At 42.7% G+C, this 576,716-nt stretch overlaps 1 protein-coding gene across 3 annotated transcripts; it reads right to left on the reverse strand.

Annotated features, from left to right (window-relative positions):
• Positions 1 to 30,299: 30,299 nt before the first annotated feature.
• Positions 30,300 to 452,980, reverse strand: CNKSR2 (connector enhancer of kinase suppressor of Ras 2). 3 transcript variants are annotated; one of them, XM_040423662.1, is made up of 24 exons: positions 452,760 to 452,980; positions 377,351 to 377,514; positions 376,680 to 376,882; positions 371,980 to 372,048; positions 367,087 to 367,174; positions 333,237 to 333,278; positions 332,756 to 332,875; positions 322,270 to 322,329; positions 321,202 to 321,270; positions 276,549 to 276,695; positions 274,920 to 274,964; positions 248,334 to 248,467; positions 235,785 to 235,996; positions 223,771 to 223,860; positions 220,115 to 220,329; positions 135,559 to 135,607; positions 120,964 to 121,136; positions 108,573 to 108,646; positions 104,412 to 104,483; positions 89,426 to 89,493; positions 88,812 to 88,912; positions 85,953 to 86,481; positions 43,022 to 43,218; positions 30,300 to 31,909 (listed from the first exon to the last, which is right to left on the reverse strand). In XM_040423662.1, exons 1-24 carry the CDS (start codon positions 452,821 to 452,823, stop codon positions 31,694 to 31,696), a joined length of 3,201 nt encoding a protein of 1,066 aa, XP_040279596.1. In that variant the 5' UTR covers positions 452,824 to 452,980; the 3' UTR covers positions 30,300 to 31,693. The 3 variants fall into 3 exon arrangements, with proteins under 3 accessions (XP_040279596.1, XP_040279597.1, XP_040279598.1); XM_040423663.1 differs by lacking the exon at positions 276,549 to 276,695; XM_040423664.1 differs by lacking the exons at positions 274,920 to 274,964; positions 276,549 to 276,695.
• Positions 452,981 to 576,716: the final 123,736 nt, after the last annotated feature.

Genomic DNA, 576,716 nt, shown 5'->3' on the forward strand with positions numbered 1-576,716 from the left:
CCTGCAGCTCCAAGCACAGGAAGTTGTCAGAAGCTGTGGGTCTGGTCAGGAGGAGGTCAGGGGCCAGTGGCCGATGCTGAACTGGTCAGCACCGGTCACATCCGAGGTGAGGCAGGGGACACCAGTGTTTTGGGTCCCCTGCCAGCGCTGCTCCAGCCAATGGCAGTGCTATAGCTGCACAGGAAGAGGCTGAACTTCCCTGCATGCAGCCATTCTAGCTTGTGACTGCATGCAGAGAGGTTCTGTGCCTTTCTGTGCTGCTGCGGCTTGCTAGGACTTGTGGTGTACCACTACTGCGAATTTAACCCTTTTGCTGCCGAAAAGAAGAAAGAAGAAGGACATCTGGAATAGCTGCACAGATTTTTTTTTTCATTTGCAGCTGTTCCAGATCTCTCTGTCCCTGTCCCTTGGGCAACTCAGGAATTCTGATAGATTGTGTGGGCTTCACTGAGCTAGATTTTTTCTAAATCTTCTTCTCTGAAGATTTTGTAAATTTTATGGTGGCCCAAACCAATTTGTATGCCCAACAACTCATTGCTCAGAACCCTAGTTCGCCATACGCTAGACCCCTAGGTTAGACCCCAGTAGATGCAGCAGAGATTATGAAGTTTTGGGGACTCGTGCTGCAAATGGGCGTAATAAAAAAATAAAAAAACGTTAGGCAATATTGGAGTTCTGACATTTTCTACCAGACTTCAATTTACAGTCAGACCATGACCTGGAAGCGATTTGAATCAATCCGAAAATTCCTACACTACAATGACAATTCACAGTGCCCACCCCAAAACGACCCAACATTTGACCGACTATTTAAGGTTAGACCTGTCATTGACCACTTTAGCAACAAGTTTGCTGAGGTGTACAACCCAGAGAAAAATGTCAGTGTAGATCAGTCCCTATTATTGTTCAAAGGGAGGATTAGATTACACCAATACCTGCCTAACAAACGGGCAAGGTATGGCATAAAAATATACAAACTCTGTGAGAGTAGATCCGGGTACACCCACAAATTCTGCGTTTATGAAGGGAAAGATTCTAGGATAGAACCCCCAGAATGCCCCCTGTCCTAGGAGTTAGTGGAAAGATTGTGTGAGAATTACTGCACCCACTGCTGGATAAGGGTTACAACCTCTATGTGGATAACTATTATACCAGCATACTCCTATTCAGGTCCCTAACTGCCAGGGGTACTGTGGCTTGTGTGCACAGTATGCAAAAATCAGAGAGGCCTCCGTAGATCCCTGGTAGTGCAACCACTGAGAATGGGCGAAAGTAGGGCTCTCCGCAATGAGAATATGCTGGTGGTTAAGTACAAGGACAAGAGGGACGTCCTTGTACTGACCGCCATTCACACTAGCGCCAGCTCCCCTGCCGCTGTACGAGGTACCACTACCACTGTCAACAAGCCAGACTGCATACTTGGTTACAACAGGCAAATGGGAAGAGTGGATCTTGCAGATCAACTTTTGAAGCCCTACAGTGCCACACGAAAAACTAAAGTGTGGTACAAAAAGCTGGCCGTACACATTGTACAGATGGCACTGTGCAATGCGTACATCCTATTTCAATCTTCAGGCCACAGAGGAACTTTCCTTCAGTTCCAAGGGGTGGTTATCAAGGCCCTAATTTATCAAACCTGGGCAGGGGAGGGTCCGAGTACTTCTGGAAGTCATGGTGCCCGTGTTGTACCAGGGCAACATTTTCCAGGTCAAGTCCCCCAGACAGCAAGGAAGGGAAGGACCCAAAAAAGATGCAGGGTGTGTTACAAAAGAGGGATAAGGAAAGACACCATTTACCAATGCGAAAACTGCCCTGAAAAACATGGCCTGTGCATGCAAGACTGCTTCAGAATCTACCATTCTGCAAAGGAATATTAATTTAATTTCACCCTTTATGCTCCCTGTAATATTTCCACTTTATATCTGATTTAGTCTACCTCGCTTGCATATCCATTTTCCAACAACCACTACATATTCTTTTCTGTGAGACACCTGTTTGCTAAAAAATACCCTTCCCACCACTTAAAATGTTTGTACGGTGTTCTTTCCCAAATGGGGTCACTTCTTGGGGTTTTTAATTTCTAGGGACCTCAGGAGATTTTTTAAATGCAACATGGCAGCTAAAATCCATGTCAGCCAATTCAGGCCTGCAAAAAACATATTTTGCACTTTGCCTCTAGAGGCCTGCTGTGCGCCAATACAGCAGGCTACAAACACATATGGGGTGTTCGCAAAATTGGGAGAAAATGGGGAACATATATTGTGGTGCATTTTCTCCTTCAACCCCTTGTGAAAGTGAAAAATTGGGGTCTGCTAGTAATTTTTCAATTTTACAAATGTGTGCTTTGAAATGCTTCTCTCAAGTAATTCTGCCTTCTGTGAGACACTTGTTTGCTAAAAAGTACCCTTTCTACCACTTAAAATGTTCGTACGGGGGTTCTCTTTCCAAAATGGGATGACTTCTTGGGGTTTTTTATTTCTGGGGACCTCAGGAAATTTTTTAAATGTGACATGGCAGCTAAAATCCATGTCTGCCAATTCAGGCCTGCAAAAAACATATTTTGCACTTTGCCTCTAGAGGCCTGCTGTGTGCCAATACAGCAGGCTACGAGCACATATGGGGGCTCGCAAAATGGAACACAATAAAAGACAATGGGAGAACCCGAACATTAAACCAGGCACCCCCTGCTCTGAAGAGGGAAGGATGCCTGGTTTATAGGAAAAAGGTCAGAAATGTATGGAAACACCGAAATGGTTCGGGAACAGCATGGGGAGGATGTCTCGATGCATCTTGGACTCCCAGGTCGCGGCTGGGAACCATGTTGTCCGAGTAGTACACCACTTTTACAGACTGACAATAATATGCACAAAACCGAAAAAAAAATCTATTTTAGAGGAAAAATTGTTAAGACACATTCTTTCCTGTATATTTACTTGTATATAAAGTGCAAGTGCTGCCAAAATTTACATGGAAGAGGTTCTTATTCAGATTGTGGTACAATAGTTCAGGTAGTGGGACTCCTACACTCATAAAGCCTATGCACTAAGTGAAAGGGCTGCCAAAAATTACAAGGAACCGGAACTCCAAAACACACTTTGTTACATATAAAGGAGGGCATCATACACACCCTTGAAAAATTATGATTGATGGCCTGCTGGTGACCCTTAAAAACATTCGGAGCAAGGGCCTGCTGATCTGACCATCTAAAACATTAGGGGCATGCTGACACATTAGTGACTCTAGATAACCTCTGGGCGATTGCACGTCCCCGTGACGGCGACGATCCATTCGGATGTCTGCCTTATCAACTTTCGATGTTCTTTTCTGCGCCTACCATGGTGATCACGGGTAACGGGCATCCAAGGGAGGTCAATGGCTGAAATCTGATTGGCTGTTGCTGCCTTGCCCCTTTTTTTTCCTAATTGTGAACCACCCAGAGAGGGTTGGTCAAGTTATTAAAGCACAAGCATCCAAGGAATGCAGCAGGGACGTGGCAATTACCCACTTCCGACTTGGGGAGGTAGTGACGGTAAATAACAATTCAGCACTCCTAAGCGGCCCTGTTATTGGAATGATTACACTTTCCGTTAATTAGGATCTATTGGAGGGCAAGTCTGGTGCCAGCAGCCAACTTGCTCCCGGCCTCCACAACGTTCACCCAGTGTGCCATCATGGTGAGGATTGTGTTGACCAGACTCTTGGCTACTGAGACTGGACTTGTAGGTGAGGGCCTGCTGCCGCTTTGTTGACTCTAGCTAACTTCTAGGCGATCGCATGTCCCCGTGACGGCGACGATCCATTCGGATGTCTGCCCTATCAACTTTGGAGCAATTTTTCAACAAGGACCTTCTGGTATAACACAGTTTTGCTTGTCCTTTCCACCAGAGGAATGAGAGATGAGAAGTTCTCTTTGTAGCGGGGGTCAAGAAGGGTGAACAACCAGTAATCTGTGTTGTCTAAAATGCGTATAACGTACGGGTTGTGGGAAAGGCAACCTAACATGAAGTCAGTCATGTGCGCCAGAGTACCAACAGGCAAGACTTTGCTGTTGTCGTCAGAAGGTGAGCTGACCCTGTAAAACATTATATGCGAGGGCCTGCAGTTGAGCTGACCCTGTAAAAGATTGTAGGTGAGGGCCTGCAGTTGAGCTCAACCTGTAAAACATTATATGTGAGGGCCTGCAGGTGAGCTGACCCTGTAAAACATTATATGTGAGGGCCTGCAGGTGAGCTGATCCTGTAAAATATTATATGCAAGGGCCTGCAGTTGAGCTGACCCTGTAAAACATTGTATGCAAGGGTCTGCAGTTGAGCTGACCCTGTAAAAGATTTTAGGTGAGGGCCTGCAGGTGATCTGACCCTGTAAAACATTGTATGCGAGGGCCTGCAGTTGAGCTGACCCTGTAAAACATTATATGCGAGGGCCTGCAGGTGAGTTGACCCTGTAAAACATAATATGCGAGGGCCTGCAGGTGAGATGACCCTGTAAAACATTATATGCGAGGGCCTGCAGTTGATCTGACCCGGTAAAACATTATATGTGAGGGCCTGCAGTTATGCTGACCCTGTAAAACATTATATGCGAGGGCATATATGCGAGGGCATTATATGCGTCGAATAAGCATGTTGATATGATGGAAGAGGAGAAGAATGAGAAAAGGAAGATTTAACCATATACCCTTTTTTGTGGTGGAAGGGGTGCATGGGAAAACAGTGTATTCAGTACATTAAGCAACACATTTAAAGTGCCTTTGTTCATCCGCTTTCCTCTGGTGGAGTCGAGAAGTCTGGGGCAATCCAGGCCTTGTTCATTTTTATAAGAGTCAACCTGTCAGCATTTTCAGTTGACAGGCGGATACACATATCTGTTATAATGCCACCATCAGCACTAAATACCTGCTCAGACAAAACGCTGGTCGGCCTGGCAGGCCAGCACCTCCAAGGCGTAGAGCGCCAGTTCATGCCACGTGTCCAGCTTAGACACCCAGTAGTTGTATAATTCGAAGGTGGAAGTGGAGGAGGGGGAGAAGTGAGGGTTGGAGCCACTAATGTAGATGCTGGCAGAAACCCTGATGGTATTAGGGCCCGCAATCCTCGGCGTCAGTAGTACCTGTGCCATCACAGGGTACGACTCACTCCCGGCCTCCACAATGTTCACCCAGTGTGCCATCAAGGAAATGTAGCGTCCCTGGCCAAATGCACTTGTCCATGTGTCCGTGGTTAAGTGGACCTTCCCAGTAACTGCGTTTGTCAGGGCACGTGTGACGTTTCGGGACACATGTTGGTGTAAGGCGGACACGGCACACCTTGAAAAATAGTGGTGGCTGGGGGATGGCCGCTGACATCAGGCTGCGGAAGGCCTCAGTGTCCACAAGCCTAAATGGCAACATTTCAAGGGCCAGTAATTTTGAAAGTTGGCAGTTTAGTGCTATGGCCTGTGAATGGGTGGGTATTTGCGCTTGCATTCAAATGACTGTGTTATGGACATTTGGACGCTGCGCTGGGACAGGGAAGTGGATGTGGTCGCTGATGGTGCTTGCGAAGATCCAGGTGCAGGGCAGGAGGCATCCTCCCCTGCGCCTTCGAAATGCGATTGGACATCACGTAGCATAGGGGAAGAGGAGGCAGTGGTGTGACTCGCAGACACAGATTGTGGACCCAGGCATTCATCCTACTTATTATGGTGCTTGGATGCCATGTGGCGGATCATGTTGGTGGTGGTGAGGTTGCTAGCAGTGGCGTAACTACCAGGGAAGCAGGGGAAGCAGCTGCTTCGGGGCCCGGGCTGCCAAGGGGGCCCGGCGTCGGCAGCGTGTGTGACAGTTTATTTTCAAGTTCTATCGATGTCTTAACTGTTCAGGGCCCCTTCACAGCAGCTGACCAGGCCCCCTCGCTAATATGATCTAATCTTTCTTGTCTCCTAAAGTCTTCTGATGTGTCTGGGAGTCGAACCCACAACCTCCAAAGTCTGAGTGTATCAGAGGCAAAGCATTAACCCTCACAACCATAAAGGCTGCATTACAACTGACTGAAAAAAAATGAGACTTCTACTGTTATAGCTGGCTAAGTGTACAGCTATACACATGACAGCTGCCCCAACACACCCAGCACTGCTATATCTCTATATGACAGCTATCCCAGCACACTCAGCTCTGCTATATCTCTATATATGAGCAGTGTATAGATGTACACTTAGCCAGCTATAACAGTAGAAGTCTCAAATTTTTTCAGTCAGCAGCAAGGTGTCTCCTATGGTCTAGTGGTTAGATGCTTTGCCTCTGATACAGAAGGCCGTGGGTTCGAATCCCAGCAGAAACCTTTTCTGAAATATAAGCACTGACTCCATATATGGACATACAGGGCGGGACACAGGAAGAGGCTGCATCGCATCGCTGACATGGAGGTAAGTAGAAGTGTTTATATATTTTTTTTTAATACCCGACTGTTACTGCCATGGGGGGAGCGGGGGGCACTTGATACTGGCACATTGGGGGGGGGGGGAGAGGCACCTGATACTGGCACCTGGGGGGGGAGAGGGGTTGGCACCTGATACTGGCACCTGGGGGGGAGAGAGGCACCTGATACTGGCACATTGGGGGGGGGAGGGGGGTTGGCACCTGATACTGGCACATGGGGGGGAGAGAGGCACCTGATACTGGCACCTGGGGGGGGGAGAGGGGTTGGCACCTGATACTGGCACCTGGGGGGGGGGTTGGCATCTGATACTGGCACATGGGGGGGGGAAGAGAGGCACCTGATACTGACACATGGGGGGGGAGAGGGGTTGGCACCTGATACTGGCACCTGGGGGGGAGGGGGGGTTGGCACCTGATACTGGCACATGGGGGGGGGGGAGAGAGGCACCTGATACTGGCACCTGGGGGGGGGGGGGAGAGGCACCTGATACTGGCACATGGGGGGGGAAGAGGGGTTGGCACCTGATACTGGCACCTGGTGGGGGAAGGGGGGGTTGGCACCTGATATTGGCACCTGGGGGGGGGTTGGCACCTGATACTGGCACCTGGGGGGGGGTTGGCACCTGATACTGGCACATGGGGGGGGGGAGAGAGGCACCTGATATTGGCACATGGGGGGAGGCACCTGATACTGGCACCTGGTGGGGAGAGAGGCACCGGATACTGGCACATGGGGGGGAGAGGGGTTGGCACCTGATACTGGCACCTGGGGGGGGAGGGGGGGTTGGCACCTGATACTGGCACATGGGGGGGATGCACCTGATGCTGGCACATGGGGGGAGGCACCTGATGCTGGCACATGGGGGGAGGCACCTAATACTGGCACCTGGGGGGTCAGGGGGGGTTGGCACCTGATACTGGCACAATTGGGCGGGGGGGAGAGGCATCTGATACTGGCACATGGGGGGGGAGAGGGGTTGGCACCTGATACTGGCACCTGGGGGGGAAGGGGGGGTTGGCACCTGATACTGGCACATGGGGGGGGGAGAGGCACTTGATACTGGCACATGGGGGGAGAGGGGTTGGCACCTGATACTGGCACCTGGGGGGGGGGGGAGAGGGGTTGACACCTGATACTGGCACCGGGGGGGGGGGGTTGGCATCTGATACTGGCACATGGGGGGGGGAAGAGGGGCACCTGATACTGGCACATGGGGGGGAGAGGGGTTGGCACCTGATACTGGCACCTGGGGGGGAGGGGGGGGGGTTGGCACCTGATACTGGCACATGGGGGGGGGAGAGAGGCACCTGATACTGGCACATGGGGGGGGGGGAAAGAGAGGCACCTGATACTGGCACATGGGGGGGGAGAGGGGTTGGCACCTGATACTGGCACATGGGGGGGGGAAAGAGAGGCATCTGATACTGGCACATGGGGGGGGGGGGAAGAGAGGCACCTGATACTGGCACATGGGGGGGAGAGGGGTTGGCACCTGATACTGGCACCTGGGGGGGAGGGGGGGGGTTGGCACCTGATACTGGCACATGGGGGGGGGAGAGAGGCACCTGATACTGGCACCTGGGGGGGGGGGAAAGAGAGGCACCTGATACTGGCACATGGGGGGGGGGAGAGGGGTTGGCACCTGATACTGGCACCTGGTGGGGGAAGGGGGGGTTGGCACCTGATACTGGCACCTGGGGGGGGGGTTGGCACCTGATACTGGCACATGGGGGGGGGAGAGAGGCACCTGATACTGGCACATGGGGGGAGGCACCTGATACTGGCACCTGGTGGAGAGAGAGGCACCGGATACTGGCACATGGGGGGGAGAGGGGTTGGCACCTGATACTGGCACCTGGGGGGGGAGGGGGGGTTGGCACCTGATACTGGCACATGGGGGGGATGCACCTGATGCTGGCACATGGGGGGAGGCACCTGATACTGGCACCTGGGGGGTCAGGGGGGATTGGCACCTGATACTGGCACATGGGGGGGGGGGAAGAGGCATCTGATACTGGCACATGGGGGGGGAGAGGCATCTGATACTGGCACATGGGGGGGGGGGTTGGCACCTGATACTGGCACCTGGTGGGGGAAGGGGGGGTTGGCACCTGATACTGGCACATGGGGGGGGGAGAGGCACCTGATACTGGCACATGGGGGGAGGCACCTGATACTGGCACCTGGGGGGTCAGGGGGGGTTGGCACCTGATACTGGCACATGGGGGGGGGGAAGAGGCATCTGATACTGGCACATGGGGGGGGAGAGGCATCTGATACTGGCACATGGGGGGGGGTTGGCACCTGATACTGGCACCTGGTGGGGGAAGGGGGGGTTGGCACCTGATACTGGCACATGGGGGGGGGAGAGAGGCACCTGATACTGGCACATGGGGGGAGGCACCTGATACTGGCACCTGATACTGGCACCTGGTGGGGAGAGAGGCACTGGATACTGGCACATGGGGGGGGAGAGGGGTTGGCACCTGATACTGGCACCTGGGGGGGAGGGGGGGTTGGCACCTGATACTGGCACATGGGGGGATGCACCTGATGCTGGCACATGGGGGGAGGCACCTGATACTGGCACCTGGGGGGTCAGGGGGGATTGGCACCTGATACTGGCACATGGGGGGGGGGTTGGCACCTGATACTGGCACCTGGGGGGTCAGGGGGGGTTGGCACCTGATACTGGCACATGGGGGGGGGGAAGAGGCATCTGATACTGGCACATGGGGGGGGAGAGGCATCTGATACTGGCACATGGGGGGGAGAGGGGTTGGCACCTGATACTGGCACCTGGGGGGGAGGGGGGGTTGGCACCTGATACTGGCACATGGGGGGGGGAGAGGCACTTGATACTGGCACTTTTTTTGTGGGGGGGGGAGGTAGCACTATGATACTGGGACATGTGGGGGGGGGAGGAGAGAGGCACTTGATACTGGCACATGATGGGGGGGGGGGCATTATGGGGGACACTAGGCCGGCAGCCTATCAGAGGCCGGACACTGAGGGGCATCTACTGGGGCACTATATATGGGGCATTTTATACTGGTACATTATGGGGGGCACTAGCAGGAAGGGGGGAGAGGAGCACTATGGAGGCATTTACTGGGGGCACTATATAGGGGTATTTTATACTGGGTCATTATGGGGGCACTATGGGGACATTAGCTCAACTGGGGGCATTACAAGGGGGTATTTTTGCACTGTCACATTATAAGGAGAATTATTACTACTGGGGGGGGGGGGGGCATTATGGTGGGCTTTATTACTCCCCCATGGTATGACCCCCTAGTAGCAGCACCAGCCTCTCCCTGCTCTGCGACCCCACTGCCCCTTCTCCAAATCCTTATTATAAAATCTTTCTCATTAGGATAAAGCACAACATCAGCTCCGCCGAGCCCCCGGCCAAAGTGTTGAAGTGGTGTCCGAGATCCCCAAGGGTCAAGTAACTGTAAGTTTTCATGTGAAATATGTTTGTTATACACATATAGCATCCACTGTGCCCCACAATATACAGTATACCGCTACACTGTGCCAAAGGAGTGGGGTTTACACAGGAGGAGGAAGGTGCGAAGCGCGCTGGGGGGGGGGGGGCCTTACAAATATTTGCTGTGGGGCCCAGTCACTTCTAGTTACGCCCCTGGTTGCTAGTGTTCACGCCCCGGCTCATATTGGTGTGGCACAGGTTGCAAACTACTACTACTTCTTTTGTCATCCGCACTTTCCTAGAAAAATCTCCATACTGTGGAACACCTACCCCTTGGCAAGGGAGATTTACACAAGGGGGTGCTCCATGGTACAGTTGCCGGCCTGTTTCGTGTGCTGCAGATCCCTCCCCCTCTGGACTGCTGTCCTCGCTCGGCTTTCCACCTTTTCAGGTTGGGTCAGTGACCTCATCGTCCACCACCTCCTCTTCCACTTCCTCACTCTGATCATCCTCTTTATTTGTTGACCAAACCACAACCTCAGTGATTGACAACTGTGTCTCATCCCCTTCATCAACCTCTTGAGACAGTAATTGCGGTTGACTCATTGGCAACTGTGTCTTATCATCATCCACCTCATTAAACACTAATTGACGTTCCCCACCGTCATGTTCTTGTGACTGTGGGTGCTCAAGAGGTTGGGAATCAGGGCACAAGATCTCATGTCCCTCTTCAAGCGTGCGTAGCAAGAGGGCCAAATCAAGTAATGGCGATGAAAAGAGCTCCTCGGAATTTCTGAGTGTGGGATCACTTGTTTGGCCAGACTCTCCATGGTGGGAAGGAGGAGGATCAGGGAGAGGATTCGGTTGACAAGACTCTTGACTACCGAGACTGGACTTGGTGGAAGACAGGGTGGTGCTTAACCGACTGGAAGCATTATCTGCTGCAGTCCAACTGACCACCTGGTCGCACTAGTCTGACTTCAAAAGTTTTGTCCTGCGACGCCCTGCAAACTGAGACATAAAGCTAGGTATCATGGATGATTGTTTTTCTTGTGCTCTGGCAGCAGGCACAGTTTCAACGTGCCCAGGGCCACGGCCTCTGCGTGAACCATCAGCATCACGGCCACTTCCCTGTCCCTTACTGCTCGCCTAGCGCATATTAAATGTTATATGCATGTTTGACACACAAGATGTGGCACGGATGTCACAGTTCACAGCAAGAACAGTATATGGAAAAAGTATGGAAAAAGGAAAATAGATTTCAGTTATATTTCTCCAATCTCTGGCCCTGACACACAGAAGGTATTTGACAGATGTCATTTGTCACTGCAGACACCCTCTTTATGAAAATTATTGAAATTGATGGAAAAAATATAGTATTTTTCAGTTATATTTCTCCAATCTCTGGCCCTGACACACAGAAGGTATTGGACAGATGTCACTAGTCACTGCAGACACCCTCTATATGAAAATTACTGAAAATGATGGAAAAAAATGAGTTTTTGGTCTTTGAAATATTTTTCTACTGAATTGATTGCGATCAGACTCCCTACACTCTCTGTCCCTTCCGAAGCGCAGCTCTCCCTGACTACAAATGAGCCGAACATGCCTCATTGTGACGTGTTCCAGCCAGCCAATCACTGTAATGCCAGTAGCCCACATGGGCGGGGGGGGGAAATAGGAAACAAAATGTGGGGTACATTTTGTCCTGTTACCCCTTGCGAAAGTGAAAAATGTGGGTGTAAATCAACTTTTTCTGTAAAAAAAATTTCATTATTTTTTTTTCATAGCCAAGCATTTCCTAATTCTGTGAAACGCCTGATGGGTCAAAATGCTCACTACACACCTTGAAATATTCCTTGAGTGGTGTAGTTTCCAGGATGGCTGACTTTTTGGGTGTTTCCACTCTAGGGCCATCTCAGGGTGTGTTCAATTGCATGATGGCACCTGTCAATTATTCCGGAGAAATCTGCCTTCCAGAAGCCAATTGGTGCTCCTTTCCTTCTGACCCCTGTGGTACACCCATATAGCAGTCTACAAGCACATATGGAGTATTGCTGTAATCAGGAGAAAATTGGTAATAAATTATGGGGTGCATTTTCTCCAGTTCCCCTTGTGAAAGTGAAAAATTTGGGCCTAAATCCATTCTTCTGGAAAAAAAAGGAATTTTTCATTTTCACAGCCAATTCCATGAATCACATTTGTTGACACAGTTCTCACTACACATCTTGAAATGTTCCTTGAGGGGTGTACTTTCCATAATGGGGTCACTTTTGAGGGGTTTCCACTCTAGGGGTTATTCAGGGTGTCTTCAAATGCGACATAGCTCCCAAAAGCCAATCCTGCAAAATCTGTCCTCCAAAAGCCCTATGGCGCTACTTCCGTTTTGAACCCTGCCATGCGCCCATACATCATTTTTTAACACATATGGGTGTTGGCATATTCGGGGGGGGGGGGGGAATGGGGAACAAAATGTGGTGTGCATTGTATCCTGTTTTCCCTTGTGAAAGTGTAAAATGTGGGTGTAAAGCAACTTTTTCTGTAAAAAATTAGCATTTTTCATTTTCACAGCCAAGCGTTTCCTAATTCTGTGAAACGCCTGATGGGTCAAAATGCTCACTACAAACCTTGAAATATTCCTTGATGGGTTTAGTTTCTGGAATGGGATGACTTTTTGGGGGCTTCCACTCTAGGGCCACCTCACGGTGTGTTCAATTGCAAGATGGCGCCTGTCAATTATTCCAGAGAAATCTGCCTTCCAGAAGCCATTTGGTGCTCCTTTCCTTCTGACCCCTGTGGCTTGCCCATATAGCAGTCTACAAGCACATATGGGGTATTTATGTAATCAGGAGAAAATGGCTAATAAATTAGGGGGTGCATTTTCTCCAGTTCCCTCTTGTGAAAGTGAAAAATTTGGGCCAAAATCCATTCTTCTGGAAAAAATTGAAATTTTTTATTTTCACAGCCAATTCCATGAATCACCTTTGAAGACAAAGTTATCACTTCACATCTTGAAATGTTCCTCGAGGGGTGTAGTTTCCAGAATGGGGTCACTTTTGCAGGATTTCCACTCTAGGGGTACCTTTAGGGTGTCTTCATATGCGACATAGCTCCCAAAAGCCAATCCTGCAAAATCTGTCCTCCTAAAGCCCTATGGCCCTACTTCCCTTTTGAACCCTGCCATGCTCCCATACATCATTTTTTGAGCACATATGGGGTGTTGCCGTATTCGGGTGAAAGTGTGAAATGTGGGTGCAAAACAACCTTTTCTGCAAAGAAATTGTAATTTTTCATTTTCACAGCCAAGCGTTTCCTAATTCTGTGAAACGCCTGATGGGTCAAAATGCTCACTACACACCTTAAAATATTCCTTGAGTGGTGTAGTTTCCAGGATGGCTGACTTTTTGGGTGTTTCCACTCTAGGGCCATCTCAGGGTGTGTTCAATTGCATGATGGCACCTGTCAATTATTCCGGAGAAATCTGCCTTCCAGAATCCAATTGGTGCTCCTTTCCTTCTGACTCCTGTGGTACACCCATATAGCAGTCTACAAGCACATATGGAGTATTGCTGTAATCAGGAGAAAATTGGTAATAAATTATGGGGTGCATTTTCTCCAGTTCCCCTTGTGAAAGTGAAAAATTTGGGCCTTAATCCATTCTTCTGGAAAAAAAAGGAATTTTTCATTTTCACAGCCAATTCCATGAATTACCTTTGTTGACACAGTTCTCACTACACATCTTGAAATGTTCCTTGAGGGGTGTACTTTCCATAATGGGGTCACTTTTGAGGGGTTTTCACTCTAGGGGTTATTCAGGGTGTCTTCAAATGCGACATAGCTCCCAAAAGCCAATCCTGCAAAATCTGTCCTCCAAAAGCCCTATGGCCCTACTTCCGTTTTGAACCCTGCCATGCGCCCATACATCATTTTTTAACACATATGGGGTGTTGCCGTATTCGGGTGAAAGTGTAAAATGTGGGTGCAAAACAACCTTTTCTGCAAAGAAATTGTAATTTTCACAGCCAAGCGTTTCCTAATTCTGTGAAACGCCTGATGGGTCAAAATGCTCACTACACACCTTGAAATATTCCTTGAGTGGTGTAGTTTCTGGAATGGGATGACTTTTTGGGGGCTTCCACTCTAGGGCCACCCCTGGGTGTCTTCATATGCAACATAGCTCCCAATTACCATTCCAGCTAAATCTGCTCTCCAAAAGCCATATGGTGGTCCTTCCACTCTGAAGCCTGCTGTGCGGCCATACATCAGTTTTTGAGCACACATGGGGTGTTTCTGTAAACTCCAGATTCAGGGTAATAGATTTTGAGTTTTGTTTGGCTGTTAACCCTTTATGTGTTGCAGAAAAAATAGATTCAAAATTCAAAAAAAATTCAAAAAAACAATATAATCCCCCCTCATAGTGCTTCTAATATTTATTAATGCATCCATAGTGCCCTCAGTACTTATATCATATTCTCTATAGTGGCCAGGTACTTATAATCAGTGATGGCCAGTTCGCCCGCGAACACATGGGAGCTGCCATCTTAACTCAGAAATCCAGCGAAGCACAGGTAAGCCCTTACCTGTGCCTGTGCGCAAGCCGGTCTGAAATGAAATGCGGTCACCGGGAGCAGGCAGTTCCGAGAACAGCCTCTGGGGGCCTTCATCGGGCTGTTCTCAGAACTGCCTGCACCCGGAGACTGCATTTCATTTCAGACCGGCTCGCGCACAGGCACAGGTAAGGACTTACCTGTGCTTCGCCGGACTTCTGAGTTAAGATGGCAGCTCGCATGTGTTCGCGGGTGAACACGGCGAACTGGCCATCACTGCTTATAATCCCCCATCTCATAGTGCTCCTAATAGTTATTAATGCTAACATAGTGACTCCAGTACCTATAATATGTCCCCTATAGTCGCCAAGCACCTATGATCCACCACCTCATAGTTCTCCAATGACCCCCGCGACAAATGCAGTAAAAAAAAAAAAAATATTCACCTGACTCCTGCCACAAGCCTCTTCTAGCCTCCACCTGTGAATACATACCAACGTTTTATTGCTGCCTTCGATCCAAATTTCAGGAAAAATTTGATTCACCGCAAAGTCAAAGAATAAAAGAAAACAAATACATACTCACCTAATCCATTTTTTGCGCAGAGAGGCCGTTGTGGTCATCTGGATTGAAAATACCATGCAAAATCTTGCCCGGGGTGACGTCTCTACGCCAGCACACTGGGCAGGCACTGGATCTTACCATGCCCGGCCAACGTGATGACATCATCATGTCACCGCACAAGATTTTGAGCGGTGTCTTCAATTAAGATGGCTGCAACGGCAAATGGATAAGGTGAATACTGTATGTATTTTTTTTAACCTGATTAACTCATGAAAGGCCTCAATTGCAGCATTAGATACCGCGATCAGCAATGAACACAGCATCTGAAGGGTTCAATTATGGGGTCGACGCGATCACCGCTCCCAGTCATTGCGCTCGCTCCATATAAAGGAATGCACTTTGTAATAAAGTAATTAGTCACATATTAAATTTCTTTGTGAAATTCGGCGAAGCGGCCGAATAGAATTTTTCATAACTTCGCTCATCATACAGGTAGTATTTAAATCTAGCTGTATAGTGAGCCCCCCAGAATTAATTTTATTGGTGGGCCCTAGGCCCCCCTATCCAACAATTGATTCTGCGATCAGGCTGAAATGTTAACAATCGGATTAGGAGAACCGGATAGAACTGGCTGAATCCCATGCCTGCAATTGAGTATTGATTAGGAACAAATGGTATGTTCCCAATCATTGCGCTGTGCATCAGCCAGTGTAAAATGGATCTAAATCCTCTTGTGATTATTAGTTGTCATTCTACACTACCGGGATAAAATTAGTGAGCAGTAGAGATGTCGCGAACATAAAATTTCCGTTCGCGAACGGCGAACGCGAATTTCCGCAAATGTTCTTGAACGGGCGAACCGCCATAGACTTCAATAGGCAGGCGAATTTTAAAACCCACAGGGACTCTTTCTTGCCACAATAGTGATGGAAAAGTTGTTTCAAGGGGACTAACACCTGGACTGTGGCATGCCGGAGGGGGATCCATGGCAAGACTGCCATGGAAAATTACGTAGTTGACGCAGAGTCGCGTTTTAATCCATAAAGGGCATAAATCACCTAACATTCCTAAATTGTTTGGAATAACGTGCTTTAAAACATCAGGTATGATGTTGTATCGATCAGGTAGTGTGAGGGTTACGCCCGCTTTACAGTGACAGACCAAACTCCCCGTTTAACACACCGCAAACAGTCCATTTGCACAACTGCAAACTCCCCATTTGCACAAGGTTGGATACCAAGCTTCCTTGTCCTCACTGACGTCATTGAAGGTCTCTTCCTCTACCCAGCCACGTGCAACACCAAGGGTCCCCGAAAGGTGACAAGCCCCCTGGGACGCCTGCTGTGGTTGGCCTTCACCTCCTCAAAGCCACCTTCCTCCTCTGACTCCTCTTCTTCAGACTCCTCTCTCTGCATTGCCGCAGGTCCAGCAATCGACAACGACAAGGCTGCTTCTGGTGGCGATGATGGTGACCACAACTCTTCCTCTTCATGCTCATCTACGGCCTGATCCAGCACTCGTCGCAGGGCACGCTCCAGAAAAAACGCATATGGGATGAGGTCGATGATGTTGCCTTGGGTTTGACTGACCAGGTTTGTCACCTCCGCAAAAGGACGCATGAGCCTACAGCCATTGTGCATGAGCGTTCAGTAACGCGGCCAAAAAAGACCCAGCTCCGCAGAGGCTGTCCTCTTTTTTTTTTTTTTAATCTGTTCTCACCAGTTTAATCTCTGTTTTGTCCCCTATCAGGGGCCGGTGTATGGAATAGATTTTAGGAACCGGGAGATGGAAAAAGATGCTTGGTCGGTCCTTTTACTTCCAATTTGGGGCACTGCGCGTGCGCCGCGCAATGTACTGTGCTACCCTATATGAGTGGTATGTTAAGTAGTACTATTCCTATCAGTTTAATCCCTGTTACGTCCCCTATCAGGGGTCGGTGTGGTGTATGGAATAGATTTTAGGAACCGGGAGATGGAAAAAGATGCTTGGTCGGTCCTCTTACTTCCAATTTCGGGCACTGCGTGTGCGCCGTGCAATGTACTGTGCTACCCTATATGAGTGGTATGTTAAGTAGTACTATTCCTATCAGTTTAATCCCTGTTACGTCCCCTATCAGGGGCCGGTGTGGTGTATGGAATAGATTTTAGGAACCGGGAGATGGAAAAAGATGCTTGGTCAGTCCTCTTACTTCCAATTTGGGGCACTGCGCGTGCGCCGTGCAATGTACTGTGCTACCCTATATGAGTGGTATGTTAAGTAGTACTATTCCTATCAGTTTAATCCCTGTTATGTCCCCTATCAGGGGACGTGTATCGAATAGATTTTAGACAACCGCAAAGAGTTGTCAATAGTTGACACACTCATGACATAAATTGTATTCCTCCATGCGTCAATCTTGGTGTAGTGATGACTGTGCTCGTGCGCACGTTTGGGAGATTGCAGGCGATGGCGGTTTTTCAAAGCCTATGATCGTGCTGAGGTAGTTCAGTGACAGTTACGTGACCCAGAAAACAACGATTCTGCAGTGTGGGCCCATTGTTGGCCTAGTAGGCTTTAATGATCACCTTAGATGATCACAAAGAAAATTTATGTTTTTTTCTATGCAAAATTATCCAGCCGATCGCTTTTGGTCTGTTCACAATGAAGCAACGACCTTATTAGCTGGGGTGTGCCAACATTGTCATTGCCAACACACTCATAGAGGTGATCGCTTCATTGTTATACGCAAGCCCTTTCACCACAACAAGGTAACGATCACGAAGGGGAATTGACACATGTATGTGCCTTTTCTTTTTGTTTTGTTTTTGCAGCCACAGTGCAGCACCAGAGGCCAGAAAAATTAGGCATGTACACATGTCCGAAAAATCAGGTGCTGTAGCAGCGGCCGGAAAAATTTATGTTTTCCAGGCAGAAAGTGCACTAAAACATTGCGGCTTAAACCCTAGTTGGTGGCGGAGAAGTCACGCAAGTCATCCAGCATGCAGAGATTAAATACAGCAGCGTGCGGACCATTTTTAGCCAAAGGCATCTCATCAGGCCTTTTTTAGTCAAATGCATCCCCCACTGTCAGTCCCTTCGGGATCCATGCCTCATTCATCTTAATAAAGGTGAGGTAATCTAGACTTTTTTGAGCTTGGCGACTTCTCTTCTCAGTGACAATACCTCCTGCTGTGCTGAAGGTCCTTTCTGACAGGTCACTTGAAGCGGGGCAGGCCAGAAGTTCTATTGCAAATTGGGATAGTTCAGGCCACAGTAGTCAAGGGGTTCATCGCTCCTCAGAATGTCGATATCTGCAGTTAAGGCAAAGTAGTCTGCTACCTGTCGGTCGAGTCGTTCTCTGAGGGTGGACCCCGAAGGGCTGTGGCGATGCGTAGGACTTAAAAAGCTCTGCATGTCCTCCATCAACAACACGTCTGTAAAGCGTCCTGTCCTTGCCGGCGTGGTCATGGTAGGAGGAGGATTACTTTCACCTCTTCCCCAGTAAGATTCCCGTTGTGCTATGACATCACCCTTATACGCTGTCTAAAGCATACTTTTTAACTTGTTTTGGAACTGCTGCATCCTTTCCGACTTCCGGTAATTCGGTAACATTTCAGCCACTTTCTGCTTATACCGGGGGTCTAGTAGCGTGGCCACCCAGTACAGGTCGTTCTCCTTCAGCATTTTTATACGAGGGTCCCTCAACAGGCATGACAGCATGGAAGACCCCATTTGCACAAGGTTGGATGCCGAGCTACTCCCGTTCCTCGTCCTCACTGATCTCATTGAAGGTCTGTTCTTTCCCCCAGCCACGTACAACACCACGGGTACCAGATAGGTGACAACGAGCACCCTGGGATGCCTGCTGTGGTTGGTCTTCCTCCTCCTCAAAGCCACATTCCTCCTCTGACTCCTCTTCCTCAGACTCCTCTTCCAGTGTTGCCGCAGGTCCAGCAAGCGATGCTGATAAGGCTGTTTCTGGTGGTGATGGTGACCACAACTCTTCCTCTTCCTCTTCACGCTCATCTACGGCCAGATCCAGCTCTCTTCGCAGGGCACGCTCCAGGAAGAAAACAAATGGGATGATGTCGCTAATGGTGCCTTCGATGCGACTGACTAGGTTTGTCACCTCCTCAAAAGGACGCATGAGCCTACAGGCATTGCGCATGAGCGTCCAGTAACATGGCAAAAAAATACCCAGCTCCACAGAGGCTGTCCTAGCACCCCAGTCATACAAATACTCGTTGACGGCTTTTTCTTGTTGGAGCAGGCGGTCGAACATTAGGAGTGTTGAATTCCAACGTGTCGGGCTGTCGCAAATCAAGCGCCTCACTGGCATGTTGTTTCGCCGCTGAATATCGGAAAAGTGCGCCATGGCTGTGTAGGAACGCCTGAAATGGCCACACACCTTCCTGGCCTGCTTGAGGACGTCCTGTAAGCCTGGGTACTTATGCACAAAGCATTGTACGATCAGATTCAACACATGTGCCATGCACGGCACATGTGTCAACTTGCCCAAATTCAATGCCGCCAACAAATTGCTTCCGTTGTCACACACCACTTTGCTGATCTCCAGTTGGTGCGGGGTCAGCCACTGCTCCACCTGTGCGTTCAGGGCGGACAGGAGTGCTGGTCTGGTATGACACTCTGCTTTTTAGGCAATTCAACCCCAAGACGGCGTGACACTGTCGTATCCAGGATGTGGAATAGCCCCTGGGGAGCTGGGGGGTGCAGTTGATGTGGAGCAAGATGCAGCAGCAGAAGAGGACTCAGCCGAGGAGGTTAGCGAAGAGGATGGAGTAGGAGGAGTAGAGGAGGTGGCAGCAGGCCTGCCTGCAAGTCGTGGCGGTGTCACCAACTCCTCTACAGAGCCACGCATTCCATGCTTGGCAGCCGTCAGCAGGTTTACCCAATGCGCAGTGTACGTGATATACCTGCCCTGACCGTGCTTTGCAGACCAGGTATCAGTGGTCAGATGGACCCTTGCCCCAACACTGTGTGCCAGACATGCCATGACTTCCTTTTCCACAATAGAGTACAGGTTGGGGATTGCCTTTTGTGAAAAAACATTTCGGCCGGGTACCTTCCACTGCGGTGTCCCAATAGCTTTTTTGAAGGCCTCAGACTCCACCAGCTTGTATTGGAAAAGCTGGCGGGCTAAGAGTTCCGACACGCCGGGCAAGGGGGTGACTCTGTGACATTGGCTTCTTACGCTCAAACATTTCCTTGACAGACACCTGACTGTGGGCAGCTGAGCAGGAACTGCTGAAGGTGAGAGGCGGAGTGGCAGGTGGTTGAGAGGGGGCAAGGAGGACAGCAGTGGTTGACGTGGCTGAAGATGCTGGACCAGGAGGAGGATGGTGGCTTTGAGTTTATGTGCTGCTTGTACTCATCATGTGTTGATCCCATAGGCGTTTGTGATGTGAGATCATGTGCCTTCGCAAAGCAGTTGTACCTAGGTGGGTGTTGGACTTCCCATGACTCAGTTTCTTTTGGCACAGGTTGCAAATTGCATCGCTGTTTTCAGAGGCAGACACACACAAAAAATGCCACACTGCTGAGCTTTGCAATGACGGCATTCTGGTGGTGGCAACAGCATGCGTTGATTGGCGTGCTGTCTGGCTGACCCCGGGTGCCGATACATGCTGTCTGACTGTGCCACTAGCTCCTTGCGACGACCTCCCCCTGCTTCCAACTCGCCTCCTCCTCCTCTCTGTCTCCCCATCTGAACTTTCCCCCTGTTCTTCTTCTCTTCGAGCGGGCACCCACGTGACATCCACGGACACATCGTCATCATCAACCGCTTCACTTGTATCTGACAACTCAGCAAAGGAAGCAGCAGCGGGTACAACATCATCATCATCATCACACCGTACGTCCATGTGTGTAATGCTGCCCGACTGAGACATATCCCTGTTATCTACATCCTCTGGCAATAATGGTTGCGCATCACTCATTTCTTCCAACTGATGTGTAAATAACTCCTATGACAGATCAAGTGAAGTGGCTGTGGTGCTAGTGTTGGTGGTGGCGGCAGGCGGGCGAGTGGTAACTTGAGAGGTGCCCGAAGCTGAGCTGGAGGAGGATGGTGCGTCAAGGTTCCGAGCAGAAGCTGTAGAAGATTGGGTGTCCTGTGTTAGCCAGTCAACTATGTCCTCAGAACTTTTCGAGTTCAGGGTACTTGGCCTCTGAACACTGGCCATTATTCTAGGGCGAAAGGAAATCACAGCACCACGACCACGACGGCCCCTGCGGGGTGGCCTGCCTCTGCCAGTCATTTTTTTTAGATTAGTGGTACTATGCGTGCAAGGTACTGTGCCACCCGATATGAGTGGTGGGCAGTGGGCACAGTACACTCTGTGGGCCTGACACACGCTGGCAGGCAACTGCAATTATATTACAGAGATTTTTTTTTTTACTGTTTTAAATGCAAGCTACTGTGACACCAGACATGAGTGGTGGGCACTGTCAGTGGTTACAGTACACTCTGTGGGCCTGACATACGCTGGCAGGCAACTGCAATTATATTACAGAGGAAAAAAATAAAAATAAAAGCAGACTGATGTACCAGCCCTAAAAAGGGCTTTCTGGGGTGCTGTCAGATGAGTCTTTGAGGACTGGAGTGGACACAGAACACTGGCCTAGCTAACGATTTCCCTATTAAATCATCAGCAGCAGCACTGTCCCTGCTCTCACTAACACTGCAGCTTCAGAATGAATCTAAGATGGATGCTGTCATTGCTTTTTGATAGGAGGTGGGAGGGTCTGGGAGGGAGGGTATGCTGCTGATTGGCTGGAATGTGTCTGCTGACTGTGAGGTACAGGGTCAAAGTTTGCTCAATGATGACGTATAGGGGGCGGACCGAACATCGCAAATGTTCGCCCGCCACGGCGAACGCGAACAAGCAGTGTTCGCCGGCGAATAGTTCGGGACATCTCTAGTGAGCAGCACCTTGATTCTAAAATTCTCCCATATTTCTACCTTATTCATCTAAAATTTCTTTACAGTGCAAAGATTTCTATTTCAATTTGAAGAAAGCAATCTACTAAAGATATACAGTACCATATTTTTCACAATATAAAACAAGGACCATAAGATGCAAGTAGGTTTTAGATGAGGAAAATAAGAAAACCATATTTTGAGAGATCTGTGGACGATGCACAGTTATGGGGTTCTGTGGATGACACTTATGGAGGATCTGTGGATAATCATGACACTATTATGGGGGATCTCTGGATGTCTTAATGTGATGGGGGATATGGGATAAATGTGGAAGACACACTATTGTGGTACTGTTATGGCGGATCTGTGGATGATGCACTGCTATGGGTTCAATCCATTTTTAGAGGGAACCCCTATGATCAGTTACCACAGGCATTGAAACACACAGATGTATATAGCAGGTACCTGAGCATTAGTGTTCTATGCAGCCGCTCATAGGCAGGTTCAGGCGGGGCACCAAAGAAAGCCTGCAAGTCTTTGACGCACAGACACGGGTGGGCACGCTGAACAGCTGCCCATAAAGGGACACTGGCTCAGGCATGCAGAACTTCACAAGATGAAGCGTGAGGTATCTGCGTGCCGATGGCCTACGAAGGGTGCATATCTAGGTCATAGAGTATTGCGTTAACCTGTATCATGGTGTTGCCTTTAGTGCACCCCCTGTACCTACTGCCATTATCATGACCGTTATGCATCAGAGCACAGCCTGCAATGTGTATTGATGCCTTTTACAGCTCATTGCCAAGCCAGCTTCACACTATAAGATGCACAAAAGGTTTTGCTCCATTTTTTCCTGCAGGACATTTGCCCACAGATGTTGCAGCTGGGCCTGTAAATCTCGCACATTTGTAGGTTGCTGAAGCTGGTGTCCCAGCTGGTCTCATAAATGCTCAATTAGTATTTAAGCTACTTTGAGCATTTTGAGTAATTAAAAAGTGTCATTTTGCACCCCTTACCTTGGAATCTCTCAAAACAGTAATTTATACTATATCTCTGACTACCAAACTTTGCAGGTTAAAGGCCTAATGGAGTCAGCAAACATGTACAGCACATAACTAATAATGAATAAGCGCAATATCATGTATTTTATGTTTGGCATTTCTTCAGTATATCACACAGAACCAGGCCCAGCCTAGAAGTTGCCACACTACACAAACAAACCCATAGCTTGCCCCTTCCTTTGCCATGCTGAAGATGGCCATATCTTTCTTTGTCCTCAGCATGGCATCTCTCTAAGTCTTACTTGACAGCTTGGCTCCCCTCTAATTCTTATGTATGGCACCCCTCTAATTCTTGGCTCCCATCACGGAATATCTCCAAATCTCGGTTCCTAGTTTGGTTCCCCACATTCCCCAGCATGGTTTTCCTCTTATTCTAGTGACTCCCCTGTCATTCTTGGTTCCCAGAATGCCTTCCCCTCTCATTCCTTGTCCCCAGCATTGCCTATCTCTTATTCCCTGTGCTCAACATGTGCCCATCTCAATTTTGCCTCATCCCTACTAACCTTGACACCTCAGTGGTAGACTGCAGGTTTTCTTGTTCAGCAATTGCCAGGCTGTTCAGTGCAGCATAATACGAGCCGCACCTTTCCCTTTTCTGAGAGCCTCTCTCCTCCCCTTCTGGTGACAGACAGTGGTGCTCAAAGTACTCCTCCTCTTCTCTCTGCTCCGAGTCAGCTTCTCCCTCCTAATGTGCCTTGCAAGTCTCCTGCTCACTCCAGTCCAGTGATGCAGTGTAGCATCCAATATATGACCCTTTAAAAGGAATCCCACTGAAACATTTGGTAAAAAAAAGAGGTCTTTGTGTAATAGGGAGGAAAATCAGTCACACAAAAAAATTGGTCTGGAGGGAGGGTTCTTCTCAAAAGGTTGATCCTCTGGGGAGGTTTCACGCTATATATCTATACATTGCTCTGTTAGGGGCATTTTTCACTTTTTGATATTAATGGCTGTGTGTTGAGTTATTTTAAGGGAACACCAAATGTTATACAAGCTGTACACTGACTACTTAACATTGTATTTTGATACAATGTTAAGTAGTCAGTGTCATATCTTCAGTGTTCTCACATGAAAAGATATAAAAAAATATTTACAAAAATGTAAAAAAAAAATGTCTGAGATACTGTAATAGGTCCCCTTACAGTGAGACATGTGATGATGGGTTAGGCCTGATCTAATAACAGCAGGAACATTCTACTCCCCAAAAGGACTGGAAGATCTGAGGCATCACTAGTGATAAACTATACTGATGAAATGTTTGCAGTTGGACCACCAATGTGTTAAAATGACATACCCATTCCCAGTACTAACCATCACATTCCTACCACGTTGTACTGTTGATAGGTGCTCCATTTCGAATGCAGATTACACCTATCAGTTGTTACAATAGGAATCATAAGGCATTCATGGTAGAATTGTGAGATAATAAATATGCACATAATGAGTATTTTCTTATCAGTTTCCTTTTATATTGGTTCTTCTCGGTCCAATAAAACAGCAGATCGTAATGCATATTACATGAACACAAACGTTTCAAGAAACATTTTTTCTGGGTAAATACAAAACCAGATGCTATCATAATCTTCAAGTCCATATTCATGCAGAAAAGAAAGGAGTCCTATTATAGAAGATCATTTTTTTTTAGCTTATACAAAACAGTACCCTGGAGCAGGTTTCCAATAAAATCACATATGTGAAGGGTTAATTCCATTTAAACTCTCATGAAAGGCCACGTGTTTCCTGTGCAAGTAGAATGTCTACAAAACATTAACATTAGTCATGTAAAAAAGAAAAAAATAACAAAAAAAAAATCACTGTATTCTCAATTTTTCTGATTTCTGGACAATGTTAGAACTCTTAGAAGAAAAATACATTCAGTCAGCTGCACGGGCAAGTGTAAAAAGATAAGACATCTTTATTTAAAAAATATATATATTATTTACACATGTACTCCATGTGTACATCTAAATCACTGTGCCTGTGATTACGTTATATTAAAACTACTTGTCTCCTTTTATGGCTTTATGTCAAAATTGAATACCAGTAGAGATACTCTAGTTTAGAAATCTTTCATATAGTCTATTAGAAACTTTTGAATTAACAGTGGGGCTACCTTGTTCAGGATCCCCATTTCTTGGGCAGAGTGGAGAGCCACTACAAAGAGGGTGTCTTTCTGAAGGTCCTATCATGTATTACGAAGACAACCCACTGATCTAAATGACCACTGTGTAATGCCTAATTTCTCCTGTGGAGGCACTGTGGGGCCTGATTTATCAGGATCTGCATGTACTACACTAGTATTGATGGGCCCTGCAGGCCTTGCCATAAAATAAATGCCTCCTCAAGCAGTCCATGCTCCAGACTGAAATTGATGGCAACTCCGAGCTGCCATAGATTTCAGTCTTAATTTACACCAGTTTCTGGCTTTAATAATAATAAATGTACCAAGGCTGGCCTCTGTCCATACCACTCCCCCTTTTCAGCAAATTTGTGGTGACCCAAAAACAGACTCCCTATTATGTTAGCTTCTCTGTCTCTTTCCAGAAATTGGTGAGGGCAGCATAAAAATGCCAATTGAGACTCAAAACTGGATTTTGAAACTTTTTAATCCCATAAAACTGATGGTTTGCAACAAATGACAGCTGATGGACACTTTATGATCATCTTATGGTTAACAATTAGTGGACAATCATTTTAGGGAGCAAAGTTATCCAGCACAAATATGAAAAAATAACAGCCCCGGTAGTTAGGTCCTATTCACACCACATTTTGGGTATACACTTTCGGCAGATGAACATATTATGGTTTCATGTTGAACAAACCCATAATATGCCACCAATAAAAATATATGGTCCATACTATAATTTGGGCCCCATTTTTTCTTTAGGTGTAATCAGCCAGGAAAACCCCTGCATGCCTCCATATGAAATAGGAGATATACAAAGGCACAACAGAGGTCTTCTGCACCACTAAGGAAGTCCTATTACAAAACAGAATGCTAATACAGCTGTGTGCATTAGACTTAAGACTATCTGGTTTTCTCTCTATATGACAAAGAAAAACACTAGTATGTCATTAGATTACACAGCGATCGAGTGGCTAAATTCTATTTATTAGATTTACTAGATTTTAGTGTAAATTCAGGAAGCGTTTGTGTCTAGTTTGAAAGGGGGAAAGGTTTAATGGAAAAGAGGCATAGTTTCGCTGAAAATGGGCAAGGCCAAGAGACTAAATTATTTGCCAAAATTGCACCACAATTCTGGCATCAAATTCAGTCTCAATGTAAGCCAGTCATTAGTTGATATACTGTAAAAGTGTATTTATCATCCATCCTGAGCCACTGTGATAAACCTGGTGCATGTCTAGATAGGCTAAGTTTACAACATCTCTAGGATGAGCAAATCTGCCCCATTTATCTATGCTAATTTCTAGCGTACATTATGGTAACTTTGACTTAAAATTTCCTTCAATCCTGTGTCGTCGTCCCCCCCCCCCCCCCCCACTAAGCCATAAAACTAAGGGAGAAGAGGATTAAAAACTGTAGAAATTTGCAGAACCTTTAATGAATTTCCTTTAATTTGTCTCCATTAAAAAAAATATATAATATTTTTTTATCTTCTTAGAGTTACTAAATTCAGTTACTAGAGTTACTAAAGTCAGGTCAAAATAAGGGCAATTACTTTTTATATGGGTATTATGGCTTTCTAACTTGGCATTCAAAACTAAAAAATATTTCCAAAAATATTTACCTATGTATCTCTTTCTAAAATTTTGTTTAGTCCTCAGATACCCTTTAGTGTAAAAGTCTGCAAATACTTTTAATAACTAAGAAAATAGAGGATGTAGTTCAATATTATATATTACAAAAAACATCAAATGAAAAAATATAGTAAAATAAAATTCCTATTATATTGTGCATTTACTTGAATGGGAGCTCAGCTGCAGTAATCCAGAATGACCACTATACAGTGGACAGAGCTGTCTGCTTCCGGTTCCTTCCATTGTGTTATTTGCGGTGCTGGCGGCTGGTCAGAACAGCTGATCCCCCACTGATGTGATATTCATAACCTATCCTAAACATAAGTCATCAATATCTAGAGCCTGAACAACCCCTTTAAAGGATTAGAGATATCAATGTGTGATCAATTGAGTCTTTCTCTTATGGGTTGACATCAGCAGATCAAAATAACTAAATCTTAGAGATGGGACTCTCTGGGCTTTGGACACCCACCAATCACACATTGTATTCTTAGGATAGACCATCAGCATATACAGTACAGACCAAAAGTTTGGACACACCTTCTCATTCAAAGAGTTTTCTTTATTTTCATGACTATGAAAATGGTAGATTCACACTAAAGGCATCAAAACTATGAATTAACACATGTGGAATTATATACATAACAAACAAGTGTGAAACAACTGAAAATATGTCATATTCTAGGTTCTTCAAAGTAGCCACCTTTTGCTTTGATTACTGCTTTTCACACTCTTGGCATTTTCTTGATGAGCTTCAAGAGGTAGTCCCCTGAAATGGTTTTCACTTCACAGGTGTGCCCTCTCAGGTTTAATAAGTGGGATTTCTTGCCTTATAAATGGGGTTGGGACCATCAGTGGCGTTGAGGAGAAGTCAGGTGGATACACAGCTGATAGTCCTACTGAATAGACTGTTAGAATTTGTATTATGGCAAGAAAAAAGCAGCTAAGTAAAGAAAAACGAGTGGCCATCATTACTTTAAGAAATGAAGGTCAGTCAGCCGAAAAATTGGGAAAACTTTGAAAGTAAGGGCTATTTGACCATGAAGGAGAGTGATGGGGTGCTGCGCCAGATGACCTGGCCTCCACAGTCACCGGACCTGAACCCAATCGAGATGGTTTGGGGTGAGCTGGACCACAGAGTGAAGGCAAAAGGGCCAACAAGTGCTAAGCATCTCTGGGAACTCCTTCAAGACTGTTGGAAGACCATTTCAGGGGACTACCTCTTGAAGCTCATCAAGAGAACGCCACGAGTGTGCAAAGCAGTAATCAAAGCAAAAGATGGCTACTTTGAAGAACCTAGAATATTACATATTTTCTGTTGTTTCACACTTGTTTATTATGTATATAATTCCACATGTGTTAATTCATAGTTTTGATGCCTTCATAGTCATGAAAATAAAGAAAACTCTTTGAATGAGAAGGTGTGTCCAAACTTTTGGTCTGTACTGTATGTAATTTTTATCTACAGTAATAATGCTCTTGCTTGAGTCCCCCCCCTTCCCGTACATACACACAACCATGATCTAATATCTAGACATGAATCTGTAACATGTAAGAAGGTAGAAAAAGTGTATAAACACCAAATTTGACCCTAAAACATGCTCCCTATTAGGTTAGCTTCTCTGTCTCATTTCATTGGAAGGAGGAGGAGTAGGAGAGATGGGGATAAAAGATGAGTGGAGATCTGACTGCTAAAACAAAGTTGCTGAAGCAATCTAACTGTATAATGAACAGACCAGTGGTCTCTCATCAGATAGGAGCTACAAGCACTTTTTTTAAGCAGTTGGGGGTCCCTGTGTCAATAGGGTGTGTTCCTACACAGTTTGACACTATCACCACTGATCGTGTCATACCCCATGGACAATGGGAATTATAATGGGCAGTTGTCAATGTATTTCTACATTCCAGAAGGAATAGCAGAAGACCACAAAAAGATCAATGAAAAGATGCTCCAGACCAGAATTATTCTTTTATAAGGAAAATTAATATTTACTATAACCAATATGTCAGGGGAGCTGAAAGGTCTTCTTTAAAGGGGTTGAACAGGGTACAGACATTGATGACCTATCTTTAGGATAGTTCATCAATATCCGATCAATGGGGGTTCAACACCTGCCATCCCCACCAATCAGCTGTTTCAAGCAACCGCTGGCCCCATAAACTATATAATGTGTGGAGCTGGAAGCAGACAACTTCGTAGACTGTGTAGTGGCCACACTGGGGTACTGCAGCTCATCTCCCATTTAAGTTAATGGGAGGTAAGGTGAGCTAAATACGTTGGCCCTGGAAAAAATAGATTGTTCATAGGCTTCTGCTTCTGCTCCACCGCGGCTGCCTGACACAGCTGATTGGTCAATGTGAGATCACATAGTACTATATATCAAATGAGATCATTGTAGCAATTTATCATGGTTTTAGAAACTCCAGAAAGATAATCCTCTGACCAGTCTCAACCAGTAAGATACCATATTGGTTATGGATTTATAATATTTATATATATTTAATTTAGGTGGTCATATTTTATGTAGTTCTTATTGACATACACTGTTCAACATTTCTGTGTGACTTCAACCATGTACGAGAATAGTTTAAGGTATTGCAGTTGAATCCCAAGCCACCCACAGGGAACATGCATGATTATATATTTGAAAGAAAATTCTGTGGTCACAGTAAGAGCTCAATATTAAATAAATGGATTTGTATCAAACCCACATACCGAATGCCTATTGTATTAAAGGGGTTATCCCATGGTTAATATAAAAACACAAACAGACTTCCTATAGTGTATGACAATCTCTTTCTAGCAAGGCTAGATCCAGCCCTGTACATGGAGTTCTCCCCATTCATTACTCCAATTGCTCTGCTAAATGTATATCAAGTTGGCATCTCAGGGGGTGTCCTTTCTCAGGGGGCACTTCCTTTCTGCTGCAGCTTGCACCTGGTAACTGTCACAGCCTCAAACAGAAGACAGTGCTGGTGACAGTTGAAGAATGGAACTGAGCATGTGTGACCACCTTAACCAGATGGACAGAGATATTAGAAAAACAGCAAACAGGTGGCACTATACAAATACATTTTATTGAATAACTCAGCGGCTATACTAAATGTTTAAATATGTATACAGATCCAGGTGATGCTTTAAAAAATGTTGAATATTTTTCATGGGACAACCCTTTTAATGGAAATTCCGCTCGCTGGCTGATAACACATATAGTATATAGGTAATTAACTTGTTTGCCAGTTTAGTTATTTAATTATTTACTTAACAGATATTTTTTTTTTAGAGCTCTACCTTAATAATCATAGGTTACATCCTTCAATTTCTTGCAAACCAAGACCTAAAGCAAATACCTCTTTAATACGGCTTTTATTTTTTTTTGTTTGAGTCCTATGCAACTTAATGGGCTTGTCCGGGTTCAGATCTGAACCCGGACATAACCATATTTTCACCCAGGTAGCCCCACTGATGTTAGCATTTCATGCTCCGATGCTCTCCCTTCCCCTGCGCTAGATAGCGCAGGGCAAGGGCTTTTTTATTTACAATAATACATTGCTGGGCGGAAGCTTCCGCCCAGCAGTATGTTTGGTGACGTCACCGGCTCTGATGAGCCAGCTTTAGCGCTGCCCTAGCGGTTTTACAGGCAAGGGCAGTGCTAAAACCCGCCTATAAGTGCCAGTGACGTCACCGGGCTCACTGCTGGTCGGAAGCCTCCGCCTGGCAGCCCTAAGGAGAGACCGGTAAAGGAGAGCATTGGAGCTCTGAACCCGAACAACCCCTTTAACAGAAAAAAAAAAAAAGCCATGGGCCCCCATATGAAATAAAAAGCACATAGAAGTATAGTACAGCGCCATAAAGTCCAAAAGGTGCCATACTCTGGCTCTGCACAAAGAATGTATGGAGCTTGTGTACTTAGCTTACACTTCAAAATGGCATTTGCTTGTGGTGTTATTTGTGGAAAAGGCTACATGCAACAAACATTTTATTTTTTTATATTTATGCGGCCAGTTATCTGCCGTCTGATTCTAATGAAGCCAATAACATTGTGCAGATAAACAATTTGTTAGGTAATGTTTCATAGAAACAGTTTCTCATAGGAATTATTTCTAATAAATAATTTTGAAACTATCTCACTATGGACAACACTTTAAAAAGATGGGACAAACTGTATTTCAGGAGGTAGTCATCCAGCAATACAAAATATCTAGCACTATTTTCTATGTGCATTATGGCTAAGATTGTAGCAACAAATATATTTCCCAGAGTATCTTCACATTAAGGATCCATTCACATTTGTGGGTTATGCCACTTCCATCAAAGGTTCCAGTATTTTTACAAAGGGATAAGGAATGTGCTTTAAAATACTGGACACTGACAGAAACCTAAGAGACCCCATTATAAGTCAGTGGGATCTATTATATGCCGAGAAAGGATCCATAATAGATGTCATGGCCGTCATGAATGGAAGCCATGCAGCTACTGTGTGAACAGAGCCTATAAGAATATTACATGTAACACACTAACAAACTTGTACTATAAATTTAATCGAACGCCATTATACAATTTACTCTTATACTCGGAAAAATAAATACAACTGCAGCATTTCATATTTTCTATCTGAGGCATTATTACAATTACGATATATATTTCTCTAAATGTTTATTAAAAAAATTATTTTTGTCTTTTGCCAAATAATTTTTACCCAGAAATAATCTGTGTCATAGAAAAGTTAGTTTGCTTCAAATATAAAGCCCTAAGCTTGACCAACATATTGAATACATATTATTTATTCATTTTGTACCACAAAAATAACACAAAGCATAGCACTGATAGCAATAAAAAATTACAAATGCCAAAATAAGACAATGGCATCTTGGCAATATAATGCTTACGCCACATAAGTCAGCAAACATTAAAATATATATATTACCAGACTTCGCATATATTCATTTCAGATAGAAAAATTTCCATGGAGCAGATTCAGAGAATACAACAATTATACATGCGTTTCAATATAAGAATGCGTGAGAGACAGAGACTGAATAAGAGCATCCACTTCAGAAGAAACGCTTTCACAGTTCTTTACGTCACTTTTTTGACAGATGTCCAAAAAAAGGTCAAGATATAGTTGCTTCCATTCTTGAAAGTCTTTAGATGTCAAGTCTGGATTTTCCAGAATCTTATCAATAATAGCTACTTCTCCTTCTTTGGCCTGAAAAAATAATCAAAGAACAGAATATTGTTATTCTTAAAGTTAAACCAGCCCATATAAAACACAACTTCAAGGATCATGTTAACTTAGAGGATTTCCAGGATTTGATACTGATAGCGTATCTTCAGGATAGGTCACAGTATCTGACCAGTGGGGGTCTGATGACTCCTAAAACCCCCTATGATCAGCTGTTTTTTTTAGAGATTTGACAACCCAGACCTGGAGAATACCTTTTAAAGGGGTTTCCCACCTTTTCTAAGTGATGGCCGGTCCAACATCCCACACTCCTGACGATCAGCTACTCTATGTAGCTCTGTCACCGGAATTACACTACTGTAGAGCCAATAGAGCTACACAGAACAGCTGGTCAGTGGGGGTGCAGAGTGCCATACTCCTGCCGACCAGCTAGTAATGGCCTTTCCGGAGGATAGGCCATCAATTAGAAAATGCTGGACAACCCCTTCACTTATTTGGCTCCCCATGGTTTTCAGAGGCTGCCCTCTATGCACACAGCTTCAGAATAAATCCTTGGATAAAGAAACCATCTCCAGAAATCTAGTAACCATAATCTGTAATACTGTTAAAATCAAGAAATGTATCCAGACTGTTCTGGCATAAAGTTCCCTACTCTCACTGCTTTCAGACTAAGGAATCCTTGCCTATGTCGGTGTAGAAACCACCTTTACTCTAGATGTAGAGGATGCCCCATTGTTATAGCTACAACCCTGTGTACAAATAGACATTTAAACTAAATAACCCTGAGCAGGGGCGGACACAGACAGCAGAGGGTCCCTGTGCAAAGAATGTGCCTGGGCCCCCTCCCCTCCAAGCCAAGTTCTCAACATAACCAATTCTGTCCTAACATTACTTATAGCAATACAAAACATACAGGTTAAGGCTACTTTCACACCTGCAGCACTAGGCTCCGGCCGCCTGATCCGGCAAAGAATGCAAGGAATTGGCCGGACAGAAACTCAGTCATGCAGTGGTTTGTGTCCCGCTGATTCTCTGCATTTTTGCCAGATTGTGGCCGGATCTCTGCCAGACCCCATTATAGTTAATGGGGCCAGCAGACATTCTGTCTGCATTCAACAGTCTAGTAGCAACAAGGACAGGTGCACTCTGAGATCTTCCTAAGCCCTCAAACTGATGTTAAAATTGAGAGATTAGCAAACATGTCCCATCAGGAGGACATGTCTGAGCCCGAGCATTCAGCAGTGCTGGAGCATTCCGGCAGGCTGTGCTCTGCTGGAAGAGCCTGCCAGAATCACTAACTCAGATGTGAAGGTAGCCTAATACAGGTCCACATACCTCTTCCATCCAGTGATGTCTTCTTTGATGTAGATGTTCTCCGTCCTCATTTTCTCCTTTCAGACCACACAGCCATTATGATTTTTTTCAGTCATCTCTTCTCTCGGCAGGGTTTGACAGACAGACATCTTAGTTTCCTAGTTTTCCATCATCCTCCCACCTAATCAACACCCCTCTAATATTGTGCCTGCTGAGTTCCATATACTAGTTACACACAGATAGTTAGATAGTTCCCCTTCAATCATTATTGGCACACAGCGTCCTAAAAAATAACTGCGCCCAGGAAACAGTGTCTATGATTCTAATAGTGTAAACATAATGTTCCCCAAAAATAATTGTGCTAAGCTGATATCATGCCAGGGTGCCCACCAAAATAACAGTGCTCCCCAAAATCCCACCAATAGAAATGATTATCTACCAGACAACACGTAACAGTAATAGTGCCCCCACTGTTTCCCAGAAGTAATAATGCTCCTATAGTGCTCATACTAGTATTCAAGTTCCTCATAGTCCCTCAACTGTAATAAAGCCAACCGGCAGTAATAATTCTCTTTATAACTCTTTGTGTAACAGTAGAAAAATGCCCCCTTATAATGTGCGCCAGTACATAAAAGTGCCCTTTTGTGTGGCAGTATAAAAAAATACCTCCTCTTAATGCCCCCTGTAGAGCCAATGTCCCCATAGTACCCTCATAATGTGTGCCAATGCCCCCTACTGTGTGCCCAAAAAACTCTTAGTGCCCCCACTAAGTTGAACCAAAGTCCCCGTCATGCCCGATAATTTGCGCCAGTATAAAATACTCCTATACCGTGCACCAAAAGTGCACCTCCCCTTGTCTCTATGGTGACTGACAATGTGCCAGTCTAAAATGCCCCCATAATGTGTGCAAGTATAATGCCCCTATATAATGACCCCAATAGTGCTCCTTTTCCCCCATTTTCCATAGTGGCCCCCATGTGTGCCAGTATATGAGATAGGGTCACTATAGTGCTTCTCCCCCCATATCTGTCTCAGTATATAAGATAGGGCCCCCCATAGTGTTTTTTTCCCCTATATAGTGCCCCCCATGTGTGCCAGTATATAAGATAAAGCCCCCATATTGCTCCTCCCCCTCCATAGTGCCCCCCATGTTTGCCAGTATATAAGATAGGGCTCCCTATAGTGCTCCTCCCCCTCCATAGTTCCCCCATGTGTGCCAGTATATAAGATAGGGCTCCCTATAGTGCTCCTCCCCTCCATAGTTCCCCCCATGTGTGCCAGTAAATAAGATAGGGCCCCCATAGTGCTCCTCCCCCTCCATAGTGCCCCCACATGTGTCCCTGTATATAAAATAGGGCCCAAATAGTACTCCCCCCTCCATGGTGCCCCCCATGTGTGTCAGTATTTAAAATAGGGCCCCCATAGTGCTCCTCCTCCTCCATAGTGCCCCCCATGTGTGCCAGTACATAATATAGGGCACCAGTAGATGCCTCCATGAGTACCAGATAGGGCCCTTAGCAAAGCGTAAATAAAAAATAAATAAACACATTTACTTATTACTTACCTCCTTGCTGCTTTCAGCGATGCGATGCAGGCCTCTTCCAGCCTGTGTCCTGTGCTGTACGGCTCAGACAGTGCCATTATGTCATTGCGCCGCCTGCGTCGGCCTCTGATAGGCTATTGGCACTAGGCCTGGAACCTATAAGAAGACTGGGGAAGGGAGACACCTCTCCCCTGCCCCGCCGCAGCATCCATCTGTATTGCCGTCCTAAGGACAGCAATACAGATTAATAGAGATGAGCGCTTCCACAATGGAAGTGCCCATCTCCCCCTGCCGCCGGTAAGAAGGGGCCCCCTCTTGCTCTAGGCCCCTGTGCAACCGAACCGGATGCACATGCGGTATGTCCGCCCCTGAGAACTGTGTCCTCTCATTCCATTTATTACTTTAGTTTGCTTTTGAACCTGCTCAAAGTCTACTACATATTACTTCTGCAATGGTTGCCAAAACTGTACACCATATACCATGTGCAGTCTGACTAGTGATTTGTACAGTGGTAGAATTATGTTCCCATCATGTGCTTCTGAGCCTCTTTTAAAGGGCAGCAGCTGCCTGACACTAATCTTGACATGTATTTTTCCTTCTCATATGCATAACCTTATATTTATCAGTGTTAAACCTCATTTATCTTCTCTGCCCAAGCCTTCAATTTATCCAGATCCATCTGTGCAATGTTGATAATTAAGAATTATATAGTGCAACTGTACAACACAATTCTTAATAGATCTGATATATACAATTTTTCACAATGTTATCATATGTGCATGTCTATTTGTAGACCAGCAAGGCCCCAAGGTCATCTTTACTTCTAGCAAAATCCAATATAAATGTATTGATCCAGCTATACAACTGTTATAAGGATCATGTACAATTGGCTTCTACATCAAAATTTCTTGGTCAAAAAGCAATTAAAGAATTTCTATAACATAGGAGTTCAAATATAATTTTAATTATATATATATTTTTTCATTTTGTGCACCATTCTCTTAAAATATTGTTGTGCACGCAGAAGATCAATGCAAAAGATCAAGATTCTTAAAATATATTTTTGGAACCAGCAGGCATCCCATGGTTACTCTTCTTTCTGGTGTTTGGTCTGAAGCCTCTTGCCTGTGTCTGCACACACTTATGTATTAAGTTACCTCACAAGACTGACATCTACCAGCTTAAATTCAGAATTTCAGGTTTAAATTACCTCAGTTCTCTCAAATAGAGCAAGAGGAGAAAAAAAACCCTGAACAGTCTGGAAACCAAGACGTCATGATATTTCTTAAATGACAAATGGTCTCCTGCCCAGTACCTTCAATGTATTTTCTAGATGGTCTTTCCAGCAGCAAATGTCTCCTTGACCTCGGAAAGCATGGTCTTGTCAGACTACAAGGCTTCAAAACACACTTTCATAATTTATGTTTCATGTCATTTAGGGAAGGGTGAGGGACACTCACTGAAGCGACTTGATGGCTTAGTGGTGAATGGAGTCTTAAAGACGTCGTCCAGGATTTTGATACTAGTGATCTGTTCTCTGGATAGGCCATCAATATCTGATCAGTAGTACCCGACATCCCGGAAACCCATTAATCAGTTGTTTTGGGGTGTCACTGGAATTAAACAGCTGTGTCCATTGTGTAGTGGACAGACCTAATAACTGCAGCCCTGTTCCCATTCAATTCATTAGCTTCAGAGCTACAATTAAGCAGCTGATCGTGGGAGTGTGGCATGTCGGACCACTTTAAAGCTCCCATAAACAGAGTATTGTTGGCCAAACCCACTACTTTGGGCGGCACTGGCTCATAATCTAATGTGCATGAGCTCCCAACTGTACCCGCCAGGCCAGCATATTTAGAAGCCTGATCCTTTTATCCTCCTCGAAAATAAGCCACTATCATAGGTGTCTGGCAGTGGCTTTCTCTCCCTGTTAAAAAAAAAAAAAACCTACACGATTTTCCGAACCAAGTGTGTATGCACATGGTGAAGTGGGAGAGATAGATGTTGACTGAATGATCATTCAGCTCACAGCTATTGAAGGTATATGGGCACCTTAATTTTCTGGCAATGCTGCATGGGAACAAAGCATGCAAATCAGCTCATACCAGCCACACCAGTCACCCATCAGCTCTCCGGTCTGACTGATATTAGCTAATTTGTATGTTTCATGTAATGTAAACCTGAACTATTTCTTAAAAAGTCTCAACACACAGTAAATCCAGAACCCAGCACATCAAATGTAATAAAATCTCCAGTTTGCTGATATCACAGTTAATATATCCATAACTTTATTTATAGAGCATTAATGTTAAAATAATATAGTAATACAGCATTTGGAGAGTGGGATTCTGAATTTACTGTACTGTCCTGATTCAGCTCCCATCAGTATAAAATTAATACAAGCAAGGAGTGAGAGCTAGGAATTCCTGGTTGCAACTGTCCCTTTCAAAGCATTTCAGAAATCAGGCCATTTTACTGTGTGTATATATAACACCAATAGGAAACTAACCCCTTGGCTGTAAAAATTCTCGGTTTGGCCAAATGTGTTTTTAGTGGGGGCAGAGGAGAAAGCCACTGCCAGCCAACTAACATTCAGTGTTCCCAATTCCATTCTCCCCAACATCAACTGTCAAGTAAGAGTCAGGGGGCTCTCCACGCACATTATAAGCAGGTCCAGCTGACAGGAACATACCTAATGTACATGGGGGCCTTAACCTCCATAGGCATCAAAAGAAAACAGCCCTAAACAGGACTTTTGGCTAACTGGCTCCGAGAATGTGTGCTGTCCCTCAAAGGGTGTAAAATACACAAATCTAATAGGGCCTCATAGCAAAACTTTGCATGCCCCCCCCCCCCCCCCCAAATAGGCTTGCGACAATCACAGGCAATACAAAGTGCAATGCCCCAGATTTCTACCAATTTTATTTCTATCAAGCATAAGAAATTTTAATTTTAATAAACTGTAAGAAAAAAAAAAGTGTCCCTTCACCTTACCCACTTTATTCAACTTCTATGTCGGAAAAAGTGGAACAGGTGCTTAAAAAATATGGTGCTCATTCTGATCGCCATATTTTTCTATGTAGTTACACCAGAGAATTAGCAATATACATTGATAAGTCTCCAGCTTCCCTTCTATTATAAAGATGACTGCCTCAAGCCACCACTAGGGGGAGCTCAGTGCACAGGTATTTATGCATTTACAATTTACTTGAAGCTAAAATAATCTCATTGCATTGAGCTAAGCCTAGTGGCGGCAGTACAAAAATGCAGAGTTTTAATATCATGAAGACAAAGTGCAGCGATGGGCCTCCCCTTCCCGCTTGGCCCCGTAGTAGTTGCATGCTCTGTCTCCAGTGAAGGCATGCTACAGTATACTGCATAATCACCCAAAGTAGCATTTAGTTAAACATGGGCCCTGAGGCTCTGTTCACAACACATTTTTATTTCTATTAAAAAGTAATGTTTTTTTCAAAGTGAGAAAGAAGTAACTTTAAAGCAGAATGGGTCACTTTCCACTTCTGTGGTTAGTCACAGATTGCAGCAACACATGGGACCTTCGTCCATGCCTGGAAGTTTACAAGAGGGAAGTGGAGCACGGCGAATGCCCTGGTGAATAGAAGGAGCCAGAACCAAGCAGCAGCAAGCAGTTAAGTATGCTTCCCTTGCACTGGTCTGGTGGGAAGTGGTGGGGTGTGGGGGGGGGGGGGGGGGTTGACAACATTTGTGAAAATGCTGGAAAATCCTTTTCCTTTTTTCAACTGTACTGGATCGCCAGGGAGATAGTAAGCAATCTACTCAACTTTGTCAGTCACATAAACTTGAAAGTTGGCATGCATGACTACTGCTTCAGGGACTCTAGCACTTCATAGTGCCAAGTAAAAACTCTGCCTGTATAAATGGTAGAAGCAGCAAGATGTAAGTGGCCAGGAGAGCAACCAGAAGAAAGAATGTGTGTGTGAGATCTGTGACTACAGGGAAGAACAGCACAATCAGTGCAGAGGGTGGGAAAGGCAGTCTTAGCTGACAATCCCAAATATTCATCAGAAGAACGTCAAAGTTTTTACATGCCAAATAGCTTTGCAACTGCATGTAAACAAAGGGGGCCAGAACAGAACTAGGTATGTCTGTAAATATAATTTCTTTTGCTAGACCTAACTTATCTAATGTACAAATTTCTGACCATCAGGTTTGCCGAGTGTCCTTTTTTTTTGTACAACCCCTTTAAATGTTACTAAGCCAGTAGGCGTCTATCCCCAGAGATTTAAAGGGGTTTAAAGGGAGATTAGATTTAAAAATAAAAGGGCCAGAACATTTTAGAAATCACAAGGAATCATTACTCAGCTCCAATGATTCCCCACCACTGCCATTCCAATACTGCTCTGGTCACAGCTGCTCTGCTGTTCTTGTCCTGTACTCAACACTAGGATAGGCTGCATCAATCAATCACTGAAGCAGTGTGGGAAAAGCACCGGCAGGCATGGGGGGAGTTGAGAAACAGGTTCATTGTTATTTTTGTTATATTTTGGCCTAAAAATGCAAATGTAGCTACATTATTTTTACATTAGGTTATGTAGCTACATTATTTTTATATTAGGTTTGGTGGTCCAAAGAATCCCTGCTATGGCGAGTTATTCAAAAGTGATGATTGAAATCCTCATGTTTCACGCAGACTTCCATTTTTTTTAAACAAATGGCACCATTAAGTTTCCGCAGCTTACTATTTTTGTCCCTTTCAAATAGTATATGCATATGTATGAGCTTGCTGAATAAGCTATTTCTTTTCAGTTCACTTTATCAAAATAATCGTATGTAGATCATTCTTTATGAGCACAAATCACTCAAAGAAATGATGATTTGTGAAAAAACTTTCAGTCATAAATAATGCTGTTCTTTGAAATATAAGCACCTTTATTCCAGGTTTAAAAGTCAGCAATTTAGAGAGCTTTACAACTTCCTGGAGTCACCAATAACTTTATTTAAATACTAAATGTGATTGGCACGTACACACCTACAGAAATCCATGAAAATGAATGCAAGGAAAAAACGCTGCTCATATCAAAAAGATTATATGTATAGTACAGTATATAAAGCAGAATAGTAACCAAGGTAAGGAACCAAAGAAAGAAAAAATTCCTTTAAAGAGGATGTCTGGTATGGTGACTTCTTGGGACATTTCACTATTTCTTTGGATAATTCAACAGCATACAGAGACAGTGAAAAATAAGAGACAGTGAAATAGAAAAAGATCATCTGAAGTGGACCTCTTTAATACAGCACTTGCAATTTAGGCTATGTTAACATTGCATTTGGACCTTACATTGAGGAAATCTCCCAGAGTATGTTGTTAATGTACAGATGCAGCCGAGCTAAATTTGATGGTTAATGCATTAAAGGGGTTGTCTGGGTTTAGAGCTGAACCCGGACATACCCATAATTTCACCAAGGCATCCCTACTAAGATTTCATGCTCCGATGCTCTCCTTTGCCCTACGCTGAATCGCGCAGGGCAAAGGCATTTTCAGGAGATCCGGTGACGTACCAGGCTCTCCCTTCAGGCTGCCGCCCAGCAGTAAGCCTAGTGATGTCACCGGCACTGATGGATGGGCTTTAGTGCTGCCCTAGCCTGTAAAAAAGCTAGGGCAGCGATAAAGCCGGCCCATCAGAGCCAGTGATGTCACCGAATACACTGCTGGGTGAAAGCCTCCGCCCAGCAGTGTGTTATTGTAAATAAAAAAGCACTTGCCCTGCGCGATCCTGCACAGGGCAAGGCAGAACATCGGAGGATGAAATACTCCTATGCTAATATCAGGGGGGCTGCCTGGGTGAAATTAATAGATATGTCCGGGTTCAGCTCTGAACCCGGACAACCCTTTTAAGTAAAGAATAGCAAGAAAAAGAAAACTAACTTTTCAATGGATTTCAATGGGTTTTGTCACAAGATAACCAAGATAACACTGTGGCTTCTGTAAATGTATTCAATCTCTAGCAGGGCTGCAGTCCATAATGCTCGGGCACCAACGCAGTGCATGTGCTAATTTTTGCGGTGCGGAGGCACGAACAGAAAACCCACTGAAGCCCTCTGTAATGATTCCGATCCGTTCCACTGTTACGCACCGCACCTTCCGGATTGCAGACCGATAACTTATACTAGAAACTGGTGTAAGTTACAGTAAATCCAGGCAAAGCCCGACCCCTTTTCTCATACTTTGGTAAAGTGGTGAGAGGGTTACGAAGTTGCAAATTATGATACACATATGGCGTGCACCATAACTTGCGTCTTATTTACACCACAATAGTGGTGTAAATGCACTGTGTATAAACTACTGGCAATGCTGAATGACAACCTGCAGAGGTCCTAACACCCAAATGTCCTACAAAAACAGTAGGGAACTGGCTGTGCTCTTCATTAAAGGAGTTCTCCACTTTACATAAAACTATCACAATAAATGTATAATGTATACTTAAAATGCCTGTGGGAAATCCTATTTAATCCTAAATGCTTTTCATATTGCGCATGCGCCGGCCGGCTATCTTTAGTTGTCCGGCCCATGCGCAATATGAAAAGCTGTTACTCTGCCGATAATGGGCAGAGCAGTGCCCAGGTGCGGGCCAGTTCCCAGCCCGCCGTCCTCTGGTGCCGCTCATGACGTCCGCCGGCTGGAGGTGTGTTTTTCTGGGCACATCGCCCAGTAACGCTGCCCCTGGGCACCTTTAGAAGCTCATTTGCATAAGTTTAAAAAGTGTTATTTTCATGATCTGGACGAGGGACACAGAAGAGAAAGGTATGATTGTAATGAGGGTCAAAGAGTCTATAACCTGATCTGAGCGGTCTAAAACGCTCAGATTAGGTGAAAGACTCCCTTTAAAGGATACTATTCTACTATATCTAAGCAACGTCAATTCAAAGTACATCCATCTAACATTATTTCAACTATACCTTTGCTAGCTTTATCTGCACTTTCAAACTCCAGAAAATGCATTTTATTTGGAATACAAAAGAGGTCCAAAGTGCCCAGCAGTGTGTCACCAATGGTTTCAACAGCACAGGACCACCTCCTCCAATTGCCCAAGCCCGCCTCTTACAAAAGACCACCTCTTAATCTCTAGTATTACCTCACCTTGCATTTTTTACTCTGCCCCTCTTCTTAGACGTCATTATTTTCCTTCAGCTCCACCCACGCTCCATGCCTACACAAGTTTTTCGTGAGACACAGGCTGTCTACCTCAGTAACATCGCTGAGGTGGTCACACATGCTCAGTTGCATCATTCAGCTACCATCAGCCGTACCTACTGTTAGAAGCTGTGACAATTACAGGAAGAGAGCTGCAGCAGAAAGGACACTTCCCCTGATAAAAGATACACCCCTTGAGAAAAGATAAACCCCTGAGCTGCCAGCTTGAAATAAATCTAACAGAGCAATTGGTGCAATGAATGGGGAGATCTCTGGATCCATGTGAGGTACAGGTTCTAGCTTTGTTAGAACGAGATCGCCGTGTACTATATAAGGTCACATTTTCATTTTTTACATTAATGATGGGATAACCCTCTTAAAGGGGTTGTCTGTTTTTGTAATCTGTGGATTATAATGGAAAAATATATATTTTTTTGTTACTCAGCTTTATTTGCCCACTATTTCTCTAATCACCATTTTAATTCACTGCTCACTAGTCCAGTCTTTTTGGTAGTCTGACATCTGACTTTAGCACAGAAGTACAAAATAATATAAATTCTCATAAACCCAAAACGGAACAGAAATACATTCTTAGACTTTTATGAGTTGGTATATTTTTTTTTTACTTTGGAATTTGGATGGAACGCCACCTTCAAGGTTCTCTACTTTTACAGATAATTGGTATTAAAGGGTCACTAACTTTTTAAAAAAACTTTTGATCGGCGAGGACTGAATCGAGACAATCGATCGAGACCCTCGTTCTGATGATCGGTGAGTGTATCAGCACTCAGATCCCCAACTTTTGATTTGTCTCTATGACATATAAAATGTTTTTTGAAGTTAGTGTGACCCTTTAATTCTGGATTAAAATAAGTTTTCTGCACCATAGTGTGGAGAAAGACAAACTGCAAGCCAAATAATGTGATTGAATTGTTATAAATATGCAGAACAAAAACTACGTTTAATGCCCAGATAAAAAGAATGTGCCCTTAAACAAACACCTGCCCTGTACATCTCTTTTCAACATATTTTTGACTAGGTTACAAACAACTTGCCACTTTAATAAGGGTCCCAAGTTTGGCTTACAATTTCTTTTCTAATTTCCTACCTTTAAAGTGCTTTTCAAAATTCGCAGTCTGTGAAGTTTTTCATTGACTACTGGATCACTACATCTTTTAATAAAAGACTTCTTGTACTCCAATTTGGTTGAAAGTCGCTGTTCTCCAAGTGGGGACAAACTGGCCTTTTCCAGGGCCCTGTAGAGATCTTGTAAAGAGTCTGCTGGCTTCTCGTCTACAGTGTCTGCTATCATGAAAACAGAAGGAATGGAGCAACATTAACTACCAAATAATTGTAGGCCAGCAACTTTTTATATTTTTTTTAGTGATTGGGTTAAAGAGAACGGTCACTTGTTTGAGGCCGCTAAACCACCAGTATGCCTTTATGTAGATGGGGTTTAGTTTTGTAAAGATGCCTCTGTGAAACCCAGCAGTATGGAATCACCTAGAAAACGAAATTAGAATTTACAGGAGATGAGTCTGGGACTCATCTCCATAGGCATCGGGTGCACGCGCATTGCACATGTGAAGCTAAGGACAATACAACTCGCTTTACAGCATGCTGGTGGATTAGCAGCCCTAAAGCAAGTTCCCATTAAAGGGCTTTCTCTATAAAACAGCTTTTTACATGAACATACTGAAAAGATCATAGAAAACTATATATGCCCAAGCTTAGCCACTCCTCCTCTATCATATGCTGAACTGAGATGTGGGATCTGATAGATCCACTTTATTCTGATGAACTACTTTTCCACCAGTGGTGATCAACCAGGATGGTAATGCATTTTGGAGGATGTCTATATCAGAAAAAATTATTATAGAAAGACTTAATGGCAGAATTCTCATTGGCTTTGGGTCTGTAGGCTACCAACAGCTTGACTATTTTGGAGACCTATTATGCAATTCGTAAACCTTTACATTATATTTCATTGCTTACAGTATAATGTCATATGCATTGTAGTTTATAACAATGCATTAAACCACATGGCACAACACTAAACAGGTCTATTTTTGATTGAACAATTTAAAATTTGCTTTCTTAGGTTTCGGGAGTACTGCTTCTCCTTGTGGAGAGCCCCAAAAAAGGCAGGGATTCTTATAGGACAAGCAACGCTCCCTGGGAAAAAAAGATATGTAGATTAGCTATCCTATATGAGAATGAAAGCTGTGTCTTTAGTGTGACTTAGTGGAAGTGGCTCCCATATAGTCTATGTCCGACCATTTAACTGGCCTTTCAACAAAACTAATTTTATTTCCTCAAAATAGCAAAATAATCTGACAAAAACAGATTAGGCTGTATCTCCATAGGCAATTGCTATGCAGCATCCGGTGGCCACACTAATTTGAAAGGAATGCCTCTGTTAATGTTAACCAGCAAATTCATGTGCCTATTGGCCGCCCCTCGTTGGGCCAGGATATAGCTTCCCTGTGTAGACCCAACCTAAGACCTCATACCTCAGACCGTATTTTTCTTCGGTGTGCCATCAGCATTTTTTTGCAGATAGCACACTGACCCATTCATAACTATCCATGAGGCTGTTGAACATGTCCTACTCTGGTCTGTATTGCATTCTAGTGATGTGAGTGAGAAAAATGCAGAAAATATCAGCAGAAGGTATTTTGATTTAACTGAAATACGGATATGGTCATGTGCATGAAGCCTTAAGGCTCATGCACTCGAACATATTTCCTTTCCGTGTCCGTTCTGTTCTTTATTGTGGACCGTATGCGGAACCATTCATTTCAATGGGTCCGTGAAAAAAAACAGAAGTTACTTAGTGTGCATCCCGTTTCTGTATGTCCGTATAGGAAAAAAAAAAGAACATGTCCTATTATTGTCCACATTATGGACAAGGATAGTACTGTTCTATTAGGGGCCAGTTGTTCCGTTCCGCAAAATACGGAATGCCCACGGATATCATCCGTATTTTTTGCGGATCTGTTTTTTGCGGACCGCAACATACATATGGTCGTGTGCATGAGCCCTTATAGTGATACAATATAAACAAAAGAGGAACACATAAAGGAAAGGTGGAATGTTTTCGTCTTCTCTCAAACTGAACGTCAAGCAGACTTTAAAAACAATGCATAAATGCAACAAATGCAACAAATTTAATCAATAATTAAAAAGTCATTACAGGGGTTATCTGAGAATTTGATACTCCATGAGCGCTTAGGCCCCTTCCTAAGGCTACTTTCACATTAGTGTTTTTCTTTTCTGGCATAGAGATCGTCACAGGGGCTCTATACCGGAAAAGAACTGATCAGGCATATCCCCATGCATTCTGAATGGAGAGTAATCAGTTCAGGATGCATCAGGATGTCTTCAGTTCAGTCATTTTGACTGATCAGGCAAAAGAGAAAACCGTAGCATGCTACGGTTTTATCTCCGGTGAAAAAAACTGAAGACTTGCCTGAATGCCGGATCCGGCATTTTTTTCCATAGGACTGTATTAGTGCCGGATCCAGCATTCAAAATACCGGAATGCCGGATCCGTCCTTCCGGTCTGCGCATGCGCAGACCTCTAAAAATGAGAAAAAAATAAATACCTGATCCGTTTTGCCTGATGACACCGGAAAAACGGATCCAGTATTGCAATGCATTTTTCTGCCTGATCAGGCATTTTTCATACGTTTGCATACAGTTTGCCTGATCAGGCAGGCAGTTCAGGCAACGGAACTGCCTGCCGGAATCAAACAACGCAAGTGTGAAAGTACCCTAAGCAAGTGACATCACTGTACATCGGTCACGTGGCCAAGGCATAGCTCTGTCCCATACAATTCAATCTCCAGTGAGAGTGTGGCCTCTTGACAGCTGATCAGCAGGGGTGCCGGGAGTCGGACCCCCGCCAATCTGATATTGATGACCTATCCTGAGGATAGTCCATCAAAATCAAACTCCAGGATAACTGTTTCAGTTTATAATATATCATTTTAGGAGAAATTACTTGTTCCATCAACATAAAAATAAAATTAAAAAAAGGCCGGTAAATTAAACTGAATTTTTTATTTTTTTTTAGGATTATCAACTAAATAGACATGCTATAGAATAATTCCAAGAAGTGGCATATGCCATCAGTGTAAATACCATTGGTTTCACAGAGGAGATATGGGCTTTTACAGCTACATGTACTAAAAATATAACTAACATTGCAGAAAGATGGGGTTTAACATAGTGTACACTAATTAAAACAACAAAAAAGAAAGGCATTCAAGAGAGTAACACTCATGGTTTCGTATCACACTGCCTGAAGAACGTATATAAAAGAAAATAATAAAGTATTTATTAATGTCTGATTAAAACGGGAAAATTCTGTACATCACCTCCAGACTGGAGTGATGTAGTCCAGGATAACAATAGACCCACTACATAACACAGTCTGGACTAAATCCTAATCCTGCTGGCACATTTGTGCTAATATCTGCAGGAGAAGGAGTCAGGACACGGTTCTTGTATTGTAACCAGGCACAGGTGCGTTCGTTTGCAGTCCTACCTAGCGCTCAACAGCCGAGCACCGGAGCCTTGACACGCAAAAGTGTGGGGCACTTTTCCTTTACAGGCTTACCTTATCGAGAGACCTTTGCTCCTGATGACACGGGGCAGACTATGTCACGTAGAAACGCGTTGAGCCGTTGATCTCCATCCAGGACACGGCTCTGTAGGCAGGGTGCTTATTAAGTGTCAGGCAGCGCACCAGCTGACCTGGAAGTGTGAATGCGGTCCAGCCTCAATTCACTATCAGCTGCTCTGCTGTTGAGCGCTAGGTAGGACTGCAAACGAACGCACCTGTGCCTGGTTACAATACAAGAACCGTGTCCTGACTCCTTCTCCTGCAGATATTAGCACAAATGTGCCAGCAGGATTAGGATTTAGTCCAGACTGTGTTATGTAGCGGGTCTATTGTTATCCTGGACTACATCACTCCAGTCTGGAGGTGATGTACAGAATTTTCCCGTTTTCATCAGACATTAACAAATACTCTATTATTTTCTTTTATATACGTTCTTCAGGCGGTGTGATACGAAACCATGAGTGTTACTCTCTTGAATGCCTTTCTTTTTTGTTGTTTTAATTAGTGTACACTATGTTAAACCCCATCGAATTATATGTAGTGAACGTACCATCTAGAATCTTTACCGTGTGAGACAGTAACACTCATGGTTTACCTAGTTTTCAGAAGCCATTATATGTGTGAAGTCAGTTGGCGGTACTAAAAGAAGAAGTCTACGTGTCTGTGCTGGAAAGCGGCCGGCAGTAAATTCTACAGTGATTTTCTAATAGCCTGGGTTGTTTGTATTTTTATAATGCTAATTGGTGCATGCGTTAAATCTCACCAGTGACAATGTACTGCCACCATCAAACTGCTAATTTGATCTGGCACCTTGTGCCGCTCATCAGGAGCATTCATAATTAGTTCTTGACTAATAAAAGTGTTAGCAGCTTAAATCATGTATCAGGAGAAGCCTATGGATCTGAGAGGTGCAGCTAAATGGAGAAACTTCCAAGAAAACATGCAAAAACAGAAACACAACATAGACACAATTTTTCTCTTTCACTGCAAAAAGTAAATTAAAGTTCAATAAACGGACTGGTTGTACAGGTGCTAACTTATGTAATAACAGAAATTGATCCATAAATGCAATGTGTTAGTGTTTTCCAAAAGTTTGCACATTTTTACAGAATTGTTTGAGTGCTTTTGCTCTCCTTGCTTTCACACAGCATTGTTTCAAAATGGAGCCAACATTGATCCTTAAGTGGGAAGCATATATGTAAAAGACCTCTACTAAAAATACTAAGCATCAAAAAGGGAATATTTCACCAGCAAGGGGGGATTGGCCATAGACCTTACAGGGAAATTTCCTGGTGGGCCGATGCCCAGGGGGCCATCTGGGACCTCCTCACGGCTGGCCAGTGGAAGTTTTTGGGGATGTAAATTGTGCTGCTGGCAGTATTTTGTGATGGACTCTTATTATTTGGCTCTTTTGGGGTGGTATAATAAGCTACAATATGCTATTGCTGGTCCTGCCTTCCATCAATTTGGACCCAACTACAAAATAGGGCCACTTTTAGCATTTTTCCAGGGCCACTCTGTTTGCATAGACTATAGCTGTGGCTCACCTGATTAAAATTATTTTTTCTTTTTTTTCTCTGTTTCTTTCTTCTTTTTTTTTTTATCCAAGACTATCTTCCAGAGTTATGATACTTTTTCTACTGTATTATCAGGTGGCTGTAAGGTTACATTAGTTATTTTTTGTCAGACATGTCAGTGCTAGGGATTATTTGGTAAGATATATTTGCTAAGATATATTAAGATATATTAATGTCTAGGCCACCAATGAAATTTCATATAGAAGTGCATTAAACAAGCTGTCTAAGCTCATAAAAAAGGCACTACGTTTTGCAAAAGCAGTGAAAATTGTGTCCATTGGCTGAGTCTGGTATTGCAACATGGCCCATGTATCAGAATGATGTCATTTCGGGGGGAAAAACACATCCCTTTTCCTAATCTCAGACAACTCTTTAAACCTTCCCTTTTAGATATTACAGAACCCCACAGTAAAATAAAATGTACTTGTGTGAATGGAGATGAACTGGGAAAATTAAAAAACAGTATAAAAACTTTTACCAGCTATCCACAAGGACAAATTTTAACTTAATAACACAGTCTAAAAAAAAATAAAAAATCTGTCACACTAAGATGTGGAGAAGTACTAGAAAGTAGGACAGAAGCACTCTCCAAGAAGGATGGATCAGGCAGGGGTGCACCACCAATGAGCCCAGGGGAGTGCCAGGTAGGGGCAAGAGAGGGGCACAGCAGAAGGGCCATGGGCAATGAGTGCTTTCATTGTGGTAAAGGAGTTAAATTAAGAAATTGGCATGGGGGGCACCATTTTAGTTTTCGCCTCAGGCAGCAGAAAGGCTAGATGAACACCTGGGATCAGGCATCAATAAATGTATGATTGGAAGTAGAGCCATAAAAGCAAAAAGACAAAGAACTAGCAGTCAACCCATATAGAAACAGGACTAAAACAAGAGAAAAGAGAATTCAAGTAAACCTTGAGAGGAAACCTGAATGAGCTAAAAACTCAAATGCTGTAAATAATGGCAACATAGTGCCAAATGATGGTGGCAAAAGCAGAAATTAAATAACCAACACATACAGGAAATGATGCCAACAAATTCGAAGTCATAGCCCAGCAAAAATTGAATTTTCAAACATGAATTTTTTCCTATAGGCTTGAGTATTGACCAACTCCATAGAAAATGTTCAACTTAAATTCGAACATAAATCAGCCTAGGAGAGGAGACAGAAGGACTGAAGATCAAGGAATCATGCAATCAATCTGATGATTCTGAAGCCTGCTATGTACTGGAATACATGCATGCTGCAGAAACCAATCTAAAAAATGTAATAGGAATCCATAACAAAAATGTTTTTTTTTAATCCGAAATAAAAATCATATGTAAAGGTGTTCATCGCTGTTAAACAGACGGTCTTTAATGACCTTCTAGGATTCTAATGTCATTAACGGCCTGGAATTACTTTTTCGAACACTTGAAACAAATTATATACAGTAATTGTACTTTTTTAACCTTTTATATAGATCAAGTATGGCTGTGAAGATCAGCTGGGGCTGTCTGGATGAGAAGATTAATTGGGCAGACATCTGTATTTTTTTCAGCCAGAGCTGTGGAATTGTCAGTTCTAAATGGACTAATGGAATTTAGCAATGTTTGACGAAAATGCAAATTGAAAACATAAGCTCAACACAAATAACAAAGTGCAAATAAGACTGATGTCAACAGGTGTAAATGCAAAAGCTGGAGTGTGTCCAGTAACAAACCAGTAGCCCACTGAGAATTTGACTGCACTACCCTAGTAGAAGATATAATCACATAGAATCATGCAAATCTTACACCCCCTTATAAGATTCCCAGTAAATTAAAATGTAACAAATAAAATAAAATAAATTCTCTTTTGAAAAAAAATACTTTGGTATTGACACATTCAACTATAGTAGGTCTTTAAAACAAGGATCCTCCCATCTCATACAGTAAAAGCCTATTGGGCAAGGAGTTAAAAGGGTTTTTCAACATTTTTTTAACTGATGACCTATCCTCAGGATACGTCATCAGTATCTGATTGGTAGAGGTCCGACTCCCGGGACCCCCGCCAATCAGCTGTTTGGAAAGGAAGCGGCGCTCCTGTGAGCAGCATAGCCTTTTCTATGCTTACCAAGCACAGAGACATACATTGTATAGTGGCTGTGCTTGGTATCGCAGCTCAGCCCCAATCACTAAACTGTGCCTAGGCCATGTGACTGATGAACGTGTTGTCACTGGCCTAGGAAAAGTTGCAAGAAGGCAGCGGCGATCACAGAAGAGCCGATGCCTTCTGAAGCAGCTCATTGGCGGGTTTCAGACCCCCACCAATCGGATACAGACGACTTATCCAGAGAATAGGTCATCAGTTTTGAAGTTTTGGAAAACCCCATTAAAGGTGGCAAGTTGGTTAAAGATACAAAAATACATACATCATGTACAATGGTGCCACAGCCCCTTTAAATGGCTTTTTATATTGTTGATTCATGCCACATAATATTATAATTAAACTGTGGGTGGTATTTCATGTTCTTGCGTGATGTTCTTGATACCCATGAAAAAAACCTGTTGGAGAACGTAGCAGACCTGACATGCAATAGGACAGGATAGACAAGATATAGTATGACCTTTCCATGTTGAAAAAACAGGCTGTACCTCGCAGCTAAGACAGACTTAATATGAGTTACATAAACACCAGCTGCAGTCCAAAGCCAGACATAGCTGCATTACTCACCAATAAAATTATTAGTACTGGACACAAGTTTGCTTTAGTCATGTTAACACAACACTTTAGGTTTTGGAAGCATAGCTGTTAACTACTGTATTTCATGCTGTTCTACTCTTCTGGGAGCAATCAGCAGGGATCTATGAGCTGAGATACACACATTTCTACAACAAAGGGCCTGTGTGGTGTTCTTGAAGTCATCAAGCCTCTTTGATTGCTCTTAGCCGTGACTCCTGAATCATCAAACCGGGGAGTAGCAAAAGGGAGTGCAGAAATTGCAGTCACATCTGACAAATGGCACCTAGAAGGTGCAAGACTGTTACAGATTTTCTATTGGAGCTTTAAGGCATGCCATCTGGAAGAGAAGATGACCCAGGGTATCGCCAGGTCATTACTGGGGGCAGTAGGAGGGACATTAATGGGGGCAGTGGAAGGACATTAATGGGGGCAGTAGGGACACATTACTGGGGGCAGTAGGAACACATTACTGGGGGCAGTAGGGACACATTACTGGGGGCAGTAGGAACACATTACTGGGGGCAGTAGGGACACATTACTGGGGGCAGTAGGGACACATTACTGGGGGCAGTAGGGACACATTACTGGGGGCAGTAGGGACACATTACTGGGGGCAGTAGGGACACATTACTGGGGGCAGTAGGGACACATTACTGGGGGCAGTAGGGACACATTACTGGGGGCAGTAGGGACACATTACTGGGGGCAGTTGGGGGATGTTACTGTGGGTGCTAAAGGGACATTACTGGGGGCAGTTGGGGGATGTTACTGTGGGTGCTAAAGGGACATTACTGGGGGCAGTGGGGGAATATTTCTGGGGGGCACTGTGGGGACATTCTTATTACCAGAGACACAATATGGGGCATTGATATTACTGGGGCACAATAGGCGGTATGATTACTCATGGTACTGTGGGAGCATTGTTATTAATGGAGCACCACAGGTTTTTTGTTTTTCTTTAGGGTCACCAAGGGTGCATTTTTAATATTGAGGCACTACGGGTCATTATTATTACTAGGGGCAGTACATGGGCATTATTATTACTGGGGAATAGAGCAGGGACTATAGGGGCATATTTACTGGGGGAATTATGGGGGCATTACTATTACTGAAGGCACTGTCAGGGGCTCAGGTGTATTATTAATACGGGTAGCCCAACTGAGGCATTGCTATTGCTGGGACCACTATAGGGGAACATTTTAACTAGAAGAAAACTGTAGGGGGCATTACAGGGGGCCTTATAACTACAGGGGCACTATAGGCTTACATTAGACAGTAAGCACTGGGTGTTCTATAGGGGACATTATAACTACTGGGGACACTATAAAAGATAAATACTGCACAATGGTGGCCATTATTATTGGAGTTCACTATCAAAAACAGGTCCATTCTTGGGGAGCAATATCATCATTGGGGGCATTTTAGGGGACACTATTACTAATAAGGGCACTGTGGAAGAGAATTACTGCTATTGGTGGGGCTTTTCTATTACTATGGGGAGACTAATCTGTATGGCAATATAATTTCTGCGGTATAGTTTTTGGGGAGAATTGGGGTCATCAGCAGGATAATATTGTTGGAGTAGCAGGGTGGGAGGATGATAATAGAAAAGTGAGGAACCTAAGATGTCTGTTTGGTAAACTTTGCAGATCCAAGATGCTGCTGAAAGAAGTCCTCATGGGCCAAAGGGAGAAGGTGAGGAAAGAAAAATGCTACATAAGAGGAGATTTCACCTGTGAGACACTGGATTTATTAGGCATATGGTGCTGTATTACATAACTAATAAAAAAAATACACATCGTGGACATTGCTGTGTACAAAAATGACTGTAAACTATTAAAATATAACAATTTTTATCCCATATGGCGTATGTTGTAATGGCAAAAAATAAAAAATGGCCAATTTGGCACTCTTTTTTTCACTTCACCTCCTTTCAAAAAAATTTGATAAAAAGTGATAAAGTCACACACACTTTATGAGTCAAATTGTATTAGGCTACTTTCACGCTCGCATTTTGGGCGGATCCGTCATGTATCTGCAAAAACGGATCCGTTACAATAATAAAACCGCATGCATCTGTCATGAACGGATCAGTTTGTATTATCTGTAACATAGCCAAAACGGATCCGTCATGAACTCCATTTAAAGTCGATGGGAGACGGATCCGTTTTCTATTGTGCCAGATTGTGTCAGAGAAAACGGATCTGTCCCCATTGACTTACATTGTGTGCCAGGACGGATCCGTTTGGCTCAGTTTCGTCAAGCAGACAGCAAAACACTGCAGGCAGCGTTTTGGTGTCCGCCTCAAGAGAGGAATGGAGACTGATCAAACTGATGCATTCTGAGCGGATCCTTTTCCATTCAGAATGCATAAGGGCAAAACTGATCCGTTTTGGACCACTTGTGAGAGCCCATGACGGAGCCCATGATGGATCTCACAAACGGAAAGCCAAAACGCTAGTGTGAAAGTAGCCTTACTTAAAAATACAGATCACCCTGCAAAAAATGAGTACACATACCGTACCTTTTTTTTTTGTATTAAAACGCAAGAAAAACTATACACATACAGTACAGACCAAAAGTTTGGACACACCTTCTCATTCAAAGAGTTTTCATGACTTCATGATTCACACTGAAGGCATCAAAACTATGAATTAACACATGTGGAATTATATACATAACAAACAAGTGTGAAACAACTTAAAATATGTCATATTCTAGGTTCTTCAAAGTAGCCACCTTTTGCTTTGATTACTGCTTTGCACACTCTTGGCATTCTCTTGATGAGCTTCAAGAGGTAGTCCCCTGAAATGGTTTTCACTTCACAGGTGTGCCCTGTCAGGTTTAATAAGTGGGATTTCTTGCCTTATAAATGGGGTTGGGACCATCAGTGGCGTTGAGGAGAAGTCAGGTGGATACACAACTGATAGTCCTACTGAATAGACTGTTAGAATTTGTATTATGGCAAGAAAAAAGCAGCTAAGTAGAGAAAAACGAGTGGCCATCATTACTTTAGGAAATGAAGGTCAGTCAGTCAGCCGAGAAATTGGGAAAACTTTGAAAGTAAGGGCTATTTGACCATGAAGTAGAGTGATGGGGTGCTGCGCCAGATGACCTGGCCTCCACAGTCACCGGACCTGAACCCAATCGAGATGGTTTGGGGTGAGCTGGACCGCAGAGTGAAGGCAAAAGGGCCAAAAAGTGCTAAGCATCTCTGGGAACTCCTTCAAGATTGTTGGAAGACCATTTCAGGGGACTACCTCTTGAAGCTCATCAAGAGAATGCCAAGAGTGTGCAAAGCAGTAATCAAAGCAAAAGGTGGCTACTTTGAAGAACCTAGAATATGACATATTTGCAGTTGTTTCACACTTGTTTGTTATGTATATAATTCCACAAGTGTTAATTCATAGTTTTGATGCCTTCATAGTCATGAAAATAAAGAAAACTCTTTGAATGAGAAGGTGTGTCCAAACTTTTGGTCTGTACTTTATGTACTGACATGGAGAATGAAGATAACAGGTAAATTTTACCACATAGAGAATGCCAAACAACCCCCTTCCCCCTTAAAACTGTGGCAGTATTGCGTTCCTTTTTTCCAATTCTATCATTTTTGGAATTTTTTTCCAGCTCCCCATTACAGTATATGCAATATTAAATAGTGCCATTAGAAAGTACAACTTTTCCCCAAAAAAATAATTCCTCATATGGCAATGTGAATGGAAAAATAAAAAAGTTATGGCTCTGGGAAGTGAGGGAGTGAAAAATGAAAATGCAAAAACAGAAAATCACAAGTTCCTCTAAGGGTTAATATAGATGTTGATATTCTGCACCATTTTCTATATTTAATAATATGTGCCCCCTTGTTTGTCAAGTCTTTTGTGCTGTCCACACAGAGGTCCTGTCAAATAAATGGCTACCGGTGAAGGGTCATGTGACCAGGCAGATCACTCAGTCTCCTCCATTCAACTAGACTGTACCTGCCATCTTCACTTGCACTGTTGAGTTTTGTGCAGTGCGTTTGAATGCAGGAGGCTGAGTGATGTGTATGGTCACATGACCCCCCTTCATCAGTCGCCATCTTATGGACAGGACCTCTATGTGGGCAGCACAGAAGATTTGCCCAACAAGAGAACATGGCTTGGAACATGACAGCACAGAATATCAACAAAGGCTATACTACTAAAGTTCAATATAATCATCTTCAGTGATGGTCAGTTTGCAGTGTTCTCCAGCGAACACACGCGGGCTGCCATCTTTAGTAAGGTAGACTCACCCGTCCGGCGATGCACAGGTAAGCCCTTTTCTCCGGTCTGAAATCAAATGCGGTCACCGGGAGCAGGCAGTTCCGAGAACAGCCGCTGGGGGCCTTCATTGGGCTGTTCTCGGAACTGCCTGCTCCCGGTGACTGCATTTGATTTCAGACCGGCTCCCGGCACAGGCACAGGTAAGGGCTTACCTGTGCATCGCCGGACGGGTGAGTCTACCTTACTAAAGATGGCAGCCCGCATGTTTTCGCTGGTGAACACTGCGAACTGACCATCACTGATCATCTTACCTACACACTGGTAGATAGTAGCCAGAAAGTGACTAAGCCCTGTAAGTGCATCAAGGGCAGACCCAAGATACTCTGTGCTCCATGCTCCTCCTTCTTCCTATGTCAGCCTTTCTCCTTCTTGACTGACAGGGACAGGCAAGATGACTATGCATGAACCTGGCGCTGTCAATCTAGAAGACGAGTTAGCCTTTCAGTTCACTGAATGATAAGTTGACATTCCCTTTGATACAGTCAGGGAACATTCTTTAACAGCCCTATATACCCCCCAACCCATCCGTTATGTTCCTTGGCAAGGACTAGGCCAAAAGGCAGGTCATAATTGAAACAACACTATCACTGTCCTCCAAGAGACCAAAAAATACTATCATAAAAGTTAAAATAAATGGTCTTTTATGTTAAGTTGAAATGTGTAAAGAAGATCAAATGATGAAGAAACCCAACACCAGCAAAAACTATGCATGATCTAAAATGCCCTCAAAAGACAAGGGGGCACTGCCTCTGACTGGAGAAGAAAAAGTTCAGTCTCCAGAAGAGTCAAAGCTTCTTTACTGTAAGAACTGTGAATCTGTGAAATAGACTTCCTCGGGACGTGGTCACAGCAGGAACAGTGAAGAATTTTAAAAAGGGTTTAGATGAATTCTTAAAAGTGAATGACATTAATGCTTATAAAAATGTGTAGAAATCTGAGTCTCACTTCTTTCTGGGATTCACGTCCCCTCCTATCCCTTGGTTGAACTTGATGGACTTATGTCTTTTTGCAATCGTATTAACTATGTAACTAAGTAACTATCATAATATGTGCGCATAGTTTGGAGATTTTAGACCCAAGTTTACATTCTATACCAAAAAAAAATCCCTGTATAGTTCCTACATTATTTTTCAATTATGATAAAAATCCTACTGCTCTTCTACTTAATTCTACTTCTTTCTTTCTGCAAAAAAAAGCCTCCGTGGGGTGCCTTCTAGGTCTAACGGGAACCCCTGTGCCTCATGCAGCAGTGCCTGGCATATATAAAAATATTCATGCCTTATAATAGATGTAAACCGATGAAGGTTGACTTAGATGTATTATATTCACTGGTTCGGGTAAAAAAAACATTTGATTACAGATATTAATTTGGTGCCACTTCCATTGTTCATCACAATACTTGTCACTTCTATTTTATCAAACATTTTCTACCTTTGAAAGTACGGTATGTAAAAAATTAACAAGAAATATAAAATACCATGCTTTACCCACAAGAAAAACTGAATTGAATTAAAACAGTAAAAAAGAATAGAAATTTTTTATTTATTTTTTTGCTTGTGTTGAACCACATCCTGAGATCACTTACATTTTCCCACCTTCCAAGTAAATTCACAGCATTCTGACATTTAACACTCGGCACAAGGAAAACGACTCTGCTTGATGTTCTCTGTAAGACTACACAGCCTCTAGCTACAGATTTGAAAATGAGCGATGTGAGAGAATGAAAATGGAAGGCAAGGCCATGGGACAATCTGGCGCCTGCACTTAAAGTTACCATTGAATTGTTAAATTCTTATATACAATACTATGAAAGGTAATCATCAGATCAAATACTGCATGATTTGTTTGCAGGTTTACAATTTAGATAACTAGAGTCTGTAGTAATAAATTATAATAAATCATAAAATAATATTTTTGGAGATGGGCACAGTATACCTGTGCCTACAGACGACCCTGGTGTAGGGTTCCTGGTAAACGAAAAAAGTCAGACATTTACATGACTTAAATGATTACAATTATCCCATGACTATGTAAAAACGATGTAAAAAAACGATGTAAAAATTAAAATCAGACATCATATACTGTAGTACATGACAATCTCTTTCTAACAAAGCTAGAACCAGCCCGGCACTGCACATGGATCAAGAAATCTTTGAATTCATTGCTCCAACCGTTTCTCTTCAGGCTGGTAGCTTCAAGGGTGTGTCCTTTCTACTTCAGCTCTCACCCTACCACAGCTCAGAGCCGTGCCCTTTATTGTGTGTGCTCTTTCTGCTCTAGCTCTCGGGCTTGTCCTTTATAGAGGGCATATCCTTAGGCCTCGTCCACATTTCCATGTAATTTTCAAGTCTGTGAAAAAAGCGTCCTTGTTTCATCCGTGTTTGGTCCGTGTGTCCGTTTTTAGCTTCCGCGTGTCATCCATAATACACGGACGTTGCTCAACTTAAAATTTATTTCCAGAGCATCTCCTATTAGTCTTCAGTGAAAAACAGACGCATCATCCGTGTTATGTCTGTGATTTTCATGGACACATATGGGGTCATTTATCAAGTTGGTGTAAAGTAGAACTGGCTTAGTTGCCCATAAAAACCAATCAGATTCCACCTTTCATTTTCCAAAGGAGCAGTCAAAAATGAAAGGTGGAATCTGATTAGTTGCTATGGGCAACTGAGTCAGTTCTACTTTACACCAGTTTGATAAATGACCCCAATAGACTGGGCGTGTTTGGTCCGCATCATAGACCAAAGTAGTTCATGTCTCAATGCCACAGGCAGTAAAAAAATACTTGTGTGAACAGACACATTCAAATCAACAGTCATGTGTGTCCACAGAAAATTAGGGCAGCAGACATCAGTGAAAAACGGAAATGAGGACATACTGTTGCAGCTCTCTCCCTGTAACTAACATGTCCTTATTGCAATTTGCAAACCACGGATACGCAAAATATGGACACCTTCTGTGTGTAATCCACATTTTTCTCACTCCCATTACTAGAAATGGCTAATCTTGTCCACAATATCAACAAGAACAGGACATGTTCTATAATTTGCGGGACGGACATACACATCTGGACAGCATACGGATGACATCTGTGTGCTGTCCGTTATTTTTTTTGCAGACCCATAGAAATGAACAGGTCCATGTGCAATCTGCAAAAGACCCAGCAGATCGGACACTGATGCAAAATACAGTTGTGTGCATCAGTTCTAATAGAAGATACAGTTGGTGACAGTTGAAGGATGGAACGCCGCATTTATGATCATGTTCTTCCAGCTCGGTAGGTGGACATTCACATTACTATACAGATCAAACACCAGGGGGCGCCATCATAATGAAGTAAAGAGAATATCTCACAACGCACTTTTGTAACAAAGTAAATTACAAAAGTAACTCGTTTTTCATTATATTAAAATAATGTTTTATGTTGGGACAGCCCTTTTAAAGGTGCGACTTATTTAATTGGGTTAAATCCAATGCAAGACGTAAATCAGGTAATGTAAGTACAGTGTGAATGCATCAGCAGACTACAGCCTGTCATAAAAGCCTGTAGTCTGCTGATGGGCAAAAATGAAACCACAGTAACTCCTAGAGATGAGCGAAGATTTTAAAAATTCGATTTGGATGCTTCACCAAATTTTTTCAAGAAATTTTCTGCTATCCGAATTAATTAGTCATGAAGTGCGTTAAATTAGCTATATCCCGGCCTGCAGGGAGAGTATTTAGGTGACAATCACTGTACATTGTAGCAACATGTATAGCTAGTCTTTTCTGATAGTGAAACTGTTACTGTGCGTCAGTATGACAGGCAGGTCTCATACAGTATATGGACGTGTGCATCATCGTGCAGGCCACCAGCAATCCTAGCCAACCCCGAGCTAAACCAAAAGAAAAGCATACAGCAAACAGCCTTTAGTAAAAGAAAAAAAAAACTGTATGCCCCTGCTGGATCTGTGCCACAATGACTCTTTAGTGGAACAAAAAAAGGACATGGAGGCAGTGCCAATAAAGTAGTGGAGGAAAAAAAAAAAGGCTCTTTTAAGCCATGTTGTGGCACGGCAAACACATCCTTTTGAATCACTTCTGTTAGCTGTAGAATGACTGTGCATCACTATTGGAGAATTTGAGAATCAAGGCCTAATAGAATTGCTTATCTATTAAACAAAGTGGACACTGTTTAATTAGATAGCTCTGTGCCCTACACATGGATTGATGAAAATTGCACTGTCACCTATGGATTCCTTCAGCTTCAGATTGCAGTCCCTGCAGTCTCCGTATGCTCTCCGTATAGTGTGTAAAAACTCACCCTATGATCTCCCTACACTGTCCCTGCACTCTCCCTATCCAATATTCCATATTTAAAAGCTTTTAGCAATACTGTCCCTAGCGCTAGTCATGTCTTTCCCTATGCTCAGCTCACAGTGAACTGGCGGAGACCATGCAGGATGAGGCTTTTAAAGGGATGTAACATCACAGGGGCTGGCTAGATGCTGACTGGCTGTCTGCAAAGCATTATGGGTGATCTCGCATTCTGGGCTGGCTTACTTTCATATTGTAACACGTGTAGCAGCCATTTTAGGGGGAAAAAAACTATTCGTTACCACGAAGCGTGAGGAAATTCAGATTAGTTGCAAATCAAATTGCATTCCACTTCGGATGCTTTGATTCGCTCAACAATAATAACACTTCTGCTTGCAAAGGGCACAATTCCAATAAAAAGACTGTTTTATGGAATGCTATATGTGAGGGAGAGCCCTTTCACTATGGATTCGTTCGCACCTTTTTGTTCATATTTCCTTTATTTTGGCTGTTTGTTCGGTCCCCAAATGGAAACCCCCATCCACCTGGAATGCCAAGAACCCTGCATCTGTTCAGGAAAATCACATCAAAGGAGTGTTTTACCATACTGTATTGTTCTGTCCTGGGGAAGTTGGGGGTTAGCTTAGTTTGTAACTCAATCATCTCCCAGGCTGTGGGGGAGGTGTTCTGTACACTGTATAATTGGATGCGTGTGTGCCAATAAACTCAGACTTGTTTTACCCAGCATTAAGCCTCAGCTCATGTGTGGGGGTTACACTAGTCCGGCTGTATGGCTTAATCGTGGTCTGGCTGAAGAAAAGGGGAACCGGTGATGATGAGCGTTGGTCAGACCATTTCACTATATATTACATTTCATAATACTTAAACTGTATGTAGATTCACCCAAAATATCACAACCATAGGAGACTAACAGTAAACACATAATTCTATACCTCTACCACTCTAGTTTCCTTGGAAACCTTAAACATCTTTCTTATGATAAAATGCTAATAAATAATAGCACTCATTATACATAGAATATAGAACAGTTAATGTATATTGTTACATGGAATAATGCAAAGAATATGAGCTGTTATATTCATGGCGTGGAAAGTACAGAAGACTTGTATTTTATATTCTACCACCTCACACAAGCAGGTTTGGAGGTTGGAGAAAGACACCGGTCCATCACGTTTGTATAATTCTATTGTGTTGATCCACAGGAAGGCAAAATAGCCCATGAGGCGGAACAATGCTTTTCCGCCTCATAAATGGCAGACTGTCCCGGATTAACATCCCATCTCCAGCAATCTACGACCCAAACCTACATTTATAGAACTATCAAATATATTCACATTCATGTTTATTAGTGATGAGGGAAGTTTTAGAAAATTTGATTCAACTGCTTTGCCGAACTCCAACAAGAAATTTGATTTGTTACGAACTACTTCATAACGATAAGCTTTCCACTGTATGGAGCGGGTGCAATGAAGGGGAACGGCAATCATGCCACACCCCATGATTTAACTCCTCTGATGCCATATCCAACGCTGATCGAGGCATCTGAGAGTCACATTCAGCCTCTCAGCGGGTTAATCAGGGGTTAAAACATAAAAATACATACCTCATCCATTTGTTTGTGGAGAGGTGACGTCACCGCACCCGCCCAGCATTATGACGTCACACCTAAGCGCGAGAGAAATGACGCATATTCCTCAATCAAGATGGCGGCGACAACCTCTCTACGATCAAATGGATGAGGTATGGTTTTGTTTTTTTAACTGCCATTTCAGGAAAAATTTATTTGTTACCATAAAGCGCCAAGAAATTCAGATTTGTGGTGAATCAAATTTTTCCTGAAATTCGGATTGATTCCCTCAACACTAATGTTTATACATTACAGGTATAATATTTTACTGACATACTTTACGTAGCCTATACTTTACGTAGGTAAATCACTGCCACCGGCCAATCAATGATCATGTTTGGCTTGTATATGAAACATGACTATAGTATAGATCACTATTGGCCACATACTGTACCTATAAGTCACAAAAATTTTAACTTTGACAGGTCCTCTTTAAAGGCACTGTGTAATTTTGCAACGTACTTGTTCCAGTGCAATGGAAGTGGAGGAGAAGTAAGCCCCCCCTGCAAATGGCATGCCCCACTGTGCAGTCATTCAAATTTGCTCCAAATTTCCTAACTGCAAAATTGGTAAGTATGCTGTCTAAATCCGGCCTTGTGTAGTTGGTTGGGCACAATGGGGGAGGTTTATCAAAATTGATCTAATAAAAACTGGCTTAGTTGTCCATAGCAACCAATCAGATTCCACCTTTCATTTTTCAGGACAGCTCTGTAAAATGAAAGGTGTAATCTGATTGGTTGCTATGGGCAGCTAAGCCAGTATTCCTTTACATCAGTTTAGATAAATCTCCCCCGGTGAATGCTTAGTGCTCCTTAATTCCCAACCTATGTAATGAGAGGTCTTTGTCTTTTTCACAGTTATTATTTCAGCATTATTACCATGTAGTAGCTTACAATAAAGGAGACGCGTTAACATTTCCTCCTCCAGGATGCTGCCAGAAAGCTCCTGTAATGAGTGTACCGCACTCAAGTATCAGTCTGTGATAACAAGTGAGGTGGCGGGCAGGTTTCCTTGGAGATAGGGAAATCACCACAAAGCTGAGAGCAGGAATTGAAATTTAAGGCCTGCGGCGGATCAGCTGTTCTGAAGATACACGTTTCCATAGAAACGGTCAAGGAACGTGAAATTATTACACCCAGATACACATATTTACCTGCTATCTATGGACAGAACTGGGATCTACTGTATCTGAAGCCTAAAAAAAAGGAGTAAGGGTCTGAAATCGCAACAGAAAAAATATTACGATGCAGTCATTTAACATCACATACTATGCAAGGAGGAGCAGCCATGACTGCAGTGAAAATGAGGGATATTGGGGGTCACTTACTAAGACAGTTTTTGACATAAGGTTGCAAGACCCTGTTTTGTAGCTCTATAAACACCGATGCGACAAAATGTTGTCATGTGGGGCGTTCTTATGCTGCCCTCAACATTGGGGAGTGGTGGGGGCCAGGACATCGGCCTAGGAAAATTTACTAACATTTACACCTGTTTCCAGGTGTAAATGACGATTGAAAACTACTCCAGCCAGGGACTTGAGTACTTTTCAATCTAGGTGCGCGTGTGCCATCGTTATAAATTAGGAGATAACACAGGAGATAACAAAGACCAGAGTCTCTGATAAAAGACCCCCATTGAGCGGAGACAATTTCCACAGAAAAATGCAACCTTTCTTACTACTGTTTATGCGCTTCTGTCTAATAATCTGCTCATATCGCACAAGTATTTTAAAGGGAACTCCTCATCCTTTTAATGTCATCCAAATCAATGGCAGCATGAAATAGTATATTATACTATAGTATGTATTGTGAGCTTTACATAGCTATTAATTCATGGATCTTTATCTTGGTTATTTGAGTCATTGTGCAGTTTATATTGCACCTTCAAGAGGGTGGGTGTGGTACACATGGGATCTGGTGTGAATAGCGCTGTACACAGCACAGCTATATTGGTGTTCGTTGATCACCTGCTGTGGAGAATATTTTTATCTCAGATTACAAGGGTTAGATATTGGACAGATCTATAATATGAATTATTTATCGTACTCTAACTGGTTGGGGTCATTGCTGTGATATTTAATCATTTTCTCTAATCTACTGTCTGAGGACCCCCCCTTTAGCTCCCATATAGTATTTTTTTATTAGACATATGAGATTTATAATAATAACAACATTTTAATGTACTTTTTTATTTTTTTGGTTCAGAACAATGCTGGAGCTTGAAGGAGTGAGTAAACCACTGGATTGTAAGTATGAAAGACTATTTATCATTTGCGGGGTTTTTCTGTGTCAGTTTTAAGTCTGGCTTTGCTTTGTGTGCCAGCATCAAATTTATGAATGGTGCACCTTAAAGGAGATATGCCAATGCCATGATATGCGACAGTACATGACAATATCTTTCTAACAAAGCTAGAACCAACCCTGTACCTCACGTGGATCCAGAGATGTTCCCATTCAGTGCTCTGTTAGATTTACATCAAGCTGTCAGCTCAAGGGGAGTGTCTCTTCTGCCTTAGCTCAGAGGCCGTGTTTTTTTTCTGCTCTCTCTACCTATCACAGCTCAGGAGGCAGTTAAAGGATGAAACTGAGCATGTGCGGCCTTCTCAGTGAGCAGGACAAAGAAATAAGAAAAAGAACGAAGAGCAGGTGGCGCTGTACAGGTAGATTTTATCGAATAACTCAGTAGCTATACAAAATGTTTAATTACATGCAACTACAAAAGCATTCAGATTCAGGTGCTGGTCTGAAAACTGTTGAATAATTTTTGTGTGACAACCCCTTTAATAATATTTTAATGTGTAAAAAACACCAGGGGCTGCCTGGCGTAGATTGCGACTTTTGCAAAAGGCATACTTAGTAAATGAGTCATAATCCAGGTCTAATCTCACATTTAGCTCTTAAACATAGACCACTTTCAAAAGTGGTGAGGATCACCAGATGTCACAAAAATTTACCAAATGTCACAGAAAATGGTGCAAATGCCATGAGTTGCTATTTTTTTAAGCCACAAAATTGACATATCTGATTTGATAAATGTTTCTCTTAGGCTACTTTCACATATGTGTTTTTGCCTGATCCGGGGGTTCCACAAACCAGCTATTTTGGGAAGTCCCTAGAGTAGGATTCCCACCTTTACAGACAAGATCTTGATGAGAAATGCTTCTTTAGACCAGTTTTCAGACGAGCATGATTTGACCGTCAGTACAAATCATTTGAGTTGAAGTTGGGCAGAGCCACACAGCATTATAAATCATTATAATGCCATGTGGTCCAGTCAAAGAAGAGATCACTCTGGGAATTCATGCTCCCACATGGAGGCTGAGTTTAGATGTGACGGAAGTTTCCACATGTAGCAGAAAAAAATTCACATGGAGTTCAAAGCCTTATGCAGATTTTCAAAACTGCAGCGTGCTCACTAAGTTATGAAATTTTCTATTTAAAAGTAAAATCCGTGGCACATCAACAGCAAAATCCCTGGCAAAATACGCATGTGACACATATATAACAAATCTGCATGCCACAGAAAATATCCTTTACATCTAGCTTCAGCCTTAAAGGGCTTCTGTCAGCAGGAAAATGGTTATTAACCTGGCTGACATTAGTGATGTATTAATGGCAGCTGAACATAACTATATTAGTGCCATCTCACTGCATGCGGCAGTTATTGAGAAAATATAACTTTTATAATATGCAAATAAGCCTCTAGGAGCAAGGGGGGGCGTTGCTCCTGTTCCTAGAGGCTCCGTTCTCCCACCTTTGGCCACGCCCTGCTACACTTGATTGACAGGGTCAGGCAGCGCTGGTTTCCTCTTGCCGGCCCTGTCTGCCGTGGAAATCTCACGCCTGCGCCGTCCCATTCAGTATTCGGTGCAGGCGCAGTGATTGAAGGACGCTCGCCGGCTGACAGCTTTACTCACTGCGCCTGTGCAGAATACTAAACGGGACGGCGCAGGCGTGAGATTTCCACTGCAGACAGGGCCGGCAAGAGGAGACCAGCGCTGCCTTGCCCCTGTCAAGTGTAGCAGGGCGTGGCCAGAGGTGGGAGAACGGAGCCTCTAGGAACAGGAGAACCCCCCTTGCTCCTAGAGTCTCATTTACATATTATAAAAGTTATTTTTTTCTCAATAACGGTGGCACGCAGTGAGTTGGCACTAATATAGTCATGTTCAACTTACATTAGTATATAACTAATGTCAGCCAGGTTAATAACCATTTTCCTGTTGACAGAAACCCTTTAAAAGATATAGTCAATGGGTCTACATGGATGAAAAACAATTTAGAAAAGTTTTAGCTGAAATAAATTTTTAAATAAAATAACAGACCTCGGAAGTGACAGGTAATGTGCCATGATCCATAAACATCACCAGAGATGGAAGGGAGGGATGAGAATGGTGAGGTGAGTACATAGCTTTAAAGGGAACATATCACCATGAAAATGTGAAAAAAATCTGCAGTCGGCATGTTATAGAACAGGAGGAGCTAAGCAGACTAATATATAGTTTTGTGTTAAAAGATTCATTATAACTTATGATAATGTCCTTTAAATTCCTGCTCATTCTGGGCTTTGAAGTTGAGAAGGCGGTCCTATCAGTGATTGACAGCTATCTCTATATTCGCAGCCATAGAGGAAAGGTTGTCGATCACCCATAGGACACCCATAGGTCTCCTCAACTTCAAAGCCCAGAATAAGCATGGATATAAATGAAAAGTTTTATTGAATCTATTCCTATGATACTACAATCAATCTGCTCAGCTCCTCCTGTTCTATGTCATGCTGCCTTCTGCTCAGACACCATGTTAAATGTGACAGGTTCCATTTAATATTTTGGGCTTAACTTTTGTGGTACTAGCAGATTGGGCATTCTAGAAAATGTGCACCAGCTGCAAACTACCCATTATTCCGTATTACATAAAAAAATTTTTTTATAGGATCACTAACTTTGCAAAAACTTTTGCCATAGACATAAAAAATTTAGATCAGTGGAGGTCTGAGCACTCTCTCTGCTGACTGCTGAGGATGGAATAAAGACTGGCTCATAGACTTCTATGGTGCCCATCTCGTGCAGTGATATGCGCTTGATTCTGTCCCCTCGTTCTAGAGATCGGTGAGGATCTCAGACTCAATCTCACCAATCTAAAATGTTGATGCCTCTATCACATATCAAAAGTTAGTGACCCTTTAAAGTTGTCCTTAAATTGAATTATTTAAATAAGCATTTCAGCATAACACACAAAATGCACAAATGCATTACCCATGCAGCAAAACTAGCAGTTACATACTATTAGAGATGAGCGAATTGAAGCTGACAAAGTTGAATTCGTTTAGAATTTCATAAAAAATTTGATTCGCAACGAATGCGAATTTCCTCGCGCTTCGTGGTAACAAATCGCATTTTTCCAAAAATGGCGGCTACACGTGTGAGGACTGGATACATGGGGCAAGGAACTCTGGGAAGGCGGGATCACCCACATTGACATGCTTGCATGCAGCCAATCAGCCCTGTGATGTCACAGCCCTATAAATACAGCGGCCATCCAGCATTCAGAGAGCAGGAACAGACGTGTAAAGGCGCTTGGGACAGCAATTGGAAAAACCTGACTGTGGAAAAAAAAAGACAGAAAAAATGATTTATAAGTGCAGGGAAAGGATAGGGAGGAATCATTTCACAGCATCTTAGTGCAGGGAGAGACGTCAGAAGGTGCTAAGGACAGGGAAAGATTATCTGTCATTCCAGCTATTTGTTATTGGGCTGCAAGTGCTATGTTAAAAAGCCTTTAGTGGCTTATATCTTAGTATCTTATATCAGTACTACAAGAAAAATATATACGCATTTCACTTCTGCAGTTATATCTAGTGAAAGCGTATAGGGGCGTATTTCAGTAAAAAAAGAAAAAAATATACGCACTGTACTGTTGACATTATTTCGGTTGAAAGCGTATAGGGGAGTATTTCAGTACAACAAGAAAAATATATACACACTTCACTCTTTAAATTTTTTCTGGTCAAAGCGTATAAAAGCGAAAAATATATTCTCAGTTCACTTCTGCAGTTATTTCTGTTGAAAGCGTATAGGGGCGTATTATAGTAAAAAAAGAAAAATATATACGCACTACACTGTTGCAGTTTTTTCAGGTCAAAGCGTATAGGATCGTATTTCAGTACAACAAGAAAAATATATTCTCGGTGCATCTCTGCAGTTAATTCTGGTGAAAGCGTATAGTGGCCTATTTCAGTACAACAAGAAAAATATATTCTCAGTTCACTTCTGCAGTTATTTCTATTGAAAGCGTATAGGGGAGTATTACAGTAAAAAAAGAAAAATATATACGCACTGCACTGTTGCAATTATTTCTGGTGAAAGCATATATGGGCGTATTTCAAGAAAATTATACACTGACCAAAAATATAAAAGCAACACTTTCGGTTTGGCTCCCATTTTGCATGAGCTGAACGTAAAGATCTGAAACATTTTCTACATACACAAAAGACCCATTACTCTCAAATATTGCTCACAAATCTGTCTAAATCTGTGTTAGTGAGAACTTCTCCTTTGCCGAGATAATCCATCCCACCTCACAGGTGTGGCATATCAAGGTGCTGATTAGACAGCATGAATATTGCACAAGTGTGCCTTAGACTGCCCACAATAAAAGATAACTTCTGCAGTTATTTCTGTTGAAAGCATATAGGGGCTAGTTGTGAGCGGCAGGGGCAATATATGAATGCGCGATGTTTCACAAATATTTTTTAGAATATTATTCATATATTTGCGAATTCGAGAATTCAAGATTAAATTCTTGATTGCGAAAATCAGTAATGTAATATTTGCGTAATGCGTGCGAAAAAGGGGGTCACTTATGCTACATTTTTCAAGCTGGTATAAGTTTCCTGAGACTGGAGAAAATGGTTGGCATGGCAGAACATTAGAATAGCTTTATATGCAGATATATTTGCGCTTACGAATTTTCGGCAATAGTAAGGGGTAGGCAACTTTTCTATTGGTTGCTAGAGATGTTGCTAAGCTGTGACAAAGCCTTCTCATTGGCCCACAAGCTAGAAGGAGGGAGGGATGATCACCTGATGTCTACTGTGTTAAAAAAATAAAATAAAAAAATTAATATTTGATTTTACGAATATATAGCGCTATATTCTAAATATTCGCGAATTCTCGAAGTGCCGATATTAATGATTAAAATTCGCTATTTGAATATTTGTGCACTAATAGAGGTGTATTTCAGTAAAAAAAAATAAAAAAAAAATAAAAAAATTATATATATATATATATATATATATATATATATATATATATACGCACTGCACAGTTGCAGTTATTTCTGGTCATAGCGTATAGTGGCCTATTTCAGTACAAGAAACATATTCTCAGTTCACTTCTGCAATTATTTCTGTTGAAAGCATATGAGCATATGAAATAGGGGGCCTATTTCAGTCCAACAAGAAAAATATATCCTCAGTTAACTTCTGCAGTTAATTGTGGTGAAAGCGTTTAGTGACCCATTTCAGTACCAAAAAAATATATATGTTCGTCGCTTTTAGGGGTGTTTTAATTTTCGTTTAATTTGTCAAGTTCAGCTACAAGTATGTCAGGCAGAAAAGTGCCAGGCCATGCACAGAGGAGTGGCACAGGCCTAAATGTTTCTGGCGCAAGCAGAGGTCGCAGCAGAGTAAGGGGGCGTGGCAGCAGGAGTCGCAGCGAGAGGCCTGAGCTCCCGGTGTCATCTGTCTTGACCAGCAACCCAGCGGTTCTTGATTGGTTAATTCGGTCATCCACGTCATCCCAAGTGACATCAGACACCCCCAGCCAACAGTGGGTGGGTTCGTCAGACACAACCCTTAGTTTGCATATCCCAGGACCAGGCCCTGTGCCCTCACCTGTCCTCAACCTGCCTCTGTCCTTTTCTGTTCCCTCACCGCGAGAAGTACTATATGCTGTGGGCTCAGCTCCACTATACAGCGAGGAAGAGCTACTAGAGGACAGTCAGCAGCTACTGCCCAGCCAAGATCTGGAGGAGACATCCGCTGCTTCCTCTGCTAGGCGGGCAAGTAGTGATGAGGAGTGTGGCGTGGGAGCTTGTGTTGCGAGCGGTCCGGCTCCTGACCCAGATACCGTTGAGGAGGACATTAGTGACATGCAGACACTATTAGATGATGATGAAGCCGATCGCATTTGGGAGCTGGGTGAAGAAGGGGCTTCGTCATCATCAGGAGAAGAGGGTGGCAGCTTGCCCGTCAGGCAGCGGCTGAGCCAGCAAGTCACTAGCATGGCCGGTAGTCAGCAGGGTGGCAGCGGTGGGAGCCAAACGGGCACGGGCTAGACCACCCGCTTTGCAGCAGCCTACCTGCCCGGAAAGGAGTGGTACACGGGTTCACAGAAGAAGTGGTGGTAGCAGTCAGCCAGTGAGTAGTGTTGGGGGGAAAATCAGGTACTCGGAGGTGTGGCAGTTTTTTGTGAAGCCGCCGGAGGAGGTCAACATGGCCATATGTAGAATATGTCGGCAGAAGGTGAAGCATGGCCAGGGTGCCAATGTTGGCATGGCAGAACATTAGAATAGCTTTATATGCAGATAGAGTGCTCCAATATATTTGCGCTTACGAATTTTCGGCAATAGTAAGGGGTAGGCAACTTTTCTATTGGTTGCTAGAGATGTTGCTAAGCTGTGACAAAGCCTTCTCATTGGCCCACAAGCTAGAAGGAGGGAGGGATGATCACCTGATGTCTACTGTGTTAAAAAAATAAAATAAAAAAAATAATATTTGATTTTACGAATATATAGCGCTATATTCTAAATATTCGCGAATTCTCGAAGTGGCTCTGAGTCAACATATGCAGCGTCACCATAAAGTGACCTGGGAGAACCGTCGCTTCGATGTGGTGATTCAGCCCGTCGCAGCTACCGCTGCATCACCTAGTAGCACATACACGGTTTCAGCCAGTCAAGGCTCTACCACCTCAGCCAAAGGGAGCTGTCTGCCATTCCCATCTTTTGCTGGTCCAGATGCTACTCCTAGTCAGTCATTCCATCAGCAATCGATCACCGAAGCTATTGCCAAGAGACAACAGTATGCGTGCACGCATCCAACGGCTCAGAAGCTGAACGTGCTCCTGTCCAAGTTGCAGGTGCTTCAGTCCCTCCCTTTCCAAGTGGTGGACTCTGCACCTTTCAGAGAATTGATGGCTTGGGCCGAGCCGAGGTGGAGAGTCCCAAGCCGTCATTTCTTTGTGAAAAAGGCAGTACCAGCCCTGCACAAACATGTAGAACCGAAGGTGGGCCAGTCCTTGACCCTGTTGGTGTCTGCCAAAGTGCATGGCAGTGCTGATGTGTGGAGCTCGAACTACGGTCAGGGACAATACATGTTCTTTACGGCCCACTGGGTGAATGTGGTTCCTGCACAGCCACACCAGCAACTTGGACCAGTGACGCCGCTTCCGCCTCCACGTTCTCATGCTGTTGGTCCAGAGACAATGTCTGCCTCAGCCTCCACTGCAGGGACAAGTCACAGTGCCCCTCCAGCATACCACATGTACAGGGCTCAGCGGTGACACGCTGTTCTGCACCTGGTTTGCTTTGGCGTATGGAGTCACACAGGGGAGAAACTGCTCCGTGTGATGCATCAAGAAATTGAATCCTGGCTTTCTCCGCGACAACTGAAAATCGCAACCATGGTGACTGACAACAGGAAGAACATGGTGACGCCGCTGCATCAAGGAAGGCTGAGCCATACGCCCTGCATGGCACACATGTTTAATCTAGTTGTCAAGGGGTTCCTGAAGTCTTCCACCCATCTACAAGACATCCTAAAATGGCCAGGAAACTTTGCATGCACTTCAGCCACTCGTACACCGCAAAGCACATCCTCCTTGAGCTGCTGCGGCAGAACGGCATCCCCAAACATAGGCTGATATGAGACGTTTCCACCCTCCATATGTTGGACCGACTATACGAACAGACAAAGGCCATCAACGATTTCTTGATGATGCAAGCGGATAGGAGTACTCCACTCTGTGTCATGCATGGCTCCTGCTGTTTTCTCAGACACTTTGAGGATGCCACTTTATTTGTCAGTCACCATAAGACAGGATGAACCAAGTCCTTCCACTGCTTCATGTCCTGGAACAGTCGTTGGTAATAGTGGTTGGTCAGGGGACAGGAAACGTGGCACCTAGATCTTACAGCCATGTGAGCCCTGTGGGGGCTGAATTGGAAGAGGAGGAGGAGGGGGAGGAGGACATTGGAGCACAGGATATATTTCGAGAAATGGGTGGTTTTTCTACTCAGTTGACCGGACAGGAGGAGCAGGAGCAGCCAGAGGAGCTACAGGGCAATTAGGAAGACGAGACAGAGGAACAGACACACCGTGGAAGTATGCAGTAGAAATGGGGGCAGCGAGTCCCTTCGAGTCACTTGCACAAATGGCCCGATGCATGCTTGTGTAGTGACAGCCGAATTGTCACCATTCGACAGAGGGATGACTTCTGGCTCTCCACCTTGTTGGACCCTCGCTATCAGTCCAGAATAGGGGCCTTTTTTACACCCACCGATAGGGAGGACAAACTGAACTACTACAGAGACATCCTATGTAGTCAGTTGGCCGCTGACTATCTGCGTCATCGTCCATCCTCTCAGAGGTCAGACCGGGGGGGCCCTCTGCGCCCAGGTTCCACTGCCATGGCTGCTGGGGAGGGGTGGGGTGGCAGGAGCAGTACCAGCTCCATCAGCACCAGGTGGTGGCATACTTTGACAGCATCCTGCCACCCCACATTGAAGATCCGCTGGACTACTGGGTAGCCAAACTGGATTTGGGGCCGCAACTAGCAGAGTAGGCCCTGGAAAAGTTGTCCTGCCCGGCTAGTAGTGTGGCATCAGAGCGGGTGTTTAGTGCGGCAGGGGCCATAGTTACCCCAAGGAGAAGTCGCCTGTCCACCCAAAATGTGGAGAGACTGACCTTTGTCAAGATTAATCAGGCGTGGATCAGCCAGGATTTACAACCACCAATTCCTGATGCATCAGACTAGATCATTCATGGTGCCACACCAACACTAAAAGAGACCGGTTTCTTCTGACTACCTGCCTCACCTACTACTCTGATGCTGCAACCTGCCTGATGCCACACATCTGATGCAAAGTACTTCTTTTTTCACCCACCTTCGTCAGAGGGCTCTGGTATTGCCACCCACCGCCCCACTCTGTTACCAGGTCACTTTGTGGTCTCCTGATGCAGCTGCTGCTGCCTTCTCCAAACTATGTCACCTAGCCACTCTGTGGTATCCTCCTGCTGCTGCCAAATCCACATTATGTCACCTTGCCACTCTGTGGTATCCTCCTGCTGCTGCCATATCCACATTATGTCACTTTGCCACTCTGTGGTCTCCTGATGCTGCTGCTGCCATCTCCACACTATGTCACCTTGCCACTCTATGGTATCCCCCTGCTGCTGCTGCTGTCATGTCCACCTTATGTCACCTTGCCACTCTGTGGTCTCCTGATGCTGCTCCTTCTGCCATCTCCACACTATGTCACCTTGCCAGTCTGTGGTCTGATGATGCTGCTGCCATCTCCAAACTATGTCACCTTGCCACTCTGTGGTATCCTCCTGCTGCTGCCATATCCACAATATATCACCTTGTCACTCTGTGGCCTCCTGATGCTGCTGCTACTGCCATCTCCACACCATGTCACCTTGCCACTCTGTGGTACCCTCCTGCTGCTGTTGCTGCCACATACACATTATGTTACCTTGCCACTCTGTTGTATCCTTATTCTGCTGCTGCCATCTCCACACAATATCACCTTGCCACTCTGTGGTATCCTGATGCTGCTGCCGCCATCTCCACACTATGTCACCTTCCCACTCTGTGGTATCCCCCTGCTGTTGCCATATCCACATTATGTCACCTTGCCACTCTATTGTCTCCTGATGCTGCTGCTGCCATCTCCACACTATGTCACCTTGCCAGTCTGTGGTCTGATCAGGGCCGTCTTTAATATTGATTGGACCCTGGGCAAAAATTTACTTGGGCCCCCTGGATCCCGCCTTCCCACACCTTAGCAGGCAATCACGCCCTCCACCACAACACACACACAAAAAATCCACACATCTGGTAGAGTACAGTGAATGACTGTAAATACTTCCAGTTCTGAAGACTCCAGCGGCTCAGGATCAGTGCTCTGGGCAGCTGGGCTCAGGCTGGAAGTGGGCACTGCTCTGCAGGAAGGCTCGGCTCAGCCTAGTGTTACAGTGCACCCCAGCACCCCACAGTATGCAGTATAGCACCCTATAGTACACAGCACCACACAGTATGCAGTATAGCACCCCACACTATACAGTACCCCACAGTATATAGTAGAGCAGTATAGCAGACCTCAGTATACAGCGCCCCACAGTATACAACACCTCACAGTATACAGTAGAGCAGTATAGCATTTCACCGTATACAGCACCCCAAACTATACACGATACAGCACCCCACACTATATAGCCCCCCACACTATACAGTACAGCAGTATAGCACTCCACACTATACAGCACCCACAGTATACAGCCCCCCACAGTATACAGCCCCCCACAGTATACAGGCCCCCCACACTATACAGGCCCCCCACACTATACAGCCCCCCCCACAGTATACAGGCCCCCCCACAGTATACAGGCCCCCCACAGTATACAGGCCCCCACAGTATACAAGCCCCCACAGTATACAGGCCCCCACTATATAGCAGTTTACAGTATATTAGCATAACAGCCCCTGTCACCTTTTTCTGATGTAATCTTCACAAAAAAAAGCTCCACAGTTAAGGCAAACTTCTCCTGCAACACTCCTGGTAGGACCTGTGATGACCTCATAGCCATGTCACCAGTAATATTGCTAGGTTACTGGTCACATGGTGATGATGTCATCTAAGGTCCTAGATCACAGCTCTCACAGTACGCTGGCTGGACTCAGTGCCGGCAGGCATGGCATGGCAGCACCCCCTATGTAGCTGACAGCCTGACACCCGGGGCAGTGGCTAGCAGGGCTCAAGAGGCAGCTGCCTTGGGCCCCCCAGGAGCAACTGGGCCCGGGGCAGCTGCCCCTTTTGCCCCTTGGTAAAGACGGCCCTGGGTCTGATGATGCTGCTGCCATCTCCACAGTATGTCAACTTGCCACTCTGTGGTATCCTCCTGCTGATGTTGCTGCCACATACACATTATGTCACCTTGCCACTCTCTGGTATCCTGATTCTGCTGCTGCCATCTCCACACTATGTCACCTTGCCACTCTGTGGTCTCCTGATGCTACTGCTGCCATCTCCAAACTATGTCACCTTGCCACTCTGTGGTATCCTCCTGCTGCTTCTGCCATATCCACAATATATCACCTTGCCACTCTGTGGCCTCCTGATGCTGCTGCTACTGCCATCTCCACACTATGTCACCTTGCCACTCTGTGGTATTCTCCTGCTGCTGTTGCTGCCACATACACATTATGTCACCTTGCCACTCTGTTGTATCCGTATTCTGCTGCTGCCATCTCCACACGATATCACTTTGCCACTCTGTGGTATCCTGATGCTGCTGCTGCCATCTCCACACTATGTCACCTTGCCACTCTGTGGTATCCCCCTGCTGCTGCCATATCCACATTATGTCACCTTTCCACTCTATGGTCTCCTGATGCTGCTGCTGCCATCTCCACACTATGTCACCTTGCCACTCTGTGGTATTCTGCTGCTGGTGCTGCCATTTCCACACTATGTCACCTTGCCACTCTGTGGTCTCCTGATTCTGCTGCTGCCATCTCCACACTATGTCACCTTGCCACTCTATGGTATTCTGCTACTGGTGCTGCCATTTCAACACTATGTCACCTTGCCACTCTGTGGTATATTGCTGCTGCTGCCATCTCTACACTATGTGACCTTGCCACTCTGTGGTATCCTCCTGATGCTGCTGTTGCTGCCAACTCCACACTCTGTCATTGGGCCACTCTGTGGTCTCCTCATGCTGCTTCCACCTCATTAATATCTCATAGGTCCACTCTGTGGACTTCTCATGCTGTTCCCACCCTCCCCACTTCATGACTGGGCCACTATTTTGCCTTTCAGCCTGGCTGACATCATGATTTATTTTACCTTTCTTCTAATCTGTCAGAAGGAAGGAAAATGAGACGCACAACGGATCCTGTCTGTGCAACAGCTAAAAGGCCTGCATGGTCCCATCATAATTGGCTTATGACTTGGTAGCCAAAAGCAGGAGACATGCAAATATTCCATTCACTTGTCATCTCTGTTTTAGATCCACTCCTGTTTTTTTTTGCATTAGCAATACTGATGAATTATTGAGCAAATGCTGACCAAGTGAAGGCGGATGCTCAACAGACAGGATCCATTTTTTGGGGGTTATTTTTCTGACTGATCAGAGGAAAGGCAAATTAATCAGTGTGATGTCAACAAAAACTTACTGCTGACACTCTCTCCACTCTGTCAGGGGGGCTCTACTTGTATAAGCGTTTAATAGAACAGGTTCTGTAGACATCTATGTGGAATCAGCTGAGGAGGGTGTAAAAGGACTGCGCTTCTTCTTGACGCTAACATCGACCTGTAAGGCTGAGTTGATACTTGAGTTATTTGGTCAGTTTTGGCCCCGTCACTGCCCAAATAAGTGAAGTACTGTATGCAGTGATTCTAGGAGCAACCCCTGTCATTTGCATGTCATACTGACTCACAGTATTATTTCACTACCACAGTAGACTCCCTATGCATGTTACTGCAAGGCACAGTGTTCTACACCATTATAAAGACTCTCTGCAGCCTGGAAATAGCCTTTTTTTAAACGTAATTCGCCGCAAATTAATTCGGATCAAAGCAAATTTTTCCAAAAAATTAGGCGAATCGGCGAATCAAGCTTTTACTAAATTTACTCATCTCTACATACTATATTGCTGCTCTGAAAGAGTACAACAAACCACAAAGTATCTCATTGGCATGAGCAAAATCATTCATTATCTGCTACAATATTGTATTTTTATTTCCCCCGAGAAAGTAGCAGATTCCAAGAAAGATGAACATGTCAGAAGCAAATTTGGAGATAAATAGATTTGGTTTTATTTTTAGAGGCAGCTTTGTCTTTACTATTCAAGAAGAGTAAATTATTGAAAGCAAGGAAAATGCTCAATTTTTATACATAATTATAATTTATTGTTAGCCGCAGTACATTAATGGGCATGTAGTATTAGGGTTTCTGCAGACAACATTTTAAAAGGGGTTATCCAGGAAACTGATATTGATAATGTATCCTCAGGATAGGTTATCAATATCAGAGTGGTGGGGTTCTGACTCTCGGCACCCCTGTCCCTGTCTGAAGATTCTACTGCACTCAGCTGAGATCTCTTGTGAGAGCTGTGGCCTCTTCACAGCTTGCCAAGCGCAGTGCCATACATTGTAAAGCGGCTGTGCTTGTTATTGCAGTCCAGTCCCATTAATTTGCATGGGATTGAGAGGTGCTACAGCCTCTTCAAACAGCTGATCACAAGGATAGGTCAAAGGGGTTGTGCAGCGATTTATAATGATGACATATTCTGAGGATTTAGCCCAAAAAAAAAGAAAAAAAAAAAAGCTTCTCTGGTCTGATGAAACCAAGACTGAACTTTTTGGCCTCAACTGTAAGAGTCATGTCTGGAGGAAACCAGACACTGCTTAATATCCACCCAGAACCATCCTTACAGTGAAGTATGGTGGTGGCAGCATCATGCTGTGTGGTGTTTTTCAGCATCTTGACAGGGACATAAATATCAAAATAATTTGCAGATATTAGAGTAGGAGAACCCCAAACCTGATTTTCTTGTGGCTGGCTATAAAATAATTGATGTTTTATTCCCAAAACCAGAACACAAGGTTTGTATACACAAGACCAGGAGGCAGAACAACTTCACTCAACAACTCTATTACCCATCATAAACCTTATCGTGCTGTAAGAAAACAGAATTTTTAACAAAACATAAAATTTAGACAATATAATTGTATTCCACTCCCAAGTCTACATTGTACCCGGGACTTTTTCAGACTGCAATTCTGTCATAAAGAGAATGTTTGGATGAGGCGCATCTATTCAGTAGGCCACCTATACACATAGCGATTTTTCCCACTTTTGGCTATACTCATCATATATATTAACTGGTCTCCATAATAGAAAGAGTACCCACCCAGTTGGACACCTACCCGCCAAAACCCTCACCCCACCCCGAGGCCTCCTAACTATAAAAGCTGATTGTATCTGATATAGGGCTGTTGTCCTAAAAGAACTAATTGCGGATGTGAGACTGGCTTAGCCATTTTCCTAGTTTTGCTACATAACTATGTCTAAAAGGCTGAACAATGACAAGGAAAGATATTCTGTAGTTGTGAAACAATGTCTTTTTGAAATAAAGCTGAATTACATATATGTTTTTCACATACAGATGTCTTTATTTGCCTGAAATGAATTGCTAATATTTGGGCTTGTTGAAATTAAGAATGATCAAATCCATTTTACGACAATTAATTTCAGATGAACAAGAAAGAGATCCCCAAAGTAATATTCAACTGAAAGTGAGACAAGAGAACTAGAATATCCCACCCAGGATTACGCTTATCTCAACGAGAGATGCAAGTTAGCTCTCTTTCCAGAAGAACAAGAGAACCAGACTGTCTCCAGAGAAAATTGCCTTGCTTAGCTGACTGGCTTGGCGAGCATTCTTTATCATTAGAGAGACCACAAATATTAATAATGAATTACTGTATGACAGGGAACTCTGCTCTCACATTCTAAGAATAGATGCAAATTAGCAAATATTAATTCTGCTGGTATTAGACAGGATATCCCCTCTTTTGTTTTTGTCTGGTTTCACATACAGTATGTAGCAAGAGATCCAGCAGGCTGTTCTGGCAGAGAATAGTTATATTTGGGTTTCTGGGAAAGGTCCACATAAACAGGCGACATGCTTCAGATTTGAAAATCTGCATTGCAGGTCTGTTTCTGTATAGATGTAGATGGCCCAGAGTTCTGGACCAATTAAACTTTCAGTACCATAGTTTGTAAATATCATGCTATATTTTAGCTCATAGCAAGCTATGTAAGGTACTCTTTATGCATAAATAACTTCAATAAGTCAAGGAAGTCACTAGAGCTAAAATGATCCAACACAAAAAAGAGCAATAGATATAAATTGCAAAGAAAAAAAAAAGACATTGAAGATAAATGAGGTAATGCCAGAAAAATAGCACAAACACATTTTGTGAGCGTGAACAACTTCCATGTCCCAATAGGTGTCCAAACATACAATAATCAGAGACGTATTTTTTCCTTAGTTTGACAGCTGACCTGTCATGTCTAATTACCTACGTCTGCTGGTGCACAGCAAGACAAGCATACATCAATGAGCATCAACAGATCTGCACAGGAAAGCATGCTAGGCGAAAACTAATCTTCAGCACACGGAGGCCGGAAAGGATTCCAAAAAGAATTTGGGGATAATTGTGTAACAGAATAATATATGTGCACCGCCCAACAATTTATGTGACGAAAGTTCTCATTTGCAGAGTGTTAATATAGATGATGAAAGGATTATAAGAAAAATATTCTCGTAATAAATAGCATTTTGTAAAAATGTGTCAACATATTGTAAATTTGGGTGGAATCTTTATGATCACCTCTCTGTATTATTTACATGGAATCATATACAGGGGCAGATTTGGCATTTCCGGGACCCCAAGCAAAGTTATGTCAGGGGGCCTCCGTTGTGCTGCCAATCTCTGTCGATATTGGCCCACTAACCTCCACCCACTTCAGACCACTAAGCTCTGCCTCCATCAGCCTGCTAAGCCCCCTGGCTCAGCTTAGCAGAGCAGTCTGGGTACTTCTACTATTGCCCTACAACTGGGAAAGGATGCTCTCCCCTGAGGCCCCAGTGCAGCTCAACTGGCTGCAAAGGTGGTATGTCCACCCCTTTAGTCTGTTTTTTCAGCTAACCGCTTGTGGACAGCCGGGGGCTCCCTGATCTCTGGGGCCTCAAGCATTTGCTTGGTGGCCACAACTGACTACATTACTGGGTTCAGAAAGGGATTTTATAGAAACCTACAATATTGCTTTCCCTCATTAACCAGCAGTGAGAATCAGACTAGCTACCTTGAGCCCGCCTGCTAAACATCATAAGCCTTGTTGTGACTGTGGCATATTACCATGCCAGGACCTAGGCAAGCCAGAGACAACTTTAGTGGGTCAGTCTGACACGGTCAACACCTTCAGGTATTTAGGGTATGGCCACACAGTCAGGTTACTGCATGCAGTTTTGAAAGCCAAAACCAGGAGTGAATTAAAAAAAGAGAAGCTATATTTGTCCTTTATACTTTCTCGCCTTCTGGGAAACCTGACCACATGGCTGCACCTTCATACATGCTGAAATTGGTGGGTTCTACTGATGATTTATCTAATGTGTGTGGCCACCTTAACCCAGAGCAATGAGGAGTGTAACATCTCTCAATTAAAAAAAGAAAAGAGAAATTGAAATACTGTGCTCGCTATAACCTCCATATCTTATTTCCATGATGTTGTGAGTGGGAGATCCATATAAATTCTCCTGAAAGCTCCATGTTTTAGTTTGCATAATATGGCAATTGCTCTGTTCATAGTTCTGATTTGTTCTCTGGTTCCAAGTTCATTACAAGTAGAAACCAATCTCTGAATTATTATAACCCCATACCTGCTCTTATGACATGCCACTAAACCTATTATAGTGTTTGATGGAAAGCCAAGAGTCTACATATCATGGGCTCATTATGATGCTATATACATATTATATAAAATGCTGTTAAATAATCTTCTATCATAATGTCTCTAAAACTATTTGCATTCTTAAAAGAAATGCTCTAGAACCCAGTAATTTACATTTTTTATCTGATCCCTAAATGCAATCATGCATTATAAAATAAATGATAAAATATTACACAGGATGTTCAATAACTGTAAAATAAAAATCACACACTAAGGGTCCATTCACACGTCTGTGTGTGTTTTACAGATCCACAGATCCGCAAAATACGGACAACGGCAATGTGTGTTCCGCATTTTGCGGACTGCACATCGCCGGCACATAATAGAAAATGCCTAATCTTGTCCGCAATTGCGGACAAGAATAGGACATGTTCTATTTTTTTCGGGATCGGAATTGCGGACCCGGAAGTGCGAGTCCGCATTTCCGGATCTGGGCAGCACATTGTGCGGTCCCATAGAAATGAATAGGTCCGCAATTCCGTTCCGCAAGATGCGGAACAGAATTGCGAACATGTGAATGGACCCTAATCCTGTCCACTGCATACAGGCTTAGAACACATAATAAACTAAAACATGAAAAAAATTCTAAAGTACAACTTCCATAAATGTTAAATTAAAGGTCCTTTAGCGTATATAAACACTGTGAAACAGGTTTTTCATAAATCAGTTGGGGAACCTGAAAATTCTCTTTTCCAATGATATCAAGAATACACTTCCTGCCCTTGTTCAGGTGTTTCATTGTTGTCATAGTAGTAATATCTGATTGCAAATGACATCCACATCAACGGCCCGGATGTATTAATGCACCTGCACCAAAAAGCAAAATGGAGCAATTTGGTGCATCTAAGGTTTCTACACATTTTTTTCAGACATGCTTAACAAGAGGGAGAGTTTTACAGAAAGTGAGCAGGGCTTCATAGGAAACATGCAGAGCCTAAGATGCACCATTTAGCACCAACATTTTGGCACAAATGTCTCAGTGGAAGCCAACCAATAGCCAGCATCGAGACAAAGAAACGTATCTACACCTGCACCACACATCATCCAGCCTGAGCCACCGTGATAAGACTGTCTAAGCTTTAGCCATCTATAGGAATAGCAAATCTGGGCCAATCTGTACAAATATAATTTAATTTAAGTTGAATATGATGTGTATGAAATATAATTTAAATAGCAAAAATGGGCTCATGTGTGTAAACTATGGTTTGTGCAGCAAGGTTTCTGTAGAAAATATAAGCATAGACTGTTTCTAAAAAAATATATATCTTAAAGTGGTTATCCAATGGATGCAAAACTCTTTTTTAACTCCCATATCTGCAGGACTTTCATCCCATTCTGTGGGTAGGCAGCAGCTCATCAAGCATCTTAATCTCCCAGGATGCATTGACATTGCTAACCCATTCCCCCTTTGCATAGAAAATTGCCCCTCACATGTAGCCCTAGAGATGCATATAGTATGTAATGCTTTCCCCCAATTTTCTTCTCCACTGTCTAGAGAGAGATCTAATTGTCTATTTCTATGAATTTAAAAGTAGGGATAAACAAATGAAAGGTGTCTGGACAACTTCACCTGTTTCACTATGAGATCACTCCGCCAGGCACTGAGAGGAGGGGAAGGGAGTTATGAAGCAACTGAGAAACTACCTCTGAAGGAGAAGATGGACCAGAGGGAAGATGGACCAGAGGGAACAATATTTTTTATTGCATGTATATTGCAATAATACTTCACTTTAAATGCTCTATTCATTGCATAGTAATACTTTCTGTGGAATAACCCCTTAAGAGTATCTTTTGGTGTCTGCTAAAAATTTTTTTTGAAAAGGAATAAATTGCTTTCATAACGTAAAACATTTCATTCACCAAAATTTCTCTTTGCTCCAAACAATCTAAATGCTTGACAAGGCTGAACCACCCACAGGACCAGGAGTGTTGTCACTAATCAGGAGGTTTCAGTACTAAATGTAAAGCATTGATAAGCAAAGAAGCAGCCATGTGATAAACACACTTAAATTTTTACCTACAGTCCTTTTAGATAACATTTTTGAATTAGCTGATGATATGATATAATTTCACAGTTATCTACATTCACACAGAATGCAACTTTTAATTACAATATAAAATTAAACAACTGTAAACTACTTTAACAGCACCACATACTATTTACAAATCAACATATCATAGGCTTGACAAATTGATCTTAAAGAGATTCTCTGGGCAACATACACTCACCTAAAGAATTATTAGGAACACCATACTAATATGGTGTTGGACCCCCTTTTGCCTTCAGAACTGCCTTAATTCTACGTGGCATTGATTCAACAAGGTGCTGATAGCATTCTTTTGAAATGTTGGCCCATATTGATAGGATAGCATCTTGCAGTTGATGGAGATTTGAGAGATGCACATCCAGGGCACGAAGCTCCCGTTCCACCACATCCCAAAGATGCTCTATTGGGTTGAGATCTGGTGACCGTGGGGGCCATTTTAGTACAGTGAAATCATTGTCATGTTCAAGAAACCAATTTGAAATGATTCGAGCTTTGTGACATGGTGCATTATCCTGCTAGAAGTAGCCATCAGAGGATGGATACATGTTCTCATTCTGTTTAAACCAAATTCGGACTCTACCATTTGAATGTCTCAACAGAAATCGAGACTCATCAGACCAGGCAACATTTTTCCAGTTTTCAACAGTCCAATTTTGGTGAGCTCGTGCAAATTGTAGCCTCTTTTTCTTATTTGTAGTGGAGATGAGTGGTACCCGGTGGGGTCTTCTGCTGTTGTAGCCCATCCGCCTCAAGGTTGTGCGTGTTGTGGCTTCACAAATGCTTTGCTGCATACCTCGCTTGTAACGAGTGGTTATTTCAGTCAACGTTGCTCTTCTATCAGCTTGAATCAGTCGGCCCATTCTCCTCTGACCTCTAGCATCCACAAGGCATTTTTGCCCATAGGACTGCCGCATACTGGATGTTTTTCCCTTTTCACACCATTCTTTGTAAACCCTAGAAATGGTTGTGCGTGAAAATCCCAGTAACTGAGCAGATTGTGAAATACTCAGACCGGCCCGTCTGGCACCAACAACCATGCCACGCTCAAAATTGCTTAAATCACCTTTCTTTCCCATTCTGACATTCAGTTTGGAGTTCAGGAGATTGTCTTCACCATGACCACACCCCTAAATGCATTGAAGCAACTGCCATGTGATTGGTTGACTAGATAATTGCATTAATGAGAAATAGAACAGGTGTTCCTAATAATTCTTTAGGTGAGTGTATATAAAGCTAAACCAACAGTGCAGTAGAAGTATTCCAACTCCTTAACATACTGTTTGCTCCAATTAGGTCCCTGAGCTCTTTTCTCAGGGTCAATATTCTTTGGAGAAGCAATCAATAGCTATATTAGGTTACTAACGATCCACACAAGAGGCATATGGACATCGTTCCTTATGTTTGTCCTGGATTAGACACTAGGTAAACACACAACAAAGCCATTCCTCACCACTGCAGTCATAGTTCTTAATGTGCCCACGCACCTCCAATAGCTGCTTGCCAAACCCTCATTCAGCTAATAGTTCTTCTTCCCGAATTTCTCATACACATGCATGCTCGTTTCGACTAAGAATTTATATGTTTTCATTGGCAAGAGAGGGGAACCTTCCGCCAGACACCTCTGGTAGTGGTTTATCTACTGCTTGGACAAAAGGATCAGGCATTGGATTTCAACTTTCTTGATCCCTCTTTGCCCCGACATCCTCAGAATTAGAAGGCCCCCATACATATCAGAAAGTTGACCACCCCCCACCAAAATAGGTAGTTTTGGCAGTCAATAATATAATGTGTATGGTACCCTTAGTGGTCAGCTCCACTGTACTCTTTAACCTATGGAGTCACAGTTCCCCCACTGAAGGAAAATATGCCCCAGCACAGACTCCTTACAGTGTCTCTTTAGTGATTCAGAAAATGCACAATAGCTGAGATCACACAGTTACCTGTATCCCTGCTATGCTCTTATCTGTATGATAAAAGAACAGGAATCTGAATGATCAGCCTTCATCTTCCTGCTACAGGGACAATGTGAAGCCTAGAGTGGTGAGTAAACCATTCATCCTAGACCCTAGATAGTGCCTTCTGTTCCCCAGCGTGACAGGGTTGAACAGAGGTACAGGCATTAATCCCTTTCTCTGCCCTTGACCACCAGGTATGCTGGCAATAACTACTTCACTACACTAGAGCACCCGTAATGTACACACTAACCCCTTCGCTTCTCTAGACCACAAGGGGTACTAAAAAAAAGATACAGGCATTAATCCCTTTGTCTGCCCTTGACCGCCAGGAATGTTGGCAATAATTTATTCACTACACTCAGTGTCGGACTGGGGTACCTAGGGCCCACCAGTAAAATTTATTTTGGGGGACCACCGTACGGATACATTCAAATATAATAAATAATCTAACAAGTTTTTTATATCAACATAGGCTGGTTGAGGTGCTGTACATAGAATATATATATGTAGTGCAGTAAGTCTACTGTGTTATGTGCCACTTGTGCAGGGGGTGGGAGACTAGGGGCCCACCTTGCTCAGGGGCCCACCGGGGGATTCACCTGTACCCCTGTGGGCCAGTCCAAGCCTGACTACACTAGACCACCAGTAGTATAGACACTAACTCCTTCTCTGTTCTAGACCACTGCCTTAGCCCATCAGGGGTACTAACAAAAGAGATAGACATTAATCCCTTTGTCTGCCCTTGACCACCAAAGATGCTGACTATAACTTCTTTGCTACACTACACAACCAGTGATATAAACATTAACACCTTCTCTGTCCTAGAGCACAATGGATACTAACAACAACTCCTTTCATTGTCCTATATTAGGGATCTATTAGGGATCTACAACATTCAGCACTCCAACTGTTGTGAAACTACAATTCCCAGCATGCTCCATTCATTTCCGTTTTTAGAAGAGCAGGGCAAGTATGCATGCTGGGAGTTGTAGTTTCACAACAGCTGGAGTGCCGGAGGTTGCCTACCCCTGTCCTAGATCATCAAGGATACAGGCATTCAATCTTCTGCAGCCCTATACCACCAGGAATCTTACCATAACCCCTTCAACTATCCTAGACCACCAAGGATGTGGGAATAGACACATTTAATAAAGCACTGTATAAATCTATTTACATAGACACTATGCATCTGGCGCTGTATGGCAAATTATCGGACCTTATATGGAAATATTCATTCATTGCAAATTTGACCATACAGATAAGGTCCCTTGCTAAATATTAGTTGGTCCATAGGGACGGAATTGAATTGGCCTGACAGTACTTTCGAGTGCTGGTTCAGTTTCATGGTTGTCCTAGAGTTCCTAGAACATGTAAGCTCATACAAGTCACATACAAAAAAAGCTTCACAGATCTCAAACACCTACCTACTTAGAATAAATATCTGCACAGGATGATCACATTGATCCACAAAAAAATATCACAACATACGCAGTTTGCTTGAAGCATAACATACAGTATATAAGCACATAAAACATCCAAAGAGAGACATTGGCTTGTACAGACTGTTATGTTTTGTGAAGACATGATACATTCACATAATTACGACTGTTGGAAGATGTGTTCTTGGGGTGCGTGGCAAATTTAAAACTGTGTGAGGGAAAAGCATCTACATGACATTAAATGACACCAGTAAAAGTTTGGTGTAGGCAGGGTCCTTCCAACTGAGTATTTTATTTATTTGCTATAAAAAGATCAATTAGGTTTCTTACAAAGTGAATCCATTACCTGGAGTAAAAGAAAACGTAAATGCTGCAGAGAACGACTGCTATTACGTCTTTGAGGCAGCTATTATTGTGTAATGAATCACTCCTCAAGCATTTTGCTCTTTGTGTTGTTCGCCAAGTGCCTACTGTAAAAGGATGTAATGACAAGCTGTGGACAGAGTTACTATTGTAGATATTTGTTTAAATAGCGTATAGTGAACCATGACGTGTTCAGTTTATTCATTTGTCTCTATTTGATGCATTAAGACCATCTACGCTGGCATCCTACGCGCAAAGGAACAATACGTGCACTTACTTGCTTCGTCTGGTCTTTCTGGCTCTTGGGAAGTGCCTCCCTCTTCTGTTTCTTCTTTCTGAGTAAGTTCTGTTGGTTCCAATATACTGACTGGGGACAAGGGAGCACAATGGCTTAAGCCTGCATCTCTTGGTAGTGTAAAACTGCGTGGTTTTGCCCCACTGCTACTCAGTACTTGTAACCTGTTCCCTTCAACTAAGGGAAATGGGCCATAATGATCTTGTTGATGGCATTTTGGAGCTGGAAGTGTGGACTGCCGTCTGTGATCTGGAGATGCCACTCCTGGGTCAGTGAACACAGAGTCCTCCAGGGGAAGAGTCTGAAGGTAGTGAAGTCCTGAGCTGGTTAACGGTGTCTCAATTAAATCTTGCCAAGATCGTCTTTGGCTGGCAGTTTTGCGCACTGGAGAATCAGTGGTGCTTCCTGCAGGGTCCTGACGGTATTCCTCATGGGAAGATTGGGACTGTGAGGTTTCTGTTGAGGATAATCTGCTATGTTTCTGTTCTACAAATGGGCTAGCACATGACATCTGAAAGGGAAAAGGAAATCCATTTATAAACTTGTCAAACAAACATCAATAATCATGTACAGACAACAGGCATGTGGCCTGCAGTTCAATATCTTAAAGCCTTTTAAGAAGACCACATTTAGACTCTAATAGAATTTAAAAGGAATGCTATTTGATTTTGTTTTTAATTTTGCCTTCCGAGCTCAAATATTAGGAATTTCCCATCTTTCAGTGTCAGTCTCCTAACCACACTATGACATAATAGAACATCCTTGTAATCATTTCAGCCTGGCTTTTACATACTTACCAACACTGCAGTTAGTAAATTATAGACAAATAGACTGAGCCCCCAATAAGAATAGAACCATCCATTTTGGCCCAGGACAGAAATTGCATGAACTGTCTGAAAACTATAAACAGTCCCTGCAAATTCAGGACTGTTCGCAACTATGCTTTGATTGACTGCCGGGCAATCTAGGAAGCAGATACCTTGGCATCACAGCTTAAAGAGGACCTTTCACCTTGAAAAACATTGTAAACTAAGTATGCTGCCATGGAGAGCGGTGCCCGGGGATCTCACTGCACTTATTATTATCCCTGGGCGTCGCTCCGTTCTCCCGTTATCCCCTCCGGTATCTTTACTTACTAAGTTATAGTAGGCGGAGTCTGCCCTTGTCCTGTGGGCGTTTCCTTCTCCTAGGCTGTAGAGCCGGCCAATCGCAGAAAAAAACCTCCCAGGCTGTGAGCTGTGCGCTGCGATTGGCCAGCGCTGCAGCCTAGGAGGGGGAGACGCCCACAGGACAAGGGCAGACTCCGCCTACTATAACTTAGTGAGTAAAGATACCAGAGGGGATAACGGGAGAACAGAGTGGCGCCCAGGGATAATAATAAGTGCAGTGAGATCCGAGGGCGCCGCTCTCCATGGCAGCATACTTAGTTCACAATGTTTTTCAAGGTGAAAGGTCCTCTTTAAGGCCTCATGCACACGACCGTTGTTTTATTCCGTGTCCGTTATTCAGTTTTTCGTGATTTTCAGCGGACCGATTGACTTTCAATGGGTCCGTTGAAAACTCGGCTAATGCACCGTTTGTCATCTGCGTCCGTGATCCGTGGTTCCAGTCCGTCAAAAAAATATAACCTGTCCTATTTTTTTCACGGGAAAACAGTTCGCGGACCCATTAAAGTCAATGGGACCGTGAAAAAACGCGGAGGCACACCAGATTGTCATCCGCGTTCGTTTTTTTCCTATCATTTGCATGGCAAACTTGACTTAGACTTTTTTTTACTTTCCTTTATGTCTGGTGGTCCTCCAAAAATAAAGGAAGACACACGGAAACGGAAACAAAAACGGAAACGGATCACGGAACAACGGAACCCCATTTTGCGGAACGGAACACAACAACGGTCGTGTGCATGAGGCCTAATGATGACATCAGCGAGTCAAGCTATTTATTCAACCTCTTTTCACATAAATCAGAGCATACATTGATGTTTGGGGGAAAAAACTTAATGAGGTATACCAGATTTAATGATTACATTTATTTCTTCAGGAAATAAAATGTTGAACAACTTTCTGACATACATCTACTTAAAATTTTGCTCGCAAACATTTATTATAATTATGTGGAAGCCTCTATTTAAAGAAAAAAAAATGATACATGTACGTCCCATTTTAGTCCTGTGTAATGCATCCTTACATGAGCTTAATAGAACTACAGATTATGTCAGTCATATGACCCACACATGTGTCATCTGTCATTCAGTTAACAACTGAATAGTAGTGTACTGAAGAGAACAACATATTCAGTTTAGGGCTCACGCACACGGCCGTTGCATCAGTATAATCTTTGCATCATATCTTTCAGTGTCTATGTGGAAGCAGATGTGGGTGTGTGTGTTGCGTTTGTTTTGTTATACACTAAACTATTTACATGACATCACCTAGACACTGCCAGCCATTTTACTAATCACCTAGAGACAGGCAGCCATGTGAATAGAGATGTATTTTCTGTAATAACCACAATGAAAATCATTATCCCATCAGTAGTCCAAATTTAGTTATGGCATGGGTGTTAGGGTGTAAATAGAGTAACATGACTGATGCCATGGATGCAGTACATAGGACTGATACATGGGCTATACCATTCTACTATATATAGGAGTCAGCTGCCTAAAATAAGAAAGGTATGTAAGCAGAATTTGAAATACATATATAATAGAAAATTGTATAACGTTCTATTATATAAACAAATAAAAAAAAACTAGAATACCCCTTTAAAATGATGCAGATCAGTGGAAACTGAAGCCGAGTTGAACTGTATAAAATATAAACTTATGAATAAAGTACTTACTGTTGCTGGCCTTGGGTACGTGTCATATGGTGGAGGCGGGCTGTCTTGTTTTGGAGTTGACGGAGTCTCTGCATCTTCTTGATCACTTTCACTCCAGTAGTCTGCAAGATAGCGATATGCAATACACGACACACTGTTTGTTTCAATATGCAGTTAAAGAATCTCCAATACCCCACCTCTTTCAGAAGACCACCCATGTTCTATACCAGATTTCTCGGTCACAGATTTAAACTTCACTTACGCTCTATAGATGGTATATTGCTCATACTCTTTGAGCAATATGCAATTTTTGCTTTGCAATGATTAAAAACGCAATGTATTCAGGTTGGCCGTACATGAGATTCTAATTACTCCCCAACCGCAAAATAGAAGGCACAACAAGAGATAGTGAGTAGAAGATACGGTCTGCTTTTTTCCTCAGAAACAGCACCGCTTTTGTCCAGCTCTATTTGGTAATGCTCCTCAGCCCCATCAACATAAACAAGTCAGACACTGAGCTATAATTCCAGATACAGACCATTGATGCAGTTTCTAGAAAAATAACCAGTCAATTTGTTTCTAATCTTTACTAATCTCAGAGTATTTATACTGTACTGTAAATATTCTCCAAGTACCTTGATCTTGCTTGATTCGCTCTCTCTCTGTATATCCAGAAGCAGCAAGGTTAACTCTACTGATCCACCTAAAAAAAAATAATCAGAAGAATATTGCTTATTGTATTCTTATAAGCAAAAGGCACGGTATATGTTACAGAATTATAATATTAATTTTCGGAAAGATGATAATAGGATTCTAAAATTCAGGAATTTGCCCTATGAAAGAATTAGAATTTTGTTTCAGGCAATCCGGGAACTTGCAATTAGGGTTTAATTTATTTGGACTCCAATGGAAATCAGATGACCGATACGGCCCTGAAACAATAAAAAAAAAAAAAAAAAAGAAAAGCCAATCTCTATTTATTTTACATTGGCAGTTACAATTTGACTATTTAAAAAAATATTAACAAAATGCAGCATTGTTGTTGTTGAAGGGAATCTGTTATCAGGCCATGTCCTCAGCTCTATACACAAAATCCCGGTGACAGGTTCCCTTTAATATAAACCCATCTGCCATGGGAGATGTGCGCTGGTCAACTAATTGTAATGGTCTTGGTTCGATCTCCATAGGTGCCCTCAATGTGGAAAAATCAGCCTTTTATTTTTATGCAAATTAGCCCCTGGGTGCAACAAGTGCATTGCTGTTGCAAAGGCTCTACTCATTCTTTTCCTGGCCCTGCCCTCACCAGGCAGTGTATATATACTCACTCCTGCCCTTCAAGTCTCATGGCAGCATGTTCAGCGCAAAAGCAGTACATGGCTGGAGTTTGCTGGGCAGATGGGAGATCTCCGGTCATGTAATGCCCATGTGCCAAACGGTGCGAGACTTCAGGGCCAGGCATGAGTACATCTACACTAACTGTCCCTGTCAGTCAAAGAGGTCGGGGCGCAGCTGGGAAGAGAATGAGTGAAGGTGGGTGCAACTACACATGTCTTTGTCTCACCCAGTAGCTAACGTGCATAAAAATAAAAGACTGATTTCTCCATATTGTGAACGCATATGGAGATCTGAGAAAAGACCATTAGAATGTGGTTACCAGTGTACATCTCCCATAACAGATGTATTTATATCAGGGTATCTGATAACAGATCCCTTTTAAACCCATATTACACACATTCACAATAATGAATTAAAAGCCAATTGCACAAATACGGTTCTTGTAAATAGGTAGAAAACTGCTAATGGTTTGAGGAACATGACAAAGAGTTCAAGTTGTTGACTTCTCTTCCCAATTTCCCAGATCTAAATCTGATTGAGCATCTGAGTGATGTGCTAGAAAAACAAGTATGATGCATGGGGACCCCACCTCTCCACTTGCAGGACTTAAAGGGAACCTCTCACATTGCACATGGTGTCTGAGCTGCAGGCAGCATGTCATAGAGCAGAAGAAGCTGAGCAGATTGATATATAGCATTGTGGAAAAAGTCAGTAAAATACGCTATTAGTCAAGTAGACGGTCCTATTAGTGACTGATAGCCTTCCCTCTATGACTGTGTATACAGCGATAGCTTTCAGTCACTGATTGAAATCAAGGAGACGGTCCCATCAGTGATTGACAGCTATCTCTATATACACAGTTGTAGCGGTCAGGGGAGGAAGAGACCGCAGGGCAGGGTTCAAATACAGTACAGAAGACGAGGAGGCTGAAGCAGATACCGGCTTTATTAAATAACAAAATATAATGGCCGGAAAATTGGTTTAACAGTATTGTGCCAATGCACCAGGGGCGCAATCACAAATGACCGGAACAATGTTAACAAGTTTACCCAAATTTACAAGAAGGGTAACTGATCAGTGATATACTAAATGCACTCCAACCAGCAAACACATAGAAATACAGGCTACTCTCCTCTGATATTTTCCTGTCTGACCCTGCTACTCCGGGCAAGTTGCTACAACGCTCTGACTAAAGATTCCTGCGCTATGCCCTATCGCAGGTTAGCACCGATGCACACTCACAGTTCTGTAGGTGGCTGGGCAGAGATCAGTCATGTCACATTTTCCCGCGAGGTAGCTACTTGTCTTGGTCCGGTACGTGGGGGCAGGTGTCATCTGGCTCCTGATACAGTCGCTTGCTTGTCCCAGCGTGTTGTCTTTTCCTCTCTCTCTCTCTAGATTGCAGGTACACGGGCAGTGTAAGTACAGTCTCCCGACCAGGAGGGAGGGTGAGGGTAGCCCTTCCTAGCACTTGGATAGTTCCCACAGACTATCCGTTGAAATGCTTTTTGAGTGGGTTTGTGCGGAGTGGCTTGCTTCCAATAACCCGGGCCCGTTTAGTGAACATGATCTGGTCCAATTCTCTCAGAATATTCATGCCCATTATCACTGGTACATACTCATTGAATGTCTCGGGGACCAGCAGTATACCATTTCTCCCCACTTCTTGTCCACATAGCCGTACATTCATCCACACGACTCCTGTGAGAGGGATCGGTTGTTGATTATCTGCTGTAACCTGGACCAATGTCTCACGCTCTGGCTTGGCCAGCGCTTGAAAGTAACGGTTGAAGTATGACTCAGGCATAGTCATTACCTGTGACCCGGTATCCACTAATCAGTAGACAGGAATACCTTCAAATTCGGCTTGTATGATGGGACACCCTGTGACCAGGTATTCGAAGCAGTGCTGGGTAACTTGGTTTTCCACATCCCCCCCAGTACGCCCCACTACTGCGGTGGCTGGAAGTTTAACGGCGGTTCTGGGTGTCCAGACGGATCACTCCGACACCCTCTGGCGAAGTGTCAGTAATTTTCACACCGCCAACACTGTGCCTGTTGACGGCTTTCTCTTTGCCTGCGTGCTGGAGGTGCTCTTAGAACTTGACTGGCTGGCCTTAGTGGAGGATATTGAGGAACTTTGTGGGAGGGTAAATTAGGGTGATATACTAAATGCGCTTCAACCAGCAAACACATAAAAATACAGGCTACTCTCCTCTGATATTTTCCTGTCTGACCCGTGCTACTCAGGGCACGTTGCTACAATGCTCTGACTAAAGATTCCTGCTCTATGCCCTATCACAGGTTAACACCGGTGCACACTCACAGTTCTGTAGGTAGCTGGGCAGAGATCAGTCATGTCACATTCTCCCACCAGGTAGCTGCCTGTCTTGGTCTGGTACGTGGGGGCAGGTGTCGTCTGGCTCCTGATACAGTCGCTTGCTTGTCCCAGTGTGTTGTCTTTTCCTCTCTCTCTCTCTAGATTGCAGGTACAGGAATCCACATCAGTTCAGCTCTGCCAGGAGTCCCCCGTCCTCTGCCACGGTGCTGCTAACCTATAGCACGTTAGCCAGGCCCCGTTTCCTGTCACAAGTCTCTCAATTGGATGATATCCTCTTCTCAGAATCACTTTTTTGTCTTTGTGGCTCTGTCCAACTGCAGACAGGCTCTCAGCTCACCACCATCTAGGAAGACACACACCAGACAAAGCCTGGGAACTTGAAACTCCTCCTACATCCTCTGGAACCAAACCACTTAATTTCTTTCTTACTCAAAGACACAGCAGCCTCTTGTGGCTGAAAGAAGTCATCACAGTCTGTGTAAAACATTAACACTAGCAATTCAATGTAACTTGGTCATTCTAGGGGCTGTCCCTTACAGTCATAAAGGGAAGGCTGTCACTGATACAACTGATAGGGCCGCCTCCTGGACTTCAAAGCCCAGAATGAGCAGGAATTTAATTCAGTGAAATACAAGCTTTACTGAATCTTTTCCTACAAAACTACATATTAATCTGCTCAGCTCCTCCTGCTCTATAACATGCTACCTGCATCTAAGATATCATGTTCCTTGTGATGATGTTCCCTTTAAGGGATCTGTTGCTTAATATCTTGGTATCAGATGTTGTCACGACTGTGACTGATCCAGACAGGTCTGGGAGGAGAAGGTCGCAGCGACTTGCTACTCGCGATAGCTTGTGAGATTGCTCCGTGGTTCAGGGTATGTCATCTGGGTTTTGCCTTGTGAACCTTTTTGTCCTGACTGGGAGTTTGTAGGCATCCTTCTTAGGTGAGTCCTGTCTGCCACTCCCAGCTACTATATTAGTTTCAGTTTCACTTGCAGTCATTGCCAGATATAGTCCTTACTTCCAGTGCTACTCTGACCTTGGAAGGAGATCGTTTGATGGTGTTGCTGTGGAGCTCTTGTCCGGCGTGGACTGTCGTGTTTGGGATCGCCTTCTCTGCTCGTGACTGGATAAGTCTATCTCTGCTGTTGTTTGTTTGTTGTTGTCTTCCCCTGTTGTTTTCCTAGACGTGAGTGATGGTGACTAGCGCTCCCATCGGCCGTTCCCCAGTCCAGTGTTAGGGCGACTGAGGGTTTAGGCATCCAGCTCGCCGCACGGGTTCACACCCCGTCTAGGGTATCAGGGCAGACAGGTGCCAGCTTAGGGTTACTCAGGGGTGGCCATTCTATTTCCCATCCGTAGATAAGGGTCCCCCTTCCCCTCCGTCTGGTGCGACACGACTGCTGCTGGGATAGCGGTCGTGACAGATGTCTTGCTAATCGGAGTATATACATTTAGAAATCTCTGATTCATCTTTTTCTGGAAAGCTTTTTTAACTTAATATTCAATTCTATGATCTACTCTTGATCTCCAAAGGCAAGCCCCAGTAGGTTAGGGTAGTATTTGCCAGCAGAAGATTTATAGTGTATTACAGTACCAGAAAAGTGTATGAGATTTTGCAGTCTCCCATTCACATGCTGGAAAAAAATCAGCAGCTGAAATTGACCTTTAGTGTGGAGTTTAAGTCTGCATGACATTCATGTTGAAGATTTCATAGAGTGAAATCTGAATGCGATACATGAGCAAAATTGACAAAATCTGCTTCGTGTGGCTGTACCACTGGGTTGACAAAAATACACTAATGATTCTTGTTTTACCACTGACAGTATGGAGAGAATAATGCTAAAAAGAAGTAAAATACTATGGATGAGACATGCAGAGATGTGGCCCTCAAATATACATAAAAACAGTTGGTAGATATCAATAATACTTCCAAAATTAGCTATTAAATAGCTTTTCCAATGTCAAAAGTGTTGGCTGGGACATGAAGCTGTATTAACCTCAGTAAAGCAATGTCCTCGGTGTTGAGCAATTTGTTCCACAGACTCTGCTGATGCTAATGAGCAATCTTCTGTGAATTTGCAAGTCATGCTCAGACTATTTGAAGGACTGGCGATATCAACTGTTCAGATGTTTTGGCTAGAGTGGTCTCCATCATATGACAGCTTTTGGCAGTTGTACCTAACCGTCAATAAGATCTTGTTACAGGTCATATCCCGGTGATAAACTACCGTATGTACTGCTGAATGTATAAAAAACAAAGCAAGGTCATCCAAAGTGCATTTCACTGCCATGGATAGCATAGCAGTTGCATTATTAAAGGTAGATAAAGAAAGAAACGACAGCATTCATTCCCTTCAAAGGCTTCACTTTTCCACCCATCTGGCATGTTATATCTTGGAAATAAATATACAAAGGAAAACGATTAGAAATAATAAATTACTAATTAGTAATTTAGATGTGCAATCATCTACTCTTCAAGGCACTTAAAATCATCAAAAGAAGTTCTGTGTGAAGATATAGTCCTAGAAGTAGAGTGAGAACTTTACGTGGGTCTAAAGGAATTGGCCAGCAAGTGGCCATACATTGAGGAGGATGTGAAGGGCCAGATCTTGTTGTCCAATAAGATTTGCACTGGAGGTGCTTTTAAAAACACCTGATCGCACTGTCCTTGAAGTCAACATCCTTGAACCTACATGTGGAGAGTGCCAGACATTTTTTTTCATGCTAGTTATTTCCTTGGTAAAATGTTGGATTACCATATCACATTTATGGGGATTAGCAACTCGTTTCCTCACCAACACTGGATTATTAGGTGACATCTCTAAATTTGTGGCCTCGTGTGATGAGCTGCCATTGCTAACCTGAAGAATAATATGAAATCTTTGTCAGTTCTCTTTATAGAATCATTCCTGAAATGTCTGTTAGTAAATACCTCTATTCCCAATGAAAAAACAAATCTGGAGCATTCTTGGAATGTGTTGTGTTTCACCATTCTTCTATTATTTCTAAGAGAAATACATGAATAAATTGACAACTAGGTCTTACCACTGCACTTGTCAAACTATTGTATCTCTACATAATCCGGCACTGGCAGCACTGATTATACAGTGTCAGACTATGTAGGTAACCCCCCTCCCTTTCCTAACTGATACCAATCAGTTGTCAGTTTATTCATACATTTCTAGTAAGAATACTAGAGAAATGGCACCACGCAGAGTTATAAGAAATGCTCCAGTATTCTTGCATTATGGTGAATACAAGTATTTACAGTATGAAAACGGACATATCAGGAGAGCTGACAGGTCCTCCTTAAAAAGGTTGTCCAAATTATGCAAACATAAAGGCAAGGGCCGAGACTGTGAATAAAAAAAATAATAATACTCACCTGTTTGACCCTCCCACCACTTTCAGCGCCACTGGTCCTATACCCACCTCTGGTTTTTGTTTACTTGGCTGCAGCAGTGGCATGCCTGTATACATTCCGCGGCATGCCTGTATACGTCTTCCGGCTTACTATGTTACATAAAAAGGGTTTTCTGGGAATAATTTAAAATTAGTTTTGCTGTCAGGCTGCTCAGCCATGATGTCATATCGTAGGCAGGTTCACATGATTACTATCTATTGTAGAGCAGTGTAGTGAGGACCCGCCCCTTCACCCTCCTAGGCAGCTCTGCACATGGTGGCAGCCAGTACTGCTCACATTCTAGGACAGGTTGCTGGTAGCCATTATAAATCATTTCCGGAGAACCCCTTTAAGAGTTGTAGTTAGAGGACCATGTGACATTTTCTGTAGCTTTATGTCAGACAGGAGCACTATAAAATGTGGCAGATTTAGCTGCAAATTGTGTGAATGAAAACCATTTATTTAGCATAGACCGATGTAAGAAAAATGATAGCATGATATGTATCTCTACATGGTGCCTCTGTACTTTCGGCCTTTGCTTGCTGTGTCATTCAGACTAGATGAAAGATATAATTTCCCTCACTTGTTTATAGGGACTGAATATCCTTGGCCAGGCTGCACACTTTTTGTTCCCATTAAAAATACAATTCTGGTGAAACTTATGCAAGTTCAGTTCCAATTCAGAGTGAATCAGTTTGAGTCATAAATTTGAAGGATGTCTGTTGGATGACTTAGCCACACCAAACGGCTGCCAGAGACATGTGTACATATAGCTGTTTGATGTTCACAGTATTCCCGAGAAAATAAAGTTAAATCCGTTATCTAAATTAGACTAGAAGTGCCATAATGGCAGTCCCATTCTTGGTATGTACTCCAGGTCTCACTCGAACGCCAAGGCACCTTTCACTTTGCCTGACTGACAACACCAGTGTTTCTTACATCACCGGAGTCCCTGGTCAAATTCTGGAGATGTGTCTTTCCTTATCAGAAAAATGCATGTGCAGTACAATCCCTGCCGTGGGAAACAGCCTCACATCTACTGTGCATGCACAGGACTGAAAACAAACAGCACATATGCAAGCAGCTTGCAATCGAGCTCTTCTAATTTTCATAAATCAATAAAAGTCCCTACATTTCCACGAATAACAGGCTTCCATGTAATTGGATGTATGCAGACTCCTACTATGAAAGGGCCAGGTGGGTGCAGAGGGTGCAGCAGTTGCAGAGAGAGAAGAGCCTCTAGGTGTAACAGCAACACCCCCGTTGCTCCTAGATGCTAATTTACATATATTTAAACTTCATTTATGAACATGGGGCCAACACAGATGCCTTCAGCTGCCAAGTGCACATGCCACAGGACAGCCAGTTTCATAGGTACAAATCTGCTAACAGATGCCCTTTAAAGAGAGCCTCTCTCTCTATTTGGGAGAAAGATCTAAACATGTTTTTTACTGAATCTCAGCTCAATAATATATTACAGGTCCTCACATAGAGCTTCACATTGTGTTACAGTACAGGAGAATTCTTACAAAAATCTTAACAAAATGGTACAATACCCCAATTAAAATGCACAAATGGTAACCACTAGTGTTGATCGAGCACCAAAGTGCTCGGGTGTTCAGGTGCTCTGGCCGAAAACATCGGGATGCGCAGGTGCTCTACCGAGCACACGAGTATAATGGAAGTCAATGGGAGAACCGAAGCATTAAACCAGGCACCCCCTGCTCTGAAGAGGGGAGGGTGCCTGGTTCATAGGAAAAGGTCAGAAATTGATTGAAACACCATCGAAATGGTTCGGGAACAGCATAGGGAGGATGTATGGATGCATCTTGGACTCCCAGGTCACTGTTGGTAACGATGTTGTCCGATGTTGGTAACAGACTGACAATAATACGCACAAAACCAAAGATAAAATTGATTTTAGAGGAAAAATAGTTAGGAAACATTCTTTCCTGTATATTTACTTGTATATAAACTGCAAGTTCTGCCAAATATTACAAGCAAGAGGCACTCAAATACAACCTGTATATCACATAAAGGAGGGCCTCATTCACATTGTGGTACAATTGTTCATGTAGTGGGACTCCTACACTCATAAAGCCTATGCACTAAGTGAAAGGGCTGCCAAAAATTACAAGGAACCAGCACTCCAATACACCCTTTGGTACACATAAAGAAAGGCATCATACACAGCCTTGAAAAATTATGATTGATAGCCTGCTGGTGACCCTCAAACATTTGGAGCAAGAGCCTGCTGATCTGACCCACTAAAACATTATGGTTGAGGGCCTGCTGCTGAGCTGACCATTTAAAAAATTATGGGAGAGTGCCTGCTGCTTAGCTGACCATTGAAAAAATTTACAGTGTTCAAAGCAGGCCGGGTCACCTGAATACTTCAGCTAAGAATAATGGAATAGGACTAAGGTTCTATTTTGTAGGTTTTTGGAACTGGGGCCATGATTAAGAGGGACGGCCGGGGGCATCCGTATTGCGCCACTAGAGGTGAAATTCTTTGACCGGCACAAGACGAACCAAAGCGAAAGCATTTGCCATGAATGTATTCATTAATCAAAAACGAAAGTCAGAGGTTCGAAGACCATCAGATACCGTCGTAGTTCTGACCATAAACGATGCAGACGTTATTTCCCATGACCTGCCCAGCAGCTTCCGGGAATTCAAAGTCTTTGGGTTCCGGGAGGAGTATGGTTGCAAAGCTGACAGTTAAAGGAATTGACGGAAGAGCACCACCAGGAGTGGAGCCTGCGGCTTAATTTGACTCAACGCGGGAAACCTCACCCGGCCCAGACACGGAAAGGATTGACAGATTGATAGCTCTTTCTCGATTCTGTGGGTGGTGGTGCATGGACATTCTTAGTTGGTAGAGAGATTTGTCTGGTTAATTCCGGTAACGAACGAGACTCCTCCGTGATAACTAGTTACGCGACCCCCGGCGGTGAGGATTGTGTTGACCAGACTATTGGATAGTGAGTGAGACTGGACTTGTAGGTGAGGGCCTGCTGGTGAGCTGACCCTCTAAAACATTATATGTCAGGTGACATGGCCTGCAGGTGAGCTGACCCTGTAAAACATTATATGCGAGGGCCTGCTGGCGAGCTGACCCTGTAAAACATTATATGCGTGGGCCTGCAGGTAAGCTGACCCTGTAAAAGATTGTAGGTGAGGTCCTGCTGGTGAGCTGACCCTCTAAAAAATTATATGCCAGGGCCTGCAGGTGAGCTGACCCTGTAAAACATTATATGCGAGGGCCTGCCGGTGAGCTGATCCTGTAAAACATTACATGCAAGGGCATATATGTGAGGGCATTATATGCGACAAATAAACATGTTGTTATGATGGAAGAGGAGGAGGAGAATGAGAAAAGGAAGATTCAACCATATACCCTTTTTTTGTGGTGGGAGGGGTGCATGGGAATACAGTGTATTCAGTACATTATAAACAACACATTTAAAGAGCCTTTATGTTCAGCCGCTTTCCTCTGGTGGAGTCGAGAAGTCAGGGGCAATCCAGGCCTTGTTCATTTTTATAAGAGTCAACCTGTCAGCATTTTCAGTAGAATAAATACCCGCTGAGACAAAACGCTGGCGGCAAGGCAGGCCAGCACCTTCAAGGCATAGCACGCCAGTTCGTGCCATGTGTCCAGCTTGAACACCCAGTAGTTGTAAGGCACTGAGGGGTCATTGAGGACGCTGACACGGTCTGCTATGAACTACTTCACCATTTCCCAAAATTTTTCCCTCCTTGTGACACTAGGCCACCCATCAGGGTGAGGGTGCTGGCGGGGTGTCATGAAACTGTCCTAGGCTTTGGAGAGTGTTCCTCTGTTGGAACTGCTGTGTGTTCCCCTGGTCTCCCCTCCTCGGTTGCCCAAGGAAGTACGGACTCTGCCGCCAGCATTTCAACAAGGACCTTCAAGTATTGCATCGTTTTGCTCATCCTCTCCACCTGAGGAATGAGAGATGAGAAGTTCTCTTTGTAGCAGGGGTCAAGAAGGGTGAACAACCAGTAATCCGTGTTGACTAAAATGCATATAACGCATGGGTCGCGGGAAAGGCAGCCTAACATGAAATCAGCCATGTGTGCCAGAGTACCAACAGCCAAGACTTTGCTGTCGTCATCAGGAGGATTACTCTCAATCTCCTCAACCTCTTCCTCCTCTTCTTCCCACCCAAGCAGAACAGATGATATAAAACTTCCATGGGTACTACCCTCTCTTTCCTGCTCCTCCTCTTCATCGTCCAATTCGCACTGAGAAGAAGAACTGAGGGTGGACTGGCTATCACCCTGTGTAATGTCTTCCCCCATTTCCACCTCTTCCACATGCAAAGCGTCATCAGCGAGCATTTGAGTAGACACAGAAGTGGGATGGTTACGCAAACTACTATTCTTTTGTCGTCCGCAGTTTCCTCAAAAAAACGCCATACTGCGGAACACCTACCCCTTGGCAAGGGAGATTTCTGTAAGGGGGAGCTCTGTGGAACAGCTCTGGGCCTGTTTGGTGTGGCCCACCTTCTCCCTTTTGCCACCCTACTGCCTCTTCCAGGCTGTTGCCGTGCTGCAGATCCCCTCCCATCTGTACTACTGTCCTCGCTCGGCTTTCCACCTTCCCAGGTTTGGGTCAGTGACTTCATCGTCCACCACCTCTTCTTCCACTTCCTCACTCTGCTCATCCTCCTGATATGTTGACCTAACCACAACCTCAGTGATTGACAACTGTGTCTCATCCTCTTCCTCAACCTCTTGAGACAGTAATTGCTGTTGAGTTATTGGCAACTGTGTCTCATCATCATCCACCTCATTAAACACTAATTGCCGTTCCCCACCGTCATCTTCGTGTGACTGTGGATCCTCAAGAGTTTGGGAATCAGGGCACAAGATCTGTCCCTCTTCAAGCGTGCTTGGCAAGAGGGCCAAATCAAGGAATGGCAAGGAAAAGAGGTCCTCGGAATATCCGAGTGTGGGATCACTTGTTTGGCCAGACTCTCCATGGTGGAGTATCAAGACTGGACTTGGTGGAAGACAGGGTGGTGCTTAACCGACTGGAAGCATTATCTGCTGCAATCCAACCGACCACCTGGTCGCACGGGTCTGACTTCAAGAGTGGTGTCCTGCGCCGCTTTTCAAACTAGGACATCAAGCTAGGTATCGTGGTTTTTCTTGTGCTCTGGCAGCAGGCACAGTCTCAGTTAGCTGCGTTTACTAATCACACTATGACATCCTTTGGATGGGTTTGGAAACCATGGCAGGACTAACATGAGTCTCCTGGATACATATCCATCATTTCATTATGACCCCATAACGCCCCATAGACTGTGTTGAGTCAGCATCCCTTTTTTCTTTATCTTTTTTTCCTTATTTCTTTATACTAGACGTAAAACTTTTTGCTAACACTCTAAACTCTACGCTTCTGTGCAGAGCCAAATCTTATATTTCCTACTTTTCAACCTTGCTCCCCCAGCACCATATTTTCCTGAAAACTGTTCGATATATTGAAGACACATTAAAAAGGGAATCTACTCTTGAACCTTGACAAGGGATAGAAGATATGATCACTATATTTATTCTCTGGTTGAATGTGATATAATTTTATAGCTTCTGATTCATTGATATATAATGAACACTTAATAAAAATAACATTGAGAAGAAAGTTACATAAATATCCAGTGGGCTACAATGCTTCTTTGAAGTTGTATGAAGCAGAAATATAATTTCTTACCAGTCAGTGATTCGTGACATAGTACAACCTGTCCTGAAAAACCGTTTATCTCTGAGAATCTATTATTTCTAACAGCGTTGGCAAGAGTTTCTCATTTGGCTACAAACTGGCATATATTTAACTTGTCTATTTGCTGCTTCCACGCCATTTTGTTCTGCTCTTGATGATTGAAATTTTGGTATGTCAATGAACATGTTGCAATCTTCAAAAAAGATGGCTAGAATATTTTAGCCTTATTAACTAATAGTTAATTAGCAGTTATGGGTCTTAAACACAGTGAAAGCCAGATTTCCCTCCAGGGAAGGAAAAACAAGCAAAGGGGTGTCTCCATTAAAGAAATCACCAAATCCACCATATTAAGTGGCCTCTATGTCAAGATCCAGCTCTTTTACAAGCCTTAAAGATGTGACATGGGAAGACCTAAGCCAGTTATACATCCACAGACAGCTGTTTCAGGGTGCTGCCCCATATGGGTGTGGAGTAGGATTCTGGCTAACCAGGAGCAATGCATTGGAGACTATTCAAACAAAACAATAGCTGATCTTAGGGAGACCAGCTACAAAAAACACTGTGGATCCTCATTTAAGAGTCTCAGCACAGAAATCCAAAGTGCAGAGTTCCCTTGTAAACAGTAATATGCAAAATAACCGTGGAACCCCAGTTATGGGTCTTCAACACTGTGAAAGCCAGATTTCCCTCCAGGAAAGGAAAACCAAGGGGTGTCTCCATTAAAGAAATCACCAGATCCACCATATTAAGTGGCCTCTATGTCAAGATCCAGCTCTTTTACAAGCCCTAAGGATGTGACAAGGGAAGACCTAAGCCAGTTATCCATCCACAGACAGCTGTTTCGGGGTGTTGCCCCTCATTAGTGTCTAGTAGGATTCTGGCTAATATTTAATTACAAATATTTTTTTTCCCCCCAGATACTGTAATATCATCAAACTGGATTCAGAATTCAGGGGCTTCTGGATAGACCATAACATTACAAGTCCAGAGGAACATCTTAAAGAAGCTTAACGAGGCCCAGTAATCTTCCCTGACATATCTGCATTTACTAGGATATAGGCATTCTGGAGCACGTTTTTTAGAACTCCCATTCCCACTGTCAAATGGGTGTGTCCCTACATAGTCTCATATGGTCAGCACTGATTGGACATTGTCAGACTGTGTAGGATCCTGCCTCCAACTGGTAACACCAAGTTACGATATATTCATAGCCGAGAAAAGACAAAACTGATTTCTAAGGAAAGATGCTCTAGAAATGTCACATCATGGGAAATAGTAATATTTAATAAAACAGACAAGTCAGAAGAGATGGCAGTTTGTCTTTAAAGGAAACATGTCATTAAAAATGTTAACTGCTAGTTAAAACCAGAAAGCAACACATATCATTTTTACTAATCCGCTTATATTTTGTTATTGTAGATTTATTTATTCTACAGGGTGGCCCACGAAAAAGTAGCCCACCTCCAATATCTCCAAATCAAACTGCCTAATAGTAAACCTGTCTTAGCCGTCCATAGCAACCAATCAGAGCTCAGCTTTCAGTTCCTACAGGGCTCTGGAAAAAAAAAAGAAAGCTGAGCTCTGATTGGTTGCTATGGACAACTAAGACTGGTTTACTATTAGGCAGTTTGATTTGGAGATATTGGAGGTGGGCTACTTTTTTGTGGGCCATCCTGTTTTTTCTGAACATTATGGGGGCGCCCATCTTGGCTGAGCTGTTCTTAACAGCATTTAGAAAACATTAAGAAAATTGCTTTACGGCAGCCCCATGGACCTTAGACACAGTGGTCAGAAGGGGACTTTATTGACTTCTATGGGAGAGTTTTCTAGGCACGCTCTGTGACCTGTACAGAGGTCATTATACAAGAAAGAATAGATAAGCTGGGACAATCACCTATTGTGAATGGAGGATCCTGGCTTATTTATTTACAGAGGTGATATCATTACAGGCAGGATTAGAATGACAGATAAGCAGGTAACTGCAGTAAATTGATCTGTACAGACCAAGAAGTGGTGCCTATTATTAGGCTTAGTGGCCACTGTGAAAAGTGCAGGATTTTATAGTTTTATTATTAAATATACTGTAGATAGTTACATGGAAAATTAAAAATAACATCACCGAAAATTCTTTAAAATGTGCTTAACATAAATATGTGATTTAAACAATAGGTCATTCCCTTTAATCATAAATTCACAAAGGTCCAGGTGGGGGAATAAAATATTACTGTTTTGTATGCTTTATGCAAAGTATGTGCGACTATGCCTTCCTCCTTTTAAAAAAAAATGTCATGCATGTACTACATGCTAGAGCAGGGATCAGCAACCTTCGGCACTCCAGCTGTTGTGAAACTACAAGTCCCAGAATGCTCAGCCAAGCAAGTGTGCAAGATGGGAGGTGTAGTTTCACAACACTGGCATTCACGTCCCCACCTATCCCTTGGTTGAACTTGATGGACCCATGTCTTTTTTCAACCGTATTAACTATATGTAACTATATGTAACACCTGGAGTGGCGGAGGTTGCTGAACCCTGAGCTAGAGGATGTATTTATCAGCTAAAGGCTGCAATTAAGAGTCTATAGTCAATTGAATAGGGTTCAATAAAAGAAAAAATTAACACAAAAAGAGAAACGTTCACATTACTATGATATATTCATGACAGACAAATATCTTAACAGCTAAGATATAAGGTGCGCATAGACTAGTAAATGCACTTCTGTACGGAAAAATAAACTCTCAAACCTAAGAACAGGCAAGCTTTGAAATAACACGAATACATGACATGTTTTGTTACCTGTTCATATCATCTAAATTGTCGGCAGCAAAGTAGAAGCTTTTGATCTTGGGATGGCAAGCTTTAAAAGCACTATAAATAAAGAGAAAAATATGTCAGTCATCCATAGAAGAAGATGAAAAACACCAAAAAAAACAGCACCAGGCAGAGCAATATTGCCAGAACAGGTAGTGGAAGCCATAAGGAACATGGTGTGGGTTTATGGTTAGACTCTCACCTTGTACTGGTAAAACCACAAGAACCATATGGGCATATAAAGGGTCACACTGGACATGCAGGCTGCAGGGTCCAGAGTCGTCATGGAAAAATGGACGTCAATACCTGGCAGAAGTCAAAAGACTAGGAATCACCCTCAGAAGAAAAGAAGGAGTCAAGAGCCAACCCAGAAGTGTTACAAGGAATTTTTCAGATGCAAACTGACAATCATTTCAAAATAGGCCATTTGTATCTGAAGAGTGTTATCCCCGAAATGCATTATATGTTGGATTAAATAAATAATTTTGTGGATCACTTCTGGGCCAGCGCTTGAGTCCTTTTCTTCTAAAGGTGATTCCTAGGCTTGTGACTTCCATAGATGCAGGGCAGCCATTTGCCTGTATACCAACAAATAGCAAGCTGCAATAAAAAGTTAAACCTTCTATATATTCAAGTGGATATGAAAAGTTCCATAAAAACTTGGGCAGAGCCTGTAAAAGTGCTAAAATAACAAAAGAAGACACACTCAACCCTTTTCTCCACTGCCGCTTCCAGTGATGAGCGGTCCGCCCCCGATGCTGTTTGTTTTCCAATCACTTGCCTCAGCAGTGATGTCCCATGTAGTGCTGAGACCAGCAATTAGCTGCAGGGTGACCTGTGTAAGTCACGTCATTGCAGCAGCCAGTCATTGGCTGCAGCAGTGCACTTTACCCTGTCCATGCTGGATGTTTACCTGTTGTGGTGGAAGTCCAGAGAAGACAGTGGTGGACCCTAGGAGCTAGAACCAAGCGTGGGGGTAGTAGGTAAGAATAATTCTTTTGAGAGGTCCTTATTGGTGGGGGGTGTAAATTGATATAGGGACTGGAAGCCCCTTTAAAGACCCAATTTCTCATGTAAAGTACGTTTAATACAATATTGGGACAAGTTAGGAAAACCTTGCAATCTACGTAAATCATGACCATTGAGTGGCCACACATGGAAACGCGTAGGGGAGACATCCCGTGATAGTATCTCAAAGTTGTGATTTTTTTTCCCTATAGCTGGTTATCACACATGTTGGGAGATGTTGAGCCATGAGCAAAGCTAAGGAAGACCATATCTATATATACTGTTCATGGTAAAGAAAGTTTGGCACATACATACACAGAGTTTGCCAATGGCTAACAAAATTAGAGCAATATTTTATAATGGTGACTAGGGATTGACCGATATTGATTTTTTTAGAGCCGATACAGATAATCTGTGAATTTTCATTTTTGAAAAAAAAATAATAATAATTCCTACACAAATCTGTTGAAAATGAATATGTTTATTGTTAAAGGGATTCTGTCATGAGATTTGAGGCCTATAACCTAAACATATGGCCAGGTCCCTACTAATACCCTGAATCCGAAACTGACCTTATTAAATGCGCCTGTGGCTCTATTAGCATATAAAACAGGTTTTTATAACCTGTCACTCACCTACCAAATGTGTCCAAGGGGATGTCTCATCATGCAGAGTGCCCGGCTGCAGCCAAGAAATCGCCGCCCTCCCTTTCGATAGAGCCGCCTACCTCACCTCATCGCCGCCTCCCTCACCTCAGCGCCGCCTCCAAAATCGTCCGCTCTCCTCAGCCAGATCCCGCGCGTGCGCACTAGGTATAACTAGAAATAGATCAAAAGGGAGCCTCTGTAGAAAAGCAGCCTGTGCGCTCCGAACCTCAGAACAGCTTTGCACCCGGCTGTAAGAGGTTGGATGGCTGCAATAGGGCGGTCAAGGCATGTTTGAGAGAAGTGCGCCGGCCGGGATCTGGCTGAGGAGAGAGGACGATTTCAGAGGCAGCGCTGAGGTGAGGGAGGCGGCGATGAGGTGAGGTGAAGTAGGCGGCTCTATTGAAAGGGAGGGCGGCGATTTCTAGTCGGAAGGCGGCGCTGGGCACCAGACGGAGATTGCTGCAGCAGGGCACCCTGCATGATGAGACGTCCCCTTGGACACATTTGGTACGTGAGTGACAGGTTATAAAAACCTGTTTTATATGCTAATAGAGCCACAGGCACATTTAATAAGGTCAGTTTTGGATTCAGGGTATTAGTAGGGACCTGGCCATATGTTTAGGTTATACAGAATCCCTTTAACTTATATATTTTTTTGTAAATCTTTCTTTTTAATTTATAATTAATATTTTGATGTGTTTTTTTTAAAACTTTTTTTAATATATTTTTTTACTATTAGCCTCCTTAGGGGCTATAACCCTTGCCCTATTCCCCCTTATAGATCTCTATCAGGGTGAATAGGACCTCACACTGTCCCTGCTGCTCTGTGCTTTGTGCACACAGCAGCAAGGGAGCTGACTATGGCAGCCAGGGCTTGAAGCCCTGGCTGCCATGGTAACCGATCGGAGCCCCAGGATTACACTGCTGGGGCTCCGATCGGAACTTCCACTGAAGAGGAGGGGAGAGGGGACCCTGTGGCCACTGCCACCAATGATTAATACTGGGGTTGGGGGGGTAAGCACTGTGCCACCAATGAAGATAACTCTCTAATTAATTCAAATACAGGAGGCGGGAGCTGGCTGCAGAATCGCATAGCCGGCTCCCGACCTCTATGACAAGTAGCTGCGATCCGCGGCAGTTAACCCCTCAGGTGCGGCACCTGAGGGGTTAACTACCGCAGATCGCAGCTACTTGTCATAGAGGTCAGGAGCCGGCTATGTGATTCTGCAGCCAGCTCCCGACTCCTGTATATGAATGAATGAGAGAGTTATCTTCATTGGTGGCGCAGTGGACACAGCCCCTCCCCTCCTCTTGTCCTCCCTCCTCTCATTGGTGGCGGCGGAAGCAGCGGCACAGGGGGGAGGGAGACGCTGCTTCCTTCTCCCCTGTGCTGCTGAGGTAACACGGAGAGCGCTGTCGGCAGCACAATCCGTGTTCCCGATACGTTATCGGAATATCGGCAAAATAGATGCCGATAACGTTCAAAATCCTGAATATCGGCAAAACCGATAATCGGTCGATCCCTAATGGTGACTATACTGGCCTTTCATCATAGACTAACCGCTTTACCGATGAATACTGCACTTCACCACAGTGGTATAAGGACAGTAGGTCAGCATTGGTTCTCACTCACTGCTTTCCTCACGCTTGATGACAGTTAGTATCCATTCCTAATAGTAGGAAGTGAAGTGCTAAATGTCAGAAGTATGAACAATTGGCTGCAGCTGTTACTGGGGGGCTGTGCCAGGTGAATAACCATAGTTGTTTCAAACCTGGGACAATATAACTGAAACATCAGGTCTTTATTGGACTATAAGTGGTGAATAATACATGACGGTTCCCTCTGAGGCATACCACCTCCGGTTTTCAATATCCACAGAAAAAAGTAATTTCCAGAGCCTACATTGTCAAAATGAACAAAAACTGACAAGCGCACATTATCTGCATGAAAGTTTTATTTCTTTAATGAAAATAGAAGAAGCTTTTTACTCCATTTACAGAGCTTTTTTTCCTTGTGGCTTCTCCCACAAAAAAAAAAATACTGAATACTTTTGTAACTGCATCTAATTAAAAATGTATTATAGATGCTGAGTTATTCAAGAAAATGTATCAGTATAGCGCCACCTGCTGTTTGTTCTTTGTCTCTGTCCACCTCACAGGCTATTTTCACATCTGCATTTTTGCTGGAACAGTCATGGATCAGCAAAAACGCTTCTGTCACGATAGTGCAACCCTCTGCATCCGTTCTGAACGGATCCGGTGGTATTATCTCTAAAATAGCAAAGACGGAACCACCTCTAAAACCATAGTCAGTCCAAGGGTGACGGATCCGTTTTATTTTGTGTCATAGAAAGCGATCATCCGCCAAAAAAATCTGGCAGTCTAATACACCCTTTAGCTCAGTTGTGTCTCTCCAGGTCCAATGTCAGATCAGGCAGGAAATTCTGTCTTCCATATATATGATCTAGCGCACCATTGTGGGCCTACTTACAATTTCTTACGACACTCGCTGGCTCGATCAATTTTGAACTCAGGTAGACTGATAAATCCCTCCGCCTTTTCTTCCTGGAATATAAAAAAAAAAAAAAAAGTACCGTACATGTTGATTTTTCAAAATTAGTTTTGTCAGAAATACAGGCAATAGGTGAAAGTCCACCCTTGCACATCATTTCGTTTTGTATTATTTTAATCTAAATAATAATCCAAAATTCGGTAGGGTCAAAACTGCTGACAGACTCTCTTTAATAATGACAATGCATGACGTTTGGAGCTTTGCATCAGAAAATAATGAATCCCTGACTGCTCTTAAAGGGAGTCTGTCACCACTATATGACCATATATAGCACTTACATGGTGCTGTAGCACACCTATACATGATTCTAACGGTACCTTTGTTATTTTCTTTAGACATCCAGAAGCAGGAAAAATGACGTTTATTTCATATGCAAATGAGCACTCGCAAGTGCCCAGGGCGGTGTTCCGTGTGTAGGAGCCCAGGCTGCCCTGCCCTTTTAACCGTTACTCCTCCCCCAGCCTCTTCCTTTGCCCGCCCTCCTATTCCCTTGTATCATCCCTAGGTCCGGCCGAGATCCCGCGCCTGCGCACTGCTTCACCGGCTGGCGCATGCGCACTAGTTGAATTGATGCTGTACCCAAAATGGGCATTGCAGTGTGCATGCCCCGGCCCGGCGAAGCAGTGCGCAGGCGCGGGATCTCGGCCGGACCTAGGGATGATACAAGGGAATAGGAGGGCGGATCTCCTAAACCAACTGCATATAATCCAGCAGAATCAGTTCACTTTTAACAGGGCTTTGGTTCATTTTAAGCTACGGTGTGTTAAAAACACACAACATGAAATATTCAAGACTTCCAATTTGTCCAAATTATTCCAAAGGACAGTGATTATCTGTCCAAGTGCCATACTATCATTTGATTATGCTACTTTGCCTTAGGTGGCAATTCTGAGAAATATGTCACAATCACAGAGAACGTCAAGACTGCTCAATCACAAACGTGAAAGCTACAGCTTTATAGGAAAATCCTTGCTGGATTTAAATGGGAAGTGCATGCAGTGAAGCGCAAATATCAAAGTCACCTTGTGATGTATGGCGGCAGAAATATGCCCGTAATACTGTGTATGGATCGTTCTTACAAAGTTCTTTTCAAAGTAAATTTAGCCATGATACAGTCTGTGTTTAACCCTATAACTGGAAATGTTACCCTTTATTGGGGATGCTTTTGTTTTTTATATATATATATATATATATATATATATATATATATAGAAATGGAAGTTCAAGGCAGCACTCCTCAGTATTAGATGTTAGGGTGCCAGCAGTGGAAACACCTTACCAAGGTGTACAATGTAGATGAAGAAAGACACCGCGGCACATCCGTTTAGTGAAAAAAGTGAGACCCTTTATTCACCCATGCGACGTTTCGGTCCGCTTGCTGGGACCATTTTCAAGCAAAAATGGTCCCAGCAAGCGGACCGAAACGTCGCATGGGTGAATAAAGGGTCTCACTTTTTTCACTAAACGGATGTGCCGCGGTGTCTTTCTTCATCTATATATATATATATATATATCTATCAAAACATGGCATATATATATATATATATATATATATATATCCAGAAAAAAGAGCGGCACTCTGGTAAGTAAAAGCAAGTGAACCCTTTATACACCCAGGTGGTGCAACGTTTCGGCTCCAAACATGAGCCTTCCTCAAGCAAAAGTCTTTTGCTTGAGGAAGGCTCATGTTTGGAGCCGAAACGTTGCACCACCTGGGTGTATAAAGGGTTCACTTGCTTTTACTTACCGGAGTGCCGCTCTTTTTTCTGGATTCATTCATTGGGGTTGCAAGTCCATTCCCCTTGAGACGTGCACCCGTACCATTTTTCTTTTTATATATATATATATATATATATATATATACACTGCTCAAAAAAATAAAGGGAACACAAAAATAACACATCCTAGATCAGAATTAATTAAATATTCTTCTGAAATACTTTGTTCTTTACATAGTTGAATGTGCTGACAACAAAATCACACAAAAATAAAAAAATGAAAATCAAATTTTCAACCCATGGAGGTCTGGATTTGGAGTCACCCTCAAAATTAAAGTGGAAAAACACACTACAGGCTGATCCAACTTTGATGTAATGTCCTTAAAACAAGTCAAAATGAGGCTCAGTAGTGTGTGTGGCCTCTACGTGCCTGTATGACCTCCCTACAACGCCTGTGCATGCTCCTGATTAGGTGGCGGACGGTCTCCTGAGGGATCTCCTCCCAGACCTGGACTAAAGCATCTGCCAACTCCTGGACAGTCTGTGGTGCAACGTGACGTTGGTGGATAGAGCGAGACATGATGTCCCAGATGTGCTCAATTGGATTCAGGTCTGGGGAACGGGCGGGCCAGTCCATAGCATCAATGCCTTCGTCTTGCAGGAACTGCTGACACACTCCAGCCACATGAGGTCTAGCATTGTCTTGCATTAGGAGGAACCCAGGGCCAACAGCACCAGCATATGGTCTCACAAGGGGTCTGAGGATCTCATCTCGGTACCTAATGGCAGTCAGGCTACCTCTGGCGAGCATATGGAGGGCTGTGCGGCCCTCCAAAGAAATGCCACCCCACACCATTACTGACCCAATGCCAAACCGGTCATGCTGGAGGATGTTGCAGGCAGCAGAACGTTCTCCACGGCGTCTCAAGACTCTGTCACGTCTGTCACATGTGCTCAGTGTGAACCTGCTTTCATCTGTGGAGAGCACAGGGCACCAGTGGCGAATTTGCCAATCTTGGTGTTCTCTGGCAAATGCCAAACGTCCTGCACGGTGTTGGGCTGTAAGCACAACCTCCACCTGTGGACGTCGGGCCCTCATATCACCCTCATGGAGTCTGTTTCTGACCGTTTGAGCAGACACATGCACATTTGTGGCCTGCTGGAGGTCATTTTGCAGGGCTCTGGCAGTGCTCCTCCTGTTCCTCCTTGCACAAAGGCGGAGGTAGCGGTCCTGCTGCTGGGTTGTTTCCCTCCTACGGCCTCCTCCACGTCTTCTGATGTACTGGCCTGTCTCCTGGTAGCGCCTCAATGCTCTGGACACTACGCTGACAGACACAGCAAACCTTCTTGCCACAGCTCGCATTGATGTGCCATCCTGGATAAGCTGCACTACCTGAGCCACTTGTGTGGGTTGTAGACTCCGTCTCATGCTACCACTAGAGTGAAAGCACCGCCAGCATTCAAAAGTGACCAAAACATCAGCCAGGAAGCATAGGAACTGAGAAGTGGTCTGTGATCATATTATAAGAAGCAGACCGTTCCGAAGGGATGGTAGGGGTCGGACAGGTGCACCAGGCTGGAGCCTAAGTTGGAGAAGGTGCGTGTGATAACTTCAAAGGGCGCACCAGAGTTGGTTAAATGGCTCACTCAGCCTTCCGCTTCTGCACCGTCCTCATCCTTTCTATCTGCACCCTCCTCACTCTCTGCTGTGTGCACCCCCAAAAACACCACCACCACGACCATAGCCCCTCCACTCGAGTCAGAGGAATTATTTTCCCATCCATTCGCAGACCTTACCGATGAGCAGCCATTCTTGGCATCGGATGAGGATGAGACGGTAGCAATGGCCGCCAGCCAGCGGTCTGATGACAATACCCAGATCAGCCCAAGGAGGGTGGTCCCCGCTGTTGCTGCCTACTCCGAGATCTCTAATATCAGTGGTTTTGAAGGTGACGATGATGATGTGTCGATGGACATCACGTGGGTGCCCACAAGAGAGGAAGAGGAAGGGAGTTCAGAGGCATCTGCAACCTGCGCTGTCAATGCATAAGTCGCGGTAAGCCCAAAGCTCACCTAGGGACGACCGCCTTTAGAAGGCACCTGGCCTTCCATCACCGAGCCCAGTGAGAGCAACGCCGTCAGAACCCACAAAGACACACTCCCGATGCTTCACGTCCTGCTCCTTCTCCTTCTCCTCTCTCGTCAAATTTTCCTCCAGTCCACCGTGCCGTCATCGCGTTCATATAGCACAAGGCAGGCTTCCGTGACACAAATATTCGAGTGTGAAAACATGATGACGCTGGATAATCCTCTTGCCCAGCGGATGACCGCTGTCTTGTCGGAACTGCTAGCCCGCCAACTACTGCCATATAAATTGGTGGACTCAGAGGCCTTTAGAAAATTTGTGGCCATTGGCACACTGCAATGAAAGGTCTCCAGAAGGAAATAATTCTCCCAGAGGGCAATCCCTGAACTACATATCCACGCTCAGCGGCAAGTTAATATATCTCTGGCACACAGTGTCCGTGCCAATATACATCTGACCACAGACGCGTGGTCTAGCAAACACGGGCAGGGAAGGTACATAACTTTTACTGCACACTGGGTGAACCTTCTGACGGCCGTCAAGCATGTAATCCGTGGATACCGTGTGGATTTGGTGTTACCACCACGGATTGCATGCAGGCCTGCCTCTTCTTCTCCGCCTCCTCCTAATCCATCCTCCGTCTCCTCCTCAACTGACTGCTCCTTTTCCACTGCTACTGCCTCTTCCGCTGAACCCCTCAAGCTCCCCTGAACCTATTCGACGTTCCAGGTGAGACGCTGCCATGCTATGCTGAAGCCAACAGCCACACCGGTCCTGCACTGCTTTCAGCTCTGCGATCACAGGCCGATCAGTGGCTTACCCCAATCAATTTGACAGTTGGTAAAGCTGTGTGCGACAATGGTGCCAATCTGCTGAGCGTGCTGAAACAGGGCAAAATGACACACGTGCCGTGCATGGCACACGTCATTAACTTAGTCGTGCAACAATTCGTTGCCAAATACCCTGGGGTCCAGGACGTCTTGCGGCAGGCCAGGAAAATATCTGGCCTTTTTAGAAGATCTTACACGGCCATGGCTCTCTTTGCTGACATTCAGCGGCGACACCACCTGCCCATCAGACGTCTGATTTGTGACTGCCTGACGCAATGGAACTCCACCTTGTATATGCTTGATAGCCTGCTCCAGCAGAAATGTGCAGTTAACGACTACCTGTACGAACTCTGTGGCAGGACAGGTTCTGAGGAGCTTGTTTTTCTTTCACCGTGCCAGTGGCTGCTCATGTGCAACGCATGCAGATTTCTGCGGCCATTTGATGTGATCACCAATCTGGTCAGTCGCAGCCAGGGCGCCATCAGTGACATCGTACCTTACATCTTCTTTCTGGAGCATGCATTGCGTCGTGTCATTGATCAAGCCGTCGAGGAGCAGGAGCAGGAAGATGAGGAAGTCGCAAAGCTGGATGAATTCCTAGGGGGGCTACTCCATCTGACACAAGTCAACAACAGGAGTCGAAGAGGAGTCAGAGGAGGATGTTGCAGGGGCGGAGGAGCAGCAAGAAGAGCATGCTTTAAACTTTTCTGGGATTCCTGGTGTCCATGGCTGGGGGGAGGAGAATCACAGAGGGCTGTCAGAATGCAGCATTTCCAGGCCTTGCTGCAAGAGACGCTGCAGTCTGCTGTTGTAGGCGCTGGCAGAGGAATTTCCACCCACAGCGAAACAGGTTCAGGTACCAATCATACCGCGCCTGAAAGAAGAGGGTGTTTTGAAGATGTGTTGGTCACTTCGGATATGAGATCATTCTTGCAGCCAACCCATCGAGAGCCACCCTCTGGATCCAGCCTCAGGGAATGCCTAGACCGACAGGTGTCCAACTACATTGGGTTAATGGCCGATGTGGACGCTCTGAGAAGCGAGGAACCCTGGACTACTGGGTGTGCAGGCTTGACTTGTGGCCAGAGCTGGCACAATTTGCAATGGAACTCTTGGCTTGCCCCTCGTCGAGTGTCCTGTCAGAAAGAACGTTCAGCGCAGCAGGGGGGATTGTGACTGATAAGCACACTCGCCTAGCTCACGACAGTGAGGACTAACTCACATTTCTAAAAATGAATGAGCCATGGATCTCAGAGGAATTCAACACCTGTGACGACCACGTGTAATTAAAGTTCCTCGTGCCATCCTACACATATCCGCCACAACCCAGAACTAAGAATGGTCCTTGTCTTATGTATATACAGCAGCATAAAAGGTCTTTTCTGTCAGGTGCATGCCAAAATTTTTGGGGCCTCTACTCCAGTGACCTACAGTAAAATTTTTATCCAGTGACCGCCTAATGTACCTCCAGACACATAATCACTAGTTCTTTTCTGTCCAGTGAGTGCATCATTTTTGGGGCCTGTACTCCACTGGCCTACAGTAAAATTGTTATGCACTGACCGTCTAATATACCTCCAGCCACATAATCACTTGTTCTTTTCTGTCAGGTAAATGAATAATTTTTGGGGCTTGTACTCCACTAGCCTAGAGTAAAATTGTTATGCACTGATGGTCTAATATACCTCCAGTAACATAATCACTTTTTCTTTTCTTTCAGGTGAATGCATTATTATCAGGGGAATGATAGTAGATGCCACAGTTGTCCCTACAGATAAATCTGGTGGCCTTTTTGAAGACACACGTATCCCTCATAAGCAGCTACTGCTTGCTCCCAAAACATTGGTATCCTGTTCAGATTGACTGCTGTATGGTGTAATCATTTTTAGTGCATGCAGTGAAGCGCAAATATCAAAGTCACCTTGTGATGTATGGCGGCAGAAATATGCCCGTAATACTGTGTATGGATCGTTCTTACAAAGTTCTTTTCAAAGTAAATTTAGCCATGATACAGTCTGTGTTTAACCCTATAACTGGAAATGTTACCCTTTATTGGGGATGCTTTTGTTTTTTATATATATATATATATATATATATATAGAAATGGAAGTTCAAGGCAGCACTCCTCAGTATTAGATGTTAGGGTGCCAGCAGTGGAAACACCTTACCAAGGTGTACAATGTAGATGAAGAAAGACACCGCGGCACATCCGTTTAGTGAAAAAAGTGAGACCCTTTATTCACCCATGCGACGTTTCGGTCCGCTTGCTGGGACCATTTTCAAGCAAAAATGGTCCCAGCAAGCGGACCGAAACGTCGCATGGGTGAATAAAGGGTCTCACTTTTTTCACTAAACGGATGTGCCGCGGTGTCTTTCTTCATCTATATATATATATATATATATCTATCAAAACATGGCATATATATATATATATATATATATATATCCAGAAAAAAGAGCGGCACTCTGGTAAGTAAAAGCAAGTGAACCCTTTATACACCCAGGTGGTGCAACGTTTCGGCTCCAAACATGAGCCTTCCTCAAGCAAAAGACTTTTGCTTGAGGAAGGCTCATGTTTGGAGCCGAAACGTTGCACCACCTGGGTGTATAAAGGGTTCACTTGCTTTTACTTACCGGAGTGCCGCTCTTTTTTCTGGATTCATTCATTGGGGTTGCAAGTCCATTCCCCTTGAGACGTGCACCCGTACCATTTTTCTTTTTATATATATATATATATATATATATATACACTGCTCAAAAAAATAAAGGGAACACAAAAATAACACATCCTAGATCAGAATTAATTAAATATTCTTCTGAAATACTTTGTTCTTTACATAGTTGAATGTGCTGACAACAAAATCACACAAAAATAAAAAAATGAAAATCAAATTTTCAACCCATGGAGGTCTGGATTTGGAGTCACCCTCAAAATTAAAGTGGAAAAACACACTACAGGCTGATCCAACTTTGATGTAATGTCCTTAAAACAAGTCAAAATGAGGCTCAGTAGTGTGTGTGGCCTCTACGTGCCTGTATGACCTCCCTACAAGGCCTGTGCATGCTCCTGATTAGGTGGCGGACGGTCTCCTGAGGGATCTCCTCCCAGACCTGGACTAAAGCATCTGCCAACTCCTGGACAGTCTGTGGTGCAACGTGACGTTGGTGGATAGAGCGAGACATGATGTCCCAGATGTGCTCAATTGGATTCAGGTCTGGGGAACGGGCGGGCCAGTCCATAGCATCAATGCCTTCGTCTTGCAGGAACTGCTGACACACTCCAGCCACATGAGGTCTAGCATTGTCTTGCATTAGGAGGAACCCAGGGCCAACAGCACCAGCATATGGTCTCACAAGGGGTCTGAGGATCTCATCTCGGTACCTAATGGCAGTCAGGCTACCTCTGGCGAGCATATGGAGGGCTGTGCGGCCCTCCAAAGAAATGCCACCCCACACCATTACTGACCCAATGCCAAACCGGTCATGCTGGAGGATGTTGCAGGCAGCAGAACGTTCTCCACGGCGTCTCAAGACTCTGTCACGTCTGTCACATGTGCTCAGTGTGAACCTGCTTTCATCTGTGGAGAGCACAGGGCACCAGTGGCGAATTTGCCAATCTTGGTGTTCTCTGGCAAATGCCAAACGTCCTGCACGGTGTTGGGCTGTAAGCACAACCTCCACCTGTGGACGTCGGGCCCTCATATCACCCTCATGGAGTCTGTTTCTGACCGTTTGAGCAGACACATGCACATTTGTGGCCTGCTGGAGGTCATTTTGCAGGGCTCTGGCAGTGCTCCTCCTGTTCCTCCTTGCACAAAGGCGGAGGTAGCGGTCCTGCTGCTGGGTTGTTTCCCTCCTACGGCCTCCTCCACGTCTTCTGATGTACTGGCCTGTCTCCTGGTAGCGCCTCAATGCTCTGGACACTACGCTGACAGACACAGCAAACCTTCTTGCCATAGCTCGCATTGATGTGCCATCCTGGATAAGCTGCACTACCTGAGCCACTTGTGTGGGTTGTAGACTCCGTCTCATGCTACCACTAGAGTGAAAGCACCGCCAGCATTCAAAAGTGACCAAAACATCAGCCAGGAATCATAGGAACTGAGAAGTGATCTGTGATCACCACCTGCAGAACCACTCCTTTATTGGGGGTATCTTGCTAATTGCCTATAATTTCCACCTGTGAAATTGATTGTCACTCAGTGTTGCTTCCTAAGTGAACAGTTTGATTTCACAGAAGTGTGATTGACTTGGAGTTACATTGTGTTGTTTAAGTGTTCCCTTTATTTTTTTGAGCAGTGTATATATATATATATATATATATATATATATATATGGCCCTTTATTATAATCAATACCAGAAATCTGAATAGCTTTCATACCCCCCTAACATGCTATGTGAAATATATTACAGAATAGTGCAATGCAAAATTGCCAAAGGCCTCACTTACCCAGGTTATACTAAAAACAGTGTCCTTTAGGCACAGTATACACTGGTCTGGTATGCAGTCATATATTTACAATGAAACCCTATGGGCAGCGTACAGTTGTGCTCACCCTTACTTTAGATCGAATTTGGTTATGAACTCCAATTTCTCATAAATATTGTGACATGCTAGCAAAACTCTTGAGAGTCTGCAGTACACAACACAATCACTGGGTGGCTGCACACAGACACATATAAGATAGACATCTTGTGACACAGTATCGTGGAAATTGTGTCTTAAAGAAAAAAAAACAAGAAAAAAAAACTGCAGGATATATTGAGCCAAGAGGAAAGGCAAGAAAGGACACATCTGTAAGCCACTCGATTTTAATTCTAAAACACATCATAACTGAATATTATGTAGTTGAACCAGACAGGAAAACACCATAAGCAAATTTCAAACAATGCTCCTGAATTAAATATACTATCATTAGTAGCAATGTGACATTAGTGGCTTCAAACGGTTTTCTGTTTGCAAGGAGTGGTTGGGATTCTTGGTACATTAAGAATATATCCTATTCCAGGGACGACAGCCGGGAAGTCAATTTTTAAATGTGCTTTGAAGTTCACTGTAATTTCTCGAGAGATACAGTATATTTTTGCTGCTGTCACACTGAGAAGAGACTGAGCTATAACATTAAGTAGATTATCACGTTAACAAATCTAAAGAGTTTTTGGGTACATAAGTCGACATAAAAAAAGCATTTTACCTAATTGAGTTTTTTTCTCCAGTTAATGAGCTTTGGTTATGATATTATGTGCATGCATTATGTACATGTAAAGGTTTTGTAGACTGATTTACATTTGGTGCTTTCTAAGAAAAAAGATAATTTCTAAGGACCACAAATGACAGAATAGAAAAAAACGCCTTTACTTTATTCTAACCTAAACTTGTTAAGAAAAGCACACAGTTCCTAAATTTTTTTTTATCTATTTAAACAATGACTAAAAATGGATGTGACAAGTGCCATGTGGAATGTGAAAGCCATGGCATTAAATCGAGGAGGAGGCCGTATCTAATCATGAAGAATAGAGAATTTAGCATAAAGGTGTATCCCACAAAAAGTATTACTATGAAATTAATAAGGCATTCTAAATTAAATATTATTGCAATATACATGCAATAAAAAAAAGATATATATTTTTTAATGTATATTACATTTTTCTCTCTGGCAGTGCCCCGTGCCGTTTGTTCTTCTGGTCCACCTTCTCCTGCATTCATTGGTGGACCAGACATTCTCAGTAGCTTCCCTGCTCCCTTCTCCTCCCCTCAGTGTTGGCATAGTGATCTTATAGCGAAGCAGGCGAAGTGGCCAAGGTACCTTTCATTGTGTTGTCCCTAGAAAAATACAGAACGGAGAAGGACATTTTGTGTGTGTGTGAGGAGGGAGGGTCCAAACCATAATTGTCTCCAGGGCCTTATGTGAGGGACTATTTTTTCTATGCAGGGGAAGAAGAGGTTAACAACAGCTAATTGTAATGTATTCTGGGAGATGAGAGTGCGTGATGAGCTGCTATTCATCCACAAAAAGGAAAAAAAGTCTTCCAGGTAAGTGAAAGAGTAAAAGAACTTTAAAAGAGTTTTAAAAAGAGTTTAAAATTTGTGAGATAACCCCTTTCAGGTTTCAGCAAGTAAAGCTTATTTATTGTATAATGAAATTCCATACAGTTCTTCTAGTACATCTTATGCAAGATTTGCTGATGGTTTTCAGGATCTCTGCTTGCAGTCCTTAAAGCGTTTACTTCCAGAAGATGAAAATCTGTCCTGGACATGTGATGATCACATAGACAGAACTCTCTTTTTTAATGTGCCTTACTTTTTTTTTGTATTGTACTTCTGGGCCCCCTTCTACCAAAACAGAGAAGAAGAGAATATAACACTGGTGCCCTGCATAGTGGTTGGGCGCACCACTGTATAGGGAAATATTTAAATGGGGATGCGGTGCTACCACCAGTGTTGCATCTCCCTTCATTCTCAGGATTGGTAGAGGTCCTAGAAGTCGTACAGTCACAAAATGATGGCATATCCTAACAATATGCACTTACTTCAGTAGTCTAAAAATCTTTTATAGGAGCTCCAATGATCAGTATAATGAAGGATCTGCCATTCGCTGAAGTGAAACGTGTGGAGCTGCAAAACCAGGCACATCTACCCTTACATATGAGCCGCTAAGCCTTGGTAATCAATGTAGTGGCTGCAGTGAATGGGTCAGAGATGCAGTGTAACACAACCCAATATGGACAAGCCACTGTGTCTGGATAAAGAATAAAGTAACGCTTCTCCAGTCTGCTGATGAGTGAGGGAACCCCAATAATCAAATATCAGCAGCAAGACTTTTTTACCCCTTGTGAGGCAAAATTACAAAGACTTGCTTGGGGAGGGCTTCATCAGGCCATTGCAAGATCTATGAGAGTGGTTGATACTTGGTGGGGGTTGCATCTTTTTCAATCTATGTAACGGATTTGTCCACCCTTAAAGGCTCATTGAGTTCTGGTTACTGTTTTGAAATAGAGACATAAGAAAAGTTTAGTCTCAGCGCTTAGACCCCCACTGATCCCTGGAACGAGGAGAGAGAAGTGCAAGCATATTGCACCTTCTCCTTTTTGCGGAGGATGTAATCGAGGTGGAGCCCTAGTCTTCTATTGAGCCCTTCTCCTGCAGCGAGGAGAGAGTGATATGTGCATGCTTCTCTCTACTTATTCTAGTGATCGGTGGGGGTCTCAGCACCCAGACCCCCATTAATCAAAACTTTTCATATGTGTCTATGACATATGAAAAGTTTTACCAAAGCTCTCCTCAAATTTTATGGACTCCAATTTTTCATGATACAATGCAATATATTATCACAACATGCTACTAAAACCCTTGACAGCCTGAAATGCACATAACCCCTGGGTGGTCAATCATAGGCACATATAGCATGAAGAACTCCAGACAGAGTAGTGAAAAATCATGTTTGTTTTTTTTTTCAAAGCTGTCCTTCTCATGTCATATATTTTGCAATATATTGAGCCAAGAGGAAAGGTAAGGAAGGACACATCTATAAATAGACCACCCAAAAAAAACAAAGTGCAGTCTCTGGAGCAAAATCGTAAAATGTCCTTTGTGCTTTCCTGTGAACAAGGTGACTGTACCTCTACACACACAACGTAACATGACAGACCATTGTGAACAGATAGATGTCTTTACCTCCTCATTGGTGTACCAATACAGGGAAGAGTCCTTCAAGACAAACCAATACTTTTTCCACTTCTGTGAAAAATAGCTCTTTGCATCCTTCTTCTTCCATAGCCATCCTTCACAATCGCCCCTTCCCAAGTCCTTGCACGATATACGTCTTTTACTTTTCCCAGGAACAGGACCTTGAGAAAGGTTCAATGAAGATAAATGAAACATCATGTTAAAGCCTTACGCGATTAGCCTCTGCAAAGCTCTAAAAATGTTGTCCCCACCGGTACAACTCCAGGTTATAAACATCACTCATGTAATTCAAACCCATGACAAGGGTGAGAACTGATTAGGCAGCAGGCTGTGCATTGTAGGGACATGGAGGACTGATCACTACTCGCAGGCATTGTACATATGCAGCAAGAGGAGGATCTCAAGAGCCACAAATACACAGCTTGCTGCAGAGAAAACAAACATGTACATAGCACAGAGATTACGGTAAATAGCCCCATTTAAGACGCGCAATAGAAGATAAGTGTTTGTTTTGCAAGTGCAACATTATTGTGTATTTATGAGGACTTTAAATGATCAAATGCAAGATTGTTTTCATCTGGCTGAATCCAAAAGCTGCTGACTGCGGATACAAAGACATATCCTCCAGCTATTTTATCTGGAGATTGTATAAGATGGTGCATGAAGTAGATATTCTTTAACTAACTTGAATTTCACTGTATTTTACATTCGTTGGCCACCATTCATTAGTGAGGAACAGGGGTGAGCCAAGGTCAGTGGATCTGGATGCAATAGCCAGTGGCTCGGTGCATCTTTGGACCAGAAAACAATAAAATTAGACAATTATTTATTATCTGTGAAGGTAAAAATCAGTTGGTGTTTTTGCTTAAAGGGGTTCATTTTTTATTCATGGCTCACAGTGGGTTAAAAATGACAAAGAAGCAGGGACGTTGCTAGGTCAAAACATTGGGGGCCAGGGCCCCTGATGTTTTGTCCCAGGCCCCAAATGTCCTGCCTGCCTGATAGATACAACTGTATTGCCATCCTCAGGACGGCAATACAATTGAATCTAATGCGGTGGAAGAGACATCACAGGTCATGTGACCAGTAAAACAGGCAGTGGTTGAGAAGGACCTGCGATGATGTCACCGTCATGTCACCAATGCAGGAGAGGACGGCTCAGCGGAGAAGTCCTGGGGCAGGAAGCTGTGGTGACCTCTGCTACATGAGGTAAGTGAAGGGGGAGGGAAAGCAATGCTGGGAGTTGTGGTTATTTAACTGGGACTGAATGTTAGGGCTGAAGGGAGGGATATTATTTACATGGAACTGTGTGTTGGAGGTGGCTGGGGGGGATGTTATTTACATGGGAATGTATGTTGATGGTGGCTGTGGGAGGGAGTTGTTACTTACATGGGACTGCATGTTGGAGGGGGCTGGGGCAGGTTGATGTTATTTACATGGGACTGTATGTTGAAGGCAGCTGTGGGTGGGGATTATGTTATTTACATGGGACTGTATGTCAGAGGGGGCTGGGGGAGGCACTGATGTTATTTACATAGGACTGTATGTTGATTGCAGCTGTGGGAGGGAGTTATGTCATTTACATGGGACTGAATGTTACAAGGGTTTGAGGGGACTCTTAGGGAGCGTTATCACAGTTGGGGACACTGTAGGGGGCAGTATTACTAATGAGGGCATTCTAGAAGGGGGATTAGACTTTGATGAGCACTACTACTATGGGGGCACTAATTTTTCTTCAGGGTAGTACTTGGGGGTATTGGGGGGCACAGAGAGCAGCAGGATAACACTGTGGGGACTCCAGGATGGGAGATGATGATATAAATGTGAGGAAGCTAAGATGTCTGTGTGTCATTCTCTGCAGAGACAAGGCGCGGCTGAGAGAAGTTATCCGGACCAAATGGAGAAGATGATGACAGAGAAGATCTACATCGGAGAAGTCACCTGGAGGCCCGGGATGTGACTGGTATGGGCTGTTGTATAGCAAGTACAGCAAAATGCAGTGTGTGGGGGGAGGGGTGATTCAGAGAACTAGACCATATTTATTGGGGCTTGGGCCCCTGATCTTTTAAGACCCTAGCAATGCCCCTGCAAAGAAGCAATATACTGTATACCCTCACTGATTCCCCTGCCACTGTCCAAGCTACTTCGGTCCCTGCTGTTTTCAGCTTTCTGGTCCAGGTTCATCAAGCAGGAAGAGCCAGGAAAGACCTCTAGAACCAATCATTTGCTGACATGGGCATCTCCAGGCATTTTCTGCATGTTGACCAGATACCAAGGACTGGAGCAGCGTCAGAACAGCAGTGATGGGGAAATCGGTGAGAGTGAGTATTGCTTCCTTTCAATTTTTAGTGACGCTAAGTATTTAATACCACTTGACAAACCCTTTAATCAGGACAAAATTAGGCCATTTCTCCCTGTTCATAACCCGTTCTATTTTTTTTTGTAGATATGGGTATGAAAGCTATTATTTTTTATTATTCTAATTATTTTTGCACCTTTTTTCATGATGCTGAATCTATCTGAGGTATCTGTTCGGTGGGGGTCGACTATGTGTGCTGCCACTCCATTCGTTCTCTACAGGACTGCCACAGATAGCTGTGTACAGATAGCCAGTCCCATACAGAATGAATAGCATGACAGCACACACACTTGAGCGTTACGTCATTTATTCAGGAAACTCGATGTTTCCATCCTTGTGAACAGTGGGGGGCCCTGGGGTTGGCTACACAGTGATCAGATATCCCCCACCTAGTGCATATTGAACTAAGTTTATATCTATGTCAGAGAATATGGCCCAAAAATTTGTTTTATTATCCAGAAACAACCTATGTCTATGGGATGTGTATGGTATTACAAATATTTGTCATTGTACTGTAAGAGTGGAGCTGTTTCTGTGAAAAAATAGAGCCTTTCTATTGTAAGACACCCTGTGAATATCTTATGGCAAAACCAAGTGTACTAAGATAAAGTTGACCTTGCTACAACAGACTCCATTACTTTGAAATTGTGCCCTATTGTATGTCACTGTACTCCAGCTTGACCCAATATACTGCCAATACTTGTCCATAGTGATTATACTCATATTTGATTATATCTACCTGTCAGCAAAGCAATGGGGGTGACTGAATGGGCCAAGCATACTACTTTCAAGAGCGGGCCACATACATTTGACCACGTAATGTACAATACTATGATGTGATTTATCAAATGTATTACCTTAGTACAAAGTATAGGTGTACGAGTCTAAATAGGCAACACTCGCAAATTACAGTACAAAAACCATAAGGGTGCATAAAAACCAGCAAAAATACATAAATAATATTTGGTGACTGTTACATTCAAATAGGGATCAGGACTAGCATGTATCTGCATATATATAGATTTTTTAGTTTTTTACGTATTTTTATGTATTTTTCACAGTTTTTGTACCCTCTTCATTGTTGGGATTTAATAAAAGGACTAGAGATGAGCGAATTTTCCCCAATTTTTTATTTTTATTTTGCTTGATCCGAATCTATTTGCGCTGAATCGTGTTAAATAACGGCTATTTTCTGGCTGCAGAGCCTTTATAGTGGTGTAGAACATTGTGCCTTGCAGTAACACGCATAGGGAGTCTGCTTTGGTAGTGAAATTATATTGTGAGTCTGTATGACATGCAGATGACAGGCGTCGCTCTTAGAATCACTGCACACTTTACTTATTTGGGCAGTCACGGGGCCAAAACTGAGCAAATAACTCAAGTATGAACTCAACCTTACAGGTCGATGTTAGCGCCAAGAAGACGCGCACTCCTTTTACACCATTGTCAGCTGATTCCACATAGATTGAAGTTTAGTTGTTTAGTGGCTCACTAATTATGTGTTATGGATAGAGGTGCTCAATCACCGGTATACCCAGAAAACATTTGATATGAAAAAGTTAATACGTGAAGATGTGATGGCACACTCTCATCTGGTATACAATGGAATAGTTGTTTTGGATTAAAAAGTTATCTTATTATTAACATAAAACAGGAACAGTCTTATATGCTGGAAGAGATATAGTGTATTGAAAATGCCTTGAAAGATGTGATATATAGTAACTGATGAGGGATTGTCCTTTCTCTGAGGAACTCTTAAATTGGTATACTATATGTTTCAATGATGGTGTGGCTTGTCTTTTTGTTACTATCCCAAATAAATAAAGTGCTTATTTGCATAGAGTGTTGTGCGGAGACTGAGTAGGTATAAATTCTGCGTAGGGTTGAATAAATAAAAGCTCTAAACAATATATCGGTAGAATTAAAAGACAAATGAAAAAAAGAATATCCGAACACATGGCCAACATTAAAAAAAGGATACGAACAACATACGGTATTCAAGCATTATAAGACCTACCATAATAGTGACCCCTCATCACTAAAGTTCACAGCCCTTCAAAAAATCAATAAACCTTGGAGAGGAGGGAACCATATAGACAACATGCCAAGAATTGATTCAAAACGAATATATGAATTTGACACTATATCACCTGCAGGCCTTAACGCTGAACTTGAAATTTTCGAATTCCTATAAATTTGGAGGGGGGGGGGGGGAAGGTTCCACGTAGTCAAGAAGATCCCTCAACATAATAGACAGATACAAATAATCCATCACCTCACTAACATATTAAATCAAAATATTGAGAAATGGACCATAAATCAAATAATATTGAGAAATGGAATATAAAATTCAGGCAAAATATGCTGAAAACAAAGATAGACACTAATACTACAATGATGAAAGCAAAAAACAACAAATATAAAAAAAAAAGAAATCGCACAGAAACCGCACACAAACTGCATCGACGTTTTTACAATTTTAAATCACAAATTATTTTGGTTGCAGTCTACAGTATACAACAACTCTTTATACTAAGACAATTCTCCAACATAACAAATCTGCAGGTTAGAACAAGCAAATTAAGCCAAACACCTGCCGACTACAATTTCAGACTCACTGAGTTAATTTGACTAATTCTAATCGATTGATACAATTTTGATATCTCCACGAATAAAAGAAAGAAAAAACTTTTTAACTTCTTTATTTATTGTATTATATATATATATATATATATATATATATATATATATATATATATAGTAAAAAATAGCCAGCAGCACTCCAGGAAATCAAAGGCAAACAGTGGTTTATTAGACCCAAAGTCAAGCGACGTTTCGACAGCTTATTGCTGTCTTTGTCAAGCATGCTTGACAAAGACAGCAATAAGCTGTCGAAACGTCGCTTGACTTTGGGTCTAATAAACCACTGTTTGCCTTTGATTTCCTGGAGTGCTGCTGGCTATTTTTTACTTTCAGTTTATTGGACCTAGGTGCTGGTCCACATCAGCCGGACGTGCACCCCTTGTTTATACAGTGTGCTGCCTCCTCATTTTTCCAAGTTTTATATATATATATATATATATATATATATCCCTTTTTATGTTCTTTTTCATACCGTCTAATATTCTGCATAAAATCAGACACCTATGATGTTCTATCTATACTATATTATACTATATATTCAGTGATGGTAATCACTAACAATCACTAACAAAACCAGAATACTACTATTGGCTTCCATATGCCCAAAATAAAACATCCAGTCCAGGACTTGGGAATGACCCAATGCAATTTAGGCAACACCCCTTTGAAGAAAACCATTTATAAACCCTCACTTGTTTCCAGTATCCAACTATTAACCACTGAGGAAGGGGCAGGAATTCGCCCCGAAACGCATTTGGTACAAAGAAACAGTGAGGAATACAAAGGCCGAGACAACTACAAATCGCTGCGGTTTGTCGCTCAACTAACTGTATACTACGCGACAATAACAACAACCGCACTTCTCTCAAACCTAGAAGTCGCAAGAAGACCTATCAGGAATCCCGGAATGAGTGACGCATCGCCCTGCCATAGTCACGTGGGATGCCACGTGATAAAGCGAGTGACCACGTGGGACGCATCGTGGTGTTCAACAGGCAGGAAAAGCTCAAACCCACATGCAGTTGTGCATATATAAACAGGGGAGCAAATCCTGCACTTGTGGCCCGTTGCTAATGGCGATCCCAGCAAAAATGCATACAGTGAAGGATGCCTGCAGCGGACCACAAGTACCACAAGAGACATCCTACACAAGATAGCAATTATGTGGATATGATAAACAATATAACAATCTAATAACAAGGACAGGTGCACTCTGCGATCTTACTAAGCCCTCAAAATGGTGTTAAAATTGAGAGATTAGCCAACATGTCTTACATGAGGACATGTCTAAGCCCGAGCTACTTGAGAAACCTTGGCGCGGTGCTCGGGCTCAGACATGTCCTCATGTAGGACATATTAGCTAATCTCTCAATTTTAACACCAGTTTGAGGGCTCTATAAGATCGCAGAGTGAACCTGTCTTTGTTATTAGATTGTTATATTGTTTATCACATCCACATAATTGCTATCTTGTGTAGGATGTCTCTTGTGGTACTTGTGGTCCGCTGCAGGCATCCTCCACTGTATGCATTTTTGCTGGGGATCGCCATTAGCAACGGACCACAAGTGCAGGATTTGCTCCCCTGTTTATATATGCACAACTGCATGTGGGTTTGAGCATTTCCTGCCTGTTGAACACCACGCTATTTCTGTTAGTTTGCTTGTATATGGAGGTGTATAAACTCCAATTTAAATGTGCCTGTTTTCCATCTACAGACTACATTTAGGTGCACCTGTGAAGCCTGGGCCATACCAGCCAGTCTTGAGTCGGACTTGCAGACTCCTCCCTCTTCCCATTGCTGGCACGGTAGATGCTGGAGTTAACTGGTGAGTGGTCTGTGAGTCGGTCCTCACACTCCTGTAATTCGCCCACTGGAACCTGGTATTGCCCATACGGCTCAGGTAGGCGAGTGTTACGACCCGAGCTACTTAAGAAACCTTGGCGCGGTGCTCGGGCTCAGACATGTCGTCATGTAGGACATGTTGGCTAATCTCTCAAATTTAACACCAGTTTGAGGGATTAGTAAGATCGCAGAGTGCACCTGTCCTTGTTATTAGATTATCTAATCTAAACAAACACCTTCAATTGCTTTTCAATGGCTTTTGTCTCAAGATAACGCGATGAGTTAAGAAATTTGAGTTAAGAGCTGGACTGCTAACCCTGCTCCATCTGTATAACTGCACCGCTGAACAACAAATATATTTTTCTTTTGCCACTATTACACAACAAAAAAGGCTTTAGAACATGTAACTGCACCGCTGAACAGCAAATATATTTTGCCACTAATACATGACAAAAAGGGCTTTAGAACATATAACTTCACCGCTGAACGGCAAATATATTTTTCTTTTGCAACTAATACACGACATAAAGTGCTGTAATTTTAGCACTTCACCACTAATAAGCACTTTTTTCCCCACTAATACAAGCCAAAAAATGCTTTAGAACATATAACTGCACTGCCCAAGGGCAAATAAGATGTAGAAATATTTTCTTGCAATAAACCCTATTAATGGCTGTAACACTCCAATAACAAGAACGGTTTTCTGGAATTACAGAGCTGTATAATGGCAATTTGGGTGCCCAGTCAGTGCAGCAAGGTGTAATAGGAATGTTCCTATTACGCAGGCTGTAACCTTCCCTACTGAACCCTGTTCAACATAAATGCTGTGGAATGATTCCTCCCTATTCTTTCCCTACACTTTCAATAATCTTTTCCTTCACTTGTAAATCTTTTTTTAGCACAATTACGTTTTTCCTGAAATTCGGATCGAATTCCACTTCGTCAGCTTTGATTCGCTCATCTCTAAAAATGACTTTTGTGCTGTCATTTGGAGTGGCTGCTTATTTTATTCATTTTGGTATGTATTCCTAGTAACCTTTAGCTGTGCCTACTACTTTTTTACACCAGCATGTATTTGTATATGCAACTACTGAATGTTTTAACCAAATAAATAATTGCCATATACAGTCCTGATCAAAAGTTTAAGACCACTTGAAAAATGGCAAAAAAATCATATTTAGCATGGCTGGATCTTAACAAGGTTCCAAGTGGAGCTTCAACATGCAACAAGAAGAAATGGGAGTGAGACAAAACATTTTTTGAGCATTCAATTTAATGAAAACAACGAATAAACTGAAACAGGCTGTTTTTCAGCTGATCAAAATTTTAGGACCACATGCCTTTAAAAGGCCAAATCTGTGCAAACATGTGGATTAATTGTCATTTTCTTTCAGGTAGTCACACGTTGTGATGGCAAAGGCAAAAAAACTCTCCCTTTTTGAACGTGGTCGGGTTGTTGAACTGCATAAGCAGTGTCTCTCACAGGGAGCCATCGCTGCTGAGTTGGGACGCAGTAAGACAGTCATTTAGAAATTTCTTAAATGATCCTGAGAGTTATGGAACAAAAAAGTCAAGTGGAAGATCCAAGAAAATTTCATCAGCACTGAGCCGGAGGATCCAAATGGCTGTCCGTCAAGACACTGGGCTATCCTCGACCCAAATTAAGGCCCTTACTGGTGCTGACTGCAGCCCCATAACCATCAGACGGCATCTGAGACTGAAGGGCTTCAAAAACAAAAAACGTCTTCAAAGACCTCGTCTTCTTGAACGCCACAGAACTGCTCGTTTGGACTTTGCAAGAGAGCACCAAACATGGGACATTCAAAGGTGGAATAAAGTTTTATTCTCTGATGAGAAAAAATTTAACCTTGATGGTCCTGATGGTTTCCAACTTTACTGGCATGACAAGCAGATCCCACCTGAGATGTTTTCTACGCCCCACAGTGGAGGGGGCGCCATAATGGTCTGGGGTGCTTTTTCCTTCAGTGGAACAATGGAGCTTCAGGAAGTGCAGGGGCATCAAACGGCGCTGGCTATGTCCAGATGTTGCAGAGAGCATTCCTCATGACTGAGGGCTCTCGTCTGTGTGGTAACGTCTGGGTTTTTCAACAGGACAGCGCTACAGTACACAATGCCCGCAGGACAAGGTACTTCTTCCAGGAGAATAACATCCCTCTTTTGGCCCATCCTGCGTGTTCCCCTGATCTAAATCCAATTGAGAACTTTTGGGGATGGATGGCAAGGGAAGTTTACAAAAATGGACAACAGTTCCAGACAGTAGATGGCCTTCGTGTGGCATTCTTCACCACTTGGAGAAATGTTCCCACTCACCTCATGGAAACGCTTGCATCAAGCATGCCGAAATGAATTTTTGAAGTGATAAACAATAACGGCAGAGCTACTCATTACTGAGTTCATGTTTGGAAGTTGGATTTCTGTTTTGGGGGGGTTTAGTTTTTTTTTGGAGGTGTGGTCCTAAACTTTTGATCAGCTGAAAAACAGCCTGTTTCACTTTATTCGTTGTTTTCATTAAATTGAATGCTCAAAAAATGTTTTGTCTCACTCCCATTTCTTCTTGTTGCATGTTGAAGCTCTAATTCGAACCTTGTTAAGATCCAGCGATGCTAAATATGATTTTTTGCCATTTTTCAAGTGGTCTTAAACTTTTGATCAGGACAGTATTTTCTAAATAGTCCTAAAAGGACGGCTTGGAACTACATTATCAGCCAGATCTTAATATCTCCTGGTAGCAGTCAAGCCTATCAGGCAGCATATCTGTTTTCTCAAGCTGTCTCCCAGCACTAGTATGACTGTAATTTCACTTATCACTTTGCACTGCAGATCCACTAGGACTCATTGAGATACAGAGCATTAGATACAAGCGCTGCTGTGCATCTACAAGCCCTGTCTAACACATACACCTAGATAATAAAATCCCCTCCTACGCTTCCCTTTGGTCTGCAGCACATAAGTCATTTGCTGCTTGCAATTCTGTTCCACACCTCTGCTCTTATTCTCTACTGAGCGAAATATAATTAGATACATAATTTAGTAAATTGAGAATATTGTCAGATAAGGCTAGTTTCACACTAGCGGCAGGGGACTCCGGCAGGCTGCTCCGGCGGGTGAACAGCCAGTCGCATCCATCCTGCCGCTAGTTTACATGTGCCCCCGGACTGCCGCTCCATCCCTATTGACTATAATGGGGGCGGGGCGGAGGTCCGGCAGCAGCACGGCAGAGCACGCCGAGAGGTGGCCGGACTAAAAGTACTGCATGCGCATGACCACATAAATAAAAACTGTGTCAAAAAAGCCATTTACTGTCACCTTTCATCACAAAAAGTGTAATAGCAAGGGATAAAAAAAAAGTCATATGCACCCCAAAATAGTGCCAATCTAACCATCACCTCATCCCGCAAAAATGATACCCTGCCTGAGACAATCGCCCAAAACATAAAAAAAAAACTATGGCTCTCAGAATATGGAGACACTAAAACATGATTTAATTTTGTTTCAAAAATGATATTATTGTGTAAAACTTAAATAAATAAAAAAAAGTAGACATATTAGGTATTGCCACGTCCGTAACGACCGGCTCTATAGAAAAACCACATGACCTAACCCCTCAGATGAACACCGTCAAAAAATGTAAATAAAAACAGTGAAAGAAAGAACCATTTTTTTGTCACCTTCCATCACTAAAAGTGCAACACCAAGCGATCAAAAAGGCGTATGCACCCCAAAATAGTACCAATCTAACCATCACTTCATCCCGCAAAAAATGAGCCCCTAACTAAGACAATTGCCCAAAAATAATAAAAAATATGGCTCTCAGAATATGGAGACACTAAAACATCGGATCCGTCCTGCCGCTAGATTACGTGTGCCCCCGGGCTGCCGCTCCTTCCCAATTGACTATAATGGGGGTGGAGTTTCGGCAGCAGCACGGCAGCGCACGCCGAGAGGCGGCTGGACTAAAAGTACTGCATGCACATGACCACATAACCTAACCCCTCAGGTGAACACCGTAAAATAAAAATAAAAAACTGTGCTAAAAGAACAATTTTTTTGACACCTTACATCACAAAAAGTGTAATAGCAAGCGATCAAAAAGTCATATGCACCCCAAAATAGTGCCAATCAAACAATTATCTCATCCCACAAAAATGATACTCTACCTAAAACAACCGCCCAAAAAATAAAAGAAAACTATGGCTCTCAGACTCAGACACTAAAATGATTTTTTTTGTTTCAAAAATATTATTGTGCAAAACTTAAATAAATATAAAAAGTATATATATTAAATATCGCCATGTCCGTAAAAACCTGCTGTATAAAAATATCACATGACCTAACCCCTCAGATGAACACCGTTAAAAAATAAACAACAAGTGTGTAAAAAAAGCCATTTTTTGTCACCTTACATCACAAAAAGTGTAATACCAAGCGATAAAAAAGTCATACGCACCCCACAATAGTACCAATCACACCGTCATCTCATATCGAAGAAAATGAGCCCCTACATAAGACAGTCGCCTAAAAAATAAAAACCCTACGGCTTTCAGAATGTGGAGACACTAAAAAAGTTTTTTTTTTTAAATGCTTTATTATGTAAAACTGAAACAAACAACCAAAAAAGTAGTAATATTTGGTATTGTCGCGTCCCCAACAGCCTGCTCTATAAAAATACCACATGATCTAAACTGTCAGATGAACGTTCTAAATAACAAAAAATATAAATGGTGCCAAAACAGCTATTTTTTGTTACCTTGCCTCATAAAAAGTGTAATAGAGAGCAACCAAAAATCATATGCACCCTAAAATAGTACCAGAAACACTGCCACCATATCCTGTTGTTTCCAAAATGGGGTTACTTTTTTTGAGTTTCTACTCTAGGGGTGCATCAGGGGGGCTTAAAATGGGACATGGTGTCAAAAAAACTGTTCAGCAAAATCTGCCTTCCAAAAACGATATGGCGTTTTGTTTCCTTTTGTGCCCTGCCGTGTGCCCGTACAGCAGTTTACATAAACAAATGGGGTGTTTCTGTAAACTACAGTTTCAGGGCAAAAAATTTTTAGTTTTGTTTGGCTGTTAACCCTTGCTTTGTCAGCGAATTTTTTTTTATTAAAATGGAAAATCTGTCAAAAAAGTGAAATTCTGAAATTTTATCTCCATTTTCCATTAATTCTTGTGCAGCACCTAAAGGGTTCACAAAGTCTGTAAAATCAGTTTTGAATACCTTGAGGGGTGTAGTTTCTAAAATGAGGTCACTCTTTTTGAAGTTTCTACTCTAGGGGTGCATCAGGGGGTCTTCAAATGTGACATGGCAGCTTAAAATTATCCCAGCATAATCTGCTTTCTAAAAACCATATGGAATTCCTTTCCTTCTGCGCCCTGTCTTGTGCCCGTACAGCAGTTTACGACCACATATGTGGTGTTTCTGTAAACTACAGAATCAGGGCAATAAATATTGAGTTTATAATTCTTCTGGAACACCTAAAGGGTTAACAAAGTTTGTAAAATCAGTTTTGAATAGCTTGAGGGGTGTTATTTCTAAAATGGGGTCATTTTTGGGTGGTTTCTATTATGTAAGCCTCACAAAGTGACTTACGACCTGAACTGGTCTTTAAAAAGTGGGTTTTGCTAATTTTCTGAAAAATGTCAAGATTGGCTTCTAAACTTCTAAGCCTTCTAACATCCCCAAAAAATAAAATGACATTTACAAAATGATCCAAATATGAAGTAGACATATGGGGAATGTAAAGTAATAACTATTTTTGGAGGTATTAATATCTATTATAAAGAGAAATTGAAATTTGGAAATTTTTCCCAATTTTTGGTAAAATATTTTTTTTATCAGTAAGAATAAAAAAAATGTACTCAATTTTACCACCGTCGAGAAAACAATCTCAGAATGGCCTGGATAAGTAAAAGCGTTTTAAAGTTATTACCACATAAAGTGACACGTCAGATTTGCAAAAAATGTCCTGAATGTTAAGTGGTTAAAGGGTTAATGGCAATTTTCTGTCTTTGATTGGATCCAAAACTGTATTATAATTTCCTATTGCCTATCTAAGGCTACTTTCACACTTGCGGCAGGACGGATCCGACAGGCTGTTCACCATGTCGGATCCGTCCTTCCGCTATTTCGTCGTGCCGACGGACCGCCGCTCTGTCCCCATTGACTATAATGGGGACGGGGTCGGGGCTCCGGCGCAGCACGGCGGTGCACGGCGAAAGCCGCCGGACTAAAAAGTCGGACATGCAGAACTTTTTAGTCCGGCGGCTTTCGCTGTGCACCGCCGTGCTGCACCGGAGCTCCGCCCCCGTCCCCATTATAGTCAATGGGGACGGAGCGGCGGTCCGGTGGCATGGCGAAATAGCGGAAGGACGGATCAGACATGGTGAACAGCCTGTCGGATCCTTCCTGCCGCAAGTGTGAAAGTAGCCTAACATATACTTTTGTAAGTCATAAAGCACATCAGGTTTATATGGAGGCGAAATATAAATATTTGCTATCACCATTTGTACATCATTTATATTACACTGTAGGAAGAGATACCTGCCGCAGTCATCCGCCCTACATGCCACGTATTCATAGTTGACTTTAGTATGAACCAAGAAAGATACTCCTCTCGAATACAATGTATATATACAATGATAACCACCCTATATCTATCTCTTCTCCACCCACCTCACAGAGTCCCCATCCAAGTGTGTTTCCTGCAGGCAGATGACAGCTGGCATGTCCTCAACCAGTCAAAAATAGCAGATCTCTTTATTCTTTTTCTTAACCCTTGCTCATTAAATTATATTACTCTGATCAATTAAAGGGAAAAAAAAAATCCCTCCCCAAAAGGCCCCTCATACCTCCCATCCCCCCAAGTAGAATTATTTTCAGTATGTAAACTACAAGCACACTAGTTTTTTGGTCCTTGAGACAGGACACCAATGTTAGAGCGGTGGCGGTCCAATTCTGAGCCCCCTGCTGTTTAAATTTTCAACAGGGCTCTTCACTGTTAACACTGCTCTGTACAACACAGCTCCACACTTTAGCAATGACTTTGCCAGGTATTTAAGCTCAGTCCCATCAACTTCAACTTTAATTGGACAAACCTTTAAAGAGGAGCTGTGACCACTCCTGACATGCCTATTTTATTAGCTACATGCATTCACCATGTTATAACAATTCTGGAGCATCTATTCTTATGGCTCTATGTTGTACCATTTCTTTCATATTTCTACTAAAAGTTATGAATGAGTTGCTAGCAGTCTGCAGTAAGGGTACAGAGGGGTGTTAACCATTTTGGGGTGTGTACCTGCACAGTCTGACAATAGCAGCACTGATTGGATAGAGTGAGTCTGTGCAGGTACACCCCCCAACTGGTTACCACCCCCTCTGTACCCTTACTGCAGCATTGACCATCAACCAGGTGACCAGTGGGAGTGCTGAGATGGAAAACCTTAAAAAACTCTTTAATTATTAAATAATATCAATTAGTAAATAATACCCACCTTTTAATTGTCAAACCTTCTAATACTTCTACAGAATGGTAACTCGAAGTGTTTACAAGGACGCATGGAAACATGACAGTTATATAATTGATATCACCTCCCACATTGATATTTCAAACACAGCATATTTAGAGTTCCTGAATCATCTTAATCAGCTGCTTCTCAAAGTGCCATTAGTTTCACAAGAACTTCATTTTCCACACTTCATAATTATCCACATTACCTTTATTTCTTTTCTTGGATTTATGCTGCAGAGACGACTGCTGGAAAGTCTGGAAAAAAAAAAAAACACAAAGCAAACCCTCGCATTAGAATAACCCATACTTTTCTCTTACAGATCAATTTATGTAAGTTAGTAGCCAGCTCATAAAGGCACTCCTGCATAGTCTTTTATTTTATTACCAAAGATAGATTCAAGTGGGTGTTTTTAGACGTTCCGGTTACAGTTGCCAATAAGACAAATCTTTTACAAACTTGATGAGCAGACTTGATGAGCAGAAGAAGGACATTCTTTATAGGAAAGAAATTACATTTTGAAGACCAGCTTTAAGTATACCTGTCACTGGTGGGAAGAGAAGTTTTGGCTTCAAAATTAATAAAGTTGTCAAGGAGCTTTTTTTGTACAGATGTAAGCACATTAGTCACAAGTTTGTACATTAATGCGTAGCTGCTATGTTAGATTGTTTGCTAGACATATTATCGACCTGAGAACTTGTATTCTCTTCCATAAGCAACACTTGGGTTGAATGCTGCCTTCATTCGATTTTTTGACAGCACTTGCTGTGATCTTTGGTTTTCTCAGAGATTTTGGATTAAATGGGTTGTCCGAGTGCTTAATACTGATAACCTACCCCCAGTATCTAATCGGTGTGGGGCCATGGCTTCTTCCTAGGCAAGTGATTTCTCATTTATTGGTCACATGGCTTAGGCGCAACTCTGTCCCATTTAATAGTGGTAGGTTGTGGTGGCTCACTAGCAAGTAGTTAAGGTATGGTGCTGCAAGCTCATATAGAGGGAATCACCCCACCCTCTCTTAAAGGCAAATGTAGTAATAGAGTAATGAGCGAGCACTCATACACTTGGCAACCAAATTGACATGTGCAGAAAATATTTATTATATCCCCATAAAATACAAGTAATAAAATTTATAAGAACAATGTAGCAATAATATACAACATTACAATCACATATATTGTGGTAGATATGATCAACACTATATTCATATGACTCAATAGTGTCGATAAATTCAATAATATATATCACACCAAGAAACTTCAAGTATATGCTGTTATTTGGGAAAGAGGGGGTAGAAGATAATACCCCCTCTTTCCCAAATAACAGCATATACTTGAAGTTTCTTGGTGTGATATATATTATTGAATTTATCGACACTATTGAGTCATATGAATATAGTGTTGATCATATCTACCACAATATATGTGATTGTAATGTTGTATATTATTGCTACATTGTTCTTATAAATTTTATTACTTGTATTTTATGGGGATATAATAAATATTTTCTGCACATGTCAATTTGGTTGCCAAGTGTATGAGTGCTCGCTCATTACTCTATTACTACATCTGTCCCATTTAAGTGAAATGGGCTGCGAGCACAGCCTGACCCCCACCAATCACATAGTCATGACCTTGTCTGAAGATAAGTCATCATTATTAAACACTAAGGCACACCTTTAAAGGGGTTCTCCTGGAATTAAGAAAATGAAAATACTTAAATATTATTTTATTATAAATATATCCCCAAATATATTTCATTAGTTATAATGGCTTGTTTTGTCTGGGCAGCAATCATTAGGAGAAATAAAATGGCCGCCGTCTTATTAGTACACACAAAAGCTGTCCTAATCACACAGTAGCCAGAATCCTACTCCACACTGATGAGGGGCAACACCCCGAAACAGCTGTCTGTGGATGGATAACTGGCTTAGGTCTTCCCCGTCACATCCTTAAAGCTTGTAAAAGAGCGGGATGTTGACATAGGGTCCACTTAATATGGTGGAGTTGGTGATCTCTGTAATGGGGACACCCCTTTGCTTGGTTTTCCTTCCTTTGAGGGATATCTGGCTTTCACTGTGTTGAAGACCCATAACTGGGGCTCCACGGTTATTTTGCATATCACTGTTTCCCAGGGAGCTTTGCACTTTGGATTGCTGTGTCGAGACTCTTAAATGAGGCTCCACAATGTTTTCTGTAGCTGCTCTCCCTAAGGTCAGCTATTGTTTTGTTTGAGTAGTCTCCAAGGCATTGCTCCCGGTTAGCCAGAATCCTACTCCACACTGATGAGGGGCAACACCCCGAAACAGCTGTCTGTGGATGGATAACTGGCTTAGGTCTTCCCCGTCACATCCTTAAAGCTTGTAAAAGAGCGGGATCTTGACATAGGGGCCACTTAATATGGTGGATTTGGTGATCTCTGTAATGGGGACACCCCTTTGCTCGGTTTTCCTTCCTTTGAGGGATAGCTGGCTTTCACTGTGTTGAAGACCCATAACTCTCGGTTATTTTGCATATCACTAATCACACAGCAGGACAAGTTACCTCAGAACACTGAGCTGAAGAGCTGCCTCAACATCCTCTTTGCTCTACCTGTCAGGGATCATCTTTTGATGTAATACAAAAATGATTTAACCATGGCTAAAAAAAATAGGGTATTGGGCGTACCATCACTGGATAATCTGTAGGAATAGGTAAAGAGGGCTACAAGGAACCAAAGAGTCCCTGAACTCTAACACTGTGAATCACAACTTTCCTAAAAAAAAATATTATATAATGCACATAAAAACAGCATACAATTTTATTACAATACACAAATAGTAAAAACAGCAAAAACATGTATTTAGAAAGGGCATAAAATTCACTACAAAGTATAATCAGCTCCTCTTGGAAGATCATTTTTTTGCCATAGAGCAATTTGATTGTTACAAATCTATATTATTACTATATAGTGGCTTTCACCAATATTTCAGTGGCAAGCCTGAATAATACAATATCCACTCTATGACTCAGATACAAGATATATCTATATTTACTCATCTATTTCCTACGTCGCAGAGTTGCTTATTTTAGTGTAAGTCGATTACTGCAACATAAAACATACTTTCAGATAAACTGCAGTTATCTAGAGAAAAAAATGGGCATTTGCTGAAGTAAGCAGCATAAATTGATGCTAGCACTTCATCCTCATGTAAAGTAACTTTTTATAGTCAACACATTCAATATAAATGATGATTCCCAGCACCAGGATTTCTACCAAAGGAAAACAGAACACCCCAGAACAAAATGCTCAATCTTTATAACCTGAAATACAGTTGGGATTTTTATTTGAAATAAATACCTCAAACTCTTGAACAGGTCTTGTATGATAACTACTGCACATTGTATGAACAGAAACATTTACAGTACACAGAGGAAGAGTAGGGCAGTATTTTGAGCATGCTCATCAAACTCCGTGGGACAGCTGGAGACAGCCAGGCACTGTGCATGCTCAACCACTGCTACTGTCAAATGCGGAACATGGGAACCCCATTCTCATGATTGCTGGGAGTCCCAGCACACAGTTATTCTCAATCCAATGGATAGAGCATAAACTTCTTGTTAACAAAATACCCCTTTTTAAAATGTCTCTTCCACAATCCAATTCAGAATTTTTGACTGGACTTAAAGGAGTTGTGCAACAATGGGGCCTTTTTTGGCAAACCCTCCCCCCACTCCGCCTCGTCCTCTAGGCCAGCAGTGCTCCGCTGGGCTCCATTGATGTCGACATCCAGTTTGACATGGCCACTGCTATTCTTGCACAACCTCTTGTCCAAGTGTTTAATACTGATCAATTATCAGGACAGGTCATCATCGGATTGATGTGGGGTCAGAATCCTGGTACCCCTGCCAATCAGCTGATTGAATAGGCTGCAGGTCTGGTGCATGTTCCAGCTTCTTCGCAGCTTACCAAGCACAGTGCAGTCTACTGGATAGCGGTTGTGCTTGGTATATGAGCCCCATTCACTCACGGAGCACTATGGCCCTTTTCATAGGCCGGTGATGTCATGTTAATTGGTCACTTGATCTAGGTGCAGCTCAGTCCCATTCAAGTGAATTGGTGGAGCTGCAATACCAAGCACAGTCATTATCCAGCGGACAGCACTGTGATTGGTGGGCTGTGAGAAGGCCGCATCACTCACTGGATCGCCGCAGCTTCTTCAGACAGTCTGATGGCTGATCCCCCCACCGATCACATACTGGTGACCTAGCCAAACAATAGGTCATCAGTATTAAACACTAAGACAACCCCTTTAAAACATCCATTCATTTACAAAGCTAGAATACCATCCGCATGTGCAAAGCTGTTAAAGGCTGTACTTGCGGCCAAAGGAGCCACTATTTATTACTTTCCAGAATGTGGAATGACATTAAGCACACAGCAGCTCTCGCCTTCCCCTTCACCAGTCGAGCACGGATGACGCACCTGGATGCGTAATGGTAAATTCGAAAATATAGGAAAATCCAGCTCAAGAAATGGTGGAAAACATTCTTAGCTTTATTGCGGCATAAAATCTTCGACAGAAACAGGAATGTTTGGTTACGCGTTTCAGACCACTAACAAATATCGGTCCTTCCTCATGACTTATCGAAAATGGAAATGGGATCGCACCATATGAGCAGCTCACACAGCCATGCAATCAATATGAGCAGCTCACAAGCCATGCAATCAATCGATCACATGATCGTGAGGAGCTGCACACACGGTGCAATCACATATGTCCAATCAGTAAACATACATAGAGAAAATTTAAATCACATGTGCTGACCAAAACATCTACATAAATATGTAGTTGGTGCATATATAAAAGAACAATGGCAAAGCAAAAAGATATAATAATAATTAAACATCTGAACACAAAATCGCATATGCAAAATCATTAAGAGATATCTCCCTTTATTGTCATGCGATAGTAAATGGATGGATATTGTCGCAGAGGGAGTGAAGTGTACAACAAGAAGAGCTCCAACCTTGGGCAATTCCTTAAGTCCCAGCCTGTTCTCTGAAAAGATTTTGCAGAGACCAACCTGGCTCAACAAGGGCAGCTATAAATGTGGTCATGCCAAATGCATTTGTTGCAATCATACCAGAGCCACAAAAAAGTTTAAATCTACTGCTAACAATAAGAAATTTACCATACAGTCCTATCTTAACTGCAACACAAAGTTCGTGGTTTATTAGATAACATGCAAACTTTGTCAGTTGCAATATGTGGGGTGTACTAGAAATGAAATAATAACTCGCATACGCAAGCATATTTCAGATATCCCACACTAAGAAAACTGCAACGTGTCTGCTGTCAGCACACACTTTGCGATTTTGCATGCAGGTGACACCTCCAATCTGGTGGTTCAAGGAATCGAGAGAGTTTTCCTTCCCACCAGAGGGGGCGACCATAGGAGGAAACTTTTAAATCGAGAGGCATACTGGATTTTTCAGCTGGACTCAAGACAGCCTCAAGGGCTTTATAATAGACATGATTTAATTCTACACTATATAGCCTCATGCACCTTTTTTTAAGGTCCGCAAAAACGGGGTCCGTAGGTCCGTGATCCGTGTCCGTTTTTTCTTCCGTGGGTCTTCCTTGATTTTTGGAGGATCCACGGACATGAAGAAAAAGTCGTTTTGGTGTCCGCCTGGCCGTGCGTAGCCAAACGGATCCGTCCTGACTTACAATGCAAGTCAATGGGGACGGATCCGTTTGACGTTGACACAATATGGTGCAATTGCAAACGGATCCGTCCCCCATTAACTTTCAATGTAAAGTCAGGAGTTAATATACCATAGGATCTGAGTTTTCTCCAATCCGATGGTATATTTTAACTTGAAGTGTCCCCATCACCATGGGAACGCCTCTATGTTAGAATATACCATCGGTTTGAGTTAGACCGTCAAAACTCAGATCCGACAGTATATTCTAACGCAGAGGCGTTCCCATAGTGATTGGGACACTTCAAGTTAGAATATACTAAGAACTGTGTACATGACTGCCCCCTGCTGCCTGGCAGCACGCGATCTCTTACAGGGGGCTGTGATCAGCACAATTAACCCCTCAGGTGCCGCCCTGGCCACCAATGATGAGGGGGTGATTTTAATTAGGGGGGGGAGAGGGGAGGCCGCACTGGCCATCAATGATGGGGGAAGGTGATTTTAATTAGGGGGGGGGAGAGGGTAGGCCGCACTGGCCACCAATGAATATAATACTGGGGAGGGAGGGGGGGCCGCACTGGCCACCAATGAATATAATACTGGGGAGGGAGGGGGGCTGCACTGGCCACCAATGAGTTAAATACAGGGGAGGGGGGTCTGCCCCCACCTGCCTGGCAGCACCTGATCTCTTACAGGGGGCTATGATACGCACAATTAACCTCTCAGGTGCAGCACCTGAGGGGTTAATTGCGCGGATCACAGCCCCCTGTAAGAGATCGGGTGCTGCCAGGCAGCAGGGGGCAGTCATGTACAAAGTTCTTAGTATATTCTAACTTGAAGCGTCCCCATCACCATGGGAACGCCTCTGTGTTAGAATATACTGTCAGATTTGATTTTTTTACTGTCCGTCTGTGTGAAAGTAGCCTACGGCCATGGATCACGGACTCGGATGCCAATCTTGTGTGCATCTGTGTTTTTTCACGGACCCATTGACTTGAATGGGTCCGTGAACCATTGTCCGTCAAAAAAAATAGGACAGGAAAACGGAACAACGGCCACGGATGCACACAACGGTCGTGTGCATGAGGCCTAAGGGGAGTCTTCAGTTTCTCCTTTTGTGTTTAGATGTTTCATTATTATTATTATATCTTTTTGCTTTGCCATTGTTCTTTTATATATGCACCAACTACATATTTATGTAGATGTTTTGGTCAGCACATGTGATTTTAATTTTCTCTATGTATGTTTACTGATTGGACATATGTGATTGCACCGTGTGTGCAGCTCCTCACGATCATGTGATCGATTGATTGCATGGCCAGCTGTGCGAGCTGCTCATATGGTGCGATCCCATTACCAGTTCGATAAGTCATGAGGAAGGACCGATATTTGTTAGTGGTCTGAAATGCGTAACCGAACATTCCTGTTTCTGTCGAAGATCTTATGCCGCAATAAAGCTACAAATTTTTTCCACCATTTCTTTCCAGAATGTGGAACTATAAATTTTACGTTGGTCTTTAATAACTGTAATAATACCAGTTGGAATGTGTGCAAACATTTGGCTCGCTGTCACTATGTGTCATTTATCTATGACACCAAATGTTCAGAAAATGCTAAGTACATGAAGAATATATCCATGAACAAAGTGATGTACAAAGCATACTGTATGTCTAGCATGTTTAATAAAGTGCTCCAATGCGCCATCTATTGGTTAAATGAATTAGTACATCAACTGACATTCCTTGTATGGCAAAGCTCAAGGAACACATGAGTAATATTACATAGAATAATTCACATTGGTATACTATCACAATTAAATGCATGGTGGCTGTGTACCTGTATTTATAGATCTTTTTTTTTTTTACTCTGAGCCCAAACTAATGTAGAATACATTTCTATAAGCTCCTGAAGCTGAGATACAAACAAAATACATGTATAAAAAGTGTATAATACAATTGAGTAAGATGTCTCCACTAACCTCTATGAAGGAAAAAAAAAAGGCATTTTGGCATTAACAGAGTAGCTACTTTTCAGCCTCTAATTCCAAAACCATTTGACATACAGTATATGCTATAATTAAGAGCCATTCACCTGCCTAGTGTACTGTACTATTTGTAATTCAGATTATAATTTAGTAATGCTGATCTGTCATCAGACTAGGGCAGCCTCATTTGGGGACAAGTCTGCTCTCCTATTAGCCCAAATGGCACTGAAACCTCATCAATCACTGGTGGTCGGGGTGGGAGGAGTGCTCCCCCCATGAATACAGAGGACTCATTCCTAGTCCTATTACCCGGTACTTTGCTATTATTTGTAAAGAAAGGACAGCTCACATACCATGCTATCAGTTGTTTTCCTCATTCTGAGCAATAAAGCCATGTAACATATTTGGTAACCAGGTGTAAAAGGATAACTTCTTTCACCCCTTGAGCTACAGGGTCACTTACTACACACGTCCAATTATTACATCCAAGATCAGTTGTAGCACATTCACAGAAGCAGAATGACATTTTTGGCACTGCTCTTCACTAACCTAGGTTGGTAAATGCTAAAAATTCATGGTCTAGACAGAAGGTTTAAATTACCAACCTATGGCTGGAATGAGATATGTCCCAAATTATTTTCATAAACCCGCTACAATGGCAGACGCTACCTCTTCTACTCACCGCAGTTCATTCGAAAGACAATATACTTTTTCAGCTGTGCAGAATATACTATACATACAAATACAAACACATACAACCACACCAACAGTAAAGTCAAGACCACACACAGACATGGCCCAAAAAAAGTGATGGTATTTGCCCATAGATAAAAAAAAAAGCTGTATTCACGCATCAGGTGTGGAACCAATGGGTCACTGAACAGATTTGATTTAGAGCTAATCCTAAGGGCATTATCCAAGTGGCCCCTGTACAGGGATCTAGTCTTCAGTACATGGGAACCACCAGGCTGCTAGAGTACCTCTTGGAGTAGTCTCTGTTCAGTGAATTTTGACCCAGGTCAGTCAAGAGACACTTGTTCATGACGCAAAAGAGGACAGTCAAAATCATAGTCAGTGGACAAGCAGAGGTCAGAGCAGGTAGAGTTTACTCAAACCAGAAAACAAGGAAGTGGTCAGGGCAGATGGAACAAGTTAAACAAGGAAGACAACAACAGAATACATCTTAGCAGGGACTAGACCAGCTAGGGAGGACCTTCCCATTAGGACATGTGCACAGTGGCCCTTTAAGAGCATGTATGCCCTAAGGAAGCGGAAAATGGAAAACAGGAGAGGCAAGAGGCATACAACACTGAGCAGGCAGGATCTAATGCACTCCAGTTGTCATATATGAGAAGAGAAGGGAAATGCCAGCAGGCATGGACTGCTGACATGCCAGAGCTGGAGAAGGGGTGAAAATACCAGCAGTGTTACTGTGCATGCACAACCGGCATTACAGTTGTTATCGAGTAAAATCATGCGGCCATTTATTAATCAATTTAGAAACCACAACTGCACCCTTCCAGCATGGATTTCACCTGCATTAATGCTGCCTTATGTGACCGCTCCTTCTAGACACTGATGAAGTAACAGGTGAAGTGAAATAACATTGATTATCTTGTGACATTGACACCTGTCAGTTCTTAAATCAAGACCAGTGAAGAAAAAGCTGATCTTGATTTACTTGTCAAAGAAAGTTATTCTATAATAGTATAAAGTATATTCTAGTTGTGATAATGCACATGGTCCGCAACCGGAAAAAAAAGTTACAACCTAATAATAACTAATAATTGTCAGGAAAGAGCATTTCTTTCAACTGTATAACATGTCACATCTTGTGACTACTTCTTGCCCTGGTGACATACAGTAGGCTTACTTTCCCAGTGCACTGTCATTTTCTGACTATAAAAGAAATCTATTTGGTTGACAGTCGATTAATGTAGCGCAAAATTCCCTCACAGCCTTTAACAAGGCTAAGAAGTCCAATAATGCAATTGTAGAAAGTCATCATTGCTTCAGTGTAATAAAGCCGTTTTCCCTCACCCAAGAGCAATGGAGATTTAATTGGATTTACACTGTCCCCCTAGGTTAATGGGGAGAAATGAGTTGAGAAATGAGCTTCCCCATGAACTAGCAGCTGGCATATCAACAGTTCATATGTAATGAGAGTAAGTGATTTCCAGATGTCACCACATGTGACGAAATGAGAAGGGCAGTGTGGCCAAACAGACTGTACATTCGAGAATCTAGCATAAAAGTCTCACCTTCAAATCTCTCGGTGTAGTAGGACAAGCGTTCACAGGTGTACAAGAGGTAGACAAGATGGTTTTATAGAAGCCTCTAGGCATTAACAGTGCATAGAAAATGTTGATACAGATGTACATATTACTAAAGGAGAAAATTGCTGTCACTCTCTCTATATTAACATTTACTGTAGAATGGGGTTTAATTTTTTGTAAGGTATATACAGTATTTATGATTATGGATTTTATCGTAATACATATGAACACTGCAAAACTTTAAAACCAATCTCCAATATTATGCACCACATGGTAACTTGAATAGATTATCCACTTTGGAAATCCCAAAGTCCATCAGGGCATGCTCACATGGCTAGAATTCAGGGCAGAAAAATCTGTAGCATATCAGTATCTGAAAAAAGGTTGTATTTGTAGAAAGATTTGTATTTTGGTGGAGGTTTTACAAGAGTTTTAGAAGAATTTCTCAGTAAGTTTTTTTTGGCTTCCTGTTGACCTCTATGGAATCCACAATTAAATGTTCTTCTTAGAATTAACATGTCACTTCTGAAGCTTTTTTTCAAATCAGCTACTGAAAAAAAAACTATGATTTTTACACTGTGTGCAAAAGGCAGAGGTTTTTTTTTTTTCAAAGAAACAATAGGTGGGGTTTTGAATGTGGATTTAGCAGCTGAAATCGCCCATTTTCCATCCCTGAATCAGTGTCAGATTTTAGCTGTGTGAACATACCCTCAAAGTCTAACTAATCATAGGATATCTAGTTGCTGAAATAATCATAGGATATCTCGTTGCTGGAGCCACCAGCAATCATCTGTAACACTCAGAAACAAGTGTTAATTCTCTATACAGTGCCACCACAGGGTACAAAAAGCATTACACAACTTAAATTAAGGGGCATGTAGGGTCATACAGACTTGTTGGGTCCTCCAGAGTGACAGATGCTCTTGGTAACTGCTCCATTCTGGCTGAGGTTCCTAAATGGGGGATTGCCCTTTATTACTCCACAATTCCCTAGAACAGTATTTGAAAATGTTTCATCTAAATCAGCCAACCCCTTCTCTAGGTTTTGTGGTCACATGGGCTTTTTAAACAAGCCCATATCAAACTCGCATGCACAGTGAAGTGAGCTTCAGCTTCATCTGTTCAAATGTGCATGCACTCAATGCTTCGGGATTGATCTCCAAGCTTATTGCAAGTAATTTAGACTCTTTTAATACCTACTGCTTAAACTGATGATTCTGACAAAGACAAGTTTAGAAAGCTAAACCTCAGCTGCAATGAGATGCTAAAGGTTTAGGAGCTCCAAACCTAGCAACAGGTTTCCTTTACAGAAACATGATGCACAGAAAAACAATAAGGTGTTAAACATTGACTTATTATCACAATTAAACCAAACTGTTTGAAAGAGACCAGTAGTATGGGTAAAAAAAATATATACCTCCCGAGTGGTTCAAAAGACAAATTGTTATCCACCATGTAACAATGATTAGCACTACACTAGGTACAATTTTTTAATTTTTTGTACAATGATCAAAGTTGTTATGGAGAAGACCATTCCTTTTCTAGATCACAGTTTGTGACAGATTTTCAATTCTTCCCTAGATTATGTTGGCTACTTTGAGAAGAACCCCCCTCTCCCAAGAAGATTATTTTTTAATGCAGTTTTGGATGGTCATCTCAAAATACCTACAAGAGTAAGTGCTCATTAGTTACTACAGTATTGAGTATGTGACTGTTGCTACCATATACAGTATGCTTAAAGTAGAACGGTCGTATTTTTTTTTTTGGAGTATTGGATTGTGGTGATTAATATCACCTTGGTGGCCCTATTTAAACTTTTCACTGTGTATTCAATTACCCCTTAATTCCACATTTTTGTTCCCTGTACTGCCTATATTTACCTGTGCTTAAAATAGGGTTGCTAGGCATGGTCCGTCTATCTGTTGAAGGACGGAGGACGCAGAAGCACGCAGCCTGCAAGGTCACATTACTGACAACCAGGGACTGTAAGCAAATGATTAAAGCCAGGTCCTCCCCAGCAGCTGATAACAGTGCCTGGGCTGTGTGCACTTCTCCCTGTCCCTGCGCTTGGCAGACGCTCCCTCACTCAGCAGAGCTGGAGAATGCAGAGTTGAATCAGCGCAGACCAGGGAAGGGAGATCTGCCATCTGCTCAGTGTATAAATGAAAGCAACATGTGGTAAGAGGACCCCTTTGTGCTGCAGGAGACTAACCCTTTAGGGGGGAGGGCTCTGGTTACTGACACTTTTGGGGGGCTATTGTTACTGGCTAGTGAGGGCAGGCGGGATTAGCCTCAGGGTGAGGGCAGTGGCGGCCATCTTAACTGAATAGTGAAATTGCAGTTTTATGCAGACTGGTTGCTAAGGGCTGAATCTTATTAAATATGGGGTAAGTCAGTCTAATAGTAACTGATTCTGGAATATCATGTTATTAGTAACTACATATATGAAAATATAAATTAGGGTCTAAGTGTGACAGTTATCCTTTAAAACCCACTATTCTATCATCCAATTGACTGCAGTGTTAAAAAACAAAAAAAGCATTTGATTGATAGAAAATGAACAAAAGAGTGTGTCCTGTTCAGACAAAATGCCATGCAGCTCCTCGTGTCATAGTGCATTCACATCAAATAGCAACAACTTCTACATCTAATGAGGAAAAGGTCAATATCGCCAAATGCCAACACGGCACACAAGTCGTTTGTTAGCATGAGAAGATACTACAGCTTATGACTGAGATTCAGAAAAGAACTAGAATATGAAAACAGAATAAATAAAGAGTAAAGGAAAATGCTTAGAGTTTAAAAGATTAGGCGTTATCCCTCACGTAAAAGAATATCTTCCTTAACTTTGGATGCAAAAGGCTTTCCTGTTCTGCTTCTTTCAAAACAAGTCGCTTATTGTCATATCTAGAGATGAGCAAAGTTTTAAAAAATTTGATTTGGACACTATGCCAAATTTTTCAAGAAATTTGATTCGTTACAAATTAATTTGTCATGAAGCATGTTAAATCAGCTATATCCCGTCCTACAGGGAGATTGTATCTCTGTGTACATCAATGTGCATTGTAGCAACGTACATAGCTAGTCATTTCTGGTAGTGAAACAGTTACTGAGACAGGCAGGTCAACCCAATAACAGTAGAGTTGGACAGCTTATTCACTCCAATTTGAGAATCAAGGCCTAATAGAATTGCTTACGTATTAAACAATGTGGGCACCCCAATAACAGTAGATCTAGATGGAACATTCAATCCAATTTGGGAATCAAAGCGTAATAGAATTGCTTATCTATTTAACAAGGTGGACACCCCAATAACAGTTAAATTAGACAGTTTATTCACCCCAATTTGAGAATCAAGGCCTAATGGAATTGCTGATCTATGAAACAAGGCGGACACCCCAATAACAGTATTACTAGACAGCTTATTCACCCCAATTTGACAATCAAGGTATAATATAAATGCTTATCTATTTAAAAAAAGGAACACACTGTACAGTTAGATAGCTCTGTGCCTTACACCGGGATTGATGCAAACTGTGCTGTCTTCTATTAATCCCTTCAGCTTCAAATTGCAATCCCTGCACTATCCCTATGTTCTCCCTTCAGTGTGTAAAAACTCTCCCTACACTGTCCCTGCACTCTCCCTATCCAATATTCCACAATTAAAAGCTTTTAGCAACACTGTCCTTAGCGCTTGTCACCTCTCTCATTATGCTCAGCTCACAATGAAATGGCAGAGACCGTGCGGGATGAGGCTTTTAAAGGGCTGTTATATCACAGGAGCTGTCTGCACGGCATTATGGGCGATCTTGCGTTCCCAGGCTTCTTACTTTTACTTTGTAACACGTGCAGCCGCCATTTTAGGAAAAAAAGCAAGGAAATTCGGATTTATTGTGAGTTGAATTTCTAAATTATAGACCAAATTCCCCTTCGGATGCTTCGATATGCTCAACACTAGTCATAAGTTCCCAGTCAACTGTGAAGCAAAATATTCTTACTACATTTCATATCAAAGAAAGTAGTCTGTGACATAGACAACTGAGTAAATTCTAACAATCACTTCCAGGGAACATAGTCCAGAAGATATTGGCCTGGGAAACCTTCAAAGTCTCTGTCACGCCTTGCCCTGTGAATGTGCGAAGATCTGTCAGACTGGCTGCACATGTCTGACTCTTCTCTTTGTTTAGTTTTGGGTTTGAGCTGGATCCACCTTCCCTCAGGTGTACTGGGTTGATTGTTAGTGAGGCTATTTATTCCTCCTTCTCCCAGTGGCTTGTGCGGGTTATAGTTCATTCCTGTGGGCTTTGGAGGTGTTGTGGATCGTCTGCTCCCGCTTAGCTCAAGATAAGTCCTCTCTGTTTCTTCCCTTGGTGTCTTTTATCTAGGCCTCTAGGGAGATGCTTGCTTCCTCCTGTTTGAAGAAGCAGGTCGCCTCTTCCCTTTTCCCTACTGCTCAGGGTTTTCCCAGGGTCTATAGACTTAGGCACGAGGGCATGTGCATATCCACCATTAGGGTATGCACATGAGCACAGCAGTATAGGGAAAGCCTTAGGGATCGCTAGGAGGTGACCCTTTTCTCCCTAGCTTTTGGGCCTAGTCAATTGTTCTGTTTGTTTTCCCTGTGTTTGGTTATTTTCCTGATTACCTACCTATCGTGACAATCGCCAATAAAACAGTTAATCATTGTGCTGAGCAAAGAACAAACATAAAAAAAGCAAAAACATTACGTTAATTAGGTTAACGGTCTTTCCAGAAGAACTGTAACATTTTACAGTAGTTTTGTGCCACTGTTACCTTACTGCCCAATCAAGGCTAAAAAAAGTTGAAGAAATTAACTTTTAGGCATTTTCCATATATCAAGTGCCTTTGTTAACTCCATTTTAGAACTCAATTCAGGCCATTATCAAGGTAAAAGTAGGCTCTTTCTTCCATAGAGGCAGGTTATGCGATTGCTTGGGGGGGGGGGGGGGGGGGCTCATGGTAGTATGAGGTGTCAGGGTCACAACTTAAACTCAGGATGTGAGCTTAAAGGGTCACCCAGATTTTAACATCAACCTCCCACTCTGCTACTTTGAGCCACAGGGTTATGCTAAATCTTCCCCCTTTAGCTATCAGACGTCCACTTCTAACATATCTTAGCTGCCACCACTTGTCATATTAGGCGGACAAGACACCTTAAACTAGGTTAGGGTACTTTCACACTTGCGTTTTTCTTTTCCGGCATAGAGTTCCGTCACAGGGGCTCTATACCGGAAAAGAACTGATCAGGCATATCCCCATGCATTCTGAATGGAGAGTAATCCGTTCAGTTTGCATCAGGATGTCTTCAGTTCAGTCATTTTGACTGATCCGGCATAGGAATGTATTAGTGCCGGATCCGGCATTCAGAATACCGGAATGCGGGATCCGTCCTTCCGATCTGCGCATGAAAAAAAGGTGAAAAAAATAAATGCCGGATCTGTTTTTGCCGGATGACACGGAAAGACAGATCCGGCATTTCAATGCATTTTTTCGACTGATCAGGCATTTTTAAGACTGATCAGGATCCTGATCAGTCTTACTAATGCCATCAGTTGGCATACGTTTTGCCTGATCCGGCAGGCAGTTCCAGCGACGGAACTGCTTGCCGGATCTCTCTGCCGCAAGTGTGAAAGTAGCCTTACTCACAATTACCCACTCCAACCCACTACTCTCTCTAACATTCACATGGTTACTGCACCAATAAACATAATACTTCTTCTGAGGTCATCAAATCGATTAGAACACAAGAAGGCTCTTATTAAAGTAAAGCTTTAATATCTAAATGACAGTGCATACAAAAATGCAGTTATCAAAAGGTAAAAATACAAGAATATACAAAAACAATGAAAAAAAATAACAGTTTGAAATTTAAAGGGATAAAAGAAACTAAACTTATACGTTACAAGACAGCAACGTAGGGGGTAGCAGGAAAGTTGACCAGTTCATCAAAGTTTTCCCCCAAAGAAATTACCAAGCTAAAGGGATACGCACATCTTAAAAAGATCTGCAGAATCCCCCACTAGCCTCCCTGCCTCTGATGTCAGTAAGAGGCTAGTGTGTATTCTAATGGCCTTTTACAACCAAGTTTTATGAGGTCAATTCTTGGCTCAGAATCTGTCCACTAAGATACATTTTATAGTGGGCATTATGGTGACTTCATACCACCTTCATTCAACCTGTCATAATAATCTGCAAATGTGCATATTAAACATGAAGGGGTTACAGACAGTGGACATGGTGTGTTCTTTTTTTACCACCTCTTCTAGAGCCCTGAATGAGGTGACACTCACACAGGCAATACCGGTGGAGAGACTCCTTTCAATCCTGAACAGCATATTGCCAAGTTATAAACCTTCATCGTATGGATTTTGATATACGATATATATGACCTTTCTGATAGCTCCACCAGGCCTAGGGGCTCTAAGGACATCTCTAACGCTATGATAGTATTTATGATGGGTAATATATTTTCCTAGTGAAGTTGTTCTGCTCCCTGGTTTTGTTTAGACAGACCTTTTGTTCTGGTTTTGGGAATAAGGCATCAATGATTTTATGGCCAGTCACAAGACAGTCAGACGGGTTTTCTCCTACACTGATATCTACAAAATATTTTGCTTTCTATACTACCACTTGAGATATAAAACTTGAACTGCTTTGCTTACCTGCTGTCTGTGACCCCATCAGAGCAGTAGCTGCTAGAACCACTAGCAGGTATTTGACAGAGCTCACTGCTAGCTGTAAAAAAAAAATCCCTATCTAGTTAGCTCCTACTAGTGGTGGCTGCATGTAGGCAAAATTATATTATTCACCGAATCATAAAAAAACACTGTTAAAAAAATATGGTATAAAATTAATCAACACAGACTCTTGGACCTAAAACCGAATAGTGACCGTTTTAATGTAAGTGCAGAACATTTGCCAAAACGCTCAGTTGGGAGTTTCTGTCTACTTAGAAAAGTATACCTAATCAAAGGGTCATGACTAAAGAAACACATTTAGTCCTGTAGTCATTTTTTCCAAAATCTTTCCAAAGTTTTACACCACTGAAGAACAATCTGAATGTAACGCACCGTTAGAGCATGATTCTGGGCCAGTAGTCCATTTATACAGGAACACTGCCCTGACAAGTACCAGAATAAATCTTTAGGATATTTGTTCTAGCCAGGAACACTTGAAGTGAGGATAAATGCAGGAAACCTAAACCAGTAGACTCTTATTTGCCTGTAAACCTCTAAGTGAACTGTAAGGTAATATATTAAATTGCATAAAGACATTAAAGGAGTTTTCCAGACAGGAAAAAATAGAAAAAACAAAAAAGTCACTCAATGATTTCCTACCTCTCTGGTTCTGACACCGTCTGATTGATGCAGCCAATGACTTGAGGCCAGTGATTTGCTGCAGCAACCACATGTTCTTTATGGGAAGGAACAAAAATTAGAGCCCACAGAGGACCTGAGAATTGTCAAATCAGACTGGAACGGATTACATGGAGTCCAGGAGAAATGGGACTACTTAAAAGGTGCATTATTGAAGGCAACAGAAAATTGCATTAGACTTGTCAGTAAAAGCAAAAAAAGGAGGAGACCAATGTGGTACTCAGCAGAAGTGGCCCAAATCATTAAAAATAAAAAGCTAGCATTTTGTAATTATAAAAAAAAACAGAGCGATGAAGATAAGGAAATCTACAAGATTAGGCAGAGAGAGGCCAAGCAAGTTATAAGAACTTCTAAAGCGCAGGCAGAAGAAAAACTAGCTCAGTCTATGAAAAAAGGGGATAAGACATTCTTCAGATATATAAATGAAAAAAGGAAATTAAAACAAGGAATAACTAAATTAAAAACAAAGGACGGAAGGTATGTAGAAGAGAATAAAGGGCTAGGCGACTGCCTTAATGAATACTTCTGTTCAGTTTTTACAAAAGAAAAAGGAGAAGGACCTCCACTAGAAAGAATGACTATTAAATCGTTTGATGCATGTATCTTTACAGAGGAAGATGTTCTAAGTTTGCTGTCTAAGGTGAAGACAGATAAGTCACAGGGGCCTGATGAGATACACCCAAAATTATTAAAAGAGCTTAGTGGTGAGCTGGCAAAACCGCTAACAGATTTATTTAACCAATCATTAGTAACAGGAGTCGTCCCGGAAGATTGGAAATTGGCAAATGTCGTGCCCATTCACAAGAAAGGTAGTAGGGAGGAATCGAGCAACTATAGACCAGTGAGTCTGACATCAATAGTAGGCAAATTAATGGAAACCCTATTAAAGGATAGGATTGTGGAACATCTAAAATCCCATGGATTGCAAGATGAAAAACAACATGGGTTTACTTCAGGGAGATCATGTCAAACAAATCTTATAGATTTTTTTGACTGGGTGAATAAAATAATAGACGGTGGAGGTGCAGTAGACATCGCATATCTAGATTTTAGTAAGGCTTTTGACACTGTCCCACATAGAAGACTTATCAATAAACTGCAGTCATTGAGCATGGACTCCCATATTGTTGAGTGGATTAGGCAGTGGCTGAGTGACAGACAACAGAGGGTTGTAGTCAATGGAGAACATTCAAAACAAGGTAATGTTACCAGTGGGGTTCCACAGGGATCTGTACTGGGACCGATTTTGTTTAATATCTTCATAAGTGATATTGCAAAAGGCCTCGCTGGTAAGGTTTGTCTTTTTGCTGATGACACAAAGATATGTAACAGGGTTGATGTTCCTGGAGGGAAACGCCAAATGGAAAAGGATTTAGGAAAACTAGAAGAATGGTCAGAACTCTAGAAACTGAAATTTAATGTGGATAAGTGCAAGATAATGCACCTGGGGCGTAAAAACCCAAGGGCAGAATATAGAATATTTGACACAGTCCTGACCTCAGTATCTGAGGAAAGGGATTTAGGAGTAATTATTTCAGAAGACTTAAAGGTGGGAAGACAATGTAATAGAGCAGCACGGAATGCCAGCAGAATGCTTGGATGTATAGGGAGAGGTATAAGCAGTAGAAAGAGTGAAGTGCTTATGCCGCTGTACAGAACACTGGTGAGACCTCACTTGGAGTATTGTGCGCAGTACTGGAGGCCATATCTCCAGAAGGATATAGATACTCTAGAGAAGGTTCAGAGAAGAGCTACTAAACTAGTACATGGATTGCAGGATAAAACTTACCAGGAAAGGTTAAAGGACCTTAATACGTATAGCTTGGAAGAAAGAAGAGACAGAAGGGATATGATAGAAACTTTTAAATACATAAAGGGAATCAACTCGGTAAAGGAAGAGAGCATATTTAAAAGAAGAAAAACTACCACAAGAGGACACAGTTTTAAATTAGAGGGGCAAAGGTTTAAAAGTAATATAAGGAAGTATTACTTTACTGAGAGAGTAGTGGATGCATGGAATAGCCTTCCTGCAGAAGTGGTAGCTGCAAATATAGTGAAGGGGTTTAAGCATGCATGGGATAAGCATAAGGCCATCCTTCATATAAGATAGGGCCGGGGGCTATCCATAGTATTCAGTATATTGGGCAGACTAGATGGGCCAAATGGTTCTTATCTGCCGACACATTCTATGTTTCTATGTGACGGGGGATCGGTCGGGATCGGGGGATCAATGAGGGTGACTCGTTTTACTGTTTCGTAATATTCCAAGTCATATTCTAAATGTTTTTTTTTCCTGGCTGGACGACACATTGATTTGTTTCCACTTTTAGCATATTGTAGTCCCAATCCTCAGAGCAGTGGGGATCCAACTCTAAGGGTCCCACCCATCAGCTGTTTAAAGGGGCTTTGGCACTTGACCATTAATCTCGGTGTATCATTTAAGTTGATATTTCTAAAGTATTATTTCTGTTCATGATCTTGAAGGGTAATTGTACATAGCATCAAACATTTTCAGCACACGGGAAATATATTGATTAATCAAAGATATAAGGAATTGTCACTTTTAAAGTCTCACATGTAACTACAGTTCTGACAAAAACTGAACTGGAAATCTGTGGCTTTCACATACAAGTGATATAATTTATTTATATTAGTAACATTTATCCGACTGTTTAGCTCACAGAGGACTGACAGACTGGGTAAAATTTTATCCAAAGGGGTATTTTTGGTATAGGCCATCAATATCTGATAGTCAGGGTCCAACACCTCAACACACTGGCTGATCGGCTGTTCCAAAGTATGTAGCTCCATTCACTGCAGCACTGCTTGTATTCACTTCAATGGAAGCAGTTCTGCAGTAACCAGCTCTGTCCACTACACAATTGATGGAGCTGTGCAGTTGTAGGGCTACTTAAGACACTCAATTGGGGGTATGTCATGTGTCGGATCCCCACCAATCCGATATTGATGGCCTATTCTGAGGACAGGATGGGCCATTAATCCTGGAATATCCCTTTAAGCTATGAGAATTATTAGGTCGGTAAAGATAGTCTCTAGATGTAAAGATTGTTCCCATTCATTGACAGCAAGCGGAGGAACTGACAATTGTAAGAAACAAACACAAAATGCATATTAGAAATTGTATTAACAAGTTTTATATAAGAGACAGAACGCCTTTAAGGACTCATTCAGACAAAGTACAGCTAGGATAAGACAAGCTCTAGGAGAAAAGATCTGTGTATATTTCATTAAAAGACAAACACTTGCTGTTTTTTTCCAATTAATTATGTATGAGATATTCAGCGTATGAAGGCAAGTGATGATAAAAAGATATTATTCAATATTGCTCCAGTGGGTGACCAGGCATGAAAAAGAATGTCGAGTGGAGACCCGTGGAGCATGGGAGTTTATTTGCCATTCTATAAAAGAGAAGCCCAACAAAGTATTATCCAGCACTGTACAGCTGTCTGTTGCACTTAAAGGGTAACTCTCATATTTTGTATTTGCTAGTTTATTAGAGCTAGACATGTATACCTGAGTGAGGGCACATGCACACGACCGTATGTATTTTGCGGTCAGCAAAAAACACGGATGACATCCGTGTGCATTCCGTATTTTGTAGCTGGCCCCTAATATTACAGTACTATCCTTGTCTGTAATGCGGACAATAATAGCACATGTTCTATTCGGAAATACGAACATACGAAAACCGATTGCACACGGAGTAACTTTGTTTTTTTTTGCGGACCCATTGAAGTGAATGGTTCCGTATACGATCTGCATAAAAAACGGAACAGGCACGGAAGGAAAACACATTTGTGTGCATAAGCCCCGAGTCTGTCAATGATTGTCAAAAGATCTGTAATTACCGTATTTTTCGCACAATAAGACACTTTTTCCCCCAAAAAAATGGGGGGGAAATGCCCCTGCGTCTTATGGGGCGAATGCTGACAATTTAACATCGCTGGATGCGATGTGCGAGCGAGCGGGGGCCGGGGGAGGGACTGGGAGGAGGAGCTGGGGGCCGGCAATAGCGCCGGGGCGGTGCAGTCAGTGTACTATAGCCCCGCCCCGCCGGTATACTAATATAAAATGTCTTATTCAATTAAAAATGATTACACATGCCCCCTCACTCCTAATAGTACCTTACAGCCTAATAGCTTCTGTACAATGCCGGCAGGCAGGCCGGGCGGGCGGCAGCGTAACTCCCTGATGTCACGTGCCTGCGCCGCCTACTTTATGAATGAAGCAGGCAGCGAAGGCAAGTGACGTCAGTTAGTGACGCGCCGGCCGCCCGGCCCGCCTGCCGGCATTGTACAGAAGCTATTAGGATGTAAGGTACTATTAGGAGTGAGGGGGCATGTGTAATAATTTTTAATTGAATAAGACATTTTATATTTGTATACTGGGGGGGGCGGTGGCGGGGGGGCTGATCTGTGGATAACATCCGTGGATGGCTCAGTTAATGGGTGGGGGGGGGCCTGTGGATGGCACAGTTAAGGGGTGTGGGGGGGGTCCTGTGGATGGCACTGTTATGGGCTGGGGGGGTCTGTGGATGGCACTGTTATGGGGTGGGGGGTCTGTGGATGGCACATATATAACAGTGCCATCCACAGATCCCCCTGTAACAGTGCCAGCCACAGATCCCCCCTGTAACAGTGCCAGCCACAGATCCCCCTGTAACAGTGTCCGTCATCCACAGATCCCCCTGTAACAGTGTCTGTCATCCACAGATCCCCCATAAGATCCCCCCATAACAGTGTCCGTCATCCACAAATCACCCCTGTAACAGTGTCCGTCATCCACAGATCCCCCTGTAACAGTGTCCGTCATCCACAGATCCCCCATAACAGTGTCCGTCATCCACAGATCCCCCATAACAGTGTCCGTCATCCACAGATTCCCAGTAATAGTGCCATCCACAGACCACCATTAGTTCCAAACCCACCAAAAGCACACCTTTTGGTTAAAAATATTTTTTTTCTTATTTTCCTCCCCAAAAACCTAGGTGCGTCTTATGGGCCGGTGCGTCTTATAGGGCGAAAAATACGGTACCTTATAACAGCTTTCATTAATGTCTCATGTCCCTTTCCACTGCTCCCTTAAAAGACCATTAATAGGGCTTGTCTGTCTCCCAACTTAATGTAAAAAGACAGAGGGGCGGTCCTCCACACTGCATGCCTGCATTAGGCTTCAGAGTGAGGAGGCATGTCTCAGTAATCCAATCTGATTGGCTGGCAGAGCGCTGCTGGCTACAGCAAGTGTGTTTGGGAAGTAAGTAAAAGCAGCTTTGGCCTCAGAGAACTGGTAGAGGAGCCATCATGAGAAGGTCCTCATATTGTAAATGTTTAAACAGCCGTAACTAAGGGAAAACTGAAGGAAAACAGTGGCATGTGAAGAAACGACACCATCAGACATTATGTAATTAAACAGCATACGTCATGATACAGTAACATCTTCCCATATACAGTAGAAATGTTCTCCTAAAAAGTTGGCTCATAGGTCGACATTACCAACCTAGTACAGAGAAGATTCTCAGGACCTTTTTGGAGTGGCAATCCTAAAACATTCCTTCGGCCATTTAGAGGAATCTTACTCAACATTTTAGTACAGGCTAGCCAAAAAAAAAACAACCAAGAAATCCCTAAAACTTTCTTCCATCATGATGTGAACCCCTTAAGGACCAGATTTCTGCAAATCTGACATATGTGACTTTATGTGGTGATAACTTTAAAACACTTTTACTTATCCAGGCCATTCGGAGATTGTTTTCTCGGCACATATTGTACTTCATGACAGTGGTAAAATTGAGTCAAATTATTTCATTTATGAAAAATTACCAAATTTACAAAAAAAAATGAAAAATTAGCAAACTTACAAATTTCAATTTCTCTACTTTTATAATAGATAGTAATACCTCAAAAAATAGTTATTACTTTTTATTCCCCATATGTCTACTTCATGTTTGGATCATTTTGTGAATGCCTCTTTATTTTTTGGGGACGTTAGAAGGCTTAGAAGTTTAGAAGCAAATCTTGAAATTCTTCTGAAAATTTCCAAAATCTACTTTTTAAGGACCAGTTAAGGTCTGAAGTCACTTTGTGATGTTTACATAATAGAAGCCACCCAAAAATGCCCCTAATTTAGAAACTACACCCCTCAAGGTATTCAAAACTGATTTTACAAACTTTTTTAACCCTTTAGGTGTTCCAGAAGAATTAATAAAAAATGGAGATAACATTTCTGAATTTCACTTTTTTGGCAGATTTTCCATTTTAATCAATTTTTTTCCAGTAACAAAGCAAGGGTTAACAGCCAAACAAAACTCAATATTTATTGCCCTGATTCTGTAGATTACAGAAACACCCCATTTGTGATCGTAAACTTCTGTACAGGCACATGGCAGGGCGCAATAGGAAAGGAACGCCATATGGTTTTTGGAAGGCAGATTTCACGGGGATAATTTTAAGCTGCCATGTCACATTTAAAGACCCCCTGATGCACCCCTTAAGTAGAAACTCCAAAAAAAGACCCCATTTTGGAAACTACGGGATAAGGTGGCAGTTTTGTTGGTACTATTTTAGGGTGCATATGATTTTTGGTTGCTCTATATTACAATTTTTGTGAGGCAAAATAACAAAAAATAGCTGTTTTGGCACAGTTTTAATTTTTTGTTATTTACAAAATTCATCTGACAGGTTAGATCATGTGATAGTTTTATAGGGCAGGTTGTTACAGACGCGACAAAACCAAATATGACAACTTTTTTGGGTTGTTTGTTTCAGTTTTACATAATAAAGCATTTTTGAAAGCCGTAGTTTTTTCATTTTTTGGGCAACTGTCTTATGTAGGGGCTCATTTTTTTTGTATGAGATGACGGTTTGATTGGTACTATTGTGGGTGTGTATGACTTTTTGATCGCTTGGTATTAAAATTTTTGTGATTTAAAGGTGACAAAAAAATGGCTTTTTTTTACACACTTTTTTTAAATTTTTTTACAGTGTTCACCTGAGGAGTTAGGTCATGTAATATTTATATACAGCAGGTTATTACTGACGCGGCGATACCTATTATGTATACTTTTTTTATTTAAGTTTTACACAATAATACACTTACCGCCTGTTTGCCTGTGAGATCCAGGGGGCTGGATCTCACAGGCTGTCACGGAAGGCAGCAACGATGCCTAAGGAAGGCATCGGGCTGCCTTCTCTGCCATCGGGTCCCGGTCACAGCAGCACGGGGACCCGATGGCTGCTCTCTCCCTCCCTTCACACATCGCACGTGCCGCGGTCAGCACATCATGGGTTAATTCACCGATGCTGGCGCATGCAGCAGGGGTCCTTAAGGGGTTTAAGGGGATAGGCTATGTAAAAAGATGAAAATCAGACATATAGTACACAAAAGTCTCTTTAAAAAATCTAGAACCGGTCCTGCACCTCACATGGATCCAGAGATCTCCCTATCCATTGCTTCAATTGCTCTGCTAGATTTTTATATCAAGTTGGCAGCTCGGGGGGGTGTTCTTTCTGCTACAGCTCAGGGGCATTTCCTTTCTGCTGCAGATCTCCCTCTTTCACAACTCAGGAGGTAGCTGAAGAATGGAACTGAGCATGTGCATCCAACTCAGTGAGGTGGACAGAGAAATAAGAAAAAGGACAAACAGCAGGTGGTGTTTTGCAGATTGATTTCAGTGAATAACTCAGTAGCTATACTACGTTTTTAATTACGTGCAGTTACAAAAGTATTCAGATTCAAGTGCTGGTTTGAAAACTGTAGAATAAATTTTGTGGAAAAACCCTTCAAGCAAATGTACACATTATACTGCAATTAGTGCAAATTTGTGCATAAACTGTTCACAAAAATGTAACTACAATAGGAGTAAAAAGAAACATAATAGAACATTGATGTCACTTAGTCCATATGCATGTCCACAGTTTTCCCCCAATGTCGCCATACAACCCCTACTTAGTACCCCTGTATGATGCTCAATTCATATCCCCACAGAGTTATCAATAAATACAGCTATTTATTGTCAGATTAGTACTTATTTAACACCCCCATCAACAGCACAATTCATCTGGTGATTTAGTGGTCTATTAATGCCAACTGTCACTTCTAGTACAATTGATGCCATCACCTACATAAAGTATAGATATGTGCCACCACCCACATCCAGTACAATTAATCCTGCCAACCACTGTACATACAATTCGGGCAATGATTAACCCTCAATTTAGTCCGCCACAGCCATAACAGTGCAATTACACTACAATGAACCGACAGGAAATGGCATAAATGTTTTATTGTTGGGAGTCCAGAGCTCAGGACCTGTATAGTTGTCAGAATGGAGGTATACTACACTTTCACATTGCAATCCACAAATAAAGTGAACCTATCAAGCCATTTCTGCTATTCTTATTGAGAGCAGGACAGGATGGAGGGACAGAAGCTCACAGGACTTCTAGGACAGACTGTGAGAGTCCTGATTACCCCTCCTGCACACAGCTTTCCCTGTCACAGTGTGCATATAGAGAAGATTATCAATCACTGTGTGTGGGTGGGGTTATCAGGACTCTCACTGTCGCTCCTAGGAGCCCTGTCAGGATTTACACTGCTTTTTACTCAGAAATCTTTTTCTAAGTCACAAACTAAATAATTACAAGATTAGGTGCACTACTGTGGTGGATGCAAACAGTACCATCTGATTAAACCCTCACACTAATGTTAAAAATTAGACTTTAGCCAGTATATCCTTATATTAAGGACATACCTGAGCCCGCGCACCACGTCAAGGTTTCTCAAGTGGCACAGGACGTAACGCTAAACCTACCTGTACCGTATGGGTAGTACCAGGAGCTAGTGAGCTGTTTGCGTAAGGTCCGACTCACAGCAAACGGCATCCAGTTCCCTCCAGTGTGACTAACCACACATCCAATGGGAGGAGGCTTAGAGTCCCACCCATGGCTGGCTGATATGTTGCAGGCCTCACAGGTGCACCTAAATGCTGCCTATGGATGGTAATCAAGGAGCATTTAGATTGGAGTTTATACACCTCCACATATAAATATATTTAAATGACAAAAATACGTAGTCTCAAAAGGCAGGAAATGCTCAACCCCAAATGCAGTTGTGCATTTATACTCTTTGGTCTGCTGCGGGCATCCTCCACTGTATGCATTTTTTGCTGGGAATCGCCCTTAGCAACAGACCACAAGCACAGTATCTGCTCCCCCGAGTATAGCATTTGCGGTTGAGCATTTCCTGCCTTTTGAGACCACGTATTTTTGTCATTTAAAAAGTCACAAACCCATAAATCCCAGAGCTGAGCTTCTCTCCTTCTACAGTCGTGGCCAAAAGTTTTGAGAATTAGATAAATATTGGAAATTGGAAAAGTTGCTGCTTAAGTTTTTATAATAGCAATTTGCATATACTCCAGAATGTTATGAAGAGTGATCAGATAAGTTGCATAGTACTTCTTTGTCATGAAAATTAACTTAATAAAAAAAAAACTTTCCACTGCATTTCATTGCTGTCATTAAAGGACCTGCTGAGATCATTTCAGTAATCTTCTTGTTAACTCAGGTGAGAATGTTGACGAGCACAAGGCTGGAGATCATTATGTCAGGCTGATTGGGTTAAAATGGCAGACTTGACATGTTAAAAGGAGGGTGATGCTTGAAATCATTGTTCTTCCATTGTTAACCATGGTGACCTGCAAAGAAACGCGTGCAGCCATCATTGCGTTGCATAAAAATGGCTTCACAGGCAAGGATATTGTGGCTACTAAGATTGCACCTCAATCAACAATTTATAGGATCATCAAGAACTTCAAGGAAAGAGGTTCAATTCTTGTTAAGAAGGCTTCAGGGCGTCCAAGAAAGTCCAGCAAGCGCCAGGATCGTCTCCTAAAGATGATTCAGCTGCGGGATCTCAGTGCCACCAGTGCAGAGCTTGCTCAGGAATGGCAGCAGGCAGGTGTGAGCGCATCTGCACGCACAGTGAGGCGAAGACTTTTGGAAGATGGCCTGGTGTCAAGAAGGCCAGCAAAGAAGCTACTTGTCTCCAAAAAAAACATCAGGGACAGATTGATCTTCTGCAGAAAGTATGGTGAATGGACTGCTGAGGACTGGGGCAAAGTCATATTCTCCGATGAAGCCTCTTTCCGATTGTTTGGGGCATCTGGAAAAAGGCTTGTCCGGAGAAGAAAAGGTGAGCGCTACCATCAGTCCTGTGTCATGCCAACAGTAAAGCATCCTGAGACCATTCATTTGTGGGGTTGCTTCTCATCCAAGGGAGTGGGCTCACTCACAATTTTGCCCAAAAACACAGCCATGAATAAAGAATGGTACCAAAACACCCTCCAACAGCAACTTCTTCCAACAATCCAACAACAGTTTGGTGAAGAACAATGCTTTTTCCAGCACGATGGAGCACCGTGCCATAAGGCAAAAGTGATAACTAAGTGGCAAAGTGATAACTAACGTTGACATTTTGGGTCCATGGCCTGGAAACTCTCCAGATCTTAATCCCATTGAGAACTTGTGGTCAATCCTCAAGAGGCGGGTGGACAAACAAAAACCCACTAATTCTGACAAACTCCAAGAAGTGATTATGAAACAATGGGTTGCTACCAGTAAGGAATTGGCCCAGAAGTTGATTGAGAGCATGCCCAGTCGAATTGCAGAGGTCCTGAAAAAGGGCCAACACTGCAAATACTGACTCTTTGCATAAATGTCATGTAATTGTCGATAAAAGCCTTTGAAACGTATGAAGTGCGTGTAATTATATTTCACAACATCACAGAGACAACTGAAACAAAGATCTAAAAGCAGTTTAGCAGCAAACTATGTGAAAACTAATATTTGTGTCATTCTCAAAACTTTTGGCCACGACTGTATTATATCCCGCTTTGAGAAACCACCTGAAAGAGTTGCTTTAATTCAACAAGGATTGATAGAAACTCTCTCCCTATTCATGCACGTGATATAAGTGAGTGTTAATGGACCTGGATCTGACAGTCAGTGAAGTCCCATTAAATATTTATGATAGGAATAGCCCTTTAATGCCTGTGTTAGGGACTATTTACATACAGCAGTTCTGTCATGATTTTGCCAAAAAAAAAGCAAAACCACCATCTATGAAAAAGCCCTAACACTGATACAAAAATGTGCATACATTCAAATACATCTAGTGCTTCGAGAAGCTTCACTGCATAATCTGGCTGTGTCCACCTACAGTAGTATTTCAGGTTCCATGATTTTTAGCGAATTGCAGAAAACCTGCAATAGTACCAGGATAGGTGGACACAACCTGGGTGCCCATGTCAGTGGCACTGACCCCTTGAGAACCATCAACGTGATTTAGGGCTCTTTCACATGCGCGGTGTCACGAGGGTGTCAAGAACCACGCCTGTCTCCATTATTCCCGGGGTCAGGAAGTCGCAGCGGTTGGCTGCGCGCTCTATGTAAGATAGGGCTGTTTCCTTATGGTAGCTTTCTGGGTTTGCTTTGCAACCCTTTTTGGCTCACTCAGGGGTCCGTAGCTCCTTCTCCTCAGCTGTTCCTTGTCCAGCACTCCCAACCTCCTTATATTCCCCTCTCACACTTCTCTGGTTGCCAGATATAGAGCTTCCTGCCTGGACTTCTATACTGACCCTCTGGAGCTGTGTTGCTGCGTTCTCTGGTTGTTGGTCCAGAACGTTACCTTCCGGATCCCTGTTGGACCTTTGTGGTCTGCTGTGGTCGCCCACCTGGGTGTATGTGTTTGTCTGTATTGTCTGTCCTCTCCCTGGTGTTTCCCTCTGAGTGTCAGTGGTGCGGACTAGCGATCCCACCGGCCCGTTCACTATCTAGGGCTCATTTTAGGGAAACCCAGGGTTTAGGCACGTGATCGCCGCACGGGTGAGGAACCCGTCTAGGGACGTCAGGGCAGTCAGGTGCCAGCTGCAAGGTGAGTCAGGGGTCACCACCTTTCCCTCTCCCTTGGGCAGGGCTTTCCCTTTTCCCTCCCTGTGCGTGACGCCGGTCATTACACGCGGATGCCGTGCGTGGAATCAGCTGCGTGAAAGACCGGCAAGCCCCGCTCCGGACAGCAGAGACACGGAGCAGTAACATGATTGATAATGCTCTTTGCCTCTCTGTGATCTTTTTACTACAAAATCACAGTGAGATAAAGTTGTCACTGTGATTTTGTAGTAAAAAGATCACAGAGAGTCACGGAGCATTATCAATCATGTTAATGCTCCGTGTCTCTGCTGTCCAGAACGGGGCTTGGCTCTCTTTCACGCAGCGGATTCCACGCACGGGAGCCGCTCATGTGAAAGAGCCCCTATACTATATTCCTAGCGCTGGTCACCAGGGATGAGTCTCCACATTAAATGTATTTGCATCTTATCTCAGTGGTGTCCCAGGTACTATATATACACCAATCACTGACATCTATTGTGCCCAAATGTCAAAGAACAAAAATGTTGAATGATGATCTTATTTTCAAAATTAAATACATCACCCTAAAACAGTGGTCGGCAAGCCGCAGCTCGCGAGCCACATGCGGCTCTTTTGATCCTTCACTGCGGCTCTTTGGTTCGGGCTGGCGGGTGGGCGGCCGCGTAGCCATATCGCGCCGCTCAAGCTGCTTGTAAATTGTCCGTCATGCGCCCGGCTGCCCAGTCTGTCTGCTCCTTCCACTTTATGAATGAAGCAGGCAGGCGGGGCAGGAGGCGCATGACGGAGGGAGAGATGTCACGCTGCGCACAGCAGCAGAAGGGCGGGCAGCGCGGCTCTAGTTCGGCTGCCCACTGTGAGGAGGGGTGGAGTGGTGAAGAGGCCGCCGCTCAGGAGGAACGAAATGTCCTGCAGCAGAAAGGTAGGAGCTGTCCCCGGTGTGTGCACTGCACCGGCCCCGCCGCAAGTGTCCCTGCCCCCTTCCTTCCCCCCACTAATACATTACTTACTGGAAGGCACTTATGAGGGATATCTGTGGATGGCTCACTTATGGGGGATATCTGTGGAGGGCACTTATGGGGGATATCTGTGGAGGGCACTTATAAGTGCGTCATCCACAGACATCCCCCATAAGTGCGTCATCCACAGACATCCCCCTCAAGTGCGTCATCCACAGACATCCCCCATAAGTGCGTCATCCACAGATATCCCCCATAAGTGCGTCATCCACAGATATCCCCCATAAGTGCGTCATCCACAGATATCCCCCATAAGTGCGTCATCCACAGATATCCCCCATAAGTGCGTCATCCACAGATATCCCCCATAAGTGCGTCATCCACAGTTATCCCCCATAAGTGCGTCATCCACAGATATCCCCCATAAGTGCGTCATCCACAGATATCCCCCATTAGTGCGTCATCCACATTACATCCACATCTGCAGTCAAGTTTAAGAAAAGTAAAAAATGATAAAGATAAAATGAAATAATAATCAAGATCCAAATAAAAGAAAGTACATATAAAGTATTCAAAAACACACTCTGGGCTCATGCCGTGCCTGTGCAAATAGCGGTCCGCAATGCACGGACACAGACCATGGGGCAGCTGCATGAGGATCGCGGACCCATTCACTTGAATGGGGTTCGCGATCCGCATCCGACTGCCCGCACCGCAAAAAAGTAGCGCATGCTGAAGTGAATGGGTTCATGATGCGAGCTGCACACGGCCGTGTGCAGCCCGCATCATGGACCCATTCACTTCAATGGGTCCAGGATCTGGGATATGAGTGCTACAGTGTGCTTCCGTGGTGCTTCTGGCTGTGCCTCCGCACCGCAAAAAAGTAGTGCATGCGCCCGGATCCTGGACCCATTGAAGTGAATGGGTCCTTGATGCAGGCTGCACACGGCCGTGTGCAGCCCGCATCATGGACCCATTCACTTCAGCATGCGCTACTTTTTTGCGGGCACACGGTCGTGTGCATGAGCCTAATAGTCCTCACTGGTACTGTTGATGCAATATTTTAGGTTTTAAAAATGTGGCTCTCGAAAGAAATTCCAATCGTGGTTTTGGCGATATTTGGCTCAGTTGACAAAAAAGGTTGCCCACCACTGCCCTAAAATAAATAAATACGTAATAATAGACACATCAACCACATTAATAATGCCATCCTCTAAGGAACTAAAACTTGCAAGTAGTGTGTAATAATGAGATTTAAGTTAATAATAGCAATAATAAAGTGTTTTGCAGTCGCTTATTCCAGGCCCCCTCATTACACAGGTCCTTCATCACTTCTCCTCTGCACTGCTGAACTGCTGTCTCTAACTGTACTGGTCACAAAACATAGGTCCTTCTTCACCTGGTATCATCTTCTCTGCACAGCTAGCTTGCTAGCTCGTACTTCCAAATAAAGTCCTGTTGCCCTAATTTAGCCGACCTGTTCAACCATGTATATGGGTTTGCAGAGACAGAGGGGGTGGAATTACATCACACTAAGTTCAGCAAAAGATAGATCAGTGACATAGACCTCCTGTGCCTTAACCCACACTGCAGAATCTCAGTGTAACATATGTGATGCCTGCTTCCCCTGCCTCCTGTTTGTGATAGGTTTCACACTGTCAGTTCTTTCGAACATGAGAGCAGTATGAAGCTGCATCACATTGGAATACCCTGAAGAACACAAATAGTATACTGCAGTTAGTGTTAGTCCAGAAAGTCTGCAACTAATCATTGTGTCAACTATATCACTGCACCCCTATTCTCTTACCCAAGGCAAAAATGATATCTCTTGGGAAGCACTTATATATAGGGACATACAGACAAATAATGAGGGTGGAGCTTGGTGAACAGGGGAAGTGTTTGAGAGCTATCGGGAAGGATTTGATGGGGGAATGATGTGATCCTGTAATTTACAGGAAGTCATCCACACAGGAGAGACTGACCTCCTACCTATACAGGAAAGCATGCTCTGGACTGGTGGTCAGACTGGGGATCCTATGACCAGATATCCATAATGAAAGGGTTCAAAATGTATGGATCCATATTCGCTAGGATGAAACAAAAGACACTGGTAGAATACTGGCAGTGAGGTAGCATTATCTAGGGAAAACATAGGAAAGTGTTTCTTTCGATTCTACAACATTATGGAGGACATTTATCAAGACTGGTATCCCCATACACCAGTCTTGTGCCCCTTGTGCTAGAGTAAGACGCGCCTAATTTATTAAGAGGTAGATGCCACTTAACAAATTAGTTGCATCTTTGGCACTTTGTGCGACACAAGCTTACATCTACACCAGCCAGGGACTGGCATAGACTTGAGCTATAATTTATGCAATTTCTGGTGCAAGTCATAGGAAATCCAGAGGCTCCACCACTCCTGCTAAGCTTTGCCTCCTTTTCTCACCACTGTAGAAATGTGCCGAGAAGCAGAAAATGTTGCTAATTATGGTGCAAATATGACGTGCGCCATAATTTGCAACTTTTTAAGGACACAATAGTGGCAAACGTTTTGATAAATATCGCCCTATACCTTGTAATAGAAACAGGTAATTCATGGTAATCTATAGAAAAAACTTCAAGTCTAACAAAACAAATTAGTATTACAATATCACAACCATTTTCTTAATATGTTACCGGGATATAAAAATCTCCTTGTAAACAGAAGCAGACTCTCAGTGGGTGACTAATCCAATGATGACATAGACACAGGAAAGAGCATTACTGCAGATGGTACTGCTATTATGTAACGTGAAAGACATCAAATAATTAGCAGCAAATGTTCTCATTGCAACAGGTGTGATGGGCTTACAAATCTGTTGGCCTCTAAAATGGCATTCTGTATAAAGTCGCCATGATCAATAATCATCTAGACAAACGGCATATATATATATATATATATACACACACATATATATATATATATATATAAAACGGGAGAGTGGAGTTATTTATACAAGCCTGCTGATATCTTCCCCACTTCTGTCACTGAAAAGGGAAAAGGCTTTTTTTTCCTCTAAAGGAAGAATAAATGTAAGAACCCAGGGGGAGGCGTGGGAGTAAAGCATTCTTCAGACCAAAGGAAATAACAGTGTGGGAGGACTCTGCTTTTAATTCTAAATCCAGAAAAAAACCTCATTGTATATGAGCTTCTGTTTCTGGAACATGCAAATTAAATCTGTTCACCAATTTTAGAGATTGACACTTTTCAGCAGATGGATCCTTAGTTGTTGCAAGTTGCCTCTGAAGTAGGTATCTGAACGGCTCCTAAACTCTGCCCTTTAATGGAGGATGCATATAGGTAGCAATCATACAATACAAATATACACTGTAGATATATCATAACTACATGTATATAAATGTGAATGCATGGTACATGTGGGAGGAACAGTAGTTTATATGCTTATGTATGTTGTGCATGGGCAAAATCTACTGACAGATAGACATCCAGTACAACATAGTGTAAAAATAAAAATGAACAGATATATACTTGTCCTTAAAAATTCCCAAGCCTAATAAAACGACAAAAAAAAACAACTAAATAATGTAATAAAGACTTTTTTTTATAAAGACAAGCGATTTAGACACCGGTCTTTGACCCTCCTGCGCTGGCAGTTCATCCGCCTAAGTTATGTAGAGGCGCAGGCCTCTACATAACTTAGGCAGACTTTGCTGGAGTAGATTTAGAACCATTTTTTACGCCTAAAACAGTCTGCCCTTTCTCCCTGCCCACGCCACGTCCCCCTTTTTAGACCTGAATGTGAGCAGTGGAAAAGGGGAAAAAGTCGCAGATTGCGGCAAAAATAACCTTTGCACAGCAATCTGCGACAGATATACGACAAAAAGTCTTGTTGTAATAGACCTCCTTGAACACTGCAAAATATATAACTTTATTACAGTCATAACAAATACATACAGTTGTTTGGGGGACATTTACTAAGCATGTTGCGCCAGAATTATAGCAAAAAAATGCGCCAAAAAGAATGAAGTTTTGATTTGTGCCAAATATATCAATTGTTTTCTCAGGAATTTTCACCATAAAAAATGCATCACACTAGAAATGTGTTATAAATTAGTTGCATCTTTGTTATAAATGGGCGGGGCAATCAAATTGGTGCATATTATGCCTCATTTATCATCCTATTATCGGCAGAAATGGTTCAAATTGTTGCAGACAATTAAGCCAGCTTATGTGGTGGTGTAAAAAGTCGCATTTATGACATTAAGATGCAACTTTTTGTCAAAAAGTTGCATTTATAAAAAAAAAACAAGTGAAAAGGTAAGTATTAAAACCGGATGCATTTATTTGGATCTAATATAAATGAGCTAAACAACAGTGTTTTGTCAGTAAATTGACATTCAATAAAAACAAAACAATTTCAAAAACTTCCCGAGTCTGAGACAAAAGTCGCAATTTACCACAGGAAATGTTGCAAATATGCCTCAAAAGTCGCAAGTGTGGTCTGGCAGGGTGGCTAAAATGGCGCAATTTGGTTTAAAAAAAAGTCATATGTTAGTGCTATTGTCATTAAAATGTTACAAATCGAGATAAATACGAGAATAATCAAGTTTATATTTTAAAAAAGTCACATTTTAAAAGTGGTGTGCGTTTTTTGATATATGAGGTGAAACAAATTACTATTTTTGTCTTTTACACAATAAAAACATTAAAAAAAAGAAAATGTTTTTGCATTGATTGCTTTTTATTCTGTTTTTTTTGGTGGTGAATATGCAATTAAGACAGCAATCCTGGCATTTTCACGGGACAAAGTGACAAAGTGAATGATAATTGTGTAGTTTGGGTTGGTGTGGACACGGCAATACCTAATATGTCGAGAGGATTTTATTTTTGCAATTTTTCCATTGAAAATATTTATTTAATAGGAACAAAAAATGTATTTTTTAACTTGGAGATTTTTCTTCAATAAAGCTATTTGCCTTTTTTTTAACCACATACTAGTCCCACAAGAGGACTTTGCAATGGGAATACACTGGAGGCTGGTCTGGGGCCTTTATTGAGCCCCAGGCTGCCATGCAACAATGTCAGCACCCACAATCTCATTTGTGGAGTGCCGATGGAAGACACCCCTTAGATGCCCCTTACACCCCTGCACCCCTTAGATGCCATGGTCGCTATTAAATGCGGCATCAAAGGGGTCAAGCGGCCTGGATCAGCCTCCGCTCAAGCAGCGCTTAAGACTAGGTTGTCAAAAAGGCGGCAATCTACCTTAAAGCACGTTAGTGGGAGCACATGCGCGAGGCTTACAGAGCAGACATGTCTCTGTGAGCTCCGCTCCGACCGCTGGCATTTTCCCTACATTAGCGCCGTTCATTCGGCTCCACAAGCCCTGAATACTCATGCAGGGGTCGCAGAAGTCTACCCGAGGCAAGAGGGGATTAAAAATCCCGGGAACACCTGCTGCTTCTCAAACTATACCGGAGATCTTCCGGACCACGAGGCAATCCATCATGGCCGACAAGGCGGCTTCCCCGACGAGCCCGGCCTCCTCTACTGAAAGTGAACATCATGTGGCTGCAGTCTCTTCACAAACAGGTCAGACAGATCTATATACCAACATTGCGGCCCTCTTTAAAAATGAGCTAGCTCAGGCGGTTGCAGAATTCTCCCGCCAGATTAATGAGCTGGGTAACAGGGTCTCAGACCTAGAGTCCAGAACGGACGAATTAGCCGACGCCATGGGCGCTGACAGAGAGGACATTGATGCCCATTCCCTCCAGCAACAAGCCCTTGAAACAAAAATAGAAGACCTGGAGAACAGGTCCAGGAGGGGGAACCTTCGTATAAGGGGCCTACCTGAATCCTTTCAGGACTTATCAAGCACGATGGGTGCGCTGTTTGCTGCCTTACTACCCCAGGCCCAGCCGAGTCAATTACGGATGGATAGGATACACAGGGCCCTGGGGAAACCACGAGTCCCTGACACTCCCAGGGATGTGGTTCTAAAACTACACTACCCGGAGATGAGAGATCTGATTCTCAACGCAGCGCGAAATATGGCGAACTTACCTGATCTCCCGCCGGTGGTGCACATCTATGCGGACTTAGCTCCCACAACGCTTCGGAAGCGTAGAGAGATGAAGCCTGTGACACAGGCTCTACAACAAGCCCAAGTGCGTTACAGATGGGGGTTCCCCTTTGCCCTATCCTTTCAGCTCAACTCACGCTCCTATACGGTACATACCCCTGATGAGGGGATTGAGAAGCTGCGTCAAGCCGGATTAACGGTGGATACTCTGAACAAATCATCGGCGCCTACTAGGCTGCAACGCCCGGCCAGAGTCTGGACACAGGTGCCCACCAATGCTAAATCACCAGGCCATTGAAGGTGAGGCTCGGTCTTGTTCAAATTCAGCTGAAAAAGAGCGGGACGCTTCCTTCATAAAGATCTCAGCGGCCATGGTTGGATTCTTTGAATAACCTACCGAACAATCGGATTCTGGGACATGATACACACGGTTGTCTATGCAGGTTTAATTCAGGACATTCGCTAGGGTTACAGCGATTCGGATGTTCTTGCTGCTCTCCAATTTTGGGTCACATATTGTGGATCCAGGGATAGATATTGCTCCCCTGATATCCACATTAGGCCCACTAGTTATTGGAGGCCACAGTAGGCCCTGCCAATCTAGCTGTCTAACAGCATTGTTAATTTTGTTTATGTGTTTTTTTTCTTGTTTTTTTGTCTATATGGGGATCCTTATATGCACTGTCATCAGCTTGTTATGGTATATACGACTAGTCATGCTAAGCTTTATCATTTACTGCTGGGATAATGTGTAAGTTAGTGTCACATAATGTACGGGGCTTCAATTCCCCAGACAAACGCAAAACGGCATTTTCAACCTATCTTAGACATAACCCAGATATAATATGTATACAGGAGTCACACTTTACGCCTTCTTCCCACCCTAAATATTTCCATCCCGATACTCTAGATTCTTTACCTCTACCTTTCGCACTAAAAGTAGAGGAGTTGTCACCCTGTTACAGAACTCATTCCCATTCCAGATAACTGAGCACATTAATGACCAAGAGGGACGCTATGTCATCCTATTAGGGGAATATAAAGGGAAAGTAATGTGCATAGTTAATGTATATGCCCCAACTGATGACCCCATTGCCTTTTTCAACCATATGTACCACCTAATAGAGGCACTACGGTATGATGAGTTAATATGGGCAGGAGACTTTAATTTTGTAATGAACCCCTTGTTAGACCGCTCCTCCCAGCTTAACACCCCACGCTCAGCTGTTCTGGGACACCAGATTTTGAATGTTATGAAAACTCTTTCTTTGGCTGACTCTCGGAGGGAATATAACGGCACTCAGAGAGGATATACCTACTACTCTCCCGCACATCATCTATATACACGCATTGATATGGTTCTAATATTAACATCCCTTCTACCGCACTTGGCCTACTGTCGACACCAAGTGATGACTTGGTCAGACCATGACATGGTTATTGCGGATGTCTCCCCATATACTCCTACTAGTAGGTTGTTTACTTGGAGGCTTAATGAGTCATTGTTGACTAGGCCTGCTGTACGTGATCGAATCCAATATGAGTCAAAACAGTTTTTCCTAGACAACTCTGATCCCGATGTAGATCCTGTGGTGGTCTGGCTCTCTCATAAGGCCTTTATGAGGGGTCAAATTATCAAGGAAGCCTCACGTCTAAAAAAAGAAAGACATGCATCCCTACTGAATCTAGAGTCCAAGCTCGGTAAACTAGTGAATGCACATCAAAGAACACCCTCAATGTACTTGCTTAGGGAGATAAAAAACGCCAAACTTCAAATTAACATGATTCTCACGAATCAAACAGAAAAAGCATTACGTTGGACCGCATCCTACTATTATAAGTATGCTAATAAAATGTTAGCCCGCCAACTCAAGGCCAAGCAAAAAATAAACCAGGTGTTCCAGATTAGATTAAAGACAGGCCAAATTTCCTCCAACCCGGAAACTATATATCAGACCTTTCATACATTTTATCAAAAACTCTATGCTAAACCGAATAATATACTTGGACAAGAGCATAACAGCTTTCTGACTTCCATTGGATTACCACAGGTCTCCCCTGAAGCAGTAAGGGAACTAAACAAAACAATAGTAAATGAGGATGTGGAGCTATCAATTAGGTCCCTAAAGTTAGGCAAAGCACCTGGCCCGGACGGTCTGTCAGCCCTTTATTATAAAAAATTTGCTCCCCTCTTAACTTCACATATCACTAAATTTTGTAACCACATATTGCAAGGTAATATCCCACATCCAGACTTTTTAGCAGCTAACATAACAGTCATTCCAAAACCCAAAAAAGACCCTCTATCTCCCTCCAACTATAGGCCAATTTCCCTATTGAATTTGGACACAAAAATCCTAACATCTATACTTGCGCGTCGACTTAATAACTTACTTCCCAATCTTATTGGCAAAGACCAGGTAGGGTTCATCCCGGGTAGAGAAGCTCCTGATAATATACGCAAAATACTCAATCTGATTTAAGTAGCAAACAAAAGAAACACACCACTTGCTGTCCTGGCCCTTGATATAGAAAAGGCCTTTGATTCTGTCACATGGGACTACTTACATTTGGTTCTCCATTCTATGGGTATTGGGGGCCCATTTGTACAAACTATTAAAGCACTTTATTCATCACCAGTCGCATACCTTAAACTCCCGTCCATGAATCCTGCGCCCATTCAAATACTTAGAGGCACGCGCCAAGGGTGTCCCCTATCCCCGGCTCTTTTTGCCCTGGCGATGGAACCTCTCGCCATCTCTATCAGAAATGATCAAAATGTATCAGGGGTTAAGATAGGAGACATGGAATATAAGCTGAGTCTGTTTGCGGATGACCTCCTCCTGTCCCTTACTAATCCTCTTATCTCTCTGCCAAATCTCTTAAAAATTCTGAGAAACTTTTCAGAGGTATCTGGCCTTCGAGTTAATCATCAGAAATCTGAGCTTATGTTATGTAATACTTCCCCTTCCATGAAGTCGCTCCATTTAAGTAATTTCGAGTTCCATTATCTACCCAATCATATACCATATCTAGGCACAGTAGTACCCACTCAACAACACATGATGTATAAGCTGAACTACACCCCTCTATATCGAGCTATCAGAGAAGATCTTAAAATCTGGAATACACTACCGATATCTTGGATAGGTAGAATACATGTAATCAGGATGGTAGTATTGCCCAGGCTTCTTTATTTATTTAGGACCGTCCCATTACCAGTCCCGAGTGGGGACCTCCGCGACCTACAAAGGGAAGTATTAAAGTTTATTTGGGGCAACAAGCGTGCTCGTATAGCACGGGCCACCATGTGCCGACATAAAACACAAGGGGGTTTATCAGTTCCAGACTTCATAAAATATTACAAAGCTGCTAGATTAGCCCAGCTTTTCCTGACACATACTAAACCAGAGACACACCCCCTGTGGGTATCAGTGGAACAATCCCTCCTGTCCCCATGGTCGTGGAGAGCCTTACTCTGGACTACATTGCCTCTTGCGAAAAAAATACGCTCTATCTCACCGTTATCCTACCAAGCATTGCTGTTGTGGAGATCAGTTAGGTTTAAGTTTGTGCTACAGTCAAAAATCTCTCCACTCCTTCACATAATAGGTAATCCTGCCTTCACACCGGGACTGAGAGTTACCAATTTTAAATGGTGGATTGACAACAATTGTACAACTTTACACAAATTCCTGGTTAGGGGGAAATTGATGGCCCTGAGTGATTTTAAAGAAAAATTTGACCTCCCTAGAGGTGAATCATTTGCGGCTAATCAAATATTCTCATTTCTCCATTCCTTGAAGGTGGATAATCAGAACTTAGACTTTACCCCCTTTGAACGCTTTGTCAATTTTTCTTTGTACACTGCGTGCAGAATTATTAGGCAAATGAGTATTTTGACCACATCATCCTCTTTATGCATGTTGTCTTACTCCAAGCTGTATAGGCTCGAAAGCCTACTACCAATTAAGCATATTAGGTGATGTGCATCTCTGTAATGAGAAGGGGTGTGGTCTAATGACATCAACACCCTATATTAGGTGTGCATAATTATTAGGCAACTTCCTTTCCTTTGGCAAAATGGGTCAAAAGAAGGACTTGACAGGCTCAGAAAAGTCAAAAATAGTGAGATATCTTGCAGAGGGATGCAGCACTCTTTAAATTGCAAAGCTTCTGAAGCGTGATCATCGAACAATCAAGCGTTTCATTCAAAATAGTCAACAGGGTCGCAAGAAGCGTGTGGAAAAACCAAGGCGCAAAATAACTGCCCATGAACTGAGAAAAGTCAAGCGTGCAGCTGCCAAGATGCCACTTGCCACCAGTTTGGCCATATTTCAGAGCTGCAACATCACTGGAGTGCCCAAAAGCACAAGGTGTGCAATACTCAGAGACATGGCCAAGGTAAGAAAGGCTGAAAGACGACCACCACTGAACAAGACACACAAGCTGAAACGTCAAGACTGGGCCAAGAAATATCTCAAGACAGATTTTTCTAAGGTTTTATGGACTGATGAAATGAGAGTTAGTCTTGATGGGCCAGATGGATGGGCCCGTGGCTGGATTGGTAAAGGGCAGAGAGCTCCAGTCCGACTCAGACGCCAGCAAGGTGGAGGTGGAGTACTGGTTTGGGCTGGTATCCTCAAAGATGAGCTTGTGGGGCCTTTTCGGGTTGAGGATGGAGTCAAGCTCAACTCCCAGTCCTACTGCCAGTTTCTGGAAGACACCTTCTTCAAGCAGTGGTACAGGAAGAAGTCTGCATCCTTCAAGAAAAACATGATTTTCATGCAGGACAATGCTCCATCACACGCGTCCAAGTACTCCACAGCGTGGCTGGCAAGAAAGGGTATAAAAGAAGAAAATCTAATGACATGGCCTCCTTGTTCACCTGATCTGAACCCCATTGAGAACCTGTGGTCCATCATCAAATGTGAGATTTACAAGGAGGGAAAACAGTACACCTCTCTGAACAGTGTCTGGGAGGCTGTGGTTGCTGCTGCACGCAATGTTGATGGTGAACAGATCAAAACACTGACAGAATCCATGGATGGCAGACTTTTGAGTGTCCTTGCAAAGAAAGGTGGCTATATTGGTCACTGATTTGTTTTTGTTTTGTTTTTGAATGTCAGAAATGTATATTTGTGAATGTTGAGATGTTATATTGGTTTCACTGGTAAAAATAAATAATTGAAATGGGTATATATTTGTTTTTTGTTAAGTTGCCTAATAATTATGCACAGTAATAGTCACCTGCACACACAGATATCCCCCTAAAATAGCTAAAACTAAAAACTACTTCCAAAAATATTCAGCTTTGATATTAATGAGTTTTTTGGGTTCATTGAAAACATGGTTGTTGTTCAATAATAAAATTAATCCTCAAAAATACAACTTGCCTAATAATTCTGCACTCCCTGTATAGAAGGGGATTACTGTCCAGACTATATGGAATGCTTGATCCCTCACCTGATGGGGTTAGACTTCCGTATATGGTGGAGTGGGAGAAGGACACACAGGTAGAATATCCACTGTCAGAATGGTTCTCCCGTTCCCAAACTTTGACCAAAACCACTTGGCAAACCACACTGGCAGAGACTTCTGTGAAGGTCCTTCATAGAACCCATCTAGTGCCTTTTAAGTTGCATCGCATATATCCTGAAGTATCACCATTATGCTTTAGGGGTTGTACTGATAATGGTACAATTTATCATATATGGTGGACGTGCCCACATGTTCAACTCCTTTGGTCTAAAATTGGCAGACTGCTCTCCACAATTTTAGGTTGTCACTACCAAATAACACCCGCACTATGTCTTTTAGGTGATAAACCACCTTGGCTAACATTTGCCAAATTCAAACTATCGCAACATATTCTGATGGCGACTAGAATTCATATAGCGTTTAAATGGAAATCAAGTACATTAAGCTTCCAAGCAGTTTTAGATAGTTTTTCATATAGAAGGATTCTATTAACCCTATCAGCCATCCGCATGGATACATTCGAAACGTTTGAAAAGTTATGGGAACCCTGGGTGTCCTCTTCCTACTCCGCCAATGTACAACAGACTCTATCTCTATAATGAATACTATGCCGTTGGAAGCTTTTGCAGACATAAAAAGTACATAGACTATTCACGTTTATGATGTCATAATAATACTTGCCATTTCCTAACTAATAATCACTTTTGGATCTCCCATTGATGATTGTTATAATCATTGTCATTTTTCTTTATTATTATTTTCCTTTTTGTTAACAATTTATGTATGACCGAAATACAGTTGTTTGCTGTATCATAATGCTTATATGAAGATGAAAAACTATTTTTCAATAAAGCTTTTGAAACATAAAGCACGTTAGTGGCCACTCTAAAAAGGCATACTGGTGGTGACTAATGGGTTAAATGAGTACTCCCATTCTATATTGTTATGACATATCTACACCATAAGGCCTCATGCACACGTTCACTTGAATGGGTCCGTAATCCGGAGCTGCAGTGCGGAACGGAGGCACGGAACCCCACGGGAGCACTACGGAGTGCTTCTGTGGGGGTTTTCTCCTTGCCTCCGCACCGCAAAAAAATAGAACTTGTTCTATTTTTTTACGGTGCGGACGGATCACGGACCCATTCAAGTTGAATGGGTCTGGATCAGTCGCGGCTGCCAAACAGATGGGGCTCATCCATTGGGGACCGCAAATTGCGGTCCACAATGCATGGAACGGCTGCACAACGGCCAAGTGCAAGAGGCCCAACATTGTGATTAATGAGGTCCAACCTCTGGAGAATGAAAAGACAAAGATCCTTCTGGCTTTTTCCCATGCAGAGTTTTTCTCTTGGCCACCAGCTGTGCAGGATATGTCAATACAATCCTATTTCAAGGATACCAAATATACACCATTTTCATACAAGTTGTCACAACATCAGGACCTTAAAAAGCTACAAGTTCACAATGGATTTTCAATTGATGCCCACCTCACAAAAAAAAAAAAGACTTTAGACACTATTTTGTGAACTCGGACTGCATGGTCATTAAACTGGCTGCACCATTAATACAATGTTTTACTATAGGCTTCGTTCACATCACGGCTCAGCCAAACGGGGCAGGAAAACGGAAAGGACGGATTCGGCACATAACTGAGCCGATTGGAGTCCACGGGCCCCATAGACTATAATGGGGTCCGTTAGGTTTCCGCTCAGAAGATTTTTGAAGCATGCACAACTTCTTCTGAGAGGAAACCTAACAGACCCCATTATAGTCTATGGGGCCCGTGGACTCCATTCGGCTCAGTTATGTGCCGAATCCGTCCTTTCCGTTTTCCTGCCCTTAAGCGGGGCAGGAGAACGGAAAGGCTGAACGGTGATGTGAACGAAGCCTAAGTGATATCACAGTTCTATCTGGCTTCAACCAATAGATCAACGAGAATACATACAACAATCCATGAAAGTAAAGACGCAGCTGTTCCTGAAAAAGGAATAACTATTTTATAAGAAATAATGTCTTGGAAGTTGCCTTTGAAGTTTCACTGCATGTCAGTGTCTTATTCTAGGAGGTGTTTGGCTCTTTATTACTCGGACGTTGGCCAATGCTCTGGGTATGAACCATTTCTTCCTTGTCACCAAAGAGCAAGCATTTAGTAGCGATGCAAGGTGGTATGTGTAAGTAGCCTTAGGCCTAGTTCACATATCAGTGTTTGGTCTGTGATTTCCATCACTGATTTTGAGCCCAAACCAGGTGCGGTTAAAATTATACAACAGATGCAAACCTTTCCATTATATCTGATCTCTGTGGAGGCTCCACTCTTGGTTTTGTCTCACAGTCACTGATATAACTCACTGACCAAATACTGACACTGTGAAATAGTTCTTACTAGAATACCAACTCTCATTAGCAAGAATTAACAATGTGGGGGACCTTAGGCCTCTTGTAAACGACCGTATGTATTCTGCGGTCCGCAAAAGAAAGGATCTTCAAAAAATACGGATGACATCCGTGTGCATTCCGTATTTTGCGGAACAGAACAGCTGGCTCCAAATAGAACAGTACTATCCTTGTCCGTAATGCGGACCCATTGAATTGAATGGTTTCGTATACGGTCCGCAAAAGAAAACGGACACGGAAAGAAAATACGTTCGTGTGCAAGAGGCCTTAAAGGGATTCTGTCACGAGGATTTCACTTACTGAGCTGTTAACATGACCACATCAGTCTCCATGATTTATATTACAATATACTAGTATTACTGCCCTGTGCCTTGTAATTTGTCTATAAAATCGCTTTTATTAATATGCAAATTAACTAAATAAGGAGCCCAAGGGCGTTGTTGTTTTTTAGAAGAGCTATTTTCAATTTTTTTCCCCCAGGGAGCTTTGCTTCATACTCTCCAGGTGAAGCTTCTTAGGGGTTTCTGCGCACTGTAATATGCTCATAAGTTTCTTCTTGAAACATAAACCGATAGGTCCCAATTAGTGTTGAGCGATTCGAACTTGACAAAGTGGAAATAAATCTGCATTTCAGGATAAATTAGATTTGTCGCGAACACGAAGCCGAATTTCCTCGTGCTTCGTGGAAGGTGATCAATTTTAACTGAAATAGCGTAAAAAAAATTAATAAATCATACTTACCTCCTCCATTTGCTTGCAATGGGCCAGCGGATGCCATCTTGATTGAAGATCTTGCATGAAATCCCGTGCACGGTGACGTATGATGTCACCACAGCGGTTGGCATGACGACGTCATCTCGGGCCGCGCAAGATTTTGCGCCAAATCTTCAAGCAGCCGAATCAAATTTTCCAATACTTTGCTCATCTCTAGTCCCAATCTGTCCTATAAGACTTGTATTCTTACAGGTTCCATGCTTACATTATGTATTCTTTCGCTGTGTCATTTGATGGGCATGAAATGACAGGCATCAGCTTATGCCAAACTGCATTAGTGATATTTTCACAGATATGCCACACAATATACGCCTACATAACTGTATTGGAATTTTTACCTCTCACAATTCCGAAATCAGCCTAACATGGGAAGTTGATGCGTTTCAGGACTACATAGAAAACTTTTTATTATAACTTCACCAAATACAAACGCTGCTTAAATGAATCAACAAGTCGTTACTGTATTTTTTATGTATAGGTATCAAAAGGCCTGAAAATAAATCATTTTCCTGGTGACATTGAACTAGCTTAGAGCTTTAATGTGCATATAATAGAATCTGATTTACGGTGGATCGGTGGATGGCACTGTTATCGGGAGGGGGATCTGTGGATGACACTGTCATGGGGTGGATCTGTGGATGACACATATAGCATAAGATGCTATATAGTGTCATCCATAGACCCTCCAATAGCAGTGTCATCCACTGATCCCCCTCCCCATAGCAGTGTCATCCACTGATCCCCCTCCACATAACAGTGCCATCCACAGATCCCCCTCCCCATAACAGTGCCATCCACAGATCCCCTCCCCATAACAGTGCCATCCACAGATCCCCTCCATAACAGTGCCATCCACAGATCCCCCATGGCAATGGACCCACCATCTTTTCCCAGCCCCTAGTAGTTCGTATGTGGGAAACTGGGAATCTGAAAAGAAAAAGATAGGTTACCATGGCAGCCAGGATGCTACTGAAGCCCTGGCTGCCATGGTCAGTTCCCTGGACTGGAGAAGATAGTCTTGGAGACAGGGAGGGCTGGGCAGGGGTAGTCTTATACGGAGAGTATAGCCCAAACCATATATTTTAAATGGAAAAGTTGGGGGTCGTCTTATGCGCCCAGTCGTCTTATACGCCGGAAAGCACAGTATTTTAACCTGGTAATCTCCAAAGTGACGCTATAACCATGAAGTCCCCATTAAACTACTTCTTCTCTACCCCCCTCCTTTGTTGCACACCACACTGCTCCCAATTTTTAGTGCTATAAAATTGAATTTGATTGCAATTGTTTGGTGACTTTAAAACAGCAAGTGAGACATTACTGCTATTTGTATAGACAAGTAGCTGGATGATAAAGGTGTAAGGTCTTAAGGCCAATTTTCTCTGGGGAAATTTCTCTGGAGCACTCAATGGGTAGAATCCATTTGAGTATTTGGAAGAAGTTCATGAAAGATCCATCATGCTACTAATTTGAAAATCCACAGCATGCCCTCAAACCTATGTAATCTTTTTTAACAGCATTGTAAATAATATTTTAATAATACAAGTATCATACATACATGGCACTATACTTTGTTCAGTGCACTGAAAATCTATAACAAACATGCTGAATTTAGAGTCTTTAGGACTACGAACACTGTTGCATTGAATTATTTGTATTGTACATTTAATTCTTAAATAAAAAATTAAGAAACGTTATAAATAGTCTATTAAAAACTTGTTATGATTTTGTAGCTTGCGAGTACACTTTATGCAACTCATGCAAGTAGCTGGTTGTGCTGCTGTTCTGACATAGATCTGAGAGCACGCTGCTCAGCAAGTCAGTGTGTAGAAACAGAGGACTACACAATGTATCGTATCACAGTGTAAGTCTACTTTCACATCTGCGTTTAGGTGCAGATCCGTCTGGTATCTGCACAGACGGATCCGCACCTATATGCAAACGCTTAGATCCGTTCAGAACGGATCTGTTTGCATTACCATAAAAAAAAAATGAATCATGATAATGCAAACGGATCCGTTTTGACTTTACATTGAAAGTCAATGGGGGACGGATCCGTTTGAAAATTGAGCCATATTGTGTCAACTTCAAACGGATCCATCCCCATTGACTTACATTGTAAGTCTGGACGGATCCGTTTGCCTCCGCACGGCCAGGCGGACACCCGAACGCTGCAAGCTGCGTTCAGGTGTCCGCCTGCTGAGCGGAGCGGAGGACAAACGGTGCCAGACTGATGCATTCTGAGCGGATCCGTTCAGGGCCGCTTGTGAGAGCCTTCAAACGGAGCTCACAAGCGGAGCCCCGAACGCTAGTGTGAAAGTAGCCTAAGAAGCACAGACAGCAGAGTCTATATGGGGAAGGGTTGAATCATAAGCTGTGTATTAGTGTTGAGACAGAGAACAGCTATGGCAGACTCTGCCGGGGGAGAGGGAAATTAAAAACATCAATATCAGTGATGTCAGCAAAAGGGAGAAGAGATTCCTTTTGGGATGTTAGGGTAGCTTACAATAAACCTCATGTACACTAGGTAATCTCCATAATAGAAATAGTACCCGCCCAGAAACCTCCAAGGGATACCCCGTATGCTGCATATATATATATATATATATATATATATATATATATATATATATATATATATATATATACACACACACACACAGTAAGGAACAGAAGTATTTGAACACCCTGTGATTTTGCAAGTTCTTCCACTTAGAAATCATGGAGGGGTCTGAAATTCACATTGTAGGTACATTCCCATAGCCCTTTCCAGCCTTTTGGAGGTCCACAATTTTGTCTCTGGTGTCTTTTGACAGATCTTTGGTCTTGCCCATGGTAGTAGTTAGCGTCTGACTGACTGTGGGGTTGGCAGGTGTCTTTAACCACCTCAGCCCCCTTAGCTTAAACACCCTTAATGACCAGGACACTTTTTACACTTCTGACCTACACTACTTTCACCGTTTATTGCTCGGTCATGCAACTTACCACCCAAATGAATTTTACCTCCTTTTCTTCTCACTAATAGAGCTTTCATTTGGTGGTATTTCATTGCTGCTGACATTTTAACTTTTTTTTGTTATTAATCGAAATTTAACGATTTTTTTGCAAAAAAATGACATTTTTCACTTTCAGTTGTAAAATTTTGCAAAAAAAACGACATCCATATATAAATTGTTCTCTAAATTTATTGTTCTACAGGTCTTTGATAAAAAAAAAATGTTTGGGTAAAAAAAAAAAATGGTTTGGGTAAAAGATATAGCGTTTACAAACTATGGTACAAAAATGAAAATTTCCGCTTATTGAAGCAGCTCTGACTTTCTGAGCACCTGTCCTGTTTCCTGAGGTTCTATAATGCCCAGACAGTACAAACACCCCACAAATGACCCCATTTTGGAAAGTAGACACCCTAAGGTATTCGCTGATGGGCATAGTGAGTTCATAGAACTTTTTATTTTTTGTCACAAGTTAGCGGAAAATTATGATTTTTTTTATTTATTTTTTCTTACAAAGTCTCATATTCCACTAACTTGTGACAAAAAATAAAAAGTTCTATGAACTCACTATGCCCATCAGCGAATACCTTGGGGTGTCTTCTTTCCAAAATGGGGTCACTTGTGGGGTAGTTATACTGCCCTGGCATTCTAGGGGCCCAAATGTGTGGTAAGGAGTTTGAAATCAAAATCTGTAAAAAATGGCCGGTGAAATCCGAAAGGTGCTCTTTGGAATGTGGGCCCCTTTGCCCACCTAGGCTGCAAAAAAGTGTCACACATGTGGTATCTCCGTACTCAGGAGAAGTTGGGCAATGTGTTTTGGGGTGTCATTTTACATATACCCATGCTGGGTGAGAGAAATATCTTGGCAAAAGACAACTTTTCCCATTTTTTTATACAAAGTTGGCATTTGACCAAGATATTTCTCTCACCCAGCATGGGTATATGTAAAATGACACCCCAAAACACATTCCCCAACTTCTCCTGAGTACGGAGATACCACATGTGTGACACTTTTTTGCAGCCTAGATGGGCAAAGGGGCCCACATTCCTTTTAGGAGGGCATTTTTAGACATTTGGATACCAGACTTCTTCTCACGCTTTGGGGCCCCTAAAATGCCAGGGCAGTATAAATACCCCACATGTGACCCCATTTTGGAAAGAAGACACCCCAAGGTATTGAATGAGGGGCATGGCGAGTTCCTAGAATTTTTTTTTTTTTGGCACAAGTCTCCCTTTCCGCTAACTTGGGACAAAAATTTCAATCTTTCATGGACTCAATATGCCCCTCAGCGAATACCTTGGGGTGTCTTCTTTCCTAAATGGGGTCATTTGTACTGCCCTGGCATTTGAGGGTCTCCGCAATCATTACATGTATGCCCAGCATTAGGAGTTTCTGCTATTCTCCTTATATTGAGCATACGGGTAATGAGATTTATTTTTTTCGTTCAGCCTCTGGGCTGAAAGAAAAAATGAACGGCACAGATTTCTTCATTTGCATCGATCAATGTGGATGAAAAAATCTCTGCCAAAAAAAAAATGGAGGGGAAAGGCGTCTGCCAGGACATAGGAGCTCCGCCCAACATCCATACCCACTTAGCTCGTATGCCCTGGCAAACCCGATTTCTCCATTCACATCAATCGATGTGAATGAATAAATCATTGCCGGGATTTTTTATTTTTTTTTATATACAAAGTGTTTGCCAAAGTATATGAACACCGCCACCTCCTCAGCTCATATGCCTCGGCAAACGTATCTTTTACTGCAGAGGAGAAATCTCGTCTTGCAGCGCCGCATACACTGACTTGTGTGTAATCTGACAGCAGCGCAATGCTTCTGTCCGAATGCACATCAGTGCTGCAGCTAGTCGATCGGTTGGTCCACCTGGAAGGTAAAAAAAAACAAAAACAAAAAAGAAAAAACCAGGCCGCAACGCAATAAATTTATTAACTTTATAATAACTTTTGAACATAACATATAAACTTTATTGAACTGAACGTTAACTTTTATACTTACCGGTGATTTTTTTTATTTTTTTTTACCTTTATAGAACAAACCTCTCCTTCCCCATGGGACAATGTGCAAAGCGCAAATCGCCCAAAGATGTGGCGAAGTACGTTATGCACTTTATCCCAGGTGAAAGGAGAGGTTTGCAGCAGCTGTGAGAGAAAGGGCCCTAATAGCCCTGTGTGCCTGTCCTGTGAGATGCAATCCCTATGCTAAGTGTACCTGTGTGTGGTACTTCCGGAAACACTCTCCTAAGCATAGGGCAGGGTGGTCAGGACAGTCAGGACAGAAATAGCGGGTGTCACGCCTTATTCCACTCCTGCTACAGACACAACATTTTTTTCGGGGTGGCGGTTGGGTTGAGGTACCAGGAACGACACTGGGGAAATGTCGCTCGTGTAGACGGCTAACTACACTGAACACTGGATACAGGAGGTTCTCAATGATCTCTTCCTGAAATTTGAGGAAGGATCGTGTTATCCCAGCCTTACTGTAGAGAACAAAACTATTATACAGAGCCAATTGAATTAAATATACAGACACCTTCTTATACCAGCGTCTGGTGCGTCGGGAAACTAAATAGGGAGCCAACATCTGGTCATTGAAGTCCACCCCTCCCATGAGCGCATTATAGTCGTGGACACACAGGGGCTTTTCAATGACACGGGTTGCCCTTTAAATTTGGATTGTCGTGTCTGCGTGAATGGAGGAGAGCATGTAAACGTCACGCTTGTCTCTCCATTTCACCGCAAGCAGTTCTTCGTTACTCAAGGCAGCCCTCTCCCCCCTTGCAAGACGGGTGGTAACGAGCCGTTGGGGGAAGCCCGCGCGACTAGTTCGCGCATTGCCACAGGCGCCAATCTGTTTTAGAAACAAATGCCTAAAGAGGGCCACACTTGTGTAAAAATTGTCCACATAAATATGGTACCCCTTGCCGAATACGGTCGACACCAAGTCCCAGACTGTCTTCCCACTGCTCCCCAGGTAGTCAGGGCAACCGACCGGCTCCAGGGTCTGATCTTTTCCCTTCATAGACACGAAATTTGTGGGTATAGCCTGTGGCCCTTTCACAGAGCTTATACAATTTGACCCCATACCGGGCACGCTTGCTTGGGATGTATTGTTTGAAGCCAAGGCGCCCGGTAAAATGTATTAGGGACTCGTCTACGCAGATGTTTTGCTCTGGGGTATACAAATCTGCAAATTTCTGGTTGAAATGGTCTATGAGGGGCCGAATTTTGTGGAGCCGGTCAAAAGCTGGGTGGCCTCTGGGACGGGAGGTGGTGTTGTCGCTAAAATGCAGGAAACGCAGGATTGTCTCAAATCGTGTCCTGGACATAGCAGCAGAGAACATGGGCATGTGATGAATTGGGTTCGTGGACCAATATGACCGCAATTCATGCTTTTTAGTTAGACCCATGTTGAGGAGAAGGCCCAGAAAAATTTTAAATTCGGAAACTTGGACTGGTTTCCACCGGAAAGGCTGGGCATAATAGCTTCCCGGGTTGGCGGTTATAAATTGTGTGGCATACCGATTTGTTTCTGCCACGACTAAGTCCAAGAGCTCCGCAGTCAAGAACAGCTCAAAAAATCCCAGGGCCGAACCGATCTGAGCTGTCTCAACCCGAACTCCAGACTGGGCGGTGAAAGGGGGAACTAATGGTGCGGCTGAAGTTGGTGACTGCCAATCAGGGTTTGCCAGCACCTCAGGGACTCTAGGGGGTCTACGGGCCCGTCTTTGCGGTGGCTGCGACGGGGTAACTACTGCACGTGCCACCGTATCAGCTTCAACTGCCCTTCTGGTGCTCGCTACTTCACCATGTTGTACGGCAGTGCTGGTACTAGGTCCAGGAAGGGCTGCGCTGCTGGTGTATGCCTCACCACGTGATCCGACAGCTCCAGCCCCACTCTGCTGCTCTTGAAGCGGATCCTGCGCAACCTGTGGTCTAGCGACACGGGGCCGGGTACGCCTGGTTCTATCAGGGACCTCCACCTCCTCGTCCGAACTTTGGGTCAGAGAGCCACTGCTTTCTACAGGTTCATATTCTGACCCGCTAGATTCGTCAGATGAGGGTTCCCATTCCTCATCCGACTGGGTCAGAATCCTCAGAAGAATACCCCCTGTTTGACATTTTGGACTACTAAATTTAGGGGTATTCCCTGAGACTACCCAAGAAAAAAAGCAAGCCTGTCTTACAAAGGGGAGGCTAGCGAAGTACCGGAGGCCGCTGCGGTTGATAAAAAATATCAAAACAGATTTTTTTATCGCCGCAGTGCGTGTAAAGTGAATGTGCAGTGATCAAAAAAATAATAATTTTTGTCACTGCGGTGGGGCGGGCGTGGGTGAACGCACGTGTGGGCGACCGATCAGGCCTGATCGGGCAAACACTGCGTTTTGGGTGGAGGGCGAACTAAGGTGACACTAATACAATTATAGATCTGACTGTGATCAGTTTTGATCACATACAGATACTATAAAAGTACAAATGCTGATTAGCGATACGCTAATCAGCGAATAAAAGTGACTGCGGTGCGGTGGGCGCTAACTGACGCTAACTACCTAACCAAGGGGCCTAAACTATCCTAAAACCTAACAGCCAATACTAGTGAAAAAAAAAAGTGACAGTTTACACTGATCACTTTTTACCTTTCATTAAGTGATTGACAGGGGGCGATCAAGGGGTTAATTTGGATGATGGGGGTGATGGAAGGTGATCTGGGGCTAAGGGCAGTGTTTGGTGGGTACTCACAGTTCAGTCTGCTCCTCTGCTGGATCCAACCGACGAAAAGGACCAGCAGAGGAGCAGACAAGCCATTTAACACCTTATATTTACTAATATAAGGTGTTAGATGGCTTCTGATTCGGTTTTTTATAAAATCAGCAACCTGCCAGCAACGATCATTGGCTGGCAGGTTGCTGATGCAATACTCCTCAAACTTTTGCCGGCCCGCGATGCGCATGCGCGGGCCGGCTGTGACCGAAATCTCGCGTCTCGCGAGAGGACGCGCCGGCGCGTCCAGGAGGAATGAATCAACGACCTCCAGGACGCGTCGCTGCGTTCGGCGTTCTGGAGGTGGTTAAATAGCTCAGACAGGTGCTACTAAATTAGATTAATGAGTGGAGTACAGGTGGACTTTTTAAAGGCGCAATAACAGGTCTTTGAGAGACAGAATTCTTGCTGTTTCTCAGGTGTTCAAATAGTTATGTTCAGCAGTGCAAGGCAAATTCTTTAAAAATCATACAATGTGATTTCCTGAATTTTTTTATTTATTCTGTCTCTCAGAGTGGGAATGCACCTTCAATGTGAATTTCGGACCCCTCCATGATTTCTAAGTGGGAGAACTTGCAAAATCGCAGGGTGTTCAAATACTTCTGTTCCTCACTGATTATATATATATATATATATATATATATATATATATATATTTCCTTACTTGAAACCCAGAGAAGAATATTATTCTCAGTCTCTCTCATATTCCAGGACTCATATTCAGTCTTTTCAGTAAAATGATTAGTCCTACGAGACCAGAGAGTGTTGTATACCATTTTTACAGGGCAATTGGAGCCTGTTTGATTCAGGTTGAAGTTAGTGCTAATTGTAGGAATAGCATATCCCTTCAGGTGAATGCGAAACATGATGAAAAAATACCTTTTTAAACATTTATTTGTCTCTTAGGATCCCTCTAGCTCTCTGTAACATTCAAACAATACTACTTTCAGAGAGAACAAGGTGCACATCAAGTGCAGAGTGAAAGCAGGAAAGGGAATATTTAACATATACAAGGGGAGGAATGTGTATGTTCTAGGCTGTTAAGTTAGAGTTTACTGATAATATATGAAATGAGGAATGCTTTTCATACCCTGGAGTCAAGAAAACATCAGATAAACAAGACGGCATGATAGAGGGACAATAATAGATGATGCAGTGCCCTTGGATAAGATTTCTGAAAGAATGAAGGTGCTAAGAAGAGATGAGCGAACCCGAACTGTAAAGTTCGGGTTCGTACCGAACTTTAGGTTTTTCGGCACCCAGACCGGAACTATTAAGTAAAAGTTCGGGTTCGGCGATTTTTATGGCGCTTTTTGAAAGGCTGCAAAGCAGCCAATCAACAAGCGTCATACTACTTGCCCCAAAAGGCCATCACAGCCATGCCTACTATTGGCATGGCTGTGATTGGCCAACTGCAGCATGTGACCCAGCCTCTATTTAAGCTGGAGTCACTTCGCGCCGCCCGTCACTCTGCTCGGATTAGTGTAGGGAGAGGCTGCAGCTGCTGTGAGGGAGAGATCAGGGAGCGATATTATCAAGAACTGGTTTATGTACTCAGCGATCTACAGAAAAAGTGTTTTGTGGGTGCAGTGCACAATTTTTTTAAGCCTGCCCTGAGCCAACTACTGCTGAAAACGAACTTTTTTTTCTTCCTTTCATCAATATCAATACCTGATCGGCAGCCATTTTATGCAACGATAGTGCACCAGCATAGGCTATCTGCAAGTCCAGAAATACAGCTTTGGCATACTGGGGTGAAAAAACCCTGTAATATACTGCACATCTGGGATTAGACAAGCATAAGTGACTGTCACATTTAGGACAGAAATACAGCTTTTTGGTTAGGGTGAAAAAAGCCTCTAATATACTGCACATCTGTGATTGCACGTGCATAAGTCACTGTCACAATTACGACAGAAATGCAGCTTTTTAGTTACTGGGGTGAAAAAAGCCTCTAATATACTGCACATCTGTGATTACACATGCATAAGTCACTGTCACATTTAGGCCATAAATACGGCTTTAGCATACTGGGGTAAAAAAATCCTCTCACATACTGCACATCTGGGATTACACGTGTATAAGTGACTGTCACATTTAGGACAGAAATACAGCTTTTTGGTTAGGGTGAAAAAACCCTCTAATATACTGCACATCTGGGATTAGACAAGCATAAGTGACTGTCACATTTAGGCCAGAAATACGGCTTGTTGGTTACTGGGGTGAAAAAAGCCTCTGATATACTGCACATCTGGGATAAGACATGCATAAGTGAGTGTCACATTTAGGCCACAAATACCGCTGTCATATAGAGTTAAAAAAAATATATATAGAGTGCAATACCCAACATCAGGGTTTATATTGGCGGTTAATTATTTTTAACATACTTAACCACTTTTTACTTTGCTTTGTGAATGCTAACTATGAGACAAACATCTAATAAGGGACGCGGTCATGGTCGTGGTGGTGGTGTTGGTTGAGCCTCTGGTGCAGGGAGAGGACGTGGCCGTTCTGCCACAGCTACACGTCCTACTGAACCTACTACCTCAGGTCCCAGTAACCGCCAGAATCTACAGCGATATTTGGTTGGGCCTAATGCCGTTCTAAGGATGGTAAGGCCTGAGCAAGTACAGGCGCTAGTCAATTGGGTGGCCGACAGTGGATCCAGCACGTTCACATTATCTCCCACCCAGTCTTCTGCAGAAAGCGCACAGGTGGCGCCTGAAACCTATGCCAATCAGTCTGTCACATCACCCCCGTGCATATCGGGGAACCTGTCTGAGCCTCAAGTCATGCAGCAGTCTCTTATGCTGTTTGAAGACTCTGCTGGCAGGGTTTCCCAAGGGCATCCACCTAGCCCTTCCCCAGGGGTGGAAGACATAGAATGCACTGACGCACAACCACTTATGTTTCCTAATGAGGACATGGGAATACCACCTCAGCACGTCTCTGATGATGATGAAACACAGGTGCCAACTGCTGCGTCTTTCTGCAGTGTGCAGACCGAAAAGGAGGTCAGGGAGGAAGACTGAGTGGAATACGATGCAGGGGACGATGAGGTCCTAGACCCCACATGGAATGAAGGTCGTGCCACTGACTTTCAGAGTTCGGAGGAAGAGGCAGTGGTGAGACCGAGCCAACAGCGTAGCAAAAGCGGGAGCAGGGTGCAAAAGCAGAGCAGCCGTCGCCAAAACTGTTCGCCTGCTATGGCCACCGTCAACAGGGACCGAGCACACCAAATGCAGCTTCAAGGAGTTCCCTGGCATGGCACTTCTTCACACAATGTGCTGACGACAAGACCCGAGTGGTTTGCACGCTGTGCCATCAGAGCCTGAAGCGAGGCATTAACGTTCTGAACCTTAGCACAACCTGCATGACCAGGCATCTACATGTGAGCCCCAAGAAAGGGCTCAGGCCCCTCCTGCTCCCTCTTCTGCTGCTGCCTCGGCCTCTTCTTCCGCCTCTGGAGGAACGTTGGCACCTGCCGCCCAGCAAACAGAGGATGTGCCACCAACAACACCACCTCCATCAACAAGCATCTCCACCATGTCACACGGAAGCGTTCAGCTCTCCATCTCACAAACCTTTGAGAGAAAGCGTAAATTCCCACCTAGCCACCCTCGATCCCGGGCCCTGAATGCCAGCATTTCTAAACTGCTGGCTTTTGAAATGCTGTCATTAAGGCTGGTGGAGACGGACAGCTTCAAACAGCTCATGTCGCTTGCTGTCCCACAGTACGTCATTCCCAGCCGCCACTACTTCTCCAGGAGAGCTGTGCCCTCCCTGCACAACCAAGTATCGGATAAAATCAAGTGTGCACTGCGCAACGCCATCTGTGGCAAGGTCCACCTAACCACAGATACGTGGACCAGTACGCACGGCCAGGGACGCTATATCTCCCTAACTGCACACTAGGTAAATGTAGTGGCGGCTGGGCCCCAGGCGGAGAGCTGTTTTGCACACGTCCTTCCGCCGCCAAGAATCGCAGGGCATAATTCTTTGCCTCCTGTTGCCTCCTCTTCCTACTCGGCTTCCTCCTCCTCTTCTTCCACCTCCTCATCCGACAGACCTTCACCACCAACTTCAGCACAGCCAGGGGTAAACGTCAGCAGGCCGTTCTGAAACTGATGTGTTTGGGGAACAGGCCCCACACTGCGCAGGAGTTGTGGCGGGGTATAGAACAACAGACCGACGAGTGGTTGCTGCCAGTGGGCCTCAAGCCCGGCCTGGTGGTGTGCGATAATGGGCGAAATCTCGTTGCATCTCTGCGACTAGCCGGTTTGACGCACATCCCTTGCCTGGCGCATGTTCTGAATTGGGTGGTGCAGAAATTCATTCACAACTACCCCGACATGTCTGAGCTGCTGCATAAAGTGCGGGCCGTCTGTGCGCCGTTTCGGCGTGCTCACCCTGCTGCTGCTCGCCTGTCAGAGCTGCAGCGTAAATTCGGCCTTCCCGCCCACCACCTCATATGCGACATGCCCACCAGGTGGAACTCCACCTTGCACATGCTGGAGAGACTGTGCGAGCAGCAGCAGGCCATAGTGGAGTTTCAGCTGCAGCACGCACGGGTGAGTCGCACTGCGGAACAGCACCACTTCATCACCAATGACTGGACCTCCATGCGAGACCAGTGTGCCCTGTTGCGTTGTTTCGAGTACTCCACCAACATGGCCAGTGGCGATGATGCCGTTATCAGTGTTACAATACCACTTCTATGTCTCCTTGAGAAAACACTTAGGGCGATGATGGAAGAGGATGTGGCCCAGGACGATGAGGAGGAAGAGGGGTCATCTCTAACACTTTCAGGCCAGTCTTTTAGAAGTCGCTCAGAAAAGAGAATTTTTGCAACAGCAGAGGCCAGGTACAAATTTGGCCAGCCAGGGCCCACTACTGGAGGAGGAGGAGGAGGAGGAGGAGGATGAGGATGAGGATGAGGATGAGGAGGATGGGAATGAAGCATGTTCACAGCGGGGTGGCATCCAACGCAGCTCGGGCCCATCACTTGTGTGTGGCTGGGGGAATACGGAGGACGCAGACGATACGCCTCCCACAGAGGACAGCTTGTCCTTACCTCTGGGCAGCCTGGCACACATGAGTGACTACATGCTGCAGTGCCTGCGCAACGACTGCAGAGTTGCCCACATTTTAACGTGTGCTGACTACTGGGTGTACACCCTGCTGGATCCCCGTTACAAAGACAATGGGCCGTCCTTAATTCCCTCACTGGAGCGTGATCGGAAGATGCGCGACTACAGGCGCACGCTGGTAGACGCGCTCCTGAGAGCATTCCCGACTGACGCCGGGGGACAAATGGAAGCACAAGGCGAAGGCAGGGGAGGAGGAAGAGGTCGCCAACGCAGCTGTGTCAGCGCCAGAAACTCAGAAGGCAGGTTTAGCATGGCCGACAAGTGGAAAAGCTTTGTCACCTTGCCGCAACAACCGGCCCCAACTGCTGATATGGAGCCTGTTAGCAGGAGGCAGCATTTGAACAACATGGTGGAACAGTACCTGTGCACATGACTACACGTACTGACTGATGGTTCTTCCCCATTCAACTTCTGGGTCTCCAAATTGTCCACATGGCCAGAGCTTGCCCTGTATGCCTTGGAGGTGCTGGCCTGCCCTGCAGCCAGTGTACTCTCTGAACGTGTATTTAGCACGGCAGGAGGCGTCATCACAGACAGACGCAGTCGCTTGTCCACAGCCAACGTATATGCAGAATAGACATTTATACCAGCCTCAACCATCCATTCTTGTACTCAAGTGCACTTATTCTTAGTTTTATTTTGTTATATGTCCCAATATTTTGGGGGATACCCCAATTTAAAAATAAAAAATAACACAAATAGTGTTGGCTACCTATTCCTCTTCACCGCCGCTTCCACCTACACCGCCACATAGACCCATCCACCGCCTCCTCAACCTCCTACTCCTAGATCCAGATTGTTATTTAACATTTTTCTGTATTTTATGTTATTTTAAGTCATATCCACATTTGATTGCAGAACAGTTGCCATGCTCTTAAGCACATTTTGATGCCTTTTGTAGCCCTCTAGCCCTTTCCAGGACTATTTTAGAGCCATTTTAGTGCCCAAAAGTCCGGGTCCCCATTGACTTCAAGTTCGGGTCAAGTTTGGGTCCCGAACCCGAACTTTTTTTTCAAGTTCGGCCGAACCCTAACATCCAGGTGTCCGCTCAACTCTAGTGCTAAACTATTACATAATTTGAAAAAAGAACCTTTTTTGGCAACAGATTAAAGGAACATTAACCCCAGAAAATGCAGAATTAAAGAAATATCACTGAGAAATATATCAAGAACTACATGTCCCAGGAAAGTACAGTAGCTAGGTTCCTCTTCCTCACTGTCTGACTATAATACTTGCAACATGAGCTTCACCCAACCCAAGTCCTCGTCTTCAGTAGGATACATAACCCCTTGGCTATGTCCTGACCCCTCAGTCACCCCCCCTCCGGAACATATCAACAATTAACCCTACAGGAACAGCCTCTAATATACTGCACATCTGTGATTGCACGTGCATAAGTCACTGTCACAATTACGACAGAAATGCAGCTTTTTAGTTACTGGGGTGAAAAAAGCCTCTAATATACTGCACATCTGTGATTACACATGCATAAGTCACTGTCACATTTAGGCCATAAATACGGCTTTAGCATACTGGGGTAAAAAAATCCTCTCACATACTGCACATCTGGGATTACACGTGTATAAGTGACTGTCACATTTAGGACAGAAATACAGCTTTTTGGTTAGGGTGAAAAAACCCTCTAATATACTGCACATCTGGGATTAGACAAGCATAAGTGACTGTCACATTTAGGCCAGAAATACGGCTTGTTGGTTACTGGGGTGAAAAAAGCCTCTGATATACTGCACATCTGGGATAAGACATGCATAAGTGAGTGTCACATTTAGGCCACAAATACCGCTGTCATATAGAGTTAAAAAAAATATATATAGAGTGCAATACCCAACATCAGGGTTTATATTGGCGGTTAATTATTTTTAACATACTTAACCACTTTTTACTTTGCTTTGTGAATGCTAACTATGAGACAAACATCTAATAAGGGACGCGGTCATGGTCGTGGTGGTGGTGTTGGTTGAGCCTCTGGTGCAGGGAGAGGACGTGGCCGTTCTGCCACAGCTACACGTCCTACTGAACCTACTACCTCAGGTCCCAGTAACCGCCAGAATCTACAGCGATATTTGGTTGGGCCTAATGCCGTTCTAAGGATGGTAAGGCCTGAGCAAGTACAGGCGCTAGTCAATTGGGTGGCCGACAGTGGATCCAGCACGTTCACATTATCTCCCACCCAGTCTTCTGCAGAAAGCGCACAGGTGGCGCCTGAAACCTATGCCAATCAGTCTGTCACATCACCCCCGTGCATATCGGGGAACCTGTCTGAGCCTCAAGTCATGCAGCAGTCTCTTATGCTGTTTGAAGACTCTGCTGGCAGGGTTTCCCAAGGGCATCCACCTAGCCCTTCCCCAGGGGTGGAAGACATAGAATGCACTGACGCACAACCACTTATGTTTCCTAATGAGGACATGGGAATACCACCTCAGCACGTCTCTGATGATGATGAAACACAGGTGCCAACTGCTGCGTCTTTCTGCAGTGTGCAGACCGAAAAGGAGGTCAGGGAGGAAGACTGAGTGGAATACGATGCAGGGGACGATGAGGTCCTAGACCCCACATGGAATGAAGGTCGTGCCACTGACTTTCAGAGTTCGGAGGAAGAGGCAGTGGTGAGACCGAGCCAACAGCGTAGCAAAAGCGGGAGCAGGGTGCAAAAGCAGAGCAGCCGTCGCCAAAACTGTTCGCCTGCTATGGCCACCGTCAACAGGGACCGAGCACACCAAATGCAGCTTCAAGGAGTTCCCTGGCATGGCACTTCTTCACACAATGTGCTGACGACAAGACCCGAGTGGTTTGCACGCTGTGCCATCAGAGCCTGAAGCGAGGCATTAACGTTCTGAACCTTAGCACAACCTGCATGACCAGGCATCTACATGTGAGCCCCAAGAAAGGGCTCAGGCCCCTCCTGCTCCCTCTTCTGCTGCTGCCTCGGCCTCTTCTTCCGCCTCTGGAGGAACGTTGGCACCTGCCGCCCAGCAAACAGAGGATGTGCCACCAACAACACCACCTCCATCAACAAGCATCTCCACCATGTCACACGGAAGCGTTCAGCTCTCCATGTCACAAACCTTTGAGAGAAAGCGTAAATTCCCACCTAGCCACCCTCGATCCCGGGCCCTGAATGCCAGCATTTCTAAACTGCTGGCTTTTGAAATGCTGTCATTAAGGCTGGTGGAGACGGACAGCTTCAAACAGCTCATGTCGCTTGCTGTCCCACAGTACGTCATTCCCAGCCGCCACTACTTCTCCAGGAGAGCTGTGCCCTCCCTGCACAACCAAGTATCGGATAAAATCAAGTGTGCACTGCGCAACGCCATCTGTGGCAAGGTCCACCTAACCACAGATACGTGGACCAGTACGCACGGCCAGGGACGCTATATCTCCCTAACTGCACACTAGGTAAATGTAGTGGCGGCTGGGCCCCAGGCGGAGAGCTGTTTTGCACACGTCCTTCCGCCGCCAAGAATCGCAGGGCATAATTCTTTGCCTCCTGTTGCCTCCTCTTCCTACTCGGCTTCCTCCTCCTCTTCTTCCACCTCCTCATCCGACAGACCTTCACCACCAACTTCAGCACAGCCAGGGGTAAACGTCAGCAGGCCGTTCTGAAACTGATGTGTTTGGGGAACAGGCCCCACACTGCGCAGGAGTTGTGGCGGGGTATAGAACAACAGACCGACGAGTGGTTGCTGCCAGTGGGCCTCAAGCCCGGCCTGGTGGTGTGCGATAATGGGCGAAATCTCGTTGCATCTCTGCGACTAGCCGGTTTGACGCACATCCCTTGCCTGGCGCATGTTCTGAATTGGGTGGTGCAGAAATTCATTCACAACTACCCCGACATGTCTGAGCTGCTGCATAAAGTGCGGGCCGTCTGTGCGCCGTTTCGGCGTGCTCACCCTGCTGCTGCTCGCCTGTCAGAGCTGCAGCGTAAATTCGGCCTTCCCGCCCACCACCTCATATGCGACATGCCCACCAGGTGGAACTCCACCTTGCACATGCTGGAGAGACTGTGCGAGCAGCAGCAGGCCATAGTGGAGTTTCAGCTGCAGCACGCACGGGTGAGTCGCACTGCGGAACAGCACCACTTCATCACCAATGACTGGACCTCCATGCGAGACCAGTGTGCCCTGTTGCGTTGTTTCGAGTACTCCACCAACATGGCCAGTGGCGATGATGCCGTTATCAGTGTTACAATACCACTTCTATGTCTCCTTGAGAAAACACTTAGGGCGATGATGGAAGAGGATGTGGCCCAGGACGATGAGGAGGAAGAGGGGTCATCTCTAACACTTTCAGGCCAGTCTTTTAGAAGTCGCTCAGAAAAGAGAATTTTTGCAACAGCAGAGGCCAGGTACAAATTTGGCCAGCCAGGGCCCACTACTGGAGGAGGAGGAGGAGGAGGAGGAGGATGAGGATGAGGATGAGGATGAGGAGGATGGGAATGAAGCATGTTCACAGCGGGGTGGCATCCAACGCAGCTCGGGCCCATCACTTGTGTGTGGCTGGGGGAATACGGAGGACGCAGACGATACGCCTCCCACAGAGGACAGCTTGTCCTTACCTCTGGGCAGCCTGGCACACATGAGTGACTACATGCTGCAGTGCCTGCGCAACGACTGCAGAGTTGCCCACATTTTAACGTGTGCTGACTACTGGGTGTACACCCTGCTGGATCCCCGTTACAAAGACAATGGGCCGTCCTTAATTCCCTCACTGGAGCGTGATCGGAAGATGCGCGACTACAGGCGCACGCTGGTAGACGCGCTCCTGAGAGCATTCCCGACTGACGCCGGGGGACAAATGGAAGCACAAGGCGAAGGCAGGGGAGGAGGAAGAGGTCGCCAACGCAGCTGTGTCAGCGCCAGAAACTCAGAAGGCAGGTTTAGCATGGCCGACAAGTGGAAAAGCTTTGTCACCTTGCCGCAACAACCGGCCCCAACTGCTGATATGGAGCCTGTTAGCAGGAGGCAGCATTTGAACAACATGGTGGAACAGTACCTGTGCACATGACTACACGTACTGACTGATGGTTCTTCCCCATTCAACTTCTGGGTCTCCAAATTGTCCACATGGCCAGAGCTTGCCCTGTATGCCTTGGAGGTGCTGGCCTGCCCTGCAGCCAGTGTACTCTCTGAACGTGTATTTAGCACGGCAGGAGGCGTCATCACAGACAGACGCAGTCGCTTGTCCACAGCCAACGTATATGCAGAATAGACATTTATACCAGCCTCAACCATCCATTCTTGTACTCAAGTGCACTTATTCTTAGTTTTATTTTGTTATATGTCCCAATATTTTGGGGGATACCCCAATTTAAAAATAAAAAATAACACAAATAGTGTTGGCTACCTATTCCTCTTCACCGCCGCTTCCACCTACACCGCCACATAGACCCATCCACCGCCTCCTCAACCTCCTACTCCTAGATCCAGATTGTTATTTAACATTTTTCTGTATTTTATGTTATTTTAAGTCATATCCACATTTGATTGCAGAACAGTTGCCATGCTCTTAAGCACATTTTGATGCCTTTTGTAGCCCTCTAGCCCTTTCCAGGACTATTTTAGAGCCATTTTAGTGCCCAAAAGTCCGGGTCCCCATTGACTTCAAGTTCGGGTCAAGTTTGGGTCCCGAACCCGAACTTTTTTTTCAAGTTCGGCCGAACCCTAACATCCAGGTGTCCGCTCAACTCTAGTGCTAAACTATTACATAATTTGAAAAAAGAACCTTTTTTGGCAACAGATTAAAGGAACATTAACCCCAGAAAATGCAGAATTAAAGAAATATCACTGAGAAATATATCAAGAACTACATGTCCCAGGAAAGTACAGTAGCTAGGTTCCTCTTCCTCACTGTCTGACTATAATACTTGCAACATGAGCTTCACCCAACCCAAGTCCTCGTCTTCAGTAGGATACATAACCCCTTGGCTATGTCCTGACCCCTCAGTCACCCCCCCTCCGGAACATATCAACAATTAACCCTACAGGAACATACAGTAATTCCTGAAGACTGACCACCATTTTGGCAAGATTATATTTGGTTTTACTTGACCCATTAATTTCTACTTTTCGTGTTCCTTTAAAGAGGACCTGTCAAATAAAACAAATTCACATTTGTTTTACTAAAAATGTTGTGAGTATGCTGCAAGGAAGGTCAGTGCCGCGATGACAAAGTGAATAAGTAAAATAAGAATTCCTGCGCTTACTCTCTTACTGCATCTAAGTACCAATGACGTCTGCTGGCCTCTAAGTTATAAGTAGTATCTATATGTGGCACCGCCACGCCTACCTGTACTTGTAGAGGACAGTCTGTGATGTTGATACTGTTTGTATTGGATTTTCCAGTAAGCCATCTATGAGGGGATCAAAAGCAACTGCTATAACCAAATGGGCATTTGGAAACAGGGACCCATATATTGTTCTTGCACACTTTAAAGAATAATCATCACAGCCAGATAATCTATGATAAATCTGATCTTATACAAACAAACAGCAATACATGCAAAGTGGTGCTGAGCTTTTCTCATATAAGTTTTATTTGGATTGCCGATCCTTTGGTCATGGCCAAGCCTACATACGTGTGAGAGAATCAGGTGATATACAGTAGCTGCACCAGTTATCTCATGTTTATGGAGAGCTTAAGGCCTCATGCACACTAATGTGTGCATCTTGTGGTCCTAAAACCACAGATCCAGAAAATACAGCACCTTTCATGTACAATCTACAATTTTCTCACTCCCATTACTATAAATGACTATTCTTGTCTGCAATAAAGTCAAGATTAGGACATGTTTTATAATTTGCGGAACGGACTCACAGTTGTGGACAGCACATGGATAAATTGTGCATCGGACTCAAAATACGGTTGTGTGCATGAGACCTAAAATAGATCAATTCAGATATTTCCTGAAGATAACCTGCATCTATACATGGAAATTTTTACTGAACGAAGGAAATTAAATGGTTCAAAGACAGCAGCAGATAAAGAAGATCTGGAGCATTCATGGTGGACTATAGATATGTCTGGATGGAATTGTTATTTGAAGACCATTCAGGAGTCAACGTCCGAAATTACAGAAACATGGCATAGGACTAAGTTAGCAAAGGGTGTTACCTGTAAGTGTACACTAATGGCTTTAGCCTGAGAGCAACATGAGATATCAAAGGGTAATGGCTGACTAAAGAAATCAAGCTTGTCAAGTTGTACCCATAATATTTACTACTTAATAAAAGTGGTAAAAAGCAACGTAAAAAGAATGATTCAAACAATAAAGTCTTTAAAACGCAAAAAAAAAAAAAAGACTAATGAACCTACTCCTGACTGGGGGATGTGTGTTCTAATTGACCATGAGTGTATACGTGGTGAATTAATTATAAAATAACACAAGATGTTTGGATAGATGTCATGTCATGTGATAATATTTGGCTATTGAAAACATATGGTCCCAAACAATGACAGAATGTGGAGCTTGAATGATATCATTATGAAGTTTGACCATAAGAAAAGCCATTTGTATCACTAAAAGGTATATTCAATAAGAGCTGCAGCTGAATGTAGAAAGATGATGACTGAATAGATCTGAATAGCGGTTCCCTGGTGACAGACTGTGTTAATGGGATTTGATGAAAACTGCCAATTCACAAGAAGATTTCCAGTGAGACGCACAATTGTATCTTACATATTTCAGGCAGAAACCTTGAAAGCTATCCAGGGTACAAAATCTGCCATTCCCCATTGAATCCATGGTATAATGACCCAACCTATGTCTTCCATGCTTGCTAGCCATAGAAGTCCCGGTTGTATAAGCACTTTTATTGGTACAGTCCCAGCTGTGGATTAATAACTATTAACCTGATGAAATAGATTATTATAGTCGCAGAGTGGCGTAAAATAAAAAAAATAAAAAGAGAACATACTTATCACACTGAACCATAGCTTCTTCTGTTGCAATGCGTTTCCAGTGCCCACGCTAACCTGTTGACTCTTGACACAAAGGAAATACCCAATCAGCCAATCACAGGTTTCAGGTGTTGCATCTGCCAATGCACAACTTAACAGGCATTTCCTGCATGTTGAGAGGCACCAGGAAGTTGAGACCAGTGGAGGACCAGAGTAATGTCAAAACAGCATCAGCGAAGGATCGGTGAGATAATAATCTTTTGTAAGGAATTTATATCACCCGTACAACCACTTTAGCCCCTTTGTGACTAGGGTATGTACGTATATTAGAGTCGGCAGTTTGATGGCTGATATCTTTTAATAGAACATAGCAATTATCTGGTCATTGTGAAAACTGCAGCGAGCCCCTGAGGGGCCTATGCAGAGAATGGGAGTGGTAGTGGCACTGATGAGGTGTTGTGTCACAGTGTACTCCCTCAGGCAGTTGCTCCCTGTGCATTAGTGAAGTTGAAAGGTGGTTTGAAGAATCAGGCCAGTCGTAAATACACTGCTCAAAAAAAATAAAGGGAACACTTAAACAACACAATGTACCTCCAAGTCAATCACACTTCTGTGAAATCAAACTGTTCACTTAGGAAGCAACACTGAGTGACAATCAATTTCACATGCTGTTGTGCAAATGGGATAGACAACAGGTGGAAATTATAGGCAATTAGCAAAACACCCCCAATAAAGGAGTGGTTCTGCAGGTGGTGATCACAGACCACTTCTCAGTTCCTATGCTTCCTGGCGGATGTTTTGGTCACTTTTGAATGCTGGCGGTGCTTTCACTCTAGTGGTAGCATGAGACGGAGTCTACAACCCACACAAGTGGCTCAGGTAGTGCAGCTTATCCAGGATGGCACATCAATGCGAGCTGTTGCAAGAAGGTTTGCTGTGTCTGTCAGTGTAGTGTCCAGAGCATGGAGGCGCTACCAGGAGACAGGCCAGTACATCAGGAGACGTGGAGGAGGCCGTAGGAGGGCAACAACAACCCAGCAGCAGGACCGCTACCTCCGCCTTTGTGCAAGGAGGAACAGGAGGAGCCCTGCAAAATGACCTCCAGCAGGCCACAAATGTGCATGTGTCTGCTCAAACGGTCAGAAACAGACTCCATGAGGGTGATATGAGGGCCCGACGTCCACAGGTGGGGGTTGTGCTTACAGCCCAACACTGTGCAGGACGTTTGGCATTTGCCAGAGAACACCAAGATTGGCAAATTCGCCACTGGCGCCCTGTGCTCTTCACAGATGCACATGTGACAGACGTGACAGAGTCTGGAGACACCGTGGAGAACGTTCTGCTGCCTGCAACATCCTCCAGCATGACCGGTTTGGCATTGGGTCAGTAATGGTGTGGGGTGGCATTTCTTTGGAGGGCCACACAGCCCTCCATGTGCTCGCCAGATGTAGCCTGACTGCCATTAGGTACCGAGATGAGATCCTCAGACCCCTTGTGAGGCCATATGCTGGTGCGGTTGGCCCTGGGTTCCTCCTAATGCAAGACAATGCTAGACCTCATGTGGCTGGAGTGTGTCAGCAGTTCCTGCAAGACGAAGGCATTGATGCTATGGACTGGCCCGCCCGTTCCCCAGACCTAAATCCAATTGAGCACATCTGGGACATCATGTCTCGCTCTATCCACCAACGTCACGTTCCACCACAGACTGTCCAGGAGTTGGCAGATGCTTTAGTCCAGGTCTGGGAGGAGATCCCTCAGGAGACCGTCCACCACCTCATCAGGAGCATGCACAGGCGTTGTAGGGAGGTCATACAGGCACGTGGAGGCCACACACAGTACTGAGCCTCCTTTTGACTTGTTTTAAGGACATTACATCAAAGTTGGATCAGCCTGTAGTGTGTTTTTCCACTTTAATTTTGAGTGTGACTCCAAATCCAGACCTCCATGGGTTAAAAAATTTGATTTCCATTTTTTAATTTTTGTGTGATTTTGTTGTCAGAACATTCAACTATGTAAAGAACAAAGTATCTCAGAAGAATATTTAATTAATTCAGATCTAGGATGTGTTATTTTTGTGTTCCCTTTATTTTTTTGAGCAGTGTATATCAAAGTCTGCATAACGTGTGGCATAACCAGCAATATTAAGTGCAGTTTCTGGCACTAGATGAGGAGGTATGGTGGCTGGAAGTGTAGCAATTAGATGGCTTTAGCAGGTACTTGTGGATATATTTGGATGTTTGTGGAAGTTTTTAACCTGTTTTCCCTCACAGACTTTCTATGAATATTGCGCGAATTTTATTGCAGGGTATATTTTTTCTTTTGTTTTATTATATTGTATTTTCTATAATATTGTTGTTTTGTTCTTTTCCTTTTGAGATCATACTATTCATTCCTGTGTGGGATTGGTGACGATGGACAGGGCTACCTATTGTGATGACATGGCCGCCACAAGAGAGGATGTTCGTCAAGACCTCCTAGCAACATATTTATATGATATTATATTATTCTTAGTATATATATATGGCAGGGCATCACACTGTTCTCCGATATTATATGGGTTGTAGATCTGCCTGACATATTTTAGCCAGTGAGATCTTTGCTATGACATTGCTATATTTTGAGGAGGTCTTGTTAGATATCTGACGTGCCCGGTGCCATATGGGTGGGGCTACTTTTATCGCAGCCCTTTTTGTGGGGGTGTGGGTGCCCGGGTCGACCCCGCATTCGGCCCTCCCGCCGTCTGTGGTGCCGCCCCGGTCGCTCCCACTCCACAATTGCCACTGTTTACATTGCTACTCTCGCTGCCCTGTGTCTTGGTGGCTGGGGGTGTCTCGGTGACCCTGGTCACCCCTTTTCTTTTCAGGACTTTGTGGATCCTTTTGTTATCTGTACTGGGTGGTGGGTTGGGTGTGCCTGGGGTGACCCCGCGGGCTGCCTTTTGCTGCCCGGGGTGCCACCCTTGTCGCCCCCACCCTCTACCATTGTCCTAGAGGGTCTGCATTATACAGCGTTTTACACAGTATTATCTTTGTTTATTAATACAATGGGACGATTCCCTTTACTTGTATGAATTGTTTTACTACGCCCATTTTTTAGGCTCACATGTTCTTTACGTTTTTTTCCTCTTTGTATACATGAATTTGTTTTGTAATCTGAGAGACTGTATCATCATGTATAATTGAGAAGGAGACGGAGAGTGCATCCAGTTATGGGCTAATTACGGCCTAGATTGTATTACTGACCCACATGACCTGACTGGATGCTCTCTTATGTATAATAATGATTACATGTATATTATTGATAGCACTTTCTTATATATATGATGTTTTTACTGAAAATTTCTCTTTTTTATTCACCATACAACCAGATCAATTGTATGATCGCTATAATGGTACTGCGGTTCCATTGTTATGGACCCCCAGTACATCACATGTTTTTTATCTACTTATCACTGCGCGGGTGTCACGGAGTTATGCTACAGTTAGCCATTTTTATGGTTCCATTTATATGGACCCCTTACATGTCACTTTTCTATTCGATATGTCACTATGAGTGCAGATCACGAAGTCATGCTATTATTTGCTATACCTACGATCATGCTATTTCTTATTATTTTTTGATTCATATTAGATATTCACTGATGGTTCTCTCTCTACATGATACTTCCTGCGAGCGTGGGACCCTGTGTGGATAGAGCGGGTGTGTGCCTGCAGCATTATGGCAATTGCGCGACCATGTCCCATTATCTAGTTCCTCTTAGAGCTGCGGATTGCGGTTCACCTGCGTTCCACGGGGGTCGCGGGGTGCGCATGAGCTGGGCGACGCCATCTCGACGCGCTCCGTGACGTCTGTAAGCGCCGCCGCGCATGCGCGGACGTGGACGCGCTGGGAGATGGCGCCGAGTACCATGGAGCTTCCCGCGCCCGATCGTGTGGTCCGCAGGTGTGCCGCATCCAGGTGATTCCTGTCCATCGCCCCACCCCCACTATATTCTATATATACCCTGCCTATGCATTATATAGTACCTCCTGACGAAGCCGTTGAGGTGAAACGCGCGTCGAGGTCTCGCGCCCAGGGCCTGTCATTCATCTCACCACCATGTCTTCAGGTACGTCCTGTATTTAGCACGGTTCCACACTACGTGCGGGGTACCCCTGTATGTATCCACGCTGGGTCCCTTGCACTTAGGCGCACGCCAGTTATTCTTTATCTCAGCCAAGTGATTTTCATTTATTATATTACTGTTTTTGGCTGATTGTGATGCCTATATCATCCCGTGTATGCTAGCTACGACTTTGGGTTTACCACATTCGGTCTGTGGTACCTTGTGTACCATACCCTTATTGGGGAGACCATTATATGTGATATTTATCTGGTTTCCCAGAGCCTTAGCTTTTGCTTTATCTTTTGGTCGTACCCATCTGTGCTTTATCTTGCGCAGTTCCATGGTGGTTCTTTTGAATTGACTTACCCTGTGCTTCTCCGTGTACTGTATTACATCCTGTTGTTCTCCATTTTTTATATTTTATAATAAATTACATCTTTTGATATAACATTCCACTTGTTTGGCTTTTAGTTTACTCTGGATGTGGTACAAGTGGTCACTATAGCTGTCTAAGTTGACAGAGCTGCCTTTTTGTAGGTTAATAGTATTTATATATATTCTCAGGCAATTCCTCATACATGGATTTCCGAGCACGTGACAAAAATTGGTTGTCACAGTTGGGAACAGTATTTGGGGATACTACGGCACAGGACACGGAGAAATGCGATAGCAAGGAACTTAAGCTTAAGATCAGAGAGGCCCTGAAAAAACGGACCAAGTTGTGGTGGAACAAGGCCGCACCAGAGAATTACCTAAATAGGAATATCATACCACGGGGTCTTAGGGTCCAAATATTTCCCACGTTGGAGGGGGAGGACCCCACATTTACCACCAAATGGGAGGAAACCCTCACTAAATGTTCTCAAACCCTTATTGAGCTGCTCATTGGGGCAGATCGTAGAGCTTTGGAGGCTGTGGAGAAGGATATTGACGGCCACAAGGACGGTATCCAGCTACTCCTGACCAAGGAAGAACTGGAATCATTTGACAAAAGTTTAGAAGAAGATCTTGCCAAGTGGGAGCGTGAGATTCAGTCTATTAAAACCAAAAAATTCCAGAGAGATCTGGGAGATTACCAGCAGAACAAAGTATTTAGGTGGCAACGTACCAACCTTAGACCTGAATCTCGTTCACGTTCCCAATCTCTGGTGTCTTCAACATCTGAAGAAGAATGTGGCGCGCCTTTTTTAGAAGGACGCCCGGCCGCGGCACGTGGTCCGGATCCCGAAAGGGGAGGGTACAATCTACGCACCCCAGTATACAAACGAAAACACTGGAATGGGAATGGCCGAGGGAAGAGAGTACAGAACTGAAGGTAATTAACCTTTCTACCATTAGTCTCACTCTAACACAACAGCAAGTTCTGCAGAAGGGGTTATCCTTTTCCCCAGTGGGTAGATTTGACTATTTTGAAGTGGTTAAAGATCTGGAATTGTTTGCTCGGAAGCTTCTATTTAAGAAGCATTTTAGTCGTGGTCACGACGCGACTGCCTTGATGTTGCCGGCTGAGAGGCAGGCGATCCGTGACCTGGAATCCCTTTTAGAGGATCAGATGGCTACTGTACCCAGCAGGTCCCCCATACATCTGCACAGGCGCTCACGTACATTACCCCCTAAAACATTGTGCCCCGCGGTGGATGTCTTTGTGAAACTAGTAAAACGAGATCTAAATATAGACCATGTACATATTGGAAAAGACAACTTGACTCGTTCACAGAGACAGTCACTGCGGGAGTTACAGGAATTGAGAGATGTGGTGATTAAACCTGCTGATAAGGGGGGTAATGTCGTGATATGGCCTGTGCAGATGTATGAAAGAGAGGTTTTCAGGCAGCTTAACAATAAGGAATGCTACCGTAGAATTGAGAGGGACCCCACTACACTTTATAAGAACGAGTTGGATGATATTCTTGCAGAAGCCTGTGACCAGGGCATTATTACTACTAAAATGATGGAAGGGTTGAGAGTTGACTTCCCGGTCAAAGCTACCCTATATCTGCTCCCCAAGGTGCACAAGAGCCGTACCCATCCTCCCGGACGCCCGATCGTTTCGGGGATCGGCAGCTTGTGTACCAATGTGGGAAGGTTTATTGATTTTTTTCTCCAGAAAAGCGTAGAAACCCTTCCTTCTTTTGTTAAAGATACCACTGACATGCTGAGACGGCTAAATGGGATTCATGTTGATCCAGATGTGGTCCTTGTTACATGCGACATTGAGTCGTTATACACGTCTATATACCATGACCGGGGAGTGCGGGCATCTAGATCCTTTTTGACCATGTCAGATTATGACAATAGTATGATTGAATTTATTCTGACATTGTTAGAATTTATGCTCACGCATAACTATTTTTTATTTAAGGACCGCCTCTTCCTACAGCTCCAGGGGACAGCTATGGGGGCATCGTGTGCCCCCGCATATGCCAACTTGTTCCTGGGGCTGTGGGAGAGAGAGATCGTCCAGGAAACGCCTGGATATGATGCCGCACTCCTATGGTCTAGGTATATAGACGATGTGTTTTTCTTATGGCAGGATACCATTCCGGCCTTGGAAAACTTTTTGGCCTGTCTCAACCATAACACACGCAATATCAGACTTACCTGGAAATATAGTCTTACGAATGTCGAATTCTTGGATATAATGATCACTAAGGGATCCGACGGTTATTTGTCCACTGATCTTTTCAGGAAGTCCACTGCCGTCAATGCCCTTCTCCACGCCTCCTCTGCTCACCATCCCAACACGATTCAGGCAATACCTACAGGGCAGTTCTTAAGAACTCGCAGGATCTGCTCCAGTGATAAGCAGTTTGAACATCAAGCCGGCGTGCTGACACAACGATTCCTCGAAAGAGGTTATCAATATAATACCATACAGCGGGGCTACGAAAGAGCCAAAAAAACATCTAGAGACTCCTTGTTGGTGAGTAGAGTTCAGAAAAGGGATAACCGTGACACATGTGTGAGATTTATTACCCCTTTCAATACGAAATGGAGGTATATTCAGAACATTCTGAGGAGACATTGGTCGGTTCTACACACAGATGGTGATCTGGCGGTATGTCTCCCCACATATCCCCAGATTACGTGGAGGCGGTCACGCAATCTGCGTGACATCCTCACGAAGAGTCACTATGTCCCCACACCCAGGGGGGGTATTTTTGGCAGCAAAGGCCCCAAGTGGGGGTCCTTCTCCTGTGGATCATGTGCCGCCTGCAGGTATATGATTCGTTCTACCGCCTTCAGTGACTCCTCAGGCCGAAAAGACTTTAAGATCGTACACAACATAAACTGTAACACTGAGGCTGTGATATATCTGATCACATGCCCATGTAATCTTTTTTATGTTGGTATGACAAAGAGAGCCCTGAAGACACGGGTTTTGGAACATGTGTGCAGGATTCGAGCAGCGGCGGAAATCCCTGAGAGGGATTGGGAGTCACTGCAGGCGGTTCCACGACATTTTCGTAGGTTCCACGGGTCCGACCCAGGGGGATTGACGGTGAAGGGTATTGACAGAATCCATCTAGGGTCTAGAGGCGGTAATATTAAAGTGGCTCTACTCCGTAGAGAGACTAGGTGGATTGTCAACCTGGATACCGTCACTCCGTACAGCCTTAATGAATCTAACAGTTTTTCTTCCTTTCTATGAATATTGCGCGAATTTTATTGCAGGGTATATTTTTTCTTTTGTTTTATTATATTGTATTTTCTATAATATTGTTGTTTTGTTCTTTTTCTTTTGAGATCATACTATTCATTCCTGTGTGGGATTGGTGACGATGGACAGGGCTACCTATTGTGATGACATGGCCGCCACAAGAGAGGATGTTCGTCAAGACTTCCTAGCAACATATTTATATGATATTATATTATTCTTAGTATATATATATGGCAGGGCATCACACTGTGCTCCGATATTATATGGGTTGTAGATCTGCCTGACATATTTTAGCCAGTGAGATCTTTGCTATGACATTGCTATATTTTGAGGAGGTCTTGTTAGATATCTGACGTGCCCGGTGCCATATGGGTGGGGCTACTTTTATCGCAGCCCTTTTTGTGGGGGTGTGGGTGCCCGGGTCGACCCCGCATTCGGCCCTCCCGCCGTCGGTGGTGCCGCCCCGGTCGCTCCCACTCCACAATTGCCACTGTTTACATTGCTACTCTCGCTGCCCTGTGTCTTGGTGGCTGGGGGTGTCTCGGTTGACCCCGCCGGCGGCCCTTGCCGCCGGTGGTGTCACCCTGGTCACCCCTTTTCTTTTCAGGACTTTGTGGATCCTTTTGTTATCTGTACTGGGTGGTGGGTTGGGTGTGCCTGGGGTGACCCCGCGGGCTGCCTTTTGCTGCCCGGGGTGCCACCCTTGTCGCCCCCACCCTCTACCATTGTCCTAGAGGGTCTGCATTATACAACGTTTTACACAGTATTATCTTTGTTTATTAATACAATGGGACGATTCCCTTTACTTGTATGAATTGTTTTACTACGCCCATTTTTTAGGCTCACATGTTCTTTACGTTTTTGCCTCTTTGTATACATGAATTTGTTTTGTAATCTGAGAAACTGTATCATCATGTATAATTGAGAAGGAGACGGAGAGTGCATCCAGTTATGGGCTAATTACGGCCTAGATTGTATTACTGACCCACATGACCTGACTGGATGCTTTCTGGATTATGTATAATAATGATTACATGTATATTATTGATAGCACTTTCTTATATATATGATGTTTTTACTGAAAATTTCTCTTTTTTATTCACCATACAACCAGATCAATTGTATGATCGCTATAATGGTACTGCGGTTCCATTGTTATGGACCCCCAGTACATCACATGTTTTTTATCTACTTATCACTGCGCGGGTGTCACGGAGTTATGCTACAGTTAGCCATTTTTATGGTTCCATTTATATGGACCCCTTACATGTCACTTTTCTATTCGATATGTCACTATGAGTGCAGATCACGAAGTCATGCTATTATTTGCTATACCTACGATCATGCTATTTCTTATTATTTTTTGATTCATATTAGATATTCACTGATGGTTCTCTCTCTACATGATACTTCCTGCGAGCGTGGGACCCTGTGTGGATAGAGCGGGTGTGTGCCTGCAGCATTATGGCAATTGCGCGACCATGTCCCATTATCTAGTTCCTCTTAGAGCTGCGGATTGCGGTTCACCTGCGTTCCACGGGGGTCGCGGGGTGCGCATGCGCTGGGCGACGCCATCTCGACGCGCTCCGTGACGTCTGTAAGCGCCGCCGCGCATGCGCGGTGCGCGGACGTGCTGGGAGATGGCGCCGCGTACCATGGAGCTTCCCGCGCCCGATCGTGTGGTCCGCAGGTGTGCCGCATCCAGGTGATTCCTGTCCATCGCCCCACCCCCACTATATTCTATATATACCCTGCCTATGCATTATATAGTACCTCCTGACAAAGCCGTTGAGGTGAAACGCGCGTCGAGGTCTCGCGCCCAGGGCCTGTCATTCATCTCACCACCATGTCTTCAGGTACGTCCTGTATTTAGCACGGTTCCACACTACGTGCGGGGTACCCCTGTATGTATCCACGCTGGGTCCCTTGCACTTAGGCGCACGCCAGTTATTCTTTATCTCAGCCAAGTGATTTTCATTTATTATATTACTGTTTTTGGCTGATTGTGATGCCTATATCATCCCGTGTATGCTAGTTACGACTTTGGGTTTACCACATTCGGTCTGTGGTACCTTGTGTACCATACCCTTATTGGGGAGACCATTATATGTGATATTTATCTGGTTTCCCAGAGCCTTAGCTTTATCTTTTGGTTGTACCCATCTGTGCTTTATCTTGCGCAGTTCCATGGTGGTTCTTTTGAATTGACTTACCCTGTGCTTCTCCGTGTACTGTATTACATCCTGTTGTTCTCCATTTTTTATATTTTATAATAAATGACATCTTTTGATATAACATTCCACTTGTTTGGCTTTTAGTTCCCTCACAGACAGCAAGGTCTGTAAAGCTCTGGTCTGGGGTACTGTACAATGTGATCCGAAATATTTATGCTGTGTTCATGAGGGGAGAACCTCCCCCACCATTCAGTGGTGATTAACAGTCTACTGCCTATCAATGTAGACACAGCAGGACGTCACTCACCACTGTTTCCGTTAGTAGCACATCCCCCATGTGAAACCCATGCCTTTACCACCATCTATAGAGATGCTTCCTGAAAAACAGTATATAATCTTATATTATATTACACAAAACGATGGGTGTAATACTTGGCAAGAGTATAAAATTTATTAAAAATAATCAGAAATCATTGATTCAATCAGTAGAAGTGGTTTCAGAATAGTTGGTGTATCCAGGCCATGTCTCAGCTCAGCTGCTAAATACATGAATTAATCCAAAATATGAAATCACACAGTCAATTATTACCAGAATCCCACGCACTTACATTTGTACATCTGTCACTTAGGAAAGACATACTCCTTACAAATACAAACACCACACTGTGCTTTGCACCCACCCAAAGTCTCATCACATAGTCTATTGCTACTTTTTCAGACAGGGAAAGTTTAGCACTTGCAACACAACGGTCACCGTAAAGGACATTTCCTCCTTCATTTTAAGAAAGGAGAAAAAAAGGACTATTACGAGTTATTCTTGTTTTGACGCAACATTGCAAACACTTTCCTGTTCCAGAGGGTACAACTTCTGAAAAACCTGTAGATACAATTCCCCCTGCAGCGACCATTACAGAAAACAATTGTCTAACACAAGTTGTTCATTTAAATCATCGCAAACTTTTCAGATAACTTTCCATAAATTAATAGTACAGGCTAATAAGAGAAACTATGTAATATATCTTATCAGAGAAAATGCATTGTTCTAGAATTATCAGTTTTTTCCTCCCCTTTTCTAAATTTCTTCTCTGAAATTTGAAAGAAAGCAGTCTTGTGAGACCAAGACGGGCTGCCGGCTCACTAAAAGATGGGACTACATCACCCTAGAGAATTCTATGAAAAGGAGATGGGAGAACAGAAGAATGGCTCAACAATTTATTTTTAGTGTTGTTTTTTTAATTGTAGGGAGAAATAGGAAACATGTATAATATGCTCATTCTTGGATGCTAATCCTTATGCATAAAAGCATTATGTTAAAATATTTAGCATGCATACAATATAGCAGAGTACTAGTCCACAGTTAGAGTAGAAGGAGGAAGTGATCTATGTGTCTCAGACAACAAACATTTGATAGAAGCAAAAGGTAATATATAACTGCAGGTTCATAATACACAGAAGGAGGGACATGGCATGACGGAGGGGTGCTCATTTGTAGTCTGTAACCATGGAGACACATAGGAACTGTAGACACCAAATGGCAGTATATATTTAATCAAGGCTTTTTGCAAAGTTGCTGAGCATTCCTTATTCCAATAATAATGTTGCGGCATATTTAAGGGGTCGTCCCATGTAGACACCTCTTCTAAATGAGGACCTGCTGTTAATCATCAGATCACAATGGGTCTAATGGCTGAAACACTGGGATCAGCGTTTCTTTTCCAAAAGTTGTGACCTGTTGCTGCCCCAGTGTGGAGGCACCTTAAAGGGAAGCTCACCAGAGGAACTCAGCTGTGGTGCAAGTGGTACAATGAAAATATTTGTAGATAATTTGTCCCTAGCCTAGCAGTTCCCTAGCCTAATATTCAGTGGCTCCAAGCATTAGCTAAATGGGTTGTGTCATGAAGCACATTCTAAATTTTTTAAACCAGCACCTGGATATGAATACTGTTGTAATTACATGTATTTAAAAAAAAATGTAGAGCCATTGAGCTATTCAATAAAATGTATCTGTATAGCGCCACTTGCTGATTCTTCGACTGCCACTAGCCATACGTTTGGTTAGAAGCTGTGGCAGTTACAGGGAGAGACCTATAACAGAAAGGACATGCCCCCATGAGCTGCCAGGCAGAAGATAATCTAGCAGAGCAATTTGAGCAATGGATGTGGAAATCTCTGGACTTCTGTGCAGTATGGGGCTGGTTCTAGCTTTGTTAGAAAGAGATTATCATGTACTATATGATGCCTGATTTTAATTTTTTTAATCAATCATGGCATAACCCCATGCCATTTTAATAATGATAACCTATCCTCAGGATATGTCATCAGTATCTGATCCATGGGGGACCAACACCTGGGACCACAGCAGATCAGCTGTTTGAGAAGGCACTGGCGCTCGCAGTAGCGCTTTGGCCTTCTCACAGCCAGGAGCAGCTCAGCCACATTGAAGTGAATAGGGGGGGGGGGGGGGGGGGGGGGAGTGTGATACCAAGTACAGCCGCTATACAATGTACAGCGCTGTGCTTGGTAAGCTGGGAGAAGGCGGCAGCACTCACAGGAGCCCCAGTGCCTTCTAAAACAGTAGATTGACTGGGGTCCCGGGATTCGGACCCCTACCGATGAGATACTGACTACCTATCCAGAGGAATACCCTTTTAACAATCCCCAGAAATACAATGAGAATTAATATTGGTAATAATGTTAACTACTGATTACGAAGACATCTAAAATAATATGTACAGTGTATGCAAAGTGCACTATTTTAGAATAGTCTCTGGCTCTTCTTCTGAACTCGAGCTACGGATATTTGCAGTTTTCCATGGGTTTAAAGTGGAACGTATATAAAAGGTAATGACAGGCTGTGCTTCTACTACCAAAAACTTGTGAGGAATTTTACACAACATGGTGACAGGAGGTGTCGTGTGATATTACGTGGGATAGTAAGAAACACCAGAGGCAACTGGCTGTGGATGGCTCGCCAACCTACTGTATTCACTGATGTAAATTGAGCCTGTCAGATGTCAGAGTTTTGTTATTATTGTTAAGTTCAATGTCCTGAAGCTGTACACTGAGGGGAATGTGAGAAATCTAGGAGGTCAGCAAATCTTAGTTCTGTGCTTGAGAATGCAGTCAGGCTTTTTGTGCAAAATGAATTCATGAGGAAATGGAGAACACAAGATGTACATATTGCATGTATAGAGACGCAACAACCTGTTCTACAGTACTGTACATCAAGATTGCAACTTCTTCAGAAAAAAAAAAATCACCACTCTGAGAAATTGAATAAGGTGAACGTCTCAAATAGGACTAATATCACGGATAATGTGAGGCGTTAAAACTAATATACTTTATTACTACTGATTAAAAACAGGGGATTGTGTCACACAGGTAAATGCATAAAGATGCACAAGCAAATAATGTTGTCTAATGTATCGACTAGATTTGGTGTTAACTAAGTCGAATAAATAGAGCAACAAACAGAAACACTGGGAGGGAGGTACAACTTCTTCAGGAAGCAGATCCAAGTTAGGACAAATGTAAAAATATTTTTTTAAGGGGTTGTCCACCTGAGGTAAAATGAACTGAGGCCTAGAATACAGTTAACCCATTAACGCATTATGCCGTGCATGTACGGCAGGGAATACTGTGCCAGACCGCATTCCGCCGTACATGCACAGCATTCATTTAAATCATGCGCCAGAAGCTCCACTTACCCCACTGTGTCGGGGACCAAACAACTCCCGCTTGACGGCCAGGGAACAATCAGCTATCACTGTGATACATCTGTTCCTCGCTGCAGACTAATCACAATGCATTTAGGTTGCATTTAAGTGATCGTGTGCCCGAAACTCCACTTACCCGCTGTGTCCATGACCAAACATCTCCCGCTTGCCGGCCAGGGACCAATCAGCTGTGGTACCTGCTGCAGATCACTGTGATTGGTCTCTTCCTCCCTGTCAGCAATCATGCGCATGTGCACACATCTCCTCCTGTAGTCCCATCCAGCTATCATTGTGATTGGTCCGTTCCTGACAGTGGACCAATGACAATGAATTATGTAACAGGAAGCTATCTCTCAGTTTTCATCCACTCATTTCTGTGAGGGAATTGATCAGAGCCAGAGCCAGAGACCTGTCAGAAAAAAACAAACAAGAAAAACACTAAAAGTGCCTCATCATCACCCCTCATTTGTCCCTACTACAGTATATGACCTGTCACTGTATTCTGTCAATGATTAACCAGTAGTGACAGTACATCAGCACCCCCAATTACCTTCCATAAACCCCCCAGTCCTTGTCATTCATATCAATGACTTGTTCCGGTCAGTAACCGGTCAGAAAGCTTTTCGTCTTAGCATTAGGAATTCATTAGTTAGGGATTTATTGTAAAAAAATAAAATAAAAAAATGATTAAGGGACCTCAATACTTGTCTCTGATTATAAATACTCTGCGTTTCAACCCCCCCCCCCCCCCAAATACCTCCGAACCTCTATCTTCTATCTGTGACCAGTCCTTGTCACGGATTTTGCTAGCAGTGACAAATTTCTGTCACTGGTGACTGATATAAAGCTCCACTGCTTTTGTAGCGGTTTTAAAAAAAAAAATTCTGAATAAAAAAAAAAATTATAAAAAATTGTGCTCATTTTATCATATTGGGGAGAAAGCGTGTTTGCGTCCTTTTCTTAGCATTAGGAATTCATCAGGGTTAGCGCTCTATATTTAGGATAAAAAAATAAAAATAAAATTACTTTCCAAGTTAGTATTAGTTGTTAACGTTACAAAATGTCTCAACGGGTATATAGTGCCGAGTGGGCTTATGCCATACTAGCCTCAGAGTCTGACTCTGACAGTGGAGAAGAAGAACCTTTTCTTATGTATACCTCTTCTTCTGATCCATCAATTGACGAATCCTCTCACAGACGCACTAGAGTTAGCAGCGAATCAGCCTTTACAAATGACCCCAGCTGGACTTCTGCTAATAACTTTGTACCTCAGGTGCCGGACTTTACTGCCACTACAGGCATTCATGTGAACACTGCAGGCTTCAAGGAAGCTGGGGTTTTTTCACCTTTTTTTTTCTGATGAATTGATAGGCATGATGGTGGAGCAAACTAATCTCTATACCAATCAAATTTTAGCCGCCCACGCCAACTCATACTATGCAAGACCCTTTCAGTGGACTCCCATGATCCATGTGGAAATGAAAAAATTATGGGGTCTGATACTTAATATGGGGATAGTTAAAAAAAACATAACAATGGTCATATTGGAGTAAGGACCTTTTACATCACATGCCAATATACCGCACCATTATGCGCCCAGGGACCGATTCAAAGTTTCTACATTACAACAATAATGCAGAGTGTCCACCCCCCTAATGATCCTGGATATGATCATTTATACAAAATTCGGCCCATTATACATTATTATAATCTCAAGTTTGGCCAGGTGCACTACAAGGGCAGACTGCATTTTCGCCAATACTTGCCCAACTAACGGGAAAGATATGGCATCACAATCTACAAATTATGTGAAAGCCAAAATGGCTATACACATAGATTCAGAGTTTACGAGGGAAAAGATTCAAAATTCGAACCCCCAGAGTGCCCCCCTGTCCTTAGAATATCAGGCAAAATAGTATGGGTATTAGGTCAAGGATACAACTTGTACCTTGACAACTTCTACACAAGTGTCCCACTACTAAAAAGCCTGTTTGCCAGAGACACTGTTGCCTGCGGAACTATGAGACGAAACCAAAAACATCTGCCTGAAAATTTTATAGACCAAAGAATAAAAGTGATAGAAAGCAGGGCAGTTTGCAGTGATAACATGATGCTTGTTAAGTACAAAGACAAGCGTGATGTCTTTGTACTTACTACCATACATGCTGACAGATCCACCCCTGTTCCAGTTCGTGGATCCACAGAATTAGTCCTCAAACCTGTGTGCATCCAGGACTATAATAAACTTGAGAAAGGCTCATGTATGAGCCGAAACGTCGCTCTGTGCCACTTTATGGGTGAATAAAGTTTCTTCACTGACTATTTGGAAAGTCTACAGGAGTGCAGTCCAATTTTTCTTTATATATATATATATATATATATATATATATATATACACACACACACACACACACATAATTTGTAGGATACCTAAATCATAAGCTGTTGCTTATTAGTACACTGAACTTTACAGTGTGCACATACAGCAGTTCACGACCACATGTAAAGAGTTGCCATATTCAGGAGAAAATGAGTAGCAAATTGTGGGGGTAATTTACTCTGTTACCCCTTATGAAAATGAATAATGTGGGCCTAAAGCGACATTTTCACAGCCAAATATTTCAAAATCCTTGAATCGCTTGTTGGGTCAAAGTGCTCGCTACACACCCCGAAAAATTCCTTGGGGGGTGTAGTTTCCGAAATGGGGTCACTTCTTGGGGGTTTCCACTGTAGGGGTATTTCAGGGTGTTCTCAATTGCGTCATGGCACCTAAAAATTATTCCAGTGAAATCTGCTCTCCAGAAGCCATATCGTGCTCCATCTGTTCTAAGCTCTGCCGTACACCCATATAGCAGTCAACAACCACATATGGGGTGTTTCTGTACACTGCAGAATCAGGGTAATAGATATTGAGTTTAGTTTGGCTGTTAACCCTTGCTGTTACAGGGGGGAAAAAATGATTAAAATGGAAAATCTGCCAAAAATTTTGAAATTTTGAAATTTCATCTCCATTTTCCTTTAATTCTTGTGGAACACCTAAAGGGTTAAAAAAGTTAGCAAAATCAGTTTTGAATAACTTGAGGGGTGTAGTTTCTTAAATGGGGTCATCACATGCGCCACTGCAGCCAAACACTGGCTTCAGTGGTTCCCCCAGGTGGCATGTTATCACCGAGACCAGTGAATGTGACGATGGACAGGACATTATACTTCTAGTCCACAAGGGACTGGCTGTAGTGGGGACCAGACTAAGTACTGGTACGGAATGTCAGTGAACAGGAGAGTGGCTTTTTTTTTTGTATTTTAAATGCATTCTAAGCTTTACATCAATAATTTTTACCTTAGGGTTTGGACAACACCTTTAAACTAAGGGAATGTGCATGCATTAATTATAGTCTAGGATCTATGAGTTTCATACACCGTTAGTTTACAGCCCAGAGACTTTCATATCTCAGAATCATGTTAATATATTAAAGGATCAGAAGCTGTTGTCACGATAAGCGGATTGCTACAGTTCTGTGTTTTCTAGCCTGGTGATCAGCTGCATTCAGGCATGTACCACCCCTGCATTGGCAGAGGGAAGTTTACATCACGGCTGTTCAAATAAATAGACTCAAGTCTATGTGATAGGAAAGATGGGCTGTATCTGCCTGAGCAGGAGCCACTCTAACAGAGAGTTCTTTTCTGATACCCAGATGGGCATTCTGAGCAGGAACACCCCCTCTGTGCACCCATAGGCACTACTTGGATATATGGAGAAGGGTTTGTAGCTCTCCTGTGCCTCCATCCTTAGACATGTCGGTTTTACATGCTCGATAATGTTAAAATATGTGCACGGGTGACTATCCCCTTTAAATTGAATCAATAAAATACATAGAAAATGCAATTGCTGCCTATAGGGACACAATTAAAGTTAGTAAATTCTCTTATATAATATCATACATTAGAATGTCTCATAAGCCACATTTTTAGCCAAGTCTTTAAAAGTTTGATCTACGGCCTGAAAAAAAGGGTAAAAGATTAAAGTAATCCCTATATAGAATATTTGAAGTCTCACCCTTCAGAATTGTGATATTGGACAGAAGAGGAAGAAGGAAGATAAGGATCGTCTTTAGAAGTGGCTTTTTGTTCTAACATCATTCAAAAGATGTTCTACAGCTTCAGCATAACTTTAGACTCCACGTCATTACTAAATATCCAGTACAATAGCAGTAATGTTTTATGTCAATATAAACTTGATGAAGTTCCTAAATTAATCAAAATAAAGGAAATCCAAAGGCGGCAGTTTCATTATTTCTGGGCTCCATAAATCATTTTCTCGCTGGCAAGAAAACAGATATTGATCTGAGATCACCTATTAAGTAAAGCTTCCTGCCTTTGTAGTCCAATGGACATTTTAACACTATAATGTTATTCTATACAGAGCAGAGGAATTGCACTAGTTTTCTAAACATTTTCGTTCCAAGTAAATCTTATCCAGTGGCGTCCATAGGCAGACCACACGGTTGCTATGGGGCATTCTGGGTTGATTTTTTTTTTCTGTAAGGAGTTCCTGCTCTTCGGTATGTAGTCACAGAGGAGGCTGCTCTCAGCTGTGCTCTAAGGAATCCCTGTTCTTTTCTATGAAGTACCAGAGTCCACACTAATGCGACTGGAGAAAGGCCTTCAGAATAGTATACCCCTGAATATTTAACTTTTATTACTCTTTTTAACCCAGAGTGTTTCTGGAGGGTCTTTAACCCAGGACCCGCTGTATGGGAGACAGGAACCGTACCAGTTAAGCTACCGGCTTAAAGGGGTTTTCTGAGACCAGAAAATTGATGGTCTATACTCATATAATTGCCGCCGCCGTCGCCACCACCACCGATCAGTTGTTTGAAGAGGTTGTGGTGCTCTGATGAGAACTGTGGTCTCCTTGCAACTTACCAAACACAGTGCTGTCCATTGGATAGTAGCTGTGCTTGGTATTGCAGCCGAGGCCCATTCACTGGAATGGGACTGAGCTGCACCTATGCCATGTTATGAAAAACATGACATCACTGGCCTAAACACATAATCTATAGCAATATGGAGTTGTAGTTTTACCACAGCTTGAGTGCTGGAGGTTAGCCATCAAAGGTCTATGGTATAAACTTCTCCGAACTGCACTGCGTGAACAAAGCTACAAACCAATCCCAGAGGTATAATCAAACCTAGTTTTATTATAAATGTATACATTTTCAATGATCCACAAATTATTTGAAATGTAATTTAAGCTTTAAAATAAGAGAAATTCAAAAGGTATAGCTACTCACGTGATATGAAGCTGTATCTGCTACTGAAGGACTGACCACTTCCTGCCTCAAGGAATCCATTTGCACCCCAGAAAGTATACCATAATGACTTGGACTTGTATTTTTCTCTCCTTTCTTTTTAGATTTCTTCCCTGTGTCCTTTTTGGTGTTTCTCTGCATCATAAACTCTTCTTGAATTATTTTGTCATTGCTCATGTACCGAAGCAAAGAACTTTCTAAGCAAAATGGAAAGAAAGACTTCAAGGACTTGAAGTTACGTACTTAGATGAAACCAATGATAAATTAAAACTTTGGAGAAGATGTTACTATAACATTGCCCTCCTGTAGACTAAAGAAAATTGAATTTGTGTTCAGTTACAGATAAATTACTATGACTGCTTCTTCCCATAGGACACTATGTCAAAGGATGCTTTGGGCATTTGTTCTCATTGTACATGGTTACCGTATTTACTAGACAGTTTCAATGTATTTCAAGCAATAAAATATTACATCGGAACCAAAAATTATTGGCCTTTGAGGCAATCTGTGATGCTGAAAACAATTATAACATTCTCCTAGGACAACGTAAAGTATATGCCTTTCTGAGCACCGTTTACAGTTACAGTTTTCAGAACATGCTGCTATATTCAGGAATTTTATGCACAAAAGCAGTAAGTGATGTTTTTCTCTTACTTCTTGAAATTGAAATTTGAATTAGAGGTTGGAAGAGAGGTTGTCTAGCCTTTACTAAATCACAGCCTATCTGATCAGCTGTTTGGTTACAGCTCCATTGTCCTATTAAAGTCTTCGGGTGCAGTGCTGTAGTACTGAGCTCCCTCCATTACAAGGTTGACAGTGATGTGTAGAACAGTTGGAACAGCTGATTAGCGAGGGTGCGGGGTGTAGGAGGCCCGCTGAACAGCTATTGATTTCCTATCCTGAGGATAGGCCATCACTTAGTAAAGGTTGGACAATACCTTTAAAGATATGATATAGACTACAGTTTTCTTACGATCAATGTTGTAGAACAGGGGTACTCAACTGGCGGACCGTGGTCCGGACCCCTGCATGTACTTGGGTGCCGGCTCTCAGGGGGTGCCAGAGTCCAGAAGCAATGAGCGCTTCCATCAATACAACAATACAATGCTGGAGCATTGGGAGCTGTGGTCCTGTCACTCACCGCGCAGCTCCCCGCGCTCCTCCCCTCCTTCAGGCCGACCGCGCTCTGAATGGTGAAGCAGGAAGACTTCTCCCCACTCCACCATTCATCCTGCAGGCACAGATCATGCTTTCGGCATGTGTGGGTGGAGCCTGCAGCCCGTAAATCTGCATAAGCTCCAACCACATAGTGCTGCAGAGCAATCTGTGTCTGCAGGGGAGAGAGGACTGTGAGCTTCAGGAATGGGACAAGGTGAATAGGTACTGTTTTTTTTTTGTTTTGTTTTTTTAAACACAGAAGGGGCACAATGGGCATTTCTACTCTGGAGGGGGCACAATGGGCATTGCAAATGTGAAGGGGGCAAAATGGTCATTTCTACTCTGGAGGGGGCACAATGGGCATTCCTAATGTGAAGGGGCACAATGGGCATTTCTACTCTGGAGAGGGCACAATGGGCACTGCTAATGTGAAGGGGCACAATGGGCATTTCTACTATGGAGGGCACAGTGCACAGAGGGCATTACTACTCTGAAGGGGGCACAGTGCAGAGGGCATTACTACAATGAAGGGGGCACAGGGGACATTATTACTGTGAAGGGGGCACAATGGGCATTACTAGCCCAGAGGGCATTACTACTACTACTAAGGGGGCAAAATGTGGAATTATACTATGGAGGGAGCACAGAGGGCATTATTACTGTGAAGGGGCACAATAGGCATTATTACTCTGAAGGGGGCACAATGGGCATTATTACTGTGAAGGGGGCACAATGGGCATTATTACTGTGAAGGGGGCACAATGGGCATTATTCGTTTTAAGGGAGCACAATGGACATTATTACTTTGAAGGGGGTACAATGGGCATTACTACTATTAAGGGACATTATTACTGTGAAGGAGGCACAATGGGGATTATTACTATGAAAGGGCAACAATGGGGATTATTACTGTGAAGAGGCAGAGAGAGGGCATTACTACTATGAGGTAGGGTTAAGGGTATTAACACTCTGTGGGGAGCAACTAAGGAGGCATCACAATGTGTCAGGGGCACTAAGGAGCATCATAATGTGTGGGGGCACCAAGGGATCACCCTGCTGTCAGGGTGCACTTAGGGGTATCATACTCTGTGGAGCACTAAAGGTATATCATACTGTCTAAGAGGCATTATAGGGGCATCATTATTGTTAGGGGGCACTGGAAGGACATTCTTACTGTTGGCAGAAAGGAGATAAGGTGGGCTTGGACGTGTGGATTATTGTAAAAAAATAATGCAGCGCTACACGCCAATGCTGTTGTCCCTCTTTATATATATTTTTTGTTTTGTTTTGCAGCTCGGATCTTCATCCTACAGCAGACTCAGGTATGTGGACCTTTACAAAAAGTACTTGAGTACCCCTGTTATAGAAAGTAACAAACAGAAATATGTAAAAAAAAAAAAAACTGTAACAAAACCAGGGTACACATTACCTAAGTTTAAGTACAGATGTGTATGTAACACATTTAGTCGACAAGTGAGCTTCTGGTTCATACACTGAATTTATCAGATTCACATGATGGAGGCCAAAAAAAGAGTCACTTTGTGTTAGCATATTCTTTTTCCTATATGCGCTTTTCCTATATAATTGTAAACTGCAAAGCCCTTTTTTTTTTTTTAGATTGTGGACAATGGACTGTGTATGTCACTACAGCATATGACTATGCATGGCTCTAAAACGGAGACTACTCCTAACATATCCCTCTGACACAAGGCTCTAATGCAATGTGAAGGAGCCTAAAGCGTCAAGTGAAATATATATTCACCTCAATAGTATGTAACAAGTGCCTAAGCTTCTCGTAGCAGAGAACCTTTGCACTCTATGGGAAGATCTATCAGGACCGTCGTTTTCTATGTCTATCTTTATAACCCCTGCACCTCCAGATGATGCCTCGTCATAAATTAAGCTCATCCGAATGAAATCTGCAGCTTGTAGCTGCTGTTGATTTCAGTCTTCATTTACGCCAGGAAAACTGGCAGAAATAATGATAGATCTGCCGAGAACGATGTCCCTGCCCACGTCACTTCACCTTTTCAGAAAATGGCGAGGACAGAGTAGAAACAGCATGTGAACAAATGGCATTTAAAAAGTGGTAAACCCCTGGTTTGCCACTTTTTTCTACCAGTTTTCTGGTGTAGGGGATTGATAAATCTCCAGTTATATCTATTTAGCAGAAAAACAGAACTCTGACCCCCCTATAAGGATATATTAAAAAAGGAATCTACACAGAATGCTGAAAATAAAAATGATTCTATGCTGGATGTCAACAATTGTCAGCAATACTTTACTTGCCTCTTTGTAGCTGCATTGTAGAGCAGTTTGCCATTCAAGAATCTATGAAAATTAGATGACAATCCATATAGGAGATGTAATGGCTTCCATAATGCTCTGATGAACACTGACTAGTTCTTTGCAATGTGTTTCAGGAGTATATGACATTAGAATATTATGTAGAGTATATCTATTTACAAAATGTGACTTACCTCTCCTACTATCTCTTTTCATCTTGTTAGGATCTTCATACTCTCCAACCCAGTTGTATTCTACAGGCATAGATATTGGCCTCAACTTACCTGTAAGGTAAAAAAAAAAAAAAAAAGTTTTGTTCCAAATTAAAGGGATTGTTTGGTTTTTCAATATTGATGACCTATCTTCAAAATAGATCATCAATATCAATTGGTGGGGTATGACTCTCAGCACCCCAGCAGTTTGGAGTGAAGGAGTTGCAGCGATCGTGTGAAAACAGGCCCATATAATAAAGGCAAAGAGCAAATATTCAAAGCAGAAGCTCATAAGCAACATCAACTAAACTATGTTGAATGAATATATTGGCCCAAGAAGGGAAATGGTCTTAAAGTGGTTGTCTGCTTTTTACTACTGATGACCTATCCCCTGGATAGCTCATCAAGATCAGCTGTTTGAAGAGAAGGCAGCGTTCATATGCTCTACTCTGTTTACCTGCTCGCTGCAGCAATTGCAGTAGTGAGCAGGTGGAGTCCCAAAGCTGTCAAGTTATCAACCTCACCTAAACATGTCAATGAAGAGTGCAGTGGTTCCAATGTGATCTATTCTATGACTTGAAGTAAATTATACAATTTGAAAAATTCATATGAAGGTAATACAAATTTCTTAGTTAGATTTATCAAGTTTAATGTTTTTAAATGAGTTAAATAAAAATCTTCCAAGTGCCCCTAAATGTGATAAAATGATCAAAAAATTCATTTCAGCACTTAACCCGTCACTCCAGTTTCTGATTACAAGCTACAGCAGTGACTTTGCTGTATAAGGCACAGGACCACTACAGCCAGTCAATGGCCTCAGCGGTAAATGCCATTAGACCACTGAGGAGAGTGACTGGCTGCAGCAGTTACATGCTGTAAACAGCTAAATCACCTCTGCAGGCTGTAAGTAGAGCACGTGGTGAGGATCAGTGCAACAGCACTGTAAAAAATAAGTGGTGAGTATATATTCTTTTATTATTTTAGCACATTTAGGGGCATTTGGGAGATTTTTATCTAACTCAGACAAGCCCTTTAATTACATTTCATTGTTTTTGCTGAAGGACTCTACCAAATGCTCTTCCCATCTGTGGCTAATATTTTCCACTGAACAAGGCACTGGACAGGGCTTTGCAGATAGGGATGGGGTCTCCTCAACCAAACAAATTTAACATAATTTAACTAGAAAATTGGCAGCTAAGATGGCTGATGTAAGAGTTCAGTTTATGGAGCACAGACAAGCAAAAGATGAACCAAATTAAATGAATTTGGCACAACGGACTGCATGAAAAGCCTCTACTATGTAAATATAAAAAAAAAAAATCTGTATTCGGGGCTATTTGCATATTGTGACCTGTGTGGCATAAATTCACAATTTTTGCAGGATAAACCACTAATATTGGTCCATTGGTGGTCAACCCAATGTTGTCTAGGCATTAAATGTGGCCTTTAAACGGCCACACAATTACCCAGTGCATTGGACAATGAGCTGATTTAACATAGGAAATATTTAATATATGTCCCTAATATGTCCTATTATTTTCTCTTTTAAAAACAAGAGCGTAGTCTAATCCAACAGTCTTATGGTGCTTTACCCCATCTTCCCCTTCTACTACTGTGTGCAGATCATCAAGAAAAGGAGGGGCAAATGGAAAGAGTAACAAATGGCTGCAGGATAAGACTACACAGGGTTTGTTTGTAGTCTGTAACCATGGAGACACATATGGTTATGTATATACAAAATGGTCAGATATTTTTAATCAAGACAATTTTCAAAGTGGCTTCATTTTTTACTTTAGAGTCATTAAAACAATAAAATACTGCAGTTGTAATAGTGCACACAGCCCACGGCAGAAGAGAATTTGGCTTTATAACAGTGGGGCTTCTATCTACATTTCAAATACAGATTGCTGAGTAAATACAGGTCATGTAAATAATCTCAGTAAACTATAGCCTTAAACAAAACTGGCATTAAAATGCATGATTTACTACAACTAAGCAACTGTCTGCATAATTTTAATCTGCAAAGTTGTTTTCCAAAGAGAATACTGTATGTGAACGATGCCCACAGCAAAGACAAAGGTGTTCATTTCCATCCATGCTACATTAGAGTTTCAAAACAAGAACCCAAGCAGACAAAATAGTCACTTGTAATAATGAAAGCCTGTGTGCTCTTTTGGAAAACGTTATGTAAGGGAAAAATACCATCTGTGAAAACCAACAGCGGTGACTGGAAGGAGACATTATGTTAAATGTTACTAGGAAGGAGGTTAAACACATCTTTGCATGTTTTTCTACATATATTTTATTGGACTGCTCATTGGAACGTAGGCCAGTTTTTGTAAGCGATATCAACAAAAGGAACAGCTTTATGATAAATGATTTGTCGAGTCAATTCTGTGTTGATAAAAACTTAAGAAAACCCAAAAACACTTTAGCACAAATGGCGAAGAGTACTTGTGCATCAATCGAGACACAAGGATCCATACTTGTACAGCTGAACAAGTGCATTTTTGCAGGCCAAGGAACTCTAAGGGGGCTTCCAATATTCTTAATTATATTCTATATTTTATAGTAGGGGTACTGCATTTTTACTGTACCTCATCTGCTGCATAACCTGGAGAGATTCCTGTCCACCACTGATTGATATAAAATGCCCTATCCCGTTACAAAAAATATTTTCACCATACAAGCTGTGTGTTATGATGTCGCACAGCTGAAGGGTCACAGAACACATTGAAGCTGCTGAAGAACCTCTTTTTGGAAAGAGAGGGAGCACTACATGTTTACACACAAGAAAGCCAACTGCAAAAGACTGTTTTCTGCAGGAAAAGATAAGTGTCCTGGTGAAATCTATAGAAAATTTACTTCTATTGTTTGAAAGCATTAATTAGGACAGAGGCAGCATTGTTTGGTGGAGGAAACATTTTTGGTGGCCATTTTGAAATCCACCATATTGAATTCAGCGCATGTTTTTCTAATGGGAAGGGGATGACATGATATATCAGTCTTGACTAGACCAGGCTCAGAAACACACTGGAAGTGTCAGTTTTGACCTCTCTTTACCTGATTAGGAGTTAAGTGAGGTAAAATATTCCTAAAGTGCTTTATATGACGTGTTTAATATGTCTACAAATCAGCAGGATGCATATGGTTAAACATTTAATCCAGTGTTCGTGAACACACTGAAGAACCACAGGTGATACTTTTTCACAACCCTGTAGGATTCACCAGTGCAGGTGAGCCATATTGCATACTTTTACACATACGGTAAAAACGGGACTTTAAATCACACCAAAGATAATAGTCCGGCAAACTTGGGGGCCACTCTATGTGTATAGCTACAGCAAAGAACAGAGGTGTGCCATCCTGTTAAAATTGTCCCTGGGTTAGGTCCACTGAATTGGACTCAGAGGTCCGACAGAATGGACCTCCAAGGTCGCAGGACTTAACGCCTTTGGACTTTTATCTCTGGGGTCATTTAAAGTCCCTTTTGTATGTGGAAAAAAATGCAATATGGCTAACCTGAAATGGTAAATCCTACTGTGCTATGAAGAAGTATCACCCTGTGGTCCTTCAGCATATTCACAAAGACTGGATTAAACATTCGACACATGGAACACGTCATGTAAACTGCTTTAGGAAACTTTAACCTTGGTCCTATACAGGTAAAGATAGGTCAGATTGACACTGACGTGCTTATGAGTAAATTGTAGCCAAGACTAATATATTACATATTCCCTTCCACAATGGAGAAAACTGAGCTGAATTCAATATGGAAGATTTTAAAATGGCAGCCAAAAACATTTCCTCCACCAAATAGTCTCCCTCCCAATTAAGACTTTCATGCATTGGAAGCCAATTTTCTACATATTACTCCAATGCAAAGGGTGTGTCCAGACTTTTCCCTCTCTCTGTATAAAATAATACTAATAATACCATAAGGTTAAGGCCACATGGTAAGGTTTCTGCATGCAGTTTTGGAAGCCACAATCAGGGTTGGGTCATAAAAGGAGAAAACGTATACAGGACAGATACAACTTCCAAAAGTGCATGCAGAAACCTGACCCAAGTCGCTGTACCCTTAGGCCTCTTTCACACGAACGATACAGATTGTGTCAGGATGCGTTCAGGGTGCATTCAGTGAAACTCGCACCATTTTGCAAGCAAGTTCAGTCAGTTTTGTCAGCGTTCAGTTTTTTCTGTGCGGGTGCAATGCGTTTTGATGCGTATTTCACGCTCGTGATAAAAAACGGAAGGTTTACAAACAACATCTCTTAGCAACCATCAGTGAAAAATGCATTGCATCCGCACTTGCTTCCGGATGCAATGTGTTTTTCACTGAAGCCCCATTCACTTCTATGGAGCCAGGGCTGCGTGAAAAACGCAGAATATAGAACATGCTGTGTTTTTCACGCAACGCAGAACTGATGCGCGGAAAACTCGTGTGCAAGGGGCCTTATTTATGTAGAGCGAATGTATGAGAGTGTCACAATCACTGGAGAATGCAAATATTGACATTAAACAGTGATGTATGGCTCGTCCTGCTAATCAAGCCTTGGAGTCATTAATTGATGGCGTGGATATTGAGGGTGCTAATACACATTTGCTGCCAAGTTGTAGTAAGCAGGTTACCACTAATGGCCAGGCTGCACCTGTACTTGCCGTGGTTTCAAAATGCAAGCACAGTTGCAGTCGACAATTAGCGTAAACCAGAACTAGTTACCGCAGCCTGGCTGCATTTGTAATAACACCCTTTGGCAAGACTGAATTTCACATTAACTAATTGATAGGTGACCATGAAGCTTGTGATGTACATCATTCCCTTTTTGTATGTTTCTACCGAGAAAAGGTCCAAAGGCTAGAAGAGACAACAGCTCTGAGCAAAATTTTGCAGCACCTATATGAGTTGTCACAAAAATACAGCAGGGCTAATGATTTGCACTCTTCTAGACATTCCTCTGTAGGTGACGTAGCAGATGATATGTACATCACTTGATATTATACAGTGGTTATTCAAGTACTGTAACTGTAGAGAACTACAGGACAGCTAAACTGATTACATGTATATTTATTCAGTTCTTTGTACAAAGCTTCTGAAAATGGTTAGGCTTTCTTCCTGAGGACACAGTAAGGGTCTATCAATTGTCAAATAATTATTCAAAAGGAGCATCAACGTCCCTTATAAACATGCTATCAGAAATGCAATAGCCCGTCCCGTCGATGGATCCACATACAGCGTTTAGTAAACTCCAAAGAGACATCCATGTCAGCATTTCCCTCAATAGCTGTTTTAATTAAACAGATACAAAATTGTACAAATGGTGCAACGTTTCGGCCATGTCATTGCATTTTATAAATTTTTTGATCTATTTCATAAAAGAAGCCATTGAGCAGATGCTGACGTCGGATGTCTTTGTTACAGAGAGGTTCAAGTCCCTGCTCATTAAAGTCTTCTCACCCAATAATTCCCAAAATAACACAGTACAAGGTATTTTTAAACAAAAAGCAATGAAAAAAATAAATAATAAAATGCAACAAAACAGTCGAGCTGCAAAAATAAAAATCATGATTAGGTTTCTAAATATGCGTTTGTACAAATGCGCATTCCCAACAGCTGCCCTGTGTAAATGTGTCACCGATAACCTGATGAATAAGCAAATGCTTAATCATCTGGTGATTGCTAGTGATGGACGAACATCGGCAGGGACGAGTCGGCGTTCGCGATCAAATGTTCGCAAATTGTGCGTTCGCGGCAAGCCCCATTCACTTTAATGGCAGTCGAACCTGAAAAACCTTCAGGTCATAGTTGCAGCCAGCAAACACTTACTAGAAGTACACAAATCGTTCCACAACATGGACATTGATATACCAGAGGGGGATCATTGGTAAAAATTCCCACAAAAAATATGTATTTTAATCAGGGGCCATTTTTATGAGTCTTAAAGGGAAACTCTAAATGTGCCCTGCTGGAGCCTAGAAATTTTTTATCTTAGGCCACGGGAGTACGGGCCCCAAAAATTAGGCATTCACCTGGCAGAAAAGAACTTGTGATGATGTGGCTGGAGGTATATTAGGTGGTCACTGGATAAAAATAGAACTGTCGGCCAGTACTGGCCCCAAAAATTAGGCATTCACTTGACAGAAAAGAACTTGTGATTCTGTGGCTGGAGGTACATTAGGCGTTCACTGGATAAAAATGTTACTGTAGGCCACTGGAGTAGAGGCCCCAAAAATGTGGCATTCACCTAACACAAATGAACTTGTGATTCTGTGGCTGGAGGTACATTAGGCGTTCACTGGATAAAAATGTTACTGTAGGCCACTGGAGTAGAGGCCCCAAAAATGTGGCATTCACCTAACACAAATGAACTTGTGATTCTGTGGCTGGAGGTACATTAGGCGTTCACTGGATAAAAATTTTACTGTAGGCTTTTGGACAGGACACTCGACGAAGGGCAAGCCAAGAGTTCCATGGCAAATTGTGCCAGCTCTGGCCACAGGTCAAGCCTGCACACCCAGAAGTCCAGGGCTTCTCAGAGCGTCCACATCGGCCGTTAACCCGATGTAGTCGGACACCAGTCGGTCTAGGCGTTCTCTGAGGCTGCATCTGGAGGGCTGCTGTCGATTGGTTGGCTGCAAGAATCATCTCATATCAATAGTGACCAAGACATCTTCAAACCGCCCTCTTTTTGCAGGTGCGGTAGGACTGGTACCCACACCTGTTTCGCTGTGGGTGGAAATTCCTCTGCCAGCGCCCGCAATAGCAGAATGCAGCATCTCTCGCAGCAAGGCCTGGAAGTGCTGAACTCTACCAGCCCTCTGTGATGCTTGTAACATGTCCACCATTTTGTGTTTGTACCACCCAGTACTGGTCCTTGCCCTTTATACTTTTTATACGGGGGTCCCTCTTCAAACACTGGAGCATGAAGGCACCCATTTGCACTAAATTTGAAGCTGTGGAGCGCCCTGGCTCATCGCTCAGGAGAATATCCTCCCCGGTCTCCTCCTCCCAGCCACGGACAACACCAGGGATCCCCAAAAAGTTTAAAGTCCCCCTCCTCCTCCCACCAGCCACCATCCTCCTCTGACTCCTCTTCAGACTCCTGCTGACTTGTCTCAGATGGAGTAGCCTTCCCCCTGGGAATTCATTCAGCATTGCAACTTCCTCATCTTCCTGCTCCTCGACGGCTTAATCAATGACATGACGCAATGCATGCTCCAGAAAGAAGGTGTAAGGTACGATGTCACTGATGGCGCCCTGGCTGCGACTGACAAGTTTGGTGATCTCATCAAATGGCCGCAGAAGTCTGCATGCGTCGCGCATAAGCAGCCACTGGTGCGGTGAAAAGAAATCAAGCTTCCCAGAACCTGTCCTGCTGCAGAGTTCGTACAGGTAGTCATTAACGGCACGTTGCTGCTGGAGCAGCCTATCAAGCATATACAAGGTGGAGTTTCAGCACGTTGGGCCGTCACAAACCAGACATCTGCCGGATAGGTGGTATCGCCGCTGAACATCAGCAAGGCGAGCCATGGCCGTGTAAGATCTTCTAAAATGGCCAGAGATTTTCCTGGCCTGCCGCAAGACGTACTGTGGACCCAGGGGTATTTGGCAACGAATCGCTGCACGACTGAGTTCAGAACTTGCCCTGTTTCAGAGCGTTCAGCAGATTGGCACCGTTGTCGCACACCACTTTACCAACTGTCAAATTGAGCGGGGTTAGCCACTGATCGGCCTGTGACTGCAGAGCTGAAAGCAGTGCAGGACCGGTGTGGCTCTTGGCTTCCAGGTACAACATCCGCAGCACAGCATGGCAAAGTCTCATCTGGGACGTCGAATAGGTTCTGGGGAGCTTGGGGGGGGGGGCGCAACGGAAGAGGTGGTAGCAGTGGAGAAGAAGGAGTCAGGCGAGGAGGAGACGGAGGATGGAGAATGAGGAGGAGAAGAAGAGGCAGGTCTGCATGCAATCCGTGGCGGTAACACCAAATCCACACGGGTGCCACAGGTTGCATGCTTGACGGCCGTCAGAAGGTTCACCCAGTAGGCAGTAAAAGTTATGTACCTTCCCTGCCAGTGTTTGCTAGACTACGTGTCTGTGGTCAGATGTATCTTGGCACCGACACTGTGTGCCAGAGATATATTCTCTTGCCGCTGAAAGTGGCCATATAGATCCGGAATGCCCTTCTGGGAGAAATATTTCTTTCTGGGGACCTTCCATTGCGGTGTGCCAATGGCCACAAATTTTCTAAAGGCCTCCGAGTCCACCAGTTTATATGGCAGTAGTTGACGGGCTAGCAGTTCAGACAAGCCAGTGGTCAGCCGTTGGGCAAGAGGTTTACCTGGCGTCATCATCTTTTTACGCTTGAACATTTGGGCCACGGAAGCCTACCTTATGCCAGATGAACGCGCTGATAGCATGGTGGAGTGGAGGACAAATGGGAGGAGAGAGAAGAAGGAGAAAAGGCAGGACATGAAGCGCCGAGAGTGTGGCTTTGTGGGTTCTGATGGCGTTGCTCCCACTGGGGTCGGTGATGGGAGGCCAGGTGCCTTCTTAAAGCGATCGTCCCTAGGTGAGTGTTGGGCTATCCGCGACTTATGCGTTGACAGCACAGGCTGCAGATGACAACACTACTGTCAGCACCTGACACGTTAAAAAAAAGTCCACACTGCGGAGCCATGTGCCAGCATCCTGAAAGCGCCAGTGAAGTGACCGTGCATAGTGGACGGCTGGCTCCAGACAAATTTGCAGTCTGATTTTTGCCTCCTGTGCCCTGCGAGCTGTGCCTGCTTCTCTTCCTTCTCCTCCCTCTCTGCTGCTCCGTCTCTCCCTCTGAACTCCCTTCCTCTCTTGCGGGCACCCATGTGACTTCCATCGACATGTCATCAATCATCCTCAACTTCACCACCACTGACATTTGATATCTCGGAGTAGGCAGCAACAGCGGGGACCACCCTCCTTGGGCTGATCTGGGTACTGTCATCAGACCGCTGGGTGGCAGCCAATGCTACCTCCTTTTCCTCATCCGATGTCAAGAATGGCTGCGCATCAGTAAGGTCTGGGAATGGATGGGAAAATAATTCCTCTGACTCATGTGGAGGGGCTATGGTGGTGGATTTGGGGGTGCACACAGCTAAGAGTGAGGAGGGTGCAGATACAGAGGATGAGGAGGGTGCAGAAGAGGAAGGGTGAGTGAGCCACTCAACCAACTCTGGTGCGTCCTTTGAAGTAATCACACACACCTTCTTCAACTTCCAACTTAGGCTCTGGCCTGGTGCACCTGCCCGACCCCTACCACCCCTGCGGAACGGCCTGCCTCTTCCTCTGCCTGTCATTTTCAAAATGACCCTGTGCCTAAGTCCATAGAGAAGAGCAGTATTTGTGGAAGCAGGTATTTTGCAGGCTTCAATCAATATTTGGTGGAAGCAGGTATATCTAACCCCTTAATCAGTCTTTTGTGGAAGCAGGTATAACACACCCCTCAATCAGTTTTTTTTGGGGCAACTGGTATATCACACCCATTGCAATTAGTTGCTCCGATACCGTTTGAACCTCTATATAGCTGCGGTATCACAGCAGAGCCATACACAACTGCTCCACAGTTTAAATGCACTATATAGAAAGTATATTATAGGTATATCACACCCCTGCCTCAATCAGTTTTTTTTTGGGGGGGGGCAACTTTATATCACACCCGTTGCAATTAGTTGTTCCAATAGCGTTTGTCCCTCTATATAGCTGCGGTATCGCAGCAGAACCGCACACAACTGCTGCACAGTGCAAATGCACTATAATATACTTTCTATGTTAGAAAGTATATTATAAGTGTATCACACCCCTCTGTATATCACACCTAATGATAGCACACCTATACCAGTCCTTAAAATGACTTTTATGGCCCTATTAGCTAGCGTTTGGTGTCACTAACAGCCTGTCCCTGATCCACAAAGCAACCTCTCCCTACACTGACAAAATACAGAATGTAAAATGGCAGCCAGATTGGGTTCTGTTATAGGGTGGGGGTGTGTCCATCTGTTGAAACATCTCAATTGGCTGTCCTTTCCCACCTGATGGATGTGTCAAGGGTCAAATTTCGGCACAATGCAAAAGAATATGGCGCGCGCGAACATCGCCATATGTTTGCATGTTCGGGGGATCGTGAACTCTTAAAGTTTGCGGCGAACAGACCGCTGGGCGAACTGCAAGGCTATCAATAGTGACTGCATAAGAGATGAGTGAATTGAGGCTTACAAACTGATTAGTCTCAGTAGCAGAGCTTCTTCACCTGTGAGGGGCGGTCCCTGCAGATGAAGAAACGCCCACCCGCTGAAAGATTGACAGGGCCGGACAATTAGTTAATTGAAAGCTAATTGGAGCAGTGGCACAGGCAGGAGATTTTCAGGGCTGGGATAAATGTCAGGCCCTGTCAATCTTGTGGCAGATGGGCACTTCTTCACCTGCAGTGACAGTTCCCCCCCACCACCACAACCACCACCACCACATAGGTGAAGAAGCCCTTCTGATAAGATTAATTAATGAATTAGAATCAATTAGCTGATCTTTAGATTTCATCCTTTATGCGTCACATAAAATCTTTGTTTACTGGGAGCAATTTGTCCTGTGTACACATTGAAAACAATGAATCTGTATGGGGATGAATGATCACAGTAGTGATTGTTCGTCCCCACACAGAGGAGATGACTTTTGCATGTGAATGCAGCTTTCCTCTCTGCTCAAGATCATGCAGTTATACGGAATGTTTGGTTTGTTTCTGTTAGGATAGATCATCAATATCAGATTTGGTCGATCAACTATACAATGCATGAGCAGGAGGCAGACAGCCCTGTACACTGTGCAGATGCGGTGCCAGGTACTGCAGCTTATTACAATGGGAGCCGAGCTGCAGTACACTGGTGCTAGATACTGCACAGTGTACCGAGCCTTCTGCTTCCGCCAGTCCTAAGAAAAGGTCAGCAATATTTGTAGCCACAACCCTTTCATGGGGCATCTGTCAGCAGACTACAAATGTATCCATTCTTGTTTGGTCTCTAGATGCACTTTCTGCATAACAATGGTGCTTTAAATGCACTCTTTCAAAGGACTTTTCATTGGCTTTTGTTGTCTTTTATAAAGAGATAATGCACTACACAGGCTCACAGAGACCAATTAAGAATGAATGCATCTGTATGAAACTGGCTGACCTGTTGTATGTGCGCTTGGCAGCTGAAGGCATCCGTGTTGGTCCCGTGTTCATATATGCCCGCATTGCTGAGAAAAATTACGTTTTATTATGGGCAAATGAGCCTCTAGGAGCAACGGGGGCGTTGCTGTTACACCAAAAGGGCTTAGCTTTCTGCAACTACCGCACCCTCTCCACTTTGATAGACAGGACCAGGCATTAAAAACATCATCATGCTTGGCCATGTCCATGAAAGGGGAGAGGGCAGGGCAGTTGTAGAGCCTCTAACGGTGTAATGGCAACGCCCCCGTTGCTCCTAGAGGCGAATTTGCATGTAATAAAACATCATTTTTCTCAGCAATGCAGGCACATATGAACATGGGACCAACACAGATACCTTCAGCTGCCAAGCGTACATACAACAGGTCAGTCAGTTTCACAAATCTGCTGATAGATTCCCTCTAAGGGCCATATAACATCTGACTTTTTATCTTTCTACTCAATGCATTTGTCCTTTAATTCACCTGATCACAGTGCATCATATACCTGTGTTGGTATAGATGATGGCTAGGTGACTGGGTCAAATCGTTTTCTTCATTACTGTAAATTCCAATTTTACATTTACAAAGCTGGTTCACTATACAAACTATGCTTACTGCGCATGTTTACATCTGCTTTACAGTATACGTTTTCAGAGGCACGGTCTTCTTTTCTCCCGCTATGAGGGTTGACATGCATGTCTCCTGCTTCCCCTGGATTGTTATGTGCCAATATATAAAGGTCACCATAATTAACCGGGCCCATCGATCAGTAGCACTTACCATATGTTGGAGTGCTTTCTCTGCGACTCTGCATGCTGGCTCTTCCCTTGTCATACTCGTAGCAATAAAGGACAGCATCTTCCTCTACAGTATTGAACCGCTTTCTATACTCTTGGTCCAGAAATGAGTTTGGAGACTCTGACCCCTTCGATACTGGTTTTCCAAGTATATGACGGCTCACATCTTCACATGGCAAATTGCCTTTTTCATCTCTTTAAAAAATAATTAAATATTTTTAGTGAACATTTTAGTGAATGTATGATTTATTGATTACATTTTTTATTTTTATTTTTTTTGGGTAAATGCTAATTTGCTATATTTTTCTTCTGTTTACCATGTGTTAACATATTAACTTTATATTAGTAGGCAGGACTAACAGTGATACCATATAAACGTAATTTCTTTTGTTATATAATTTTTGCACAATAAAAACAGTTTTAAGGACATTTTTGAGGGTGCCACATTCCAAGAGCCATATTGTTTTTATTTTATCCGCCTATTTTATGAGCCCTGACCTAATATTTGTTTCACGGATTCGTATGTACTCTGGCTGTACCTTGGCCTGTTTCTTGATTACGAGTATTGCCTGCTTTGCACCAGTGTCTGACCCCCTGTGGTTCAACAGCTAACCACAAGGACTAATACATAAGGTAGAAGCCTGGAAGCTCTCCGGCAGCGAAGACCAGACCCCTGTATAGGGTTTTAAAGTTGAAAACCAGGTGACCACCAGGATAGCGCACTTAGATCTAGCACAAAGTCAAACCGATTAGGTGGCGCATTGGTTCCACACCCACTCCATGTAAAAAGCCCACCTACAGTGTACTTAACTTTTTAAGTGGGCATTTACATAACTTTTTCCGGAAAGAAGATAGATCAGTAAGTGAAAGGTATTACATTTAGCTGAGCTAGCCCTACAACGTACTATGTTTGGTTTAAACACTGAATTTCCTGCTGACAAATTACTTTTAAAAGAAGAAAACTTTATTTAAAAAAACAGGTATGCATTTAGTTCCATTTTTTAAAATACTAATGTTTTTCCAAATACAATAATCAAAAATATGTGTTAAATGGTTTGTCTCACTTCAGTATGGCATTTATTACCCACAGAGCTTTTCCAGCTTGTCTCTGCCAAGGTATTTCCACAGTCGTGGGATGATTGCAAGGTCTGGACTGCAGGTTTGCTTTTTAGGGCTGTAGTAAGCGTCCATTATTATGTCAGGAGACTTTCATTAGAGCGCTTTTTCACAGCATTGTGGTCCGGTGTTGATGAGGGATATTCAGCTGGGGGTCCTCTATCACCAGACGCGTTTCGGAGCTCTCGGTCTCCTTCCTCAGTGGTCCAGAAAATTACATCACTTAAAGGGATTTTTTTTGATAGGCTATAGCAACTATTAGTTCATGAAGGTCCTACCGCTGCTACCCCAACTAATCATGGGAACTGGGACCCAGTAACCCATGGGGCCTCCCAAAATGAACAGGGCAGCAGGTTGAGTATGCACACTGCTGCTTCACTGATCTCTACTATATATATATATATATATATATATATATATATATATATATATACACATATACACATATACACACACACACACACACACACATATATACACACACACACACATATATATACAGTTGCAAGAAATGTGAACCCTTTGGAATGATATGGATTTCTGCACAAATTGGTCATTAAATGTGATCTGATCTTTATCTAAGTCACAACAATAGACAATCACAGTCTGCTTAAACTAATAACACACAAAGAATTAAATGTTACCATGTTTTTAGTGAACACACCATGTAAACATTCACAGTGCAGGTGGAAAAAGTATGTGAACCCTTGGATTTAATAACTGGTTGAACCTCCTTTGGCAGCAATGACTTCAACCAAACATTTCCTGTAGTTGCAGATCAGACGTGCACAACGGTCAGGAGTAATTCTTGACCATTCCTCTTTACAGAACTGTTTCAGTTCAGCAATATTCTTAAGATGTCTGGTGTGAATCACTTTCTTGAGGTCATGGCACAGCATCTCAATCGGGTTGAGGTCAGGACTCTGACTGGGCCACTCCAGAAGGCGTATTTACTTCTGTTTAAGCCATTCTGTTGTTGATTTACTTATATGCTTTGGGTCGTTGTCCTGTTGCAACACCCATCTTCTGTTGAGTGTCAGCTGGTGGACAGATGGCCTTAAGTTCTCCTGCAAAATGTCTTGATAAACTTGGCAATTCATTTTTCCTTCGATGATAGCAAACAAACAACTCAACTTTGGTTTCATCTGTCCACAGAATATTTTGCCAGTACTGCTGTGGAACATCCAGGTGCTCTTGTGCAAACAGTAAACGTGCAGCAATGTTTTTATTTTTACAGTAGTGGCTTTTTCTGTGGTATCCTCCCATGAAATCTATTCTTGTTTAGTGTTTTACGTATCGTAGATTCGCTAACAGGGATGTTAGCATATGCCAGAGACTTTTGTAAGTCTTTAGCTGACACTCCTGGATTCTTCTTCACCTCATTGAGCAGTCTGCGTTGTGCTCTTGCAGTCATCTTTACAGGACGGCCACCCCTAGGGAGAGTAGAAGCAGTGCTGAACTTTCTCCATTTATAGACAATTTGTCTTACCGTGGACTGATGAACAGCAAGGCTTTTGGAGATACTTTTATAACCCTTTCCAGCTTTATGCAAGTTAACAATTCTTAATCGTAGGTCTTCTGAGAGCTCTTTTGTGCAAGGCATCATTCACATCAGGCAATGCTTCTTGTGAAAAGCAAACCCAGAACTGGTGTGTGTTTTTTTATAGGGCAGGGCAGCTGTAACCAACACCCCCAATCTCATCTCATTGATTGGACTCCAGTTGGCTGACACCTCACTCCAATTAGTTCTTGGAGATGTCATTAGTCTAGGGATTCACATACTTTTTCCATCTGCACTGTCAATGTTTACATGGTGTGTTCAATAAAATCATGGTAAGGCTACTTTCACATTAGCGCTTTTCTTTTCCGGCATAGAGTTCCATCACAGGGGCTCATACCGGAAAATAACGGATCAGTTTTATACCCATGCATTCTGAATGGAGAGTAATCCGTTCAGGATGCATCAGGATGTCTTCAGTTCAGTCATTTTGACTGATCAGGCAAAAGAGAAAACCGTAGCATGCTACGGTTTTATCTTAGGCGAAAAAAACTGAAGACTTGCCTGAATGCGCAGACCTTTAAAAATGAGAAAAAAAACAAATGCCGGATCCGTTTTGCCTGATGACACCGGAAAAACGGATCCGGTATTGCAATGCATTTTTCTGACTGATCAGGCATTTTTCAGACTGATCTGGATCCTGATCAGTCTGAAAAATGCCTGGTCAGAAAAAATGACAAGGAACTGCCTGCCGGAATCAAACAACGCAAGTGTCAAAGTACCCTAACATTTAATTCTTTGTGTGTTATTAGTTTAAGCAGACTGTGATTGTCTATTGTTGTGACTTAGATGAAGATCAGATCACATTTTATGACCAATTTGTGCAGAAATCCATATCATTCCAAAGGGTTCACATATTTTTTCTTGCAACTGTATATATTGGTATATAAAATAAACAAAAATACACATTTTTTTTTAAGTCATTCTGATGCTGTCTGGACTACCCCTTTAATCCAGCAGTATGTTTTTGGTGTGTGTTACTATACATTTATTCTATGCACAATAAATTGCTTATTTTTAATATATTTTATAGAATGTAGTTAAAAAAAAAATTGTATGTACAATTCTGTAAAACCAGTGTTACTCAAGAGAACCATTTACAGTCTCTAATTGTTCTCAGTTAGTATCTGAAGAATCATTTTTACTCAAGAGATACTAATGCGGCAAATTTCTATTAAGTCCCTCTCCTCCAGTGGGTATTACAGCATCATAACCGTTGATTTGAATAGTTGATTATTTACAGCTAGCATACAGATTGATGAGTATTAGGGAAAGAAATTATAATTAGGCCTTCATCACTTTACAATGGATGTCTTTGCTGCAGGGGTAAGCACAGTAAATCTTTGCTAACTTATATGAACAATTGTCCTCAGTACAACAGTTGGGAAAGTCTTGGACAGATTTACTTATGTAGATTCTTTCGATTATTTCTACTGACACATTAGAAAATATTTTAAAATTTCTCACCACAACTTGCATACAAATTAAGCCATATACCAGAATTCCCTGACAGCAACTTGCATCCCACTGTTCACACAACACAAACAAAGCAATAGTAGATCTTAGGGAGACCAGCTACAGAAAACACAGTGGAGCCTCATTTAAGAGTCTCAACACAGCAATCCAAAGCTCCCTGGGAAATAGTAATATTCAAAATAACCGTGGAGCCCCAGTTATGGGTCTTCAACACAGTGAAAGACAGATATCCCTCAAAGGAAGGAAAACCGAGCAAAGGGGTGTCCTCATTACAGGGATCACCAGATCCACCATATTAAGTGGCCCCTTTGTCAAGATCCTGCTCTTTCACAAGCCTTAACCATGTGACGGGGAAAACCTGAGCCAGTTATCCATCCACAGACAGATGTTTCGGGGTGTTGCCCCTCATCAGTGTGGAGTAGTTTTTTTGCTAGTTGGGAACAATGCCTTGGAGACAACAAAACAATAGCTGATCTTAGGGAGACCAGCTACAGAAAACACCATGGAGCCTCATTTAAGAGTCTCAACACAGCAATCCAAAGTGTAAAGTTGTTCACACAACAGAGATAGACACCCCCTCTCCCCCATCTGTCTTCGGTAGACTTTTGTCTCCACATACATATTTTGCTTCAGACCGGTGTTCCCATTAAGCTTTGGCAGATGCTTAGCAGGGTCGGCTCAGAGCTGGGCAAAGCCCTATCAAAGGTGGGTGATATGAAAACCTAAGATAATTGTCACATCAAAACAGCACACAGTATAACCCCTGCACCCCGTATACATAATCTCTGCACCATGCTGTACAGTTTACAGTATAATCCCTACAACATGCTATACAATATACATTATAATCCATACACCATGCTGTATACATTATAGTTCTTTATAGTTTTCTAGAGTACCGAACAGGCATACACCATTACATGAAGTCCCGGCTGCAGTGGTGAGCCGGGCTGTGGGGCACATTTAGGAAAGTGGTGCGCCAGCGCAACTGACAGGGAACACTGCTTAGACTGGCTTCTGATCCTGCCTTGTCTTGTTGGGGGTCCTGTCTGCTCTATGAAAGTATTTCTAGCTTTGTCTCCTAGCTTTGCTCCTGACCGCCAGTACTCTTCCTCGCTATATCGAATTCTTGACGTGCTTCTGACATTAATTCTAAACTGCCACCATCATGTTTCATTACCCCATCCAGTCCCGCCATTATGCCTTATCCACCAATTGGTCCTCATCTGCCAACTGGAACTTAGTAGGCCAAAATGTATCTTCAGACCATTTGAAACCTTCCAGTGTGACCCTAGGAGTCTGGCCAAGGAATACTACAAAGTCATCTTTATATGCTTCAACCCTAAACTTTAAATACATTTTAGAGTTAAAAAGTAAAAAGGTGATAAAAAAAAAAAAAGTTCTCTATTCACTTTATTTTGTAACTCTAATACTTTTTTTATTTAATTATTTTTTTAAACAAAATTGTGTTTTGTTTTTTACCATAGTGTGCTGGCATATATCTATATAGTATGTAAAAGGAATAGTATAGCATATACACTACTCACAAAAAGTTAGGGATATTTGGATTTCGGGTGAAATTTATGGAAACCGTAAAAAGTTCACGCTACAGTAAGATTATATCATGAAATAAGGGCATTTAAGTAGAAACATGCAACAGTGATTTCCTCATCTGGAAGAAACAAAAGCTAACAACAGTGGTGGCTATACCCCCCGCAAAAAATGTCAATGTCTCAAAAACTTGTGGCCTTGAGCATCAATTACATCTTGACAGCGATGTTTCATGCTGTTCACAAGTCGACTTATTGTCTGCTGAGGCATGGCAGCATCCGACTCTTCTTGAAGGGCGGTCCTCAGATCATTGAGGTTCTGGGGTACAGAGTAACGAGCCTCTACATGGCGACTCAGCTAATCTCATAGGTTTTCAATAGGATTCAGGTCTGGAGAAAGTGCAGACCATTTGAGGTACCGCAGTCTCCAGAAACCATTTCCTAATGATGCAACCTCGATGAGCTGGCACATTGTTATCCATGAAGATGAAATTAGGCCTGTGTTGTTCATGCAGAGGCACAATGACTGGATTCATGATGTGATTCAAGTAGTATGGTCTTGTCACTGAACAATTCACAAAATGTAGGGCAGTTCTGTATTGACTAGACATACCTGCCCGTACTATAACACCACCACCACCACCAAAGGCTCATCTGGTCACAACAGTGCCTGATGTATAGCGCTCTCCTTGACCTCTCCAACATCGTTGGCGGCCATCATTTCTGTTCAGCGTGAATCGACTTTCACCAGTGAACAGCGGTGAGGCACACTGGTCCCTCGTCCAGTGTAGATGCTGCCTGGTGCATGCAAGACCATGACGCCTGTGGTCAGTTACCCTTGCAAGTTGTCTAGCACATAGACCACGCTGATGTAAATGGTTTTGAATGGTCTAAATGCCAGGAGTTGTGTGACATTTATCATCCGGTTCTGCGGGGCACTGTTCACAATGAAGCGGTTCTCAGTGTGGGATATGGCCAAAGGACGTCCACTTTATGCCTTTCTGTGACTCTTACAGTCTCTCAGTATCTCTGTTGCAACCTGCTGATGACACTCTAAGCTCAGTGGCGAGGTACCTTTGATCAATTGTTAGGGGTCCTCTTGATCTCATGATGTCAAAATGTAAACAGCATGATGAGGAGGACTGTTTAAATTCCAATTCTAATTGAACAAGGAAATATATTGGGTGATTCATGGAACAAACACCTGTTGTGAATTTTGACATTAACATTAAGCTCCTTGTTAGAGAACCAAGTTATGCAAAAAGTACTGAAATATTGAACAGTTGGACATGAATTTAAAAAAAGGCAAATTTCCCTGAGTTGAGGGCAGCATTTCAGGGCATAAACTGGGAGCAGCTACTGTCACATAATAATACTGAAGATAAATGGTAAAGCTTTAAATCCACATTGAGTTAATGGCACAAAAAAATATATAGTATAAACGGCTAAAATTAAACCCCCCATGGGTTACAGCTACTGTAAAAAGGCCAATAAAAGACAAAAAAAGGGCATTTAAAAAATACAAATCTTAGGGGTCAGCTATAGCTTTTGAAGTTTACACAGGGCTTAATAAAATCTATAAAAAGGAGATAAAATTAGCAAAAATACTAAATGAACAGCAGGTGGCAAGAGAGAGCAAAACAAATCTCCAAAAATTCTTTAAATATTTAAATGCCCCTATATATAAATAATAGTAAAGGGGGGTTAGTCATTGAAGATAAGGAAAATGCAGAGTTACTAAATGTTTTTTTTTAGCTCTGTATATACAAAAGGAGACAGGAGCTGATATCTGTGGCGCTGGGGCTGTTGGCACATCCAGTAATTGGCTAACTGTAGATATGTTCCAAGATAAGTTAAATAGGGTAAATGTGAACAAGGCTCCGGGTCCAGATGAATTAGACCCAAGAGTGCTTAAAGAGCTCAGTTCAGTCATTGCTGTGCCCCTGTTTATAATTTTTAAAGATTCTCTAGGTACTGGTACAGTGCCAAGTGATTGGCACAAGGCAAATGTGGTGCCCATATTCAAAAATGGATCATGGTCCTTCACAGGTAATTATAGACCAGTTAGTTTAACTTCTGGGAAAAATGTTTGAAGGACTCTTAAGGGACTATATACAGTGCCATCCTCCTTCAGGTAATAGATTGTGATTTTAGATTGGATAACCATGCTGACACTTATTGATGAATTTTAATGAACAGGTGTCATTGGGAGTAACACATTGTCATTATTGGTATATTTTAATTAGAGGAGGTACTATGTACGATATATAAGTTGCTCTTAGCTCACTTTTGATTATGCTTGATAAAGACTACCTGTCAGTCGAAATGTCACACTTTTTGGCGCTATTTGCACATTATTTCATGGACCCACTGTGAATAACTTTCACTTCTGGAGATGCTGCTATCATTTTGCTTTTGTTTGCTGATCGGATGACCGAGATGGATCTAAGGTCGTGGATGAGCTGATGCATTCCAGGTGGTGTCTGTAACCGGGATTGAGTGCTGCTCTTAACGTTTTATTCACTATATACAGGAGCGTGTGACTGTAAAGAATAATATAAGTGATAACCAACATGGGTTTACCAAGGACAGACGTTGTTAGGCTAACCTGATTTGTTTTTATGAGAAGGTGAGTAGAAGCCTGGATGTAGTGTTTATGGATTTTGCAAAGGCTTTTGATACTGTTCCTCATAGAAGTTTAATAGTTAAAGTAATGCTTGGAAAGTATAGTCTGTAATTGGATTAAAAACTGGCTGAAGGACCGTGCCCAGAGAGTTGTGGTGAATGATTCCTATTCAGAATGGTCCCAGGTTATAAGTGGTGTACCCCAAGGTTCAGTGCTGGGTCCTCTATTATTTAATTTATTTATTAATGTTTTGAGGATGGGATTGATAGCACCATTTCTATTTTTGCAGAGGACACTAAGCTGTATAGTACTGTGCAGTCTGTGGAAGATGTCCATAAAATACAAGTTGACTTGAACACTCTGAGTGATTGGGCATCAACCTGGTAAATAAGGTTCAATGTGGATAAATGTAAAGTTATGCATCTTGGTAGTAATTAGAGGTGGGACGATGAATCCGTCGAATCCACAAATCCCTCTAATTTTTCTGGATTCGTGGACTCTAATCCCGACGTAATTTACGAAATTCGAATCAGACGAATCCCGCCGCGACGTCACGTGCCCGCGCCTCCCGAGACGCCTGCTATTTCCCTACCCGTGAACTTTCCCTAGTAAAACCCTAAGCAAGCCACTGGCGGATCCAGGGGTGGGCAACGGGGCAATTGCTGCCCCCCCCCCCCCGAGCTGCTCAGAAGTGGGGGGCGGTGGCTGCAGGGCACAGGGAGATGAGCGCTTCCATTGTGGAAGCGCTCATCTCCATAGTCATCTGTATTGCTGTCCTCAGGACAGCGATACAGATGCCTGTGCTGCGGCGGGGCATGGTAGGGAGAGGCGTGTCTCTTCCCCTTCCTCTGATAGGCTGCAGGCACTAGGCCGGCAGCCTATCAGAGGCCGTACAGCGCGGGACACAGGCCGGAAGAGGGCTGCATCGCATTGCTGACATGGAGGTAAGTATAAGTGTTATTTTTTTTATATGTACAATAGTTTTACTGGCACATTAGGGAGGCTCTTGTTACTGGCACATTGGGGGCCTCTTGTTACTGGCACATGATGGGGGGGTCTCTTGTTACTGGCACATGATGGAGGGCTTATTACTGGCATGTGATGGGTGGGCTCTTATTACTGGCATGTGATGGGTGGGCTCTTATTACTGGCATGTGATGGGTGGGCTCTTATTACTGGCACATGATGGGGGGTGCTTTTGTTACTGGCCCATCATGGGGGGTGTTCTTATTACTGGCACATGATGGGGGGGTGCTCTTGTTACTGGCACATGATTGGGGGCATCTATGGAGGCATTTATTACTGGCACATTATTGGAGGCACTTATTACTGACACATTATTGGGGGCACTTCTTACTGGCACATTATTGATGGGCACTATAGGGGCATCTACTGAGGCCACAAAGAAGGGGTATTTTATATAGGTGGCTCTGTACAGTAGCATTTTATACTGGGACACATTATGGTGGGTACTATGGGGAAGGGGGAGAAGAGTACTATGGGGTCATTTACGGGGGGCACTAAGAAGGGGTATTTTATACTTGCAAATTATGGGGGACACTGAGGGCATCTACTGGGGCACTATATATGGGGAATTTTATACTGGTACATTATGGGGGCACTAGGAGGAAGGGGGGAGAGGAGCACTATGGGGGCATTTACTGGGCGCACTATATAGGGATATTTTATACTAGCACATTATGGGGGCATTATGGGGACATTAGCTCAACTGGGGGCATTACAAGGGGGTATTTTTTGCACTGTCATATTATAACAATAATTATTTCTACTGGGGGGGGCATTATGGTTGGCTTTATTACTCCCCCATGGTATGACCCCCTAGTAGCAGCACCAACCTCTCCCTGCTCTGCTATCCCTCTGCCCCTCCAAATCCTTATTATGAAATCTTTCTCATTAGGATAAAACACAACATCAGCTCCACCGAGCCCCCCAGCCAAGTGTTGAAGTGGTGTCCGAGATCCCCAAGTGCCAAGCGAATTGTAAGTTTTCATGGTAAATATGTTTGTTATACATATATAGCATACACTGTGCCACACAATATACAGTATACCTCTACACTGTGTAGTCTGTTCTATAAGCACCATTGTTTTGTGGCGGCGGACAGAAAATAATCTGGAAGTGCCCCTCCCGAGACCAGGCTCTGTATCTGCCATTGAAGCAAGCACCGCATAACAGCAGCTAGAGGAGCGCCCTAACCTCGGGTCCCGGGCCGCCGCCTCTGCCGTGCCCGGGCAGCGGGTGACACTCTCTGGACTTGTTTGCACAGCTCTCCTGCCAAGTTTTTTTTTCTCCACCCACAAAAGAGGTTTGAGCCTCTTCAGCCACCTTAAAAGGTATCGATTCCAGTAGTTAAGAATAAAATATGGGTCTGGCTGCTAGGTCCACTTTTTCTCCTCACACAGGCCACAGCCTGCCTGCCAGCTAGATTCTCCCCAGTTCTTAAGGGGCCAGCATGGGCGTCCCAATCCTCACCAGCCAATGTCTGGAAATCCTGGGGTATTTCAGGTACCTTCCAGTGGGAAAGTGAGAAAAGAGGTCCCTTAGTGTACTAAGTCCCTGAAAAGTTGTTTTGATCTATTGTCTTCTCTTGTGGCTCACCTTTACCCATGATGGTCCTATGCTGCCTGCTCTGACTTGTTATTGTATTGCACATACACCAACAGCCCTGGCCCCCATCTCAGACAAAAATTCTGCCTGATCCCTCGATGCCCTGCATTGGTGTCTCTTACCCCGTAAGTCAGCTGTGAACTACACAGGAACTACGCCAAGATGTGGCGGTCTGGTGGTCATCTGTAGCGAAGTCCAGATCCCTATATAGGTATTAAAAGGTGAATGCCAGAGAACTTCCAGGATAATGCCCTTAGGTTTAGCCCAAATTCAAACCTGTTGGTTAACACAGTGGTTCCACACCCACTGTCGTTACATCTTTATTAAAACTTTTCAACTGTTTTCCTCTACAGCTTATACTTTCTGTTGGTCTGCTGACTAATGCTTTCTTCTTCTCGGTGAATCTAATGGAGAGCTGCTTTGACAACTCGATCCATATCCCTTATCTCTGAACTCCTGACAGCTCATAAAATAATGAGTGTTTATGATCTGCTAGGAAAGTACAGATAATGGCTACTGATCGACCTGGGAGAGCAGTTCACTGATGGATTCACAGAGAAGGGGAAGCAACAGTCTACAAATACACTGAAAGTGAAAGCTGTAGAGGAAAACCTACTGAAAAGTCTTGATAAAAACAATTGAAAAATTTATTTCCTAGCCCAAAATTTGTAGAATGCAATAAAAATGGCCCCCAACATTTTCAAAATCAAAGCCTTTTATTAAAATTGTTGCTTTGTTTAGCTTGTACTGCTGACATGTATCTATTCTGTACAGCCAGCCACTACACATTCTGCTGCAGGTTATGTAGTGTTTATCAGTTATAAAAGCCAAGCAAAGCAACATTTTTAATTAAACCAAATTAGAAAAAAAATTATTTGAATGCAAAATACATGCACTTCACTAACAAAATAAAATAATGAAAAAGTGTTCTAAAAGCCTACTATAAGTGTTGAGTGAGCATGCTCGGCCGAACACCAGTTTGGCTTGAGCATCGCGATGCTCGGCACATCGCAGTGTCCAGCCGAATACCTTGTGTGCTTGAGTGCGATGCTGGAGTCAGTGTATTTAAATCCAATTTAGCCTCTATTTCTGAAAAGTTTCGGCCGGGATTTGAACTCACAACCTTCTACATTAGAGGCAAGGACTTTAACCACTCAGCTATAAAGCTGAATGATAAACTGTGTCAGAAAAACCTCATAGTAGTTTGACATGTAGTAAGTATTACTTTAAAGCAGAAGTATCATTTCATATTTCACTGCAGGTTAACATATAGCTGTATAGCGTAGTGGTTTGTTTTAGTATTTACTTTATTTTTATTTTTTAATGCTCGGTTTCTCCCATTGACTTCCATTGTGCTCGGGTGCTCTGTAGAGCACCCGAGCATTGCAAAGTGTTCTACTCGAGCACCAGAGCACTTCGGTGCTCGATCAACACTACCTACTATTGAAATTTAGGTGATGTTCAGAAAATATTTAGCCACCTTGGTTTATGGAACTATATGTGATCTTGTCTTTAGAAATAAGATGCAAGTACATTTCACAATGATGAAATAACATTACCCTTTGAGTTATAAGGTACCTTGGTGTGTAGGGCTCAGCTGGAGGTGGGGGGATGAAAAGATCTTGGAGTGCAGTACTGTCCCGCTTTGTAGGTGTGCTAATTGTGCTTGATGGGGTAGCTGCTCCACTCGTAGGACTTCTTGGTATTAGAGGCTGTAATTAATATAATAGGAATAATAAAACACTAGCAAGAGTCAACCCAAGTTCATCTAACTCCTCCATCTCACACATTTTGTAGTGTATACTTAATGCATAGTCTTCTCCTAATAATAATAGAAAAACCATGTCACTCATGTGAGACTTCAATTAATGTCTAACTATGGAATTTCCATGGTCTGTCACATACTGTACAAAAAACTGAAAGCAATGCATAAAGGAAGACAAAAGGACCTAACATATTAAATATACACAACATCTAACTACGTAAATGCACATTATTCTCCTTTTTTATTGCATCTTCAAGCAATATGTGAGACTTGGAGTGACTTTATTCACCAATACGTACATTACCAGTGGATGTAGAAGATAAAATAGAAAACTGGGTAGCATCCAGGGTGGAAACAGTTGCGCGTCTGAGTAATGGTCACTTATTTGTCACTTTTCTCATAAGATGGTAAAACAAACTGCAATTCTTATAGGCAAAGAGGAAGGCCAGTGTAGTCAACAAGCAGTTACTATTCTGAATCAATGTACTGTACATGGATATGCTATTTAATAACTACGGTATTGCTTATTCAAGTAGGGAAACCAGGGGGAGAAAAGTGCTGAGAGACAAATGGAGTAATAACGAAGTTTCAATGGTAAAGATCTAACACAACATTTAATCTTTTTAACTGCAGAATTTGGCTTCTACTTCATATTGGGTCAATGCATTGAGATATTGGATCATACAGGTGGATCATACAGGAATATGGGCTAATGCACATTTCCACAATTTTCAATTTTTTCCGCATCAATCTACACTTAATACCCCATAATGACAAATTAAAACAGAAAGTTGGAAATCTTTGCTAATTTATTGAAGAGGAAAAACTAAACTATTGCATAGATACAAGTATTCAGAAACTTTACTGAGGACTTAGCTGAAGCACCTTTGGTAGTGATTACAGCCTCCAATCTTCTTGGGTATGATGCCACTAGGTGTGCACACCTGAATTTGGAATTTTAGGCTATTCTTCTCTGCAAATCCTCTCAAGCCCTGTCATGTTGGATGAGGACATTTAGTGGACAGCCATTTTCAGATTTATCCAGAGATGTTCAATTGAGTTCAAGTCAGGGCTCTGGCTGGGCCACTCAAGGACATTCAGAGTTGTCCCTAAGCTGCCCCTGTGTTGTCTTGGATGTGTGCTTATGGTCATTGTCTTGTTGGAAGGTGAACTTTCTGCGTAGTCTGAGGTGCAGTCTGGATCAGTTTTTCACTGAGAATATCTCTATAATTTTCCCCATTAAGCTTTTCCTGAACCCTGACCAATCTACCTGTCCTAGACACTAAACAACACCACCAAAGCATGATACCGCCACCACCATACCATGGTACTGTGCAAGTGATGAGCAGTACCTTTTTTCTTCCATACATGATGCTTAGTATTGAGGCCAAAAAGTTCAATCTTGATTTAATCAGACCAGGAAATATTGTTTTTCACAGTCAGAGAGTCCTTTGGGTGCTTTTTTGCAAACCTCAGAGAGGCTTTCATGTTTCTTTTACTGAGGATAGGCTTCTTTTTGGCCACTCTGCAGTGTAGTGCAGTGATGACTGATCTTCTGGAAGATTCTCCCATCTTCACACAAGACCTTTGGAGCTTAGCTAAGTGACCATTGGATTCTTGGTTATGTCTCTTACCAAGATCGTATGTAATAAATCTCAGCGGACGTTCTCTTCTTATTTCAATATGCTTATTTTAATTCCATCAACTCAAAGGATATACTATAAGGACGCGTTGCGGATTATATAGCCTTCATCAGCTCAGTGTATCATACATTCATGCACATTTTTATAACAAAATCAATTAAGCACATGGAGTGACGTCAGGTGCTTAGACACACATGTCAATCAAATGGCAACATGTATACAAATAATAACAAACACAATTAGAACAGTAAAGAGATTGACTATACTACTCAGGAGACCAGTCATCTGCGGTTCCCAGTCTGTAAAAAGAAATATTCATTTAGTTACATGTATTAGGAGAATAACACAATTACAACTAAGTGATCTCATAATCTCTGTTCAACCCCCTGGGTTGTAATGTGCCCAGGGTATGAATTCAGTAAGCTTCCCTGCGGAGCAACTCTTTTTTTTTTATATCACCCTCTCTCCTAGGTCTTTTGACCTGTTCTATCACCTAAAATGCGATCTCTCAGTTTGCATAGTTTCCCCGATATAAATTAAACCACAAGGGCATTTTACTAGATAAATAACATTAGTGGAGTCACAAAAGGGTTACTATACCACAAGTTCTGGGAGCGATTCAGCAGGATCCCAAGAGTCACGCCCTTTTTTCAGGAGGGGCAATGACCATCGACCACAAGGAGAAGGCGCAGGGCGGGCCGCAAACATTGGTGGTTCTAAGCCAACGGGACTGACTCAACAGGTGCAGACGCGCTCCCAGACCCCTTCCTTGATTATTAACTTATCTTCTAAGATCTTAAGCCTGTTCCAGATAACAGCATTGGAGGAGGGCTTATCCTTTAGTCCGGTGGCGCAGTTTGACAGTTTTCAGATACATGTCGAACTTCAACGCTTGTTTAGAAGGATCAGATTGAAAATCCACTTTTTGGGTTCACCTGCGATATTATCCTCTGAAGACTGTGCAACTGATGGGCCTTTAGTGACTGATATGTTTAGGCTGACTTAATTGAATTTGTCAGTAAAGAGTACTTTTATGCCACCTAAAAATGTGCACCCGGTGGAGACATATGTGCAGTTGGTAATGAGAGATATAGAAATATTGACGGATACCATTAAGAAAGGAAAGTTACATGTAAAATCAAATGTAACTCCGCAACTGCAGAGTTGCAGCTTTAATTTGAGGGTATTTACATCCAAATCAGTTGAACGGTGTAGGAATTGCAACAGTTTGCATATGTGCCTCCCACTTGTTAATTGACCAAAAGTAATGGGACAGAATAATATCCATAACTCAAACTTTCACTTTTTAATACTTGGTTGCAAATCCTTTGCAGTCAATTACAGCCTGAAGTCTGGAACGCATAGACATAACCAGACGCTGGGTTTCATCCCTGGTGATGCTCTGCCAGGCCTCTACTGCAACTGTCTTGGGGCATTTTCCCTTCAGTTTTGTCTTCAGAAAGTGAAATGCATGTTCAATCGGATTCAGGTCAGGTGATTGACTTGGCCATTGCATAACATTCCACTTCTTTCCCTTAAAAAACTCTCTGGTCGCTTTTGGAGTATGCTTTGGGTCATTGTCCATCTGCACTGTATAGCGCCATCCAATGAGTTCTGAAGTATTTGGCTGAATATAAGTAGATAATATTGCCCAAAACACTTCAGAATTTATCCTGCTGGTTTTGTCAGCAGTCACATCATCAATAAATACAAGAGAACCAGTTCCATTGGAAGCCATACATGGCCACGCCATGACACTACCACCACCATGCTTCACTTATGAGGTGGTATGCTTAGGATCATGAGCAGTTCCTTTCCTTCTCCATACTCGCCTCTTCCCATCACTCTGGTACAAGTAGATCTTGGTCTCATCTGTCCATAGGATATTGTTCCAGAACTGTGAAGGCTTTTTTAGATGTCGTTTGGCAAACTCTAATCTGGCCTTCCTGTTTTTGAGGCTCACCAATGGTTTACATCTTGTGGAGAAACCCTCTGTATTCACTCTGGTGAAGTCTTCTCTTGATTGTTGACTTTGATACACATACACCTATCTCCAGGGGCATAACTAGAAGTGACTGGGCCCCACAGCAAATATTTGTAAGGGCCCCCCAGCGCGCTTCGCACCTCCCTCCTCCTGTGTAAACTCCTTTGGCACAGTGTAGCGTTATACTGTATATTGTGGGGCACAGTGTAGCGGTATACTGTACATTGTGTGGCACAGTGTACAGTCGTGGGCAAAAGTTTTGAGAATTACATAAATATTGGAAATTGGAAACGTTGCTGCTTAAGTTTTTATAATAGCAATTTGCATATACTCCAGAATGTTATGAAGAGTGATCAGATGAATTGCATAGTCCTTCTTTGCCATGAAAATTAACTTAATCCCAAAAAAAACTTTCCACTGCATTTCATTGCTGTCATTAAAGGACCTGCTGAGATCATTTCAGTAATCGTCTTGTTAACTTAGGTGAGAATGTTGACGAGCGAAGGCTGGAGATCATTATGTCAGGCTGATTGGATTAAAATGGCAGACTTGACATGTTAAAAGGAGGGTGATGCTTGAAATCATTGTTAACCATGGTGACCTGCAAAGAAACACGTGCAGCCATCATTGCGTTGCATAAAAATGGCTTCACAGGCAAGGATATTGTGGCTACTAAGATTGCACCTCAATCAACAATTTATAGGATCATCAAAAACTTCAAGGAAAGAGGTTCAATTCTTGTTAAGAAGGCTTCAGGGCGTCCAAGAAAGTCCAGCAAGCGCCAGGATCGTTTCCTAAAGAGAATTCAGCTGCGGGATTGGAGTGCCACCAGTGCAGAGCTTGCTCAGGAATGGCAACAGGCAGGTGTGAGCGCATCTGCACGCACAGTGAGGCGAAGACTTTTGGAAGATGGCCTGGTGTCAAGAAGAGCAGCAAAGAAGCCACTTCTCTCCAAAAAAAACCCACCAGGGACAGATTGATCTTCTGCAGAAAGTATAATGAATGGACTGCTGAGGACTGGGGCAAAGTCATATTCTCCGATGAAGCCTCTTTCCGATTGTTTGGGGCATCTGTAAAAAGGCTTGTCCGAAGAAGAAAAGGTGAGCGCTACCATTAGTCCTGTGTCATGCCAACAGTAAAGCATCCTGAGACCATTCATGTGTGGGGTTGCTTCTCATCCAAGGGAGTGGGCTCACTCACAATTTTGCCCAAAAACACAGCCATGAATAAAGAATGGTACCAAAACACCCTCCAACAGCAACTTCTTCCAACAATCCAACAACAGTTTGGTGAAGAACAATGCATTTTCCAGCACGATGTAGCACCGTGCCATAAGGCAAAAGTGATAACTAAGTGGCTCGGGGACCAAAACGTTGACATTTTGGGTCCATGGCCTGGAAACTCCCCAGATCTTAATCCCATTGAGAACTTGTGGTCAATCCTCAAGAGGCGGGTGGACAAACAAAATTCCACTAATTCTGACAAACTCCAAGAAGTGATTATGAAAGAATGGGTTGCTATCAGTCAGGAATTGGCCCAGAAGTTGATTGAGAGCATGCCCAGTCGAATTGCAGAGGTCCTGAAAAAGAAGGGCCAACACTGCAAATACTCTTTGCATAAATGTCATGTAATTGTCGATAAAAGCCTTTGAAACGTATGAAGTGCGTGTAATTATATTTCACTACATCACAGAAACAACTGAAACAAAGATCTAAAAGCAAACTTTGTGAAAACTAATATTTGTGTCATTCTCAAAACTTTTGGCCACGACTGTAGGCTATATGTGTATAACAAACATATTTCATATGAAAACTTACAGTTACTTGACTTGGCCCTTGGGGACCTCGGACGCCACTTCCACACTTTGGCCGGGGGCTCGGTGGAGCTGATGTTGTGCTTTATCCTAATGAGAAAGATTTCATAATAAGGATTTGGAGAAGGGGCAGAGAGATAGCAGAGCAGGGAGAGGCTGGTGCTGCTACTAGGGGCTCATATCATGGGGGAGTAATAAAGCCCATAATTTCCCCCCCCAGTAGAAATAATTCTTCTTATAATGTGACAGTGCAAAAATACCCCCTTGTAATGCCCCCAGTTGAGCTAATGTCCCCACAGTGCCCCCATAATGTCCCAGTATAAAATCCCCCTATATAGTGCCCCCAGTAAATTCCCCCATAGTGCTCCTCTCCCCCCTTCCTGATAGTGCCCCCCATAATGTACCAGTATAAAATGCCCCAGTAGATGCCCCTCAGTGTCCGGCCTCTGATAGGCTGCTGGCCTAGTGTCCCCCATAATGCCCCCCAATAATGTGCCAGTAAGTGTCCCCATAGATGCCCCCCATCATGTGCCAGTATCAAGTGCCTCTCTCCTCCCCCCCACATGTCCCAGTATCATAGTGCCATCTCCCATCCCCCCAATGTGCCAGTATCAAGTGCTTCTCTCCTTCCCACCCCCCATGTGCCAGTATCATAGTGCCAACCCCCCCATGTGCCAGTATAAAGTGCCTCTCTTCCCACCCATTTTCCAGTATCATAGTGCCATCTCCCCCCCAAAAAAAGTGGCAGTATCAAGTGCCTCTCCCCCCATGTGCCAGTATCATAGTGCCAAACACACCCATGTGCCAGTATCAAGTGCCAAACCCCCCTCCCACGTGCCAGTATCAAGTGCCTCTCTCCTCCCCCCCATGTCCCAGTATCATAGTGCCATCTCCCCCCCCCCAAAAAAAGTGCCAGTATCAAGTGCCTCTCCCCCCCCCCAAAAAAAAGTGCCAGTATCAAGTGCCTCTCCTCCCCATGTGCCAGTATCAGGTGCCAGCCAACCCCTCTCCCTCCCCATGTGCCAGTATCAGGCGCCAACCCCCCCATGTGCCAGTATAAGGTGCCAACCCCCCTCCCCCCATGTGCCAGTATCAAGTGCCTCCCGCTCCCCCCATGGCAGTAACAGTCGGGTATTAAAAAAATAATAATAAACACTTATACACTCCATGTCAGCGATGCGATGCAGCCTCTTCCTGTGTCCCGCCCTGTATGTCCATATATGGAGTCAGTGCTTGTATTTCAGAAAAGTTTCTGCTGGGATTCGAACCCACGACCTTCTGTATCAGAGGCAAAGCACCTAACCACACGGCCATAAGAGCTGCCTTGCTGCTGACTGAAAAAATATGAGACTTCTACTGTTATAGCTGGCTAAGTCTACAACTATACACAACACACCCAGCTGCCCCAACACACCCAGCACTGCTATATCTCTATATGACAGCTGTCCAAGCACACTCAGCTCTGCTATATCTCTATATATGATAGCTGCCCCAGCACACCCAGCTCTGCTACATCTAATACACATGACAGCTGCACCAGCACACTCAGCTCTACTATATCTCTATATATGACAGCTGCCCCAGCACACCCAGCTCTGCTACATCTATATATCTCTAAGTATTGCTATACAGTAGATAGATATATAGAGATATAGCAAAGCTGAGTGTGCTGGGGCAGCTGTCATGTGTATAGATGTAGCAGTGCTGGGTGTGTTTGGGCAGCTGTCATGTGTATAGATGTAGCAGAGCTGGGTTTGCTGGGGCAGCTGTCATATATAGAGATATAGTAGAGCTGAGTGTGCTGGTGCAGCTGTCATGTGTATTAGATGGAGCAGAGCTGGGTGTGCTGGGGCAGCTATATATAAAAGATATAGCAGAGCTGAGTGTGCTGTGTGGGTAAATGCTTTGCCTCTAAAACATGGTACATGGAGGTTGTGGGTTCGAATCCCAGACACATCAGGAGACAGTAAGATTAGATCACATTAGCGGAGGGGGCCTGGTCCGCTGCCGCTGCTGCTGTGAAGGGGCCCTGAACATTAAGACAAGAATTGATCATATTTAACTAACTTGAAAACTGTCACACACGCTGCCGGGGCGCCGGGCCCCTTTGGCAGCCCGGGCCCCGAAGCAGCTGCTTCCCCGGTAGGTACGCCACTGCCTTTCTCCTGGAGAGTGTTCTTGATCTGGCCAACTGTTGTGAAGGGTGTTTTCTTCACCAGGGAAAGAATTCTTTGGTCATCTACCACAGTTGTTTTCCGTGGTCTTCCGGGTCTTTTGGTGTTGCTGAGCTCACAGGTGCATTCCTTCTTTTTAATAATGTTCCAAACAGTTGTTTTGGCCACGCCTAATGTTTTTGCTATCTCTCTGATTGGTTTGTTTTGTTTTTCAGCCTAATGATTGCTTGCTCTACTGATAGTGACAGCTCTATGGATCTCATCTTGAGAGTTGACAGCAACAGATTCCAAATGCAAATAGCACACTTGAAGTTAACTCTGGACATTTTATCTGTTAATTGTAATTGGAATAATGAGGGAATAACACACACCTGGCCATTGAACAGCTGAAAAGCAATTGTCCCATTATTTTTGGTCCTTTAACAAGTGGGAGGCACATATGCAAACTGTTGTAATTCCTACACCGTTCACCTGATTTGGATGTAAATACCCTCAAATTAAAGCTGACAGTCTGCAGTTAAAGCACATCTTGTTAGTTTTATTTCAAATCCATTGTGGTGGTGTATAGAGCCAAAAATGTTAGAATTGTGTTGATGTTCCAATATTTATGGACCTGACTGTAAAGGGGGATCATTGGTAATAATGGACAAAAATGATTATGTGAAGGCAGTATTGCGTCAGTTGGCAGACACTGATATGTATCCGAAATTGGATAATGATCCTGTGTTATATATACTCCCTAAGGTACATAAGACCCTGATAAATCCCCTGGGACGCCCTATTGTGGCGTCAGTGATTTCAGTTTTGTCCCCGCTGGCAATAGTATTGGAAAAGCTACTGACACCTTTGGTAAAACAGACAACCTCTTTTCTTCTGGATACTTCAGAGTTTTTGAAAATAGTAAGAGACTTGGGAAGGATCCCTCGTGATAGCTGGTTGGTCACTATTGATGTGGTCAGCCTCTACACCTCCATTGATCATGGTGGAGGTGTGGAGGCTGTATCACTGTTATTGCAATCAAGTGGTTATATTGATATACAGCAGGAATGTATGTTGAAGTTGTTACATCTGGTTTTGTATGAAAATCATTTTTTATTTGGAGATACGTTTTATTTACAGCGACGGGGGACCGCGATGGGCTCGAATGTGGCCCCGCCCTATGCAACTGCATTCATGTCAATGTTTGAAGAAACCTTTGTATACAATAATGTGGGCTATCAAGAAAATGCCCTCTTATGGAAGAGATGTATTGACGATATAATTTGCATATGGACGGGGCCACTCGAGTCCCTCTTGGCCTTCCATTAGCATTTGAATAATTTAGTGGATGGTTTAAAATTTACTATGACCTATGATCAGGTGAAGGTCAGTTTTTTGGATACTGTGGTGATTAAAAACGAAGAAGGGTTTATATATACTGACCTTTTTAGGAAGGAAACTGAACAGTGTATTGCATTTTGACAGTGCTCACCCTTTACCACTAAAAAAGCCTACCTGAGGTGACTAACCTTCCTTGTTCCCAGCCGTGCCCAGCCACGCCCGCCTGTGAAGGAGCCCAGCACCGCCTATGTCTCCTCCTTTCATCAACGATAGATAGCCGTAATCTCGCGATGCGCGAGCTCGCGCATGCGCAGTTCTTTCCCTGAGGCTGATGCCAGCACAGGGAAGGAACACTATACCGGCACTGCACATGCGCGAGCTCGCGCATCACGAGATTACAGCTATCTATCGTTGATGAAAGGAGGAGACCTAGGCGGTGCTGGGCTCCTTCACAGGCGGGTGTGGCTGGGCACAAGGAAGGTTAGTCACCTGAGGTAGGCAGATCGAATGAAAGGGAAGGCAGTGATTTCAGCTCAGAAGGCAGCGCTGGGCACCTAAACGGCCGGGCACCTTTCACCATGAGACGTCCCCTTGGACACATTTTTAAGTGATTGACAGGTGATATAAACCACTTTTTTATGAATATAGAGCCACAGGGGCATTTGATAAACTCACTTTAGGATTCAGTGTTTTACAAGGGACATTGCCATATGTTTAGCTTATAGGGCTCATTTCTGATGACAGAATCCCTTTAGTTGATTTTGTTATAAAAAGGTGTATGAATGTATGATACACTGAGTTGATGAAGGCTATATGAGCCACAACGCGTCCTTATATTGTATCCTTTGAGTTGATGGAATTAAAACAAGCATATTGAAATAGGAAGAGAACGTCTGCTGAGATTTATTACATACGGTCTGGATATTTCTCCTTCTCGTGCAGACTGAGTTCTAGTCGAGTGCCAACTGATTCCTACTTTGATCTTACCAAGGTCGGTCATCCCTGATTACTTTGTTTGGTGGGATGGCCAGGTCTAGTTTTTTCAAATGTTTCCATTTAAGAATTATGAAGGCCACTGTGCTCTTGGGAAATTTCAGTGCAACAGATATTTTTTGAACCCTAATTCAGATCTGTGCCTCCACACAATCCTGTCGCCTCACAGTTCAGTTTTTGCTCTGATATGCATTTCCAACTCTGATATATTATATAGACAGGGATGTATCTTTCCAAATCATGTCCAAATCAACTGAATTTACCCCAGGTGGACTCCAGTCAAGATGTAGAAACCATAATGTACAATTATTAAATGTATTAGTTGTTGTGATTCTTCACAACTCTATCAGGTGAGCAGTCTAAATTGTGCCTCTGGTGACTATATGACTTGGACATTATCAATCTATGTACTGTAGCTATGTTTTATTTCTAGATACCTAACACTGTCCTGGGACATCATATATCTTTCATTGCAGATCAGTCAGGTTGACCCATTTTTTGCAAGGTCTTATGCAGTGACTGATTATCTACTCATATATAACTTCATCATAGTGGTAGAGGAGAGCTTTGCAGAAGTGCAGACAGATTCAATACATGCTGGCTGTGTGGTGGAGACGTCATGGTTGGCATTTTTACAAAGGTGTATATTAGGGCATTGACAGTGATTGTGCACACGCCATTATTTTTGTCAGGAATACTGTATCCCTCTTCATAGAACATGCGGTAGACTAGGATTTTCTATAACGTAACAAAAAACTGTATGCCCATGCATGCCAGCCCAGCAAATGCTAAAAGGACAACAGGTCCTATGGATACACTCAGCACAAAACATGCTGATAGATCGAAGAAGTGTGAGCAAAGCCTCACTGGCACACAAGTTCAGGCTGGCATGTGCTTTTGTGCATTCATAAACTTGCCCCATCCAAAATCTTAGATGTGCCCATCATACCATCACTTTGGTTTGTTGTGTTTCCCACAAAACAATAAATATTAAATAGAACAGTTCGGATTAATTTTATTCAATAATCACCAGAACTGAAAGTGCAAGATTCGCAGTTAAAGTAATCCTGTAATTATAGTGATTATTGAAGATATCCAAGTGTCTACTTATTATGTTACCTTGCAAAAATATATAAACCATTTGCACACAATAAATACAAGCATTAATATTGTTATTTCCTCAACTTATATTGATTCATAAATAGGGAAAATTACTTTCATTGTAATTTACTGGGAAAATGATTTGTTTGAAAAAATATGTTGGTAGATATGGATTTTTGTTGAGTGCTTAGAGCAGTGAATGTTCAAAATGGAAAAAAGCTAAATTGCAGAAATAGTTGAAAGTGAATTACTGAGATACAAGAGTTTCCTATCACCATTTACGTGTTTCTGGAATTTATTGTATAGAATATTTAACCAAAAGTAAAAGACACTTGCATTAATGAGAATATGTCACCATAGGGGAAGTGCTCAATTAAGTAGTGCCTACAAGACCTACCTAACGTCCACACTTTGTTAGGTGCACCATTTTATTATTTTCATTGGTAACCTGTGGCAGTAACAGTCTACAGAGCTCCGTGTGTCATGCTATGACACTATTATTCCCACAGCTCTTGCCATAGTATTACTGGTCATGGACCACCCTCGTGTGTTTCCAAGCTCTTTACAGAATATTTTATATTACCTTCTCCCCGCAGCTTTGTGACTCTTGTTCCATCAACTGGATACATCATGAATAAAATTTATTTCACAAGACTTCATTCAAAAGATTGATGTGAGTTCAGAAATTGTATGTCAGCCAGTACCTACAGGTAAAGCTTACCTGCTATTTATCTCAAGGTCCCTTTACATGGGCCGACAGCAGGCAGGTATTGGGAACGATTCATTTGTTCCCAATAATTGCCTGCTCATGAGAGGACGTGATAGCTGCCTTTACCTGCAGCAATCACCTGTGCTATATGGAGATGAGTGATCGCTGCCGAGATCGCTCGCTCCCATAGAGAATCATTGATTCTGGGCAGCAGATAGCACAATCATCTGTTAAGATATAATTTTGGGTGCCCGCATCAGCGATGCTTTCACCCAGTGAACAAGCTTTTGCTCATTCAACAGCACATTTACACAGGGCAGTTATCAGGAATGAACATTTCTATAAATACTCCTTCCAGATAATTGCCCTTATCATCAGCCCATATAAAGGGACCGTTATTCTTTAGTTGAGGTCCATTAAGGGAGAACTGTGACTTATGACTACAGTTTAGCTGCTGGTAGTCCGAGACGCACCCCCTGTCTGATCATTGGTTCCGGTAGCTGCTCTCTCCCTCCTCACTGCATCTTAGATTGGCTCCATGTGCCAGCATATATGGTGCCTTCCTGAGATGCAGTGTAAACAATCTTTATAGGGGAAGATTCCATCTAAATCCTTGTGAAAAAGTGTCCCTGTAGGAAATTGAAAGTACATTATGGAGTTCAGAATTACAGATCTGCAATAAATTTTTATGTACCGATATGTCCATTATTACAAGTGAGGGAGATTGCTTAAAAAATATATATCAAAGAAGACTCCAATAAAATCCTGTCCTGTCCATGTGCGTATATGTACCAATAAAGGACTGAAGACTTTTATTCACTGCAAGAGTCAGGATTACTGTCCATGTGTGAATATGTACCAATGAGGAATTGAAGACTTTTATCCAACCCAAGAGCCGGATTGTTCTTTGATATTATTTGCCATTGAACTTAAGCGGTTTTCCTGGCTCCAGTACGGAGGAGACTACTTACAGGGTGAGCGCACCAAATATGCTTGTCTTTAAAAAATACATATATCTTATGAACTATCAGTTTGATACACTGAAGTAAAGCATATAATATATGACTAAGCTTTCACTGGTTTCAAAGACTGTAACATTCTTAAACAAAACATTTCATTTCTATTTCTGAAAAACCTGCTACTGATATATAATAAATTATTAGCTGTCCCATCTTTTCCACTTCATTTTATGTCCACATGGCTCTATTTTATCATGAAATGCTTTATTTTACACATGCAACCTAGTTTAATGCAAATATCAAGGAATGATTCATGAACATTAAAGTAGAAAGAAACGGATAATACGCGGCAGAGCGAAAAGCAAGATTCTTTTCATTTCCTATGGTATGCTTAGAAGTGTGTTTAATTTTACAGGACGATAGTACTGAGGTAATCACAGTCATCTTCACTGAAGATACAATCTGCATGACTAGAAATCCATTATCTGTCAATAAAGAAAAACACTATGACAAAGTTAACGGCTGAAGAGGGGCAAAAGCGGTTCTTATAGATTGATATGGGTCTTTGATTGACACCGGCACCTTCCTATTTTTATCCGATTTTAAATAAAAAGTTCCAGATAATTAACAATGAACTGAAGCTATAATTATTCAGTCTAATCAAACATACTGTTATAAGATTTTTCCCATAGGGCTCATTCACACATATGCATCACAGCTCCATGGACTGTATATTTAAAGCCAAGGATAAATTCCATTCTATTGTTTAAGATCAGGAAAGCTTTTCCCAAATATTTCTACGCAAAAACTTTTGCATCTCTGCTACATAAATGGAACGTATAGCAAGACACATAAATGGAACGTATAGTAAGACAATAACAGTATTTAAATCAGATTTTTATTATGATTATATTTAATATGTTGCTTTTCTTTGTGACTATCCGCAGAACAAAATCTTAAATCAATCCAGTTTTCACACTGGAGTAGAGGTGACTGTATCCACTAGAGCGAACACAATAGGCTATGTCCCGTTTTCTGGAGTTCACTAGCCAGCTTTGCTGTGCACATTGGGAAAGAGTCATCTGAGTCATCTCATTATTATTAAGGGGTAGGGAGCTCTGTTGTATGGCTGTAGTTAGATAATTAAGCATATTAACACTATCTACTGTACACAAATGAAGCTCTGCATACATCTACCTTGTTAAATCCTTGTCTCTAGATCAGGATGCTATATCCATCACACCCTAGAGGCTGTAACAGCCTCCTACATTTCTCTGTCAGAAGATTCTCAGTAACTTCACCTGATATAAAAAAACACATCCTGCTGACTATACAGCAAACAAGTATATGCCTTCAATATGACAACGCCACATACTAGGGCAGATTTATTAATATTCACATTTTTAGATAATGAACTTCAATTAAGCATAATGTTCACCACTAGGGATGAGCGAATCGACTTCGGAAGAAACATTCAGTCTATTTTCACACTGGAGTAGAGGTGACTGTGTCCACTGGGGCAAACAAAGTCGACTTTGGAAGAAACATTCAAGTTGATTTGCATAAAACTTTGTTTCAATACTGTACAGAGCTAGCACTCCGTACAGTATTAGAATGTATTGACTCCGATGAGCCAAAGTTATTACTTTGTGAAGTCTCGCGAGACTTCAGGTAATAACTTCATAAATTGATTTCTACTGTAAAAAAAAACATTTCCCGAATTCGGGTTCGGTTCCAAGTGGTACCTTCGGCTCATCAAACTCAAAGTTTTTTGTGAATCGACTTCGGATGTTTAATCCAAAGTCGATTCGCTCATCCACATTTACCACCTCAGCTCCACTGACTCAGATCAAAACCCGCAGTAAAGAGATTGGAAAACTGTTGAACTGTATTCCCTGCTTTAATGGATATTTAATAAAGTCTTGGTTTTGAGAAGCACTGGAATTTATTCTTTTTTAGATAAAGTTAGTTAGATTAGACAGTCTAAAAATATGCCAGATTTATCAGTGGATGATGATGTAGAATAACTATGGCTCACCTTTAGACCTTCTTATCTAAGTTTATACCATCTATCAGTTGGCTTACTTTACACAATTGGCACCATACTTTTTGGCACACATTGGTGCATATTAAGTCACACCATTTCTGCTTGGCCACGCCCTTGAGGAGGACAAGTCAGAAAAAAGTGTCTAAAACACTTAATAAATGTAGCGGAAAGTCTGTACAATTCTGGCACATCTAAATCTTACTCATTATTGGCGTTCAACAGGCTGACATCTATTTAAATGAATTAAAATAAGACTCCCTTTAACATGGTAACATGATGCCTACTAAATGGTCAGAATAAGTATGTGTAGTTGGGTTGAGCAGTTCTTCATTTGGCAACAACTAAACATAGTACCATAGACGTGCCAAATCTTACAAAAATGTGGCGTTAATCTTCAGAGCCTTGGTCTCTTAAACTCCCATTTCATTAAAGCAAATTTGATGCTGATCAGAATCCTTAACTAAAATATGCAGACCACCAGGCATGGGTGAACTGACCACTTGTACATTAGGACAGGGTCCAAAGGCTCAAAGCCTTAAGGGGCTGATAAAATTTGAGGCACAACTATAGCTCTGCCATACTGATTTGGGTTGTGTACCATTAAAGATGCATTAGGGTGTCCTTCTGGGCTACTGTTCACCTACTTTAAACCTGATGGTCTTTCAAAAAGTAACATTAGCATAGGGAAATGCAGATTATGTTTTTAATATAATATGAGGACAGTATCAAATCTAAGGACAGTATCAGAATCCAACCCAAAAACCTCTGAATTGGACCCCATTCACATGAACGTATGGCATCTGTGCCTGTTTTGCAAACCATAAACAGCAGATCAGCAATAAACAAGCACTGGCTGAGTGAACTCTGCTGCGCATGAAGACCCATTGACTTAAATGGGTCTGAAATATGCAAGATAAGGCAAAAGATATGTCCTATCTTTTGAGGAACGTAGGCACAGAGTGGAAGCTCACGGAAACACTCTGAAAGGGCCTCAGTGGGCTTTAAGGTCCATGCCTCTGCACCGCAAAGATAGGACATGTCACTAAACGGCGATATGAACGTGGCCTTAGCAAAATGGTTGCCAATTAGTATTCATGAGAGACTGCACCCTATGCAGGATTTAGCAGCTAGGTAGTTGACCATGACACATCACACAAACAAGATAGAATAAATCTAATTGGTCAGAACCCTCACTGCAGCCGCAGCCTTTAGACTAATTGATAAGACAATAAGAGCCTTTCGATTCATTAACTTCAAAAGAGAACGTTACTGAAAATAGCACAATATAATTTATTTGAAATTAATTACAATACACACCGAAAAATTGGTTAAAAAAAATCCACTTTAAACAGTGGAATGAATCAGTTCACCCATGTACACGTGTCCTTTCTTACCTTTCCTCTAGGCTCGAGACATCTCAAGATATGTGACGTGTGATAACCAACTTTGGGGGAAAAAAATGTACATTGCTCCATTACTCCTTACAACACTTGTACATCTGTACATGGAGTGCTGCTTTAGGACTACACTGAAACTCAGTAAAAATGTATCAAGCATGTATGGTCTACAGCAGGGGTGCACAACCTTTTTTGGTCTGGCGGCCGCATTGTCACATCGCTCTATTTCAATGGGCCGCAAATAAAAAAATGTTGATCGGCGCTCATCTGCCTATTACACAAGCCAGTGTAACTGGGGAGGAGTGATCACTGCCACAGTCGTGCTGCAGATAATCGGACATCTTTCATCCTGATAAAATATGCAAATCAGCCGACAAATGAGCAATTCCTTGTTTATCGAATGATCAGCTGCACGATTATACCGGCCAGATATAAGATATGAGCGCTCCGATGAACACTTGTTCCCAGTAATTGTCCCAAATATCGTGCTGCAGCATAGCCCCTAAAACCGAAGAGTTATACTTACCTGCTCCCCGCCTCTCCGGTTCTTCGAACTGCCTCCGCTGTTTACACCTGGCAGTGCATGGACATGGTCATACACCACTCCAGACAATGACTGGCTTAGGCGGTGATGTGGCCACAAGCAGCGTGTCACTGCTGAAGCCAGTCATTGACTGGAGCCGTGCAAGTGACCATGGCCATGCACTGTCAGGTATAAACAGAGCAGGAATAGGAAGATGGGGGCAGCGCAGAGGACCAGAGAGGAGTGGAGCAGGTAATTATGAATTTTCTATTTCAGAGGCCATGCTCCAGGTCTCATTTTTACCAGAAAAGTGGCGACATTTCCTTCCATCCTGCCTCCTATTTATAAATCAGCGGTTTCCTTCACTGCAGAGGACGGAGCTCACTGGTTATCACCATCTCCTGCCAATCCAGTTATAGGCGTCCTGCAGTAACCAGTAAGCACATTACCTTGCTAGTGGGGAAGGCGCCTATTGGTTAACGCTTGAATGACCAGGCCCGAAAAGGCCTTAATGACCAGACACTTTTTTATGATTTAGCACGCGTGGTGGTTCAAATGGTTGTAACTATCTTATTTGTTGGACTACCAAGATAATTTTTGCAACAATTTTTATTTGGGGGAAACTATACAAAACGTTTTTAAAAAGTATATATTTTTGCAAACTATAGCTCCTTATTCTTTAAATATGCAAACTGACACCAAAATAAATTATTATAATTAGTTCTCTATTTTGTGTATTTTGCTATATAATATGAAAAGTTTCACGTGAATGGGGCGGTAATGGTGACGGTTTTGATTGGTGTGGGTGTCTTTTCTTTTATGTATGAATTTTTTTTTTTACTTAATATATTTCTGCTACATAATATGTCCCCCAAGAGGTCATAAAAAGACCTTGAGGGACACTGTCACTTTTTTAAATTTTGCACTATTTCATAAAAAGACTGTGGTGGGACAGTGAACACTCTTTTATTAAGCACTTTTTCCTTTATATTTTATTTTATTTTTTAATTTATTTAGTTTTCAAATTTTTTAAAATCATTTTTTTACTTTTTTTTTAAATATATTATTACCACAAAATTTGTCCCCAAGAGGTCACTGAAAGACCTTTGAGAGACAATAAGTGACTTTTTTTTGGTACTATTTCCACTGTAACTAGAGCATCCAAAGGAGCCCCAGTTACAGGGAAACCAGCCTGCTGCGGAGGCTTTGTACCAGGGCAGCGCTCCTCTGCTCCTCTGTACCGGTACGTCATGTGTATTTCCGATCACTGCCGTGCGGCAGGAACTGGGTGCCTGCTGAAATCAATCAGCAGGCAACCTAGGACAATTCCGAGGTGGGTCCTGTGACCCCCCCCCTTCCCCGTACCGGCAATTGCTGCAAACCGCAGGTCAATGTGGTCCGTGTCCACAGGGATCAGAAACTTCAAAATGACCTAAATTTTCATTTTTAACTCCCCCCTGCACAGCCCTCATTATCTGCCAGCGGGCTGTGGAGGGGGGGAGGTGCGGGCGGTGCTGAGGGGCGGGTGGGCATTCCCACAGAACATTGCTGACACTCTGCTTGAAAGGGCTGACATTTGTGCTGTGATGTCAGCCGTTTAACCCCTTCCATGCCGCGGTCCGTAGAGACCGCTGTATGGAAGGGGTTAACATGGAGCTCCCTCCCTCTCCCATCGGGAGCTGCTGTGTTTTTTCAGCCCCCTATTCTTGACGGGATCACAGAGGGAGGGGGGCCCCCCTCCATCCCCATCACCTGCTGCTCTGTTGTGGCAGCGAGTGATGGTTATCATGGCAACCGGACGTCTTCACAGACTTCCGGCTGTCCATGGTGCTGATAAGACTTCTGCTAAAGGCAGAAGTCTGATCAGCCTAAGTAAAGTGAAAATACAGTACACTGTATTGTATTATACAGACATCAGACCCATTGGATTTTCAAGAACCAAGTGGGTCTGGGTCAAAAAAGAAATGTAAAATGAAAGAAATGTAAAAATAAAAAAAAAAACATTTATCGCTGAATAAAAATGTAAAAAATAAAATTCCCTACACATGTTTGATATCACTGCATCCGTAATGACCTGTTCTATAATAACGGTCATGTTACTTTCTCCGTACGGTGAACGCCATAAAAAAAATCAAAATAAACTATGATGAAATTGAAATTTTGCCCGCCTTACGTCCCAAAAAAGGTAATAAAAGTGATCAAAAAAATCGTATGTACACGAAAATAGTACCAATCAAACCGTCACCTCATCACGCAAAAAATGAGCTCCTACATGAGACAATGGCCCAAAAAAATTTAAAAAAAACTATGGCTCAGACTAAAACAGGATTCTTTTTTTCAAAAATGCTTTTTTGTGTTAAACGTAAAAAAAATAAAAAAAGTAGACATATTAGGTATCGCCATGTCCGTAAGAACCTGATCTATAAAAATACCACATGACCTTAAACCCTGAGGTGAACACCGTAAAAAATTATAAATAAAAACTGTGTCAAAAAAGCAATGTTTTGTCACCTTGAATCACAAAAAGTGTAATAGCGAGCGATCAAAAAGTCGTATGCCACCCAAAATAGTGCCAATCTAACCGTCATCTCATCCCACAAAAATTATACCGTACCTAAGACAATCACCAAAAATTGCAAAAACTATGGCTCTCGGACTATGGAGACACTAAGATCCGAGCCCTGATGTCCATATCTCCCTACCAGAACAGATAAAAAATTTGACCACTGATGAAGGTCTGAGATGACCGAAACGTCTGGTCCTAATATACTGTTTGTACATAGGATCTAATTGGGCTTTTTTTTTGGATGAAACTACTGCAAAACTTGAAAAAAATAAAAGTTTTATTGCAATAACCTAAATCTGAGTGCCTCAATTTTCGTTATATATGGAGACACTAAAACATAATTTTTTTTTGTTTCAAAAATTATTGTGTAAAACTTACATAAATAAAAAAAGTAGACCTAAAGTAGACATATTAGGTATCACCCCGTCTGTAATAACCTGCTCTATGAATATACCACATGATCTAACCTGTCAGATGAATGTTGTAAATAACAAATAATAATAACGGTGCCAAAACAGCTATTTCTTGTTACCTTGCCTGACAAAAAGTGTAATATAAAGCAACCAAAAATCATATGTACCCTAAAATAGTACCAACAAAACTGCCACCCTATCCCATAGTTTTCAAAATGGGGTCACTTTTTTGGAGTTTCTACTCTAGGGGTGCATCAGGGTGGCTTCAAATGGGACATGGTGTCAAAAAACCAGTCCAGCAAAATCTGCCTTCCAAAAACCGTATGGCATTCCTTTCCTTCTGCGCCCTGCCGTGTGCCCGTACAGCAGTTTACAACCACATATGGGGTGTTTCTGTAAACGACAGAGTCTGGGCCATAAATATTGAGTTTGTTTTAGCTGTTAACCCTTGCTTTGTAACTGCATTTTTTTTTTATCAAAATGGAAAATCTGCCAAAATGTGAAATTTTGAAATTGTATCTCTATTGTATCTCTAATTATTGTGGAACACCTAAAGGGTTAACAAAGTTTGTAAAATCTGTTTTGAATACCTTGATGGGTGTAGTTTCTTAGATAGGGTCACTTTTATGGAGTTTCTACTCTAGGGGTGCATCAGGGGGGCTTCAAATGGGACATGGTGTTAAAAAAAAACATAGTCCAGCAAAACCTGCCTTCCAAAAACCGTATGGCAGTCCTTTCCTTTTACAACCACATATAAAGTGTTTCTGTAAACTACAGAATCTGGGCCATAAATATTGAGTTTGGTTTGGCTGTTAACCCTTGCTTTGTAACTGGAAAAAAAATATTAAAATGGAAAATCTGCCATTTTTTCCATTAATTCTTGTGGAACACCTAAAGGGTTAACAAAGTTTGTAAAATCAGTTTTGAATACCTTGAGGGGTGTAGTTTATAAAATTGGGTCCTTTTTGGGTGGTTTCTATTATGTAAGCCTCACAAAGCGACTTCAGACCTGAACTGGTCCTGAAAAAGTGAGTTTTAGAAATTTTCTGAAAAATTTCAAGATTTGCTTCTAAACTTTGAAGCCTTGTAACGTCCCCAAAAAAATAAAATGGCATTCCCAAAATGATCCAAACATAAAGTAGACATATGGGGAATGTAAATTAATAACTATTTTTGGGGGTTTTACTATGTATTATAGAAGTAGATAAATTGAAACTTATTGGTAAATTTGGTATTTTTGTTATAAATAAAAAATATAATTTTTTTACTCCATTTTACCAGTGTCGTGAAGTACATGTATGTGACGAAAAAAACTATCTCATAATGGCCTGGATAAGTAAAAGAGTTTTAAAATTAGTCACACAAAGTGACACTGGTCAGATTTTCAAAAAATGGCCTGGTCCTTAAGGTGAAATATGGCCGTGTCCTTAAGGGGTTAAATAATTATGCAGTCTACTTGTTTGTCAAAATATATGTTTTATAATTGGTCTTTATTATATTTTCAGAGAGCTGCTTGATCTATAGCCCTTATCTGTACTTCCCTAACAGCCCATAAATATTCTTTAATGCTACATTCTTTTCAAACTGATTAGCTCAGCTTACATGAGTATTTATGAGCTGTCAGAAGACCAGATATAAGGGCTACAGATCAAGACATCAGAGAAGCTCTGTGACGGATTTCAGTGAGAAGAAGAAAAAGTCTGCAGAGACAGTGAAACCTGAAGGATGTAGAAGACAAACTACTGAACAGTTTTAATAAAGACAAACTGGAAAATGATTGTAAGCTCAGCATCTAGAATGAAATTAAAAAGATGCATGCAAAGATGTCCAAAGTCTTTAAAAGGGTTGGCCACCTTTGGGGGATTTTTTTGGCAAATCTCCCAGTGGCGGGTAGCATGTAAGTATGCTTCCCTTTCTAGGTGTGCCCTGGAGGGTGGTTTGTATCAACTCCACAAAAGGTGGTCAACCCTTTAAGTGACTTCTTTCTGCTCCTGCATTCAAAACTCTGATGCTAAAGAAAGTTAGAATAATTTCTTCCTTGTTTTGGGCATCAAACAAAAGACAGAACAGCAATATATTTCCAGGTATAAAACAGTTCTCAAAATATAAAAACGGAAGTCTTTTCAGCATGAATTCCAACTATATTAGACTATATATTCAGTTTTTCACTTTTTCAAAAGTTCTGTGAGATATTTAATAGCCACTGTTTCATGTGATGCTTAAAAAGGCTGGAATAAACAGTCAATCTGGAGAGTCTACAATGGTTTATTCATGATGGATGTAAGCTGTCCGCAGAATCTTGGTCATCATCAATGATCAAAACAATCAATAATCTAAACAAGATGTGAAAAGGGTCAGGACCGTATATTGCATAAAAAAATCCCTTGTGCTATGATCTAGTCCTATCCTACACTAATCAAGGGTGACCTATAAAAAACAAATAAAAGACTGTGAATTAAAGGCTGCAGTAAAAGTAACATACAAGCAATATTTTATATGCTGAGGCCTCATTATAGATCCTCTCCAGACAGCAAGGACATATTTAACATTTTATATGAAGCATCTAAACATCTACTTCATGTTAGACACTATCTAGAGTCAACACTATAACATTAGCAGCAATTTAACTCTCAGTTTTTGATCAAAAACAGCCAATGCCAAGTCTACTACAGGGAGTGCAGAATTATTAGGCAAGTTGTATTTTTGAGGATTAATTTTATTATTGAACAACAACCATGTTCTCAATGAACCCAAAAAACTCATTAATATCAAAGCTGAATATTTTTGGAAGTAGTTTTTAGTTTGTTTTTAGTTTTAGCTATTTTAGGGGGATATCTGTGTGTGCAGGTGACTATTACTGTGCATAATTATTAGGCAACTTAACAAAAAACAAATATATACCCATTTCAATTATTTATTTTTACCAGTGAAACCAATATAACATCTCAACATTCACAAATATACATTTCTGACATTCAAAAACAAAACAAAAACAAATCAGTGACCAATATAGCCACCTTTCTTTGCAAGGACACTCAAAAGCCTGCCATCCATGGATTCTGTCAGTGTTTTGATCTGTTCACCATCAAGATTGCGTGCAGCAGCAACCACAGCCTCCCAGACACTGTTTAGAGAGGTGTACTGTTTTCCCTCCTTGTAAATCTCACATTTGATGATGGACCACAGGTTCTCAATGGGGTTCAGATGAGGTGAACAAGGAGGCCATGTCATTAGATTTTCTTCTTTTATACCCTTTCTTGCCAGCCACGCTGTGGAGTACTTGGACGCGTGTGATGGAGCATTGTCCTGCATGAAAATCATGTTTTTCTTGAAGGATGCAGACTTCTTCCTGTACCACTGCTTGAAGAAGGTGTCTTCCAGAAACTGGCAGTAGGACTGGGAGTTGAGCTTGACTCCATCCTCAACCCGAAAAGGCCCCACAAGCTCATCTTTGATGATACCAGTACAAACCAGTACTCCACCTCCACCTTGCTGGCGTCTGAGTCGGACTGGAGCTCTCTGCCCTTTACCAATCCAGCCACGGGCCCATCCATCTGGCCCATCAAGACTCACTCTCATTTCATCAGTCCATAAAACCTTAGAAAAATCAGTCTTGAGATATTTCTTGGCCCAGTCTTGACGTTTCAGCTTGTGTGTCTTGTTCAGTGGTGGTCGTCTTTCAGCCTTTCTTACCTTGGCCATGTCTCTGAGTATTGCACACCTTGTGCTTTTGGGCACTCCAGTGATGTTGCAGCTCTGAAATATGGCCAAACTGGTGGCAAGTGGCATCTTGGCAGCTGCACGCTTGACTTTTCTCAGTTCATGGGCAGTTATTTTGCGCCTTGGTTTATCCACACGCTTCTTGCGACCCTGTTGACTATTTTGAATGAAACGCTTGATTGTTCGATGATCACGCTTCAGAAGCTTTGCAATTTTAAGAGTGCTGCATCCCTCTGCAAGATATCTCACTATTTTTGACTTTTCTGAGCCTGTCAAGTCCTTCTTTTGACCCATTTTGCCAAAGGAAAGGAAGTTGCCTAATAATTATGCACACCTAATATAGGGTGTTGATGTCATTAGACCACACCCCTTCTCATTACAGAGATGCACATCACCTAATATGCTTAATTGGTAGTAGGCTTTCGAGCCTATACAGCTTGGAGTAAGACAACATGCATAAAGAGGATGATGTGGTCAAAATACTCATTTGCCTAATAATTCTGCACGCAGTGTATATTGCCATAGGTTAAAATCATATGAAAATAAAAAAATCACAATAAGCTTCTTCTCAATCATGTATCTTCAATTTTGTATGAAAATATATTCAAATGGGTGTTCCAGTTGTTACAAGTTATCCTCTATCCATGGGGTTTGCATACCCAACCGGCTGCTCTGTTCATTTTGGAGGGCTCCGAGGAACTCAAGGTCTCCATTCCCAGGATCGGTAGGGGTAAGACCTTCACAAATCTAATAGTTAGCCTCAATCCTGTAGATCGGGAATAATGTGTAACAACTGAAATGCACCTTGTCTGACTGATCCTTAATTCATCAATCTGGTTTATTTAATGTTAGTAGTTTCCTTTAGGAAGTTATGCCGAATTATTTGCCCCAAGTTTTGTCATTTTTGCATTGATAATTGTCAAAGACACTGAAAGACTATTGAAATCCCTTGAAATCATCATGTTAGAGGTTAGAACAACTGAAAGCAACCTCTGGAAAATGAAAAGCAGTATGCACTCCCTAGTGACAGTGTTTTGGAGGAAAGTGACATAACCTATAATCTACAAGTTCAACTGCTTTCTGCTTAGCAGGGCACATACAGTACAATAAAGTCAGGCAGACAAAGCCAAACATGACCCAAGTATTAACATGTCAATTAAAATATTGTCAATCTGTACCATATTATAAATTAAAATGTTGGGATATTTTAAAAAGTAAAACTGAGCCACAGAAAAGTGACATAGCTGCTAAATTAGTTATTCAGAGCATGTACAAGCAGATTCTACTTCTTAGTGATGCCTGGTGACATTGCTGTCCATTTTTTGCTTCCAAGAGCTAAACCAATATATTTTTAGAAATCACCTTGAATTCCATGGAAAAGCTGTATATTAGAATAACCGTTAGGACTAAATACCTTGAGATTTTTAGGCAGTATGGATAGAATAAAATACATGATCCTTTTCATTTTCTGTCCAATTCAATAAACTATGTACTATAAGAATTCCCCAAATCCATTGTTTTTACTTCCTGACTGACATTTACAGTCACTGTACACACAGTGTCCCAGATTTACTAATCCTACAGATAGCATACATTTGCACAGGATGTCTAGACCTGCAGCAGAATTATCACAGTGGCTCAGGCTGGATGATGAATGTGAACCAAGGTCAGACACTTTTGACTAGCTCTATAGCAACCACTGGTTGGCTTACATTGAGACAGAAATTTCCCATAGAATTGTGGCTTACTTTGTGCCCTTTCCAAGCAAGAAAGAAAAAAGTGTAGAAACTCTACTTCTGCCAAATTAATTGCCAATTAATTTGTGCCACTTCTTGTGTGTTGGAGTTGAGTGCCTATATGGCAGCCACTGACTTCCCAGGGAATCATCCCAGTCCCACAACTATCCCTGCATTTTGTGTCCCTGTGAGAAAAGCTTATTAAAAATGTTTGTCAGTGTCACTTTTCAGAAATATTTTAGGTGCAGACACATTAGAAATCTGAGCCAGTGTTTGTTTGTTTTTTATTTAGAAAAATTCCCGTAAAACCCTGAAAATTGAATGCAGGTTAAACCAATACCCCCCACCCAACCCCTCTTTAGACTCATTGTTTATGACTGTTGTCACAAAAAATATAGAGGGTTATTTACTAACAGAAATACGTCTATATTAGCCTTATTTCTGGTGCTGATTGCGGCGCAATATGCGACTTTTCCCCACTCATGCCAGGTTTAAAAAAGGTAGAATAGTGTGGGCGTGGATGAGCTGGCAGGCCTGTTTCTTTCATCATTTTCTACGCCTGTTTTAGGCGTAGAAAATAGTCCAAATCTACATCAGCAAGGGAGCTGGCATAGATGTAAAAGCGGTGGTGGATCTGCCGAAGTAATGTAGAGAGGTGCTTATTAAGACCAGTTTAAAACGCCAGTCTTAATAAATGACCCCCATATTTTCTGTGCATGGTACATTAAAAAAAGAGGACCATGGTCGGCTCTTTAATCTTTTTTCGGAAATAAGAATATTACACTCCACCCCCATCCCCAGGTCTCCAGTACACGTGTCCAGCCTTTCCACATTTTGTTAAGAACTACAACATGCCTGTAAAGCCTTTAACTGGCTGCAACCCACATCACAACCACTGGGTGGCCCACATATAGCATAAACAACTCCTGATATGTCGAACCAAGAGGAAAGGCAAGGAAGGACACATCTGTATGGCATCACATTTGCTGGACCATTTTGGGCAGAGACTGCAAGATTTGTCAATCATACTTATCTCAGGGGCTTATAAATGGCAGTAAAGTGCTGTAGGAAACACTGGACAAGATTTACAGAAGTATCAGTTCTTACTCAAAATCCTGTGTATAGCAAACTGATAACCCTAAGAAAAGTCATGGAAACATTGAATTAGAAAACAAGTATTGAAATAATCAGGGCTATTCTGGAAATAAAAGCTACCTATCTCTCTCATCCACAACTAACGAGAAAATACTAACAATACCATAAATGCTAAAAAAAAAATCTAGTAACATAAAATTGCTTACTGATATACGTGTCCAGGAATAAGTTTTCATTTCATCATCATACCACTAAAAAAATAAGATGACACTCATTATCATTCAATTTTAATATCAATAAAATATGCAGCAGAAGCTTCAGCCATTATATCGGACCGATAGGTAATGGAGGGTGGATTTAAAAATACAATGGCAGCAATAGTAAATGAGACCTTCTCAAACAGCAGGACTAGCCATTGCCCGAGCATGCCACAATATTCTATGACAGACAAAATGCAGCTTATATTTTAGTCATCTACAGCGCATTCTCTGCAAAGACCCCGTAAAAAGTATCACTCAACAGGGTTCTAAAAATGCATTCTTTCCCCCTGCCCACTATCAGACAGAATATGGTCAGTGAGAAGCACAAGCAAAGACACGCATGCTGATTTCCAGGGTAGACCGTGCTAGTGAGAATTTGGATTGGTTTCTATTATGGCAAAATGAACCCATAAATGGCCAAGCAATGAATAGGAGCACATCTATTGCACAAGAAGCCTTGCTCGATGTAAGCGGCTTGAATGAATCACATCAAAAAGGATACCTATATACACTAAATTAAGAGGGGAATATCCAAGTCAAGATATGTGTTGTACAGATCTTTGCCTGGGAAAGCTGCATGGTTCCATTTTACATTCTACTCTCTGAAGGTTTCCCACATATGAAATTATGAAAGAGCACATGTGATCTTTGATTTACTTGTATTATGAATGTTAGGCAAGTAAGCACTGGACGCTCATGAGTCCTATGCAAAATACTTATAGGAACACTTCAGAATATAACAGGTGGTGGTGCACAAGAGTTTTAGGCTGTGTTCACTTGATGATTTGGTCCCACGTTTTACATATACACATGACGTATGCATTAAACGGATGCCTCCAAAGATGCCACATGGGTTACATTGTAAAAAGAATCCGTTTAATGTATACCTACAGCAGGGATCAGCAACCTTTGTCATTCCAGCTGTTTTGAAACTACAATTCCCAGCATGCACACTTACTTGGCTGTTCTTGAAACTCTCATAGAAGTGAAAGGAGCATTCTAAAATTTGCAGTTTCAGAAGAGCTGGAGTGTCGGAGGTTGCTGATCCCTGACGTACAGAAGAGAAAAGTGCAGTATACTACCATTTTGCATCCATTTTTTGCCAACATATATGGGGACAAAAACCTGTTGTGAACATAGCTTTAAACAGCTCCAAAGAAAAAAGTTATGCGCTGCTCCCTCAGGCTTTCTACTAGGTATAAGGGTATATAATTTTATTTATAGTGTTCCTCCAAGACGAGCGTTCCTCAACTCTCGTCCTCAAGTACACCCGACAGGTCATGATTTGAGGATATCCCACAGAGGGATACTTAGGAGATTCTGATAACATGTCCTGTTGAGGGTACATATCATACTTTAGAAGGAGACCGAAAAACCACATGTTTTATATCGGTGTAAAATGGATTTTCTCACAGCTTTGTAACACTGCAGAATGTTCTCCTAACATTAAAGTCATCATGCTATTTTCATTTAGAAATTTTGGTCCCCACTTATATTTAGGGTACAGTTTCCCTTTAAAGCATTCCAGAGGTTTTTATCCATGGCTAAAATGATGGTGATTGACTTATGATTTACCTGCAGAGCAAGGGGTTTCCATCTCATATTTTTCAGTAAAGCTGGTGCTGAGGTAAGCATGCTCTGAGGTCGCTTTTTCAAAGTTAAGATAACACCACTCGGGTCCTCTCGTAGTGCATTCACCAAATTTTTCAACTGCCACCCCACCTGGTAACCAGCAAAATTATTACAATATAATTGCGGCACAGTATACAGAGTGCATTGATCCCAGTTACTTGATAGATATGAACTCGGATACTGAAGTTCATCCCTAAGTCAACATCCAAAAGTAAACCCATGTTGTTAATAAACAAAAGTATAAGACTTATTACATATTATATTGCATTAAAGGAAATCAGTCACCAGGAAATTCACTGTTAAACCAGGCGCAATAGCTTGTAGGGCTACCTCAGCAGAATGTAATAATACCTTTTACTTACCGATACTTAGGTCTAGAGAAAAATGTACCTTTGATCTATATGCAAATGAGCAGTTAAGTGCAAGGAGGGTGGGCCCAAATCCAATCTATACAACTTTGTTCCGCCTGCTTCTTCTGCCAGCCTGTACCTCTCCTTCCTGATTGACAGAGCCAGGTGATATTACTATTAACCTGGCCCTGTCAATCAAGAAAAGAGGGAGGGGCTAACAGAGGAAGCAGAAGGAGCAAGGGTGCACAAAGTACTCATTTGCATATGGATTAAAAGTATTTTTTATTATCCAAAAAGAAGCAACAAATTCATTACATTCAACTGAACTAATCCTACAAGGTATTGTCCCTAGTTTAACTTTGAATTTGCTGGTGGCAGACTCCCTAGAAGCTACCACCACAATTTGTGCTCTACCACTGTTTGTCAAAAGGAGCAAAAGAAAGATTTCCAATTTGTAAGTTTAATATTTTTAAATTTAATTTAATATTTTAATAAATTAAATACATTAGATCGATGAAAATATGGTGTTTATGTTTCAACACCTTAGCTCCTCTCAAATGCAATGGTGTCGTTTTCCCCAGATTTGGCTAAGATTTAACTTCATTCACATACAACTATCTTGATCTTTCCAATGCTTTACTCTTTTGGATGAGAGAAAATGTTCACAAAAAGAGGCTGACCTAGACATCCAGAATGCATTTTAACTGTGCCCAAATGTGACCACATAAAATGTTAGCAAAAGAGCATATATCATGACAACGGCGTTCTTTGAAAACTACATTTTCTGATATGCTTGTCATTGGGCTCCACAAATAAAATAAAAAAAGGCAATACGACTAACCATTTGCTCTGATTTCCCAAGGGCAAAATCTAAAGAACTTATAAATTGCCACCTAAACACTATTACATTAGATATAACATGTCATATAAACCAATACGACAGTGTTCAAGAGACCAAATAATGCAGGAAATGTTACATTTTTTAAACATACTTTTTAGAATTATTTTTTATAATTTGGTTTACTTCTTTTGCCCAGTTTGCCCACAAAACTGTGATATTAAGATTATTTCTTCAGGAAATCCACTCGGTGACCCTGAGAAAGTATATGGCAGCCAACCAGAATGATCACTTGTTTAAAACACAAAAATTTTAATAATTTGTAAAATTATTCATCTAATTACTTAATGCCTTAAAGAGCAAATCCATCTAAAAGCAATACAATCAGCAAAAAAAGGACCTAAAGTAAAAAATAAAAATAAATCATGATTGTCCATTTCTTAGGTTTAACTTTTTCCTTTCTATTAGTTTTCTGAAACTGATACCTTGAATCACTTTGGAAACCATTACAGCTTCAGTTTGTCACCTATCTTACTTAGTCTACAAAACAGAAAATCTACCAAACAGTGATTCATCATTTTTGCAGTCCTGACTGTCTTTTCCTTTTATTACTGTAGAAAATAGTTATACCTCAGAGAACACTAGACAGAATTTTCAAAAACATGAGGAAAAATATATCAAGGGCTTACATTTAAAGTCCTTTTAAAATCATCTTCACTGTGGTCATGCACAGAACTAGAGATTCTGATTCTAGTGATCAGTAAGGGTCGTGGCACTGGCACCCAAAGCAATCATGCATATAGCATCAATTCTGTGGATAGGTGATAAACTGCATTTTCTGTAAAAAACAAAACAAAACTTTAATCTGGCTATGTATATTAATATTGGTTGAATGCACCAATTTTAATGGAGATTGGACAAAAATTTTATGACTTAGGGGGCAGTCTGGTGACAGACTACATGTTTATGGAGCTTTGGCTGAATGAGTGTTGCGCCAAAAGCAATCTAATTTGTATGTCTCCAAACTCTCTCTAAAATTTCTAAAACTTGCCATTCCAACACAAGTAATAACTAGTTAGGTACCGTTAGTCCTCCAAAATTTTGCAGAAAAAGTAATGATCTGGAAAAGCAGACTTATCTATCCCTAAGTAAGCTTGCAGAAGTCATTTTAAATTAACTTTTGACTATAAGAGAAAACATCGATAAACTCATCTTATCCTATTACCTTGCTTTGTACTTTTGCTCAGTCATCACAAGATTTTGGCCTGAAACAGTTTGCTTAATGAGCAAACCAATAAGTTTCTGTTTAAACCTAGACACACTCATTTTATCAATTCTCAAGTAACTGTCAACTCCATGAAACCTTTAGTAGGATGCTCAATCAAAATGCCAATATTCTGAATTCATTTAAAGCCTACTAAAAAGCTAAAACAAACTGTATATCTTCCTTCAAAATCCTTCAACAGTATTGTCTGTCTCCACTAAAACTCAATGAAGGTTCATCAAATGTAGAGCAAGGGAAAGTGGAGGACTTGACTGCAGAGAAAAATCAGATTCCATTTTCCATTTTTCATAGACCCTTTGAAAAACAAAAGTGGCATTTTGTCTGGTTCTATGGGCAACTCCTCCAAATCAGCTCTACTTTTTACCTCTTCACTGTATTACATTTACTATCCTTAGATCAGGTCATCAAAATCACATCAGAGGTGTCCGAATGATGGACACCACTATATTACCTTTTGCATTGTTTTCTGTCATGGATTGTCCCATGGGACAACCTATTTAAAGGAACAATCTCATCTGGGCAACCCTTTTCCGTTAGCTCTACTAGACCATTTACTGTAGATTTTATGGTCTCTTGAAGATTAAACAGGATCATGTGCTACATGGTCACTCATTCACTGGCAGCAGAAATAAGTGGCTGTACACATGTTTTCCAAGAGATGTCAACTGAAACAATATTTTTTAGTTAATTAAAATTGTATTTGCCCATTCCCTCATACTATCAGTTTTGAGAAGCAATATGACAGCCCTAACGTGGATTGCCTCCCAGCATCCTAGAGGCCTAAATAGCAAACCTCAGAAATTGTGAAATCATATGGAACTGAAAGATACATCACTTCTGTTCTCCCAGTAGGTTACCGCTGAAGTTGGTAATTGACTGCAGAGATTACATGTAATTGTGTTGGAACACCACTGCTGGACCAAGAAACAGAGAACGAAGGGGGGCCAGGCAGCTGAGATCTGTTTCTTATATGTTTACAAAGCTCCATTAGCAATTTAGACCCCTGTAAGCATAGGACCATTTTCATCATTTATAAATACATTTGACATTTCATTTCACTCCCAGTCCTCTTTTCATGAAATGACAAAGCAACAACATTTTTCAGTGGCTTACCATTACAACAGACATGGTAAAAGTCACGTTAAAAGGGGTATTCTCAAGTGGAACATTTATGGCATAACAATAGGATAGGCTATAAATACCTGATAGGTGTGAGTGCCACCACTGGGACACTTCTGTCACCACTGCATGGTCACCCTCCACTGCTATGAGAATTCAAAAAAAGCTAAGCACTTGCTCAGTCCATATTTTTGAAGTCCCAAATCAGTGAATGGAGAGGATGCCAGGCATGCACACTCCGCTCTCCATTCACTTTGGGGCACCATTCTTAAGATAGAAGCAGGTCCATCCAATGACATTTATAGAATATTCTGTCGATATACAATAGATGTCCCAGATAACTCCTTTAAAGTTTGTTGCAACTGTGCATTTAACACATTTAGGCCCAGATTTACTAATCATAGAAATGGCGCAAGCTTAGACAGGCTGTCTAGACCTACACCAGATTTATAATAGTGGCTCAGGCTGAATGATAAATCTGGTGCAGGAATAGATACTTTTCTCTGACTTTGTTTATTGCAAAATGGCATATCTTAGGCCTGCCTCTTTCCCACAAAGCTCAGCCCACTTCAACTAAGCCCCACCCCTTTTCCAAGCATGACAAAAAAGAAAGAAAATGTAGGTGTGCCATATTGTCATGCTGCTCCACTGTTCTAATTAAATTTTTAGTGCAGATTAAGTAAATCTGGGCCTGTGTCAAATTACATTTTTTTACATCTGTATGTAAAACCACTAATTTGTGCCTGCTGTATATAGAAAATAAGGAGAACTTAATACTACTACAAACAGGGCATTCATGTATAATTATAAGAATATGTGATGAGAAATGCATTACAATTTTTGAAAAGTTAGACAATATCAGAATTGGGAAGCACAAAATAACAAATATGAAGCTATAGACTACAGAAATCAAGGATTGCAATACACCGACTTGAGGCTAAAGGTCCTTTGAGCTTGGATTTTTTTTCCTCCTACTTGTAAAGAAGAACATAAGTCTATAAGTAACCCACCCTTAGCTGGACATTGACCCGTATCCAGCAAAGGAAAATGAAATCACAGGGCCGTCCATAAAAGGCTGTGAAAAAATACAAATCCGTTAGTTTAAGCTCACACATTGTGTAGGAGTAAACAGATGTTAGCAGAACAGGAATCCAAAAGACAAGGAATCATCCCTTGGGCTTGGTTCGAATATGTTCTCTCATCACACGGTTCTTACTGAAACAGTAATTAAAAATACTTTTGATTCCTATGTAGATGAATTATACAGAGACCAAGCAGTAAAATGAAATCTCACAGTTAATATATTCCAGTTGCTTTTGAACAGTCTAATATCTTTAGGCATTTATCATACATCAAATTTTAAAAAGGACCAGTCTCTATGGGAATGACAAAGATAGCAGATCTGACACCACTACCTGGCTAGTAAAAAGTATCACCAAATGTACACTTATGAGCCATTCCCTAAGAATTTATGAAAATAGTCATTAAGAAATTCCCTAATATACATGGATATTCTAAAAAAAAATAGGTACTATCATCTGTTAACCTGTTAATTTTAAAGGGGTTTTTAATTAAATGGGACTTACAGCACATTTTCTGGCTACTACAGAGCTGTAGAGTTCTGGAACGCAACATTTCCTTCTGTCAGCTGGTCAGTAGAGGTGCCAGGAGTTGGGCCCCCACTGAATTCATAATGATGACTTAACCTTCGGCTAAGGTCATCAGTATTTAAGTCCTGGAAAACACCTTCAATTTCAAGTACATTTATATAACATTATTGCAATACCAGACACAGTCCATGGACAAGTGGGTCTGGACTCTGCTGCAGGGGAACAACTATGCTGCTACCTCCTGGAGTATTTTCAGTTCAGAGGCTGCTGACCAAGAGACATCAGTGCAGGGCACCGAGGGATCAGACAAAGTTGTAGTCAGGAAACAAGCCGAGGTCAAGGCAGGCAGTGTATGAGCCATTCAGTAAACAGTCCAAAGGTCAAGGTGGGCCGTACCAGATCACAACGAGGCACAGGCAGAAGTCAGGTCAGGCAACAATGGGTTAGAGTTAGATCTAGGAAGAGTTTGATACATGGGCAGGCAAACAGATTGCAGGAAACTAATCAACTAGCACGTTTGCTCAGGCACCTTCCTACAAGGGAAGATGCCATAAATATCTTAAGATGGCAAGCCATTGGCTATGGAAGACTAGGAGATTATGGACATTGGACATTATGGACATTGGCCTTTCAAGAGCCAGAGGAAACACTTGCTCTGGCCCTATATGTGAAGTGAGGTAGAGCAGGCAAGCAGCAGGCCTCTATCTGCGTTCAGTGAACAGAGCAGCACAACCCACCAGGACAAAAAAGGAAGATGACAGCGTGTACAGATGGCTGGGGAATCAAGGTAAGTGATCCGGTGGTTGTACCCACGATGAGAGACGGTGGTGGGCACAGACAGCCAGAATAGTATGCAAGCTTTCAAAGTATGAGATGAAGAAAAATAGGCAGCACTCACGACTGGTTCTTTGCTATTTTTATTTCGTATGAGCAGATTTCATGTGGCTGGGTAGCAGATTGCCAGATTCACATGCAAGCGGCGACGGCCGTTTCGCGCACGAATAATCGCGCTTCCTCGGGCCACTACGTATGCACGTATCTACGCGCTGACCTCTTATACCTGGTGTTTAGTTGTCATGGAAACCCCTAACAAACCAGACGTCACAAATAAGGGTCCATCATAATATACAACAGAAATATGTTGTTACAAAAATACATTCAAATCATTACGGTCATTAAGACCTAACTGACCCAATGCTCCTGTACATATAATCCATTTTGCTTCCCTTTGTAAAATAATGCGAGATGTCTGTCTCCACCCTGGACTAGGATACAAAAAACAAGGTTACTAAAAAGGGGTTATCCTGAGAAATTATTAGATGAGAAGATGGAAGAGGCAGGAAAATTCTCCCAGGATGAGCCATTAAGGGGTAAAAAAGAAAATAATGTGAGAGGACAACAGAAGAGTAAAAGTAGAAAAAAAAAAGTGCGTTTTCGTTCAAATTTAGCCCGATGGCTAATTTGATACGAACAGCAATATTCAAACATTGCGACATTTTGAAAAATGATGTAGGTTTGAAGGGTATAGTAGATGAAAAGCCGTTAATAACATATAGAAGAAGCCCTACAATTAAAAGATAGGATTGTGAGAAGCAGATTCCTAGGGGAAAAAAAGAGCAACTGGCTGCAGGAGAAGTTGCCGAAGGGCAACTACAAATGCGGCAGTTGCTTGTTATGTGAATACAATTCCCAAAAGAAAATTTTTATGATAGGTCCCATAACTAAAAAGATAGCCGATTTCATAAACTGTAGAAGTACATATGTGGTGTAAGTCCTGATGTGCGATTGGGGCCACTTTTATATAGGTAAAACCATCAGGTGTCTATTTGAGAGGATCAGGGAGCATTTTAACTCTATAGGAACCTGAAAGGGCTGTCGCAGACTAATTGAGCATGTGAGAGAAGTACATGGAGGAAATGTAAAAGCGCTCCAGTTTTCTGGAGTGGAGGTCGTCCCGCACCTAGTCCAGGGCGGAGACAGCCATCACATTCTTTTACAAAAGGAAGCAAAATGGATTATATGTACAGGAGCGTTGGGTCAGTTAGGTCTTAATGACTGTAAAGATTTGAATGTATTTTTGTAACAGCATTTCTCTATTTTGTTACTAATGGACCCTTATATTTGTGACGTCTGGTTTGTTAGGGGTTTCCATCACAACTAGACGCCAGGTATAAGAGGTCATCACGTAGATACATGCATACGTAGTGGCCTGAGGAAGCGCGAATATTCCTGAGCGAAACGGCCGTCGCCACATGTGAATCTGGCAATCTGCTACCCAGTCGCATGAAATCTGCTCATACAAAATAAAAGAAGCAAAGAACCAGTGGTGAGTGCTGCCTATTTTTCTTCGTCTCATACTTGGAAGATTTGAATGGCTTGATTTCATGGATTGTGCACCGCTGTGACTGGTTTTGTTGGAGGTGTCGAGAGGCGTTTGTAAAGCAGGTTTCAGTGTTGATACGTACCGGCAGTCCCACCGGCAATTCTCTTGTGTGGATAGTATGTAAGCTTGCTATCAAACACATGCTTCCATGTTGCAGTAGGACATTGGGCAGTGGCCAATTACTTTTTCCTACACCAGTTTACTGTATAATGTCTAGTGCAATGACTGCACATCCCAAAATGCAAGTCACAAGAACAGATTATGTACTAACACTGAGCCATTAAAGGGGTTGTCTCAAGATTTAACTTCTCTCCAATACACATGATAGGGGGTGGTGTCTTCTCCATTGGGCGGAGAGGGTGAGGTACTGGAATGCAGGTTGCACATGTGTGCTGCCACTCTTCATCTTTTTGCGCTGCAGCAGATAAAGTACAGCACTCTAGTTGCCCTATAGAGAAAAACAAAGCATCAGCCTGCATGATTGACCACTGCTCCATTCATACAGAGCCACCCTCTAAGTAATATTGGGAGATTTCAGCTCTAAAGCAAGCAGAATTGAGAATCCAGCTCCGGACTATAATAAGACTGCAACTCCGTTTCAGTACAGGATGCGGTAAATAGTGCAATGAATATAGAACGTTTCTAAGAATAATTTGGCGCTCAGAAGTGGATATACACTTTATTGTACCTTGTCCATACCAAAGCACTACTTTACAATCACAGGTAGATAACAAAGGCTGAGCGTGTAAAAAAAAAAAAAAACACTATAAAATCAATCGGGGTCCATTGTCTAGGAATAGCTAGCGACTCGCATACAACTTTTTAGCATAAAACTCATAAATGAAGCGGAAATCTCACATGTTCCCTCTTGTCTGTCCGCTACAACTCATTCAGCAAAGATTGTAAAAACAATAATGTTCTGCTTGGCTGTCATGGGGGAGATGCGAGGAAACCTGAATGAGTTTAATCTATGTTTTGCTCCTCTATCACTTCAAGGAGCATCTCTTATGGTGAATACAAATTTCTTGTTTCTATCAGTGAGTTCTGCACTGCAGAATTAATGTTGCTAAGAAATGAACAATTGTACAAGTCAGTACAAGAAGGAGCATCTGAATTCCTCATGAGGATCTAAAATAAAACATATTTTTTTCAATCTGTGAAGTAATTAATAAAGCTCGCCTGGTAGATTTAGAGTCGGTGTGAAGCAGCGACAGGCTCGTAAGGGCTCACAGGGGAACAGATATATATGTATATACACATACACACACAGGCACGGACTGGCCCACACGAGAACAGAGGAATCACCCGGGGCCCCTGAGCAAAGTGGGACCCTATTCTCACACCCCATGATAAAGTGGACTGACTGCACTACATATTGTATACAACACCTACATTAATACAATCAAATAAATCCTGCCCAAAGATATACAGTACTCTGCACTAGTCATGCATGATGCGGCTGCGCTGTGGAGTGCGTGCTTAGAATTCCGGTGCGGGTTCCACAGTGCAGCGCATCGCAGGGATCCAACGTGTATTTTTTTATATTTTCTGTATATAGGAGGTACTCAGCCATACTCTGCCTAGTGCAGAGTATATCTTTTGGCAGGATTTATTTGATTGTATTGATGTAGGAATAGTTAGTTGAATTTGGGCACTTCCACCTAGCACAGGAAGTGACCTCATGCGTTCCAGTGGGGAACGCACGCTGCTAAATACGATCCTGGCCATATTCCTGACTCCTTATGTGGTTATCCACCTGATTGTAATTGTACTGACCACCAGGGTATAAATATGTGAGATGTTCACTTGCACACTATACCATAAAGAAGCGAGATGCGAAACGCACGTCGGGGTATATGATCACACTGGTCGGCATTATTTTACTTCTCTATATTGGATTCATTGGACTGCTGTATTACTGTGTTATTTTTTTCAGATTTGTTTGTGTATTTATATGGCAGTATGTTTTGCACTATGCACTTTATCATGCTATATGTGACACAATATACTCGGTGTATAGCTAATAGGAGAAGTAGTCCAGGAGGTTATGATATTTAATAGTCGACAGTGTGTTTTATCTGTCTTGTAAATGTCTGCCACCGTTATGTTTTATCTATTACTTTTAAACTATTCGAATTAATAAAGATTATATATTTGTGTATTTACGTAGCACTGCTTAACGCTTATTGTAGGTGTTGTAATTAGTATTAAATACGGAGTGCAATAAATTTTGGGAGCCCTATTGTGTATTGGGGTGATTATGACTGAACTACATATAGATAGGCAGTATACAGAATCTCAACCAGCCTATGTTCATATTAAAAATGGGTAAATTATTTATTAAAACTACCCAACTAATTATTATAGATGCATCAAGTGGTTGAGATGACTTCTAGGTATAGAGGCAAACTGGCCAGTATACTCTTTACCCAGGGACATTCATTCTTGAGGTCACTGCAGGGAACCCATAATCAATCATCTTGTAGAGTCTCGCTGCTGCCTACCATTGTGTGAGCAGGTAATATATGTAGCTGTAAAGTGGGCCCTCAGAATTAATTTTACTAGTGGGCTCTAGGCACTCTACACACTAAAGATTTTAAACCATGAAATGGTAAACTGCACAACATTATAATACTTTTGGTATGTAGTCACCTGTAAATAAATAAGAATTTATATGAAAGATGTTAATTTCTATCCATCTTTCCAAGCATAGCTCTCATAAGCTTGACTGAATAAATGAAACCAGGCATCTTCAAGTATCCTCTCCTGTGCAATCCAGTCATCAGAGTGCTGGAAAAACTTGCCGACTTGGACAAGAGAATCCATGCAAAAATAGTGAAAATCCTGCATTTCTGTCTATAAAATCTTCCATTTTATGTGGAACATTAAAAACGGTACAACATATATATAGTGATCTGCTTATGACCCACTATGTGTCAGAAGAGCAACAACGGGGCATCGGCGAGGGTTAGTATGGCTTTTTATTTTTGTACACCATTCTGTTCCTTAAAAAAAAATATATATATATATATATATATATACACACACACTGTATATTATCTTTTTTGACAACCCCTTTAATCAGCATAAAACTTTGGACTTCTGATGAAATTAAGATATTCAAAAGCAGAGATGGACTTTAAAGGGAATCGGTCATCCATTTTCAGCTGCTAGGTTCTAACAGCTCCAGCACATGCCAAGGAGTCCTTATATTCATGAGCTCATGGCTCTCCTCGCCCACCTGCCTCTGCTTGACAGTTCTTTTCCATATAAAATCAGCTGCAGATGGGCAGGGAGAGCCAGGAGCTCATGAATATCAGGACTTGTTTGACATGCTTTGGAACGGTTTAGCACAAGATTTTAGCAAAATTAAACAAAGAGACCCATCATTTTGCTAAGTGGATTTGTCACTAGTTTATGTAGTCCTTAGTTAGGAGACCATAAAACTGGTGACAGAGTCCCTTTAAACTTTTGTTGTTCTATATGAATTCATGCAAGGATATATTACTACTGAAGTCATCAGCGAGTCATGTATTAAGTGCTTTATAAATAAAAAGTTCAATTTAGGAGAAATGTAGAAAATGATCTGCATAAAGTCATGAACTTTATTGGAAAGAACTTGAATATATTAAACCATATAGAAAAGATCTTATAGTGGATTGTAGAGAATTTCTCCTGAATCTATAGCAATAGAATGAAAAAGCACACAATGTCTCTTTAACAAACTCTTCCAGCTTCTCATGTCTAGCTGCTGCTGTAATAATGTGTCCTCTTTCTACCAGCAGCCTGATTATGTCAATAATGAGCTCACCAGTTAAAATGTAAAAAGGACTATTGTCGAATTAGAATCAAGTAGAAGCAGCATCCAAATCTGTAATGAGCTAGCACAACAGAGAAGAAGAGATTACGGATAACAATGCTGGGACATTACGAATCACAGAACAATATCTAGACTGTGTTTTTGATCTTTAGCAAAATTTTAATGGGAGAACAACACTGGCAGTCGCTGTGAAAAATATCTAATCATGCACAAAATTTAGCATTTCATGGTTTATGATATCATAACTAAATGAATAAACATTGCTCGATGAAATATCATGAAAGCTTTACATTCACAAAGTAAAAACTATTTCATTTATATTTCTAACCATGGAAGGCATTACCTACCACAAAAATCTTCATTATATTCTTGTAACAGGCAAATGCTGTAGGCTCTAGTTTAAAAACGGATGGTATCCTTCTCCTTCGGCCTGTTTCATCACCAGACAAGAACGTTCAACATGGAGACCTTTCAAAACCATCAACTTGTACGGAGGGGGACATTTATCAAATCGGATATGCCCGTTTTGTGGCGAAAAAATGTCACAATCAATGTAGCACATTTTTTCCTTACCACGCTACTTTCAGAAGAGGAGTGAGGAGTTGGTCAAGTTTTGTCAGTAGATCACTTTTAGGTCACATTTATGAAGTGCGACTTTTTAAAATGTCACAAAAAAGTCGGGGCCAATTGCAACTCCATGCCATGAGTACCTGCAACTCCCAGATGTACTTTCACATAAATAGCCGCAAGAACATTAGACTTGCACCGAATTTAAAAAAGCCATGAACCATATTCATAAATTTGGCGCAATTCAGCATAGCCACTCCACTCTTAAAACTAACTGCAATGTGCTGATAACCCACTGCATGGGGTAATGCCATTGTGAGTATAGGATAGTTGAGGAAGGCTTTGTATAGGAAAGTAGGGAGTTAATTAATCAGCCAGCCCACTAGTTACTTGTAATCAGGTGTTGGCTGGTTCCACCTCTCTAGCTATGAGGCTGCAGTCAGTGTGAGGCTGACAGCCAGAGAATTAGGTCATGTCTGAGGAGAGCTGAGCTGAGAAGCAGCAATAAAGGGGGAGATACCTGCCGTGAGGAAAATGAAAATTGAACTAAAGACACCACACAATGGCCATTGCAATGGAGAGTGCTAGAGACATATAAGCCAGTGAAAGATAACACATACAGTTGCAAGAAAAAGTATGTGAACCCTTTGGAATTATATGGATTTCTGCACAAATCGGTCATAAAATGTGATCTGATCTTCATCTAAGTCACAACAATAGACAATCACAGTCTGCTTAAACTAATAACACGCAAAGAATTAAATGTTACCATGTTTTTATTGAACACACCATGTAAACATTCACAGTGCATGAGGAAAAAGTATGTGAACCCTTGGATTTAATAACTGGTTGAACCTCCTTTGGCAGCAATAACTTCAACCAAACGTTTCCTGTAGTTGCAGATCCGACGTGCACAACGGTCAGGAGTAATTCTTGACCATTCCTCTTTACAGAACTGTTTCAGTTCAGCAATATTCTTGGGATGTCTGGAGTGATTCACTTTCTTGAGGTCATACCACAGCATCTCGATCGGGTTGAGGTCAGGACTCTGACTGGGCCACTCCACAAGGCGTATTTTCTTCTGTTTAAGCCATTCTGTTGTTGATTTACTTATATGCTTTGGGTCGTTGTCCTGTTTCAACACCCATCTTCTGTTGAGCTTCAGCTGATGGACAGATGGCCTTAAGTTCTCCTGAAAAATGTCTTGATAAACTTGGGAATTCATTTTTCCTTCGATGATAGCAATCCGTCCAGGCCTTGACGCAGCAAAGCAGCCCCAAACCATGATGCCCCCGCCATCATACTTCACAGTTGTAATGAGGTTTTGATGTTGGTGTGCTGTGCCTCTTTTTCTCCAAACATAGTGTTGTGTGTTTCTTCCAAACAACTCAACTTTGGTTTTATCTGTCCACAGAATATTTTGCCAGTACTGCTGTGGAACATCCAGGTGCTCTTGTGCAAACTGTAAACATGCAGCAATGGTTTTTTTTGGACAGCAGTGGCTTCCTCTGTGGTATCCCCCCATGAAATCCATTCTTTTTAATGTTTTACGTATCGTAGATTCGCTAACAGGGATGTTAGCATATGCCAGAGACTTTTTTAAGTCTTTAGCTGACACTCTAGGATTCTTGTTTACCTCATTGAGCAGTCTGCACTGTGCTCTGTGCAGTCACCTTTACAGGACGGCCACTCCTAGGGAGAGTAGCAGCAGTGCTGAACTTTCTCCATTTATAGACAATTTGTCTTACCATGGACGGATGAACCGCAAGGCTTTTGGAGATACTTTTATAACCCTTTCCAGCTTTATGCAAGTCAACAATTATTAATCGTAGGTCTTCTAAGAGCTCTTTTGTGCGAGGCATCATTCACATCAGGCAATGCTTCTTGTGAAAAGCAAACCCAGAACTGGTGTGTGTTTTTTATAGGGCAGGGCAGCTGTAACCAACACCTCCAATCTCATCTCATTGATTGGACTCCAGTTGGCTGAAACCTCAATCCAATTAGCTCTTGGAGATGTCATTAGTCTAGGGGTTCACATACTTTTTCCACCTGCACTGTGAATGTTTACACAGGTGCGTTCAATAAAAACATGGTAACATTTAATTCTTTGTGTGTTATTAGTTTAAGCAGACTGTGATTGTCTATTGTTGTGACTTAGATGAAGATCAGATCACATTTTATGACCAATTTGTGCAGAAATCCATATTATTCCTAAGGGTTCACATGCTTTTTCTTGCAACTGTATGTCTGTGTTGACTGCATAGTGTTGGAGAAGATAGACCACAAGCCCCCTGTAACTTGAATGAGACAGTTTGGCCACCTATTATAAAAAACTTCCCACACAGTGGGAACTGCAGTAATACTGATTGAGCAAGAAGAAGTAGGGCTTGGAATTGTACTGCCACATTTATGGGCAGAGATAAATAATTGAGAGAGACAAGTTGCACCCCTTGGCTGATTTTGAGAAAATTGTTATAGATAGATTGTTATATATAGAAGGTTATATATAGAGATGAGCAAAATTTTGATAAATTCAATTCAGCCACTTCACCAAAGGTAGTCAAGAAATTCAATTATTTACCAATTATTTTGTCACGAATCGCTATAAACGAGTCGTACTCCGGCCACTCTGCCTTAGGGTACAGCCACACAGAGCGCACTGTATAGTCGGCCCTGAGTGTTAATGGCCTGGTGGCACCTTTAAACAGGGACTGATTCTGGTATGGGGTTTGGCTGGTTAGGTTTGGGGGACAATATGCAGAATATTAATCAGCTCTGGCATACCCACTTCTCCAACCCCAACGCTCTCCTGCTTTTCAAGTGGAAACCCTTCTTCTGCCATCTGCTTCTGCTCATTTTCCACATCATCGAATTTCTCATCAGGAATATCCAGCACCTCCTCTCTCTGCATCTTGCTGACTTTTCTAGGACATGGAGATTTTGAAGGATGAATTGGAAGCAGTAAAGCCAGCAAAAGACGAGGATGGTCACCGCACTCTCCCTCTCTTCAATTAATCATTTTCAGCAACACTATCCCTAGCTCTCTCCCTATGCTTAGCTCACAGGACAATGGCAGAGACTGTGCGGGACGAGATTTTTATAGAGCTATGACATCATAGGGGATGGCTATCTGCTGATTGGCTGGCTGCACTGCATTATGGGTGATTTATGATTTTGCATTCCCAGGCACCTTACTTTCACTTTGTAACATGTGCAGCCGCCATTTTTGAAAAACTGATTTGTTACCACGAAGTGCAAGGAAATTCGGATTAGTTGCAAATCTAAGTTTTCCTAAACCTCAAACTGAATTCTGCTTTGAATGCTTCGCTCAACACTAGTTATATAGGAGGAGACTCAGAGAGCACTTTACTTGGCCTACTGCATCCTATACACAACCTTGGAAAAGCTGCATATGCAAGACATGTGATAAGAACAGGTGCATGCTTTGTAAAACTGCATATATTTATGAGCTACAGAAGTCTGTAGTAAAGATTATTCATGTGTTCTAAAAGCAGCCTCATCCTTTGTTCAGCACTACCATGCTTGTCCCTGAGACCCTGCCTTGCACTCCACAACTCCTTAACACCAAGGGCACTCGTGAACTTCCACCGATCAGGAGAACCTTATATCACCAGGGGGTGCCCCAAAGGGAAGAAAGGGTGTACCCTCCCATAACTACATGCCATGAGGAGGGTCAGAATGAGAACTGCCACCATGAGTACAACTACTCCCATCCTCTGTGGCTCGCTGCATAACTTCAAATGTACTTACAATTATAAATTCCACCAAAAACATTTAATAAGTAACCCAACCAACATATCTGGACATCTTCGAGATAGAGTCATCTACTTCCAGTAGGAACTGGTGTGATTGGTATATGAAAAAAACAAATCCCTGCTGGTAAAAAGATTTATATATTTTTGCATGGTCATAAGACAGGAAGGCCTCATGCTCATGGCCATATTATGTTCAGTATCAAGCTATAATAGGGCTAGCAGTAAAAGTGCCTCTACTGTACCTCTTTATGCCTCCAATTTAATATGGAGGCAGCAGACAGTCTTTTTTTGGATTCCTTAAAAAACTTACATGTTCTATCAGAGGAGTAGAATATATGTGTACATACAGAGACCCGACAAGACCTCTGTAGCGCATTGCTAAGGGGTCTACAGCCCTCGTTAACTGCCGTAGAGTCTTTGTTAAAGTATACATGACCCTAGGAGTCAAACATATCAGACAGTGGCAATTCATGTGTCACGATCAATGTGTTGTTGAGTATTGTCATGCAAAAAGTAGCACATTACTGGATATTAATTCCCATCTATTGGAATACATTTCAATTTTGTATAAGGCCATGAAATAGTATTCCTATATAGTGGCATAAGGAAGATTAAATCTCTGTTCCAATTGTCTCATAGAGACATTAGAAGATTTATCAAATCTGGTGCAAGAGCAATGTGGATCAGTTGCACATATATTGTGGCAACCAAAATCAAGCACTCATTTCTCAGAGACCTCTAGAGAATAAAAGTTGATGCCTGATAGGTTGCTATGGACAGCTTTTCCACTTTTCTCTTGTGCTCATTTTAATAAATCTTCCACCGCTGATCTGAATATGAAATGGCTTGAATTTCTTGAAATTGATCATTTGATGTAGATAGATGCTCCCTTTTTTACTTTTCTGTTACACTTACTTGGACATCACAGCACCATTTCCACATGTCATGACAGCAAAACCATATACAACTACACGGGTGAAATATCAAACTATGATAGGTTGCAGTGAAACCCACATTGAGATGAACAAAGTAAGTGGAAATGGCCTTTTAGCAGAGTGAGCCTCTAAAATAAGATTATTTACAGACATAGAAATAAAGAAAATGAAACCTACTCGATCAGAAATGGTCTTCTGGAGAGGTTCACAATATATCCAGCTACAAGCAACACATTTATAGGCTTAATGTGGTTGTCTGACATTATGAAAGGTATGAGCAAAAGCAGGCAATATGATAAATAACTACACCCACCTGTTCAATCCCATGACTTTCCCTGCTGGTCTCTGCTTGGCTGCAACAATGATGTACCTATCTATCCACGTGACTACTGCTGTTAATCACTGGCCATAGCAGTGTATGTATAAAACCACTGAGGCCAGTGATTGTAATTTAAATTAAATTGCCTGCTTTTGGCCACAGTTTTTGTGATCTTTGAACCTTTTTATAAAACTTTCCCATGAAGGAATAAGAATCACTTGACACAAAAGTATATGTATACATTACATAGCAAGAGCATCAAGTATGACATTAGGTTTTACTAAACAAACCCTTCAAAGAAATTCATAGAAAAGTCTGATAATTATTTTCTTTTTGTTTAAGCTACAGCAAATTAAACTGAATAATGGGCAGGGGCGTAACTACCATAGCGGCAGACCATGCAAATGCTAGAGGGCCCAGTCTTAGTTGGGATCATCTCCTCTTCTAGTGGATGTGGAAACTTGGTCAGGACTCTACCCTCTAAACTTTAGAGTCTAAGGCTCCATTCACACGTCCGCAACGTGTTTTGTGGATACACGGAGCCGCAAAACACGGAAAGCGGCAATGTACGTTCTGCATTTTGCGGACCGCACATTGCCGGCACTAATAGAATATGCCTGTTCTTGTCCGCGATTGCGGACAAGAATAGGACAAGTTCTATTTTTTTGCGGAATGGAAGTGCGGACCCGTAAGTGCGGATCCGCAATTCCGTGTCCGGGCAGCACATCATGCTGCCCCGTAGGAATGAATGGGTCCGCAATTCCGTTCTGCAAAATGCAGAACGAAATTGCGGACGTGTGAATGGAGCCTAAAGGAACAACTTTTAGCAAATGAAGCAATGGAAAAGGGTCATTGAAAAGGGTTTAGGCAGAAACCCTTCTGTCCGGTGTGGGGGGCCTGGTTTGATCCTTGCTATGGGGGCCTTACTTCTCTATGTACGCCACTGATAACGGGTAAAAAAAAAGTCTGGACTTCTTGGATTAATTCTATAACGCCTCGCTCCCTTGATAATTCTCCACTTTAGGAATGGCTTGTTCTTCTTCCCTTTCTGTTAGACTAGTTACAATCAACTTCAATGTGAGAAACACACTGCGCGAGGCAGAGATATTTCCTGTTCTGACCTCTGCTCCTCTGGCAGGATTGCAGACGATTATAATGATTTATAATGCTGTGTGACCCTGCTAGACCTGGACACTACTGAATTGTGCCGACATAATTCTGTCAGTGTAATTCAATAGATACAGGTCTAGAAAGGACACACAGTATTCTAAATCATTATAATGCGGTACGATCCTGTCAGAGGAGCAGGAGTCAGAACAGGAAATCATGCTGCCACACGCAGGATGTTTCTCACATTGAACTTGCTCATCTGTAACTAGCCTTAATGTGATTTCAGATTTTTGCAGATAGATAATCTGTACATATTGGTTTATTATATTTCCACTGTGACATTTTCTCTACTTTCACAATGCGAGAGAAGAGAGTAACAAAGTTGCGGCACTCACCAGGATACAAACGATGTCTTTATTGACGCTTCCTTAGAAGTTGTTACATAGGGGATCCAGGGGCGGACACACTGTTGCAGGCGGCGACGGCTGTTTCGCGCGTAGGATCGCGCTTCTTCAGGCTGCGACGGCCGTTTCGCACGTAGGATCGCGCTTCCTCAGGCCGCTCAATACGTCATGACGCAGGTAAGTAATTTATAGAGGCGGACAGGGGACGGCCGGCGCCGTCGGCCACAGCTGTTCGCCCTCAAGATATAATGACATATATTAAAAATCTGGATACAGCAGTGACAAAAGCATGAAAAAACTAACAATAAAAGCACAAAGAATACGATTCATATGCCAATGTCCACAAATGTGGGACGAATATATAAGGTCGTAGATAAGTACTGAGAGTATGGTGCAGGAGAACCAGTACACATGATGACCATGTAAACACAGGGAGAGCGTATGGCGACAACATAATTCAGAACAAGCATATGGCACAAGGCTACACAAAAAAAGAAGAAGAAGAAAGAGAGGCGACTCGTGTTGAACAGGGAGTGAATAAAAGATAAAAGATAAAGGGCAGAAAACAGAGTGAGGGATAGCAAAAGATCATAATAATGATATTACTGAGGGGACAAGAACAAGTGGGCGTGTATGTAGGCAAACCGAGCGCATACAAATCACAGAAAGACAGACATGTCATTCCTGTCATTCATGCCAGCTGGGCCCATAGCACCAGTTTGCATTATCCACCTTGCCTCCCTCTGCAGGAGTAGGCGGTGCCGATCCCCCCCGTGAGGGATGGGACGGACATGCTCCACCCCCGCAAAGGAGAGGCAACACGGATAAGCGACATGAGCGGTACGAATGTCTTCGATAAGGCGTGGACTGCCTCTACCTGACCTAATAGAGCCCACGTGTTCGCGAATGCGCTCAAAAAGAGGACGTATAGTCTTACCTACATAAAAACGCCCACAGGGACAGAAGACCACATACACGACGTAGGATGTGCGGCAGTTGATGAATTCTTGTATTGTGTGTTACCCCTCCAAAAAATAGATGCTTGTTACATGTATTGAGTGCGCAAAACGAATGACCGCATTTGAAGTTGCCCTTGGGCTTACCTAACCAGGTCTCAGCCTTAGGTGTAGAAGAAACACTCCTAACGAGTTTATTTTTGAGTGTAGGGCATCTCCTAAATGCGATCAATGGTTTCTCGTCCGTCACACTGCTGAGGGAGGGATCCCCTCTCAAGAGGTCCCAATTTTGATTAATCACCTGCTTTACTGTGTCTGCAGCAGCACTGTATTGGAATGAAAACGCAAAACGTGATTGTGCAGAATCAGTGTCTCTCTCCCTTAAAAGGGAGGAACGATCCAATTTAGCGGCCCTGCGCATGGCCGCAGAAACACCATTCGACGGATAACCCCTATCCAGAAGCCTCACACGGAGCTCCCTAGCTTGCCTAAAAAAATCTTCATCTGTATCATTAATCCTGCGTAATCAGACAAATTGTCCATAAGGGACAGCACGTTTGACTGAGGGTGGATGAAAACTGGTCTTTTGGAGGGGTAGCACACACAATACAATAATTCATCAACTGCCGCACATCCTACGTCGTGTACATGGTCTTCTGTCCCTGTGGGCGTTTTTATGTAGGTAAGACTATACGTCCTCTTTTTGAGCGCATTCGCGAACACGTGGGCTCTATTAGGTCAGGTAGAGGCAGTCCACGCCTTATCGACCACATTCGTACCGCCCATGACGCTTATCCGCGTTGCCTCTCCTTTGCGGGGGTGGAGCATGTCCGTCCCATCCCTCGCGGGGGGGATCGGCACCGCCTACTCCTGCAGAGGGAGGGAAGGTGGATAATGCAAACTGGTGCTATGGGCCCAGCTGGCATGAATGACAGGAATGACATGTCTGTCTTTCTGTGATTTGTATGCGCTCGGTTTGCCTACATACACGCCCACTTGTTCTTGTCCCCTCAGTAATATCATTATTATGATCTTTTGCTATCCCTCACTCTGTTTTCTGCCCTTTATCCTTTATCTTTTATTCACTCCCTGTTCAACACGAGTCGCCTCTCTTTCTTCTTCTTCTTTTTTTGTGTAGACTTGTGCCATATGCTTGTTCTGAATTATGTTGTCGCAATACGCTCTCCCTGTGTTTACATGGTCATCATGTGTACTGGTTCTCCTGCACCATACTCTCAGTACTTATCTACGACCTTATATATTCGTCCCACATTTGTGGACATTGGCATATGAATCGTATTCTTTGTGCTTTTATTGTTAGTTTTTTCATGCTTTTGTCACTGCTGTATCCAGATTTTTAATATATGTCATTATATCTTGAGGGTGAACAGCTGTGGCCGACGGCGCCGGCCGTCCCCTGTCCGCCTCTATAAATTACTTACCTGCGTCATGACGTATTGAGCGGCCTGAGGAAGAGCGATCCTACGCGCAAAACGTCCGTCGCGGCCTGAGGAAGCGCGATCCTACGCGCGAAACGGCCGTCGCCGCCTGCAACAGTGTGTCCGCCCCTGGATCCCCTATGTAACAACTTCTAAGGAAGTGTCAATAAAGACATCGTTTGTATCCTGGTGAGTGCCGCAACTTTGTTACTCTCTTCTCTCGCATTGTGAACTTTACCTGACGCTTTTCATTGCTGAGCACCACCTATCGGATCTTTCTACACCAAATGCAAGCCGGCGTTATTCAGCAGTTATAGCAGTGGGGGCAGTGCCGCCTGGCTTTCTCCTTCTCCCCGTTCCATTTTCTCTACTTTGGTCATTCTTATCTTCAAAAAAACTGAATGAATATTAATAACATCATGAATAGGGATGAGTGAATCGACTTCAGATGAAACATCCGAAGTCGATTCGCATAAAACTTTGTTTCAATACTGTACCACAGTTTACAGTATAAATCAATTTCTGAAGTTATTATGCAAAGTCTCGTGAGACTTTGCAAAGTAATAACTTTGGCTCATCTGGGCCAATACATTCTAATACTGTACAGAGCGCTCGCTCCGTACAGTATTGAATCAGTTTTATGCGAATCGACTTCGGATGTTTCATTCGAAGTCGATTCGTTCTTCCCGAATCATGAATTTAACAAAAAATGTGTTTTCATCCCAGATTTCCCTTCTTACACTAAAGGACATTCATATTGAAACCTTTCTGAATGGTGATCTAGTCATATTGCTGTCTGGTGTCTAAATTAAATTTTTTCACTTCTAGGCACATTGGCTCATATCTTATGATTTTTTTTTTTGGCCTTACATTGGTACAATAGATACTTTGTATTTTTAAACTATGCCTGTTTGTTAGATTTGACACCTAAAACTTGTCTAGAAAAGCTTCTCCGTGTTTTTTTTTACACCACTTATTATTGGCATTTGCAACTTTTTGCACCATTTAAAAAAAAAAATAATCCACAGTGTTTTACCGTATGTTGAGTGAAACTAATCTCCACAGTTAACACCAAGTTCACACATCAGTTATTTCATCAGATATTTCTATCACTTATTGTGAGTCAAAAGAAGATGTGGGTCAAAAACACAGAAGACGTGCAGATCTTTCCATTATACCCGATTTCTGAGTAGGCATCACTACTGGTTTTAGCTCACAATAACTGATAGAAATAATTGACCAAATAACTGAAGTGTGAACTCAGCCTAACCATGTTTCAAAACTGGTGTACAGGGTGTGATAAATTCCCCTCAAAGTCATTTCTTTTGCATCTGATGCAGCGTCTCAAGAGGAGCCTGAGTAACATGGCGTGCAATGTAAAACACAGAAAGCACAAATAAACTAAAGAGCAGAGAGGTTCCTAAAGAAAAACAATATATGGCTATAAGCTACAACCCCCCACATGCATGGTATACCTGTATCTTCATGATCCATTACACATAAAGAAGATACAGGTATCCCATGCATGTAGGGGTTGTTACACTGCTAGATGGTTCCTACTCATTTGACTTCATGAAATTTTTGATTTTGCTTTATTGCCTATTTGTAATTTTTGGTGATTACTATAATTACAATTTTAATTCATTAAGAAATGAAAGTGACATTTTAGACTTACAGTATATTGTTCTCTATCTAGCAACCTCTGTTCTTATTGTGTTTTAGAAGTAAAACACAGACCGGTAATATGGCCATGCATATGAAGCATCATACTAAGCTGCTCAAAAATGTCCAAATGGATGATACAAAATTTACCGGTATAACACTATTGCATTAGGTATTCTTCGAGATCTATTTTCAGTTCTTTCTAATGAAATTATAATTAGCGCTTTAAGATTATAAAATATATGTTTGCATGTTTTCCCCGTGTTTGTGTGGGTTTCCTCAAGGTACTCCTGCTTCCTCCCACTCTTCAAAAGACATACTAATAAAGAACTTCGATTATGAGCCCCATTGGAAACAGCTTGATGATAATGTCTGTTAAAAGGGTCGTAGTATAGTAGCACTGTATAAATACATATAAAATAAATAAAAATAGATACAGATGTAGCAGGGTTAGCACTCCACCTCTTAACTTTAATTTTTTAACTCATCGCGTTATCTTGAGACAAAAGCCATTGAAAAGCAATTGAAGGTGTTTGCTTAGATTAGATAACACAACTCAGAATTCTCAGAAAACAGGAGTGTTAACTCTACTCCATCTGTATGTAACCACCAGCTTCCCCCAAAATAAATACTGAATGTGCATAGAAATGGGTACCCCATCCTAAATAACCCAAGATTCATTTATGTACAGTATTTTAATTCTCACAAACAATATTTTGTGACATTATGTTGGAAACTGTTATATTATTAGGGCCAGATTTAAAAAAATATATATAAAAAAAAAAAAAAAAAGGAAGAAGAGCTGAAGGCTTAAATTAAGGAAAATTAAAAAGGGAACAACATTTTTCCACAAGTACTGTAATAAAATATTAGACAGTAATCTCACAGTCCTTCGGGAGAACATGTGTTTAGGTTGAATGTAATAATGCAGGTTCTGTGCTGTTGCTACAAGTCAAAGGGAGTCCAAAGACATAAATTATTCTAAAATAAAATGAGAACATTTGTAAAAAAAAAACTAAGCACTGGATCTAGGAAAACATTAACTCCCCAACAATCACATTCAAATCGGAAAAATTATCATGAAAATGCCACTTTTTGATTGTAGAGTTATAGGTGGTGCCTTGGTGTCTTAAAGAGTCACTGTACTTTCAAACAACTTTACATAAATTAATAGTACAAGCGACCAAAAGAAACTTCTTCTGTTATCAGCTGTCTACCTTCCGCGCATGTCAATAGCTTTTCACTTGCTTTGAATTCCATCTCAATATGAACCAGCTCCACAGGAGGATCATATTACACATGTCAATATAGGGGAGAAGTGAGCAACAGCATAAGTTAGATGGGACTCAAAGAGAGACACTAAAGGCCCAGGGACGTTTCTGCCATGAGGCGAGATGAGACTCTCGCCTTAGGCGGCAGTTTGCAGAATATTTGAGGGGGCGACATTCACACAGCATTTAAACACTGCTGGATGCCGCCAGTGTTTCCTTTAAGCTGCACTCCGCCCCCCCCCTCCCCCCCTCCCCCCCTCCTTGGCTCAGGGCCTTTGTAGAACATGGTAAATGGAGCTTCTTAGTAGACTAAAGGACCATCCTAATGTCATATGCCTATGTGACCAGTGGGGGAGGAGCCAGAGGAGCAGAGAGCTGTGTTGCTGTACAGAAAGGAGCCAGGCTGGAGTTTTGTGAGGCCTAGCTGTGTGTCCCTGTTCCTGTATGTGTCTGTCTTTGTGTTTGTGTGTCCCTGTGTGTCCCTGTTAGGGTGGCCACTCAGACCACCCTCAAAAGATGGACTTTATCTTTATAACATCCACCCCTACGACTCTGCTAAGTCATGCCCTGACCTGATTAGGCCACGCCTCCTCCCACTCCGCAGCCGGCGAAGATTAAAAAAATTAAGGAAGAATCAACTTGGGGTCAGCTGCAGTGGTGGAAGGGAGGGCAACTTTCTCCCTGCAGCTCACGAGTGTGAGCTTTTCTAAAAGAACATCCCTACGTCAGTCAGGGCCCTGCGCTGGACGGAGGACAGGGAGTCTAAAACCCGGACTGTCCAGCCTAAAACCGGACCTCTGGCCATCCTAGTCCCTGTGTGTGTGTGTGTGTGTCAGTCCCTGTTTGTGTGTGTCTGTCCCTCTGTGTGTATCAGTCCCTGTGTGTGCGTGTTTGTCCCTCTGTGTATCTGTCACCATCACCATGCTCACAGTGTTTCTATGTCTTGACTCAGCTGCATCAGGACATTTTGTGTGGGGCAAGGAGAAGAAGGAGGAGGAGGCAGCGCACCAGCATGGAGTCCCTTGGGAGAGGCAAAGGGGGGCACATTAAGGACGTAGGTAACACTACCACATGATCTACACTAGTGTTATCTGTGGTTTTACATAGGACTGCAGGTAAAGACTACCACATTACCAGCACTAGTGTTATCTGTGTCTGTACATAGAACTGCAGGTGACACTACCATAGGACTGCAGGTGATACTATTACATTAGAGGGTGGCCTCTACACAGTCTTTACAGTTCCTTGACACTCTGGTTTATGTGACAACTGAGGGTTTACAGACTGACCTCTATATGAATTTGACGGACCGGAACAACATGCTGAGATTTGATAGTGCCCATACTAAGGGCATGCTGGAATCTCTCCCGTACAGCCAACTGCTCGGGATGAGACGTATCGTCTCAGATGAGGTGTTGGCGGATGACAGATTACAGAAGATGGGACATAGATTTATTGACAGAAAATACCCTAGGAATTTGATTAAGAGACATCAGGAGAGGGTTAAAAGGCAGGTACGATCATAACTACTGAGTACACACAGTTGGAAGTTTGACAGTCAAAGGGTACCATTCGTGTCTACATTTTCAACAATGAATGGAAGGATAGCGGGAATACTTAAACGCAATTGGCAGATCTTGGCGCGTTCCTTTGCTGACATAGAGGAGTTCCAATCTCCACCCCTGATGTCTTATAGGAGGTCTAAGAATTTGGCTGACAGTCTTATACACTCCAAGGTGCAAAGCCCAAATATGACACAGAGGCTTAGGAAGGGCTGTTACCCGTGTCTTAACTGTTGCAATTGCAACAGTATGCTGAAAGGGGATGCTTTTTCACATCCACGCACTGGTAAGCAGTACAAAATCAGGGACTTTTAACACCTGTTCCTTGGATTACGTTACTTATATGTTACAGTGTCCATGTGGACAGATGTATATAGGAGAAACTACATAGGCCTGTAAATTGAGGTTAAATCAGCACCGATACTCGATTAGGAAACTTCTGGCTAAGAGACAGACGCAGACAGGGGACCTGGAGGGGGAACTTCCGGTGCCGGAACACTTCTATAGGTGTACAGTCGTGGCCAAAAGTTTTGAGAATTACTTAAATATTGGAAATTGGAAAAGTTGCTGCTTAAGTTTTTATAATAGCAATTTGCATATACTCCAGAATGTTATGAAGAGTGATCAGATGAATTGCATAGTCCTTCTTTGCCATGAAAATTAACTTAATCCCCAAAAAAACTTTCCACTGCATTTCATTGCTGTCATTAAAGGACCTGCTGAGATCATTTCAGTAATCGGCTTGTTAACTCAGGTGAGAATGTTGACAAGCACAAGGCTGGAGATCATTATGTCAGGCTGATTGGGTTAAAATGGCAGACTTGACATGTTAAAAGGAGGGTGATGCTTGAAATCATTGTTCTTCCATTGTTAACCATGGTGACTTGCAAAGAAACACGTGCAGCCATCAATGCGTTGCATAAAAATGGCTTCACAGGCAAGGATATTGTGGCTACTAAGATTGCACCTCAATCAACAATTTATAGGATCATCAAGAACTTCAAGGAAAGAGGTTCAATTCTTGTTAAGGAGGCTTCAGGGCATCCAAGAAAGTCCAGCAAGCGCCAGGATCGTCTCCTAAAGAGGTTTCAGCTGCAGGATCGGAGTGCCACCAGTGCAGAGCTTGCTCAGGAATGGCAGCAGGCAGGTGTGAGCGCATCTGCACGCACAGTGAGGCGAAGACTTTTGGAAGATGGCCTGGTGTCAAGAAGGGCAGCAAAGAAGCCACTTCTCTCCAAAAAAAATATCAGGGACAGATTGATCTTCTGCAGAAAGTATGGTGAATGGACTGCTGAGGACTGGGGCAAAGTCATATTCTCAGATGAAGCCTCTTTCCAATTGTTTGGGGCATCTGGAAAAAGGCTTGTCTGGAGAAGAAAAGGTGAGCGCTACCATCAGTCTTGTGTCATGCCAACAGTAAAGCATCCTGAGACCATTCATGTGTGGGGTTGCTTCTCATCCAAGGGAGTGGGCTCACTCACAATTTTGCCCAAAAACACAGCCATGAATAAAGAATGGTACCAAAACACCCTCCAACAGCAACTTCTTCCAACAATCCAACAACAGTTTGGTGAAGAACAATGCATTTTCCAGCACGATGGCGCACCGTGCCATAAGGCAAAAGTGATAACTAAGTGGCTCAGGGACCAAAACGTTGACATTTTGGGTCCATGGCCTGGAAACTCCCCAGATCTTAATCCCATTGAGAACTTGTGGTCAATCCTCAAGAGGCGGGTGGACAAACAAAAACCCACTAATTCTGACAAACTCCAAGAAGTGATTATGAAAGAATGGGTTGCTATCAGTCAGGAATTGGCCCAGAAGTTGATTGAGAGCATGCCCAGTCGAATTGCAGAGGTCCTGAAAAAGAAGGGCCAACACTCCAAATACTGACTCTTTGCATAAATGTCATGTAATTGTCGATAAAAGCCCTTGAAACGTATAAAGTGCGTGTAATTATATTTCACTACATCACAGAAACATCTGAAACAAAGATCTAAAAGCAGTTTAGCAGCAAACTTTGTGAAAACTAATATTTGTGTCAATCTCAAAACTTTTGGCCACGACTATAGACACAATGTGGCACAGTTGAGGTTTCGGATCATTGATCGCCCCACTAAATAGAGGGGGGGGCGGGAACGACTTCTGAAACGCTTAGAGCGCAAGTGGATCTTTGAGCTTGACACCCTTGAACCTAAGGGTCTCAATAGGGAGTACAGGGTGGGCACCCTCTTTTGATGCCACTCAGGATATTGAGAAGATGTATGTGTTTTTAATGTAACATAGGGGAGGTTACCCGACGAAGAGTCGTGTATATTGTTTTAAATTCTCTTTCTTTCTCTTTTCACATCACAGATTTCTGTATGACACTTGTCTGAGCCATGGGTGGATGTCTACAGATACAATCGGGGATCCGGCTAATTGAACGATTGAGGACATCACTGGACTGCTGGTTTTATGCAATTGGGGGATTGTACTATGCATAAGTGCCTCTATATTGGCGGACCCTCTTACCCTCCCCTCTTTTGACCTTGTGGTTTAAGGGCATGATGGTCTATGGATTGCTTATAAGGGGGAGCTCAGGATAATTTAATTGACGGGGTAGGCAGCATTTTATCCAGAGGAGGTAGATGGTTTGAATGTTAGCATGTCTGAAGGGGACAAGGGGAGGGGCCCTTTTGAAAGACTTGGACCCTGTTGGAGTCTATTATAACGTAGCGTACTTCCCTATGGAGAGACTTTGTCTCCCTTTTGTCCCCTGATGTGAATGTTAGCTAGCATCATACCCCCCGGTGGAGGGATCCATTGGGGGGCACGCAGTCAAAGAGTGGATCCTCTACTTTGGTCCTCGGGTGTGTGTATATATATGCCTTGAAAATTCCCCCCACCCCAGGGATTGGGGTTAAATATCTAGGAGTCCCCATACCTAAAAGACATTGTGCCTTTTGTACCGCACGTTTTAGAGGGTAGGGTTTATATGAAGGTCATTGATAAAACGTTTTTTTTTTATGGCACACCCCCTTGCATACCCGACGAGGCCAGTATTGATGTAGTTTTCATTGTTTGGATGAGCCTGTATATCTAACCTGTCCTTGATTGAGGGTGGGCAAACCACTCTCAGTTATATATATATGTATGGCTTATTTGTGTACATTTTCCCTGTTGTGGTAATGGACTGGGTGAGGAAAGCGGCGTACTCTAAATAAACTCATGCGATTAAATGTTCTTCCAATGCTTTTGGAATGATTCTGCAGTTATTCAGAGGAAGACCGAGGGGGTTGCTACGCTACCAAAACGCTTGACATCACGTGACGGATCAGCTGACCGACGTAAATTGTAGCGTCCTGACGACGACCCCCACGTCCGGTCAGGTGAGCGGAAGCGGCTGTAGTTTTGGCCGCTTGTTAATGCATAGAAGCCGTGCAGGTGCGGTGGAGTGCTCGAGACGCCGTCTTTCCCGCAGGTCCTGTTTAATACAGCTCTGATGTAAGTGTCTGATAAATTATGTAGGTATGCACTAAGGTGATGGTTATATGATGTAATGATGTTAATATGAGAGCACTGATGAGGGGGAGGGGTTGACCTTTTTTTGTGGTAATTGCTTAACCAATCCCTGCATAGATGGGTGTATATATTGTGTTCACTTGCACTATTCATGTATAGCTTGAAAAAGACTTGTAAAGTCGAAACGTTGCTTTAATTCGGTGTTAATAAACACATGATTGGATTGAAGATTGGAGTGCTGCGGTTCCTTCCTACATATTCTCTTGTGACTGTGGGGCCCCTGAGGCCGGGGCCTGACACCGCGAGCACCGCCGCCTAATATTGACTATCTATAGTCAGTAAGTGGTGCTATTCTACTTTTTGTATTGTTTTTACTACCACATTATCAGCACTAGTGTTATCTGTGGTTGTACATAGGAGTGCAGGTAACACTACCACATGATCTGTACTAGTGTTATCTGTGGTTTTACATAGGACTGCAGGTAACACTACTACATTTTCTGCACTCAGATGTTACATAGGACTGCAGGGGACATCTACTATAGAGAGTTATCACTGTGTTACCTGAGATGTTACATAGGACTGCAGGTGAGATCAACCACATTATCTGTACTTGTACCACCCCAGATCTGGCAAGACCGTCTCTGAGTTCGGTGGCTACTTGGCTTTCATACTATTTTTTAATGGGGGAATGAATGTGTCATTTAAATTTTTGCCTCAGGCAGCAGAAGAGCTAGAATTGGCCCTGTAAAAGCCCCTTTACACTGCTCAACTGAGTGGACGATTGTTGGGAAGTAAGCATTTCTCCCCAACAATCGCATATGTAGATAGAAATTGTTACAACAATATACATAGTCTTTAACCAAGCACGTAAAGAAATTGCTGGATTTTAAGTGTGTACGGTAGTATACAGTATAGTATAGTGATGACAGGTTGAGGGAGAAACAGAGACCCAGATATATAATTAATGATATAAAAAAGATGCAGAGGTAGCGTAGGAGATTTCACCGATGAACAATAGAAAACCTAGTCAGCACAAATCATTGAAAAAATAGGAAAAGTCGTTTTAATTCAATGACAGTTTGGTGGAGAGTTACAGCTAACAACATAAACTGAATATGGAGTTGCAGAGGAAAAGGAAAAATATGCTGATCTAGCTGCTATGTAGCATACAATGAGATTGGTACTAAGCTGTAAAAATATGCAAAAGTAGCTAAAAAAAAGTAGCTAACATTTATTGAAGTAAAGTCAAGACCTTCTTGCAGGGACAAGGAATGGAGTCAGCCTTCTGAAAGCATTGGTCCAATCTGAAGTTCAACTCAATGGACAAATTGAGTTTAACTTAATTTTATTTAAACAAATATCAATACTTATTATTATGGTTAACAACTCAATTATTGGATATCACATTTTTAGGATTTTTAAAATATATTTATATATTTTCACAATCCTTAGTCTTAATTTTATACTGAAGAGTATAAAATCATACCTGAACAAGTTAAACATGTAAATATTAGGATAACATATCTAGGGGCAGAATGATCAGGTCTTCTGAGGAGTAATGGCCACAGGTCCCTTACTAAGTAATATAGCTATAATACTCGAGAAGTTGAGACTCATAGCCTGTTCAGTACATGGGTGTTAAAATACTGAATAGTTAGTCCAGTCCTGTATGTACCCAATATTATTCAGAAAATAACTATAGTGTTTTTAACTATAAAAATACACTAAAAACAGAAAGAAAAGAAGCTATGTTCAACCTACACACTTGCTGCCACTCCAGTTCTGATGCTTGCTGGGTCCCCCACCGGTCTCCACATCCTTCTTCCTTTAATCACAGATACTGTATGTGACTGCTGAAACCAACCACTGGCTGGAGTAGTAATCCACTAGTGGGGAGTCAATGATTGGCTGCAATGGTCAAATGTTCATGTTGCAAGAGATAGAGAGGGGTTGGGAAGTAGAGATGGGTGGGGGACCAAGGGACCATCAAAATGTGATTAGTGATGTTAGTTGACTTATTTTGTTATTTTAAAACATTCTAACCTGTTTTGTAAATATCTTTTTAAAATATTTTTTATGGCTGAACAACCCCTTTAAACATTTCATTAGCTGAGGAACGAATTATGCTGCATCACCATATCTCATTGGACAATAGTAGCGGTAATTTCTGTTGCCACAGATATACGCCCACTGGCATTTGTCACCAAGGGCACTCATCAATATTCCCCCATGTTTCTGCCCACAAAGTCATCAGACCACAGTGCATCCATGCCTCTACGTTCTTATGTGCCTGCCAAAGCCCTGAATTGAACAAGTCTCCATCTATCTTTGGACCTAGTTTCTGGGGCAGAACAAGGGAAAGTACACACCAATGAAGGCAACTTACTAACAAGCAATACAATACACAGTTATTGCTGTATAGAAATCCAACAAACTCAAGAAGACACTTTGAAAAATGGTGACAAATCTGATCATTAAGGTCTGGTATAAATGTTGTCCACAAGGCAAACCACAATAACATACAGTAGTAGCAGTACAATAGACAAAAACCTTTCCTAAAACAACATTAAGCAAAATAAATTTCCAATGGGGGTTGGTTGTTTCACCATCTTAAATGTTCAGAAATTTCATTCATTCAAAAGGGTGAAAAACATGACCATGAAATTGATCTTCTAGGGTGTTTAGCTAATCCTGTCAACATTGTTATGGCTATAATGCAGCATGCCCTAACAAAGAATACGATTTGTACATGGACAACCTTTCCTTTAGTGCTAAGACACCACCATGCTACAAAGTGTGGATTTCTGTAGTAAATTATGCACAAAAGATAGTAGAAAAGACCCGATTCTGGCTACTCTCTGCAAAATACTGTATCACAGTAGATAAAGGAAAGTTAATGTGCAGCTACACACAGAGAAAAGGGGGTGCAAAGTCCTCTCTGCCAGAAACTCCACGGCAGACATCCACCTAGTATACAACAGCAATTGATAGCATCCACTACAGTGAAAAAGAAGTTCATTTTTATTGCGGTTTCCAATACATATAGCGACATTTCAACCTCAGAGAGGTCTTTGACAACCATAACTGAATATGAAAAACACATGGGGGCAGGGGGGAAACTGTTCAATCTATCCAAGGTTCTAATTTATTAAACTCAAAAACAAATGAAAAAAAGTTACCCTGCCCTTTATCCTAAAATAACATTTCAGTGTTTGCCCTATGGAGGGCTGGACTTTGTCATTTGCCTGCCTACAGATATGCTATGGTAATCGTCATGCACTAATACTGTAGGTGGAGAAGCAACCCGACTCACAGATATGCATTACAGGGAATATATCATAAGGGTACAACAGTTTAATGGTGTAAGGCGGTTGCTAATTTTTGAAAGTGCCATTTTATGCAAAAATGTATTGACCAATTAACGCCATCCTTAATTGGAAAATGGGCTTGGTTAGGTATGTTAATTAGTTTCATTCCAGATTTAAACTGAGGCTTTTTTTTTTTTTTTTTTAAGATGCCAACTCAGTCTGCTAGGGCAGGGGTACTCAACTGGCGGACCGCGGTCCAAATACGGACCGCGGCCGCCAGTTGTCCGGACCCCGGCCATCCTTCAGAGCGCTCCTCCTCTCCTGCACACTGTACCGTGCAGGAGGAGGAGCTTACCGGCGCACTTCCGCCTGTCCCAGAGCGCAGTGAGACAGGGCTTCCTCCACATGTAGCGCTCCTCCTCCTGCACACTCTGGTACGTGCAGCAGGAGGAGCTTACCGGCGCACTTCTTCCTGCCCCAGGGGCGCAGTGAGAGACGGCTCCCTCCACATGCAGGCACCAGCGCTTTCATCCGGCACCTGCAGGTGGAGGGAGCTTTCTCCCTCAGTGCGCTCACAGGTCCCTCCTCCCCTGCAGCAGCGGCAGCACATAAGGGGGCTTCAAGCTCCAAAGGAAACTTACGTGCTGCTGGAGAGGGGAGGGACATCACCACTGCCACCAATGATATAAATGTCACATTTGGGAAGGAAGGGGGGCGTGGAGGGGGCTACAGAGAGGTGGGAACACGTGACTGACTACAGGAAAGGACTCCAGTCAGTGTCGTGTCCCCATCTCTTCTGGGCCATCTTCTTTAAAATTAAAGGTAACCTGATTAAATAAAGTGATAAAGCCCCATCAAAACATAATAGTTTTGTTCCGCATCCAATTCCCATTATTGGGGCATTGGATGCGGACCCCTTAGTTTCAATGGAGCGGAAAAAGATGCAGACAGCACATAGTGTGCTGTCTGCATCTCTTGTGGCCCCATTGTAATTAAGGGGTCCGCATCCAATCCCCCAATAATGGTAATTGTATGCGGAACAAAACTATCATATGTCTGTTCTGTGGCTTGGGTTGCCACCCGGCCAGTAGTTCACCAGCAAGGCTGGTATTTTAGTTCCCTTGCCGGTGCCAGAATTTTCCTGTAAGGACTGTTAAGGTACTTTCACACTTGCGGCAGGACGGATCCCACAGGCTGTTCACCCTGTCAGATCCGTCCTGCCGCTATTTCGCCGGACTGCCACTCCCCATTGACTATAGCGGGAGTGGAGCTACAGCGCATTATGGCAGTGCACGGCGTGAAGCCGCCAGACGAAAAAGTCGGACATGTAGTACTTTTAGTCTGGCGGCCGCTCACCGTGCTGTGCCGTAGCTCTGCCCCCATCCCCATTATAGTCGATGGGCACAGAGCAGCGGCACGGCGAAGTAGTTCCATGATGGATCTGACAGGGTGAGCAGCCTGTCGGATCCGTCCTGCAGCAAGTGTGAAAGTACCCTTACTAATGAGCGCTTCCATCAAGGAACGCCCATTAGTACAGCCGTTACCTCCACCGCTACTTGTGCTAGTAAAAAAATTAATAAAATTACGGTACCTCCACCTCCATTTGCTGACGCTGTGGAGAACACTCCCTGCTGACTAGAAGCTCAGGACAGGACCTACAAGACGTCATCACGTTGGAGCACCGGTCCTGAGCTTGCAGTCAGCAGGGAATGTTCACCGCAGCCAGGTGAATGCTATTTTCTTTTATTTTTTTTGCAAAAGCAGAGAAGGGGGGCACTAATGGGGGCATTACTCTTACTGGGGGTACTAATGGGGACATTATTCTTACTGGGGGAATTATTCTTACTGGCCACTAATGTGGCCATTACTAATTCTGGGACTTACCCGGGGCGCTCCACTATAACGTCAGAGCGCCCCACGCGCATGGATCACATGATCGCATGGCATCTTTACCGTTGGCGTTCAGCTCGGACCTTCACCTGACTGCAGACCCAGGTATGTGGACCTTTAATAAAACTAGTTGAGTACCCCTGCACTGGGGGCAGCTTATGAAAACTGGAGTAGAATTTGAAGTATTAGGTTTAAAGGTGAATCAAATTTATTAAACAGCGTGCGCCATTTGGTAAATTTGCCGCACAGTACTCCAATGCAGACTCCAGCAAAAACTGACTTCGTCAAATATTACCCTCATGATAAATTCTTCCCAGTGTAACCACCTACCACCAATAACCAATCATATGTACGATCAATAAACAACAAAAGACACTGGGGCAGATTTACTATAAAAAATCCTCCAGTTCTTTGGGGCATTTTGGCATACATGCTCTGCATCACATTTACCAAGTGTTTTGCACACTTTTCTTAGCTTTTTCCGCCTAATGTGGCAAAGACGCCTGGATTTGAGGGAAAGGGGCATGGTTAAATGCAAAATTTTGGGGGAATTTTTAGAGTAAAACTACAACAACTTATAGGTGGCATAAACTTAGATTTGACATTTTCTTATGCATGGACAGAATTTGTGGCACGTGGACAGAATTAGGGGAAGCATTTACCATACTCCAAATTTTACAAAGGTCCATGCACCAGAATACTAAATTTGTCTAGTTTACACTTCAGTGATTTGGTAAGTGATTTACATCAGTGATTGTGAGCCCAAAACAGGTGTGGGTCAAAAACACAGAACAAGTGCAAATCTATCAATTATATCTGATCTCTGCGTAGATTCCACTTCTGACTCAGTGTGAATTCATGAGCAAACGCTCATTGGCAATAATCTGCCCAAACATTGGGCAGTGTAAAGGGCCCTTAAGAATGGGATTCATATTCTTAGGCTAGTTTTACATGAGTGGCGGAGATCCGGCATTGCCGGAAGTTTGTAAGCCTTTGTCTGGCCCCATTCACTATTATAGCGAATGGAGCCAGACGGAGCCTTACAAGAATCAGGCAATGCCGGAATGCAGAGTGATCCGGCAGGGAAGAGCCTGCCGCATTGACGCCGCTACTATGAAACAGGCCTTAGAAAGTGCAAAGTATGATGCTATTAGGAGGGGATTATCTTCCCCGCAGTTTTATGCAGAAAAGAAGACCTTGGGTAACCAATTCCCCACAAGTGTTTGGGACATTTGCTATCGCAATGGGAGTTCAAAATGCAGGTATAGCTGGCCAATATATTTGCTGTAAGATATTGGTTTAAAAAATAGGCCTGGTCTTATTCCTGGGATAAAAAAAACAACTAGGTTTATATGCAAATTCACTGACCCAAGCTAAGACATGCAGGGTCTCTAAAAGCTACACAAGTCTCTAAAAGCTAATCTTCCTGTGCCTGTAATCTTAAAACACACTTGACTAAAAAAATTCAAATAAATTATATGTCTTAACTGTTTATGCGTGTTATTTCCCAAGAGACTAAGGGTAGGTGAGTAATGAATAATGCACGTGGATAATTCAGAATTACATCATTTAGCAGGTATCGTCTAACAATTCAGAGAGTCTTGAATAATCATTTAATTGGGAAGAATTATGTCTCACAAAAGACAGCCGCACAAACTGGAGTACATTTAGGTTCATTTAGATTACCAATAAAGTCAACAAAGTAGCAAAAGCATTTACATTTCATTTTTAATCTGAAGCTTGCTAAAGCTTTCCACCATCACATTCCATTCTCTAGAGACACATATGCAAAAAAGGTTTAACAAAAAGAGCAGAAAACATAACCTTGGGGTCTGACAGTTCATTGTCCTATAATCCAGGACTGCTATAGGCATGCCAGCCAGATATTAAACAGTAATAATAAGTATGGCTAATTAATGTTAGATTTACTGTAAGTAAGAAAGTTATTCAGATTGGGACAACACCACCAGCAAATTATTGAAAGGTGTTAAAGGGGTTGTTTCACTTTAGCAAATAGCATTTATCATGTAGACAGAGCTAATACAAGGCACTTACTAATGTATTGTTATTGTCCATATTGCCTCCTTTGTTGGCTGGATTCATTTTTCCATCTTCTAATACACTGCTCCTTTCCATGGTTACGACCACCCTGTAATCCAGCTGCGGTGGCCGTGCTTGCACACTCTAGAAAAATGCACAGGCCTCTGTGGTGGTCGGTACCGCGGGAGTGCTCATAGGGCGACGAGCACGACCATCGCTGCTGGATTGCAGGGTGGTCATAATAACCCCTGGATATGAGCAGTGTATAATGTGATGGGAAAATGAATAAAGCCAGCAAAAGAGGCAATACGGACAATCACATTACATTAGTAAGTACCTTGTATTAACTCTGTCTACATAAATGCCATTTTCTGAGACAACCCCTTTAAAAGGGACACTAAACCTGCCCACAGCGATTGCTCGTTTACAGGATATTCCTGCAGAAAACATGTGTCCGTTTCTGCTTCATTGGTATGGAGCTTGGCCAAGGGAAGGGGGTTAGGGCAGAGGGAGGAGAGTCCTGCTGCAGCCAGTTGTCATACAGTCAAATACAGGTTTGTAAGGAGGAGTCGGATATGACTGAAGTTCTGGGATACATAAACATTTCTTTATATGACCAGATATGAGTCATGGGTTTAGATGCACAGGTTTAGGTGCTAGGACCTCCATAACTCACTAGAACATGGGGGCAGGAGTACTCAACTAAGTGGTAATTGCACTTCTCCACCTCTCCTGGGAGGTCAGGTTTAGCAGTGTACGGCTTCAGACCTTTCATGAACCTGACCTTTCCAAGGATAGCTGAAAAAAAAATAACGGTTACTGTAACTTTAATCTGTAAAATAAAGAATATTCTGCCCCACACCCAGTCTAATGAAACGGCTTCTCTTCTATGGGCAGTGACAAACACATAGGAGTAGACGGTAATGATGTGTTACAGCCTTTTCATAGTAACAGGGTTTCTGCATGAAAGCCCAAGTGAGCACGAAATAAAATGGCAGGTTATCTACAGAACTGTACATCCTTCCACCCTGGGGGAAAATGAACAAAATGAGACCAATGTGCTGATGTGCATTGTTTTATTTTATCAAACGTTCACAGCTCAGGGTATACGGAGAGAAGACCATGCAGACAACAGAAGCCCAATTATCAGACAGTACAACTACTGCATGACATTAAAGATGTGCCTTCGTCAGAAATTATAGTAATTATTATTATTATTTAGGCTTTTATTACATCACCTAATAGATCTACAGTACATTAAAGAACACAACCCAAGGTACACTGCAGTTATGCACATGCAATGATTGTCCTATAGCCAAAGTTTAATATTAGATAATGCTGGAAAAATATATCGATCCAACCTATAATTCTACTATGTTTATCCAGGGAAAGCAAAACTACTATGAAATAGTCACCGGTTAATCCATATTAGGGGAAAACGGCTTTCCAATTATAGCAATCAAAAAACATTCCATGATCAATGTCCAACTTCTAGAATTCTGGTACCTAACTTATGATATTACTTTTTAAAAAAGGCACCCAGGCTTGGTCAGTGAAAAAATCATCAAAAAAGAGTTCCACAGTGTCACTGCTCTTAAAGTAAAGAACCCCTATCTATATTGATGAAACCATCATTCCTGTGGATGTAGAGGATGCCCTTCTGTCATGGTTACTGGTCTAGGTATAATAGGAGCTACCACAGGAGTTTACTAAATCACATGGTGATTTACGAAGTAAAAAGTACCAGAAAGGTGTTGCAGATTGCACCAAACTAGAGCAATACATATAGTAAGAATAACCTATTTGTTACACTCATCTAGGCAGTCAGATAAAAGGATTCGCATAATGCATGTCGTTTATCACAGATATGTGTTTTTACCCACAAATATTCATTCATATATTTCATAATTATTCATATTTGGCTGTACAGATACATTTGGTGCAACTTTAGCCATTATTTTTTTTTTTTTATTATAAATTCATGGTCCCTAAGACACTATTGATAAACTTCTCCAAATGTGTGTGACATAAATGGTAGCTGCCAAAAACAGCACAATAAAAGGTGTGTAATAGTGATATTTTTAAAATTGCAAAAACTTAAAATAATTCACTTTCATCGGGAAATATACCAGTCTTGACACTTAACAAGTTGCGTAAAGAGTTGCAAGAAACTTTTACTGTTATTTTGTTGAAATAATCACAATTAAAAGAGGGTTTTCCAAGGGTTTTTTTTTTTTTTACCGATGACCTATTCTCTGGATAGGTCATCAGCATCTGATTGGTGGGGGTCCAACATTTGGATCTCCCGCTGATCAGCTGTTTTAGAAGGCACTGGCACACTCTCAGCAGTGTTGCTACCTTTTCCTAGGCCGTGTGACGTCAAGTTCATCGGTCACATGGCCTAGACGCAGCTCAGCCTCATAAATGAATGGGGCTGAGCTGCGATACCAAGCACAGTCGCTATACAATGTATGGTGCTGTGCTTGGTAAACAGAGAAGGCTGCAACACTACTGCGAGCAGCAGAACCTTCTTAAAACAGCTGATCGTCAGGGGTCCCCACCGATTAGATACTGATGACCTATTCAGAGAATAGGTCATCATTAAAAAAAAAACTTTCAGAAAACCCCTTTAAGTTAAGGCTCCCATTTACATTACTGTATTGTTGCACAAATGCTGGAAAGACTGGGTTTGCCTGACAGTATAAGGGCTCACGCACACAAAAGTATTTTCTTTCTGTGTCCGTTCCGTATTTTTTGATTCATTTCAATGGGTCGGCAAAAAACGGAAGGTACTCTGTGTGCATTCTGTTTTCTTATGTCCGTATTTGCATTCCGCAAAAAAATAGAACATGTCCTATTATTGTCCGCATTACGGACAAGGATAGTACTGTTCTATTAGGGGCCAGCTGTTCCGTTCCGCAAAATACGGAATGCACGTGGATGTCATCCGTATTTTTTTGCCTTCTCCTGAACGGAAAACTGACGGATTCCATTATAAATTACAATTTCAAGTTTTACTGAATCTTTTCACATAAAACTATATATCAGTCTGATCTATAACATACTTCCGGCAGCTCAGACACCACGTTCCATGTGACAGGTTCCTTTTAAACTTTACATAAAATAAAATATATAATACAAGTCAGTCCTAAAATATTTTCCAAGGTCATTTAAGTATCTAGTTTGCCAACTTCAACATAAGATTACACGTTTGTTATAATACTGCTTGGATATACAGTATGCTATAATTCCTTTGGGATATCACTTGTATATAGAGGAAAGGAACACTAATAGTCAAAATGAAGCCTGTGATGATGGCTCAAGCAAAAATTGTGATTGTCCAACCCACACCATCTTTTATAAGAGAGGACAGCAAGAACCTCCTCACTTGGCAAAGTTTGCTGGAATTAAATAGGGGAAAGCCTTGAGTGAGGTCCAAAGGCCCATCTCTTTTGATGAGCCAACTTATATTGTTTTTAAAAAGGTATCCAATACCATGCAGTATTCAGACTCTGCGCCAGATATGACCTTTAACAAGCAAAATCCTTGGCATGTCCATGAAACTCTCCTATTCAAATACAACACTATAACGCTGTAATCTCGCCATGCGCGAGCTAGCGCATGCGCAGTGTCGGCATAGTGTTCCTTCCCTGTGCTGGCATCAGCCTCAGGGAACGAACTGCGAATGCGCTAGCTCGCGCATCACGAGATTACGGCGCTCTGGCTTTGTGACGTCAGGGAGCAAGGAGGAGATTCGGAGCGGTGCTGGGGTCCTTCACAGTGGCCGTGGCTGGGCTCAGAGTCAGAGAACGCTGGACTCATCTCTAAAGCATGGAGGAGACAGGACTCATCTAAGGATTATTTAAATATATATATATATAAAATCATTTTTTTTACACAATAAGAGCACACAGAGCTATGGGGACTGGATATTGCAGATGTGCTAGTGGCGATCTAGCAGCCCATGTCTTCAGCTCTATACCCAAAATCCAGGAGACAGGTTCTCTTTAATGAATGAAATACAAGTTAGTCTAAATGTTTTCCCACAAAACTTTTTATCATTTTGCTCAGCTCCTTCCGCTCTATAAAATGCTGCTTGCAGATTAATTAGCATTTTCATGCAGGTTTCCATTAACAATGTTGGGAAAAATGCAGAGAGTCACATTCAATAGTTTTCAGGACCCTGGTACATCACCTTTTATCTTACACTGATTTCAAACTGTCAGATCTACTGGTCTCGATCCTGACGTCTACTTGTAAATCTATTGTTGGGCTACCACTGAGCTACATGGTCATCAAGTTACTGCAACAGAACTACTCAAATCGACTGCACAACTACTGATGGTGAAAGTTGCCCAGCAGTCCTATGATCCTTTTACGGCCTCCCCCTAATGAGGGTCAAGAACCCAAAACAGACACCTTTGAGTCTCTTTGAGTTCATTGGAAGCTGTTGAGATGCATTTTAGATGTCGCCCATGGAACTTATAACATTCTATCATTTTGTGAGCAAGTAATTTGTGAATGGGGCCTAAACGTTATTTGTTCATAATGGTTTCCACATACTGTCCTTGATTGTCTAGTTGGGTACCCTTTTTCTCAGTCTTCGTAAACGATTTAAACTCCTACTTGTCATCAAATAAGCTACACAGCATTGTAGGTATCAACCAGCGTCATGTTCTATGCATGTGGGGGAACTTAGTGTATTTCTAGAATACATTTTTAGTTTTAAAGTTTTCTCTTACTTTTTTACTTTTGTAGTAACTATCTCATCTATAAAACACATGACTAAGGACTAAAACGTATTATTCTGCGTTGCATCAGCCAAAACAACCCATCAACAAGTTATTTAGCCTTGTCATGTAAATTACAGATTTTATTTCATTACCTTAACCCCTGACCATTATTCCAAGAATGACGCCGCTGACAATGAAGACCTAATATTATATTTGACCGGAATAAAGTAGATAATTAAAGTCAACTGAGATTTCCTGTGTTTCTATATTATCATGCTAAATACAATCAGCCAACTAGAAAGAGCACAGCCGTAAAGCTTTTGCAGCTTTGTCAAATCCGTTCACGCAACAGAGGAGACAGTGATTTCATCCGGCAATCCTTCTATTTTCTTGAGATTCATTCTGTTTGAAGATGGAAGTGAAATACCAGTGTGCCAAGTATTTATCTATACAGATCCTATAGACCAACAAAAAAAATATCAACCTGCCCAAAAATTGACATAGGAATTCATTTTTATATAATCGCAGAGTTAAATGTATTCTCCTGATGTGATCCTTAACAAAAAAGGTTCCATTATTCAATTTTATTGGTATTTAAAGGGAACCTGTCAGTAGGTTCATGCTGCCCTATGGGCAGCATAAAAAAAAGCAATAGGTGCCCTGACTAAACTATACTGCCCTTTTCTACTAGCTTAACAATTTCTGAGATGAGTCGGCAAGAATGACCAGCTTAAAAAATTTAGAAAAAATAAAATTAAAATAAAAGATTTTTAGATATTTTGTCGCGGAGTTGTTTATGCTAAGGGATTTTCTCTCTCTCTAACAAAAATATATCTAAGCATTTTAAAAACATAAATACCAAACATTGGCTGCTACTCAAACGGGTGAGTTACTAACATATGTAACCCTGTTAAGTACAACATTTGCCTACTTTCAAGGGTTAATAGTCAATACCCCTCATTTCAAGCTGGCAGACGCCACTAACACAAAAGGCTCATCAGTGCGGATTTAGCCATGAATTGTTCGGACTATAATAAGAGAGATGAATAGAAGGGAAGTTCTGAATTTAAACACATCCAAAAAAAAGAGCACATCTATAAATCTGACAATGTTAAACTCCTGTTAGTATCTGGATATACGTTGTAGGAAGGTACAAGGGGTCATCATTGATGGTAGGTATGTGTTGCCGAGGTTCCTGACATCGGTGAAGTAAGAGCCAGTATTTTCATGTGTCAGCGGCAGCTAATGCCGATTGACACCTTTGCTATTTAGTATGGCTGTAAATAGCTGATCTGGGACAGCTCTTTGGGAGTAGTCAAAGTGCTGGGTGGGTGACTACGTCCCACGTTCCAGGGTTTTGACAGAACCTGCATATCCTTAAAAATGCAGCTGGGCTCAGCAACATGGAACACTCTGTGTGTTGTAATCCGAGCCCTGTGCGGGGCTGAAAAGCTGAGACCCATGTGCTGGGAATGCAGGCCATCTAAAGCCTGCATTTAGACTGCTGGAAGCAGAACCGCCGACAAGGTGACGTTTTTGTTATGCATGAACTTTCTACTCGGTGTGAACAAACACCAACCCTGCAAAGAGTGTCATTTATTTGACCATATGTGTGAATAAACACGGACATTTGAATTACGAACTTGTACTTTGCCTCTGTACTGCACCCGCTTATCTCAACTAACAGAGCGAATCCCAACAACATATACTGGACGACATTGGTACCTGATGCTACTGTAAATCACATTAGTGAGCAATGTTACAGAGGTCACCGCTGGTCTATTGCATACTTTCAGACATAGATATGGTAACAACTTGTAATTGTGCTAGAGAAACAATATCCAGAGAATTGAAAAATAAGAATAAAAATGAAAAAAAAAAAAAAAGATCGATACGTGTTAAAGAACATGATCCCCAACCATACCTTGTAAAGTCCATGACACAAGTATTTGGCAGCATATACACATTATAGGGGATGTTTCTCAGTGATGTATTACTTTACAATGTTAGAGCAGGCAAAATATAAAAATAATTTCAATAGGAATCTTTTTTTTATTTTTTAAATGCTTCTGTTTTTAGATATTGCTCTTCCACACTTGTTATGGCACCCCCGGTGGTCTTTTGATTTCTTAATGTCCACCTAATGGGTTTAGCACTGGTGGTCAAACATGTTCAGTCGCTCAGTCCAATTACTTGAATCCTCTAATACATGGCAGTGAAGAGATTCTTGCTATTGCACAAGCCAACCAGTAAGAATCAGAGTACTAGGAGTGACTACTCCTCTCCAACACTGGACATAATAGGTGGACATTCTGAGAAGTAATCTGAAGAACACCAAAGGGCACCGTAAAAACACACTGAATCATTTTCTTTAAACTGAAAAACGTATGTTTAGTGCCATCTAAAGAAATCAAATTTCTAAGAGTAGGGCAGGAGGGGAGGATGTGAAGAAAGGCTAAGGTATTTTTATTTTGCCATGAATATTTTTATTTGACAGTTGGTGAAGTGAAACCTACTCCAGATATTCTCTAATGTAGAGATAGATGGGTGGACATACAACATCTTCACTCATCAGGATGAAGGCGACGATGTTATGTGCACATGCCATTCTGGACACGAATGTGGTTTAGCGCTGTCAATCTAAGGGCAGAAGGGTGTGATGAAAAGCAGAGGGGCGTCATTATGGAGCACCAGGGGCATCACTGGAGCAGTTCTCGAACCGCATAAGCTCGCCTCCTGGTGCTCGAATAGTTCACTTGCAGGATTTTTCTCCGCAATGATACCACTGACAGACATAAGACTGGTATCGTTTTATTCAGTGTCATCAACCTTACCAGGTTATATGCCTGGTGGGGTAGGGTTGATCCAGGTGACAGTGCTGCTTTAAAAGGGGTTAAGTCACTTCTGCAAATACTAGCTGCCTACTATTGTATTATGATTGACCATATTGCTTCCTTTGGTGGCAGGATTCTTTTTTCCATCACATTATATACTGCTCGTTTCTATGATTACAACCACCTTGCAATTCATCATTGGTGTCCATACTTGCACTCTACAGGAAAAAGTACAAGCCTATGTGAGCTCCCATGGTCCCAGCCACCAGAGAGGCCAGCACTTTTTCCTATAGTGTGCAAGCACGGCCACCACTGATGGATTGCAGGGTGATCATACGGGTAACCAAGGAAACGAGCAGTGCACAATGTGTTGAAAAAATGAACCAAGCCAGTAAAGAAAGCAATATGTACAATCACAATACATTAGTACGTGCCTTGTATTAACTTTCTCTACTTGATAAATGCCACTTGCTGAAGTGACACAACCCCTTTAACATAGAATATATGCAAATTATGCTAAATCATATAGAAGCAGAGATGCATTGTGGACCATCAGCCCTCAATGTCAAACGGCTGCCCAAAAACCTGTATAAATATCAACTGTATCATTATGTAAGACCACGTATACCATCTCAAATTAACACTTGATATCACACTTGAGTTACTTTACAGTTACTTTGTGTCTAGCAGCACAGGCATTGTCTATATACAATGCAGCAAAGTCTCCTGTTAAAATAATCTTTTTAACATCAATGATTTAGAGCAAGCTCAACGTATCTGGATAATGACATTGTACTGGATGAATGTGCAGAACAGCTTTTGCTTGCAGGACACGCTCCGCTACTCATACATTGGTATATAAGGCGCAGTATACATACCACTGTCTGATGGTTGACTTGGATCACTTCATCACCAGCATGGATCTTCTTGCATCTATCGGCAGGGGACTATCAAACAAGCAAAATGATTTAAGTGAGGACCTAATTGAGGTTACTCTAATTTAGACATTAGACAATGTCGGAGATGGGCCAAACATTTAGGGTGCATTCACACGACTGTATTTTTGAGTCCGCATCGATCATTTCAATGGGGCCGCAAAAGATGCGGACAACACTGTGTGCTGTCCGCATCCATAGATCCAATAGATAGAGCATGTCCTATTCTTGTCTGCAATTGCGGAAAAGAATAGGCATTTTTGTCATAGGGCCGGCTACATTCACACGGCCGGTATCAGTGTTTTGCGGACCGCAAAACATATACGGCCGTGTGAAGGTAGCCTTAAAGTGTATCAATCTATATGTCTGTATCTATAAAACTTATCTATATGTGCATGTAGAGTATAATATTACGCACACAGAGACACAACACTACTGCTGGTCAGTCCATTAGATTAGTATTTGCTTCATCCTAATCCTACTGTCTACAAAATATGACATTGTTACAGGTCCATAAATCATAATCACTACAACCATCACATCATTTGATAGTGGTGACAGGTCTTTATCCTGTCAACATGAAAATGTAGTGCAATCTGCTGGCAACATGTTACAGAGCAGGAGGAGCTGAGCAGATTGAGAGGTATGTCGTTTTGTAAGAAATGTTCCCATATAACCTTTCATTTACTTGTATTTAAATCTCTGCTCTTTCTGAACTTAGTGGGCAGTCCTACAGTATGTGTTGATTGAAAAGTATCTCTGTATACACAGTCCTTTAGGAAAGGTCGTCAACCACTGAGTAGGACCACCACCTGGACTCCTATGCCCAGAAGGAGCAGAGATTTAAATGAATAAATGACAAGTTATATGGGAAGTGTTCTAACAACAGTACAGTGTCTATCAATCTACTCAGCTCCTTCTGCTTTGTAGCATGTTGAACTGCACTTTCAGTGTGACAGGTTCCCTTTAAATACAGTCATTATCTAAAATATTAGAATGCACAGTACTTACATTTTCTGTTGTTCCGGTTATCACATGAAGACCATCATATGTGGATTTAATGTACATTCCCTAGAACGAAAGATATTCACATGAAGAAGTAGTTTCCGTTATGAACATGACCAACTCAATACATTGAAATCAGTACTGGCAGATCAGATTCAAGACATGCATGCCTGATTGCCAATCTAAACTCCTCACAGTCCTGTGGGTGAGAAAGAACTGTTACTTTGGGACCCTTCTACTAGTGATAAGTATTCCTAGAACTCCCCGTCCCCCGTCCCCCCAACAGCCAAGCCTTTATGACTTTATCCCAAGGGTAAGTGCTAAAAGTTTATTATTAGGAGGAAACCCCATGGAGGAAGCTGTTAGGGTAGATGTTACGATAGTACATTTCAGACTAACCAGACATGAAAATTGTATGGCTCTATACACACTGCAGTCTCTCTCTACACCATTCTTATTTTTTGCTTTTAATATATTTTTTTTAAATTAAAATCAAATTTTTCCTTCTGATTTGAGAACAGAAAGTCTCAACATCCTTGGGTGCACGATAAGCAGTTGCTGCACATAATACATATGTATAAAGTTACTATACATACACATAGACCAAATATATGTTATTTAGCAACTCACACATGTTCTTGACAGTTGCATTTGCGATTATCTATTTTCAGAGGCAGCTGCAGCAAATTGAAGTCTAACATTTATGAAGTAGAGCACATCAGACCCTCATTCACATTGGGATTACCGTATGTCGTGGAGAATAAATGGGATTGAAATGGCGCCGAACATAATTACAAAATGGATGCTTTTCCCTGTTGAAAGGGGAAATTATTATCATGCTCTAATCTCCGAACTCTCTCAAGATGAGGTGTCCTGTGCTGGTAATGTACCACATCAGTGAATAAGATGTTAAAAGGGGGTCAAAATAGCACCTCACACTGTTATCACTGCTCTCACGCTTTTGTACTAACCAGAGGTAAAATAGGTTATAACAGCTAATAAAGTATGATCCCTAGGCGGTTATCAAAGGCCGCAGAGAACCTTGCAGAGTATTTGAAACCAAATCAAATGGCAAGTAATCCGGTTATTATGCATGAAATAATACTGCAAAGCTCACAAGCCACATGACTCCAACATCCCGGCATTTATACAAAAACTGGCTAGCCGCATATCTGAAGAGGAACAGTATTGCTGCCGCTTCAGGCCTGTTCTTTATCAAGTTACCATAAATTAGAAGAAAGGATTTTCTACATCTTTATACAGTGGTGAAGCCTTCAGAATTTTCTATATTTCTGCGTAAAGTTGACCTAAAGCTGCATCAGATTTTAAAGTAGATAAAGATAACCAAATCAGAAAGACTTTTACTTATTATCTGCTTATTGAGGAGACTGATCCAATATCACATGTCTGTGAGTGGGCCTTTGCTTCCAGAATCTGGTGTGACCCTCTTGTGCGGCAATAACTGCAGGTAAAGGGAACCTGTCACCTTCAAAAACCATCTGAAGCCGCCAGCAGTACCTGAGAGTAGCGAGCAGTGTTTTTCTGATGATTGTTTTGTTCCTAAAGGCAGATTCCGCAAAAGATCTGAAAATGTTCCTTTATTCCCTGCCAACACGCTTCTCTGGACATGCTTGAAGTCAAGGGCGCATCGGCTTCCTTGCTTCAAGTCACGGTAACCACGACCCCTTCCATGCCCCTTCACTGTGACTGACAGACGGCAGTCAGTCACAGCGAAGGGACCGGTAAGGGGGCATGGATACCTTGACTTGAAGCAAGGAAGCCGCTGCCCCCTTGACTTCAAGCATGTCCAGAGAAGCGCGCCGGCAGGGAATAAAATAACGGTTTCAGAGCTTTTGCGGCATCTGCCTTCAGGAACAAAACAATCGTCAGAAACACACTGCTCGCTACTCTCAGGTACTGCTGGCGGCTTCAGATGGTTTTTGGAGGTGACAGGTTCCCTTTAAATGTTTCCAGTAATTGTTGATTAGTAGTGATAAGCGTCAGGGGCAATATTCGAATTTGCAATATTTTGCGAATATTTGGGTGAATATGAATATTCATCATAAACTAGCAAATTTGAGAATTCACCATTATTTTCTTGATTGCGTAAACCGGCAAAGTGCAATCCAGGCGTGGGTCACTTTTGCAAAATTTTTTAAGCTGCTAGAAGTTTCCGGACACTGGAGAAAATGGTTGGCATGGCAGAACATTACAATAGCTTTATATGCAAATACAGTGCTCCAATATATTTGCGATTGCGCAAATCAGCAATTAATGATTCGCATATTTTGGCACAATCCGTGCAACTTCACATTTTAGCAGGTCTGACTACATATTACTGATTGGTGAACTAAGTATTGTTGTGAACTTGTGACATCACAGCACTATATGTATGTAGCATGTATGTATGGACAGCAGAACCTATCCGCTACACTATATCAGGATATAACCTACACTGACTATCTCCCACTAACTATCTGTATTATATATATGAGCTAACTAACTAACTAATGTAATTAAACAGTAAAGCACAGAGCACAGCAATCTCTCTCTCAGAATTGCAAAAAACTACAGAATATGGCTGCTGGGGAGGTTCTTATATAGTAAGGGGTAGGCACAGGGCTGGGACAAGGTCCACCACCAACAGAGGCTGAGCTGCCCAAGTGCCCCCCCCCCCCCCCTTGCCTGCGCCCAGGGCCGGTGCAAGGTTTTTTACCAACACAAGCGAACCTACATTTTGGCGCCCCCGACCCCCCCTCCCCCTTCAGCTCACCTGGGGGAAGGGTGGGGGGGTGCGCCAAAATGTAGGTTCGTCCCATAAGACGCACCTAGGTTTTAAAGGAGGATAATAGGAAACAATATTTTTCATTCCACCTCAGGTCAGACCCGCAATGTTAATTAGACCTCAGTTCGCAGGCACAGCCCCAATGCCTCAGATCAGACCCCCATGTCAGCCATCAGCCCTCCATGTCATATTTCTCCCCGTCCATGGCACAGACAGACTACAGACATTGTCTCCGGCCCATCATGTAACCCCATCCTCACCCATGTCACATTTCTCCCCCTCCATTTGATTGCTCTAACACCTAAAGAAATTTATATATTTTTTTAAAACCTGATGTTTCTCCAGATGATCTTATGCTAAAAGTCATGGTAATAGAGTCTCAAAGGTCTATAGAAGCAGGTACACTATTTTTACAAACCTTTGAGACTCTATTAACACTACTATCAACATCAGGTCATTTAGAGAAACAGCAGGTTTTTTTAATTATGTTTTTCCTTTATGTTATAACACCTAACTTTCATTTGATTGCTGTAACACCTAAAGGAAAAATCTTTTTAAAAACCGGCTGTGTCTCTAGATGACCTTATGTTGATAGTAGTGTTAATAGAGCCTCAAAGGTCTGTAAAAATAGGGTAACTGCTTCTATAGACCTTTCAGACTCTATTACCAGTGCTCTCAACATAAGGTCATCTTGAGAAACAGCAGGTTTTTAATTTGATTTCCTTTAGGTGTTCAAGCAATCAAATAAGTTATGTTTTAACACCTAAAGAAAAAAGATAATTTAAAAAACTTGCTCTTTCTCTAGGTGACCTTATGTTTATAGTAGTGTTAATAGAGTCTCAAGGGTCTATAAAAGCAGTTACCCTATTTTTACAGACCTTTGAGACTCTATTAACACTACTATCAGCATAAGGTCATCTTCTAGAGAAACAGCAGGCTTTAAAAAAAATCCCTTTAGGTGTTAGAGTAAATTGCAATCAAATTAACATTATGTGTTAAGATTAGGGTCAGAAACAGACAAGCAGGGTTTCTTTAGCCTCTTGGGTATTAGTTTTTATTCATAAAGCTCCACATTGAGCTTCCAGCAGCAGACAGATGCCAGGGCACTTCTGTGGTCACCTCACCTGGGCACATGGTCTTTGCTCAGCAGAGTCCTGCCATACATGCTGGGTAGATGCTAGAATGGATTTGTTAGAAGGAGGTCTGTGACGTCACTGGTCACATGCTCCTTCATGGTCACATGATCCACTGTCAGAACGCCTGCCTCCTGCTGTATTCAGCTCCAGGGAGAAGGGGGTGTGAAAGGATGGACCAATGGCAGGGCAGCTAGCTGATACGAGCCAATCAGTAGCCTCCTGCTCCTATCTACAAGCAGCTTAGAGTGAACACTGGCTGGGGAGGGGAGGGCGCCCGGCAGCAAGTAAGTGATTAAAAAAAAAAAGAAAAAGTGGTTTGTTTTTCCGCCCACCCCAGGCTGCGCCCTGAGGCTGGAGCCTCCCCAGCCTCTGTGTCGGCCCGGCCCTGGGTTGGCAACTTTCCTATTGGTTGCTAGGGATGTTGCTAAGCTGTGACAAAGACATTGCAGCCTTCTCATTGGCCCACAAGCAAGAAGCAGGGAGGGATCATGGGTTCAGATGAAAAGAAAATCTAGAATATTCGCGAATACGAATATATAGCACTATATTCTAAATCTTCGCGAATTCTCAGAGTGGCGATATTTGCGATTAAAATTCACGATTCGAATATTCACACCTAACACGATTGATTAGCCCATTCCTCCATTTAAAATAGATTCAGATCTGTTATGTTTGTGGATCTCCTCCCAAGAACTGCTCGATTCAGGTCCATCCACAACATTTCTATTTAAGGTCAGGACTTGAGTCAGTCTAAATAATTGATCAAGTTTAATATTTTTACTCATTTGTTTGCTTACCTTATATGTATCTACTTTTAGGGCTTGTGTGAAAATCTGATGTCATTTTAGGTCAAAATTATGTTGAAATAAAGAAAATTCCAAAGGGTTCACAAACTTTTATGCACCACTATATGTACAGATGGAGAATAAAGAATATGGTTCAGAACTGACATGATGGAATCCAATGTAAAACAAATAGGGGGTCATTTATTAAGACAGGCATTTTAGACGCCGGTCTTAATAAGCACTGGTGGTGGATCCGCTGAAGTTATGTAGAGGCACCAGCAGTAATGCCGATCGCGGTCATTTAACCCCTCAGATGCAGTGGTAAATCCTGACACGCTTTCGGTGGTACTCCGGCTCCCCCATGTGGTGATCGGAGGAGCCAAAGTTTGTGTGCAGCAGCCCTGTCTTTGTGAATGACAGGAGGCTGCTACATAGTATTTACTATGGAGCCCTTGCCTGTAATAGGGCTCCATAGGAAAGTAGTAAAATCATCATAGACTCCAATGCAAGTGCATTGGAGTCTATGATGATAGCAATCAGATGATTGATGGTTATAGTTCCCTATGGGAACTAAAAAAAGTGTAAAAAAAATAAAAAAAATAAAGTTAAAATAAAAATAAAAGAACTAAAAAATAAAAAAAAAATACATGTCCTGGGTGTCACGATGTGTGAAATCCCCCATAGTAAAAAAATATTAAAATATATTCCCCATACGGCAAACAGCAAAACTGCTGATTCGCCATTTTTGGTCGCTTCATTTTCTACAAAAAAATAAAGAAAAAGTGATCAAAAAGACATACACACCCCAGAATGGTATCAATGAAAAGTTCAGATCGCCCTACAAAAAATGAGCCCCAATACAGCTCCTTACACATAAATACAAAAAAAGTTATTAGGGGTCAAAATATGGTGACAAAAAAATAAAACAGATTCTTTCCTGATTCTTAATTTTTTTTATCACTATCAAAACGCAAGAAAAACTATACATATAAGGTATTGCCGGATTCGTACTGACCTGTAGAATAAAAGTAACTGGTCAGTTTTATCGCACATCGAACATCGTAAATAAAAAACCCATAAAACTGTGGTGGAATTGCATTTTTTTTTACAGTTTCACCCCATTTGGAATTTTTTCCCTCTTCCCACTACATCATATGCAATATTAAATGGTGGGGTTGGAAAGTACAACTTGTCCCGCAAAAAACAAGCACTCATATGGCTATGTGAAGAGACAAATAAAAAAGTTATGGCTCTGGGGAGGCAGGGAGTGCAAAACGAAGACGCAAAAAAAAAAAAAAAAACTCCGGGGTGAAAGGGTTAACAGTCTTAGATGCAAGTCTATTTGACTTACAGCACCATTCTCAGCCAGCACTGCTCATGATTTACACGGGGGTGGTGCTGGATCATATTCAGATTTTGGGACACCTTTGTTCCTCCTTTTTTGTGTGATCCAGATATACCGATAAAGTCACCGAAGGCCTTTTGAGGGTTAGGAAGGCAGTCATTAATGAGCAGTGGCAAGAATCTCATTTCAGAATTAGGCATCAGTTTATTTATGCATTTAATATTCCACCTCATCCAGTTGTTCCTCATCATTTAGTGGCATGACCCAAGTGCTTCCAATCTGCAGCTGACTTTCTTCATTGCATGCGGCAAAGTCCTGTGGTAGTCTCCTAATGGAAATCCATTTCGATATATAATCAAAGAGGTCGGAAACATCTCACTCCCACTAATTCCTTAGGTCAATCTCTTCTATAGGGGAATAGATTCCGGTTATTTTCCCCTAATAGTAGTGGCAGTTGTCGCGATAGCCAAGCAATATTTCTTACAACATTATTACATTATTAGAGAAGATCCATGGTCAACTTACACAATATATGGACCTGGACAGATTAGACGCACAACATAAAGAGACTAGAATTACCCCTTTTTCCACAATTGGAAGAAATTATTAATAGCATCCTATGCCAGAGAAGACATAGTAATGTTAGGTATTCTTTTCAAATACACCACCAGGTATTCGACAGCTGACATACGCAGTACACTGGAAACACTAAAAATCCCTTAAAATAGCAGGGTGTTACCACCTCAAGATTGTGATATATCGGACATTCAAGGCACAGTGCTTTCTGTCTGAATTGGACAGGGATAAGGATGGAGGGGGTTTTGTTGGGAGTTTTTCTCTTAGTCTTGATGTTTGTAAGGGTAATTATTGCATTTGACTGTGATATCTCTTTCTGCTGTAGGACGCTGTAACTCACTAGTCCTTTTTGTTATATTATACCTATATTTTTTGAAAATTGCATTTAAAAAGAAAAAAAGCTTGAGAACTGACATGTTACTTCTCTGAAGCAGATATGATTGTGGATTCTATAGAGGTCAGCGGGGAAGCAGAAAAACCTCGATCGAAATCTCTTCTAAAACTCTTGTAAAAACTCCACCACCAAATTAGAAATCAGACCCAAAGACAACCAGTTTTCAGCTACAGATCTTCTAATTATTTTTCTGCTGTGGATTTTAGCCATGTGCCTGAGGGACAAAAATATGCCACTTAAGGCCTCATGCACACGACCGTTGTGTGCATCCGTGGCCGTTGTTCCGTTTTCCGTGATTTTCTGCGGACCCATTGACTTTCAACGGGTCCGTTGAAAACTCGGAAAATGCATCCGCGGCCGTGATCCGTGTTTCCTGTCCGTCAAAAAATAGGACCTGTCCTATTTTTTTGACGGACAACGGTTCACGGACCCATTCAAGTCAATGGGTCAGTGAAAAAACACGAATGCACACAAGATTGGCATCCGCGTCCGTGATCCGTGGCCGTTGGCAACTTTCACACAGACGGATCACAGATCTGTCTGCATAAAAGATTTTTCAGATATGAGTTTTCACTTCGTGAAAACTCACATCTGACCGTATATTCTAACACAGTGTTATGGGGACGCTTCAAGTTAGAATATACTGAGAACTGTGTACATGACTGCCCCCTGCTGCCTGGCAGCACCCGATCTTTTACAGGAGACTGTGATCCGCACAATTAACCCCTCAGGTGCCACACCTAAAGGGTTAATTGTGCGTATCATAGCCCCCTGTAAGAGATCAGGTGCTGCCAGGCAGGAGGGGGTAGACCCCCTCCCTCCCCAATATTATATTCATTGGTGGCCAGTGCGGCCTCCCCTCTCCCCCCCCCCAGTTAAAATCACGTTCCGAATCCCCCATCATTGGTGGCCAGTGCGGCCTCCCCTCCCCCTAGTTAAAATCACATTCCCCCATCATTGGTGGCAGTGGAGAATTCTCATCGGAGTCCCAGTTTAATCGCTGGGGCTCCGATCGGTAATCATGGCAACCAGGACGCTACTGCAGTCCTGGTTGCCATGGTTACTTAGCAATTTTTAGAAGCATTATACTTACCTGCGAGCTGCGATGTCTGTGACCGGCCGGGCGCTCCTCCTGCTGGTAAGTGACAGGTCTGTGCTATAGGCAATGCGCCGCACAGACCTTTCACTTACCAGTAGGAGGAGCACCCGGCCGGTCACAAACATCGCAGCTCGCAGGTAAGTATAATGCTTCTAAAAATTGGTAAGTAACCATGGCAACCAGGACTGCAGTAGCGTCCTGGTTGCCATGGTTACCGATCGGAGCCCCAGTGATTAAACTGGGACTCCGATCGGAGCTCTCCTCTGCCACCACTGATGGGGGAACGTGATTTTAACTAGGGGGGGGGGAGATGTGAGGCCGCACTGTCCACCAATGATGGGGGATTCGGAACGTGATTTTAACTAGGGGGGGGGGAGATGTGAGGCCGCACTGGCCACCAATGATGGGGGATTCGGAACGTGATTTTAACAAGGGGGGGGGGGAGAGGTGAGGCCGCACTGGCCACCAATGATGGGGGATTCGGAACGTGATTTTAACTGGGGGGGGGGGGGGGGGAGGTCGCATTAGCCACCAATGAATATAATATTGGGGAGGGAGGGGTCTGCCCCCTCCTGCCTGGCAGCACCTGATCTCTTACAGGGGGCTATGATACGCACAATTAACCCTTCAGGTGCGGCACCTGAGGGGTTAATTGTGCGGATCACAGCCCCCTGTGAAAGATCGGGTGCTGCCAGGCAGCAGGGGTCAGTCATGAACACAGTTCGTAGTATATTCTAACTAGAAGCGTCCCCATCACTATGGGAACGCCTCTGTGTTAGAATATACTGTCGGATCTGAGTTTCACGATCTAATTCAAATCCGATGGTATATTCTAACATAGAGGCGTTCCCATGGTGATGGGGACGCTTCAAGTTAAAATATACCATCGGATTGGAGAAAACTCAGATCCTATGGTATATTAACTCCTGACTTTACATTGAAAGTCAATGGGGGACATATCCGTTTGCAATTGCACCATATTGTGTCAACGTCAAACGGATCCGTCCACATTGACTTGCATTGTAAGTCAGGACGGATCCGTTTGGCTCCGCACGGACAGGCGGACACCAAAACGACTTTTTTTTCATGTCCGTGGATCCTCCAAAAATCAAGGAAGACCCACGGACGAAAAAACGGTCACGGATCACGGACCAACGGAACCCCGTTTTGCGGACCGTGAAAAAATACTGTCGTGTGCATGAGGCCTAAAACAGTGTTAGATCAGTAAGCTGATCGGCCTCTGTGAGCAGTGTCATTTTGGCAGTGGAAACACTGCCAAAAAACATGTACAAAAATGCTACTGTACTGTAGCTATTTTAGCCCTTCCCCATTGCCTAAAATCTGCTTTAAAGAAATAGCATGCCACTTCTGAAGCAGATTTGAAATCGGTTGTGGAAAAAAATGCCACCATGTGAACACTGCGAAGTCAATGGGAAGCGGTTAGTGCTTTAATTGTGGATTATTCAGCACACAATGGATGGCCTCTCAGGGTATGTTCACGGGGTAAAAATCCACTGCAGAGTCCTAATTACCCTGCCCAGAAAGAGTGATTGACAGCCTGCTCAGCACACAAAATATAAGGAAAGCTCAACCATCCTGCCCCACTGGCAGAAGAGCAGCTCGGCATGTCTGAAACCACTTGCCCAACAATTCTAGGGTCCCAAGTCCCAGCAGGATACATATAGGCTACTGTGTTTTAGAAGGAAGGTCGCATAGGTTCATCATTCTGATGAATCTCGTTAACAATTCACTTTGTGCACAACATTTAAGCCAGGGAAGATCGAAATACAAAGTCAGATCAGAGTCAGAAAAGGAGGACAATACAAGTGACAGAATGGCAGCCAAAACGGAAATCAGGGAGTTCAAGTGTACCGGTACGAGGATTAACCTCATATATCCTGGCCTTGTATCTGCAAGTAGGGCCTATTTTCACAGATACTGTATAAGGGGCCTTTCTTCCCATTGTCAGTGACGTATTGAAATACTCTCCACACTCTCGGATCAGTACCAAATTATTTCTACTGTAAAACAGTTTATTGAGACACAGAGTAGAAACTGGAAGTGATCCATGGTGAATACGATTTTAATTTGCAACTGCACTATAGAAAAGTTGTCCATAATGACAGCATGTAACGATGCATCCTTTCCGGCATACTCTGGTAATTAAAGATGTCACTTAAGCCGTGTCTGAATCATTCTGCGGTCCTGGAGAAACAGACGTACTGTACATCACAAAACATAGCGCTATTGTTATTATGGCACTCCTCTGCAGGCAATAATGTCCTGAAAATGTGCATGCTTGAAATGAGCTGCTGCATACTGTGCAATGTTACGGCTGATTATTTCGCTGTAAGTAGCCCTGGGTTTCTTACCAGCCCTTCGCTTGGCTTGATGTTGGAAAGCTGTATGACTTCAAGATGGGCAGACTGAGAAACCAGCGGATCAGAAGAGAGAGAGATGATGTGGTCACAGACACCTGATAGGGTTTTACACTAAAAAGAAAAAAAAAAAAAAAAAACAGAAGTACTATAAAGGGTTAACACAGCAGGACCCTCTTTGATAAAGAGATTGCAAATCAGAATCGAAAGAAAATTCTGGCATACCCTAGATAATCAAGACAAAAGTTTGATTAAAGCCTTAGAAAGTGGTTTTTGTATCTCATGCTAAGATAATTTGCTATAATGAAGTGTAATTAATAAAGATCTATTCTGTATCCCTTTAGCTTATAATTCTGAAATCCAGCTAATGAAAGGGCCCGCTGTCTACTCAGAGAACAGTTACTATTTGTCCTATTACTAGTACATACACACTTAGGTATACTTGCACTATATAATGACCATTAAAATTACTCACCACATGAAGAATCTTGTTTTCTGTTTCGTACACTGTACATTCCTGAAATTATACAAATAACGCATTTCTTAACAACAGGACAGAATATGGAGGGTATTAAAATCTAGAATATGGAGTCATGCACAGGTATGAAAAACAGACTGTGTGCCTAAACAACTGTAGGCGTCATTTACAAGGGTTATTTGCGCCGCAATCTGCGACTTTTCCCGCTTAGGCCAGGTCTAAAAAAGTTGGTGTGTCGGGAGTGAGTAAGGGAATTCATCATTTTCTACACTTGTTTTTGGAGAAGAACTAGTCTAAATGTAAGACACTTCCGCACTTCTGTTCCGCAAAAATATAGAACATGTCCTATTCACAGGCATATTCTATTAGTGCCGGCAATGTGCGGTCCGCAAAATGCGCAACGCACATTGCTGCTGTCCATGCTTTGCAGATCCGCAAAACAAGTTGCGGACGTGTGAATGGAGCCCTAATAAATGTGACCCATATATTTATTACAGTATTATGACCATATCATGTCAGTATTTTGTTCTTGGGGGGTGGGCGGGGGGGCAGGGGGTTTCAATGACTATGGGTTCTCAAACTGTGAGGCTTCCCCCAGTTGCTGGAGAGATGTAACTGAGGTGGTAGTTTTGAAGTTTTAGACGCCGGTCTTAATAAAGCCCCATAGCTGGCGGTGGATCTGCCTGCACCGACCTCTTCATAACTTCGGCGGATCCTGCGACAGATCTAAATGTAAGAAAGCTTTCAAGCTGCCTTACATTTAGACCTTTTTCTAAGCCTGAAACAAGCATAGAAAATGGTAAATGAGACGTGCCTCCTGGCCCATTCCCCTTTCTCGCCCATTTATTTAGAACTGGCGTAAGCGGGCCGAAGTCGCAGATTGCGGCACAACTAGCTGTTGCGTCGCAATCTGCACCTGAAATTTGCCTACAGTAGTATAGGTCCCTCTTAGGGGCTTTTATACATGTAGAGGGTCAGGTCAAAATGCCCGTTGGTCAGCAGCATATCTACCCATGTAAGGCCTCATTCACTCGCCCGTATGTTCGGTCTGCATCTGATCTTTTTTATGGATCGGATGTGGACCCAATCATTTCAATGGAGCCATAAAAGATGCAGACAGCACACCACATGCTATCCACATCTGTATGTCTGAATCCACGATTTGCGTACTGCAAAACGGGTACAGTCGCATGCATGGGGCCTTAATGTGATGTTGACATAAGGTCATGATATAATGTAACAATTGTCCGTTCCCCTGCACTTTCCAAGTGTAAAAAGCCTTTTTAACAAGCGTCAATTGATTTGTTTTAAGGCTAATCAGCACTCATTGTGGCCTGGAATCGGCCCATGAAACATTCCTTAAACTGCAGCAATCTCAGGTTTTGCCACTTAATTACCTCCTATTGTGCTTAATGTTCTACTGAGGGGATCAGGAACCTCCGGCACTCCAGCTGTTCTAAAACTACAACTTCCAGAATCCTCCGTTCACTTCTACAGGAGTTACAAGGCCCAAGTAAGTGTGCATGCTGGGAGTTGTAGTTTCACAACAAATAGCAATAGATCCAAACACAAATTACTAAGTGCTGTGCATATTCCAAGGAACTCCAACACAGAAAAACCGTACATAGCAACAATGGATATAAAATATGTATTTTATTAATCACTTCATAAGTCAAATAAATCCATTAAAATAGTGGCATACATATACAGGTAAGAAATTAATACCACTGGTACATCATACATCAAAAATCCAGACCCCCAGAAGTGTGGTATTAGTGTGAAGTCTCAATACCCACAATGTAAATACATCACATGTGACTGGTCAAGAAATAACCTTAATATGTAATAAACTGTAATGGAGATACAAGTAGTGGGGAATGGAACAAATTACCACATATGACATGAATATAAAGTGCCTAGTACCAAACAACTAATGCCAAAACCATAAGGGAGTATATCATAAAATAGTATGTTCTACTGGGTTCAGGAGAATTTTTTTAAAGATGGCATAGGCCTTAACCAATGGTGAGGCCTAGGCATTCCCTTGTTCTGTCTGCTGAGGCCCCAGTAGAAAAAGACTGAGAAGACATGTACACAACACAACAAATTGACCATATAGGTAATGTAACCGGATGTCACTGTAGAGGCTGTGTCATCATACTAAATTCCAAATAACGAGTAGTAAGGAACTCAAGTGACCAGACTAAAGAGGGAAAGGTAAGAATAATAGACAGTTTCCTACTATAAAGTTTTTCTATTCACTTGGGAATTCATGCATAAATAAGACGCATAACACGGATGTTCCGAGACATACGACGTCCCCACAACAGTGAGTGGCAGGAGATCTTTGAGACTGGCAACACTTGTTTTGATTTGACATGTTTACTTTGTGGATCAATAGGCGTCTGTGTTGTTTCTGGTACTGGCCACGCCCTTAACCTCCAGGTGTTGCTATTCTGGTCATTTAACTTTCCCTATTTATAGTTGTCTCTCCCACAATGCTGTGTGGTTTATAGCTTCAGTTGGACCTGTGGATAGCTGGTGTTTGGATCTTAGCTGAGTTCCTGGTGCTGCCATAGCTTCTTGGAAGTTAAGTGTTACCTTTCCCTTTGTATTTTGGCTTTTCAGTGTCTTGCATTTCTTTGTTGTTTTGTAATAGGCCTTAGGGAGACTCCCGTTCATTCTTCCTTTTGGGGGACCAGGATGTCTCTTTCCTGTCATTAGTACCAGGGTCCTTTAGGGTTAGATAGGACTTTAGGTACTCCTGTGTATGAACTCACCTACCTCTGGGGTGTGTTTATACTGGTAGTCTGGGCTTTCATTAGGGTTTTTCACTAGGAGGTGTCCATCTTCCTTCCTTAGTTTTCAGGCCTTATTTCCTTTTCCCTTTCCCTCCTACAGTAGGTTCTGTGTGGGGTTTCCCTCCCACACTAGAGCGTGACATCTATATAACATGCTGTGTATTACACAGATCCAAAGTACAGTGTTAATGTGTTTGATTGGTGGTAGTCCATATGAAAAAAAAATCCCAGAATTTCAGATGCTACAATAAATCTGGTTCTACATATGCGTGGTCATGTGCATTAGCCTAATGGCTGCATTTCACACAGTACAACTACTATTGAATAATATCCATCACCATTTTTATTTATTTTTTAAGATTCTGAGGCGCTACACCCTTGTCCGGAGGTACAGTTTGAAGCTTGAGCCCCAAAGCAAAATCAGTTTATTCACCTACCATGTGCCATTAATAATTCGGGTGTCCTCTTATATATCAAAGGGTTCTTTGAGTCACATTAAATACCTGAGCCTGGTAGCAATTGCAACCTCTGAATCCTCTATAGCCACTCTATGTCCCCGTTTGTTGCTTTGATTATTTCTCAACCAACCATGGGCCAGGAAATGGTACTTCCTATCTTATTACTATTGGATTAGAATCTGTTTCGGTTATATGGCTCATCCCTTCTTACTGTATATACTGATTGCCTATGAATACACGCTCACTATTATCACTAACCATGTAATACCATTAAAATGCTTTTTCTTTGGAAGTTGAGTAGTGTAAGTAGTTCTTTTTTAATCCTTTGATCTGTAGAACGTGAGACTGTCAATGCAGAGGAGAATGTCTTAGCCTTTAAATATTTTATCATTGAATACAGCAGCTTCATAGTGATAATGTGTAAAGATATTAAGTCAATTACAATATGCAGACACACAATGAATTTAAAAGTGAACTCTATTACTCTACCCAGAGCCTGGAGATTGTATAACTATTATAATTTTATATCATAGGCAAAAAAGTAGTTGCGCTTTTTTTTTCTATATTTTTATTTGGTCGAATTGCTTTATAGCTTTTTTTATCTTCCCTGGCACCACTGAAAATGCAACGATGAACCTAATATTACAAAGCTAAGCAACATGAAAGACACTGGCTGAACGTACCCAAAAGCCCGGTCTTTGATTACTAATGCTTATGCTTTTCAAGATGAATGTCTTTAATAAGTTCAGAAAAATGGGCTCAGATTCTTGCTTAAACACGAGAAACACCAAGCTTTAATCAGACCCTACTGGGTAGCACAGTTATTAAAAATGTATGTATTTAATGATCATCTTTATAGAATAAAATATTATCTCAGAGGTGTTGAAACATCGCTTATATAATCCAAATCTCCAAATCGTGATCAAGACAATTTCCTCAGCCAAATTGTTCATTTTTTAAACAGCGTCGGATACATTTTCCGCACACCCACACAGTTTTTAATCAATAGTGGTTGTGCGCTGATCAAGAAAAATTTTGTAACAAATAAATAAGGTATAGATCTTTTTACCTACGCGGAGAACAAAGAAATGGATTCAATATGTGTTCAGTACAATAAGGAATGTGAAACTGAATGCACAGAAGTAAAGCCAAATTACATAGATTAATTACTAATAGGGGTTATCTGAAATTAGAGAAACTTTTTTTTTCTTTCTACAAAACCACCCCTTATTTATGGGCTCTGTTTCTGATCGCAGTTCAGCCCCATTTACGGTACTTGGCATTAAGATTAGAGATGTCGCGAACATAAAATTTTCCGTTCGCAAGCGGCGAACGCGAACTTCCGCGAATGTTTGCAAACGAGCGAACCGGGTGAACCGCCATAGACTTCAATAAACAGGCGAATTTTAAAACCCACAGGGACTCTTTCTGGCCACAATAGTGATGGAAAAGTTATTTCAAGGGGACTAACACCTGGACTGTGGCATGCCGGAGGGGGATCCATGGCAAAACTCCCATGGAAAATTACGTAGTTGACACAGAGTGTGGTAAGTTGAATTCGCAATGCGATTAAATCGCATTGCGAATTCAACTTAGAGCTAAGTTCCTAATGGCTGTATTGCTAGAATTGACGAATATAGCACTATATTCTCAATCTTTGTTATATTCTAGCAATACAACCATTAGGAACCCAGCTCTAAGTTGAATTCGCAATGCGATTAATATAACCTGTATTAATCGCATTGCGATTACAACTTAGTCAAATTTGTGACACTGCAGCTTCAGAATGAATCTAAGATGGATGCTGTCCTTGCTTTTTGATAGGAGGTGGGAGGGTCTGGGAGGGAGGGTATGCTGATTGGCTGGAATGTGTCTGCTGACTGTGAGGTACAGGGTCAAAGTTTGCTCAATGATGATGTATAGGGGGCGGACCGAACATCGCATATGTTCGCACGCCGCGGCGAACGCGAACAAGCTATGTTCGCCGGGAACTGTTCGCCAGCGAATAGTTCGGGACATTAATAATTAAGATAAGCTACAATATCAATATGAAGGCCAAGGACAAGAGTGGTACTGTTTTTGAGGGAAAAGGCCCTTTTCTCTCATTCCCAACACCACTTTAAAAGTTTTATATAATTGAAGTTGTCCTATTAAGAATGGGTCATCACCACCACATATGGAATGGCAGTAGAGGCAGCAGACAGGTGGCAGCATCAGAATGGAGGCAGCAGCACGTTGCCACAAGTAACAGCCTATTTTGCAGAATATTCTGGTGTGGCAGCACACTACAGTATGATCATTAGTGGCAGAATAATTTATTCTGTTTGATCAGGTACCGGTGTCTGGAAATCCTGGTTGATCCACGCCTAATTAATCGTTATGAAGGTTAGTCTATCAATATTTTAGGAGGAAAGGCAAGTTCTTTTTGCCCCCCCCAATCCCTGGACTGAACACCCTCTCTGATGCCACACTACCGGCCGAGTAGGAAAGCATGCCCATGGCAAACTTGACCAGTTGCAGGCATACTTCAAGTTTGCATGCCCAGTAGTGCAGGAGATCATGGATCGTGAGTGAGCCCAATTATGCCACCACTTGCTGTTTGAGGTTCTGCTGCATGTCCCAATGCTGCTGCTGGGTGGTTCCTTCAGAAGGCAGCTGAAGAAAACTGCTCATCAGAGACTTCAGTCCTAACTAGGTGTTGATGGAGATAGTGCTGCTCCTGCCCCTCTCCATTTTTGCATCCCTCTTGGAAGGTCTAAAAAATGCACCCATTTTTGACCTGTAGCGAGGGTCTAACAATGTGGATAGCCAGTTGTCATACCTCTGCCGAATCCTTACACTGCAGCTGTCACTACTCAAACATGATGGAATGCATCTGGCCAGTTGCACAAGGGACTCAGAGGGCCTCCCTGCCTCCATCTCCACTGCATACTGTTACGGTCTGTCAGGATCTGCGTTGTCTTCGTTGTCACCCTCCAGCTCCTCCTGCTTCCCTCCTGTCACTTGGGCAGATAAACCACCCAGTTGTGTATAAAATTCCTGGGCGTTTATGTTCTCCTCCTCCTATGCCAGTTCATCTTCTGGCAATCAGATTTCACAGCATCAAATCCAGGACGTAAAAGGACTGGAATGACATAATTTAACCTATAGTTCTGCCAACTGACAAATAAAGTGGCCTCCTCAAAGGGCCTGAGCAAACGGCAAGTGTCACGCATGAGCTGCCACTGGCTAACGCGGAAGTTACATCGGGGAGTAAACCTATGCATCTGCAGCATTAAGAAATCGTTGACCAACTTCCTCTCTCATGCAGGCAGTTTAACATATGGGGCGTGGAGATCCAATGGGTGGAAACGTTTCATAATCAGGCAATGTTGGGGAAGAAGATTTTGCCTTTGCAGCTCAAGGAGGGCGTGTTTTCCACAGTAAGAGTAGCTCAAGTGCATGAACAGTTTCCTGGACATTTTTAACAGCTCTTGCAATTCAGTAAAAGACTTGAGGAACTAAGTGACAACGAGATTGAAAACGTGCACCATTTAGGGTGTAGGGGTCAGCCCTCCCTGACGCAGTGCAGACAAAATGTTCTTCCCATTAACAGTAACCATGGTTCCTATCTTCAGTTGGTGAGGAGACAGCCAGTGTTTGATTTCTTTATTCATGAAGTTAGCAGTTCGTCCCCGGGGTAATCGTTCCTAAGGCTGATGAGGGGCAGAACTGAGTGACGCCGCCGTGCATTGCACAGGTGATATAATAGACAACCCCTGTGAACTTTGCCTAGAGGGGAGGGTAAGGACAAGGGGGAGGATGAGGAGGCAGAGGAGGACAGTGGTGCAGAAATCCCACGATTACAACGGATAGGCGGCATTGCCTTCACTTGGCCAAGTTGCTGGTGTGCCTCTGCCGGAACCACATTTACCCAGTGGGCTGTGAATGACATATATTGCCCTTGACCATAGTTACAATTCCATATGTCAGCGCTGGCATGAACTCTACCAGACACCAAGAGGTCCAAGGACTGGCCCATCTTCTGCTCAACGTACGTGTGCAGGGCTGGTACAGCTTTTTTGGAAAAGTAATGTCGGCTTGGGACTCTCCACCTTGGCTGGGCACAAGCCATCAGTTCTCTGAAATGTGCAGAGTCAACTACATGGAAAGAGAGGGACTGTAGTACCAGGTGCACGTTCAGCTTCTGCACAACTGGATGAGTGCACGCATACTGTTGTCTTTTTTTAATCGCCTTGGTGACCGATTGCTGTCGAAACAAGGAGGAGTAGGAGTATCAGGAGCAATAGACATCATTGGAGTCGATGGAAAGGAACGACAGCTTCTTTTTGCTGACTGCTGGAGAAGGGGTGGGGGCCAGTGGGAGATGCAGTGGTTTCTGCATCAGGCTTTAGCACTAAAGTAACGTCACGGTTTACCCAAGCCACTTGATGGTGATGTTCCATGTGTTGATGCAGGGCCACTGTGCAAATATTAGAATCCTAGCCTTCCACGCACACATCTTTCATACCACCACGTTAACGTCCCCCAGTGACCTGGTGAAAAATTCCCACACTGCCGAGTATAGTATTTTCCCTCCACCACTGCATCATGCCTGCTTGCTGCTGCTTTTATTAACCTGTGCACAGCTAGTGTGTCCCTCACAGGTAGTCTCCCAAGTAGCAGACTGTGTACCCCTCCCGCATTTGGCTCCAGATCTCCCATTGATTCCATCCTGCTTACTCACGGGCAAGCTGCCACCCTCATCCCCTGATGATATCCCCTCTTCACCTGGCTACCACATGCGATCGGCTACATCATTGTCTACAAATTTTTGGTCATCACTTAGGTCACCCTCACCTGTCTCTTGTGCATTTCCATGACCTCATGCAGCATGTGCTCCCACCAGACTGTCATCACCGCAGCAGACCTCTACTCCAAGTCTGGGCTGGCCTGTAACTGCTGACTGTCGTAACAAAGCTCATCATCACTGAAAAGCGGAGCAGATCAAGTGGCTATCATTACTTGGCTAGCAGAAGGAGCAGCAAAAGCAAGAGGCAGGTTCAGGACAAGTGAGGGCATAGAGGCAGTTCCTGGGCCATGCCAACTAAGAGTGGTGTCAGAGGAACCCACCAATTCCTGGCTGTGTGTATCTGTGGTCACTTGAGAGGAGGTTGAATAGCGAATCAACCATTTCAGTACAGCTGGATAGTTGGTCAAAACAAGACTGCTGGATGACAGTGGCGGGTCTGGCCTGTTGCTGTGGCTGCTACTTGTGCCGGCTACAGCAATATTTTTGCCAATGCTCGTTGTTTTGAAGGGCCCAGGCAACTGCCTCTTGGCCTTAGTAGAGTTGTTTTGCGATACCAAATTTTTGATTCGATTTCGATACCATAAAAAAGTATTGCGATACTCAATACCATTTGAAACCACGCAAAAAATAAATAAACCAAATAATCCACGTGCATTCCGCATTTTTAAAAATATGCCAATTGCGCAGTTTATTTTTCTTTTTTTTCTGTTCCAGCGTTCACCGCATAAATTTTTTTTCTATTTTAATAGTTTGGACTTTTCAGACGTGGCGATATGTGATATGTTTATTTATTTATGTAGTAAAAAAAATTGAAAAAAGTACCGCGGCACTCACCATCAATCTTGAACTGCAGTTTTATTTCATTGTAACAAAAAGGTGGTGTACATGGAACAATGCACAAGTGTGTGAATCGGCAACAGCGAAACAGCTGTTGCCTATTCACACACTTGTGCATTGTTCCATGTCCACCACCTTTTTGTTACAATGAAATAAAACTGCAGTTCAAGATTGATGGTGAGTGCCGCTGTACTTTTTTCTATTTTTATACTTCACTATATAAAACCAGCAGAGCACCACCTTGAGACCACTGAGTCAGTGCGATACTGAGATTTTAATGATCATACAGACACATTGCCGGCTGCGCTACCTCTAATTTTCTCGCATTGTTTATTTATTTATTGTTAATATATTTTAAATATAATTTATACTTAATATTTTGGTGGGGTTTTCTTTTAACTTTTTATTTAATAACTATTTCCCCCCTTAGGGGCTAGAACCTGGGATTTTTTCATCCTTTGTCCTATTCACCCTGATAGAGCTCTATCAGGGTGAATAGGACTTTACACTCTCCCTGCTGCTCTGTGCTCTGTGCACACAGCAGCAAGGAGCCAACTATGGCAGCCAGGGCTTCAGTAGCGTCCTGGCTGCCATGGTATCGGAGCGATGGGGAGGAGACATCAGCTTCTCTCCTGGGCGTTCCTCCTCGGAACGCCCAGGAGAAAGCTGATGTCTCCTCCCCATTGCTCCGATAATAGTAATTAGCATATGGAGCAGGAGACTGTAACTGGGCACAGCGGGCGAACGGAGCGGCGCCCAGGAATAATAGTAGGTGCCGCTCTATGTAGCCTGGTAACTTAACTAAGTCCGAACCCATAAAAAAGGTTGTCCTATTATTGGTGGCACAGTGCGCCCTACCCTACTCCGCCCCACTCCCCCCATTGGTGGCAGCGGCAGCAGCGGCACAGGGGGGGGACGGGACTGCTTCCTTCTCCCCTGTGCTGCTGAGGGAACATGAGCGCACTGACAGCAGAGCGCTCATGCTCAGAGATACTAGACTGCGCAGCAGCGCAGGCCAGTATTGAAAAAATTTAAATCCCGGTATCGTATCGATACCGGGACAAAAAGTGTCGATTGGGTATCAAAATTTCGATACCCGCAACAACCCTAGGCCATAGTGTACTGTAACTGTATCAATAAAATAACGGATTAACTCTGAATGTCGGTGCACTAGATTGTGATGTACACGGCGCTATATTACGTCACTTGGTAATGACGTACAGGATTTTGCATCCACCATTTCATTTTCTGAAGTTCTGCCTGTGCATAATGTTCAGAATGATAGGCAGAGGCGCATAAAGGAGTTCAACATATGGCTTGGTAAATGGTGTCAAGAGCAAGGATTTGGCTTTGTTTCTCAAGATAGCTCTACTTGGAATAGAAAGGAACTGTACAAAAAAGATGGTTTGCATCTTTCTCTCAAAGGAACAAATGTACTTAGTGAACAACTCCAAGAATTTGCGAAAGAGTATTTAAACTAGGAAGGGGGGGCAAAAGAGTGAAAATAAAAGAGTCCAATTGCCCCCCGAAACAATGCCAGAACAGGCCAGAAGCACTGAGGTTAAGAAATGATAAGCTCAGAGTCCTGTCTACAAATGCTCGCAGTTTAGGTAAAAAAATCAATGAACTTGGGTCAATAATGGCATCTGAGAATGTAGATTTAGTGGCTGTTACGGAGACATGGTTTAATGAAAGAAATGACTGGGACATAACCATACCAGGGTACTCTTTATACAGAAGAGACAGAGAAGGCAAGAAAGGAGGAGGAGTGGCCCTGTATGTGAAAGATAGCATTAAATCTAACCTAATACAAGTTAGTGAGGCCAACATAGAGTCAGTTTGGGTTACGTTGCAGTTTGCTAACCATGCAGTAACTCGTGTAGGTGTGATATATAGACCACCTGGTCAAGTTAAAGAACTAGATGATCTACTAGTTGAAGAAATAGCTAAAATGACAATGAAAGGAGAAGTTATCATTATGGGAGATTTCAATCTTCCAGATATAAACTGGAAAACCAAAATAGCAAGTTCTACCAGGAGTACAGATATTCTAAATTCCCTACTGGGGTTATCTCTACAACAAGTGGTTGAGGAGCCAACCCGGAGGGAGGCCATTTTGGATTTGGTATTCACAAACGGGGATTCGGTATATGATGTCATTGTAGGCGAAACCTTGGGATCTAGTGATCACCAGTCAGTGTGGTTTAATATAAAAACTGTGAAAGAGTCCCACCACACAAAAACAAAAGTTTTAGATTTTAGAAAAACAGACTTTTCAAAAATGAAATTAGTCATAAATGAGTCCTTATCAGACTGGAACGGATTACATGGAGTCCAGGAGAAATGGGACTACTTAAAAGGTGCATTATTGAAGGCAACAGAAAATTGCATTAGACTTGTCAGTAAAAGCAAAAAAAGGAGGAGACCAATGTGGTACTCAGCAGAAGTGGCCCAAATCATTAAAAATAAAAAGCTAGCATTTTGTAATTATAAAAAAACCCAGAGCAATGAAGATAAGGAAATCTACAAGATTAGGCAGAGAGAGGCCAAGCAAGTTATAAGAACTTCTAAAGCGCAGGCAGAAGAAAAACTAGCTCAGTCTATGAAAAAAGGGGATAAGACATTCTTCAGATATATAAATGAAAAAAGGAAATTAAAACAAGGAATAACTAAATTAAAAACAAAGGACGGAAGGTATGTAGAAGAGAATAAAGGGCTAGCCGACTGCCTTAATGAATACTTCTGTTCAGTTTTTACAAAAGAAAAAGGAGAAGGACCTCCATAGAAAGAATGACTATTAAATCGTTTGATGCATGTATCTTTACAGAGGAAGATGTTCTAAGTTTGCTGTCTAAGGTGAAGACAGATAAGTCACAGGGGCCTGATGAGATACACCCAAAATTATTAAAAGAGCTTAGTGGTGAGCTGGCAAAACCGTTAACAGATTTATTTAACCAATCATTAGTAACAGGAGTCGTCCCGGAAGATTGGAAATTGGCAAATGTCGTGCCCATTCACAAGAAAGGTAGTAGGGAGGAATCGAGCAACTATAGACCAGTGAGTCTGACATCAATAGTAGGCAAATTAATGGAAACCCTATTAAAGGATAGGATTGTGGAACATCTAAAATCCCATGGATTGCAAGATGAAAAACAACATGGGTTTACTTCAGGGAGATCATGTCAAACAAATCTTATAGATTTTTTTGACTGGGTGAATAAAATAATAGACGGTGGAGGTGCAGTAGACATCGCATATCTAGATTTTAGTAAGGCTTTTGACACTGTCCCACATAGAAGACTTATCAATAAACTGCAGTCATTGAGCATGGACTCCCATATTGTTGAGTGGATTAGGCAGTGGCTGAGTGACAGACAACAGAGGGTTGTAGTCAATGGAGAACATTCAAAACAAGGTAATGTTACCAGTGGGGTTCCACAGGGATCTGTACTGGGACCGATTTTGTTTAATATCTTCATAAGTGATATTGCAAAAGGCCTCGCTGGTAAGGTTTGTCTTTTTGCTGATGACACAAAGATATGTAACAGGGTTGATGTTCCTGGAGGGAAACGCCAAATGGAAAAGGATTTAGGAAAACTAGAAGAATGGTCAGAACTCTGGAAACTGAAATTTAATGTGGATAAGTGCAAGATAATGCACCTGGGGCGTAAAAACCCAAGGGCAGAATATAGAATATTTGACACAGTCCTGACCTCAGTATCTGAGGAAAGGGATTTAGGAGTAATTATTTCAGAAGACTTAAAAGGTGGGAAGACAATGTAATAGAGCAGCACGAAATGCCAGCAGAATGCTTGGATGTATAGGGAGAGGTATAAGCAGTAGAAAGAGTGAAGTGCTTATGCCGCTGTACAGAACACTGGTGAGACTTCACTTGGAGTATTGTGCGCAGTACTGGAGGCCATATCTCCAGAAGGATATAGATACTCTAGAGAGAGTTCAGAGAAGAGCTACTAAACTAGTACATGGATTGCAGGATAAAACTTACCAGGAAAGGTTAAAGGACCTTAATATGTATAGCTAGAAAGAAGAGACAGAGGGGATATGATAGAAACTTTTAAATACATAAAGGGAATCAACTCGTTAAAGGAAGAGAGCATATTTAAAAGAAGAAAAACTACCACAAGAGGACACAGTTTTAAATTAGAGGGGCAAAGGTTTAAAAGTAATATAAGGAAGTATTACTTTACTGAGAGAGTAGTGGATGCATGGAATAGCCTTCCTGCAGAAGTGGTAGCTGCAAATACAGTGAAGGGGTTTAAGCATGCATGGGATAGGCATAAGGCCATCCTTCATATAAGATAGGGCCGGGGACTATCCATAGTATTCAGTATATTGGGCAGACTAGATGGGCCAAATGGTTCTTATCTGCCGACACATTCTATGTTTCTATGTTTCTATTACACCTGCCTTTAATACTGAGGTACACCAACTGTATCACTAATATAACGGACTAATTCTGAATATCGGTGCACTAGAAGGTAATGCACATGGTGATAAATTATACCTGCACTCTCCTTCTCTAATATTCTTTTTTAACCATCTTAAGGACACAGGGCGTACAGGTACGCCCTGATGTCCTGGTACTTAGGCCTCATGCAGTTACTTAGGCCTCATGCACACGACCGTTGTTTGCTTCCGCGTCCGTTCCGCTGATTTTAGCGTTTCAGGTGCGGACCCATTAATTTCTATGGAGCCGTTGAAAATGCGGATAGTGCACCGTTTGCCATCCGCGTCCGTGATCTGTGGTTCCAGTCCGTCAAAAAAATATAACCTGTCCTATTATTTCCACGGAAAATGGTTCGCAGATCCATTCAAGTCAATGGGACCGCTAAAAAACGCGGAGGCACACAAGATTGTCATCCGCGTCCGTGCATCCGCGTCCGTTTTATTCTTATCATTTGCATGGCAAACCTGTCTTAGACTTTTTTTTACATTCCTTTATGTCTGGTGGTCCTCCAAAAATAAAGGAAGACAACCGGAAACAAAAACGCAAACGGATCACGGAACAACGGAACCCCATTTTGCCTGTACGTCCTGTGTACTTCCGATCAGATCGGAACAAGGTGCCTGGTCAAATCATTGAGCAGGCACCTTGGGTCAATGCGCGGGGAGGGTCCCGTGACCCTCCCCCATGTCGGTGATCGCCGCAAACCGCAGGTCAATTCAGACCTGCGGTTTGCGGCTTTTACTGGAGCTTGCGGTGGTGATAGGAGAAGCCATCGGGTCCCCGTGCGGCTGTAAGGGGGACCTGATTGCATGGAATGCAGCGCAATGCTTTCCTTAGGCATCGGCGCTGCCTTCCGGTGAAGAGCCTGTGAGATCCAGCCCCCTGGATCTCACAGGCCGGAAACTGTATGAGTAATACACACTGTATTACTCATACAGCCAATGCATGCCAATACAGAAGTATTGAAATGCATTGTAAAGGGGATCAGACTCCAAAAGTTGAAGTCCCAAAGTGGGACAAAAAATAAACTGAAAAAAAAAGTTGTTTCCCCCAAATAAAGTTATAAAAAATTGGTAAAAAATAGGGGGGAAAAAGTACACATATTAGGTATCGCCGCGTCCGTATCGACCGGCTCTATAAACCTATCACATGACCTAAACCCTCAGATAAACACCGTAAAAAAAAAAAAAAAAAATGCTAAATAAACCATTTTTTTGTTACCTTACATCACAAAAAGTACAACAGTAAGCGATCAAAAAAGCGTATACCCACCAAAATAGTACCAATCTAACAGTCACCTCATTCCGCAAAAAATGAGCCCCTACCTGAAACAATCGCCCAAAAAAGTGAAATTTTGAAATTGTATCTCTATTTTCCATTAATTCTTGTGGAACACCTAAACGGTTAACAAAGTTTGTAAAATCAGTTTTAGATACCTTGAGGGGTGTAGTTTCTAGAATGGGGTCATTTTTGGGTGGTTTCTATTATGTAAGCCTCACAAAGTGACTTCAGACCAGTGTTATCAAGTACAATATGTGACGAAAAACTATCTCAAAATGTAATGACACGCACAGGGAGGGAAAAGGGAAAGCCCTGTCCAAGGGAGAGGGAAAGGTGGTGACCCCTGACTCACCTTGCGGCTGGCACCTGACTGCCCTGACGTCCCTAGACGGGTTCCTCACCCGTGCGGCGATCACGTGCCTAAACCCTGGCTTTCCCTAAAATGAGCCCTAGATAGTGGGATCGCTAGTCCGCACCACTGACACTAAGAGGGAAACACCAGGGAGAGGACAGACAATACAGACAAACACATACACCCAGGTGGGCGACCACAGCAGACCACCAAGGTCCAACAGGGATCCGGAGGGTAGCGTTCTGGACCAACAACCAGAGAACGCAGCAACACAGCTCCAGAGGGTCAGAATAGATGTCCAGGCAGGAAGCTCTAGATCTGGCAACCAGAGAAGTGTGAGAGGGGAATATAAGGAGGTTGGGAGTGCTGGACAAGGAACAGCTGAGGAGAAGGAGCTACGGATCCCTGAGTGAGCCAAAAGGGTTGCAAAGCAAACCCAGAAAGCTACCATAAGGAAACAGCCCTATCTTACATAGAGTGCGCAGCCAACCGCTGCGACTTCCTGACCCCGGGTATAACAGAGTCAGGCGTGGTTCTTGACACCCTCGTGACACAAAATGGCCTGAATAAGTCAAAGCGTTTTAAAGTTATCACCACAAAGTGACACTGGTCAGATTTGCAAAAAATGGCCTGGTCCTTAAGGTGAAAATGAGCCCGGTCCCTAAGGGGTTAAAACACTTTGCAGCAACACTGTCCTTAGCACATGAGCGCTTGCCCCATCTCTCCCTATGCTCAGCTCACAGGACAATAGCAGAGACTGCGCAGGATGAGTGTTTTATAGGGCTGTGACATCACAGGTAATGGCTATATGTGGATTGGCTGGCAGCACGGAATTATGGGTGATCTCACGCTCCCGGGCTTCTTATTTTCACTTTGTAACACATAAGCCGTCATTACCATGAAGTGCAAGGAAATTCGGATTCATTGTGAATCAAAGTTTTCCTGAATTTCGTACTGAATTCAGTATCAAATGCTTTTCTTAACTCAACACTAGTCCTTACACTTGGGTGTCAGAGGTAATCTTCCTTAACCAAAAAATTGCCTATATGGCAACTGATTCGTTACACAAGGAATGAAAAATGGCTGAAACTAACCTTTCCAAAATGAGGAACGTGTCAAACATCTCAGCTTTCTAGACCACTTTCATGTATTTCATAATTGTACTCATTTTTTTTTTTGCAGATCTAAAGTGAACATGTAGTAGATCAATGGAGATTTCACTGTAAAGTGTTGAGCAGTGATGAAGTATTTTCTATAAGAAAACGCAGATGAACAAATTTACGATGATGTGTACCGTAAGTTACATAAGGGAATAAACAACAATCATATTCCCTAGTCAACTGAGCTGCTGAGTTTAGAACAGGACATTCGAGAACTAAAGACAAAAAATGTTCAGGGAGACCAACTGGAGAGGCAATTCCAGAAAACAGATGGTATTTATTCCATGATCCTAGAGAAGAAGAATAGCTGATAAAAAATATAGCAGAGACACTGGCAATATCCTGTAAACAAGTAGGCTGTACTATTAATGACATTTCAGATACGAGAAAACCCTCAGCCAACTGGGTTCCCAAACACCTCAATGCTAATAAGTTGCGTGATCAAGTGGTTGCGTCACAACCCATTTTGGTCCAATGTAAGTGGTATTTCTAAATTTTCTTGGAACTACTGCATGGATGAAACTGGAATCCATATATATGATCAAGAGGTCACATATCCAATCCAAGGAGTGGAGGCACAGTAGTTCAACACGTCCAAAAAAGTTTAAAACACAGAAGTCAACAAGCAAGGCATTTGTCACAGATGTTACCGTGACAGGAAATCGGCGAGACGGGCAACATGTGGTTTGATCTGACATGTTTTCCGTTTGGATGAAATGACGTCTGTGTTGTTTCTGGTGTTTACCACACCTTCTTTCCCCAGGTGTGGCTATTATGGTCATTTGACCTTCTCTCTTTATTGTTTCTCCCACTATGCTATGTGGTTTATAGCTTCTGTTGGAGTTGTGGGTAGCTGGTGTGTGGAGCTCAACTGAATTCCTGGTGCTGCTATAGCCACTTGAAGTGTTTTCTTTCCCTTTTGTATTTTGTTTGGGTTATTTTATGTGTTGCATTTCCCTGTCATTTGTATTATGGCCTGAGGGAAACTCCTGTTCATAATTCCTTTTGGAGGAACAGGTTGTCTCAGTCCTGACATTAGTACCAGGGTCCAATAGGGTGAGTTAGGACACTAGGTATCCGGTGAATGAACTTGCCTACCTCTGGGGTCTGTTCATACTGGTAGTTAGTCAGGACTTTGATTAGAGTTTTATTAGGAGGTGTCCATCGCCTTTCCCTAATTTCCAGGCCTTAGTCCCTCCCCCCTTTCCCTCCTATGTTTGGGGTGATGTTTCCCTCACTCACCCGAACGTGACAGCATTGGTATCTGTCTTCTAGGACAAAAATTTAATTTTGCTTAAAGGTTACCTGGACAAGGGAGCAAGTATCACAGCAAAGTACTCTACTGCATTTTGCGACAAATCGAATCAGCAACTGGTCTCCAAAGAATTTTGTTTCTTCAACACAATACTGTTCCTCACATGGCAGGTATTATGTAATTGAAATTGCCAGAACTTCAGTTTATGGATCGGAACTTTGAAACAAATCAAGGAAATAAAGTTTTCAAACTCTGAAGTGGCCACATTAGCTGTGGACAAGTGGTCTGAAGCACAACCAAAATAAATGTCTTTAAGCAAGTTAGAACAACAGTGTGTGTAGCTCCGGGGGGTTAAGGGGAAGATTTATCAAAACTGTTATTAAGGAAAACTGGCTTAGATTCCTATAGCAACCAATCAGATTTTAGTCTTCATTGTCCAAAGGAGCTCTTAAAAAAATAAAAAAAATAAAAATGAAAAGATTTTGATAGATTTCCTACACCGTATGTAGATTAAATAAAAAAAAAAATATTCCCAAACTTGTTGCTTTTTTATGAAGAAAAATACTTATCAGACCCCTTCATAATTCCACCTATTGCCCACATAATACAATCAAACTTTTCAAAATTACTCATTCAATCATTGCTCTCACAAGATAGTCCTACATTCATATTTTAAAACCAGATAGTACCTAACGATCGCTGAAATCATTTTCTAACATGATCCCGCCAAACACTGTGTATACACAACGCTAATAGACTTAAAAAAATAAATAAAACGCTGGTGTTCAATGCCTATGTAGGCATGCCCTATACTAACATATAAAAAACACTAACATTTTCTCCCCATAACAGAGCCATATACAACTGACACTCATGGCCTATATCACAGCTCCATATTGCGCAGCATCTACATGAGCCATCAGTTTGCTGCTCAACCAAATGCTGTATTGGCACTGTGTAAACAACACAAACGGAAAAGATACCTTGTCCTAAGTGACAGCATACCCTTCCCCTTTTTAGTAAACGCAAAAAAAAAAAGAATCGGTGAGAATTTCTTGAAGTTGAGACAAAGTGTGCTGTAAAGAATCCATTAATATGCAGCTCGTCAATGTAATGAAACATTTTTAGAAAATGGAAAGATTAGGCATATTATTAAATCTCCTACTTTAAAGAAAAAACAAGATATTAAAAAGAACAAGTTCAATTTCTACCTTTCATTCTATCAGACAGTGAGTAAACTAAAAAACCTCACAACCGCTAATTGTTAAAAGCCAAGCAGCGGTAAATGGCTTCTGTCAAGCTCATCAGCATACAGGTTATCGTAACCTGGGTATACTTTGTCAGCCTGGTGAATATCATGCTGGGTGTAATTGCTATAAAACCAGAAAATCTTGACATTTTAAGTATGAAAGGGTCTTACTGAAATGGCAAAAAAATAAATAAAAAAATAGCCGGGGTTTAGATTACAAAATCCATTTGGACCAGAAGGAAGGGGTGAAACCGTTGTAGGCATTTTCCACAAGTAATATTGTGGTGGAGAAAAGGCTGTAAACTGAAATGATGAAGAAGCTCCGCTTCAGGAATCAGTCTGACTAAAAGATTTGTGATAAATTACAGACCTCACTTGTAAATTATCGGTGTTCCTATAAGATTGCCATCATCATGTTTCATAGTATATTGCTCAGCAGTGCACAGTAGTATATACTGTATATCATCCACATTCATTAGGAAGTGCGGCGGAATTACTTTATGAAATATGAACCCAGGTTCCAGTACCTCTCATAGATAAAACCTATATGTTTATATGCTAGTTATCAGTGCTTGGGGTAATTATTAGATAAAAATGACAAATCTTCCATCTATCTGTACCGCAGTATGATTCCAACATTAAAGATTTATGTCAAAGATAAAAAACAACAACTAAGGAATACCAAATTATTATCTGCTAAAAGATTGTCCAGTTATGGCGGATCACAATTTAACAGAAAAAAGGAATTCTCTGGGCATTTAACCCCTAAAATACATCCCCATACGCCCAGGCCCCTCACAGAGGTTGTACTTACCTGGCTCCCACGCCGCGTCTGACGCCCGCACGGCCACCGCTGCATCTCCCCGTAGCTAACATTGCTACAGAGGCTTGTTCCCGTCGTGGTCTGCTATTAGCAAATTACAGGATAAATTTGATTCGCCGCAAAGCCGAAGTTCCTCATGCTTTGTGGTAGTGATGAATCGATTTAACTCGTCTCGCACTACAGGTAGTATCAAAAATATACATTCAAAAATAGAATAGGAAGTCTCAGCCTGAAAGAACGCTGATTGCAAACAAAATAATAAAAGAATAGATATTTATTGAAAATAAACGTTAAAAAAATAAGGGGGACAATACACCCTCTTCAGTTTAAAACAGGCCAAACAGGGTACCTAGCAGGTTGAGAGGGACTCCGATATACGCCATCAACCTGTGGTGACTATATATCAGAATCAAAAAAGTCACACACAGGTATGAAAAAGACAGCCCACAGAAAAGTCAGGCAGGTCTAGTTAGTGTTATCAGCCTCCCTAATTAGTTTCATACACCCCAGTCTCCTAATTATGTCCACCTGGGTGAATGAGAGACAGGGTCAAAAAACCAAAAGCAATGTGCCACGGATGAAAAGCACGATTGGTTATGACCCTGCCTGACAATTCTACACAAATTAGGTGTTAGTACATGCGCTACGCGTTTCTGCGTGGGAGTTACCACACTTCATCAGGAGAAAATCACACACATAAATCACTGTCTGTTTATACAAAGTTGCCGCACTGTAGTGTCCGCAATCAGGCGCTTGCCGTACACGGCTGAAAAAACGCTGAACTGAAATAGGGAAAGCCCCACCCTCCAGGGGTGTGTGCAAGCGCCGGCAGCCAGGACGGGAGTGCGGCAGCCAGACATGCCCCCTGATTGCAGGCAGCGAAGGATATCGCAATGGGGCCCTGGAGGAGTGTGCAGGGGAAATTGTAGATAGCAGGGGAAATTGAGACATGGCGCAACAAAGTCCAGTACACAGCCACATAGAGATAAATAGACTGTTTATGCTGGGAGGTGCAAAGAGGAAATCGATCATCAGGTATAGCAGCCAGATTCACAAAATAGAGAATAAAAAATGGAATCCAATAATGAATGAAAAAATAATAAAAAAGGACCCTCATAACATGTCAAATAAAAGAAAAGTGTGATAATAAGACTATTGGACATATAGTCCCATATCAAAAATGAATATGCATACACAGTAGGAAACCCCTATACAGTAGTGCTGGGTGTAACATGGATGGCAACCACAGCACTAATTAGATGAAACATGCATATGAAATAGCCTCATTGAGTCCTTTAGTGTTGACTGTCCGTAATCTAAAAATTCATTGTGTTTCTTTGCGGAGTAGCATTGTGTCAATGTCACCACCACGTATAGGTCTTTTGACCTGTTCAATCCCTTGGACTTTAAGTGCACTAGTATTGCCTCCGTGATGGTCACACACACACGACGTGCTACTGGTGTCTCACGATTGTTCCTTATATCCAGTAAATGCTCCCCTATTCTTCTCCGCAGATCTCGCTTCGTCTTGCCAACAAATTGTAATCCACATTGGCAAGTGAGCATATAAATGACCCCCACAGATAAACAATTAATGAAGGCTCTAATACGGTAATTTTCCCCAGTAGCTGTACTGGAGAAAAATTTACCCTTCATTATGTTGGGGCACGCCACACATGACCCACATGGAAACGTGCCTGTGAGGGTACATTTTAGCCATGTTGGTGGTGTAGGGCTTTGGTACAAGCTGTGGACCAATTGGTCACGTAGATTAGAGCTGCGTCGATAGGTGACAAGGGAGCGTGCAGGTATCTGGTTCCCTATATTCGTGTCAGACTTTAAAATGGACCAGTGCGCCTGTAGGATCTCCCATACCTGCTAGTATGCCTTGTCAGGGTGCCTATTACCCTGGAGGTGGTGCTATCTTGTTTGACAACTTTGGGAGTTAAAAGATGCTCACAATTTGTACTCCTAGATTGATGGTAAGCTTTCCTTAAAATATCCTGTGGATATCCCCAATTAGTGAAACGGGTCCTCAAAATACGGGCTACGTAATCCTATTCTACAGGCTGCACGGGTCCTCTCTAGTGACTTCCTAAAAAAGAGAGGAGTCCATTGAGGGGTCTCTCCGTCTCATGAAATTACTACTTGAAGAAGAGAAGCGCTTGCTGACTAAAAGTGAAATTGACCTGAAGAACAGTATAGCACAGACAAAAAAAATTCAGTGCACATACTGTTTTTGCTAAAAAAAAAAAAAAGAGTCTATTTTACAACAGAACTTTTGCAACAAAACCAGTTTTCCGTTACAGCAGTTTTAAAAAATCTCCCCGAATTTCGTCACCAGCTCATGGAATATTTTGGGGAGCAACTGCATTTCCCTTTGCCAGACTGTTTTCAGCTCAGCTGGGTCTTAGAAAATGGTGGCCAGAAGGAAGGCAGGTGGCCTTTGATTCCCGATGAAAGGAGTTGTCCAGTGTAGACATTTTTTTCATATACTCTATTGGGGTATTATGGGTAAAGGGGTTCTATGTTCATGATACTCTTCTTTTGGTCAGAGTAGAAAAGGGTTGCAAAGAGAGGCTCTCACTATGGAGCATCTGTATTACACAAGCAGTCCACTGATTTGAATGAAAATGTTGTAAAACCTAATTTCTCCTGTGGGGGCGCTGCAGGGGAATTACATATTTACTGCCATGTTCGACCATGATCACTGGGCCTCTGGAAGGGTGGCACCTTGTCATCAATTTCCTGTCAAGGGAAACATCTCATTAATCAAGGCAGACAAGCCATTTAATGGGGTGTTCAGTTTGTCTGAATTTATTCCCTATCCACAGTGGATAGATCCTACTGCTGGGACCCCCACCAATCACGAAAATGGGGAACCCATTCCCCCTGCAGCCCTCCAGAAATGAACTCTCCATTCATTTCAGGGGGGACTGCAGGGGGTAGGGGGCACACTTTTTTGCAATCTATGGGGTCCCAGTGGTAGGACCCCTGGATAGGGGATAACGTCAAACAACTGGAATACCCTTTTAAGGTTCAGCAGGCTGCTGAGGTCCACTAAGAGATACCATATCTATTCTGCAGGTACAGTGTATAAAAAAAAGCTTACACACCCCTGTTAAAATGTCAGGTTTCTGTGATGTAAAAATAAATGAGACAAAGATAAATCATTTCAGAACTTTTTCCACCTTTAATGTGACCTATAAACTGTACAACTCAATTGAAAAACAAACTGAAATCTTTTAGCTAGAGGGAAGAAAAAATATAAAAATAAAATAATTTGTTTGCATAAGTGTGCACACCCTTAAAATAATACTTTGTTAAAGCACCTTTTGATTTTATTACAGCACTCATTCTTTTTGGGTATGAGTCTATCAGCATGGCACATTTTGACTTGGCAAGATTTGCCCAATCTTCTTTGCAAAAACACTCCAAATCTGTCAGATTACGAGGGCATCTTCTGTGCACAGCCCTCTTCAGATCACCCCACAGATTTTCAATCGGATTCAGGTCTGGGCTCTGGTTGGGCCATTCCAAAACTTTAATCTTCTTCTGGTGAAGCCATTCCTTTGTTGACTTGGATGTATGCTTTCGGTCGTTGTCATGCTGAAAGATGAAGTTCCTCTTCATGTTCAGCTTTCTAGCAGAAGCCTGAAGGTTTTGTGCCAATATTGACTGGTATTTGGAACTGTTCATAATTTCCTCTAGCTTAACTAAGGCCCCAGTCCCAGCTGAAGAAAAACAGCCCCTTGGCATGATGCTGCCACCACCATGCTTCACTGTGGGTATGGTGTTTTTTTGGTGATGTGCAGTGTTGTTTTTGGGCCAAACATATCTTTTGGAATTATGGCCAAAAAGTTCAACCTTGGTTTCATCAGACCATAACACCTTTTCCCACATGCTTTTGGGAGACTTCAGATGTGTTTTTGCAAAATGTAGCCTGGTTTAGATGTTTTTCTTCCTAAGAAAAGGCTTTCGTCTTGCCACCCTACCCTATAGCCCAGACATATGAAGAATACGGGAGGTTGTTGTCACATGTACCACACAGCCAGTACTTGCCAGATATTTCTGCAGCTCCTTTAATGTTGCTGTAGGCCTCTTGGTAGCCTCCCAGACCAGTTTTCTTCTCGTCTTTTCATAAATTTTGGAGGGACGTCCAGTTCTTGGTAATGTCACTGTTGTGCCATATTTTCTCCACTTGATGATGACTGTCTTCACTGTGTTCCATGGTATATCTAATGGCTTGGAAATTCTTTTGTACCCTTCTCCTGACTGATACATTTTAACAATGAGATCCCTCTGATGCTTTGGAAGCTCTTTGTGGACCATGGCTTTTGCTGTGGGATGCAACTAAGAAAATTTCAGGAAAGACCAACTAGAGCAGCTGAACTTTATTTGGGGTTAATCAGAGGCACTTTAAATGATGGCAGGTGTATGCTCAGGGCCGTCTTTAATATTGATTGGACCCTGGGCAAAAAATTACTTGGGCCCCCTGGATCCCGCCTTCCCACACCCTTGCATGCAATCACGGACTCCACCACAACACACAAAAAAAAATATATATATCTACACACCTGGTAGAGTACAGTGAATGACTGTAAATACTTCCAGTTCTGAAGACTCCAGCGGCTCAGGATCAGTGCTCTGGGCAGCTGGGCTCAGGCTGGAAGTGGGCACCACTCTGCAGGAAGGAGACCGGGGCTCGGCTCACCCTAGTGTTACAGTGCACCCCAGCACCCCACAGTATGCAGTAAAGCACCCTATAGTATACAGCATCCCACAGTATGCAGTAAAGCACCCTATAGTATACAGCACCCCACAGTATGCAGTATTACACCCTATAGTAAACAGCACCCCACAGTATGCAGTATAGCACCCAAGACTATACAGTATACAGCACCCCATAGTATATAGTAGAGCAGTATAGCACCCCACAATATACAGCACCTCACAGTATTCAGTACCCCAAACTATACACTATACAGCACCCCACAATATACAGTACAGCAGTATAGCACTCCACAATATACAGCACACCACGGTATACAGCACCCCAAACTATACAGAATACCGCACCTCACAGTATACAGCACCCCACAGTATACAGTAGAGCAGTATAGCACCCCACAGTATACAGTAGAGCAGTATAGCACCCCACAGTATACAGTATAAAGCACCCCACAATATACAGCCCCCCACAGTATACAGCCCCCCACAGTATACAGTAGAGCAGTATAGCACCTCTCAGTATACAGCACCCCATAGTATACAGTAGAGCAGTATAGCACCCTACAGTATACAGCACCCCACAGTATACAGCACCCCACAGTATATTAGCATAACAGCCCATGTCACCTTTTCCTGATGAAATCTTCACAAAAAAGCTCCACAGTTAGGGTCCATTCACACGTCCGTTGTTTCTTTCCTGATCTGTTCCGTTTTTTGCGGAACAGATCTGGACCAGATCTGGACCCATTCATTTTCAATGGGTCCTGAAAAAAAATCTGCCATTGAGCTGTCCGATTTTTTTCAGGACCCATTGAAAATGAATGGGTCCAGATCTGGTCCGCAAAAAACGGAACAGATCAGGAAAGAAACAACGGACGTGTGAATGGACCCTTAAGGCAAACTTCTCCTGCAGCAACACTCCTGGTAGAAAGAAAGGACCTTTGATGACCTCATAGCCATGTGACCAGTAATATTGCTAGGTTACTAGTCACATGTTGATGATGTCATCTAAGGTTCTTACTCATAAGGGAATCACAGCTCTTACAGTTCGCTGCCTGGAGTGCCGGCAGGCAGGCATGGCAGCACCCCCCTGTGTAGCTGACAACCTGACCCCCGGGGCAGTGGCTAGCAGGGCTCAAGAGGCAGCTGCCTTGTGCCCCCCAGGAGCAACTGGGCCCGGGGCAGCTGCCCCTTGTTAAAGACGGCCCTGTGTATGCTCACTCCTATTTAACATGATTTTGAATGTGATTGCTTAATTCTGAACACAGCTACATCCCCAGTTATAAGAGGGTGTGCACACTTATGCAACCACATTATTAATTTTTTATTTTTTTTTCTTCCCTCCACCTAAAAGATTTCAATTTGTTTTTCAATTGAGTGGTACAGTTTATAGGTCACATTAAAGGGAACCTGTCACCGGGATTTTGTGTTTAGAGCTGAGGACATGGATTGCTAGATGGCCGCTAGCACATCCGCAATACCCAGTCCCCATAGCTCTGTGTGCTCTTATTGTGTAAAAAAAAAAACGATTTGATCCATATGCAAATTAACCTGAGATGAGTCCTGTCTCTGACTCATCTCAGGGACAGGACTCATCTCAGGTTAATTTGCATATGTATCAAATCAGGTTTTTTTATGTCTCATTTTTTTACAGCACAGAAACCTGACATTTTAACAGGGGTGTGTAGACTTTTTATATCCACTGTATATGTAAAATCAGAATACAGAGGCAGGTCCATAAACCCTGTATACTCACTGTTTAAAGAGGACCTGTCACCACTCTTGACAAGTCTGTTTTAGTTGTCAGTCACAATTCTGGAGCATCTTTTCATATAACTGTATGTTGTTCCATTCCTCAGTTATTGCTACTAGAAGCTCATTAATACATCTCTAACGGGGTACTACCATTCGAGGGGGTGTCCCTGTACAGTCTGAAACCGGCAGCACTGACTGGACCATGTCAAGTTGTGCAGGTAAACCCCCGCCCCCATTGGTAGCACCCAGCTTCAGATTCATTAATAAACATTTAGTAGCAATAACTGAGGAATGGAACAACGTACAGTTATATTAAAAAAATGCTCCAGAAGGGTTATTGCATGGGAAATAACTTAGTAAAACAGACATGTCAGGAGTGGTGACAGCTGCAGCAGTTATCAGAGAGAACAATTAAGGAATCTGTCATCACGGCCTGCAGCAAATGAATACATCAGACTCCTAGGTCACGCTCGCAGCGCCCCGAGTTTAACAAAACTTTTACAAATTCACAGAGAACAGACATGACGCTGAAATCCAGATCTGTCACTTCATGCTTGCCTCAGGGCAGTATAAACGTTGCGGCAGACTCCTTTTATGAGGGGTTGCCATAACAACCAATCAGATCACTACTTTCCTTTTCAAGGCAGCTCAGAAAAAAATAAAGCTGGAGCCGTACTGGTTGCTATAGGATCCATGACGCATTTTGTATTACTTTATATGTATGAGGCCCAAAATAGGCTTATTCCGCCCCAAGACATTAGGGACATAGATGACCAGACGGTACAATGTTTAGGCGGTATACATATCGTGCAACTGGTACACACTTACTTACATTGTTGATGGTAAGTTCAGTGCACTTATTCACCGCTCATTTTCAGACTGGAGAAGCCGGGATTTGCCAGCATTGTCTCCTCACAAATTCAAGATGGTTGGCAACTACCCTGCTATGAGTTCCTTGAAGAGTGGTGGCCCATCCCGTACAATATGGAAAAATCATGTGCAGGGCTTCCCTCTCCAGATGAGCCTCCTTGCTAAAAAGTGATGGGTGGGAGAGTGGCCCATGGGTCACTAGAAAGGCATAGGTGGGAGAAAGTAGTCCCTCTTGTACCGAGAGGCAAGCTCAGCATTTCAGTGGGAGACCCATTTTCATCTTTGCTATGGGGACCCCTCATTTCTAACTATGGCTCTATGTAAATCACATTAGGTGGAAACATTGGATTTATACAACACTGTGGTTCAGACAGCCACAGTCAAAATGTGTTCTTGGACACTTCAGCTTCACGCTTTGTGATAAATCTTGTAGACACATGCACGGCTCACTTCAATTAAAGGGATTGTCTGGGCTACAGATATTGATAACCTATTATCAGGACTCCCAGGACCCCTACCAATCAGCTGTTATAAGGGGCCACAGCGCTTATGCGAGTGCTGCATCCTCTTCACAGTTTACCTGCGTGCTGTCTACTTTGCATGAGGACCATGACTCCTTCAAGCAGCTGAACAGCGGAGGTGCTGGGAGTCGCAAACCCAGAAATCTATCTAAGGATAGGTCATCAATATCTGTAGTGTGAACACTTTAACTTACAAAAATATAAAAAAATATATATATAAAAATGATTTACCGTATTTTTCGCCATTAGGGCGACCTCAGATCAGTCTCTCAATCTTAATAAGATCCCAATTCAGACACTCCGATCATACCCCCAATGTTAGGATCTCTATTCAGACCTCAGATCAGACCCCCATGTTAATAAGACCCCCATTCAGACACTAAGATCAGACCCCCATTCACATCTCAGATCAGACCGCATGTTATTAAAACCCATATTCAGACACTCAGATTAGACCAATGGAAGTGCTCATTAGTATTCGCCCATAAGACACACTGACAATTCCCCCGAACTTTGGGGGTGAAAAAGGGAATCCTATAGGGCAAAAAATATGGTAATTCTGTGGGTGAAGTCCACATAATAAAATGTTGAACAGTTACAGTAGTGCATATACACTATAGTAGTGCAACACTGAAGGGTACGGGATCCAGATGTAGTTAACACAATTAGTCAAATTGTTCTCTTCAAAAAACAAATGAGAAAACATTACTAAATTGATTAAGCAATGCATTGCAATATTAGACAGAAAGATTAAGTTTATTGGGGAAAACAGTACAACTGAAAGTAGGCACGAGTATCCTATGAGGCTGCCTCTAGGGTAGATAAAAGGTGAGATACGGCCTCTAGCTTGGATACAAGATAATATATGGCCTCTAGCCTGGATACAAGATGAGATACAGTTGGGCATAGAGGCATACAGGCTCTGTATGGTTTCTTGCGGCACATTTGCCCACAGATATTGCAGCTGGACCTGTAGACCCTGCAAACTCCTAGGTTGCTAAAGCAGGTGTCCCAGCTAGTCCCAGAAAAGCTTGACATATAAGGCAATCAGGCAGGCCAAGGAAGCATTGTAATCTGGTGGACACATTCCTGGGAAACCCTTGCTGTGTGTGTGAGAGAACATTTTCCTGCTGAAAGATACCAGTTGGAATTCCTGCCATGAGAGGCAACATATGTGGTCGCAGGATGTCCTGCACATATCACTGAGCTGTTAGGGTCCCCCCCCCATCACTACTAGGGGTGCTGCTTCACTCAGTACAATGACGCGCCTTATCTCAAAGTGTATTAACTGGGCAAATAGTCTGAGTGCATCGAAGAGGCATCTGTAGCAGTCAACAATTTCTCAAGAGGTACACCGTGTTTACGTATAAAGACACTAAACAAGGATAAGGAGGCAGAGGGAAAGAAAACTGCTGAAGCATTTCTGTCATACTCAACAGCAAATGTCCACTCGGATCAAACACATATTTTCCTACACTAAATTCATAGGAGCAAGCACGCAGCAGTAATGTCAAGAATGGGGGACACTACACAACATGTACCAGTTTAGAACAGAGAACATAACCTCTCTGCTTTCATCCTACGTACAGAGATGAACAGAGTTACAGCAGTAATCATAGTAAAGCCGTGAAAGAGGGAGCCAAGGCACGGCTCTTGTTCACATTCCTGAAGTGGTTCCTTACCAAATGTCAGCTTCTTAGATCAATATGAGATTTGCATAAGTCTCAAAGATCACAACACAGAACAGACTGGGGAGATAGCTGCGAACTAAGTTTCTGGGTTAGGTGGCTATTATATATACCTATATATATATATATATATATATATATATATATATATATATATATATATATAATTATTGAACTCAGACTTGAACTCCCACATGATGTAGTGAAATATTGTACTTCGCAATTATTCCATGAGAGGACATCCTGGTGAGTTTTCTTTTTTAAACTTCTTTATTTGTGGGAAAATTCTGAAATTTTCCAAAATAAAAAAATATAGAATATGCCCTTAGATTTTCTTTTTTTTAAAAACCCATGCCAAGCTATTTTAGTGGATTCCTGCAGCTGCGGTAACCTGTTGAATGAGACATCCTGGCTGGGAAATATGTGCTAAGGTGACGCAGACAAGCAAAACATACAGCACATACTGTATAACAATATCAACATAAAGGAAGAAGTGGAGGAGAGAAGAAAACAGAGAGAGAGGTCTGTAACCAGGTATTAGGAAGTGTCTCAAATAAGGATGGGTAGGAAGACGACCCTTGGAAAAGAATCCAAAGAGTCCACATGGAGATACAAATGCAGAATGTTTGCCCTTGAGTAATGTGGTGAGCTCCATTAACAGGATGTCATCCACATTGTGAACTTCGTGGCTTATGGATAGAAGGCATGTAGATTTCCAAAGGCCTGGGACACATGAATTGGCAGTGTTAGGTTGGGTTCACATCTGCGTTCTGGATTCTGTTATGGCTTTCCGTTCTAAAATGGTTATAACGGAAAATAACGGAATCTATAAGACGGAAGTCAAAATTGAAGCCTTTAAGAGGCATTCGCCATACTGCCTTGTATTATGACAGAATGCAAAACGGAAGCCTTTAAAATGCATTCCCTCTTCATAGAAGTCTATGGGAATCATAACGGATCTGTCTGGTTCCCGTTATGCAAGATGGAAAACAAAGTCCTTTAGACAGGACTTTTTTCTCCGTTCTGCATAACAAAAATGGGACGGATCCGTTATGATTCCTATAGACTTCTATTAAGACTGAATGCCTTTTAAAGGCTTCCGTTTTGCATTTCGTCATAATACAAGTCTATGGGCAGTATAGCAGATCCGTCCTTCTGTCTTATGGATTCCGTTATAACCATGTTATAACGGAATCCAGAACACAGATGTGAACCCACCCTTAATTAGATATTTTAGAATTGATCTGCAATATGTTCCCTTGAGAAGATCAGAGAAGTGGAGATGATATAGAGCAGGGGTTTGGCTAATACGAATGTTTACGGCTTCACAAGACACTATGTGAACCCCCTGTTCCAAAGACATTTTAGTAGACATAATGCAATATAACCGTATATAAAAAAAAAAAAAAAAAAAAAGAGTATTACAAGCTGGTCATTCAGAGCTTAGGTTTACCAGAAAGGAACCTTTATCTATGATATCTACAGTTGTGCTCATAAGTTTACATACCCTTGCAGAATTTATGATTTCTTAACCGTTGTTCAGAGAATATGAATGATAACACAAAAGCTTTTCTGTCACTCATGTTTAGTGGTTGGCTGAAGCCATTTATTGCCAAACAACTGTGTTTACTCTTTTTAAATCATAATCACAACACAAACTTCCCAAATGACCCTGATCAAAAGTTTACATACCCCAGTTCTTAATACCGTGTATTGCCCCCTTTAACATCAATGACAGCTTGAAGTATTTTGTGGTAGTTGTGGATGAGGCTCTTTATATTCTCAGATAGTAAAGCTGCCCATTCTTCCTGGCAAAAAGCCTCGAGTTCCCCTAAATTCTTGGGCTGTCTTGCATGAACTGCACGTTTGAGGTCTCCCCAGATTGGCTCAATGATATTGAGGTCTGGAGACTCCAGAACCTTCACTTTAGGCTACATGCACACGAACGTTGTTTGTTTCCATGTCTGTTCAGTTTTTTTGCGGATAGGATGCAGACCCATTCATTTCAATGGGTCCGCAAAAAATACTGTGTGCTGTCCGCATCAGTATGTCCGTTCCGTAGCCCCGCAAAAAAAATAGAACATGTCATTCTTTTTTTTGCGGATCCGCAACTTGCGGACCGCAAGATACATGCGGTCGTGTGCATGTAGCCTTATTTTGCTGTAGCCAATGACAGGTCGACTTGGCCTTGTGTTTTGGATCATTGTCATGTTGGAATGTTCAAGTACGTCCCATGCGTAGCTTCTGAGATGAGGAGTGCAAATTTTCCTCCAGTATTTGTTGATACATTACTGCATTCATATTGATATGAATTCTGACCAAATTTCCTGTGCCTTTGTAGCTCACACATCCCCAAAACATCAGCGATCCACCACCATGTTTCACAGTAGGAATGGTGTACCTTTCATCATAGGCCTTGTTGACTACTCTCCAAATGTAGCGTTTATGGTTATGTCCAAACAGTTCAATTTTAGTCTCATCACTCCGAATGACTTTGTGCCAGAAGGTTGTCTCTGTGCTGTTTGGCATATTGTAAGCGGGATACTTTCTGGCATTTGCGTAGTAATGGCTTTCTTCTGGCAACTCGACCATGCAGACCATCTTTCTTCAAGTGCCTCCTTATTGTGTATCTTGAAACAGCCACACCACATTCTTTTAGAGAGTCCTGTATTTCACCTGAAGTTATTTGTGGGGTTTTCCTTGCATCCTGAACAATTTTTCTGGCAGTTGTGGCTGAAAATTTTGTTGGTCTACCTGACCGTGGTTTGGTTTTAACAGTACACCTACTTTTCCACTTCTTAATTAGAGTTTAAACACTGCTGATTGGCATTCTCAAGTCCTCTGATATTTTCTTATATCCCTTTCCTGTTTTATAGAGTTCAACTACATTTTCCTGCAGATCCTTGAAAGATGCAAGGGTCTGTCAGGAGTCAAGAAAGTCATTGACTTTTTATACACACCCACTAATTACAAGCAAACAGATCACAGGTGAAGATAGTTACCTTTAATAGCCATTGTAACCCTTTTGTGTCAAGTTGTGTGCATGTTATCAGGCCAAATCACCAGGGTATGTAAACTTTTGATCAGGGTCATTTGGGAAGTTTGTGTTGTGATTACGATTTAAAAAGAGTAAACACAGTTGTTCGGCAATAAATGGCTTCAGCCAACCACTAAACATGAGTGACAGAAAAGTTTTTGTGTCATCATTCATATTCTCTGAACAATGGTTAAGAAATCATAAATTCTGCAAGGGTATGTAAACTTATGAGCACAACTTATATATGCCCCAATAGGCCATATTGATAAGCATTCTATTGATGAGTAGAAATTTGCAAATTGTTCAAAATTCTGCCAAATCGGTTAACTGATTTGATACGAGCCCAAATCCATTATACTTCAATTAAAAGTGATGCAGTTGGTCAGACATTTGTGTATGACACTCAGAGGTCTCCTAGGACTCATATTTTTTTCTCTCGTCTCTCACTTTTTAACTTTTTTTATTTTTATTAATCATACCTTTTTTCTCTCACATACTCTTTCTCCCCCCTTCACTCCCACTCACAATCTCACTCTCCCAAAAATCGTCTGAATCGAATCACCAAAAATTTGGATTCTACAAAATTCTGGTTGAATCCAATTAGTTTACAATCGATTCACTAATCTCTATTGATGATACAACCCCTTTCAGGTGCGGATTTGGCCATAGACCTTACAGGGAAATTTACCATTGGGCCGATGCCCAGGGGGCCACCTGAGACCTCCTCACAGCCGCCAGTGGAAGTTTTTGGGGATGTATTTTGTGCTGCTGGGGACAGTATTTTGTGATGAACTGTGGTATTTGGCTCTGTTGGCGTGGTATAATGTGCCACATTATGGTATTGCTGGCCCTACCTTTTTGTGTTGGCCCTTCCTTACATCAATTTTGACTCCACTACAAAACAGGGCCACTTTTAATATTTTTTCCAGAGCTACTTTAAATTCCCAGTCCATCTCTGACCCCTTTAAAGGGGTTGTGTCATCTCAACCATTGGTGGCAAGTTGCTAGGATATGCCACCAATGTCTGATAGCTGCAGGTCTAGGAGGTGGACCCGCAGCTATCAGACATTGATGGCATATCCTAGTGACTTGCTACCAATGCTTGAGATGACACAACCCCTCTTTCTTTCTCTCTCTCTCTCTAAATTGGAGCCTGCAAAGTAAAGGAGAGTGGACCACGCATCTGTGCCCGCCCTCCATTCATTTTGATGGAAGTGCCAAAAATAGCGTCCCATAAAAATTTAACTTCTGATGAAAATGGATAAGCCAGTGCTTGGGTATTTTTATCAGTCACACAGAAATTAAATGGAGGGTGGTGGCGTGTGTGCGGTCCACTCCTTCACATTGCATGCTCCGTTCTAGAGATAGACTTGCACCTATCAGACATTAGTGGCATATCCGATCAATATTCCACCAATGCTTGAGATGAAACAACCTCTTTAAGCCATTCCCAATGCATATGTGTAGGTTCAAGCTTGGTGGTGTACAAAAGGACCTCAAACCACGGTTTTCCCACTGCAGAGAAAGACATATGCTTGGTTAAACAATTCAGGGATATCCTTCCTACATAATAATGGGGAAATGTAGTTCTGCATTGTAGACATAGAGCAGAAGTAAAATAGAACTAATGACACTACACAAAAGAAATCAGTTGCATTTCTCTTTTACATTATATTATCACAAGAAGATCACAAAACAAAAAAAAATAAAAAATCATGGACACCAGCCAACATCCATTATACATTCATATATTCCTATATCATACAAACCTGCTGCACGATTGTTGTTAATTCCAGGCATAGCTGAATTACATTGTTCCTTGTAACTGAGTAATCTGTCACAGCAGCAAATGGTGATCTAGAAGATAAAAGATATTTCAGCACGTGTGATAAAACTTCAGCAACAGAAACGAAAACACGCAACTAAACTGCAAACATTTCTCATCACTTTCTCGTGAAATGAGTAAACAGCCTTCAGTGACAATTACAGGACTGCCATAGAAGTGACCTGCTATGGAATGTACTATATATTGCTAATAAGTGAATTTCTTCTTTTAAAGAAATAAGTGTTTATGCATGTACTATACATAGAGTATGTCAGGGTGGCTGAAATCAAGGTTACTACTGAGAATCCACTAGCAGATGTGTCATCCAAAATGAGTGGGTGATAACAGTTTATCTGTTGAAGATTACTGCTAGGAATGAGAGGGCGGATAGCTTTCTCAGTAAAACAGAATGACAAGGTAAAGCATCCCCATTGCTTGGAGAAGGAGAACGAACAGAAAAGTTACAGAAAAAAAAAAAGTGTATTCTGGCAAACAATGTTCTCTAGATCAGTATTCCTCAACGTTAGTCCTTAGGGCCCACCTGCCGGTCATGATTTGAGAATATCTCACAGAATGAAAACCTGTGGTAAGTCCTGATGGATAGACATTGCTTATATCACCTGCTCAATACTAAGGAAGTCTTGAAAACATGACTAGTAGGTGGCCCTGAGGATAGGACTTGAGGAACACTGCTCTAGATGACCAGGAAGATTAAACAAACATATGAGGACTCTACTGCTAAGTCAAAATCCACACTATATACCAATGTCTCTATAAGACCCCCAGACCCCCATCAGATGTTTGAGGAAGCCTCAGGGCAGCTTACCAAACACAGCACCATCCACTGGATAGTGGTTGTACTTGGTACAAAAACTTGAATGGAACTGAGCTACACCTAGGCAGCCTGACGTCACTGGCCTAGGAAGAGGCCATAGTGCTAACTGGAGTGCCACAGTCTCCTTGAACAGCTAATCAGAAGGGGTACTGGGTGTTGGACTCCCACCAATCTGATATTGATGACCTATTCTGAGGACACGCCAACAATAGCAAAATCTCGGAGAAACCTGTTAAGGCTAATATATCAGTATAACTCAATGGACTACAGGCAACGGGGATAGGGGATAACTATTAGATCGGTGGGCATCCCACCGCTAGAACCTCCAGCAGTCACCACAATGGGTACCCCTTACCCCTCAGAGCGCCGCGAATTGAACAGAGGGGCAGATTGGGCATGCACACTGCTGCTCCATTCAACTCTATGGGAGTCATCTCTCTCCAGAACTCCCATAGAAATGAATGGAGCTGCAATTTGTATGCCAGACCTGCCACTCCATTCTATTCGGGGCTCTCCGAGGGGTACAGGGTACCCGTTCTCGGTGGGGGTCCCAGCATAAGTTAACCCTTTTAAGAATAAAATCTCACTTTTACAATCATTGATTGCTCCCTTACAGATGCAGATTTCAGGATTTCATAAATAAAAGGGATAGGAACAGATCCTTGGTGATCCCAGCAGAAAACCTGGTAATAAGTTGTCTGTGACCTATCCCATTCCCAATACAGTTCAGTTACTGCTGGTGGTTAATATAAATTAGCTACAGTACCAGGATATGCTACTATACTCTACCATGAATACTAGAGCAAAATAAAGACAGTACTAGATCTCACTTAGAAAGTTCTACACGCATAGCATACATCGTATGGCTTCAGACACTGCACAGATACTGCAAGTTATTCCATAATTCAAATAAACTTGATACAAACATCAGAGCAATCATCCAAACAGGGCAACATGTTTAACAATGGTCTTCAATGGCTTATACTATTTGAAGTATAGGTAATGAAGCATTACCTATAGTGGCCTTACAGTACATTTCCATCTTTTACTATTATGTTGTTTTTAGGTCCAACATTCTGACTTGACTTTGTAATCTTTATAGCAGACAGAGCTCCGTTTATGTGATAAAGACCTCCAAATGCATTGCAGCTGCCACTTGAAGGGGTTGTCTCCCTTCAGCAAGTGCCATTTATCACATAGACAAAGTTCATGCAAGGTACTTACTAGTGCAGGGATGGCCAACCTGAGGCTCTCCAGCTGTTGCAAAACTACAACTCCCAGCATGCCCAGACTGCCTACAGCTAGCAGCTTACAGCAGGGCATGGTGGGAGTTGTAGTTTTGCAACATCTGGAGAGCCGCAGGTTGGCCATGCCTGTCCATATTGCCTTCTTTTGCTGGCTTGATTCGGTTTTCCATCATCTTATACACTTCTCGTTTCCATGGTTATGACCACCCTGCAATCCAGCAGCGGTGGCCATGCTTGCACAATATAGCAAAAGCTATAGTGTGCATGCATGGCCACCGTTGCTGGATTGCAGGATGATCATTACCCCCTAGATACGAGCAGTGTATAATATAATGAAAAAAAAAAATGAAACAAGCCAGCAAAGGAGGCAATAGGGACAATCACAATACATCAGTAACTGCCTTGTTTCAATGCTGACTACATGATAAATGCCCTTTGACAACCCATTTAAAGAATTAGAAATGTTCAAGGCTACTTTCACACGCACGTTTTATGTGGATCGGTCATGGACAGTTCAGATAATACAACCGTCTGCATCTGTTCAGAACGGATTCGTTTGTATTATCTTTAACATAGCCAAGACGGATCCGTCTTGAACACCATTGAAAGTCAATTGGGGACGGATCCGTTCTGAATGGAAAAGTATCCGCTCAGAATGCGTCAGTTTGCCTCCGTTCTGTCTCCATTCCACTTGCAGCATTTTGGTGTCCGTCTGACGAAACTGAGCCAAACAGATCCGTTCTGACACACAATGTAAATCAATGGGGACGGATAGGTTTTCTATGACACAATCTGACACAATAGAAAACGGATCCGTCTTGGTTATGTTAAAGATAATACAAACGGATCTGTTCTCAACGGATGCAGACGTTTGTATTATCTGAATGGATCCGTCTGTGCAGATCCATGACGATCCGCACCAAACGCGAGTGTGAAAGTAGCCTAAGTTGTACATAGTAAACTCCCCCTATCAGATGCTACAGGCCATCAGAATTTCATCATTTAGCTTAAACCATGAAATGTAAAACTATGCATTGGAAAATGGAGCTCTGAATGTTATCAAGATACATTATATGGCCATTCTCTTAAAGGGTGTCTGATAATAAAAGCCTCACAATATATATATTTGTTCTGCTCTCCCTAGTCCCTACCTAGTGCTGTCAGCAGTTTAGCATAGTCATAACTGCTGACAGCAATAGGTAGGGCCTGGGAATGTGTGGTATAAACATACATATTGTGGAGCTTTTATTATCAGAATTATTGTGAACATGAACTTTTATTCTGCCAGAACCTACTCCTTAAGTGCAATGGAGGTGGAGTTACATGTGAAGTGCTCTCTGCATTGAGCTTCTTCACACTCCCCTCTGCTTTGAATGACCGCTGTAGCATCTAACCAAAAGACCTCTACAGATCTCATTGAGAGTACAGGGGAGTGGTTGTGAAATAGATCTGTGCAGAAATCACTTCACAGTGAAGCGCTGCCGCCCACTTCCCCTACGCTGTGCCCAGAGAGAGACCTAGTTGGACGCTACAGCTGTCACTCAAAGTAGAAGGGAAGTACAGGGAAGAAACTCAATGCAGAAAGCAGTTCACAGTGAAGCGCCACCTCCTGAGCACTTAAAGGGGTTATCACATGCCTAATGTAAAAAATTAAAACCAGACATCATATAGTACATGACAATCTCTTTCTAACAAAGCTAGAACCACCTGTGTACCTCACATGGATCAAGAGATCTCCCCATTCATTGCTCTGCTAGATTTATATCAAGCCGACAGCTCAAGGGGAGTGTCTCTTCTTCTGGAGCTAAGGGGGCGTGTCTCAGCTCTCCCTATCACAGCTCAGAAGACAGCTGAGGGATGAAACTGAGCATGTGCGGCCATCTCCACATAAGAATAAAAGGATTCAGATCCAGGTACTGGCTTGAAAACCGTTGAATATTTTTCGTGGAACAACTCCTTTAAGGAACAGAATGTGGAAGAATAAAACTTCATATTTTCACTACTCCTAATAAAAGCTCCACAAAAGTCATATTTGTACTGCTCTCTTCAGTGCCTACCTGGTGCTGTCAGCAGTTTAGCATGGTCAAAACTGCTGACAGTGTCCATTTAAAGTAAAACGTTCCCTAATTTTAAACATTATTACTATTAAACAATAGCTTAGGTAATGTGCAGGCCTAATAGGAATTTGAAAGTCACTGTAGTAGCAATGTAGGGGTGTGGTGTTGGGCTTGCAACCTTTACCCCAGGTACCAACAACCCTCCAGACCATCTCAGTATCAACGGTGTTAGGAACAATTTTCCTCTTGCACTCGATACATTTGACATACACTGAACCAAGAAAGAGCCCGATTTCCTAGTCGATCACATGGCGATTGATCATATTAACCTAATTTTCCTCATTCCATTATATAGGAGTCATGAAAGAAACGCTTGACCAAGGCACACAAAATGTGGACTATGGCATTCCATAGTGAAGGTGTCCATGAATCCCACTGGAAATCCCACACAGCTTTAATGTTACATAAACACTTTGATCTTCTGCAGAACTTTTTCTCTATAAATATTTCATAGGTTCAATCATTAAAGTGATGCATGAAATATTCCAATATGCATAATTAACGTAACATAGTACATGCATACAGGGTACACAACGCGTAGCCTGTTCTACGCAACCAACGCAGCCATTGCTATAACTTATTTTATATCAAAAGAAAATATGAATGAAATGATAAAAAAAATTGTGCGGATCACTTACTTATCCAGTTTATGCCCTATCCATCTTTTTTTAAGGTTATCGATGTCATCCTGATCAGCGTGACAATACCTAAAGCAAGAGAAGGACTTAAACATACAAGAAGGATTGCTGGTAACAAAGGTTACAAATCATTACATCACACATATTGCTCTCATCTGCAATGCAGTATGTTTACATGGATTCACAAATCACTGGATAAAAATAGAAGACGGAGTCATTAGAAATGCACAGAAAAGCTCTTCACATCCTGTAATGACACATTACATATAGGAGAGATGGAAATTATATAGGAGAAACAGTAGATCTGGATGGGTTTTCAAGCACTCTACCATATGACACAATGCTATCTTCATGGGATTTGGCCAACATTCGATCAGGCAAATTATTATAAAATGCCTATCTATATTTATTTAGTATGCACAAAAGAATTGCCCTGGATCAGAAATCCTCTCCAAGTATGCCATTATTCCAATTACAACTTTTTGGATCTCTCCATGTACGGGGCAATCCAGAAGCTTGGCTGGACCATTTTTCAGATGTGTTCTTACAGAGATACATGCACTGTATAGACGTTCAGGCAATCTACTGTACCTAGACAGTACTGTAGTGTTGTATGGATTATGTACATCCAGACACCTCAAAAGTGAACCAATTCAGACCTAAACCATCCTTCCATCCATTGCAGTTAGTAACCCAGCAACAGTTGTAAGGAATACGCGAGACGCTGTGCACCCAGGGCTGTTTTACTACAATTGACTACACAATGATTGGTAGGGGCAGCAGATGTTGGCCTCCCAACAATCAAACACTTAAGGCCAATCCTAAGAATAACCCATCATTTAGTCTTGGAGGACCCCATTCACACATTAAAGTGTGACCTGATAATATGCAAGGAACTGTATTATGGACTGTGCCTGAGATTATACAGACAGTCGGAGCAAGCTCTATTTTTGCTAATGGGTCTGTGCACAGAATACAAAATGACCCAGCTGCCACTTGACATTTATGAAATTCCTTAACAAAAATGTTAAAAGGCATTTTCCAGGCTTATAAAATATACAACAATACTTACATATGGCTGAATGCTCACAGATCATGCCACCATAGATTAGAAACAGTTATTTTACATTTTCATTTTGCAAAGTGATAGACTACAGTTCCAATTAGTCCTCTCCCCTCTCAAAGACGTGGCTTCTATATACAGCTGACTGCATGCCCCACTATAACAATGTGTAACATAGTGCCGCAGTCATTTCCTGTATGCTCTGCTATCCATTTAATGATTCTGCTTTACTTGCTCCCCAGCATATGAAACACAATCCCGACAGAGAGGAAGGAGGAGAGCCAGGGAACATTGAAGGTAAGAGGGATGTGATGTGTGATTGCCTGTATATCAGGGAGAAAGGAGAGAGCACATGCCGGAGATAAACACTACGAGCATGGCTTTGTCACCTGTGTAAGATTTACAGAAGAATTCCACCTATAAGACTAACTCTACTGCATGTAAACCATCTACACATAATTTTTTAACGACTGGAAAATTCCTTTAAAGGTGTCCATTTTGGAACACAATTTTAACGTTGGCATATAGAATTAAAATAGCAGGGATTCTTATGTACACTCTATTATCCAAAGGTGCACTCATAAGGATATACTGTGTTTAGAACTGAAATCTCCCAGCATTCCTTGATGCATCAAGCTTTGCGTCAAGCTTGTTCTGGTTATTTGCAATATAATATTATTTGTAGTCATAACAATTTTCACTGTACAGTAATCTGCATACTATGACCACAGCTAAGATTGTTGTCAATAGCAACCAGCAGAACTGTGAACTAGGGCTGAAACAATTACTCTATTGAATAGAGTAATTTGACCCAAAAAAATCCTCGATGCAAATTTTTTTTTGGAGAGGCGTTCCTACAGGAGAGGTAAGCATTTTATTTTACTGGCGCTGTGGACATGGCTAGGAGGGGGAGATGGTTGCACTGGGGGGCAAGCTGGTGACACTGAGGGCAAGCTGGTGGCAATGGGGGGCACCAGATGGCAATGGGGGGGACAGCTGATGGCACTGGGGGGGTAGCTGATGGCACTGGGGGGGGGGCAGCTAATGGCACGGGAGAACCTGATGGCATGGGGGGGGGGCAACTAATGGCACGGGGGGCTGATGAGTTTTTATAAAGAAAAGCGTTCTTTTAATTTGTTTTTTGTTATTAGAGTACTCAATCATTGGATTAAAATCGATAGAATACTCGAGTACAAAAATAGTCGATAGCTGCAGCCCTACTGTGAATGCAGCTCTAGACTATAATATAGGCTGCAAATTAGGATTAGCGCTAAATAAGTAAATTGCTCAAAGTTATGCAGATTATATCCATATGTAAAGTGCAAAAATGTTCCACATATTCTGGCAAAGTATATTAGTTGGAACAGTGATGCAATAGTCAAAAATATCTAGATGGTTTAGGGTCCATTCACACATCCGTAGTGTATTGCGGATCGGCAAATTGCGGATTTGCAATACACCAGGCCGGCACCCCTATAGAAATGCCTATTCTTGTCCGATATTGCAGACAAGAATAGGATATGTTCTATTTTTTTGGGAGCCGCGGACCGGAAGTACGGAGCAGCGGACCGGAAATGCGGATGTCCGCATCCTTTCTGTCCCCATTGAGAATGAATAGGTCTGCACCCGCTCTGCAGAATTGGGTCCGTCACAGGCATTGGCTGCAGTGACACATGACTCCCGTGCAGGCTTAAAGTTTACTAGTAGAGACTGGACACACATGCCAAAAGCAGCAGTGGACCAAAGGAACTTAGGTACTTATGCTTCCCTCCACAGATTTGGTGTGTGTGTGGGGGGAATACAACAACAAAATACAACAAAATTTGGTAAAATTTTGTAAAAAGACTGGAGAACTCCTTTAATGGTAATTTATTAAGACTAGCGTTTGCTATGCCAGTCTTAAATCAGAAGTGCACTGGGTTAAGAAGCACCATATTTATTTAAAGGTGCAGGCCATGTAATAAATTTGGTGCATCTTTGGGATGTCTATGGGTCAGAAATTGAAAGCTTTGGCAGTTATATAGTTGCCTAGGTTTCAGATATAAATTACACCAGGAAACTGGAATAAATTTAGTCTTTCGGGCTGTTGTGGCCGGTCTTATTCCACTAATCCCCACCCACTTTTTGCAAAAGTGTCTAGAGTGGCAGGAAGTAATTATTTTTGGGCAAAAAGAGCCTGCACAAAAAATTCTGACCTTTTTTGACACCAGAAACTGGTGCATGGGGTTTCCAAAATTCTCCCCTTAGACTTTAAAACCCAGGCACTATTTTGTCAGCAGAAGTGGCACTAGGGCTTCATAAACAGAACATTCAGCAAGATCAACATATTTTTCAAACGTATTTATGGTAAGAAAATTGCCAGAAATGTACTGCTAAATCTGCCCTATTGAGTTACCATAAATCTACTTTCACACTTGCGTTTTGTACGGATCCGTTCAGATAATACAACCTTCTGCATCCGTTCAGAACGGATCAGTTTGTATTATCTTTAACATAGCCAAGACGGATCCGTCACGAACTCCATTGAAAGTCAATTGAGAACGGACCCGTTTTCTATTGTTCCAGATTGTGTCAGTGAAAACTGATCCGTCCCTATTGACTTACATTGTGTGCCAGGACGGATCCGTTTGGCTCAGTTTCATCAGACGGACACCAAAACACTGCAGGCAGCGTTTTAGTGTCTGTCTCCGGAGCGGAATGGAGACTGAACTGATGCATTCTGAGCGGATCCTTTTCCATTCAGAATGCATTAGAATGCAAACTGATCCGTTTTGGACCGCTTGTGAGAGCCCTGAACGGATCTCACAAACGGAAAGCCAAAACTTCTGTGTCAAAGTAGCCTACATAGCAACACTACTTTCTCAAATATTAAAGATGGCAGAACAGCAATAATCCTTTAAAGGTATTATCCAGCTTTGGGGTCTTTAACAGACCCCTGCACCTTGCTGTTTGACTTCTGGGTCACATGACACTTGAGAATACAAACACCGCTGAGGCCAGTCATTGGCTGAAGCAGCGCATGTGACACCATCCATTCAAAAGTTTACAGGATAGGGACCAGAAGACAAGAGTGGATAGCAGCAGATGAGTATTCGTATTTCAACAGTTACAAGACGCAGCAGAGGTCTGTCCATTAATCCTGCACCCAATAATCCAGATGTAAATAACAGAAACCTATTTCATATTAGAATTTTAATTTGGTCTTACATCAGATACTGTACTAATAATTTTATAAAAATCTGACAATGCTGAGATTTACTGTAATTCTTTTTATACAAAGGTGTCAAATGGTAAATCCAGCCCTGGGAGTTGTGTCATCACCATAATGACTACTTTTAAGATGGGCACCTCAAAAACAATACAGGTGACAATTTACCTACAAGTCAAATATTCTCACTTTATCAATAGATAGGTGACACACAATCTAGAACCTCAATACCCAACCTGTGGTACATGTACGTGTCTACCAGAAGATGTGGGCAATATCATCATGCTGTGATATATATATAGTCGTGACCTTGGGGGTACTTTGATCTCATATATTTCATTTGAATAGGGGCACTTGGAAACAATCAGAAACGCTATTCTAAAGCCTTCATCAAACATATTTACACTTGTGAACCTATGGAAATCCTACCTGTCCAACCAAGCAAGGAGGCTCTTTGCTGAACCAATAAGGTCTACAACAGATGTCAAGAAGTCATTTGGTAATTTTCTGCTGCTCTTCCCATCATAATGACCACTTCTCCTTCTCCCAGTTATAAAATTTTGTAGATTTTTGGCAGATGCATTTAATTTATGTGAAAGAGTTTTCAGATTTTCTGTTTCCAGTCCATAATTCTGAAAGAAAAAACATTTGAGAATAATTAATTCAACTTTTATAAGATAGACCAATAGGTCCCATGTCCCTTATTTGAATGGAGTGGTGGGTGAGCATGTCGTACTCCCGCTCCATTTAATGTCTATGGGACTGCTGGAGATAGCCAAGTACAGCACTTCATGTTCTCCAGCCAGGCCCAGTTTTCAGGTTCCTCTTGACATGCAGTCAATGACCATTCTGCCAGTGAGACAGAACTGTTATTTCCTACATGTTGAGAAGAACCAGTTAGCAGAGACTGAAGAAGGACATCAGAAAGCATTGGAATGGGAGTGACAGGGAATCGGTAAAGAATTTGTGAGCATTGACTTATTTTGTTATTTTACACAATGAGGAGCATTAAAAGAAACAAAACATTAAACAGCTGGACACCCCCTTACACCAGCAACTATGCAAAATCTTTATATAATAATATATTTTTTTTTACTTACCAATGCACACAACAAATCTACTGCTTCCAAAATGAGTTCCTGGTGTCCAATCCTTGTGACTCCCAGTTCTTCCAGTTCTTGATGAGTAATACGAAGTAATTGGTCCCCGGCAATTTTTTCCCTCTCAAAGTTTTTGATATACTGCTGCAGACAGTCATCCAGACCTGATGAAGGATAATTGTGGTGCTGAAGTTTTTTGACAATGCAATCACAGCTATTTCATTTAAAACCAAAATAAATTAAAAAAAAACTGTAAAGTCCCTTTATAATGCAACATGTGAACATCAGGATTATCACAGCTCATAAAATGCTGTACAGAACCAAATACATAATCATATAGTCTCTAAAAGCATAAAATGCAGAGTGTACAATACTAAGTAAAAATAGTCACAACTGAAACAGTCAAATTCTAAGTTTATTTATCCCATATAGACCACTATAAAGGCCTATAAGGTATAATGGATTTGCGCTTCTTTTCTGATTTGGACCCAGTCCTGGTTTTGGCTTACAAATACCGACGGTGTGACAGTGGCCACAAACTAAAAGGGTTGACCTGTATGAATGACCCATGTCATACTGAATGCCTTCCACAAAATTAAGCTGATAACTGGGGGACTTCTCTCTGGGTACTCCCCAGATCAGATATTTGTGGTTTAGTAATAATGTATGCACCCTTAATGTTGTCACTCATTGTGTCAGTTTCTTTGCGGTTCTTTACTGCAGAGCACCTACAAAGTAAGTTACCTCAGATTCCTAAAATCTCTCAATGTCAACATAAAGAACTAGCTTTGATATATTGGTGCACTCATTCCTTTAAATATTGATTCACCATTTTCTTCATAAGACCAGAGGCGTAGCTGAAGAAGGTATGGAGGTAGCAGCATGTTGTCTGAAGTGGCCTGAAAGCCCCTCTGATACATAAGACACCAGTATTATAAAATGTCACGTGTATATTATATACATACACTTCAGGAGCTTCAATTTATGCGTGCGCATACAACCCACTCCACCATGCATTATTTGGCAATAAGCACTTGATCCCCAGCACCCCAGGGGTGGTAGTGTTAGAAAAATGGCATTCCCGTGCAAGGCATAGCAGCTGTTCAAATTTTCTTTTTGAAGGATGACCATTTGAACACCAGAAAGTGCTACGGATCTGATTGGCTTTTTTTATTTATTTATTTTTTAACACTAATTCCACATTATTCTAGTAATCAAGTGTGGTCACTGCAGACCCCAACCAATTACGCTTAGCCCTAGTAGTATGCCACGCCTTAGAGAAAACGCCTTTAAATGTAAGGCCTCTTTCACACGGGCGTCACGTTTTGGCTCAGGATGCGTCCCGGGTGCATTGTGGCAAACTCGCGCGAGTAGGTACGCCATTTCAGTCAGTTTTGACTGCGATTGCGTTCCGTTGTTTAGTTTTTATCGCGCGGGTGCAATGCGCTTTGCACGCGCGTGATAAAAAACTGAATGTGGTACCTAGACCCGAACTTCTTCACTGAAGTTCAGGTTTGGGTTCAAGGTTGTGTAGATGTAAATATTTTACCTTATAATATGGTTATAAGGGAAAATAATAGCATTCTGAATACAGAATGCTTAGTAAAAATAGGGCTGGAGGGGTTAAAAAAAAAATATATTTTTTAACTCACCTTAATCCACTTGTTGGCGCAGCCCAGCTTCTCTTCTGTCTTCTTTTTTCAGGACCTGAGTAAAGGACCTTTGATGACATCACTGCACTCATCACATGGTCCATCACATGATCCATGATGGATCATGTGACGGACCATGTAATGAGCGCAGTGACGTCACCACAGGTCCTTTTCCTCCTGCACAGCAAAGAAAGAAAGAAGAGAAGCCGGGCTGCGCGAACAAGTGGATTAAGGGGAGTTAAAATTTGTATTTTTTTTTAACCCCTCTAGCCCTATTTTACTAAGCATTCTGCATTAAGAAGGCAATTATTTTCCCTTATAACCATGTTATAAGGGAAAATAATAATGATCGGGTCCCCATCCCAATCATCTCCTAGCAACCATGCGTGAAAATCGCACCGCATCCGCACTTGCTTGCGGATGCTTGCGATTTTCATGCAGCCCCATTCACTTTTATGGGGCCTGCGGTGCGTGAAAAACGCACAAAATAGAGCATGCTGTGATTTTCACGCAACGCACAAGTGATGCGTGAAAATCACCGCTCATGTGCACAGCCCCATAGAAATTAATGGGTCCGGATTCAGTGCGGGTGCAATGCGTTCGCCTCACGCATTGCACCCGTGCGGAAATCTCGCCCATGTGAAAGAGGCCTAAGTTGTAAAGGGGCTGCCCAGGATTTTACAAGTGATGACCTATCCTCATGATAGGCTACCAGTGTCTGATTGGAGGGGGTCCAATTCCCTACATCCCTGCCAATCAGCTATTCTACATTAGCTCCAAGACTGCAACTTCACAGCTGCGTCCACTGTGTAGTGAATTGAAGACAGAGCAGTTTAGTTCCAGAGCCAGCATTACTATGAAACAGCTGTCGGGGTAGAGGATGTCAGTGTCCTGCCACTCAAACATTGATGGCCTATCCTATGTGACTAAAAGGTCTCTACTTTCAAAAGTCTGTTTTATATACGTTTTTGTCACTACTTCATAATCCATAAACTTGTTCATCCAGACCCTACCTGACCATTTTTATTTTCACAAATTAAATGTGAATTTTTAAAAGCTTTGCAAATACATTTACTCATTGAGTTTTTCTTGACGTAGTTTTTACATATTATTGATTGCTGAGCATGACGCAAGTAAAATTAGACAAATATTAGACACCACACCAGGGCATGTTGGAAACGGCTCAAAACCATGGCCCATGGTGCTGATGAGTCATAAAAATCTGACAGACTCCCTTAGTCCCTTCTGCTGAAATCAGCCCAGAGCAACAGCACAACAAAGCAAGGCTAAAATACAGTATATACTGTACATTTAGAGTATTCGTTAGGTGATACAATTTCAAAGCAGAATGTTCAAAATTAAATAGGATGTTGTAGATGTCACTCTTAGCCTTACCACTAGTAGCCTTCTCAGAGGTACTGGAAATTCTTTTAGGGGTTTACCTAACCAAATGAAGTTTACTTTGTTTATAAGGGTTGTCAAAAAAAAGGGGTCTGCTTTCTTTTCAGAAGTGCTTTTAGCCATAGGGTGTATCTGGTATTGCAGCTCAACCCTATTCAAATAAGTAAGATTCCCTTTCAAATACTTGCATAGCCTTTAGACAAGAGGAGCACTGTTTATACTCTTAATTCCAGATAACCCTTTCAGAGTGAACGTTTTACCAACTCATCAATATAGTGTCATAATCTGAAAAATACTGTGCAGGTGAGAATTAAATTATTCTTCATTACTGTCTTCTCTTATCTTTATGGGATACTGAAGTCTCAATTCCACTTACTGAGTACAGACTAACTAATCTACAAGAGCAAAAGTGGAGTTCATCTGAACCTCCAAAAGTGTTGCCAAATCACCTGGGAGCTCCACAGACACCCTTCTACTTGTTTCTGCGATTCCCTCTGCTCCCGAGCATGCCACAGACCTGGGATGCCCAACCTGTGGCCCCCCAGCTGTTGCAAAACTTCAACTCCCAGCATGACTGGACAGCCTACAGCTATTAGGGCATGCTCGGACTAGTAGTTTTGCAACAGCAGGAGAGCCGCAGGTTGAGCATCCTTGTCATAGACAATGTACTGATTCAGTGTCTGTGGAAGTACCCAAGAGCAGAGGGAAGCAGAGGAATGGAAGACCCACCCCTGGAAACACCCTAAACATGCTGGAAACACCCATTCACAGTTGGTGCTTAAATAAGTCATGCCCATTTTCGGCCAGCGACAGCCCAAATTTGCCTGGACTGTCTCTGAAAATTAGGGAGAGTCTCTGCAAATTCAGGACTGAGTATCTAAATGTCTCATCAGTCCTGAAACCACAACTCTCGCACAGTCAACAGTCCATAGAGTGGATTAAGCCATGAAGCTCATATATGATATATATACAGTACAGACCAAAAGTTTGGACACACCTTCTCATTCAAAGAGTTTTCTTTATTTTAATGACTATGAAGGCATCAAAACTATGAATTAACACATGTGGAATTATATACATAACAAACAAGTGTGAAACAACTGAAAATATGTCATATTCTAGGTTCTTCAAAGTAGCCACCTTTTGCTTTGATTACTGCTTTGCACACTCTTGGCATTCTCTTGATGAGCTTCAAGAGGTAGTCCCCTGAAATGGTCTTCCAACAGTCTTGAAGGAGTTCCCAGAGATGCTTAGCACTTGTTGGGCCTTTTGCCTTCACTCTGCGGTCCAGCTCACCCCAAATCATCGCGATTGGGTTCAGGTCCGGTGACTGTGGAGGCCAGGTCATCTGGCGCAGCACCCCATCACTCTCCTTCATGGTCAAATAGCCCTTACTTTCAAAGTTTTCCCGATTTTTCGGCTGACTGACTGACCTTCATTTCTTAAAGTAATGATGGCCACTCATTTTTCTTTACTTAGCTGCTTTTTTCTTGCCATAATACAAATTCTAACAGTCTATTCAGTAGGACTATCAGCTGTGTATCCACCTGACTTCTCCTCAACACAACTGATGGTCCCAACCCCATTTATAAGGCAAGAAATCCCACTTATTAAACCTGACAGGGCACACCTATGAAGTGAAAACCATTTCAGGGGACTACCTCTTTAAGCTCATCAAGAGAATGCCAAGAGTGTGCAAAGCAGTAATCAAAGCAAAAAGGTGGCTACTTTGAAGAACCTAGAATATGACATATTTTCAGTTGTTTCACACTTGTTTGTTATGTATATAATTCCACATGTGTTAATTCATAGTTTTGATGCCTTCAGTGTGAATCTACAATTTTCATAGTCATAAAAATAAAGAAAACTCTTTGAATGAGAAGGTATGTCCAAACTTTTGGTCTGTACTGATATATATATATATAACATTTATTCATGGATTAGGATTAAAATTTCCATTATATAGAATTATGGCAGTAAATAAATAATGTTCAGGCACGTAAATTCCTAAGTCGTGTTCACATGACAAAATGGAAAACGTATTTCTATGTGTAAAATACTCATTTTACTCTCCGAAATATGCTTCTAAAATGCTTGAAAACATCTTCCCATGGTTTTCAAAAGTGGCACTTATCTGAAGAGTTTTAGAAACTGATTTTTCCTAAATAAATTCCAAATCCACTTCTTTGCTATTTGGCATGAATTTTGAGAGTTTGTACAAAGCTGATAATGCTGCTGGAAAGTGAATATACTAAAAAAAAAAGGACCTGGATTTCAGAGGCTGGTTTCTGTTGCAATCAGCTACGTATCAGCTATTTTTCAGCTTCAAAAATTATGCCGTGTGAGCATAGCCTTATTCAATCTCTACAGTCACTTTACAGGGCATATTAGACAATTACTTAAATTTCAAATAAATGGATTACTATTATTAAAGGGGTTGGTCGATCTCACCCATTGGTAGCACATCGCTAGAACGGGACCCCCAAAATGAATCAGGATACACCTCGCAAGCGTGACCACCCTCCATTCACTTCAATGGAAGTGCAGAAAATAGCAGAGCTCTGACTTCGGCTGCTTCCAGAACTCTCACAGAGGTTAAACAGAGACGCATGCGCTGTGTGCTCTTTTTCACTTTGGGAGCCCTGTTCTAAAGAGAGGTGCAGAGGTGGAACCTGCACATATCTGACATTGGTGGCATATCCTAGCAATCAATGTGTAAAATGGGCCAATTGCTTTGAAATCCCTCAAAGAACCAAATATTTCACGTAGAACTAGACCAGTAAATTTCTAGAAAATGTGCAAATAATGTCAAAAAAAAAGATGTAAAAATAAAATATTCTGTATGTTGGCATGTGAGAGTATTGGCACAGTATGCTTTTTGTTTTTTCTAGTCCCAGCAAGTATACCATGTGATATGGCATGCAGTAAATCGCCAATGCACAAATATTGCTGGTCTCCATCAGGATAGGATATTGTTGTACAGTGACAATAAACCCCGTTACCATTTGACTCCGGCGCTGCTCAGAGCTTCAGCGTGAGCATTTTCCCTTGTCGAATTGCTCTGATTTACCCTCTCAAAAGTGTGAGGGCCTGACCAATGCAGTTAAGATCCATCAAAGTGACAGGTGTGGCAGTGTGACAAGCAGCAGTGGTCTTTAAGCTGCTTCATGCGCTTCGTTACTACTTTGGGTAGTTGCTATACAATTGAGTCTAGACCATTCTATTGCCTAGCTTTGCATGGTTGATTAGGGTGGAGTTGCTGATGCTTGAGACTATTTATATTCAGGCCTCACTCCATACAGGTTGTCAGGTACAATGTTTGCCATGTGAATTCCTCCCAGATTCTGTTATTCGGAGATTGTTCTAGTTTTGTGTTTATTCCTGGATCTTTAGATATTTTCTGTATATTCTGCACACGGACAGCAGCTTGGTGTGAGGAAATGGACCTTAACCACATTTGATTATTTATAATCTTATATATTCTTACTTTATTATTAATTTGTATTTTATTTTTATAAGTTTATGCAATATTATTTGTATTTATCATCACGGATACATTCTTTGTGATTATTTGTGGTGACATACTGTGGTTGTGAATGTTGATTGCAGAAGATTAAAGCTAAATACATAGTGTGAACAGACCATTAAAGTATTACATATGTCCTGTTTCCCTGGATTTTATCTGGATCTTTGTTACCGTCACCTGGTCTCCATACAAGGAAAGGCATATAAGAATTCCAACATACATTGCCATTGAGGAAAGAGCCAAGACGGCTTCGAAACACGTTTGACTATATTCTGTACACACTGGAGGAATTTTGAGAGGATGTATTTGATGGTTACCACTTCATCATTCACATTTAATTTTCATTCAAGTGCAAACATTATGCGTAGCAACTAAGCTCAAAGTAAGTGATACGTGTTTGCTACATCAATAGGGGGAGACACACTACCTGGCTGAGAGCGAAACGCATCTGCTGCACCAATTGGCACAATATAGCCAGCTAAAGTGTGGAAAACAGGGGCGTAGCTATAGGGGAAGCAGCTGCTTTGGGGCCCTAAATCAGAAGGCGCCCATCCAGGATGAGGATTAAAAGATTTTATTGTCAGGGCTCCCTCAACAGTATTATACAATGACATTTTATACAGTGACACTGTAGGAAACGGATGGAGTGGTCCCTGGGCCTCGTCTGACTAGCCACAGGTGTGAAGGTTGCAAAGAAATTGCCTTCAAAGTTATTTCTAGTTACGTCAATGGTGGAAAACCTAGGAAGTCAGCAAAGAAGACACATGCTCTGCTCCTCTGACGCTGCCCGCTGAGGGGTGTTATGAAGCGCAGACAGCTTTACCGCATATAAGGTTTGGTTGCATTGTACGACTATTAATAAAAATCTATTATCTAAGCAATGTAAGGTTATGAATGATCACATTCAGCCCAAATATATCTACATTCATATATCTTGCACTTTATTATTGGAATTGTTCCATAACACTACTGAAACGATTGATTACAGCAGAATTCATGTGTTCTATCTAAAAGCTTATCATCTACACAACACAATCTTACGATTTGACCCAGCAAATTATACCGCATATCTCACCCATCTCGTGAATAGTTATTGGAATTTATTTATACCAAAAAGGTGTTGTATTTAAATAGGAAGATCTACAAAGAAGATCATAATACATGATTTACTGTACATTCATAAACATGTCGGTTTTTTTTGTTTGTTTGTTTTTTATTAGGCAGCTAAAAGGCTTTTATAATATTATCCTCAAAGTTCCAGAGATATTTTATCTATTTTAGGTAATACACGAACCGTGAGGGTCCTGCGGTATACATCACAGACCAGGACATGTATGAATTTCATATTTTAACGCACTCACATCAATTGGTCTATATGTTTTTATGTAATAAATATATGATCAACTTAGTGGGATCTTTTGTTGAGGCAGCGGTTATGTTATTTGATATTTTGGGATCTACAGTTCCACAGAGTTTAACGTGTTTGCTGTGACCGATATTTATTTGCTGTTGTGCTGTCCTGACTGAATCACTGTGTTGAATTCAGATAGGGTCAGTTCAGTTTTGCTTTGTTTCTGTTTACGGTCATCCGCTATCTATCTGCATGTGATATCTGCTATCCACTCCATTGTAGGGTCACCTCCTCCTTCCGTGCCCCTCACATTCAGTTCATGACATATACTGGTATATTTGAAGGGGCTGTGCAACCAGTACATATTGATGATCTAGCCTCAGGATAGGTCATCAATATCTGATCGGTGGGGGTTCAACTCACAGCACCGTGGCTGATAAGCTGTTTGAAAAGGATGCGGCGCTCGTGCGGGTGCTACTTTCTCTTCAATGCGCAGTGTAAACTTGAAAAGGAAGCAATGCTCGTATGAGCGCCGCCTCCTCTTCAAACAGATGATCCGAAGGGGTGTCGGGAGTCAAACCCCCCGCCGATCAGATATTGATGACCTATCCTCACGATGTACTGGCTGCACAACCTCTTTAGTTGTCTTGTTAATTGACAGTGTTGATATGTGCTTCATACTTTCATACTCTATATGTGTTTTTTGTGGCCATGCAGTTCTTGTGCAATTTAGCCTAACTGTAAGTACTGAGGGTATCTGAGCACCATGAGCCACAATTAGGATGACGGAATGGCAACTAGGTTAGGTCCAGTTCTGCCATCTTGTCCACAACCAGAGTTGCTGCAGACAGCTCATTCGGAGCTAAAAAGTCATTTGGGTGCGCCTAATCAGTGACTGGCAGCTATCTATGTATGAACACCCACACAGGAGACCGGATGTCACTCGGCCTGATGGGATTGTAGAGACTTGGACCACGGTTGCAGGATTAACAGAAGCGATGTCACATCTCCCCCTCCCTCCACAGTAGATTGTGCAACACCTCCCACAGGATGGCGGCCATTTTAATTTACTACACTTTGATAAAGTGAAACTGTTTTGCAACTTAAACTTATTTATAATGTAATTTATTAGTTTTTAAGGAGAACCCCTTTAAGCATCAAAATACATGTAGCTATAGGTGATGGTATCATACACAACATTCTTTATATATTACACACCATTGTGATGTAGATCCTAAATGACATACATTTATTGAAACTACTGAAACTTAAAAGGGTTATCTGGGATTTGCATACTGATGGCCTATCCTCAGGATAAGTGATCAACATGAGATCGGCACAGGTCTGACTCCCGGCATATCAGCTCTGTGAAGAAGTGGTAGCGCTCAACTGAGCTCTGGTGAGTGCCACGGCCTCCTTACAGCTTAACAAGTACAGCGCCATGCATTGAATAGCGGTTATGCTGGGTGTTGCAGCTCAGCCCCTTTCACTTGAATGGGACTAAGCTGCACCTTGGCCTGTGATGGCTAACCTCTAGCTGTGGTAAAACTACGACTCCTAAGATGCACACTTGCTTGGCTGCTGTCAGAACTCCACAGAAATGAATGGAGCATGCTGGAAGTCGTTTTACCACAGCTGGATGCCGTAGGTTAGCCATCTCTGACCTAGGCCATACGACCCGTGAACGAAGAGCTGTACACCTACAGGGAGAGAGCTGCAGCAGAAAGGAAATGACCCCTGAGAAAGGACACACTCCTTCATCCCCACCTGAAGATCTAGCAGAGCGATTGAAGAATGAATGGGGAGAGCTCTGGATCCATGCGAGTAACCGTTCTAGGTTTGTTCATGATGACGGATTTACATTTTTACATCAATCATGGCATAAGCCTTTAAAAAAAAATTGTTTACACTTGTATTTATTCAATGACGTCCCAGCTATGCTACTTGTTAAAGGGGTATTTCAGTTTCTGCATGTAAATAATGAATAATGTATAATGAAAATTATTTTCCAATACTCTATCTGTATCAACTGCTTACATTTTTCAAGATTTTCACTTGCAATGATTCAATAGGATCATTATTTACTTTGCCCTGGACACAAAGGTGATGGATAGGTACAAGACAACTCTGATACCTGAAACTCAATGTGGTGGCCAAAAGCCTGACCACCCACGAGACTATTGAAGCAGAGGTCGGATCTTCCAAATAGTGTGGCCATTGGCTGCCGTGGGTGGACGGGGCTATGGCCGCACCATGGAAACCCAGTCTGACTGCAATACGTCCAGAGCTTTTCACATGACCAAGGCCAATATTTTTTTCCTCTAAAGAATTAAGGTTCCTGAATGGCAGAAAGCAGAATTTTTAAACTTTTAACAACTGATAAAGAAAGCATATTGGAAAATTGGATAACTTTTCATTATAAAAAGAATAACATTTATTTGCTGAAACTACAACACCCCTTTAAGCAAAGGGTAAGATGTGTAAATGTGACAATGTTGGAATAATTCAAAAGGGCTGGTGGAGCATATAAAAGTGGCATACCATCTCCTAGATCGTTGATAAATACCACCATTTCCCCCTGAAAACTGCTCCATTCAAAGTCTACAGCACCGACAAGAAGAACCAATTGGTTGGGGTCCCTGCAGTTGGAGGTCCGATCAATCTACCTTCCAGGGGATCTGTAATAAATTCTTCTAGAATAACTTTTTAATAATGAAACCAGCACTTTTCCACCCAACAGAGAGCGAAACATGGCAACTTGCGTGACCATTCATTCATTTCTGTACCCTGTAGGGAGGGACCCACTGCTAGCATATTATCAATATGAGGCATGCAGAAATCTATAAGCAGGCAGGTGCCAATGCCACTAAAATACAATTTAGTCACCGTGTGTTGCTGGGCAACAATCAGAACCTAGTCAGGTCCTCCTGAATATCAAACACTGGGCTTGAAAAATATTTTATACGCATGTCTGAAGAAATTAATAATTTCTAAGAATAGAATTTATAATTTAATAAGGGAAATTCATTTTATAGGACTTTCCCCGCCAAGTTTTATATTGATAGTTTTAATGCCAGACTCTTCCCGAACACAAAACATGTTACTATATCTAACATCTAGGGCAGTCCTCTCCTGTCACACTGTTAAACACCGTGTTCAAGCATTACTGTTATCTGCTCCTTGGAGATCCAAGTTAAAAGCAATAAAGCATTCAGTCTCAAATATCGTGTCCAAAGTTCTTGTCTGATCAAATGGTCTACTTAGGAAGCGATACATCCCTTCACCCTGTATAACTGCATAACCCAGCACCCTTTTCTTAAGGAATCTGAAAAGGCTGAGTGGCATCTCTGCAACACTGGAGAAGTACACAATGAAAATGATGGCAGAAAGTATGTTAACCTGTTTTTTTGGGAATTCTGTGGTTTTGGGTCATTTAAAAAAAAAAGAAAAAAACACACCAGCTCCAGACGTTACATAAAAGTCCATGGGAATTATTAAATGCACCACGTACTGTAGTTTTCTAGTAGTGGCATTTTTGACCCTCGAGTGGCTCTTTCTAGCACAATGAAATTTCTTTGAAAAAAAAAAAACTGTCAATGTGTTGCATTTTAATATTTTTTTTTAACCAATGCAAATCTTCCGCTCTACACTGCAGAGAAGGTGACATTACAAGGGCATACATTCTTTATTAAAAAAAAGTATAAATACCAGTAATAATGTTAGGCCCTCAGACGCACAAAAGGTGCAAAGTCAAGCATTTTTGGATACTTGTTTTTCAGATGCAAAAAAAAAAACATGACAAAAACTATGAGCGGCAGCACCCCAATAAGGCCAGCAATGTTTCGAATAGATCTACTTTTCATAGCTTTTCATTCATGTGGATGCTGCGGTCAAAAACCATAGCAGCAAAGCACCATGTGTGAACCCGGCATACGTTCCGTCTCCACAGCTCTCACTGTATACATTTGCTGATATTACGATACTCTTACTGCAATTAGTGGCATTTTGCAAAGCAGAAAATTGCTGTAGTTAAATGAGAAAAGGATGATTTTATGTTATCAGTTTCTATTCATATACTTGCAACATGAAACCTCCTTGCAGATGTCACCTATATCATAAAATATGCATCGCAATTGATCCGTAATGGTTCAGAGCATGTTTTTTTTTTAAAAAGTCAAGTTTCTAAAATTATATTGGCAGCAAAATTGTGAAATAAAATACAACATACTGCAATCATAATAAGGTTGCCTAATGGAGCTGGCAGATATATACTTTAGAGTGTATTCACACATAGGTTTTTAGTGGTGTTTTTGTGCATATTTGCAGTTTTAGCTTTTTGCATCTGAGGTTATTGGTGTGTGAGCTGGTCCCGACATCTCACTTCTGCTCTTCAGTGTTTGGTGCAAGAACAGTACAGAATATGGGGGCCAGGGTGCTTCTGTACTATACTGTGCCTGTGACAATCACTGAAGCAAGACTTCGGGGTCAGGTGTGGTCTTCACTGCCTGGCCCTGTCAGTCAAAGGGCTGTTTCACAGGAGCGAGTCCATTGCGGGAATCACGCTCCGTGTGTGAGTGTGATCCTCCGCTCTGGACTTGCAGGAGCGCACGACATTATCATGATTTATAATGCTATGTGCCTCTGCTTGACCTTATTTCTATAGAATCATACTGACAGCTTTATGTCACTATGATTCTGTGGAAAAAAGGCCATGCAGAGGCACACAGCATTATAAATCATGATAATGCCGTGCGCTCCTGCAAGTCCAGAGCGGAGGATCACACTCACACACGGATCGTGATTCACGCAATTGACTCACTCGTGTGAAACAGCCCAAAGTGTTAGGGGCACAGCTTGTAGGTGAATTAGCAGAGCCTCTGGATGCAGCCAGGTACAATGGTGTGTTGTAAGAGTATTTTCATTTCACATACATACATACATACGAGACTTGCATATTGATGACCTATCCTATGGAGATGGTGGGGGTTTGAGAGGCCACCATCAATAGCAGTAGCACCGTAGCCTTCTGGCTGCTTTGCCTAGGTCGAGTGATGACTCGTTCATCAGTCACATAGCCTAGGTGCAGCTCAGACCCATAGAAGTGAATGGGGCTGAGCTGCAATATCAAGCAAAGTCACTATTCAATGCGAGGCGCTGTGCTTGGCGAGCACGAATATTGTTATGGCGCTCACAGGAGTTCCGGTGCTTTCTCAAATAGCTGATCAGCAGGGGTACTGGGTGTTGGACCTTCATCGATCAGATGCTGATGACCTATCCAGAGGTCATCTTGATTGAAGAAAACCCCCCAAAGGACCTGCAGTGAGCGTGAAGAACTTCACGTAATCAAGCTACCCTCTGTAGGTCCTTTGGCAGGTTTTCCTCAATCAAGACAGGAGAGGACGGCCTGTCCATGATCAAGTGGATGAGGTGACTATAATTATATATTTTTTTTAACCCCGGATTAACCCCCTGTGCACCTGAATGTGAGTCTCAGGTGCTGCGGTCAGCATTGAACGCAGCATCTGAGGGGTTAAATGATGGGGGCGGAGCAATCACCGTTCCCCGTCATTGTGCCTGCTCCATACAATGGAAAGCGATTCATGACAAAGTCATTCATAACTAACCGAATTTCTTGACGAAATTCAGCGAAGCTGCCTAATTGAATTTTTCAAAACGTCACTCATCTCTACTGATGACCTATCCTCAGGATAGACAAAAAAAATGGGTTAAGCAGCACTCCAGGTCCGAATCTGGGGACAGTTGTCAGTAGAAAAATAGATGGTGCCCGCGGATGGGGATCCTGGCTGGGGGTCCCATAAGGTTACAAATAAATAGAAAATCCACAGCACTCCTCAGTTCTGGTGAAAAAGCCGGTTACTTTATTGGTAACAGCAGCATATAGAAAGCTTTCTATATGCTGCTGTTACCAATAAAGTAACCGGCTTTTTCACCAGAACTGAGGAGTGCTGTGAATTTTCTATTTATTTCTATCCTCAGGATAGGTCATCATCAGTATCTGATTGGTGGTCTAACACCCGGGAACCCCCCGCCAATCAGCTGTTTTGAGAAGGTAATGGCTCTCCTGTGCAGCTTGCCAAGCACAGCAGAGTACATTGTATAGTGGCTGTTTTTGATATTGCACTCAGCTCCATTCACTTAAATGGGGCTGAGCTGCTCCTAAGCAATGTGACACACGAGTGAGTAGTCACTCGGCCTAGGAAAAGCAGAGGCCAGGCCGTAGCACTCACAGGAGTGCCACTGTCTTTTCAAACAGCTGATCGGCAGGGGTCGTGGGCGTATCCCCACAAGCCGATACTGATGATCTATCCAGAGGATAGTCATCAGTAAACAAAATTGCGGAAAACCCCTGTTATCTTCAGGTCAACGTTCAGTTTTGACCCTTTTCCACAATTTGTACAGCATGTCCGCACAGAGAATAACAGCTCAACTGTTTGTCTTCTCGAGGTTCAGTTCAGCGTAGTGCAGTGCAAAATTTTCTTACACATTGAAGTGATTTTTCTTTTTTAGGATATATGATACATGGAAACAGGGGTGTAACTATAAGGGGCTTGATGACTACATCTACACTTTGAGCTAGGAGCCCAAATGGCCCAAAAAGTACACCTGCCCCATGGGAGGAGGGAAGTTCTATTATAAAGTGTGATAGTTGGGGGGCCCTGTTACAGATCATCTGTTGGTGCCCCATAAAAAAACACTGAAATCTACTCCAGCTAGGTGCTGGTGTAGATTGAAGTTCAGGCGCACGGACCACCAGATGCTGCACCTAATTTATGATGAGGCGTACACATTTCGATAAATCATACGCAGCATCCGGCAGCGCAACTGGTCATCATAGCCAGGTGTACACCGCTGGACTATTATAAATCTGCCCCATTATCTATTATAAATATATTTTTTTTTAATTGCTGTACAGTGTTATTGTTTTGGGCATGGTCACCTGCAATACCACGCGGCCATTAACACACAACGTGCTCCGAATTCGTTTAATTAGAGCCCATTGTGGACCATACGACCACGCCACACTTGACTGCAACACAGTCGTACTGCAACCAAAACACGACTGCCAGGTTTCCACACAAATTAAAGTTGATTACTGTGGGTCCCAGCAGGTGGACTCTGAAATCAGAAAATAGGTAAGGGACCCTTCTAACAAGCTGAGAATGTCCAAAGTGAAGAACCTCTTCAATGCTAACATAAACATCTCACATTTGCATCATAGAAAGCATCTGACGTGACAGAATTGACAGAAATATTCCAGAACTTGCAAAATCTGGTCTGTAGGGCACGGCACACAGAATAAAAGAAACAAACAAAAAAAAGTTTAAATCGGATTTGTCAGCCAAGTGATTTCTATCAATGCAGCTATTTTTAATTGTGAGTTGGCATGATAACGACCTTGTGTGGGAGCGCAGATGGCAGGTTTTTTCCCCCTCCTGTAGGAGTAATCGTGATACTAGAGCTGAACACATGCTAAGAGAACTTCTAGTTCTGTTCTCCACTAAAATGTTAGGACTAAATTTCTCACTTATGTCACAGACTGTAGGGAAATCTACTTATGTGGCCCGCTACTGAGCTTTCATGGATTTACTCTTCTCCATGAAGCCTTCAAACGAATAATCAGCTACGTATATTTTCTGAATATCATTATGAATAATGTTTCTAAATACAGTTAGAAACATAGAATGTGTCGGCAGATAAGAACCATTCGGCCCATCTAGTCTGCCCAATATACTGAATACTATGGCCCTATCTTATGTGAAGGGTGGCCTTATGCCTATCCCATGCATGCTTAAACTCCTCCACTGTATTTGCAGCTGCCACTTCTGCAGGAAGGCTATTCCATGCATCCACTACTCTCTCAGTAAAGTAATACTTCCCGATATTACTTTTAAACCTTTGCCCCACTAATTTAAAACTATGTCCACTAAGCTCCATTACCGTTCAGATAATTTTGTCAGAAAATCTACCAATATACTGATGTACAATGATTCTATGACATCCCTGGAAAAAAAAAATATTACTCTCAATTTTAAAGAAGTACTGAAACCAGAGACATTTCCTATCTTAACAGAGATACATTTTGCATGACAGTTCCATGAAATGGTCTGTATGTAGGCCCAGGCTTCAAGATATAACTGAGGCTATGGCCTAATCTACACTGTGACTTTGGATGGGTGGTAACATCCAACAACCAAAGTAAATACAAGGGAAGCACAAAAGTTGCTGATCACTATTGTACAGAGCAGTTACAGTACTGCTGTCAGTAGTCCAAAAGATAAAGTCTAAAAAAAGAGGCCCATGCTCTCCTGTCAACTGCTACACACTGCCCTCTAATCACTACTCTGTTACATAGGACCCCTTTAAATAGATTGTATATAAATTCATATTGTTACTCACCTTTCCTGGTTCAAGAGCTGCATCCCAAAACATGGCCGCAGCTTCTGAGGACAGCTATGTGCAGCTGCTACTGCTCCATCAGCATCACCACCAATCTATGACTATTCTGAGGACCGCAACCTGGAAGGCCACAGTCCATACCTGCTTGCAGGGTTTAAAGCTAAAGGTCAAGGGATTGCTTAGTCTCTAAATCCTAATCTACAGTTTAGAGACTCCACATTTGGGTATGTGACCATCACATGTTATCCTCTTAAAATTCCTCTCTTTGTGAGCCCAAGTACAATCATGGTCAAAAGTTTTGAGATAGACACAAATTTTAGTTTTCACAAAGTTTGCTGTTTCAGTTTTTATGGGGGCAATTTGCATAAACTCTATGCCATGATAATTAACAATCACAAAAACCTAATTTCCACTATATTTCTGTCCTGCCATGAAATGACCTGCTATCATTTCATGATCTTCTCGTTAGCTTAGGAGTAAGCGTTAACAAAGACGAGGCAGCTGATACCGCTCTGTCATGCGGATTGAACTAAAAGAACAGATTGGTTGCTTTAAAAGGGAAGGGGTGCAAAAAGACTGTCTTCTTCTGTGAACCATGGAAACGCATGTAGTCATCATTCCTTTGAATCAGGAAGGCTTCACAGGCAAGGACATTACCGTTTGTAAGACTAAGTCAACCATGTACAGCTCATCAAGAACTTCAAGGAAAGAGGTTTAGTTGCTGTGAAGAAGAGAATATCCACCAAGTGCCAGGACGGCCTCCTAAAGAAGAATCAACTACAGAATCAGGTCACAGCCAGTGCAGAGCTTGATCAGAAATGGCAGCAGGCAGGTGTGAATGCATCAGCACGCACACAGAGGTGAAGGCTTTTGGAGGATGGCCTGGTGTCAAAACAGAATAAAATTCTGCTGCATGTACAGGGACTGGACAGCAGAGGACTGGGGTAAAGTTATATCCTCTGATGAAGCTCCGTTCTGACTGTTTGGGACATCCGGAAAAAATGATTGTCCAGAGAAGAAAAGGTGAGCACTATTATGAGTCCTTTATCATGTCAACAGTAAAGCATCTTGAAACCATTTATATGTGTGGTTGCTTCTCATCCAAGGGAGTGGGCTTACTCACAATTTTGTCCAAGAACACTGTCATGAATAAATAATGATGTCAAAACATCCTCCAAGAGCAACTTCTCCCAACAATCAGGAGGAGTTTGTGATAAACAATGCTTTTTCCAGCATGATGGAGCACCATGTCACAAGAAAAAAGTGATAACTAAGTGGCTCGCTGAACTAAACATTGAAATTTTGGGTCCATGGTCTATAAACTCCCCAGATCTCAATCCCATTGAGAACTTGTGGTCAATTCTCAAAAAGTGGGAAGACAAAGAAGGTATGCTAAACTCCAAGCACTGATTAGGCAAGAATGAGTTGCCATCATATTTGGCCCAGAAGCTGATACGCAGCATGTCAGGACGAACTGCAGAAGTTTTGAATAAGAAGGGTCAACACTGGAAATACTGAGTCTTAAACGTGATGTAATTGTTAATAAAAGTTAAAAAAGAATTAAATAAAATGCTTATATTGTACTTCAGTATACCACAGAAACAACTGACAAAAAGATTTAAAAACACCGAAGCAGCAAACCTTTTGGTTTGCATTATTTGTGTCAGTCTGAAAACGTTTGCTATACTGTGCTATAAAAATTTATCCTAGCGAGTTATAAACTTAGATTAAAAAAGTCCATTGAACCACAACCATTTGACCATATTCCCTATGGTAGTCCTGTGTAGAGAATGAAAAAGTTGTTGCTCAAAATGAAAAGTCCAGCTTTAATTTTATCAAAGCAAGATTCAACATGAAAGCAGTGATGTGTTTGGTGGTCAATCTCCTAGTCAGCACTAGTTTTCTTTAAAAAAAAAAAATCCCTTTTATGTCAAGTACAAAAGTAAAGTACATGTTAATCACAGCATACCTGAATCTATACATCGTCATTAAGATTAGACAAAGAGAAGAATAAAAAGGCCAGAAGTTTGGACTTTGACAAATAGCTGTAATTAAGTTTATCAATAGTAGAGTAAAGACTGTATAGAAGAAATTGATCATGCCTTAATTTGTTCATCATACACTGTAGCAGCTGCCAGATTTATCTAGCTACAAGTCTTTTAAAAGTTGTAAAGATGTTTTGTAGCACTAAAAAAAATTGTCCTTATAAAAACTGCAGGTCCTTAAGGTAACGGTGCATGATTTATTCATTTAGAATTTTTTTTGGAGCGCTTATACACTGTGTGCAGAATTATTAGGCAAATGAGTATTTTGACCACATCATCCTCTTTATGCATGTTGTCTTACTCCAAGCTGTATAGGCTCGAAAGCCTACTACCAATTAAGCATATTAGGTGATGTGCATCTCTGTAATGAGAAGGGGTGTGGTCTAATGACATCAACACCCTATATCAGGTGTGCATAATTATTAGGCAACTTCCTTTCCTTTGGCAAAATGGGTCAAAAGAAGGACTTGACAGGCTCAGAAAAGTCAAAAATAGTGAGATATCTTGCAGAGGGATGCAGCACTCTTAAAATTGCAAAGCTTCTGAAGCGTGATCATCGAACAATCAAGCGTTTCATTCAAAATAGTCAACAGGGTCGCAAGAAGCGTGTGGAAAAACCAAGGCGCAAAATAACTGCCCATGAACTGAAAAAAGTCAAGCGTGCAGCTGCCAAGATGCCACTTGCCACCAGTTTGGCCATATTTCAGAGCTGCAACATCACTGGAGTGCCCAAAAGCACAAGGTGTGCAATACTCAGAGACATGGCCAAGGTAAGAAAGGCTGAAAGACGACCACCACTGAACAAGACACACAAGCTGAAACGTCAAGACTGGGCCAAGAAATATCTCAAGACTGATTTTTCTAAGGTTTTATGGACTGATGAAATGAGAGTGAGTCTTGATGGGCCAGATGGATGGGCCCGTGGCTGGATTGGTAAAGGGCAGAGAGCTCCAGTCCGACTCAGACGCCAGCAAGGTGGAGGTGGAATACTGGTTTGGGCTGGTATCATCAAAGATGAGCTTGTGGGGTCTTTTCGGGTTGAGGATGGAGTCAAGCTCAACTCCCAGTCCTACTGCCAGTTTCTGGAAGACACCTTCTTCAAGCAGTGGTACAGGAAGAAGTCTGCATCCTTCAAGAAAAACATGATTTTCATGCAGGACAATGCTCCATCATACGCGTCCAAGTACTCCACAGCGTGGCTGGCAAGAAAGGGTATAAAAGAAGAAAATCTAATGACATGGCCTCCTTGTTTACCTGATCTGAACCCCATTGAGAACCTGTGGTCCATCATCAAATGTGAGATTTACAAGGAGGGAAAACAGTACACCTCTCTGAACAGTGTCTGGGAGGCTGTGGTTGCTGCTGCACGCAATGTTGATGGTGAACAGATCAAAACACTGACAGAATCCATGGATGGCAGGCTTTTGAGTGTCCTTGCAAAGAAAGGTGGCTATATTGGTCACTGATTAGTTTTTGTTTTGTTTTTGAATGTCAGAAATGTATATTTGTGAATGTTGAGATGTTATATTGGTTTCACTGGTAAAAATAAATAATTGAAATGGGTATATATTTGTTTTTTGTTAAGTTGCCTAATAATTATGCACAGTAATAGTCACCTACACACACAGATATCCCCCTAAAATAGCTAAAACTAAAAACAAACTAAAAACTACTTCCAAAAATATTCAGCTTTGATATTAATGAGTTTTTTGGGTTCATTGAGAACATGGTTGCTGTTCAATAATAAAATTAATCCTCAAAAATACAACTTGCCTAATAATTCTGCACTCCCTGTATATAAAATCGTAATTATTTTATTTTTTGTCAATGTAGCCTGAAAAAAAATATTCTGCCAATACTTTTCGCACATTAAATTTACAATGTTAACCGTATAGCAAAATTATCATGTTACTTTTATTCTATGAGTGAGTACGATAATGGCAATAGCAAGTATGTAAAGTTGTAACTGTTTTATACTACTTTTGCATATCTCCCAATTGTTCCGGACCCGGCAGGACAGTCAAGGATTTTGGTGGCTGTCCTGCAGTCCAGGGAGAGCCGAGGTATGTCGCAAACAGTTAATTGCAATAGTAAAGCAGAAAGCTTACCGCTCCATGCTCAACTGCCAGCGCTCCCCAGCAGGCAGGATGCAGTCACACATCATGCTGCTGTTTAGGAGTGTGACTACCTAATGCTTTCTGTGGAGAATAGGATGATGTCTGATCATTGGGGGAATGCTTAGGTGAGCATTTATTTTTTATTTTTTTTATTACAGAAGTGTCACTACTAAAAGGGAGGTATAACTACTGTAAAGGGGGCGCACTGTGGGCATAACTACTGTAAAGGGACATACTGTGGGCATAACTATTGTAAAGGGGGCACACTGTTGGCATAACTACTGTAAAAGGGGTACTGGGCATAACTACAGTAAAGGGGGCACACTGTGGGCATAACCACTGTAAAGGCGGCACACTGTGGGCATAACCACTGTAAAGGCGGCACACTGTGGGCATAACCACTGTAAAGGGGGCTCAATGTTGGCTTAACTACTGAAAAGGGGCACAATGCGGGCATAGACACTGTAAAGGGGGTACAATGTGGGCATAACATCTGTGTAGGCCACTGTGTTCTCCCTAGTGCAGGACCTTAGGGGAGCTGTGTGTGATGTACAGATTCAAAAGTAACCTAAACAGAGAAGTCCAGGACCCTCTTACCAGAAAAAAACAGGTCTTCAATTTCCATTGTGTTGCTATGTGTTACGGTTGACCCTGCTTTGATGGCAATGCCACCCTAGTTAAACTTTTGCACTGTTATGTCACCCAGCTAAATACCCCAGTATGGACCTAATATGTGATTATTATTAAGACATGCTACCTCAAAGTATTGATCCATAGTTAAAAGGAGCTGTGCCCAAAAAAATCTACGCATCCTCTATCCACAAGACAGGGTATAAGCATCTGATCGGTTGATGTGTAACCACTAGGACCCCCACTTAAATCACTTCAATAGGGGTTTCATGAACTCGCATGAATAGAGCAGCATGTTGACATTGTGAGAATGAATAGAGCTGCAGCACACTGACTCAACTTACCACCACATCTTAAAATGACTGTTAGCCAGCCCTATTGTGCCCTCATTGACAGACTGTAAGCAGAAGCTTGCTGCCCCACATAAGACTGCGACCGTTAAAGGGGGTGTCCCACGAAAAAAATTCAAAAGTTTTCAAACCGTCACCTAGATCTGAATACTTTTGTAATTGCATTTAATTACAAATTTTGTAGAGCCACTGAGTTATTCAATAAAATGTATCGGTATAGCTCCAACTGCTCTTTGTTCTTTTTCTTATTTCTTTGCCCAGATCACTGAGAAGGCCGCACATGCTCAGTTTCATCCTTCAACTGCCTCCTGAGCTCGGATAGGGAGAGAACTCCAGCAGAAAAGACCCACCCCCCTGAGCTGCAGCAGAAAAGACACTCCCCTCGAGTTGTCAGCTTGTATAAATATAGTGGAGCAATAAATGGGGAGATCTCTGGATCTATGGGAGGTACAGGGCTGGTTCTAGCTTTGTTAGAAAGAGATTTACATGTACTATTTGATACCCGATTTTCATTTTTTTACAATAATCATGGGGTAACCTCTTAAAGCTAGTTACTTCATCTGAGTATTTAGTAACCATTAAAGGGATTGTCCAGCCGTTAATACTGATGACCTATTGTCAGGATAGGTCATCAATATCTGATCATCAGTACCCCTCCAATCAGCTGTTTGAAGATGAGGCAGTGCTCTATGCGAGTGGCGATTCCCCTTCATTACACTGCACTTAGTCTCAGAAGTGCAATGTAACACACATACTTGCTCCATTCAAGTGAATAGAGCGAGTGCTTTTAATTACACTATGCCACCGCTCCACAGGAGACGAGGCATAGTGTGAAGACCAGGAAGGTCTCACAGCTGATCGGCAGGGGTGTTGGTTTAGGCTTGTTGCCTGAGGAAAAGCTGTATTCCTGTTTGTAGTTGGTAAATTTTAGGTGTGTAAGCCTTGCCCTGGAAACGTCCTAAACCAGTCAGGAATGCCCACTTATGAGCGAGGCTTGCATAAGCATTGCCTATTTTCGGCCTGTATTTGCAGATACGGTCTTTGAAAATTAGGGACAGTCCCTGCAAATTTGTGACTGTTGCTGCTATTAAGATGTTAATAGTCACAGTCATAACGCTTTAACTAGCTGTGATAACTTACCAAGTGTGACTTAAAGAGGACCTTTCACCGATTCTTACCCTATGAACTAACTATACAGATATGTAGAGCGGCGCCCGGGGATCTCACTGCACTTACTATTATCCCCGGGCGCCGCTCCGTTCTCCCGCTATGCCCTCCGGTATCTCCGCTCACTAAGTTATAGTAGGCGGAGATACCAGTCCCTAAGTTATGGTAGGCGGAGTCTGCCCTAGCGCTGGCCAATCGCAGCGCAGAGCTCACAGCCTGGAAGGTTATTTTCTCCCAGGCTGTGAGCTCTGCAATGCGATTGGCCAGCGCTAGGGCAGACTCCGCCTACCATAACTTAGGGAACGGAGATACTGGAGGGCATAGCAGGAGAACGGAGCGGCGCCCGGGGATAATAGTAAGTGCAGTGAGATCCCCGGGCGCCGCTCCACATGTCTGTATACTTAGTTCATAGGGTAAGAATCGGTGAAAGGTCCTCTTTAAGTCTGCTACATCTGTAGCTGTCCACCTGTTTACTTCAGCCATGAACACCAAAAAATGATCCTTTGGCAAGATCTGACCCCTTGAGGCTAAATTCACAAGTCCTTTTTAAGAACTATGGTAGTCTAGGGAGTTATTTACATTGCTTTTTTATTCACGGGCAGTCAAATAATAGAATGTGTTCTATTCTGTCCGTTATCACGGACTGACCGCTTCCATACAATTGAAGACAGTTTTTAACATCCATTTCTTAGAAAGACATCAGTGAAAAAACTTTTGAAAAAGGATCGCTTTGCTGTTTTTAACGGACTTTTTTCACTGTTGTGTGAATCTACCCTTGGATGTTCGTTTAACGTAGACATGGCCACACATTTCCTGGAACAGTAAATACAGTATGTGACCCCTAATATTGCTAAAAGAGAGCTTCTCCAGTGCCACTATTATTTCCTGCTGTTTGACTTCAATGTTACATCATTTGAATGCAAGATATTAGTATCCTTGTTATATGCCAGGAACAGCACTATGTATAATCATAATTACAGATGAGTGACGTTTTGAAAACTTAGATTCGGCAACTTTGCCAAAGTTAGTCAAGATATTTGATCCGTTAACAAATAATCACAAATCACTATAAATCAAGTAAACCCAGGCCACTCTGCCTTAGGCCTCATGCACACGACCGTATTTTGTTTCCGCGTCCGATCCGTTTTTTTTGCGTATAGGATGCAGACCCATTCATTTCAATGGGTCCGCAAAAAACGCGGACAGCACACCGTGTGCTGTCCGCATCAGTATGTCCGTTCCGTTGCTCCGCAAAAAATATAGTGCATGTCCTATTTTTTTCTAGTTTGCGGACAAGGATAGGCATTATTACAATGGATCCGCAAAAAAAACGGATCCGCAAAAAAAAAAAAAAAAAAATGTCATCACATCATCCGTTTTTTTTGCGGATCCGCAATTTGCGGACCACAAAACACATACGGTCGTGTGCATGTAGCCTTAGGCCTCTTTCACACTACAGTTTTATTTTTTTTTCGTTTTGCGGGCCGTTTTTTGCGTTCCGTATACGGTCCGCATACGGAACCATTCATTTCAATGGTTCCGCAAAAAAAAAAACTGAATGTACTCCGTATGCATTCCGTATTTCCGTTCCGTTGAAAGATAGAATATGTCCTATTATTGCCCGCAAATCACGTTCCGTGGCTCCATTCAAGTCAATGGGTCCGCAAAAAAAAGGAACACATACGGAAATGCATCCGTATGTTTTCCGTATCCGTTCCGTTTTGCGGAACCATTTATTGAAAATGTTATGCCCAGCCCAATTTTTTTTATGTAATTACTGTATACTGTATATGCCATATGGAAAAACGGAACGGAAAAAACACAACGGAAACAAAAAAATGGAACAACGGATCCGAGAAAAACGGACTGCAAAACACTGAAATAGCCATACGGTAGTGTGAAAGAGGCCTTAGGGTATGGCCACATGGAGCGGCCGTGCTGCACACGGGTTGTGGCCAAGCAGCGGTGAAGAACTGTGCGGCCAATTGGCCCACAGCTGCCTTTCATTTAATAGTGAAGACCACACTGTATAGTCCTTTTTCATTGTTAATGTTCACGTGGCACCTTTAAACACGGGCTGTTGCTGGTATGGGGTTTGGCTGGTTAGGTGGGGAACAATATACATATTATTGCTGTTCTTGCCTGCAATCTCCTGCAGGTTAATTGACAGTAAACACTGAACATTAATCAGCTCTGGCATACCCATTTTTCCAACCCCAGCGCTCTCCTGCCCTACTTGTGGGAGCCCTTTTTCAGCCATCTGCTTTTCCTCCTTTTCCACATCATGTAATATCAATGAGAATATGTCATCAGGAACATCTAGCTCCTCCTCTCTCTGGATCTTGCTGACTTTTCTAGGACATGGAGACTTTGAAGGATGATTTGGAAGAAGTTAAGCCAGCAAAAGATGAGGATGGTCATCATTAAGACCTGCCCCCCCCCTAAGGGGTGCAGAATGGATGGTCACACTGGCAGTGGAATAAGAAAGGCTTCCATCCTATTGGTATTGAATTACATATCTTAGTTTACGGCTGATGTAGGAATAAGTAAATATAGGAATAAATAAATGAAACTGATGCAGAATAAGTCTCCCTGCACTCTCCCTCTCTAATATTCTTCAATTACTCGTTTTCAGCAACACTGTCCCTAGCTCATGAGCACTTGCCACGTTTCTCCCTATGATCAGTTCACAGGACAATGGCGGATACCACGCTTGAAGGGTTTTATAGCGCTGTGACATCACAGGGGATGACTATCTGCGGACTGGCTGGCCACATGGCATAATGGGTGATCTTGCATTCCCCGGCTATTTACTTTCACTTTGTAACATGTGCAGTCGCCATTTTAGGAAAAACTGAGTAGGTTAATACAAAGGAAAAGAAATTCGGATTCATTGTGAATCAAAAATATCCTAAGCTGCAAACTTAATTCCGCTTCGAATGCTTCGCTTCATTCAACACTAGTCATAATGTAACCAGTTTTATCATCAGACAATCCTCTCCCTCCTCTTCAACCATCAGCAAGAACTTATAACCAGTCTTTAAATAATAGCAGGATGGGTCACTGACATATAATTCCACTGTACAAGACCTTTAAGTTCTTAGACTAAGGCAACTTCAGGAGTTTAAAGACTTCTGCATTTACACAGCTAGCACTGACATTACCCTGCGGCATACACAAATGTGTGAGCAATGGAGAAAGTAAGAGACGCAGACAAAACAAATTAGACAAAATGAAGCAATCCTAGAATAAAATGCAAGTGTGAGACTGATATTTATTTCATATTGCATCCAATTTTTATTTCATGCACCATTAACAGCCTCCTAGTAGACACAACAAATAACATTGTAATAAACTGATATTTGAAACTATATATTCTCTGAAATATATAAGTGTTCATACTATTTTTGCGATCACATTTTCATCATAAGGGTTTTGCAAGAATAACCTGCATTCTAAAAACAAACGGTCTTGCTACAGCTGGAGGGTAGGAAGTTTTGTAAGAAAGCTAGAAAACATCACTTACATCAAAGTAATAAATGCCTGGCTGAATTTCACAGCAGATGTAGAGGGAAAATTAAGAATTAAAAATTCTAACATGTTAGAAAACAACACAAAGGTCTGGACAATACATTACATTAGGGCATGTTCAGATCTGTGGTTGGAGGCTCCGTTAGGGACCTCCGTCACAGAGTTTGTCAAAAACAGTGGAGAGAAAAGTCCTGCATGCAGGACTTTTTTCTCCACTAAAAATGCGGTCTCCCGTACGGAAACCAAACACATCCCTTTACAGTTAATGGGATCTGTATGGCTCTGTTCATGTCCATTATGTGCCGAAAATATGGAAAAATGCTGGTGTGAAAGATGTGAAAAAAGACTTCTCGCACAGGGTGTCTTGTAAACTAAGGCTGGCTCTAAACAAATCTATAAACATAAAAACAAATACAACCTACTAGAATTAAAGAGGTTGGCTCAGACCCCCACCATTTAGATACTGATGGCCTATCCGGAGTTTTTTTAATCAATAGTAAAATCCTGGAAAACCCCTTTAACTCTGTAATAGACTACCACGTCACTTCTCCTTCCCTCATATCAACACCAACCTTAATACTGTGGGTGCAGTATACATCAGATGTAAACAATGACACCGCCACACTTCTCTGTCCTCTTAAGATTTCACCAGATTTAGAAAATCTTTCCATTCTTAGCATATTCCTCACATGTATCTTGTCTTTCGACTAGCTCTAGACTCATCTTACTTCTTCCTCCACCCAACCCTGCTCATGATGTGAATCCTGATTAAAGAGGACCTTTTACCACTTCTGACCTGCCTTCATGCATTCCATATGTAATAACAATTCTGGAACATCTTTTCTTATGGCTCTATGTTGTACCATTCCTTTATTATTTGCACTATAAGTATTTTTTTCCCCCAAGATTTTTTATTTTATTTATATACATTATAAAAATACAATAGAAAAAGATTGGACAGCAAACTCATCGTTGACTCAATTACAAAAAACAAATTATGCAATTGAACAAGTATGATATGCGACAATAACATCAGAAGACATCAGGATTCTCAGAAAAATAATGAAAAGGTCCCCCCGTCCCACCCGAAATCCCCCCTCCTCCCTTATTATCCCTTTGTCTCATTGTCTCGAGGGCCATGGAATGGAACAAATCCCCTTTGGAAAAACAATTATACAATTTTCTGCGGAGTGTTCTGAATAGAAAATCTCTCATAATTCTTGACCTTCCTTGCTAAGTTTAGCCACTCCTCCAGTTCCGGTTGTATACTTGATCCCTATTTTCTTACTGATATTACTCTGGCTAATAATTAAGTCTAAGCCAGAAGATTTCTACCCTCCCAGACATTTCTTGGGGGGGAGAAAAAAGGCCCAATATGGCCAATTGGGCATCAAAAGAAGGGTTTAATGGTGGTCCTGCTAACTAGCTCCTCAAAGACTCTACCTCAGAAGAGCTGTATCGGTGGACATAGCCAAATCATATGAAGGAAATCTGCTTGTTCCTTTTTGCACTTCCAGCACCTATAGTCCAAGTTTTTGTATATTCGAGATAGAATAGCCGGAGTATAATACAGGCGGTGGAGAATATTAAAACGGAATTAGCCTATGGTTGCTAGATAGGGAAGCCTTTTTTATATTCTTGTATATAACCTTCAAATTTAATGAATTAATTATTTATATCCAACTCTTGACCCCATTTTAACTCACTTTTAAACTTAATTACATTACTTAAACCTTTCTTAATCTTTTTATAAATCTGTGCAATAGAGACTTTATTCTCTTTAAAATTATAACAAAAGTCCGTGAACTCATGTGTATTCACAACAAAATAACTTATTCTTAGTAGACAAAAACGCATGTTTTAACTGAGCATATCTAACATAAACTAGTGTCCAGTGTATATTTTCGCCACACAAATCCTCCATCCTTCTTATGTCTCCAGAGGAGACTATTTGTGAAACCCTTGTGATGCCCAAATTTACCCAATACCTATAATCTTCAAATAACAAATTTCCTGAGATTGGCATTATTCCAAAGGGGAGAAAAAGTTAAGGTGCATGTGATCCCTAATATCAGTTTAATTTTTTTCCATACTAAGTGAATTGCTAATGGGACATTTTTTCCCTCGTGTTCCCATAAAACCTGATTCCAAAATACTAAATATGTCTTGTAGAGGACCTGCAAATTCTCTGGTGAGAAGATATGATATATTATCTGTGTCGCCCATTTACCACTGAATCTGGGCGGCAAGATAATTCCTTGGAGGTAGTGGAGAGATAAGCTCTTCCTCTGAGAGCCATAAATATTTTTATGTAATCCAGACTCTCTTCGTTCCCTATATCAGGTCATTAAGGAGACTTTCCAAAAGTCTAAAAAAGGAGTCATCTATCCAAACATGGCAGGCAGTAATTTTATAAAGTATTTGTGGCAGAAGAATATCATTTTAAATCAAGGCAATTTTATCTGATTGACCAAGAGTGAATTTTTGCCAAACTGACTTTATCTTTAATTTGGGCCGTAAGTGGGGAAATATTTAACCTATAATAATCCTGAACCGAGGGACTAATCCTAATACCAAATAATCCAGGGAGTCTGTTGGAGTAAGAATCCTAACCTCAGCGTCTATAATATGGGGGGAGTGGTTTAAGGGGAGTAAAACTGATTTCGACCAATTCACCTCATAACCCAATACTGCCCCAAAATAATTTATTAATTTCATTACATAAGGTAATGCTAAATAACCATCTTGTAGAAAGACAAGGACATCGTCTGCATAGAGGCTTATTTTATCATGAACACTCCTTCCCCCAAGCCCCCGCACCCTCTCATACGATCTAATTCTGCAAGCAAGGGGTTCCAAAGAAATAGCAAATAGGAGGGGGTATAGAGAGCAGTCCTGTCTCGTTCCTCGATATAAAATAAAGGGATCCAAACAAGTTCCATTAATATTTATTCTTGCGGTGGATTGGTTATATAATAACTTTACCCACCTGGTAAAATTAGAGCCCATATTCATTTTCCCCATAGTCTGCCATAGGAAGTTCCACTCCACCCTGTCAAATGCCTTGGATGCATCTAACAACAGGATGGAGCGCTCCTCCCCATCCCCCACATGAACATTTATTATTGCTCTACGAATGTTGGTTTGGGCGAGCCGCTTAGGGATGAACCCAATTTGATCTGGATGTATGATTTTACCAATTATCCTCTTTAGTCTATTGACACATATTTTATAATCGGTATTAAGTAGTGAAAAAGGACGATACGATACGATCTCCTGTTCACCCTTACCCTTCTTTAATACCGGTGTTATAATTGCCTCGGATAGGGAGCGAGGGAGCCTACCCTCATCCAAAGATGAATTTAATACCTGCAATAGATAGGGAAGCAGAACCTCACCATATCTCCTATGTAGCTCAAAAGGAGGTCCGTCCGAGCCATGGGGCAGAATTGCCACTGATAGAACTCAAAGCCTCCTTTAGTTCGTCTAATTGAATAGGAAGGTTTAGTGAGACCCTGTCCCCCTCTGATAGAGCTGGCAGGGTGATATTATCAAGAAATGTGTAAAGATCTCTTTCCTCGCTATCCGTCTCAGACCTATATAATGAGGAGAAATAGACAGTAAATTCCTGCTTAATCTCCTAACTATCAGAAGACAGGCGACCATTTCTTAATCTAATAGATTTAATTTTGTTAGAGACCTTTTGATTTTGGATTATAGTAGCAAGGAAGCGACCTGGCTTACTTATTGTTTCTGACCTGCAAAAAAAGCCTGCTGTTGGGATTTGTCTTGGAGGTATAATTTATATTCCTCAGTTGCTTTCATTGTACATTGTACTTCTGAATTTTGATTATTACTGATCTCGGACTGTAAGGATCCAACCCTCTGTTTAAGTTGTTTCTCATTTTCTGCGAAAGTAGCTTTGATTTTTTTAATTTGGCTAAAAAAATTACCCGAGTAAATGCTTTTAGGGCGTCCCAAACAATGTACAGGCGTAGAACTCAGCCAAAATTCTTTAATTTCACTACATATTTTTTCATGATCCTTAATTACCGTAAGTTGAACCAATGAGGGTTCAGCCTAAATCTTCTAGGGCCCTGGGTCACATTAGCTGCATTCACCAATAGCAGTATAGGGGTATGATCGGAAATACTATGAGCTTCATACTTCATACAGACAACTTTATCAATAAATCAGGGCTTGCCAGGGCAAGATCGATTCTTGACATAGCTGACTAAGAACGACTAAAACAAGAGAATGCTTTTTTTCCCCCATACAAATGGCGCCAAATATGAATAAATGCCAGTTCCTGACAAGCCTTGTACAATATGGTGTATACGCCTGCCCTGGTCCTGGGCTCAGATGTCGATTGAATTCTATCATTCTCCTGATTCATTACATTATTAAAATCGCCCAGGACATCTACCCCTTATGTTAACAAATTCAGCAAGACAGGAAATGACAAAGAAAAAAGGGGGGAGGGATGTACACGAAAGCCAACACGCCAACAACTCTATTCCACCGACAATGGAGAAAGACAAACCTTCCTTCTCTATTAATTTTTTGTTCAATAGGCTCATACCCCACCCTTGTGTATGTAAACACTCACCCCACAAGAGAAAGATGATAAACAGGAATGATACTCATACTGTGCCCATTTTTTTTATGCATGCCAGTTTCTCCAATGTTAAGTGCGTTTCTATTAATCCTACTATCGCAGGGAGATGAATATTAATTAAATCAGAAACGATTATTCTTTTATTTCCATCTGCTAAGCCCCTAAGATTCCAAACCAGGATTCTTTGAGTCATTCTCCCTTAACAAGATACACTAAGGCATTACCTCCGGGAGACATTCCCTGGGGGTTATTCATTTCCATAGCCCTCAAGACAATAGGCCCCCTCCACCCCATCCCCATTTGGTCTGCAAGGAGATACAACAACCTTACAAACTTTCTACTATCTGCCCTTCCCACCCGCCTCCCCCCTCCTTATGTAACCATGAATGATACAGTTAAGTCAAGTACCTATTCCCCTCTCATCGAGTCATTTCAACAACTCTGATTTTGTAAAAAACAAAACTCTCTCTTAATAAATCACTCTTATTTTAGCGGGAAATATCATGGAATATTTAATCTTGGCACTTATGAGTCTTTTCTTAACCTCTCGGAACTCTCTCAGTTTCATCTGAGCTTCTCTGGCGAGATCAGGATAAATTTCTATTCTATTACCATTGTATTGTAAGTCCCGAACATCCCTCTTCCTCTTCATAATCATATATCTATCCTTCTGGGACAGCATCCTGACCAAAATGGCCCTGGGAGGGCTATCAGGGGGAGGTTTTATATTTGCCTTCAGTAAGGGTACAGAGGGGAGGTAACCAGTTGGGGGGGGGGGTGTACCTCCCCTCAACGGGTTACCTCCCCTCTGTACCCTTACTGAAGGGAGGGGGGGCCCACTGGCCACCAATGAATGTACAGTAATACAGGGGAGGGAGGGGGGGCCCACTGGCCACCAATGAATGTACAGTAATACAGGGGAGGGAGGGGGGGCCCACTGGCCACCAATGAATTTAAAACTGGGGTGGAAGGGGGGTGCAGCACCTGAGGGGTTAATTGTGCGGATCACAGCCCCCTGTAAGAGATCGGATGCTGCCAGGCAGCAGGGGGCAGTCATGTACACAGTTCGTAGTATATTCTAACTTGAAGCGTCCCCATCAGGGAACGCCTCTGTGTTAGAATATACTGTCAGATATGAGTTTTCACGATGTAACTCAAATCCGATGGTATATTCTAACATAGAGGCGTTCCCATGGTGATGGGGACGCTTCAAGTTAAAATATACCATCGGATTGGAGAAAACTCCAATCCGATGGTATAATAGGGACTCCTGACTTTACATTGAAAGTCAATGGGGGACGGATCAGTTTGCAATTGCACCATATTGTGTCAACGTCAAACGGATCCGTCCCCATTGACTTGCATTGTAAGTCAGGACGGATCTGTTTGGCTCTGCACGGCCAGGTAGACACCAAAACGACTTTTTCTTCATGTCCGTGGATCCTCCAAAAATCAAGGAAGACCCACAGAAGAAAAAACGGACACGGATCACGGACCTACGGACCCTGTTTTTGCGGACCTTAAAAAAAACGGTTGTGTGCATGAGGCCTAAAGAGCATAAAACAGACATAAGAGTAACGCGTTTTCTTTTACATCACGTGGACACCTGCCTCGCTTACCTAGACATGAGATGGCACCAGGATGCACTATGGAAAGAAGGCAAACCAAAAGAGGCAGTGTTATGCTCTGTCAATATGTTATTGAGAAAGTTTGGGTCCTTGCATTCATGTGGATGTTACTTTGAGACGCACTACATACACCACCTAAACATTGTAGGCAACCAAGAACAACTCTTGATTGCAATATTATTCCCAAACGGCAATGGCCTCATACAGCAGAATAAATGTGCTCTGCCACACAGTAAAAATTTTGCAAAGCTGGTTTAAGATTTCAGTACATTGATTATTTGTGAGAAGGAGAAGTACAACTTTAATCCATGGAGGCCCCTCTATACAACTTAAAGTACAAATGGCTCACTCACTCAACATTTCTTTGTGTGTGGATTTTGGAACAGAAACCATCTCCACTTCTTGTCACTGATGACACATCTCCAAGGCTGTCAATTCATGGATTAGTTAAACTGAAAGGGGCTAAAGTCGTGGCTTCCCCTGCCACATATAAAATACAAAACCACATCAGAAGCCCGGGGGTCCCGATGGAAACATTTTTCAGTTGCGCATACTGTTAAAGGACCTGTGTTATATACCACAGGACACCATCAGAGTTTGTGTGAAGTACGTGAGGAGTCAGAGTTGTTTTGGTAGAACATGGAGGGCCTAGACAGTATTAGGCAGGTGGTGTTAATATTCTAGCTGATCGCTGCATATCTTAACAGAAGCGTCAGTACTATAGTATGAAAATACACTACATGATTGGGAGGTCTGCAAACTTCCGCAGATCTTTAACAGTCAAACAGAAACAATTTCATTAAAACTTGACCTGCCTGTGGCACAAAAAAGCAAAGGTTATCTGTACACTATGGTTACATAGTAATAACAATATAATAAAGAAGTCAGTGATCATTTATCTTGAAATTTCTCACCGGATCTGCACACCTATTAGGAAACTGCAGAATGAAGGAATTAACTAATATGATTTGTAATGTAAAATGGCACTTGGAGAACTCATATTGATCTTAGGACTAGTCAGTGATTCAGAAGCTAGGAACAACTAATATCCAGCCAGTATAGAACAAATCCTCATTCTCACCATTTCTAGCAGAAAACTAATTTGTTACAGATATTGAAGTAAGATGCTCATTACTTTCTTGAGAACCCTAGCCTGTCTCTCTTTGTCTCCAAACTCACAGATACAGTACTTTGACATTGCAAATTGTGGCGGGCTTCATCAAAACGTTTAGGTCATACATTTTAAAAAGGTAAGAAACCCATGAATCTGTTTAAATAGGCAGGTTTAAAAAACAAAAAAGACATTGATGAAAGCAAGTACCATTGGTATAGAATATGGCTATGATTGTGTGATTGGTGGAGGTCCAACCCCAGGGACCTTACTAATTAAGCAAGCTTGGTGGCGCCTTCACTGTTTCAAAAGACAGAAGTGGTCTTCCATACCTGTAGTAGTGTCGGGTACTGATATGAAATTTCCTGATAAACCATTTAAAAGTATCCACCCGTATTCCAGATATGTAGACCGGTCCATCCATTTCGGTGGGATCTATTGACAATCTAATAATCATCACACTCACCAACACTGCAGTTGATAAATTAAGGACAAGAAGACCCTGCTCCTGAAAACGTTCCACCCAATTAAGACGGGGCTTACACTACCTATTTTAGTACTGAGACAGCCCAAATTTGCAGGAACTGTCTCTGAAATTAAGTGACAGTTCCTGCAAATTCAGAACTGCTGGAAGCTATGGAATCATGTTCAATCAATGACATTGGATTAACAGCAGATGAAACCAAAATTGGCTGAACATAACAACAAAAAAATCTAATTCATGTAGCCACCTTTAATTTGTAAATTAACTCTTCACAGAAGCCAATCTTCTCAGTCCGCACCACAACTGACCTGCCTGAGGATTACACATTAGGAAAGTGTGGAAAGGATGTCCTGATGGTTATATTTGTGCAGGTCTCTACATAGTTAAAAAGTTTAAGTTACAATAAAAGCTGCTGCAAGGTTATAAGGTCATTACAGTAGTTTAAGTGTCAAGGAAAGTGACAAGGAAAGGAACATTCATTATACATGAAATTGGCTCAACTAGACACTTATAAGTGCTGTGAGACGCGCCCACTGAATAATCAATACATGTGACAGCAGAAGAAGGGGAAGAAAGGGATGCATCTAAACGAAATGCCAATTTTTATAATTTTCACTTATCTGTTATACCTTACTTTTTGGTGTTTTTATTGTGGCCTTTGGCTTTTCTGTCATCTTATATTTTAAAAAGTTCATATCCATATTTGACTTTACTATTATATTTTTTATATTCTCAAAACCTTGATGTTTAAAAGATCTCTACAGTGCATTTTTTTTGGAGTAAACTAAAGGCCCTATTACACTGGCAGATAGAGCAGACAAGTGTTGGGAAGGAAGCATTCCCTCCCGTCAAGAGCCTCCTTGCTAGAGGAGGAGACCATTGCTATTACATGCAGCGATCTCCTCCCCAGTATAGGGACGAGCGATCACTAACGCATTGCTTGTCCCTATACTGTCTCATTGTTTGCCGGCAGCAGAGCGCCTATTACACAGTGCAATCTGCCGCTGGCCAACCAGGATTTTTTAACATGTTAAAAGATCCCGATGACCTGGTGAATGAGCATCTGGTAAATCGGTGGCAGTATTACACTGCCCGATCATCACTAACAAGTGCTCATACGTACACTCATTATCGATCATTTTAACAATAATCTGCCCATGTAATAGGGCCTTAAGCCAACAAATACTGTAGGTATTAAGTTAGACTAGACAATCTATACTCGTGCCACTTTTATCACCTAGCATCGGCCACTGTGATAAGTCTGGCTAAGTTTAAGGCCTCTTATACACGAGTGATACGGATTGCGTCAGGATTTGCACGCAAGTTTAATAAGTTTTTTCTGTGATTGCATTTAGTGTGTGCCTTTATTCTGTCTGGATTGTAACCGGATTGCATGGGTTTTTCATGTGCGTGAAGAGAACCGGAAGAATAACCCTCAGCATCTCCTAGCGGCCATCAGTGAAAAACAAATTGTATCCGGATGCCTTCCATTCACTTCTATGGGGCCAGGGCTGTGTGAAAAATACACAATATAGAACATGCAGTGATTTTTCCTGATTGCAGAGATAATTAAAGAAAAATTCCTCTCATGTACACAAACTCACTGAAATTAATGGGTCAGGATTCAGTGCAGATGCTGTGCGATCACTTCACGCATCGCATCCGGAGCCACTTTTAGACAGTGTTAGTAAATGAGGTCCAGTATGTGCCACATCTGCCTGACTGATAGAGTTTTTCAAGAAATTCACTATTTGATTGGCGACGTCCATATCCCAGCATCCCCACCGGTCAGCTGAAGAGGCCACCATGATCCGGCGAGTGCTGCTGCTTCTTCATAGCATACCAAGCACAGTTCTGTACATTGTATTATGGCTGTGACCAGTGAATGATGTTACTGGCCTAAGAAGAGGCCTCAACATTCACCAAAGTGCCATGTACTCTTCACACAGCTGATCGGCAGGGTGCCGGGAGTATGACCCCCAACTAATAAGATACCGATAACCTATCTTAAGGATAGGCTATCAATGTTGAACTCCTGGAAAACCCTTTTAAAAAGGTCCATTCACACGTCCGCAAGTGTTTTGTGGTCCACAAATTGCGGACATGGACACCGACCACATGCGTTCCGCATTTTGAGGACCACACATGGCCGGCCCTGTGATAGAAATGCCTATTCTTTGAGTGGCTGGAACGGAACTATGGATGCAGACAGCACACAGTGTGCTGTCCGCATCTTTTGCTGCCCGATTCAAATAAACGGGTCCGCACCCGTTCTGCAAAATTGTGGAACGGATGTGGACCAATTCATACGGACGTGTGAATCGTCCCTAGGGCTTCTAAATTTAAAGTATAACTTTTTTGCTTGTTTATTAGAGTGAGGCATGTATACCCAAGTTAGTCTGTCAATGATTGCCAAAAAAGATCTGTAATTACCTTATAACAGCTTTCTTAACCATCCCCTGTCCCAATCCACTGGTCCCTTAACCCCTTCCCGACCAACGCTCTAGCGATAGGCTTTAAAGATGGCTCCTGCTCCTGAGTAGAGCGGGCACAATAGCCACGGGGTTCCTTCTGTTTCATACAGCACACAACCGCAGCTCATGTCCATGACCGGCCATAACGCCGGTGACGGACATTTAACACTTCAGATGGCGTGGTCAAACCGGACCACGGAATCTAAGCGTGTGTATTACCAGAAGCGCGCGCTTCTGGGTATGCTCTGGCTCCCCCATGTGGCGGGTGGAGGAACTGGAGCTTGTATGCAGTAGCCCCTGTTATAGAGAATGACAGGAGGCTGATACATAGAGTTTCCTATGAAGATGAAGCCCCTGCCTGTAATAGGGCTCCATAGGAAACTAGTACATTTCTCATAGACTCCAATGCTAGTGCACTGGAGTCTATAGGAATAGCAATCTAATGTTTGCTTGTTATAGTTCGAAATGCATAATGCTGCAGCAGCAGTAACATATGATAACATTTATTTTTTTATGAAAACATGACAGTTACACTTTTAGACAGTAAAACTCATCTCCACAGTTGCTTTATGGTTCATTTTCCCCCACTTTAAAGTCAATTGAAAGCACAGTATGATATGCCACCAACTAGTGGTGGATAAGGCAGATATGTTACTTATAAAGATTCAGTTTGCTGACTTGCCAGGTATCTTTCTACACACCCCATCCCCCAATATATGCCATAGGAGCTCTGTATATAATAACAGCCAATATTAGTTGTAGAAACATATACAGTGTGTCTATATGACATACTGTATTGTTTGCCTAATTGATCAGAAACCAATATTGAATCTTCACTTCTAATTTTTATCTACACAGTGAGTTGCCTGTCAGTTTATATGGTGAATCCAGTGCCGATTTCATAAAGAAAATCCCCGTTGACTTATTGTCTGCATGAAAATCACATAAATAATTGCTGATGCACATGTAACGTATAACCGCATCACAGTGCAGTTTCTAGGTAAAATTTCTCTCAGGGCGCGAGTGTCAAAAAAACTCCCCCCCCCCTTAAAACTGCTCGATGAAATAAGTGTCTCCCCATTGTAAAAAATGTGTAACCACATTGCACGGACGGTCACAGTGACGCACTGTCCCACAGACTCAGGCTCTCACTCACAGCAGGCTTCTTTTTCAGCACTGCTCCGGGCGGGCGGTAACAGGCAGGCAGTGCGGACGGCGGTGCTCACCTCACTCACTGTACGTCATGCGGCGCGTGACGTACAGCCACCCGCAGAGCCTGCCTGTGGGGGGACATTATTTTTAATAAGGATCACTATGGACATTATTTAGAATGGAGGCTGCTGTGGGTGTCATTATAACTGTATAATGTCTGATAGGCCTAGTCCTGAGTTATATTACCCTGCCCTGTATAATAATGTACCCTGATACCCCTTAGTTATATTACCCCAGCGGGTTAATATAACTAAGGGGTATCAGGGATGGGTACATTATTATACAGGGCATGGGCAGGGTAATATAACTCAGCTCAGGGCTAGGCCTATCAGACATTATACAGTTATAATGACACCCACAGCAGCCTTTATTCTAAATAATGCCCTTAGTGATCCTTATTAAACTTAATGTCCCCCACAGTGACAGTGGCCCCCATTTTTATGTCTCCCACAGTGACAGTGGCCCCGCCCCCCATTGTAATTAATGCCCACTGACCATCCACAGTGTCACTGTCCCCATTGTGAAAAAAATTTTGTTTCATTTAACCACATTGCACCCGAGTCGACCTACTGTCCCGGATCCTCACAGCAGGCTTCTTTTCAGCAGCGGCGCTCACTCACTCACTGTACGTCACGCGCCTGCACCACCTAGTGGGAGGAGCAGGCGCGTGATGTCAGTAAGTGCCGCCCGCACCGCACGTACCGGAGCTGAGTGACTGGACTCGGTACGTACGGACAGAGGACTCGGCACTCGGGCGCAGGTCAGGCGAGATCTCAGAGGGAGGGAGCCAGGGGGGCGCACGGCACGAGAGTAAAAACAGGCAGAGAAACGACAAGAGGGCGCCCCTGCCGGCGCCCCCCTTCTGACAGCGCCCCGGGCGGCCGCCCCCGGCCCGCCCGCCCCTAGAAACGGCCCTGCCGCATCATATTCTGCAAGTCCTAAATAAAACATATACTTACCTATATAAAAATGTATGGTGCACAAAAAAGCCATTAAAACATAAAGGCTGCGAGAGCACTGCGAAAAAACAACAACTCTCAAATAATGCTAAATAAATCAGTTATCTTTGGTTGCGTTTTTTTGGGGGGCAAAAAGCCACAGAAAAAATATATAGTATGGAAGCCCTCAAAGTCTGTTCTGCATCTTGCAGTTCAAAGAAAAGAAAATGACTATGTAACAAATACTAGAAAAAAACAAACAAAACTGAAAGCGCAAAAATGATATTTGTCCAATACTTGAGTGTTACATCAGCAGTGCATAACGGTGGAGAAATCTGCTCAGGTAACATTGTACAAACAGATGTTTCATACTCATAAGAAGTGACAAAATCTGTAAGCATTGGTTGTAAAAGTACAATTTAATTAGTTTATATAGAAAGGGCTTCCACGCTTCTGCTAATGTAACCCATCAACAGTCAAGTCTCCTGCATCTCCGCTACAGTCTGACAAAAATTCTATTACACCGCAGCAAGTTATTACGAAGAAAACTGACTTTTCACTTCTGCCAGCAAATAAAGACACATCAAGTGCAAGATCATTTTGGTGATTTACATTCAAGCGCAGGAGCTGTGCATGAACAAGATGAGGGAGAGAGTTACAAAAACTTTCTGGAGCTGAAAAGATACCACTACTATTAGTATATACAGGGCTTCAACAGCATAGATGTGGGAGGGGGGCAAAGTCACCAAACAATCTTTGACTCGGATGAAGGACAGCTTGGCTACAATCATTACTATTTTATATGACATACAGTACTGTATTGTTCACCTTAGTCCTTGTTCACAGTTACGTTTGAATTCCAGTGGTATGATTTGATTTGGCTGAGGATCAGGTTACTGGAGCTCACCGTATCCAGTATTGCCAGATACGACCATGTACAGCCGGATCTCCATTGAATATAATGAGATCAGACAGTGGTCTGGTCGCTTTCTGGACAAATACAACAGCATGCATCGACAGCCGGCATTTATGCCGGAACATCCCTACCGGATTCACAACACTACTTGGAACATAGCGTGATTGATTAGCAATAACTAATCTTTACTTCAAATTATCATCTACACAATGCATTGCATGTCAATTCATATCGTGAACCTGAAGCAGATTTCATGCCGAAAATCCCCATTGACTGGGGTTTATCCAAATAAAAAATCCGGCTTTGCTGGTTCAGCTCTGGACCTGCAAAGCCGGATTTTTTGTTTGGATAAACCCCTACTTCTCCCGCCTGCACCTTGAGCGGGATAAAGAGGTCTATTTCTTCCTCTTGGGGACCGGCAATTTACATATCGTGGTTTTGATATCTGGCCGCAAAGCTAAGTACCATAAATTGTATCACACAGTATTCATCCATTATGTTACCCCCTGATGAACCTGATAAATATTAGGCAAAACGCGTCGGGGATTTTTTCATTTATTTCTTTGGTTTAAGAAGAATAAGGGTGACACTCATTTATAAAGAGCACCATTTACTCTTCACCGTATCATCCTGGAGCATTTATTATTTTTTATAGGGATTTCTAGGGACCGGATAGCACTAGGTTCGGGGACAGGGAACCTCCACCATCAGGGGGTTGCCCTGGGCACAGCAGACCTCTAGGGCCTCTAGGGGAAGCTGGTTCCTGTCTTTAAACCCTGTAATCCATTGGGTTAGAATTGTCTCCCCGTACCCATTAATTTGAGTGCTTACCCGGTCACCATGTCTGTTTTTGCGTCTTGGGGGTTACTACTCCCCCACTGAGTAATTTCAGTAATTGTAGTTTTTTTCACTGTTGGTATATACATACCTATACCCACTTAAATATTTAATAAAGGTAAAAAAAAAATAAGTCACTTTTTCCATATCTGCTATTTACTCTCAGAACTATTGTGACAAAACATCTCCTCAGAAAACTTTTTATGCCGATAGTAATTTGTATATGACATTGTTTCAAGCTGGCTGGCTAATTTCCTTGGGCTGCTTTCTGCTTCCACTCACTTCACCCATCTCCAATTCATCTCACTACGGTAGCAAGTCTAGGCTACTAGATTTAAGTTCTATTAACGCTTTGACAGCCCACAGAAAGGAAATGCAAAATACCATTTATCCCACACATTTTAACCCTTTTTGCACTGGGCTATTAACTCACTGTACAATTAATTATGCATCATGCACAGTAGACTACATTATATCATAAGTCCTACCTAAAAACTACTGCATGTGGGAAGCAGGTCGAGAGACAGATTAGAGCTTACTTACCTAGAAACCAAAGGAAAACAGGAGAAAAACACTCAGAATATGCAAAGTAAGTCAATTGTGCATAGTGAAAATGTATTATTTATTCATTTAGAAAATGGAGTGACAAAAGTAAAGAAGAAGAGTTCATAGGAGTAGTCATCAAAGTTAATGGAATAGATGAGTGCTGAAGTTTCCACCTTAATGAAAAAGCTATGACAAGTCTTGACGACACAGATATTGCACACAGTAATGTCACAGCATAGGAATAATGCACGTAGTGATGTCACAAAAGATGGACAAAATGATGTCACAGCATACAGACAATAAACCACATAACATACGGATAATTCACACAGCAATGTCACACATAGTGATTTCACAGCAAAAGGATACTTTACACAGTGATGTCACAGCACAGGGGTAATAGACACAAGATTAAAACTAAAAGTCAATGCAAATACTGATGTCACAGTACAAATTAAAGTGATATCACAAAGAATAAACATAGATCCGATCTAATGTACAATGAAATATATCCAGTTAATTTCAATCATCATTTATGCCTGAAAACTGGAGTAAATGATAACAAATGTGTCCGTTTTTGAACAGTGACCAAGGCAGCATAGGAACACATAGGTGCAAACCCGGGGAAAACTGGCATAAGGGGGATAATAGATTCTCTCTTGAATTTAGACTGCCGTATGAAACACCAATCAAAGTAAATTTCCCCCATTCTGTCCAGTGCTGGTGAGAAGAGGCACCTTCTGGTGCTCATTCAAATTCGCTGGCCTGCACAATTTGTTCCTGAGTGCAAGAGAATTACAGCAGCAACACTAAGGTACTGAGCATGTGTGTCCACCAGCACTGAACACATGTCGTGGACATTTTGAGAGGGAATCAAATGAACACCAGGGGGTGCCATAATAAGTATATAAAACAGTAATATGTTAACATAGGAACATTTATTATTCTTTTTTTTTTTCGCACCAGCAGAGAAATGTAGAATTTTACATAGTAACATAAGGCCGAAAAAACTTTACATTTGTCAGTGTTAAACCTCATCTGCCACTTATCTGCCCAAGCCTCCAATCTATCCAGATCCCTCTGTAGTAGTATACTGTCCTCTTCAGTGTTAATTACTTTACACAGTTTAGTGTCATCTGCGAAAATTGATATTTTACTATGCAAGCCTTCTACCTGATCATTAATATATTGGAGAATAGGGCCCAATACTGCCCCCTGAGGTACTCCACTAGTGACAGTGACCCAATCTGAGTGTGTACCACCCTCTGTTTTCTATCCCTCAACCAGTTACTTACCCACTTACAGACGTTTTCTCCCAGTCCGAGCATTCTCATTTTCTATACTAACCTTTTATGCGGTACAGTGTCAAATGCTTTGGAGAAGTCCAGATATACGACATTCATTGATTCACCGCTGTCAAGTCTAGAACTTACATCCTCATTTTATCATATAGTAGCATGTATCTTAACATCCATGCATGCAGCATACAATTCATTCTCTGCTTTGGTCAGTTTTTTTTCCAGTCTCTGATTCCCAACTATTAGCTTTAAAACCATTCTTGCACTTTAATGTTTTAATGTTTACAATTTTCTAAAAGGTGGAGTTCTTATAAAAAAAATTCATAGGAAACACAAACACACAAAAATAAATAAATAAATAATTTGAACAAAAAAAAGTAATGCCCATCATTCCTAGAACAAGTTATAAAATGAAATAAGTGATTTATGAGTAGCCAGTTTTAATAAATGAGGCCAATTATCTCCAGCAACTGTGTAAGTGATCCTGAATGTGTTCTAGTGTATTCAGTGGGTAGGTAAAAATCAGCAAGCTTTTTCATAAATTTTATAAAAACTGCTTTAAAAAAAAAAAAAAAAAAAAAAAAAAGGTCAGAAAATGATCAGTTATACTTTCTCACCAAGTACAGTACAGGTGAAACTCGAAAATTTTTAATATTGTGCAAAAGTATTTATTTCAGTAATGCAAATTAAAAGGAATTGCATTAATGCAGCTTAAAATTAGAATATTGTGAAAAGGTTCAGTATTCTAGACTCAAAGGGTCACACTCTAGTCAGCTAATTAATCCATACCCCCTGAGCAAAGGGTACCTCAAAATTGTGATTTTGGGGTTTTCATAAGCGAAAAGTCATAATCATCCAAATTATAACAAATAAAGGCTTGAAATATCTCGCTTTGCATGTCATGAGTCTATCTAATATATTAGTTTCACTTTTTAAGCTGCATTACTGAAATAAATGAACTTTGCACAATATTCAAATTTTTCGAGTTTCACCTGTATACTGTATGTGATGGAAAGGGCAGGCAGTGGGAGAGGGATTCTACAGTACGGGTAGAGTAATTACTTTGCTTTATACTTTAGAAGAGGGTAGGATACTGAAGCTGCCAGCCAGATCTCCGAAAGATGCTGCTATTCACAGGAAATAATGTAGAGTAAATTATAAAATTCACCCAGATGTTTAATACCTGCTTGCAGCAGTCAAAACCTTTAAAAGGCACTGAGCACAAAAATAGATGTGAAAGGGTTTTTTGACAGTGCCCCAGGGTGACTCGAAAATATAAAACATTTCTTATCAGGATCTGTAATAATGTACCATGCAGTACCAATACTAGATAAGATAAGATGCCTTTATTGTCACTGTACAATACAATGTAATACAATGTACAATACAATGAAATGTTGTTTGGAGCAATCCTAGATGCCATGGACAGAGGAACAAGAACTGACATTTACACTAAAGCATTACACTAGAAAAAAAACAAAAACATTGCACTAGAAAGCATTACTATTCACAGTTCACAGCATATATATAGCAAGAGCAAGGTAGGAAGTGCTTATGAGTATATATATACACACACTGATCAGACACCACTGAAGACAAGAGATTATCATGGGGTCATGAATGCAGCAGTCACTTTCAGTCTGTGGTAGTTTCTATCCTAGGAAGGGGCAATAATCTCCGAGCATTTAAGAGACTGATTGCTTTGGGGTAAAAGCTGTTCTTCAGCCTAGTGGTGCGGGCATGTAGGGCTCTAAGACGCCTACCAGAGGGTAGGGGAATAAAAAAGGCTGTGGCCGGGGTGAGTTGGATCCCCGCAGATAATTTTTGCCCTGTTGCTGCAGCGAGCAGTGAAGATGTCCTCCAGTGATGGTAACTGAGTACCAGGGATTCTGCCAGCCATTCGGATGATGCGCTTGAGGGTCTTCTTGTCCTCAGAAGAGCAGCCGGAGGACCACACTGTAATGCAGTATGTGATAACAGATTCTATGGTGCTCCTGTAAAAATTGACTAGCGGCTGTTTTGGGAGTTGTGCTTTCTTCAGACTCCTCAGAAAATAAATCCTCTGAAGGCCTTTTTTGGTAATTTCTGTTGTGTTTTTTTTATCCATGACAGGTCCTGACTAATATGAACTCCCAAGAATCTGAAACTTTGAACTATCTCCACGTTTCCACCATTAATGCTAATGGGATGGTGTCCATTTCGTTTCTTCTTCCTAAAATCCAGAATTAGCTCCTTTGTTTTCTTGGTATTGAGTATGAGGTGGTTGTTCTTATACTATACAGAAGACCGGTGGCGCAGCAGTGAGCAGGGGCTTCTAGCTGCTGCTCCACTAATCAGTCACAGAACTCACCAAGCTCATCATCCTGCTATGGCTGAAACTGCCCTAACGGGGGACTGCACATGGCGCGGATGACGTGCAGAAAAACCACAGCGTCGTACAGTACCAGCAAAGCCTATGAGATTAGACAAAATCTTATGCACACTTTGCTTCTATTTCTTAGGCATTCAAATTCACCTGCACGGTCAAGTGCTGCCGACTGCTCTTCTGGGTGGGGTACAGGGGTGCTGTCATAACCCTGCCCAGGCTGACAGTGCTGACTTTCACGCTTATGCCGCTAAATTAGGGATGATGAACTTTGCCTATTTCTATGTCATACAGGGGTGAATTCTACCCTCCAATGGGGTTATCAGAATAAGTGACCTCATTATATCAAAATCTAACAGGTTGCACTTAAACCGACTCCCTACCAAGCCCCTGCTCCTAGTATAGAAGAAGCTTTCAGCTCCACAGTCAAAGCTTTGTCCTGCCTTCTAAGCATGGAGCAGAGAAAAGAGACTTGATGCAAGTCACTTCAGGTAGTATTTCCATGCTGCTTTTGCCTCATGCACATGACCGTAGCTTTGGTCCATGTCTGATCCGCATGTTTTGCCAATGACACATGGACCAATTCAGGGGTGTAGCTATAGGGGAAGTGGTTGCTACAGGGCACAAACTCAGAAGGGGCCTACCCAGAAGGAGGACTAAAAGATTTCACTGTCAGCCCCCCCCAACAGTATTAGGCTACATGTGAAAAACCATTGTGCATTTTGCGGTCTGCAAATCGCGGATCCGCAAAACACGGATGGTGTCCGTTCCACAATTTGCGGAATGGCACGGACAGCCTTTAATATAACTGCCTATTCTTGTCCGCAAAGAGCAGAAAAAAATAGGACAGGTTATATATTTTTTTTTGCGGACCACGGAAATTGAAGTGAATGGGTCCGCATCAAAGCCACCAAAACTGCGGCTCGGATTCAGACCAAAACAACGACCGTGTGCACGAGACCTTATACAATGAAATTTTACTGTACACAGAGACAATTTTGGAAATGGACTGCCGGGCCTCATCTGAGAGAGCAATTTTGACTAGCTGCAGAAGTAGGGGTTGCACAGGAGGAAGGGGTCGCAAAGAAGTTGCTGGGGGTCTTTGTTCAACAGGTCCCATTCAAAAATTTGCTGTGGAGAACAACCATTTCTCATTCCACCATATGCAGACCGCATATGGATGTCATTCGTGTGCTTTCAGCAAATTATAGAATAGGTCCTATTATTGTCCGTTTTGCAGACAAGAATATACATTTCTACTGATGGTTGTGAAAAAATTGCAGAATGTACACGGCCGGTATCCATATTGGATCCGCGGTTTCAGGCCGCAAAATGCATACGGTCGTGTGCATGAGGCTGTTGTCAGGGATTACATATGAAGCACCAGTGCTTTCTCTCTTTGTCCCTCTCTAGGTTTCCTGCTGCCGACAGCTGTTTCTACAGTAGCTGCGAACTAGCAAAACCAAGTAGTCCCATAAGCCCCTACGAAATGGTGGGTGTCGAGACGTCCTTGTAAATTGGGAAGAGGCTGTGAAACGTGCAATGTATATGACCTCTTTTGGAGTGCTTTGCAATAGATGTGAAAAGCGTAGTGTATTGTACTGTCTGTATGTGAAATCTGGGCTACGTGCGATAAAGTGCATGAAATGTTAATGTTGGTTCATGTGTAATGCAGTCAGGAGGTGTCATTTACAGTGGATATGACCACAGGTGGTCCTATGATACGAATGTCAGTGCTTGTGGTTCTGGGTTATATATCTGAGCAAAGGTTACTAGGGTTAAGTATATGACTGCTGCTGTGTGTATCAGAGCCTGAGGTGAGTGTTGGGAAGAGGGGTGTAGTACCGTACGATTTCTGAGGCATCCGGCGGGATAATTTTTTATGTCTGAATTGGTCTGGTATCGGTAGCAGTGAACCAGGAGGGCACTGAGGACTGGGGGCATAATTCTGCCGCTATGCACCTGCTGCAGCATAGCACAGTTGAGCATTACCTTTTGGTATGTTATCTGCCATTTTTTGAGACTTTGGCTACATGCAGGTGACCATAAGTATATTAGGGCCTGCAAAATAATGATATCGGCCGTGTGCATGCCGCACTTTACTAATAGAACTGCCTATTCTTCTCAAAACGGACAAGAATAGGACATGATTTATAATTTAAGAACTAGCCGCACAGTCGTGGACAGCACATGGATATCCAAATGTTTACAGACCCATAGAAATGAACAGGTCAGTGTGATATCCGCAAAAATTATGGATTGGCCGTGGACCCAAAAAATGTCCGTGTACATGAGGCCTTAAATATGCAAAGGCTGATGACAGCATACCATACAATACTGGGGTCCAAAGAAATGACAATTCAGTGTGAATAGACCATACAGATTTTTCACAAATGGTACAAATGGTATCTAAAGCATTGCATTCTCTCCCTGGTAACAATGCGTATAAAGAAAAAAAAATATTATATTTTTTTCTCTGTATAAATATATGTGAAATAAACTATGGTGGGGTCATTTATGACCAGATATACCCCACTTTTGTGGAGTATATCTGGCGCAGATTCTGATGTACGCCATGTTGCGGCAGAATCTGCGACTTCTTCCCCTTCACGAAAGGTCTAAAAAAGGGGATGTGCGAGGCCAGGAAAGGGGATGGCACGTCAGATTCATCATTTTCTACGTCTGGTTTAGGCATAGAAAATGGTCTAAATGTAAGCCGGCAAGGAAGCAGTCTTAAATTTTGAATCGGCGGTGAATACGGTACCCTTCCAACCCATGTTAAGCTTTGGCTCAAAAGACTGCATGCTTTTTCCATAAAGCCTCACGTGTGACACCACCCTTAGCAGTCAATATTCAGTCTCAATGTAAATAAAAAATACATTCTTTATTTTGAGCATCTGTTGTGCGAATTTTGCATCAGTTTTTGTCTGTTCCATCAGAAATCTGCTATTTTAGATGGGAGAAAAAAGTCCTGTGGTCCTTTCTAGAACAAAAATACATGTTTTTTTCCTACCGGTAATCTGTTTTCCATGAGCCCACAGCACCTGTGAGAGATCCTCCCCCTTCCGGACAGGAAACAGGAACTTTTCAGATGTTTAAATAGGGTTCTCCATACTCTATCCTCAGTTTCTGACAAGATTCCTAGGACCGTCCATTTTCTAAATACAGTGAAACTTAACATACTATACTAGTGTTGGTCGAGCACCAAAGTGCTCGGGTGCTCTAGTATAAACACCTCGGGTGCTGCCGAGCTGACCATCTAAAAAAGATTTTGGGCGAGGGCCTGCTGCCGAGCTGACCATCTAAAAAATGTTGTGGGCGAGGGCCTGCTGCCGAGCTGACCATCTAAAAATTTAGGGGTGAGGGTCTGCTGCTGAGCTGACCCTCTAAAACAATAGGAGCGAGGGCAGCCTAATAAGCATGTTGATATGATGGAGGAAGAGGACGAGAAAAGGAAGATTGAACCATATACCCTTTTTAGTGGTGAAAGGGGTGCATGGGAATACAGTGTATTCAATTTAGAGTGCCTTTATGTTCAGCCGCTTTCCTCTGGTGGAGTAGAGAAGTCAGGGGCAATCCAGGCCTTGGTCATTTTTATAAGAGTCAACCGTCAGCATTTTCAGCTGACAGGCAGATGCGCCTATCAGTTATTATGCCCCCAGCAGCACTAAATACCCGCTCTGACAAAACGCTGGAGGCGGGGCAGGCAGCACCTCCAAGGCGTAGAGCACCAGTTCGTGCCAGGTGTCAAACTTGGACACCAATAAGTGGATATGTGAGGTGGAGGGCACTCAAATGTCTAGGTACACATATGGATGGATAAGTTGTATATAATAATAATAAATTATTTATTAGGGATAATAATATAGATATGAATGCCACGAGGGGTATATGCGGGTGGTTCCATATAGGTGGCGTCAGGGTATTCCGATAAAATGTACCACAATACGCAATGTTCTCATATGGAATAAAATGCGATATTGCAATATATTATAATAGATACTAGTACAGGTGATCAGTCTGTCTAGTATATCTATAAAATATACGTCACAGTGTACAATACATGGTGCTATATGCACAACTGGAAATGACGTGGGTATTCGGATGTCCAATAAAATAGTCAATAAAATCAGATAATTTCAGATAGTATTGAATTCCCTTGCTGTATCCAAATGAATAAAGTCAGCTGTATATGGAGGCTGGAACAGTCTTACCCTGTTCGTGATGTGTCTCAAGTAGTGGCTATCGGCGGTGTATCCTGATGATGGTCCGGTCCTGGGGAACGTTGGTGCGCACGTGTCCTGCAGCTTGCTCGGTGTCTCTCTCCGTTGCGGCGTCTCCTACTTCCGGCGTCTTCTGGTTGCGTCCCACATGGTACAGAGGATGGCGTCCCACGTGACTTGGGGCGTATCTCCGTCACTGCGATCAGCTGACTAAAGACGTCACCTATTGCGGCCGGCTCCATTATATGACTTTAGCAGTCTCTGTTGGTAGAGAATCTTTAACTACTGAGCCATAAGGGGATCAAAATACTGTCTGAATAAGGACCAAACGCGTTTTGGTGCACACTTGCACCTTCATCAGTGGCAGACAGTATTGCTAATCTCCACCCTATTTATAGGGGAGGGATCTGTAGGATATCTTGGATGTTCGTAAAGACCGGAATGGATCCACTTGTTTGTATACAGGATTCATATGACCATCAAGGTGAACACATATGTATGTGTTCATTACCATATATGTATAGCTATAAAAGGGTGCATATACCATAGTTGGGTGCAGATATGATAATGGCAGAGATAAAATAAAATAAAATATGGATGAGAATAAATTATAGTATTCCCCAAAGGGTTGTAGAGATATACTTCTGTATATAGAGAGATCAGTAGGGAGGATCTTGGTCACTATGATATAAGGAGATGAAATATATAGGAGTTACGAGTGAAAAATCCATTATTCAATTGTGGTGTAGAAATTCTGGTATGGTGATGAGAATTCTAGTATATAGGGGGAGGGGGGCCCAGCAGGGAGAGGGAGTCGGGGTGCTGGTAAACAGCCGGACCTAGACACCCTGTCCCCGAAGGGCGCGCCACCCTATAGAAACCAAAATAATTCTAGCTCTGCGTTCAGGCCAGCGGGGAGGATTGTTTTGAATATCTTCCGAGATTCCGCCCTAGACATGTTGGATATGTGATTACCCCCTCTCCAAGGTTTCTTGATCTTTTCTAGAGCTATATAGATCAAACCGGAGGGGTCCTTATTATGGTGTATTTTGAAATGTTGAGATACTGTATGGTTCTCATAGCCTTTTTTTAAATATTATTAATGTGTTCCACTATTCTTCTCTTGAATAATCTCTTCGTACGACCCACATATTATCTGTGGCATGGGCATTCCAAAATGTATATGACATCTGTGGAATTGCAGGACAGACTGTCTCTAATTGTGTGGGAAAAGGAATTCTGTGTAGATTAAACCTGTATAGTTTTTTTAGGAAAATGTGTTAGTTTGCAATTATTGCAACTGCCACATCTGTGGAATCCTTTTAGAGTAAGCCAATTGGATTGTATACTTTTTTTTTGTTTTTTTATTATTCACTTTGGCATCTGGAGAGAGCACCTATCCGTGATTTGTCAACTGTGGAGCCTCTGTATATCTCTATTTACTACTTTGACACCCAATAGTTGTAAGGCACACAAGGATCACTGAGGATGCTGACACGGTCTGCTCGTACTCCTTCACCATCTTCCAAACTGTTTCCCTCCTTGTGACACTAGGCCGCGCATCAGGTTGAGGGTGCTGGCGGGGTGTCATAAAACTGTCCCAGGCCTTGGAGAGTGTTGCCCTGCCTCTGTTGGAACTGCTGTGTGTTCCCCTCGTCTCCCCTCCTCGGTTGGCCAAGGAACTATGTACTCTGCAGCCAGCGTTGTCAGCTGGAAATTTTTGGGAGCAATTTTTCCACAAAGACCTTCTGGTATTGAACCATTTTGCTAGTCCTCTCCACTACAGGAACGAGAGATGAGAAGTTCTCTTTGTAGCGGGGGTCGAAAAGAGTGAATAACCAGTAATCTGTGTTGGCCGAAATGCATACAACTCGAGGGTCATGGGAAAGGCATAATTTAAATAAACTAATTTCAAGCACGAAGGAGGTAAAATCTTGCATGTTCTTTATTGAATATTCCAAACGTACACACACGGTGCAGTGAAAAAGGTCCCTCCATGTCCCTGGTCAGACCAACATGTTTGGAGCCAGCTGGCTGTTAGTCATGATCTGTAAGCTGTATGGGTCTAGACACACATATGGGACCCCACCTCCAATCAGGTGCATGGTAGAGGGGAAAGGGGGAAGGGGGGAGGGGGAAACAATGTGCAGGGGATCAGAGGCGGGGTCGCAGATGGAAACCAAGCCCAGGCAGCAACCTGCTCTCAATATAGTGAAATATACAAAGTGAAAAAACCCATTTGAATGAAGTTTACGCTGAGCTGACTTGGCTTGGCTTTTCCGTCGCACGACTGAATTGGTGAGCTGGATTTTTATTCATTTATACATGGGAAAGGCAGCCTAACGTGAAGTCAGCCATGTGTGCCAGAGTCCCAACAGACAAGACTTCGCTGTCCTCAATCTCCTCATCCTCTTCTACCCATCCACGCTGAACATATGGAATAAAACTTCCATGGGTACTACCCTCTGTAGCGGAGGCAAACGTCTTCTGCTCCTCCTCCTCATCATCATATTTGCGCTGAAAATACGAACTGAGGGTGGCTATCTGGCTATCACCCTGTGAACTTTCTTCCCCCATTTCCACCTTTTCCACATGCAAAGCGTCCGCCTTAATTTGTGAGCAGCAAGCGTTTGAGTAGACACAGAAGTGGGATGGTTACGCTGATAATAGTGTTATCGCCGCTCACCATCTGTGTTGATTCCTCAAAGTTGCGTAAAACCTCACAGAGGTTAGACATCAATGCCCACTCGTCGCTTCTGAAGAGCGGAAGCTGACTGGAAAGGCGACGGACCATGTTGCAGCTGGTATTCCACTATTGCCCTCTGCTGCTCACAAAGCCTGGCCAACATGTGGAATGTCGAGTTCCAGCACGTGCTCACGTCGCACAACAGTCGGTGAGCTGGCAATTGCAAGTGCTGCTGCAGCGTTGCCAGACCGGCGGAAGCTGTCGTTGACTTGCGGAAATGGGCACACACGCGGCGCACCTTCACCAGTAGCTCAGGCAAATTGGGATAGGTTTTCAGAAACCGCTGAACCACTAGGTTGAACACGTGGGCTAGGCATGGTATGGGTGTGAGCTTGCCGAGCTCCAAAGTCGCCAACAATTAGACACAACCACGCCTGGTTGTAGGTTGAGTGGCTAGAGCCACAGCTCAGTCTGGTCCCTTATCCCCTGCCACAGCTCTGCAGCGGTGTGCTGTTTGTCACCTAAGCAGATCAGTTTAAGCATCGACTGTTGCTACTTCCCCACTACAGTGCTAATTATTGCATTGGTCAAGGCACGGGTGATGCTACGCGACACATGGTGGTGTAAGGCTGGGACTGCACACCGTGAAAAAATATGGCGGCTGGGGACAGAGTACCGCGGTGGAGCCGCCGCTATCAGGCTGCGGAAAGCCTCAGTGTCCACAAGCCTAAATGGCAACATTTTCGGGGCCAGCAATTTGGAAAGGTGCGCATTTAGTGCTATGGTCTGTCGGTGGGTGGCTGGGTATGTGCACTTTCGTTCAAAGGCCTGGGGTATAGACATCTGTACGCTGCGCTGGGACACAGAAGTGGATGTGCTAGCTGATGGTGCTTGCAAAGGTCCAGGTGCATGGCTAGAGGCCTCCTGGCCTGCGTCTTGGACAGGGGATTGGCCAGCACGTAACACAGGGGAAGAGGAGGCAGTAGTGTGACCCACAGACACTGTTGTGGACCCAGGCGTTCGGCCCACCTATTAGGGTGCTTTGATGTGACGGATCATGCTGGTGGTGGTGAGGTTGCTAGTGTTCACGTCCCTGCTCATTTTAGTACGGCACAGGTTGCAAATGACAATTCTTTTATCATCCACACTTTCCTCAAAAAAGCGCCTACCCCTTTGCAAGGGAGATTGCCGAAAGGGGGTGCTCTGTGGAACAGTTGCGGGCCTGTTTGGTGTGGCCCGCCTTCTCCCTTTTGCCACCCCACTGCCTCTTCCAGCCTGTTGCAGTGCTGCGGATCCCTCCCCTTCTGTACTGCTGTCCTCGCTCGGCTTGCCACCTTCCCAGGTTGGGTCAGTGACTTCATCGTCCATCACCTCTTCTTCCACTTCCTCACTCTGGTCATCCTCCTGACTTGTTGACCTAACAACAACCACAGTTATTGACAACTGTGTCTCATCCTCATCAAGAACCTCGAGACACTAATTGCGGTTGACTTATTGGCTGTTCTATCAGGGGCCAGCTGTTTCGTTCCGTAAAAAACGGAATGCACACGGAAGTCATCCGTATTTTTTGTGGATCCGTTTTTTGCAGACCGCAAAATACTGAAAAAGCCATACGGTCGTGTGCAGGAGGCCTTAAAAAGGACTTTTGGGCCTCTAACAAGTTTTAGCAATTTAGCGTAGGTTGCACTAAAAATATATATTGCTGCCACACACAACAAATAATCCTTAAAAAGGTATTTTGGATCTATAACAAGTATAAAAGCTAAAAATATTCCTATTTCACTCCCTACACTATCTCTCCGTTCTGCTTTCCAGCTCTCCCTGACTAAGACTGAGCCGAACAAGTGTCATCGGGTGCTATATAGCACCCGATGACGCATTCCGGCCAGCCAATCACTGTAATGCCAGTAGCCAACATGAATATGGCATTTCTGTGAACGGCAGTACTTACCTGCACGTTTATTGGCTGCGTAGCAGCCAACAAACGTGTGGGGAGGAGACTCAAGCATCGCGCTCGAGTACACGCGGCCGAACAACGAGATGTGCCGAGCATCGTGATGCTCGAGTAAAATTAGTTTTCGGCCGAGCATGCTCGCTGAACACTATACCATACATAAAGAATGGATCTTAAATATATAACTGTCCGCATATTTCCTCTTTAAGACCACTCGTAACACTATGTGCATATAAATACCTATTTTCATTATATACCGTATAATATATTTTGTAGGAGGGCGCAAGGGTCCATCATTGACGGAAGGTATGTGTCACCGAGATTCCTGGCCTCGGTGAGGTAAGAACCGGTAATTTTAAGTGTCAGCGGCAGTTAGTGCTGACTGACACTATTTGTTAGCTATAGTATGGCTGTAGAGCCGATCTGGGCCGGCTCTTATTGGGAGCAGCCAAAGTGCAGGGTGGGTGGCTTCTCCCCACGCTCCAGGCTGGGTTTTGGCTGGGATATAAAAACCCAGCCAGCAGTCTCAGTTGGGTGGATTACCTCCCTCTGACAGTGGAGCTCTCTGCGCTGAGAGCTGAAGACCATGTGTCAGGCGAGCAGGCCGCCTTACAGCCTGCAAGTGAACTTTCTGAGGCTGAGGATTCAGCCGGGTGTAAACTGACACCCAGGATACCAGGTGAACATTATTTAGTTTTTTCTGTGTGTGAACAAGCACCAAGCCTGAAAAGGGACTGTTATGTTATGTGTGTCATGGGCTCATGGAAAACAGATTACCGGTAACGCTGGGATCACACCTGAGCGTTTTACAGCGTGTTCCTACGCGCTGTAAAACGCTCAACAAGGAGAAACCAATGCTTCCCTATCGGCATGGTTCTCACCTGAGCGTTTTACAGCGAGTACGATCGCGCTGTAAAACGCCCGACGCCCCAAGAAGTTCAGGAGCTTCTTTGGGGCGTATTGGGCGTTCGCTTGTCTCCGCGGCGCGAATGTAAACGCCCGTACAATCGCGCATACAGAGCGTACGTTCAGTACGCTCTGGTGTGAACCAAGCGTAAGAGTAATAAATGTATTTCCATTATGCCCCATGACAGCACCTGTGAGAGAATAGGCTAGATAATTTTAGGGTGGGATTACTACCTGCAAGACTTTTCTCCCAAAGGCCACGTCCTGAGCAGAAGATAGATGCAATCTATAATGTTTATAAAACGTGCTTGGAGAGCTCCAGGTAGCTGCTCTACAAATTTGGTCAATTGTGGCACTGCCTTATTCTGCCCAGGAAGCAGCTTTAGCCTTTGTGGAGTGGGTCGAGAACCCTGAAGAAACCTGAAGATCTGCTGAAGAGTAGGCTAGACTTAGGCCCCTTGCAGACGAGCGTGTCCGGATGCGTTGCGTCTGCGATCAGGGAAAATTGTGCGAATAGGTACGCAATTGCAGTCAGTTTTGACTGCGATTGCGTTCCGATGTTTAGTTTTTATCACGCGGGTGCAATGTGTTTTGCACGCGCGTGATAACAAAAACTGACTGTAGTACCCAGACCCGAACCCTGACCTCTTCACTAAAGTTCGGGTTTGGAATCGGTGTTCTGTAAAAGGTCCATTGTGGGGTTAAAAAATAAAAATGTAACTGACCTCATCCACTTGATCGCGCAGCCGGGCTCATCTTCTTTCTTATTCTTCTTCTTCTTGCAGGACCTGGCTAGAAAAGGTCCTTCGGTGACGTCATAGCGCTCACCACATGGTAAGCGCGGTGACGTCAACGCAGGTCCTGCTGAATGAAGATAGAAGAACCTTCTATCTTCATTAAGCAGGAACTGCACCGACGTCACCGTGTGATGACGTCACCGAAGGTCCTTTTCCAGCCAGATCCTGCAAGAAGAAGAAAAAAAGATGAGCCCGGCTGCGTGATCAAGGTGATGAGGCGAGTTACATTTCTTTGTTTTTTTTAACCCCACAATGGACCTTTTACTTAGCATTCTGAATTAAAGAATGCTATTATTTTCCATTATAACCATGTTATAATGGAAAATAATAAAGTAAATGGGGTCACGGTTAACTCATCCCTCGTCTCCTTAGCAACCATGCATGAAAATCGCATTGCCTCCGCATTTGCTTTCGATTTTCACGCATCCCCATTCATTTCTATGGGGCCTGTGTTGTGTGAAAAACGCAGAATATAGAACATGCTGCGATTTTCACGCAACGCACAAGTGATGTGTGAAAATCACCACTAATCTGAACAGCCCCATTGAAGTAAATGGGTCCGGATTCAGTGCGGGTGCAATGCGTTCACCTCACGCATTGCACCTGCGTGGAATTCTCGCCCGTGTGAAAGGGGACTTATAGTTCTCCTTATCAATCGGGCAATCATATGGCTAGTAACTTTTAGACCCTTGTTTGGGCCCTGGAATTGAACAAATAACTGAGGGGCTTTTCTCAACTCTTTCGTTAAGTCTTTACACACGCATCTCCTTACATCTAGCGTAGGGAATTTGTCCTCCCCTTCATTTTTAGGATTTTGGCAGAAGGAGGGCAAAATGATTTCTTAGGATCTGTGGAAAGCGGAAACCACCTTAGGTAGAAAGGCAGGGTCCGGTCTGAACATAATTCTGTCCTCCAAGATCAAGGTATAAGGAGGAGAATCGGATAAGGCCAAAACCTCCCCTACCCGCCTGGCTTATGTAATAGCTACAAGAAAAGCTCTCTTGTAAGACAGCAATTTCAAGGAGATGGAGTCTAATGGTTCAAAAGTACTTTGTGTGAGCATGGAAAGGACAATATTTAAATCCCAGGGAGACGATCTGGGTTTAGAGGAGGGATTTAATCTAATTGACGCCTTCATGAATCGTTTGATCCATGGATGAGATGCCAAGGTACAGTCGAACAATACACTAAGGGCAGAGATCTGAACTTTAAGTGTACTAGGTCTTAATTTCTTATTGAGGTCTTCCTGTAAAAAATTTAAAATCAGTGACATCTGTGGTGGAGCTGACAGATCCAAATCCGAGCCCGCAAACCTAGTAAAAGGTTTTCCAAACTCTCAAATAAATGTCAGTGGTAACTTTTTTCCTACTGGCTAGTAGCATCTCTACTTTCTGATCTGACAAACCCCTGGCTTTAAGGAATTTCCTTTCAATATCCATGCTGTTAAGTGTATATTCCCTATCTCGCGATGATAAAGGGGCCCCTGAAACAACAAATCCTCCCTTTCTGGAAGTATCCAGGGGTCCGAAAGAGACAGCTTCCTTAAACAAGTAAACCATACTCTCTTCGGCCAATAGGGGGCTATTAAGATTACAGGTCTATCGATAGAGACCCCCAGAGATGTACTATCGGTTCAAACACCTCCTGGCACAGGCACAACTCGCCCTGACTGACCTTGTGTCTGCTCAGGAAGTCTGCCTAAGGCTAGGTCTACACGACGACATTTGTCGCGTGACATTTTGTTGCACTAATATCGCGCAACAATTTTTAGAATGGCAGTCTATGGTGTCGCACTGCAACATGCAACATGCTGCGACTGCGACGCAACAGTCGCAGAAAATCCATTCGAGATTTTTCTGCGACTGTTGCGTCGCAGTCGCAGCATGTTGCATGTTGCAGTGCGACACCATAGACTGCCATTATAAAAATTGTTGCGCGACATTGGTGCAACAAAATGTTGCGCTACAAATGTTGCAGTGTAGTTGTGCCTTGTCGCGCGACAAATGTCGTCGTGTAGACCTAGCCTAAGAGATCTCTGACCCTTTTAAATGTGCTGCTAAGAAAGAACAGACTTTCCGTTCTAGTGACTGGAAGATTTTGGATGACAAAATTTAGTAATTGAGGAGATCTAGTCCCCCCCCTTGCCTGTTGATGTTTGACAGAATCCTGATAGGTCTGTTTTTTAGGGAGGGAACACATTCTTTTAGAGCACAGTATATCGCCCTTAGCTCTCTGTAGTTTTGAGATTGTTGGCTTTGAAATACTGACCACTGTCCCTGGGAAAACCCCAAAACTGAGTGAGCCCCCCACCCCAGAGGGGTAATGATTAGAGGACTGTCCTTTATCCATTCCACCCCTTGACTCAGGTTTCCTAACCTTGTCCACCAGATCAGGGAGTTTCTTACCGACAAGGGTAGTGGAATTTTGAGATCTAGTGAAATTAAGTCCTTGTCCCAGAGAGGAAGGACGTGCATCTGAATTTTACCGCCAGTATACAAGATGTCATTAATCCTAGAATTGACATTGCCTCCCTTAGAGTGGTCTGGACTTGCTGAACTCCCCTATCCTGTGTTGTATTGACAGAAGGGAGGTAGGACTTTTGGGATAAGGAATCTAGCTGAATTCCCAGGAAGGTGCATTGGTAACTCAGCGTCAGACACAATTTTTCCCAGTTTATAATCCAGCCCGAGTTCATTAACGTCTGCAACACTTCCTGAACTTGAGCTGAAAAGGAACCTGGAGATTGCCCCATCACTAGCAGGTCATCTAGATAAGGAATAATTATAATAAGGAATAATTTGTGCCATCACCTCTCCCATTAATTTCGTAAACATTCTAGATGACTGCGATATTCCAAAGTGGAGGGCTCTGAACTGAAGGTGGACAACCGACTCTTTCACCTGTACTGATAACCTGAGATATTTCTGAGATGAGGGGTGTATGGGTACATGGTAATAGACATTCTTGATTTGTTGGGAAACAAATGAAGAATTGTTGACAATATCGATTCCATGCAAAAGTTTTGGTATGTTAGATATAGATTCAGGTCCTTTAGGTTTATTATAGTCAGATAGGACCCATTTGGTTTGGGGAATAGAAAGAGTGTCCAGTAAAACCCCTCTCCAATTTCTTCTGTTGGAACTGGGACTAGAACCGATTTGTCCATTAGGCTTCTCATTTCTCCAAATAATGCCGTCTGTTTTGGAGAGTGCTGATTTAAGGTTGTAATTTTTAACCTTTCTGGTGGGGTCTTTTGAATTTCTAATGGTAGCCTTCTTTTAGAACATCCTTTACCCATGTACTTGATGTTATACTTTGCCAGGTTTGAAAACAAAGACAGACGACCCCCCACCTGAGCCCTGGCGTCATTGTTGAGAAGCATTTGAGTACTGGGGCTTGGACTTGAATAAAAGGCCTTTTGATTTGTCCCTCCTCCAATCATTGCCCTTCTTTTGAAATCTGTCTACATTCTTTTTGTCTCTAAAACAAAATGGGCTTCTCGGTTTAGGAAAACTAGCCACCGGAAACCCCTTTTTCCTATCAGATGCTTTGTCTAATATTTCATCATATACTGGGCCAAATAAAAAATTACCCTGGCAAGGAACGGCAGACAATTTTGACTTGGAAGCAACATCTCCTTTCCAACCCTTCAGCCAAAGAGATCTTCTGGCCGAGTTTGACAATGGCTGATAACCTTAGAGCATCCGCCGATGCATCCGAAATAAAATCTACCACTTTTATCATTGTTGGAATTGCTTCCAGCAGCTGCTCCCTCGGGGTTCTGATAGCAATGTGTGACTAACTCCCCTAACCAGATTAAAAGCGACCTAGCAACTGAAGTTGTAGTAATATTTGGCTTGAAGGAAGATATAGATGCTTCCCAATTTTCCCTAAGATAAGTGTCTGCCCTTTTATCCATTGGATCCTTAAGGGAGCCCAGATCTTCAAATGGGAGTGCTGATTTCTTATTAACTTTCACCAATGGAGCATCTACTCTCGAATCCTCCTGCCACTCTGCGACATCCTGATCATTAAAAGGGGTACTTTCTTTTAACTGATCTGGGAACAAAAAAAACTTTTTATCCAGCTTGTTCCATTCCCTCTTTATCAACTCTTTAATACAGTCTTGGACAGGGAATACTCTGGCCTTCCTTGGCTTCAGACTGTCAAATAGTGATGAGCGGTATAGGCAATATTAGAATACGCGATATTTAGTGATTTTTTTGGCTGAATATTCGCCATAAATTCGCAATCTCCAGTCATTATTTTCTTGATTGCGAAAATCGGCAATGTAATATATTCGCAATTAGAATATTTGCGATCAACGCTAAGGGGTAGGCAACTTTCATATTGGTTGCTAGGGATGTTGCTAAGTGCCGATATTTGCGATAAATTCGTGATTAGAATATTCACGATCAGCACTACTCTGAAACATTAACTCCTGTCTTGATTTTGACTCCTTTTCATCCTCATCCCCACTTTAAACAGGGGCCTTCCCGTAAGGTCCTTAGAGGAGGAATCTGAGCTTTCTACTACTCCCTCTTCCTCTGAGTCATCTAATTCTGTTGCTTGATCCTTCCTCTGCCTAGAAGAACCAGGAAGCGATTTTTTAAATTGTTCCACAGAGGAACGGATTTCCATCCTGACCAGGAAGAAACTGAGGATGGAGTATGGAGAACCCCATTTAAAGATCTGGGAAGTTCCCGTTTCCTGTCCGGAAGGGGGAGGATCTCTCACAGGTGCCGTCATGGTGCGTAATGGAAAGGTATTTTTGACATTTTTTGGTTTATTTTTTATATTGTTCATGTTTCACACTAAATAACCTGTGTGGAGACTAGATGACACATTTATTTGAAAAGGAATCACTTCGTGTTCCCTAACAGCAGGAAAACTTTACAGACAGCCCTGTGGTCCTTTCTAGGTCGCTGGAGCGGTCTGTACGGGGGATCCCCATTGCTTGATTGCATCACTAGGAAACCCAGTGACCACACCAAAGTGTGGAGCCACCTTTGATTACACCATAGTCTTTACCGTGGCTATTAATAGGTTTAAAATCCCTGAATGGAGGTTCCTCTGATCCTCACTTTTAAGCCTCATGCACACGTCTGTGGAACACGGACCGCGAGATACCGGCCTGGATTCCTGCTGAGTGCAGAAGCGCACGGCGTCATTGGTTGCTATGACGCAGTGCGCTCCTGCACTCAGGAGGAATCCAGGCCGGTATCTCACGGTCCGTGTTCCACGGACGTGTGCATGAGGCTTTAGAGCAGATGCTAGACTTTCAGGTAGCCAAGCACCCACTTAATGGCGCTCTGTAATAAGGTCACTTAAAGATGGCCATAAAAAGGCATATTAGTGAATTGGTGCATAATGACCTCATGTGCATGGTACATTTATTGGTTGAAGGATGGACATCCGGATCTCCAGCCACGCTGAGACTATATGGTTAAAATGCTAATACACACAAGTCTAGTGTGTGTCCATCATGTTTCATCGCATCCACAGCATCATCAAGGGTACAAGATGCAAGCTAGCATTGCTCATATGGCTAGCCATGCCTATTTAAAGCCTTGGTCCTATGGCACTCCCCACCAATCTCTGAATTGATGCATCAGCAAAAGACTGGATTGGAGTTACCTCCTAATCCCTATATAGTCACAACAACAGTTAAACCATTTTAAATATCTCTACGTTCCATCACCTTATATCTGGAGGCTGAAAACTTGTCTTGACCATGCCCAACATTTAGAGGGGTTGCCAAGGATTAGATAAACATGGCTGCTTTCTTTCAAAAATAGCACCATACCTGTCCACAGATTGCTTGCACTATTGCAGCTCTGCAACATTAACTCGAAACTGCAATACCAACAACAACCCATGGACAGGGGTGGATTGGTGTTGTTTTTAGAAGAAAGCAGCAATGTTTTTATAATCCTAGACAACCCCCTTTAAAATAACACAATAGACAACTAATGCATATTGTAGTATTATGTCTAAAAGCAGGGCCAGATATTGCAGAACAGGTCACATGAATTCTCTCTCTTCTGCGTTTTTTGCAGCCCCGTGTCATGTGCAAGAAATACAGTTCAGCTTGGGGTGTTTCTTGCATGAACAGCGTATTTGCATCAATTTGTTCAGAGCAGGTTTCCGTTCACCAATAGCCATCAGCAAGCTTGAAGATGGTGAGGAATAGAGATGGCCTTTTCAGTTCGCACGGCGGCCGTTTCGCGGCAAACTTTGCTCGTTCGCGGTTCACCGAACGGATGAACAACAGTCACGGTAACCACGCCCCCTTACCTGCCCCTTCGCTGTGACTGACAGCCGGGAGTTTGGCTGGCTTTTGGACTCAGAGAACTGGCAGAGGAGCCATCTTGAGAAGGTCCTTATAATGCAGGATTAAAAACAGCCGTAACTAAGGGGAAAACTCAAGGAAAACAGTGGTGAGTGAAGGAATTAAAGATTGCTTTATGCATAATGCTGCTGCAGCAGCAACATATGCTAAAATAGTTTTTTTTAATGAAAATATGATAGTTATCCTTTAAGAGAATTTCCCTTTAAGACTCATAAAAATGTCCCCTGATTAAGACACATTTTTTGTTGGAATTTTTGCCATTGATCCCGCTCTAGTATTTCACTTCCATCTTGTGGGACTATTTGTGCACTTCTACTAAGTATTTGGTGGCTGCAAATATGAGCTGAAGTCTTTCCAGGTTCGCCTGCCATTAAAGTAATTTGGGCCCGCCGCGAACTTGCGGTTCACGAACATTTGATCGCGTTCGCGCGTTCACGAACCGTCCCGGCCGATGTTCGTCTATCACTAGTGAGGAACTAAAAAACTAAGTGTAATATAAAGTTTCATCAAATTTTATTATACACGGGATCAAATTTATTTGCACAAAACTGAACTCCTCAGAAAGTACCAGAGCTATAATTTGGTAGTGTGACTAGCTTCAGAGAGCCTGAGTCTCTGGATTTACTTTATTCCTAGGTAAAATTCAATAATGTAATTGGATCTGAGCCCAAAGTGTATTTGTCATTAAGTTACAGAAAATCTAATAATGAAGCAGATACAGTACAATTCTGGTTGAAACAACAGAGTACATGATATACTCGACGGTTATAGTAATTCTCCATATTCACCTCTGTTACCCCAAACATTATATGAATTAGCTAATCAAAGAAAGAAAAGATCCCCAAAAAGCTAAGGTCAACAGTCTATGAGACTGTGGTTCCCAAGAATTAGGGATTTATACAGGAATTTTCTAACAAGCAGATGGAACATTTTCAAGCTACAATTTACATGTGATACTTGCATCATAAGGGTATGTTCATACGGCATCTTTTGACCATGGGAACTTGGGATAGGTTAGCAGGCAAGGCTGCCTCCCATGGTCATGGCCATAATCCATAGCCAAATGAAGAGCAGCACGGCCTTCCCACTGAGAACATTCCGTGTGGCCACCAGGCAGCTTTTTGGCCAGCAATCAGACACCGCTAAAAAATGCTTTTAAAAAATACCAGGATTTCCTGCCGTTATTTACAAGCCAAAAGACACTACAAAAATGACTGTGTGGTAGCACCCTTACACAAGAAGAATGTATTTAGGGCTAATTCACACAACCGTGATTGGCCAGAGAAACATGGTCCATGTTTTGTCCACATCTCCCAATCCAAACACTGCTCCCCTGACCCAAACTGACTGCATCATAGTGTTTTATGATATAGTCAGTTCATATGTGATTGGAGATCTATTGCACTGTATTCATATCATCATGCGAGTACAGTTCAATAGACTTGCAATCAGATATGACCTGCCTATCATAAAACACTATGACATAGTCATTTCGGGTCAAGGGAGCCGTGGTTGGTCCAGGATATTGGGCCGACACATGGACTGTGTTACCCTGGCCTTAGATTAGATCTGTTTTAATCAACAGTCACCATGGTGATGTCTGTGTTCTGTTACATATATTGCATCCTATTTTTCAGCAAAAAACACACACACACACACACACACACACACACACACACACACACACACATATATATATATATATATATATATATATATATATATATATATATATATATATATATATATATATAAATATATATAAAATAATAATTCTTCAATAGAATTACTAAAGATTCCAGTGGAATCAGTTGCCAATAACAACAGGGAGTGAAAGATAAAAAGGGAGAAGGGAAGAGAAAAGGAAGGGGATAGGAGAAAGAGAAAAGGGAAGGGAAAGAGAAAGAAAAAAGGAAGGGGAAAGAGAAAGGCCTCATGCACACAACCGTTGTGTTTTTCGGTCTACAAACCGCGGATCCGCAAAACACGGAACCCGTCCGTGTGCCTTCCGCAATTTGAAGAACGGAACAGGCGGCCCATTGTAGAAATGCCTATTCTTATCCGCAAAACGGACAAGAATAGGACATGTTATATTCTTTTTGCGGGGCTACGTAACGGAGCAACGGATGCGGACAGCACACAGAGTGCTGTCCGCATCCGTTGCGGCCCCATTAAAGTGAATTGGTCCGCACCAGAGCCAAAAAAACTGCGGCTCGGATGCGGACCAGAACAACGGTCGTGTGCATGAGGCCAAAAGAAAAAAGGAAGGGGAAAAGAGAAAGAGAAAAGGAAGGGCAAAAGAAAAAGGACGGAAAGTGGGTCCCGGTGTTATCTATACCTCATGAAGGAAAAAAGTCCAGTTTGAAATATAAAGTGGTTGTTTAGGAGTTAGAAACAAGATAGAAACAACAGTACAGATTTACTTATTCTAAGGCTACATGCACACAACATCGTTTTTTTCTGTGTCCGTTCCGTTTTTTTTGCGGATAGAATGCGGAACCATTCATTTCAATGTGTCAGCAAAAAATGCAAACAGCACACGGTGTGCTGTCCGCATTAGTATGTCCGTTCCGTAGCCCCATAAAAAAAATAGAACATGTCCTATTCTTGTCCATTTGGACTGCAAAACACATAAGGTCGTGTGCATGTAGCCTAAGTCTAAAATGTAGACAGTGTAAAGCAGTAAGATGCTTCAAATGTATTATACTGGCTCATGCTGGATGATAAATTTGGTCCATGGCTAAAAATTTCTGTCTAACTTTATACCACCTATTTGTTTGGCCTACAACTTTGCCACATAATTTTTTGCCACAGATGTGTTGAAATTTTGGCACAAAATATCTCACCTTTAGGCCTCTTTCAAACATTGTAATGCGTTTTGCACTCGCGTGAGAAAAATTGCGCGTGTTTGGTACCCAAACCCGAACTTCTTCACAGAAGTTCGGGCTTGGGATCGGTGTTCTGTAAATAGTATTATTTTCCCTTATAACATGGTTATAAGGGAAAATAATAGCATTCTGAATACAGAATGCATAGTAAAACAGCGCTGGAGGGGTTAAAAAAATAAATAAAAATTTAACTCACCTTAGTCCACTTGTTCGCGGCCCGGCATCTCCTTCTGGCTTCATCTGATCTCTGTGCAGCAACAGGACCTGTGGTGACGTCATTCCGGTCATCACATGGTACGTCACATGATCTTTTACCATGGTGATTCACCATGGTAAAAGATCATGTGACTTACCATGTGATGACCGGAGTGACGTCATCAAAGGTCCTTGACCTATAATTATTGCTCACCACAGGTCCTATTCAGTAAAGGGGACAGAAGGAGATGCCGACATCGCAATCAAGTGGATTAAGGTGAGTTAAATGATTTTTTTTTTTTTTTTAACCCCTCCAGCGCTGTTTTACTTCTGTATTCAGAATGCTATTATTTTCCCTTATAACCATGTTATAAGGGAAAATAATAATGATCGGGTCTCCATCCCGATCGTCTCCTAGCAACCATGCGTGAAAATCGCACCGCATCCGCACTTGCTTGCGGATGCTTGCGATTTTCACGCAACCCCATTCATTTCTATGGGGCTTGCATTACGTGAAAAACGCACAAAGAGGAGCATGCTGCGATTTTCACGCAACGCACAAGTGATGTGTGAAAATCACCGCTCATGTGAACAGCCCCATAGAAATGAATGGGTCAGGATTCCGTGCGGATGCAATGCGTTCACCTCCCGCAACGCATCCGCGCGGAAAACTCGCTCGCGTGAAAGGGGCCTTAGGCCACACACTTTGTCCCACAAAGTCATGCCCCTGGGGAGCCAAGTTTACTGAAGTTTTCTAAAACTAGATGCACCAAACTGTGCCAATTATTACGACAATATCTAGACAAAATCACATAAATCTGATCGCTGGGCGATCTAATGTCTGTCATTATACTGAAGTTGATGAATTTAAATATCTGTCTTAGGCATAAAGAGTGTTTGACTCTTTTATTGGCCATAGAACAGCAGGCGTCAGTGGTACAGGAGCGGTACTAAATCATTAAGATTAATAAGTATATGGCGATTTGTCTTCATTTACAATTTTTTGGCATATTAATGGGGTTGTGCATGAATTGGGTTGGGGGGGGGGGGGGGTTTGGCAAATACCCACACTTGGTTGGACCTGTAAAGGAAAGATTACTTACCTGCATCCTGATGCTGGTTCAAAGCTCCTTCTCCTCCAGGCCTATGATGCTCCGCTGAGCTCCCTCTGGCCCTGGGAGAGACTGGAACCCCTTGCCTCATGTGACCATTTGTCATGACCTAAAGGGAGACTTTTACCACCGCAGCTAGTGATTGCTGATCTCCCTCCCTGTAAACATCAAGTTTGATATTGCAGCAGCCAGAGCATTGCAGGCTGGGAAGAGAAGAAGAAGCAGGGAGCCAGCGCCAGGAAGCAGGTAATTAAGCTTCCCTATACACGTCTGGCCAAGTGGGGGAGGGTTGCCAAACCCCCTTTCCCATTCTTGCACAACCTCTTTAAAGTTAATTTATACATTTTATAAAGTCCCTTTAATATTTTATAAATTTTAGGTCCCTTTCACACAACTGATACGAAACGTCTCAGACTCTGTTCAGTGAAAGATGATGTTGCATGCAAGTTCATTCAGTTTTGTCTGTGTCGACAGAGTTTCCATTCCTCTCCATCCAGATTGCATCCATTAATCATCCATTTTTAAAGTGGGTAATAAAATAAAACTAAGAATAAGGCCTCATGCACACAGCCGTTGTTTTGGTCCGCATCCGAGCCGCAGTTTTGGCGGCTGGGATGCCGAACCATTCACTTCAATGTGTGCTGTCCACATCCGTTGCTCCATTTCAAAGCCCCGCAAAAAAAATATATAAACCTGTCCTATTCTTGTCAGCTCTTTGCGGACAAGAATAGGCAGTTATATTAAAGGCTGTCCGTGCCGTTCCGCAAATTGCGGAATGCACACGAACGCCATCCGTGTTTTGCGGATCCACGGTTTGCGGCCGGCAAAACACACAACGGTCGTGTGCATGAGGCCTAACACACAGAATTTCCTAGCAGCCATCAGTGAAAAACATAACGCACACGGATGCCATCCATGTGCTGCAAATTTTTTCTTTTTTTCCACTGGCCCATTGACTTAAATGGACAAACACAGAAGATGCTGCGATTTCTGAACAGAGAAATGGTCAGTGAAAACAACGCTCATGGGCACATACTCATTGAAAGGGGTTGGTAAGTGTTTGGTGGAGTGCTGTCCATTGTAAAAACAGACCACATCTAGATGGAAACATTGCCAGTGTGAAATTAGCCTAACCTCACACAACTTATTATTATTATTGTAAATAAAAAAATTAAAATATGTTTTCTATAATGGGACATCAGCACCTGGAAACACCACCACCTCTGCGAACGTTTGTAGCAGCAGTGGTTGCCAGACCTTTACCCACCTTTAGCTAGTGATCTGTAGCTTTTAGCAACTGGTAGAGCACTGATATTACCACCTCAGATACTCCCTTGTAAGCGGGATAAAGCTAGTGCAAGTGCTATTAATATAAATATATATATAAAATTTTGTGGTTTCAAAAGGATAGTATCCTATGAAGTTCATCCCTCTTAAAAAAAAAAAAAAAGAGCCAAACATCAATCTAAACAAAAGTTTGTATAATAGCTGTGCTTCTTTGTATAATAATAATAATAATAATAATAATAATAATGGTGAAGGAACAGTAAATGTTTGGACATCCCTAATGTTGTTCTCAAACATATAATTCCCTGTTTCAGCTGCACAGCTATCTGCATTTCACTCAGAAGCAGGAGGTGTCTCCCTTCTGTGAAATCTGCCAGCACTGTATGCTGTGACATCTTTTCCTTAATTCCCACTATGTTTGTTTTCAGCTGTGGACTCTCAGAGCAGATAAGGATGGATAAATCACACTTACAGACTCCTGAGATGTTCAGAAGAAGTGTAGAAGCAGTTGTTTTATCAGGCTCACAATCTCAGCTAGCTCTGAAACGCTCCCACTTTCTCTCAGCCGTGTTCTGAGTCTCTGTTACCAGAACATTTACAACAGGACAATTATTGCAACTGAAAGTAAATCTTATTAAAGGATCGGCTGCTTATGTCTTGGATATCATGGCATACCTTCAGATGTCTTGTGGAGTCCATACCTCTACAGGTTAGAGTTGTTTTTGTGACACATGTGAGACTAACAAAGTATTAGGCAGGTAATTTCCAGGGGTTGTCTCATCAAGACATGATAGGGGATAAGTGTCTGATTGGTGGGGGTACAACTGCTGGGGCCCCATCAATCATGAGAATCGGGGCTTGTTCTCCACCGTTTGAATGGAGTGGTGGTCATGCAGACGTGATGCTGCTCCATTCAGATCTGTTGGGCTGCCAGAAACAGCCAAAAGCTTGTATCTCGGGCAGCCCATAAAGTTGAATGGAATGGCAGAGACACGTGCACATCTGTCGTTCCATTCATACTGGGACTTCAAGCTTCCGTTGCTATGATCGGCAGGGGCCCTAGCTGTCGGACTCCTGCCAATCAGACACTTATTCTCTATATCTGTAAAGAATAAATCAAGGCAACTGGACTTACTGTAGATTTCTTGAACACGTTTCACTCGTTCTTCCAACAAGCTTTCTTAATTCTGAGTGACTGTACAAGAATTCTCTGGGAATAAATATGTAACTGAATCAACATCTGGTAATTATACCCAGCATGGTGTCAAAGGTGTTGATTACATTATCCTAATTGGAGTGAGCAGTTGATAATGACCTCCCAGAAAAAGGTGTCAAGACGGGTATAATTACCAGATGTTGATTCAGCTACATATTTATTCCCAGATAATTCTTGTACAGTCACTCAGAATTGAGAAAGCTCATTGGAAGAACGAGTGAAACGTTTTCAAGAAATCTACAGTAAGTCCATTTGCCTTGATTTATTCTTTACAGATATACCATGACCTGGATAAATGAAGACCTTCACAGACACTTATTCTCTATCCTTTGCATAGAGGATAAGTTGTCTTAATGGGATAACCCCATTTAAAATTACCTGCCTAATACTTTGTTAGTCTCACTTGTGCCACAAAAACAACTCTAATTTGTAGGTATGGACTCCACAAGACTTCTGAAGGTATGCTGTGATATCCAAGACATAAGCAGCAGATCCTTTAATGGGATTTACTTTCAGTTACAAAAATTGTCCCGTTGTGAGATATTCTCTTTATTATTTAATATATTGCCCTCCCTGGTGTTGAATCTGTATAGTAGTGTGCAAGTCCACCTAGTTAGTAGGTCGCACCGCTCAGTTCCATCCTTCAACTGCTAAACATCATATCTATTGATAGAAGGTGTGACAGTTACAGTTCCTTTGGGGCCTCCATGGACTGGACAGGTTTTTCCCCGTAAATCCCAACAATGCCAAGATTGTGTCGTGTTTCTCAACCTATTCTTAAAGAATGTTAACAGTGTGGCAGGTAGGTGTCAAAGAAACATCAGCATGAATTACAGGGCCCAAGGTTTCCCAGCGTAACATTACCCAGAGAATCCCACTGTCTCCAATGACTTGCTTTCCTCCCACAGTGACTTCCTCAGGTAAGTAAGGCACACATATACATCCACATAATGGCAAAGAAAACAGGATTCCTCAAATGAAGCCCCCTTCTTCCATGGCCCAGTTTTGATGCTCACATGCACTTTGGTATATCTTACTAGGACAAGTGAAATATGTATTTTCCTTACCTGTATTCATTTATTCAACCTGTAGGCTGAAAATTTTACCTCCTCAGTCACAAAAACATTTAATATATAGTAAAACAGTTATTAGACAGGGAAGAGGGGGATGCAGCTGCAATTTGTCTATCAGTGTTTGAGTAAAGCAGAATGGGGGGGGGGGGGGTAGAAAGGGGAGAGGACATCTTTACTCACGACACACAGCACAGCTCTGATATTACACCCAACCTAGAAATGAATTCATAGAATGCAGATTATATGGAGAGATGCTGTCACTTGTAGTTCAGTGAGAACATCTCTGTTGTCACAGGGGAACTAATTATGTCATGTTGTCCTAAGCACTGAATAATAGGTAAATTGCTACAAACTGCAGCTTTTCCTGTAAGACAATAAATTAACATGATGCGTGATAATTGTTGGGTCCTAACATAGCACTCATATCCAGAATTATGTTTTATTAATGTCTATTAAACTTTTATGAAAGTGACAAAGAGACAGATTAAAAAATAAATAAAGGGTCTCATAGGATCTAACCAGTAAAAATAAATTACAAATAGAATATGCCAAATTTGTAAATTAAACTACAAAGATCATAAACGTATTAAAGATTGAAAGTCAACAGAAGGAAATCCAAGAAAATAAAGGAAGCTAAAGACAAAAAAAGCATGGCATGGTGTAGAGGTTATACTGTATATTGTACAGCATGATATATGGTTTATACTGTAAATTATGCGGGCATATACAGAATATTGCATAATATGGCATGTTGTATGGATTATACTGCATACAGTACAGCATGGTGCAGGGGTTATACTGTATGTTGCACGGCATGGTGTATAGATTATGCTGTATAGCATGGTGCAGAGGTTATACTATATTGTACAGCACAGTCTAGACTATAGAGTTGTTGCGATACCATAAAAAAGTATTGCGATACTTGATACCATTCGATGCCACGTGAAAAAAATAAAAACACCAAAAAAAGCCACGTGCATTCCACATTTAAAAAAATGGCGAATTGCACCATTTTATTTTATTTTTCTGTTCCGGCGTTCACTGCATAGATTTTTTTTATATTTTAATAGTTTGGACTTTTCGGACGTTGCGATATGTTATATGTTTATTTATTTATTGTCTATATATTTTATATGTAAAATTGGGAAAGGGGGTGATTTATACTTAATATTTTGTTTTTGTTTTTTGTTTTTTTACTTTTTATTTAATAACCATTTTCCCCTTTAGGAGCTAGAACCTGGGATCTTTTAATCCCTTGTCCTATTCACACTGATAGAGCTCTATTAGGGATTAGGGTGAATAGGATCTCACACTCTCCCTGCTGCCCTGTGCATAGTACACACAGCAGCAGGGAGCTGACTATGGCAGCCAGGGCTTCAGTAGCATCCTGGCTGCCATGGTAACCGATCGGAGCCCCAGGATTACACTGCTGGGGCTCCGATCAGAAGCTGCCACTGCCATCAGTGAGAAGGGGAGAGGACCATGTGGCCACTGCCACCAATGATTTTAATACTGGGGGGGGGGGGTTGAAGGGGCAGGGCTCTGCTCCACCAATGATAATTAACCTTTAATACAGGAGGCGGGTGCCGGCAGTAGATCAGCAGCAGTTAACCCCTCAGATGCCACACCTGAGGGGTTAACTGCCGCTGATTGCAGCTCCCTGTCAGAGGCTGGGTGCCGGCTATGTGATTCTGCTGCCGGCACCTGCCTCCTGTATTAAAAGTTAAAGACGACCTTTCATGGGTCCGGACTTCGTTAAGTTAGCAGGCTACATAGAGCGGCGCCCAGGGATGTCCCTGCACTTACTATTATTCCTGGGTGCCGCTCCGTTCACCCGCTGTGCCCCCTTCAGCTTCTCTCCTGGGCGTTTAATCTCCCTGGCTGTAGAGCTGTCCAATCGCAGCGAAGAAACGCCCAGGAGAGAAGCCGATGTGTCCTCCCTATTGCTCCGATAGTAGTAATTAGCATACGGAGCAGGAGACTGTAACGGGGGCACAGTGGGCAAACGGAGTGGCGCCCAGGAATAATAGTAAGTGCAGGAAGATCCCTGGGCGCCGCTCTATGTAGCCTGCTACTTAACAAAGTCCGGACCCATGAAAGGTCCTCCTATCATTGGTGGCGCAGTGCGCTCTCCCCTCCTCCGCTCCTCTGTCTTTATTGGCAGCAGCGACACAGGGAGGAGAGAGAGACTGCTTCCTTCTCCCCTTTGCTGCTGAGGGAACATAAGCGCACTGACAGCAGTGTGCTCATGTTCTGAGATACTAGACAGCGCAGCCCTGTATCGAAAAAAAATGAAAATACGATACCGGGACAAAAGTATCGATTGGGTATTGAAATTCCCATACCCGCAACAACCCTAGTAGACTATACTGTATACTATACAGCAAGATATACTGCATTGCACAGCATGGTGTAGGGATTATACTGTACCATATGCTATATGGATTATACTGTATGGCATAGTGTAGGGGTTATACTGTAATTTGTACAGCATGGCATATGGGTTATACTGCACAGAATAGTGTAGGGGTTATATTGCATGATGAGATATCGTGTAGGGTTATAAATACCTTATGCTTTTTGTCCAATGTGACGATTATCTTTGATGTAGCATTGCCCAAGCTCTAAGCGAACCCCGCTCAGCAGCTTCGAAGGCTTAATGGGAACACTGGAAGTAAGTCCCCATTTATTTATCTACGAGTGTATTCAAATATACAGTAGATGTGAATATTATTTATATGTAATCGAGCCAGATTCACCTCTCTACTTTTTGTATCCACTTCTTGTTTTGGATGATAAAAGATTATCCTGCAATCGGACATGGCGTTGTCTGCGTGGGAACCTAGCAAGTGTTCTGTTCTCCTGCAGCACCACCATAGGTGAAATGAAGCATTACATAGTGACTACTGAGATCAATGAAATGTCCATGTAATACATGAACGTGCTGGTCCTTCAGAGCTAGAGAACTTCTTCACTCTGGCTAAGAGATCACCTCTATTGACTCACAGTGCCTAAATAGCATATTTCAATAAAATGTTGTAAATCAGACACTCCCTAAATCTCTGTAGTGTGTCCAAGCAGTTCCATGTTGAGTATATTCATATATATACAGCACTGTCAAAGTATAGTAGAGAGAGTTTGTTACTACAGTGCACCTCCCATTGAAGTCAATCGGAGCAGTGTTACAATGACAAGCTTTGTCCACAACATATTGAGGGTACTGTGTAGTTCTAGCACCGGATCTACACCTAAACTACTGATTGGCTGGGTGTCGGAACCCTGTCAATCAGCTAGTGATGACCTATCCAGAGGATAGACCATAACTTAGTAAAAGCTGGACAACTCTGTTAATATAAAGTTCCTACACAGAATAATATTACGGGGTGTGGATATAGCCAGGACCCTTTTGACATCAAAGTCTACAGACTCTAATCAAATCCTAAAATTAAAAAATATGGCATCTATAGTCAAGGTACCTCCACATAGGATGTAAAATACATTGGAAAAGACCATTGCAGGTTTTGCTAGATTCTTTGGCCTCCTATGAAAATTGTGCCAAAGTGTGTATCACTGACGTGAGTGACAATCCTGTACAATGCTGCAGAATATGTCAGAGCTAAAGAGGCAATGTAAAGAAATGTATCAATAATGCTTTGTGTCTTAATAAAGTGATCCAGAACTCTAAAGCTCTAAGACATGGGTGCCCAACCAGCCCCACACGTAGCGCACAATGCCATTCTGTGTGGTCCCCAATCATCGACACTTGTCTGTGCCACAACAGCTCAGATGAATAGAAAGGAGTGTCGTCATTAGGTGCCAGCTCTGTCCTCTCTTTCCTGTACTGATCATAGATATCAATGTAGGCACTGGAAGATTTGTTAAAGCTTCCATGACGGTTTCTGGCGTATAAAAAACAAAACAAAAAAACAAAAACTAATTTTTGTGCAAGCCTCGTTATGCTAAAGATTTTGGACTTTTTACCCTGCTACATCTCCCTTGACATTTTTCTGAAAAGGGGTAGAAAACTACACTGCCCTACAAATTTAATAACACACAAGAAATCTGGTATAAGGCTTGGGCTGCATGGGGATCTTGGCTTGGCACTCTTCATGCGGCCAGGGATTGCTGTGTAAGGCCTCATGCACACAAACTTATTTTGTTTCCCTGTCCGTTCAGTTTTTTTTTGCGGATAGGATGCGGACCCATTCATTTCAATGGGTCCGCCAAAAATGTGGACAGCACACCGTGTACTATCCGCATCCGTATGTATGTTCCGTAGCCCCGCAAAAAGAAAATAGAACATGTCCTATTCTTGTCCGTTTTAGGCATTGTTACAATGGATTCGCAAAAAAAATAAAAAATAATAATGGATGGCATACGGATGTCATCCATTTTTTTTTTTGCGGATCCGCAATTTGCAAACTTCAAAACACATACGATCGTGTGCATGTAGCCTAACACTGCCGCTGTAGAAATTAATGGGTTGGTAGAGTGACTTTAAATCTGCTGCAACTTCAGAACCGCAAAAAAATAGAGCACAGTTGGATTTTTTTTTGCAATTCTGGGGTTGAGGTTCCTGCAGCTTGCAAGTAGCGTCGCAATCCTGTTCTTTACTATGCCTTGTGGACACCTAATGTAAATAATTGATAGGTGGGGGTACCATCTCTGGAACCTACATATAGCACATTGGAGTCTTATAATCCCATTCGGCACACTAGAGAAATCGTTTATGGGGGTTGTGAAATGCCTGACTATTTCGGGGGTTCTTCTGGTAGGTGGGTGCTCCATAATGTAAAACCCCCACCTTTGTACTTATGCCACATATGTCTCAGAAGGGAATACACCTTTACATTTTATTGTGGCTCTTGGGAGTGGTACAAGCTAAAAAGGTGGCCCCTCATACCAGAAAAGGGTTTTGTTCACCTGCTCGGAGGAATGGAGAGCACTGATTTTATATAAGTGAACATAAACAATTTTCTATATAAAACATAATCAAGCACAATTCAATTTCATGAATGAATTTCATAAATCAGTGTGGAGCACATACGCAAACTGATCACATAGCCCTGCAATGTCTGACTAGCGAAGGATCACAAACACCAAGCTTACCACCAGAATGCCATATAAGATCAATATAAATCAAGGTCTCACTCCATTTTCAGTTTATACTATACAGTCTATTACTTACAAATATGAAGCTAGGATCAAATCAAACTACACCATAAACAACCCTTATTTTAGAGAAACCTGCCAAACAGCCCCAGCAGTATAAGAGTTAATACTCTGGACCCACACGTCAATTGTGAAGGGTCATTAATCAACGTCTGTTGGCAGCAGAACCCTGCACTAGATCCATCCACAAGATTCCCTTTTTCTCAAAGACAAGAGGTTTTCTATAATAGATCTGGCACCATTTCCATGCCCCAATTTCGCATTTGGTTCTGAAAGCCTCTGAGAAATCCCACCAGGATTCATAGCTCATCCAAACGTTAAAAGAGGACAAGTGGATCTGGAAAGCAATCTTTACTTCACATCAACCTTAATTAGGCAATTAGTTGGTGTACTGTTAACCCATGTCTTGTCTTGTAAAAAAAAGAAAAATATGCCATTGAATTTAATTGCTGGTGACCTATTTTGTAGGCTAAGGGAGAAATTAATTAAGATGTGTTTAAATCTATTTCACAGGTAAATGGGGGTTCAATACGGAGTTTCACCTAATCGGAAATCAGGAGAATCTCAGATGTAGGAAATAGATTATGTATAAGGGGACCACACAGATCCCGGGTGGCATCATAGGTCTTATCATCATCTAGCGGTGGTGGTACCTGAGGTCTATTACCTCATCATAATCTACAGGAGAACTTTCCAAGCTCACATGTGGTTGGAGCTCTGGAGAAGTCAAATGCTGCTCACTCCTCACTGGCACCTGTGCGACAGGAAGCAAGGAGCCACCTAAATCCTCCAAGACATCTGTTCCTCAGAAGAAAATCCTGGTTAAACAAGTCCTCCATGAGTTGGTATAGGACATGTAAATCATGCACAGACCCTAAAGCTAAGACATGACATGCATCCAATTGTTTTTAAGAGTTAATAAAATGACATTACCTTTCATCCAATCCACTACCTGACTGGGAGACCATTTGCTCACTGGTTCCATTATTAATGCCATGCTGAACTTTGCCAGGTGCCCACAAAGATGATTAGATGATACAACCACAGGCTTGTCAGTCCTCCTGGCAACACAAGAGCAGGCACTGTATTAGAGGAAGCTGCTAGGGATGTCAGCAATGTTGCTCAGTCCAGGCTTCCATAAGCAGCAGCATCAGTTGTCAGGCAGCTCCTCTCCACTGTGCACAATGCTGCTGCTTCCCACCATTCACTCACTGCAAGCAAGGCTCACTCTTCAGTCAGCTTCTCCCACTGCTCTTCCCCACCTCCCATCATGACATCATCCCTCCACCCACAGTCACACACAGACAGCACACATTCCTACACTAGAAAAACCATTTACTTCTACTTTCCTACGCCTGATGTGCGACAGTCGCTTCTATCATACACCTTCTTATAGTTTATGTTTCGTAGACATAACAGCAAGACAGAAGAGGCAAAAACTGGATGCATGCAGAGTTACGGACATGCTTTAAGCAGAAATCCAGAAAATTGTAAATTACCTGCATAACAATCTATTCAGGTTTAGGGTACTTTCACACTAGCGTTAAAGTTTTCCGGTATTAAATTCCGTCATAGGGGCCTTCCGTTCCTTCCCTTTTACGATATTTGGCCGGAGAAAATACCGCAGCATGCTGCTGTATTTTCTCCGGCCAAAATTCCAGAACACTTGCCAGGATTGCCGGATCCGGCATTAGTTTTCATTGAAATGTATTCATGCCGGATCCTGCATCAAGTGTTCAAGAAATTGCCGCATGCGCAGACCTTTAAAAATGTAAAAAAAATAAAGACTGGATCCGTTTTTCCAGATGACACCAGAGACGGATCCGGTATTTTGATGCATTTGTCAGACGGATACGGATTCGGATACGGAAACAAATGATCTCCGGCAAAGGAACTGTTTGCCAGATTCTTCTAACGCTAGTGTGAAAGTACCCTTTTCCTTATTGAAGCGATGCTGCCCTGTAGGGTTCATTCAGACGTCCGTAAGAGTTTTGCGGTCCGCACATGGCCGGCCCTGTGATAGAAATGCCTATTCTTGTCTGTGATTGCGGACAAGAATAGAACATGCTCTATCTTTTTGAGGGGGCCACGGTGTGCTGTCCGCATCTTTTGCAGCCCCATTGAAATGAATGGGTCCGCCCCCGTTCCAAAAATTTGCGGAACTGATGCGGACCCAGAACTACTGACTTCTAAATGGACCCTAAATCCGCTCACTATGTACCAGTGAGCAGTGATGGTCAGTTCGCAGTGTTCGCCAGCAAACACATGTTGGCTGTCATCTTTAGTAAGGTAGACTCACCCGTCCGGCGATGCACAGGTAAACCCTTACCTGTGTCGGGAGCCGGTCTGAAATCAAATGCAGTCACTGGGAGCAGGCAGTTCCGAGAAGAGCCACCAGGGGCCTTCATCGGGCTGTTCTCGGAACTGCCTACTCCCGGTGACTGCATTTGATTTAAGACACAGGCACAGGTAAGGGCTTACCTGTGCATCGCCGGACGGGTGAGTCTACCCTACTAAAAATGGCAGCCCGCATGTGTTTGCTGGTGAACACTGTGAACTGACCATCACTGCCAGTGAGCTCGGATTAGTCTAGCCAAGTTCGGTTTACAAAATGTGACCATCAGACAAACTGTTTAAAGCTGTGTTCACATCTTAGTTTCGGAGATCTGGCAGCCTGATCTGGCGCAAATGCTGGCTGTCGACTGGATGAAAAATCATTGCATGCTACAGTTTTTGTCCAGCCAAAACCCGCCATTTATGCCAGAAATCGTCCAGATCACCACTTGACCCCATTGCAGTCAATAGAGATCTGGCAATGAAGTAGAGGATCTGGCCATGCCTGTGAGGCCTGGTAGGCTGCTTTGTGCCTGAACAGTGTGCTGGATCTCCAAACTGATATGTGGACGAGGCCTTATTTTTTCTGAAACCAACCTAAGACTATGTCTAAACCAGGGGCATAGCTATAGTGGTAGCAAGGGAATCAGCTGCTATGGGACCTCCACCCAGGAGGAGAACTAAAAGATTTTATTGTCACAGCCCCTCAACAGTATTATACAATGATATTACCGTATATACACCGGAAACGGCTGGAGCGACTGCCTGACTTCGTTTGAGAGCGCGATCTCGACAAGACGCAGGAGTGAGGGATGCAAGGCAGGAGGGGGTGGCTTGGGGTGGGGGCCCATTCAAAAATTAGCTGTGGGGCCTAATAAGTTCTAGTTACGCCACTGCTCTAAATCTACACTTTTGCACTGCAAAAATTGCTATCCATAGGAATGTATTATGTAGCTTGAAAATGACAGTTGTTCCCACGCCATTTACAGCAGGTGTCAGCTATATAACTCCAATCTCGACTATTTAACCTGTCATCATCACCCCTGCGACACAATTACAGGGTGCACCCTGCATCACGGATGTGGACCCATTCACTTGAATGGGTATGCAATCCGGGAGATGTGGTGCAGTGTGGAACAGCGGCACGGATTGGAAGCCCACGAAAGCACTACTGAGTGCTTCCGTGGGTTTTCTGTCCGTGCCTCCTCACTACAAAAAAGTAGTGCATGCACTACTTTTTTGCGGTGCGGACAGTTGGATGCGGATCGCGGACCCCATTCAAGTGAATGGGTCCGCAATTCACATGCGGTGGCCCCATGGTCGGAGCCCTCCATTGCAGACCACAATTTGTGGTACGCAGCACAGGCCTGGTCGGCACACGTTCGTGTGCATGAGGACTATGTAAGCTAAAAGCAGGAGTTGGTGTGAGACATAGAGAGGTACAAATCTTTCAATACTGCAGGTTCCACTCCTGGTTTTGACTTACAAATACTGATGCAAAATACTTGACCAAATAATTCTTGAAAGTGGCTTAAAGGGGTATTCGCACCTGAGACAATGAGGGCATATCACTAGGATATGTCCCCTTTGTCTAATAGGTGCTCCAAGAACGAAGTGGGGAAGGTGGTTTCCCCAAGTTGCCCAACACCAAGCATTGTCTCCATAGTAGTAAAAGGGAGCGCACCACGCTTATGCAGCCACAGCTACCATTCATTTCTAAGGGGCCCACGGAAATAGCCCAGTCAGTGCTGGGCTATTTTTGGCCGCCCCATAGAAATGAATGAAGGGCGGCTGCACATGCGCATTGCACCCTCCACAACTTTCAGGGCTCCGTTCTCGGTGTAGGTTCAGGTTCCACCTATCAGACAATGGCGGCCTAGCCTAGCAATATGCCCCCATTGACTAAAATGGGAAAACCCCTTTAAGACCACTAATTTTTCAAGCTAAAATTAGAGTAAATATTCTATTATAAATTTCTAGTGTTTATGCTCCTGGTTTTGGCTTAAAAAACGGGGTGAAAAATACAGATTCAATACTCGAGTGTGAATGAGGTATAAGGATGTACTTAAAGGGAACCTGTCACCTGGAATTTTGAAATAGATCTGTGGACATGGGCTGCTAGATCACCGCTAGCATATCCGCAATATCCAGTCCCCATAGCTCTGTGTGCTTTTATTGTATCAAAAAAACTATTTGATAGATATGCAAATTAACCTTAGATGAGTCCTGTCCCTGAGATGAGTCCAGCGTGAAGGAGCCCAGTACCGCCCCGCATCCTGCGAATCTCCTCCTTGTTCCCCAACGTCACAAAGCTAGAGCGCCGTAATCTCGCGATGCGGATGTGCTAGCGGCGATCTAGCAGCCCATGTCCTCAGCTCTATTCCCAAAATCCAGGTGACAGGTTCCTTTAAGGCCTCTTTCACACGACCGTATGGCTTTTTCAGTGTTTTGTGGTCCGTTTTTCATGGATCCGTTGTTCCATTTTTTTTGTTTCCGTTGTGTTTCCGTTTCTCTTCCGTTTTTCCATTCCGTTTCTCCATATGGCATATACAGTATACAGTAATTACATAGAAAAAATTGGGCTGAACATAACATTTTGAATAGATGGTTCCGCAAAAACGGAATGGATACGGAAGGCATACGGATGCATTTCAGTATGTGTTCCGTTTTTTTTTGCAGACCCATTGACTTGAATGGGGCCACGGAAAGTGATTTGCGGGCAATAATAGGACTTGTTCTATCTTTCAGCGGAACGGAAAAACTGAAATACGGAAACAGAATGCATACGGAGTACATTCCGTTTTTTTTTGCGGAACCATTAAAATGAATGGTTCCGTATACGGACCGTATATGGAACGCAAAAAATTGCCCGTAAACGGGAAAAAAAAAAAACGGTCGTGTGAAAGAGGCCTAAGTGGGATGTTTTTACCCCCACAGTTAAAACTGCCGTTTGAACAAAGGCTTTACATGCCAAATTCTGCCTGCACAAAACGCTGTGTGAATGTCCCCAAATACTCATACAGAATACTGATCAAATACTGATGTGTGAAAGTGGCCTTTGGTTAAATATTTTGCCTATATTTATACACTGTGGAAAACAATTAGTACAAGAAAAAGATTTAAAAGAAATATAAGGCCACGTTCACATTTTGAAGATTCTGCTGCTAAGCTCTTGCAAAATCTGTTGGGCTAGATTTACTCTTGTCGATATAAATACTGACATAGTGTGCCCCAAAATATGGTGCAATTTTTCTAATTTTAGACCTATCAATCCACTATGCCTTGTTCAGCAATGGAAGAAGCTCAGTTGGAAAGGGCCTGCATTTACCCATAGACTATATCCACACATGAGTGAATAGCTGTCGATTTCCTACTGTGGATTTTAGTGCAGCGAATAGTAGCATTGTACAGCAAAGTTTTAAGAACTCTCATCCACATGCTGCGTCCAAAAACGGTAGTGTGAATCGACCTGGATTGTGGATTTGAAATCTGCAGCATGTAAGTTTATACTGTGGATTTCACCCTTTGCAATGGAGAGTGTGAACTCTGCAGCCTTTTCTGTGGCAAAAAACCCTGCAGACATTTTTCTGCTGTGTTTTCAGGCATGTGTGGACATAGCCGTAGGCTGGGTTCACACGAGCGTTGCGGGTGACGTGCGGGAAAAGATGCGGGTGCGTTGCGGGAAAATGCGTGATTTTTCCCCGCGAGTGCAAAGCATTTAAATGCGTTTTGCACGCGCATTAGAAAAATCGGCATGTTTGGTACCCAAACCCGAACCTGGACTTCTTCACAGAAGTTTGGGTTTGAGATCGGTGTTGTGTAGATTTTAATATTTTCCCTTATAACATGGTTATAAGGGAAAATAATAGCATTCTTAATACAGAATGCTTAGTAAAATAGGGATGGAGGGGTTAAAAAAAATTAAAAAACAATTTAACTCACCTCATCCACTTGTTTTCGCAGCCCGGCTTCTCTTCTGTCTTCTTCTTTGATGACCTGGGAGGAAAAGGACCTTTGGTGATGTCACTGCGCTCATCACATGGTCCATCACCATGGTGATGGATCATGTGATGGACCATGTGATGAGCGCAGTGACGTCCCCAAAGGTCCTTTTCCTCCCAGGTCATCAAAGAAGAAGAAAGAAGATAAACTGGGCTGCGCAAACAAGTGGATGAGGTGAGTTAAATTGTTTTTTTATTTTTTTTAACCCCTCCATCCCTATTTTACTAAGCATTCTGTATTACGAATGCTATTATTTTCCCTTATAACCATGTTATAAGGGAAAATAATAATGATCGGGTCCCTATCCCGATCATCTCCTAGCAACCATGCGTGAAAATCGCACCGCATCCGCACTTGCTTGCGATTTTCACGCAGCCTCATTCACTTCTATGGGGCCTGTGTTGCGTGAAAAACGCACAATATGGAGCATGCTGCGATTTTTACGCAACGCACAAGTGATGCGTGAAAATCACCGCTCATGTGCACAGCCCCATAGAAATGAATGGGTCCGGATTCAGCGCGGGTGCAATGCATTCACCTCACGCATTGCACCCGGGCGGAAAACTCGCCCGTGTGAAAGGGGCCTTACTGTTTCCCACTCAAGACGAGAAAACATTACAAGTGGAGCCACATGGTTTTGCCACCATTGATCCAATTATAACATCTGGTATGGCCACCATTCTTAAATAAAATTAGAAGGAAGGGTCTGTTTTTTTAAGGCACAACTCTTGTCCGTTTTCATTTTACTGGGCTTCCATGTGTATCTCTATGGGACCCACCAGAATTAGATGAGTGCTCTATGCTGGGAGGCCTTGTGGGGTAACCTGATATAATAGTTATCCTCTATTCACTATGGACATAGTGTACCTTGAAATGACCAGAATGCTCCTTTAAATCTAAACCTCCCATACATGTTTTTTTTTTTTATGCACAGCTATCATGTAGGTAAGATAACAGTTGAGCTGTCTTTAGTTATTACAAGACTGAATTTATGACTGAGGTATCTTGTCCCTCCGTTACAATAAAAACAAAAAAAGTGCTTACTGTTTGCATTATCCAACCATACCATGAGGGTAATGCCAATCCACTAATCACTATCTAGCCTCTTATCTGTATCCTAGGAGTAACTAATAGAAAGTCTGGCATGTGATTTATCTTGCAGTCAAGATTGATACCCCATTTCCTTTTGTGAGACAGGCGACAATTTGAAGGAATGTGTTGGCTTCGAGTAAAGTGTATAATGTAATCTGCTTAACCCTGTTAAATTCTGGATCTGTCTGCGCATCAATGAAAGTATTGATCTGTTTCCATGGATGAATTACATAAAGAGTGAAACAATTATGTTATTGCCTTGGTACCATGAAGAGCTGTATAAGTAAGTGAATTCTGCACTAAAAGTGAATGCTATATAATTTTTTATCAAATTACTTATGTTATTAAAGGAGGCCTCTCCCCTGGGCAGAATATTAGCAATGATATTATGTCCCAACATTATAAGGGTACGAACACAAGAACAGGATTCAATTTTAAAGCCAAAACCAGGAGTGGATTCACAAAAATAAGAGAAGTAGTTCCAGCAAAACTTTTGATATGTCATAGTGACGTATCAAAGCTTTTGATCGGTGGGGGTACGAGTGTTGAGACCCCCACCAATAACTAATATGAGGAGAAGGAACTCACACAGAGCCCTTGGTCTCTTTGCTGTTGAAGGCAGACCCAATAGAAAGTCTATGAGTCATCTTCAGTCCATCTCCAGCAGTGAGGTGACACAGGGCTCTGAGTGAGTGATTCTTTCTCCTTGTTTTAGCGATCAGTGGGGGACTCAGCGCTCAGACCACCATCAATCAAAATCAAAAATCTATGATATATCATAAAGCCAACTATTTTGCTATAGGACCAGTAAACTTTAATGGTTCAAAAATGCAACTTTCCAATGAAGATGGCACTTGTTTTTTTGCTATCCTATGCAGAGCCTTCTACGGTATGTGCATCCTGTGAAGTTGCCTACAAGACTGCATACAAGAGGCTTCACTTAGCTCACATTCACATGTAGCAAAACATCTAATCTGCACAGTAATGATAGCTTGTGGACAAGCCATCAGTTCTATGAAATTTTCAGTCCATGATATGGAAAGGAAGGGATTGTGGTACTAGCAACTTGGCAAGGTGCATGTTCAGCTTCTGCACCGTTTGATGATTGCACACATACTGTTGTCTCTTTGCAATCACGTCGGTTATGAATTGGTGGTGAAACACATGAGGAGTAGTAGGAGGAGCATCAGGAGCAATAGACTAAAGAAAGGAATGACAGCTTCCTTCTGCTGAGGATGAGGAGCCCTGACTGCTGAAGAAGAGGTGCGGGCCGCTGAGAGATGCAGCAGTTGCGCGTCAGGCTGTACCACTTCATTAGTGCCACGGCTTTCCCAGCACACTTTGCGGTGATGCTCCTTGTGTTGCCGCACGGCTGTGATGCTAACATTAGCATCCTGATCTCGCTTCACCTTTTGCCCACATATCCTTCATATTGTCCTCCTGCAATTTGATTAAAAATTCCCACACTGCAGAGTATGGCATTTTACCCACACCGCTCCGTGATGACTGCCTGTCACTGCCTTTATGAACTTGTGTACAGCTAGTTGCTTAATGACAGGTAGGCTCCTGCGTAGCAGATGGTCTACCCCGGGTGAGTTTGGCTCCAGATCTCCCACAGTTTCCACCCTGCTGGCTCATTGGCATGCTGCCACCCTGCTGCTGTCTCATGGGTCTGCTGCCACCCTCACCACCTGGTGATCATGATGCCCCCTCTTCATTCGTCTCCCACGTGCGATTCGCTACATCATGATCCACTACTGTCTGTTTGTCACATATGTCACGCTAACCAGTCTAATGTCCATGTCCCTGACCGCCTGCAACACATGCTTCCACCTGACTGTCATCATCGCTAGTTGCACGCCTAAAGGAGGATGCAGCGGACCTCTCCTCCAAGTCTGTGCTGGCCTGTAGCTGCTGTCCATACTCACTAAGCTCATCCTCGCTGAAAAGCGGGGCAGAGTTGGCCAGCATACGTTGCTTTTTCCGAACAGAAGGAGCAGCAAAAGAAAGAGACAGTTGCAGGACAGGTGAGGTTACAGAGGTTGTTCCTGGGCCATGCCAACTAAGTGTGGTGTCAGAGAAACCCACCAATTCCTCTCTGTGTGTGCCTGATGTCACTTGAGGGGATGTTGAAGAGCTAATCAACCATTCCAGTACAGCTGGATTGTTGGTCAAAACACGACCGTTGGATGACAGTGACAGCTCTGGCCTGTTGCTGTGGATGCTGCTACCACCAACCCTTCTTCTGATGCTACTTGTGCTGGCTACAGCAACATTTTGCCACTACCCGTTCCTTTTGAGGGCCGAGGCAACTGCCTGTTGGCCATAGTGTACAGTAACTGAACTAACTATGTAACTAAGTATTAATTGCCTAGCAGTTGAACAAGATAAATGCGCCTATATATTAGACCGCCTGTTGACACTGAGTCTGACACACAGTAAGTCTATGTATAACAGAACAGATTATGTGTGTATGGGGTAGCAGTTGACCTAGATCAGGGATGCCCAACCTGTGGCCCTCCAGCTGTTGCAAAACTGCAACTCCTAGTATGCCTGGACAGCCTACAGCTACTAGGACATGCTTGGAGTTGTAGTTTTGCAACAGCTGGAGGACCGCGGGTTGAGCATCCCTCAACTAGATAAATGCCCCCTATATGTTAGACTGCCTGTTAACACTGAGTCTGGCGCACAGTAAGCCTATATATAACAGAAAATATTAAGTATGAATGGTGCAGCAGGTGAACTAGATAAACACACCTATATATTAGACCGCTTATTGACACTGAGTCTGACGCACAGTAAGTCTATGTATAACAGAACAGATTAAGGATGAACAAGATGCACAGTTGAACAAGATGCACAGGGCAATTACACTCAACCTACACTGTCCCTGCAGTCTCTCTATGCCCTCCCTACAGTGTCTAAAAACTTTCCCTATAATCTCCCTACATTGTCTCTGCACTCTCCCTAACCAATATTCTACAAATAAAAGCTTTCTTAAACACTGTCCCTAGCACTTGCAACATCTTTCCCTATGCTCAGCTCACAGTGAAATGGCAGAATCTATGCAAGGTGGGGCTTTTAAATGGCTGTGACATCACAAGGGATGACTATCTGCTGATTGGCTAGCTGCACGGCATTATGGGTGATCTCATGTTCCCCGGCTTCTTACTTTCACTTTGTAACACGTACTGTATAGCAGTCATTTTGAGAAAACGATTTATTACCACGAAGTGTGAGGAAATTCGGATTAGGTTATGAACCAAACTTTTCCTAGACTTTGTGTAACGGGGTTCCGAAGGTGCACTCGGTCCCCCATTGCCCACAGAACTGTTGCTTAGCTTTGGGAATGAGGATCTGTGTTTGACCTCATTCCCAGGGCGGCTTTACTAGCTGGGTGGCTCCCTGCTCCTAGTCTGCCTTGAGCGCCGAGCTGATCACTCGGTGCTCGACTGGTTGGTCTGTCGGTCATGTGACGCTGGCCACGTCACATGACCCTCACTCCCCACTATAAATACAGGCAGCCTGCTGGCTACAGGTTGCCTGTTAATTTAGGTTCCACCTGTGATTTGGTCTTTCCTGGCGTACTTACCTCCTGCTGAATTCCTGACGATCCTCTGTCTGCTCCTTGTGTACTTTGCTGCTCTCCTGGTATTTGACCCCGGCCTCCTCCTGATGATCCTCTGCTGACTCCTTTGGTACTTCACGTCTCTCCTGGTATTTATGACCCCGGCTTCTCCTGACAATTCTCTGCTTGCTCCATTTGTACTTTGTAGCTTTCCTGGTATTGACTCGGTCCGTTCACGTCCTGCTGTTTGTCTGTCTGTCATCCCTGCACTTATTCCAAGTTAGGGATTGCCGTCCAGTTGTCCCCTGTCATTAGGACTCACGAGGCAAGTAGGCAGGGCCAGGGGTAAGGGTGGAGGGCAGTGGTCACTTCCCTCCCCCCTGTGTGTGTGTGTACGCGACCGTTACAGATTAACAGGACCAATAACCACTGTATTATGAATCCTCTGGTGACCCTGACTGACCATGTCTCTAATCTGACGCAGAGGGTGCAGGAGTTAGGGGAAAACTCAGTTCTTTTGAGTTAGGGCAAGGTTCTTCCACTCCTCAGGCCTCCAGTCCGCATTTTGAGCCCCAGATTAAGCTCCCAGAACCCTTTTCTGGAGTACGGAAGAAGTTTCTCTCTTTTAAGGAGAGTTGCAAACTTTACTTCCGTTTGCGCCCCGTGTCCTCTGGCCCCGAGAGTCAACGCGTGGGCATTATCATTTCCCGATTACAGGGTGATCCCCAGGACTGGGCGTTCTCTTTACCTGCTGGCGCCAGTTTCTTATATTCTGTGGAGGGGTTCTTTCAGGCCCTGGGTACCCTCTATGATGAACCAGACAGGGCTCTAGTAGCCGAGACGGCTCTAAAGGCACTGGTTCAGGGCAATTTACCAGCGGAGGATTATTGCACCCAATTCAGAAGGTGGTGTGTCCCCTCAGGATGGAACGAACCAGCCCTGAAGAGTCAGTTCAGGTCAGGTCTGTCTGATAAATTAAAGGATCTTCTGGTCAGTTATCAACTTCCAGAGACCTTAGAGGAGATGATGACCCTTGTTGTCCGACTTGACCGACGGGTTAGAGAGAGACGACAGGAACAACAGTTCTCTTCCCAGATGGTGGTCCAGAGGCCTATCCCAGAGACAATGCTGAGGTCTCCACCGAGGAACCCATGCAGGTTGGCATGACCCGAGGGAATCTTCGCCGCAGACGTGGAGAATGCTTTTACTGTGGAGATCCTGACCATTGGATCAACCAGTGTCCTAAGAAGGTCCTCTCTGTCAAGTCTCCTAAGGCAAGGCAACCTGAATTTTCTAAATGTAAGCTTTCGGTACCCATTACGATTTCTCTGGGAGTAGATAAATGGCCGGGTAAGGCCTTTATTGATTCTGGCTCAGCGGCTAGCTTTATTGACTCTGAGTATGCTGTAAGATTGGGTATTCCTATGTTTGCCTTACCAACTCCTATCCGTGTCATGGCTATTGATGCTACTCCTCTTATTGGTGGTACGGTGAGCTTATGTACCTCAGAGATTTCTCTAACCGTGGGTGTGTGCCACTCAGAGAGATGTTCGCTTCTAGTCCTGGAGAACCTACCTGCTGAGGTGGTACTAGGGTTGCCTTGGCTCCGACTACATAACCCCACTATAGATTGGTCCAATGGGGAGTTGGTGAGATGGGGGCCTAAGTGTGACTCGTGCTTGTCCGTGGTACAGGCTGGGGTCTCAGTAAAGTCTGATACTTTACCCTCTGTTGTTAGAGAATATTCTGATGTATTCTCATCACCAACCCCGGAGGATCTACCCCCCCCATAGACCTTATGATTGTACCATAGAGCTAGTAGAGGGGGCCAAGTTTCCTAAAGGACGAATTTATAATCTTTCTATGCCCGAACGCAAGGCCATGGAAGATTATATTAAGGAGAGCCTTGGTAAAGGGCATATTAGACCTACTGTCTCTCCTATGGGGGCGGGGTTTTTCTTCGTTAAGAAAAAAGATGGTGGTCTTAGGCCATGTATCGATTACTGGAGATTAAATAAAATCACTGTCCAGAATAGATACTCCCTCCCATTGATTCCGGATTTATTTAACCAGGTTCTGGGGGCAACCTGGTTTTCCAAAATTGACCTGAAAGGGGCATACAATCTAATCCGAATCAAGGAGGGAGACGAATGGAAGACGGCGTTCAATACTCCGGTAGGACACTTTGAATATCAGGTGATGCCTTTTGGACTCAGCAATGCCCCAGCTGTGTTCCAAAACTTCATGAATGACATTCTTAGGGAGTTCTTAGGTAAATTTGTTATTGTCTATATTGACGACATTTTGATATTCTCTCCTGACTTCGAATCCCATGTGTCTCATGTTGTTAAACAAGTATTAGAGGTGTTGAGGGAGAATCAGCTATCCGCTAAACAAGAGAAATGTGTCTTTGGTGTACAGGAGATTATGTTTCTAGGGCATGTTCTGACTCCTCATGCCTTCAAGATGGATCCTCGTAAGGTACTAGCAATTAAGGAATGGGTAAGACCTTCATCCTTAAAGGCCTTACAACAGTTCTTAGGTTTTGCCAATTACTATCGTAAATTTATTATGAATTTTTCCGTAATTGCTAAACCGTTGACCGACCTTACTAAGAAAGGGGCGGATTTGGAGAATTGGTCTACTGAGGCCATTTCTTCATTTGAAAAATTAAAAAAGGCATTCAGTAGCGCTCCCATTCTGATCCAGCCTGATCAGGAGAAACCTTTTATTGTGGAGGTGGATGCGTCCGAGGACGGCGCAGGAGCAGTCCTTTCACAAGGTCCTGCTAGCCTCACTAATCTGAGACCATGTGCCTTCTTCTCCAGGAAATTCTCTCCCACGGAGAGAAACTACGACATAGGGAATAGGGAGCTGCTGGCCATTAAATGGGCATTTGAGGAGTGGAGGCATTTTCTGGAGGGGGCAAGGCATTGTGTAACTGTTGTCACTGACCATAAAAACCTTATGTTTCTCGAGTCTGCTAAGAGGTTGAATCCCCGTCAAGCCAGATGGGCTCTGTTTTTTACTCGTTTTGATTTTTCCATCACGTTCAGGCCAGGAAGCAAAAATGTGAAGGCGGACGCATTATCTCGGAGCTTCCAGGCTTTTCAACCTACTGAGGTACCACCTGAATCCATCCTACCAGCAAAAATCTTCTTAGCAGCTCTTACCCAGGATATCTCGGCTCGCATTAGGTCTGAACAACATCTGGCACCGGTATCCACCCCAACAGATAAGTTGTTTGTTCCCGTACAATTTCGTCTCCAGCTGTTGGGTGAGTGTCACGATTCTGCCTTTTGTGGACATCCGGGTGTTGAGGGCACTAAGGATCTGGTTTCTAGATCTTATTGGTGGCCCACTATAACTAGGGATGTCAAGTCCTACGTGTCAGCCTGTGAGGTTTGTGCCAGGTCCAAGACACCTAGGACTCGCCCTGCTGGTAACCTACGACCCCTACCCATTCCCAGTAGACCCTGGTCCCATATCTCGATGGACTTTATAACTGACCTACCGCCGGCGGAGGGTAAGACTGTAGTTTGGGTAGTGGTCGATAGATTTAGCAAGATGGTCCATTTCATTCCCCTGTCTAAACTCCCGAATGCTAAAACCCTGGCGTCTATTTTTGTGAAAGAAATTGTTCGATTGCATGGTATCCCGGAAAATATTGTTTCTGACAGGGGTGTGCAGTTTGTGTCCAAATTCTGGAAGGCCTTCTGTCAAAAATGTAAAATTTCATTGTCTTTTTCCTCTGCCTACCACCCTGAGAGTAATGGGCAGACTGAACGCCTTAATCACTCTGTCAAACAATTCTTGAGGTCGTATGTTGCTGATGACCAGCAATTATGGGTGAAATTTCTTCCATTGGCTGAATTTGCTTTGAATAACCATGTCAATTCTTCTGCTGGGGTTTCACCTTTCTTTTGTAAGCATGGTTTCCATCCCCGTTTTCATTCTGGTTCATCCGTCTCCTCCTCTAACCCTGAGGCGGATAGGCTCTCCTCTGAACTATGCACAGTTTGGGCCCGGGTTCAATCGAACTTAGAAAAGGCTCAAAGTTCTCAGAAACTCAAGGCCGATAGGAGACGTTCAAGGGGGGTGAATTTTCAGGTTGGGGATAAGGTATGGTTGTCCTCCAAGAATCTCACTCTTAAGGTAGATTCTAAAAAGTTTGCTCCTCGTTTTATTGGACCATATAAGATCACGGAGGTGATTAACCCGGTATCTTTTAGGTTGGAGCTGCCCGAGTCATTCCACATTCATAATGTGTTCCATAAGTCTCTACTTAAAAAATATTTTGAACCGGTAGTACCATCAAAAGCCTCGCCTCCGCCGGTTCTTGTTAATGATGCTGTCGAGTATGTGGTGTCTAAAATAGTGGATGTCAGGAAGGTGCGTAATTCCTTGCAGTACCTGATTCACTGGAAGGGGTATGGACCTGAAGAGAGATCTTGGGTACCTGCCAGGGAGGTTCATGCTCCTAGACTTGTTCGAAAATTTCATTTAGAACACCCTGAAAAGCCATCGCCTGAAGTCTTGGGTCCGGTGGCCCCTCGTAAAAGGGGGGGACTGTAACGGGGTTCCGAAGGTGCACTCGGTCCCCCATTGCCCACAGAACTGTTGCTTAGCTTTGGGAATGAGGATCTGTGTTTGACCTCATTCCCAGGGCGGCTTTACTAGCTGGGTGGCTGCCTGCTCCTAGTCTGCCTTGAGCGCCGAGCTGATCACTCGGTGCTCGACTGGTTGGTCTGTCGGTCATGTGACGCTGGCCACGTCACATGACCCTCACTCCCCACTATAAATACAGGCAGCCTGCTGGCCACAGGTTGCCTGTTAATTTAGGTTCCACCTGTGATTTGGTCTTTCCTGGCGTACTTACCTCCTGCTGAATTCCTGACGATCCTCTGCTTGCTCCTTGTGTACTTTGCTGCTCTCCTGGTATTTGACCCCGGCCTTCTCCTGACGATCCTCTGCTGACTCCTTTGGTACTTCACGTCTCTCCTGGTATTTATGACCCCGGCTTCTCCTGACAATTCTCTGCTTGCTCCATTTGTACTTTGTAGCTTTCCTGGTATTGACTCGGTCTGTTCACGTCCTGCTGTTTGTCTGTCTGTCATCCCTGCACTTATTCCAAGTTAGGGATTGCCGTCCAGTTGTCCCCTGTCATTAGGACTCGCGAGGCAAGTAGGCAGGGCCAGGGGTAAGGGTGGAGCGCAGTGGTCACTTCCCTCCCCCCTGTGTGTGTGTGTACGCGACTATTACACTTCGGCTCAAATTCCACTTCAGATGCTTCAATTAGCTCAACACTAATTATGACACATTGTATCCACAGGATAAATGTTTAATAGATATAGGTCTGACCTCTGGGACCTGTACCAATCCACAGAATGAGATCCATCTCCCTCCTGGTGAGGTGACCAATGGCCACCACATCTAAGTGGATGGGAAGGAATCACACAAACAGCTGAGAAGTGATTCTTTTTGAAGTGAATGGGGAGAGACACAAGACCACATCTCCTTACACTTTCCACCTGAATGCAGTGGCCAGCCCAGTGGAGACCTGTGGATATGACATTTGTCTAAAATGAGATTACCCCTTCATCACCTCTGTAGAACTGTATGGTATTTCAAGTGATGTGCAGCTTCCTTCTTCTGCCCTACATATTTCCTCCACTTGCAACAGTATCAAACCTACAAACCACTCTACTAAGTCTTGTAGTGTACTGCAACTCTATGTTGTGACAACCCAAGTAATGGATGGTTGCCACACTGCTACAGTGTCCCAGCAAGCTAATGATGGAGCCAAAATACTCCTTTTGTTAGGACTGCATGAAGCATTGTGGCCAAAGTTACAAGTTTGAATGTCTATGCCATTTAGATATATTGCAATGTAACAGTATATAGATGGGTGAAGGTTTGAATTCCACTGAGTGCTAGTTTACTACTACATGCTGCACAGCAGACGCCAGTTTCAACTAAACACCCACATATTTAAGTGGGAACCACAATGAAATATAAACTGTTCATTTGCAATCCTTCATGTTACTGCATTTAGCTTCTATATAAAAGATTACACTTAGTTTCCAGTTTATTATAACCAGTAGGACATTTTGTATAAAGTGGTTATTTTGCTGATGTCAGATCACTGGGAGTTAAAGGTGAAGGGCAAAGCTATCAGCAAATACCAAACTGTTTAGTATAAGACATACTGTATTTAATGCATTAAGAATAGATTTATTAAGTCTGGCATTGTGTAGTCTTAATTTCTATTGTGTAGGGGTTGAGATGTGCCACAATTATTAAGAGGAGCTTGTCTCTTAAGTATTGTGGTGCATAACGGGCCACCCATGCGCATTAACTAAATTGTACTCCAGCCAGGAGCTGGAGAAGATTTCTGGTGGAATGTTCACCAGTTTTCTTGTGCACATGTTGTTAATTGAGTAGGAACATAAAGGTCCCAGCCTCAGCCTGTCTTCTCCCATCCCCAACCTGCCTACTTTTTTTCTGGAAAAGTGGTAAAGATGTCGGAAAAAGCTAAGAAGGCACAACATTTATTGTAAACCAGAACATGAGCCAAAATGTTCACCTTTTCTACGCCAGAAAACCAGTGTAGAAGCTTGATACATCTCCCTCTAAATATCAAGTTAAAGATTGCTACATCCATAATAGGTAAGCTACTTAATTTCACAACTTTGAACTAGGTATGATTATAGGTGAAGCATAGGTGATTATAGATGAAGCACAAAAACCACAATAGTCCAAAATGCACTCACAATCCCAATCACCTCTTTGGCAAAGTTCCCAGATTCAGGTCTTTTGGGCTTGAATGACTAGATTCCTTTTTATCATGGGGCCCCCTGTACCCTTGATTCCCAATGCTGTCTATTTGGCTTGTTTACATTTTCCCAGCTGTCCAGGACTGTCTCCGTGAATTTTTATACCAAGCCAGTAGATTGAATGGGTTTTCCAAGATAATTAACCCCCCCTCCCCCCAATTGGCTAAAATAAAAAATTGACATGTGACCGGTGCAGCCAGTTACACTACTTAGTGGTAGACTGCTCAGGAGGACAGACCAGCAGGCATCTTATCCAGCCAGCCAGTCCCTTGCTCTGTACTGAAGAGGGACATGAACCTTAAAAAACTGCTTATAGATGGTGCTCTCTTCGTATTGAAGTAGGCTGTGATTCAGCTTACATCAACTAATTTGAACCAAAATATATTTAAAAAAAGATATTAAAAATACATTTGGCAGTGATTATTTTATGGCACAACATTTTTGGAACTTGTGATATTTTTATCCTGATTCAAACAAGGAAAGTAAATGCAGTAGATCAGCCAGAAAATAGGTTAACGTTCAATAATAGCATTATTTCTGACCACTGCCCTACTTTTCACAGTGCACAAACTGCTAGAATCCATTTATAGAGTGCACAGATAAGGTACAATATACTGATGGTTGTGCAATCTGAGAAAATGAGTCCTGAAATAAGACTAGTTTTAAATTGCTTCCTAGGAAGGTTATCTTTATTTATGAATATTGTAAAAAAGTGTGTGACTATTACAGGAAAAAATAATGCAAGAACATCTAACAGGACATCGCATTCCCATTCTTTCTTCTTTGGATAAATATAGAAGTCCCATGTATCTTGAGAAAAGACCTAGTTCATTATGCTGGAAAATGTTAACTATAAATAGTAATTTTGTCAAAATCCTTCTCTATAAATATTGTTTTGCATGAAGTTAGGCAAGTATGAGAAAGTATATTGAATCTCAAATGTTCATTTGGGTTGATGGGTATCTTTTTGTAATACGTTGACAGTCCCACAGTCAGGGCAGTTTTGGGATGAAGTTCAACTTAGAAGACAGACATACTAAACTGGACTTTAGTGTAAAGGGATTGTCCGGGACTTGAAGCATTCTTGAGCTGCCATGAGTTTGCTCATGAGAGATAGCACTATATATATCCTTTAAATGACTGGTATCTGGCAGTTTTTAGCAGTGTTCTCTTTTGTATTCTGCATCTCCACTTCTCAGTTCTCTCTGGGCTGGTAGGTGGAGATTGCCTATCATGTCTCCCCATACAGATACACATAGAGCCAGCAGACCCTGCTGCCTAACTCTCACTCACTCAATCTAAATCCCTTACAATAGAAGCACTATATAGGACGTTATAGAGACATACTAAGCAGTAGTGACATGAGTAAAGCACTTGAGGTGAGATCTAACACTTACTAACTGCAGACTCATGTCTGTCTGTGTCTGTTCCCTCCTCCCCTCTCCATAAATTTCTATGGAATGATGTTATCTGATCATTCAGTGAGCACGTAGCCTGTCTTGGTCTTAACAAGACCTATATCTTACATATTTAAGAGATAAAATTACTTTAGAAAAGGTAAGGGGGGGGGGGAACAAATGATAATGGTGAACAAATACAATACAACATTTGGCATCCTGTGAGGAGGCCCTTGGCTCGGATGAGCAGTTTGGCCCCTTCAAACTGCCGATCAGCAGGGGTGCAAGGAGTTGGGCCTATCCAATTTTGATGACCTATACTGAGGATAGGTTATCAATATTTAATTCCTGGAAAAAAACAAACATTTAAAACAGATTTACCATCATATGTCAGCTCACTGCCATGTCCTAGAGATGCTAATACTTCCAGCAGCAGAGCAGGGAACCATGCCTCAATCCTAAATCTTGAAAAAAATTACAGATTTGCTCAAATCTGTATAGATACTTTATCACTGTGTGCCTTTGAGATGCTACAGTAGAGATAAATTATTTTGAACAATATAATAGAACAATATTTGAACAATATAATAGAAATTATGTTTTAACATGCATTCAAATAAACGGAAACAAATAGTACACAGCATTCTTGTTTCCTATTTTGACAGATCCTAAGGGTAAAGCCAAACAAAGAGGCATTGACACTGCCAAAAAGGGGGAAGGGGGGGGGGGGATTCACAGTGGCCTGCCACCTCTGCAGTTTTGAAATATAAAGTTGAGCTGCTTCAGTTTGCTGTGAAACAGCTGTTTCACTCAAAAAAACACATGACCATTGCAACCACTTGGCTTTGTGAGTGAAACAGATAATGTATCCACTTAACAGCTCATTTGAAAAGCATCACTACTATCCTGTTTGACCATACACTCAAAACTGTTCTCAGAAAGTTTGTTTCCTCAGAAAGACTCAAGTCACATGAGCAACCTCATTATGGAGGTTAGAGGTCACCCTACCCATGGATTCTGGTTTCTTTTCCAGCATTATTATTGATCCCTGTGCAGCAACCTACATTATGATATGATTGCTTGTTTACATTTATCCTTTCTTTTTTTCATTAAATATTTATTTTCTTTTTTTTAAAACACAGTGAAAAACAGTACATTATTGTAAGCAAGACAATCAACACAGGGTAGCCATTATAAGCAATAATCAACTACCCTATAAAGAGTAGTATATAAAAAAGGTGGAGTAGTAAATAAAAAAAATCACTATAGATTCAAAATTAATATACAGAGAGTACAACTATAACCTCCCCCCTCCCCCCCCCCCGATTGGCTGTCATCAGAGCAGCTTTATCAAATATACCCACAATTACAGTATTAATTATAGCTAAACAGTCATACGTGCCGCTCTCCATTTCCTTTCCATATCCTCAAACATTCTAATTTGTTGAAGGTACAGGGTCCATTCATTTAGCAAGGGCGGGGAGACAGAGCCCCAGTGTTTAATTAGGATAACTTTTGCCGCCGTCAAACCCCTCATCCAGATCTGTCTGACCCGGACCGGGATTGCCATTTCTGGAGCAAAGTATCCCAATATCACTGTCAACATCCCAGGATTATATATCATAGAGGACTCCTTTTGTAGGGTTACAAAGACCTGTTCCCAGTACTTTTTTAGTTTACTACAATTCCAAAGTAGGTGGCCGTAATCCGCATTCACATATCCACATTTAGGGCAGCAGCAATCTCGGCCTTTATTTTGGGGGAATTTCGCTTGCATTTTTGGCGTATAATACAATCGGTGCAAGATCTTAAATTGAATTAATCTATGAGCATTGGAAATTGTAGCCTTTCTTACATTTCTGTAAATGGTGGTCCACTGTAGTGGAGGGTAATCTAGATATCTTAACCTTCTCATCTTTCTGGGCATAACAAGAATCAAAGAATAAATTCTCTCGTGGAAAAATGAAGCCTTTATTCCTAGAGGCCTCATATATGTGTTTTAAGCGTGAATACATGAACAGATCTAATGATGAACTATCAGTGCAATTAAATTCCAAAAACGATTTAAAATGTTCAGAAGAAAAAAGATGACACACATTGACAACCCCCTTACTTAACCAGTAAACAAAGTCTGTGATTTTGAAGAATTACACCAGACTCCTGTTCTCCCACAGAGGGGTGAAAGCAAAAGAACAGGAAACTTTTAGAATCTCCTTAAGCTTATTCCAAACCCTCTGTAGGGTCCAAGGGATCAGTAGGGACTTCCTCAATCCCATATACCCAGACTCCAAACATGTGAAGATATTCTCTATTGGTTTATCCATAACCTTAGTCAAATATCGTGCAAGTGAATTCTGATATTTGACTAAGGTTATGGATAAACCAATAGAGAATATCTTCACATTATGAAAGGAGGATGCGGATGCTACCAGCAAGTAGCCGCCCTACTTGCTGGTAGAGAGGTAATTTACATATTATAAAAGTCCATTTTTTGAAGAAACTACTGAACGAAAATGAGTAAGAGCCCTATATATTGATAAATCGCAGCATAAGGATTTTAAGGAGCCCAAAAAAAAAATATGACTTTAGGGGGGTGACAGAAGCCCTTTAAAGTTGCATCGCTGAATCTGTGCACATAAATAATATCCTTGAAAAAAAGGAAATGATAACCCGCCCTCTGACTCCGACAGCCATAAATATCTTTGATTTATACGCACCCTCCTCCTTCCCCAAATTAGATCGTTAATAAGAGTCTCCAATATATGGAAAAATATATCATCGATCCAAACAGGGGAAGCACACATCGGGTACATCACAATAGGCAAGATAATCATTTTAACCAATGCTATTCAATCTGTCTGTGCCAATATCAATTTCTGCCAAGCGCATATTTTAGACTTAACTTTATTCAAAACCGGGGCCAAATTGAGCTCATAAAACCTATTTATGGGAACCCCAATCTTAACCCCCAAGTAGTCCAAAGTATCATTAGGAGCAAGAACGCGGACTCCCCTCCCCTCATCTATGGCCTTGCGGTTCAGCGGGAGGAGCGATGACTTAGTCCAGTTAATCAAATAACCCGATAATTTACCAAAATCCTCTATTGCTTCTATCACACAAGGAAGGATTTTTCATCCCTGATCCAGGAACAGAATCACATCATCAGCATAGAGGCTTATTTTATCGCTCACTCCCGCCACATCGAAGCCGTCTATATGGTTATCTAAACGGATCTTACAGGCCAACGGTTCAATAAATAGGGCAAAAAGAAGAGGAGAAAGGGGGCATCCCTGTCTCATCCCTCGCCGCATCATAACGGGAGAAGAACTAATACCATTGATATTAATACATGCTAACGGCTGTTCATATAGCATTTGAGTCATTTCCATAAATATGTTCCCCAAACCAAATTGAGACATAGTAGCCCACAAAAAAGATCACTCCATCCTGTCAAACGCCTTTGCGGCATCTTAAGACAGGATGGAGTGGTCTATACTACCCCCAACAAAGAGATTCAGATACACCCTATAAAGACTCATCTGTATTTGCCGGCCCAGAATAAAACCCGTCTGATTAGGGTGTACCAGAGAGGCCATGACCCTCTTCAAGCGATTAGCCAGAATTTTAACAAACATTTTGTAGTCCGTATTTAAAAGCGATATGGGTCTATATGACCCCATATCGCATATATCTTTATCCTTTTTCAACACCAAGATGATCACTGCCTTTCTAAATGATGAAGGTAAAGAGCCAAATAAACAGGATTCATTCAAGACCCGCACAAGAATAGGAAGGAGCGATTTAGCGTGGTACCTATAAAGTTCAAACGGCAAGCCATCTGGACCAGGGGATGAATTATACTTTAGGGATTGGAGTATCGCTTGCATCTCCTCCAAAAGAATAGGGCGATCCAGCATCTCTCTGTCCTGTGAATCTAACTGGGGAAGCTCCAATTGTTGTAAATATTGATCCATATCATTCCGACTAAACATAGAATCAGACTAATAAAGAGTAGAATAGTATTTCACAAATTCCTCCCTAATCTCCTCTGAGGACCTCACCCTATTACCTTTTGAGTTCCTAATCTCCCTTATACTAGTAGCCTCTCTCTGATTAGCCACTAATTGTGCAAGAAACTTGCCCGTTTTACCCGATTCACAAAAGCGATTTTGACCTTGGAAAAGAAGCTTATGTTGTGCTTTACTGTACAGAAGTGTCTTAAGCTGTAGATTGGCCTCCTTTAACTGAGTTATATATTTCTCATTATGATGAGCAATTAATAAAGCCCGTAGGCTCCTAATTGTCTCTGTCAGCTGTTGTTCCCTTCGACGAAGTTCAAATCTATACCTATTGATTTTAGTAAAGTATAAGCCTCTTATACGGGCCTTCAATGCATCCCACACATAGTGTATATGTGTTGAGCCTACATTAAAGCCCCAGTATTTCTGTATATCCAGATCAATTCGGCATTGCTCCCCTATCACATCAAACCAATGCGAGTTCATTTTAAAAGTTCTACCCGAGACTGGAGCATCCGCCTCTCTGAACATAATCAGAACTGTGGAGTGATCTGAAATTCCATGAGGTTCATACTTCATTTTCACAATTTGCTGACTCAAATCACGACTGCAAAAGCCAGATCAATACGGGACATTGACTCATAGGACTGGCTGAAGCAGGAAAAGATTTTCTTATTGCCATAGAGGTGGCACCAGATATCAACCAGCGCCAGCTCCTGGCAAATAATACTCAGAGGCGATCCAGTCCGACCTTGGCCAGAAGAGGTGGAGAAACGATCCAACTCAGGATCAAGAACTGAGTTGAAATCTCCATCTACTAATAATGCACATTGATTTTTTTGTGGCTATGTATTTAGCTAATAGAGAAAAGACAGTTGATTTGTATGGTGGAGGAATATAAATAAACGCCAATATAATCTCCTGCCCTTTCGAAAAACCATGGAGGAATACAAATCTCCCTATCTATCATATTATCTACAGGTTGAAACTCAATCCCGCGGTGAATATATACGCTGACCCCTCTTGCGTACGAAGAGAAGTAAGCGTGATATTCAAAAGAAGCCCATTTCCTTTTCAATGTATAGGGCAGAGATGGTGAACCTTTTAGAGACCGAGTGCCCAAACTGCAACCCGAAACCCCTTTTTATTTATCGCAAAGTGCCAATACCTCAATTTAACCTGAATACAACAGTCCCACATAGTATATCTTCCATGTACTCTATCATTTAGCTATAATAGCCTGCCTACATTCAGTGCGCTGCCTGTGCTGTTTTCCACAGTGCGCCCTGCGCTGATGAATGGCAGGAAAAGTCTGAGACATATTGGTACACCATAGACTTTTTTTCCAGGGTGCGGGTGCCCACAGAGAGGGCTCTGAGTGCCGCCTCTGGCACCCGTGCCATAGGTTCGCCACCACTGGTATAGAGCCTATCTACTGTTGCGTGGGTTTCTAGTAATACCACAATAGCCGGCAAATGACGGGCCACGAGATCAAACACCACCGTCCTCTTCACTCTGTCTCCCAACCCTCTCACATTCCAGAATAGAATATTACGTGGCATAAGCAATGTATAAATGCAAATCCCAGTCCCCCATCTAGGAGAGGGACACGTAGACCTGAAAAGCAAGTGACGACAGACAATCCCTCCCTTACAACCACCCCCAGAAAACCCCCTACATGGTTGACAAGGTATTTCATGGTACCCATCAACCTCTTTCCTTCCACCAAACCTCCCCCCCGGCCATTTTCCCCCTTAACCTCCCTCTTCCCCACCTTTACATTTTCTTCATAGCCCCATCGAGTCCAGCCATTGCACAACATCCGCCAGTGTGGAAAAAAAAAAAAACAGAATCATTGTGTACCACCCTCAATTTGGCAGGATATAGCATTGAGTACTTAATGTTGGCTGCAGCCAATCTTTTTTTTTGTGTCCAAAAAAGATCTTTTAATTTGGGTCTTTCGTGAAAAATCTGGGAATATTGATATCAGATTACCATCAAAATGTGTATCTGATACTTCTCTTTTACGTCTAAGTACCCAATCCCGGTCCTTTGAAGAAACCAATTTTGCCAAAATTGACCTAGGGGGGCCCCTGGAGGAGGTTTTTTAAGGGGAATTCTGTGGGCCCTTTCCACACAGAAGGTAGATGCATCATAATCTGGCCCTAAATTTTCAACCAACCATTTTTGGATGAAATTCTGAGGATTATCCTGTTCTGCCCCTTCTGGGAACCCTACCAGTCGCAAGTTGTATCTACGGGACCTATCCTCCAGCTCTATTACTTTCTTTCTAAGCCAAAAATCGATCTTCATCTATCTCTTTTAATCTCTTTTTTAATATACCGTTCTCTGAAGTGACAGAATTAACTGCAGATTCCAATTCCTTCACCTTCAGTCTCAGCTTTGTCATTTCATCTCAAATTATCGTGACATCTCCTTGTACTACTGAGAGGGAAAGGGTCAGCTCCGCAACTGAGGTGCTAGTGGAATTTACTACTCCCAATATATCCGCAAGTTTTTTATTAATACTCTCAAAACCTTCACTCTGGGGCGAACTGGTCTTTAACGAGCCCAATTCTGACCGGTCCGTATTAATCAATCCCAGCTCAGCCTGTGGGACAGATCTTTGCACACCTCCCCTTGTTTTGGGTGGTGGTGACTTCAAAAATGTATCTAATTGAGCCTGGGGGCTCCCCCCCGAACCACCTTTCGGCGAGGACACCCCTCCTGATTTACGATACTTTGGCGGCATTTTTATAAAACTTAATAGGTAACCACTATGCAAACAATTCAGAGAACAAAAAGGGGGGGGGGAGTAATTTTAGAGCCAGGCAATATGAAATACAAAAGGATTTCCAGTACCAGATCCACTAATAATCCGGTTGTCTTAGGTAGCATCTCATTTTTTGCGGGATGAGATGCTGGATTGATTCATATGATTTTGGGGTGCGTATTACTTTTTGATCGCTTGGTATTACACTTTTTGTGTTGTAAGGTGACAAAAAAATGTTTTTTTTTACACCTTTTTTTTTTTTACGGTGTTCACCTGAGGGGTTAACTCGTGTGATATTTTTATAGAGCCGGTCGTTCCGGACGTGGCAATACCTAATATGTCAACTTTTTTTATTTATTAAAGTTTTATACACTAATATTTTTGAAACAAAAAAAAATCATGTTTTAGTGTCTTCATAGTGTGAGAGCCATAGTTTTTTTATTTTTTGGGTGATTGTTATAGGTAGGAGCTAATTTTTTGCGTGATGAGGTGATGGTTACATTGGTACTATTTTGGTGGGGAAATGCCTTTTTGATCGCTTGGTGTTGCACTTTTAGTGATGTAAGGTGACAATAAAATGTTTTTTTAAGCACAGTTTTTATTTTACTTTTTTGATAGTGTTCATCTGAGGCGTTAAATCATGTGATATTTTTATAGAGTCGGTCTATACGAACGCTGTGATATGTAATATGTCATTTTTAATATTGACATTTTTTTTTTTACTTTATTTTGGAAAAAGGACGCTTTTTTTTTTACTTGAAACTTTTTTTCACTTTATTTAACTTTTTATATTTGGCCCACTTTGGGACTTCACCTTTTCAGGGTTTTATCCCTGTTTCAATTCAGCACAATACATTCTGTATTGTACTGAATTGAACTGTCAGCCTCTCACACAGTGAGACACTGACAGTTGCCTAGGAGACCCAGGGCTCAGGCTGGATCTCCGGGGCTTCCGTAGGCTGGAAGCTCCGATGCCTGTGTTAGGCATCAGGGCTGCCATGGCAACCATCAACCCCCTGCCAGCGCAGCACGGGGGGGGGGGGTCAATGGAGTCAGAGGGAGCCCCCTACCTCTGTAAACCCTGCACGTGCCACGGTCAGCGCTGACCGCCGCACGTGAAAGGGTTAATCTGCCGGCATCACCGCACACAGCGATGCCGGCAGATGCAGCAGGGGCCCGGCTTGCAGTAACAGCCGGGCTCGTGCTGCGGATCGGGTGGGTGCAGCTTCTGCACCTGCCCGATCCCATCACATACATGCACGTGAGGATGCGGCAAGGAGCCGCATTCACTCACGTACATGTACGTGAGGATGCGGGAAGGGGTTAAGGACCAGTTCAGGTCTGAAGTCACTTTGTGGGGATTACATAGTGGATACCCCCATAAATGACCCCATTGTAGAAACTACACCCCTCAAGTTACTTAAAACTGATATTACAAACTTTGTTAACCCTTTAGGTGTTCCACAAGAATTAACGGAAAATGGAGATCAAATTTTTAAATTTCACTTTTTTGGCAGATTTTTCATTTTAATCCATTTTTTTCTTTAACACATCGACGGTTAACAGCAAAACAAAACTCAATATTTATTACCCTGATTCTGCGGTTTACGGAAACTACCCACATGTAGAAACATAGAAACATAGAATGTTTTGGCAGATAAGTACTATTTGGCCCATCTAGTCTGCCCAATATACTGAATACTATGAATAGCCCTTGGCCCTATCTTATATGAAGGATGGCCTTATGCCTATCCCATGCATGCTTAAACTCCTTCACTGTATGTGGTCGTAAACAGATGTAAGGGCACACGGCAGGGCGCAGAAGAAAAGGAGCGCCATATGGTTTTTGGAAGGCAGATTTTGCTGAACTGGTTTTTAAAAGCCATGTCCCATTTGAAGCCCCCCTGATGCACCCTTACAGTAGAAACTCCCAAAAAGTGACACCATTTTGGAAACTATAAGGTGCCAGTTTTATTAGTACTATTTTTGGGTACATATGATTTTTTTATCATTCATTATAACACTTTATTGGACAAGGTGACCAAAAAATTGGTAGTTTTAGCACAGTTTTTATTTATTTTTACAGCGTTCACCTGAGGGGTTAGGTCATGTGACATTTTTATAGAGCAGATCGTTACGGACGTGGTGATACCTAATTTGTATACTTTTTCTTATTTATTTAAGTTTTACACAATAATAGCATTTTTGAAACAAAAAAATTATGTTTTAATGTGTCCATGTAGTGAGAGCTATAGTTATTTTTTATTTTTTAAATGATTTTCTTATGTAGGGGCTAATTTTTTGCAGGATGAGGTGACGGTTTTATTGGTGCCATTTTGTGGGACATACGCCTTTTGATCACTTGGTGTTGTACTTTTTGTGATGTAAGGTGATAAAAATGTTTTTTTTTTACACAGTTTTTATTTTTTATTTTTTACGGTGTTCACCCAAGGGGTTAGGTCATGTGATATTTTTATACAGCTGGTTGTTACGGACGCGGTGGTACCTAATATGTACATTTTTTTGTATTTATTTTACTTTAACACAATAATAGCATTTTTGAAACAAAAAAAATGAAGTTTTAAAGGGATTCTGTCACCTCGTTTTAGCTTATAGAGCTGCGGACATGCACGGCGAGATTGCCGCTAGCATGCCCACAATATTATACCTGTCCCATAAAGCTGTGTCCTTTTATTGTGTTTAAAAAAATATTTTATAGATATGTAAATGACCCTGGTAAAGAAGGAGTCCAACGGGCTGTACTAACCTTCTTGGAGCCCAGCCACGCCCCCCCCCCCCCCCCCCCGTGAAGGAGCCCAGCACCAACTGCATCCTCCAAATCTCCTCCTTGCTCCCAGTTAGAATGCTGTAATCTCGCGATGCAAGAACTCGCGCATGCGCAGTTCCTTCCCTGAGGCTGATGCCAGCACAGGGAAGGAACACTATACCAGCACTGTGCATGCGCAAGCTCGCGCATCGTGAGATTATGGCAAACTAACTGTGAGCAAGGAGTCATTTACCAGAGTCATTTACATATATATAAAATAATTTTTTAAACACAATAAAAGGACACAGCTTTATGGGACAGGTATATTGCAGACGTGCTAGCGGCGATCTAGCCGTGCATGTCCGCAGCTCTATAAGCTATAACGAGGTGACAGAATCCCTATAATGTGTCCATGTTCTGAGAGCTATAGTTTTTTATTTTTTTGAGTGTTTTTCTTATGTAGGGGCTCATTTTTTGCAGGATGAGGTGACAGTTTTATTGGTGCCATTTTGTGGGATATAAGCCTCTTTGATCACTTGGTGTTGCACTTTTTGTGATGTAAGGTGACAAAAACGGCATTCTTGAGACAGTTCTTATTTTTATTTTTTTTACGGTTTTCACCCGAGGGGTTAGGTCATGTGATATTTCTATAGAGCTGGTTGTTACGGATGCGGCGATACCTAATATGTATACTTTATTTTTATTTATTTCACTTTAACACAATAATAGCATTTTTGCAACAAATAAAATGATGTTTTAATGTGTCCATGTTCTGAGAGCTATATATATATTTTTTTGGAGTGATTTTCTTATGTAGGGGCTCATTTTTTGCGGGATGGGGTGACGGTTTTATTGGTACCATTTTGTGGGACAGACACCTTTTTGGATCACTTGGTGTTGCACTTTGGTCCTGCACTTGGTGCTGCACTGTGTTGTAAGGTGATAAAAATGGCTTTTTTTTTTACACAGTTTTAATTTTTATTTTTATGGTGTTTATCGGACTGGGTGGATCATGTGATATATTTATAGAGCCAACCGTCACGGACGCGGCAATACCAAATATGTCTATTTTATTTACTTTTGACAAGGTCAAATGCCGGTGAATGCCTCATGTTTGGGGCCTGCACTCCACTGGCCTGCAGTAAAATTGTTATCCACTGACCGCCTAATAAACCTCCAGCCACATAATCACTTGTTCTTTTTTGTCAGGTGAATGCATAATTTTTGGGGCCTGTACTCCACTGACCTACAGTAAAATTGTTATGCACTAACCGTCTAATATACCTCCAGCCACATAATCACTTGTTCTTTTCTGTCAGGTGAATGCATAATTTTTGGGGCCTGTACTCCACTGGCCTACAGTAAAATTGTTATGCACTAACCGTCTAATATACCTCCAGCCACATAATCACTTGTTCCTTTCTGTCAGGTGAATGCATAATTTTTGGGGCCCAGAATCCTATGGCCTAAAATAAAAAATTTCTAGCCTCCAGCAGGGCACATTTTTGAGAGTTTCCCTTTAAGACGCATAAAAATGGCCCCTGATCAAAATACATATTTTTTGTGGGAATTTTTGCCATTGATCCCCCTCTGGCATGTCACTGTCCATGTTGTGGGACTATTTGTGCACTTCTAGTAAGTATTTGGTAGCTGCAAATATAACCTGAAGGTTTTTCAGGTTCTCCTGCCATTGAAGTGAATGGGGCCTGCCGCAAACACGCGGTTCGCGAACATTTGATCGCGAACGCACGTTCACGAAACGTCCCGGCCGATGTTCGTCCATCACTACACAGCATTATAAATCATTATAATACCATGATGTTCTGTTACAAGAGCAGAGTCCAGGATGGGAAATCAAGCTCTAACATGGAGCATCTTTGCCAGACAGCTTGTTCGTCTGAAATTGGCCTTAGAGGGAGACTTAGCTTCAAGCTAAGATAACACTGTATGAGAATATAATGTTTTAGGAAAAATGCATTTAAAAAAAAGTCCGCATTGAAACAACAACCAAAAAAAAAGTGACAGAAGTTGCATTTTTTGTGTCATTCTTCACTTCTAGTACGATTTCAGGGTCCTTGCCTTTTTACAAAATGCAGCATACTCTACAGTAAAAGAAAACACCTGAAAAATAAAATGCATATCAAAATGTGCGTATAAAAAAAGACACAAAAGATACAATAAAAGATATAAAACATGCATTAAATTCATGGCCAGAAAAACACCACAATAAAGTGTGCGTGTGAAGAAAGCCTTTTGGTCAGTCATTATTTGTGCAGGGTTGATGGTTCTATATGAAGCACATTCTACTACAAATCCAATTTGTTGCTTGCAAGTGCCATATGTTTCTCTTTTATCTTTGAGGTTATTAGTTTCTCATGAATGCCTCTGAATATAAAGCAAAGGCTCTGCCACCTGGGGCAAAGGTGATCCAAGTGGACGTTCCTCACTAAGCCATAATGGGTGCTCAGTTTTTCCCCATTCGTGTTGCAGATTGGTTACGACAAAGCACACAAAGTAACTTGTGCATTAAATCAGGCGTGCAAATCTCTTGATGCGTTAGTAATGCTCAATTAAATGTCTTTTGTTTACCAGGCCCAATTATGAGAGAGTTCTGAAAAAAAATCTTCTTTACTCATAACACTAAAATAATGAACTTCAGTTTGTGAGAAAGTATCTTCAAGGTTATACAAAGGACTTGCCCACTGAAGGTCCAGGGGATCTCCTAATACTTCTGTTTGCAATCTATGAATTTCAAATCTTCTTTTGCAGGTATCTTTAGATTTGTCTTGATGGAAGGACTTTCCATTCCAGTCTCTTCGGCAGGGCTTACTTGCGAGTGGTGGCTTCTATATATAAAAGTTCCCCCACTACTGTAACTCTGTTAGGTTATAGAAAATCTTTTCCTTCCAACTTCAAGTAGGATGATCCTTTAGTGTTGACACATCTTTGGCTTCTAACATCCCAAAATTACACAGTGCTGCTGTCTGAGAGTGAGCTGTTAAAAAGGACATCCCTGTGTCCCTCCAGGCCCTGCACTGGTCGGTGGACAGGGAGTCTGAGAGCTGGACTGTCCCGCCTAAAACCGGACCTCTGGCCACCCTAGGGGAAGGCTGCTGTGGAGGTCACAGTTAAGGGGACGGTCTGCTATGGAGGTAAGTGTTAAGGGGCAGATTGCTGTAAAGGCCACTGTTAAGAGGATGGGGTCTTGTGGAAGTCACTGTTAAGGAGATGGGGTACTGTGGAGGTCACTAATAAAGGGACTGCTGCTGTGAAGGTCACTGTTAAGGGGGCAGGGAACGGTGGAGGTCACAGTTAAGGGGATGGTCTGCTATGGAGGTCAGTGTTAAGGGGCGGGGTGCTGTAGAGGTCACTGTTAAGGGGGTGGGGTTTGTGGAGGTCACATTTTAAGGGAATGGAGCACTGTGGCGGTCACTAAGGGGGTGGGTTATTGTGAAAATCACTGTTAACGAGAGGGGGTACTGTGGAGGTCACTAATAAAGGGGCGGCCACAGTGGAAGTCACTGTTAAAGGGGAGGGCACTGTGGATTTTACTGTTAAGGGGGCAGGCCGCTGTGGAGGTAACTGTTAAAAGGACTGGGTACTGTAGATGTCACCATTATCTTCTAATATATAAAGCTATTAGAGTGTATGTGTGTGTGTATGTCCGCTAAAGGAATACGCACCGTCACATTTACAATCACGAAATTTGGCACACAGGGGCATCAGGTGTCCGGGAAGGTTTTGGAACAGGTCTCAGCTCTCTAGGACATACCGTTCCTGAGATATTCCCAAAATTTGCATTAGCCAATAGAAGCTTAGTCACATGACTCTTATCAGCCAATAGAAGTTCACAGGTCCTCCAGCCTCCACATACAGTTTTACTCTAAGTTTCCATAACAACCCAGCCATTTATTTTCACTGGTGTAGGTCAGCTTTAAAGGAAATCTGTCACAAGGATAATCGCTATTGAAGTAAAGCCTTAGCCTAATAGCCCTTAGTACCTTATTTCAAGATGTGCCTTTGTTCAGCAATAGATGTTTTTATCCTCTGAAAATCCAGTTTATCTGGTATGCAAATGAGCAAGTAAGAAGGAGCCCAGACACGCCCTCTGCCACAATGTGTCCACCCTCAAAAGACTAACTTAGAACCCCACCCCAGGCCCCACTAAGCCACGCCCCTGATCCAGTTAGGCCACGCCCTCTCCCACTCCTTAGCCAACAGGGATTGAAAAAATGAAGTTAAAAATCAACTTCTAAGTCCCACTAGACCACGCCCTCTATTTAGTTAGGCCACGTCCCCCACTTATTAGCCGATAGGGATTGAAAAAATAAAGTTAAAAATCAACTTCTGTCAGCTGCAGAGGTGGGAGGGAGGGTGACTTTCTCCCTGCAGCACACACTCAGACAGCACAGTGCTGCTGTCTTAGACTGAGCTGTTCAAAAGGACATGCCCCCGATCCAGTTAGGCCATGCCCCCTCCCACTTAGCTGACAGGGATTAAAAAAATGAAGTTAAAAATCAACTTCTAGGTCCCGCTAAGCCACGCCCCAATCTGGTTAGGCTCTGCCCCTCCCACTCCTCAGCCGACAGGGACTGAAAAAATAAGGTTAAAAATCAACTTATGTCAGCTGCAGGGGTGACTTTCTTCCTGCAGCTCACACTCAGACTGCACAGTGCTGCTTTATGAGAGTGAGCTGTTCAAAAGGACATCCTTGTGTCCATCCAGGCCCTATGTGTCACGGCCATGGTTTTGGCCGTGACTCCTTGGGAGCCGCATACTGTTGCCCGCGGTTTTGGGTTGTAGTGTCAACCGCAGCTTGAGGCATAAGGTTGTTAGCCTCAAGTGCGGTTGCCGCGGACAACAGCTATGTGTGCGGTTCCCTCTGAGTTGTGTGCGCGTTTGTAAGCACTTTTGTATGTCTGTGTGCACTTTGTTTATGTTTGGTGTGCACTGACATTTTCCCTGCACTGTGGCTGTCCGTGGCAACGTTTGGTGGTATGATGTACATGTGGTGGCAGTGTCCCGGCCTTCGGGCTGACTCCCAGGACACGCTTGCCACCCATGTCGTTGCCTGTGGCAACAGCCACAGTGTGTTTGTTGTTTGGACACTTCCCCTTTAAGTTATGTTTTCCCTTTTGTGGTTTTGAAAGGGTTAACTCCCTTTCAGTCTGTGTGAGTCACGGGGTGTGTCTGATTGTTGGGTGTGGCCTCTTGGCCCTATAAAGCCTCAGTTGTAGGCAGTAGCCAGAGAGGGTGTTTCAGCTATGCTGGCTGTAGACATACTCCTGGTTACTTACCAACTGCCAGTGGGGGCCAACCTTCTGGTCATAAGCAAATATATATGTCCTTTGGTGTCTGGAAGATGTGTTTGGTTTTATGTTTCTTTATTGCACCTGTGGTCCTGGGTTCCCGTGTGTTGTGTGTTGTGTGCTCAGTCCTGTGTCTGTGGGCTGTATTTCCACATGGGTTCCAGGCTTGGTTGTCTGTGGCAGGTCAGTGTGATGTTTGTGGCAAGTACCTGCCACTGCCATAGGTTGCACTTGTTCTCCCTTCCTTGCAGCTTGGCCAGTGAGACTCCTGTTCCTCCGTATCCAGAAGGAACAGGATGTCTTACTCTGACTCCTAGCCCAGGGACCGGTCGGAGGGTAAGTTAGGGCTCCGAGGTTCCTGCGCATGGGTCCTCCTACCTTAAAGGTCGGCCCATGCAGGTAGGAGTTAGGGTCAGGTTAGGGACGCTATAGAAGGTGACCTGCTCCCTAATCCTGTGGTCCTGGTCAAGCCGCGACCATCATCCTTCCGGCACACGGCTGAGGGTTTCCCCCATCCTCAGCCGTAACACTATGCCAGATGGAGGACAGGGAGTCTGAAAGTCGAACTGTCCGGCCTAAAACTGGACCTATGGCCACCCTAGGGACAGACTGCTGTGGAGGTCATAGTTAAGGGTATGGTCCGCTACGGAGGTCAGTGTTAAGGGGCAGATTGCTGTAAAGGCCACTGTTAATTTTCTTAGTCGCATCCCACAGCAAAAGCCGTGGTCCACAGAGAGCTTCCAAAGAATCAGAGGGATCTCATTATTAAAAGGTATCAGTCAGGAGAAGGGTACAAAAGAATTTCCAAGGCATTAGATATACCAGGGAACACAGTGAAGACAGTCATTATCAAGTGGAGAAAATATGGCACAACAGTGAACAGTGGAATGTGCCACTTTATTTTGTTGGTAACGTTATTTTGCAACTGGTAGATTCTGTGTCACATGGTCTGTTGTGGGTGCGGCTCACAGCTTTATTCTACCTCACAGTGCATTAGTGATACCACTATGGAGGCATGTGAGAGTCTGGCTGTGAGTTGGTTTCTAGCACTGTTCAGACCCTGTTCCCACACCACGGGTAGTTTAGTGGTAGGACCCTATGCTTGCTGAGACACCGAGATGTGGTACATGAGGGGCCCTGATATGTTACTGACTGGAAGATATTGGCAAAGTTCTCAGCTTTTAACATCGGCTTGAGGAATTAGCTAGTATTGTCAGTTGCGTATCATTTTGGTGCATTTTCTGCAGTGATTTTTGTTTTCACAACAGTGACATTACCAAGAACTAGATGTCCCTCCAAAATTGATGAAAAGACAAGAAGAAAACTGGTCTGGGAGGCTACCAAGAGGCCTACAGCAACATTAAAGGAGCTGCAGGAATATCTGGCAAGTACTGGCTGTGTGGTACATGTGACAGCAATCTCCCGTATTCTTCATATGTCTGGGCTATGGGGTAGAGTGGCAAGACGAAAACCTTTTCTTAATAAAAACGTCCAAGCCAGGCTACATTTTTCAAAAACACATCTGAAGTCTCCCAAAAGCATGTGGGAAAAGGTGTCATGGTCTGATGAAACCAAAATTGAACTTTTTGGCCATAATTCCAAAAGATATGTTTGGTGCAAAAACAACACTGCACATCACCAAAAGAACACCATACCCACAGTGAAACATGGGGGTGGCAGCATCATGCTTTGGGGCTGTTTTTCTTCAGCTGGAACTGGGGCCTTAGTTAAGCTAGAGGGAATTATGAACAGCTCCAAATACCAGTCAATATTGGCACAAAACCTTAATGTTTCTGCTAGAAAGCTAAACATGAAGAGGAACTTTATCTTTCAGCATGACAACGACCCAAAGCATACATCCAAATCAACAAAGGAATGGCTTCACCAGAAGATGAAAGTTTTGGAATGACCCAGCCAGAGCCCAGACCCGAATCCGATTGAAAATCTGTGGGGTGATCTGAAGAGTGTTTTGGAAAGAAGAGTGGGCAGATCTTGCAAAGTCAAAATGTGCCATGCTGATAGACTCATACCCAAAAAGACTGAGTGCTGTAATAAAATTAAAAGGTGCTTAAAAAAAGTATTAGTTTAAGGGTGTGCACACTTATGCAACCATATTATTTTATTTTAATATTTTTTCTTCCCTCTACCTAAAAGATTTCAGTTTGTTTTTCAATTGAGTTGTACAGTTTATAGGTCACATTAAAGGTGGGAAAAGTTCTGAAATGATTTATCTTTGTCTCATTTTTTTACATCACTGAAACCTGACATTTGAACATGGGTGTGTAGACTTTTTATATCATGTACATGACCTTTCAGGGCACTTGGGGGAACTTTTGTTTTTAACCAAACTTATTCAAACTAAATAACAGACAATTCAACCAAATCGGACCTGAAATGAATTTCCGGAAAATCCATAATCTCTAATCCTAATCAATGTCTTTTTTTTGTTAGCTTGAGTTTGTGATTGAAAATGCCATTTGTCATAGTTACATATTAGTTTCTGGGCCCGGATTCTATTTGTTTTGGGGGGATTTACTCTTAGGTACGCCTTTCTTTGCAAACATGCACAAATGCTGAATTTAAACCTTTTTTATGTGCTGTAGTTCTGGCTTCTTGTGTTCCATTGGTCATGTGGAATTTTCTTTGTGGTTTTAGCTGTTTTGAAGATAGCAACCTGTTATGATTGCTTTTGGTATATTTGCATCTGCAGCACGCCAGGCCACAGTGGGAGGGCAGGCAGGGCTAAAGAGAAGAATGGAATTGGTGGTGGTGGCAATAAGGGTAGTCATAATCCTTACGGTCGTGTAATCCCTGATCCAGTGCCCTCCCCAGGCCATGCAGTGATTGAGAGAGACCAGGGGCCCAGGTGAGATATGGAGACCAATGACCAGGTCAGCTTGGTTATAGTATCATCATGCAAATACAAGCAGTTCTCAAGTACTCTAGAGATTATGCTTTTCCTAAAGCCTAGGGACAGGAAATAGATATTATGATGGTCCTCCACGAGTTTCTTTTTATAAATACTAGCAATCTTCCCTTTTAACCAAAGGCATGCAATCTAGTCCATCTCAATAGTGTGGCGGGTGCCAAAAGCAATACATATTACCCAAGCCATGTGCAGTAAAGTCCACAGCCATATGTGTGCATTACCTTTACTGTCTTTGTCCAGGCACTGTCCCTTAAATAGTCACCAACCTTCTACAAAAATTCCATTCATCTTTCCCTCAGAGCTTTCATTCACAGGGATGGTGTTTACCTGGAGAAAGATTATTCTCTCCTGCCTCAGCTTGTCTGGCTTAAACCGCGGTAGCAGTATACATATCTTGACTTTTAGCCTTCCTGCCAAGAACTCATTTCTAGCCAGGGAAAAGTGGGGCCAACCCACCACCCATCAAATATTACTAAGGACTGCCAGTTAACTATTTCTTACCCATACAGCCTTTTGGAATACATAGTGCATAGTAAAGTCCCATTAATCATGTGTAAAGTTTACAACTCAGTAAACATTTTGACAGCCTAGCAATGAACCATTTAATAACTTTAGGATGGAACAACAGCATTAACCCTTTAGCAGTGAACCAGCGGGTAACTGCTCATCAAAAATCATACTTTTTGCACTTTCACAGATAGTTCTGCTCTTTTTCTTTACTATACCATTCTGTTAATGGTAATGAGGTATGATGGTTAGAGCACAATTAAAATAAATTATCTTGGGTGTTACCACTTGTGTATTCATTCCCATTGTTAGCCTATAGCACATTTCGCATTCTCCCATATTTCTTACTTACTTCAGAAGCATACTCCTAAAGTCTGGAACTTCATATTTGCTTTGAAACAAGCAGGAAATTGTGTATCTTGAATAATCATCAATAAATGTGAGAAAATATATTTTCTTTCCAGGGGTTTGAGTACTCAATGAGTCACCTACATTGGTATGTATCAAGTCCAGTGGCTGTCCTGATTAAGGCTGGGTTCACACCTGAGCATTTTACAGCGCGTACAAACGCACTGTAAAACGCCCTACGCCCCAAGAAGTACAGGAGCTTCTTTGGAGCGTATTGTCACGCGTTCCCGCCCATAGACTTCAGCGGGAACGCGCCTAAATGGGCGTTTGCTTGTTTCCTAATTTAAAACGCGCGTACGTACGCGTGTTTCTCACTTGACAACAGACCACTCCCAGGGGACCAGCCACATTTTCAGCAGACATCATGGAGGATTGTGCCATAGACAGTGAGACCCTGATTCGGCTGGTACAGGAGAGGCGATTCCTGTACGACATGCAGGATCCGCAGTACAAGAGCAGGCGAATCAGGCAGCAGGCCTGGGAAGACATTGGGAAGATTATATGGCCAGAATGGAATAGTATGACAAAGCAAGTGAAAGAGGCAAAAGGTACAGACATTGTCATGTGTATTGTAATAAATGGATCATTATTATATTCCTCCACGTGTGCACAGTAGTATATATAGTATATGCACAGTTTACTGCATGCGTTGTTTCTGATGGTATTATGTGATTTCAGAGTAGAACTCAGACTGCGGATGTCATCCCCAGCCCCCATTTTGTGTGGTGGCTGGTGGCGACATCAGCAGTCCGAGTTCTACTCAGAAATCACATAAAATACCCTCAGAAACAAACGCATGTTGAGAGCGGGTGTGCCCATAATTGCAACATGCAAATTGTAAATAAAAAAATAAAAGTGTTCACAACAGTATAATCCAAATCAACTTTATTAATACAAACTACAAGTACATAATGCACCACAGAACAAAGAGAAGGCAAAGTCTTTATTATAATAATTAGGCTTGCATCGCTTGCAATTGCCATGGCACCTCCCCCTCCGGTGATATGAAATAGGCCGCAAACTTGTCCTTTATGGTGGTTCCATGTGTGGTACCACGGACGCCGGTGCAACTCTCCATGGGATGCACCAATGAATCCGCAAAATTGAATCTGTCCCTTTGTCGTACAAAATTGTGAAGGCAACAAACTGCCTTAACCGCAGAAAAGGCGTTCTCCAATTTCAGGTTGATTGGAGAGTGCAGAAAGCGCCATTTGTTTGACAGTATGCCAAATGCACACTCCACCACCCTGCGAGCTCTGGTTAGTCTATAATTAAAGACCCTTTTCTCAAGGCACAGTCCTCGGCTTGAGTAGGGCCTCGTAAGATGCTCACCCAGAGCAAATGCCTCGTCACCTACAAATACGAAAGGCATAGCTGGATCAGCGGTGCCAGGCAGCTTGGTGTTCCCCAGAGGGTCCAGAGCATTGGTACTCAACGTACTCAAAGTATTTCTTATAATTAAAAAATCTACTGCCACTCCTCTTGGGTTTTATCACGCGGATATGCTTTCCGTCTAGCGCCCCCACACAATTAGGAAAATTGCATGTTTGGTAAAATGTGTGGGCAATTTTCTGCCACTCATCCTTGTTCGGTACGGACATCACAACCGCATGAAGGACATCCCATATGGCACTGCATGTTTCCCGGATGATGTAACTTGCTGTCGATTTACCAATCATGAAGGCATAGTGCAGACTGACCAATGACTGTCCAGTTGCTAAATACCTAAGATATGGAAAAGGAAAGATAAATTACATTAGTTGATGTTTATATCTTTTTTCAACAGTCAATACCCTAAAATCAAAATGGAAGAGCCTCAAGGATGCCTTCATGCTGCACCGACGCAAGGAGCGGGAATACAGAAGCAGGGCTGCTGCAATGGCCCCATTCAGCTACGTTCATTCTGAACAATTGGCTTTCCTAGTGCCCTGCACAGGAATGCGTAGGTAGGTCAGTTCACTACGAATGTTTGTGAGGGTTATGTGTGACAGTACATTCATTCATAATCATATATTGCAAGTACTTATATATACTTTACTTTTTTACAGCACTGACAGTAGCTGGAAGGCAACAGAGAGGCAGGATGAGGAAGATGAGGAGGCCACCAGGGAAAGTGACGCCTGCGTCTCTACTGGGCCCGCAAGCACACCGCCACCAAATCCCACCACACCATCATCAACCCCCACACCTACTGCCCCACCTGCCCAGGAACCGACCAGTGGTAGGGCCAATCCCAGATCACGGAGAAAGAGGCCGGAACAAGAAGAGGACCGGCTGATTGATTGCCTGGATGCCATGGCCCATCCGGCCCCCAGGCTCTCGTGCGAGGCCCTTTTCCTCCTCAGCTTGGAGGACAAAATGAAAAGTGTGCCCAAGAGTCGACAGACTGAAGTACGGGAAGCAATCACGCGCTGTATTGACTCCTTCATTCCACCTGATGGTACCACACATCAGACTACTGCGCCTCTACATGCACCACCCATGCACATACACACGCCTCAAACATACCCACAAACACCCATGCAACACCATCACGACACATGGCAGCCACGAACACATTCGTCCTATGGTTATCCCTCCACCAACCTGGGGCACAGCACCATCACCACACAATCACAGATTGGTGCCCGCTTACGTGGTATGAGGGAGGAGATACAGGAGGACGCGCCCAACTTTGCGTTCTCACAATACCAAAACTTGTGAGTTATTAGATCTGTCACTCTAGGCACCTTTTTCATTTTGGCCTCCAGGGTGTTTAACCACGTTGAGGAGGCAAAATGCCATGCACCTTGTGTTTTTGGGGGGTTGGTCGTTTATTTGAATATGGTTAAACTAGGTATGCTTGTGCTACACATATTTAGGCCAGTCACACATGCCATACCCCCTACACAAACACACATAGGTCACAATCTGCAGCAGCACAGGATTATTTGTGCAGTGATTTGTCTACTTACCTCAACGTTATGAGCAGTCTTTCCACTGGTGCTATGCTGTCCCTCTGGATGTCTCCTGCCGTTGCAAATGGTTGGACATCAATCCCAGGAGCTCATCAAAGCTGTTGTAAAAAAATCATTGTGAGGGTTAACTATACTGACAAAAAAAAACTAATGCAGCATGCTACCATTATAGACACCACAACAATAAGCTTGGTATATGTACTAACCTGTTTATGGACATCCGTGTGTAGGAAAAAAATTCTCCTCATGTGCACGAAGGCTTTCGTACATCGCCCAGAACTGTCCTCTCTTTTGTCGGTTCGCAATCACTGGATGGACCCAGAACCGTTGCCTGTTCAGTCTCCTTCTCCTCAAACGCATAATAAGCACTGCTGATACTATTGATGCTGTTTGCCGTTGTAACGGATCTCCTGGCACCCCGACCGTTGATAGAGGATTCCAAGCACTCCACTTGACACCGTACGCACTGCAGACTCCACGAACCGCCGAAGCTTGGTTGAGGTCTCACCGTCTCCTACCCACCCTGGACCTACGACACGGCTCCAGGCTCCAGTGGGTGAACCTCTCCTAAAACCAGAGAGCAGGAACAGCTCTTACCCGCCCGTATTTATGCAGGTCCCCATCTGGTGGACACGGCCCTAGGGGACCAGAAGGAAGACTGTGACACAGGACAGATATGCAGCAATTCAGGATACACAGACACAATACATCCCCACAATGCATCATGGTTTCCTCCTCTCTGCCCTGGAGACACCAGAGGAGTAATTCAATTATCTCTCAAGACAAAGGGAAATCGCCAATACACATGTGGGGACAAGAGAACAGAAATCACCATTTAAACATGCAATGTCACAACCCTTACAGTAAACACAGACATTTAACATATCCCCAGATAGCTCAAGTCTGAGTGCATATTATTAGGTGAATGGCACTCAGACTACACAAATACAATAAAATTAGCTATCTGGGTACCCTCACATAACATAAAATACAATTCCAAAGACAGATTTAAAGAGGACCTTTCACCGATTCTTACCCTATGAACTAAGTATACAGCCATGTAGAGCGGTGCCCGGGGATCTCACTGCACTTACTATTATCCCCGGGCGCCACTCCGTTCTCCTGCTATGCCCTCCGGTATCTCTGTTCCCTAAGTTATGGTAGGCGGAGTCTGCCCTAGCGCTGGCCAATCGCATTGCAGAGCTCACAGCCTGGGAGAAAATAACCTCCCAGGCTGTGAGCTCTGCGCTGCGATTGGCCAGCGCTAGGGCAGACTCCGCCTACCATAACTTAGGGACTGGTATCTCCGCCTACTATAACTTAGTGAGCGGAGATACCGGAGGGCATAGCGGCAGAACGGAGCGGCGCCCGGGGATAATAGTAAGTGCAGTGAGATCCCCGGGCGCCGCTCTCCATGTCTGTATAGTTAGTTCATAGAGTAAGAATCGGTGAAAGGTCCTCTTTAAGCTGTGCGACCGGTCTGTCTTCTCCTTTAAAGTTAGTATGGGCCATAATCCTGAGGCAAGAGGCTGGTAGCCAGGCCGCTCCAAAACCCAGTGGCGAGGTTGGTTTCGCCACAGCCGTCTTTTGCTGAGATCCATGGTTATTACAGACTGTTCCACACTCTACTCACACAGGAAAACACACAGGAAATAGCTCCGCAGGAAGTCTCTTTCATTGGACACCTCAAGTGTAGACATGGCAGTTTTTCATTGGATGCCTCTGTGGTCAATCACACAAACGCGCGTATTACGCGCGTTTCCAAAGTACAAAAACGCCCCAGAATACGCCTCAAAAACGCCCGATAAAAATGCCTGTAAAAAGAGCATACCGAATATGCTCAGGTGTGAACCCAGCCTTAGACAAAATGAGTTTTGGAAATTGTTTATTTTTAGTTTTCCTTTTAAGACAGCTACTACATTTCATCGTATGACTGCACTGGTCAATTATAATACCATTATCAATCTGTTCTTGAACTAGCTACCTTATTGACTATGAGTTTCTATGTCCGAGACATTTGTGCCACACAGGGAAACAACTGTTATAATTCCCATGTTCTTCTTGTTTGGCAGTATGATAAACTTCCTCTTTCCATTTTGGTTGGTACAGTTTGATTATTCCTTTTGCAAGAGTGTGACCAGGGGCAGATTAGGAAAATATAGTGGCCCTGAAAAAAATTGGTGGAAAAAAAAGTGGTGTTAGGTGGGTCTAATTGGCAGCAGTCAGGCCAACACGATTATGCAGGGTGCACAAACCATGAACCGTAGCCACATAGGTGTTAGGTGAGTCCAATGCAAAAATAACAAGCAATACCCTATTAAGACAATAGGACAGAATGCCCCTAACCTTATATGTACCTTATGTAACTCTGTAGTCAAATACGTGTAGTCCAGTCATTACATGCTGTATATAGTCCTATAGATAGACAAGGAGCACCATAACTAATATATATATATATATATATATATATATATATATATATATATATAGTGGGGGGTCGCTCTGGTAGACACTTGGTATCTGTGCAGGAAGCAGGGACACAGACACGATAAAGTCCAATTTAAGTGTTTTTATTTCACACTTACTGTAGATATTCAAACAACAGCATAGACTTCACAAATAGGCTTAACCACACAAAACCATGCTCGGCTGAGTCAGTAGCTAATACAACAAAACAGTCCCTGACACAAATACAAAGGGTAACTATAACCTGGCACATGCAATACCTTCTGTAATTCAGTAGTCAGCTTCTCCAGGTATGAAAACACTGCTCAGCTCTACACTGAGCTTTAAATTAGGTCTAAATGACCCATGGGACCCGCAGCTGTGGGCTATGGAAGCCCAGGACCGAAGTCCCGGTGGAGTGAGCATCCCACTGCCAACCTCACTCATTCCAATATAAACAGGTCCCAGTACATGTTTTACAATCTGTCTATGTTAGCTATGGCTAACATAGACAAAACAGGCTATCAACCCTGCTTATCCTGTGTCTGAGTTAACCTTTTAGTTCCCAGAAAAACACCCAAGGCTTACCACCCACAGTTTAACCATTTCAAAGACAGATATCGGCTCTCCCAAATCATGCCCTTCTCATAATATATACAGTATATACACTGCTCAAAAAAATAAAGGGAACACAAAAATAACACATCCTAGATCTGAATTAATTGAATATTCTTCTGAAATACTTTGTTCTTTACATAGTTGAATGTGCTGACAACAAAATCACACAAAAATAAAAAAATGGAAATCAAATTTTTCAACCCATGGAGGTCTGGATTTGGAGTCACACTCAAAATTAAAGTGGAAAAACACACTACAGGCTGATCCAACTTTGATGTAATGTCCTTAAAACAAGTCAAAATGAGGCTCAGTAGTGTGTGTGGCCTCCACGTGCCTGTATGACCTCCCTACAACGCCTGTGCATGCTCCTGATGAGGTGGCGGACGGTCTCCTGAGGGATCTCTTCCCAGACCTGGACTAAAGCATCTGCCAACTCCTGGACAGTCTGTGGTGCAACGTGACGTTGGTGGATAGAGCGAGACATGATGTCCCAGATGTGCTCAATTGGATTCAGGTCTGGGGAACGGGCGGGCCAGTCCATAGCATCAATGCCTTCGTCTTGCAGGAACTGCTGACACACTCCAGCCACATGAGGTCTAGCATTGTCTTGCATTAGGAGGAACCCAGGGCCAACCGCACCAGCATATGGTCTCACAAGGGGTCTGAGGATCTCATCTCGGTACCTAATGGCAGTCAGGCTACCTCTGGCGAGCACATGGAGGGCTGTGCGGCCCTCCAAAGAAATGCCACCCCACACCATTACTGACCCAATGCCAAACCAGTCATGCTGGAGGATGTTGCAGGCAGCAGAACGTTCTCCATGGCGTCTCAAGACTCTGTCACGTCTGTCACATGTGCTCAGTGTGAACCTGCTTTCATCTGTGAAGAGCACAGGCCACCAGTGGCGAATTTGCCAATATTGGTGTTCTCTGGAAAATGACAAACGTCCTGCACGGTGTTGGGCTGTAAGCACAACCCCCACCTGTGGACGTCGGGCCCTCATATCACCCTCATGGAGTCTGTTTCTGACCGTTTGAGCAGACACATGCACATTTGTGGCCTGCTGGAGGTCATTTTGCAGGGCTCTGGCAGTGCTCCTCCTGTTCCTCTTTGCACAAAGGCGGAGGGAGCGGTCCTGCTGCTGGGTTGTTGCCCTCCTACGGCCTCCTCCACGTCTCCTGATGTACTGGCCTGTCTCCTGGTAGCGCCTCCATGCTCTGGACACTACGCTGACAGACACAGCAAACCTTCTTGCCATAGCTCGCATTGCTGTGCCATCCTGGATAAGCTGCACTACCTGAGCCACTTGTGTGGGTTGTAGACTCCGTCTCATGCTACCACTAGAGTGAAAGCACCGCCAGCATTCAAAAGTGACCAAAACATCAGCCAGGAAGTATAGGAACTGAGAAGTGATCTGTGGTCACCACCTGCAGAACCACTCCTTTATTGGGGGTGTCTTGCTAATTGCCTATAATTTCCACCTGTTGTCTATCCCATTTGCACAACAGTATGTGAAATTGATTGTCACTCAGTGTTGCTTCCTAAGTGGACAGTTTGATTTCACAGAAGTGTGATTGACTTGGAGTTACATTGTGTTGTTTAAGTGTTCCCTTTATTTTTTTGAGCAGTGTATATATATACAGTACAGACCAAAAGTTTGGACACACTTTCTCATTCAAAGAGTTTTCTTTATTTTCATGACTATGAAAATTGTAGATTCACACTGAAGGCATCACAACTATGAATTAACACATGTGGAATTATATTCATAACAAACAAGTGTGAAACAACTGAAAATATGTCTTATTCTAGGTTCTTCAAAGTAGCCACCTTTTGCTTTGATTACTGCTTTGCACACTCTTGGCATTCTCTTGATGAGCTTCAAGAGGTAGTCCCCTAAAATGGTTTTCACTTCACAGGTGTGCCCTGTCAGGTTTAATAAGGGGGATTTCTTGCCTTATAAATGGGGTTGGGACCATCAGTTGCGTTGAGGAGAAGTCAGGTGGATACACAGCTGATAGTCCTACTGAATAGACTGTTAGAATTTGTATTATGGCAAGAAAAAAGCAGCTAAGTAAAGAAAAATGAGTGCCCATCATTACTTTAAGAAATGAAGGTCAGTCAGTCAGTCGAAAAATTGGGAAAACTTTGAAATTAACGGCTATTTGACCATGAAGGAGAGTGATGGGGTGCTGCGCCAGATGACCTGGCCCCAACAGTCACCGGACCTGAACCCAATCGAGATGGTTTGGGGTGAGCTGGACCGCAGAGTGAAGGCACAAGGGCCAACAAGTGCTAAGCATCTCTTGGAACTCCTTCAAGACTGTAGGAAGACCATTTCAGGGCACTACCTCTTGAAGCTCATCAAGAGAATGCCAAGAGTACTATATACAGACCAAAAGTTTGGACACACTTTCTCATTCAAAGAGTTTTCTTTATTTTCATGACTATGAAGGCATCAAAACTATGAATTAATACATGTGGATTTTTCTTATAAAGAATATTTCAAGGATATTTCTTACAAAGTAAAACACTTATACAAATGATCTAGTGGATACCATGCATCCACGCACCTGCTATACTCCTGGTATCACCACATGAGATCACCGCAGTTACTTAAACATCTAATGCAGGGAATTATTTACCTTGCTTCTTTACTTTATGTTTCTTGATCCATGGCGCATTCCTCTTTCACTGGCTGTGGTGATTAAAGCCAGGGTACTTCAGGTCGGCATCTGATTGTGGCGGCGAACTTTGCACGTTCCAGATCCACCGAATATGTGAACATATGGCGATGTCCGCTGGCGCCATATTCTTTTGCATTGGGCCGAACTTTGACCCATGACACATCTATCAGATAGGACAGGACAGCCAATTGAGACGTTTCAGCACATGGACACACCCCCACCCTATAACAGAACACGATCTGCCAGCCATTTCACATTCTGTGTTTTGACAGTGTAGGGAGAGGTTGCTTTGTGGAGCAGGGACAGACTTAGGGACACCAAACGCTAGCAAATAGGGTCACAAAAGTCCTTTTAAGGACTGGTATAGGTGTGCTATCGATAGGTGTGATATAATGAGGGGTGTGATATACTTATAATATAATATTATAAAATTTCTAACATATAAAGTATATTATAGTGCATTTGTATTGTGCAGCAGTTGTGTGTGGCTCTGCTTCAATACAGCAGCTATATAGAGGGACAAACGCTATTGGAATAACTAATTGCAATATGTGTGATATACCTGTTGCCCCTCAAAAAACTGATTAAGGGGTGCAATATACCTGCTTCCACAAAATACAGATTAAGGGGTTTGATATAACTGCTTCCACAAAATACAGATTGAGTAGTGCAATATACCTGCTTCAACCAAATATTGATTAAGGGGTTCTATATACAAGCTTCCTCAAAATATTGATTAAGGGGATTAATATCCCTGATTCCACCAAATATTGATTAAGGCCTGCGATACACCTACTTTCCCAAAATACTGATTAAGGGGTTTGAAATACCTGCTTCCAACAAATACTGATTAAGGGGTTTGATATACCTTCTTCCACCAAATATTGATTAAAGGGTTTTATATACCTGCATCCACAAAATACTGATTGAGGGGTGTAATATGCCTGCTTCCACAAAATACTGATTAAGGGGTTTGATATGCCTGCTTTCACAAAATACTGATTGAATGGTGCGACATACCTGCTTCCACATAATACTGAATAAGGGGTTTGATATAACTGCTTCCACAGTATATAGATTGAGGGTTGCAATATACCTGCTTCCACCAAATATTGATTAAGGGGTTCCATATACCTGCTTTCACAAAATACTGATTAAGGGGATTGATGTACATGCTTCCACCAAATATTAACTGAGGACTGTGATAGACCTGCTTCCACAAAATACTGATTAAGGAGATTGATATACCTGCTTTCACCAGATATTGATTGAGGCCTGCGATACACCTGCTTCTACAAAATACTGATTAAGGGGATTGATATACCTGCTGCCACCAAATATTGCTTGAGGCCTACAATGCAACTGCTTCCACAAAATACTGATTAAGGTGATTGATATACCTGCTTCCACCAAATATTGATTGAGGCCTGCGATACACCTGCTTCCACAAAATACTGATTAAGGGGATTGATATACCTGCTTCCACCAAATATTGATTGAGGCCTGCGATATACCTGCTTCCACAAAATACTTATTAAGGGCTTTGATATTCCTGCTTCCACCAAATATTGATTGAGGCCTGCTATACACCTGCTTCCACAAAGTACTTATTAAGAGATTAGATATACCTGTAAAATAGAAAGGTTTCTGTGGCTCACCAGACGGTCAGTATGGATATAAGACCGCAAGGATATATTAAAATAGAAATAGCATGTCTAGTGGAAGACTACTCTATGGGATCCCAAGAATGAACTATGCCGATACAAATTCACCTAACTGCAGACAAAATCCAGTCCAGGACTTATATTCAACCCAACAAAATTAGGGCAACACCCGTTAAAGAAGAACGCACATAAACCCTCACTTGCTCCGGACTCATCACTACGTGACCACTGAGGAAGGGACCAGAAAGTGTCCCGAAACGCATCTGGTCAAGAGGAAGCAGTGAGGACCATAAGGAAATCAACTATATCGAACTAAAAATCATCGGAAGATAATATCTACCACCGTGATATTCTTTTAAATTTCCCGCAGCTAAGAAGATTGGCCAATCAGAAAGCAACTATCGTGTGACGTCAGGCTGCATCACCATCACGTGCGGCATCACACGGTAAGGCAAGCGATCACGTGGGATGCCACGCAGGTCCTTGCAGAACGGAAGATACCGTAACTAACTGAAAAGGGGTAAAGTAAATTTTATCTTTTTACTATTCCTCCGTAAACAACATATGTACTTTGCCCGCAATAACGGCCATATGTAACAATAATACCGGGACATTCTACATCCAAATCCAAGTGAATTGGAAAACTGCTAGGAGAGTCGCTCTCTCTTTAAAAGGCGGACACCAACACTTGGAAATCCGGTGAATACAGGACCTAATACTGATATATCTGTACCAGCAACTATTTTATAACTATTTTATAACACATTTTTAGATCACTTGTATGCTAAAAGTCAACATTGATTTGTTGTGCACAACATACTATACTCAATTGAGCACATAGCTTTGTATTTTTTCAATTTTTTCAATTTTTTCAATTTTTTCAATTTTCTTGCACGGCACTTTTGTCCTACTTTATCAATTGGATTTTATATGCGTATATACTGCACCTTTCTCAAAGAACATCACTATTTTACTGAAGACAGGCAACATCTATTATTAGGACTTTTTGGACTGTATACTTATTGATTGCAGGACCTTTTTTGAAGAACTCTTTGAACATTCTCCAACAATTTTGGACACTTCTTTTTATTTTTATTTTTATTTTTAATTGTAATTTTAGGGAACCCTACTCCAACAATACCCATTAAAATATATACCTCTGTCCAATAGACTCTATACTCTACCCTAACGTATACTATATATATACATTTTATTTTTATATATTTTTTATATATATCCTGAAGAAGGGGTCTCCTCAGTAAATCCCCGAAACGCGTTTGGTATCCCCCCATCCACAGAAGAGGGTCTGCAACTCCGAGGAAGCCTGGAAGACTTTTTTATCGCCAGAGAATCGCCGATATATTAGGACGCTACTCCACGTGAGACGGACTTCACCACGTGTACCAAACAATCCTATAGGCGCGAAATTCAAACCTGGCTATTACCCCTTGAGACCGGAAACATTACTTACAAGCCGAGTCGAGGGGCCACCGTCCAGTATCAAGCATCCTCGGGTAAGACCTGCATATATTCATCAAAAGTGATCACTTGTTACTAATACAGCGGGACGCCGCTGTTCGCATAACTTGCCGATCTATTATACAACTCAATCTGTATTGCAGCATGTACTTGGAACTACAATTTCTTCCAAATATTTGCTATTAGGACTGGTACCGGAGTGGACTTCAGTGCATGGAGGAGCAGTTTTGAATTATTCTCCACGAAAACCCATACACTTATTGGGATCCTATTTATATTGCCATCCTATTACTATTGTGTATTTAATTCTATTTTTATTGCTCGCTTATTTATTGTTTGTTTTAAATATTCACTGATCTTATCCAATTTCCTTGTTAACTTTTGCTCTTTTACGGCTATTACATTGTGTCAGTTTTATATATTGACATATTGACCTCTTACTTATATTGTGTCGGTTTTATATATTGTTATTTTCTGTGATATTATTATTGTGTCAATAAAGATCCCTATACTTAAGAGTGTGCCCCACTTCTATTCGTTTACATACTTTTATTATTATCAGACTGGGTGGTGTCTGTTAGTGGGTGCACCTCTGCTGGATCCCCATCTCATCCTAGTGCGACATTTTCTATATTAATTTCAGGTAACTACCTCTTGAAACTCATCAAGAGAATGCCAAGAGTGTGCAAAGCAGTAATCAAAGCAAAAGGTGGCTACTTTGAAGAACCTAGAATATGACATATTTTCAGTTGTTTCACACTTCACACATGTGTTAATTCATAGTTTTGATGCCTTCAGTGTGAATCTACAATTTTCATAGTCATGAAAATAAAGAAAACTCTTTGAATGAGAAGGTGTGTCCAAACTTTTGGTCTGTACTGTACCTGCTTCCACAAAATACTAAATAAGGGGTTTGATATAACTGCTTCCACTTAATATTGATTGAGGCCTGCGATACACCTGCTTCCACAAAATACTGATTAAGGGGATTGATATACCTGCTTTCACCAAATCATGATTGCGTCCTGTGAAACACCTATTTCCACAAAATAATAATTAAGGGGATTGATTTACCTTCTTCCACCAAATATTGATTGAGGCCTGCGATACACCTACATCCACAAAATACTGATTAAGCGGTTTGATATACCGGCTTCCACCAAATACTTATTGAGGGGTGCGATATACCTGCTTCCACAAAATGCTAAATAAGGGGTTTAATATAACTGCTTCCACTTAATATTGATTGAGGCCTGTGATACACCTGCTTCCACAAAATAATGATTAAGGGGTTTGAAATACTTGCTTCCGCAAAATTCTGATTGAGGGTAGCGATATACGTGCATCCACCAAATACTGATTGAGTCCTGTGATACACCTGCTTCTACAAAATATTGATTTAGGGGTGCGATATTCCTGCATCTACAATATAATTATTAAGGGGTTCTATATAACTGCTTCCACAAAATTCTGATAAAAGAGTTTGATATTCCTGCTTGACCCAAGACTTCAGGCGATGGCTTTTCAGGGTGTTCTAAATTAAATTTACGAACAAGTCTAGGAGCATGAACCTCCCTGGCAGGTACCCAAGATCTCTCTTCAAGACCATACCCCTTCCAGTGAATCAGGTACTGCAAGGAATTACGCACCTTCCTGACATCCACTATCTTAGACACCACATACTCGACAGCATCATTAACAAGAACCGGCGGAGGCGAGGCTTTCGATGGTACTACCGGTTCAAAATACTTTTTAAGTAGAGATTTATGGAACACATTATTAATGTGGAATGACTCGGGCAGCTCCAACCTAAAAGATACCGGGTTAATCACTTCCGTGATCTTATATGTTCCAATAAAACGAGGAGCAAATTTTCTAGAAGCTACCTTGAGAGATAGATTCTTGGAGGACAACCATACTTTATCCCCAACCTGAAAGTTCACCCCCCTTGAACGTCTCCTATCGGCCTTGAGTTTTTGAGAATTTTGAGCCTTTTCTAGGTTCGATTGAACCCGGGCCCAAACTGTGCACAATTCGGAGGAGAGTTTATCCGCTTCAGGGTTAGAGGAGGAGACGGACGACCCAGAATGAAAACGGGGATGAAAACCATGGTTACAAAAGAAAGGGGAGACCCCAGCAGAAGAATTGACACGGTTATTCAAAGCCAATTCAGCCAACGGAAGGAATTTGACCCATAATTGCTGGTCATCAGCAACATACAACCTCAAGAATTGCTCCACAGACTGATTAAGGCGTTCAGTCTGCCCATTACTCTCAGGATGGTAGGCGGAAAAAAAAGACAATGAAATTTTACATCTTTGACAGAAGGCCCTCCAGAATTTGGACACAAACTGCACACCCCTGTCAGAAACAATATTTTCCGGGATGCCATGTAAACGAACAATCTCTCTCACAAAAATAGACGCCAGGGTTTTAGCATTCAGAAGTTTAGACAGGGGAATGAAATGAACCATCTTGCTAAACCTATCGACTACTACCCAAACCACAGTCTTACCCTCCGCCAGCGGTAGGTCAGTTATAAAGTCCATCGAGATATGGGACCAGGGTCTACTGGGAATGGGTAGGGGTCGTAGGTTACCAGCAGGGCGAGTCCAAGGTGTCTTAGACCTGGCACAAACCTCACAGGCTGACACGTAGGACTTGACATCCCTGGTCAGAGTGGGCCACCAATAATATATAGAAATCAGATCCTTAGTGCCCTCAAAACCCGGATGTCCACAAAAGGCAGAATCGTGACACTCCCCCAACAGCTGGAGACGAAATTGTACGGGAACAAACAACTTATCTGTTGGGTGGATGCCGGTGCCAGATGTTGTTCAGCCTTAATGCGAGCCGAGATATCCTGGGTTAGAGCCGCTAAGAAGATGTTTGCTGGTAGGATGGATTCAGGCAGCGTCTCAGTGGGTTGAAAAGCATGGAAGTTCCGAGATAATGCGTCTGCCTCCACATTTTTACTTCCCGGCCTGAACGTAATGGAGAAATCAAAACGGGTAAAAAACAGAGCCCATCGGACTTGTCGGGGATTCAACCTCTTAGCCGACTCGAGAAACATTAGGTTTTTATGATCAGTGACAACAGTTACTCGATGCCTTGCCCCCTCCAAAAAATGCCTCCACTCCTCAAATAGCCATTTAATAGCCAGCAGCTCCCTATTCCCTATGTCGTAGTTTCTCTCCGTGGGAGAGAATTTCCTGGAGAAGAAGGCACACGGTCTCAGGTTAGTGAGGCTAGCAGGACCTTGTGAAAGGACTGCTCCTGCGCCGTCCTCGGACGCATCCACCTCCACAATAAAGGGTCTCTCCTGATCAGGCTGGATCAGAATGGGGGCGCTACTAAATGCCTTTTTTAAGGTTTCAAATGAAGAGATGGCCTTGGTAGACCAATTTTCCAAATCCACCACTTTCTTAGTAAGGTCGGTCAATGGCTTAGCAATTACATAAAAATTCATGATAAATTTACGATAGTAATTAGCGAAACCCAAAAACCGTTGTAAAGCCTTTAAGGATGAAGGCCTTACCCATTCCTTAATTGCTAAAACCTTACCAGGATCCATCTTAAAGGCGTGAGGAGTCAAAACATGCCCTAGAAACAGTATCTCCTGTACACCAAAGACACATTTCTCTTGCTTAGCGGATAGCTGGTTCTCCCTCAACACCTCTAATACTTGTTTGACATGAGACACATGAGATTCGAAATCAGGAGAGAATATCAAAATGTCATCAAGATAGACAATAATTAATTTACATAAGAACTCCCTGAGAATATCGTTCATTAAGTTTTGGAACACAGCTGGGGCATTGCTGAGTCCAAAAGGCATCACCTGATATTCAAAGTGTCCTATCGGAGTATTGAACGCTGTCTTCCATTCGTCTCCCTCCTTGATTCGGATTAGATTGTATGCCCCTTTCAGGTCAATCTTGGAAAACCAGGTTGCCCCCAGAACCTGGTTAAATAAATCCGGAATCAATGGGAGAGAGTATCTATTTTGGACAGTGATCTTATTCAATCTCCGGTAATCAATACAAGGCCTAAGACCACCATCCTTCTTTTTAACAAAGAAAAACCCTGCTCCCATAGGAGAGACTGAAGGTCTAATATGCCCTTTAGCAAGGCTCTCCTTAATATAATCTTCCATAGCCTTGCGTTCGGGCCCTGAAAGATTATAAATTCGCCCTTTAGGAAATTCGGCACTCTCTATTAGCTCTATGGCGCAATCATAAGGTCTATGGGGGGGTAGAACCTCTGGAGTAGGGGATGAGAATACATCAGAAAATTCTTTAATAACTGAGGGTAACGTATTAGACCTTACTGAAACCCCAGCCTGGACCACGGACAAGCATGAGTCACACTTAGGTCCCCATTTCACCAACTCTCCTTTGGACCAATCAATTGTGGGGTTATGTAAACGGAGCCAAGGCAACCCTAGTACCACCTAAACCGGTAGGTTCTCCAGGACTAAAAGGGAACATCTCTCCCCACGGTCAGAGAAATTTCAGAGGTACATGACCTCACCTTACCACCCATCAGGGGAGTAGCATCAATCGCCATGACATGGATAGGTGTAGGTAAAGCAAACATTGGAATACCCAATTTACTAGCAAATTCAAAGTCAATAAAGCTGGCCGCTGAACTGGAATCAATAAAGGCCTTACCCGGCCACTTATTAACCCCCAGAGAAATTGTTATGGGTACCAAAAGCTTATATTTAGAAAAATCAGGGTGTACCTGGTCTTTAGGTTGTCTTGCCTTAGGATACTTGTCAGAGAGGACCCTCTTAGGACACTTGTTGATCCAATGGCCAGGATCTCCACAGTAGAAGCACTCTCCGCGTCTGCGACAAAGATTACCCCGGGTCATGCCAACCTGCATGGGTTCCTCGGTGGAGACCTCAGTGTTGTCCCTGGAAAAGGCCTCTGGCTGGACCACCATCTGAGAACAGAACTGTCGTTCTTGTCGTCTCTCTCTAACTCGTCGGTCAAGTCGGACAACTAGGGTCATCATCTCCTCTAAGGTCTCTGGAATTTGATAACTAATAGATCTTTTAAATTATCAGACAGACCAGACCTAAACTGACTCTTCAGGGCTGGTTCATTCCATCCTGAGGGACCACACCACCGTCTGAATTGGGTGCAATACTCCTCCGCAGGGAGATGGCCCTGAACCAGTGCCCTAAGAGCCGTCTCGGCTACCAGGGCCCTGTCTGGTTCGTCATAGAGGGTACCCAGGGCCTGAAAAAAAACCTCCACAGAAGTCAGACAACTGGCCCCAGGAGGTAACGAGAATGCCCAGGCCTGGGGATCACCCTGTAGTAGAGAAATGGTAATCCCCATGCGTTGGCTCCTGCACCACCTGTGTCAAGCTAGAGACATGGTCAGTCAGGGTAGTAAGAGGATTCATGATTCAGTGGTTATTGGGCCTGTTATTCTGTAACGGTCACGTCCACACACAAGGGGAAGGATAGTGACCACTGCGCTCCACCCTCACCCCTGGCCCTGCCTACTTGCCTCATGAGTCCTGATGACAGGGGACAACTGGACGACAGTCCCTAACTTAGGATATGTGCAGGGAAGACAGACAAGACAAAATACGGAACATGAACGGACCGGGTCAGAACCAAGAGAGCTACGCAGTACAAAGGATTAAGCAAAGAATGGTCAGGAGAAGCCGGGGTCAAATACCAGGAGAGCAGAGAAGTACAAGAGGAGTCCTAAGAGAGTAGTCAGGTGGGAGCCGAGGTCACAATACCAGGACGGATGCGCAGTACAGGAGGAGCAGGCAAAGGATCGTCAGGGAACAGGATCAGGTAAATATTCAGTAGTCCAACAAATAGCCAGGAATCTAGAAATTAACAGGCAACCTGTGGCCAGCAGGCTGCCTGCATTTATAGTGGGGAGTGAGGGTCATGTGACGTGGCCAGCGTCACATGACCGACAGACCAACCAGTCGAGCACCGAGTGATTAGCTCGGCGCTCAAGGCAGACTAGGAGCAGGGAGCCACCCAGCTAGTAAAGCCGCCCTGCACCTTCGGAACCCCCGTGACAACCTGCTTCCACAAAATATTGATTAAGGGGTGTGATATACCTGCTTTCACAAAATTCTGATTGAGGGGTTTGATATCCCTGCTTCTACAAAATACTGATTAAGGGGTGCGATATACCTGCTTCCCCCAAATATTGATTTAGGCCTGCAATACACCTGCTTCCACAAAATACTGATTAAGGGGATTGATATATCTGCTTCCACCAAATATTGATTGAGGCCTGTGATACAACTGCTTCCAAAAAATACTGATTAATGGGATTGATATACCTGATTCCACCAAATAGTGATAGAGGCCTGCGATACACCTGCTTTTCACAAAATACTGATTAAGGGGATTGATATACCTGCTTGCACCAAATATTGATTGAGGCCTGCGATATACTTGCTTCCACAAAATACTTATTAAGGGGATTGATATACCTGCTTCCACAAAATATTGATTGAGGTCTGTGATACATCTGCTTCCACAAAATACTGATTAAGTGGTTTGATATACCTGCTTCTACAAAATACTGATTGAGGGGTGCGATATACCTGCTTTCGCAAAATACTGATTGAGGGGTTTGATATTCCTGCTTCAACAAAATAATAATTAAGGGGTTCTATATACCTGCTTTCACAAAATACTGATTGAGGGGTGCGACATACCTGCTTTCACAAAATACTTATTGAGGGGATTGATATACCTGCTTCCACAAAATATTGATTGAGGTCTGTGATACATCTGCTTCCACAAAATACTGATTAAGTGGTTTGATATACCTGCTTCTACAAAATACTGATTGAGGGGTGCGATATACCTGCTTTCGCAAAATACTGATTGAGGGGTTTGATATTCCTGCTTCCACAAAATAATAATTAAGGGGTTCTATATACCTGCTTTCACAAAATACTGATTGTGGGGTGCGACATACCTGCTTTCACAAAATACTTTTTGAGCGGTTTGATATCACTGCTTCTACAAAATACTGATTGAGGGGTGTGATATACCTGCTTTCCCCAAAAATTGATTGAGGCCTGCGATACACCTGATTCCACAAAATACTGATTAAGGGGATTGATATACCTGCTTCCACAAAATACTGATTGAGGGGTGTGATTTTCCTGCTTTCACAAAATACTGATTGAGGGGTTTGATATCCATGCTTCCACAAAATACTGTTTGAGGGGTGCAATATACCTGCTTTCACAAAATACTAATTGAGGGGTGCGATATACCTGCTTCCACAAAATACTGAATAAGGAGTCTGATATAACTGCTTCCACTAAATATTGATTGAGGCCTACGATACACCTGCTTCCACAAAATACTGATTGAGGGGTGTGATATACCTGCATTCACAAAATACTGATTAATGGGTATGATATCCCTGCTTTCACAAAATACTGATTGAGGGTTGCGATATACCTGCTTCCACCAAATATTGATTATGGGGTTCTATATTCCTGCTTCCCCAAAATACTGGTTAAGGGGTGTGATATACCTGATTTCATAAAATACTGATTGAGAGGTTTGATATCCTTGCTTCCACAAAATTCTGATTGAGTGGTGCGATATACCTGCTTCCCCCAAATATTGATCGAGCTCTGCGATACACCTGCTTCCACAAAATACTGATTAAGGGTATTGATATATCTGCTTCCACCAAATATTGATTGAGGCCTGTGATACAACTGCTTCCACAAAATACTGATTAATGGGATTGATATACTTGATTCCACCAAATAGTGATTGAGGCCTACGATACACCTGCTTCCACAAAATACTGATTAAGGGGATTGATATACCTGCTTCCACCAAATATTGATTAATGCCTATGATATCCCTGCTTCCACAAAATAATTATTAAGGGGATTGATATACCTGTAAGCAAATATGAAGGGGCACACTTAGAAGGGAAACACCAATATATGGTTGTAGTAATATACTTTAATACTCTAAAAACATACCCCTAAAAATAATATAAAAACATACATGATAAACACAAATGCATGAATGGCCTTTGGATACCACACTAAATTACTGCTCTTATATTGGGGGTACCTATGTCCACCAAAAACCACTCAGCAGAGCCTCTATAACCAGCAACTCATATATCATAAATATCAGCCAACTATTGTTCCTATTAACACTTCTGGCGATGTATCAACAATGTCAATGTGTGCCAGTTGGACTTATGTTGGTACTATACGTTGATCCGTCTATATGCTATTGGCATTATAGCCGCGACACAACTAAGCAGCAGTTGTACTTTCACACAGTAATATTATGGCATAGAGATCCAGCCCCCGTGTCCATATACCGCAACTAGAATCCTGCGTGCTTACTGACCGGCACCTGTTAAAGTTAATATCGCTGACTTCACACTGAGACAGGCAATGACGCTAATCACAGTCTCTTCATGCGTGTATCAATGCTCACTTGAGAGCTCGGTCTTACCCCTCTTCACTGCCTTACCGCAGCGTTGATCCCAGGAAAGATCAATAGATGATGTTTTTAAGATATTTGAGAAGACCTTGCAACGTCAGTTACGAAATAAGGTCACTAATGCAATATTTGGATAAGGGCCTCATCCCCAAGGGTTTGACACTCACCAAGACATCTTCCACGGATTTGGTGAATGACAAATTCAGAAAGGAATGGGATGCTTTCCTGAAAACTCAATCAGGAACCCTTATACAAATGATTATCAGAAGACAGAGGAGATGACGGGACAGATAGATACCCTTAAAAAAGAGATGGAAGCATTTCCAGACACTGATGTAGTGCGCAAATGGCATGAGAGGATTTGTAAAAATCTGGACTCATTGGAAAGAGAAATAATAGCAAAAAAGTCTAGGAAGCTGAACCATATGGAGAGGAAAGATGTCACTGAGGTTCACGTACGGAGGGAGGTCGATAACACTAATACACAGGGAGTTAGGACAGAATTTGACAATGTCAAAATCTCTAATAGGTTTGAAACACTTGCAACACCGCATTTTTTAGACTACACTCCACCACATCACAAAGCACGAACGAGGACCACACGCACCCCCACCCCACCACGACAGAATATAAGGAAACACAATCACAGGACACAGGGATATGCACACGATTACAATTTGAGGGATTGTCCGATGGATTATGCGCACGACAGAGGGAACTACCAGACACAGAGACAGGATCACAGGTATCATCAGAACGGAGAACACTATCACACACCGATATTGACCAGGTCCAAAAGACAGGAACACAACGGAAAATTCGGAGAGGACGACATTCACATAAGAAGAAACCACACAAATTCACACAATCGACGTCCAACGTAGTGAACATCAGTGACATTGTACTCACAGATACCCAGGTTCAGTTATTGATTGGGTTTGCAATTTGCCCCTACAAACTCCCTGGATAAGTTTGCCACATACATTGGGGTGGAAAAATTCATTAGACGATTATGTCTTAAAAAATATTTTTTTTAAAACCCCATTAATAGAGAGATGGACATAGAAGGGAATTCAAGTAAATATTTACACACCAATTTGAAGGCCAAGTCTAAAAAATTCCCTAGGCAGGAGATCAGTAGTGAGATGGCCGCATTTAAGAACAATGTGGAACGAGATTTGAGGAGAACAAAAAGCCGGAGGGTAAATACCAATCTAAATAAAGAGGAAATTAAGGCGATTCAATCACTGCAAGAGAAAAATGAGATCACTATCAGGCCAGCAGACAAGGGAGGGGCGGTAGTGATATTGAATACGGTAGATTATTTGAAAGAGTGTCATAGACAACTAGGAGAGGAGAACACTTATCGAAAATTAAAAGGAGACCCGACAGAAGAGTACTATAAAACCTTAAAGGAGTACTGTGAGAAAGGATTAGAAGTAGGTTTTCTCTCCAATCAGGAAGCGAGGTTCATTTTGGACACCGAGAAGAGGATTCCAATGTTCTATTGCATCCCCAAGATCCATAAAAGTATGAAGTCACCCCCAGGTTGTCCAATAGTGTCTGGGATTGAATCCATATCATGTAACTTGTCTAAGTACATTGATCAATGGCTTCAACCCTATGTGAAGAGAGTGCCATCGTACATTCGTGACACTATGGACATCATAAAAACACTGGAAACTATCAAATGGGAAGACGGATGGATCTTGGGGACGCTGGATGTTGGATCCTTATATACAGTGATTGACCATACCCAGGGCGTACAAGCACTGTATGAACAACGTTTGGGGGATGCCGGTCTGTCTATTGAACAGTTGGATTTCCTATTGGGCAGAGTGAGGTACATACTGGCCCACAACAACTATTTTGCATTTGAACATGAGTTCTATGTGCAGCAGACCGGCACCGCCATGGGTACCAGATTCGCCCCCAGCTATGCAAATCTATTCTTGGCACAGTGGGAAAGGGAAATCATCCTATGTAGGGTTAAAACATGTAAAGTAGAAATACTGGCTCACTGTTTCTGCGGTTGAAATGTATCCGCGTGCTCGGTGCCTTGGTTTTTCAACCTCCTTAGACAGGTACAGAGAAATAATGGGAAGATTCAGACTCCAGCACTCACTTTTTTGAAGTGTCAAGTTCTCCATCTTTATTTAGCAATTGTGCACAGACAATACAGGACTCAAATTCTCTCTGGTGTAGGCTGTTAACAGCCTACACCAGAGAGAATTTGAGTCCTGTATTGTCTGTGCACAATTGCTAAATAAAGACGGAGAACTTGACACTTCAAAAAAGTGAGTGCTGGAGTCTGAATCTTCCCATTATTTCTCGGAAATCATCCTACCCAGGCTGGGGACGGATCTGGTACTATGGCGGCGCTATATTGACGACATTTTGTTCATATGGCAAGATACATCTGAATCCCTGGATTTGTTCCTAAGGAATATTAATATCAATGATAGGAATCTTGTATTTAGCCCCAGTGTTAGCAAAGAAAAATTAGAATTTCTAGATTTGGAGATATGGGTGAAGGGTGATCAATTGCACTGCAATACGTTTTTTAAACCAGTGGCCAAAAACAGTTTCATCAGGTTTGCTAGTTGCCATCTTCCACGATGGCTGATAAATGTACCGACCAGTCAGTTCCGTAGATTGAGGCGCAACTGTACTGATGACAGCAAATTTGAGGAGGAAGCCACTGGTTTAAAACAGCAACTGCTAGAAAGGGACTACCCAGCCCAGATAATAGATAGATCACTAGAAAAGGTGAAAAAAATGGAAAGAAAGGATTTTTTCTCGGCTGGTCATCCCCAACCACAGGATGAGACGTTGAGAATTGTCCTTCCATTTAATTCCCAATATAGGATGATGGAAAGGAGTATACGGAAACATTGGGGACATTTATTGAACGACAAAGTAATAGGTCCCCTTTTGAGTGAAGTACCAAAGATCTCGTATACAAGAGCCAGTAATCTAGCCGGAAAAGTTGCCCCGACGGTGAAAGTGAAGAAAGATAGCCGTAAAAAAGAAAATTGGTTGGCAGTAAATAGGTTCTTCAAGTGTGGGAGATGTGCTAACTGTAGGATTACTAGTTTCCCCAAGAAGACCAGGAAAGTAGAATCCACAGTCAATTCCTTCAGTCTAGAGATACAGGAATGCTTGACCTGCGATTCCACAGATGTCATATATTTGCTAGAATGCAGTTGCAGGAAGCAATATATAGGCAGAACATAAAGAACCCTTAAAAAGAGAGTAGCGGAACACATGGCGAACATTAAGAAAGGTCTTGAGACGCATTCATTATCTAAACACTTTAAGATCAAACACAATTGTGACCCGACTGGTCTGAGATTTACGGCCATCGAGAAGGTCAAAAAGTTATGGAGAGGGGGGAACCATATCGCACACATGTCAAGACAGGAGTCCCGGAGGATTTTTGAATATGATACGATCATTCCCAGGGGCCTAAATGCCGAAATGGAGGTCTTTGGGTTCCTGTGAGAGGGGGGGTTGCCCGGTGGGGATGGGACATCGCAGTTTGGCCGTCTATCGACACTGTGATCTCCCCTCCCTGTCGGACGGCTCCCCCAGGCTACATGTCTCCGTGACCAGGTCTTGATGAATAATACAGTACCCCTGGATCAACAATATATGAAGGGTCGTCAGGAGATCAGTATCCTTCTAGAAATAGTGGGTTAGATACAGATAGGCCAAAATCACACAGAAAACGCAATTCACACCTATGAGTTTTTGTGCCGTTTTTGATGCGGCTTCTTGCTAGATAACCGTGGGACCTTGCGGTTTTCTCCATATTCTGTTTTTATCTTGCTTTTATGTATTTTACATGGATGAGATATCCAGCAAGTTGAGAAGGGGATTATTTATTATCTTAAAAATATATATACATGAGAACTTATAACGCATAAGAATGGAAAAGGACTGGGAGCCCAATCCAGCCCAGAAATTAGGAAATGCACAATGAAGTGTAGGATTGTGGGTATGGATATCCCATTTATAGGGAGTGAGGATCCGCTCACTCAGTTGGCCACTGAGGAAGGGGCGTAAGACCCCGAAATGCGTCTGGAATTACAGAGTGAGCGTGGAATCAGCTAAAGAGAAAAAGAAGAAAGAGACAACTTGGAAGTAAAGGAAAAAGCAAAAGGAATCGCTCAAATCCAAAGCCTGAGGGAGCAGTCGCCTAGTAGTGACATCAGCAAAGCTTCCATCCGGTCCCCTAGGCAACCAGGTCACGTGGGACGCCACGCACAGGCCCAGCACACCACGTGGAATGCCGCTGGTGTACGGCCACCTGGGATCAACGCTGCGGTAAGGCAGTGAAGAGGGGTAAGACCGAGCTCTCAAGTGAGCATTGATACAAGCATGAAGAGACTGTGATTAGCGTCATTTCCTGTCTCAGTGTGAAGTCAGCGATATTAACTTTAACAGGTGCCGGTCAGTAAGCACGCAGGATTCTAGTTGCGGTATACGGACACCGGGGCTGGATCTCTATGCCATAATATTACTGTGTGGAAGTACAACTGCTGCTTAGTTGTGTCGCGGCTATAATGCCAATAGCATATAAACGGATCAACGTATAGTACCAACATAAGTCCGGCTGGGACACATTGACATTGCTGATACATCGCCAGAAGTGTTAATAGAAACAATAGTTGGCTGATATTTATGATATATGAGTTGCTGGTTATAGAGGCTCTGCTGAGTGGTTTTTGGTGGACATAGGTACCCCCATATATGAGCAGTAATTTAGTGTGGTATCCAAAGGCCATTCATGCATTTGTGTTTATCATGTATGTTTTTATATTATTTTTAGGGGTATGTTTTTAGAGTATTAAAGTATATTACTACAACCATATATTGGTGTTTCCCTTCTGAGTGTGCCCCTTCATATTTGCTTACACCTCATTTGTTCTTTGAGGTCCTGAGGGTGGGACCAGAGGGTGAGCACCTTATCCATACGGTGAGGGGGTGAGCCGCTGTATTCTTCTGTTTTAGTATTTACATCACCATAAACAGTTGAGCTCTCCTCTCCCCGATATGGACATTTGGGAACACCTAGAAAACAAATACAAAAAGATAGATTTGTTTACCTTCAATGTGGAAGGTGAAACATTGGCAGGGGTGGAAAGATCAATAGATGATGTTTTTAAGATATTGGAGAAGACCTTGCAACGTCAGTTACGAAATAAGGTCACTAATGCAATATTTGGATAAGGGCCTCATCCACAAGGGTTTGACACTCACCAAGACATCTGCCTCGGATTTGGTGAATGACAAATTCAAATTGCCCTCAGGAGGTTGATGATCGCGCAGGTGCAGGCCGCTGGCAGTACTGCGCCTGCACGAGTTTTCTGGCCGCAGACAGGAAGAAGGATGGGGCGTTTCTATAAGGTAGACTATGACGTGGGGAGGCGGCGGAACCGTTTGCCGGGGCTGTGGGAGGTTATTTGATGATCAGGAGGCGTCCTTGGAATTCAAATTAAGGCGGGCTGGGCACTGCAGGGGGACGTCACTGGGCTCAGGAGAGTGAAAAAAACGCCCCTCTGGGCTCTTTGGACCCTAATTAGCATAACATAAAAAGCGCTTTTCTATCAAAACTACAAAACGAAATAAAGTAAAAAGAAGACTACTGGAAATAAGGTACTTTAGTCATCATAGCGATGGAGCCAGCTTAAAATGGTAAAAGCAGGTGACAGATTCCCTTTAAGGGGTTTGATATACCTGCTTCCAAAAAAAAAAAGATTGAGGGGTGCGATATACCTGTTTCCACCAAATATTGATTTAGGGGTTCTATATACCTGCATCCACAAAATACTGATTGAGGGGTGCGATATACCTGCTTTCACAAAATACTTATTGAGGGGTTTGATATCACTGCTTCCACAAAATACTGATTGAGGGGTGAGATATACCTGCTCCCACAAACTACTGATCGAGGAGTGTGAAATACCTGCTTCCCCCAAATATTGATTGAGGCTTGCGATACACCTGCTTCCACAAAATATTGATTGAGGGGTGTGATATACCTGCTTTCACAAAATACTGTTTAGAGGGTTTGATATCCCTGCTTTCACAAAATACTGATTGAGGGGTGCGATATACCTGCTTCCACAAAATACTGAATAAGGGGTTTGATATAACTGCTTCCACAAAATACAGATTTAGGGTTTCTATAAATCTGCTGCCACAAAATACTAATTAAGGGAATTGAAATGCCAGCTTTCACCAAATCATGATTGAGGCCTGTGATACACCTGCTTCCACAAAATAATGATTAAGGGGATTGATAAAACTTCTTCCACAAAATATTAATTGAGGCCTGGGATACACCTGCTTCCACAAAATACTGATTGAGGGGTGCGATATTCCTGCTTCCACCAAATATTGATTGAGGCCTGTGATACACCTGCTTCCACAAAATACTGATTAAGGGGTGCGATATTCCTGCTTCCACCAAATATTGATTGAGGCCTGTGATACACCTGCTTCCACAAAATACTGATTAAGGGGATTTATATACTTGCTTCTACCAGATATTGATTGAGCCCTGCGATACACCAGCTTTCACAAAATACTGATTAAGGGGGTTGATATTACTGCTACCACCAAATATTGATTGAGGCCTGCGATACACCTGCTTACACAAAATACTGATTAAGGGGTTTTATATACCAGCTTCCATCAAATACTGATTAAAGCCTGTGATACACCTGCTTCCACAAAATACTGATTGAGGGGTGCAATATACCTGCTTCCGCCAAATATTGATTGAGGCCTTCGATACACCTGCTTCCACAAAATACTAATTAAGGGGTTTGATAATGCAGCTTCCACCACATACTGATTGAGGCCTGCGATATACCTGCTTACACAAATACTGCTCTTCTATTGGAACTTTGGCTCAGGGTCATTTTGAAAATGACAGGCAGAGGAAGAGGCAGTCCGTTGAGCAGGGGTGGTAGGGGTCGGGATTGATATACCTGCTTCCACCAAATATTGATTGAGGCCTGCGATACACCTGCTTCCACAAAATACTGATTGAGGGGATTCATATCCCTGCTTCTACCAAATATTGATAAAGGCCTGCGATACACCTTCTTCCAAAAAATACTGATTAAGGGGTTTGATAAAACTTCTTCCACAAAATATTAATTGAGGCCTTGGATACACCTGCTTCCACAAGATACTGATTGAGGGGTGCGATATTCCGGCTTCCACCAAATATTGATTGAGGCCTGTGATACACCAGCTTCCACAAAATACTGATTAAGGGGTGCGATATTCCTGCTTCCACCAAATATTGATCGAGGCCTGTGATACACCTGCTTCCACAAAATACTGATTAAAGGGATTTATATACTTGCTTCTACCAGATATTGATTGAGCCCTGCGATACACCAGCTTTCACAAAATACTGATTAAGGGGGTTGATATTACTGCTACCACCAAATATTGATTGAGGCCTGCGATACACCTGCTTACACAAAATACTGATTAAGGGGTTTTATATACCAGCTTCCATCAAATACTGATTAAAGCCTGTGATACACCTGCTTCCACAAAATACTGATTGAGGGGTGCAATATACCTGCTTCCGCCAAATATTGATTGAGGCCTTCGATACACCTGCTTCCACAAAATACTAATTAAGGGGTTTGATAATGCAGCTTCCACCACATACTGATTGAGGCCTGCGATATACCTGCTTACACAAATACTGCTCTTCTATTGGAACTTTGGCTCAGGGTCATTTTGAAAATGACAGGCAGAGGAAGAGGCAGTCCGTTGAGCAGGGGTGGTAGGGGTCGGGATTGATATACCTGCTTCCACCAAATATTGATTGAGGCCTGCGATACACCTGCTTCCACAAAATACTGATTGAGGGGATTCATATCCCTGCTTCCACCAAATATTGATTGAGGCCTGCGATACACCTGCTTCCACAAAATACTGATTGAGGGGATTCATATCCCTGCTTCTACCAAATATTGATTAAGGCCTGCGATACACCTGCTTCCAAAAAATACTGATTAAGGGGTTTGATATACCTTCTTGCCCAAAATACTGATTGAGGGTTGCGATATACGTGCTTCCACAAAATACTGATTGAGGCCTGCAATACACCTGCTTCCAAAATTTATTGATTAAGGGGTTTTATATATCTGCTTCCACAAAATACTGATTAAGGGGTGCGATATACCTGCTTCCACCAAATATTGATTAAAAGATAACTGTCACATTTAGACCCTAATTTCAATTTTCATATATGTAGTTACAAATAACATGATATTCCAGAATCAGTTACTATTAGACTGACTTAAACCATATTTAATAAGATTCAGCCCTTAGCAACCAGTCTGCATAAAACTGCAATTTCACTATTCAGTTAAGATGGCCGCCACTGCCCTCACCCTGAGGCTAATCCCGCCATCCCTCACTAGCCAGTAATAATAGCCCCCCAAAAGTGTCAGTAACCAGAGCCCTCCCCCCTAAAGGGTTAATCTCCTACAGCAAAAAGGGGTCCTCTTACCACATGTTGCTTTCATTTATACACTGAGCAGATGGCAGATCTCCCTTCCCTGGTCTGCGCTGCTACAACTTTGCATTCTCCAGCTCTGCTGAGGGAGGGAGCGTCTGCCAAGCGCAGGGACAGGGAGAAGTGCACACAGCCCAGGCACTGTTATCAGTTGCTGGGGAGAACCTGGCTTTAATCATTTACTTACAGTCCCTGGCTGTCAGTAATGTGACCTTGCACGCTGCGTGCTCCGTCTATCAACAGATAGACGGACCATGCCTAGCAACCCTATTTTAAACACAGGTAAAAGTAGGCAATACAGGGAACAAAAATGTGTTATTAAGGGGTAATTGAATACACAGTGAAAAGTTGAAATAGGGCCACCAAGGTGATATTAATCACCACAATCCAATACTCAAAAAAAAATAAAAAATATGACAGTTATCCTTTAAGGGATTCTATATAACTGCTTTCACAAAATACTGATTAAGTGGTGCGATATACCTGCTTTCTACAAAATACTGATTAAGGGGTTTGATATACCTGCTTCCACCAAATATTGATTGAGGCCTGTGATATACTTACTTCCACAAAATACTGATTGAGGGGTGCAATATACCTGCTTCCGTAAAATACTGATTGAGGCCTTTGATACACCTGCATCTATAAAATACTGATTTAGGGGTATGATATTCCTGCTTCCACAATATTCTGATTAGGAGGTTTGATATACCTGCTTCCACAAAATAAAGATTGAGGGCTGCGATATACCTGCTTCTACCAAATATTGATTAAGGGTTCTATATACCTGCTTTCACATAATACTGATTGAGGGGTGGGATATACCTGCTCTCACAAAATACTGATTGAGGGGTTTGATATCCCTGCTTCCACAAAATACTGATTGAGGGGTGCGATATACCTGCTTCCACAAAATACTGATTGAGGTCTGTGATACACCTACTTCTACAAAATACTGATTTAGGGGTGCGATATTCCTGTTTCCACAATATACTGATTAAGAGGTTTGAAATACGTGCTTCCACCAAATAATGATTAAGGAGTTTTATATACCTGCTTCCACAAAATACTGATTGAGGGGTGAGATTTTCCTGCTTTCACAAAATACTGATTGAGGGGTTTGATATCCATGCTTCCACAAAATACTGATTGAGGGGTGCAATATACCTGCTTCCACAAAATACTGATTGAGGGGTGCGATATACCTGCCTACCCCAAATATTGATTGAGACCTGTGATACAACTGTTTTCACAAAATATTGATTAAGGGGATTGATATGCTTAATTCCACCAAATATTGATTGAGGCCTACGATACACCTGCTTCCATAAAATACTTAAGGGGATTGATATACCTGCTTCCACCAAATATTGATTGAGGCCTGTGATATACCTACAGATGTAGCAGGGTTAGCACTCCCGCTGTTAACTCAAATTTCTTAACTCATTTCATTATCTTGAGACAAAAAACCATTGAAAAGCAATTGAAGGTGTTTGCTTAGATTAGATAACAAACTCAGAAATCTCAGAAAAAAGGAGTGCTAACCATGCTACATCCGTACTTCCACAAAATACTGATTGAGGGGTGCAATATACCTGCTTCCGCAAAATACTGATTGAGGCCTTTGATACACCTGCATCTACAAAATACAGATTCAGGGGTGTGATATTCCTGCTTCCACAATATTTTGATTAGGAGGTTTGATATACCTGCTTCCACAAAATAAAGAGTGAGGGGTGCGATATACCTGCCTTAACCAAATATTAATTAAGGGGTTCTATATTCCTGTTTTCACAAAATACTGATTGAGGGGTGCGATATACCTGCTTCCACAAAATACTAATTGAGGGGTGCGATATACCTGCTTCTACAAAATACTAATTAAGGGGATTGATATACCTGCTTTCACAAAATATTCATTGAGGCCTGTGATACACCTGCTTCCACAAAATACTGATTGAGGGTTGCGATATACTTGCTTCCATCAAATTCTGATTGAGGCTAGTGATACATCTGTTTCTACAAAATACTGATTTAGGGGTGCGATATTCCTGCTTCCACAATATACTGAATAAGGGGTTTGATATACCTGCTTCCACAAAAAAAAGATTGAGGGGTGCGGTATACCTGCTTCCACCAAATATTGATTAAGGGGTTTTATATACCTGCTTCCACAAAATACTGATTGAGTGGTGTGATATACCTGCTTTCACAAAATACTGATTAAGGGGTTTGATATCCAAGCTTCCACAAAATACTGATTGAGGGGTGTGATATACCTGCTTTCACAAAATACTGATTAAGGGGATTGATTTACCTTCTTCAACAAAATATTGATTGAGGCCTGTGATACACCTGCTTCCAAAAAAAAAAAGATTAAGGGGTTTTATTATACCAGCTTTCACCAAATACTTCCTGCTTACACAAATTACAGATTGAGGGGTGAGATATACCTGCTTCCACAAATTACTGAATAACGGGTTGGATATGAATGCTTCCACAAAATACAGATTGAGGGTTTTGATATACCTGTTTCCACCAAATATTGATCAAGGGGTTCTATATACCTGCTGACACAAAATACTGATTAAGGGGATTGATATACCTGCTTTCACCAAATCATGATTGCGGCCTGTGATACACCTACTTCCACAAAATAATGATTAAGGGGATTGATTTACCTTCTTCAACAAAATATTGATTGAGGCCTGTGATACACCTGCTTCCAAAAAAAAAAGATTAAGGGGTTTTATTATACCAGCTTCCACCAAATACTTATTGAGGGGTACGATATACCTGCTACCAGAAAATGCAAAATAAGGGGTTTGATATAAGTGCTTCCACTAAATATTGATTGAGGCCTGCGATACACCTGCTTCCACAAAATACTGGTTAAGGGGATTGATATACCTGCTTTCACCAAATATTGATTGAGGCCTGTGATACACCTGCTTCCACAAAATATTGATTAAGGGGTTTGAAATACCTGCTTCCGCAAAATTCTGATTGAGGGTAGCGATATACGTGCATCCACCAAATACTGATTGAGTCCTGTGATTCACCTGCTTCTACAAAATACTGATTTAGGAGTGCGATATTCCTGCTTCTACAATATACTTATTAAGGGGTTCTATATAACTGCTTCCACAAAATACTGATAAAAGAGTTTGATATTCCTGCTTCCACAAAATACTTATTGAGGGGTGTGATATTCCTGCTTCCACCAAATATTGATTGAGGGGTTCTTTATACCTGTTTCCCCAAAATACTGATCGAGGGGTGTGATATACCTGCTTTCACAAAATACTGATTGAGGGGTTTGATATCCCTGCTTTCACAAAATTCTAAATTGGGGGGGGGGCGATATACTGGCTTCCAACAAATATCGATTGAGGCCTGCGATACACCTGTTTCCACAAAATACTGATTAAGGGGATTGATATATATGCTTCCACAAAATATTGATTTAGGCCTTTGATACAACTGCTTCCACAAAATACTGATTAATGGGATTGATATACTTGATTCCACCAAGTAGTGATTGAGGTCGGCGATACAAATTGAGGGGTGCGATATAACTGCTTCCACAAAATACTAATTAAGGGGATTGATATACCTGCTTTCACCAAATATTGATTGAGGCCTATGATACACCTGCTACCACAAAATACTGATTGAGGGTTGGGATATACTTGCTTCCATCAAATACTGATTGAGGCCGGTGATACATCTGTTTCTATAAAATACTGATTTAGGGGTGCGATATTCCTGCTTCCACAATATACTGAATAAGGGGTGAAGTATACCTGCTTCTACCAAATATTGATTAAGGGGTTCTATATACCTACTTCCACAAAATACTGATTGAGGTGTGTGATATACCTGCTTTCACAAAATACTGATTAAGGGGTTTGATATCCCTGCTTACACAAATTACAGATTAAGGTGTGCGATATACCTGCTTACACAAATTACAGAATAAGGGGTTGAATATGACTTCTTCCACAAAATACAGATTGAGGGTTTCGATATACCTGCTTCCACCAAATATTGATTAAGGGGTTCTATATACCTGCTGCCACAAAATACTGATTAAGGTGATTGATATAACTGCTTTTACCAAATCATAATTGCGGCCTGTGATACACCTACTTCTTCAAAATAATGATTAAGGGGATTGATTTAACTTCTTCCACCAAATATTGATTGAAGCCGGCGATACACCTGCTTCCACAAAATACTGGTTAAAGGGATTGATATACCTGCTTTCACCAAATACTGATTGAGGGGTGTGATTTTCCTGCTTTCACAAAATACTGATTGAAGGGTTTGATATCCATGCTTCAACAAAATACTGATTAAGGGGTGCAATATACCTGCTTCCACAAAATACTGATAGAGGGGTGCGATATACCTGCTTCCCCAAATATTGATTGAGGCCTGTGATACAACTGTTTTCACAAAATATTGATTAAGGGGATTGATATGCTTAATTCCACCAAATATTGATTGAGGCCTACGATACACCTGCTTCCATAAAATACTTATTAAGGGGATTGATATACCTGCTTCCACCAAATATTGATTGAGGCCTGTGATATACCTACTTCCTCAAAATACTGATTGAGGGGTGCAATATACCTGCTTCCGCAAAATACTGATTGAGGCCTTTGATACACCTGCATCTACAAAATACTGATTTAGGGGTGTGATATTCCTGCTTCCACAATATTTTGATTAGGAGGTTTGATATACCTGCTTCCACAAAATAAAGAGTGAGGGGTGCGGTATACCTGCTTCCCCCAAATATTGATTGAGGCCTGTGATACAACTGCTTCCACAAAATACTGATTAATGGGATTGATATACTTGATTCCACCAAATAGTGATTGAGGACGGCGATTCACCTGTTTCCACAAAATAGTGATCAAGGGGATTGATATACCTGCTTCCACCAAATATTGATTGAGGCCTGTGATACACCTGCATCCAAAAAATACTGATATGGGGTGCGATATATCTGCTTCCGCAAAATACTGATTGAGGGGTTTGATATTCCTGCTTCCACAAAATAAAGATTTAGTGCGATATACCTGCTTTCACCAAATAATAATTAAGGGGTTCTATATAACTGCTTCCACAAAATACTGATTAAGGGTTGTGATATACTAAGTACTGATTGATGCCTATGATAAACCTGCTTCTACAAAATACTGATTTAGTTCTGCGAAATTCTTGCTTCCACAATATACTGATTAAGGGGTTTGATATACCTGCTTCCACAAAATAAAGATTGAGGGATGCAATATACCTGCTTCCACCAAATATTGATTAAGAGGTTCTATATACCTGCTTCCACAAAATACTGATTGAGGGCTTCTATATACCTAATGCCACAAAATACTGATTAAGGAGATTGATATGCCAGCTTTCACCAAATCATGATTGAGGCCTGCGATACACCTCCTTCCACAAAATACTGATTGAGGGGTGCAATATTCCTGCTTCCACCAAATATTGATTGAGGGGTTCTATATACCTGCTTCCAAAAAATACTGATTGAGCAGTGCAATATACCGGCTTTCAAAAAATACTTATTGAGGGGTTTGATATCCCTGCTTCCACAAAATACTGATTGAAAGGTGCGATATACCTGCTTCCACAAAATACTGATTGAGGGGTGTGATATACCTGCTTCCACAAAATAAAGATTGAGGGGTGGGATATACCTGCTTCCACCAAATATTGATTAAGGGGTTCTATATACCTGCTTCCACAAAATACTGATTGAGGGGTGTGATATACCTGCTTTCACAAAATACTTATTGAGGGGTTTGATATCCCTGCTTCCACAAAATACTGATTGAAGGGTGCGATATACCTGCTTCCACAAAATACTGATTGAGGTGTGTGATATACCTGCTTCCCCAAAATATTGATTGAGGCCTGCGATACACCTTATTCCAAAAAATACTGATTAAGGGGATTGATATACCTGCTTCCACTAAATATTGATTGAGGCATACGATACACCTGCTTCCACAAAATATTGATTGAGGGGTGTGATATACCTGATTTCACAAAATACTGATTAAGGGGTTTGATATCCTTGCTTTCACAAAATACTGATTGAGGGCTTCTATATACCTAATGCCACAAAATACTGATTAAGGAGATTGATATGCCAGCTTTCACCAAATCATGATTGAGGCCTGCGATACACCTCCTTACACAAAATACTGATTGAGGGGTGCGATATTCCTGCTTCCACCAAATATTGATTGAGGGGTTCTATATACCTGCTTCCACAATATACTGATTGAGGTGTGTGATATACCTGCTTCCCCAAAATATTGATTGAGGCCTGCGATACACCTTATTCCAAAAAATACTGATTAAGGGGATTGATATACCTGCTTCCACTAAATATTGATTGAGGGGTGTGATATACCTGATTTCACAAAATACTGATTAAGGGGTTTGATATCCTTGCTTTCACAAAATACTGATTGAGGGGTGCGATATACCTGCTTCCACAAAATACTAAATAAGGGGTTTGATATAACTGCTTCCACAAAATACAGATTGAGGGTTTCTATATACCTGCTGCCACTAAATACTGATTAAGGGGATTGATATGCCAGCTTTCACCAAATCATGACTGAGGCCTGTGATACACCTGCTTCCACAAAATAATGATTAAGGGGATTGATATACCTTCTTCCACGAAATATTGATTGAGGCCTGCGATACACCTGCTACCACAAAATACTGATTGAAGGGTGCGATATACCTGCTTCCACAAAATACTGATTTAGGTGTGTGATATACCTGCTTCCCCCACATATTGATTGAGGCCTGCGATACACCTGATACCACTAAATACTTTCTAAGTGGATTGATATACCTGCTTCCACTAAATATTGATTGAGGCATACGATACACCTGCTTCCACAAAATATTGATTGAGGGGTGTGATATACTTGCTTTCACAAAATACTGATTAAGGGGTTTGATATCCTTGCTTTCAAAAAATACTGATTGAGGTGTGCGATATACCTGCTTCCACAAAATTCTCAATAAGGGGTTTGATATAACTGCTTCCACAAAATACAGATTTAGGGCTTCTATATACCTGCTGCCACAAAATACTGATTAAGGAGATTGATATGCCAGCTTTCACCAAATCATGATTGAGGCCTGCGATACACCTCCTTCCACAAAATACTGATTGAGGGGTGCGATATTCCTGCTTCCACCAAATATTGATTGAGGGGTTCTATATACCTGCTTCCACAAAATACTGATTGAGGGGTGCGATATACCTGCTTTCACAAAATACTTATTGAGGGGTTTGATATCCCTGCTTCCACAAAATTCTGATTGAAGGGTGCGATATACCTGCTTCCACAAAATACTGATTGAGGGGTGTGATATACCTGCTTCCACAACATAAAGATTGAGGGGTGTGATATACCTGCTTCCACCAAATATTGATTAAGGGGTTCTATATACCTGCTTCCACAAAATACTGATTGAGAGGTGCGATATACCTGCTTTCACAAAATACTTATTGAGGGGTTTGATATCCCTGCTTCCACAAAATACTGATTGAGGTGTGTGATATACCTGCTTCCCCCAAATATTGATTGAGGCCTGTGATACACCTTATTCCACAAAATACTGATTAAGGGGATTGATATACCTGCTTCCACTAAATATTGATTGAGGCATACGATACACCTGCTTCCACAAAATATTGATTGAGGGGTGTGATATACCTGCTTTCACAAAATACTGATTAAGGGGTTTGATATCCTTGCTTTCACAAAATACTGATTGAGGGGTGCGATATACCTGCTTCCACAAAATACTAAATAAGGGGTTTGATATAACTGCTTCCACAAAATAAAGATTGAAGGTTTCTATATACCTGCTGCCACTAAATACTGATTAAGGGGATTGATATGCCAGCTTTCACCAAATCATGACTGAGGCCTGTGATACACCTGCTTCCACAAAATAATGATTAAGGGCATTGATATACCTTCTTCCACGAAATATTGATTGAGGCCTGCGATATACCTGCTACCACAAAAAACTGATTGAGGGGTGCGATATTCCTGCTTCCACCAAATATTGATTGAGGCCTGTGATACACCTGCTTTTACAAAATACTGATTAAGGGGATTTATACACTTGCTTTTACCAGATATTGATTGAGGCCTGCGATACACCAGCTTTCACAAAATACTGATTAAGGGGGTTGATATTACTGCTACCACCAAATATTGATTGAGGCCTGCGATACACCTGCTTCCACAAAAAACTGATTAAGGGGTTTTATGTACCAGCTTCCATCAAATACTGATTGAGGCCTGTGATACACCTGCTTCCACAAAATACTGATTGCGTTGTGCAATATACCTGCTTTCACGAAATATTGATTGAGGCCAGCGATACACCTGCTTCCACAAAATACTGATTATGGGATTGGTATACCTGCTTCCGCCAAATATTGATTGAGGCCTTCGATACACCTGCTTCCACAAAATACTAATTAAGGGGTTTGATAATCCAGCTTCCACCACATACTGATTGAGGCCTGCATTATACCTGCTTTAACAAATACTGCGCTTCTATAGGGACTTTGGCACAGGGTAATTTTGAAAATGACAGGCAGAGGAAGAGGCAGTCCATTCCGCAGGGGTGATAAGGGTCGGGATTGATATACCTGCTTCCACAAAATATTAATTGAGGCCTGCGATACACCTGCTTACACAAAATACTGATTGAGGTGATTCATATCCCTGCTTCTACCAAATATTGATTGAGGCCTGCGATACACCTGCTTCCAAAAAATACTGATTAAGGGGTTTGATATACCTTCTTCCCCAAAATACTGATTGAGGCCTGCGATACACCTGCTTCCACAAAATACTGATTATGGGGATTGGTATACCTGCTTCCACCAAATATTGATTGAGGCCTTCGATACACCTGCTTCCACAAAATACTAATTAAGGGGTTTGATAATTTAGCTTCCACCACATACTGATTGATGTGATATACCTGCTTACACAAATACTGCTCTTCTATAGAGACTTTGGCACAGGGTCATTTTGAAAATGACAGGCAGAGGAAGAGGCAGTCCGTTCCGTAGGGGTGGTAGGGGTCGGGATTGATATTCCTGCTTTCACCAAATACTGATTGAGGCCTGCAATACACCTGCTTCCAAAAAATACTGATTGAGGGGAGGGGGCAATATACCTGCTTCCACCAAATATTGATTGAGGCCTGCGATACACCTGTTGCACAAAATATTGATTATGGGGTTTTAAATACATGCTTTCACAAAATACTGATTGAGGGTTGCAATATACCTGCTTCCACCAAATATTGATTGAGGCTTGCGATACACCTGCTTCCAAAAAATACTGATTGAGGGGTGCAATATACCTGCTTCTACAAAATATATATTAAGGGGTTTGTTATACCTGCTTCCACAAAATACTGATTGAGGGGTGCGATATACCTGCTTCCACCAAATATTGATTAAAAGATAACTGTCACATTTAGACCCTAATTTCAATTTTCATATATGTAGTTACTAATAACATGATATTCCAGAATCAGTTACTATAAGACTGACTTACCCCATATTTAATTAGATTCTGCCCTTAGCAACCAGTCTGCATAAAACTGCAATTTCACTATTCAGTTAAGATGGCCGCCACTGCCCTCACCCTGAGTCTAATCCCACCTGCCCTCACTAGCCAGTAACAATAGCCCCCCAAAAGTGTCAGTAACCAGAGCTCTCCCCCCTAAAGGGTTAATCTCCTGCAGCAAAAAGGGGTCCTCTTACCACATGTTGCTTTCATTTATACACTGAGCAGATGGCAGATCTCCCTTCCCTGGTCTGCGCTGCTACAACTCTGCGTTCTCCAGCTATGCTGAGTGAGGGAGCGTCTGCCAAGCGCAGGGACAGGGAGAAGTGCACACAGCCCAGGCACTGTAATCAGCTGCTTGGGAGGATCTTGCTTTAATCATTTACTTACAGTCCCTGGCTTTCAATAATGTGACCTTGCACGCTGCATGCTCCGTCTATCAACAGATAGACGGACCATGCCTAGCAACCCTATTTTAAACACAGGTAAAAGTAGCCAGTACAGGGAACAAAAATGTGTTATTAAGGGGTAATTGAATACACAGTGAAAAGTTGAAATAGGGCCACCAAGGTGATATTAATTACCACAATCCAATACTCCAAAAAAAATATATATATAAATACGACAGTTATCCTTTAAGGGATTCTATATAACTGCTTCCACAAAATACTGATTAAGGGGTTTGATATACCTGTTTCCACAAAATACTGAATAAGAGGTTTGATATACCTGCTTCCACAAAATACTGATTGAGGGTTGCGATATACCTGCTTCCACCAAATATTGATTACGGGGTTCTATATACCTGCTTCCACAAAATACTGATTAAGGGGATTGATATACCTGCTTCCACCAAATATTGATTGAGGGCTGCGATACACCTACTTCCACAAAATATAGATTGAGTGTTGCAATATACCTGCTTCCACCAAATATTGATTACAAGGTTTTATATACCTGTTACCACAAAATAGTGATTGAGGGGTGCGATATACCTGCTTTCACGAAATATTGATTGAGGCCTGCGATACTCCTGCTTCCACAAACTACTGATTAAGGGGAATGATATACCTGCTTCCCCCAAATAGTGATTGAGGCCTGCAATATACCTGCTTCCACAAATACTGCTCTTCTCTAGGGACTTTGGCACAGGGTCATTTTGAAAATGACAGGCAGAGGAAGAGGCAGGCCATTCCACAGGGATAGTAGGGGTCAGGTTGGTGCACCAGGCCAGAGCCTAAGTGGGAAGTTGGAGAAGGTGCGTGCGATTACAGATGTAGCAGGGTTAGCACTCCAGCTCTTAACTAAAATTTCTTAACTCATCGGGTTATCTTGAGACAAAAGCCATTGAAAAGCAATTGAAGATGTTTGCTTAGATTAGATAACACAACTCAGAAGTCTCAGAAAACAGGAGTGTTAACTCTACTCCATCCATACGTCAAAGGAAGCAACAGAGTTGGTTGAGTGGCTCACTCAGCCTTCCGCTTCTTTACGCTCCTCATCCTCTGTATATGCACCCTCCCTACTCTCTGCTGTGTGCACCCCCAATGACACCGCCACCAACATAGCCCCTCCCATGCATTCCTAGACCTTACCGATGCGCAGCGATTCTTCGCAGACGATGACGAAGAGGAGGTAGCAACGGCCACCACCCAGTGGTCTGACGACAGTGCCCAGATCAGCCCAAGGAGGGTGGTCCCCGATGTTGCTGTCTACTCTGAGATCTCTAATGTCAGTGTTGGTGAAGGTGACGATGATGACATGTCGATGGACGTCACGTGGGTGCCCACAAGAGAGGAAGAGGAGGGGAGTTCAGATAGAGAGACGGAGCAGCAGATAGGGAGAAGAAATAGGCAGAACTCGCAGTGCACAGGAGGCAAAAAGCAGACTGCAAATGTATCTGGAGCGAGCCATCCACCATGCATGATCACATCTATCGCTCCCAGGAGGCCGGCACATGACTTCGCAGTGTGGACTTTTTTAACGTGTCAGCTGCTGACAATAGTGTTGCCATCTGCAGCCTGTGCTGTCAACGCATAAGTTGTGGTAAGCCCAACACTCAACTAGGGACGACCGCCTAAAGAAGGCACCTGGCTTCCCATCACCAAGCCCAGTGGGAGCAACGCCATCAGAACCCACAAAGCCACACTCCCGGCGCTCCACGTCCTGCCTCATCTCCTTCTCCTCTATCCTCCCATTTGTCCTCCACTCCACCTTCCACCGTGCCGTCGCTGCGTTCATCTGGCAGAAGGTAAGTTTCCGCTGCCAAGATGTTAGAGCGCAAAAACTTAATGATGCCGGATAACCCTCTTGCCCAACGGCTGACCGCTGGCTTGTTGGAACTACTATCCCGCCAACTACTGCCATATAAACTGGTGGACTCGGAGGCCTTTAGAAAATTTGTGGTCATTGGCACACCGCAATGGAAAGTCCTTGGAAGGAAATATTTGTCCCAGAAGTGCATCAAAAATCAAAGGTAAAGTAAAGAGGTCAGATCAGGGTGTGTCTGCGCTCTGGATTATCTGAATTAAGGAGCAGAATACTGAAGAAATAATCCTAATACATAAAACATAACATTTATTGATATGCTAATAAAATCCTAGATAATGTGTGCAACAACTGTATACTGGGATGGACAAGGAGTGTAGCCACTAGTAACAGTGGTCAATGGTCACCCCAGTAACAAATACAAAGATAATTAAAGTGCACAGCGGCACTGAGTAGGTAACCAGTGTGTCCTACCGGTACCCAGGGAAGGTCGTCAGAAGCTTCACCACACGATGTAATAATAGTAATTCATCCTGTATGGATAGACGGATAAATCACAGGGGGAAAGAATACAACGGCTGACAGTAGAACACATGCGTGTAGGGTCCCTAGGGTATTCCCTATAGCTGTCTATCCGTAGACCCTGATACTAAAAGTGTGGTAGCAGCCTGACCACAGGGCACTCGTCCTTGAAAGGACGACCCTGTCTGGAACCTGGACAGGTTCCAGACAGGGTCGTCCTTTCAAGGACGAGTGCCCTGTGGTCAGGCTGCTACCACACTTTTAGTATCAGGGTCTACGGATAGACAGCTATAGGGAATACCCTAGGGACCCTACACGCATGTGTTCTACTGTCAGCCGTTGTATTCTTTCCCCCTGTGATTTATCCGTCTATCCATACAGGATGAACTACTATTATTACATCGTGTGGTGAAGCTTCTGACGACCTTCCCTGGGTACCGGTAGGACACACTGGTTACCTACTCAGTGCCGCTGTGCACTTTAATTATCTTTGTATTTGTTACTGGGGTGACCATTGACCACTGTTACTAGTGGCTACACTCCTTGTCCATCCCAGTATACAGTTGTTGCACACATTATCTAGGATTTTATTAGCATATCAATAAATGTTATGTTTTATGTATTAGGATTATTTCTCCAGAAGTGCATCCCAGAGCTATATGGCCACGTTCAGCGGCAATTGAATATAACTCTGGCACACAGTGTCAGTGCCAAGATACATCTGACCACAGACATGTAGTCTAGCAAACATGGGCAGGGAAGGTACATAACTTTTACTGCCCACTGGGTGAACCTTCTAACGGCCATTAAGCATGTAACCCGTGGCACCCGTGTGGATTTGGTGTTACCGCCACGGATTTCAAGCAGGCCTACCTCTTCTTCTCCTCCTCCTACTCCATCCTCCACTCCTCCTCAGCTAACTCCTCCTTTTCCACTGCTACCCCGTCTTCCGCTGCAAACCCCCAACTCCCCAGAACCTATTCGACGTTCCAGGTGAGAGATTGCTATGCTGTGCTGTGGCTGTTGTGCCTGGAAGCAAAGAGCCACACCGGTCCTGCACTTCTTTCAGCTCTGCGGTCACCCCGCTCAATTTGACAGTTGGTAAAGTGGTGTGCGACAACAGTGCCAATCTGCTGAGCCCACTGAAACAGCGCAAAATGACACACGTGCCGTGTAGTGTTGAGCTCGAATATTTGAATCGCGAATATTAATCGCGAATATCGTAACTTCGTAAATTCGCGAATATTTCGGATATAGTGCTATATATTCGTTATATTGAATATTCGTCATTTTTTAACATCTGAAAACATGATTCCTCCCTGCTTCTTTCTTGTGGGTCAATAAGCCATTGGCCCACAAGCAACTTAAGCAGGGGGGAATCATGTTTTCATATGGAAAATAAAATGACCAATATTCTAAAAAATTAATACATAGCAATATAGTGAATATATTCGTTATTTAGAATTTTGGCATTATTTTTTTCCTATCTGTACAGATATTCGCATACTCCTCCCCGACAAGCGTCACCGTCACCATGTGGGTTAGAAAATACCATCGGATCTGAGTTTTCCCTGAGATCGTGAAAACTCAGATCCGATGGTATATTCTAACCCACAGGCGTTCCCATGGTTACGGGGACGCTTGTCGGGGAGCAGTATGCCAAAGTGGAATAACAGTACACATTGGAAAAAAAAAAGATAAATATTCGAAATAACGAATTTATTCGCTCTATCGCTATAACTTCGTCTTTTCGAATATTCGTAATATTCTAAAAGACGAAGTTAGAGCAATATTACGAATATTCGTAAAATACACATATAGACTGTAATTTAGCTAATATAGTGCTATGGTAATTTTTTTAATAGTGTACATATTTTACAAAACTGAAGTTCAGAAGGGGCAAAAAAAAATTGACAATAAAAATAAAATTATAGCACTATATTAGCTAAATTACAATCTATATGTGTATTTTATGAATATTCGTAATATTGCTCTAACTTCGTTATTTTAGAATATTCGTAATATTCTAAAAGACGAAGTTATAGCTATATATACAGGGTGGGCCATTTATATGGATACACCTTAATAAAATGGGAATGGTTGGTGATATTGACTTCCTGTTTGTGGCACATAAGTATATGTGAGGGGGGAAACTTTTCAAGATGGGTGGTGACCATGGCGGCCATTTTGAAGTCAGCCATTTTGAATCCAACATTTGTTTTTTCAATAGGAAGAGGGTCATGTGACACATCAAACTTATTGGGAATTTCACAAGAAAAACAATGGTGTGCTTGGTTTTAACGTAACTTTATTTTTTCATGAGTTATTTACAAGTTTCTGATCACTTATAAAATGTGTTCAATGTGCTGCCCATTGTGTTGGATTGTCAATGCAACCCTCTTCTCCCACTCTTCACACACTGATAGCAACATTGCAGGAGAAATGCTAGCACAGGCTTCCAGTATCCGTAGTTTCAGGTGCTGCACATCTCGTATCATCTGAAGGCAATCGTCTATGCTGTGAAGATACGAGATGTGCAGCACCTGAAACTACGGATACTGGAAGCCTGTGCTAGCATTTCTCCTGCAGTGTTTCTATCAGTTTGTGAAGAGTGGGAGAAAAGGGTTGCATTAACAATCCAACACAATGGGCAGCACATTGAACACATTTTATAAGTGGTCAGAAACTTGTAAATGACTCATGAAAGAATAAAGTTACGTTAAAACCAAGCACACCATTGTTTTTCTTGTGAAATTCCCAATAAGTTTGATGTGTCACATGACCCTCTTCCTATTGAAAAAACAAAAGTTGGATTCAAAATGGCCGACTTCAAAATGGCCGCCATGGTCACCACCCATCTTGAAAAGTTTCCCCCCTCACATATACTAATGTGCCACAAACAGGAAGTTAATATCACCAACCATTCCCATTTTATTAAGGTGTATCCATATAAATGGCCCACCCTGTAGAATATTCGTAAAAGCCTAGCCATAGTCATAGGAACGTTGCCTTATAAAAGAAAAATCGCAATACGCGAATAATTAAATCGTATATTATTCGTGATAAATAGAATAATGACAAATATTCGATTTAGACGAATATAAGACGAATATTCAATCGAATATTCGTGAAATATCACAAAATCGAATATGGCACCTCCCGCTCATCACTAGTGCCGTGCAAGGCACACGTCCTGAACTTAGTCGTAGAGCGATTCGTTACAAAATACCCCGGGGTCCAGGACGTCTTGCTGAAGGCCAGGAAAATCTCTGGCCATTTTAGAAGATCTTACACGGCCATGGCTCGCCTTGCTGATGTTCAGCGGTGACACCACTTGCCCGTCAGACATCTGATTTGTGACTGCCTGATGTGCTGGAACTCCACCTTGTATATGCTTGATAGGCTGCTCCAGCAGAAACGTGCCATTAATGAATACCTGTACGAACTCTGCGGCAGGACAGATTCTGGGGAGCTTTGTTTTATTTCCACCGTGCCAGTGGCTGCTCATGCGCGACGCATGCACACTTCTGCGGCCATTTGATGAGACCACGAAACTGGTCAGTTGCAGCCAGGGCATTGTCTGTGACATCGTACCTTACGTCTACTTTCTGGAGCGTGCATTGCGTCGTGTCATTGATCAAGCCGTCGAGGACCAGGAGCTGGAAGATAAGGAAGTCCCAATGCTGAATGAATTCCCAGGAGGGGCTACTCCATCTGAGACAAGTCAGCAGGAGTCTGAAGAGGAGTCAGAGGAGAATGGTGGCTGGGGGGGAGGAGGAGGAGCAAGAAGAGCAGACTTTGAGGGGGACTTTAAACTTTTCGGAGTGTTTTCCTTGGTGTTGTCCGTGGCTGGGTGGAGGAGACCAAGGGTGACATTCTCCTGGGTGATGATCAGGAGCCAGGGCGCTCCACCGCTTCCAATTTAGTGCAAATGGAGGCCTTCATGCTCCAGTGCTTGAAGAGGGACCCCCGTATAAAAAGCATAAAGGGCAAGGACCAGTACTGGGTGGCAACTTACTTAGACCCCCAGTATAAACACAAAATGGCGGACATGTTACCAGCATCACAGAGGGCTGTCAGAATGCAGCATTTCTGCGAGAGATGCTGCATTCTTCTGTTGCGGGCACTGGCAGAGGAATTTCCACCCACAGCGAAACAGGTGTGGGTACCAATCCTACCACGCCTGCAAGAAGAGGGAGGTTTGAAGATGTGTTGGTCACTTCGGATATGAGATCAGTCTTGCAAGCAACCCATCAACAGCCGCTTTCCAGATACAGCTTCAGGGAACTCCTAGACCATCAGGTGTCCGACTACATCGGGTTAATGGCCGATGTGGACGCTCTGAGAAGCGAGGAACTTCTGGACTACTGGGTGTGCAGGCTTGACCTGTGGCCAGAGCTGGTACAATTTTCCATGGAACTCTTGGCTTGCTCCTCGTCGAGTGTCCTGTTCAAAACGACAATTAGCGCAGCAGGGGGGATTGTGACTGATAAGCGCACTCGACTAGCTCACATTTCTAAAATTGAATGAGGCATGGATCTCAGAGGAATTCAACACCTGTGACGACCACGTGTAATTGATTTTCCTCATGCCAGCCCACACATATCCGCCACCACCCAGAACCAAGAATGGTCCTTGTCTTATGTATATACAGCGGCATAAAAGGCCTTTTCTGTCAGGTGATTGCCTAATTTTTGGGGCCTGTACTCCACTGGCCTACAGTGGCCACCTAATGTAACTCCAGCCACATAATCACTTGTTCTTTTCCGTCAGGTTAATGCATAATTTTTGGGGCCTGTACTCTTGTGGCCTAAAATAAAATGTTTCTAGGCTCCAGCAGGGCACATTTTTGAGAGTTTCCCTTTAAGATGCATAAAAATAGCCCCTGATTAAAATACACTGCTCAAAAAAATAAAGGGAACACAAAAATAACACATCCTAGATCTGAGTTAATTAAATATTCTTCTGAAATACTTTGTTCTTTACATAGTTGAATGTGCTGACAACAAAATCACACAAAAATTAAAAATGGAAATCAAATTTTTCAATCCATGGAGGTCTGGATTTGGAGTCACACTCACAATTAAAGTGGAAAAACACACTACAGGCTGATCCAACTTTGATGTAATGTCCTTAAAACAAGTCAAAATGAGGCTCAGTAGTGTGTGTGGCCTCCACGTGCCTGTATCACCTTCCTACAACGCCTGTGCATGCTCCTGATGAGGTGGTGGACGGTCTCCTGAGGGATCTCCTCCCAGACCTGGACTAAAGCATCTGCCAACTCCTGGACAGTCTGTGGTGCAACGTGACGTTGGTGGATAGAGCGAGACATGATGTCCCAGATGTGCTCAATTGGATTCAGGTCTGGGGAACGGGTGGGCCAGTCCATAGCATCAATGCCTTCGTCTTGCAGGAACTGCTGACACACTCCAGCCACATGAGGTCTAGCATTGTTTTGCATTAGGAGGAACCCAGGGCCAACCGCACCAACATATGGTCTCACAAGGGGTCTACCTAATGGCAGTCAGGCTACCTCTGGCGAGCACATGGAGGGCTGTGCGGCCCTCCAAAGAAATGCCACCCCACACCATTACTGACCCAATGCCAAACCGGTCATGCTGGAGGATGTTGTCAGCAGAACGTTCTCCACGGCGTCTCCAGACTCTGTCACGTCTGTCACATGTGCTCAATGTGAACCTGCTTTCATCTGTGAAGAGCACAGGGCGCCAGTGGCGAATTTGCCAATCTTGGTGTTCTGTGGCAAATGCCAAACGTCCTGCACGGTGTTGGGCTGTAAGCCCAACCCCCACCTGTGGACGTCGGGCCCTCATATCACCCTCATGGAGTCTGTTTCTGACTGTTTGAGCAGACACATGCACATTTGTGGCCTGCTGGAGGTCATTTTGCAAGGCTCTGGCAGTGCTCCTCCTGTTCCTCCTTGCACAAAGGCGGAGGTAGCGGTCCTGCTGCTGGGTTGTTGCCCTCCTACGGCCTCCTCCACGTCTCCTGATGTACTGGCCTGTCTCCTGGTAGCGCCTCCATGCTCTAGACACTACGCTGACAGACACAGCAAACCTTCTTGCCACAGCTCGCATTGATGTGCCATCCTGGATAAGATGCACTACCTGAGCCACTTGTGTGGGTTGTAGACTCCGTCTCATGCTACCACTAGAGTGAAAGCACCGCCAGCATTCAAAAGTGACCAAAACATCAGCCAGGAAGCATGGGAACTGAGAAGTGTCTGTGGTCACCACCTGCAGAACCACTCCTTTATTGGGGGTGTCTTGCTAATTGCCTATAATTTCCACCTGTTGTCTATCCCATTTGCACAACAGCATGTGAAATTGATTGTCACTCAGTGTTGCTTCCTAAGTGGACAGTTTGATTTCACAGAAGTGTGATTGACTTGGAGTTACATTGTGTTGTTTAAGTGTTCCCTTTATATTTTTGAGCAGTGTACATCGTTTTTGTGGGAATTTTTGCCATTGATCTCCCTCTGGTATGTCACTGTCTATGTTTTGGGACTATTTGTGCACTTCTAGTAAGTATTTGGTGGCCGCAAATATGACCTGAAAGTTTTTCAGGTTCACCTGCCATTAAAGTCACGCGAAAGCACGTTGTTTGCGATTATTTGATCACAAACGCGAATAGTCCCGGACGATGTTCGTCCATGACTAATGTTAGGTACTTTTGTTATTATTCATTGCCAACAAAGAACACTCTCACTTTGTCTGCAAACCAGACTTTCCTATGGTAAAACTGAATTTACTCAGGACAGCAGATCCTACCACTATACTTGCCATGCTTATGCAATGTGCCACCCCCAGTGCCCTATCACGTACCAGGTTTAGTGGAATGAATGCCGAGTGGTGTGGTGCAGCCTATATGTGTCACGGTGCTCCTACCTGGATACAGCGGGACCCCAGGCTTATGCTCCGAAGCAAATAAAGAGGATTGTTAATGGTGGAGGTGGAAGTTCAACAGCAGCTTTACTTGGGTAAACTTGCATCCAAACAATTTTTAGGCTTTTTCTTGGTTCCAGCAGGATTTGTCATAAACTGGTAGGCAAACTCGGTAACAGTGCTTTCTCTCTTTCTCTGCTGGGCTGACAGGCACGCTTAATAACTCTGCTTTCTTTCTCTGTGCTGTGCTAAACTCTGCTTAGGTCTGAGTTTCTAGACTTTTGGTCAGTTCTGGTATCCTTGGAATGGGGTGCCTTCGGCTGTTGTCCCCCTCTTGACACTCAGTAAAATAAATTAGCATGGAGTCCGGGTGCTTTACAAGCTACTTCCCTTTGGTGGCTCCTGCTACAGTTTGAGAACAATTTCCCCTTGCTGTTATATCTTCTGGCAACCGGAGAACACTTTCCTCTGGTTGCTACTGCTTCCATACATCAGCTTCCATCGCAAGCATAGCTTGCCTGCACTGTCTGTTATAGGCATGTCTGGCTGTGACTGTGTCCAGGCTTACATTCCCTTTCTAGAGTCAACTAAAATTAACTAGCACTGCTGCCCCTCCCTTCTGGTAGGAAGCAGGGCTGGCCCACTTCTGCCCAAAGGGGAGTTGGGAGTGGAATGGGGAGTTCCATTCTATCTAGGGATGTCTCTCTGCCAGATATGCACTGCCACATGCTGGTGAACCAGGCTTATTACATGTACAAAACAGTTTCATAACAATAATATCAATGCACAATGGTGAAGGACCTGGAAATAAATAAAAAGATTACATTTTTGTTAACCATTAGAGACAGTAGCAGAGTGCAGAAATGGTAATACCACTCTGGGGCATTACACTTACACTAGCATAACACTTTGATATCTGCTCTGGGTCTGCAGCAAGCCTAGTACAAGCCAGAGCAGAGGATGAGAGTGGTACTGGCTCTGGTTGTCACAGTCAATCACAGTGGTTTTCCTGACACCAGGAAATGCAGTGAAAGATGGGCACATCCTTTCTTTCTGCGGGGCACACCCTGATTCTGTGGCTCCTGTCTGATGGTATTTGGGATGCCCACGATGTTAAGTAATTGTATGGATGCAAGACAGGGTGTGTAGCATGCAATGGCTGTCATATGGTGCAGAAGTCAGTAACCAGACTAGATGTGGCAGAATAAAAAACGCAAAAACACCGTTTGTACAAAATACAGTGTGAATCTCCCCAAATGGTTTTGTATATATTTGAGCAAAGAAGGCAATTATTGTACTCTTCCCTCTCTATCGCTCTCAAGTCTCTTCCTTCAAAATTTATGGCTGGGAATCTCACTTTTGCAATTATGCCTGTAATTTGCAACTGAGGTGTACAGGTACTGACCAGTTCGTGTCCAAGTGTGAAGGGTAACAGTATTCCCTTCACTGCAGTAAAGTCAAAATAGCTTAGGTAGCAGGATACCTTACTGACTCCAGTGCTCAGTCATGCAGATTTCTGAACTTTCTTGTGTTTTTCTCACACTTTCTTCCTTTCTGTGCATCATCCAGAGATCCGTGAGTTTCTGTAGCTTTAGTCTAGCCCTTGGAGGAATGGACTACATGGAGTTTCTTCCTCACTCATCTTCTGCAAGCTAACTGCAAGCTAGAATGCTCTGGATTAAGCAATGTATGGATCCATTATCAACCACTAAGTCTTCTGCAGGGCTGTGCCATAATCGATTAACTCTGTCATTTACAGAAATTACCATATTGGGTATACCGTGTATAAAATGATATTAAATAACATTAAAAGTATTAAACAGCTAACAGTTTGCAAGTACCCCCTGCTCTGGGGTACTGCAGGTCTACCTTTGTTCTGTATACTCCCCTGCTTATATAAAATGAAATCAGATATTTGATTACTTTATCTACAGAGAACAATAGCATTTGAATGCTGTTCCTGGCAATTAGGAATGCTTAGAAAGTGCTGGAAATAGAAACATTGTAGTAATAAAGATTTAAATAAAGCTTTCGACATGAACATCCAGTTGGGGATATGACAGCAGCAATTTCACAATGTCTTCAAATGATTAACATTTTTTGACCATTTATTTGTACATGCTTAATCCATGTTTAATTCATGGCAAGCCTGGCTGTTCTCTAATTAATTGAACTTGGAATCAGCAATTAAATACAGAATAAGAGAACAGTTTAAAATTCATTAGCATATATTTAACAGATTATATGACGAGAGTGACGTCAAATATCTTTTATGTCCATTAACAGAAGACTAATTAAACTTGCATGCCTGCTATAAGTGATTGTTTTTCTATGTGGTAAATCCATTTGATTTCTAGAACGTTCAAAGCAATTAGTTGTATTTCTATATTCCCAATTATACAGTATATAGTTTGTGATTATTAAGCTGAATTCACAAGGGATGGAAATGCTGTGCACTTTGGTTGGATTTGTGCCAGAAAATTCCTTCCTGGAATACAGTATCATGCAAATGGATGAGATTTTAACAGCATGCAGACATTTTCAGCATTGAAACTTACCAGATTTTTGAATTCGCAGAATATCAATTTCTGTCACTGAATGAGTGCGTATTTGTTGCGGATTTTCACCATCCGATTGGTGCTAGGTAAACTGAGATGGGTACTGTATTTAGTATTTACCCTTTATCAAGACTACCATCGTCAATGCCGATCTCGTTATCTCCTGTGCCGCCAGTCGATGCTCTTAATTTATGATGGGATGCAGTGTGCGCGCCTAAAATATTTGTGCAAATGGTATTTAAACATTCGCAAATATGGCAGTTTTCAGGCATATGGGTATGATAAATTTCACCCATTGTACTGTACATTAGTGGCATGTGGGGGTTTAAGTGCCTGATAATACAGCAATGTTGGGCTGAATCAGGGGTCAGCATAAGGTTTACGTGGAGGGTGTCTGAATGCTTATAAACACCGTTCCTAGTGCTTACAAATAGAGTGAGATGGTGGATGGAAACTGTGCTGAGAGATACTACAGACACAGGGAGTGCCAGCCACATACTGCATGGCAGTTTGCTAGCTAGTGGGGGTGAGCTGCTCTACTCAAGTGGCACACTACCTATGGGCCTAGATAGAGTTGGAACAGCATTAAACATATGCATGGAGCAGTAAGTTTGTGCTCAACGGGAGCAGACCAGCCAGTATACTGCAATTTAAGAAGCACCTATATGGACAGTGATATACCAGAGTGTATTTAGAGAGTGCGCTGCGAAATGCCTGTGCAGTGTGTGCAGAGTTTTTGTGGCATATAAAAAAGAATGGGCAGTTTGAGCCACATGGAGATTGACAATGGCCTGTGATAAAGCAGTATAAGCCATCTTTATTGTTGCCACTGAGAGGGAGACTCCAGGGCAGGTTTATCATTGCCCAAGGAAGTTGAGTACAATATCTGAAGAATAAAATAAACCGGTCGCCATTTAAGAGACTTGTGTTTTCCCAATCGGTTGCCTGTAACCAAGCCTGTGCCCTCAAAGAGATACTGTAGCAACTAAGCTTATTGCCCCACATAAGCCCGCAACCATCAAGCCAGTCGCTTCTTGTAAGAAAATTGCAAGTAACCATCAAGCTTGTTGTCCCATGCGTGATCTGCAAAGAGCTGTTCCAATTATATTTGTGTCTGTCTGATTCCTACCACTATTTCTGAGTAGGCAGCCATTTATACCACTCAGTGGCCAAAAGAACCTTTGTAAGGTTTGACACCATTACAAGCCACCACTGTAACCTGAAAATATTGTAAGGTAAAACCATAGCTCTTGTTCCATGTTCACATCTGCATCTGAATTTCTATTGTAGATATTGTCAATTTGATGGAAAAATTAATGCTGCAGGCAACTTTATTTTTCCTGACAAAATGATACACCTCTTGGTGAAACCCAGTGGACCCCATTCTAAATCATTCGTTATGTAGGTATTAGCATTGTTTTATGTCTACTGTTTATTTCAGAAACCCCAGTGCACACGTGAATAGATCCTTCACTCGTTTGGGTTAATCAAATGTGCAAAAATGAATATAAAAGAACAAAAAATAAAGAAAAAACAAATACCAATAAGTACTCTGCAGTGCACCTCGCTGTTCACACTGTTGGCAGCTTTGTGACATTGAGTATGCAAGAATAATGCACCATAAATTGTTATTCTTATAGGTAAAACTACAGACACCTCAAGAGTACCCTAATTGCAGTTATGGAATTGTGGCTATTATGGCTCCCCTCGCAATTATTGCATTGTGTTGTGGCTTCCGTTATAAACCAAAGTCACGACACAAATGTGAATAGAGCCTAAGATATCAGGAAGATGATAATAATGGCTCATTTAATGCAGGGTAACTATTAATATCTCTAGCTTTACCGTGCGCTGGTTACAGAGCTAAACTTCTGACATCTACTAAACTACAAAGCTAACAGCTAATTAACAATGCTATAAAGTACAATAACCCTATTAATGATAAAATGTGTAAAATGCACAAGGAGAGGTAGTCAGCACATCTTCTTCCATCATATTTGAAATGCCCTGGTTGTTCCCAATATGCATCTCTATTAAAGGTTCTCTAATGTCAAGTCGATCATCTGTTTAGCAGGGAACTTGCAACATGTGTAAACTGAGCACTTTTCTCTTTGGTTGATATTTACAGGCAAATAAATACAGTACAGACCAAAAGTTTGGACACACCTTCTCATTCAAAGAGTTTTCTTTATTTTCATGACTATGAAGGCATCAAAACTATGAATTAACACATGTGGAATTATATACATAACAAACAAGTGTGAAACAACTGAAAATATGTCATATTCTAGGTTCTTCAAAGTAGCCACCTTTTGCTTTGATTACTGCTTTGCACACTCTTGGCATTCTCTTGATGAGCTTCAAGAGGTAGTCCCCTAAAATGGTTTTCACTTCACAGGTGTGCCCTGTCAGGTTTAATAAGTGGGATTTCTTGCCTTATAAATGGGGTTGGGACCATCAGTTGCGTTGAGGAAAAGTCAGGTGGATACACAGCTGATAGTCCTACTGAATAGACTGTTAGAATTGGTATTATGGCAAGAAAAAAGCAGCTAAGTAAAGAAAAACGAGTGGCCATCATTACTTTAAGAAATGAAGGTCAGTCAGTCAGCCGAAAAATTGGGGAAACTTTGAAAGTAAGGGCTATTTGACCATGAAGGAGAGTGATGGGGTGCTGCGCCAGATGACCTGGCCTCCACAGTCACCAGACCTGAACCCAATCGAGATGGTTTGGGGTGAGCTGGACTGCAGAGTGAAGGCAAAAGGGCCAACAAGTGCTAAGCATCTCTGAGAACTCCTTCAAGACTGTTGGAAGACCATTTCAGGGGACTACCTCTTGAAGCTCATCAAGAGAATGCCACGAGTGTGCAAAGCAGTAATCAAAGCAAAAGTTGGCTTTTTTGAAGAACCTAGAATATGACATATTTTCAGTTGTTTCACACTTGTTTGTTATGTATATAATTCCACATGTGTTAATTCATAGTTTTGATGCCTTCATAGTCATGAAAATAAAGAAAACTCTTTAAATGAGAAGGTGTGTCCAAACTTTTGGTCTGTACTGTATGTCATTAAAAAAATTACCTAGGTGGTCATTTATGATGAGAGGTACCCCACTTTTTGGCGTACTTTTGTAGCAGGTTTGGTCGCAAAGGAGATTTGCACCCGAATCTGCGACTTTTCCCCACTCGCGCCACTTTTACAAGGTGTTAGAAAAAGAGGGTGTGGTGTGAGAGGGGAAAGGGCGGGCTGGCCTGTCTCATTTATCATTTTCTATGCCTGTTTTTGGTATAGAAAATAACATAAATCTACGCCAGCAAGGCTCATTTGCGTATATTAACACATCATTTTTCTCAGCAATGCGGGCACATATGAACATGGGACCAACACAGATTCCTTCAGCTGCCAAGTGTACATGTAACAGGTCAACCAGTTTCATAGGTACAAATCACCTCACAGATGTCCTTTAAAGGGTTGTCTGGTGACATAAAACATTATTTTTCTTGATATTTTGCAATGAAATGAATTCTGCTTCGATGTACTGATTTCAGACCTGCTCTCATGGACTTGGAAACTTTACTTCTGCTGTTGTTTGCAAAGATCTCTCAATCTTTGTGTTGGTGACATGTTTGAAGGGAGACAGCTTTCAGAGTTCATTAGCGAAGCCAGCCCCTTTTTCTGTCTTGGCTGATTCAGAGACAGAGAAGAGGGGCTGGTTTAGTTCATGAACTTAGCTAGATAGCTAGCCACTGTCACAGAGAGAAGAAGAAGCTTTCTGTCTGAGTTGGGATGACAAAACTAATACCTTCAGGACAGCAAGAGGGAGTCTAAAATTAAGACACTGGTCCAGATTTCATAATTAAAGGTAGCCTGTCATCTGGTTTGGGACCGCTAAAACACTAGTGTGCCATTATGCAGCTAGGGTTAAGAATCCTACAGGTGCCTATAGAGTCCCAGGCTACTGGTAAGTTTGATTCTCCTAAAAGGGTTTTCTGAGATTTTTATACTGATGACCTATCCCAGGCATGCGCAACCTGCGGCCCTCCAGCTGTTGCAAAACTACAACTCCCAGCATGCCCGAACAGCCTACAGCTATCAGCCTACAGCAGGGCATTGTGGGAGTTGTAGTTTTACAACAGCTGGAGGGCCTCAGGTTGAGCATGCCTGACCTATCCTCTGTATAAGTCATCAGTATCTGATCAGTGGTGGTCCTACACCCGGGACCCCAGCTGATCAGCTTTTTGAGAAGGAAGCGGAGCTCCTGTGAGCCCCACGGCCTTTGCTCTGCTCACCAAGCACAGTGTCGTACATTGTGTAGCAGCTGTGCTTGGTATAACAGCTCTGCCCCATTCACTTCTATGGGGATGAGCTGCTCCTAAGCCACGTGACACATGAATGTGGCATCACTGACCTAGAAAAAGCTGTGAGAGAGCGCTGCGGCGCTACTGCCAGCGCTAGTGCCTTCTCAAACATCTGATCAGAGGGAGTCCCAGTTGTTGGAACCCCACCGATTATATACTGATGACTTATACAGAGGATAGGTCATCAGTATAAAAATCAAAAAAAAAAAACTATAACTATTCTTTGTGGGTAGTGTTGATCGCGATATTCTAATCGCAAATTTTTATTGCGAATATCGGCACTTCAAGAAAAACGTGGCAAAAGTGAACCACGCCTGTATTGCGAGCGCAATACGTGCATATTACATTGCCGATTTTTGCAATCAAGAAAATAATGACTGGAGATCACAAATTCAAAATTTATTGAGAATATTAGGCTAAAAATTAGCAAAATATCGCGAAAACAAATATTGCCTATGCTGCTTATCACTATTTGATAGGTTTGCCGTGGGCAGTTTTGGAATCCTCAACCCTAGCTACATTACAATCGCTTTTTCATATTTTTAAAATGTGTTTGCAGCAGCTTTTATAAGATACTTTTTGAAATCTTTAACTGAAAATGCTCCACAAAGGTGTCAAAACTGTGACTCTTCAGCTACTGTGAGCTACATTACAAAATACTGAGCATTTGTTTGCTTGCCTCTGATGAAGTTTATCCATACAACATGGAAGCTCCTTTTCAGAAAATTCAATTAACATTGGAATCACTTCAATAACCAGAACAATTTTCCTGTGGAGGTAAAGCGGTTAACTTTGATGTGCTGTTTGCATTGAAAGTATTGTTGCAGGCACATACTTTGAAAAGAAGAAACACAGCTGGGCTGTTTTGAGCAATAATGTAGGTTTGCCTTCTATGTCTGCATTTATGTGAAATTCAAAGCTCCATCAAATGTCTAGCTGGTTCTTTTTAAAATGTCTCTTGAACTGTATCCTGAGTTGTAACTTTAGTGTTAGAGATTGCCCAATACAGCTGACCAGTCATTTATTGGAATATGGTGCTGTTAAACATTAGCGCCCCCTGAAAATGCCTGTGTAGTAATAATTAAAGAGGGGTTGTCTCATTAATTTTGGTCGCATGGACATCATAGAATGAACTTTCCAGAGTGGAGACCCGTTGACCATTGATTGACTGCAATGATTGGCTGCAGCAGTCATGTGCTGTATACGGCTAGGTCTCCACTGCAGCATGTAAGCAAGGCTGGAGGTGAAGACTGGCGTATAATTTAGCTGGTGTGCCATCTATAAAATGAATGTCATCTTGGAGTTGAATAGCTCGCAGAGGGTTGTCTACATTGGATACATGCCTACATGTGTAGTAAATCCGTTCCCCTGGATATAAACTAGTATGTTTCTATTCACTGACAATAAATAGATCTTGAAAATGGTGAGAAATGAAAGCAAAGTATATCAGAAAGTTGCATAGCTGGTCATCAATATTAAAAGCCCAGGCAACCCCTTTAAAACAAAATAAAAACAAAAATATGGCAACATCTATCTACTTTTCACTTTTGCAGTAGAAATACCAATAAGAATCTAATTATAGGGTTTACTGAGGCATTATTGCATAGGTTTGTTGTACATGTACAGTGATTCAGTGGTGAGCCACACATGGTTAACAAACAAGAAAGGTACATAAAACAAAAAAGGAAATAAAGTTTTTAAAATATTAGAATTACATATAGTTTTTTTCTCATTTTTTTTATTTTGGGGGTCAAAGCTCAAAGTTGTTTAATTTATATGATAAAATTACTATGCCTAAAGCTTTTGATCCATAATATAAAAAAAAATCCTGAGCATAATTTTACCTTGGTAACCTCTGCAATAATATGTTTTGGAGAGGGGGTATTTGTTATGGTGCATGGATGTACATACAATGCATACAGCTGACACACCGGTTCAACTGCCAGTATCAGAGTTAAAGGGGTTGTCCGGGATCAAATATATATATTTTTTTAAAGTGTACTCACTATTAACAGTTGATTAAAGTTCCCCCCATATGTGTTGAGGTATTTTCACCACCTCTACATGGCTCCGATGGTCCCCCACGCATTGTTTACATATATGTTTATCTTTACCTAACTTCCTGCCGGACTGCACTGTGGGTTCCAGCGCAGTGCGGCATCACGTGGTTACAGCTAACTATCATCTCCACCGTAACTCCGCCCCCTCATTAATATTCTGCCTCCTTCATTCATTAGAAAGTGCCATGCCTGGTGACGTCACCGGACCGGAGGGGCGTGGCTTAGCGTGATGTCTTCCAGCCTAGTCACCGCCCCTCCCTGCGATCTGCATAATTACTGAGGCTGATGGTGACGTCACCGGGCTGGAGGGGCGTGGCTTAGCGCAATGTCTTCCAGCCTAGTTCCCGCCCCTCCTTGTGATCTGAATAATCACAGAGGCTGTTGGTGACGTCACCAAGCTCCCTGCGAAGCGGAAGAAGAGGCTTCGCTCTGCAGCAAGGGACCCGGTACGTCACTGACTATGAGAAAATAGGCACTTCCGGCAGAAAATTTGCAATATGAAAACGGGCATCAGACATGTGTGGCAAAGGTAAGATAGTCATGTGTGTAATATTTGTTTTACTGTTGTACACTTAGAACAATGTCCCCAATCCCGGACAACCCCTTTTAAGAGAACCTGTGATCATGAAATGCAGTGCAGTATGCAGGCAGGAGTTATAGAGCAGGAGGAGCTGAGCAGACTAATATATGGTTTTGTGAGAAAAGATTCAGTAAAACTTGCTATTACATACATTTATATCTCTGCTTTGTGTTCACAACTACCAGTGACTGACAACTGTCCCTGTGTACACACTTAGATAGGGAGTGCTATCAATCACTGATAAGCATAGGCATAACAATCAGGGTAGCAGGCATAGCAGCTGCTGTGGGGGCACAATAACTAAAGGGACCCATATCCACTGTGCTGTGACATGACTATTTCATTTCTATTCATCACCATGTGTATTATCATACTATTGTAATATCACTATGAGCCTTATTTCTGTACTATGACATCATTGTGAACATTATATACATGTGCTGTAACTTCACAGTGTATGTTATCTCACTATTGTAACATCACTGTGTGCATTATCGCAGTTTCACTATGGGGCCACACAGGTCCTTGTTACTCCCCTGCTGATAAGATGTTACGGACAGGTGTTATGGACAATGGTTGTGGAACCACTGTGCCAACTAACGGGTTTGACTTAGTGCTAGACCTGAGGGAATTATTGGGGTAGTCCAGGGATCTGGTCTTCACTGCAGGGGAGCCACTAGGCAGCGACCTCTTGGAACAGTCCCGGTGTCGTTGACAGCTGACACACACAGGTCAGTGTCTCCAGGGCAAAGCACAGAGTGACAGACTAATTGCACAGACAGAACCAAGAGTTACGGACAGACTGACAGACTACATGCTAACATAGGTACAAAAAAGAAAAAACAGAAAGCACTCTTGTTTAGGATAAGCAATGGGTGCGTTTCTCCAAGGAAAGTGGTCAGCTTCCCTTAATAGATTGTAAATTCATTTATCCAAAGAATGAAGTATGGAGACAGCACATACTTCTTGTGAAGTTTATTCCAGGTGCAACATGCTGTCTTCATACTTCATTCTTTGGATACACAGACTACATGGTAATTCATGGAACAGATACAAGGACAAGGCAAATGGAACTAAGACAAAGTTCAGACCACGGACATGCAAAACCTATGGAACAGACACAGGATCATAGGAAACAGTTTAGACATAGCAAATACATATGAAGTTTGGCACAAAAGAAAAGACACAGAACATGGCAAACAAAATTACAAAACAATTCAGACATGCACAGGCAAAATCCATGGAACAGACTCAGGAACATGAGAACTGGAACTAGGACAGATTTCAGACAACAGAATAATACATAAGGTCATCTGGCTGACAGACAGACAGTGACCAGATCCAAACAGATTCTATGGTACAGACTTCAAAGAATCCAGACAAATACAGAACGTGCAGAGATCCAACAGAATCTGAAATTGCACAGCCAGGGACAGGATACAAACTCAGGAACTATATAGCAGAGCAAACAAACAAATTAGTCAAACACATAGTCAGGGAAGATTAACCCAAGCAGTACCAAACTGAGGAGAGAAACAAGCACAATGGCACTAATTCACACCCACAAGTAGCCGACTGCATAATGCGCGTAATAGCTGCCTAATTTATTATCCAAGTTATATCTCAAGACCTAGTTAAAGGGTCGAAAATTGACTTATAGGATAGCTGACTTACATCTGGTAGCATTAGAAGCAGAGCTAGTTAAGAACTCAGTTGCATCCCTTCCTTCCCGAAATAGTCGCAACATGAACCGCCATTGAACACATCGTCCCTAATTGAAACCACCAAACAAAAAGCCTGAGTAGCCATTGTAACATAAAGCTACCGCTGTACACAACTATCAGTGACTGATAGCTATCTCTTTATACACACTTACATAGTAAATGCTATCTAATACTGATAACACCTCCCCATGTACAGCTGAAGTCAGGAAGAGCAGAGACTTAAAAATATAAATTACAAGTTTACAGAATCTTTTCCCACAAAAGTACAGTACATATAAATGTGCTCAGTTCCTCCTGCTCTGTAACATGCTGCCTGCAGATTGCACTGCATTGTGTGGTGACAGATTGTCTTTAAATCCAATAAGTAGAATAGTAGTTTTTGTTCATCCCACCTCTCAAAAGAGCAATAAAGACTATTCTAAATCTCCAATGTATCCTAAAATTGTACTAATGAACTCTACAAGCTGTCCAACATAAAATAAGCCCTTATGAAGCTTCAGCAACAAAAAATAACAATTTTATGGTTTCCGGAATCCGGTGACAGGAAAGAAATTGGATGTTTTTATTGTGTAATATGTCATCACTTTATATGATCAGAATAATCCTATAATTAAGGAATTTAAGGTTTATAGTGATTATTCACTGTTCTTGCACAGGGGCCTGCAGTTGTCAGTGTCCGTCCCTGTATGAAAGCTATTAAGGGAATGGGAATGGAATGACATATTGCCTTTGATATGTCCTTACAATTTGCAATTCTATTAGTAGCTACTGCATTGTGTGCATGATTATAAGAATTTATCTAATAGATAAAGCTGAGTGTATGTATGAATGTGTGTGTGTGTGTGTGTGTGTGTATGTATGTCCGCTTAAGGAATCCGCATTTACATTAAGGAAGCTTGGCACACAGGTACATCAGGTGTCCAGGAAGGTTTTAGACCGGGTCTCAGCTCTCTAGCACGTACCATTCCTGAGATATTCCCCAAAAAATGCAAATATAGCACATCACATGACCTACATTAGCCAATCGAAGCCTGCAGGTATTTCTTTTCATATCCCAACTGCCATACACATGCTCACATGTCCCTTATCAGCCAATAGAAGCTCGCAGGTCCTTAGTCTCCACATACACACAGTTTTACACCAGGTTTCCATAACAACCCAGCCATTTTTCTTGACTGCTGTAGGTCAGTTTTAAAGGGGCAGGGCGCTGTGGATGACACTGTTTAGGGAGCGGAGTTCTGTGGAGGTCACAGTTATTGGCCATTCAGACCCACCCTCAAAAGACAGACTTAACAACCCCTCCCCCAGGTCCCACCAAACCACGCCCCTGACCCAGTTAGGCCACACACCCTCCCACTCTCCAGCTGACAGTAATTGAAAAAATGAAGGTAAAAATCAACTTCTTTGCTGTGGAGGTCTCTGTTAAGGGGGCCGGGAATGGTGGAGGTCAGTTAAGGGGACTGTAACCTATGGTCAGTGTTAAGGGCCGGGTGCTGTAAAGGTCACTGTTAAGGGGCGGGCCCCTGTGAAGGTCACTGTCAAGGGGGTGGAGTGCTGTGGAACTCACTGTTAAAGGGGCAGGTTGCTGTGAAGGTCAAAGTTAAGGGGTGGACTGCTTTGGATGTCCCATTTTAAGGAGACGGGGCACTGTGGGGGGGCAGTGCTAAGGGGTGGGGGGCTGTGGAGGTCACTGTTAAGGGGGCGGGGTGCTGTAGATGTCACTGTTATAGTGGATACTGTTGATATCTTTTAACGACACACGAACATTAAATTAAATAGATTAAATATACCTGTGTGAAGCCGGGTCCTTCAGCTAGTAGATAATAAATACACTTATAAGCCTCCATATCCTACCTTTTCAGATTCCACAATTGTTTTAGCAAAAGTGAAATGGAGTGCCCCACCATTAAATATCATATTCATTGTATACACTGCGTGCAGAATTATTAGGCAAATGAGTATTTTGACCACATCATCCTCTTTATGCATGTTGTCTTACTCCAAGCTGTATAGGCTCGAAAGCCTACTATCAATTAAGCATATTAGGTGATGTGCATCTCTGTAATGAGAAGGGGTGTGGTCTAATAACATCAACACCCTATATTAGGTGTGCATAATTATTAGGCAACTTCCTTTCCTTTGGAAAAATGGGTCAAAAGAAGGACTTGACAGGCTCAGAAAAGTCAAAAATAGTGAGATATCTTGCAGAGGGATGCAGCACTCTTAAAATTGCAAAGCTTCTGAAGCGTGATCATCGAACAATCAAGCGTTTCATTCAAAATAGTCAACAGGGTCGCAAGAAGCGTGTGGAAAAACCAAGGCGCAAAATAACTGCCCATGAACTGAGAAAAGTCAAGCGTGCAGCTGCCAAGATGCCACTTGCCACAAGTTTGGCCATATTTCAGAGCTGCAACATCACTGGAGTGCCCAAAAGCACAAGGTGTGCAATACTCAGAGACATGGCCAAGGTAAGAAAGGCTGAAAGACGACCACCACTGAACAAGACACACAAGCTGAAACGTCAAGACTGGGCCAAGAAATATCTCAAGACTGATTTTTCTAAGGTTTTATGGACTGATGAAATGAGAGTGAGTCTTGATGGGCCAGATGGATGGGCCCGTGGCTGGTTTGGTAAAGGGCAGAGAGCTCCAGTCCGACTCAGACGCCAGCAAGGTGGAGGTGGAGTACTGGTTTGGGCTGGTATCATCAAAGATGAGCTTGTGGGGCCTTTTCGGGTTGAGGATGGAGTCAAGCTCAACTCCCAGTCCTACTGCCAGTTTCTGGAAGACACCTTCTTCAAGCAGTGGTACAGGAAGAAGTCTGCATCCTTCAAGAAAAACATGATTTTCATGCAGGACAATGCTCCATCACACGTGTCCAAGTACTCCACAGCGTGGCTGGCAAGAAAGGGTATAAAAGAAGAAAATCTAATGACATGGCCTCCTTGTTCACCTGATCTGAACCCCATTGAGAACCTGTGGTCCATCATCAAATGTGAGATTTACAAGGAGGGAAAACAGTACACCTTTCTGAACAGTGTCTGGGAGGCTGTGGTTGCTGCTGCACGCAATGTTGATGGTGAACAGATCAAAACACTGACAGAATCCATGGATGGCAGGCTTTTGAGTGTCCTTGCAAAGAAAGGTGGCTATATTGGTCACTGATTTGTTTTTGTTTTGTTTTTGAATGTCAGAAATGTATATTTGTGAATGTTGAGATGTTATATTGGTTTCACTGGTAAAAATAAATAATTGAAATGGGTATATATTTGTTTTTTGTTAAGTTGCCTAATAATTATGCACAGTAATAGTCACCTGCACACACAGATATCCCCCTAAAATAGCTAAAACTAAAAACAAACTAAAAACTACTTTCAAAAATATTCAGCGTTGATATTAATGAGTTTTTTGGGTTCATTGAGAACATGGTTGTTGTTCAATAATAAAATTAATCCTCAAAAATACAACTTGCCTAATAATTCTGCACTCCCTGTATATAATAAAAATGAAGCATATTTGCCATTTAACATGCTAAATACCAACCAAGTTAAGAATTATTATACATACTTACTGTATATAATATGATGCCACCTGATGTTCAAAATTCATAGCAATTTACATGACCACCTAATAAGCTGAGTGTTGCTGGTCACACATGCTCAGTCACTCTCCCCACAGTAAGGGTCCATTCACACGTCTGTGTGTGTTTTGTGGATCCAAAACATGGACATCGTCAATGTGGGTTTCGCATTTTGCGGACCGCACATCGCCGGCACTTAATAGAAAATGGCTATTATTGTCCGCAATTGCAGACAAGAATAGGACATGTTCTATTTTTTTCAGAACGGAATTGCAGACCCGGAAGTGCGGATCCGCAATTCCGGATCCGGGCAGCGCATCGTGCTGCCCCATAGAAATGAATGGGTCGCAATTCCGTTCCGCAAAATTGCGGACGTGTGAATGGACCCTTAGGGGGAGATTTACCAAAACTGGTGTAAAGGAAAACTGGCTTAGCTGCCCATAGCAACCAATCAGATCCCGCCTTTCATTTTTTCAGAGCTCTTTTGGAAAATGAAAGGTGGAATCTGAATGGTTGTCATGGGCAACTAAGCCAGTTCTACTTCACACCAGTTTTGATAAATCTCCCCCTAAGTCTATACATAGTGAGCCGTTGTTCATTGCAGGGTAGCTAATAGTAATAGCTTTATGAACTGCTTGTCAGGGAGGTACCAGTCTGTGTGTAGGATGGTAGTATAGCCAAAAAGACATACTGTTGATGTAACACAGTATTAGTATATTATAGTAAAGTATATTCTCACTACTCTTTATCCTATGCCACCTACATGCTGGAAAATAAAATAAAAGACTTTGGGGCAGATTTATCAAGTTAACCCAGAAAACTTGAAATGTTTGCACAAGTTGTGGTTCTCCAACAGCCTTGCCACTTTCCCATATGCCATGTCATTAATTAGGAGCAGCCTGCAACGCTCCTGGTCCATACACCAGCATACACCACCTGTCTATGATAAATCTGCCCTTTTATTGTTAGCTGCCAGAGGGGGAAGGAGACTGGTTCTTTCCAGAGTCAAACCTCCAGCAGCACAGATTAGCAGCAGCACCAAGGGAGGATAAATAGAAGCAAGGTGGAGTCAGTAGCAAGCTGACCCTGAAACTTAAAAAAAACGTGAATACGTAAAATATCAGAAACTGACTCAACAAAGAGTATAATGTGGCAATTTATCTTTGTCAATAAAATATTAAAATCAAAATTACATACAATATAAACATTGGGTCAAATGTGTGGCCTACACGTAATAAACTATTATAAAAAACAACAACAGTATAAGTGTTATAATTGTGTCACTTCATTATATTATGGAACCACACTATAGTGCCAAATAATTATCAGTACAAAACATAAAGTTCATGCAGACTGTCCATTGAAGCTGAGATACCACCACCGTGCAATAGCTCCTGAACAGGAGCAGTAAATAATCAAGCTGCTAATTTTATTAAAAGACCACTCAGCATAAAACCTAACAGCAAAGGAAACCTCAATAAGTATTAAACGAACAGGACTATTTTTTCTTCAACCTCAATTAGTTGATAGGACTATTTTTTCCGTCATGTATAACGGAACCGAAGGGAACCATTATGTGTCCCCATAGACATGTATTAGGACGGAGCAAAACGGAATGCCTCTTAAAGGCTTCTATTTTGCATTCCGTCCTAGAATTCCATTATATCCCATTATAACTCAGTTATAATGGAACCTATAACGGAATTCAATAATGCAGATGCAAACTTGTCCTTATAGGATAACTCCTTTAAAATCTTAATACCTGATATCCTTATTTTTAATCATTGCAAATGATTAACAATTCTGCATTTATTTTGATCTGGTTGTTCCATATCTGTGCTTTATTTCTCAAGATGAGCAATGTCCCCTGAAACTTATTTTATTTAAGGCCAGTCAATTGTGGCAGCAGTCTATTATGATACAATAGTCTAATTTCTTTTAATCAGATAATATTTTAACTATATGACCCTCTAAGGATCAAGTGCATACAGGGTACATTTATCCTAATGGCAGTACCACACTGCACGTTCTGTCTTGTGAAGTGGGGGCTAAAAAGAGATATCCAACTAGTTATAGTTGTTCTGTTTCCTGATTTCTGTCATTACATTTGATTGCGGGCAGCAGCAGACAAAAACAAAATACGTTTGCAATAAAAAGTAAGTGAACCCTTTCCAGGATTTCTGCATTGATTACTAATGAATAGAGTTGAGCGGACACCTGGATGTTCGGGTTCGGCAGGTTCGGCCAAACTTGAAATGAACCCGAACCCCATTGAAGTCAATGGGGACCCAAACTTTTGGGCACTAAAATGGCTCTAAAATAGTCCTGGAAAGGGCTGGAGGGCTGCAAAAGGCATCAAAATGTGCTTAATAGCATGGCAACTGTTCTGCAAACAAATGTGGATAGGGAAATGACTTAAAATAACATAAAATACAGAAAAATTTAAAATAACAATCTGGATCTAGGAGTAGGAGGTTGAGGAGGCGGTGGATGTGGCGGTGTAGGTTGACGTGGCGGTGTAGGTGGAAGCGGCGGTGGAGGAGGAATAGGTAGCCAACACTGATTTGTGTTATTTTTTATTTTTAAATTGGGGTATCCCCCAAAATATTGGGACATATAACAAAATAAAACAAAGAATAAGTGCACTTGAGTACAAGAATGGATGGTTGAGGCCGGTATAAATGTCTATTCTGCACAAGGTACGGACAAGTGCGGTGGGATCCATGCCTGGTTCATTTTAATAAACGTAAGCTTGTCCACATTGGCTGTGGCCTGTGATAATGCTCTCTGCCGTGCTAAACACACGTTCACACTATACACTGGCTGCAGGGCAGGTCAGCACCTCCAAGGCTGACAAAGCTTTTCCACATTTGGGCCATGCTAACCCTGCCTTCTCAGGTGCTGGTGGTGCCCCAGCTGCGTTGGCGACCTCTTCCTCCTCCTCTGCCTTCACATTGTGCTTCCACTGTGCCCCCGCTGTCAGGTGGGAATGCTATCATCAGCGTGCGCTTGTAGTCGCGCATCTTCCGATCAGTAACAGATGTTTTCATGTCACCCAGCAATAGAACAGAGGATTTTGAGAGATTTAGGCCCCTGTCACCCAGGCACAGCAGGGGTTCATTCACGGCAAAAGGGGGTTCATGTCACCCAGCAATAGAACAGAGGATTTTGAGAGATTTAGGCCCCTGTCACCCAGGCACAGCAGGGGTTCATTCATGGCAAAAGGGGGTTCTTGTCACCCAGTAATAGAACAGAGGATTTTGAGAAATTTAGGCCCCTGTCACCCAGGCACAGCAGGGGTTCATTCACGGCAAAAGGGAGTTCATGTCACCCAGCAATAGAACAGAGGATTTTGAGAAATTTAGGCCCCTGTCACCCAGGCACAGCAGGGGTTCATTCATGGCAAAAGGGGGTTCTTGTCACCCAGTAATAGAACAGAGGATTTTGAGAAATTTAGGCCCCTGTCACCCAGGCACAGCAGGGGTTCATTCACGGCAAAAGGGGCTTCATGTCACCCAGCAATAGAACAGAACATTTTAAGAGATTTAGGCCCCTGTCACCCAGGCACAGCAGGGGTTCATTCACGGCAAAAGGGGCTTCATGTCACCCAGCAATAGAACAGAGGATTTTGAGAGATTTAGGCCCCTGTCACCCAGGCACAGCAGGGGTTCATTCACGGCAAAAGGGAGTTCATGTCACCCAGCAATAGAACAGAGGATTTTGAGAGATTTAGGCCCCTGTCACCCAGGCACAGCAGGGGTTCATTCACGGCAAAAGGGGTTTCATGTCACCCAGCAATACAACAGAGGATTTTGAGAGATTTAGGCCCCTGTCACCCAGGCACAGCAGGGGTTCATTCACGGCAAAAGGGGGTTCTTGTCACACAGCAATAGAACAGAGGATTTTGAGAGATTTAGGCCCCTGTCACCCAGGCACAACAGGGGTTCATTCACGGCAAAAGGGGGTTCTTGTCACACAGCAATAGAACAGAGGATTTTGAGAGATTTAGGCCCCTGTCACCCAGGCACAGCAGGGGTTCATTCACGGCAAAAGGGGCTTCATGTCACCCAGCAATAGAACAGAACATTTTAAGAGATTTAGGCCCCTGTCACCCAGGCACAGCAGGGGTTCATTCACGGAAAAAGGGGGTTCATGTCACCCAGCAATAGAACAGAGGATTTTGAGAGATTTAGGCCCCTGTCACCCAGGCACAGCAGGGGTTCATTCATGGCAAAAGGGGGTTCTTGTCACCCAGTAATAGAACAGAGGATTTTGAGAAATTTAGGCCCCTGTCACCCAGGCACAGCAGGGGTTCATTCACGGCAAAAGGGAGTTCATGTCACCCAGCAATAGAACAGAGGATTTTGAGAGATTTAGGCCCCTGTCACCCAGGCACAGCAGGGGTTCATTCACGGCAAAAGGGGGTTCATGTCACCCAGCAATAGAACAGAGGATTTTGAGAGATTTAGGCCCCTGTCACCCAGGCACAGCAGGGGTTCATTCACGGCAAAAGGGGGTTCATGTCACCCAGCAATAGAACAGAGGATTTTGAGAGATTTAGGCCCCTGTCACCCAGGCACAGCAGGGGTTCATTCACGGCAAAAGGGGGTTCTTGTCACCCAGCAATAGAACAGAGGATTTTGAGAGATTTAGGCCCCTGTCACCCAGGCACAGCAGGGGTTCATTCACGGCAAAAGGGGGTTCATGTCACCCAGCAATAGAACAGAGGATTTTGAGAGATTTAGGCCCCTGTCACCCAGGCACAGCAGGGGTTCATTCACGGCAAAAGGGGGTTCTTGTCACACAGCAATAGTACAGAGGATTTTGAGAGATTTAGGCCCCTGTCACCCAGGCACAGCAGGGGTTCATTCACGGCAAAAGGGGCTTCATGTCACCCAGCAATAGAACAGAACATTTTAAGAGATTTAGGCCCCTGTCACCCAGGCACAGCAGGGGTTCATTCACGGCAAAAGGGGGTTCATGTCACCCAGCAATAGAACAGAGGATTTTGAGATATTTAGGCCCCTGTCACCCAGGCACAACAGGGGTTCATTCACGGCAAAAGGGGGTTCTTGTCACACAGCAATAGAACAGAGGATTTTGAGAGATTTAGGCCCCTGTCACCCAGGCACAGCAGGGGTTCATTCACGGCAAAAGGGGCTTCATGTCACCCAGCAATAGAACAGAACATTTTAAGAGATTTAGGCCCCTGTCACCCAGGCACAGCAGGGGTTCATTCACGGCAAAAGGGGCTTCATGTCACCCAGCAATAGAACAGAGGATTTTGAGAGATTTAGGCCCCTGTCACCCAGGCACAGCAGGGGTTCATTCACGGCAAAAGGGGGTTCTTGTCACCCAGCAATAGAACAGAGGATTTTGAGAGATTTAGGCCCCTGTCACCCAGGCACAGCAGGGGTTCATTCACGGCAAAAGGGGCTTCATGTCACCCAGCAATAGAACAGAACATTTTAAGAGATTTAGGCCCCTGTCACCCAGGCACAGCAGGGGTTCATTCACGGAAAAAGGGGGTTCATGTCACCCAGCAATAGAACAGAGGATTTTGAGAGATTTAGGCCCCTGTCACCCAGGCACAGCAGGGGTTCATTCATGGCAAAAGGGGGTTCTTGTCACCCAGTAATAGAACAGAGGATTTTGAGAAATTTAGGCCCCTGTCACCCAGGCACAGCAGGGGTTCATTCACGGCAAAAGGGAGTTCATGTCACCCAGCAATAGAACAGAGGATTTTGAGAGATTTAGGCCCCTGTCACCCAGGCACAGCAGGGGTTCATTCACGGCAAAAGGGGGTTCATGTCACCCAGCAATAGAACAGAGGATTTTGAGAGATTTAGGCCCCTGTCACCCAGGCACAGCAGGGGTTCATTCACGGCAAAAGGGGGTTCATGTCACCCAGCAATAGAACAGAGGATTTTGAGAGATTTAGGCCCCTGTCACCCAGGCACAGCAGGGGTTCATTCACGGCAAAAGGGGGTTCTTGTCACCCAGCAATAGAACAGAGGATTTTGAGAGATTTAGGCCCCTGTCACCCAGGCACAGCAGGGGTTCATTCACGGCAAAAGGGGGTTCATGTCACCCAGCAATAGAACAGAAAATTTTAAGAGATTTAGGCCCCTGTCACCCAGGCACAGCAGGGGTTCATTCACGGCAAAAGGGGGTTCATGTCACCCAGCAATAGAACAGAGGATTTTGAGATATTTAGGCCCCTGTCACCCAGGCACAACAGGGGTTCATTCACGGCAAAAGGGGGTTCTTGTCACACAGCAATAGAACAGAGGATTTCGAGAGATTTAGGCCCCTGTCACCCAGGCACAGCAGGGGTTCATTCACGGCAAAAGGGGGTTCATGTCACCCAGCAATAGAACAGAAAATTTTAAGAGATTTAGGCCCCTGTCACCCAGGCACAGCAGGGGTTCATTCACGGCAAAAGGGGGTTCATGTCACCCAGCAATAGAACAGAGGATTTTGAGATATTTAGGCCCCTGTCACCCAGGCACAACAGGGGTTCATTCACGGCAAAAGGGGGTTCTTGTCACACAGCAATAGAACAGAGGATTTTGAGAGATTTAGGCCCCTGTCACCCAGGCACAGCAGGGGTTCATTCACGGCAAAAGGGGCTTCATGTCACCCAGCAATAGAACAGAACATTTTAAGAGATTTAGGCCCCTGTCACCCAGGCACAGCAGGGGTTCATTCACGGCAAAAGGGGCTTCATGTCACCCAGCAATAGAACAGAGGATTTTGAGAGATTTAGGCCCCTGTCACCCAGGCACAGCAGGGGTTCATTCACGGCAAAAGGGGGTTCTTGTCACCCAGCAATAGAACAGAGGATTTTGAGAGATTTAGGCCCCTGTCACCCAGGCACAGCAGGGGTTCATTTACGGCAAAAGGGGGTTCTTGTCACCCAGCAATAGAACAGACGATTTTGAGAGATTTAGGCCCCTGTCACTCAGGCACAGCAGGGGTTCATTCACGGCAAAAGGGGGTTCATGTCACCCAGCAATAGAACAGAGGATTTTGAGAGATCTAGGCCCCTGTCACCCAGGCACACCAGGGGTTCATTCAAGGAACAAAGGGGCTTCTTGCCACCCAGCAATAGAACAGAGGATTTTGAGAGATTTAGGCCCCTGTCACCCAGGCACAGCAGGGGTTCATTCACGGCAGAAGGGGCTTCATGTCGCCCAGCAATAGAACTGAGGATTTTGAGAGATTTAGGCCCCTGTCACCCAGGCACAGCAGGGGTTTATTCACGGCAAAAGGGGGTTCTTGTCTCCCAGCAATAGAACAGAGGATTTTGAGAGATTTAGGCCCCTGTCACCCAGGCACACCAGGGGTTTGCATACGCCAAAAATGGTAAAATGTCACCCGACAATTGAAAATAAGAATTTATTTCAATTTAGGGCACTAAAATTGTCACCTTTTTGCATTAAAATGGCTCTAAAATAGTCCTTGAAAAAACTAAAGGGATGTAAAAGGCAGTAAAATGTGCTTAAGAGCATGGCAACTGCTCTGCAAACAAATGTGGATAGGGAAATAACTTAAAATGAAATAAAATAACAAAAAATTACAAATTATTAACCTGCAACTCAGAGAAGGAGGTGGATATAGAGTCGGAGGTTGAGGAGGCGGTGAATGCGGTGTTGTAGGTGGAGGCAGCAATGGAGGAGGAGAAGGTAGCCAACAATGTTTTTTTATTTTTTTATTGGGGTAGGTAGCCCCCAAAATATTGGGACAAATAAAAAAAAAAGAAAACAAAGAATCATTGCACTTGACTTGAGTACAAGAATGTATGTTTGATGGTGGTATAAATGACAAGTCTTGTGGGATCCAAGCCTGGTTCATTTTAATAAACGTGAGCTTGTCCACATTGGCGTCTGTCTGTAATGATGCCTCCTGCCGTGCTAAATACATGTTCAGAGAGTACACTGGCTGCAGGGCAGGCCAGCACCTCCAAGGCATAGAGGGCAAGCTCTGGCCATGTGGACAATTTGGAGACCTAGAAGTTGAATGGGGCAGAACCATCAGTCAGTACGTGTAGTCGTGTGCACAGGTACTGTTCCACCATGTTGTTCAAATGCTGCCTCCTGCTAGCACGCTCCATAACAGCAGTTGGGGCCGGTTGTTGCGGCGAGGTGATAAAGCTTTTCCACATGTCGGCCATGCTAACCCTGCCTTCTGAGGTGCTGGCGCGGACACAGCTGCGTTGGAGACCTCTTCCTCCTCCCCTGCCTTCGCCTTGTGCTTCCACTTGTCCCCCGGCGTCAGTCGGGAATGCTCTCATGAGCGCATCTAACAGCGTGCGCCTGTAGTCGTGCATCTTCCGATCACACTCCAGTGAGGGAATTAAGGACGGCACGTTGTCTTTGTAATGGGGATCCAGCAGGGTGGCCACCCAGTAGTCAGCACACGTTAAAATGTGGGCAACTCTGCAGTCGTTGCACAGGCACTGCAGCATGTAGTCGCTCATGTGTACCAGGCTGCCCAGAGGTAAGGACAAGCTGTCCTCTGTGGGAGGCGTATCGTCTGCGTCCTCCGTATCCCCCCAGCCACGCACCAGTGATGGGCCCGAGCTGCGTTGGATGCCACACCGCTGTGAACATGCTTCATCCCCATCCTCCTCCCCCTCCTCCTCCTCCTCCAGTAGTGGGCCCTGGCTGGCCAAATTTGTACCTGGCCTCTGCTGTTGCAAAAATCCTCTCTCTGAGCCACTTCTAAAAGACTGGCCTGAAAGTGTTAGAGATGACCCCTCTTCCTCCTCCTCGTCCTGGGCTACATCCTCTTCCATCATCGCCCTAAGTGTTTTCTCAAGGAGACATAGAAATGGTATTGTAACGCTGATAACGGCGTCATCGCCACTGGCCATGTTGGTGGAGTACTCGAAACAGCGCAACAGGGCACACAGGTCTCGCATGGAGGCCCAGTCATTGGTGGTAAAGTGGTGCTGTTCCGCAGTGCGATTCACCCGTGCGTGCTGCAGCTGAAACTCCACTATGGCCTGCTGCTTCTTGCACAGTCTCTCCAGCATGTGCAAGGTGGAGTTCCACCTGGTGGGCACGTCGCATATGAGGCGGTGAGCAGACAGCAGAGCGGCGGCAGGATGAGAACGCCGGAAGCGCCCACAGACGGCCCACACTTTATGCAGCAGCTCTGACATGTCGGGGTAATTGTGAATGAATTTCTGCACCACCAAATTCAGCACATGCGCCAGGCAAGGGATGTGCATCAAACCGGCTAGTCCCAGAGCTGCAACGAGATTTCGCCCATTATCGCACACCACCAGGCTGGGCTTGAGGCCCACTGGCAGCAACCACTCATCTGTCTGTTGTTCTATACCCCGCCACAACTCCTGCGCGGTGTGGGGCCTGTCCCCCAAACACATCAGTTTCAGAACGGCCTGCTGACGTTTACCCCTGGCTGTGCTGGAGTTGGTGGTGAAGGTCTGTCGCTGACCGGATGAGGAGGGGGTAGAAGAGGAGGAGGAAGCCGAGTAGGAAGAGGAGGCAACAGGAGGCAAAGAATGATGCCCTGTGATCCTTGGCGGCAGAAGGACGTGCGCCAAACAGCTCTCCGCCTGGGGCCCGGCTGACACTACATTTACCCAGTGTGCAGTTAGGGAGATATAGCGTCCCTGGCCGTGCTTACTGGTCCACGTATCTGTGGTTAGGTGGACCTTGCCACAGATGGCGTTGTGCAGTGCACACTTGATTTTATCCAATACTTGGTTGTGGAGGGAGGGCACGGCTCTCCTGGAGAAGTAGTGATGGCTGGGAACGACGTACTGTGGGACAGCAAGCGATATGAGCTGTTTGAAGCTGTCCGTCTCCACCAGCCTAAATGACTGCATTTCAAAGGCCAGCAGTTTAGAAATGCTGGCATTCAGGGCCAGGGATCGAGGGTGGCTAGGTGGGAATTTACGCTTTCTATCAAAGGTTTGTGAGATGGAGAGCTGAACGCTTCCGTATGACATGGTGGAGATTCTTGGTGACGGAGGTGGTGTTGTTGGTGGCACATCCTCTGTTTGCTGGGCGGCAGGTGCCAACGTTCCTCCAGAGGCGGAGAAAGAGGCAGAAGCAGCAGCAGAAGAGGGAGCAGGAGGGGCCTGAGCCCTTTCTTGGTTTTGAAGGTGCTTACTCCACTGCAGCCCGTGTCTCGCATGTAGATGCCTGGTCATGCAGGTTGTGCTAAGGTTCAGAACGTTAATGCCTCGCTTCAGGCTCTGATGGCACAGCGTGCAAACCACTCGGGTCTTGTCGTCAGCACATTGTGTGAAGAAGTGCCATGCCAGGGAACTCCTTGAAGCTGCCGTTGGTGTGCTCAGTCCCTGGTGATGGTGGCCAGTAGCAGGCGAACTGTTTTGGCGATGGCTGCTCTGCTTTTGCACCCTGCTCCCGCTTTTGCTACGCTGTTGGCTCGGTCTCACCACTGCCTATTCCTCCGAACTCTGAAAGTCAGTGGCACGACCTTCATTCCATGTGGGGTCTAGGAACTCATCATCCCCTGCATCGTCTTCCACCCAGTCTTCCTCCCTGACCTCCTTTTCGGTCTGCACACTGCAGAAAGACGCAGCAGTTGGCACCTGTGTTTCGTCATCATCAGAGACGTGCTGAGGTGGTATTCCCATGTCCTCATCAGGAAACATAAGTTTTTGTGCGTCAGTGCATTCTATGTCTTCCACCCCTGGGGAAGGGCTAGGTGGATGCCCTTGGGAAACCCTGCCAGCAGAGTCTTCAAACAGCATAAGAGACTGCTGCATGACTTGAGGCTCAGACAGGTTACCCGATATGCACGGGGGTGATGTGACAGACTGATGGGCATGGGTTTCAGGCGCCACCTATGCGCTTTCTGCAGAAGACTGGGTGGGAGATAATGTGAATGTGCTGGATCCACTGTCGGCCACCCAATTGACTAGCGCCTGTACTTGCTCAGGCCTTACCATCCTTAGAACGGCATTAGGCCCGACCAAATATCGCTGTAGATTCTGGGACCTGAGGTAGTAGGTTCAGTAGTACGTGTAGCTGTGGCAGAACAGCCACGTCCTCTCCCTGCACCAGAGGCTCCACCAACACCACCACCACGATCATGACCGCGTCCCTTATTAGATGTTTGCCTCATAGTTAGCGTTTACAAAGCAAAGTAAAAAGTGGTTAAGTCTGTTAAAAATAATTAACCGCCAATAAAAACCCTGATGTAGGGTATTGCACTAATTATTATTTTTTTAACTCTATATGACAGCGGTATTTGTGGCCTAAATGTGACACTCACTTATGCACGTCTTATCCCAGATGTGCAGTATATCAGAGGGTTTTTTCACCCCAGTAACCAAAAAGCCGTATTTCTGGCCTAAATGTGACAATCACTTATGCTTGTCTAATCCTAGATGTGCAGTATATTAGAGGCTTTTTTCACCCCAGTAACCAAAAAGCCGTATTTCTGGCCTAAATGTGGCAGTCACTTATGCATGTGTAATCCCAGATGTGCAGTATATCAGAGGCTTTTTTCACCCCAGTATGCCAAAGCAGTATTTATGGCCTAAATGTGACAGTCACTTATGCATGTGTAATCCCAGATGTGCAATATATTAGGGGCTTATTTCACCACAGTATGCCAAAGCCGTATTTTTGGCCTAAATGTGACAGTCACTTATGCACGTGTAATCCCAGATGTGCAGTATATATTAGAGGCTTTTTTCACCCCAGTAACCAAAAAGCCGTCTTTCTGGCCTAAATGTGACAGTCACTTATGCACGTGTAATCCCAGATGTGCAGTATATTAGAGGCTTTTTTCACCCCAGTAACCAAAAAGCCGTATTTCTGGCCTAAATGTGACAGTCACTTATGCTTGTCTAATCCTAGATGTGCAGTATATTAGAGGCTTTTTTCACCCCAGTAACCAAAAAGCCGTATTTCTGACCTAAATGTGACAGTCACTTATGCATGTGTAATCCCAGATGTGCAGTATATTAGAGGGTTTTTTCACCCCAGTAACCAAAAAGCCGTATTTCTGGCCTAAATGTGACAGTCACTTATGCATGTGTAATCCCAGATGTGCAGTATATCAGAGGCTTTTTCCACCCCAGTATGCCAAAGCAGTATTTATGGCCTAAATGTGACAGTCACTTATGCACGTGTAATCCCAGATGTGCAATATATTAGAGGCTTATTTCACCACAGTATGCCAAAGCTGTATTTCTGGCATAAATGTGACAGTCACTTATGCTTGTCTAATCCCAGATGTGCAGTATATTAGAGGGTTTTTTCACCCTAGTAACCAAAAAGCCGTATTTCTGGCCTAAATGTGACAGTCACTTATGCACGTGTAATCCCAGATGTGCAATATATTAGAGGCTTTTTATACCCCAGTAACCAAAAAGCCGTATTTCTGACCTAAATGTGACAGTCACTTATGCACGTGTAATCCCAGATGTGCAGTATATTAGAGGGTTTTTTCACCCCATTAACCAAAAAGCCGTATTTCTGGCCTAAATGTGACAGTCACTTATGCTTGTCTAATCCTAGATGTGCAGTATATTAGAGGCTTTTTTCACCCCAGTAACCAAAAAGCCGCATTTCTGGCCTGAATGTGACAGTCACTTATGCACGTGTAATCCCAGATGTGCAGTATATCAGAGGCTTTTTTCACCCCAGTAACCAAAAAGCCGTAATTCTGGCCTAAATGGGACAGTCACTTATGCACGTGTAATCCCAGATGTGCAGTATATCAGAGGCTTTTTTCACCCCGTATGCCAAAGCCGTATTTATGGCCTAAATGTGACAGTCACTTATGCACGTGTAATCCCAGATATGCAATATATTAGAGGCTTTTTTCACCCCAGTAACCAAAAAGCCGTATTTCTGGCCTAAATGTGACAGTCACTTATGCTTGTCTAATCCCAGATGTGCAGTATATTAGAGGGTTTTTTCACCCCAGTAACCAAAAAGCTGTATTTCTGTCCTAAATGTGACAATCACTTATGCACGTGTAATCCCAGATGTGCACTATATTTAACAGATGTATTTTTTTAACCCCAGTAAGCAAGAAGCTGTATTTCTGGATTTGTAGATATGCAGATAGCCTGTGCTGGTGCACTATCGTTGCATGAAATGGCTGCCGATTATGTATTGATATTGACTAACTGAAGAAAAAAAAGTTTGTTTTCAGCAGTAGTTGGCTCAGGGCAGGCTTAAAAAAATTGCACCCACAAAACACATTTTATGTAGATCGCTGAGTACAAAAAACTGTTCTTGATAGGATTTCTCCCTGATCTCTCCCTCACAGCAGCTGCAGCCTCTCCTTACACTAATCCGAGCAGAGTGACGGGCGGCGCTACGTGACTACAGCTTAAATAGAGGCTGGGTCACATGCTGCAGTTGGCCAATCACAGCCATGCCAATAGTAGGCATGGCTGTGATGGCCTTTTGGGGCAAGAAGCATGACACTTGTTGATTGTCTGCTGTGCAGCCTTTCAAAAAACGCCAAGAAAGTTCCGAACACCGAACCCGAACTTTTACGTAAATGTTCCGGTTCGGGTCCGGGTGCCGAAAAACCTAAAGTTCGGTACGAACCCAAACTTTACAGTTTGGTTTCGCTCAACTCTACTAATGAACTGTAGTTTGATAGTATCTAAGTCACAGTATTAGACAATTACACCATTTATGTATTTCATTGTGTAGACATCCAAAGTGTAGGAAGAGAAAGTACAGGTAAGTGAATTCTTGAATTTAATGACCAGTAGCCCAACCCCCCTCCTTTTAGCAGCAATTGCCTCTACCAAATATTTATTGTAGCTGCAAATAAGACTTGGACAAGAGTGACAGAGAGTTTTGGTCCATTCCTCCCTGCAAATGTGTTTCAGTTCATCAATATTTCTAGGATGCTTTGCATGCACACCTCTCTTTAGGTCACGCTAGGACATCTTAATAGGGTAAAGTCAGGACTCTGGCTTGACTATTTCAAAGCACAAATGTTCTTTGTCGGCCATTCTTTAGCTGATTTATTGTGTGCTATGGGTCATTTTCTTGTGCATCGCCCACCATGTCTTCAGCTTGAGTTCATGAACTGCTGCACTTAAATTCTACTGTAAAAAAGTTTGGTACAATTTTGAAATCATTGATCCCCCAATGATCGCAAGGCATCCAGGCACCCCAATTCCATTGTGCCCAGTGTTCTTTTTGCTCCAGCTATAAAAACCACTATATAAATTGTATCCAAATGACAAATTATTCCGTATGGTACGCTAAAGGACATCCTGCATTTGGAATTCATGAATGCAAATTTGATTAAAACTTTTTTTGAAAAACAGAGTATGAATTTCAAGGTATGTCTGGCAAAATAAAATCCTACAATTCTCTTATCCCCACAAATGTCAGCATATAACTTGTACTTATGTTAAGTTTTGTCACCTTTTCAACTCATTATTCCCTTCCATTTGGCTTAAATAATTATACTGATTCTGATAATCCAGGAAAATTCATTGCTATCGCTTGCAAAATGCAGGACAAATCCTCAGGGTTTATCCAAGTGAAATTACTCATTTACAATATATGAACTCATTCAGCCAGCTTAGGTGACAACTGAACAAGCCAAACCGGTTGGTCTGGGACAAATTATTACAGGCTACCCTTGTTGATTGAAAATATTTTTATTTTATTTTCATTTTGTTTTTGTTTTTTACAGAAAGAACTGCATTACTTCACAATGTCTTTCTATTAAAGATGCATGATGTGTATACCTGGTACCTGCAGCCTTCATACATTTCTTGGTTTCATCTGAGACTTTTTTCATGCTTGTAAACCTGTCTAAAGCAGTTCACTATACAAATATGAAACACTTACTCATACTTATCATAACATTTTCACCCTTATTAGAGCAGTGTTATGATGTGACTTTTTTTTATTTTATTGAAAACTGCTTTAGAGTTGAGCAAACCTGCCTTTTGGTTGGTTCAAGTTCGCATTTGGGGTTTAAGTGAATTACATAATGGATTCTCACGGAATCCATCACGCAATTCAGTGCGGCATGCCTCATAATACAAAAGTGTGGCCAGCTCTGATTCTGTTTGGCATGCCAGCATTGAATCCTGTTATGGATTCCGTGAGAACAGAATCCATTAAGTAATTCACTTAAACCCCGAACCCAAACTCGAACCTGCTAAAAGGCAGGTTCTCGCAACTCTAGTCATAATCAAAAATGTATAAAGTCTTTTTGTGACATTTTCAAAAAATCCTTTGAACCTGATAAAAGCAGAAAAATAAAAACTTTGTCCATACCCTGCCAACACTCTACAAACTCTCTAGAATCATCAGTCCTGTGCATGAGGTAGTTACATGCAAAGCAATGATGATGTGATGATTTTGTCCAGTTAGAGAAGACTTAGGCCTCATGCACACGACCGTTGTGTGCATCCGTGGCCGTTGTGCCGTTTTCCTTTTTTTTTCGCGGACCCATTGACTTTCAATGGGTCAGTGGAAAAATCGGAAAATGCACCGTTTTGCAGCCGAGACCGTGATCCGTGTATCCTGTCCGTCAAAAAAATAGGACCTGTCCTATTTTTTTGACGGACAACGGTTCACGGACCCATTCAAGTCAATGGGTCCGTGAAAGAACACGGATGCACACAAGATTGGCATCCGTGTCCGTGATCCGTGGCCGTAGGTTACTTTAATACAGACGGATCCGAAGATCCGTCTGCATAAAAGCTTTTTCAGAGCTGAGTTTTCACTTCGTGAAAACTCAGATCCGACAGTATATTCTAACACAGAGGCGTTCCCATGGTGATGGGGACGCTTCAGGTTAGAATATACTAAAGAACTGTGTACATGACTGCCCCCTGCTGCCTGGCAGGTGCTGCCGGGCAGCAGGGGGCAGCCCCCCCTGTAGTTAACACATTGGTGGCCAGTGCGGCCGGCCCCCCCCCTCCCTCCCCTGTAGTTAACTCGTTGGTGGCCAGTGGGCCCCCCCCCTCCCCTGTAGTTAACTCGTTGGTGGCCAGTGCGGCCGGCCCCCCTCCCTCCCCTGTAGTTAACTCGTTGGTGGCCAGTGGGCCCCCCCTCCCTCCCCTGTAGTTAACTCGTTGGTGGCCAGTGCGGCCGGCCCCCCTCCCTCCCCTGTAGTTAACTCGTTGGTGGCCAGTGGGCCCCCCCTCCCTCCCCTGTAGTTAACTCATTGGTGACCAGTGGGCCCTCTCCCCTCCCTCCCCCTCCTAATTAAAATCTCCCCCCCTATCATTGGTGGCAGCGGAGAGTACCGATCGGAGTCCCAGTTTAATCGCTGGGGCTCCGATCGGTAACCATGGCAACCAGGACGCTGCTGCAGTCATGGTTGCCATGGTTACTTAGCAATTTGTAGAAGCATTATACTTACCTGCGAGCTGCGATGTCTGCGTCCGGCCGGGAGCTCCTCCTACTGGTAAGTGACAGGTCATTAAGCAATGCGCTGCACAGACCTGTCACTTAACAGTAGGAGGAGCTCCCGGCCAGACGCAGACATCGTACTTACATATGTGTCCCGATCCCACCCACAATCCATAACTTAAGAATCCCTCAATGTGGCACCAAATATGCACTTTGGAACCTTAAGGGGGTGTAGTATATGTTAATATATAAATAAAAGGACAAAGTGGAACTGTTATTGAAAAACTCTGAGTATTATAGTAGATAACTACCCAATATCAGGGAAGCTTTGGACTTCTCCAAAGAAGATGGATAAGCAGACCCCTTTAAACATTTTAGACATTTATCTGAACATCTATTCCAGATTTAAAAATTAAAAAAAATTGTCATACTGTATAATATAATCTGTGAATAAAATGCCACTGTGAACAGACCCAGGAAGTATTGTATGAGGCATATTTAATACAAGAAAATATTCTCCCAATGCAATTTGTGATATACAGTATCACTTACCGGTAAATCCTTTTTCCCATTTTTGCAGCTCCCAAATTCAAAGTGTAGACACCGGCAATATATCATCATCAAGCAAATAAACCTTGCTTATCAATATACTTCTGTTTTCTTTCTCAACATGAAAGAAAACAGATTAAGGGCTCATGTACACGAACGTATTTTCTTTCTGTGTCCGTTCCTTTTTTTGCAGCCCGTAGTTGGAACTATTCACTTCAATGGGTCCACAAAAAAAAAAGGAAATTACTCCGTGTGCATTCCGTTTCCGTATGTCCGCAAGTCTGTTCTGCAAAAAAATAGAACATGTCCTATTCTTGTCCGTTTTGCGGATAAAGACAGGCTTTGTTACAATGGATACGCCAAATAAATGGATGCAACGCGGACGTCACACAGACTTCATACATTTTTTTGCGGTCCGCAAAAAGCGGACCGCAAAATACATATGGTCGCGTGCATGAGCCCTAAGTCTGAGCTCCAAAAGCATAAATGAATTGATAATATCTAAGTAATGCAGAGTGAGGCAGCTCATATTGTTGTTTCAATACCTGAACCCCTTCACTACCGAGCCACTTTTCACCTTAAATCCCAGGCCGATTTTTGCAAATCTGACATGCGTCGCTTTATGTTCTAATAACTGTGGAACTCTTTTACTTATCCAAGCCATTCTGAGATTATTTTCTCATGACGCATTGTTCTTCATGACAGTGGTAAATCTAAGTTGATATATTTAATCTTTATTTATAAAAGAATCCCAAATTTACCCCAAATTTTGAAAAATTCACAATTTTCGAAATTTTTATTTCTCTACTTTTAAGACAAATAGTAATGTAAGACATAAAAGTAATCAATGAACATTGATTACTTTTATGTCTTATGTCTGCTTTATGTTGGCATAATTTAGCAAATGTCTTTTAATTTTTTTAGGACGTTAGACGGCTTAGAATTTTAGAAGGCATTTTTCAAATTTTCAACAAAATTCCCAAAAACATTTTTTAAGCATCAATTCAGTTATATAGTGATTTTGAGGGGCTTATGTAATGGAAACCACCCATAAATGACCCCATTTTAGAAACTACACCCCACAAATTATTCAAAACTTATGTTACAAACTTTGTTAACCCTTGAGGTGTTCCACAAGAATTAAAGGAAAATGGAGGTGAAATGTAAAAATGTAAATTTTTGTTAGATTTTTTTTATGCTAATCAATTTTTTATAGCTACACAGCAAGGGTTAACAGCAAAATAAACCACAACATACATTACTCTGATTCTGCAGTTTACAGAAATACCCCATATGTGGTGGTAAACTGCTCTATGGGCACGTGGCAGTGGTCAGAAGAAAAGGAGCGCAATATGGATTTTGGAGGCCGATTTTTAGGCACCATTTTGTATTTGAAGAGACCCTGACAATCCCCTACAGTGGAAATCCTCAAAAATGTACCCCACTTTGGAAAATACACCCCTTAAAGAATAAATTAAGGGGGTACTGAGCACTTTGACCCCCTAAGTGTTTTTCGGAATTTGGAAACACTTTGAAAATGAAAAGTTTCATTTCTTCCAATAAAATCTTGCTTTAGCCCCAAATTTTTCATTTTCACAAGGGGTAACAGGAGAAAACATACCCCACAATTTGCTACCCATTTCCTCCTGAATACAGCAACACTCCATATGTAGTGGTAAACTGCTGTGGGGGCACATGGCAGGACTCAGAATGGAAGGAGTGCCATATGGCTTTTGCAGCACAGATTTTGATAGATTGGTTTAAAGGTGCCATTGGTTTTTATTTTTTTAGTGATTGTCTTATGTGGGGGTTTATTTTTTGAGGGATAAGGAAACCTTTTCATTGGTATCATTTTTGGGCACACTAGACTTTTTGATCGCTTGGTGTTACACTTTTTGTGAGGCAAGGTGAGAAAAAATGGCATAGTTTTTTTAAACATTTTTACAGACAGAATTTGCGTGAGGGGGCTTTTTATGTGATATTTTATAGAGCAGGTTGTTACAGACGCGGCGATACCCAATTTGTCTATTATTTTTATTTTTGTTAAGTTTTACACAGTGAAAGCCTTTTTGAACAGAATAAAATCTTGTTTTTGTGTTGCTATTACTTTTTGTATTTTTGGGGCGACTGTCTTAGGTAGGGGCTCACTTTTTGTGGGATGAGATGATCGTTTTATTGGTACCATTTTGGGCTACATACGCATTTTGGATTGCTTGATATTACACTTTTTGTGAGGCAAGGTGACCAGAAAATTGCTGTTTTGTCACAGTTTTTATTTTTATTTTTTTATGTTGCTCATCTGACGGGGTGGATCATGTGATATTTTTATAGAGCTGGTCGATACGGATGCGGCCAAACCTAATATGTCTACTTTTCTTTTTACCCTATTTTGTACAATTTTTTAAATTAATTTTGGAAAAGGACACTTTTTTCTACTTGAAACTTAATTTTTTATTGTGCAAAACTATTTTTTTACTTTTTTTTTTGTCCCACTCTTGGACTTCAACTTTTGGGAGTCTAAGAGGGGGCAATGGTACTACGGCGCTGATATTTTAAACACAGTCAGCAGCACCGTACATGTACGAAGTCCATCACCTGAACAGTTCTGGTAATACCAAATTTAATTGATCTGGTAATACGAAATTTAATTGGATCCCAGTCAGCTGCAAGATGAGGCAGTGTATTATTACCCTAGAGGGGTGATATCAGTATATAACCTGTAATTGCAAAGATTTTCAAAATCTCTCACTACGCTTTCTGCATTAAAATAATAGTGTTAAAATTAGTGGTTCTTAACCACTTGCCATCTGGGCCATTTGCCCCCTTCCTGACCAGGCCAAATTTTGCAAAACTGACATATCTCACTTTATGTGGTAATAACTTTGGAACGCCTTTATTTATCCAAGTCATTCAGAGATTGTTTTCTCGTGACACATTGTACTTCATGATAATCATAAATTTGAGTCAAAATATTTCACCTTTATTTATGAAAAAATCCCAAATTTACCCAAAAATTTGAAAAATTCGCAATTTTCTAAATTTCAATTTCTCTGCTTGTAAAACAGAAAGTGATACCTCATAAAATATTTATTATTTAACATTCCCCATATGTCTACTTTATGTTGGCATCATTTTGGAAATGTCATTTTATTTTTTTAGGACGTTAGAAGTCTTAGAAGTTTAGAAGCAATTCTTCAAATTTATAAGAAAATTGCCAAAACCCACTTTATAAGGACCAGTTCAGGTCTGAAGTCACTTTGTGGGGCCTACATAGTGGATACCCCCATAAATGACCCCATTGTAGAAACTACACCCCTCAAGGTATTCAAAACCGATTTTACAAATTTTGTTAACCCTTTAGACGTTCCACAAGAATTAAAGGAAAATGGAGATCAAATTTTAAAATTTCACTTTTTTGGCAGATTTTCCATTTTAATCAATTTTTTTCTTTAACACATCGATGGTTAACAGCCAAACAAAACTCAATATTTATTACCCAGATTCTGCGGTTTACAGAAACACCCCACATGTGGTCATAAACTGCTGTATGGGCACACGGCAGGGCGCAGAAGAAAAGGAACTCCACATGGTTTTTAGATGCCATGTCCCATTTGAAGCCCCCTGATGCACCCTTACAGTAGAAACTCCCAAGAAGTGACCCCATTTTGAAAACTAGGGGATAAGGTGCCAGTTTTATTAGTACTATTTTTGGGTACATATGATTTTTTGATCATTCATTATAACACTTTATGGGGCAAGGTGACCAAAAAATTGGTTGTTTTAGCACAGTTTCTATTTATTTATTTTTACAGCGTTCACCTGAGGGGTTCAGTCAAGTGACATTTTTATAGAGCAGATCGTTACGGACGTGGCGATACCTAATATGTATACTTTTTCTCATTTATTAAAGTTTTACACAATAATAGCATTTTTGAAACAAAAAAATTATGTTTTAATGTGTCCATGTTCTGAGAGCTATAGTTTTTTTATTTTTTGAGAGATTTTCTTATGTAGGGGCTCATTTTTTGCGGGATGAGGTGACAGTTTTATTGGTACTATTTTGTGGGACATACGCGTTTTTGATCACTTGGTGTTGCACCTTTTGTGATGGAAGGTGACAAAAATTGCTTGTTTTGACACAGTTTTTTTTTTTTTTTTTTTTACGGTGTTCACCCAAGGGGTTAGGTCATGTGATATTTTTATAGAGCTGGTTTTTACGGACGCGGCAATACCTAATATGTATACTTTTTTTTATTTATTTCACTTTAACACAATAATAGCATTTTTGAAACCAAAAAAATGATGTTTTAGTGTCTCCATGTTCTAAGAGCTATAGTTTTTTTATTTTTTGAGAGATTTTCTTATGTAGGGGCTCATTTTTTGCGGGATGAGGTGACGGTTTTATTGGTACTATTTTGTGGGACATACGCGTTTTTGATCACTTGGTGTTGCACCTTTTGTGATGCAAGGTGACAAAAATTGCTTGTTTTGACACAGTTTTTTTTTTCTTTTTTTACAGTGTTCATCCGAGGGGTTAGGTCATGTGATATTTTTATAGAGCTGGTTTTTACGGACGCGGCAATACCTAATATGTATACATTTTTTTTTTTTTATATATATATATATTTTTTTTTCATTCCTTACTTGGGGACTTTTTTTTTTTTACATGTGAAACTTTTTTTTAGTTTTTTATTTTCAACCTTTTATTTATATTTTTTTTATTTTACACTTTTCGTCCCCCATAAGGTCATACAAGACCTCTGGGGGACATTTACTTCACTTTTTTTTTTCACTGTTGATTTCTCCTGTAACTGGGGCTGACATAGTAGCCCCAGTTACAGGACAAATACACCCCTATAGAGGCTGTACAGCAGCAATCCTGCGCTGTACAGCCTCAGAGCAGGGCTGATCGAGGTCTCTGAGAGACCTCACACAGCCCCTGCACTCTCCGGTCCCGGCGGTCACATGACCGCCGGGCCGGAACAGGAAGCGCTCGGTGAACGCTGTGTCTGCAGCGATCCGGAAGGCAGGGACTCCTGGGCACTGTCCCTGCCTTGTCTTAGGGTTGCCCTGCTGTCACTGACAGCGGGCAACCCGATCAGCAGCTGCACGATTAGCGTGCAGCTGCTATTTCTGAAAGGACGTTCTAAAACCTATGGGCGGACGTAAAGCGGTTAAGACCAAATTGTTCCCCATCCAATTATTTTAATAATAGTGACATTTTTCCACCTTGTAGACACATACTCTAGATACAGTGGGATGCGAAAGTTTGGGTAACCTTGTTAATCGTCATGACTTTCCTGTATAAATCGTTGGTTGTTACAATAAAAAATGTCAGTTAAATATATTATATAGGAGACACACAGTGATATTTGAGAAGTGAAATTAAGTTTATTGGATTTACAGAAAGTGTGCTATAATTGTTTAAACAAAATTAGGCAGGTGCATAAATTTGGGCACCACAAAAAAGAAATATAATCAATATTTAGTAGATCCTCCTTTTGCAGAAATTACAGCCTCTAAACGCTTCCTGTAGGTTCCAATGAGAGTCTGGATTCTGGTTGAAGGTATTTTGGACCATTCCTTCTTACAAAACATCTTTAGTTCATTCAGGTTTGATGGCTTCCGAGCATGGACAGCTCTCTTTAAGTCACACCACAGATTTTCAATTATATTCAGGTCTGGGGACTGAGATGGCCATTCCAAAACATTGTACTTGTTCCTCTGCATAAATGCCTTAGTGGATTTTGAGCAGTGTTTAGGGTTGTTGTCTTGTTGAAAGATCCAGCCCCGCCGCAGCTTCAGCTTTGTCACTGATTCCTGGACATTGGTCTCTAGAATCTGCTGATACTGAGTGCAATCCATGCGTCCCTCAACTTTGACAAGAATATCAGTCCCTGCACTGGCCACACAGCACCACAGCATGATGGAACCACCACCATATTTTACTGTAGGTAGCAGGTGTTTTTCTTGGAATGCTGTGTTCTTTTTCCTCTATGCAGAACGCCCCTTGTTATGGCCAAATAACTCTATTTTAGTTTCATCAGTCCACAGCACCTTATTCCAAAATGAAGCTGGCTTGTCCAAATGTGCTTTAGCCCACCTCAAGCGGCACTTTTTGTGCTGTGGGCGGAGAAAAGGCTTCCTCTGCATCACTCTCGCATACAGCATCTCCTTGTGTAAAGTGCGCTGAATGGTTGAACGATGCACAGTGACTCCATCTGCAGCAAGATGATGTTGTAGGTCTTTGGTGCTGGTCTGTGGGTTGACTCTGACTGTTCTCACCATTCGTCGTTTCTGTCTATCTGAGATTTTTCTTGGTCTGCCACTTCGAGCTTTAACTTGAACTGAGCCTGTGGTCTTCCATTTCCTCAATATGTCCCTAACTGTTGAAACAGACAGCTGAAATCTCTGAGACAGCTTTCTGTATCCTTCCCCTAAACAATAATGGTGAACAATCTTTGCCTTCAGGTCATTTGAGAGTTGTTTTGAGGCCCCCATGTTGCTACTCTTCAGAGAAAATTAAAAGAGGAGGGAAACTTACAATTGACCCCCTTAAATACTCTTTCTCATAATTGGATTCACCTGTGTATGTAGGTCAGGGGTCACTGAGCTTACCAAGCCAATTTGAGTTCCAATAATTAGTTCTAAAGGTTTTGGAATCAATAAAATGACAACAGTGCCCAAATTTATGCACGTGCCTAATTTTGTTTAAACAATTCTAGCACACTTTCTGTAAATCCAATAAACTTCATTTCACTTCTCAAATATCACTGTGTGTGTCTCCTATATGATATATTTAACTGACATTTTTTATCGTAACAACCAATGATTTATACATGAAAATCATGACGATTAACAAGGTTGCCCAAACTTTCGCATCCCACTGTATATTGATCAACACAACCTGACTGCCAATACA

Source organism: Bufo bufo, chromosome 3 (assembly GCF_905171765.1).
Source record: "Bufo bufo chromosome 3, aBufBuf1.1, whole genome shotgun sequence".
NCBI lineage: Eukaryota > Metazoa > Chordata > Amphibia > Anura > Bufonidae > Bufo > Bufo bufo.

What these genes read in the sequence shown, in the direction of transcription:
- CNKSR2 (XM_040423662.1), bottom strand. Translation starts at nt 452,823, where the DNA reads ATGGCATTAATAATGGAACCAGTGAGCAAATGGTCTCCCAGTCAGGTA. An exon ending in AAAACAAGATTCTTCATGTG is followed by an intron (nt 332,876 to 333,236) that starts GTGAGTAATTTT and finishes TTTTCTTTTTAG; the next exon opens with TGTAAAACCCTATCAGGTGT. An exon ending in GGAAACCCCTTGCTCTGCAG is followed by an intron (nt 274,965 to 276,548) that starts GTAAATCATAAG and finishes TTATTTTTTTAG; the next exon opens with TGGTATGATGATGAAATGAA.